The 576,716-nt window shown below is 40.1% G+C and overlaps 5 protein-coding genes, 4 long non-coding RNA genes and 1 pseudogene across 18 annotated transcripts; 5 read left to right on the top strand and 5 right to left on the bottom strand.

Annotated features, from left to right (window-relative positions):
• The first annotated feature begins 11,199 nt into the window (after window positions 1-11,199).
• Window positions 11,200-21,934, top strand: LOC143651531 (uncharacterized). Its single transcript, XR_013160014.1, has 3 exons — window positions 11,200-11,419; window positions 21,447-21,647; window positions 21,761-21,934. It is a non-coding gene; the product is annotated as an uncharacterized LOC143651531 (long non-coding RNA).
• Window positions 21,935-31,259: 9,325 nt separating this feature from the next.
• Window positions 31,260-34,397, bottom strand: LOC143651530 (uncharacterized). Its single transcript, XR_013160013.1, has 3 exons — window positions 34,306-34,397; window positions 32,519-33,332; window positions 31,260-31,870 (listed from the first exon to the last, which is right to left on the bottom strand). It is a non-coding gene; the product is annotated as an uncharacterized LOC143651530 (long non-coding RNA).
• Window positions 34,398-174,967: 140,570 nt separating this feature from the next.
• PAPOLA (poly(A) polymerase alpha) lies at window positions 174,968-251,650 on the bottom strand. Its single transcript, XM_077123484.1, has 22 exons — window positions 251,418-251,650; window positions 235,199-235,372; window positions 234,800-234,866; window positions 231,618-231,699; window positions 230,191-230,300; window positions 229,685-229,738; window positions 227,103-227,214; window positions 226,310-226,399; window positions 226,082-226,220; window positions 224,578-224,650; window positions 223,143-223,263; window positions 222,118-222,202; window positions 217,172-217,225; window positions 216,555-216,674; window positions 215,669-215,778; window positions 211,574-211,695; window positions 207,526-207,668; window positions 200,027-200,127; window positions 199,586-199,806; window positions 181,280-181,342; window positions 179,100-179,174; window positions 174,968-177,120 (listed from the first exon to the last, which is right to left on the bottom strand). The coding sequence occupies exons 1-22, from the start codon at window positions 251,423-251,425 to the stop codon at window positions 177,025-177,027; spliced, it is 2,220 nt and encodes a 739-aa protein (XP_076979599.1). The 5' UTR covers window positions 251,426-251,650; the 3' UTR covers window positions 174,968-177,024.
• An 8,779-nt stretch (window positions 251,651-260,429) lies between these two features.
• On the top strand, window positions 260,430-263,122 carry LOC143651426 (heat shock cognate 71 kDa protein pseudogene; annotated as a pseudogene).
• Window positions 263,123-267,991: 4,869 nt separating this feature from the next.
• On the bottom strand, window positions 267,992-387,844 carry AK7 (adenylate kinase 7). Its single transcript, XM_077123483.1, has 18 exons — window positions 387,638-387,844; window positions 386,110-386,298; window positions 381,337-381,445; window positions 374,406-374,500; window positions 339,800-339,910; window positions 335,814-335,894; window positions 332,725-332,813; window positions 330,078-330,168; window positions 314,455-314,532; window positions 293,470-293,619; window positions 291,526-291,654; window positions 290,691-290,817; window positions 282,224-282,352; window positions 281,898-281,966; window positions 274,722-274,919; window positions 271,902-272,122; window positions 268,733-268,891; window positions 267,992-268,442 (listed from the first exon to the last, which is right to left on the bottom strand). The coding sequence occupies exons 1-18, from the start codon at window positions 387,740-387,742 to the stop codon at window positions 268,404-268,406; spliced, it is 2,169 nt and encodes a 722-aa protein (XP_076979598.1). The 5' UTR covers window positions 387,743-387,844; the 3' UTR covers window positions 267,992-268,403.
• LOC143652184 (uncharacterized) lies at window positions 349,684-364,334 on the top strand. Its single transcript, XR_013160473.1, has 3 exons — window positions 349,684-350,040; window positions 363,814-363,924; window positions 364,001-364,334. It is a non-coding gene; the product is annotated as an uncharacterized LOC143652184 (long non-coding RNA).
• Window positions 381,150-386,418, top strand: LOC143652186 (uncharacterized). Its single transcript, XR_013160474.1, has 6 exons — window positions 381,150-381,220; window positions 383,737-383,878; window positions 384,217-384,340; window positions 385,150-385,201; window positions 385,291-385,499; window positions 385,799-386,418. It is a non-coding gene; the product is annotated as an uncharacterized LOC143652186 (long non-coding RNA).
• Window positions 387,845-392,229: 4,385 nt separating the features above from the next.
• GSKIP (GSK3B interacting protein) lies at window positions 392,230-426,827 on the bottom strand. 8 transcript variants are annotated; one of them, XM_077123479.1, is made up of 6 exons: window positions 426,696-426,813; window positions 403,955-404,010; window positions 401,681-401,769; window positions 399,038-399,122; window positions 395,442-395,700; window positions 392,230-392,644 (listed from the first exon to the last, which is right to left on the bottom strand). In XM_077123479.1, the coding sequence occupies exons 5-6, from the start codon at window positions 395,697-395,699 to the stop codon at window positions 392,483-392,485; spliced, it is 420 nt and encodes a 139-aa protein (XP_076979594.1). In that variant the 5' UTR covers window position 395,700; window positions 399,038-399,122; window positions 401,681-401,769; window positions 403,955-404,010; window positions 426,696-426,813; the 3' UTR covers window positions 392,230-392,482. The 8 variants fall into 8 exon arrangements, 7 of the variants coding, with proteins under 7 accessions (XP_076979594.1, XP_076979593.1, XP_076979595.1 ...); XM_077123478.1 differs by lacking the exon at window positions 399,038-399,122; XM_077123480.1 differs by lacking the exon at window positions 403,955-404,010.
• Window positions 426,828-426,863: 36 nt separating this feature from the next.
• On the top strand, window positions 426,864-532,009 carry ATG2B (autophagy related 2B). 3 transcript variants are annotated; one of them, XM_077123473.1, is made up of 42 exons: window positions 426,864-427,444; window positions 438,428-438,590; window positions 441,713-441,865; window positions 450,393-450,495; window positions 451,748-451,910; window positions 452,671-452,850; window positions 457,926-458,022; window positions 467,427-467,612; window positions 468,471-468,625; window positions 468,717-468,822; window positions 469,542-469,803; window positions 473,110-473,260; window positions 474,043-474,135; window positions 474,234-474,422; window positions 476,346-476,619; window positions 477,917-478,019; window positions 485,706-485,898; window positions 486,175-486,317; window positions 497,680-497,837; window positions 498,243-498,415; window positions 498,868-499,018; window positions 500,010-500,209; window positions 500,371-500,451; window positions 502,731-502,837; window positions 502,991-503,083; window positions 503,722-503,792; window positions 504,121-504,197; window positions 504,462-504,632; window positions 506,163-506,304; window positions 507,639-507,841; window positions 508,681-508,907; window positions 510,510-510,618; window positions 511,931-512,125; window positions 512,757-512,858; window positions 518,154-518,232; window positions 518,538-518,745; window positions 521,237-521,306; window positions 521,689-521,771; window positions 522,582-522,703; window positions 522,954-523,108; window positions 523,740-523,889; window positions 527,021-532,009. In XM_077123473.1, the coding sequence occupies exons 1-42, from the start codon at window positions 427,283-427,285 to the stop codon at window positions 527,249-527,251; spliced, it is 6,234 nt and encodes a 2,077-aa protein (XP_076979588.1). In that variant the 5' UTR covers window positions 426,864-427,282; the 3' UTR covers window positions 527,252-532,009. The 3 variants fall into 3 exon arrangements, 2 of the variants coding, with proteins under 2 accessions (XP_076979588.1, XP_076979589.1); XM_077123474.1 differs by lacking the exons at window positions 438,428-438,590; window positions 441,713-441,865 and having other exon boundaries at window positions 427,338-427,444; XR_013160471.1 differs by lacking the exons at window positions 518,538-518,745; window positions 522,954-523,108; window positions 523,740-523,889; window positions 527,021-532,009 and having other exon boundaries at window positions 522,582-522,622.
• Window positions 532,010-545,507: 13,498 nt separating this feature from the next.
• BDKRB1 (bradykinin receptor B1) lies at window positions 545,508-547,078 on the bottom strand (the record flags this gene model as incomplete). The annotated part of the gene is given in 3 exon segments (XM_077122313.1): window positions 545,508-546,388; window positions 546,390-546,658; window positions 546,661-547,078. Coding segments are annotated over 3 exon segments (1,026 nt in total), but the record flags the coding sequence as incomplete, so codon positions are not given.
• Between the last annotated feature and the right edge of the window lie 29,638 nt (window positions 547,079-576,716).

Here is a 576,716-nt window from a genome sequence, read left to right as displayed (position 1 = left end):
CAAAAGGACTTGCAAACACAATATTTTATGTTTATATTGCATTCCAAGACCCATAAAAATTATTCCGAATGGCTGTTTGCTTTTTGAAGCCAAATGAAAAGGTATTTGCAATTTGATTATTAACAAATCAAATCACTGATATGATATTGGATTCGGTACATCTCAAACTGACTGAGAGTGAAAAATCCTCAGTGGTCAATTATGTAGCACGGCTGGTTTATAGTTTCCTGTGTGTCATTAAGAATAAGCACCACAGCCAACTCCGATTTTATTTTGATTTATTTTAACCATTTCCTCACTCCGAGATTTTCTCTAGGCCTTTAGCAGACATCAGAGCTTTTCTCTGACTAGGGCTGCTATGGGTCTGACCAGTTGGATAGATGACTAAGTGGATGGAGCAGTGGCTGGGTGGATGGATGGATGGATGGATGGATGGATGGATGGATGGATGGATGATCATGTGGAAGTGATGAATGATTGAATGCCATTCATACTGAACATGAAGCTCCAGACCTGGGTAATTTTCTTAGTGGAAAAAGCGCTGTTTTTCTCACTTTCAGCACTTAGCCTCTTTTATTTTTGAAATTACCCTGTGTTTTAGTCCTGTGCCCTTGACCAATGTAAATGTCCCTCCCATCCCTTTTTTTTTTTTTTTTTTTTTTTTTTAGATATATCCAGGACCTTTTGAGAGTAATTGCTAGGGGAAAAAAATATCCCCTCAAGTAAAATTGATCATCCTTCGTCAGTGCCTTGTGGGTAGAGTCTCAGATCCATCTGAAGGTTCAGGGGAAAGCCTCCTCCTTCCAGCAGAGATCTTCTGCCTTGCCACAGCAGGGTGTGCTCCCATCTTTGAGAAAATCTCTTTCCACTTATTACAAGCTGATACCTTGATTTCAGAGTTTAGATGACCTAACCTGTGCTCAAGTATAGAAATGCATGACTCCAGGAAACACAGGATAAAGGTCTCCTGCCAGAAGATTGTTTGAGGACACTCCCTTCTGCTAACTGACTAGCAAACTTGGGGTTCCTTTTCTCACTCTGCACAGTATTGGGGTTTGGGGGAGCCACACTTCGTCTTTCTCTGCTTAGCTTTGAAGTCATCGCTAGGCTTCCACCAGTGCTGTTGGACATGTCTTCCAGGCACACACTGTTTACAGCTGTCCTTGGAGGCTAGCTACCATAATTTGCCAGCCAACACATTCCTTTCGTTCTCTTAGAGTTGGTACTGGCAAACAAAAGCAAGATTGAACAGACCCTGGATTACAAAGCAGGCCTGGTCTGCCCTCCCACCTGCTGAAATCCTATTGTTGAACCCAATTCAATACCTCTTCTTAGTGCACCCTTCCCCAAGTTTCCCCTCTTCCAATCAGAAATAACATTCCTCCTTGAATTTCACCACTATGTTGGAAATCAGTTGGAAGGATTGCACAGAGCCTGAGACATCATTGAGGCTCAACATCCTAGCTCAGGAAATGAGGCGCTGAGAGGCAATGGAGCAACCCATGTCACACAGCACATGACTGGGGTGTTTGAGGAGGCATTTAGAACACGCACCACGTTCTCAACACGTAAAGGACATGTGCGTTCCCATCCCATTCCCTCTACCGGACTGTAAATTCTTAGAAGCAGGACTCTGCCTGTCCCTCTATGGATGTCCCATGGCACGTGGCAGACTATTTGAACAGGGAAAGACCCCCAACACTTGCTTACTGTAGTAAATCCTACATTGGAAATTTGTTCTGCCCTTAGCCATTGTCTGGCTTCTGGGAAAACCCCTCTGTCCCATCAAGAAAGTTGGGAGAGAAAGGACCAAAGGCAGGAAAACGAGAAAAAAAAAAAAAAAGGAGTGCAGGTGTGGAGCCAGGCAGGACTGGGTGCTCCTCTCAGCGCTACAGATTGCTAGCCAGGCAGGATTGGGTGCCCTGGAGCAAGCAAGAGACCTCTGTGAACCCCCATCTTCTCGCAGGTAAAATAGGATGTAATAATCACACCTGCCTCCCAGGCATGCGGCTAAGTACAATAATGTACGCAAAGGATGTTGAAAGCCCTAATAAGGTACACAAAGGCAAGGGGCTGGTATCATTAATAGAGTCGGATGCACAGACTACCGTGTGCTGCCAGGGCAGGGGTGGGGAGGCCAGGAGCCTCGATCCTCTGAAGAGCCACTGCCCTTCCCCCTCTCCCACCCCTGCAGCTCTCCCTAGGCTCGAAGGATGAACAAGCCCACCCTAAACTGCCCAGCACCCGCCCGGGGCTGAGGGAGATGAGGGCCATTGGATTCCCCAGCCCCAGCCCCTGCAGATTCCCACCCATTGTTAGCCCTAAATGGGGAAAGAGAAGCACATGACTAATTGTGCCCACTATTGCCTCCTGGCAGGGACAATTAGCCACCTGCATCTAATTCGGAGGGACCCAGAGGCTAATTGCATCTGCCAGACCCCCCGCCCCACCCCTGGCTGTGTGGCGTGTGTATGTCTAAGACTCTGCAAGCTACCAGTGGGCACCAAAGCAGAGGCTGCTGAAGCGAGTGGGTATGAGCACCTTTAATACCCACCAAGAGCCTGCTGGCCCCTGAACACAAAGAAACTGGGCCACGGCATCTCCCATCCCCAAGGACAAAGGAGGCTTTTGCTGGTACGCTAACCAGGCACAGCCCTGCATCTGCTGGGCATCCTCTGACTCATTGTGGGAGGAGGGTAGCATTCCCTTCAAGGCTGCCACTGTGATCTTGGGGTTTTGAAAAGATGCCACCTGTACCCCCTCACCCTCCCCACTACTCCACCTCCTCCCACCGAGTGCACGAGCATCCTTACTTTAATTTAGACCTGCTGACCTGTGCATCTTCCCCTCTGCACTGGAAGCACCTCAAGGCCAGGGACTCTGCCACGTTCATGGTTACCCCGGCTCAGGGCTGGGCACACTGTAGGAGCTGAGAAAATGTGTGCTGGTAGAATAATGAATGAATGAATGAATGAATGAATGACAACAGTTGCCTCCATAAAAGCACCTTTCAGTTTCAGCCCTGTATTATCTGGGCAGTCTGGGGCATCCTCATCTTCCAGCAGCAAGGATAGCGGACCGCCATCCCTTCTTGAGTTCCCAGCCTAAACCTCTTTTGATTTGGATCAATGCCAGATTCCTAACCTTGGCCACCAACCCTTAGTTTTACTCCCACTCCCACAGTAACTGCCCCTTCTGGCTCCTGAGAAAATCTAGATCCCCCTCTAGAGACTTCCAGCTGGAATTCCAGCCCCCCTCCGAGTCTTTCTATTTTGTACCTTCACGAGGAACTGTGTATGCCCTGACCAGTCCCTTGGGACCTCACTTTATCAGCTCATCTGATCCCCACCATCCCTTCATGGGTCATGATTGAGGTTGCGGGCCTGAAAACCACCTCCTCTGAGCCATGTGAGCCTGTCCCTGGCCACACCTATATCTGGCCTCCATGTTACTCTCCCAAGAGAACTTCCCCTAACATGCGTTTGCAGGGACTGCTGTTATAAACTTCCAAATCTCAGTGGCTTTGCATAACAAAGTTTACTCCTACACACAACACAGCCTATGTTGGGTAGGGGTGGGAGTGTGCTCTGCTCCACGCTGCACATTCAGACACCAGACCCCTTCCATCTGTGGACTCAGCCTTACCCTAGGGCCTCAGAATATCCCCACGGTCCCTCTGCATCTTGTGGGAAGATGAGGGAAAAGAGACGGTGTGGAGAAGTATGCAACAGGTTCCCACAGCACGGCACAGCGAGAAGGGGCATACATCATGTCCCATTGGCCAGACTCAGTCACGTGGCTTCCCCAACTGCAAGGGAGCCTGGGACATGTAGTTCACATATGTGCAGGGGGTGGGGAGATTTGCTGGGTGGACAACTAACCAGCCTCTACCACTCCCCATCTAGGTTCCTAAACATGAAGCAAAAAAAGGGAAAATTTAGTACCTTCTCTGCTGCTCTCTGGATAAAGAGAAAACAACATATCTTGACACCCAAAACTTTGTCTCATCACACCCCTCCCTCTCCCACATCCTCTGCGCTACCACCTGGGGGCATGTTCCATGGCTTGGCTGACTCCGTTCCCTCTGCTACCCGGCCCCTCCTGCTCCTGCATGCCACTGGAACCACAAGATCCTCCTCAAGCCTTCCTCCCCTGCAGAGCTCTCCCCAGACCTCCCCTCACTGAGGATGATGACCTGTTCTGTTATCTCTGCCCTCACCACACGCTGCACCTGCCCACACCCACTTTATGTATCTGTCCCCTGAAAGCAAGATGCTGCTGTTTTACCAGGAGCCCCGGCCCCCATGGCCTGAGAAGCGGGGCAGGTGATCCGATTGTGTGTTAGCCAGAGAGAGTGGCTAAGCCTATGCTGAATGTGAGAACATAGGCCTCTGGGAAGAACATTCCAAGTTAATTTAGAATGAGGAGGAGGAAGAGGAGGAAGAGATACTCTGGCAGTGAAACAAAGCACATCAGTATTGGGGATTCAGCCGCTGGCTAGGGTGACCACACCACCTATAATTTCCAGGAGAGGCCTAATACATCCTCATTGTCCCAGTGGAATTAATAGATTCCCTTCACCCTCAAAAGTATCCCAGTTTGGATGGTAAATTTCATGGTCATCCTTCCCGAGGACCAGGAGTTTTCTACTTCCTTTGTAATAAGCATTCAGAGGAGGCCAACCTTACCCCACCTCTAATTATGCCCCCCACCCCACTGATAAATGAGATTCTCGTTCTGCAAATATGCACTCCCTCCTCACCTCCACCTCTAAGGGAGGAATATTTGCCCCCATCTGATTGATGTATGGTTGGCCTAATAGTGGGCAGAGTATACTTTCCTGTTGCTGAAATTTGGTCTCAGTTATGTAACTTGCTTTGGCCAATGGGATGTTCACAGATGTGACATGACCTGGGGTGTGAAAAGAGCTTGCACAGTTGGGATTTGCCTCATGCAATTATATCATCCCATGAAAAGAATTCCTCTCAGGGAGTTGCTGCCCCTTTAGCCTGGGCCCCAGAACGAACTCCCTCCAAGCAGACCTAAGCCCAATCCTCAGGCAGAAGCTGTGTCAAACCAACACCTGCCAAAGTCAATGGAATCCCAGCCAATCTGCAGAGGTGGGAGAAGCAAATGCATATTATAGATTGCCACTGAGATTTTGTGCTTGTTTGTTATACGGCAAGAGTTGACTTGTACACCCCCCTCATTATCGTTTTATTCCCATCTGTTTGTGCTCACTCTCAATTCCGTGGATTCCAGCTATAGGCAACTAACCCCAACTTCAGTAAGGACCTTAGCCTCTCCACACAGCTGGAGCCTTGGCTGGTATCTCCATCCTGCCTTTGGGGAGTCCTCTCCGTGTCAGGCTTCAGCTCTGAGAGGATCTGAAAAATTATAGCACTCTTTTTACTGTGTTATAATTAACCAATTGCACATCTGGGAACTTTCTAGACTAGCACAGTCCAGTAGAAATATAATGTGAGCCACATAAGCAATTTAACTTTTTCTAGTAGTCACATTTAAAAAAAGTAAAAAGGAGGTGAAATGAATTCCAATAGTAAATTTTATTTAGTTCAATATTTCCAAAATATTATTTCAACATATCAATATTTGAAAGGTATTTAAAAGATAATTTACAGTCTTTTCCATACTAGTCTTTGGAGTCCAGTGTGCATACAGCACACCTCACATCAGATTATCCACATTTTAAATGCTCAGTAACCACATGTGGTCTGTGGCTATCTCATCGGACAGTGCAGCTCTAGGACATGGAAGGGAGAACTCAGTGATACCCAATCTTAGCATGGTGCCTGGACCATTGTAGGACTCAGTAAATATTCATTAAATGAATGAATGATACATGCACAGGAGTATAATGAATAAATGATAAAAGCACAGGCATTTATGATTTAAAACTAGAGTTGGTGGGTAGAACTATCACCCGTACTGTAAACACTCCTGGCTCAAATAGATCAACTTTTCATTGCAAAGATAATGCCGTTTGGAAGGCCCCAGTTGGCTGGCACCATATTTGAGCCCACATAATAGTCCTACTAAAGGGTCATATGCAACTGAAATGTTATTCCAGGCAGAATTTCCCAAACCCATTTGTCCGTGGAGTATTATTTGAACTTAACAGTTTTGTCTGGGTGCCAATGGGGACTCATGAGGTATCGTTTAAATGAAAGTAGACAGCAAAAAAACCATCTCATGGCTGAATTCATTGCTGTAAGAAACGATCAAAATTTGATCCATGTGCTTAATAAAGGTAAACATTGAATAATTGCACAAATAAATGTTAAAATTATGAGATAAAATGACTAACAGAGGCCGGCAATTGTCCACCAGAAAGCACACAGCTTGATGGTGGGTGGCAAAATTGGCAACCTGCTGCAGACATCACCCTCCCAACACCTGGGTATTCGTCCTATGACTTCCTGTCGTGATCAGAGGCAGGAGGCCCTTTACCAAAGGTAAGTCACCACTTAAAAATATAAACTACCAATAATCAAAGGCTGACTAGGTGTCAGGCACCGTTCTTACCCTCTGAAGCAGACTCTACAATAAGCACTATTTTACAGATGAAGAAACTGAGTAAAGAAGAGATCAAGTAACTTCCCTGGTCAGGTGGTACTTGGAGATTCTGGTTCCAGAACCAGCTTTTCTACTTGCTATGTTATGCGGCCTCTCTGGGTTAGTAATGAGAATAGCTCTACAGGTGAGTCGAGCGTTCTTCTAACGTATATTTTCAAATGAATTTTAGATGAAAAATACCACCAAGTGTGATTGCTTCCCTCCCTTGCCACACCTGCAATCGTCTCAAGAACCTAGGTACCTCACAGAACAGCGTTCAGGAAATGGGAGACATATACAAACTCTGTTTAATGCTGCCAGAAGCAATTTAAATCATTTATTGATGGAGTTAATCACTCCCTTTTCTCCCCACCCCCATTTCCAAAAGGGCAGCTTACGACAAAAATAGAATGCAGTTAGATCAAGGAGGGAGAAAGTATAGTGTCCCAGGTAATGCTACTGAAATTAAGCCCAAAACTTTACTCTGAGCTCCCCAACCACTGGAGTCAGAAGGGAAGGATGACAGGCCACAGAGTTCTTATTATCTGAGGCAGGATTCAGCCCATATGTCAGGAGAACCAATTTTTCTTGGCCCAGTGCCCTAGGATGCATTTGTCATAGGGGCATTTGCATAAGTGGCATTGAGCAGTGTAATGAATGATATCCCCAATAGTCATTTTATAAAAAAATGCAGTGATGTTCCTTGGATGGCTCTTTTTAATATCATTGTGTAACCTTTGCTGAGGGCAAAATATTAAAGTGTTGTTCCGCAAAGGCAATTCTAGAGGGGAATTTAAGTAACTAGAGTGCTTTGATTCTAGGCAAAAGAGCACATGGAAAAAAATTCTAGGATTTCAGTTGAAGCTGCTATCAAATTTGTCCCCTTGTCACATCCACCACTGCCACGGCCCTGGGCCAACTCCTCTTTATCTCTCTCCTAACCTTTCCCTGGTATCTCCTAACTGGTCTCTCAGCTTCTAACTCTGTCACCACAGAACTGAGCATATCTTGTCTTGCTCAAAAAACCTGCTTCTGTTCTGCTGAAGTGAAGAAGTGACCACCTTGTCTGCTTTGTTTACCTTCATATTCCCAGGGTCTGGCGCATGATAAGTGTTCAATAAATACTCATTGCTGAATAAACAAATCATCCAGAAACAAAAAGAGAAGGGCAGCATCTTGAGGCACACCCGCCAACTTACAAGACCCCAAACTTAATGTCTCCTTGCCTTTCTCTGTGCCTTCTCTCTTTCTGTCCTAGCTCCATCGACTATTAAAATCATTCTCGAATGCCACCTTCTGTATGAAATTTTCCTCCTTTCCCCAGGTTGAAACAAAGCCTTCCTTCTTCCATGTCTCCAGGGCCCCCCAGCACAGGTTGCAGCAAGTAAAAAGATGGGGGTTCCAATGTCGGGAGGCCTGGTTTTGAGTGACTCAGCCATTTCAGCAGCCGGAGCCTCAGCTTCCTCAACCGTAAAACGGCAATGATGAAGATAACTGCACTGCAAGGTAGGTTGGCGGAATGGAGAGGCTGGTTTTCTAAGTCACAAAGAGCCCTATGAATGATTGCATGTCCACTCTGTCCCCCTCTGGCCTGCAGGCCCCTCTAAAGCAGGATGCTTTTCAGATTCACCTCTGCATCCGCGTCTGGCACAGGGTTGCTTGGAGGATTTAATAAACACTGGTGGATTGAAATGTAAGGGCTAATGCATGGGTGCTTCACAGCGGGCATCCTGGGTCTCAAATCCCAAGTTCTGAGCAATATTCATAAAAATCCAGGATCCCTCCCAACCTTCCAAACTTCTTTGACTTCATGTTTCCAAGTATAGAAATAACCTTTTGATTTTAAATAGAAAGCGGGGAGCTGAAGACAAGTGACAAAAGTCTTCCAAGATCTCCAGGCACAGGTTCAGGCAGGTCACGCCGTGCGGAGGGGAAGATCTGTTTGACAAATCTGTGGGTGAATCAAGAGTTCCGGAGAGCGGGGTGTGAGCCTGGGCTCAACTGGAAGCAGGCAGAGCCTGGGCAGACAAGCTGATTAGCCATAAATGGAGAGCACCTCAGGGGACCCTCCTACAGACAGTCTGTCACCCAGCGTTCTTACCATTCCATTTCAAAGTTTAATTAGAGAATCACTTTCCAATGCTTAGATGCAATTAACCCCTTTGGAGCGGCCCTGGTTCGCAATCAACGTTCACAGGCCACAGAAGCCCGAATGCCCACGGTAGTCTTCAGCCTTGCAAATTTGAGAAAAACATTTCTAAAAGACAAAAAGCAACCGACAAATATTTGTGGATTTTAAAAAGAGAGCTTCTTCTCTAAATGTCAGAAGAAAACAATTTCCCATCCAAGAGTTGGGCCTTTATCTTCGGTGCCTCCGTCCCCATAACCTAAAGAAAACTCTTCCGCTCAAAGAAGATAAAAGGAATTGCAACCTTTCCTTCAAGACCAGTGCCTGACTAGCCACAAAAGCACACAACCCATTTCCCTCCACCAGTCGCTCGCTGTGCTGGTCCCATTTCGTTTAACTCTGGAGGAGAATACAGACCTGCTTTGGTCTTCTTCCTTCCCCTCCCCACCTGCCTCCTCACCCCCACCCCATGCCCAAACCTAAGACAGCAAAGGGCCAAAGAGAATTCAAAGTATCTTTGGCTTTTCAAAAGCGATTTATTTGTATGTATGGCTTTGCTAAGCATTCCTGTATTTTACATGACCCTTCTGATAGCCCCGTGATGTGGGCAGGAAAAAGACTATTCATCTCATTTAAGACACAAGGATGCTGATGCAGTCACATAGCTGGTAAGACTCAGAGCAAGATTCAAACCCAGGGCCCCAGATATAGCTTCCCAGGGACAAGTTCTTATCACCTAGCCTTCTTGTTGGGGATTCAGAACCTACCCTCACTTGGAAACTACGTAGCCTGAAGGAAATCTCAGTGTAATGGAGCTGCAGGCAAGAAGGCGACCCCAGACCAGTGGCTACGGGACATGAGGAAGCCAGAAGGAAGTTACTTGGAAGAGTCAGGAGAGGGTGAGGCAGGTGAGGCATCTCCTGAGCGGCACTGAAGTTAGTGCTCAATCTCAGGACCACATACTTCCTGGTCCTTGCAGAAGTGGGCTGGTAAATCGTCAATGAGTGGCTCTTTGGGGAAAACAGCACTGCCTTGTAGCACTTGCCAATATGCACAGTGTCAATACTCCAACCAATGTGGACTTCCGGCTGCCCATGTGAGATGACTGCCCAGATGGGGAGAGGGGCACACGTGCTCTCGTGAGCTGCAAAAGGAAGTACAGGCCAGTGCAAACGGGCTCCGGCCCACCACAGGAGTTACCTTTAGATTGAGAATAGCCTTGGATATAAAGGATGAATTGGAATTGGGAAGGCAGAGCTGTAGGCAGGTCTTTTCGTGTTTTTTTTTTTTTTAACTTTTTTAAATTGTAAAATATTATATATATATATATATAAAAGCAATAAATTTCCAAGTACATTTTAACAAGTAGCTATAGAACAGATTTAAAAATTTGGTGTGGGTTACAGTTTCATGATTTTTCATTTTTTCTTCTAGCTGCTCAGAGCCACTGGAAACCAACAGAAATATTAATATAATGATTCAGCAGTTATACTCATTTGCTAAATTCTATCTTCTCTGTTATACTCCTCCTCTTTAAATAACGTACATACACAAAAGCAATAAATTTCATTAGTTGTAGAACAGATTTCAGAGTTTGGTACGGGTTACAATCCACGATTTCAGGTTTTTATTTCTAGCTGCTCTAAGGTACTGGAGGCTAAAAGAAATATCAGTATAATGATTCAGCACTCATACTCATTTGTTAAATCCGACGTTCTCTGTATAACTCCACCTGTGATCTTTCTCCCACTCTTTAGGGGTATTTGGGCTCTTCCCATTCTAACTTTTACACATTGGAAGGGGCCATCCCTAATATGGGATAGGGGGATGCATCTAGTTGATGTTCTGGAGAGGCTGGCCCCTCTGCATTTTAGGACTAATCTGGTCCAGGTTCCCATCTGGAGGGTGTAGGCTTTGGAGAGTTACCCTAATGCATGAAACCCTTGTAGAATCTTATATATCGCCCTAGGTGTTCTTTAGGATGGCAGGAATGATTTTGGTTGGGGGTTGGAAAATTATGATAGGTAGCAATGTCTAACTGAAGCTTGCATGAGAGTGACCTCCAGAGTAGCCTCTCGACTCTAGTTGAACTCTCTGAGCCACTGATACTTTATTTGTTACACTTCTTTTCCCTCTTTCGGTCAGGATGGCATTGTTGATCCCACAGTGCCAGGGGCCAGACTCATCCCTAGGAGTCATCTTTCACACTTCTAGGGAGACAGTCACCCCAGGATGTCATGTTCCACGTAGTGGGGAGGGCAATGGCTTCACTTGCAGGCAGTTTCTATAGAGTCACACTGTCCAACACTATAGCCACTAGCCATGTGTGGTTATTCATTTTAAATTAGTTAAAATTAAATAAAATTAAAAAGTCCGTTCTTTGATGGCACTGGCCACCTTTCAAGTGCTCAGTCGTCTCATGAGGCTAGTGGCTCTGACATGGGCCAGTGCAGATTCTAGAACACCTGCATCAATGCAGAAAGTTCTATTGGTCAGTGCTGGAGGGTTGGAGGGAGAGAGGGCATGAGTTCCTGGGGAGAGAAGGGAAGCTCTTAAATGGAGGTGAAAGGTCATCTAAAATAAACTCCCTCAAGGGCCAGTTTTACCGAGGAACAGCCTTGAATGAGAGATGACCAGTTGCAGGAAAAGACAAGTCAAGTGAGCTCAGCAGTGACATCAAGCGCCAAGACCTATCTGTGCTGAGGGTGCTGCTAGGTGAGCCTGCACCTTGCCTTTGGGGAAGGCACAGACCTGGCACCAAGCAGGTGCTCAATGCAAGCATCGCACATCTTGAACCATCTCCGAGACAGTGTTCCACTGAGCACGTTTTGGGAAGCACGTGTTCAGCCACAACTGGTTGGTGGGAAGGGAAGCCCAGAGCTGCTGGGGCTGCTGCAGGAAGCATTAAGGTTCTGGCCATGAGAGGTTCTGACATTGGTTAAAACCTCAATCGGGAAGTAGCTTTCTGTCCCAGGAGTGGTGACTGCAGCTGTCCTCACTGTCTCACCAGTATAAAGGCTGGCAAGGGCCACGGAGGAGGTAAAGCTGCAGACACACAAAGCTTGGGTCAGTGGCTGAAGAAACCAATTCTACCTCTAACTGAGAGCCCAACACTGCCCCTGGTCATGGGGTGGAGGCAGGATTCAAACCTGGGTCTCCTTTCCTCCAAAACCCTCGCTCTTTCTCTCACCCCTACATCATCTTAGAAACTGACCCTCACCTCTTTATTTCTTCTATTTCCCCCTTACCTTTCTTCTCTGAGCATTTCAGTCTTTAACAACCCCCTTTAAAAGGAAAAAGAAAGGCAACTGTTTTATCCAATCCTAAAAGTAGATTCATTCCCAAAACTTAGAAGGCAATAGAGAAGTGCAAGGAAAAGAGAGGGAAATCATTCATAATTCCATCATATAGAAGGGAAAAAATGCCACTGAGAAGCTGTTTTCTGTGTGTAACTTCTTTGTTTGGCATCACTGTGATTGTGTTACAGAGTCGGCTTTGAATCCAGCGTTTGGTCTACACATTAAGTCACCTGCATTTCCTGGGTCACTGTACTCTTTACAAACATGACCTTCCAGGGTAACACATCAATTTTAAGTTGGGGAGAGACCACAGTTTACTTAAAACAGTCTTCTTTCGTCAGAAGTTAGATTGTTTCCAGTTTTTCTTTCACAAGTGGCAGCTTAATTTACATCTTCGGGCATAAACCTTTTCCCACTTTCCAGATTATTCTTTGGGCTAGATTCCCAGCAGTGGAATTACTGGATCAAAAGGTATGAACGTTTTAAAGATTCTTGATACAGGTTGCCAAATTTCTGTCCAAACGGGCTTACCAATTTATACCGCCAAAGTTCTGCTTGCATTTCTCTTCTCTCCCCTGCCTTGAAAAGTTTATGCTTATCTTTGCTAACTTCATAGGTGATGGCCCTAACTCACTGTTTTGATCTGAATTCCTTTAATTATTTGAGAGACTGAAACTTTTCTCAAATCCCAATAACCCTTTTAAAAGTTTGGTGGTGACCCAAACTGGATCAATCTTTTTTAAAAATGTGATTGGTTGGTCCAGAAGTTGCCAAATCTCCAGGCAGGAACGGCAGTTTTTCTGGGAAGTCGAAACTTGGAGAAACTGCCCAGGATCCTCTTCATTCCAGCTGGCTCTTGGGATTCCCTCCGGAGCCCCCTACCACCCACCCTACCTTCCAACCACACCGCCACCCTCACTTAATGCCACCCATCCAACGTGAACTCCTGTCCTCTACGGCAACAGGCGCCCCGGGCTGCACAGGGACCGGACCCTGCAGCAGAGCCCAAGCTCGCCTCAGTATTGCACCGCGATTAATTAATTTTAATGTGGTGAATGAAGACCAAGTTGGCTTGCATTGGATTTTAGAACCGAGTCGCGTGATTTATTTATGAAAATTTCTGGGGGAGGTGGGGAGCAAGAGACAGAGTGCGGGGGGGGGTGTGGAGAGAGAGAGAGAGAGGAGAGAGAATGAATGAGAATGAGAAAGTGAGGCAAGAATGTAGAAAAAGAAAAAAGGAAAGAAGAAAAGAGAAACTATTAAAAATGAATGTAGGGAGGAAATGAGAGAAGAGAGGGTGGTGAGGATTCGCCGCTCTAATGTAAGTGAAAGGGAAGCGACCCAGGACAGTAGAAACAGGACTTGGACAGGAAACAAACAGGCGGACGGACAGCCGCCCGGGAGAAGAAGGGTCGCGCTGAGCCGGGAACAGCTATGGAAAACCGGCCGCGAGCCCCACGACCGTGGCCGGTCAGGGACGAACACGGGCGGTTGCCGGGGACCCGGCGCTCCCCCTGACCCCTTGCCCAGGGCAGAAGGAGTGTCGGGTACGGGAGCAGCACCTAGCGGCCCCGGACAGGGACTGGACTGCCCACAGTTTGCAAGACAACCGCCCAACCGCACCCCTAACCCTCACGTCCCTGGAAAGGAGGGGGCTCGTGCAAACGACGCACGCCAAGGCACCCCCTCGCTGCCTGCACCCCGGCACCCAGCACCCCTCCAGCCGGGCTGATAATGCAGTCCGCAGTGCCCCGCGGGCCAGCGGGAGGAGATCCCAGATGGCGTCGCTAGAGGGCGCGCAAGGGTTGCCTGCGCCGAGTCGGGTCCGCCAGGAGCGGCCCGAGAGACGCAAAAAGCAAAAGGCAGTGCAGGGGCCCGGCGGGCCTTGGGGTGCTGCGGGCAGGGGGCATTAGCCTGGACGGCTGATGGGGCATCCGCGCTGAGCTGGGGGGGAGGGGCATACTGGAGGATGCTGCGCACTTTGTTTATTTGGGGAGGAGGTTCCACCTGAATTGAATTTTTGCAAGACTGAGTCGATCCCGATTGAAACTAGATGAGCAGGACAAGCGGAAAGGAGGGTCAGGGAATAAGATGCTTTAAACTAAGGCCCCGCACCTCCAACCCTGGGTTCTGAACTGCACCCCCAAAGCTGCTAAGGAGGAAAAGTAGCCTGATCTCACCAGCACTCACCACTCCACAGATACACACACACACACATACACACCCCATTTCAGAATGGGGGGGAGAGGGGGAGCGGAGAATGAACTTTAAAAGGCTTTTAAAGCAAAAAAAGAAAAGAAGGTTTGCACAAGGCTGAGGTACTTGAAATGATTTTTGTGTTGCAAATTGCTATGCTTTTACTGAGGCGCTGATGAAAATAAATGAAGCTCCCCTCTCTCTTTTTGCTAATAAATGAAATGAAAAAAGCACCATTATTACGCCACCTGCTTCTAATTCCTAATTGTGGTAACTTAATTCTCAGATTGTTGTTAGCTGCTTAATATCACAGGCGCACGCAAAAAAAAAAAAAAAAGTATGGAAGGCTATTTGCGTCTTTTTTTCTTTTTTGGCAGATGAAGTAGCCGGTGTGCAGGCGTAGGTTTTTATTTAGTTTCATGACAGTTTCTATAGTGGAGTGTGCTTACTGAAAGGGAGAAATCTGTATTCTATCAATATCCTAAGGGGAACTAAGAAGGAATAAGAGGATTTCTGAGATGCTTAAAACCTAAACAGTCTACGAAAAGTGATCACTGACAATATCCATATTTTTTCCATGCTGAAATAGCATGTTGCATATTTCCTATATAGGGAGAAAGCATTAATTTGTCGAGTCTCGTTCCTGTACTTTCTATGAGCATCCAAATCACAGAGTTCGCAGCCAGGTTGTTGTAGCTGGTTCACCAGGATGAGAAATCTTTACCCAAAGCATGTGTCACAGAAGGCAAGTAAACTCTTTCTCGTTCATTATTTCCCAACCCTCCAGCCTGGATGTGTGGATTGAAGGAAGGGGAAGGGAGGCTTGTTCTGATTTAAACTTTCTTCCTGGCAAATAAAAATAACCAGATCCAATTCAGAATTCTGCCAAAGTGAAGAGCAGTATTTTAGTTTATTATCTAATTTTCTATTTAAAACTGAGCTTCTCTTTTTAGATTTCTACTGGCCCTTCTTATTTTTGGAAAGTTCTGGAGTATTGGAAACATTGGGAAGGTATTAGCGGGTCCTGGAGAAGTACAAATTTAGGAGAGAAAAAAAGATATTTCTGTGGCACAATTACAAAGGGATAGATTTGTACGGGGATATTTCCCCGTGCCCTGACACATTTTTCTTCTCTCTCTCTATGCAAACAGCAAAATAAAAACACAAGAATAAAGATTTCCTCAAGAACAACTTGCCAAGGGTTGTTACATCATTCGGGAAGGCAGAATCACCTGCGGTACCAAATGAAATCAACTTCATCCTTATTGCCTTGAGTTTCTCACACTAGCTGCCGTTTTCCCCTTGATTGAGAACAGAGAACACCTTGGAGAATACCGACTCAATTGCAGCCAAACTAGCTTGGGGCTTGAAGGGAGCAGCCAGACCCCCAGTCCCAGTTCAAACTACCCTCTAAGTGTTGCAGCGACACATGGTAACGTCCTAGTGATAGTGAAATCCTATTCTAACCGATGAGAACCCTGTCAGCTCTCACCAGGACAACCTGCCTGAGCAGACAGGGAGATGCGGCCCTGTCTGAATCACGGCAAAGTTCGAGAAGGAGAGGACACAGAACGCGAGCTAGAGTCAGCCCTGAATCAAGAAAATCCGAAAGAAAGCTCTTGTGAATGAAACTTAGCAAGCTCTCAATGGAGCTGGAGCAGCAGGTGCTGTTTAAATAACCAAATACGGTTGCAAGCAACAGATCCCTATGTTTGTTGGGTTCTTTCCTACACTGCATGACATTAGAAAGGAAGTGTGTAAAAATACAAGCCCACAGCTGCAGGCAGGACAAGGCTGGTGGTGAGGAGCTGCAGCAAAAGAACCCCAAATTCAGGAAAATATGCAAAAGGTTTACTCTTCAAATCCTCCAGAAGAAAAGAAAGTGGAAATATGTGTGCCTGGGCGGCAGAAAGGAAGGCTGGATGAAACATTGAATGTTAATGTGCATCATAATCAACCTAGAGTGTCTTATTTACATCTTAAGCTATTTGTTGCTGATTTTTCCGTGCAACTGTTTTCAACTGAAATTCTCAAAGCTAAACCAGAAGCATATTTCATTGACCCTGTGCATTTGTTGTGTCTTCTAGAAGGCGTGGACACACACACATACACACACAAACACACACACACACCTGATCCCACAGCTATGCATATAAGCAGAGTGTTGCCCCCCTTCATCTGTACAAATCTCTGCCGTCTCTATATTCCCAAACACAAGAGAATATATGTATTTATTTCTCTCTTGAACTCGACTATGAAACACAAGTCAACACTCTTAAATGTCATCTTTTAATACCTCATATAAAAGGCAAACTTTTCCTAACATGCTTTCCTCCGATCCTATTTAATGAACTCCCCCCTCAATGCTACAAGCACCCGGTTTCATCTGTAATGCTAAGGCATAATATAATTTTTTTTTTGGTATTAAAAAATGAAAAGAAAAAAAACAGGGGAAATATTTTGAAAGTCAATTAAAATTTTGTGTACGTTTTCATTTTTTAATGATAAATTAAGTTACTAATTTTGTCCGTGCTCTTTGTAGACACTGCAGGTTTAATTGCTAATTGTTAACTGCGAATGAATACATTTGCATATTAATTAGCTCCCAATTTACATTTTTAATTTGCTTCCTTCAAAAGGTGCAAGATAAAAGGTCGTGTTATTTTAAATAATTTATGCTTTATTGCATGAAATACGCTAATATGAAATGTGCCTACTAATTTTAACCCCTTTTCTAAGAAGGAAAATGAATACCATTAAAAGGGGGAAGGCAGAGCTGGTGGCATTTTGGAAAAAAGCCTCATGCTATGTTCTTCAGCAGCACAACCTGCTTTTTCCTGCAGCCTCGTTGGGCTGAAACATGAATGTATTCTTTCTTTTACCGGTGGTTGAAAAGTGATAATATATTTGAAGAACCAAACAGCTGCCGTGGGGGGACTGGGCGGTGCTTTATCCAGGGAAGGACTCCCGAGACGGGGTCTTGTTTTCTAATGAACAGCGCCAGCCAGCCTAAGACCCTGTCCAGCAGAGACACGTCCAGCAGGAAAGCCAGCTCCTCCCGGCCACAGAAAGGCTAGCCGTTCACTTCCCCTCTCAGCTTTGGAGTCCGAGTTACTGACTCTGACTTCTTGAAAAAACATAAGGTCGTTTTAACAAGGAAGAGTTCGTTCTTTTCAAATAGCCGACCAAAAAGAGGTTCTCGAATTGCAATTTTCACTCCTTGTCAATTAGCTTCACTGTAAGAGAATAAAACCTGATTATTAAAGGCAGTGATTTTTTTGGTACATGATGGCTTGGACAGGGAAAATAAGGCAGAGTTTGGGAAAGGGGTATGCAGATTCGGCATGGTTTGACCAGTATTGATAAAACATTTTTTATTTTATTCCACTCTTTCTCTTACATGTTAATTTTTGAAGCATGCCCACAAAAATGATGCTGTATTTCTTAGAGTTTTTTATAATAATATTTCTGAATAAGCATTCATTAAAATTAAACAACAACAACAACAACAGGGCTTGGGAACTTGAGAATATTGTTATGGGAAAAAAAAAAAAGTACTGATGCTTTAAAGGGAACTGAAATCGTCTCTTGGCTCTCCAGGACTCTGCTGGTTCTCGGCCCTTTTTGTCGTGTTTTATTTTTGCAGATGGAACCCAAGCCACAGTCTTGTGGGACGAGCTTCATAAATAGGACCACCCAGAACGATGCTCGCCAGGATTAATTTATGTGGATGTGCAGAAGGGCGCGATGACAGAAGAAAGAGTGGCAGAGGACAGAGGAAGGAGTGAGGCGTGTGCTGGTGAGAACTCTGCCACTGGCGAGCCTGTGAAGCCCAGGGAGGGAAAGAAGTTTAGTAACCCCGTGGTCCCCATCCGGGGCTCTGACCCAAATCCTCCCTCGTTCCCAGCCTCAAAACACGGTCCTGGACGTTCTTCAGCATCCGCTTGCCGTGCCCGGAGCGCTAAGCCAGGGGACCGAGCCGGCTGTTCACTGGAGGCCGGGTCTGCCCAGGCAATTAGAGCCGTAGTGACAGCACCGTTCACGGGTTCGTCCTGGGAGACACCCCGGCTGTGGGGTCTGGCCCCCCTCCCCGGGGAGCCAGGTGCAGGAACCAGTCCCTCCAAGTTATTAGAAAGGTTTTCAGACTGGAAGATTTCCTTTTGCTCACGTCAACACCAGCAGAAGAAAAAGTCACAGCGAGGGGCACCCTTGGCTATTCGTCCATGGAAGGGCGTATGACTCAAAGAAAAAGAGCTGCAATTTAATTGTGTGTTATTTCAGTCTTGCTCAGACACCCAAGAGGTATTGAAACAGACAAAACCGTCATGAAATCATTAGCTTACGGTCGCCTCTGCGTAATAGTGGAGGGGTTGAGCACCGGAATTTGTAAGGCAGTTGCCTTTTGTGAAGCACGGATGGATAAATGGGTAAATAGATGCAGAGATGCACAGTTTCATCTGCACCGAATCTCTCGGCTTTTTATTCAGCTATGCATTGAAACTGTCGTAAATTCAGATGCACAGACATCATGATTGAAGACACACTTTCCCTGCATCATCCCTGCGCCAGCCTCGCTGCGTTTGTCGCTGTGGCGGAGCTTTCCCATATTTCATACGCCTCAGCCCTCCTGTAAATCAGGGGTTAATTGTGATTCTTTCAGATCGATGGAAATGAGAAGCTGAGACTTCTGAAGAATCACTTGGAGTTGAGAAGAGGGGAGGGGTGAACTTTATGGAATCCAACTTTACTGCTTTTACTGAGCCATTTGGTGTGTGTGTGTTTAAAAAAAATACATTTTGTAGAAATGTTCGAAAGTCCCAGTGCACTCTAATTAATAAAGCCACTTAGGATGAGTGCAAATCATGCACGTGGAGATTTGCACGGCCCAGCTTCTCTCTGACATCCATCCCGGTTTGTTTAGCGTAATAGTCAAAACATTTTTTCTTCTCTTGGGTCATGTTGATCTGTAGTATAATTTGAATTCTCAAGCTGTTATCCATACATCATTCCCAATAGCATCCAAATGAAAGGAAACCATTTCATAGTCTATAATTAAGCAATACCGAGCATGCAACAGGCAGGAGGTGTTGTGGGAAAGGGGTAGAGGGGAGCTGGGGAAGGACTCAGGCCAGGGCTCCAGGCCCACCGGGCCCGATGCCCCGAGCAGGCAATGCAGGGACCTGGCTAGAAGAATCTCTTGATATAAGTATTCTCCATACTCAGAGCCCCACTGCCTCCCCTCCTTAAATAGATTTCCCTTTCTGGAAAATTCCAACATGCTTGACAGATTTATTCCAGGGGGGGGCCTCCACTCCCCGTTTAAAAGGAAACTACTTCTGGGGTGCAGTCCTATAGACCACGCACGGCAGGAGGCTAGGCTGGTTCCTTTCTTTGAATCCCCTTCATCACCCCCCCACCCCCCCCAACAGGAGAGGGTTTGAAGAATTGCTTCTGCCATGGATACCAGAGTGGGGAATTTTAAGTAGGCAGAATGTAATCACCCAAGTTGGAATTCAGCCAGGACACTGCCAGGGCAATTACTCCTCCTCTTGAGCTAAATACCAGGGGAGCATAAATGACCAAAGTAGCGCCTGACCCCGAGGACTGCATCCCTGTCTAAGCCACCGGGCTCCCTGGAGCAGGGAGCACCACAGCTCACCTTGGGCAGACCGGTCTCCCTCCCCAACACCTCTCACACATGCCGCCCCTGACTTGCCCTGCCCATTTCAGGAATTCCAGAGATTTAAAGCGTGGTACAAAATGGATTTTTAAAATAACAGCTCCCATCTACCAAGTGTCTTCCATCTTCCAGTCCACGTGTCAAGGACTTCCTGCTTCTCTTCTCTCCACTTCCTTAGGCAGAAGCTGAGGGCCAAAAACATTGTGACTTGGCCAAGGTCGAGAACTAGGCTCCAAACCCAGCGTTGTCTGACCCCAGGCTCTCTGCCTCTTCTCAGGTCTCTCTTTGAAGGCAAGATTTTTAGAAAAATAGGTTTTCAGTGTTATAAATAGGACTGCAATGAGCATTCTTGCTTCATCATCTTGCACACTGCTCTGATTATGTCCTTAAAGTAATTTCCTAGCCGTGGAATTGCTGGGTCAGAGGGAATGTGCATGTTTTAACGGTGTAGCTTATCAACTCACCCCCTAGAAAGATTCACCTGCTCCCCAGCAGTGTGTGGGTGTGCTCTGGACGGTTATATAGAACCTCGTGGTCTGCATATTCAGGGTGCACTTTGGCTTAAGAAAAGATGCTCCTACATATCTTCCCTGCCTCCTTCCCCAAGAATACCAGTCCTGGCAACTCTCACGGAGACCAGGATGCCCGACTGGCCCCTGACTTTTACAATGGTGTACCGTTATTGGCTTTATGTGAATGTGTTTGTGCCTTCAACTGGAAGAGTGAGCTCAGTGAGGTCAGGAATTGCGTTTTATTCATCTCTGTGGCCCCTAAACCTACCTTGCGCATAGAAATGGCTCCTTCTGATGAGTTTCTAAAGCCCACTGTTTCAGTTTGCTAAGCTGTTCAAAGCAGGTACTATGAAATGTGTTGGCTTTAACTATGGAAATTTATTAACTTACAAGCTTACGGTTTTGAAGCTGAGAAAATGTCTAAATCTAGGCATCATCAAGGCAATGCTTTCTTCCTGAAGACCGGCTGCCAGCTGTCCTGGACTCCTCTGTCACATGGCAAGGCGTGTGGCAACTTTGGCTGGTCTCTCCCTTCTCTTCTGTGTTTCCTTGCTTTCAGCTTCTTGCTCCTGTAGCTTATTCTCGCTCTCCTCTCTGTTCATCCCATTTATAAAAGACTACAGTTAGAAGCTTCAGACTGACTCTGGACCATCCCTTAACTAAAGTAGCCTTATCAAAAGATCCTGCTACAACGGGTCTGCATGCATAGTAATGGATTAGCTTGAAGAACATGATTTTCTGGGGGTGCATATAGCTCCAAACCACCACAGCCACCAACACTCAAATGGAATAAGTGCTCATGCCAAGGGAAGCCAGCATGGTAGAGTGAAAACAAGCACAGGATTTAGATTCAGGCCATGAGTTTCCAATTCCTACCCCATCACTAGCTGCATGTGTGGTTCTGAGCAAAATCACAGCCATGCCGTGTCCCACTTTCCTCCTATAGCAAATGGAAATCATCGAATCTACCTTGCAAGCTTGCTGTCAGGATTGGAGGCAAAGCACGTTAAATACCTGGCTCCACGATTTTTATTCTTCTGCTTTCTGTTCGTTAGCTCTAACTGGTGGTGTCAGTTCAAAACAAAGTTTTCACCAACCTGCAGCCAAGTGAGAAAAATGAGGATAATGTGGTGAGTTCTTCAGGAAGTAAAATCCATTCAACTTAAAGGACTGTCCTTGATTCTGAGATGATGTTATTTCCACTTTTCTGCTGCTAAAAGATCCTTTTGCTTATGAAATGATGGTTGCAGTACCTGGTAAGCTGGGTTTTTTTTTCTTTCTTTCTTTCTACATTTTGACTTGACAAAATTAAAAAGTCAGTGAGTCTCGATTAGTCCCCTTCACCCCAATTTTCTATCATATTTTTCAGTTCAGATACACAAAAGGCTTAGAAGAGCTGGTTTAGGCTGTAGCTTCAGCAGGATTTCTGATCAAATACTCCAACTCCATATCTTGACTGAATGTAAGAGAGAGAAGAATTAGGAGGCAAAGATGTAACCGTTTCCCATAAAACTGCTTGCCCCTCATAGTTCAATAAAACAGAAAATACAATGATGAGTCTCTCTTTTTTTTTTTTAAGGATAATAATGTAAGAATTTATGAGTCTGCATGCAATTCCCTCTGAAGCAGCAACCCTTGGGGGGGCCACACTGAGAATTGTTTTCTGTTTATGCGAGCAGCCTGGCTTCCCCGGCCCCCGTCTTTCTTGACTCCAGATGGTTTCTCCAGCTTTTTGTCATCCATCTTATGACCTGCTCTGGTCCCCTGTGGCTCCTGACTACTCCTAAATATCAAATCTACCTATAAAGAATGGAGATTTGCCAAGGCCCAGGGGACTTAAACAAGGAACGGAAGGCTCTCCCAGGTGACCAAAGCTCCGTGACTCCTTATTATCTCGTGGTATGTACTCTTGGCCAGTGCCTTTCCTGCTTGCTAGGAGACTCGGAACCCCAACCCACTTTCTCAGAGCTTGGCCAGATGCAGGAGGTGAAAGCTGGATGAAAAAGCAAGCGTAGTCAGGGCCCTTGGAGGACAAATTATGAAGAAGCCTGTGGGAAACTCTGAGATGCCCCCAAAGCAGGGTCTCCTTCTGTGGCCAGGGTTTGAGGAACGGCCTAGAGGCTGTGGTTTCAAGAGCTTTCAGAGCCCAAAGACCCCAAAGCACACTGACAGTGAGGAGGTGCTTTATCTGCTCAGGGACATGCGGCAGCTGGGGTGAGGATGGGGGTGGAGCCTTTTGTGTGCAAGGTCATTGTGTGTAAGGGGGTCTCTGGGCATCTTAGAAGTCCAGGATAAGCCCTGGGGTGCCTGGGAGTCAGAATTATGAGGTCACAGAGAGAGAAGGAATGACTGGCGCTCCCCAACACTGGAAAAATGCTACTGATAAGCTCCCAATTGTCAAATTTTGAGAAGAACATGGCATATTTCAGAGATCGTGAATGGGCTCTGGACCAAGAGCAGAGAAACAGAAAAGAGAAATGAAATAGAGGCGAGATGCTGGATGTGTGCACACAGGTGCATGATTAGAAACTCTGTTCATTATGGCATTGTTTATAGTGGCAAAAACTGGAACAAGCTAAACGTTCAGCCACAGGGGATCAGGAAAATATGCAACCACTGAAATGATTACATAGATTCCATGCTTATGTAGTTACTATGGACAGGGTTCCACAATCTTTTGTTAAGTGAAAAAAGTGAGCCTGTGTCTAGATTATGCATGTATGTAGTCTAATTAGAAAAATCTAGAAGCAAAGTTCACTGGTGTGACAATGTCTAGATGCGGGAAATAAGAGTAGTTTTTCTTTTTCTTATGTTTTTTACCTCTTTTCTAAATTTGTCTAATGAAATTTATTATTGCATAATATTTTGTTAAGGGCTTTGTTTTTTTAAGATCCTTGGGTGCAGTTGCAACACAATTTTTTAAAGTGAAGACCTTACTATGAAATCATCTGTCAAGTTGTCTGTCCACATGGGGCTAATAAAGCCTCCAGTGCCACTGGTAGGAATGTGAATTGGTTCAGTCCTTTTAAAGAACAAAGGAGCAGCAGCTATTAAAATTTAAACTGGGGCGGGTCATGGTGACTCAGCAGGCAGAGTTCTCACCTGCCATGCCAGAGACCCGGGTCGATTCCTCGTGCCTGCCTATGCAGAAAAAAAAAAAATTTTTAACTGCACGTACCCATAGATCCAGCCATTTCATTCTTCGGCATCGCTCTCAGAGACGTTTTCAATGGTGTATGCAAATAACTTGTTTAAGGTATTCATTGAAACATCACTTGGGACAGAGAAAAAGGAGCAGGGAGCAAAATGCCCACCAATAGGGAAAGGATTAAATAAATGTTAGCGGTCTCTAATTGGAATACTATGTAAGCATTAAAAAGAATGAGGCAATATCCTGACATGTAAAGATTTCTGAGATGTGTTGTCAACGAAGAAGAAAAGCAATTTGCCGAGCAAAATGTATAGTATGATCTTGTCTCTGACAAAAACACCAGCCTCCTTTTGTACAGATGCACAGGGGTATGTATTTATGTTTAGCCAAAGGGATGGGAGGATGGTGTGGAGTGAATGGGGGGCAACAGGAGGCATTGGAAGGTGGTGGAGGGGAGCCTTAACCTTTGCTCTCTCTAATTTGTATTGTTTGAATAACATACGTTAAAGAATACAGTATGTTTCACTTAATAAAACGAATAAACAAGCTGAACAAATAAAGAAAACTGATAGCTTTGGAGGCGTCCATCCCGTACACTTAAGTATGTTTGCACTGGCTTGGGCAAAAGCCCTGCTCCTTAACTCCCCATGTGAAGACTTAGGGACACATCACCTACTCTCCATGTGCCTCAGTTTCCTTATCTGTCAACCCAGGGAGTTGGACACAGCGGCATCTCAAGTCTCTCAGTTCAAAGAGTTTCTGAAAGTCTGGCTGCAGTGCAAAAGGAAGGGTTAATTTTCCTTCCATGGCCCAGGCTGTGAAGGCCGCAGTGGTGGGGCCCCACGAGTTGCTTTGTTTGCAAAGTGAGGAAAAAATAAAAAGCTCTCCTCACGTGCGTTCCAATACCCCAGAACCCCAAAGTGTCTCTTCTGCTGAAAGAACTCTGTTTACCCCAAGTAGACTTTAAAAATAGTTAATGTGTGAAAAGATTTTCAGAGACTCTTGGAGAGAAATTTTTTAGTACCCTGCTCTGTAATAACCAGAAGGTGTTTAATAAACATGATATGCAGCAGTTGCTAAGAGAATCTGATTTATGTACAAAAGCAGTGCCAAGCAACTGCATACCAGGGTTGCGGCCTTTTATTTGACTGTGAATCCTGATATTCTGATGGAAACAATTGGGCTGAACTTTATTTATAATCAGCTTACAGCATGGATAGCTGTATTGTAAGTGCTTCTCAAATTACAGAGCAAATCTTGTTGTCTCCTTAGGCAAATAAGAGACCCACATCATAAGCTTTAATTGTAATACAGGTCACTGTCAAGGGTAAAATATTTTTCCAAACCCTTCCGATTAGTGAAATCGTATGTGATTTAAGCACGGGCAGGAGCTGCAACCACGGTACCTGAGGACAGCTCGGAGAGCATCCAATAAATAAATGTCCAAGGAAATTGACATGAGGGAAAATCTCATTATGGGAAAAAATTTAATTGTTCTACATTTGTGTTGAAGTGTTCACCAAGAAGCACAGCGCGCTTGGTCTGAGGAGCATCCTGATTTCAAAATGAGCCCTAAATAAATGCCAGAAAATGTGAGGCAGAGAAGAAGTCTTGCTTCATTGGCTGGGATGGAAACAGAGGGATGCTCAAGATGCCCAATTCCCCACTGCTGCACAGGCCTCAAGGCTTTCCCCCTTCACTGAGGCTGTCCCCAGAAGAAAATCTCAGAGCAATCTGCGACTCTTAAGTCCAAAATTCCTCCCCAAAAGAAGTATCCACAGAACGGACCCAACACACCTTTCTGAAATGTTCCCACCATTTACAATTAATACACAATAGTTCCAATTCAACAGAGCCTACTTTTTTGGTGCCCTTTCCGGTCTCTGGAACGTGACTTTCTCGTGCAGAAATCGGCAGTGAGTGACTTCAGATCGACCGTTCTCCTCCGGGGTTTGTGTCAGAATCAGGGACAAGCCAGGTCCTTTCAGGCATCAAGAAAACCCCGGGAAATTCATCGAGTTATCAACAAAATCCACAGAACAGTTATACGTTATGATTCCCTATCATGCCTCAGATAATCCTGATTCTCTCTTTCGTTGACCCTTCCCATCTCCTCCACCTCATCTACTCCATTTCTCGCCCCTTTCTAGACACGTGAAGGAGGCACTTTTATCCCCATACCCATTTCAGTTCACCTCAGAGTGGCTGCTGTATGTATCCGCAGGTAAGTACTAAGTTAGATGTATATTTGGGATATATATTCCCCATCCACTTGAAGGGGTTCTACGGGAGTGCTGAACTCATTCACTCACTCATCCATTCATTCAAGTCATTCAACAGACACCTGATATTATCAAACACCTAATATATGGCATGCATTTTGCTAGGCACTGCAGATAAAAAGGTGACCTAAACAGAATAGATAGAATTTATAGTTTCATGAGTCCAAATGAACAAAAACAAAAAGAGAAAGTAAATATAAATTGGGATAATCACTGAGAAGTAAGCAGTGTTAAGAAAAACAGTAACAGAGGGCCGTCTGTGGTCAGGAAAGTTCTCTTGGAGAACTAGGGGTCCAGAAAGAGCCGTATAAAGAGATGGGATAGAAGCACTCTGCTGTAAACAGATCAAGGGTGACAAATAGGGGCTTGTGGCAGGATGTTTGCAGAGAGAACTGTCTGTTGAAAGTCTCCTTGAGGCCTCTCTAAACCCTGAGACTCAGACAAGCAAGGCAGTCTAGAGGCGCTATTATACTCCTTTCTTGCTGGAGATCAATCACTCCCTGAGCAAGCAACGACTCCACCCAAGTCACCTGGCTCCACAGCTGCCGTCCTGCCCCCCCGGCTAGATGAAGAATCATCATGGGTGTGGTTTTTCTCAACCCTGAAATAACCACAGCCATGGTTAGACCAGAGAAAGGTCAACCTCCATCCCCAAAAGAAATCATTTCCTCTGGGTAGACTCAGGAATGCAGGCTGGATGTCAGCCCTTCTCACCACCCTCCCCCTGCCTGGTATCCTTGTGCCGTGAACAACCCGCACCTCTGCACGTGGCCTTTACTTCTCTTTTCTTCCATCCGTATGACCCCTGCCCCCAGCCTTTCCTGTCTGCTTCCCCCACACAGGGCTCCTCCATGCAGCAGACCCTCTGCAAAAGCTTTTCTCTTGCTCCTTCTGACTTCTGATTTCCTCTCAGCTTCCTGATTTCCATGTTCCTGATCTCAAACACCTGTCACCTCTCCTGTGAAGTCTCCCTGACTCTCCCATCCAAGTTGCAGAAGTCCTTTCTCAGATCTCCCCACAGCCCCTTTGACTCCACTCCAATCCAGTATCTACTCAGCAGCCAGAATAACCTTTAAAAGATGCAAATCACATCTGTCATTCTCTTGCCTAAAAACCATTCTGTATCTTCTTAGGCCATAGATCAAATCCTCACAATTGCCTGCAAGAACTTGCCTCATCCAGTCTCCTCTTGGCCCCACATCCTCACCGGTTACTGCTCTCTACCATTTTCACCCCCTCCAGCCCTTGTCTAATTTATTCTTCTTGCCCCAGGGTCTTTGCACATCCTGTTCCTTATGCCTGGAATGCAGAGAGAACGTTCCTGACCTTTTCATTGAAATGCAGTCTCCCTATTCTTTTTTCTCATAATAATAGCCGACACTTATTAAGCAATGTATGTGCCAAACACTGTTATAAAATTTTTGCATGTATTTATTCATTAAATTCCCACACTGACCCCTTGAGGGAGATGCTATCTTATTCCCACTTTACAGACCAAGCTTAGGAGGCCTGAGATGCTACATACTTTGGCCAGAGACTCACAGCTATTTAGGAAAAAGATCGTAATCCTGATCAGTATCATTTCGAGCCCACAGCCAGTCAATGTTCCTGACATTGTTGATATTTTCTGTTCGTATTACACTGTGCACAGCCTCGCCTTATTTGTTTTGTAGGACTAGCGCGGGGGAGCAGGGAGTGCCTGGAACATACTGCCTGTTCAATAAATGCTGAATGAGCAGATCCATGAACAAGGAATCATTTGCTGACAGCCTAGAACCATTTTCCCGAGCATTTTACAGTCCTGCATTCTGGGGCTATGCCAGGAAACGTGGGTACACTAAGGCTGCAGTAGCCACTTACTACAATCCTGGAGTCTTAGAACAACACGCATGTATTGTCTTATAGTTGTGGAGGTGAGAAATCCAAGGTCAGTTCTGCCAGATCCAAGTCAGGGTGATGGCAGGATAGTGCTCCCTCCGGAGACTGTGGGGGAGAATCCAGTCCTTGGCCTTGCTCAGCTTCGAGGGCTGCAGCCCTTGCCTTCCTTGGCTCCTGGGCCCTTCCACTGTCTCCCAGGCTGGTAGTAGCTTCTTGCCTCCATGGTCACATTGCCTTCTTCTTATGTGTCAAATTTCCCTCTTCTAAGGACCCCCATGAGTATCTTTAGGGCCACCCAAATAACCTGGGACAATCTCCACATATCAAGGTCCTTAATTTAACCACATCTGCAAAGTCCCTTTTGCCTTATAAGGTCACTTATTCAAGGTTCCAGGGATTAGAACCTGGACGTCTTTGGGGGCCATTATCCGGTAGATAATAACAATAATAACAGCTAAAGATAAAGACCTAACATTTATGGCACGTTTACTGTACGCCAAACCCTCTTGGAACTTCAAGAGGGCATGCTCTCATTTGATCTGACAGTACTCCCATGTTACTGGTGTTACTATCCCCATTTTTCACATGAGAAGACTGAGTTTTAATAAAGGACCCAGAGCTGGCAAATGGCAGAGTCCCGGTCGTCAGGACCCAGAGCCTGGGTGGCCAACACAGGGTGCCTCTGAGCCCAAAGGGGATCCCAGAGTATTTGCCACGGATACGAGATGCTTCTCGGGGAGCACGGCCTGACATCTTCATGGAAAAACCTCACAAAGGGCTTCAGAACTAGGAGGCCTTGCTGCCTCAGCTGGGTAGGGACCCTGCTCACTGGAGCCTCTGGGGACCTAGGAGGCCATATAGTCCCGGCTCCCAGCAGGAAGCCGTGCTGAGTGGTTCCCGAAGCCTCCAGCCACTCTGGCTCGGTTGCACTGCGCCTCGTTAACGCATTATTTATTTTATCACCTTATTGTATAAGTTGGTGTTTATAATTTGCTGCTTTACTTTATATAATGGCCTTCTAATGCACAAACCGCTAAATAATTTAAAAACATCTTGCTACCACCCCTCAGGAGCCCAATTCCTTTACCCTACTAACTAGGTCAACTGTTTAAGTCCAGTCCCAAGGGACAGGCTCCTTTCCCATGGCACCTCCATGGAGTGGGTGTCCCCGTGAGGCATTCCAGGAGCAGACATGGCCAGGGTCGCCAGGATGTGAAATGTGGGGGCACTTACCCATCCCCGCCAACCTGAGGGCACAGATCACATCAATTGCTTCTCCCTAACATAGGGCCTGATGCTTCCTGGACACTCAAGAGAGTTTCCTGGAGCAATGAAATGAGCTTGTATGGAACTCACAGGCAAGGGACCGCCACAAGCCTGGACAACGACTCATGAATAGATATGGCACTATCCCATCTCACTGAGTCAAGCCTGGCAACATTGAAGGCAGATATCCAAGGCTTGGCTGGTGGGGTTAGTGAGCAAATGAAACCCACCAAAAACCCAGATCTCCTTTGTTGCCGATGGGCTCCCCTTCCTCTCCTACAAGATTGGTAAGTGACATCCATGACAATTTTCTCACAGTCACACAGGTTATATAGGCATCAAAGTTCCCGTCCCATGCAGAGCCTGTGAGTTAGGCAGATCAGGTTTTACAACTCCCCTAAAGACACAAAAACTGTGACAGAGAGGAGAAAAGACTTGCTTTTAGATGGTTCAGTGAACCAGAGGCAGACCTGGGACTCTTATACTCCCTCAATCCCTTGCAATACAGAGCTGAATGTGCCTTCTCCTGGATGCACTTTCTTTCCTATTCCTGGGCTACTAATCCCATCTGCCAAGCAGCAAAAAAAAAAAAAGGAGTCAAAGCCAAGGGATCCAAACAAGTCCTAAATTTGATAAATAGATCCTGGAATAACTGATTGCTCTTCCATCTGAGCTGTTGGTTGGGGGGCAAATGCTTTTCCTTTTCCCATCTATTATCTGGCCTCTGGTCAGTCGGTCATCACTGAGCAAGATTAATGACCTCTCCTGAAGACCCATGCTCCCCATTTTCCACCCCAGGAGGAAATTAAACAAGCTCCGGGATTAGTTCTTGGCTCTGAAGACCCTGTATCTGCAGGGTGATTCAGTCAAGGGCTGGAAAGCCAGAATCAAGACGTAGAGATCACAGAAACTCCAGATCACTTTCTTCTATCTTCCTTGTTTCATGGTTTGTTGGGGGAGAACAGACAGGAAGAGAAAATGTTAAAGTAAGACATGAACCATAAAGAAATGAGCCAGGGTCCTCCCTTTCCCAACCCACTATGGTGACATGGGGGTCAGGTGGGAGTTACTTTCATTACCTCATTACTTTCCTATCTCTTCTATTACTTTCCCATGAAAGTCATGCTCCTTAAGGGAAAATACACATGCATCTCTGAATACCTCATAAGGCGTGTGCGTTCCATGGCACTGTTGGCATGGGGTGTGGTTGTCCTATTATTAAGTTTGATACTGGGTTTACAGCCATCCATTCTATTGAGAATGCAGTTAGTGCCAGGCAATGATGAAACATGGCTGAGCCCCAAAGCCCTACCCATTAGGGAGCACCCACCCTGAGCTGAATGAGGAAATTACCACCACCATAGCACTGAAAGATGGCACATGGGGCTAGGGTCAAGTGTGGGGGGTATAAAGAGGATCCACCTAGCCAGGATGACTTTGTGGAATGTGACCCCTGATCTGTATCCTGAAAGACAGTTAAGGGTTCACTAGGGCAAGAGGATGGGAAGATTGCTCCTAGTAATGAGAAGCTCAGAAGCAAGACAGAAAAGAAGGCATATTCAGAGCATCAGGGGAGGCCTTTGAGATGCCACGTGGTTTGGGCAAGCCAGAGAGTCCCTGGTTCTTTCAACAACAGCAGTAATTTATTGAGCCCCTGCTTTTGATAAGCCCTGGCTGGGATCTGGGGACATGGCAATGGCCCAGGCACTGTCAACGCCCTACAGAAGCTTGTCAGTGGTAGGAGAGCAGAAACAGAAGCAGACAGAGCATCTTGTCGCCTTAAGTACTTGTAGTGGTCACATGTCATTTGCCTGTCAACATCCCTTTTCCAAGAAGAGATGTATCTCCAAGCTTGGGTCAGACTTTTACAAAAGGCAGACCTGCTGGGAGGTCGACGTGGTGATGGCAGCAGGAATCAGCCTTAGAGTCCCCCATGGGGTTGGTGACTCTCAGGGTCCAAGTTGGGACTTTTTAGTCATATGCCATGTTTCCAGAGCTCCCCAACCAGACTCCACTCTATCTAAGCCTGGTAAAGTTCTCTTTTTAATAGTGGTAAGAAAAATTATCTCTATCATTGGAACTATCACTATGTGCCAGGCACTATGCTAAGCCCTTTATTTCACTGAATTCTTACACAGCTCTGGGAGGTGAGTAGCATTACCGGCATTTTGTAGAACGAATTGAGTTTCAGAGAGCTTATACATTTTACCCAAAGCCAACAGCTAGAAACTGTCTGAATCAGGACTCAAAAGCAGTTTTGCTGTTTCACTGCAGCATTATGGTGCCACTATTACCAGAGTTTAATTGGAGTATGGCCCAAAGACTTCAGGCAGTAGAATCATCTGGACTGCTTGCTAAAGATTCAGATTCCTCCGCCCAGCCTCAGACCCAGGAAGCCACTGCCCCTGTGCCTGCTCCCTCTCCAAATCCCCACAGCAGGAGGTGTCGAAGGCTCTTTTTCCAGAAGATGGGCCACCACATTTGTAGTGATCAGGATGGATGCTTGAGGCTGTGCTGCTGTCATAAACAACCTCAAGATCTCAGTGGCTCAATACGGCGGATTTATTTCCCTCAGGTGGCCTCTTCCCTTGCAAGATACTCTGCTTCCCATACACACACAGGGAATCGGGCTGTATGGGCTCATGACCTTACAGCAGAACCACCCATACCACGGCTCTCGCTCATGGCGGCAAGAGCAGACAGTGCTCTGCCTTCCGCTCACCGCCTATTGGCCAGAAGGCATCATGTGATCCTCACTTGTGCGCTGAAGGAAAGAAGAGGCTGGCTGAGCCCTGGAACTGCCCTTTAAATTGTTCCAATGTGCAGTCACTGTGGTTCTCTGTTGTGTGAGCAAGGACATCTCTGCCCTGGGAAAGGTGCTTGAAGGATTCTAGGTTGTTCCCTGTGAACCAGAGGGAGAAGATTTCATACAAGGATGAAACAGAATTAAAGCAGCACCAGGCCTGGGAAGGAGGCCTGGGGAAATGGAATCTTACTTTCGCTTCTGCTGTTTTACTCTAGGGGGTCCTTGAACGAGTCACCTAATGCTCCTCCACCCACCTTCCTCACCTTAAGATGCAGAGGCAGACTGCCAAGTGCGGGAGGCTTGCAGCAATTACATCATGCAATTCTAGAATGGACCATAACCTCTGACCTCATGCCCAACCTCCCACCTCCACTTCTTAGACCTGGATGAAGTTTTTTTTTGTGAAAGGAGTTCTGCTAAGAAAAGTGGCTCAGGAAGGGCATGACATAGGAGGCCGCCCACCCTCTTGCAGGCCCATTCAGTGCTCCTGGAGGTAACAGGGTGACCCTCCAAACACCCTCTGAGCCTCCAGACAGGAGAGGCCCATAGCAATGGGAAGGAACAGTACCCCCAGCTCTGCGTCCCTATAGATGGGCCTCAGCTTTCTCTGGATGACCTTCGGGAATATCTAGAGAAGGACTGGATATGGTGACTCAGAGAGTCTTAACTCTTAAAGTAAAAAAGAGGCCCAACAGATTCCCTTTGGGGCATTCCAAATGCAGTGATAACTTGAAGGGAACCTACCAAGGCCTGGAGAATGGAGAGTGATCCCCTTGCCGCGTCTCCCTGGCTCCTGAGACCTGCCCAGCAGGAGGTTGGCTTCTGTGGGGTCTTACTCCCTGACCCAGAAACAAAACCCCCTGCAACTTTGTTGCCTATGCAAGGACTCTGCAAGCAAAAAAGCCAGCAAGAAATTTCCAGAAGGCCAGTAAAAACCAGGTCCATGCCACAGGAATTATATCTCTGCCTTCTCCTTTCCTTCAGTAGCTGAGCTGGGATTCCTGCAGATGTGCAAAAAAAGTAACTTGTCTTGATGTCTGACTGCTTTCATCTTGTTCTCAAGTCCCCAGTCCTGTAATTGCAGAATGCTGATTTTGCCAATTAAGGATAATCAGTCTCTTCCAGGTGAAATGGGGTGTGGAGCTCAGGGGTCTACATGGTGTTGGGCAAGCAGCAATGTTGTATAAAGGCTTCCAGTTGCCTCCAGGTAGTGTGTTACTCCCCCATGGAACTATGGGCGGCAGCTTCTGTGTCCCTCAAGGAGTAGCATGGCTTTTTGGACTTTGGGCATCCTGCTTTGGCTTCTGCAGAGACCAGATTGGCCCTGCCTGGTCCTTTGAACATACACTGCACTCACTGGCTGGGGACCCAAAGTCCCTGCCCATTGTGGTCACCACTCCCCAACCTCAGTTCACCAGGTACTACAGACTCTCAGTTGCTTTCTCTGCACCTCTCTGGAGCTGGTGTGCCTGATGAGCCTGCCTGGGACATGTCCATCTGAGCTCCTCCCTCAGAAATGTCTGGTCCACCAATGAGAGTGCAAGTTTCCATGCTGAGACTGAAAAGGCAAGGAAAAGTTTCATTTCTAGGGGTTTAACCTTGGGATGTGGTGGCTGAAGACCTTGACCCTCTGCCCTTCTCTTCTTCTCCCCCAGGAGCCTCTTCCCAGAACTGTCAAGGCTCCCTTCCTATGTGGTAGGAACGCCTGTCTGATCAAAGCCCCATGCCTCCTACTTCATGGCCACTCTAGGGTCCTCTAGGCTTTGGCTCCTGAGATGTAAAAACTCAGCTTCAGGGGCATTCTGAGAAAATGGCTTTTCTCTTTTGAATGCCTGGCTTTGAGAACATTGTCTCACAAGGGGATTTGATTTTTAAAGGCTAGCTTAAACTCAAAGTAGAGCTATACTTCTTTGTTCTAGGCTGTATCAACCCTCCTTTTCCTGGAATTATAAGTCTCATAGCCCCAGCTAAAGTCCAAAGGTCCTGTGGGGTTGTTTGAAGGTGGGCAGAAGTGGGAGGAGAATCTGAATTGCCAAGCAGAGAAGATAAAAGTGATATTTCAAAGTAGTAGTTCACTCTCCTTCCTTCCTCCCTTCCTTCATTCCTTCCTCCCTTTCTCCCTCTCTGCCTCCTCTTCAACTTCCTTCCTTAAACATTGGTCTACTTCCACCTATGTCCTGGATATTAGCCAGGTCGTGTTCTGGAAATGTGGTGATGGGTAAGGCCAGACATTGTCTTCAAGCGCTGACTGTCCTCAGGGACAGCCAGAAAGTTAGCAGAACATTCAGTGCTAAAACTGGGACAATCCTGGACAAACGAGGAGGAGCTGGTCATTCTAAGAGAAGGAGAGAAGCCGAGGCAGTATAAGAAGACTAAGAGAAATCTGCAGTGGAACATCAGCAGTGGAACCAGTTAGTTACAAATGGGGCAAATTGCATCATACTTCAACATCAACAGGTTTTAAAAACAGCAATAACTGCCAGTACTTGCTTTTGTGTGCTTTGTTAAGTATTATCCCTTTGCATACTCACTCCCAACTTCGTGGCAAATACCACATCGTTGTCATTTCACCTCTAAGGCTAGAGAGGCTGAGGGTCTAGTCCAGTGGAGCATGTTGATCTCAACATGTGGGGAGGCTGGGTTTTGATTGTGACACACAAAAGGGTAGGGAGGATTGTGATAGGATTGTGATAGGTGAGCAAAGCGGGGAGGCAGTCTAGACAGACAGAACTGAGGGCAAGTTCCCTGGATTTGTTAGAAGCACTGGGATTGCTTCATGAAAGTCAGAATTCCTTGGTGAGGGACTCACAGGCCGGCAAGGACGAGGAAGAGTCTTGTCCCTGAATGGGAAGAGCTCTGGGGGATACACTAATTACTTAAGACCCACTGAGAGTCATCAAATGTTTCTGCGAAGGATGAGAATGGTAACACCATCTGATGGAAACCAGAAGACCCTTCATTCAGGAGTGGAGGGAAGAAGAGGATCTCACAGGCCCCGGCTTCGAACAACTTTAGAGACAGGGAGGAGTCAAGTCTCCACCTGGAATTCACACTGAGGTCTTTCCCTGTGCCTTCTCCGTGTGCCCAAGGCTCTGGGCATTTGGTATTCTCCTAAAGTCCCACAGAACAGAAATTGCAAAAGCCAGGTTCATATCCAGATCTATCTGACAGCATTGGAGCCCACACTCAGGGATGTAATGTGCAATGAGGCAGTGAGGAATCTTGTCAGGAGGTATCTGAGAAGGCTCAGAACATTTTATCATCGACCCATGAGTCAAAATTCAGAGCGGCACTGTGAGTACTGAGCTTGGGCTGCTGGAATAAAGATCCAAACTGATGGTCTGATCAAGATAGAAGAGTATTTTCCTCTTAAGTGAACATTTGAGACCTAAACAGTGTAGGTCTGGATGGCAGTTTGACAGTGCCATGGGACCCCTTCCATATTTTCCCTATGCCCTTGTTAAGCTTCTACCCTCAACCATCCTCGGATCACCGGAGCCCAGAGTGGCTCTCCATCACTTCCACATTCCAGCCACCTGGCAGGAGCCAAAAGGAGAGGGGAGGAGGGTGTGTATTTACCCTTTAAAGCCATGACTCAAAAGTTAAATATCTCAATTCCTTCACACTCCCACTGGCCAGAACACAGCCTCATGGCCACTCCTAGCTGCAAACAAGGCAAAGAAATGCAGTTGTCATTCCTAGGTGGCTATGTGCACAACTAAAAGTTCCATGACTATGGAAGAAGGGACAAACAGATATTGGGGAACAACAACCAGTATCTGCCACTAGCACCCACTAAGGGCATGAAACATGGCTGGCATCCTAGAGATATCACAGTAATGGAGTCTTTGTTCTTGAGAAGTTCTCAGACTGGCAGGGGAGACAGACACTTAAGTTTGTTCTTGTGGATGTCTGCAGTGTGATATGGGAACCTCAAGGCCAGGCAACTGGCTAGGCCTGCTGGAGGAGAAGACAAGGGGTCTGAGTGGGTATCCCAAGGAGCATGGCTTCTTAGCTGGGTCTCCAATGATCACTGACCAGCCCTTTTCCTCTGGATCTCTTAAATTTGTAACCCTAGTTCTTCACAACCTCCCCACCCCTCTCTCTTCCCACTCTACCAGAAGCACTCTGGCCCATAGCTACCCTCAGGGATTGTGTCCTAAGTCCAAAGAAACTTGTTGCAAGTGTGTACGTGTGTGCATAAATACTTGTGTGTGTTTTTTGTCACAAACCACTCATTCTTGGCACACACCCCTCCTCTGGACAAACAAGCCATTGCCCACTGGGTTCAAAGAGGCTGGTTCTGAAGCAAGAGAGCAGCCTTATCAAAGCCATTCTGTCAGCAGAACTTGCCAGCTGTAAATATCATTCATTCTGAGGCCACCAAACAGGGGCGATGCCTCTTTGTTACTCTGAAAAAAGGATTTCTTCTGCTTAAATTAACCAAGTACACACTGCACATGCATGCACACACACACATACTCATGCCCAAATAGACAGTTTTTCAGAAACAAGGATGCAGATGAGAGACTCAAGGACAGGCCTTACTTGCCCTCTGTCAGTTTACAAGAGAATTTATTCCACATATTCATCCATGAATATTTAGCAAGGCAACAATAACATCCAATGACACCCACGAGACACACAACTCCAAGAGCCCTCTCCCAGGAACGTACACAATGCTTGATGTCAACATTTTAACTGGACTGAATGTTTGAAATGCCAGCATTAACTTACAATAATCCTCTCTCCCTCTCTCCCTCTCTCTCTTTCTGTTTTATTTGTGTATCCAGCCACCCCTCCCAGTTTTGATGCAAACCACCAGGCACTCTCTTTACACTCACAGAGTGGATCTGGTTTGGTCTAAGAATGGCTACCAAAGATTGAAACCACATTAATGGCACAAATTAATTCTCATTCTTCCTTTTTCCTTGGGATAAAAAACAACAAGCAATTTATGCATTGGGCAAGGCTGTTGTGAGCTTGGTGAACAAGGATAACGTGAAGCTGTAAACTTTTGATAATGCATTGGCAGGCGTTTGATAATGCATTCAGCTCCCAAAGACATCCAGGATCTACTCTCTGTGAACGGTACCTTATATAGCATAAGGGATTTTGTGGATGGGATGAGATTAATGCTCTAGAAATGGAGAGTTTATCCCAAATTATCTGTGGGCCCTAAACTAATCACAAGAGTCCTTATCAAGGGAAGCCAAAGGGAGTCTTGACTACAGGAGAGAGAGAAGGCCAAGTGGCAATAGAAGAAGGCTGGAGTGATACACTTTGAAGATGAAGGAAGGGGCTGCAAGCCAAGGAATGCAGGCAGCTTCTGGAAACAGGGCAAGGCAAGAAAACAGCTTCTCCCCTAGATCCTCCAGAAGGAACCAGCCCTGCTTTAACCCAGAAAAAATGATTTTTGACTTTTGGCCTATGGAACTGCGAGAGGAATTTTTTTTTAAGTCACTGGGTTTGTTACAATTGTACAGCGGTTATAGGAAATTAATGCAGGCGCCTGCAAATCTAAAGACGGGGTTTTGTCCCTAAGCATCTCTAAGTTCTGCCTACAATTCTCCTTTTTCAGTGGGGCCCCTAGAAACTGTGTGCATACTAAAGGTTTTGTTTTGTGTGTGTTTTTAAAAGTTCTTTGTTTTTCTAATAAGGTCAATACATGCACATTGTAGGAAATTTAAGATCTACGGAAAAGTAGGAAGAACATAAGCCGAAAAGAACATAATAATCACCCATAATCCCACCCTGCTGCAATAACTGTTTTAATTGCAATGATCACAGTTGGCAATTATGGGTTTATTGAAATGATTGTTTTATTAATAATGCCTCCCTTTTCACCTCCTCTCCAGATGGAAAGGTCGTGAAGAACCAATCGACCCTACTCAGTGCACTATATTTCTAGTGAAAGCTCAGTGCCTAATATATAGGTAGGCACACAATAAATGCAATACGTGATCATTGAGTGAATGGCCTTTGCTAACATCTTGGTGCTTTTCTTTTTAGTCTTTTTTTCTATAGTATGTTGCATATTTTACATGTTTGAGACATCGTTCCATACCTACAAGTTTTTACCCTACCTTCTTCACTTAATATTTTATCCTGATCATGTTCTGATGTTATTAAATGGTCTTCAAAGCTTTATTATTTTTTTATTTTTGGCATGGGCAGCTCCAGGAATCGAACCTGCATCTGTGGGGTAGCAGGCGAGAATTCTGCCACTGAACTACTGTTGCACTGCTCTAAAGCTTTATTTTTATGGCACCCTAATAACCCACCTATGGATAATCCTTCATAAGTTACTTCTTTTTTCTTTTCTTATTTTTCTGTTTCAAATAATGCAGTAATGAACCTTGGTGCACAAAGCTTTATCTATGTTTCTGGTTATTTCTTAGGATAAATCCCTAAAAGCAGCATTACATAACATTTCATTGTTTTTAAGAACTGATGTACATTTAAATTTAAATGAATTTAAAATTGACTCAGTTACCAAGAAGGGAACCCCAGGGGCCCCAGCACTGCCTGCAGTTGCATGATGAGTCTAGTCCACTGAATTTGGATGACAGGAGACCCAGGCTCTGATCTGAGCTTTGCCACTTTCTAGCCATATCGCTTTTCCTCTGGCAAATGGATGTCCTTATACTTAAAATAGAGGGGCGGAGTTTTAAGCTGTCTTCTACCAAGCAAGTTGCAGCAACTCCTATTGGAAATCATTAACAAAAATTAAAAAATCAATGAAAATTAGAGACAAATTCATGCCAGATGAGCGAATGTTAATTTAAGAAGTCAGATTTACCAGATTTGTAAACTGAAGCATGACACCATAACAACAAGCGTTTTGCCACTCTCGTGCCTACATAGATAGTATTACTTACATGTGTATGCTTGTTGAAGAATGGTTCGAATAATTCAAAGAACCTTCTCCTCGTTTAATAAACTAAAAGGAGTATTTGGTCTGGCTTTCTAGAGGCAACAAACTCCATTTATGCAACATCAGAAGAAACAAAAGATGATTTGTGAAAAATGCCTTTGGCAGGATTTTGAGCTACGTTATTATTATTACTGTATTCCAAAGTTTTTGAAAGCATCATCCAGGTCTTTCTGTATGTAAAGACACTATTAGCTAGTGTTCATCCAACGATGGTCTGTGCTTCTAAAGACACAAGACGACTAAGTCATTCCAGACAGCAACTATTCTACAACTCTCTTGGAAATTTGACACTTGCACGTTCATTCTTTTATTCAGTCCATTAGTCATTTAACAAACATTTGCTGGGAATCTGTATCAGGTTCTCTATGGGTCACCAGGAGATGGAGGTGAATAAGACTTGGTTTCCCTGTAGCGTAGGAAAACCACAGACAACCCACCTCCGCTTATAGTGCTGATTGACCTGAGATAATGTGCGTCCTTTCACCTTCTAACTCCTTACCTGTAAAGGGGAACCGTTAACACTTTACCTGCGACTGTTAAAATATACCACGTGGGGGCACAGAACGTGTACAGAGAAGACAGTAAATGTCAGTCCCTCCACCCTGGCCTAGAGCACTCACAGTCTGTTGAACAATAGAAGAAATGGGCAGAAATAGAAGGTTATTACACTTCAACAATTTCAATAGTAAGGAAACCAAACGCTCCAATTTTTCTAGGTGCATGAAGGGGAGCGTTTGAAGCGTGTTAGGAGGAAAGGTCAAGGGTTAGCAAGCCCCAACAGCCAAATGTTTAGAATGGATCTGTACGCCTCCAGGGTGGCTGGATGTTTATTTAGACACACATGCCAACAGCCTGTATTATGCGCCCAGGCAAAGGAAGGGGACCAGCTGCATCGATAGATTTTATGTGTAAGAAAGAACTGCGGCTGTGAAATGTGAAGTTTTCGGATTCAGCTACAGGAAGAGATGAAATGTATTTCTCCCCAAAACTAGAAAATCTGGCCAAGTTAGGCTGCTGGAAGGCTTTCTGCATTTGGGAGACAATGTAATGAGGGGGGCTTGTGTTTTGCGGCAGGCAGCGTGGGTTTGCATCTCACCTCTGCCACTTACCAACCACATGAAACCAGGTGAGCTCCATTTCCTCACCCTACCTAGACAGAGCTGCATGTGGGACATGCTTTAGAGGCTTGAGGTGAGCAGCGAATGGACTGGTCTTGGGAGACAGCTCCACAGCTCAGGAAATGCTGGGAATTTGCTGCTAAATGATCCTTTAAACCCCGTGGTCTTCACCTTTGTGTTCAGAGGTCTTCCCACGCAACTTGCATTTACAGAGAGTTAAGGGGACATTTTATAAAGAGGGAAGAAGTGACAGGAGTGCCTGTTTGCCCTGGGATGGCCAGCTGGGCGTGTATTTACAGCAGGCACTCCTCACTGGTCAGCAATCTGATATTCATTTTCACTCCTGGGTGGCTGTCTCAGGCTTCAGCATCAACAGAGTTCCTAAGCCCGTCCCTATGTTCTAGGAGCTGCACTCAGGACAAGCTTCACACCTGTAATCTCATTTCACTTTCTTGGCAGCAGTAGGAGATGACATTAATATCTCAGAAGGCACAGAGAGGCTGAGTGACTTGCCTGAGGACACACAGCTTGGAGGTGGCAGATTAGGAACTGGAACCTGGGTCTGTATGACATCAAGTCTGGGAGTGTTCCATTACATCACATCTGGAAGGATGTGTGTCCCCTCAGGGGTGGGGTGCCCTAGGAAGACCACATAAGGGGCACAGAGTCTCTCCTCGCTCAGACCTTGTGGTGACTTAGAGTTCTATACCCCAGAAAAGCATGTTCTTAATCTCAATCCATCCCTGTGGTGTGAACCCATTGTAAATAGGACACTTTGGTGAGGGTTACTTCAGTTAAGGTGTGGTCCAGCTGAATCAGGATGGGTCTTAATCCTGTTACTGGAGGCCTGTGCAGAAGGCCACAGAGAGAAGCCACATGGAGCAGCGAGAAGCTGGAAGTCAACAGAAGCCAGAGGAGAAAGAAGATGCTGTCACGTGCATTGCCATGTGATGGAAAAGCCAAGGAAACCCACAGACTGCCAGCCAGCCAGAAGAGACCTACCTGGGGGAGGAAACAAACCTTCCAACCTCTGAAACCGTGAGCCAATAACTCCCGTTGATCGGCCAACCCATTGTGTACTCTGTGTTGTGGCAGCCCAGAAACTAAAACAGACCTTTTGGCCACAAGCAGAAAGACATGCACGGGGTGGCAGGAGCCCACGTCCCAGACCTGAGTTCCTAGGGCTGACTTTCAAGGAGGGTGCACTTCCTATTCTTTCAATCATATCAGTTTACACAAAGAAGTCATCGCTTCTGCATTGCCACCGCGCAGAAGGCTCCCTCCGGCCACAGGATAAGGAGAGGTTCAAGAAGGGATGAGACCGGTTTGCTGGATGGAGTCTGGGAGCAGCCAGCAGAGAAGACTAAGCTGGTCACAGGGCGCCCCCTCTGCCCTGCAGAGCCAGGGGCTGACACTCGGCACCACTCTCCAGGGGGGCCAGCATCTCTCCCATCAACTCAGCGCCCTTAGAGGGAACACATCTCTGAGCTGCCCTTGTGCCCTCAGGCCCAGCCCTGGGGAGAAACTTGGGCCCTGGACATCAAGAAAGTTATGCAAAGACCCAAGCGTTTATGCAGTGGACAGCCTTCTCTGGGATGCCCTTCTCCCATTTGTCTACCTTCATTCTTGCCCCAGAGGAACCTTTCCCTCCTCTTGGGGTGCCCAGGCTGCCCCTTTCCTCTACTGTATTTAAGGAACAGGCCTCAACTCTCCAGGACAGTTTTGATCTTTGCTGTGCTAGCTCCTCAGCCAGTGCCCAGCACAACAGGAAGAGATAAGTAGATGCTGCTCTAATAAATCCAAAAATTAATTATGACCTCACCTTTTCCCCCATCTGACTTAGCACTCTCATGCCACCTAATTGGGGCGATTAAATAACTAGATGGCATAATTTAAAAGCTCTCTGGCAATTATGGTCTCATTTATTTCTTATAATAACCCCATGTGGTAGGTGCCAGTCTTCTGTTCGCTTTATTTCTCAATGATGGAACTTAGGCCCAGAAAGGTTAATAACTGACTAAAGGCCACGCAGCCAGGAGCTGGCCAAATGCGATTCAGTTTGTGCTCTGGCGCCTCCAGGCCACACCAGACCAGAGCTCAGATTGTAGCTCCCTGGACCTGGGACAGCCCTTCTCAGGCCCTCCTATGGGGCAGACCGCCTGGCCAGCCTATGGTACCTCAGCCAGCTGCCCTCCACCGTCTGCTGATTCCAAGCTTTTCGGCAAACTGGCACCTAATCACCCACCATCTGTGAGCAAAGCGAGTCTTGGCTACCTCTTGGTGCTTCTTTAAATCAACTTGCAAGTTTTCTAAGTGACGCGAGTTCTTGGTGCTTGCAAAAATGTCAGCTTCCGTCACATCTTATTAAAACTGAAAATATGAAAAGGTTTTGGATAAACTGAGACGAGCCCAGTTTTCCTCTTTTCTTCAGTGGGATCACTTTTCCTTTTTCCCTAAAATGAAGAGTAGTGTTGTTTTTCTCTGATTATGAGAGTGATAATCATTATCTTCACGCTTGCTGCCTGCCATCAAGGCTCGCACTGACAGCAGCTGACTGTCCAGCGTGTGTGAATGTGTTTCAGGTCACTTTTTTGTGTGGGGTCCCATTGTTGAGGTGACAGGTATGGAGAAAATGCCAACAGCAGATAACACCCATATGCCTGGGATGAGGTCTTGCATGCATTCTCTTACTGCCTTCTATGAGTACATTGCCCTTCTCTCTCCATTTTAAGTGAGGAAATGGAGCACAGAGCTGTCTGCTGGTCGCGTGGCTAGTCGGTGGCAGAGCTGGGATTCCATCCCTGGCAGGCTGGCTCCAGGGCCCAAGTCAGGATGTGGCTTTGGTGCTCTCGCCAGGCAGCCCCTGAGGTTCTGTGGGAGCCAGGAATCCTGCAGGGACCTGTAGGCCGGGGGGAGGTGTTTGAACTTCCACTTAGAGCTGTAAAAGGCTGAGGGTAGATTTTGAGCAGGGGGCTGGCTGGGTCAGAAGCGCATTTCAAAGACCATGTGGTTCCATGGTATTCACCCTTCCACGCAATCAGTGGTGACTGATTCCGAGCCCTGTGCTAGATTCCAGGGAGAAATGCAAAATGGATAAAACCCAAATCTTGAGGAAAGGAGGTCTGTGCTTTATTATCAAACTGCCGGAATGAAATGACAATGGCCCCAGGTGCACCCAGGATCCACCCCAAACTTCTGACTCAGGCCCTTACCCACTCCCCCTCCTCTTGCCCCTCCACCCACTTCTCAGGCCTCACTCTCTCCCCATTCCCCAGCCACTTGGTTGTCTGTGCCCAACAGGGACTCCACCCATCAGCGGCCTGGCAAACCAGCCCTTACTCCTTCCAACTTAGTTCAAGGTGACCTCTGAGAAGCCTTTTGAGACACATCTTCCTGCCACTCACCCAAGCAGCAGGGCCCACTGGCGGCCTTTCTCAGGGAAATCTGAACACTACCATTCATTTATCGGGGTGGGGGGTGGAGGTCAGTCTCCCTGAGCAGAGGTAGGCTCCTTGAGGGCAGGGTGCTTTTCATTCATCTCCAGGTAACCAGCCCCTCCTGCCATGCCTGGCAGGCAACAGGCATTTGGGGGATGGTGCGGGAGGAGCACCAGCTCCTTAGCACCCGGTGAGAGCTGCCCCAGGGACAGTGTGGCACCCAGCTAAGGTGGAACTTGGAGCCATGTGTGAATCTGCACATGGCCAGCACTTCCTTGGGTAAATGCTTACCTCTCTGTTTTCTCATCTCTGAAAGGGGAGTAGTAGGAAACCTAAGAGGGAGTTAGGGCAGCCTAAATGCCTGCCACATGGCGATACTCATTATGCAATTTCTTTCACTCCTGCTCCCACCAGTAGCACCAGGACTCCAGCTGTTGCTGCTACTGCAGCTACCATAACTGTGGCCACTGCTATGACTGCGGCTGCTGCCCAGCTACCTCCACCTCTGCAGCTGTGCCTGCTATCACTACTGGTGATGCTGCCACTGCTACCACCACCAGCACCTCTACCACCACCAGCACATCTACCTCCACCACCACCACCACCTCCACCACCACCATCACTACCTCCACCATCACCACCTCCACCATCACCACCTCCACCACCACCATCACCACCTCTACCACTTCCACCACCACCATCACCACCTCCACAACCACCACCTCCATGACCACCTCCAATACCTCTAACACCTTCACCACTGCCTCCACTACTACCTCCACCACCTCCACCACCACCACCTCCATGACCACCTCCAATACCTCTACCACCTCTACCACTACCTCCACCACTACCTCCACTACCATCATCACCACCTCCACCACCACCATCACCACCTCCACCACCACCACCTCCATGACCACCTCCAATACCCCTACCTTCACCAATACTTTCAACACCTCCAGTACCTCCACCTCCATGACCACCTCCAATACCCCTACCTTCACCAATACTTTCAACACCTCCAGTACCTCCACCTCCACCACACCAGCACCTCCAGCACCTCCCTACCACCTCCAGCATCTCTATTTCTACCACCTCCACCACCCCCACTGCCACCATCATCACCTCTACTGTCACCTCCAACACCTCCACCACCACCACTCCTGCTGCTGCTATTACTGCTGCTACTACACTAGTGCTATTACCGCAGTTACCACCACTAGAGAAACAAAGAGTACATATAAAATCACACAAAAGGCAAATAGTAAACCGAAAGAAAACATTCATCTGGCTAATAATCAAATAAATTCATTTTAAAGCCCTTTGAGATAAAATGTCATGGCAATTAATTAGAAAAAAAATGTTGAATGTTAAATAGTACTATCTGATGCTAGTGACATTGAGTTGAAAGCCTGATATGTGTGTGCTCCGTTATAATGGACCATTTTAGAACACTAATAGATGGTACCTAGCAAGAGTCTTTAAATGCCCTTAATCTCATAATGCCTACTCATGGGATTAATTTGTGAGATGCAGGGCAGGGTGGGGAGCTGTGTGGAGAGATATATTCTAGCAACGATGAAAATGGAGGGGAGCAAGCCCAAAGTCTTGACTCTTGGAGAATGATTACATCAATCGACATATTTCCACTGGCCAGAATATTACACAGCTTTAAACAATTATGGTGATGAAGAATTGGTACCTCCAAGAAAATGCTTTGATATACTGTTAAGAGAATAAGAATATATAAAGTAGTAGTGTAGACTGTTTTTAGAGTATTTAAAATATGTATGCTCATAGATGAGCAGGAAAATAAAACATAGAAAAATGAAAACAATTATTGGAAGATTTGGGTGGTCAGACTAAAGGATTTTTTCCATAGTTTTCTTTGATGTTGCTGTCATATTGTTTTTCCAATAAAAATGAAAAGAAAAAGAAATGCTCCAACAGTCTACTGATACGCTTTTTTTCTGCTTTGAGCATAATATAGATGTGTCTGTTCAAAAGATTTCTCTTTTAAAATCTCACTTAGAAACACAACAAAGAGTGTCCAACTTTTAGTTCATTTCAAATGAGTGCCTCGTAATAAATTTATTCCCATTCACAACATGTATAATTTGTGCACTTTAGGAGATTTGGTGATTATAAAGGAATTCAGAGTTTTTAATAATTTCCTGAAGGGTTTTTGAAGCAGACATTGTGCTTTTCCTATTTCCCAAACAATCTGAATGATGGAAAATATCCAAAATAGCTATGCCTGAGCCTTTCTTTCTTCCCTTTAATTTCACATACGTTTTTGTTGTCGCTGTCCCTGTACTTCTGCAAGTAGGAATTCTCCTTTTGAAGCTGAGTCCTCGCAGACAAGAAATTATAGTCATCTTATCCCTAATGCACTGCCAGATAAGAAAAGGACTTATTATCCTTCAAGAATCTGTGCACAAAGGCTTCATCCCAGCAGGCAGACTCAATCTCTGTGGGGCAGGTGAGTGAACAATTTGACCCAGAGATTTCAGAGTAATGTGAAATGGGTATTTGTGTCACCACTGACACTAACGATGGTTTTGATTCATATTCAATAGAGAGCTAGAAGCTGAGAACTGGAAGGAGCCCCTCTGATCGTTTCATTAAGCCATGTCATTTCACAGAAGGGGAAACTGAGGCCCATCAAGAGGCCGTGACTTGCCCAAGGCCTCCTCGCCTTTTGGCCACTGGTCAGGGACTGCAGCTGCTCTTGGCCAATGTTCTTTCTGCCTCCCTTAAGCTGACTATATATATGTACTTTTTAAAAAATATATAAAAGCGGGGCCAAGTATTGTGACAAAAGAGTTCTCCCTTTTTTTGAGTTTATTTCTAAAATAAAAACATCAGCGCTCTCACAAAACCCTTCTATCTGGAGAACTTTGGTGAGCACAGGCAGAGACGTCCCCTTGGTTCCAGTTGTTTTTAGAAAGAAAAACTAGATCTCATTTTGTTATACATTTGACTCTTATTATGAAACAAAATGACATAAGACAAAACCAAAATTTGTCCCCTCCTAAAAGAAGACTCTTTTACATTTGTCTATTCTCCTGCACCTTCTGAAATGGGTATAAACCCTTACAAGGAAAGACACAGTCCTCAAGTTTATAAGAGGAATCTTCATTTAAAATCAGTCCCCAGGTGTTGGAGACATGGAGGAGCCACATCAGGCACCCTTCCCTTCCCGCAAGTTCTAAAACAGAAGAGATTGGGGGTGGCTCGCAGGGCACACATGGGTAAACATGCAATGTAAATGGGGAGCTGTATGGAGACCGTGGCCTGCTGTGGCTCCACATTGAACTGATTCACCCATGGTTGTGGGTTGAAGGGGAGCACTCCAGAATATATATATTCAAGTTCTAACCCCCAGAACCTGCAACTATGACCTCACTTGGAAATAGGGTCTTTGAAGGTGTGAAAAATGATTAAGGACTCAATGGCTGGAATCCTTATAGGAAGAGGGAACTTCAGACACAGAGACCCAAACACACAGGGAGGAGTCCACATGACGGTAAAGGTTGAGATTAGAGTGATGCATCTGCAAGCTAAGGAATGCCAAGGATTGCCAGGAACTGCCACAAGTTGGAAAACGCAAGGTAGGGGCCTCCCTGGAGCATTCGGGAGGAGTAAGACCCTGCTGGCCCTTGATCTCAGGCTTCTGGCCCCTAGAAGTGTGAGAGAATAAATCCCTGCTGTTTAAGCCACTTGGTCCGTGGTGCCTTGTTCTGGCAGCCCTAGAAAATCAGTACATCCACCCAGAGAACTGCTGCCTGTGAGCCTCTGCTTGGGATGAAGAAAAAGAGGATGAACTAGCATGGCTTGCAGCAGGCTGACACAGAGAGGGCAAAGAAGCCAGAGGGGCCATGGAGGAGCATAGCTCCTGGCCTTTTACCTCTGCCTAAGTGGGACCCCAACCCAAGACCTGTGTCATAAATACCCTCATTCCTAGAAGAGCAAGAGGAAGCTTCCAGAGAAGGGAAGACCCCTCCTTGGTTCTGCCTCCAAACTTCTCCAGTACTTTCTGGCAAGACAAAGAAGGGTGACACCATTTCATATCTTACGGGCCAAACTAGGAACTCAGGTGTGGGTTCCCCACATGCAAGAAAGTAGAAAATGATTGAACCCATTAGTTTACTATCTAACTATTTGAGGTCTTGCCTCAAAATCCAGGAAAATCCAGGATGTGGGTGTCCCAACTTTACTCTGGTACCACTGCCCCCAACACCCTCTCCGCCCCCACACACATACCCACTCCTTGAGATTTTGAGTTCCAAGGATAATCACTGCTGGGGGCTGTGCATTGCCCATCTAGGACTTTGATGTCTGATTGCTCCAACAAGACGACGTTGAGCTATGTTGGGTATGACCTTGAGCTATGTTGAGCGTGAACTTCCCATGTTACAGGAGAGGAGCACATAGCTCCTTGAGGCTCAGGCACCCCACCAGGAATCTCAAAGCTGAATGCTGCCTAAGGGAAAGCATTTCTTAAAGAGCTGGAAATGAGATTTGAACCCAGGTCTTTCTGATAGCAGTTTGCTTTCCCAAATACTATGCTTCTTAATGAACCAGGACCTCTTAACCCAGGAAACTGGGAATTAAGACCTTCTAGAGACCAGGGAGGCTGGAAATTCCAGCACATGGGGTGTGTCAAAGTGGATTGGAGGTGCTTGTGGAAACTATCAGAGGAGAAGGACGATATGGGGGAGGGAAGCATCACCTCTCTGATCCTCTTCTGCCACGTGGGCTAAGAAAGCTCTAGGGAAGAAGTCACAGCAAGCTTTCTTGGAGAGCTGCTGTAGGTAGCCCCTGGGACAGGCTGGGGACATGGGTGGGGGCTGACAAAGTCTACTCTTTATCCCTGGCCCAAACTCAAGCCTAGGAGCCCTGCCTTCTCCAACAAAGACTCCCCACCCCTGATACCAGGCAATATTGGTAGGAGAGACAAGAGGGCCCCAGGAAGTCTGTTCCTGGCCGGACTCCCAATTTTTCCCCACTTCCCACCCTCACAGCCTTACCACCCCCACCTGCCTTGAGGTCCTGAGGACTAGCCACGTGGTGCCTCCTCCTCTGGTCCTGTCAGCCCCTAGGCATCCAGAATTCCCCTGTCATCCTCATCCCCAAATGATCCAGGGCAATGAAGCAGCCGCTAGTCTCTATGACCCCAATATCCCCACCACCTTTCCCTGCTTTCTTTGTCTTCATAACATGTGTTGCCATCTGACATGCAATGTATTTTATTTAGCTGTTTGTCTTCGCCAACTAGAGCATAAGCTCCAGGAGGGCAGGTATTGATGTCTGTTTTAGCCCCTGCAATATCCCTGACACTAGAACAGTGTAGGGCATGAAGGAAGTCATCAATAAATATTTAATCCATGCTGAAGAGCTGAAGTAGCCAGCTCAGGTTTCTAAGCTATTTTCTCAGAGGTCAAGAGGGGCCTAGAAATACAGAAATATCACAAGGGTTACAAAATATGTGACAGACACCAAATGCATTACCAAACTAACACTGTTAGTTCAATTATAAAACTGCCCTTTCATAAATTATAGCAATGTATCACACTAATGCAAGGTGTCAATGATAGCTGGAGAATATGCTTACCCTAACTGAGCTTAGCAATCAATCCACCCTTTGTACTTGGTTCCCAGGACATTAACCAGACCTTCCCACCTCTGCTTACAGGAATAAGATAACAGAAGAGTATCAAGAAAACCTGTGGCCCAGTGAATCAGTGACTTACTCCTCAAAAGTCAAAAGTCTGACATTCCTGAGGATCAGCTAAGAAAAGAGACCCTGCACATAAGTGCTTGCACACCAATATCTAAATCTAATCACTGAAGCTGGAACAACGAGACGTGTGGAGACAACACAAGATTGGTAATTGCTCACACCCTCCTCATAAATATCCAACATCATCGCTGACCTGACAAGAATGTGTCATGTGGACATTACTTAGTTTTGACCCTACTGCCTTCCCTTTACCTATAAAAATCCTAACTCACATCCCCACTCTGAACTGGTTTGGGGAAGATTCCTCCAGTTCCTTGCAAAGTGCATTTGCAATAAATCACCTGCACACTGAGAGACATGTTTCTCTTTTGTAGCCCACATCAGGCGGGTCCTCTATGGAAAGATCTGTGCATAAGTTATCATTAATAAAAGGGTGGTATAGGGGACTTTTTATTTTATGTATATTTTTGTAAACCTACAACTTCTCTAATAAAGATATGGTTTGCATTTTTTAAAAATGCAGTGCAACTCACAGAGCTAGTTGTGAGATAATGATAACATTTGTTTTGTTTAGTTATTTCTTACCATACTGCTTGCATCCCAAGAATGAGACCTCAGTGGAACACACCCTTGAAAGTTGCACAAAGAGCATCTTCTTGTTCCCATCAGGTTTCTCCAGAGAAACAGAACTGATAGGACATATGTGTATGTGCATGTGTGCACATGAGCACAGATATGTAAGAGATTTAAGAAATTGGCTCATGAAATGGTGTATAATGGCAAGTCCGAAATCCAGAGGGCAGATAATAGGCTGGAAACTTGAGCAGGGGGGTTATACTACAGTCTTGAGGCAGAATTTCTTCTCCAGGAAACTGTAGTCCCTCCTATTAAGGCCTCCATGTGATTGGATGAGGCCCACATATTTGAGGGTCATCTCCTTCACTTGGAATCAATGGATCGTAAATGTTAACTACATCTACAAAATGCCTTGACAGTAACATCTGGGTGAGTTAACACTTAAAGCTAACCATCATGCCACCCCCCACGCTTCCAATGACTGTATGTCAGACTTCATTTGGAGAAAATCAAAGCCCTTTGTGAACGTGGCATCCCACACCTACACACACACACACACACACACACACACACACAAAACACCCTCTCCCCCAGAGGCTCTGGTTTCCAGAACACCCTACTGAGACTCCTCACAAAACCACCACCCACCACTTGTCCACTGGCACTCTTTCCTTGCCCGAGATTGGAACTGGCTGCCTGGAAAAAGCTTAGTCATCAGACAACCCTATGGGAATGTAAGCAAGAACAAGGGACTGCTCTGTCCCACACCATCCATCAGCTGTCATTCCACGTGGGCCAAGAGCTCCAGTGACCACCAAGGCTCTTTCTACTGACTTGCCTATTCTAGTATATGACATTTCATATAAGTGGAGTCATAGAATATGTGGCCTTTTGTGCCTGGTTTCTTTCACTTAGCACATTTTCAAAATTCATCATGTTGTTGTATATATCATGCTCATTCCTTTTTCATGGCCAAATAATATTCCATTGCATAATATACCATATTTTTAAATTAATTTGTTGGTTGGTGGACATTTGGGTTGCTTCCACATTTTGGCTAAAATGAATAATGCAGCTGTAAACATTCTTGCACAATTTTTGTGTGATACGTTTTCCTTTATCTTCTCTTGGAGTGGAATTGCTGGGTCTTATGGTAACACTATGTTTAACCATTTGAGAAATTGCCAGACTATTTTCGAAAGTGCCTGCCCCATTTTACATTACCACCAATGGTTATAAATAGGTTCTGATCTCTCCACACCCTCACCAATGCTTGTTATTGTCTGGCCCTCTCCAATTCCTAATACACATGGTGCCCAGGTGTCAACACTTCCCCTGCTCTAACAGTGTGCAGAGTTTAGCGATCTATTCCCTACCTGTCCGTTTATACCATTTAGGAACTTTGTCCCAGGGAAAGTGTTGAAATTTAAGCCAATAAGCAATCTGATTAACAATGGGGTTTATACTTTTTAGACTGTATAAGTGTTATGGGCGAGAAAGTCTAAGGAAGTAAACACTAAGGAAGGAAGCATTATGGTGTAGAGAGACCCCTGTTATGAGTTTAACCCCTGTTCTTCCTGTAGGCTGGTTGACATACTCACTTCTCTGAGCTGCAGTCTCTGCACCTGTAAAGTATGATAAGACCTCCTTGAAGGGCTGTCATGAGGAGACCCTAGGAGACAATATTTGCAGCATTGATTCCTTGAGCTGACCTCAAACAAACCCTCACCCAATGTTTGGGTCTTTTCATACCATGCCACACTGGGTGTTTCCCAAACCTTCTTCTTGGGACCCACCACTCATGTTTCTTCTCTTTACGAGCTGTGCCAACAAGGCTTCTGCCTCTCTTCTCCAGATGAGTGGACTCAGTTCCCATGCTTAGAACAGCCACAACATCTACTGAATTCTTACCACCTGCCAGGCTCTATGCTGGAGTTTCACACATGCTGAGAGAGTGGGCTAACATCTCCAGCTTACGGATGCAGAGGAGAAGCTCAGAGAGCTGTGGGCTAGCATGGGGTTTCACAGTGAGGAAGCAGCCAACCCAGAGTCAGAAACCAGGCTTGGCTGCCTCCGAGCCTGTCCTTGTGGCCACATCCAACAGGCCTCCCCATCTTTTCTTTCCTCGGGCATTTACCCCTCCCTCTCTTTGGGTGGATAAGGGATGGTCCAAAGGCCAGTTAAGTTTGCCCAGGACCCCATAAAGGGAAGGAGATGGCCTTGCCAAGCAAATTCCCCCCAAAGTGACCAGGCAGGAAGTGCCTTTTATTTGATGTCTCTCACTGCCAGCAAGCCACCATCACACCACCCCTCCAAGCCCACCTGGCCCAGCTGTTAACAATATTCTTAGTATCATGACAACAGGGAGCTGTCAGTTTTCAGTTGCAATGGACTCCTTTTCGGTTCTGCAGTAAGAGTCCATTAAGGATACCCTCTTCTTTAAAGTGCGGCATCCCTAGGTTAAATTCTTTATAAGCAGATGTTTATTTTTAGAGAACCGCTGTATGAGTTATTATTGAATGCTTAAGCAGTTCCTTAAGGTGGGGGTCACCAAACGCTTCCATTATAGAAAAACCTCCACATAATACCACCTGCTGAACAGGCTGCCAAGGAGAAGGGGAAAAAAAAGTCTTTTATTTAAAGTAGGAAGAATTCGATGGGGGAAAAAAAACACTCTGAAAGCATTTCTGTTGAAAGGAGCAGACTTGTGTGTTTCTATTCAATGTGGAAATGGATTCAATAAAGTTTATTTTTCCAGGTACTTTGAATGACAATGACAGCACCTATTGGGAGTGTAGAGGAGAGACTGTGTTGAAGAGACAGCTGCTGGCCTTGAACACATGGTCTCGTTCGAAACTGGAGTTTCATGTAAGCCTCCCAGATGCCCTTCCTGTGTTTTGTTTCTATCTCATGCATTTAGTCAGTGGAAGATGAAAGACCTCAGCTCTCAGACAACTTGTGGGAGCCGGAAGAGGAAGCTGTGGGCTGTGGGATTTGTTCTGGGTCTAGGGAGGGGAAACTTGGGGAGATACTGCAAAAGACACAAATGGCTTTTCATCCCCATGTGATGGTGCTGAGCTCAGGTTTGAATATAAAACACTATAAGAAGGATAATGATACAGCTAACATTTTCCAAATGCCTACTCTGTGCCAATCCCATGGAAAACCCTTTACATGTCTTACCACAACTAACCTTCGCAACAGCCAAGATAGCAGACATTATTATCCATCATTTATGGCTGAAGCAAACTCAGAAAGGTTAAGTAACTTGCCCGTGGCAGAGCCTGCTGTGTGGTCATCAGAACCCGTTTACTTTTCCTCAGGGACATGCAACCAGACTGGATTTCCAGCTTCCAGGTTAGGTGTGGTCACATAACTGAGTTCCAGCCAATGGGTTGTGGGCAGAAGTGACGGTCAGGCCCATAGAAACCTCCAATGTGCTCTTGCAAGATCTTCTACCATCCACTGGCCAAATAGAGAGAGGACCCCAAGCGGGTAGAGACACAAGATGGTAGAGATCCAAATGGCCACAGGGAAGGCTGGCTGCCTGGCCAGAACACCTGTACTGAACTGGGCTGTGAGTGAGAAAAAAATTTTGGTGGGCTGACTCATTGATAATTGTAGGTTCATCTACAATGGAAGCAACACTGGTAGAGGCAGCATACATCTCCACTCTAGGAAGACCTGGAGAATTACGGCACTCCCTCTTTTTCACCCCATAACACTATCTACCCTGCACCAGGCTCTTCTTACCACTGGAGTTGCAGACTTGTGGCATGGTCCCTATCTCCACATCAGCTCTTAGTGGTGCTTTATTGTGGTCATTCACTTGGCAAATATTTTGGAGCACACCTATGGGCCGAATAGCATCACGCTAGGCACTGGGGATACAGAAAAGGAACCATGGTCCCAGCTCTCAAGGGGCTCATGGAGCAGTGAAAGCATGAGATTGAGATGTACCAGGAACATGCCCGGGGAAGTTAGAGAAAGTTCATCACAGATGGTTGAGATTGAGCTAGGGTTTCAGGGATGAATGAGATAGCAATGTGGTTGAGTAGGTTGAGGGAAGTCCAGGAAAAAGGACAAGCATAAGCAAAGACAGGATTTCATGAAGAAAAAAGGCAGCTTGGAGGAAATCCAAGGTCTTCAACATGACTGGAACCTGAAGTGCAAGGCAGGAGTGCCCCGCCTCACCAGAATTTCCCCATTCAGGGTCTCTTCTCCATGGCTATGGTCTCTTGCCTCTCCAGTCGGGCCCCTCCAATTGTCCACCACCCTTCAGCCAATGTATATTCTCTAAATTCTCAAAATGATCATGCCACCACCTTGCTTCAACCCCAACGTGGCTCCCCAGTGCCCTCAGGAAAATATTCAAACTTCTTACCCTGGTCCAAAGGGCCCTTCTTGTTCTGCCCCCATTAACTTCTCTAGTTATATCTCCTGCTGTTCTCTGCCCCAGACTTTGTAGTTCAGCAACTCTGGGCCATCCTTTACTGTGTGAGGCTCCAAATCTTTGTTCCGACAGGTTCCTCTGCCTGGAATAGCCTCCTCTCCTTCCACTGAGCCACTTCACAGCTCCTACTCATTCTTAATACTCAGCTCAGGCATACTCTGCTAGAGAAATGCTGCCCTCCCCCATCCCCTGCCATAGATGGGATGTTTCCTTTGAGCTCCCAAATTCCATGCACATCTTCTATTATTACCCTTAGCTACATTATATGAAAATTGTCTCTTACCCACAGTGCAGAGAGCCTGACATATGGTCCATCCATGTTCATACATGTTTGCTGACCTGGTCAGATTAGTGACAATCTAGACCACCTGACAAAACCCAGTCACCTCAATGACCTTGGGTTTCCTTGGGTCTCCTGGGCTCAGTGAAGTTCAACCAAGCTGTAAATGAAACTGGAGCTTGGCTCTGCTTAGTATAAGATGATAGGTGATATTCTTCCTGAGGCTACTCTGTCTCTCTGACTTAGGCTGGGTTCCCCAGAAGCAGACACTGAAATGAGGATTCATGTGAAATAAACCTTTAGGAAATGTTCCCAAGGGGAACCTATAGAGGAGCAGGGAAGTGAGACAAGAGAGGAAATGTAAGGTAGCAGAATCAAGCAAAGTCCCACAGAGGGTAACTGTGATGGTTATGTTCAGGTGTTCAGTTGACTAGTTATATGTTGTCCACTTGTCTGGTCAACCAAGCACTGCCTGATTGTTACTGTGAAGGTATTTTGTAGATGGATGTAAATTATTAGTCACTTGATTGTTTCTAAGGCTGATTGCATCTACAATCAACAAAGGAAGTTGCCTTCAGTAATGAGAAGAATCTCCTCGATGAATCTGTCAAGGCACTTAGAGCAAGCACTGAAGATTTCAACAGTCAGAAAAAAGAATTTGTATATCTGCTTCAGACAGTCCATTTATCCTGGGGTATTTAGTGACGCCTTCAGCTGGAATTGCCAACTTGTGGTCTGCCCTATGGAATTTGGACTTGCCAATCCCCACAGTCATGTAAGCCATTCCTAAACTAAATCTCTTAATAGTTATATCTATCTATCTATCTATCTATCTATCTATCTATCTATCTATCTATCTGTCTGTCTGTCTGTCTGTCTGTCTGTCTGTCTGTCTGTCTATCTATCTATCTAATCTCCTGTTGGTTCTGTTCCTCTGAAGAACACTGACTAATACAATAACCTAGGTCAGTCCCCCCACTGGGGGCCGTGTGGGTCACACCCCACAGTTGTCCCAGTTGGGGATGAGGGAGCTACAGTATCAATACCTCTATGCCTGTCCATCACTAGATGAGAACTGGCCTCTGCAGAACGTAAATTCCCAAGCACTTCTGGCTGTTCATATACAAGGGCAAAGCAGACTTCAGCTGCCTGGGGGCAGAACTCCAGCAAAGAGACCCACAGTTGGTTGTTGGGAGTGAAAGCGCATGAGGAGCCAATGTTTGTGAAAATGGTCATGTGATCAGACGGTATATTGGTGGGAATACAGACAGCTTCTGTTCCACTCTCTGGGATCAGTTCCCCCACTTAGACAAGACAAGCTCTCAGGTCTCTTCTAATTTCTTCTGGCTCTGTGACCTCAAACTGACTGCAGGTTTACAAAAAACAGCTGTCCCCAGAGACTCAGGAAGACACTGAAGCTAGCCAGAAGCAGGATAGTCTGCTCATCAGCATTTGGAAGTCTGGTTGGGAGTGCAAACATGGGTGATGCTCTAACAAGAGCCCTTGCTTGGAGCTTCATCAACATAGCCCCACCCATGGAAAAGAAACCTTTCTATCTGTTCCAGCTCTAATCTTTAGAGATCCAATTTCATGGAGCAAATTTCATCTTGTCAACTCTCAGTGCAGGCTTTATTGGGTTTCTTGGGTTTTCACCCAGTGTCACAGGGAAAGGAGACATATTTTTATATCAAAGAATGTTCGAGAGTTATGCTGTATGTGCCCTTTGGGTAAAACAAGCCCAAGGAGGGCAGGTGTTATGGAACCTGGAAAGAAGACGGTCTTAGGAATCAGAAAGACTGGATCTGAATTCTGGCTTTGCCTTTACCAAAAGCAGATGCATAATAGATGGATGGATGGATGAATGGATGGCTGGATGGATGGATGAAAGAGTGGTAAATCTTGGGCAAGTGACAGGATCTCTTGATTGCCAGATCACACAATCTTATGGCTATTGTGGGGATTAAACAGGAGGCTGTATAAAATGCTCTGCCCATAATAGGTGTTCTAAAAATGTTGTTGCCCTTTCTCTTCTTTCATTTTATTCATTTCTCATTCAATGAATATGTAGATGCACAGATGGAAGGATGGATGGTGTCGTGGTTTGAAGCTGTATATACCCCAGAAAAGCATGTTCTTAAATCTAATCAATTCTTGTGGGTATAAACTAATTGTAAGTAGGAACCTTTGATGAGTTTTCTTCAGTTAGGATGTGTCCTACCTCAATCAGGATGGGCCTTAATCCTATTACTGGAGTCTCTTATACGAGAATGAAATTCAGACACAGAGAGAGAAAGCCACAAAAGCAAGAGGCTGAAATCAACAAAATTCACAAAAGGGAGAGATCAGCAAAAGGAGCTAAAGTTTTCTGGTAGCCTGTCTCTGGGAAGAAAGCATTGCCTTGATGATGCCTTGTCCAAGTGGACATTTTCCCTGGAGCAAATAAATTCCCATTGTTCAACCTGACCTGTTTCATGGTATTTGCTCTAAGCAGCCTGGGAAACCAAAAAGATGGATAGATGGAAGAAAGGATGGATAGATGGATGGAAAATGGATTCCCAAATGGTAATCATTGCTCTGGGCAACTCTCTGGAAATCATACCTCCACTAAAAATGATGATATAATCCATGCTTCTCTGGTTCTCAGCATTTTCACATTGTCCCTCTTCCTATAACAGGTTTTTCTATTGATTCATTTGTTTGTTTTGTTTTATTGTTCTTCTTTCTCCTTTTTTACAGCCAAGGATCTCACTCACCTGTGGTCACAGAGCAGTCCTTGCCCCAACTGGTTCCTTTCTGAGCTGGAAGCTTTTAAGAAGGAGTCCTCCAGGTCTTGTGCATCAGGTCTCCTGGCCCAGGTTCCTGATTCTTCTGCAGCTGAGATGCTGAGGCCAGGTTCTGATCCTTATCTCTGAAATCTTGAGCTCTGCTCTATCTCCTGCACTGCTGATTCAAACACCTGACACTTGGTTTGTGCACCTCTTTTCTCAGGCCTGGCCTCTCAACTTGGCTGCCTCATTGACTGGCCTAGCTGCTGCCTCCATCTAGATTTTGACTCTCTGCCCTGCTGTTCTCCTTGGATTCTCTCCTTCTGCCTTTTGGCATATGCCTGGCTTCATTTCCTATCTTGCTCTGAGCTCTGAAAAAGCAATCACTTCCATTGAACTGAATAACGCAATTCAGGCTTTATACTTGTTTTGACAATCTGCTTTGTTACATCCCTGGCCCCACCCCTGCTCTGGCTGCCTTACCTCATCATCCCCTGAACTACACCTGTGCCCTGTGACGTACCAACCCCCAACCACACCACCCATGGTGCTCATGGCCACTCACAACTTTCCTACTTATTAAACAAGGAAATAATGCATAAGCTCTCTTCAAAAGTGAGTTGAGTGGCACTGCCCTCCCCCTCTCTACTTGGGACATGACTCCCAGGGGTGTAACTGCCCTGGCAAGGTGGGACAGAAATCCTAGAATGAGCTGGGATTCAGCATCAAGAGATTGAGAAAACCTTCTCGACCGAAAAGGGAAAGAGAGAAATAAGGCAAAATGAAGTGTCAGTGACTGAGAGATTTCAGAGTTGAGAGGTTATCCTGGAGGTTATTCTTACACATTTTATAGGTATCCCCTTTTTAATTTAAGGTGTATTAGAGAGACTAGAGGGAAGTGCCTGAAACTGTAGAGCTGTGTTCCAATAGCCATGTTCTTGAAGATGATTGTATAATGATATAGCTTTCGCAATGTGACTGTGTGATTGTGAAAACCTTATGTCTGATGCTCCTTTTATCTATGGTATGGACAGATGAGTAAAAATATATGGATTATAAATAAATAAATAATAGGGTGAACAAATGTTAAAATAAATTAAATAGATTGAAATACTAGTGAATGATTAAAGGGAGTGGTAAGGGATATGGAAAAAAATAGGGGGAAGAAAGGTTAAAATATATTGGGTAGATGGAAATACTAGTAGTCAATGAGAGGGAGGGGTAAAGGGTATGGTATATATGAGTTTTTTTCTTTTCTCTTTTTATCTCTTTTTCTGGAGTGATGCAAATGTTCTAAAAAATTATCATGGTGATGAATATACTACTATGTGATGATATTTTGATTGTACACCATGCACAGAACATTTGCATGTTAAGAATGTTCATGTTTGTATGTTATTTTGGTTTGATAATAAAAAATAAATTTTAAAAAAAGTGAGCTGAGTGGGTGCCAGAGAGGAAAGGGGATTTGAATAAACCACTCACCAAGTTAACTGGAACTGGGACTCAGGCATCCTCACTCAAAGGCACTAATCCTAATAATAGTCATGGTTTTAATACTATAAAATGATAGCTCCTTGCATTTCTATGGTGCTTTGAGGTTCAAATAGCAAATTTCCATACATTGTTCTTGCTTGTGCCTCAAACAAGCTTGTGAAGGAAGGCAAGACAGGGTCTTAGCCCCATTTTGCAGATAAGAAAAACCCCCTGGCATGGCTTAGTGCCACAGCAGAAGGAGCTTGGATTTCAGAGTCAGACAGACCCAGGTTCTAATCCCACCTCTGCTGTATAAGCTCTTTCAGGTTACCTCATCTTGTTGAACCTCATCTATAAAGTAGGAATAATACCTATTTTTTTTTTTCAGAAATGCTGAGAAGTAAAAATGAGAAAGCACATTTAATGAACCAAATATCTGGTAGATGCTCAACAGATGTTATTTCCAGTGGCAGATTGAATGGCTGGCCCTCATTCTCACCTCTCTTTGCATTTAAATTCTTGCCGTGGCCTCAGGGTCAATGACTCCCCTACTTCTTGATTTTGGATGTGGCCATGTGATTTTCTTTGGCCAGAGGCATGTGAGCAGGAATGAGTGGGCCAGTTCCAAACTTAAGCCTGAAGAGACCTTTTTCTCTTAAGCTTCTGTGGCTACCCTAAGGAGCATTTCCCCTGGGTTGCTACTTGTACCTTTTGGGCCCTAGAATGAACAGACATGGAACACAGTCACCCAAACCAAGCATCACCAGACCTACAATGCAAAGCAGAGATGACTGGCTGAGCCCAGCCCACTTGCAGATTTGTGAGAACAATCATTGTTTTTAAAACCACTGAGTAGGGGTGCAAGGGTATTTCAGTGTTAGAATTCTCACCCGCCATGCCAGAGACCTGGGTTTGATTTCTGGCCCATGCACTTCCCAAAACAAGCACATAAACAACAAACAAAAATTCAACGGGATACTCACATGGAAAAAGAATGAAATGTGATCCCACCATTTAGCATTAAAAAAAAACACACAAAACACTGAGTTTGGGGGCCGTTTTTTATGCAGCATTTGGGAGAAATAGCTAACCAATATATTTCCCTCCCCAGAAGGATCCCTAGACTCCCGTCTCCCAACTTATACACCAAAATCTAGACCCCCCCTTAGTGGCTGCCTGGAGTTATGTGCCCCAGAAAAACATGTTCCTAGTCTTATCTATTCTTGTGAGTGTGAACTCATTGTAAATAGGACCTTTTGATGAGGCTACTTCAATTAGGGTGTGGCCCAAATGAGTCAGAATGGGTTTTAATCCTATTACCGGAAGCCTATAGAGAAGGCCACAGATATGAAGTCCTGGGGAGCAGTCAGAAGCTGGAAGTCAACAGAACCTGAAAAAGAAAGAAGATACCACCATATACTTTGCCAAGTGATGGAAAAGTCATGGAACCCCAAAGACTGCCGGCCAGTCAGAAGACAACTTCCTCAGGCAGCAAGCCTTCTAGCCTCTGAAACTATGACCGAACAAGTTCTGATTGTTAAGCCAACCCATTGTATGGTGTTTGTTTTAGCAGCTGGGAAATTAGTATACCTTCTCTTTTGAGAAGGACTCCAGCATGCTTTCCTTCCCAGTATACTGCATCCCACCTCCACAATTGACAAGTTTTGCTCCAAATGTTCATATTCTGCAGACATTGACAGAGTACTTCTCTCCTCGAGCAGCACATTGGCAGGAATGTTTTCACAAGCAAGAGAAAGCAACGGAGGCAAAGGCCTGCTTCTCAGCTCTAAAAGAATCCATTGTTGGGGATAATGTTTTCAGTGACAGTGCACACATTCCCAGATCAACTACCAGGCAGAAGTTAGGGGCAGAGGTGTCTGTTTCACAGAAGCTGACCACTTCAGTTTTCCCTTTATTAAAAAAAAAAAAAAGAAAAATTAAAAGGGCTTCATGTGTACATTTAAGTACATCATTATCTTCTGAGTGCTTTATCCTCATTCCTGGAGTGTGGTTGTGCTATCACAGGAAGACCTTGACTTGCAGTAAATCACACTGCCTTCTGCTTCGGGGCCACCTCGACTGGCACGTGCTTTGTTCCTCCAGCGTTATCGATGCCTCACGGAGGAGCTGAAGAGGAAGCTCTCCAAGTAAATAGATATACTTTCTGTTTCCGCTCAAGGTTTCAAGCCATTCTTTAACCTCTAAGGATGCGGGATAAATCGTCTTTACTTAGGAAGTCTGAAAAGGCTCAAAGGGAGAAATTTTCCTCGGGGACCTCCATGTATCTCAGTAAATAGAGAGAGAGATACAAAGAGAAGGGAGCCAATGCTGGGCCGACTCAAAATGGCGCAGGGGTCTGTTTGGTTCAGTATGTGGTAAGTAGATGGTGAATGTGAAGGGTATCTGAATTCTACTGAATTTCTCTAATCTCTAAGGTATTATGTCTCACAGGGATACCAAGTACCTCCTCGTCCTAGGCAAAATGGAAATACAGAAGAGCTTGGGCTGTTGCTGTGAAACGTGGCCTGAATGGACATTCTCCTGGGCTGGGAGGGGACGAGTCCTGTCCTCCCCACTGCTCAAGCCACCCACTGAACAAACTGTCATCTAGAGATCCCTCATCATCTATGGTGTGCTAAGCTGCGCCCAGCCCGCCTATTCTCTCATTTAACCTCGGTGTAAAGGAAGAGGTAAGCTGGGCACAGATGGAACCTGAGGCCCCAAAAGGTTTATCACGAATGACGCACAGCTGGTAAGGCAGAGCTAGCGGGGGTGCAAACCCAGCACCCATTCTGCCATACTGGGAATCTCAAGAAATGAAATGGCTCCTACTCAAACAAAGACAAGAAAGAAACCCAGAAATCACCGACTCACTCATAAAGTACTTACTGAGCACCTACTATGTGTCAGGAGTCACTCTAGGCACTCCGTGATAGCTACTCCAAGGCTCACTCAGTTACAGGTCCGAAGGTCAGAAACACACGGCTGTGTGATCTTGACTCACGTCATGGCGATGTAAGAGACATTCTGGGAACTCCCCAAATGCACGGAGAAGCAAGGAAGTGGAAGTGGGTCTCACCACCTGTGATCTGATGAAGGCAGGGGTCAGGCGTCTTTGGGTGCAGATGCCAGCACCCAACAGACGCCTGCCTGGAGGAGGCCTCTGGGAGCTAAGCAGTGGCCGGTGGAGTCATGGGGACGCTATCTGTGCCACTCGGCCCCTGGCCCACCTCTGCCTATCAAGCCCCCCTGACAGCCCTGGCCACCCCTGTCCTGCCTTCCGGGCTCGCCCCCTCCTGTCTGTCTCCTGCCCTCCTGCCTGCCAGCATATCCTGTAACCTGCGTCTGACCTGCAGCGATTCCCAGGGCCCTCAAGGTGAGCTGCAAACATCTAACAAGGCCTGCAGGGCCTCCTGGGCAGACCCTCCTCCCCACCAAGCCTGATCTCGCTCCACTGTGTACCTGTGACAACCTCACACACCCACATCTCTCATTTGTAGGCAATAGACTGTTCAATGATCATTCGGAAGTCACAGAGACAATCTTGGGGCACGTGGGCAGGTGGGCAGGGCGCACAATGGGCAGGGGGCATGGTAAGCCTCCTCTTCCTTTCTGCCCTCCACTCCTTCTCATGGCCCAACTTAACCAAATGCAGCCTCTCACAGGAGCCTTTTCTGTGCCACGCTCTGACCCCCCCCCCCCCCATTTTTATATTCTTGCCCTGCATGATGCTATCCAGAACGAGAGCCGGCTTTTGCTCATTCCCTTTATAAATTCTCGAGCTCACGTGGATGACAGAGTCACATTGGACCTGGTGGAAACTGAGGCAGGAAGAGGGCCATGCCTACATCCCATTGCAGAAGCCCCAGGACCTCAGGGAGGGCGGCTCCACCGAGCACCGTGGGCAGAACTAGAAGCAGGACAGCTGGGCAGGCTGGGGGCAGAGAAGCAGGCAGGGCCTGGGCAAGGTGTCCAGGGCTGTAGGATTGCAGCTCACCAAGAAGGCTCCAGCCCCGGCCGAGCCAGCAAGTGGCTAGGGCAAGGAGAAGAGGTCTGGCCAAAAGTCAGACCTGGGGTGAGGCCAAAGTGCACTTCTAGGCCCCCACAATTTCTTTGTTCAAAAAGCACCATTTACCAAGTTGTCCTCAAAATTCAAGGAGATAGAAATGTGGTTGTTTTTAAGAATGGCAAGCCAAAGGCAATTAAAAAAGAGAGGGGGAAAGCCCATCAAATGTCATTAGTCTTCATCGGAAGCATTTCTCATCCTGACAAAAGAGAAATAACAAAGAGTGTGTTCCCGTAATTTTTCCAGGGGGACCATCTAGATGCTGGTGGAGAAGGAAATCATAAAAGATATCAGAGAAATGCAATAACTGGATATCCCAGTGCATGGGACTCTGATTCTTCGGGGGCACAGAAACCCACCATGGAACACTTTAGATGGCCTACTTAATTTTGAAAGAAAAGGAAAATTATTTGCGATTTCAATGGCAGCAGCATCACTGCCACTACTACCGGCTCGGCCAGGAAATTAGTTGTCATGGCAACTCCAGGTTGCATCATTAAGAATTTTTTAAATGTGGAGAGTTGGGAAGCAGGGCTTTAAACATCAGAGGGAGAAGGAGAGAGAGAGAAGTGAGGCTTGAGAAGTAAAAGAAGTCATCAGAAATGGGTGGAACTCTTAGCAAAGAGAAGCAATTCAGGGAGCCGGCTGCCCTTTGCCTCAAGTGGCCGCTTTTTGTTGTCACTCTTCAAATGGTGGAAGAAAATGGTATCTCACTTCCACTTGGGCTCTACTTTGTCTCACATTCCAATTTGATCATTTTTTTCTCTTGTCGGTTAAAAGGAGAAAAAACCCTGAAAGATGAAGAGGGTCACAAAAAGCAGCTTTCTGAGTTCTGAGCAGATTACTATATTTTGAGTTCTTCTCCAAATGTTCTAAAATGGTTTGGTCCTGAACTTGACCATATGACAAAATTTAAAAATAAAACTTTTTACTCTGTGTGTTACTTCTTAAAGTTATCTTTGAGCTCTTCACTTGTATGGAAAACCAGAATGGAGTGTTATTAGAGAAAATCACATTTATATCCAAAGACACATTTTTATTCAAAGAACTCTGAATATGAGATTGTGTCATCATTGTAACACTATTCTCAAGAAAATTAGTTTTTGTTTCCTTTCCTTGTGTCTCTGTAGGAAAGGAGGAGAGGGTAATTCAGGTCCTCATACAGGTAATTAATTATCCAGGAAAGATCTGGAAGATCTTTGATATAGCTGGACGGTTAACGCTCTGGGTCAATGATTCCAGTTTTCATCTCGTCTCGTGACGGCCCTATAAGTTTTCTTTGTCATGTGGGTTCCCTTTAAAATCTTTGCCAGCATCTGTCCTGGGGTCTCAGCCCTTAGAAAGAGGCCCCGCTCACTGAGGCTTCTTAAAGTTGAGGGTTCCTGGTCATTTCCTTAGAAGGGGGGTGGGCTGCTTGAGGCAATGGCAAAGGGTCTTGGGGTGGAATCCCCTGCAGCATTTTCTACAAGGGACAGTCCCACCCGGGAGCCAGGGATGGAGTCCAAGGAGCGCCAAGTGGGGGGTTGCTGCCTGGCACCCAACTTTAGCTCTGCTTCCACAGGGAAGAGAGAGGCAGCCTCGTCGTACAGGCAAACCCCCGTGCATCACCCAAGCTGTTCTTCCCATGGAAAATGGAAACAGAAATAGTACTGCTGCTTACCTCAAAGGGGTGGGAAGAAGATCAAGTGAGGTAAGGTATAGGGAAAACTGTGTGGATCCTAAACAGGCCAAATGGGTGCCAAACATCAGACCCAGGGTGCTTGGCTTTGGGTTTCAGGCTTGATTTCCAAGATCATGTTGGTCCCACTGAAGAAAGCTCTCAGAACACCCTTTCTGCCTGGCTCTGGACAATCAAGGCCCCTGTCTGCCTCTGGATTGACTAAAGACAGACAAAAGGCAACATGCCTTGGGTCAATGGTCTGACACTGTTGGAGAAGGTCCACATTGCCCAAAGCCACGTCAGCTCATTGGGAGCATAAACCCCAAGATGACAGCCTCCTTATTCCAAGGGATGACAAAAGAGTGAGGCCAATGGGGCAGGGGTGCTGGATGGGGCCTGAGGTAAACCTCCCACCACTTACCCACACCACAGAGCCAGGAGGCTGGCCTTCCTGAGCCCTGACTCTCCTCCTACCCCACCAAGCCCAGGCTACCCTCTTACCTCCCACCGTGACCACCTTTCTCCTGGCATGAGACCCTCGACACAGGTCACTCTCTTCTTCCCTCTCATAGTGATAGCTGGATGGTAGCAGGGCTTGGGCTCTGGCCCTGGGCCTATGCACTTGCATAGACCCAGTTTCGAAATACTCATAAGTTCAATGTAGTACCTTGGCTAGGCATCCAACTGTGCCAGGAGTCAGCCAACTCCAGCCCTTGGGCCAAATCCAGCACTATACCCATTTATTTTAAATAGGGTTTCATAGGAACACAGTCCTACCCATCCATTTGCATCTCGTCTTTGGCTGCTTTCACACTCAATGGCAGAATTGCTTAAATGCATCAGAGATAGTATAGTCCACAAAGTCTAAAATATGTATTCTTTGGCCCTTTACAGAAAAAGTTTGCCTACCCTTGGGCTGGGCACTTGGAGGCTGGGGAGAGCTCCAGTAGCAGAGTACAGAGATAGAAAGCAGTCAAGCTCAGGTCCTGCCCCCAAACAACCTACAGTCCAGTGGAGGCAACACGTTGTGGATGCCATTACTCTATCACAAGGCAGAGAGGATTTGAGAAGGCACCAAGGGAATTCAGTGGGAAGAGGCTCCTGCCAGATGGAGTACTTAGGAGAGTATCAGAGGGCCAGGCCGTGCAGGGGGGTGGGCTTGGCTGTGGTGTGCAGCAGAGAGGGAGGGGACCCACAGGAAGGGGTGACATGGCCCAACGAAGCTGCACAGAAGGCAGAAAGTGCTCCAGGAAGGCTCGAAGTCAAGATGCATGGCAAAAAATGTCTAGACACACAGCTGGAAAGAGAAAATTGGGCAAGGTCTCGGAGAGTCTTCAGTGCCAGGACAAGGAGTTTGGAGTTCATTCTCTAGACCACTGAAAGTTTTGAAAGTTTTTGAGCTCAGGAATGAATGAGGGAAGTTGTGCTTTGGGACTATTAAGAAGGCCGCCAGGTATAGAGTAGGTGAGAGATTGATATTTCCAAGAGAAATTAAGCCTTAAGATTTATTCTCCCTAACCTAGTCAAATGAAGTAATGTATAAGAAGGATTTGGTAAGCTGTAAAATGTATGGGATTGTTACAATTATTTATTATTACAATCATGTTAGCCCAGGTAAGATTTAGACCTTTCTCCCCAGATTTATTCCCATGTTTCAATCACTTTAATAACTCCCCCATCCTGAGTTGTATTTTGCCTACCCCAGACTGTAATTGTAGCTCACATAATACTGGGTGTGATGCCGTGAGCTTTTGTATCCAGGGGAGTTATTTTTTGCATAAAGAAGAACATGTTGCGGTATCATAACGTCACCCGACAAAGAAGCAAATTCCACCCCGGATAGAACACTTTCCATTTACGAGACCTGGACACAGCCTTCCCACAGCCTTAGCCCCCAAGGGAGCACTGCCACCAAAGGGCTAAGGCAGAGAGATAAAGAGCCACCACGTCATACAGGCCCAGCCACCACGAGAAGGACATGAATTGATAAAGGCTGTCAGAGCCGATGTTATCTGTAGAGGAAATAAGGGACCATCGAGAACGAATCCGCTGAAATCAGGAGCTAAAATTGCACCTAACTGGTAAAAAATCGTGGAAACTTGTCTCAAAAATTGAAACTAAAAATCAAATTAAGTTTAGTTTTCCTTATATTTAAAAAACTTAGGTTAGAATTGGAACTATGAATACATTCTTAGAATGAACGACTGGTTATTTGGGGGGAGAGGCAGTGCATAATTTTCCCAACAAAATCATAAGACAATGGTTTACAATATCCTTCACTTCAGTTTTGACTTCTCAACATAATAAAGGGGTATTTTTTTTTTTAATCAAGAATTTCCTCAATCTTTCCAAAGGCTTTTCTTTACCCATTGAGGTGAAATCACTCAAAACATCTATCACATCATCACCCGTGATGATCATCTTGTCTTCAAGTGCTAAGTCTTCCGAGACTGCCAGCTCTTCCTTTGCCAGCGGCTTGGCAAATGATTCACGCAGTTCTCCAATATCACTTAAAATGACTTCCAGATATCTCACGCCTTTGGCAATTGGTTCACTGTTGTGTTCAGCCCTTTACTTCCCAAACTGACAGAAGGCAGGAAAGAGGATGTGTCTGAGTGGAAACTCATTTTGTAAGTGGTGAGCTCATGGGTTCATTTGTCTCCTGACATCCTCATGAACACAGGCCTCTGAGCTGCCTTTAAGGATGGGCAACAACAAATGCCAACCCCCACTGATGTCGCAGAGCATTCTGACCCAGCCCTGCTGCTTTGGTTGTGTGGTTTCTTATGAGAAGGAGCTGGAGACTGACATGGGCTACCCCTGAATGTTCTTTACAGTTTATATAAAAGTAGGTGGGAAACTCTGAACTCTCAGTCCCCGTTTGGGTTCAGTCATTCTCAACACATCTTTGGTGGTCTTTGGGGAGTTCCAGGGAAAGCAACCCCTCCAGGTAGCACTAGGTCCATTGACCAGGCGCAACTTATCTATTAGCATCAGGATTCCGGAGCCTAGAATAGGAAAAACCAAGTGTATCTGTTTGAAGCTGTTCTGTGCCCCCCAGAAAAGGCCATCTTCTTTTAATCCATTTCTGTGAGTGCAGACCTATTGTGGATAGGACTTTTTGGTTAAGTTATTTCAGTTGAGATGTGATTCTCTCACTGGAATCCTTTATGAGAGGATAAAACACATATAGAAGATAAGAGCTGATATAGAGAGAAACATCCAGAGAAGTTTAGAGGAAAAGCCACAGATGGAGAAGCCAGAAGCTGAAGCAACAAAACCTGGGAGAGAAGGACCAGCAGACGTCACCATATATGCCTTGCTATCTGACAGAGGAGCCCAAGCTTGCCAATAATCAGACTTCAGGGAAGGTATCATCCTGTTGATGCTTTAATTGGGACATTTTCATGGCCTTAGAACTGTAAATTTGTAAGCTAATAAATCCCTATTGTTAGAAACCAGTCCCTTTCTGGTATATTGCATTTTGTCAGCTTTAGCAAACTGAAGCACCAAGTAAGGCATTATCCCTCCTCCCTGTCCTTTCTTTTTACACAATCGGGTCTTAGCAAAAGTCAGGCTGGCCAAAGATGGGACCATATGAAGGAGAACGTGGGTTTTAGAGGTAGGCAGTGATTTAAAAACAATATTTTGGAGTCAGAGAGATCTGGGTTCAAGTCTTGGCTCTTGCCAGGCAACCTTGAGCAAAGGCTTTGATCTCTGTGAGCCTCAGTTTCCTCACCTGCAGAATGAGGGTGCTATGATCTCCCTTTTAGAATTATGGGCAGATGAGATGATAAGCAAAGTACTTAAAACAATGCCTGGGGCATGACAAAACACTCAGTTCTGGTCATTATTGCTATTCATATTTGAACACATCATCACTGTGTGACTTTGGGTGAGTCACACTGCCTCTCAGGCTCAGGCACCTGTAAAGTGGGGTAACTACTACATATGCTGCAGATTTGCTTGCTGTGATGATGAAATAAGACATCGTATATAGACATTTCTGCCATGTTCTTATCCTCTTCATCTCCACTAGCTCTTCCTCTTTGGTATGTAAAAGCAACGCAGATGTTAGCTGGACACCCTTCAGACCCTCAGGGACAGTGAAGGAGTAAGCAGGGACAGGGTAATGTGAAACCCATATCCAGTCTCCATCACATTTAGAACCGTCTAGAGTTTGCCACCACAATGGTGTCTGCAATGGACATGTTGGCCCTTCAGCCTATCCAGGGGCTACCAGAAAACATGGGGTGCTTCCTATTATTGTCTGAAACTCAGTCTCTCAGTGAGCAGATCAGCCTGCCTAGGGATGGGTGAAAGAATCCCTGGGGTTCAGAAACATATCACAAATCTGATTTCAACTGGAGCCACAACCATTTGAGTTCTTGTGAAATTGCTTTGAGTCCTCAATTTCATGGTCTGCAGAGATGCAAAACCTTTCCACAGAATTCTGCTAAACTTTGAGACATTTAGCTGTCCAGCCTTCTTTGCCTTTTGTGTTTTGCTTCTTTATCCATCCCAATGACCCTTATGGAAAACTCAGCCCTACACTCACTTTCTTTTGAGATGAAAATCTTCTCCCAAAATTTTTGTGAGATCATGGACTTCAGTAATGCAAATTTTGAGTGTGTTGGCTTCCAAAGAGGAGTTACATCTCTCTTTGGCCCTCCATCACCCCCTGGCTTCCCCCATCACTCTCCCTCTTGTCTTCTAACCCTCTTCCTGTTATCAATTCTTTTATGGTCAGGGATTCCCTTCTTCCTAGAAAATGTTCAAATATACCCACTCAAATATATCAATGTACTCAACAGTGCGAACAACCACCCATTTAACAGAGCTGACCCATAGAGACCCTACAGTTATTGCTTAGTATCATTTACACTTTGGAAGAATATTCAAAAATCAAGGGTTAGAATGTCTACTGAAATATCCAAAGGTAATGAGATGATGGAAATTGACCTTTCAGCCAAGAATGAAGGAGACACACCAGAGACAGAAATAAGATAGAAGCCACAGAAAAAGAGGCCGTCTCCTGTCTGCTTCCCTGTCTTCCCCCAGCACAGCTACAGCTACAGCTACACTTATGCCTTCTTAAAAGTGGGAAGGCAAAAGGGGTTGGCCAGAAAGCACATCCAGAACTGTTGGCAAGGAATCATGGCCGCTCTACTTAGGGTGGAGAATCACAGTAAAAACTGGGAGACAAGATATATTAAGAAGTGTTCCTAGTCTGAACCAGCTTTTACCCTCTCATATTAGTTTGCTCTTGCTGCATTACAAACATGGTGACTTAAAACAACACACATGTGTTAAGTCACAGTGTCCATGCATCAGGAGTCCTAAAGAACTTAGCTGGGTCCTCTGTTCCAAATCTCATAGCACAGCAACCAAGGTGATGGCTGGAACTGTCATCTCATCCAGGGCTCAGGGTCCACATCCATGCTTGTTTTAGCTTCTTAAATGCTGCCAGAATGCAATACACCAGAACTGGAACAGCTTTTAAAAGGGGGGATTTAATAAGTTACAAGTTCACAGTTATAAGCCTATAAAAATGTCCAAACTAAGGCATCCAGTAAAGATACCTTAATTCAAGGAAGGCCAATGCATCTGAAAACACCTCTGTCAGCTGGGAAGTCATGTGGCTGGCATCTACTGGTCCCTTCCTCTTGGGCTCTGTTGCTTTCAGTCTCTGTTCCTATGGGGGTTCCTCATTTCACTTCTCTGGGGCTGGCTTTCATCTCTTGGCTTCCCTTGGCTTTCTCCAGGTTCTGGCTTTAACATCTCATGGTAATGTCTGCTAGGCTCCAAGCATCTCCAAATACCCATGTCTCTGTTCTCTGAAGCTAATATTCTCCAAGCATAGAATAACAAGCTCTCTTTGAGGGCTCTCTTCTGTCAGCTCTGCTCTGAAGTTCCTGTCAGCCCTGTAGTTTCTGGCTCTCTCCCAAATATTTCTGCTTTTCAAGGATTCCAGTAAACTAATCAAGACCCACCTGGAATGGGTGGAGTTGTATCTCCATCTAATCAAAAGGTCACACCCACAATTAGGCGTGTCAACTCCATGGAGACAGTCTATTCAAAAGTTTCCACCTACAGGGTAAAGTCAGGATGAAAAGAAATGGTTGCTTCCATAGGATTGAATCAGGATTAAAACATGGCTTTTCTGGGGTACATAATACTTTCAAACCGGTACAATGCTAATGTGGCAGATTTCACTTCCTGGCAACTAGAGAATTCATGGCAGCTTGCTTCATCTTCAAGGTCAACAGGAGAACATCTCTCCACTAAAAGTGTCATCTTATTAGGTCAGGCCCACCAGAAAAATCTCTTTTTAAAATTAACTTTTAGTCAACCGATTAGAGACTGTAATTACATCAGCAAAACCCCTTCCCCTTTGCCACGTGTTACCTAATCACAGTGGTTATATCTGTTATGTTCACTGGTCCTGCCCACACTCAAGGGAAATGGGTTAAATGGGTAGGAAGTAGAGTGAAGAAAAACAGTAGATAGGAACCTAAGAGCACGAAGGATCTGTAGCTCTCCTCTTGCATGGAGCCAGAAGAAAGGCGAGCTGCACTGGGTTAGGTGAAAGAACATTAAAATACATATGGCTGTATGGGGATTAGGCAGAGAGAGTCTAAGATAGCCTCTTGGAAGTTCTAGAAACACCAGTGTGGCCAGGAAGAGCTGCTGGCCTTTCCCCTGGCCTGAGAGGGGGTATGGAAGAGAGTCTGCCAGAGAGTCTGAAGGAAGGATGGCTCAGTTACTCCTGTGTGGACCAGCGACTGGAAACCAGAGGGAATGGCACACATCTCAGCCGGAGGCAGGATGGACAGTGGAAGGCCCAAAAGAACTCAGATATGGCCACCAGAGGAAGGTAAGAAAGGGGGAAGGTGGGAGCTAAATCACTGTGATTGAGTATGCAGTGGGACGGGGTTCAAAACAGAAAGTAGGGTAACACAGGCAGCTGTAACATAAACTCCCAAACCCCAGTGACTCTGCACATCAGAAGTTGATTTCTTACCTATGTAACAGCCCAGTGCCCATATCCTGGTCAGCAGGAGGTGGGGCGCAACTCTGCAGGTTCATGCAGGCCCCAGGCCTTGCTGTCCTGCAGCTGCAGCTTCCAATATGAACTTGGACATTGACATCCAGTCAGAGAATGAGAGACAGAGAGAGAGAGGGAGGAAAAGGTTCATCTGCTTCTTAGCCACAGCCTGGAAATGATACACTTCACTTCTGTCAACATCCCACGGTACAGAATCAGTCAATGAGCCCACCTGGTTGCCGGGGGTGGGGTGGGGAATGCCATCCTGGCTGAGAGCCATTCCCAGACCTGATGGGAGGGGAGCATGAATCTTTGGGGCTAGCTTACCATCTATGCCATAGCTAGTTAAGAGAACATAGAGCAACATTCCTTGCACACCTGAACTGATGGCCTGAACTTCATGCCTGTTACACAACTGTAAAAGAAACATATTTCCCCTAACCATACCTTCCTGGAATACCAATAGGCTCTAAACTGGAATCAGTTATTCTACCTGCCCCCAAATGCTAACTTGCAGGAGCACCCCAACCCCATCCAAATACTTCTCTTGGCTCTAAGTGGAAAGGCCGTGTCTTCACTTTCCATATTTCCAACCCAGGCTCTGTTTTTCGGGTCCTGTGGATTTGTCTCAACCATATCTAACTCATCCAAGGGCACTGCACCACCTTAGCTGCCCAGAGAAACCACAGACTCTACCTGGGTCACTGGGAAGCCTAGAGAGTCAACCCCTTAGGCTGAATGGCCTTCATTCCCAACTACACACCTGGATTATTTCCACCACTGTAGGTGTCCTGAGTTGGGACTCAAGCTCATGTAAACCTTAATTTCTCCTCCCTGGATCTGCCCCAGGGCTGCATGCCCGCATCCCACACAGGGTCAGCTTTACTTGACTCCTCTCCCAGGCAACAACTTTACCATTCTCCAACCAGATCCTCTACACCCTTGGAATTTTCCATCAGGAAGTTTCTTTCTTATTCATACCCTGCACCACCAAACCGGGTGGTTTATGCTAATAAGATGACAGGGTGGGAGCAGCCTTACCCATAGTCTTAGCTTGGGAGGGGGGTGAGCCAAGCCACAAAGAGCAACCATGTGATTACAGAGTTGGGGGCTTTGAAGCCCTAGGGGGAGGTAAAGGGCTGGAGATTGAGTTCAACCACGTGGGCATCGATTCCAGCAATGACGCCTACGTAATGAAACCCCAGCAAAACATCTGGACACTGAAGCTGGTGTGAGCTTCTCTGGCTGATGACACTCACTGATGTGCTAGGAGGGTGACCCCATGGGAAAGGACACCCCATGGGAAAGGCTTAGTGTGGGAGACCCTCCCAGACTTTGCCCTACATGTCCCTTCTTTTGGCTGGTCCTCATCTGTATTCTTCTTGCTATAATCAAATGACAATCTTAAGTAGAGGGCGCCCATGATCGGTGAGCTGTTCTAGAGGATTACGGAACTTGAGAAGTGGTGGGAACTCTGCATATTGTACTCAGTTGGTCAGAAGTGTGGGTGGCCTTGGAACCTCCAAACTTGTGGCTGGTGTCTGACATGAGGATGGTCTTGGAGAGATTGCCCTTAACCTGTGAGTCTGAACTTCATTCTGGGTAGTTAGAGTCAGAGTTGCAATGCGATCAACTTTTGCACCATCAACTGGTGGTGTCAAAAGTTCTTGACATTTGGGGCTGGATAATTCTTTGTTGCAGGGACCTATTCTGTGCATGGTGAGATGTTTAGAAGCATCCCTGGCCTTTACCTGTTAGATGACAGCAGCACACACACACACACACACACACACACAGACACACACACCAGCTATGACAGCCCAAAATGGCTCAAGACATTGCCAAATGTCCCCTGGGGTGCAAAACTTCCTCTAACTGAGAGCCACAGCTCCAAAACAATAAGACTAACTGTTGTTGAAGAAACACAACTTCTCTAGCTTGGGCAGCGTTGTCCAACAGAAATATCATCCAAGCCACAAACTCAGTTTTCTAGTAGCTGCATTTTTAAAAGTAAAAAAAAAAAGATGAAATTAGTTTTGTTAATATATTACACTTAATTCAATATATCCAAACTATTGTCATTTTAACATGCAACCAATATTTAAAAATACTAATGTTACAGTCTTCTTCTCCTCTTCCTTCTTCTTCTCGTTCTCCTCCCTCTCCTTCTTTTTTGGTACTATGTCTTGGGAATCCAGTGCATATTTTATACTTACAGTGTACCTCAATTTGGGTGAGCCACATTTTGAATGCATTGGCCTGAACTGGCTTGGACATGGCATTGTGATAAAACCATAGGAATTAGAATCACACGCAAGTAGCCTCAATGGCCTGATCACCAGCTAGTGACCCTGACACTGAGCAAGGGGCCTGTTTCTGAGCCTCTATCTCCCCAGCTATAAAGTGGGATGATGGAGCCTCCTACACGGGGTTGTTGTGAGGATTACAAAAGAGAGGTGCAATTCTGAAGCACCCTCATCCTCACAGCATGAACTCACAAGACCTCTGTGGGTGGTACTCTCCTGCTTCGGGGCGCCAGTCCCCCAGGAGCCCAATGAACCCCACCAACCCCCATGCCCTCCATCCCCAAAGGTCACAACCCCACCAAATTTCCTTTTCCAGGCATCAGGGTTTATCCATGGCATGTGTTTTATTCTTTATTTGTTAATAAAAGTGCTTTTCCTAGGGTGCAACCAAAAGGGGGAGTGGGGAATAATAGCATGTGTTTGGTGTCTCCGATATTAATAGCACCAAGTGTCACATGCTATGACAGTGATGAAAGTGGGTATGGACGCAGGGCCCCCTCTCTTCTGGGAGGCAACGCTCCCCCTTGCAAACAGAAAATAAACACAGCCCTGGTGGAGCACAAATGCCAATAACTGTGAAATTTTGATTAAATAATAGATATGTGTTCAGAAGCACTTCTTTATAGTATGTGATTAAGAAAGATAACTAGACATTCTTACAACCCTAATGATAATAATTACCTCAACACATAAAGTGCAGAATATGACACCAGAAAGGCCATTATTAACCTTTCCCAGGGTTATTTTTTGGGGTGTATTTTTGACACCATGGACACCGGCATTCAGAAACTAAATAAAACTATAGCTGTGGCAATTACCCTCAGCTATGGCCCTGATCTATCGTGGGATGAGTACAGGGGGTGAGAAGGGGAGAGAGAGAAAGACACAGTGAGCAGGGGGCATAAAAAGTCTTTTATACAAAACAGATGCTTGTTTAATATCGAACATCTGGCCAGTCTTAAAAAGATTTGTATTAACATTTCTGCAACTGTCAGTAATTCAGAAAACTGACAGAGCTTCCCTGTTTAAATTTTTGCTATAAATAACAACCTTAGACCCGGGCTTTTTTTTCCATGCTCGTATGCAATTTTTGGTCCCTGACATATGATACCCAAATGCTCAGCATTTCCTGTGCTGCCCTGAGGATGCAGAGCAGTGAAGGCTGCTCAGGAATCTCACATTCCTGCCCCTTCTCAAGAGCTGCCCCAAAGGTCCTCACCCCAGCTTCAGCAATGATTGGTCTTCCTGCTACTCAGCTTTACTCTATTCTATGCCAACTGCATCAGTTAGCTTTTGCTGCATAAGAAACCAACCCCCAAATTTAGTGTCTTAAAATAACAACCATCTCTTTTGCTTATGATTCTGCAGGTGGACAATTGGGATGGGGCTCTGCTGGATGGTTCTTCTTGGCTAGAGTGGGTTCATGCATGCATTAGTAGTCAGCTTCCTGGTTGGCTGCATAGGCTTCCCTGGGATGGCTCATCTCTGCTCCATGCACTCGCTCATCCTCTAGCTTGACTACATTTACCTGGTGGAGGCTTGGATTCAAGAGAGCAATAGCAGTGTGCAAGGTCTCCTGAGGCGTAAGCTTGGGACTGTGGACTTTCACTTCTGCTACATCCTATTGGTCAAAGCAAGTCATGAAACCCAATTTATGGAGTAGGGAAACAGACTCCATCTCCTGAGAGGTGCTGCAAAGTCTGATCACAAGGATGCAGGAAAGGGAAAAATAGTGGCCATTTTTGCAAACAAGATCCTACCCAAGGCTTAACTTTTCAGCCATTATCAGTGGCCCTCTGTGTCAGGCAAGGAAGGTATTGTCCTTACCATTTTCTGTTAAGGAACTGAAGGAGGCTAAGTGATTTTTCCAACATTGCATGACTTTGAAGAGGGCAAGAATCTCCCCCAGATGCATTGACTCAAACTCAAAGGTAATGAGATGACTGGAGAAGGTAAAGAGTAGAAAACCTTCTCCAATAGGCAATAAAGGAGACTCTGGAAAGCAGGGTTTAGCATCAGTGGCAGTTACATGCCCGTGGTCAGTGGATAAAGTAGGCAGCTTCATCTAAGGAGTGATTTTAAGTATTATCAGAAGGTGTATTTACTATTTTCTGTTTGTTTCTCCCACCATCTCATTCCATAAAAGAATAAGGGAGTTTACAAAAACTTATGCAGATGTTAAAAGATAAAAATGAATAAGAGAGGGTGCTGGGACACAGGGTAAAACAGAATAAGAAACAACAAAGCTAACACTATATTATGAAAGGCTGTCAGAGGGACATGCTGAGATGACAGATCACCTTCCCTCCCTTCTGGCCTTGCAGCTGCCCCTTCAGTGGGTAAGATGCTCAGAGGAGGCCTCATAAGACACCAGCAGCTACTCAGTAGTGGAACCCAAGCTCACTGCCCCAAGAAGCAGACTCTCATCTTCGAACTCTTGTGTAAGCCAACCAGGTTGTGATAGGCCATCTCATATGCCTCTCATCTCTCCTGGATGGTGGCTAGTGTCACCCGAAGGCCAGTCTCTGGTCAATGGAAGTTTCCAGCCTGGTCCCCATTACAGATACGGCCCTTTGTGGTCATTGTGTTCAACACCCCTTCATGAAACTAAACCCCACCCCCACCCCAAATCACTTATTGTTGTCCTGCCCAGCATTTAGAATACCCAGAGTATTAATTCCTCTGACTTGAGAGGTTGAAATCCCGGGTGAAGTGTGAATACTTTGGGAGGAGGCAGGATCCATTAGCAACTCAGCTGGACAGTTTAGCACAGTGGCTCTCAACCAAGGACCAGGCAGACCCCTGTTGCAAGCATTGGCAGATGGTCAGAAGCCATTTTTGGTGATTGCAATGAAGGGATTGGGAAAATGCCGCTGGCATTTAGCAGGTGGGGTCTGAGATACTAGACATAGTGCAGTCCCACATGACAAAGAATTGTTCCAATTAAAACATCAGGATTGCCTCTGGTTATCTGCAGTCTGCAAGGTTCTCTAAGGAAATGGGACCCAAGACCAGTGAGCTTTGATGGGAACAATAACGCCTACTATCTGCACAACTGCATGGTTTACAAAGCTTTTGCACATAGATTTTGTCATTGAATCCTTACAACAACTTCTTGAGTTACAGCCGATCTGATTTCTCTTCACTTTTCATCATCTTGCTCAGATGTGTCAGTTCAGGACCCTCAAGAAGCAGAAGCCAAGGAAGATAAAGGGGAGGGGGAGCACGAGCAGGAGAGGAGAGCTTTCAGGCCTGCATCTTCAGCCCGCAATGAAAGGAGAGACGGAAGGGAGGAGGATAGGGTAGGGAGAGCCTCAGACCACAGTGTAGCTCTGAGTAAGGCTCGCTGGGCCAGCTGGGAGCCCCAGGGCAAAGAGTGTCTGTTAGAGGAGAGTCCCAGTTTGGCAGGAGCCGTCCAGTTCTCCCATCCCACAGAGCTCAGTCCTTGGCTGGGAACAGCCAGAGTTGAGCAGGTCCTTGAGGTGAACACTGCAGAGGAGCAGATGGCGCTGGAGACATCAACTGTCCCCAGCTACCCCTCCCAAAGCTGGTTCTCTGGCACCATCATGGGCATCACATCACACAAGTAGGAAATGACCAAGTCAGGGCTTAAGTCCCAGGAGGCAAGTGGTTGGAAATGCAAATAAGAAATAAGAAAAGGGAGAATCTGAGGCATGAGAAATTGGAAAATGACTGGGGACAGCCTACGTGGGGCCTGGGGAAGTCTTGAGTAGGTAGAATGCAAAGCCAAAGGTGGCAGAGGCTCTAAAAAGAAATAACTACTAAAAACGCTGTACTTTTCTTAGATCCATCTTGAAAAATCAACCAAAGCTGGAACATCCTGCAAAGTTTTGGGGCAGAACTAATAGTTACTGGGCTCCATGTTCAAATGACAACATGATTGGAGAAGGCCCAATTAGCCAAAGTTTTTGCAAATGCAGAAGTCACAGTGCTTTATTTAAGGAGGAGACAAGGAAACAAACAAACAAAAGAACGGTTTGGGGGCTGAGACCGTCTGCCTTCCAGGGCGGCATTTGCTGGTGACTGTCACTGCAAAGAGCCTCCCGCTGGTGTCTCCCAGCTGAGTGCCATATCACATGGGCACCCTGGCGCTGTAGATGCTATTATGGGGTCTCAGTGTCGCAGGGCAGGAAGTCAGTGATGCAGAACCTTTGAGTCAGTCCCAAGCCAGGGACACAATTAGATTACAGACGCTTTAAGGGACCTTAGCCATCATCTAGTACAACCCCTTCCCACCCCCATTTTACAGATAAGGAAACTGAGGCTCAGAGAGAAGAAAGAATTCCCTTTAGAGCAGATTTTCTCAACTTGGTGAATATTAACATACAGAGCCAATAAGGTTTTGTTGGGGGGGGGTGGGCATTGTAAGATGTTCAGCAGGGTCACTGGTAGCACCCCCGCCCCCACCCCATCCCCCACGTCATGATATCCAAAATACCTCCAGACATTGCCAAATGTCTCCCCTGGAGCAAATCTCCCTAGGATTACACTGTTCTGGGTCGAACCTCCACTTTGGGGTTGGGAGGGACCTCCAATCCACATCTCCTACCTCACCAGCCAAGGCTTTTCCCAGCCCATCATCTCTAGCATTCCAACATCCCCAAGTGGGCCAGTGGGGCCAGTGTCTGCTCTTCAACCACGGGAATGGGAGAAGGAAAACGGGAAGGGTTTTGAACTTCACTGGAATGCCCTGGCCACACGGAGAGGCAGATGGAAATCCGCCATTGGACCAGTCTGACTGTGTACAGTCAGAAAGAATCACACTTTTTTCTTTAGTAAACTGATTCTTTTCATTGTGGCTCACATCCACAGTACCAAGAAAATTAGAAAACAGAGAAAATGAATCAAATGATCACATCCAGCAAGCACCTTCTGCAATTACTCTGAGCTTCCAGAAGGGAACATGGACAGGATGAGCAGAGTCAAGAAATATTTAGAAGATGACTATCAACAGGACTTTCTGGAAAATTGGACATGAGGGAGAGGGGTGTGGGAACCAAGGGGACTCCCAGAGTCTGGCTTGAGCTCCTAGCTAGATAAAGCATGTGAGGAGCAGGAGTGTAAACAAGTCTAGGAATGGGCGTGGGGCAGAATGAGCTTAGCCAGAAGAGGTGAGTTTACGGAACTTCCAGGCAAAATACTTGTCAGACAGTGTCTGCTAAGCTCAGGAAAGCAGCCTCATCTAGAGGCATGGATTTACAAACCATGGGGCACAGCACAGGAGAGCCTATCAGAACTACCCTTGTGACTTCCGCTGCTGTTAAAGAGGAAAACTTTTAATGCAGAGATGGACAGGATCTGGAGGCCCTTCAGGCTCTAGCCTTTTGAAAATTTCTAGTTCCAGGTGGAATTTGATACCCAAACGTGCAGGAAAAGAGCTGTGGACTTCTCTATAGACAAAATGAGCACAGAGGCCCAGCTGGGTCAGGCCCGTCTCCCCAGGTAGCCAGACTGTTGGAGAATGAAATCACAAGGATTTGGGTCAAGCTCATAAAATGTTCCTATTTGGGACATCATCTGAGCCTATTTTTAGAAATTCTTTTTAGGGAACAGCCTACAAAACTATGGATTCAGCAGAGCAGACTCTCCCTGGGCTTCCCGTTCATAACATTTTATATGGAGTCACTGGTAAGAAGCAGCTATTTACTCTCACAAGGGCCAATGGAATCATCTTTAATGCCATTTTCTGTGACCACTAACTACCCCATAATAATCATAACGACCTTTGACATGCCTGGAGTACTTTACAGTTTGCAGAGTGGGTTCATCTCATCGACTTACCTGATCATCACACATCATGATGAAACTGAGCCTCAGAGAGGCAAACAGCCCACTTGAGACCATGTAATGAATAAGGACCAGAGATGGGATTCAGACTCTGTTCTGCCTGTTGTGGAACCAATACTTTTTCCAAGACACCCAGACATCTCTGCAACATCTTTATTGTCTAATAACTTAGAAAACCAAGAACTTGCTCTTGGAGCAAGAGCTTGAAGAAATCAGAATGTGTTTAAAGGATAGCAGGCAATAGATACCCTGGAAACTGACTAATCCTTTATGCCTCCTGTGTAGTAAGAATTCGGCCTTGCCCAAAGAGAGGTCTGGCTTTTGCCCTCCACTTCTGGGAGGTAATCTATGCCTAACTGATAGAAATATCTTTGTTTAGAGCAGGGGCTGACCACCCCAGATTTTAGGGTGGAGCCAGCCATACCCAATAACCATAGCATAGAGGTTGGCCAGCCAGAGAGACCAACCCTGTGATTTAGGATGGTGGCTAGGTCAACTTGGAGACCTAGTTCAACTACTTAGGCCATCTATCAATCATGCCTATGCAATAACGCCTCAATAAAAACTGGACGTCAAAGCTCAGGTGAGCTCCCCTCATCATAAGTGCTCCATATATATTGCCACACATCAATTCCAGCAAGGTAGCTCATCCTACCTCCATGGGAAAGGATAACAGAAACTTTGCATTAGGAACCTAATGTGATCAGTTTCTGCCAAATGCATCTTTTCCTTTTGCTAATTTTAATCTATATTCTTTCCCTATAAGGAACTGTAGCCATGATTATAATAGCTTGCATTGAGTTCTGTGAGTGCTTCCAATTAACTATCTAACTTGAGGGTGGTTTTGGGAACAGCCCTTTGATCGTTAATTTCATGTGTTGACTTGGCTTGGTTTTGGTGTCCAGTTGTTCAGTCAAGCAAGCACTGTGAGGGTATTTTGCAGTTGGATTTGTACCTATAGTTAGTTGACTCCATCTATGATTGATTGCATCTATAAGTAACAAAGAAGATTGCCTTCAGCAGTGAGGGGAATCTCCTCAACCAATCAGTTGGGGATCTTAAAGCCATAACTGAGGATTTCAGAAGTTAGAAGAATTTCTACCTCTACTTCAGCCAGCCAGGCTCTTCTGGGGAATTCAACATCACCTTCATCAGAGTTTCTATCTTGTAGCCTGCCCTTTGGAATTCAAACTTGCCCACAATCCCCACAGTCACATGAGCCAATTCCTATAATAACATAAGTCTCTTAATATTTGTATTTATATATGTATGTATAAATATATATACATATGTATTGATATAATACATATAGTGAATATGTTAATATATTAATACATATTATTATATTTATATATAATGCACATTTATATTCATATGCATTATATAATTATATATCCTGTATGTGTACATATATGTATGTGTATATATTTATATACACACAAACACATATCCTGTTGGTTACGTTTCCATGGGGAACCCTAACTAATACACCCCTGAACTTGCAATTGGTGTCAAAAGTGAGGGCAGTCCTATGGTGGACAGCGCGCCCTCTAACTTTGTAGCTGTCTAAACATTGCAGTTTGGGTAACTCCAGGTACTTCCTTTTACCCAAGCAATGTTTCCTGCATCATGTGGGTTTATGATTGCAGGTAGCAAGCACTAACAGTAACTGAGGTTATGGTTAAGCATTTCAAAAGGAATTCACTAAAAGCAGACGTGTGCTTATAGAAGTGAAGGGAAAGCTGGACTAGATTCAAACAGCGCAGCAACCAGAGAAGCTTTGGGAAACTAGGCAGCAAGGACCAACCAAGCTTCCCTAGAGAGGCTGTTGCTGGGATGAAATGGTTCTTTATACTTACCTCTCTCTTTCCAAGAATCTCAGAAAGAATCTGATTATTTGAGGTCTGGTCATATGCCCATTCCTTGGCTAGGGGAATAAAAGTCCTTTTAATTGAGTACATTTGTGGCAGATTGAGCTATGTACCCCAGGAAAAAAAATCTTAATCTCAAGCCATTCCCATGGGTGTGAACCCACTGAAAATAGGACCTTTTGAAGATATTATTTTTAGTTAAGGTGTGGCCCAACTGAAGGAGATTGGCTCTTAATCCTATTACTGGAGGATTTATTTTTAAACAAGCCACAAGAAGCTGGAAGTCAAGGGAACCTTGAGGAGAAAAGAGAAGACATGGCCAGGTGCATTGCCATGTGACAAAAAAAAAGCGAAGGATCAAGGATACCTGGCAGCCAGCCCCAAAATGTAATAGTCTTTAGGGAGAAAACATCACCTGCTGATGCCTTGATTTTGAACTTCTCCTAATTTCAAAACTGTCAGGCAATAAATTCCTGTTGTTTTTGCCAGTCCATTGTATGGTCTTTGTTTTAGCAGCCGGGAAGCTAAGACAGCAGCCAAAGGAGACGAGAAATGCCCCATGTGGCAGCCAGCGTGCATTAGCAGAAGGAGGAACAGGAAGCATAAGAATAATTGAATATTCATTTCATTGTTTAAAAACTATGTATGAATCATATTTCTAATGAAAAGAATCCATTATTTTCCTTCCTTTGATTTCTATTCTCTTTCCAGCACTATTTTCATTTCATCACTGAGTATGTCTGTGAGCTATGAAACCTGACATTTGGCTATACACAGCTGGATGTGACTTTGGACCAGTCCCTGACCTTCTCTGGGACACAAGTTCCTCATCTATACCATAACAGCAAGGGAGTCTAGGAATTTAGTAGCAAGGGGACACTGGAAATCTTGGCAGTGCCCTCATCCCAGGTATCTTTTCTGAAATGACAACAAGCCCGGGACTGGCTAAGTTTTACAAAGGCTCAAAACTCGTCAAACTCTTCTACAATTTGGTGACCGCCAGGCTTCCTACTGCCCTGTATTAGCTCTCTTCTTCTCTTCTTTCTTCACTTGACACATTCCAACTCATCTTTCAGGCTCCAGCTCTGATGCCACCCTCCCCTGACCACCTGCCCCAGTTGGAATGAAATCCCCCCCGTCTGGGCTCACTCTGACTTTTGTGCCTCCATTACTGTCCTCCCTAGGCTGTTTCAGGTTTTCATGCCTCTTACCATACTGTGACATCTCACAGGCAGGTGGTATCTTATTGGGCTTGTATTCTTGGTGTCTAGTGTGATGCCCAACTGGTTTGTCAGGTAATGAGGGAGTGATTGATTGAATGTCTGGCTGGCTGGATCTAAAAGTCAATGTGGCTAACTGACAACAGACAAAGCTTTACATCCTAGGCACCCCACTCTTGAACAAGGCATTCCCAAAGGGATTCTTTCATTTTTCTTGCCAACCCATAGATCCAGTGACACTGCCTTTGTTTATTTTTACTGAACTCCTGTTCCACTGGACCTATGCTTCCCAGAACTGCTGCTTCATTAGAATTCATACTCAGCAAGTATTTAATGAGCAACTACTCTGTGTCTGGCATTTGCTAAAAACAGGCAGTCCAATAGTCCTGCTCTGTTTACACTCACAAAAAAGGAGGCTGGGCCATCCTTCGTGAGGGAGGGGGTGGTAGGGAACACGGTATGAGGACAGTGGAGGCACTTTGGAAGAACCACTATGGGAAACAGGAGAGGGTTCTGGCTAAGAAACTCAGGGGGTTTCTCAGCAGCATGGGGGATCCATAATCAGTGGAAGACCACGAATCTTCAGGGCAGCCACTGATAAGGAGTAGTGTGCTCCTGAGAAGATTAACCCAGAGCAGGAAGCCACCAAATCGACCTTGTTCTTATAGTTGACGTGCACAGCAGACAAACCCAGCAGGAAACCACTGACCATCACGAGCCTCCTGGTTTGAACTGGGTAGCAGTTTGCAAGCTTCAAGTATTGTCAAACAAGCAGTACTTGCTACGCGGGACATAACTTTTGAAGGATTTTTGTATAACAGAGAGGGTTCGGAGGGCAGAGGAGAAAGCTAACAAATAACCCAGATTTCACTGATGAAGGATCTCTTTGCTGTAAGAAGAACCTGCTACAAGCCTTTTTGGAGCAGGACTCTATGTGCATTTGCTTTGTATATATTCAATAAAGAATTTCATCATTCTTGTCTCCATAAAAATAGATGTCAAATATATCCAGATATACACTTGTCTGGGTTTTATGTGTATTTGTAAGAATAGGAGACGAGGATTATTGTCTTCTTAATCTTGACCAAAAATGTAAAAAACTGTAGCTATGCAAACTAGTATCACTTACTTTATACCTTTACCATACTCCTTAAAATTTTAAGACAATGGGTTTTTTCCAGGTGAATTTTGGCTTTGTCACCAAATCACAAAGTTTTTCCAGACCTCAGTTTCCCTGACCATAAAACAAGGGGTTCAAGTCACATCTAAGTCCCTATGAGCTGTAATGCTCCATGAGTTTTTTTACATCACTGAGAAAGGAAAGTCCTTCCTTGATGGCTGTGCTTCATCACTTCTCCCAGGGGTATAATGTACACAAATCAAATCAAAATATAAATCATCCCACCCTGTTATGGGTCTCATACACAGTTTCTTTTAATAAAATATGCAAATATTTTGCAGTAAATTGATTTCCCAGTTTCATTCTCTTATCTCCATATTTATTATTCATGATTCTTCCACTCTCACTTGAAGCAAGGGGTGGAGGTGGGGGGGGGACGGGCAGGGAGTCTAGAATGTAGTTTGCTTGCTTTCTTAGAGTTATTATTAGCATAGTGTTACACTCTAGGAATAAAAGATACGTGTAAATATTACTTCCAGTCTCACTCATGGTAAGAGCAAAATGCAAGAGGATTCTCATTGTTGTAAGCCCACGTACCTGATCTTCCTGGCAAACTTTAATGAAAATGTGAATTTGCTGAGGGAAATGACGACCTTGATCATTCAAGCAATGACTGCAAGGATAGTGTCGTTTCACTTGTTAGAAATGGGTACAGTGTGTCTTGGTCAACAACTTGGTGAAAGAGAAGCTTTAGGAAACTATTTTTTGACTACAAGGCTTTTAAAAAAAAGCATGTTTGGTAGATATTCATTTTGTAGCAGATATAAATCCTGGATCCAAATGGTTCAGTACAAGAACAATGTTCCATTCAAATAGGAAGTGCACTAGGAACTTCCACCATTATTCACACCACGTGAAGAACATAATGCATGATGTCTCTTAATGAAAGTAATTATCTTCTCCCTACTTCTGAAACCCTGCAACTCCTGGGAGCCTTTCCCTCTCCTCCCCCAGAGGCTTTTCTCTTTTCTCACTTCTGTCTCTGCTGTCTTGCCCTGGACCACCACTCCACCACCGTTCCTGGTCTTTAAAAGCTCTCAGTCACCCATAGCCCCCAGGGTTGAGTTATTCACTGTGTTAGTTGGCTACCTGCCAGAATTCAATATACCAGAATTAGGACAGCTTTTAAAAAGGGGAATTTAATAAGTTACAAGTTTACAGTTTTAAAGAAGTGAAAATGTCCAAATTAGGCATCATCAAGAGGTTACCTTTACTCAGGGAAGGCCAGTGGGTCAGGAACACCTCTGTCAGCTGGGAAGTTATATGGCTGGCATCTGCTGGTACCTTATTCTTAGGCTCTGTTGCCTTCAGCCTCTGTTTTGTGGGGGTTCCTCACTTTACTTCTCCAGGGCTGGCTTTCATCTCTTGCCTTCTCTTGGCTCTCTCCAGGTTCTGGCTTGCTTAACATCTCATGGCGACATCTGCCGGGCTCCAAGCATCTCCAAACGTCTGTGTCTCTGTTCTCCAAGTGTCCAAATCTGTTTAAGCTCTGCTCTGAAGTTCCTGTCGGCTCCGAGGCTTCTGTTTGCTCTGAGCTCTCTCCAAAATTTATCCTCTTTTAAAGGACTTCTGTAAACTAATCAATACACACCAGGAATGGGCGCACCACATCTCCGTGGAGATAATTTAATCAAGTTTCCAACCTCCAGTACTGAATGGGGATTAAAAGGAAAGGTTGCTCCCACGAGATTGGATCAGAATTAAAACATGGCTTTTCTGGGGTAAATAACACTTTCAAATTGGTAGCCACAGAGGACTGCTTTTCTTGAAGCCTTGGGCCCTAGTGGTTTCAGTCTTATCTGATTCCCACCTCCCCTCCTCTCCCATTATCTGTCAAAGATCCAAAGAACTAGCTTGGAAACTACAGAATCCTCTTCAAGACATGGAGAGAGTAGAATAGGTGGGCAATGCCAGACCCTTCTTTGGCAGGCAAAGGAGAAAGCTTGGTCCGCTCATAAGTTGATCTTTCTTTTAGCACATCACACTTATTTTTCTACCTTCTCTCCCCTTCTGTCAAACTCTACTTACACTCTACTTATACACCCCATTCTTTGGGAAGTCTTCTCCATTACTCACAGTCAAAATAATAATAAAATAACTCTTTGATATCTGCCATCAAAATAGTACAATTCCATTGAAGCCCTTCCTGTAAGATATGTCATTAGTTAGAGGTGGGCAGGCCCTTCCCTACAGGTCATAATCTCCTTAGGGGAGGGGTCTTATCTCTGGCCTAACTGGGGCAAGAACCAACATCACCAAGCACAGATGCTGAGTGTGATCTCTCCTACATCTGGAACCTCCTTTAGTCCTCTTGACCACCTGTCCATGTGCATACTTAAAACTCTCACTTTACACAGAAGGAAACAGGCTCAGGATAAGAGCTAAGATCACGCACGTAATAGAATAGGCAGATTTATGAGTTTACCTTGAAAATCCCCCAAATTAAGCCTGAGACCCTTGCACACCCAACATGATTTTTCCTTCTTTTGAGAACAAAATAAAGGAACAGACTGTCACCACTGCCTTCCGGTAAGGTATACCAAGGTTCCAAAAGCCCTTCTCAATGATAGGCTACATATATAGAGACCAAGTGTGTGTGTGGCGGGGGGGAGGGGGTGGAAGAGTGACATCCGTAATTCAATTCTCTGATTATAACCTGCTTAGAAATTCAGCTCACTTTACTCCTTTTATTTTTAAATCCTTCACTCCATAGGAATGTTGGGGAGAGTTCTATAGTATTGAATTCCAAATAACATCTATCAATCAGCAGGGGATACAAGCAGGAAATGTACACCAAGCTGAAGGATAATTTGAAGAGAGTTTCTTTACAAAGGGACCATTTACACATGAGTGAGTGTAGAGGACCCTTGGGAGGAAGGAATGTGGGGAAGAAGAGGGTACCACCTTGGAAGGGCCTGCTAGTAGAGAAGATCACTTTGAAATGAACAGTGACTCTCAGTTAAGGGCCTCACTAAGCCCTTGAGGTGACCCTGGAAAAGCTGAGTCTGACCTCACCCTGCTCCTGCCCAAACCCGCCATTGCTTAAACCTACCAGGAACCAAAGGGCAAGGGTGCCCGTGGACATCATCCATGCAAGTCAGCTTCCTGAGGCAGAAAGGAGGGAAGAGCGAGAGCTCCTCAAGTAGAATAAAGTCACACGAGCCCAGTGTCTGCCCTGGGATTAGCCGCCCTTTCAACTTGCAGAACAGACACCCACAAGCCCCTACAAGGGCTCAGCTGCAGGTTCCCAATGAAAACCCCTGACATCTGCTCCCCAGTCACCAAATAGGCAATAAAAATTGGGGGGCTCAGGACCATTTGGACATTTGATGCATTCCACTTTCAGCCAGAGACATAGGAAATCAGTGCGTAATGGCTATGGATGGTGCTGAGCTTTGCCTCTGCCAGGGAGCAAAGGAAGGAGAAACCTGTGGACCCCTCTCTGTCTCTTAGTGTCCAGTCATTTCTACTTCATTTAAATCAAAACATCTAAAGAGCAGTGCATCACTAGAATCACTAGAAGAGGGAGGTGACCTTCATATGCATAGGCCCTACAGCTCAGCAGTCAAACTAATGCCCCCAAATTTAAAAAAAATTGCCTCTACTCCTCCATGGTGTCCAGTCTAATGATGACTTCTAAAGGCCTAGGTCTTCCCTGGTTACTATGACTCTTGTATACAAATGTATTGCTAAACTTGAGCTGACCTCTTAGTAGGTAGGAAGTAACGTTTAAAGCTGTTCATTCTCACCCATTCTCACTCTCCACCCATTGCCACTTTTTTTGTAGATAGGGAAACAATCTACAAAATGGCTAAAGGCATTCCAGGTCCAGGTGACAGAAGGAGTTGGTTGTCCCTGCTGGGGCCGGGGCCCAAAGTCCTCCAGTGTCGCCTGGGCAGTTCTTCTCCTGGACTCCCTGGGATCACTGAGGCAGCTACAAGCCTCCAGCAGCTCAAATGAAGCCAAACGGCCTAGAATGGTCTCCTTTATGTGAGGAAATTGGGGTTGTTTGTTGGCTGGGGAGCCTCAGTTCTTCTCAACGAGGTCTTTCATCCTCCAGTGGGCTAGACTGGACTTCTCTGCATGTTGGCAGAAATGCTCCCAAAGAACACACTCAAATGCATAAACTCTGATTGCCTCTATTTACATCATATTTGTTGATGTTCCATTGACCAAAGCAAATCATACATTCCAGACTGGAGTCGATGTGAGAGGGCTACAGAGAGGCAGGGATCCTAGGAGACATAACTCATCCCAGGTTATTACTGCAGCAATCTGTCACAATCCCTCTGCTGCTACAGCAACAATAAAAGATTGTTTAAACAGTGTCAACTTTTCTGACTGTCAGAAAAAAACACTTTCAGTCTGTATTCTAATCAGGAAGTTGCTCTTTCTGATAAACAGAGTTTCCCCCCAAGCAGATTCTGGCACAGGTAGTTTGCTTGGGAAGCAATACTAGGAAGCCCAAATGAGAGTGGGAAAAAGAGACTGAAGAAGGAAACGCAATTAAGAATGCTTTAATGAGTAAGTTACCACTGTGGACAGCTGAAGCTTAATCATGCTGGTGACTGTCTAGAAATAATGTGGGAAGACCTCAGAAACTTCCATCAGTGAATAGGGAAGCTGAAGCTTTTGTCTGATACTGATTAAGCTGGTGAAATAACTTCTGAGGTGATGGGTTAGACCCTAAGTCAGAGGTAAAGAGACACTCAGACACTCGGGGGTTGGGGTGCAAGGATAGAAAGGCCCATCCCAGCTGCAGGTGACCCAGTAAACTGATGGGATATACTCTGGACATCGAAGGCATCAATCCAGAGAGAAAAGGAAGTCCCTCCCTTCACCAAATACTAGTACAATGCAGCCAACAGGCACAGACAGATCCCAGAGCCCAAGAGCAGAGGGAGAGAGGACCATGCCACAGAACAGCCACATATGGGTCAAGGAATAACCATCACTGGGCATTCTCTTGAGCAGAGTGGAGAGGGGCAACCACCCCAGGACCACCAGTGAGAAAGACTTAGTACTGAAAGCAATACTGAGTACTCATATCATGCCTAGAGACTCAGATATGCTTTGAAAATAGAAATAAGGGTCTATTTACAGAAAGCAACCTCCTTCTTGGTATTCTCATTACAGAACAAAACCTTCGGCAGATCCAACAAAGTCTCACCTAAGAATAGAACGAAAGTTAATAGTAGAATTCTAGGTAGTAGCAGTAGTTGGCCATGGATAATTATGTTTAAGTTGACTGTAGAATCAACTATATATACTATATTTCCTTGATTCTAAAAAGCAAAATCTCCACATTTAAGATTTATGAAGCCAGGATGCATCTTTCAATTATAAATGGCAGAATTTTTTCTTCCTCAGTGGTATACAAAATACTGGCGCACCTTATATGTGACAGTGTCTTAGACAAGTGGAACTGTGGAAGTTCTCATTTTAGAGCTTGGTTTTAACCAGATTTGAAAAACTCTTACATTGACTACTTAAAGTCCCAAGTTAAAGAACTCCTCCAAACCACAGTTAAAGACAGATTCCTAAACAAAGCAGTTCCCTCTGCCTTTTCCAGTCACGATTCTGGGACTCCCAAAGAGATGGACAGAGAGATCTGCAATCCTACTTACAGAACACTGTTTTTAAAATACTTACCTCTGGTTTACGCATGTTATTTTTTATTATTCAAGACATCAACCTTTCAAGGAAGCTTCATGGCTATCATAAAGAACAAGCACTGAAAAATCTAGAGAAGCTGCAGAAACAATGACAGAGCACCGAGCAGGAGAACTAGATTAAGGCTGGGTTTGGCTATGCCCAACAGAAAGCCCAGAATAATCAAGCTTAAACAAGTTAGAGGTTCATCTCTCTCCTGTGAAAGAAGACTGGAGGGAGGCAATTCTGGGCCAGTACCATAGTTTCACAATCACTAGGCATCCAAGCTCCTTCTATATTTCTTACTCAACATCCTAACACATTGTTTCCATTCTCAAGGTTACCTCAGGGTCTAATACAGCTGCTAGAGATTCAACCATCACATTTATAACACAGGCTGGAAAGAAGAAGGAGGGTAAAAGGACAAACAGGACATTCCCCTTACCCCGCCCTGCCCCGCCCCAGCCTCTGCCACCCCCTTTTAAGCGGACCTCCCATAAGCTCCTGCCAGCAACTTTTGCCTGCATCTCATTGGCCAGAACCAGTCAGGTGACCACTTCTAGCTGCAAGGGAGGCTGGGAAGTATAGCGTCATAGCTGTACACCAGGCTGCCCCATTGATAATAGAGGCTGCATTAGCAGGGAAGAGGGGGAGGAGTGGGTGCTGAGTAGGCAGCAACCTCTCAGCCACAGGGAGATTTCCACAGGCTAAGGGAGAAAGTATGGTTGGCAGTTACATCAGCACCAAGGTCTGCAAGTGCTGCAGGAGGAAACTTAGCCCAGGCCTCTTTCTTGGGAGGCTCACGAGCAGTTGTGCCCGAGGCCTGGCTTCTAGTACCGACTCTGACCTGAACTGGCCTCAAATCTGGTTCCCTCAGAGGCACAGGGAGTAGCCCCGCCCACCTCCTGGCCATGGGGCCGATCAAGGCAGCCCACTGCCGTCAGCTGTCACCGTGATGGGAGAGTGTCCCAAGACAGCCAGGGGTAAGCCTGTCAGACACCCGCTCTGTTTTCTCTTCCGGGAGTAAATTCGGCCCCTGTCTCTGTGGCAGGGGCCTCTGGTTCCATTAGCACCCTGCGGCCGCAGAGGGCGAGCAAACCTCTCATTAATGTACTTTGTAGGTGGGAGTTTCCAGAGTGACCTTTTTCATGGTCACTGGTGGTCCCTGCGTCCTACCAGCTTTGCGGGAATCCAAGCCACAGCGAAATGTTCTTAAAAGAAGTAAATTACCCAGAAAACGTCTCCCAAAGAAAAGTCAGCTTTAAAAAAGTTTGTACATGTTGCAAAGCATTATCTTTAAGTCCTCCAGCTAGGCTAAAAGCCTATCCCACTCCTCCCTGGGATTTCTAGTGAATTAATAATGCCACTGATGAATATTCAAAAGTAGGCAGCTATTGTGCCTTCAAGCACATAATTAATTATTCATTGCACATTTTTATTCACTGAATTAAAAAACACAGGGTGCTCTGGGAAATGAAGTGTACTTCACTGCAGGGGCATGAAATTCCACACTGCCCCTTTAAGGACTATTATTCTCTATTTGTGGTTACCAAGCAACATAAATGCTGGGCAATTAGATCATGGGTTGTCCCTGAAGACTGATGGGATAATAAGCAGTAGTTAAGTATTAAGTTGACCCAGTGAAGGTCCCATATGAATAAACCTGGGTAGGACCACAGCTGGTGTCTTTTAAATGAAACTTTTACATTAATACCGTACAAAAGGTGATTTTGTTCCCAGAGCACGCGACAGCAAAACTCATGCACAGATTTAACGTGTTGTCCCTCCAAGGCGTCTGCACTTGCAAAGTTGTGCAGAGAGTGCTGTTGACCCCCAGGAGGGCAGCAGCTCACCTCCAGGGGACAGGTGGACTGAGACATCAAAGTTCAGCCTTGGTTCCCCTGAGGAAAGAAGGAAAATGCACTGGGGACAAGGCGACGGGGTAGGTGGGGGGCAGTGCTTCCAGGTAAGAGCGCAGGTGGAGTTGTCAGAAAGTGAGTTTTTCTACTGAAGTTGGAGCAGGGACCAACCCTAGCAGGAAGGCCAAGGAGAACACAGGCTGCTCCCTGGCTCACGGTCACTCACTAACTCCAGTGTTCCAGCCCCAGATGGGTCTTCCTGCCCTTGACCCCAAGGCAGGATCCGGATTAGTCCAAGGCCAAAGCCAGTTCCACAAGGCTGCCTCTCTCCTAGACTCCAGACTCCTCAGGCACCAAACTCAGGTCCCGGACGTGTCTGTGTCCTTGGAGTCTGACACTAGTAGGCTCTCAACAAATGGTTATTAAATAAAAATTGAGAGTTTGGCACACATTATTAGCTATACCATTTGGTTGTAAAGCAATGCTTGGACAAATTATTGTAATTAGCCATTTTCTTAAAAGACACCATTGTTTGCAAATCTAGTGGCACTATTCTTAAGTGACCTAAGTGCTGCCGGCAGGGCTGCCATGCACAGGTGTATGGGATGTGCACTGCACAGAGGTGCCTGCCTGGCCAGAGGTGGGGAGGAGCCTGTAATGCAGCCTGCAGTCAACTCACCAAGTCAGACACAAAGTCAGACAGAGGCATGGGTTGGGCCGATATCAACTCTGGCTGTTGTTAGAATGTGGGTGCTGAGAGAGGAGAACTGATCTGAGGGAGGAGAACCAGAGTTCCTGTGAGGAAAGGCACACTCACTGATCTGGGCAGAAGCCAGGGCCCAGGTCATATACGTAGCACAAGAGGGAAAAATCCTCGGACACAGCCTGCTTTCTGTCCTCTAATAATCCCCACTGTGTGGGTGCACACACAGTGTCCACAGTGTCCAGAGACAATACTTAAGTCCTATTCTCACTATTGATTTTGGGATGTGGGAAGAAAGTAAGGGGTCTTAGACAGGGAACTAGCAAGATAGAAACTGAAAGTATGGGATGCTAGCAGGGAGAATTAACATGATAAAAATGGGGTCATTTTTATTTTGTGGGAGATTCTAAGCAACCCTCTGGGGTGTGTTTTTGTCCCCATTGGCAGATGGGGAAACCAAGTCTTAGAATATTTAAACCACTTGCCCATGGTCACTTAGTTAGAGAGGAAGCAGGATTCCAACCCAGACAAACTGGTTTCCAGAGCTCCTGCTCTTAACTGGGGCTGCTATTCAAAATATTTCACAACCAGTAGGCTACCAGGTGTCAACCAATCAGAGCAGATGCCAGCCTTGAGGCTGGAACAGGGTCCTAAAGGCCTCTGTTGGCCAAAATTAATCCCTCGGCTGCTGAATTATAGAGAGTTCAGGGCAGTAGAGGAGGGCTATGCAGGGGTCAGGCAGCAGTCATTTACCAATGGAAGCATTTCAGCATTTTCACGACTGTTGCAGCCATACAGGAGCCTCCTTGCCAAATATCATCAGACTCTTCACCATTACATTTGGCAGTCTCTTAAGTTCTCATATGTCTGAAAACAAGCTTAAGGGAATTAAACAAAACAAGAAACCCAAGTAGATCCGAATCTGGAGTCCACAAGTACAGATGAGGCAGCAGAAGACAACAGAGCTGGTGAACTTCTGTTGGGCGGCTTTATAAGAACTGGGCTGGAAAGTTCCTGCAGGCAGAGAATTTAAACTCACCACTGGGCAATTGGAGAACAGAAGACAAAGCCAGTCATAGAGACTCCCGAGGCCTGGGCCTGGCAAAGCTTCTCAACAAGCACCCCTGGAGATGTCTCCCATTTCCTCACTCATAAAATGAAGACTTTGGATGAGAAAATTCCCTAGGGGCATTTCAGCAATAATATTCTATGATTTTATGTTTCTAACAAACTCAAATGCTATCGAAGAAAAAGGAAAAATAAAAACATCTGCACTTTTTGCCACTGAAGTTTTGTGTTTTTTTTTTTTTTAAGCTCAACATGTCTGTCATCCCCAATGGTGACAGGAGATGATGGTTTTATTATAGTAATAGATCATTAATTTTATAGACAAAAATGTGAAAACACAGCTTATCTCTGTCTGCAGACACTTTGCCATAGCAGAGCGTGAAACAGTTCTCAGTTGAAGATAAAGAACTGCCTTCTCGAGTTTTGTGATATGAAGCAGAAAGACGACTCCCCCCAAAGCTAAGTGGGCCCCATGGTGCCAATGCCGCAGCAGTCCCTAGGTAGACAATGAAGTTGTGTTCAGGCAGGAACCAGGGGCTGAAGAAGCTGTGGGAAAGCCCAGAGAACATTTCACTCTGCTGTATCCTCCCTTATCCTGTTCAGACTCTCTGCTACTGTTAGGGAAATGATTACCATCATGGCTTTCTTTCTTTCCATGTGCTTTTTTGAGAGCAATGACATCATCTTAGTTGGTTTTGTTCTCTGAGCTCCTAGCACAGTGCCTGTGACAGAGTGAATACTTGATAAAGGTATGATAAATGGATGGATGGATGGATAGATTTGTGTCACAGGAATACTCAGCACCTCCTCTCTCTATTCTGAAGAGGGCAGCATCTGCAAATTTAGGAACTTAGTAAAAGTTTTTCCTTAAGTTCTTCTTACAAACGTCCTCCAGGCTTCTCATGACTATTCCTCTAACTCCAAGCCCTTAAAAAGCAATGCTGGGATGGCAACAGTGGCTCAGTGGCAGAGTTCTTGCCTGCCATGCTGGAGACTGGGGTTCAAGTCTCAGTGCCTGCCCATGTGAAAAAAAAACAATGTTGGCAGGACTTCCAGTATAGCGGAGTAAGTAGCTTGCAATCCTCTACCCAAAAACCATTGAGAAAATTGAGGAAAAGTGCCAAAAATAACAACCATTTCAGTGATCTCTAAATTGACTCAAGTTACACACCAAATTGAGACATGGTTATTGAAAAACTGCTGAACTTCATATACAAGCAGTAGCAGTATTCTTGCCTGGAACTGCTCCCACTCCAACCCTAGACTGATCAGCATGGTAGTCCTCCCAAGGTAGAGAAAGACTTGAAAAACAACAGTTTTAATACCAGAAGGGTTGACTTCATTTGGACTGGAGCACAAATAAGCACTTACTTGTGGCACTGTAAGTAACAGTAGCAATCTCACTGGCAAATGAACAGTGGCAAATGGACAGCAATTCTCTACCCTGAAGCTGTGATTCTGGTTGGGGCAGGCTCAGACCAGTATACAAGCCAGAAATTTAACAGAGATATCTTGGAATTGAGGCAGCAAGAGGGAGCCTTGATAAATTCTCAACACAGCCACCCAAGAGGTATTAGAAATGGTCCAAGCTATCCACAATCCCATGCTGTGAGCCTGTCCATATATGCTGTGGAGATATGGAAGTAAAACCTGAAGCAAACCTAAATACCACCTGAACATTGAATATGCTCTGCTACCCACAAACATCAGTCTATTAGCAGAAGGTGGTAGGAGCCTTACTTGCGGAATGCATTTGAGCACAACTTCTGATCAATCATTGGTTGACCACTAGGCTATACAGACAAGCTCTAGTAAGCAGAAGAAAGAAAGAAAGAAAGAGAGAGAGAGGGAGAAGGAGGGAGGGCGGGAGGAAGAAAGGGAGGAAAGAAGGAAAAGATTTTAAAAACTGAGCAAAATCAGCTACAGCTGCACACTGTGGGGGAATAGATACACAGATTTAGTTCAGGTGAGTAATTAGACAACAATAAAGTAGCACAATAACCCTCAGGGGGTAAGGGAGAATCCAGAGTCACTACAATATATAATCTATTCATAAAAATTATGAGATCTGTAAAAAACCAGGAAAGTGTGATCCATATTTGAGGGTGGGTGTGGGGAGCAGAAGTAGTCACTAGAAACTGTGTCTAAGGGGGCCCAGATGTTGGAATTAATAAACAAAGACTTCAGAGCTGCTAATATAAATATGTTCAAAAAACTAAAGGAAACCATGTTTAAAAATTTAAAGGAAAGTATAAGGGCAATGAGTCAAGAAATAAATAATATTAATAAAGACATAGAAATATAGAAATCATAAAATAAAAAAAGAACTAAGTGGAAACTCTGCTGTTGAAAGGTACCAAACTTTTAAATTCATAAAAGGTGCTCAAATCTAGAATTGAAATGGGCAGAAGGAAAAAATTTTTTAGCTTGTAGATAACAGAAATTATTCAATATGAAGAAAAGAAAAAGAAAGAATGAAGAATACTGAACAGAGCCTCAGTGATATATGAGACAACATCAAGCCTACCGATGTATGTGTAATGGGAATGCCCTAACACATTATAGTCAATTGTTGAAAGATAAAGAGAAAATCTTGAATTAATCAGGAGAAAACAACTCATCACATACAAAGAAGCACCAATATGATTAATGACTGGCTTCTAATCAGAAACTATAGAGGCCAGAAGGCAGTGAGATGGCATATTCAAAATGCTAGAAGGAAAAAACTGGCAATTGAGAATTCTATATCCACCAAAACTAACTTTTAAGAATAAAAGTGAAACCAAGACATTCTCAAACAAACAATGATTAAGATAGTTTATTGTCACCATAACTGACTTGCCAGAAATACTAAAGGATGTCCTTTAGGTTGAAAGAAAATAACATCAGAGAGTAACTTGAATCTATGCAAAGAAACGAAGAGCACAGAAAAGGTAAATATGTGGGTAAATATAAAAGATTACATTTTTTCTTGTCTCTCCTAACCTCTTTAAGAGGCATAAGAGTGTAGAAAACAATAATTATAACAATGTATCATGGGGCTTATAACATTCATAACATACACCACCCACATATGTAATATCTATAAGTAATATACATGACAGTAAACGGAGGGGGAAGAAATAGAGATATATTGGGGCAAAGTTTCTATATCTTGAACTAAGTTACTATTACTCTGAAGTAGATTGTAATAAATTAAGATGCATAATAAAATTCCCAGAGCAACCACAAAACAAAAAATAACTGACTTCCAGGAAGATGGCTGAATAGAGTAGCTCAGAATTAGCCCTGCTCCATGGAAAAGTTAGAGAAGGGAAGGAGGGTGACTGAGGCAGAATTCTGGACTGCAGCTGACCTGGGAGAGCCTTCTGCACCCCATGGGGTAGCCCTGGTTGCAGAGGTTGAGGAACTGAGAGGCACAAAGCTGGAGCTTGGTTCAGGGGAGCAGAGCCCATGGGAGTGCATGGACAGGGGAATAGGAAGTAAGCCAAGCTGTGTTCCTTGGGTGTGCTATCCTCACTAACATAGCCCCATGACCAGCGACTCACCCTACACTCCTTGCACCTGAACCCCAACACCTGCTCCCATTCCCTGTGCTCCAGGTACCTCCCTACCCCACCAGCCCCCAGTGCATGTACCTGTCCCACATACTCAGACCAAGTACAGCCCAACCCAGCTCTTCTGCACCCCTCCCCAGCATTACCTCTCCCTCCCTGTTCCCAGAAGGCTGTTGCCAGCACATAAACTCTGTGGGCACTAAGCCCTAGCTCCCCTACCCATACCTAGGCCCTACCTCCCTGCTCATAGTGTCCAACAGCCTCACCCAGTGCCCCCGCCCCCGAGCTCTGTGCATCAGTTTATGGCACTCCCAGGCCCACGCATGTGCATGGGCCCCCAATCATCTCATTCAGCTCTGGGAACTACACTTTACAGCAGTTCTAGAACCGCTCAAGCACATGGCCCTCAGCCATACTTCCCAGCTCTGCAAAAGTGCTGAACTGCACAGCCAGGTCACATCTGCCCCCAAACCATGAAGGCATAATGCCGATCTGCTGCCACAGCTCTATGCATGCCCACAAAGGGCCCCCTGCCTTAGATCAGCACACACCAAGTTTGCACACCCATACAGCTACATCCTCCCTAGCCACTGGGCACCCATGTTCACAAGCATCAGCCTAATATCCCCAACCTGTGCCTATTCCTGCCCTGAAACAAATCACCACACTGAGTGCCGTAACCCATACTCTACTCCCTGCTGTACAACCATCCTGCAAACACAAGACCTTAGACTACGAAAATAAATCAATTCCCAAAGTAAATCAATCAAGATATTTACATACCATGAAGACAGCAGAAGATCACTAAGCATATCACAATGCAGGCAGATATAGCCCTGCCTAACGGCCAAATTAAAACACCAGAGGAGACACAGACATTGGAACAACTAATCAAAGATGTTCAAACAACTCTACTTAATAAAATCAGTGGGATAGCAAATGACAAAGAAGATCAAGAAGACAGTGGAAGAGCATAAAGAGGAATTTGAAAGAATAAAGAGAAAAATAGCAGGTATCACAGAGATTAAAGACTCTGTTGACCAAATAAATGGCATACTAGAGGCACATAACACCAGATTTGAAGAGACAGAAGAAAAAATAAGTGATATAGAGGACAGGATAACTGACTTTGAAGTCTGAAAACAGCAAATGGCAAAAAAGATGGAAAAATGGAATTGGATGTCAGGGAAATGATAGACAAAACAAAGTGCATAAATGTAAGAATCATTGGTGTCCCAGAAGGAGAAAAGAGGAGTAAAAGGCTAGGAAGAGTAGTTGAGGATATAATGAGGATATAATGGGAGGATATAATTCCCAACCCTCATAAAGGACATAAATATACAAGTCAAAGAAGCCCAAAGAACACCAAACAGAATAAATCCAAACAGGCCTTCCCCAAGGCACATACTAATCAGCCTGCCAAATGTTGAAGAGAAGCAGAAAATCCTGAAAGTGTCAAGAGAAAACAATCTACTACACACAAGGAAAGCCAAATAAGACTGAGTTCAGACTACTCAACCAGCACCCTGGAGGTGAGAAGGCAATGGTATGATATACTCAAGATCCTCAAAGAGAAAGGCTTCCAGCCAAGAATTCTGTACCCAGCCAAATTGCATTTCAAAACTGAAGGAGAGATTAAAGTTTTCACATACAAAGAAGTCCTGAAAGAATTTGTCAACAAGAGACTGGCCTTACAAGAAATACTGAAAGGAGTTCTGCTGGCTGAAAGAAAAGATAGGAGAGAGAGGTCTGGAGGAAGGCACAGAATTGAAGAGTACCACTAAGGGTAATTTAAAGAATACAAAGAGAAAGAGGGAAAAGAATATATAGATCTGATAAATAAAATTAAAAAGATAAGATGGTGAATTCAAGAAACACCTTTTCAGCAACAACTTTGAATGCTAATGGACTAAATTTACCAAATAAAAGATACAGATTGGCAGAATAGATTAAGAAACATAATACAGCTATATGTTGCTTACAAAAGACTCATCTTAGACTCAAGGATACAAATAGATTGAAAGTGAAAGGATGGAAAAAGATTTTCCATGCAAGTTGTAACCAAAAGAAAGCAGAAGTGGCTATAGTAATATCGGGCAAAATAGACTTTAAATGTAAAATACATCATAAGAGAAAAAGAAGGATACTATATACTAATTAAAGGGTCAATTCACAAAGAAGATATAATAATCATAAATGTTTATGCTTCCAATCAAGGAGCTCCAAAGTGTGTGAGACAGACATTGGCAAAACTGAAGGGAGCAATAGGTGTTTCAACAATAATAGTAGGAGACTTCAATACACCACTCTCCTCTATAGACAGAACAACCAAACAGAAGATCAACAAGGAAATAGAGAAGTTAAATAACTTGATAAATGAATTAGACCTAACAGACCTATTTATAGGTCATTGTACCCCAAAGCACAAGGATATACATTCTTCTCTAGTACTCTTGGAACATTCTCCAGAATAGATCATATCCTGGGGCACAAAACAGGTCTTTATAAATTTTTAAATATTGAAATTCTTCAAAGCACTTTCTCTGATCATAATGGGAAGAAGCTTTATTTCAATAACCACCAAAGAACAAGAAATATATGGAGATTAAATAACACAGTCTTAAACGACCAGTGGATCAAAGAAGAAATTGCTAGAGAAATCAGTAGCTATCTGGAGATGAATGAAAATACAACTTATCAGAACTTAGAGGATGTGGCAGAGACTATGTTGAGAGGGAAATTTAATTGCCCTAAATGCCTATATTAAAAAACAAGAAAGAGAAAAAATTGAGGACTTAACAGCACATCTGGAGGAACTTGAGAAAGAACAGCAAACTAATCCTAAAGCAAATCAAAGAAGAGAAATAACAAATATTAAAGCAGAGATACATGAATGGAGAACAAAAGAACAATAGAAAGAATCAATAAAACCAAAAGTTGGTTCTTTGAGAAAATCAATAAAATTGGTGGGCCACTAGCAAGACTGACAAAGAAAAAAAAAAGAGAGAAGATGCAAATAAATAAAATCAGATATGAGAAGCAGTGTGTTACCACAGACCCGGAAGAAATAAAAGAAATCATACAAAGACACTATGAACAACTATACACCAACAAACTAGATGGCTTAGATGAAATGGAAAAATTCTTGGAGGCATGCAAACAAGCTACACTGACTCAGGAAGAAATAGAAGATATCAACAAACCAATCACAAGTAAAGAGAATCAATCAGGCATCAAAAAATCTTCCTACAAAGAAAAGCCCAGGGCCAGATGGCTTCATAGGGGAATTTTATCAAACATTGCAAAAAGAATTAACACAAATTCTTCTCAAACTTTTCCAAATAATTGAGGAAAAAGGAACTCTATCTAACTCATTTTATGAAGCTAATATCATTTTAATACCAAAACTGGGTAAAGATGCTATTAGAAAGGAAAACTGCAGGGCACTCTCCCTAATGAACATAGATGCAAAAATTCTCAATAAAATATTAACAAGTTGAATCCAACAGCACATTAAAAGAATTATATACCATGACCAAGTGGGGTTTATACCAGGAATGCAAGGATGGTTCAATACAAGAAAATCAATTAATGTAATATAGCATCGAAAGGGAAAAATCATACAATCATCTCAATTGACGCTGAAACAGCATTCAACAAAATTCAGCATCCTTTTCTGATAAAAACACTTCAAAAGATAGGATTCAAAAGTAACTACCTCAAGATGATAAAGGGAATATAGGAAAAACCAATAACCAGCATCATACTCAATGGAAAGAGACTGAAAGTTTCCCCCTAAGATCAGGAGCAAAACAAGGATGCCCACTGTCACCACTGTTATTCAACATTGTGCTAAAAGTTCTAGCTAGAGCAATCAAGCAGGACAAAGAAATAAAAGCATCCAAATTGGAAAGGAAGAAGTAAAACTCTCATTTGCAGATAATATGATACTATACTTGGAAGATCCTGAGAAATCTACAGCAAAGTTACTTGAGCTGACAAACAAATTCAGCAAGGTGGCAGGATATAAAATTAATGTGCAAAAATCAGTAACATTTCTATAAACAAGTAATGAGCTTGCTGAGGAGCCAGTTAAGGAAAAAATCCCATTCAAAATAGCAAGTAAAGAATCACGTACTTAGGAATGAACTTAACTAGGGACGTAAAGGACTTGTACACAGAAAACTACATAACATTGCTAAAAGAAATCAAAGGAGATCTAAGTAGGTGGGAAGACATTCCCTGCTCATGGATTGGAAGGCTAAATATAGTTAAGATGTCAATTCTCCCCAAATTGATCTACAGATTCAATACAGTACCAATCAAAGTTCCAACAACCTACTTGAAGATTTGGAAAAGCTAGTTGCCAAATTCATCTGGAAGGGAAAGAGATCCCAAACAGCTAAAAGCATCCTAAAATAGAAGAACGAAGTGGGAGGATTAACACTCCCTGACTTTAAAATCTATTTATAAAGCCACAATGGTCAAAACAGCATGGTACTGGCACAAGGATAGAAGAACTGACTAATGAAATCGAATCAAGAGTACAGAAATAGACCACCAAATCTATGGTCAAATGATTTTTAATAAGGCCCCCAAATCCTCTGAAATGGGACAAAATAGTCTTTTCAATAATTGGGCATGGAAGAATCAAATATCAATAGCCGAGAGAATGAAAGAGACCCTTATCTTACACCCTACACAAAAATTAACTCAAAGTGGATAAAAAACTTAAATATAAGAACTAGCACCATAAGCTTCTAGGATGAAATGTAGGGAAATATCTTCAAGACCTAGTAAAAGGAGGTAGCTTCCTAAACTTTACACCCAAAGCACAAGCAACAAAAGAAAAAATAGATAAATGGGAACTCTTCAAAATTAAATGTTTCTGCACTTCAAAAGACTTTGTCAAAAAGGTGAAGAGGCAGCCAACTCAATGGGAGAAAATATTTGGAAATCACATATTGAACAAAGGTTTGATTTCCTGTATATACAAAGAAATCATACAACTCAGCAACAAAAGAACAAAGAACCTAATTATAAAATGGGCTGAGATATGAATTTTTCTGAAGAGCAAATACAGATGGCTCAAAAGCACATGAAGAGATGCTCATTTTCACTGGCTATAAGGGAAATTCAGATCAAGACTGCAATGAAATACCACCTCGCACCTATAAAAATGGCTGCTATTAAACAAACAGGAAACTACAAATGTTGAAGAGGATGTGGAGAAACTGGGACACTTATGCACTGCTGATGGGAATGTATAATGGTGCAGCCACTATAGAAGACTGTTTGGCGCTTCCTTAGGAAACTAAATATCGAGTTGCCCTATGACCCAGCAATAGCACTACTCGGTATATACCCAGAAGATCTAAAAGCAACACACTAAACAGACATTGCACACCGATGTTCATAGCAGCATTATGCACAATTGCTGAAAGATGGAAACAAACCAAATGCCCTTCAACAGACAAGTGGATCAACAAAATGTGGTATATAAATACAACGGAATATTAGCAGCAGTAAGACAAAATGACATCCTGAAGCACATGAGAAAATGGATGAGCCTTGAGGACATAACGCTTAGTGAAATTAGCCAGACACGAAAGGATAGACACTATATGGTTTCACTTTTATGACCAGCATAAAGGTATAATCAGAGGCTTATAATATGGAATATAGGGGACTTAGAGATATATAGAAGCTAGAGATGGGTAAACCATTAGTTAATGAGGTTGAACTCCGATGTAAGGGAATAGATAGGATTGAAGGTGGTTCTCTAGTGGGTCTATAAAGGCATCTACCAAAAAAAAAAAAAACCCACTATCAATAGCATGGTATTTAATTTTGAAAGACTGAATAGAATCCCCATAAAATTGAGAATAAGGCTGTGATGTCTAGTCTCATCACCTCTATTCAACAATGTATTGACAAGTCTAACCAGTGCAGTCAGGCATAGAAAATAAATAAAAGGCATCCAGATTGGAAAAGAAGTAGTAAAACTGTCTTTATTCACAGATGACATGATCCTGTATATAGCAGAGCATGAGGAATACACACACATACACTCAAGAAAAAAATTGCTACAATTAATAAATGAATTCAGCAAGGTCACAAGATACAAGACCAATATAAGAAAATCAATTGCACTTCTGTACTAACAATAAACTATCTCAAAATGGAATTAATAAAAAAAATTCTGATCACAGTAATATAAAAAAGAATTGAATATTTAGAAGTAAACTTAACAAAACAAATGTATGTTTTGTACGTTGAAACTATAAAACATTACTGAGAGAAATTAGAGATCTTCTAAATAAATGGAGAGACATTCATTTCTAGGGATTAGACAACTCAATATTGCTAATATGCTGATTCTCCTCAAACTGATTTATAGATTCAACATAAGACCTACCAAATCCAAACCAGGCCTTTTTTGTAGAAATTGACAAACTGATCCTAAAATTTATATAGAAATGCAAAGGATCCGGAATAGCCAAAATAGTTTTGAAAAATAATAAGGTTGAAGAAATTATGGTATCCAACTTCAAAACTCACTGAAAAGCTACATTACGTAGCTTTTTTTTTTTAACGTAGTTAAAACAACGTGGTTCTGACATATAGATAGGTATAGGTCGATGGAACAGAACTGAAAGGCCCTCTTATTACACTACTACATTTACCATCAGCTGATTTTCAACGGACCTGTTTCCTCTTCTACAAAATGAGAATATTAATGAACGCATGCATCATGGGATTTTGATGACACTCAAGTGAGAACATAAATTAGAATGTGCTCCATGTTATAAAAAGCTATGGCAAAATAACAGATGATCATTGTTGTCTTCCAGCCTGAAGCAAATCTTGAAATTTGTCATCTCATTTCCACCACTGAGTAACAGTAGGACTCTGGGCAAGTCACCTCTCATCTCCTCACCTTTGTTTCCTCATCAGTGAGAGGCTCAAAGGAGATGATGGAAGTGCCTTGTAGAGCATAGAATGTGCATTTTCTCTCTTGTTATCTTGATATCATTATTAGATAATTATTATTAACTATCATTTTATATCATTATAATTGTCTTTGTTTTTATCTTCGCGGTCCCTAGATATTTTTGTCTCCATGGTTGTTCTAGTTTGCTAGCTGCCGGAATGCAACACACCAGAGACAGATTGGCTTTTAATAAAAGGGGATTTATTTTGTTGGTTCTTCAGAGGAAAGGCAGTTAACTTTCCACTGAGGCTCTTTCTTACGTGGAAGGCACAAGATGGTCTCTGCTGGTCTTCTCTCCAGGCCCCTGGGTTCCAACAACTTTCCCTGGGGTGACTTCTTTCTGGATCTCCAAAGGCCTGGGCTGAGCTGCAAGTGCTGAGATGAGGAATGCCAAGCTGCTTTGCAGTGCTATGTTGTGATCTCTCATTTAAGCACCAGCCAATTAAGTCAAACATCACTCATTGCAGCAGACACGCCTCCTAGTTGACTGCAGATGTAATTGACAACAGATGAGGTTCACGTACCATTGGCTTATGTCCGCAGCAACAAGACTAGGTATGCTCACCTGGCCAAGTTGACAACTGAATCTAACTAACACAATGGCACACACTTGCCTGCCAACACCACTAGAAGTTTCTTTCTCTCTTTCATTTTGGAGCAGGGTTTCATTCTTGCTGAGGGCCGTTCTCTGGGTCTCTCCCTCCATCAAAGCATTCAAAGCATTATGCATTGTCTGTCTGCTTCTCCCACTGAACTGTGAGCTCCTTGCATATTGAGAGCTATGCTTATTCCATGTACCTGCTTCATCTTTGTATCTCAGTACCTTGCACACAATAAGACCCCTAGGTCTGCCCCACTTTGATTTGCTGCTTATTTCTCCCAATGACCCTTTGGAGGTCACCTGACCCTGTGGGCCACAGGAAGGAGATTCTGATCTTGCCATTTTCATGGTGGGGCTTTCTGCCAAGGGCTCCACCTGCTTGCCTGCCTGGGCCCACTGCTATGGCCGAGTCCAGGCCTCAGGAGACTTGTGAGACAACCAACAGCAACTCACCTCTCACCTCCCCCTCAGAGCCTCTCTGTTTCTGCTAGATGGACCTGGAGGTGCCCACACAACTGCAGTGGCTCACGTAGATGGGCCCCTGGGGCTCCCAGCTTCAGGCCCGTGTATTGACCTGTAGCTTCCCCAGCAGCTGCTAAGAAGCTGGGCTGTGTTACTCATAAGGGCCTAAAGGTGATGGCCCACAGGGCAAGGCATCCCCACTGGGAAACAAGTGCCAATAGATACACACTCGCTTATATTTTCTCTCCTAGTCTTCCCTCTTGCTTCCCTGGGTTTTTACTTCCCCTAAGAAGTGACAGTGTCCAAACTTTTGCCTCAGATTTGATGTCCAGGTGACATGGGCCAAGAGATGCACATTCAGGAAATCCAAATCCAATGTTCACCATCTGTTCTTCACTCTATCAGAGCCCTCCAGTACCAGGTCTCTCCTTCTCTTCCAGGCTTCAGGCTTCTTCTGACTTTTCCTGACCCAGCGTGAACTCCCTGTGATCATCTGAGCTACTTCCATCCTTGGAGAGCAGAACCATAGACCTGGGCTGACACCAGCACTGCCCTCGCTGCATCTCTCCCCAGATAACTGATGCCAGCCGCTCAGATTTCTACTTCCATGGCTTCACATTCTCCATCCACAGTGGCCCTGTGTGGTGGTATTAAAATAGGCCTGCACATTCTTTGACAATCCTCACCTCAAAACCTGGAGCCTAATGAGCATGGACCAGACTTAATAACCTCTTTGTGATGAATAGAATGTGGTAGAAGTGATGGCCTATGACTTCCAAAACCAGGTTCTAAAAGGCCTGGCATCTTCTCATCCCCCTCTCTCTCTCTCTCAGATCCCTTGCTCTGCAGGAAGCCACCTGCCAAGTCAAGAGGACACAGAAGCAGGCCTACAGATGTTGTCTGAACCCCCAGACAACATCCATATCAGTGAGGTCCCACCTCAGTCAAGCCTTCAAAACCACCCAGCCCAGCCACTCTTGGATCTCCAAGCCTTGGAAATTGTGTTTGGGGGTAATTTGTTACACAGCAATAGATAACTAATACAACTGATGCTGCCACCCTATCCTTTTGCTTGCCTTCTCATCCACTTCAGCCAAAATTTCACTTCCACAAGTATCCATTTTTTCACGGGGGATAGGTCTTCTCCCCCCACCTCTCCCACCCCATTCGTCCCTGTGCAGGACAAGCCCCTTCACTGTTCTTTCTTGCTCCCAGTATTCAGCTGTAGCCTCTCCAGACTGTCAGCAAATCTATTCCTTCTATAAAAACCTCATCTTGACCAGAGGCTACTTCCTGCTCACATTCTCTCTCCATTTACAGAGTAAGCATCCTGAAAAGGTAGGGCAGGCCCCCTGTGATCCCATTCATCCCTCAGCCACAGAGAGCTGGCCTCTGCCCCACCTTTTTGCTGAAAGTGCCCAGTTCCCCCACAGCTGCCACGTCCAGTGGTCGTACTTCAGGCCTTCCCTCGGGGCCCTTGCTGACTACCTCCCTCCACACTCCCTCACCTCCATAACATGCCCACTCCTGATTCTCCCTTGACCAGCCCTCCACCACCTCTTTGGTAGACTCCACTTCCTGTGCTTGTGGCTCAATGAGGGGTGTCCTCCAAAGTCCCGCCTTCTACCCACTGCTCCTCTTCCTCTCCTGTCCTCCTTGAGAAGAGTCCTGCCTCACTTTCATGGGGTCAAATCCTACTCTCAAATCCATGCATCCTGCTGGTGTTCCCGAAGCTTCTTGGACTCACCATGCCTTGAAAACATAAAGCCCCATGCCCCTTCCTTTGTCTCTGCATCAGAGTGGCACCTCCAGCTGTCAGGCCCAGGCCAAGACCTGGGAGCCACGCTGTACTTCCTTCCCCAACTTCTTCTCCCCAAATATTTCTTAAATCTGTCCTCTTTGTTCGACCCCCAATTTAGAGCTTGGCTTCCCTGGCCTGGGTCATTGCCACATGGTCCTGACAGGCCTCTCTTAGATTTATAGATCATAGGCTCAGAGATCAATTGCCTCATGCCATAGTCACAGGGAACCTTCTAGAGTGCCACTCTAATCATTTTGCCCCCTTCCTTAACCTCTTCAGTGACTCTCCTTTGCTCTCTGTGGATTGTCCCTGTCAACCTGATCATCCTGAACTCCCATGGCTGCCTTCCTCACACTGTAAGATTTGCTAACACTAGATGTCTTACATTTGCCCACATGCCAGGCACAGCCAGGCCCCCATGCCTCTGCATCCGCTCTCCCCCACTGCCTCTTGTCCCCTTTCCACTGTTCCTCACCTGGGTAACTCTTTGCCAGCCTCCGAAACTCAGCTCAGGCTTCATCAGCTCCAGAAAGCTTCCCTGAATCCCCATTGGTTACATCCTCTGCTGTCTCATTTGGGACTTGGAACTTGGGGAAAATGGGAGTCACAGCCACCTCATTGGACTAGAGTGAGGGTTGGTTGAGCTACCATAGGACCCTCTTCCTGGCACCTGGACTAGAAGAGACACTTCACAACTTTCAGTGACCATTACTATTACCCTGCTGCTTCCTCATCTAATCATAAGCTTCCCAAGGGAAGGACCCTTACTCAGCAACTGCACCCAGTGCCTGGCACAGAGGAGGTGCCAAGGAAGTATCTGCCAAACTGTATGGCAAGATTGAGAAATGAAAGCAAAGGCGAGAGATGCCTTGGTCTTAAAGAGCAGCGTAGCTCACGAGCAGCCACTAAACCCAGCTTCTCTGCCCCCAATTACCTGGTGGCCTCAGTCAAATGGCTCAACTTTCTAACCTTCTGGTCAGTTGCCTTTAAAATGTGGAGGGAGTGACAACAGTAAAGGCAAGAGTTGACCATGGGTGAAAGCGTGGTGGGCCAAGGCACCTGACCCGGCAGACCACCCAGTGCTCGGGCTGGTGTCACCCTGATCCCAGCCCCTCAAGTGCAGCCAGCCCCTCACCCACTTTTTCTGCACTGCAGACCCCTTTTCTTGGAAAGCAGCCATTGTTTTATCCTTGCAGTGGCCTGTGGTTGCGTGCAAACGGACTGTCTGCCAAGCTGGGAGAGGAAGGTTGGCGTGAACTGTGGGTGCTGGGGGTCCAAACCCCACCCTCACACGCCCGGGGTGCCTGGAGCACAGGGGTGGCCAGCTTGCACCCATCCATGACTGGCTCTGCATCTCTCCCCACCGCTGTCCTCTCTCATCTCCTCGCCAACACCTCCCTCTCCTCTTCTCTCTTCTTCTCTTCTCTTCTTTCTCTTTTGCTCTCATTCACCACATACTTCCTTTTCTCCACCTCCCATCCTGTAGAAAGAATTTTTCCCCGCTGCTTCCAGGCAGAGTTGGTGGGGGAGAATGATTTTTCATTTGTTTTCCCATTATTTTACTCCTGTACCCAAGAAAGCAGAATTCATATCCCTCTGTATGTGACTAGAGAGATGACACACCTTTCTCTGAGTTTTATTTTATCATTTTCCATAAAAATAAAGCCTACTCTGAGAGGCAGGTGGAGCAGCCTGCCCATGAGCACCACCAAGGGCCCTGCCCTGCTGGCAGCCACAGGAGCTAGGGCAGCTTCTTTTGGCTCCAGTCCCCAGTGGGGAGGTAAGAACCTGTTAGAAAGTCTTCTCAAACTTTCCAAGGATGCAGGAACTGGAAGTTATTTTCCAGCCAAGGGCACCCACTGTATTTGCACTCACATGTGTGTACACCCACTCATGGGAGGTCCCATGGAGACCTCACCCATCTCACTGACAAATGTTTTCTCTGGATCAGGGTCTTGAACCATGGGAGCAAATTGTGATAAGAATTATGGGGAAAACAGATGGCCCTAGAGAGTTTTTTTCTTTTATGTTCTAGTTTCAAAAAAGAAACTGAGTCAAAGTCAGCTCACCTGATACAAATTTGCTTCCCGTGTACCTTGACAATGGCATGCCCCATTACTGCTCCTGCATTTCCCCTAATACAACCTGATCCAGTGTCACTGGATCTGTGATCCCAGTGTCAGAGGACAGTGCCACGGACATTCTGTACTTTATCATACCCCTACTCCATTCCATTCTCCAACTCTCAGCTTAAGTTGTACCTGGACGCACAGTTTCCCTGCCGCTCTTTCCAAGCAAACGACAGTCCTTATTTATCCTCTATCCCAGCCCCTGGTTTGTTCCTTCTCTGCTTCCATCAATCTCTGGTTATTTTATTTATTTGTGTGTTACTTCTCCTTCTAATTTGCTGAACTGCCAGAAGCAGATACCATTAAATGGTTTTAACTATGGGAATATATTAGCTTACACACTTACAGTTTTGAAGTCATGAAAATGTCCAAATCAAGGCATCACTGAGACGACGCTTTCTTCCTGAAGACCAGTTGCTAGCAATCCTTGGCTCCTCTGCCACATGGCAAAGCATATGGTGGGGTGGGCTGCTCTTTCCCTTTTTTTCTGGGTTTCATTTCTTTCAGCTTCTTCCATCATGGCTTTCTCTCTTTTTATCTGGAATTTTCTTACAAAGGATTCCAGTAAGAGGATTAAGACCTACCCCGAATGAAGTGGGTCATGCCTTAAGTTAAAATCCTACTCACCAAAAGATCCTCCTCACAATGGGTCCACACCCACAAAAATGGATTAACTTTAAGGCCGTACTTTCCAAGGACCTTACAGCTTTAAGCCATCATACTTGGTTTTTGCCAGCCATTCCCCCCCGCCCCTCCACTTCAGGGCAGGGACCATGTGGCTGTTCACCATTATCTCCCCAACACCTGGCACAGTGCCCAGCACATGGTAGGTGGTCAATCAACACCTGTTGAATGAATGAATGAATGAAATGATCTTAGCTAAGCTTCTGATGTTATAAATGATGAAACTAAGACCCTAGGGGAAAAGCGATTTGCCAAGGATTGTATCACCAGGTGGGGGCCTAGTCTCCAAAGCCCCTCCCCCAGCCCTCACCTGTACACCAGGCCTCCGTGTCTCTTCCGAGCCTGATTTCTCCCATTAGCTAAAGGTCCTCCTGCAAGAACTTCATGCCCACCACTTCTGTCCTCTTAAGCCAGGCCCATATTTCCTTTGGAGTAATAATTAAAATAACATATTCACCAGCTGGGTTTTTTTTCCCCTAGATTTAATCTGCCCAGGCCCTGATTTGCATATTAAAAGCACTAATTAGCCCCTCCGAGTGCTTGAGCATGCAGAGTGCAAGAACTGGTCATGTAGTCCCTGAAGACCCATCCCCAGTTCGGTGGGCAAGGATTCCGATGGCAGCCGAGCCCTGGGCTGGGAGGAGCTGCCTTTGTCCCAGTACCTGGGGACTGGAATGCCCACTTGCTTCATTCTTGTAGCTTTTCTTGTCTTTGAAGTGTCATGTTTGATCTGTTAGCTTGTCTGTCAATTTTCACTTTAACTCCTTGGGAGTGTGTGTTTTAACCCTTCCTGGCCACACCAGGGCTCAGAGCCCCAGCAAGTTTGGACAGCCTTCGACCAGTGGCTGGACCATGAGCCCCAGGCTAACGTAAAGTGGGGCTGTCGTCCTTGGTAACCTTGCCCCCTCTTCTGCCTCCCAACAAGGATGAGAAGGGGCAATTCCAGCATGCTGGTCCCTTTAAATTATTCTTTTACTGGAGCCATACAAAGGAATAGCTAATTGCTATTGTTATTATTTCCTTAAAAATCAAATCAAGGGGATGTGTTTGAGTGGGAGGACGGGGGCGGGGGGCATCCATAAAAGCTGTCAGTCCATGAAGTGGAACCCTGAGTGTGCTTCAAGCAGACTGTATGCCCAGAGGTAGCTTTCAGCGTCCCCCAAAGATGCCTCTGATTTGTCTGCTTCCCCTGGGCTGAGGTGTTAGAGGGGGACCTGCCTGCTCCGTCCGTGGCTCTGGAAAGGAAACTGAGGCCTAAGCCTCACAGGAGCAGGCAGAAGCCAGCCAGGGACCTGGCTGGGGAGATGGTCTTAGAATTTCAAAAATTCCAGCCTGGCATCCCACATGCTGCTACCCCAGACCCTGGGTTTTCACAAGCAAACAGCCTCTCCCCGGAAGGCCTGGGAGCCTGCAGGGGCTGTGCCACAGCACAGAGAGCCAGATGGCGGCTGTGTGAGCACTGGGGGGCATGGCCAAAAACCGTAAATGGGAAGAAAGTGCTGGCAGCAGAGCCTCTTTATTTCTCTGCCCAGGCTCGGAGTGGAATCCAGCTCCAATGGCTGGAAATTTCTTGTGCTTCGGGCCAGCGTAGGTCCGGAATAGATGCTTGGCCAGAGGGCATGTGAGAAGGCCACCATGCCCTCTGCGGCTGCCACCCACTCCCAGCCCCACTGCCCACCCTAGTTAGACCCAAGAGGATGCCACACCCTCCCTGGGTGCTGCGCAGCTAGGGTCTGTCTGAAGCACCTGTCCACGTGCCCACACAGGAGCCACCCCGCCGGGCACCCATCACCCTCTCCAGGCCCATCATGAGACATCCCCACAGCCCAACCTGCTGCTCAAGCATTTGCTCCGGAAATGTTCAGTGGAGACCTTACCGGTGCCAGGCACTGGGGCCCAAAGGTGGAGAAGACGGCTGTGGGAGTGAGCCCGATGAGTGGCCCAGAGGACAAAATGCAGTAGAGACACTGGCTTTCAAAGTGTCCAAATGCAGGCAGAAAGTTCCAAAGTCAAGTTTCTATCTATGAGGAAGGTCAGCACAAAATCTATAAGGAAGAGGAAGGAAGAAGGAGAAAATTTCCGGTCAGGATATGTAGCCAGAAGACCTCCAGGTAAGGGCCTCTTTTGATTTTACAGGAAAAAATTCACTAGGAACTCAGGGAAACATGGGATCAGCTTTAAAATTTTTCATCTTACAGTCCAAATGGGACCAATGGGAACTAGAAAGAGCCAGCAAACAATGGTAGGCTTGGATTTAGATGGCAGAACAACAAGGGGCTGGGGGCTGGCAAACCTCTCCGAGAGATAGCCTGGCCCTGATGACCTGAAAGAAGGGAGATAGCCCCCTAGAGGCTGTCGTGGGCCTGGGGAAGTTCTCCGAGATCAGGGGGATGAAAGGATGCAGGTAAGAGGCATGCCTCGAAGAGGAGAAATGGAAATCCGGTAATGGAGACGCACTCTGCAGCTCCACTCTGCAAAATATTGACAGTTGTCAAATATTTTTAGTTTCCAATAGTGAGGTCCATGCGGGAATGAGAGGGAAATGGCAGCCCTCACCCCGCTGAGGGCAGGAGGCACAGGTTGCTGCAATGCAAAGTAGAAGGCAGTGGGATGGGGTTGGTCCATAAGACTGGGCAAGCCTAGGATTCTGCAAGGGCTGGAGAAGAGCCAGCACAGGAGACCTCCAGGAGAACAGAGAAGGTGGGGGGCTCGATTATGGTCTATTGAATGGCCTCACATCAATGAGGCGGGTCTCTGTTCCCAAAGGAGGGATGTCAGCCCACACATTTCAGCATCCATGTGTGAGAAAAATAGAAGACAAAGGGGAATGGCCGTTGGAAAAGGTGATCAATATGCTGAGATATGAATCATGATAGTACAGAGGGACCTTGACCAAAATCCAGAAATTCAAGAGTTACAACTTACAAAGCCCTAAATTTCTCCAAGAAACAGGAGTAAGTGTTCCTGGTGTTACTTTCCAGGAATAACAGGTTTTCCTCTAGGGAAGAGAATCTTAGTGAAAGGGTAATCATTCTATTGCTGATAAATTCCTTCCAACTGCATTTGTGATTTACAGATGGGAAATCCCAGAGAGCTGGCAGAGAAGCTGGCGACAAGGTGCCTGCCCCAAGTCTGTTTTGTCTGAACATGCTCATCCCCCACCCAGATACACGGCTGGAAAAATCTTCTCTTCATGACCCCCAAAGACCTCGACTGCTGCCCAAAAGCAGGACACTGCGGAACCCCAAGGTCTTTTGCTTTGCTCAGCTGTCTGTGCCAAGTGCCTCCTTGGCCATCAGTTTTACTTATTAAGTAGTCAGTGCAGGATGTTCAAGAAGCCCTGAAGGCCGGAGAACCCTGCAGAGGTGGGGCCGGGTGAGATGGTAGGTGGTTAGGCCCTACCATTCCCTCTGGATCTGCGGGTAGAAAAGACCAAGCTGAGAGGAGGCAGACGCAAGCCCCATTTGACCCTTGGGGGGAGTTTCACCAGTTTGGATAGAACCAGGGAGACCAGGCTCAGAGAGATACCCACACAATATTAGAACTGGGTGGAACATGAGAGAGGCTTTCCATGTACCACAACTTTAACTTCTCCAAACTGAATCGGAAGAAAGACATAAGCAAATCTAAATTTTAAACAGTAGAACACTATTAGGGTCCCGTGTTGCAAGTCAGGATGGTATATTGGGGTTTTGTGCTACCAGTGTTGCTTTGCTTGGGATATATTTGTCAGCACAGTGAGGGCACAATTACCTACTGTATATGCTGTGACCCTGTCTGGGGAGGTTGTCTGGACATGACACCTGGCAGAGCTGAGGTGGACAACGGATTTAGCGGTCCTGAGGATCTAGGCCTAATGTCCCCCGTGGCCTTGGCTAAATGTGTGGTGGACAAACCTGAGGCATTTCAGGGCTACTGGGGCAGCACTGACAATACACCCCTGAGAGACTGAATTCCATACCCACTTGGACACAGGAAGGTTTTGAAGAGCCACTAGAAGGTTAGAAATTGATCTTCCAAGATGCACCTTCTCTATTTCTCCCTCAAGAGGTGCCCAGGCTTACTGGGAGTGTCTGCCTGACTCTTTTCCCAGCCTCCTAGGGAGTGCCATCAGATGCCAAAGACTCATTTGCACAGAGGCTAAAGAACTTCCTGGAGAAGAAAGGCTTGGAAATAAGTAGAACAGACACATGCACACAGAAACATGCACACACAATGGTCATCCTCTCCTTTCATTCCTCTCCTTATCAGGGACAATGTACATGCTCTGGAGAGAGGTTGGAGAATACAGAGCTATAAAAACTGTTCTGCCTCTTTTTTCCCCTTTCCTGCTTTTCTCTCTGTTGGATGATTAGTCCAAAGAGATGCTGTCAGAGCTGACAGCTGTTCTTTGGCTCTGAAGAGAGCCTGGGACAGGGCCAAGAGGAGAGGAATCAAGTTGCTGGTGGCTCTGGGTGGGCCAGGCAGGTGTCTTACTTAAGGTCACGCAAGTGGATGCAAGAGCTGGGGCCAAGACTGTTCTGTCTTCCAGTCCTCGTGGTCTCCACACTACTCTATAGGCATCTGTCCAACTCAATTCCACCCCATGGCCCTATGGATTGAAGAAGAGTGGGTGATCTCTGGCCATAAAAGTCATATGTATTTCTTATTGGTGGCTTGGGGTTTCCTCAGAGAAAATGTGGAAGTGGCAAGAGGTGGGGATATAGACTCCATCTCTTAATGAGAGGAGCCACAAAATATTGTCACCATGTCTTCCAAACACCCACACATGCTCTAAAATTCAGCAGTTCCATTCTTAAGTATGTACACTAGACCTAGAGAAACTCTGATATAAACTGAGAGGTACATTATGTTCACTAGCGCATTGTATGCTATAGCAAAGTCGAAAATAAAAATACTCATCACCAGGAGAATATGTAGATGAAAACTGGCATGTTCATACATTGGAAAACTATAGAGTGATGTATATAGTTGGAGGGATAAAAAAAAAATTGGGGAAAAAACAAGTTGTAGAATCAAAGGCATAGCATGATACAATTTTAAGGAAATTTTTTAAATACTAAAGACAGTGTCATATATTATTTTCATGTACAAAGCTATGGAAAAGTAGAGAGGGGAATTGAAGGGCTACATGTGAATTAATGAGATTCAGTGGCTGGGGGAGGAGTAGAATGGGTGTGGGGGTGGGACTGGAGCTGGACCAGTGAGGATACTGAGTCTCTGGCTGAGCAGAGAGATGAGTGGATAGATCATTTCAATTTGTGCCCTTAAGGTCCAACACACACAAAAAATTTTCAAAATAAAAAGATAAACTTGGTGAGATGGTACTATGAAGGGAGAAGACAATCAAGGAAAACTGGCCAAGGGGATGTGTAGCAAGCTGAAGGAAGGTTAACGACATATCAATGCAGGACACATCATCCCATGGGAGAGCTCCCACCTCAAGAGTCAGCAAGGCACCCCAGGGAAAAGGCCAGTGGGGAGCCACCTGCATAAGCCTGAGTGGGAGGAAGGAAGGTGAGATACCAGTGTCAGTCAACACATTTGGTTTCTGTAATCCAGGCCTTTAGCTAGTGGAAGACGGCTAAAGTCTCTCCTGTCAGCATATTGGAAGTTCTTCTCATCCTAGGATTGTTCAGTTGTGGATATCACTACACTCCAAGGACAATTTTGATGAAATCTAGTCCATAGTAAGCATTTAACACATGATTTTAAAGTAATGGACTAATTAATGAACCATATAGTCTTTAAGTCTACTAGATTCAGCCTGCATGATTCTCTCCCTGGAAACACCACTGAGAACCTCAGGGAAACGAGGCAGCAGGCAGCCCATCATTTGGCCCCTTCCTGAGCTTCCCATCACAGGCTTTTATTGAAAATGGCCACTCACAGGAATCTGGGACTCTCCGGAGTTTCTGTCAGTGGAGGATCCACGCCGCAGCACTCCAGGCTGTGGTGATGCAGCCTTCGTTGAACACCCTCCATGTTGGGAAGCTCACTGGTTTATACGGCAAGAAGTCCATTGGCCACCGCCTTAGTTCCCAGCTCCTAAAACAAATTGCATACAATGTGTTGGCTTACACAACAGGAAATAATTGGCTCCTGGTTTTGAGGCTAGGAGAAATCCTAAATTAAGGCAAAAAAAAAGGTGAGACTTTCTCCCAAAGACTGTGGCATTCTGGCACTTGCTGCCAATGATCCGTGGTCTTTGGCTTTTCTGGCAATGCACACGGAGACATCGTCTCCTTTCTCTTCCAGGTTCAGTTGACTTCTGGCTTTTTCAGTGGCTTTCTCTACATCTGAATCTCATTCTGCCTATAAAAGACTCCAATAATCTAGATTAAAGCCCAACCTGATTCAGTTGGGCTGCGTCTTAACTGAAGAACATCTTCAGGAGCTCCTATTTACAACGGGTCCACACTCACCAGAATGCAGACCAAGATCACGAACAGATCCAGCTGGGGTCCACAATTTAATCCACCACAGCTAACCAGCCCTAATTGTAAGGAAGGGAGCCCCAGGCCAACAACAGCCTCCATCTACCACATCAATGGTACCCCAATGGCTAGAGCCCCAACTGTGTAACCATCAGCCACCCTGTCTCCCAAGGCCTGGGACTTTATGCCCAGGCTCAATTCTATTAGAAGTTGCAATAAACCCAATGAGGGACTGACACTCTTTATCACTAATGAGCATTTCCATGACTGACCAGATCTGTAGGTTAATGTTCTAGACAACGTTGACTCCAGGGAGAAAAGACATACATGGTTTGCTCTTGAAGAGAGCTTAGAAACACACACACGCACACACACACACACAGAATATTAACACTCCACGCTTTTTAAAAATTTTTTTTATGCTGCTCATTTCTCCTTATTCTTTCAATGTATCCCCTTTGACTAAAAGTTCAGACTGTTGGAATAATCTGGATAATGTTGGAATTAGCCATGGTTTAGATTTTTTGGGTAAAGTAACCATCCAAGTGTATGGTTGCTGCTAAACAGGACACCACTCATTCATTTACTCTTTCAATAAAGCATTTATGAAGTCCTTCACCTAGTGCGGGCTTGGTGCCACACTAGACATTGGGGATATACCAGTGACCCTGATACACCTGGGGCTCACACCCAAAGCAAACTTACCCAGTGTGAAATTCTTCTTGAGGTTTCCACTCCTCTGCTAAATTATCCAGTCTACTATGTTTTGTTGTTGTTGTTGTTATTGTTTGCATGGACAGGTACCAGCAATCGAACCTGGGTCAATTCCCAGGTCTCTGGCCTGGCAGGTGAGAACTCCACCTGCTGAGCCACCATGGCCCACCCTCTACTATGGTTTTAAGACTTCTTTCTGCCTTTCTTGGGCAAAGTTAATACCCTCCAACCCTGGGGGCCCTACTTATAACAGGTTAAAAGAGAGGGCAAATAAGGTAAGCCTGCCCTGTCCTAGGTCATTTCCCTCCTTCGTAGTCCCCTGCAAATGCTCTCTGATTTCTTAGACTCCACGACTTTTCTTGCCCATAATGGTCAGGCTCTGCCTCCTAATTTGGAACCCATGGGTTCTTTTCCCCATTGCTTTCTACATCTCCAATAGTACAGACATGGAAGGGATTGGGAATGTATTGCTGGAGTTCTTTTAATTGGCAACAATCCCACAGAGTTCTTTCGGGGGTTGGAGGGCATGAACATGGTGAGGTCTTATTTTGGGCAAAGTGGGCAGGGGAGATGTCTAAAGGAGGCTGGCACCTGGGATGGACCCACCCTATCCTCACTGTTCTCTGATCCCCAAATATATTCCACCTGCTTGCCTCCCTCCTTACCATCTCTCATGTACAGTGCTTTCTTGCCCTCGAATGCACCCTCCACCTTGGGTAACCAGACCGAGTCAACATGTTACCTCCTCTAGAGACCTCCCATCATCTGCCACCCATTCCTCCCCTTTGCCTTAGCTGGGACCTTATCTGTGCTCCCTAGCAGCTGGCACACCCACCTCTTCTTACTCTCGGTGTACAGCCAAGGGACGGCAGCTGGACCTTCTGGTCTCTTCTCCCTCCCCCCTCACCCCACCAAGATTATTCATCTTGGCTTCTTCCCAGTGCCACCATGAAAGCAAAGGGACAGGAAGAAGGGCAGTAATTAAGCACTGGTTCATGAAGAAGAGGAAACGTCAAGGGGAATGGAAAGGTGAGAGGATACTGGGGGCTTCATACAAAGCTTTGGCTGAGTCCTCAGTTGTCCCCAAACTATGGTCCCACCAAGAAGTCCTCTCCATGCAGAGCAGACTGTGTGGCTCTATCCATAGGACCAAAGAAGCACATCAAATCCCATGGGGGAGAAGGATTTCAGTCTAAAAACCTGTGACCCCTGCAATGCTGCAGCTCTTTCTGGGAGGATAATTGGCTCTCTTCTTTCTTTTTGCACATTTGTTGATTCACTACTTATTTAACAGCATCATTGCAGAGGCAAGACTCTGGACAGCTCCTTCGCACAGTACCGGGGTTGTGCTGACCTCTGGAGTCAGGCTGCCTCGAATCAAATCTTGCCACTTCCTGGTTGTGTGACTGTAGATCTGTTACTAAACCTTTCTGAACCTCGGACTCTCATCTGGAAAGTGAGAGGAGTAATCACACCTATCCACTGGTTGTTCTGAGGATTCCTAAGAGCCCTGGCTGAGCTGGTACTGGGCCAGGCCCTTTATGTGGATTATCTCACAGAATCCTTTTTTAATTCCCCGTCGAGGGAAATTGGGGCTCAGAGAGGTCGTGTGGCACCTCCAGGTCATCAGCCAGCTGGTAGAAGTGCCAAGATTTGGATCCAGATCTTCTTCTCAGCCCTGAGGAAAAGGAAGGGTCCCAGGAAGAGCTACTGCAGCCCTCCTCCCTTGCCCCCAGGCCCTGGGACACCCGCCTCCACCCCCCACCCCACCCCAGACCAGACTCCACACACTACTGGGATCAGTAGTGCTAAGTGGCAGCACTTAGTGACCAAGAGGTGCCCTGTGCTCTCGAGCTACTGCATTCTCACCTCCACCCACAGTGCCCCATCCTGGGCCTCCAGGGACCACCTCATCACCAAACCCAAAGGTGGCCCTTCCCAGGACTCTCCCATTCTGGAACCATGACCTGTGCCTGCTCTCCCTGTGGCTCTATGGCTGCTCGTCCCCAGATTCCCTGTAGGCCCTCCTCCCAGACCCTGAGATGCCAATTTTCCCTCCATTGCCTTCATCTCGTCTCACTCTCAGCCTTTCCCTGGACCTTCCAGCCCACACTCATCCATGCCCATGGCAGTGGCCCTTATAGCTCCAACTCAGGCCTCTGAGGCCTTGATCCCTGGATCCAGCAGAAATCCTCTGATTGTGCCCAGAGCTGAGCTCTCTCTCTCCTCAAATACCTGTCCCCCTGCTGTGTTCCCACTGTCCATAACCCTAAATGGAACTCAGGGGAAACATCCTGGACTCCTTCCTTTCTTTGGTTTCACACCTCGAGAGTGGCCAAACCCTATTAATTCAACTTCTTAAAAAATTTTGTCATAGGTCCCTCTTTTCCATCTCTTTTACTCAGGTTCAAGTGCCACCTTCTCCTACCTGGACCATTCCAGTTTTACCCAATGTGGCGCTCCGGTTCCAGGACTCCTGGATGCTGTGGCTGCCAATCCCATCACATTTCTCCCCAGTGAGGCTGTGCCCTCCCACAAACCCTGACGGAGCTTCTAACATGTGCTGGGTGTTGGGGAACCCAAGGTGATCAAGCACAGTTCACCTCTGCAAGAGGCTCAAGGTCTAGTGGTAACAGCAAGTAGAGAACTGATTGGCCCACAGAGCATGAACTGAGGCAGAGTGGTTGGTACCGTGAGTTCACGGGGCTCTAGACACAGTCTTACGGGTCCATGCAGGGCTTTCCCAGGCTCTGGGGGCCCAGGTGAGTCCTCCTCATTGTCACTGGCTAAAGTACAAAGACCCCAGCTTCACCAAGGAGACCCATCCTGACCTGTGACTTGGTTTCCCCTCCAGCTTCATTCTCACCCCCACCCCCGACCCACAAATCTTCCTGCAAACATGCCCATCCCCCTCCCCCCAGTAGCAGGGGCCCTTCTCCCTGCCGTTCAGCCAAACAGCATCTTGCATCAAGGATCGCGTCAATTTGTGAGCTCACAAATCAGCCCTGGCTCTTATGCCAAAGCCTACAGTCCTAAGTTTCTGCGGCAGAAAGATATTGCTGAAAATAATTGTGCCTGGCAGCAGCGAGGTCCCTTCCAAAAGCCATCCGGTGTTCCAGCACACATGGAATCTGTGGTTGCTCTGTGCTGCAGCCAGATGCCTCAACACCATGCCCAGTTAATCTGGAACGAGTTGGACTGTGACAATGTACACTCACCACAACCTGCTTCTGAAAGAAGGATCAAAAAGCCGCTTCCTGGTCCCCGGCCCTCCACCCCTCCTTGCCCCCTTCCGTCACTCACCCCAAGGGCCCTCCTGCTGCCAGCCCCCCACAGGTAGCCAGTACCAGGTGGTGGTTGAAAGCTACAGCCCCGCCAGTGAGCTGGCAGCGGAGATCCCTGCACTGCTAGCCGTCAGCCGGACCACAGGCCTGTGGCTCCCACAGGCAGTGCTGCTTCCGTTCCCTGCCTCTCTGGGGCAGGGGCCCAGCACTGACCCCTTCCGTGGAGCAGGACTTCTTCTGAGCATGAGGCATTCTCCAGGTTCTGCAGGCAGGGACCTGACTCCCATCCTTAGTGTGCCCCAAAGAACCTAAAGGATGAGACATGAAAAGGGGCCAAGAAAGCCTGGAAAGGAAAAGAAGGAGGAAAGGAGTTGGAGGGTGGGTAGGAGGGAGGAAGGGAGGAAGGAAGGAAAATTAGGAGAAAGAAATTGTAGAGAGGAAAGATGAGAGGAGGGAGGGAGGAAAAGAAAAAGAAAGAAATTATGGAGCGAGAGAAAAGGAGGTGGGAGTGGAAGAATGTACCTGAGTACCTGTCAGGTGCCCCCACTATATTACCCTTGGTTACCTCTTCTCGCACCCCAACCCCATCCCTTTTTACCACTGGGGTGGGGGACGGGGTGGAGAGGGGTTTGCTGCAGACCGAGCTCTGTGGTAATGGGCAGGAGGACCAGTTACTTTCTCCTCTCCATCCCCCTTTTCCTTCCAACCCTCTCACTACTCCCCAGGCCTCAAGGGCCCCTCCATGGGCTCTAGGCCCCTTGGCTTTGATGGAGGCAGGAGCTCCTTCTTCCCGAAGGGGCCCCAGGCCTGGGCACACTGCCAGGTCCCCCTGCCCCCAGGGGAGCTGCCCTTAGCTCCATGTTCCTCTGAGCAACTGGGAAACTTCCGTGAACTCTAAGACAGAGGTGGTCTGAGTCAGGGCTTGCTTGGGAGGTGGTCCTTCTTTGCTTCTCCTTTCCCGTTGCCCTCCCCAATATCTAAACACCAAGCAGCAGCAGCAACTCAGTGGCCAGTGATTTTCTCTCCCACTCCCACACGGCGTTCCAAGTGGCAAGCTTGACTCCCCTGCCTCCTTCCAGCACCTTCTCTCGTTCTGTCTCCCTCACCATGCACCCACCCCCAGCCCCATCCTCCCTCCAAGAGAGAGAATCTGTCTTTTGGCTCCCACCTTGGCCAAGAGAAACACTGAATGTTCACCTCCCACTGGCACCAAAAGTTCTGGGTCTTTCTGTGCCTGGAGCTTGGGAACAAGGAGAAAAGGTGGGAAGCAGGAGGAGGAGGAAGGAATTGAGCTACTTAATTGTCCCCCAAGACAAGCACCATCAAAGTCAAACAAGGGATCGGATCAGGGATTGACTTTCTCAGCTGGGCTCCTGGGGCCAGCCGAGCTCCGGAGAGGCTGGCCCGGGGCAGGCCAGTCTGGCCTGAGGTCCTCCACGCCACAGAAGTCACTCCCACAGCTCCGAGTGGTCCCTTTATTTCCCCTCCCTTCCCCTCCCCTCCCACTCTCCCTGCTTTCCGAGCCCGCCACGTCCCACTGTGCAGGGTACTGCGACCACCTCCCTGTCAGGCCGGTTTCGCAGCAGCACTGTGGCGCCGTGGAGAGGAGCTAATTGGATTTGTTGTCACCTCCTGAAGCTGCCAGGAGCTCACGTCTGCTCTGGTTACAGATGAAGACATCACGGTGACAGGCTCAGAGACAGCTCAGCTGGCATCCCAAGGCCACTAATAGAGCCATGTTGATTTAATGTCCGAGTGGAGAGGTGCGGACAAGCTGTTCAAGTTTTCCCTTCCAAACAAAGCAGGGAGCTACCATCCGTCATCTGTGGATCAGTAAATAAGCATCCGTGTGCCTCCAGGAGCTCTTAACCATTGCCACAAAAGAATGGCAAACTATTTGAAATGGGGACTTTGAAACAGAGTGTCTCTGGTTGATGCTGCCCTCGGGGAGCCCGGCTGATTCCATCAAACATAAATTTTACTTAACTATGCAATTATGAATGAATCCTATTAGCCTTAAAATTGCTCACTCACTAAGGTGTGCCGATGTGTGCATGTGTGGTCTTTGGGAGTGGGGTAATCTGTCCAGGCAGCAGTGAAGATGAGAAGGTCTGTTTCCTCTTAGTGAAATCATTCACCCAGTCAGTAGACATTTAATGAGCAAGTACTGTGTGCCAGGCACTGGATGGATGAGATTTGGGACCCGCCCTTGGGAAACTCACGGGTGACACAAACTGTGGTGCACACAGGCAACCCATTGTGTCCCCAGGGCTTCTAAAGGCCTGAGGATTTCAGAGAGGTGACTTCATGGCATGGATGGGCTATGCGGCATGTCGATGCATATGCTCTGTGGCTGGATGAGTTCTGGAAGCTCGGATGGCCTCACCAGCACATCATGCCCTGGCTGTGGCTGGGGTCAGTCCTCTGCCTCTTCAGCTCTTGAGCATCTGTGTGATGCCCTAATGGGAATTCTCAAACCTAGCACGTGCCAGGCCACTGGCCACCATGGACCATTCTCAACGATGGGGCCCAAGTAAGGGGATATTGAAAATATTTTATAATCAGCATGGATGCTGGCCAGTGCTCCAAAGCAGCAGGACATCACCCCTGGGCCCAAGCATCCAAACGCCCAGCCCCCCTCCAGTCCGTTCCTTGGCCTCTCTTTAAGCCCTCACTCCCAAGACCCCACATGGCGCATCGTTCTTCTGCCTGACCCCCAAATTAGGAAACCATCTGAAGCCCCTCATGGAAAGGACCCAACCCACAATCAAAGAAGCAAACTATGATAGAGGATGTTTCCCATAATCTCAGAAGAAGGAACAGAGCTATTACGTCCTAACAAAGACTGTCTGCTCCTTCAACTGAACTTCCTTCTGGCCCCTGCCATCCACCCCTTCCTCCTCCACTCCACCCCCCAGTTATAGAAAAGTGGACAAACCTCTACATATCCTCACACTAGAGCTTGAAAGAGAATCAACTGATGTCATGTGTGGTGGGACAGAAGCCAGCAAGTCACCCATACACCACCCATATCTACCCAAGGCCATTCCATCACTGCAAGAAGTTCCTTGGCAGAGTTGCCCAATGAGGACAACCTGAAATTGAGTGACATAGCATCCACACAGGAAGAACCAGAGAGGAAGAAGGAAGAGGGAGGGAAAGGGGAGGGAAGGAGAGAGGCAAAGCTACAGAAAGCAAAAAGGGAAAAAAAAAAGGAAAGAAAGAGACAGAGAGAAACAAAGAGCCTGACCTAAACAAAAACATAATGCAAGGAAGAGAAAAAAATTCCTAATTATTGAACAACTTAAGAGAATAGTAACTCAATAAAAGAAGAGCACACAGATAAGATAATACAACAAGGAGGGATGAAAAGGGAGATTGCCCAGACTTATGGGAACAGATTGAAAAGGAAAACAGCTCTGAAGATTGGAAGGTGGGGTGGGACTGAAGACAGGAGGATTGGTGAAAAGCCTGTGTAAGGAGCAGTAAGCCCACCAGATAGGGTGACCTCCTGTCCTGGTTTTCCTAGGACTGAGAAGTTTTCCAGGGGATTCTCAGTGCTAAAACCAGACATTCCCACGCCAAGCAGGTCTTCTCCCCTGCCCTGTGCTTGCATGAAATTGCCCCTTCTCCAACTCAGGAGAGGACAGAAATAAAGTTTACTTTATGGAGAGAGTGAAGCAGACTGCGTATTCAAAAATATTAGGCACAGTGAAGATTGTGGCGGGGGGGTGGGGGAGTAAGAGAAATAATAAGGCGGAACTGGACCCTTGGCCCTTTCTCCTTGGCTGGTTCTGAATCTTAGCAGTCAGCCTTATATCTAACCCCTTCCAAACACATCCACCCCAAGGAGGAGATTTGGAGAGTCTCCTTTGAGAACACAGTCCAAGAGAAAAGATGTTCAGACACTGACATTTGGGCGATCCCCCAAGAGAATGACCAGAAGAACACCCAAATACCTGATGATGAGAAACATCATTGTTACCCCTGCACCTAGAGCATCCACTCAGCTTTTTAGTGTCTCGCCCTTAAATATGGGTGGGCAGCTAAAGATTGCAAGACATAATCACCAGATTTAAGAGAAACCTGTAATAGGAAAGAAGAAAGAGGAAGACTAAGAAAAAATATACCAAGGAAACAGTAACAGAAATAATTTTTTTCGAACTTCATCTGTTAAGGCAGTGCAACAGTGGCTCAGAGGCAGAATTCTCCCTTGCCATGTCGGAGACCCGGTTTTAATTTCCAGAGCCTACCCATGCAAAAAAAAAAAAACAAACCCCTTCATCTGGTAAATAAAACTGTATACTAGTAAGACAACAAAACAGAACAGCTAGAGAGGTACAAAAGAGTCAAACAAGTTAAAAATATGATAGCAGAAAATTTAAATCCAATAAGACAGATGAGAAGGCAAAGTTGAGGAAAACTACCTCAAAGCCAGAACCAAGAAAAGCAAAGCAAAGCATTCACGACACAATTCCAACATGCAAAATGGGAATATCAGTTATCTGTTATTCTCTTCTCTGTCATTTTGTAGGTTTTCCAAATTTCCCACAATGGACACATGTTAATTTTATAGTCAGAAGAAAAAATGTCACAGTCAAAAGACCATGACCATACAATCAGCAGCTTGCTGAGAGCTTGGGGAGGAGGGAAGGATCAGGAGGAAGCCTCCTTTATTCTCCACAGCACCCAGACTCCAGGTATTAGGTAGCAGGGCCTTCCCAGGACCCGCTCAGCAGGGGAAGGAGCTCCCCAAACCCCACCAGGCCAGGCTTTCCCTAGCTCAGGGCATGGTGGGAGGCTGGTGACTGGGGCAACCAACTGGGCACAACTGAAAAGGGGTCATAACCTGAATTTAGATGGTATGTATCATTTTTCTCCACGTCCATAAAGGAGCAGATAGGAAGAGCTGGGCTCAAACGCCTGAGAGCTGCCAAGTAGGACGAAATTGACAGTGGATCCTGCATGCAACTGAGGACAGTTATAACATCTCTCGCCAGTTAAGAGGACTTTGGTTCATGCTTTCATTCAGCAAGCCTTAACCAAACACCTAGCTGGTGCCAGGCCATGCCAGCAAGGGACGTACAATTGTGGATGAGGGCTAAGTGGGGCCCTAAACCCATTCCAGGGCCTGGAGGCTCTATCAGCTGAGAAGTACCTAAATCCCATGCTCAGCGTCTCCCAGGCAGTTTCCTAAAGAATCCACCCCAGGGGCACTGAGGGCCCATGAAAGGGGAGCAGGGGACTTCAGCTCCTCAATCAGTTCCCTTTGGTTTTAAGAAAAACAATAAAAGGAAAAGGGTATGGTGGTGCACTGAGGTGGACAGCGGAGTGTGTCTTAGTTTTCCAAGCTGCTGTGACAAATACCACTCAGGAGTGTGGCTTAAACAACAGGAGCCTATTGGTTCAGTTTTGAGACTAGGAGAAGCCCAAAACGGAGGTGATATCAAGGCCAGGGTTCTTCCCCAAAGTCTGTAACATTCTGACGCTGGCTGCTGATGGTTCTCGGGTTTCCTCAGGTTTCCTCGACTTGCAAGCTGCTTCCTGCCACACAGCAAAGGCCTCTCTTTTCCTTCCAGTTCCCGCGGAATTCCTCTTTTCCCTGTGGCCTTCTGTGACCCTGGCTTCCAGTTTTTTCTCTTTATAAGACCTCAGGTAATGCAGATTAAGGCTCACCCTGCTTTGGTTGGCCACCCTCTAACTAACACTAACATCATCAGAAGATGCTATTTAGACTGGGTTCACACGTACAGAGATGTGCACTAACATTAAGCACATGTCTAAATTGAGTCCATAATTCAATCTACCATGAGGTCAGGCTAGAAACACACCCTACTTGCCCCAATTTTCACCTGTCTAGGTGGATGGAACTGGCTTTCTCTGCTGAGCACCCTGCAGCTCCTCCCAGGCCCCGGATGCCCACAGGGATGAGCTCATCTGCCTAAAAACCCCCAGGCTCCTCAGCAATCCCACAGCCACCTCCACAAACACCAAAGTGAGAACTGGGGAGGACTGCACTGTCCCTATTTGGGGCTTTCTACTCAATTTTTGCCATGCCCCACTGAGGACTGGAAAGGTCTCCCTACCTGCCTAGGGGTCTTCAGGATAGAAAGAGGGCTCCAAAAGCAACTGTAGAGCTTTTGAGTGGAATCCAAACATGCCCTGTATTAAGTCCCCAAGCTTCTTTGTGAGGGGCTGGGATTCAAGTGGCCAATCGGTCCTGTGGATCTCCCCAACTGAGGGCTTTTCTCATTTCCGGAGACTCAGTACACACCGACTAAGGCTCAAACTTCCAGGTATGCAGATTGTCCTGTTGTGCAGTTCTCACACGGGGTCCAAACTTGGGTGGGTCAATAGCCCCACCTCCCCAAGGTCAAGTGCCCTTGGGCATGATGCCCCAGGCATCCCAGCAGACCTGAGCAACCACATTCTTTCCGCCTCTAGTCTTGGCTCCTGAGCATCCTCTTCCAGGGCCTCTCCCTCATCTCCTTCCATGTGCTGCCTCCTACCCAGTGTTTTAAACTCAGTTTAAGTGTTATTGGGGCTCTGTGGCTGACCAACCTTGACACACGTGACCAAGGCTATTGATTCTGATTCACTCAGCTATCTCCTCCTCTGAAAAGCCTTCCTTGGTGCCTTGGAGTTCCCTCCTCTTGGCCCCTGACACCCACTTGTCACACAGAGACATGGCTTTGTGTCTCCTGAAGAAGCAGATCTTGTTTCCTGCTGGGTACAGTGCTGGCATGGAGAACTAGTACAGTGCTGGCATGAAGAAGCTGCTCTGGGAAGACCTGAGAGGTTGGACTCCCTAGCCAGTCCTCACTCCCACCCCAGGACTGAGCAGTGAAGGGGCCTCCACAGCCAGTCTGACCTCTTCACTGGTCTCACTGCCATGGAAGACGCTTGGACCCCGGGATCTTCTTCTACTTTACACTACTGGCCCCTGACAGGGAAACAGAGCCCAATCCATAAAAGACTGTGAAACCCTCCTGTTCTTCTAGGGAATCTGAGTGCAGGCCAGAAGATGTCAAGGGTTGTAAGGTTGGGAGAATCCACCCATGCCCCACCCCACCAGTGTCCTATCGCAAAGGGCCCCTTTTAGTGCAAACTGTAGTACAGTGAAATAGAGACAGCTGAGAGACTCACTGGGCTCAGGGTCTGCAGACATGGGGAAGAGAATAAGCTGGGTAGAAAGAGGGGGGTCCCAGGCATGACCAGCCGCCAACCTACTGGGTGCTCTGGACATCACCTGTAGGGTGTGAAGTATTCTCCTTTCTTCTCTCTGTCACCCATCTCTGTCATTGCCAGCTGGGTGACCACAAATGAAAGAACTGGCCTCTCAGCACCTCCGTTTCCCTCATAAGAAAGGCAACTTATGTTTAAACTGCCTGGCACATTGTAGGAACAGTGAAAATGTTATTTCTATCCCCAGCCACCTCACACACCTTCTTTTCCCTTCCAGGAGGCATCTTGTGCCTATGAATCTTTTTTTTTTTCTTTTTTCGCATGGGCAGGCACTGGGAATCGAACCCAGGTCTCTGGCATGGCAGGCGAGAACTCTGCCTGCTGAACCACCATGGCCCGCCCCTGTGAACTTTTCTTGATCCTGCCTCCCACTCTGTCCAAGTCCCCCACTCGGTGTCTCTGCCTGCTGCTCTCCTCTCCCCACCCCTTCTTAGGGGCTCCCACTTTCCCAGCCCTTCCAGACCAGACCTCCCTGAGCACGATGAGCTGCTAGGAAAGCCACCACCAGGCCTTCCCCACCATAGTGAGGGGTGGATAAACAAGGCCACAAACAACAGCCACATGCAAAGTGAGGGCAGACCCACAGCTCCAACAGGTGCTGTGAGCTCCTGCGGCATGGGGCAGCCCCTCACGGCCTCTCCCCTCACACTCCTCTCATCCCTAGGCAGGAGCACACTAACCTGCCAGGCTGGCCTTTGGCTGTCACGTGGCATGTCAGATCATTTTTATTTAACATGGCTTCTGGTGCATGGCTGCGCAAAGTGTGGAAGAAAGAGGAGGTTTTCCTTGGTGCAGAGAAGAGTTTGCCCAATGACTGGAGGTATCTGGGCTCTTCTTGGGGATGATCTTTCTGGGGTCTTTGGCACTTAGGGGGGTGCTGGGCCATCCATCCATCCATCTACCCTTCAGATGTGCATCGATCACCCAGGGCAGCACTCCTGGGCCTGGCATGAGAATGGGGTGACCCCACAGCCTGACCCCTTCCCACGTGGAGGCTAACTTCAGTGGGAAAGAACAGGCTATTAACATGTGTTGCCCTTAGGATAAGAGCTTCAAAAGGTACAATAAAACTGAAATGTATAGGATGGGTGGCACAGGAGCAGCAAGCAGCCATAGAAGGAAGGGGAGCAAAGAGGGGAGAAGATTCTAGGCAGAAGGAAATGCACAAGCCCATGTTCCTAGGTTGGAGAGGGCTTGATGGAAGGTGGGCAGAACCGAACGTGGGACAGGATAGGTGAGGAGCCAATCCCATCGTGCCCTGCTGAGGGGTTGGACGTTTAACAGACTGAACTTTATAATCAGGAGATCGGGTCATCAGATGACCCTGGTAAGTCTCGATTTCCCAAACCGTTGAACAGGCCTCCATTTCTACTCTGCAAATGAGGCACAGAGCCTCGGGGGTGAGCTGTTGGCACCACAAGAAACTCAGCTGCCAAACCACCTGCCCACAGAGAGGAAGTGAGGAGCCGCAGCACAAAGTAAAATCGACAGAAACAGCAGAGAGGAGGGTGAGTGGGCAAGCACGGTTACTTTCTCTGTGTCTCAGGATCTTTACCTGGAATTCGGGGACCATGACACCTACTGGGCAGGTTGCCCCGAGAACTAGTAATAAGGTGCAAGCAGCGGTTTCCACAGCACGCAGCCCTGCCAAAGGTACGCCTGGCACTGCTCACGACCCCGGTGCATGGGGAAGTTAGCCAGCATGGCGCCTTCCTGACCTCCACAGGTGGGGAGCGGCTGGGGATGTGAGATTCGGGCAGTGCTATCTTCCCAGCCTCTCAGAAGTCACTGGTCCTTGTGGGGTCCCCACTGGGGAAATGACAAAGCACACCCCAGGATTGCCCAGGTTAGGCCCTGAAAAGACGTCTCTGGGAGAGGAAGTCTGCTGGACCAAGTGACCCTCCAATTCTCACTTTGCCCTCGGGGGTCTCTTGGGCTGCCTCCCCTGCCAGCACCAGCGGGGATGCTGGCAGCCTCTGTGCAGGACCCAGGGCCTTCTCTCGGCTTTCCAAGCACCTCTGAATTGGGCTAGAACATCCAGCTTCAGCCAACCACTAGAAGAGAACAATCGGGAAATACCCACAGGGGCCCCAGGAGCGTGAACCTGGCCAAGCTGCTGCTGTGCAGAGCCCTGGACCCATGACTATTAGCTGGCCTCCAGTGCTCCCCACTGAATTTGCAAGATCGTTTCAAACAGTGGTAAGGACTGTGGAAAAATAAACCAAAAGCAGTCATGCGATGGTGGATGGGGCGGAGAGCAAGGCTGACATTAACCAGGTGGTCAGGGCAAGTCTCTAGGAAGAGATGACTTTTTTTTTTTTTTTGGAACTTTTTATTTTAAAATACTTTCAACTTACAGAATTAATACAAACCCCACACAGAGAACTCCAACAAGCCCCTACCCACCCCCCAAAACCCAAATCCACCAGTTTCAACATTTTGCCATATTTGCCATGTCATGCTAACTATCAATTTCTATCATTTATCTGTCTTTATCTACCTATCTATATATCCACCTATCCATTTTCTGAACACTTGAGTGTAGGGAGTGTAGCTCATCCTCCTTGAATACTTAATGCTTACCATGAACATTTCCTAAGAACAAGGATATTCGTAACCACTTTACATGCAGCTATCAAATTCAAGAAATTGAACATTGATTCAAAGCTTACTATTTATATTCCAGTATTTTCCACATGTCCCCAAAGTGTCATCTTGAATCTTTTTTTTTTTTATCTCTTTTTAAATCCTGCCCAGGTTCATGTATTGCACTTGATTGTCTTTGTCTCTTTAGCTGAACTTTGTTTTTTTTCAAATTGTGGGAACATACATACAACATAAACTTTCCCATCTTAACCACACCCAAGCACACCATTCCCTGGGATAATCACATTCCCAATAGTGTGGTTGCCTGCCACCTTCCATTACCAAACTTTCCCATCTCCCCAAACAGAAACCCTACCCCCATTATTCCTCAGCACCCCCACTCCCTCTCCCCAACCCCTGGCAACCTGTACTCTTCTTTCTGTCTCTACCACTTTGGATATTCCCTGATATTTTCTCCATATTTACCATAGGGCTTACATTTAACATCCTGAATCTATAATGATCTTGTTTGCTCTATATGAACTTAAATTGAAAAGTAATCATAAACTATGTTCCTATACTCCTTTGCCCCCCCCACCTTTATGTAGCTCTTGTCACAAATTATATGTTTTTACATTATGAGTCCAAAACTACTGATTTATGCCATTGCCTTTTAGAGCCTCAGTGAAGTAAAATGTAGAGTTACAAGCCAAAAATGCAATAGTGCTGGCATTTTTATTTGTCCATGTTATTATCCTTAATAAAGATCTTTACTGCTTCATGTGGCTTCTGTCTGTTGCCTATTTTCCTTTCTTTTCAACCTGCAGAACTCCTTTAGCATCTCTTGTAAGGCCAGTCTAGCAGTGATTAACTCCCTCAGCTTTTGCTTTTCTAGGAATGTCTTAATCTCTCCCTCATTTTGAAGGAAAGTTTTGTTGGATATAGGATTTAGTTGGCAATTTTTTGCTTCCAGCACTTACATAAGTCATCCCACTTCCTTCTTGCTTCCATGGTTTCCAATAAGAAATCAATACTTAACCTTATCAAGTTTCCTTTGTATGAAACATGCTGCTTTTCCCTTGTGGCTTTCAGAACTGTCTTTTAATCTTCGGCATCCAACCATTTGATTATAAGATATCACAGTTGTGAGTCTATTTGAGTTTATCCTGTTTGGAGTTTGCTGAGCATCCTGGATGTGACTATGCCTGTCTTTTGTCAAATGTGAAAAGTTTTCAGCCATTATTTCTTTCTGTATGTTCTCTCCTCTTCCTCTCTTTCTTCTCCTTCTGGAACTCCCACAATTGTATAATGGTATGCTTGATGGTGTCCCATAGATCCCTCGGGTTCTGTTCACATTTCTTCCTTTTGGAAATTGATTATTTCAGTTTCTTATCTTCAGGTTCACTGATTCTGTCTTCTGATTGCTCCGGTCTGATGTTGAACCCCTCTAGGGAATTTTTAATTTCTATTACTGTTGTCTTCAGCTCTGTTTGGTTCCTTATCAGCATTTCCATCTCTCTATTGATTAAGTTCATCTGTCATTTTCCTGATTTCCTTTAGTTCTTTGTCCATGTTTTCCTTTAGCTCTTTGAGCATATTTAGGGCAATTTTTTTAAGCCTTTGCTGGTATGTCTTAGGTCTGGTCTTCCTGAACCATTGCTTCAATCATTTCTTATTTCTTTGAAGGTTTTATAACCTTTTGTTGGAACCTGGACATTTTGATATTTTAATGTATTACTGATGGAATTTAGACTCTGAGGCATCTGTTTCTTAAGCTTATATCTAGCTAATGTTATGACAGAGCTTTCCTTGAATGAAAGAAATGGTCAAAAAAAATAAATAAAAAAGAGAACACCCTTCCCAGTTTTTGCAGAACAACCTGTGTAGTGTCAGTAGTGCTCTCCTTAAAAGCTTATCCATACAATGACTTTAGAGAATAGCTCCAGGCCAAAGCACAGGGCAGCCCTGATTCCTTCTGCACAAGCATCTTATTTTGGGCGATGTGTATGGCTCTAGGAATGCCCCCATTCACATGGACATAAATATCCCTTCTTCCCTAGGAAACAGTTTCCTCACAGTCCAGGCACTCACTGTGCATCTTAGAGCCTGCTATCCCTTGATACAAGCAGCCACTTGATTGCTCTCCCACTGTGTTCCGTAGGAGAGCTCTGTGAGCTATCTTCTATACATAGGGCAAGTTGTGGGACTGCATGTCCCTTAGACCACAGATCGGGTAAGCATCTATGCTCCCAGTATGTATACAAGGATTACTCTGCTCCCTCCAGAACCAGGACCAGGGATCCAGACTGGAAGTGAAGGTCAGCTATGCACTGAGCTGGTGAGGGGGTTGGGGAGGGGCCAGCTAGAGCACCAGGAGATCCTACCACTTTCAGGTGGCCTTTTTCTTGATTTGGCACTTGCCGTGTTACCGGAATCCTTTAACTGTTTTCTGGAAATTTGAGAAATATTTCTGCCAGTTCTTACTGGTTGTTCAAAGCTTCTATGGGAAGACTGCACTTTAAAGCATCTCATTCTGCTATCTTGATTAAGGCAGGATTATTCTGAGATCAGTTTAAGAAGACTCCTAGAGGATAAGACATTGCCAGTCAATTGGAATGGAGGAAGAAGTTATCAAGGAGAGAAAATAGCATATGCAAAGGTCTGAGGCAGGACCGTGCTTGACTGTCTAAGAAATAGAAATTAAAAATATATAGTACACAGTAAACAGAAACAAGAATGGAAAGAGATAAAACAAGTAGAAGCCAGATCTCTCAGGGCGTTGTTAGCCATGTACATCAGTCATCTAGTGCTCCAAAACTTAATGGCTCAAAAAACAAAACAAAACAAAACAAAACAGCATTTATTTTGCTCCTATATCTGCAATATGGGCAGAGCTTGGTAGGGAAAGTGTTATCTGAGCAATGTGGCATCAACTGGGATGGCTTGACAGGGGTTAGAGTCACTTCCAAGATGGCTTACTCACAGCTGGCTTCAGCTGTTGGCCAGAGACTTGTGATCCTTTCCAGGTGGGCCTCTCCAACAGGCTGCTCAGGATTTCTCAGAGGACAGAGGTTCAGTTCCAAGAATGAGTACCCTGAAATAACCAGACAGAAGCTGTATCACCTGTGGCGGTCTCATCTCAGAAGCCACAGGGTGTTTTTCCACCACACTCAAAAGTCTACCCAAGTTCATGGGGAAGGAACTCTCAATGGGAGGCATATATATCAATGACATATTGTAAGAATGGCATGGGGGATGGAAATGTAGTAGTGGCCAATTTGAGGAAACTCGAGCTACCTCATCATGGCAAGGAGTTTGGACTTTATTGTATAGGTTGCAGGAATCCATGGGTTGGCAACCTGACTTGATTTACATTTTTAGAATATCATGCGAACACTGGGTGGAGAGAGGATTGGAGCAGACCTGAGTGGAAGCAATTAGTTGATTATAGCCATAGTTCAGCTGAGAATTGATGGTGGTTGCAGTGGCAATGGAAAGAATCAGGAAACTGCACACGGTTTCCTAGCATGTACAGTGACTGGACTCTGAGACAGAAAATCAGCAGGAGGGGTAGAAGCCAGGTCAAGGTATGCCATGCGACGGGGGGACAGTGGAGCCTAGACTTTATCCTGAGGGCAGTGGGGACTTACAGAGGGGTTTTAAGTAAGGAAATAACATGATCAGGGCTGAATTTTAAAGGGAGCCCTCACAGAGAACTGAATCTAGGACAGAAAATTCAGAAAAATTCACTGACTGCCTATGGACCATCCACTCTGTTTCAAGTCAGGCATGGAGACTTTCTCTCTGAAATCAGAGAGCTTTTAGATTCTATCACCTATCTTCCTCTGAAGGGGCATATCTGTTGTTTCTTCCTACCCACCATCCATTCCCTCTTTGTATCAGTCAGTTTTTACTGAGTTGTGCTATAGTAAGAAGGTAGCCCAGACTTCAGTGACTTACATAGCAAACACTTCTCTCTCATATTTCATGTAGGCTTTGAGTTAGCTGCAGCTCTGTTCCATGTGTCTTCATTTTCAGATCCGGGTTGAAGAGCCAGCCTCTACTTGGGATAGCTCCTTCTAGATGCAAAAGGAAAAGAGGAATCAGCTGGTAGAAACACATAATGGCTTTCCTAGGCCAGCTGAGTCAATGAGATTCATTTGGGCTGAAAGGAAAGAGAAACATTTATTCCCATCTGAGCCAATCTGAACCTAGAGATAGTGGCTACCATCTTGGCAGAATAGGAGGAATGGGCTGCAGGGACATGGAGCCCTCCCAGAGACAGCAAGCAAAAACCAGGCCATGACAATGTGATTTGGACCCCTGTAGCCAGCTGTGTCTGAAGACACAGCTTGTTCTGCTTGGTTATAAGAACCAATACATTCCTCTTCTGTCCAAATTCACCCCTGTATCACTGACAAAGTTGGAATTGTAGCCTGTATTTGCCTGAATCTAAAGTAGTGTTGATGGAATATCTCCTGGTACTTCCATACCTCCTGTGTGCCAACTAAAGCTAGTCTTAAAGAGGTTGGACTGTAAGGAGGGTGTCACTCCTCAGAGGCTGGCCCACTTGTGACCAGGGGTGTAAGAAGGCCAGTGGAGGCCAGATCTGAAATCCTTGGCCAATGGTTGTGCTGTCTTTGGAGCAAAGCGAACTGAGCCATGGTCTTCACTAGGAACACAACTGCTCTTACTCTGATGCCCAGTCCAGCCTTGGCCCCCACCACAAAACACACAAACCTTGAAAACAGGTTCCCAAGCCTGTATTCGCTCAATTAAACCAGCTCTAAAATAAGCTTCATACCTCTTCCCACAGGCCTTGTGGGCTGAAGCTATGCCCTGGCCAAATTCCAAGAGACCAAAGGCTGCTGTGCCAGGATGCCCTAAGCCTCTGTCTTCCGCTAACTACATGTTCCCAGCATCCAACCCTTCCACCCAGAGATTATCAAATATAACCCTAATTTGCAGGAAATATGCAAAACTGTTTATCTTTGGAAACTAAAATATATAAAACTGAATCATCAGGCAAATTATATGCATCAGTAAGTGATAAATGTTCAGGGCCAGCAATCCTCAAATAGCACATGAAAGCCTTTTTGCTACTCTTCTTTCTGCCTACAGAGCACTTTTGAGCAAAGTTCACTGCTGGCAGTCCAAAGTCAAGCTCCATGAAGCCTTTCACATTGGTCCTGCCAGTTTTGATGGGTGCTGGAAGACTCTGGCCTAAGGAAACCCCAGGGACCACTGTCCCAGCCCACTCTCTGTCCCAGATGCAGCCTCAAAGCCTTAAGGTTTGGCAGCCCAGAACTGGGAGTCCAGCAAATGTTCTTCTCTGACATTCCCCCAGTACACTGGTCCAGAGGAGCTGGTCACCCAACAACAATCCAGTTTGGCTGCTGTCAAATTTTTGCCAAGAGAAGGGGCAGAGTATAGCTCAGCAGCTGAAGCACATTTCCTGTAGTGTGCTCCATGACTGAGTGACCCTGAGATGGACAACAGCTTCTGCCAGACTCCTCTCTGGTTCCGAGTCCTTGCTTGTTCTTTCATTTCCCTTCACTTTTCCCAATCCCCTCCCCCCCCATACAGCCGTGGATATCCACCACCTTCTTTCCCTCATTACACACCTCCTGATCATGTGGGGGGGTCCTCCAACTAAAGCATGGAGGCACCCTGAGCTGAGCTGGACTGGAATTTTAGTCCTGACTCTTTCTTACATCACCATGTGATTGTAGGTAGACATTTTCTAGACCTGTTTCTGTATCTGCAATATGAGAGGTCTCTATCCTTAGGCCCTTGCTAGCCCATGCTTGATTTTTCTCATTATATTTAACTGCTTGGGATAATCCAGGCACAAATACAATACTCATTCATTCATTCAACAAACACCAATTGAGTGCCTCCCGTGTCACAGGCACTGCGCTATATTCTCTGGGGTTCTGGAGTAAATAAGACAAGATATTACCTTTGAGTTGCTCACAGTCTAGGGTCCAGAGCACAAACTGGAAAAGGTTCCTGCTAAGCTATGAATTCAGCATGCTGTGTTCTTGCTCCTGAACTGGGCAAGACCAGCATCTCAAGCCTGCCGTCTGGATGGAGAGTTCATAATGTTAGTTTATTATCATGATTAAAATCTCAGGGAATTGTAACCCATACCAAACACTGAAATCTGTTCTATAACTAATTGTTATAATGTACTTTTTTAAATGTATGTACATTATTTAAAGAGGAGGAGTATAACAGAGAAGATAGGATTTAACTAATAAGTATGACTGCTGAACCATTATTTTGATATTTCTGTTGGTCTAGAAGCAGCTAGAAGCTAGAAGAAAAGATGAAAAACTGTGGAACTGTAACCCATACCAAATTTTAAAATCTGCTCTGTAACTACTTGTTAAAATGTACTTGGAAATGTATTGCTTTTTTGTAAATATGTTATATTTCACAATTAAAAAAAGTTTAAAAACTCAGGCAGACCCAGAAAGTTATCTTGTGGATATTTGCAAGCTGATTCTAAAGTTTATTTTAAAGGGCAAAAGACCCAGAAGAGCCAATACAGAACTGAAGAAGTGCAAAGGTGGAGGACCGACTGCATGACATTGGAACGCACAATCAAGCTGCAGTGATCAAGCCAGTGTGGTATTGGTGAAAGAATGGACAAATAAATCAATGGAACAGAATAGGGAGCCCAGAAATAGACTCACAAATATAATCAACTGATCTTTGACAAGGGAGTAGAAGCAATTCAATAAAGGAAGAACAGCCTTTTCAACAAAGAGGGCTGGAGCAACCAGACACTCACCTGCCAAAAAAGAAAGAAAGGAATTTAGATACAACTTTACACCTCTGACAAAAATTAACTCAAAATGGATCCTAGACCTAAAGGTAAAAGGCAAAACTATAAAACTTTTAGAAAATGACATGGGAGAAAATCTAAATGAACTTTGGTTTGGCAATGACTTTTTAGATGCAATCCCAAAAGCCCAATCCATGAAAGAATTGATAAACTGAACTTCATGAAAATGTAAAACTTCTCTACAAAAGACACTGTTATGAAAATGAAAAGACAAGCCATGGACTGGAGACAATATTTTCAAAACACATATCTGATAAAGGACTAATATCCAAAAAACACAAAGAACTTAAAACTCAACAATAAGAAAACAACAAACCTAATTAAAAGATCTGTACCTCACCAGAAAAGATATATAGATGGCAAATAAGCAAATAATAAGCTGCTCCACATCATATGTCATTATAGAATGTCAAATGAAAACAACAATGAGATGCCACAACATACCTATCAGATTGGTTAAAATCCAAAAGCCTGACAACACCAGATGCTGACGAGGACGCAGAACAACAAGAATTCTCATTCATTGCTGGTGGGAATGCAAAATGCTCCAGCCACTTTGGAAGACATTTTGGCAGTTCCTTATAAATATAAGCATAGGTTCACCATATGACCCAGCAATTGCACACCTCTATTTATGTATACCCAAAGGAGCTGAAAACTTGGATATCCAACTAATGCACATGAACATTTATAGTACTTGTATTCATAATTACCCAAAATTTGAAGCAGCCACAATGTCCTTCAGTAGGTGAATGGATAAACAAACTGGCATATCCAGTCAATGGAGTATTATTCAGTGATAAAAAGGAAATGAGCTATTAAGCCATGAAAAGACATGGAGGAACCTTAAATGCATGTTGCTAAGTGAAAGCCGCTAGTCTGAAAAGACCAACTGCATGATTCCAACTATATGACATTATGGAAAAGCCAAAATAACAGACAGTATAAAGACCCATGGTTGCTGGGATTCAGCAGGAGGGATGGCTAGGGGGAGCACAGGGCATTTTTAGGGCAGTGAAACTAATCCATACGACACCGCAGTGGTGGATACATGGCATTATGCATTTGTCAAAACCCACAGAACTGCACAACACAGAAAGTGAACCCTAATGGAAACTGTGGACTTCAGTTACTAATAATGTGTCAGTGTTGGCTCATCAAATGTAAAAAATGTACCACAGTAATGCAAGATATTAATAATAGGGGAACTGGGGCATAAGGGAGGGAGATATGCGAATTCTATATTTTCTACACAATTTTCCTATAAGTGTAAAACTTCTCTAAAAAATGACGTCTGTTAAACAAATCTCAAACAGAACAGAGTTCCAATTCAGATGCCACTACCTCCTTCTCTGTGCCTCAGTTTCCTCATATCTGTGACATTCGTCCCACCCCACCCCCAGGAGAGTCACCCATGATGGCTGGGCCAAAGAATCTGCCTCTTAGGATTTGGAAATTGAAGCCAAGACTTGGCGGACGATGGAGGCAGGGGCACTACAGTTGAGTCAGGTATGTAAAAGGTGCAGAGAGGGCTGCTGCCTCCTGATGCCTGCATCCTCCCTGAGCTATTCCATAAACACCCATTTCCTGCCAGAGTCAGTGCATTTCTGTGCTTGCAACCAAAGGACTCTGAATGAACACAGGGGCCTTGGCCACACCCTCATTTGTCAGGCTTGGAAACTGAGGCCTGGAGAAGTCATGTGATTTGCCAAAGTTGCATAGGGAGTGAATGCTGGCCCCAAGAGCCCAGGCTTCCTGGCACCACCCTGCTCTCTCCTCTCTCCGACAATCAAATGGGCTCTGCATCTTCCCTCTGCTTTCGTCACAACAGTCCCAGCCCCAGGCACATGGATGCTGCTGGAGGAAGGAAAAGTCCTGATGTGATTGCAGAAGCAAGTCACGAGATGAGCCCAAGACCTGACGGGAATCAAACTCACCCTGCTCCCCTCTGCTCCCCATGAGCGTGCCCCAGACCCCCATGTCCAGCACACCTGGACAATTTCCTGGAGACCAGGAAAGTTGCAACATCCCCCAAGATAAAGAACCCGTGGCAAAGGAGGGGGTAGAAAAAACAACAACAGTTTCTGATGTGTTTACTGCTCCCTTAGCTGGAAGAAGTGATTCTGCTTTCGGTAGTACATAAACTCTTGGCAAAGTTGGGTTTTCCACGGTTTGCTGAACTCCTGAACACAGATGTCCCATTTGTGTTTCATTAGTACATCTGCCGCTCTGCGGCTTTCGACCTCTGCCCCAGGCAATAATTACCTGGCTCAGGCCCATCCCTGCACCAGCTGGCCAGGGACTTGCTCTGCCCGACCAGGGCTGTGTCTGCTGTCAGCCCTTCCCAGGCAACTGGGCCATTCCATCACCAGAAAGTCTCAGCTGGGCCTGGGTTAGAGCTGGGAGTGGGGGGTGCACTAGATCTTCCAGAGGGAGAAGAGACTTCCAGAGCCCAGCAACCCTGGGGGAGGCTGGGGTGGAAGGGAGGGGAGAAAGGGAGGAGAAAGCGGAGAACGGAGAGGAAGAGGTAGAGGAGGAGGGAAAAAGGGGTGGGAGGGGAGAGTTAGAGTTAGACTTAGAGGAGGAAGGGAGATGTAGAAGGGGATGAGGGAGAGGAGGAGGGAATGAGAGGGAGGAAGAGAGAGGGGAGAGGAGGAGAAGAAGAAGGAGAACCCAGGACCCGAGACTGGAGAGAGCCCCATCGCAGAGTCCCCGCGTGGCTCCCAGCTTCACTCCAGAGGAAGAGGCCACGGAACAGAAGCTTCCGATGGGATGGGGGCTGGATATCAAGAGCAGTCTTAGCAACGTACAGGGCTTTGACCCCTCTCATCCCAGAGCTGCCAGACCTGGATAAGGGGTCAGAGCATCCCACCTCCAGTTCCCTACCCCACCCCCAACCTCTGCTCTAAGGGTTTACAAAAAGCCACCAGAGGAGGGCTTAGGTCTGGGCCCCCAGACCAGAGAGCCCTGTAATCTTCCCCAGCCCAGCTCTGAAATTCTAGTGCATGTAAATCAAAGGCGATGGGCCATGAAGCTACTGAAGCTTAAGAGCCATCCCTTGCACAGGTCTCCTCCAAGACCCTGGATCTAATTTGGGATGCAAAGTTTTGTAAGAAGTACCCCCCAAATTGTATAAACTTCAGGCCCTCAAAATCCTAGATCTGCCCTGAGTTTAACTTTTCCTCTGTACTTTTTCTTCTGCTCTGAGATTTGGAACAAGCATCTTCAAATCAAAAGTTGGTCCCAGTTGGGACTGGAAGGGATCAAGTCTTCAGTCAGAAAGACACGGCCGCTGGGATGGAGGACTGTAAAAGGAGGGGCAGCGGGGGAGGGGGGGCACGGGAAGGGAGGGCCCGCACTGAGTAAGCATCTACTGTGTGCACCTGACAAGCATTCTTTAACTTATTATCTGTTGATCAGCACGACAACCTGAGGAAAAGCTGTTGTCTTGTTTTGTAGATGTGAAGATGGGTCCTCACTGCCGTAGCTGGCCCCCAGTAGTGGAGTTGGAACTCACACTCAGGTCTGCAGTTTTCCAAGGCCACTTCCTTCTGCTCAGGGTGGGCTCTGAGTGTGCCCGTGAGGCGGGAGAAGGCAAATGCGGACGAGCCATTTCCTCATACACCAGGACGCCTAATGGAGACACTAATTTACGACATGTGAAACGTCTTTTGTCATGCCTCTCTTTAGATGGCTGTTTGATTTATTCATTTTTAAGTGAATGTATATAAATACGTTTATATCAATAAATCCATCTTGCTGGCCCTATCACAAATTTCCCTACAAGGCGTTCATCCGTCCTCCCTCCCTGGAGCCTTTCAAGCATATAGCGACCACCATCGTGGAAAGGAGAGAGACCTGCTGACTTAGCCAGAAATGGCAAATTCCCTCTTTTGTTGCACCAACTCCCACAGACTAGCAAAGTTGGCCTGGACCTTCCTCGGGCAGGATCCGGGGGGCTGAGCCCAGCTCATCTAGGGCAAGGGGGGCCAGCTGCTCAACCCAACCTGCTCCCAACTGACTTTGGGAAAATGCATCACCCCCCACCTAAGGCCTAGTGTGTGGGTTCTCACTGGGGAGTGCTCACATGACCCGGGCAGGTGCGCTGTGGGCCAAACATTCAGTGAGCTGGGGAGACGGAGAGAAGGCTGGTCTTCATTTACAATGTTGATATTTTGCACCCTGTGGATTTTTTTTTCACAAATTTTGAGTTTTTAAAATATTACTTATCTCATGAAATTTTGGGGTGACCCCTTAAATTCTGCACCTAAGGCCAGGACCTCACTCTCCATACCCTAGCCGTGGCCTCTGCGAGTTTCTCCTCTCCTTCTCAGCTCACAGTCTCTCCAGAGCATTACCATATTTTTCTCTTATTTTCTTAGGGCAACTTAACTCTTTCCCATTCCTACCCCCAAACTCAGCTCTCCAACCCCCAAGACCGGGAGCTTTGGAATTATTCTTGCAAAGTTCTGCTCAATTCGGACAAATCGGGGAGAAAGCATTACGCACAACCCTGAATGTTACAAGAGGGAGTGTCCTCCAGCTGGGACTACCAAGAAGACAAGACATGATGTCAGGTTTGCTTTGCCAGTGGATGAGCTTGGGGCGTGTCTCACCGACGACCTCCCCGCTTTCCTCTCAGGTTCCTGAAAGTACTGCAGCTCCCATGGCATCCAAGGAGGAGGGGCCCACCTTGGGGAGGGGTGCCCATGGGTGCAGGGCTGGCTTGGAGATTGAAGGCGATGATTAACCCATTCTCGTTTCCACCTCTGGGGCCCAGTGTATTCCCTCAGGACAGGTACCTCTGCTCTTCCCACCATCCCCTCCACCTTTGGGGAGTCTAAGAGCTGACAGAAAGTCCTCTGTCCACATTCCTGGGAGTTGCTGGACTGCTAAGACTGAGCGAGAGCAGGGAGCCCCCTCCAGGGCCTTGAGGGTGCACAGCCAGGATGAGTTCCCAGGGTGCCACCCATTGGGGGATGCTGGCGAAGCAAAGTAAACATAGCAAACACCCAGCCACACTTATTTTCTGTTCCAGGCACACAGCGGTCTTTGCATGGGTTCTGACCATTCCCATTTCGTAGCAGAGGAAACTGAGCAGAACCGAGAGCTCTGTAACCACGGTCGGCACTAATGGCCACTCCTCAAGAGGACCAGTCAGCATCTGTGCCAGGGTAGAGAGAGGGAAGAAGAGCTGGTAGGTCCAAGTGTGCTGAGGATATGAGCAGGGAGTTTAGAGACTCTCAGCGGCCAAGGGCTTGGCTTCCCCTAACCAGGGCAGGGAACTTAAAAAATAAAAATAAGAAATTTTAAAAAGGATAAAGGGGAGGTTTACACCCAAAACACATTCTGCGCATGTGCATGCATCGGGGGAGAAGGGGAGAAATGAGAGGAGGAGGGAGAGAGGGGGAGGGAGAAGGAAAGGAGGAGGGAGAAGGGAAGAGGGGAGGAGGGAGAAGGGCAGGAGGGAGGCCACGCCCAGAACAGACGTCAGAGCTGGCAGACCTGGGTTGGAGCTTTGTTCTGCTACTTACAAGTCACTCAGCCGAAATGTGCCTCAGTGTCCCCATCTGTAAAAGGTGGACCATGACAGCAGAGCCCCATAGATGTGGTGAGGATTAAATGAGTTCAAGATGTAAGGTTTTGACTGAGGAATGGGAGGGGGAACGATGGCGTATACATACAATGGGCTCCTGAGCCGCCCCAAGAAGGAATGAAGTTGTGAGGCCTGCAACTAGGTGAATGAAACTTTAGGATTCTATGCTGAATGAAATGTCAGAAACAAAAAGTCAAGTATTATCGTGCCTCACTTATATAGACTTACCATAATATAAAAACTTGGCAAACTGAAGTCGAGAGCATGGGTTATCAGGTTGGGGACTAATGTAAAGGGTCCCTAGGTCGTAAGCTCTTAACAGCAGTCAAATATGTTCAGGAGTTATAACTGTCGTTTCTAAATTCTGAGACACTGAGTTGGTTATATAATCGGGTTGTTCCCAGAAACTTCGAGTATTTACGTGACACCCGAGACTCAGAGTTAGAGCTCTGAAGCTATGAAAGTCAGCAGTACCCCATGCAGGAACAGTTTAAAAAGTTGAAAAAGAGATCAGACTTCAACTAGAGATATGAAGGAATCTGATCTGGATAAGACTAGATCAGAATACAGGGTAAAGGATGATATCATCCATATTTTAAAACTTTAACTTCTGTGTGAGACCAAAGGGAGAGATAAACATCATTTGGAGCAAAATTTATATTTTGGTAGCACATTACCTAACTTATTACTTGTATGATCAGTTTAGTTGAATACCACGAGTACATGGAATCTTGAATAGGGAGTGTGGATTTTGATGGTTTGTCCAGGTTAGCGTGATGTTCTGATATATCCCAAAGTAATTTGGGCAGGGAATAAAGAAGTATTTGTAAAGTCCCCTTGGGGGATGGGGAGAAAGGAGGAAATGTTCAACTTCCCCATTTAGAGAATTTCTGATATTCTAGCAAGCAGTGGGGACAACAAAATCAATAGGCTAAGCCTTCGATCTTGGGGTTCACCCCTATGAAACTCATTCCTGCAAAGGTCAGGCTAAGCCTACTTTAAATTAGGCCTTAGAGTAAACTCCAGAGAACCTCTTTTGTTGCTCAGATGTGACCTCTCTCTCTCAAGCCAACTCAGCAGGTGAACTCACTGCCCTCCCCCACTATGTGGGACATGACTCCCAGGGGTGCAAATCTCCCTGACAACGTCAGACAGAACTCCTGGAATCAGCTGGGGCCTAGCATATGGGATTGAGAAAGCCTTCTTGACTGAAAGAGGGAAGAGAGAAATGAGACAAAATGAAGTTTCAGTGACTGAGAGATTTCAAACAGAGCTGAGAGGTTATCCTGGAGGTTATTCTTACACATTTTATAGATATCCCCTTTTTAATTTAAGGTGTATTGGAGTGGCTGGCAGGAAGGAAGTACTTGAAACTATTGAGCTGTGCTCCAATAGCCTTGATTCTTGAAGCCAATCACATAGCCACATCATAAAAGTTATATCTTTATATAATTGGGTAGATTATATCTTTATATAATTGGGTAGATTGGATAAGAGATAAAATAAATTGGGTAGATGGAAACACTAGTGGTCAATGAGAGGGAGGGGTAAGGTGTAGGTATGTATGAGTTTCTTCTTTTTTCTTTTTTAGTTCTTTTACTGGAATAATGCAAATTTTCTAAAAAATGATCATGATGATGTATACAAAACTATGTGATGATATTGTGAGCCAATGATTGCACATTATGAATGGACTGTATGTATGTGGAGATTTGTCAATAAAAATATATTTTTTAAAAAGATGTAGGGTTTTTAGGACAGTGTCTGGCCCGGAGGAAGAAATCTGCATGCCAAGTGAATTCAGTATTATGGCTGGACAGGAAGGGCTATTCCAATTCTTATTATATTTGTTATCCAATATCAACAACACTAGACTAAAAGAATTTCTCTGTCACTGAGTTTATCCAGCCGTTTTCTATGAAAAATATTAATAATAATTTTTCTAACTTTACAAGATATTTTGGTGTGAGCCTTCTCATTTGACCCTCACGTGAGCCTTTTGAGGTGGGCACATTTTAGGATTAGTCCCATTTCACAGATGAGAAAACTGAGCGCCGGGAATATAGTGGCCAGCCCAAGGGCATACAGCTAGAAAGTAAAAGAGAGGAGACTGAAACTCAGGTCTCATTTCAAAACCGGGTGCTGCTGCACCACCACCACCTATCCCACACACATACGCACTCCTTCTGGAAGTACGACAGACCTCATTTCAGGATGTATCGGTGGTTTGAGTTTTCACTGAATCTGCATAGGTATCTATTATTTTCAGGTATCATAATGGTATCATAGTTTTATGTAGAGAAAGAGCCTCTACCTTTTAGAGCCAGACTGCAATATTTCAGAGTGAAATGATATGGTATCTGGTGCCCATTTGTTTTCAAATAATCAGTGGGGGTGCAGAGGTGAAACAGGGCTGGTTACTATGGTTTACTCACGCTAAAACTAGATGATGGGTGCCTGGGGTTCATCATATGAGTCTGTCCACTTTTGTATATGCTTAAAATTTACATAATAATAAAAGGTACATCAGGTTTTCTTAAACTGAGGCATCTCTGTACTGCTGGAAAATAGTATCAAAACACTACTATCGAGCGAGTGTTGGGCATAAGCCCCTTGGGCTGGTTCCTGGACCCCTGGAGGCCACCGAAGCCAGGGCCCCAAATCCGGTACCCACAGGGCCAAAGAGACAGGCCAGTGAGGGGGCAGCAGGCAGTGGGGGTGGGGGGGCCTGTGGCAGATGGATACGCCCATGGGGGGTACAATGGGGACAGAGCTTCTTTTACAAGAGAGGTGGAGAACCAGATTTTTATGTGCAGGGTTCTGATTCTTAAATGTTGATAACTGATTCAAACTTATTTTGAGCCAAGTGCCTTTACTTAGCTGTTTGCGTCCTCTGACCTGGGCTAACCCTTCCACCCTTTGGAAATGAGGGAGCCAAAGCCCAGTGTGGGGGAAAAAACTTTTCCAAAGTCTCACAGCAAGTCGGACCTGGTTCGCTCACCAAGCTCACACACCCTCTCTCTCCCAGCCCGCTCCTTGTTCTTTTATTCCAGTAGTCAAAGAACCACTCCCAAAGAAGACATAATGGAGAGATACAGAACAAGAAAGAGCGAATGTCAGGTAACAATTTCTAGGAAAATAGAAGTGCTGCTTCTGAATCTAAATATTTAATATTTAAATTGGGGTGATCATCTCAGAGCACATGACCTTGGACAATGTATGGTAGGGGCCCGTCCTGCCGCCTGTCCCTGGGACCCACAGATGCATCCTACGCTCAGGACCAGGTGTGGGCCTGGCGGGATAAACACTAGTGGATGAGCGGATGGCCTGGACAGCCCTTCCCGTGTGGTCCTGAGCAGATGCAAACACTCCCTGGAGACAGTGTGGTCCCCTTGGGCATGGTTTATGATATCCAGCTCACACCCCGGTGGTGAATCTGTCCCTGGTAAGGAGGAAGCCAAGTTTTCCCTCCAAGGACACACATAGCAGCGGAGGCAGCTCTGTATAGAACATCCCCCTGCAGAGGCCACGGAGTGAGACCAGCGGCTGGGGGAACTGACGCCTGCTACCCGGGCTGGCTTTGCTTTGTCTTCCCTGCCCCCGAAAACACCCATTCCTGCAAGGCAGCGTGAGCCGTGCTTCTGTGGTGGCCCCGACACCCAGATTGGCAGGGGTCTCCATCTCTAGACGCCTCCTCTTCCAACCGACAGCATGTCACTGGTATCACAATTAACCACCAGGAATGAAGCAAAAATGAAGCAAGAAGCCAGTGCCAAGAGCTAATAGATCTAAGTGACTGAGCTGTGACCCTCCCTCTTTTCAGAAACCGTTTTCTTAGAAGGAAAGAATATTGGAGACTGGAAAGCCATGAAGATTCTTCCTTCCTAGTTCTGGTAACAAGGCCGAGACAAGCTCAAAGGGTGGAAATGTTTTATACGAGATTCCCCTAGAGTTCTTCTGAATTCGATCATGAATTTACCAACCCAGTGTCAAGTGGTTTTGAAAGGCTACCCAGAACCAGGTGTATGGAGGTGGGGGTGGGGAGGGGCTGGAATGGAGCTACAGAAATGAAATATGCTGAGCATAGAGATGGAGGGAGGCAGATAGGATGGGAGAGGAGAGAAGGGAAAAAATCTCAAGTCTGCAGGAAGAAAAACTGCGGCCTGTGAACTTGGAGGGTCCCAGATGCTGCAACCAGCCTAAGCAGCTCAAGAGACACCAGGCTGTTCCTCGCCCAGATGGCAGCCCACCCCCACCCTACACCCCACCCCTAGGCCCAGGAGATGTGGGAAGCTGAGGGAGCAGGAAAGGGCTGCAGCAGCCCGCAGAGGCCCCGCCCCTCTCCAGCTGTGCTGCCTTGGCCAGCCCCTCCAATTTCCTGAACTGGGCTTTCTCTTCTGCCAAATGGTCCATCTTATAGGATTGTAGTAAGGACTAACATGCATAGAAACCAGAAAATTTTAGAGTCGTGATAATTTTCCAAGGCCACATGGTGGCAGGGCTGGAACCAGAATCCAGGACTCTTCTTGGTCCAGGTTACTGTCTGCCTACCACCGCACACTGCCCTCGCTAGTCTAGGAAGTCACCAGCTAGTCATCCAAGAGCCTATTGTGGTCTACATAGTGTTTAATATTTTTTTCATTAGCCAGTATTTTTTTAAATGGGAGATTTCATGAAAACACATGGATTTCCCTGAGAAATCATAAAATCTAGGCAAATGTCCCACCTGGTGACAATTGTCTGACCTTAAGAGGAAGGTTCCCCTTTGGGCAGGGTATGGGCCCTCGATTTGGCCACAGACCTCCCGTCCTTGCCCTACAAAACTTGCCTCCCTTTCCTTTCCTGTCTGGTCCCTGAGTATTTGGACTTGATGACATGCAGCCTTTCGGATAGAAAGCCCTTCGCTGTCTAGAAGATGCCAGGAGACTTCTCAATACAGGAGCCGATGAAAACTTGCAAAGCATCACTCAAAACATGTCTGTGGTAATTCGTAGGCTGGAGATGTGATTTATGAAGAAGGATGAGTGCAGGAAATGCGCCGAGCTTGGCTGAGCAGTGAAGTGGGCAGAGACGGCTGGTCTCAGGCTTCGAGAAGGAGGTGAGTTGTTAGAGCTGCCCAAGGGGGGAACTCAGAGAAGTAGAAACTGAGCCATGGAAGTTTTCAGCTGAATTATCGGGAAACAACCCCTAAAGTTGTAAAAGCCTAGGTCCATGCCGGGGGAAACAATGAGGAAGGAAAAGTACCTTTCCCGTTTCTGCTGAATTTCTTCTCTAAAGCTGATGCCAGATCCTTCCACGGGTGCCGAGCAAGCTGCTTTCCTGAAGAGTAGCTCTGTGGACTGGAGGGAGCCACCCCAGCTGCTCACTCTTCAGCACCCAAAGGAAGTGGCAAAGTCACTTCATTGGAGCCTGGCCTGCCTCAACCTTAGGAAAGTGTTGCGGGGCGGGGTTGGGGGGGGTGTCCAGTCTGGCAGAAAGGGTGCAGTAGCCTGAGGGGATGGGCAGTGCTGGTGGATAAAGCAGACTGGGCATGGGATTCTGGTTTTGGAAGGGAAAACTATTGGGTTAGTATTTTAGTCAGCACACTTTCAGTTGCAACAAAAATCCAGACCAGGTGGATTTAAAAGAAAAGGAACTCTTTGTCCGCCGGCCCGGCGCGGCGCTCACGCCCCGCCAGCCAGCCCGCCCTCCTCTCCCTCTTTGTCCGCCGGCCCGGCGCGGCGCTCACGCCCCGCCAGCCAGCCCGCCCTCATCTCCCTCTTCCCCCTTCTGCTCCGGCAGCGCTCCATCCACCATCTTATCCTTCCCTTTCTCCTCCTGCTCCGGCGGCTCTCCAAGCACCACCGTGCCCTCTTCCGCCTTCACCGGCTCCTCCACCACCAGCCTCGACAGCCTTCCCACTCTCACTTTTCCTCCTCCAGAACAGCTACGGGGGGAGTGGAGACAATACAGAGCAGCTTCCGGAGCCACGATGGAGATCAAAGGGACGGCATACCCCATCCTGGAATGGCTGACTGTCTGGGAGAACCAGCTCCGGTGAGATCGCCGAGGGGCACGGGCTTTCCTGGGCGGGACGGCAGGCGGCCAGAGTCCCTCCCTTCCTCCTTCCCAGGCCAGCTGGCAGAATTGGGCAGGCGGTCCCCTTGGGCCACAGCGGCTGGCGCCCCCACCACGCGAGGTCCCCTGGACCAACTGAGAGAGCTGGGTCAGAAATCCCCAGGCCGCGGAGAACGGTGACCGGGGGGTCCCTTCCAAACACGTGACTCCCCGGTCCGGCTGGGAACAGTGCACTCTCCCGGGCTGCGGCAGCTGGCACTCTCCCGCCATGCTTGCGCCCGGGGCCGACTAGGAAATTCAGTCAGGCGCTCTCCCGGGCTGCGGCGGCCAGTGACCCTCCCCGCATTCGGACCCCCGGGCTGGCTGGCACTCTTCCAAGCCGCTTCGGCAGCCGAACCTCCCCCACGGCGAGAGTTTTCCAAAGTTAAAGGACCCACAGCAACTTTTACTGGTGGAACCCGTAGACAAACGTGTGCCACGAGCGCCACTTACTGGGCAGGATAAGAAAAACAGAACCCAGAGATTTCACAGAAAAATCTTTCAACCTGTGGGGTCCAACACCCAGGGAAATCTGACTAAATGCCCAGACGCCAGCAGAAGATAACGGATCATGCTCAGAAAATTGAAAATATGGCCCAGTCACAGGAACAAACCAATAGTTCAAATGAGATACAGGAGCTGAAACAACTAATGCTGAATATACGAACAGAAATGGAGAACCTCTTCAAAAACGAAATCGATAAATTGAGGGAGGACATGAAGAAGACATGGGCTGAACAAAAAGAAGAAATAGAAAAACTGAAAAAACAAATCACAGAACTTATGGAAGTGAAGGATAAAGTAGAAAAGATGGAAAAAACAATGGATACCTACAATGATAGATTTAAAGAGACAGAAGATAGAATTAGTGATTTGGAGGATGGAACATCTGAATTCCAAAAGGAAACAGAAACTATCGGGAAAAGAATGGAAAAATTTGAACAGGGTATCAGGGAACTCAAGGACAATATGAACCACACAAAATACGTGTTGTGGGTGTCCCAGAAGGAGAAGAGAAGGGAAAAGGAGGAGAAAAACTAATGGAAGAAATTATCACTGAAAATTTCCCAACTCTTATGAAAGACCTAAAATTACAGATCCAAGAAGTGCAGCACACCCCAAAGAGATTAGACCCAAATAGGCATTCTCCAAGACACTTACCAGTTAGAATGTCAGAGGTCAAAGAGAAAGAGAGGATCTTGAAAGCAGCGAGAGAGAAGCAATCCATCACATACAAGGGAAACCCAATAAGACTATGTGTAGATTTCTCAGCAGAAACCATGGAGGCTAGAAGACAGTGGGGTGATATATTTAAATTACTAAAAGAGAAAAACTGCCAACCAAGACTCCTATATCCAGCAAAATTGTCCTTCAAAAATGAGGGAGAAATTAAAACATTCTCAGACAAAAAGTCACTGAGAGAATTTGTGACCAAGAGACCAGCTCTGCAAGAAATACTAAAGGGAGCACTAGAGTCAGATACAAAAAGACAGAAGAGAGAGGTATGGAGAAGAGTGTAGAAAGAAGGAAAGTCAGATATGATATATATAATATAAAAGGCAAAATGGTAGAGGAAAATATTATCCAAACAGTAATAACTCTAAATGTTAATGGACTGAATTCCCCAATTAAAAGACATAGACTGGCAAAATGGATTAAAAAACAGGATCCTTCTATATGCTGTCTACAGGAAACACATCTTAGACCCAAAGATAAATATAGGTTGAAAGTGAAAGGTTGGGAAAAGATATTTCATGCAAATAACAACCAGAAAAGAGCAGGAGTGGCTATACTAATATCCAAAAAATTAGACTTCAAATGTAAAACAGTCAAAAGAGACAAAGAAGGACACTATATACTAATAAAAGGAACAATTAAACAAGAAGGCATAACAATCATAAATATTTACGCACCAAACCAGAATGCCCCAAAATACGTGAGGAATACACTGCAAACACTGAAAAGGGAAATAGACTCATATACCATAATAGTTGGAGACTTCAACTCACCACTCTCATCAATGGACAGAACATCTAGACAGAGGATCAACAAAGAAATAGGGAATCTGAATATTACTATAAATGAACTAGACTTAATAGACATTTATAGGACATTACACCCCACAACAGCAGGATACACCTTTTTTCAAGTGCTCATGGATCATTCTCAAAGATAGACCATATGCTGGGTCACAAAGCAAGTCTTAACAAATTTAAAAAGATTGAAATCATACACAACACCTTCTCTGATCATAAAGGAATGAAGTTGGAAATCAATAATAGGCGGAGTGCCAGAAAATTCACAAATACATGGAGGCTCAACAACACACTCTTAAACAACAAGTGGGTCAAAGAAGAAATTGCAAGAGAAGTTAGTAAATACCTAGAGGCGAATGAAAATGAAAACACAACATATCAAAACTTATGGGATGCAGCAAAGGCAGTGCTAAAAGGGAAATTTATTGCCCTAAATGCCTTTATCAGAAAAGAAGAAAAGGCAAAAATGCAGGAATTAACTGTCCACTTGGAAGAACTGGAGAAAGAACAGCAAACTAATCCCAAAGCAAGCAAAAGGAAAGAAATAACAAAGATTAGAGCAGAAATAAATGAAATTGAGAACATGAAAACAATAGAGAAAATCAATAAGACCAGAAGTTGGTTCTATGAGAAAATCAATAAGATTGATGGGCCCTTAGCAAGATTGACAAAAAGAAGAAGAGAGAGGATGCAAATAAATAAGATCAGAAATGGAAGAGGAGACATAACTACTGACCTCACAGAAATAAAGGAGGTAATAACAGGATACTATGAACAACTTTACGCTAATAAATACAACAATTTAGAGGAAATGGACGGGTTCCTGGAAAGACATGAACAACCAACTTTGACTCAAGAAGACATAGATGACCTCAACAAACCAATCACAAGTAAAGAAATTGAATTAGTCATTCAAAAGCTTCCTAAAAAGAAAAGTCCAGGACCAGACGGCTTCACATGTGAATTCTATCAAACATTCCAGAAAGAATTAGTACCAACTCTCCTCAAACTCTTAAAAAAAATCGAAGTGGAGGGAAAACTACCTAATTCTTTTTACGAAGCCAACATCACCCTCATACCAAAACCAGGCAAAGATATTACAAAAAAAGAAAACTACAGGCCAATCTCTCTAATGAATATAGATGCAAAAATCCTCGATAAAATTCTAGCAAATCGTATCCAACAACACATTAAAAGAATTATACATCATGACCAAGTAGGATTCATCCCAGGTATGCAAGGATGGTTCAACATAAGAAAATCAATTAATGTAATACACCATATCAACAAATCAAAGCAGAAAAATCACATGATCATCTCAATTGATGCAGAGAAGGCATTTGACAAGATTCAACATCCTTTCCTGTTGAAAACACTTCAAAAGATAGGAATACAAGGGAACTTCCTTAAAATGATAGAGGGAATATATGAAAAACCCACAGCTAATATCATCCTCAATGGGGAAAAATTGAAAACTTTCCCCCTAAGATCAGGAACAAGACAAGGATGTCCACTATCACCACTATTATTCAACATTGTGTTGGAGGTTCTAACCAGAGCCATTAGACAAGAAAAAGAAATACAAGGCATCACAATTGGAAAAGAAGAAGTAAAACTATCACTGTTTATAGATGATATGATACTATACGTCGAAAACCCGGAAAAATCCACAACAAAACTACTAGAGCTAATAAATGAGTACAGCAAAGTAGCAGATTACAAGATCAACATTCAAAAATCTGTAGCATTTCTATACACTAGTAATGAACAAGCTGAGGGGGAAATCAAGAAGCGAATCCCATTTACAATTGCAACTAAAAGAATAAAATACCTAGGAATAAATTTAACTAAAGAGACAAAAAACATATATAAAGCAAACTACAAAAAACTGTTAAAAGAAATCACAGAAGACCTAAATAGATGGAAGGGTATACCGTGTTCATGGATTGGAAGACTAAATATAGTTAAGATGTCAATCCTACCTAAATTGATCTACAGATTCAATGCAATACCAATCAAAATCCCAACAACTTATTTTTCAGAAATAGAAAAAACAATAAGCAAATTTATCTGGAAGGGCAGGGTGCCCCGAATTGCAGAAAACATCTTGAGGAAAAAAAACAAAGCTGGAGGTCTCGCGTTGCCGGACTTTAAAGCATATTATGAAGCCACAGTGGTCAAAACAGCATGGTATTGGCATAAAGATAGATATATCGACCAATGGAATCGAATAGAGTGCTCAGATATAGACCCTCTCATCTATGGGCATTTGATCTTTGATAAGGCAGTCAAGCCAACTCACCTGGGACAGAACAGTCTCTTCAATAAATGGTGCCTAGAGAACTGGATATCCATATGCAAAAGAATGAAAGAAGACCCATATCTCACACCCTATACAAAAGTTAATTCAAAATGGATCAAAGACCTAAACATTAGGTCTAAGACCACAAAACAGATAGAGGAAAATGTAGGGAGATATCTTACAAAACTTACAATTGGAGGCGGTTTTATGGACCTTAAACCTAAAGCAAGAGCACTGAAGAAGGAAATAAATAAATGGGAGCTTCTCAAAATTAAACACTTTTGTGCATCAAAGAACTTCAGCAAGAAAGTAGAAAGACAGTCTACACAATGGGAGATAATATTTGGAAATGACATATCAGATAAAGGTCTAGTATCCAGAATTTATAAAGAGATTGTTCAACTCAACAACAAAAAGACAGCCAACCCAATTACAAAATGGGAGAAAGACTTGAATAGACACCTACCAGAAGAGGAAATACAAATGGCCAAAAGGCACATGAAGAGATGCTCAATGTCCCTGGCCATTAGAGAAATGCAAATCAAAACCACAATGAGATATCATCTCACACCCACCAGAATGGCCATTATCAACAAAACAGAAAATGACAAGTGCTGGAGAGGATGCGGAGAAAGAGGCACACTTATCCACTGTTGGTGGGAATGTCAAATGGTGCAACCACTGTGGAAGGCAGTTTGGCGGTTCCTCAAAAAGCTGAATATAGAATTGCCATATGACCCAGCAATACCATTGCCGGGTATCTACTCAAAGGACTTAAGGGCAAAGACACAAACGGACATTTGCACACCAATGTTTATAGCAGTGTTATTTACAATTGCAAAGAGATGGAAACAGCCAAAATGTGCATCAACAGAAGAATGGTTAAACAAACTGTGGTATATACATACGATGGAATATTATGCAGCTTTAAGACAGGATAAACTTATGAAGCATGTAATAACATGGATGGACCTAGAGAACATTATGCTGAGTGAGTCCAGCCAAAAACTAAAGGACAAATACTGTATGGTCCCACTGATGTGAACGGACATTCGAGAATAAACTTGGAATATGTTATTGGTAACAGAGTCCAACAGGAGGTAGAAACAGGGTAAGATAATGGGTAATTGGAGCTGAAGAGATACAGACTGTGCAACAGGACTAGATACAAAAACTCAAAAACGGACAGCACAATAATACCTAATTGTAAAATAATCATGTTAAAACACTGAATGAAGCTGCATCTGAGCTATAGGTTTAGTTAGTTTGTTTGTTTTTGCTTGTTCGGTTTTTTTGTTTCTTGTTTGTTGTTTTTTGTTTTTTGTTTTTTTTTTACTATTATTATTACTTTTATTTCTTTTCTCTATATTAACATTCTATATCTTTGTCTGGTGTGTCGCTAGTTCTTCTAAACCAATGAAAATGTACTAAGAAACGATGATCATGCATCTATGTGATGATGTTAAGAATTACTGATTGCATATGTAGAATGGTATGATTTCTAAATGTTGGGTTAATTTCTTTTTTTTCCCGTTAATTAATAAAAAAAAAAAACAGGAGGAAAAAAAAAAGAAAAGGAAAACTGTTTGCTTCCCTAAATGCTCATTTCAGAGGAATCACTGCTTCAGGCATGGCTCGATCCAGGGAATTGCCAGATGTCATCAGTCCTGGTGGCTTTCCATTGTTTAACTCTGCTTCCCTCTGTATTGGTGTCATTCTCAGGCATACTCTCCTCCCTGGGGGTGAGAGGGCTACCATCCCTGCCATACAACCTAGAAACCCCAGAGTAAAGAAGTGCTTCTTTTTCCGAGTCCCAGAACTCGTTCGAAGCAGGCCGAGCAGGGCTATCACTAAGGGTCCTGGGGCACTCAGTGGGATCAGGACCCCAGATACCCCCACCAGCCTCAGGCATTCTGGGCCAATCAGTGGCAGCTGCCTTGGGATCTGCATTGCCCAGAGCCCAGAGGGTCCTGGAGAGGGGGTGCAGGGACTCAGGGAGAGACCAGGGCCTGGGCCTCCAGGCAGTGGCTCCCCGGCCCCACTCCTGCCCTCTGCCCTTGGCACTGCAAGCTCGGCTTGGGGAAGACCCCTTTCACTGGCCCTTTTCTCCTGCCTGAAGCTGCTTTTCCTGTTATTTCTAGACCACGATCCTTTGAAAGAATTTTTGTTCTTCCTAAATATCTCTCTTACCCTGGTTTAAAAAAGCTTCACTCAAAATGGCCAGTTACTGACATTTCCTTTTTATGAAGTCAGAAAAGGAAACTCTCCACCTAACTGTCCATCCATAAGGCGGTGATTAAGTCCTTTAAGCTAGAACCATTCATGGCTGTGTGTGCAGCTGCCAAAAGTAATGCTGACAAAAAAGATGCTTAAGGACATTGGAGATGCTATGTTTTATTGTTAAGTGAAGAAAGGAAAAAAGAGACAGACTGTAAAACTACATGTGCTGTGTGATCCCAATTCTATACATGGGATCATATGCACACATAGAGAAAGACTGGAAGGAAACACAGCAGTACTTAGCCGCAGGTGGGGGACTTGGGGGTAATATTTATTTTCAACTTCCTGCTTATGCATATTTCTCAAATTTTTTACAGTGAGCATCTTAGGATTCTAACCAGGAAGCCTGAGTGGACATCAGCAGGAAGCCCTTCACACAGCACTTAAGGGAAAAAGAGAACTCTTTTCATGCTTCTCTCCAGGCCCAAGCCCCCCTCCCCTCCTCCCAAGTCACATAAAGGAGCAGGGAAGACCCTTCTAGCGTCTCCATGGAGAGGGCATGAAGGTTCCTGATGAATGCATGCGAAAGCAAGTGTGCAGAGGCCCCCTGCCCGCCCGCTGCCTCTAGTGGTCCCATCAAGTCCACTTCCCACCACCTGGGCTGGACTTTCTCTCTGGGACCAAAATGCCACAAAGCACCCAGAAGTGAGCGGGTGTGACCGTCCTGCCCAGTCCAGCTCCCTGGGAGCTCCTTACGCTCAGGGAGTTTGGCACATGGAAGGTTAATTCTCTTATCAAAACTGTACAAAATCCTAATTTTGCAGAGTGGCAATTTGGGGGTGTGTGTGAGGGAACCCAGCAATGGGAAAATGTTGGTTATGCAGCACTAGACATTCAGTTCTCAGGGGATCAATTATAAAAACACTCATTCAGCTATTTCTATTCAAATGAACACCTGAAGAGGAGGCCTCAATGGTTTTAAAAGTGTGTGGATATTACTGGATAAATGTTAGTCCAATAAAAGAGATCATCATCCGCTATTTGTGTACATTTAAGTTGACACTAAAAAGATCTTTGTGGAGTATCGCTGCGGCTGCTTCTTTTTCGGCTTGCATCTTTTTATCTCCTATTCCCTTAACGCTTTAGGAACTGAAGGAAACAGACCATGTGCGGCTGGTCATAGGGTTTTGCCCCCTCTTTTTTCTCCCCTCAAGATTAAAGGGACATTAGTGCTGGAAAGGCCACACCTGCAGTGGGGAGCCGGTCCTTCGCTCCTGTGAATATGTAATGTCCTGCTTGGAGGTGCAGTCACGAACTGGTAATAAGAATTCACGAGTCTGTATTTGAAAACAGACATTTGCATTTGCCCTGTGGTCACCGTACATGGACCATTCTTATTCAAAAAATTTATCTTTCTTTTTTTTTCTTCCAAGGTCTGGAAGTATCCTATGTCCCTGCTCCCCGCCAACATACCGCTTTCTGTGTTCCCTTAGAACAGAAATTAAGAGGAGGGAGGTCAGAGCTAGGGGAGCCCCTTTCTCTGCAGCTGCTGGGCCCGGGCAGGACCCTCCAGCTCCTGGGTAGAGATGCCTCAAAACCTGGTTTCAGCTGATTTTTTTTTCATGTTCAGGTGGCTTCTCAGACCAAAATGAAATGCAGAATTATAAAGAAGGGGGGCAAAGCAAAGGGGGGTACACTGTGTGGAGGCAAGAATCCACCCAGGGCAGGGCCAGGAGCTGTGTCTCGTGGGGGCTCAGGGGATGGTGGCATTTCGTACCCAGTGGCAGGACAGGGTAAAGAAGAGGGGTCGTGATTTCTGGGATAAATTCCCTGGAAACATTAGACCCAGGCTGGTCAGTTTTTAAAAGCAGAACTTTAAAGAGGGCCTTTTTCATCCATGATCCCTTGAACCCCTAAACCGTCGGGAAGTTTCTAAGGGAGGGGGGTGCCGTCGTATGAATAACCAAGAGGAGTGAGAGCACTCCATCTTTGTTTGGGTCTCTTCTCCCTTGTTGCTTCCCCCAGTAAAGGGAAAAGCATTTGACTTCTGGGTCTCTGCCCTCCTATGGACCCTCAAAGGTCCCCAAGTCCCCCATGCTGCTGTGTTCGGCTTCTTGTATACCAAGTACCCACCCCTGCTTGGCTCTCCCAACTCAAATCAGCAATTTGGCCCTTCCTCTGCTGAATCTGCTTCATGGAAGGTCACTGGAGGTTAAATACTGATCCCCAAACACCCAAGTTTTGAACATCCTTCTAATTGCAGCCATTTGGGAGAGCCATTTGCTCACCTTTTTTGGTGCTTTCTTTGAGGCCAGGCTGTGTTTGATCAGAATTATCTTTAATTTATGCGGGGTTCTGGCAAAGCCCCAGCGGCTAGGCTGGAGGCAGTAAGAGAGGAGTGTGTAGCCGCGCTGGTTCTGGGGCTTCCAGGCCAAGTTGCTGGTGCGTGAGCCTGCAAGGTTGGGAACCAGGCAGGAGGCTGGAAAGATGCCTTTGTGGGCCACACAGGGCTGGCCAAGCTGATCCCCTATTTCAGGGCTAACAGTGACACCTGCAGTTTAACCTGTCACATGCATGTCACCCTGAGTGGCAGCAGCAGGGAGGGGACTGGGAGACCTAGGGCATCCAGCCACCCCCAGCCAAACAGGCCAGGCTCACCAGAGTCTCTAGGGAAAGGGGCAAGGATACTCAGTTCTCTGGGCCTGGGATAGGTGTCACAGGGCCAGGAGAGCCATCAGCTTCTCCTGGGAAGAGTTCATAGGACCTTCTTCATCCTGGTTTCCAGCCCTGAGCCTGCCTTTAGAGGATGGACCTGCCCCAAACAGGACCCTGTAGACTTTGGAACCAAAGACCTGGGCCTGCTGCTCCCAGACATCCATCCAGCCAGCAGCCTCAGCCGCCACACTGGGCAAGCCAAGGCCAGGGCTCCTTGCTGGGCAGGCAAGCAGCAGGGCTGAGGAGCATCCCAACAACTATTTACTGAGAACACTCTGGGCTCCAAGCTTGGCATGTTCTCACCTTATCCCTCATCCTCTCTCAACCACTCAGCAAGCTGGAGACCATGCAATTCAAACCCTCACTTTATAGATGAGGAGATGGAAGGTCACAGAGGGACTGGTCAAGGTCATACCAGGAGATGGTACCAAAGTCTGGTTTCCAGGCCAGCCAGTGACCACAGAGCAGTCTCCCTGTACTGTCAGGGTTGCCTCTGCTTTCAACAAAGCCATATGCCCCTCCTGGCACAGTCTACCATCAGACCCCTCCAGGCACAGAAAGCTAACCTACCCAGAGGATGTGTGTGCAGCTTCCCCATGCTCCAGCCAGCTATCACCCCTGCATCCAAATGCAAAGGTGGCAGGTCAAAGCCCAATTGCTTTTGCTCTTCTGAATTTAGTCCCCGGTACCAAGGCTTGGCTTCAATGGCCCCACTTCAGTTTCCTCCCATACACTTGCTCACGGATGTCTGAGAGGCAGGACACAGTGAGCTGGGAAGGAAAATTAACCAATGCAAAGATTTCTTTATAAATTTTCTCAATATTCTGCTGATTGCTGGCTCAGTAGCAGATGTGGTATGCTTAATGATGCATAGACAAGAAGCAGCCCCTAATCCCTAAATGAACTTCTTGTCTCTAAATATATACAGGGGAAGCTATATAAACTCAATTTGGCCACTCTGCTCTTCCAGCTATCCGGATCAAGTGGAAGGAGAGAGAGGGAGCCACAGGCCTGACGGGCAGATGGAGGGTGCGGAAGGGAGCTTGGGAGAGGCTGCAGGGGTGGCCACCCGCAGCACCCACCCCTTCCGGATGGCCAAGCTCAGAAAAGTTTCCTCTGCTTGGGATGGACTTAACCGGCCCTGGTAGACAGGCAGCCCAGCTCCTGCTCTGTTCCCACTGGGAGCATGAGGCATTTCTTCTCAAGCAAGACTTGAGTGGCAGCAGCACCAAAAACCCTACTTGAGCAAACTTGTTTTTTGCTTAGTTGTCTCCTTTAAAAGTGCCCAGATGAGGCTCTCACTTAGGCATTTCCTCCTCCTCTCTAGGCCTCAGCAAACTGAATCTGTGTTTGATTCAGGGTTTTTCAAACCAAAGTTCTTGACCAAAGTGGGTCAAAGAAAGTTGTCCCTAGACTTTTCCTCATCACTTCAAGATCAGCTGTGTGTAGGCACTGGGTAGGGCCCAGGGCTCTGCTGTCAGATGGCCCCTGGCCCTGTGGGGACAGATGTGAGGCCAAAGTGCAGCCATATGTTGGAAGGTCTTCCTCTCTACCCCTTGTCCCCACCACCCCACCTCCTTCCTTACCCAGGGAGTGCTAGAGTTAGATCTCAAAGGGCAAGAGAAACAGCAAGTGCAAGGGTTTGGAGACCAGAGATGGATTGGCCTGTTTGGGAGATGGAAGGTTAAGTCTGGACGGCTATGGGGACAGGAGGGAGGGCCTGAGGCTGAGGGAGCAAGGCCTCCCAAACCATGTGAGCAGCTTCTCTTTCTAACCTGCAGGAGGTGAAGGCTAGTTCCCTCAGCAAGCTGCCACCATGCTGAGTGAGTGGGCGGGTGGGCGGGGATGGGTTCATGACTCAAGTCCCAGAGAACCCAAGAGGCTGGTCAAGGGCCTGGCCAAGACCTGCCAGTCTTGAAGGAAACCCAAAGCACCACAGCGAGACAGTGGAAAAGACAGTGAAATTGCCTTCCACCCACCCCTTAACCAAAGCTTATGCATATGCAATGTGGACCCACTCAGAAGGCTTTTCTATTAGCCGCGTGGAGAAGCTCTGGCTGGGTTGGGGGATTCTATATTTCATCATACGTTGCACACAGCTGGGTTCAGACTGGCACGGATGCTAATATGTAAAAGAGGCAGTATCTGTATTCATCAGGACTCTCTCTGCGAAGCCAGGAGAGGCCGGCTTCTTCCCCATTCCAGAGCCAGCAAACAAAGGGGGCTGGGGGAGCACCCCAGGGGTGCCCAGCTGGTAGGCATGGCTGGCTGGGAAAGAAGCCACTGGGACGTGGAGGGGAGAACAAGTGTCTTTGTCAAAGTAGCTTTCAGGGGGAAAAACATTCGCAAAGAGGAGACTTAGAACCCAGAAGTTTTAGAGCAGAATTTCCTCTAAGTACCCCAGCCCAATGGCCTAGGAGGATAATTGGCTGAGGGACACACACTCATGTTTTGTCTGAGTGCCAGTACAGCTGTGTTTAACTCATGTTCAAACAGAGTCCCCAAAAGTGAGTTCTATATCAAGGCTGTGCCTATTGTGGACAGCGCAGCGTGGGCAAAACAAGAAGTCTAACATGTGGCCCTTGCCTTCAAGATGCTTACAGTGTTGGGGGGAACAAGAGGAGTTGCTCCCATTTAAACCACTTAGCAAATGACACAAAGCCATATGTAAATAAGCTTGCTCTAGGTGTTCTAGGAGGAAGCCACATGATATGAACAAGTACTTCCTTCCAGTTTCCAGCCCGGGGATGCCTGGAGGGTTGGTGTCATCCCAGAGAGGCATGGAGATCATGGGCAGTCAGCCACCTCACAATTACACTCAACCTACACCTCCCTTTCAGCTTCACTATGGGCCCCCCTCTTCGTTTCCCTCCCTTTCTTTTAGGGTTTTCAGGGAGAAATTTTGTGCAAACACATCACCCGTCTGAATAATAGAAGGATACAGAGAAAAGATGCAACGCCAATGATCTGAAGTGTGTATTTCTTAAAAATTAAACTGAGACCCCCAAAGAAGCCCTTCGCTCTTCCCTGGGCACAATTAGTAAAGAGATGAGCAAAGCAACTATCTACACAAGACATGTGCAACTTGGACGCTTAGCCACCTCTCATCTGAACTGAGATTTCTTAGTCTGTAAATACAGTTGATTACACAGGCCTTTTTGTGAAGAATAAAGTTGATCAGGTATGTGAAGACATTTAGCATCACATATGAAGCTAACTGAAATTAAAGCACCTAGGGTAATCTGCTGTGAACAGTGAAAAGAGAGATATAAACTTGGGTGTTAACCGTGAATACTGCATGACATGGACACTAGGATTCTTACTGTGGACTGAGCACATAGCCTTAGTTTCTTCCCAGACTGGGGAAGTCTTTTCCGCTTACTACTCTGTTCAGAGATTCAGGGCTGGGGTCCAAAGGGAAAAAGTATCTGCAAGTCAGACTTCCAGATAAACAGGCTTTTGCTTGTAGCATAGATTCTGTCCTTCTTCCTGAAACATCCCTTCACCCTTTTCAACTCAACTCCATATGTGATGATCACAGAAATTACTCTAAAGTCAGCCTGTGCTCCTTGGAAAGAAAAACCGTTAAGGCTGGATGTGCATTTGGCATTGCTCTCTCCTGTGTGCTCTTAGCATCCATTTAAAGAAATGAGAATTAGGGCAGTGATGCCATATTCATTTTTAATAAAAATGAAGTACAGGCCAAGATTGGATTCTTGAAATCCCATAAATTACAGCTTAATTTTCTTTTCAAACACAGGTCCTGTGCTATATTTGCTTTGCAATGCTCACAAACTTGTTCAAGCACTATCAGTTTATACTGCAAAAACTGCCACAGCTAGGGAGGTGGTAACCTGGAAGACTCTGGGTGACCAGCACTTAGTCCTAATCCAAATAAAGCACTTTGACAATGGCCCCAGAAGTCCATAAGAACCTCCCAGCTACCAATCATATCTGCATTAACTGGGCTTCCTTGTGGTGGTTTATTCAGCAAATGACAATAAGAATTGTCAGGTCGGAGTCTCTTCCCAGTGAGGTTGAAGAGATCCCAGGTGAAGGGCAGCTCCTGCCTTGGCCTTCCAGCTACAAGATCCAAGAAGCCAGGGGAAAAACTGCTATTGCATGCTATGAGCTACGTTCAAAAGGAAACCATCAGCACTACCATAGCAACAACAGAGGTAAATAATGCAGGGAGGGACAGGAGTTAAGAGGAGGTTTCGATTTCCTACTTGGCGAGGGTGTGTTTATTGGTTTACTTTCTCTTGGGAACAAGTAAATTATCTAAAATAGAGAATGTTGATGGACTCTGGACTTTGTACCCTCTACATTTATGCCCAATGAATGCAGGTGGCTGAAGGATGCACTGATGGAGTAGATTGGCAAATGATGGTCTATACTTACGAACGAAGGTTGTGCTGCTACAAAAAGGAACAAAGTTGTGAGGCATACAACGATGTAAATGAACATCTGGGACATTTGGTGAGACAAAATAAGCCAGAAACAAAAGAGCAAGAATGGTATGGTCACCTTTAGAAAATACTTACAAGAAAACAGGGGCCTAGATTGTAAGCTTTTAGATTACTTACATTAAGACCAGAGTGGTGATTATTATTTCTGGATTTTGAGAGGCTGTTTTATATATATTACCTGATATTTAGAGATAAGAATGAAGTGGAAAAGGTTGGGGTTCAAGTAACTCAGAACATAGGACTAAGGAAGACAGTGTCTATATTTTAGAACCACACATATTCTTTGAGACCAGTGGAAGAAGGGTTTATTTGGTCTGGAACTGAAATTTTCCGTAGTGAATAATCTAATTCAACCCATCTGTATAGCTCATCTGAACAATTGAAACACAGGAGTACAGAATAAGAAAGAAGTCCTTTAATCCTGTATAGATTATTGTAATGTCTGGATACATCTTAGAGTATGTCAAGCAGATAATCAAAAAGTATTGGAAAAGTCCCCTGGGTGATGGGAGAAAAATATGGAACCATTAAACCTTACCATCAGGGAATCCCCTGATACTGTGTTAAACTTTAGGGACACCCAAATCAATAGGCCATGCCCTGAATCATGAGGCTTACTCTTGTGACGCTTATGTAGGTAGCGGAGAAGCTTAGACTACGTATAGGTATGCTTAAGAGTTACTTCTGGAGGACCTCTTTTGTTGCTGAGATGTGGCCTAAGTGTCTATAAGCCCAACCCTGCTTGTGAAATCATTGCCCTCCCCACTACATGAGACATGACATCCAGGGGTGAAAGTCTCTCTGGCAATGTGGGAGATGACTCCCAGGGATGAATCCAGACCTGGCACCATGGGGTCAACAATTTCATCCTGACCAAAAGGGGGAATAGAAGTGTAAGTAATAAAGTACCAGTGGCAGAGAGAGTTCTAATAGAGTCGAGAGGCTATTCTGGAGGTTGCTCTTATGCAAGCTTCAGTTAGACCTTGCTACTTATCATAACCCTCCAACCCCCAACCAGGACCATTCCAGACAATCCTAAAGAACACTTAAGGTAATATTTAAGATTCCACAAGAGTTCCATGCACTAGAGTAACTTCCAGAAACCTACAACCTCATATGGGTCCCTGGTCCAGATAAGTCCTGAAACCTAGAGGGCCCAGCCTCTCCAGAACATCAGATAGTTCCATCTCCCTACCCCACATTAGTGACAGACCCTTCCAATATGAAAACTTTAGTATTGCCATAGCCCAAATACCCCTAACGAAAGGGATGGAAAGATCAAAGGTAATGGTGGAGTTATACAGAGAAGATATGATTTAACAAATGAATATGAATGCTAAATATCATAGAGAAGGTGATACCTCAGCTGCTACTTAAAGGATGAGTGAAAGTTAGTCAAGCACAAATAGGATGGAGAGGGAGGAGTTGGGATTAGAGATTCCAAGCATATGGAAAGGCTTGCAAAGGCTGATGGGAGAGGGTGTGATTCATCTCATTCATTGGACATACCCAGCATTCATGCTGTGCATGTGGGGCTCAGGACAAGTCTGCCACACAAAGCTAGTGTCCTACTTCCATTTCACTCACATGCTCCCTCCCTGGGTGGGCGCTGCTCTGGAACAATGCAGGGAAGAGACCCCCTACTCCCTCTTGTACATGAGAAGCCAGAGGCAGCACACAGCCCACATGGGAGGGAAACAGGCAGCCTGTGCAACAAGTGGGTAGACAGCAACCCTGGACAGGACCATGGAGATCTGGTCACACACCCAGGTTTCCAAGCTCCCAGGTTCCCAGAGCATTCCTAGATTCTCAGTCAGAAGAACGGGCTGAGGCCCCAAGTGCTGCTACTGAGCGGCTTGGGGTTGGGAACCAAGTTTCTGGGCCAGATTGTTTATGGGAGGGGTAGACCCATCCCTGCTTCTGTTCCCTGAGGAGTGCAGGGGCCATGGGGCACAGGAGCCTCACCTTGGGGATATACTTCCAGTCTTCCCAAAGGATCCCAATGATTTGTCTTCATTCCTCTTCTTTCTGCCTGACCCCTGCTTCAGCCTCCCCCTCAGCCCGCCCCAACTCACAACTCCTCTCCTACCTGAGATGTTTATTGTTCACTGTTGTATCCTCTTGAAGCCTTTGGTGAAGGCTGTAATTAAAACCAGAAGACAAGCAGCGTCAGAGGAACGGGCGCTTCCCCAAACACCTGTTGGACAGTTTTCTCCTGTGCCTTGCACTTGGACTACCAGCTGCCAAATACCTTGGGACAAAGGGTGCCCTTTGTTCAAACCGTATCATCCCCCATTGATGGAGAGTACACAAGCCCTTCACTTGATATCCCAGATTTGGGGGTACTGAGAGGAATACTGACCTTGGGTCTCTATTGGAAGGGAGGGTGGTGGGAATTGGGGATCCGTGAGCAGGGTGCCAAGAAGAGTGAGTGAGGAGCAAAGCCTGGGCAGGAATTTGGCTGTGTGTGTGTGTGGCGGGGGAGATGGTCACATTTATCAATGAAAATATGAAGGGCTTGTTCTGGTCTTAATTAAATAAACTCATAAATCTTCAGCTTGGCACAGCTGAGTCCACACGATGATAGATGTCAAGAGAGGAAAAGGTTTTCCAAGGGAGGATTTTGCAGTGAGGTACAGGCCCCTACTTTAATAGGTCATGTAGTGGCCAACACACAGCAGCGTTGGAATGGAAAAGGCACACTTCCTCTCAGCCTCCCCTGGCTTAAGTGACACATTGCGCCCTCTTATCTATCTTGCAAGCCAAACACACTTGGGTTTCAGGGAACTGGGATCCACAGCAGCTCGGAATGCCGCTATTAGCACAGTCCTGAGGGGCACTGCCAAGTGGCTGAGGAAAGGAAGGAGTGGGGAGCTGAGCTGCAAGGAGTAGACCACCAAATTCAACCGCATGTGTTGTGGCTCTGCTCTTAGGCACATGCCCCAGCTCAACTGATTTCGTCAGGACTATGGGATATGTGATGTCTACTCTGATGGAGCTGTTGGAAGAATTGGATGAGATGGAGTCCATAAAGCATTTAAGGCAAGTCTCAAAAGACTGGTGCTATTCTGAACTGCAGGGAAGTGTGCTTTGCCTCCAAACAGCCAGATTTTAGGAGGATAAGGCAGGGAAAAACCGGAGAGTATGAAATTGTTGTTAAGTAGTATGGTGAGCAAGGAGCAAGACGAAGAAGGGTCCGAAGCCGGCTCCGGAATGAATTGAGGAGTAAGTGTAAGGGCATTACAGTAAGATGCTTTCAAATACTACCATAGGGGCTAGATCATTTGGAAAGGACTATTTCTATTGGCTGCTTGCTGATCCCAAACAGGATGCAAGTGTGCATTAAGTGGTTCGGAGATGGGATGGGGAAGAGGCTCAAGATAAAATGACCCTTGGCCTGTTAATTGTACTTTTCCTCCCCACTTTGCTTTTAAAGATTCCTAAGAGCTTGGACAATGTCTTGGTGATGTTGATATTTGATGACCCTCAAGACTCCTCAGGATGGCGCTCCATCTTTCTGCTTCATCTACCACTACATCCCACCCACCGTGCACTAGCCCGTTGCTTTGCTTTCCAACCCTGCCTACTTTCCCATCGTCTTCGCATGAGTCGCTCACTGTGCCTAGAACGTTTTCCCTTGCTCTGCCTCATCATCACCAAATTACAGTTCAAATGGCACCTGCTTTCCCACATCTTCCTCCAGGATCTCAGGAAGCTGGATGCTCCCTCAGCACTTCTGGTACTCAGACAGTTGGAAGTTTTCACATTCCAGAAACTCTGGTATTTTTCTGTTCCTCTGGTCACCAAGCTCCTTCCTGTTTCAGGAAAATGCTCCTCCCTGTCATCCTGCACCTGGCAAATGTCTCATTCTATAAGTCAAAGCTTGTCCACCCCTGCCCCCCTGCCTTCATCTCAATCAAGAGCCCCTATCCCTCTGGAAACATTGGGTTATTTTCCTTCTGAGCCTTCTGGTGATTTGTGATTCATTTGTTTGTTTGCCATCCTTATCCTACGCAAAAAAGCTCCCAGGAGGTCACGGGTGACTGCAATTTTGCTCACCTCAATATAGCCAGGGCTTGTACATGACTGGAAGGAATGAACCAAGTATCTTGAAATGAAAAGGGTCTGGCCTTTGGAACTGACGGGTTTCACTTATCACTTCTCCAGAGTGCCCCCAAAGTGCCTGGTACACATTGCAGACACTCCATGAATCTCAGCTCCCTTCTCCTGCTTGTCTTTTCCTCTCCCTGTGGCAGTACTTGGCACACGGCAGGGGATCAACCACCATTTATAGAATGACTGAATTTTCACAGGAGGAAGCAGAACTTGATCATTAGAATTATATTACAATACCGCAAAAATAAAGTGGGTGTGGTCTGGCTAAATTAAGACTTCCTGAGAGAGCGAAACTTTGATAGGGTTGTGCATTTTGACATTAAACCAATAATGAGTGACTCTCCAGTCCTTTCCTTAACAATTTCAAGAAGTCTTTTTCTTCTGTACTACCCATCCTAGGCCTAGGCACCACCACCACCTTTCTCCAAGTGCCTTAGGTCACACTCCAGAGTAGTCCATCAGCTTCTGGGGGCACACAGACGAGTATTTTTGGGTTCTTCACTACCTGTTCAACGGCTATGACAATTTCTAGGGAAAATGCTACTGTTAAAGCAAAGCATAAAATTACTTACCTAATATAATCTCAACTATGTTAAAAATGTGCATGGATAAAGACAAAGTAACAGAGATCTTAAAAATGAATACTGGGTGGGCCACGGTGGCTCAGCAGGCAAGAATGCTTGCCTGCCATGCCAGAGGACCCGGGTTCAATTCCCGGTGCCTGCCCATGTGAAAAAAAAAAAAAAAACGAATACTGAGGTAGGATTTGGAGGGATCTTTATTTTTTTCTTTATACTTTCCTATATTTTTCAAGTATTATAATGAATATACATTACTATTTTAACCAGGAAAAAAAAAATCAACATTAACAAATCCAAAATAGCATCAAATCTGTCTAATACCAATTCACCCGCAACCCACATTTTTATCATCATTTACCATATCATGGCATTTTATATACAACATAATGGAAGAAGACTTCCCTCGAAAAAGTCTTTGTTAATTTATATGTCTATTCTGATTTTTACTGTCTAAAAATATTTGTTTTTTTGCTAATTCCTCTAAAGGTACTCTGCCTTAGTTTTGCGTTTTAAATAAAAACTTGTAAAATGTATACCTTCAGATAGGATACAGTAGGAGCAGCACCATCTGAGTAACCTCTAAGATATCTTTGTTGATATTTCTGTTTGCTGTACTTTTGCTCAGGTGAGAAATTTTTAGTTCTAGGGACTCATCTGTCTGAACTGTCTTAAAGAGAAAAATATTTGTAAGAGGATATAAAACTTTTCAAGGGAAAACCATCTAATGTGGAAAATGGCACATTTTTTAAAAGTCCAAATTTTAGGCTAATGAGTATGAAGCAAATCAATTACTAAACACGCTGGGTGTAGTCAGGTCTGTTCACCTCAAGCCAGCCAGCGCCTGAACCTTCTCAGGACTAATGACCATGTTCATGTCCTCTAGTCCCTTTGAAACTTGTCTCCCCACAGCCACTCATCATCTGCCTTTGCAAATCCCTCCACTCACTCCCCACAGCGGGGTAAGAGCATCCAAATAGCAGAAAGGCATTTTAGGTGCTCTGAAACAGGAAGAACATGCATAAAGACAGCAAATTACTGTGGCCTTGCCAATGATGGTACACAAAGAAGCTAAGGGCAGCATGACAAGTGTGGGAAAACACAAGGTCATATTTCAAAATTAAGTTTTACACCAAGACAGAGCCAGTTTCAATTGCCAACTTACTGTGTAACACTGGGCCAAGGTACTTTGCCAAACTAAACCAATTCCCTCATCTATAAATGGTGAAACCATTTACAGTGTGAATACCAACCCCATAGGTTGCTAGTACTGCATGCTTATTGCCTAATAGACACACTCCAAAATAAATGGCAGCTGTCAGGAATTTCTTCCAGGTCTATTTAAGAAACCTCAGCTTCCTCTGCAGCTCCAGAGCATTCAGCACATTTACCAACTCCTCAGAAGTTGTGCATGGCCTTTGGCATCAAAACAGAGAAAGTTTTCTTTCTTATGAAGAGGCCAGTCTGTCCCCACCCAACATTAATTTAAAAATTAAAAAGAGGGCTTTGCTCGACTCCAGGCTTTTTTTCCCCTACTCTGGTTTAGTCCAAATTTCACAGCAGGAAGGCAGCTTGGTGAATTACAGGATGGGCTGCTGGACCTTCTTTGTAGTTTGCCCTTGTGCCTGCCTCTTGACATGTTCAAACCGGGTTTAACTTAGCACTTAAAAAAAAGAATCTCTCTAAAACATGTTGTATTTATTTGCTACTCCACAAAAAATTCCAATAAGATAAAAAGCAGGTTACATTTTACTGACAGAGAAACTGAAGGGAAGGTGTTGAACAATTTGCCCAGTCATCAGGCTCTAGAGAACAGGATAGGGTTAGTCCTTCTTGAAGGCCAGGGCTGCTCTTCTTACCACTGGACCAGTGTCTTAGCACTAATCAAACATTAATATACACTTGCGGTTGCTTTAGTAGCATATCCAAAATGGAAAACAAAGGCTCAAGACATCCAAACTGGAGTACGATTCAACTGCAAAGGCCAAGGTTCAGTAATATTTGACTTACAAATCTAAAGAAATTACTAAATAGTATTCAAGTTCCAGAGCGTTTGAATTCAGCCACGTTGTAAAATGACTGCATGTCTCTCTACAATCTTAGATTGGTGTTAACTCTTCCTCTTCCCTCCCTGTTCTCTCCATATTTTGCCTCCTTTCTTGCTCAGCATACTGCATGGAAAGAGCTTTCTCACACTTTTACATTACCTCGTTTTTTTCTTCCACTACTTCCTGACAGCTGCCATTTATTTTGGAGTGTGTCTATTAGGCAATAAGCATGCAGTACTAGCAACCTATGGGGTTGGTATTCACACTGTAAATGGTTTCACCATTTATAGATGAGGAAACTGGTTTAGTTTGGCAAAGTACCTTGGCCCAGTGTTACACAGTTAAGTTGGCAATTGAAACTGGCTCTGGCAATTGAAACTTTCAGTGGGACAGATTTAGGCTACTCACTCTGATAGAAAATTTCAAGAAACTAGCTGGTGACAGAATTTGGCTTGAATGAAACTGTGCCAGCCAAATCAGGTTGACCTGGCTTTAAAACTTTAAACTGCAATGGATCTCAGGACTTCAAGTTCCTTCAAAGGAGGTAAGATTTCTTAAATCCTATCTTGAACAAGGTCCAAATTGCCACAGATCATTTTGGAGAATCCAACTGAGGAAGAACTAAAATTGAGTCAAAACTTTAAGTTCAAAGAGCACTTCCAACTGCTTTCCCATTGGCCCCACGGTCTGCTAATGTCTCTAACACCAAGGTGGGATCCTCCCTCTGGTCTTCCCATAGTAACTAATATGATAGGTTTCAGACAGAATACCAACCAGTAAGAGTCCCTTACATGCTTTAACTTCATTCACGGGAACTTCACTGCTTTATGTATAATAGCCCTGAGTGGTAACGAACCAAAAATTACAAAAATTTCCAAATAATAATTGAGTTAATAAAGTTTTGTTATTTGTATGTGTAATCACTACTTACAAAAATGTAACAAAAATAATTAATTTCCATTTGAATCTAAGTTCCATGAGATTAGCAACTAGAAGAGTTCAGGTACTGAGAGAACTTGAAAACCTTTGTTAAATAAGTCAAAGGAATTACTTCCTCTAGGTTTCTGACCTCACTTCTTTATTTTTTAAGGATAATTCAATTGGGATAAAGGGTGAATAAATATCCCAGTCATATCATCTTAAAAAAAATAATCTATTCTTAGCATGTCAAATGCTAAGCCATTCAAATCCCTTTGTAAATGAAGACTTGCAAATTTTCCTATAGCCTGTTTTGGTTTCTTCTACCCCACCAGTGTGCTGGAAACTATTTTGTGAGGATCACAGCTTATAGTTCTGTGATCAAAAGCCACTCTATCAAAAGCCAACTCAGGGAGGCCTGGCTGAGGAAACCCCCTCCTTTGGGAAGTCCAGAAGACTAAGAAATGAGCAAAGAACAGCCTCAGAGAAAATGCTCTCAAAATTCCACAGTTCGGGACACAAGGAAGGCTGACAGCAGAGCCTTGGAAAGACAAACTTCCTCCCACAAAACTGAGTCAAGATTACAATGTAGAATAGCAGAAGAGACTTTAAAGTCAGAAAGTGAGAGAAATTACAAAATCTAAGGACAAATTACTTAAGCTAGTTTCTTCATCCACTGGATATCCTGGTGTACAACCACATTCTTCTTCAATTCCTAGTAAAACAGAAGATCCCTTAACAACAGCTTATGCCACAACAATTACAAGCTTATGACTTAAGTGAGTTTACCATGAACCCCAAAAGTGTGTACTGATCTGGCTTCATAGTCTTAATACACCTTAGCCATAAAAGATGCGATGCTACTTGGAAATCAGATTTGAAGGTTCTCATGTTGGTCACTATTTGCTTCTAAATTATCAGTAAGACTATCGAGAATCAAGGAACCACTTTGAACACAATTTAAAATTTCAACTGCTACCCAACAATGGAATTTGTGAAATATGAGCTCCTTCATCATTGATGCAATTGACTAAAGTTTCATCAGGTTCCTTTAGACTTAGAGATTTTATTAACATGTTTTTAAATTAAAAGAAAAAGACCTTCTTATCAAAAAAGGAAGTTATTCAACAGTTTTGGCAGATCACAAATGACCACACTTACAAAATTAATTTTTACAAAAATTCTCACTGTCCATATCATTTAATAAGGCAAAGGCCACAATGATACAGCAGTTTCCTTAAAAGAGAAGCTGACCAATTAAATAACTCTCATATTCAAGAAAACAATAAACATGAAGCCTAGTTAGATACAAGCTAGCATTAGTTTAAAACTTAGACAAAATCTACACTTTTAAAGGTATTATTAAAGAGCCAAAATTTCTAATGGATTATCAAGGAGACCACACAAAACAGATGGACAAACAGCTAAAAATGCCAGTAGCCTAGGCTTACTGACAGTGATGAAAAACACATCCCGTTTCAATCCTTATGACAATATTTAATATTCCATAATCATTCAGCCAAAGCTTATTCTTGAGGCTGTCAGACTTGACTCCCTTTTCAGTAACTGCTATTAGAAACTTATGTTTTCTGTATGTGGCAATATTTTAAAAATAAAACTTAATTTCACTAAGTCGAATTAGGATGAATTTTGAGTGCTTTTAAGAATTTGCAAAAATAATTATTTTATAGCTGGGACGTGTGCATGTCAGACTGCAAATATATTTGCTCTGAGAATGTCATGAACTTGAGGATAAAAATGGCAGTGTAGAGTAAACCTAAATTAGAGAGAAGCAATAGCCTCACAGTGCAGTAAAGCTCCTTCTAACTGTTTTGGCACAGGGTCCAGGCACGGTTGGTTCTCTGCTGGGGCGGCTTTCTTGGCTGTGAAGGCAGATCATGCCCTCTGTCACTCATGGGGAGCAGTTCTGCCCAACTGTCTCTTTTCGACAACTTTATCATCAATCTCTTTATTAACAGTTCCACTGCAGTCAGAAAACGCAAACAAGGACCAATTCTCATGCCAGATTTCTGGAAATCACATAGCACCAGGCACCACACAGTGTGAAAGTTTGTAAGGAAGGTGTTGTGCCAAGAGAGAGACAGCATCCACAAGGAACAAGCTCAAAGTTGGGACATTTTATACTATTATATTTAAATACATATATACCTACTTTCTCATACTTAATATCTTAAAAGAACCCAAATACCCACATATGTATGTGCATAGGAACTGAGGGGCCACGGCACTGGTACAGCAATCATTTTGATCCCCAAGAATAACTTTATTTTGCATTCTTGAAGAGAAGTCTTATTAGAGCAAAATCTATTTTATATCGGACCACCAAGAGTTTTAACCATGTTAGGACTATATGACATTGTTAGAAAACACATGACTGAGATAAATGTCTGCAATGAGTTGTAACAACTCTTTTAAATGGAAATTTTTTAATTAAACAAAATACGTATTTCAGCATGAAAATCTGCATAAAAACACCTTACAAATTAACAAAAGGCTTGCAAAGTATTTTTAAGACTTAGATATAAAAATGAATTATCAGGTCATACACATATAACTAAAATTATGAACCCCCCCCCCCAATCCCCCCAAAAAACCCCAGGTTAAGTGAAAAAAAAAAAAAAAACAGTATACTATCTGGATAGTGCCAAATGTTGAGTGAGACTCATGGCTCTTAACCTAAGTGATATTCTATTTAACTTTCATTATGTTACAATCAGCCCAAGACTAAAACATACCATAGTCAGGATTTACCGTCAATAATTTTCCTTAGTCTGCTTGGTATTTCAATCTATTGATATAATTGAAAAACTCATTGTTGGACAAAAAGAGCATTACCCAGTGACGGTAAGAAAAACAACTTCATGTAAAATAATGTTTTTAAGACTGTAATACTATATAACTGAACTTACACTGCTCCAATATTAGGCATGCTGCTGTGGTTTACTAGCTACCCTGTTGCAGGCTTAGGGTGCCTCTGCTCCAGTGGATAATGAACTTTAAGCAAGCATTCTGACTTTCAAATCCTCACTGTTGATTCTACAACGTAAAACAACCAACACACCTTAAGCTTTCCCTGATCAATTCTGGGACCCTAGTGAGAGGGGAGTGTGGAAGATTTGTGAAACATCAGGGAGCATTCTCACCGTGTAATATTAAGCAAAAGAACATACACAAAAATTTTAAAACTGGGTGACACAGAGAAAATTATCTTTGAGGGCATGAGTGTATATCTTAAAAGTAACAAAGCAGAAAATATAATGCTTTTAAGATAAAAAACTGTTCTGTTCTTTATTTGAATACCCATTTATCTGATTTCCCATCCTACCAATGGATTTTTAAAATACCCACACCAGAAGAAAAGTGACTATATTAACCTATTTATATTATACTAATGCCTTAACATATCAAAAGTTAACATTTTAAATAGATAGCATAAACTCTAAACAATACTCTACTCTTGGTAGATAAAGATTTTTAGCTAGCCAAAAAATATGAAGATTTGAAAGGATAATTGGAGGAAAAAAGCATCACAAGCTTTCATATAAACATGGAGGTTTCTGAAATGTGCACCTAAGCAGTCTTAATTCTACCTTTCAAGAAAAAGCCTATTGGGAGAAAATGAGAAAAAGAAAAATGTATTTAAAATTTCATCTCTTTCAAAAAAAAAACATGTGGTTTGATCAGCTGAAATGTTATTACCAGAACACTGAAACAAAAGCATGTCTGAAGAAAATAAGTTGAAGACCTTCCAAGTATCTGAAATTACTTCTAGAATGAGCACAATCATTGTGAAATATATGATTCAGAAATACCAATGCTGTCTTTCTTATCTGGTACCAATAAAGCTATATAAAATGTCAAAATAATTTTTGAATTGATAATTGTAAGAGAAAAGATGAGCAAACTGATTCTACAAATATGAGAGTTATTACATAGAATTACATATGACTAAAGGCTATGTTTATTACAGAATACACTTAATAATTCATTTACCAGATTCAGAACTGAGTTAAAACAGCACCCATTTGTGATTTTATCTTGGAGAAAAGCAAAAAGAAGAATAAAGTAGTGGAAAATTACCATCACACACACACATACACACACACACCACAAACCCAGAGCAACACGTACAATTCAGTCTAAAAGGTAACTAATTTTCCTTGTACTGTTTTTAATAGAATTAAAAGCAGGCAATAATATCTAAGAACTGTCCAGTGACCTTATAGGTAAATAGTTTATCTTTCTGTTTAAATGCACGTAGACGCACTAACAGTTAATATTTCCAGGGCTTGGTCTACAAGTTTGTGTATTAAGGATTTATTCTTTCATATCTCAATTACTACTTGGAGCTGCTGATCATTTATTGCCACCTTGAGTGCAGCCAGAATTAAAGCTACATAGAGCTTTAAAACATTTTTCTGTGTGGAGAAAAAAACCAGAGGTGTTAATTAGAAAAATACAAACTTTAATCCAGAATATACCTAGAGCCACAAAACATACAACTTTCAAATATCTTACTATTTCAGCAAGATGCATGAAATGCCAAAAAGGTATCTGGCTGATGAAACTCAGTCCCATGAGTATCTCTCAAGATTGAGAAGGTATGGGAAGTTCAGTTCTGTAGGGGTTTACAATGAAGTCAAGAGTAATTTTTATAATACTTTTCCTTTTACTTAATATACTTCAAAGGCTAAATATTACTTTAATATAGTTATTCCACATTGTAGTCATATATTTTAATATATGACTTAAAATATTAATATATTCGATATATTGTAAAGGTTTTGCAATTCGGAATTTCAGGAATTAAATATGCACAACCGTATGCTTCTTAGACTAACAATGTTTACATAAAGACCATCCCTCCACTCAAAATACTTAAGGAAACCAGTTGTAAGTATGCCATCACAGATAAGCCTAGCAATTCATTCCTAACCCATGAATTAGGTATGCAATGTTGAGCATTTGGGGGTTTATAAGAAGAAAAAGCCGTATCTGATTAGGTTTTAATAAAATAGGAAACAAGATCCTGGCTGGTTCTGGTGTAGAATCCTAAAATTCATTGAAAAACAACACTGCCACCTGCTGACATTAGAGAAAAAGTGCCAACTGCTTTGAAAGCGAAGCACATCAGAGGTACAGTATCTTACATGCATGGAAAATGCATAAAGTATGGTATCTACATTAACAGAATAAACTCTTTAGAAGATGGAACATCTTGAAAGCGAACTGATATAAACCATATTCACGTTCTCTTCCCTAAAGATCAATTAAATGAAAAACAAATACCTGATTATTATGTGGTTTAAATTAATATTAGGCTGCTGCTAATAGAATAATTTAAACAGAAACAAATCTTTTCTAAATGTAACCAAAGTAAATTCTTTTACAATTCTTTGCTTGGAGCCATACAATAAACTTAAAAATAGAAGTAATTAAATCAGTGGGGGGAAAAAACCTAAAGAGATTAAAAGTCAGTCAAAAGAAATCAGTCAACTGTGGGATTGTGTTTTTTTTTTTATTATGTTTTCAATGGAGAAATACATCATCTGTTTACAAAATAGCTCTTGAAAAATACAAGGAGTACAGATACTATAAAACAAAGCAAACTCCAGTCATGAGACACTACATACATCATGCGAAAGCAACAGTCTGATCTCCAGGTTATGAAAACTAGAATTATAAAATCACTACACAGAAAAGGTCCAAGTTTCCAGCTTGGCAAAACTTGGGTGCAGTTACATGAAACGTTTAATAAACTGAATTTTTTCCCCAATGTGTAAACAAAATGACAAGACTAAATCTGTGCCTGGCAATTTCAATCTAACTCTGAAGCTACACAAAACACACAGACACCTTGTACAGTTCACCTGTTAATATGACCATCTTTTTCTCAGGTGCTCATAGGGAGGGCAAGGTGACTGTGCAGAGCAAAGATGTGGGAAGTAGAAATATTGTATACTACACATCATAAAGTAATGGTGAAAAGCTTCAATTAATGCATAGCCTAAGGGGGAAAAGACTACACTCCAACTTTGGAAATTAATTTAGAAGGATGGGGAAGAGTTTAAGTAACTGCGTTTAACATGAAAAATGCACATGTGATAAAATGGAGTACAACGGAGGATTCACAAAACATGCTCATCAGAAAAATCTGTAAGGTTTGCTTTGTCCAGATTAAGAAAGACTAAGTTTATCAACACCTGGCATCCTCCCTACTTCTTAGAGATGGATGTTCTGCTGCTTAATTATGAGGAAGTTTTCTTTCTTTAACAAAGGAATTCCTAATCTTTTGACAGAATTAAAAAAAAAAAAGCTGACTAGATGTCAAGTGCTTGCTAGAAATGATTTTTAAAATGTTTCTATATGTAAAATTTACTGACAAATTTTGCTAAACCATTTAAAACTAAAAGTTAGTTTAAAACTCTTGGAAAAAATGCCTTTTTGCCCACATTTAAAATGAAAATCAACTTTACTATAGACAGGAGTTCTGTGGAGTGTACAAAATTCCTCGTGTTCAGAGAGATCAAATGGCCAACCAAGACAGGTATCTGTTTCACAGGCATTTCTATTAGTCACCCTAAAGTTTAAGCCATGGAACCAAAATTTAGTGTTCTGTGTCATGTGGCCACAGGGTCACTGGTTTCACATCATGGCTTAAGAAAATACTGGCATTTTTTCTTTTTAAATGAAATAAGTCCTTCTACTTTGTGCATACAACCACAAAAAAAAAAAAAAAAAAAAAGAGGGAGCAAAAAGTATTTGTTTAAAGAAAACAGATTAAAGGCAAAAGAACACAGAGCTCTGACAACCGCAAAGAAAATATTTGATGTTTGATCGCTGATTTGTATGCACTAAAAAATAATTCTATAAATTAAACCAATATATCATTTCTTAATCATGACCCCACCAAAACCAAGTATTTCCTAATTATTTTTTTCAATGTCAAATATATATCCCAGGATTGAAATTTTATTTTTAAGGATTACAACTACTTCACAGGGACTGAACTAGATGTACTCTTATCCCTTCTCTGAAGTCTAACAGTATACCACTGCACGATGGTATCCAATTAGAAGACTAATGGTAAAGAAAATTCCTCAGGAAAAAAAAAAAGAAAATCCATCAAGCTGGAAATCTAAAATGTTTTACTTTCTAATAAAAAATACATAAAAGTGCATCATCAGAATAAGGAATTCTTATGCCAGTTTGTATTGCAAAATTTCCAAACAATGCATCAAACATAAACCCAATCCAGATGTTAATTATGGATACAAATATAGCTTGAGGTTTTTTTTTTTCTTTTTCTTAAAGGCAGTAATCTTTTGAAATAGTTAATGCAACTGTTGCTAACACATTAATAATAGTACTCCTGGCTTCACATACTAACCTGGACTTCCGATCAAGTGCTGATTAGCCCAGTAAGGGAGGTCACCAAAAAAACCTAAATCCATTTTCAGTCATGTCTAGTCTTGTACCCTCCATTCTTCTTTTTTAGCATTTGAAGACAACAGGTTGAGTTGGCAGATACTGTTTATGGACCCCTGAGGTTGTTTTTACCGATTCAATCTCAGTTTTATTGAATTCTTGATAACAGGAATAGGATTTGCAGGGAGAGCAGGGATATCAGAAAGGTCTGTACTGGATGTTTTCTGAGAACAAAAGCAAAGAACACAACATTGTTCAAAGCACTATAATTTAACAATGAAATTTACTTTCTTCTGCTTACTTCCTAAAAATTGGATGGGATCTTACCATCAGAAAAATATGCTAAAATGCTGTCACGCTGGCAAGGTACTAAACATACTTATTACCATCAAATTATTTATTCTATATTTATAGAAATTATCAAGTAATTAAGTAGGAATATTTTGGCAAAACACATAAAACTCTTAGGTGATTCCAAATATGGCTCTTAAAATATACTCCTCTAAAAATCACCTTTCACGTAATTATTAAGCCAACATTAAACTATGTTTACTTGATAACTAACAGCTTTATTATTAGCTGGTATTGGAGCACCCCCCTGTGGGAGAATACTTAAAGTTCACCTTATACACAGCAATAGGAGTTGCCAGCAAATTTATTTCCTGAAATTGTAAGTTATAAAATTAAATCTATACAATTTAATTATTCTATATCCTGGAAGAAAACTTATTATATTAAAGTCAGATTAAATGACTCTATTACTTTCTCTTAGATTAAAAATATAGAAATGAATTTTTTAAATATTTAATTATGGAAAATTTCAAACATACACAAAAATAGACAGCACTGTGTAATGAATCCCCATGTATTCATTACCCATCTTCATCAAACGTCAAGTCAAAGCCAATCGACAATCCTACCATCTTCAATACTAAAATTATTCTAAAGCAAAGCCCAGCAATACTATCTTTTTATCTGCAAATACAGTAGGACTCTTTGTTAGACATAGCTACAATATTATTATGTCTCCAAAAATAATTATTTTCTTAATATCACTAAATATATAAATAAACATATATTGTAAGTCAACTTATTAATGTGTCTCATAACTGAGTGATTTTATTTTTCCTCAGTGACTCTAGGAATTCTTTCATTAAAAAGAAATTCCTACTCACTCATGAAATTATCTAAAAGGTAAAGGTACTAATCACTGTAGGGATGAACTCAGTAAAACAATTAGTTTCCCTACAGAGCTGTTCAGCAACCAAAAGACATGCAATTACAATCACAGGACAGTTTAAGTCTAATAAATAAGTTTTTCCATGTATCAAGTCCAATATATTCTAATGCTATTTTATTAGTAGGAGGTTATCGAAATAAAATACATTCTAGAAACTAAACATAATAATCAGTATCTTTAGCAGCCCATGAAGCTTAAGAGTCAGCAAATGACATTATTAAATTATCACATTAAAATAGCTCTATGAACCACCAAGCAATGACAAGTCCTCAGAGCATCAGTACAGCAACATCACTATGCAGTGGTTGTTACCTCAGCCTATTTTGAAGCGGTTAATCTGTGTGCAAATGTCTACTTAAAGAAAATATTTACTTTATGTCAGAATTTGACCTGGATTTTGGAGTTTATTCGATTTGAAAGGATTCAAGAAGGAAAACCTTATTTCCCAAGTACAATGAAGGTTCATAGACCAATGACAAATGATTCCAAGTGGCTGCTGCAATGCAAAGGACTAGAAGTACCAGGACCAATAAAAATTTAATTTCAAAGAACTATAAGTTACACTAAATAACTGAAAACGAGCAGTGAAATTTGAAGCAGAAACACATTTCAAAAATAAAAAGATCATGTTAGTAAATCTTAAAACAAAACATGCAGAATGGTTAAGTTCCTTGTTTAAATTTTGCTCTTGGGCACATAAAGACCTCTGAACAATGAGTATATGACTAATGAGGATATAAATGCTTTACAGTATCAAATAATAAAGGGTAAGTTGGCATCTTAACAGACACAAAGGTGCCTTGTCTTTAAACTACAATAAATATATCTACAGGTTAGCAAGTCAATAATTAGTTTCACAGAGATAATTTTAATAATCTTCTACATGTGCTCATCTTAATTCATTATACCACAATAATCTTAAAAACGCTGATAAAACTCTCCTTGCTTTTTTATTCTTAGTACCTGAGAGGCCAACAGAGAAGCTGCTGTCTGAATAGTTTCCGATTGAGCTGTACTTGCCTCTGTATCAAGTTGCTCCTGTGAGACAAAGAGGACAGGGGAGGGGGGAAAATAGAGACTTAAAAAAAGAATAAACAACATAACTGGGTTTGGTGGCTAATAAAGACGACAAACTGGAAGACAGGAGGGATCAAGAGAAAAATGCAACTACATTACAAAGTTATCTATTAAGCCTTGTTATATATTTCACTATTTCAGACATTCAAAAATTTTTATTTTGCCTTAATATTCTATCTCATGACTTTCCAACTGATTCCAACTTGGACATTTTAAGTAAACAATACCTAAGACATACACAGGCACATTATGAAATGCTGCCCAAACAATAATTATGAAAATATGAAACCAAGGAAGAGTGCTAGGCAAAAAAGCCCCACTTGATCTTATTAAATGAAATAATTCAAAATTACAGAAATTGCCCCATGCCTTTAATTAAAAGTACAAAGTGTCTCCAAACATTTCTCCCTACTTAGGTCTCTCTTTCTTTTGTAAATAATTAATAGGCTGATTCTATAATTAAATGTGATCAGAAAATACAAAAAAAGAGAGAGAAAAAATACAGGGTGAACCATGTTTATATATACTAACCACATTGTACACTACTCTAAACTTTTTAAAAGGAGTGTGCAAAGGAAAATAATACATACACAAATGAAAATATTCAAAACCTTCAACTTATATTGTACAACCCATACAATAAGAAAATAAACAATGAAATACCAAATTTTTCCCTAGGAGAGTAAAAAGGGTCAATGATAATGTCCCCTACAGTGAGGATGTAAGGAGTAGGAATGGATGAGATGCAGACTTTCTGGAGGACAACTTGGCAATATGAATAAAAAGTTCTAAAACCAAGCATACTATTTGCCTGGGTAATTTATCTTTCATTAATTTATCCCAAGGAAAAAACATAAATGGGTAACAGCAACTTAGCTACAGTCAATAACACAATTTTATTACTACTTTTTAAATGGAAATAAATGCTAACAATAGGGAATTGGCTGAATTAAATATGGTAACAACCTTAAGATGGCATTCTATGTGGTCAGTAATAATTTTGTAGATAATAATGAAACGAACTTTTTTCCTTAGCTTACAAAGTGATTAAAGATTACAAAGTAAAAGGCACCAGAACGTATGCACACGTAGGGCACACAAAATCTAGAAAGGTAGACACCAATATAATATTTAAGATGTATCTATCATGGGAATCTGGGAGAAGAGAGATGATTTTCAATTTTTCTACAATAAAAAAAGGAAGAAAAAATTAAAGCCTCTACTGTATTTTAATTTCTAAAAATTAAAAGTCTTTTACAGTTTGGCCAAACTCAATCTCTTTCACATCTTCTGCCTCATTCGAGCCCTGTGCACCCTAACTTCTAGCTAAACCCCGATTCCCCAAACAAACCATACAATTTCTCCAAAAGTGATATGCACGTCTCATCTTGAATTGTCCCAAATCCTGTATCTCCTTCAAAGACCACCTTAAATGCCACCTCTCTCCCATGAAGCATTTCTATTACTGTAGTCAGATACCATCTTATCCACTTTGTCCGTCGCCTCCCAAACCTCAATTACTTTTACTATCTTTGATAATGTGAACAGTTACATCTATGTCATCTTTTCTCTACTTAACTGTAAGCTCTTTTAAAGGTATGGAACAGGGCGGGCCGCGGTGGCTCAGCGGGCAAAGTGCTTGCCTGCCATGCCGGAGGACCTCGGTTCGATTCCCGGCCCCAGCCCATGTAAAAAACAAACAAACAAACAAAATACAATAAAACAAGAAGATGTTTCCTTTCCTTCCTTCTATCCTTCCTTCCTTCTCTCTGTCTTTCCTTCCCTTTCTCCCTCTCTCTTTAAAAAAAAAAAAAAAAAAAAAAAAAAAAAAAGGTATGGAACATATGCCATTCATCATTACAGTGTCCACCAGATTATACAGAATGTAGTAGGACCCCAAACATTTGAGGAATTCAATCTGAGAACTAAACATTAAAAAGGAACAAGCACTTTGCTAAAAACAATACCAAAAACATCTAAAAGTTATAGAGCAAAATACAGTACAATATTCTAGAAACATTTCTATCACATCTTCTGTATGTATTCCAAAGGCTTAATTAATATACCTTCATTTCTGTTTTATCATGTCCACTCAAAGCAAGACAGTTAGCATCTTCACTTGTTTCATCCTGTTTTTAAAAAAAAAAGCTTTATTCTCTAAAAGGAAAAATTTAGATTATTTGCCAATCAACGTTTTAATTAATAAAACTTTTAAAACTATGAAATAATTATTTTGTAAGGTTAAGTCTGGTCTTAAAATACATTGGTGGTTCCCTTAAAATTTTTTTCACATTAAAAAATTTATTAGGTTTCAACATCTACTAAAATGAAAAAGGACATGGGGGGCAAAACTAGATCATCAGCACCTAAAGAACATCTCCAATACCACTAAACTCAAAATCTTTGTAAGTTTAAAAAATCTTCCTGGTCAAATGTTTAGGAACTCTACATACAATAACCCTAATTCTTTACGACTTACTATCACTTTAACTTTTCCAAATGTAGTTAACGACAGAAACCTCATTCTGATTAAGACCTATAAAAACATCCTGAAGAACATAAATGTGAGTAATGTCCTCTTCCTGGTCTTAATTTTTTGGATGATTCTAATTCTATGCAAAACAAATCACTCATTTTTGGCAAGGAGAAAAAGAAGAAGCCAAAAGTAGTTGAACTTTTACCATTCCTGGAGTGACTTGCACCTACTTAAGAAAAACAATTTTGTGCAGTATTTTCTCTTCTTTATTTACTAAGCAGTAATAAAATCTTAAATGTGGTTTAAAAAAAGATAGTTAAACCATGGGGAATAGATTAGAAACATAGATTTGAAGAGATTTAGTAATACCAACTAATTCTAATAAGGGCCTTATTTTTATCTTACACACGAGGAAAATCTGAATATTGAGTAGATGTATGATAATATGGAATTAATGATAATATTGGTTGTGATAAATATACTGTAGTAATGTTTTTAACAGTTCTTATATTTTTGATATACATTGATATTACTGGTAGTTGAAACAATGTGATTTGCTTGGAAAGAAGACTAGTCATGAGTTGTTAAATGTTGCAACTGGATGATACAAACATGACAGTTATACAATTCTATGTTTGCACATGTTTAAAAGTTTCCATACGTGTGTATATGGTGTGTGAGTATATATATATAATGATAGGTATGACAAATATATGTATATATTCAGGAGCCACAGCAAATCCTTTTATTTCGGATTAGCATTTATATACCTTTGAAAACCTTTACCATACAATGAACATTAAGTGGAATAAAAATCAGAGAAATTTTAACTAGATTGAATTCTACTGCAAACTATGGACTGCAGCAACAGTAATATTTTAATATCCTTTCATCAATAGTAATAAATGTACCACACTAATGTTAGAGGTCAATAATAGGAGGAATAAGGGTTATCTATGGGATGCTTTGGGGTTTTTTGGGTTAGTTTTTTGAGTAATGAAATTGTTGTAAAATTGACTGTGGTGACGAATGCAAAACTATGTGATGACACTGTGTGCCACTGATTATAAACTTTGGATGGGACTGTATGGCATGCGAATACATCTCAATAAACCACACACACACATAAAAAATCCCAAGTACTCCTATCTAAATACATATTAATGGATTATTCATTGATTGGGATCATTGTCTCCCTCTCATTTGCTAAATTTTCTAATATCAAGACCTAGTTAACAGAGAATATCTTAGAAGACCCCTCTTAGGAGGGTTTCAATATGCTATTTACACAATAGCTCATATCTTAAAGGTTGGCACCATGAGATTTAGGCCTGGGCTTTAATTCTGGCTGTAACTTTTACTTTGTAACTGCAAAAAAACACTGAACTTCAAGTTCAACTTTATTGAAATGCAATCAGTTTATGTGATAACCTAAGACCTCATAAGACCTCTTTTAGATTTTAAAATTCTATGTTTTGGAGATGCCATAAGCAAAATCCAGACTGGGGTGGGGGAAGGGTTCCAAGGGGGGAAAGGTTAAAGGAGGAAGGAGACTTAAGAAAAATCAAACAACTGCAATGTATGGTTCTTATTTAGCTCCAAATTCTAACACACTGTTTAAAAGGAAAAATGAACAAGAAAGGGATATTTGCACACATAAGCTATACTGGGCTAATTTTGCTTAAGCTTTCTTTTCTTAAAATCCTTATCTTTTAGCTATATGACTTTAAATACACTAATGAAACATTATGTTAGGATTCTTCTAAATAATCTAAGGGGAGGGGGGAAACAGAAAAGGCAGAAAGCTATAGGGATTGAAGAAGAGTTCACTATAGTCTTGGGGAATTGTGGCTGAATAATCTGGCAACATAAGAAGACCCTCCGTGGTGCTGCTGCCCCACAGAATCAATGAACTAGCAAAAAATGAATGGATGTCAAATCAATATAAGACAAATTTAAAACCAGTTAAAACCTCATGGCACCATTGATGACCCTCCCCCCAACCTCTCCCTGGCAAGCAGTAGAACCAGCCAATATGCCCGCTGCAGGTCCCTGGACACATCCTAGAGGGCACAGAGTATCCCTTTGTGCACACTAGGGTAACTGCTTGTCAGTGCAGCCTGCTGTCAGGTGGCAGACTGAAGGTTTGAACCTGGAAATTCTTCTCCAGCTTGTCCTCCTCAAAACTGCCCCATAGAGAGAAACAGCTTTTGAACAGCCAAGGCAGTATAAGACAGAAGTAAAAAAAAGTCTGAGGAAAAGAATTATCCTTTTAAAACCATACAATAGAGAAATAGGGCAGGAAGACAGTCTTTCACATAGGAAGTTGAGGGGGCTGTTGAAAACGGGGGATTCCTAAGGTCACTGGCAAGCACAAGCCCAGGATAAGAACAGATAAAGAGGATCCTGCACCTCACATATACCTTGCACTGACCTTCTTGATGGAAGTGCAGAATTCTGAAGAACACTAGACAAGGCAAAGCCAAACCACAAAGACTATGAAAGTTGTTTTTTGTGTTGGTTTGAATGTTTTAATACTTAACTCCTCGTACTCAAATGAATTTCTAGCAAATCATTAGTTGGATACAAACTTAAGGAACAGAATAAAATACCAGAGGCAACATTTTAAAATTTTAAAATATTAAAATGTAATCTGAACAAGACAGAGAGACTGGAAATGAAAGACCATGCAAAGGAACAAGGTAAAAAAACTCCAGAAACCAAAATGTAGGGAAACATCTTCAAGACCTAGCAACAGGAGGTAGCTTCCTAAACTTTACACCCAAAGCACAAACAACAAAAGAAAAAATAGATAAATGGGAACTCCTCAAAATCAATGCTTTTGCACCTCAGAGGATTTTGTCAAAAAGGTGCAGAGGCAGCCAACTCAATGGGAGAAAATATTTGGAAATCACACATTCGATAAAGGTTTGATAACCTGTACATAAAAAGAAATCATACAGGGCTGGCCACAGTGGCTCAGCAGGCAGAGTCCTCACCTGCCATGCTGGAGCCCCAGGTTCAATTCCCGGTGCCTGCCCATACAAAAAAAAAGAAAGAAATCATACAACTCAACCAAGAACAACAACAAAAAGTGGACTAAACATATGAACAGACACTTTTCTGAAGAGCAAATATCGACGGCTAAAAAGCACATGAAGAGATGCTCATTCTCATTAGCTACGAGGGAAAGGCAAATCAAGACTACCATGAAATACCTCCTCACACCTATAAGAATTGCTATTAAATAGAAAACTATAAACGTTGGAGAAGATGTGGAGAAACTGGGACACTTATGCACTGGTGGTGGGATAAAGAATACAGCTACTATGGAAGATAGTTTGGTGGTTCCTTAGGAAACCAAATATCAAGTTGCCCTATGATCTGGCAATACCATGATTTAGTATATACCCAGAAGAGCTGAAAGCTGTCACACAAATAGATATTTGCACATCGATGTTCACAGCAGCACTATTCAAAATTGCAAAAAGATGGTAACAATCCAAGTGCCCATCAACAGACAAGTGGATTAACAAAATGTGGTTTATACACACGATGGAATACTATGCAGCAAGCAGTAAGACGAAATGATGTCTTGAACCACATGACAAGATGGATGAGCCTTGAGGACAATGCTGAGTGAAATAAGTCAGACATAAAAGGATAGATATGTAAGATCCCACTTTTATGACCATGGTAAAGGTAAAATCAGAGGTTTACAATACAGAATATAGGGGACCTAGAGATACACAGAAGTTTGATATGTTAGGTAATGAGGCTGAACTTAATTGCAAGCAAATAGAAGTGAAGGTAGTTCACTAGCGTGTCTATAAATAATACTACCATATTGAAGGTGAACATGATTGAAAGGGGTTATATAGATTTTTGTATCCCATTGATTAACACCACAAAATATAAATAAGTTCTTGCATGAACTATGCAAAGGTATGAATCTTGTACAAAGAGTGTGTAATTTGGGGGTTATGGAGGAAAAATGTTATTGCATGCTATGAGCTATGTTTAACAAGAAAACATCAACAGTACGACAGTAATCACAGGGGTACACAAGGGGGGAGAGATAAAAGGGGGAGGTTTGGATTTTCTATTTGGTGGGGGTGTGTTTATTGTATTTTTCTTGGGAACAATGAAATTATCTAAAATTAATGGACTGTTGACTTTGGACATTATACATGAGGCCCAGCAGATGGAGGTGGCTGAAAGATACACTGACTGAGAAGTAGGTTGTCGAACGAATGAGAGTACATACATATGATCGAACATTGTGCTGCTACAAGAAGGAATGAAGTTGTGAGGCATGCAACGATGTGAAAAAACATGTGGGACATTTGGTGAGGCAAAGTAAGACAAAGAAAAGAGCAAATATTGTATGAGCTCATTTAGAAAATATTTATTATAAGAAAACTGGGGCATAGACTGTAAGCTCTTATAGCAGTCATATTTAGTTTGGAGTGGTAATTGTTATTTCTGGATTCTGAGGGCCTGTTTTATATAGTACAACCTGGTATTTAGAGATAAGAATGAAGGTCAGGATTAAGTTAATTCAGAATACAGGGCAAGGGTAAGGAAGACATGGCCCATATTTTAGAACTTCACCTATTCTTTAAGACCAAAGGAAGAAAAGTTCATTTTGTCCAGAACCTAAATTTTCAGTAGCACATAATCTAATTCAACCTGTCTTGATAGATCATTTAAACAATCCAAGCACAGGGAGCCCAAATAATGAGAACCTTTCAATCCTGTATAGTTTAACGGAATGCCCGGATACATCCCAGAGAATATTAAGCAGCTAATCAAAAAAGTATTGGCAAAGTCCCTTGTGGGATAGGACAAACAATATGGAATTATTAAACTTTACCACCAGGGAAACCCGGATACTGTGTCAAATATTAGAGACACCCAAATCAACAGTCCAAGCCCTTGATCTTGAGGCTTAGTCTTGTGAAGCTTATGTATGTAGGAGAGAAGCTTAGCCTACCTATAGGTGTGCTTAAGGGTCACTTCTGGAGGACCACTTTTGTTGCTCAGATGCGTTCTCTCTCTAAGCCAACCTGCAGGTGAACTTGCTGCCCTGTTCTCCTACATGGGACATGATTCCCCAGGGTGTCAATCTCTCTGGCACAGTGGGACCTGATTCCCAGAGATGAGCTGGGATTTGGAATCATGGGATTAAGAAACTTTTCTTGACCAAAAGGGGGAAAGAGAAAATACAGCTTCAGTGACTTAAAGATTTCAGAGTTGGGAGGTTGTCCTGGAGGTTATTCTTATGCATTATACAGATATCCCTTTTTAGTTTATTGTGTATTGGAGCGGCTAGATGAAGTACCTGAAGCTGCTGAACTCTATTCTAGTAGACTTGATTCTTGAAGATTACATAGCTATAAACAATGTGACTGTGATTGTGCAAACGGTGTGTATGATGCTCCCTTTATCTAGGATATGGACAGATGAGTAAAAAAAAAAAAATGAGGAGAGGGAGGGCCACAGTGGCTCAGCAGGTAAGAGTGCCTGCCTGCCATGTCCGAGGACCCGGGTTCGATTCCCGGTTCCTACCCATGTTAAAAAATAAATAAATAAATAAAATAAGTAAATAACAAGGGGGGATAAGGTGTATAAATAATTGGGTAGATTACAATACTAGTGGTCAATGAGAAGGAGGGGTAAGGGGCATGGGTTGTATGGGTTTTTTCTTTTGTCTTTTTATTTCTTTTTCCGGAGTGATCCAAATGTTCTAAAAATGTTCATGACAATGAATACACATTCATTGTGTGATTATATTGTGAGTCATTGATTGTGTACTTTGGACAGACTGTATAGTGCATGAAGATTATCTCAATATAAATATTAAAAAGAAAAGCCCATCAAGTTTATATGGAAGAGGGAGGGGTCCTAAAGAAACAAAACCATCTTGAAAAAAAAGAACCATGCTCAAGCAATTAAAACTTTCCAATTCTGCGGGGCCAAGATGGAGGGTTAGTAAGGTACGTGCGTCTTAGTTCCTCCTCCAAAGCAACTACTAGGTGAATTGAAACAGTGCAGAACAGCTCCCGGGGCCACGGCAGGGAATGGACACACAGCGTACCCCAGTCTGGACTGGCTAGTCTGACTGCGAGACTCGGCTGCAGTGAGATTCCCGAGCGGCACACGATTTCCCGAGTAGCGGCAGCTGTGGCGGCCGGAGCTCCTCCCTCCCTCCTTCCCGGGCAGGCTGAGAGTCTCGGAGAGGCAAGTTTCCCAAGCCAAGGCGGCCAGCGCCCCTCTTTTGCGGGTGGCTTCCTGGTCCGGCTACGAGTCTCGGATCAGAGGGTTATCCAAGCCACGGTGGCCTCCCCCACGGGCGGCTTCCTGGTCCGGTGGGGAATTCCCCAGGCCGTGGCGGCCGGTGACTGACGCCCCTCCCCCGCGGGCAAATCCTGGTCCGGTGGCGAATTCCCCGGGCCCGCTGCGGCCGGCGACCAGCCACAGGGTCCCCTCAAGCTGCGGCGGCTGATGCCCCCACCACGCGTGGCCCCCCGAACCAACGGAGAGAATTAGATCGCAAATTCCCAGGCCACGGAGATCGGTGACCGGGGGGATCTCTTCCAAACACTTGAGACAAACGTGTGCCATGAGCGCCACCTACTGGGCAGGATAAGAAAAACAGAACCCAGAGATTTCACAGAAATATCTTACAACCTTGTTGGGTCCGACACCCAGGGAAATCTGACTAAATGCCCAGACGCCAGCAGCAGAAGATAATGGTCCACACTCAGAAGATTGAGAACATGGCCCAGTCAAAGGAAAAAATCAATAGTTCAAATCAGATACAAGAGTTGAGACAACTAATGTTGAATATACGAACAGAAATGGAAAACCTCTTCAAAAATGAAATCGATAAATTGAGGGAGGACATGAAGAGGACATGGGCTGAACATAAAGAAGAAATAGAAAAACTGAAAAAACAAATCACAGAACTTATGGAAGTGAAGGATAAAGTAGAAAAGATGGAAAAAACAATGGATACCTACAATGACAGATTTAAAGAGACAGAAGATAGAATTAGTGATTTGGAGGATGGAACATCTGAATTTCAAAAAGAAACAGAAACTATCGGGAAAAGAATGGAAAAATTTGAACAGGGTATCAGGGAACTCAAGGACAATATGAACCGCACAAATATACGTGTTGTGGGTGTCCCAGAAGGAGAAGAGAAGGGAAAAGGAGGAGAAAAACTAATGGAAGAAATTGTCACGGAAAATTTCCCAACTCTTATGAAAGACCTAAAATTACAGATCCAAGAAGTGCAGCGCACCCCAAAGAGATTAGACCCAAATAGACGTTCTCCAAGACACTTACTAGTTAGAATGTCAGAAGTCAAAAAAAAAGAGAGGATCTTGAAAGCAGAAAGAGAAAAACAATCCATCACATACTAGGGAAACCCAATAAGACTATGTGTAGATTTCTCAGCAGAAACCATGGAAGCTAGAAGACAGTGGGATGATATATTTAAATTACTAAAAGAGAAAAACTGCCAACCAAGACTCCTATATCCAGCAAAATTGTCCTTCAAAAATGAGGGAGAAATTAAAACATTCTCAGACAAAAAGTCACTGAGAGAATTTGTGACCAAGAGACCAGCTCTGCAAGAAATACTAAAGGGAGCACTAGAGTCAGATACGAAAAGACAGAAGAGAGAGGTATGGAGAAGAGTGTAAAAGAAGGAAAGTCAGATATGATATATATAATACAAAAGGCAAAATGGTGGAGGAAAATATTATCCAAACAGTAATAACTCTAAATGTTAATGGACTGAATTCCCCAATCAAAAGACACAGACTGGCAGAATGGATTAAAAAACAGGATCCTTCTATATGCTGTCTACAGGAAACACATCTTAGACCCAAAGATAAACATAGGTTGAAAGTGAAAGGTTGGGAAAAGATATTTCATGCAAATAACAACCAGAAAAGAGCAGGGGTGGCTATACTAATATCCAACCAATTAGACTTCAAATGTAAAGCAGTTAAAAGAGACAAAGAAGGACACTATATACTAATAAAAGGAACAATTAAACAAGAAGACATAACAATCATAAATATTTACACACCGAACCAGAATGCCCAAAATACATGAGGAATACACTGCAAACACTGAAAAGGGAAATAGACTCATATACCATAATAGTTGGAGACTTCAATTCACCACTCTCATCAATGGACAGAACATCTAGACAGAGGATCAATAAAGAAATAGAGAATCTGAATATTACTATAAATGAGCTAGACTTAACAGACATTTATAGGACATTATATCCCACAACAGCAGGATACACCTTTTTCTCAAGTGCTCATGGATCGTTCTCAAAGATAGATCATATGCTGGGTCACAAAGCAAGTCTTAACAAATTTAAAAAGATTGAAATCATACACAACACTTTCTCGGATCATAAAGGAATGAAGTTGGAAATCAATAATAGGCGGAGTGCCAGAAAATTCACAAATACGTGGAGGCTCAACAACACACTCCTAAACAATGAGTGGGACAAAGAAGAAATTGCTAGTGAAATTAGCAAATACCTCGAGGAGAATGAAAATGAAAACACAACATATCAAAACTTATGGGACGCAGCAAAGGCAGTGCTAAGAGGGAAATTTATTGCCCTAAATGCCTATATCAGAAAAGAGGAAAAGGCAAAAATGCAGGAATTAACTGTCCACTTGGAAGAACTGGAGAAAGAACAGCAAACTAATCCCAAAGCAAGCAAAAGGAAAGAAATAACAAAGATTAGAGCAGAAATAAATGAAATTGAAAACATGAAAACAATAGAGAAAATCAATAAGGCCAGAAGTTGGTTCTATGAGAAAATCAATAAGATTGATGGGCCCTTAGCAAGATTGACAAAAAGAAGAAGAGAGAGGATGCAAATAAATAAGATCAGAAATGGAAGAGGAGACATAACTACTGACCTCACAGAAATAAAGCAGGTAATAACAGGATACTATGAACAACTTTACGCTAATAAATACAACAATTTAGAGGAAATGGACGGGTTCCTGGAAAGACATGAACAACCAACTTTGACTCAAGAAGACATAGATGACCTCAACAAACCAACCACAAGTAAAGAAATTGAATTAGTCATTCAAAAGCTTCCTAAAAAGAAAAGTCCAGGACCAGACGGCTTCACATGTGAATTCTATCAAACATTCCAGAAAGAATTAGTACCAACTCTCCTCAAACTCTTAAAAAAAATCGAAGCGGAGGGAAAACTACCTAATTCATTCTATGAAGCCAACATCAACCTCATACCAAAAACAGGCAAAGATATTACAAAAAAAGAAAACTACAGACCAATCTCTCTAATGAATATAGATGCAAAAATCCTCAATAAAATTCTAGCAAATCGTATCCAACAACACATTAAAAGAATTATACATCATGACCAAGTAGGATTCATCCCAGGTATGCAAGGATGGTTCAACATAAGAAAATCAATTAATGTAATACACCATATCAACAAATCAAAGCAGAAAAATCACATGATCATCTCAATTGATGCAGAGAAGGCATTTGACAAGATTCAACATCCTTTCCTGTTGAAAACACTTCAAAAGATAGGAATACAAGGGAACTTCCTTAAAATGATAGAGGGAATATATGAAAAACCCACAGCTAATATCATCCTCAATGGGGAAAAATTGAAAACTTTCCCCCTAAGATCAGGAACAAGACAAGGATGTCCACTATCACCACTATTATTCAACAGTGTGTTGGAGGTTCTAGTCAGAGCAATTAGACAGGAAAAAGAAATACAAGGCATCAAAATTGGAAAGGAAGAAGTAAAACTATCACTGTTTGCAGACGATATGATACTATACGTCGAAAACCCGGAAAAATCCACAACAAAACTACTAGAGCTAATAAATGAGTACAGCAAAGTAGCAGGTTACAAGATCAACATTCAAAAATCTGTAGCATTTCTATACACTAGCAATGAACAAGCGGAGGGGGAAATCAAGAAATGAATCCCATTTACAATTGCAACTAAAAGAATAAAATACCTAGGAATAAATTTAACTAAAGAGACAAAAAACCTATATAAAGAAAACTACAAAAAACTGCTAAAAGAAATCACAGAAGACCTAAATAGATGGAAGGGCATACCGTGTTCATGGATTGGAAGACTAAATATAGTTAAGATGTCAATCCTACCTAAACTGATTTACAGATTCAATGCAATACCAATCAAAATCCCAACAACTTATTTTTCAGAAATAGAAAAAACAATAAGCAAATTTATCTGGAAGGGCAGGGTGCCCTGAATTGCTAAAAACATCTTGAGGAAAAAAAACGAAGCTGGAGGTCTTGCACTGCCTGACTTTAAGGCATATTATGAAGCCACAGTGGTCAAAACAGCATGGTATTGGCATAAAGATAGATATATTGACCAATGGAATCGAATAGAGTGCTCAGATATAGACCCTCTCATCTATGGGCATTTGATCTTTGATAAGGCAGTCAAGCCAACTCACCTGGGACAGAACAGTCTCTTCAATAAATGGTGCCTAGAGAACTGGATATCCATATGCAAAAGAATGAAAGAAGACCCATATCTCACACCCTACACAAAAGTTAACTCAAAATGGATCAAAGATCTAAACATTAGGTCTAAGACCATAAAACAGTTAGAGGAAAATGTAGGGAGATATCTTATGAAACTTACAATTGGAGGCGGTTTTATGGACCTTAAACCTAAAGCAAGAGCACTGAAGAAGGAAATAAATAAACGGGAGCTCCTCAAAATTAAACACTTTTGTGCATCAAAGAACTTCATCAAGAAAGTAGAAAGACAGCCTACACAATGGGAGATAATATTTGGAAATGACATATCAGATAAAGGTCTAGTATCCAGAATTTATAAAGAGATTGTTCAACTCAACAACAAAAAGACAGCCAACCCAATTACAAAATGGGAAAAAGACTTGAATAGACACCTCTCAGAGGAGGAAATACAAATGGCCAAAAGGCACATGAAGAGATGCTCAATGTCCCTGGCCATTAGAGAAATGCAAATCAAAACCACAATGAGATATCATCTCACACCCACCAGAATGGCCATTATCAACAAAACAGAAAATGACAAGTGCTGGAGAGGATGCGGAGAAAGAGGCACACTTATCCACTGTTGGTGGGAATGTCAAATGGTGCAACCACTGTGGAAGGCAGTTTGGCGGTTCCTCAAAAAGCTGAATATAGAATTGCCATACGACCCAGTAATACCATTGCTGGGAATCTACTCAAAGGAATTAAGGGCAAAAACTCAAACGGACATTTGCACACCAATGTTTATAGCAGCGTTATTTACAATTGCAAAGAGATGGAAACAGCCAAAATGTCCATCAACAGACGAGTGGCTAAACAAACTGTGGTATATACATACGATGGTATATTATGCAGCTTTAAGACAGGATGAAATTATGAAGCATGTAATAACATGGATGGACCTAGAGAACATTATGCTGAGTGAGTCTAGCCAAAAACTAAAAGACAAATACTGTATGGTCCCAATGATGTGAATCGACATTCGAGAATAAACTTGGAATATGTCATTGGTAACAGAGTTCAGCAGGAGTTAGAAACAGGGTAAGATAATGGGTAATTGGAGCTGATGGGATACAGACTGTGCAACAGGACTAGATACAAAAACTCAAAAATGGACAGCACAATAATACCTAATTGTAAAGTAATCATGTTAAAACACTGAATGAAGCTGCATCCGAGCTATAGGTTTTTGTTTTGTTTTGTTCTTACTATTATTACTTTTAATTTTTTTCTCTATATTAACATTCTATATCTTTTTCTGTTGTGTTGCTAGTTCTTCTAAACCGATGCAAATGTACTAAGAAACGATGATCATGCATCTATGTGATGATGTTAAGAATTACTGATTGCATATGTAGAATGGTATGATTTCTAAATGTTGGGTTAATTTCTTTTATTCCGTTAATTAATAAAAAAAAACAACTTTCCAATTCAAAAACTTATTACAAACCTACAGTGGTCAAAACAGCAAAGTACCAGAAGGACCAATGGAATCACACTGGGAATTCAGAAATAAACCCCTCATATCTATGGTGAACTGATTTTTGACACCATGCAAAGTCCACTCAATGGCAAAAGAATAGTCTCTTCAACAAATGGTGCTGAAAAAAATCTGGCTATTCATGTGAAAAAGAATGAAATGAGACTTCTACTTCATATCACATAGAAAAATTAACTGAAATTTGATGAAGGAACTAAATATAAGAGCCAAAAGTATAAAACTTCCAGAAGAAAACACAGGGAAACAGGTTCAGGACCCTGTGTTAGGCAAAGGTTTTGGAGACTTCACACTAAAGGTATGGGCAAATAAGAAAAAAACAGATGAATATTTCATTAAAATCAAAAAATTTTAAGCATCAAAAGACTGTTGGTGAAAATAAAAGACAATCTAAGAATGGGAGAAAATGTTTGAAAACCACATTATCTTATGAGGGTTTACTCTCCAGAATACAGAAATGCTACAACTTAGCAACAAAAGGACAAATGATCCAATTAAAAAACTGGAGTCTGTCCCAATCAAGATGGCAGAGTGAGATGAAACCTCAAACAGTTTAAACAACAAGAAAGAACTGGCAAAACCATCTTTCTAAAAGCTCCAGCAAATAGTTAAAGGATTGAAGGAAAGGGTGAGGACTGAATCAAGAAAAATGCCACTTAAAATAGGTAGGACCTTGTGGTTTCCTGGCTGGTCCCTCCCCCATCCCATAAACGACTAGGCAATGAGCCAGCCTGTGTTCAGTGTGGATCCTGGTCCTGGTTTTACAGACAACAAAGTAATCCTTGCATCCTTCCTGGAAGTATGGCTATCTGGCCCAATCTGTCTCATGGTGGCCTGAGTGACTCACACTGTCCAAGAACTTACGTTGGATAGAAGGCGGCTCATTAAGCTCTCCTCTAGAACACTGTGGGAGACCAGTCAAGTCATATTGCCTGGGAAAAGGGACTGCTGGCTGTAGAAGACCTTATGAACCAGGAACCTTGAGGAAACTGTTTCTTAGGGAAAAGGGAATACTCCCATTCTCAGAAACAGGGGAATTTCTAGGAGTACACTGACATGCCTAAGACAAGAGGTGAGCACAAGAAGAATCAAGGAGTCACCTAGGCTTTGGCCTGGAGCCATTCTTCTAAACTCATTCTATGGATAAGCCCTGAGGGAGCAAAGACTGGGAAAGATGTACTCTTTATCCTTTTATTTTGTTGTTCTTGGCATTTAAGGAAAGCTCTGTCATAATATTAGCTAGACAAAAGTAAAAGAAAAGATGCCTCAGAGTTCAAATATCAAAATGTCTGGGTTTCACTAAAGGTTAAAGAAATAGGAACAAACGGCCCAGGCAAATGAGAAGAAAACATTAAACCATCAATGAGGAAAACTAGAACTATGACATACTAAAGACTTTTAAAATGTTCCTTAATACACTGCAAGAGCTCTAAGAAAACATGGGAACATTTAATAAAGGAAGATAATAAATGAACATAAAGAGAATAATACAGAGAGATGGAAATAATGAAAAGGAACCAAATAAAGCAGACTACAGTAAAATAAATTTTAAAATCCCTAAATTCTTTATAGAAGATTAGAATTGGCAGAAGACAGAATCAGTGCACCTGAAGATAAGAGAGAATGAATAAAATGAACAGAGCCTGAGGAACCTGTGGAACACCATCAAGCACACCAATATATGCATTGTGGGATTCCCAAAAGAAGAAAAGAAGAGAAACGGGCAGAGAGAATATTCAGAGAAATGATAAAGCTGAAAACTTTCCAAATGTAACAAAAGACATGAATATACACACTGAAGATGATTAATGAACTCCAAACAGCATAAACGCAAAAAGATACCATGATATATTATAATCAAACTGTTGAATGCCAAAAATAAAGAATTCTGAAAGCCACAAGAGAGAAGTAACAGGTAATACACAAAGGATAAAACCAAGTGGTCATTTTTCATTAGAAACCAGAGCTAAGGCAGCAGTGAGATGACATATTTGAAGTCCTGCAAGCAAAATATTAACAACCCAAAATTCTGCATCCAGCAAAACTATAAGGGAGGGGATCAAGACATTCCCAGATAAACAAAAGAAATTATTAAAGGGAAGTTCTGCAGGCAAGTAAAGGACACTAGCGAATTGCCTGAAGCCACATGAAGATATAAAGATCTCTTGTAAAGATAACATGGGTACCTATAAATACCAGAATTGCTATATTTTTTATTTCTAACTCCACTTTTACTTTCAACAGGATCTTATGGGGAAATGCTTAAATTTAAGGATATCAACAGTTTTGGAATCATAATGTATACATAATTTGTGATAAAAAAAGTAGACCATAGGCTACCAGGTGTAGGAGGTAGGGGCAATGAAGAGTTAATACAAAATAAGTATAGGGTTTCTGTTTAGGGTGGAGGTAAAGTTACAGCAAATAATGGTGGCAAGGGTATTACAACACTGTGAATGTGATAAATTCCACAAAATGGTGTTTGGGAGGGGTTGGGAGGGAAAATTTATGTTGTGTGTATGTTTCCACAATTAAAAAAATAAATAAAAAATAATTTAAAGAGATAATGATAATTTAAAGCAATGCATGACTTGATGGAATCTAATAAAGGAGCAGAAAAGGCTCAAGAGAATATTATTGGGATACAAGAAAAAAACAGAATGCAATCTTTCTGTCAATGTTAAATTTCTTGAATTGGATAACTGTACTTAGTTAGATGATTACATTAGCGAATACCCTTGTTACGCGGATGGATTATGCATTTAAGGAATATGAGGTGTGCAACAGACAGATGATAGTTAGAATGACACCGCCAAGGTGACAAAATATTAGAACTGGTGGGTCTGGGTATCTGGGGGTAGTGGGGGTTTATTCTCTATACGAGGTTTATATTATTTCTGCAAATGTCTTCTAAGTTCGAAATTACTTCAAAATAAAAAGTTAAAAAATAAGTTTTTAAAAAATGGGCAAAAGACTTGAACAGACATTCCTGCAAAGAAGATACAACTAGACAAAAAGCACCCAAAAAGAAGCTCAAAACCATTAGTCATTAGGGAAATGCAAATCAAAACCAAGAGATACTATCTCACACCCACCAGAATGGCAACTATTAAAAAAATAGTGCTGGAGAGCCTGTGGAAAAAATACTTGATCATTGTTGGTAGAAACATAAAATGGTGTAGCCACTGTAAAAAACTTTTTGATGGTTCTTCAGAAAATTAAAGAAAGAATCAATCACCTTATGACTTGGCAATCCCACTTCTACATTATACCCCCCAAAAATTGAAATCTGGGACTTGCACAGATATTTGCACAGTAGCGGCACAACTGTCAAAAGATGGAGGCAAAACAAATGTCCACAAACAGATGAATGGATAAACAAAATGCTGTATATACATAAAATAGAATATCCAGCGATGCAACAACATGGATGAACCTTGAAGACATCCTGTTGAGTGAAATAAACCTGACACAAAAGGAAAATATTGTATGACCTCACTGATAGGAAATCATTAGAAGAAGCAAATTCATAACGTTAGAAACAGGAACAAACTTTAGCAGGGGCTGGGTGGGGGCAGGGAATAAGGAGTTAATGCTTAATTGGTACCAAATTTCTATTCAAGGTGGTGGTGAAGGATAGTGGTGAGAGCAGCAGAACATTGGTGAATGTTATTAATATCTGTGAAGAGTATATTTGAAGATGGTTAAATGGGAAACTTTAGGTTGTATGTATGTTACTAGAAGAAAATTTAAAAAAAGAAGAAAAACCAAAAAGACAGACCAACACAAAGAGTAAACCCCAATGTAAAAGCAACGTGTTGATAAAAGGAAAAATGGTGTGTGTGAGGGTGGGTATATGGGGAGTCTGTACTTTCTGCATTATTTTTCTGTGAACCTGCTACTTTTCTAAAAAAATTAAAAGAGTGTACAATTACTGAAGCTGTGTGATGGATACATGGGTTTATTAAATGATTCTCTTTATTACTGTATTTTCCATACTAAATGATAAAATTCTGTATTTCTGTTCTCTCAAACAAAGTAGAAACATTAGTGTTATTCTACCAAGGTAAGTATAAACAAAATTACAAGCCTCATGCTGATACACATTTATTTAGTCAGAGCTCTCAGGAATACACTGTAACATTAAGGAAACCAAAGGATGATAGTCTAGAGTTAAACTTAAATATTCTTTACCATGGTAAAAGAAAACGTCAATTCTAAAATACTCTGACAACTTAAAACAAACCTAAATAGACCTAGAAGCAGAATACAATGAACCTAACACATTCTTAGGTGGCTGCACAATACAAATTTGTAGCACCAGCACTTTAAATAAGAGGTTTGATTCACTGAATCTGTTGGAGGACCCCCAAATCTATAAATGAATGGAAAGAAGGAAAGACAAATAGAAAGATGAAAAGAAGGAAGGAAGGAAGGGAGGGAGGGGGACAATAAGGGACGGATGGAGGGAGGAAAGAATGAACATGAGAAAAAGAGAATAAAGTAATAATGACATACAAACGAAGTAGAGAATCACTGCCCAGAGATTTTACATATAAACACATACACAGGGATGGGTTTTCAGATCAAATCCTGTAGGAAATGAGATACAATATCCATTTTTATTTCTCATTGAGCACTGTAAAAGTGATGGATTCATCAAATTATTCATTTTCAGTTAAGAGTGGCTTTTCCCAAAATATGTAAAACAAGAGGCTTCAGAATTTCTAGAGAAATAAAGAGGCAAATAAGTTTTCACCATTACAAATCAGAACACTTAAAATGGACTCTGAAAAGTCAAAATTTTTTTCTATCCTAAAGCAAATTTTTGTGTAATGATGAAGTTCCTTTTTCTTTTTTGTAAAAGGGGAATTTAATAAGTAGCTAGCTTACAGTTATAAAGCTGAGATAATGATGAAATTCTTAATCAACAAATATGCAACCAGGGCAGGCCACAGTGGCTCAGCAGGCAGAATTCTTGCCTGCCATGCTGGAAACCCAGGTTCGATTCCCATTGCCTGCTCATGCAAAAAAAAAAAAAAAAAAAAAAAAAAAATTTACAACCAGAGTTCACATGGTGGTGTTCTTGGATGGTCATTGCTGAGGCACTGATAAATGTCTCATAAATACAAAAATAACATGAGAGTGACTCCAGGGGGCACAAGACTAGGTAACAAGACTATTTTAAGACTCACACCAAAATCAATGTCTACTTTTACTAGTTTACCTACAACTGAGATGTTGGCAAGGTAAACAAGCTACTATAAAGAGAGAAAGTACTGCTAGAAAATGCCCTCAAGAATTGGAGAATATGATCATTCAAGCCCCCAAACTAAGCTCACTTTCAACTTTGTTCAGTCATCCAGTAAGAACTCCCTGAGAAACTACAGTGTTTCTGTAATATCAGTGACACTATAATATCAAGTACAATGCAGAAACTTCAAAACTCCATTGAGATCACAAAAGCAAAGATTTGTCCAAAAGAGCTGTAAAAGAATTAGTAATCATGAAAGAATAAATCAAGGTTACATGTTATTCCAGGCTAAATTGGGTTACAGATTACACATGCCTTCCAAGTTTAAATGAGAGGCACAACTTTATAAAAGCTGTAGTTACTGAGAAGAGTTGGAAAACTAAGTACAAAAAGAACAAAGAGAAACTTGGCATGAAACACCTGAAAATCTTCTGAATGCTTTTAGTCTTGCTCAACCTCAATTCTGTCTAATAAAATATTTTCTTCCCATTGGATTTGAAAATAGGCATGCTGACATTCCCATTGGTAATGTATTACATATATACCTCTTCTGTTTTGGTTTTCTTAGGACTCTCTTCTTTATGAGGTGAGGACTTCCTCTTGACTCCTACTATTGGATTAGGTATTTTTGTTGCTGCATTTCCTGAAGGTCTAGGTGGCTGGTTTACCAGACGTGTTGAAGAAACAACTCTGGAGACCGTAGGCTTTGGTGGTGGAGAAATGGCTGGCTGTGTGGCAGTTTGAGGAATGCTTTCACTTGATGTACCTAAGTAGTAAGCATATGAATTCATAAAAATAGTCATGTTAACAATGAGTTACAAATATGTGTTATTTTATTCTTCTCTGATTTCACAGATTACTTTAAATGCAAATAAGATGGTATTTAAAAAAACTGAACCCAAACTACTTATCAGTAAAGCCATTTTTCAAAAGAAAATGAAATATAATATTAGCTATTAGCAAACTTGTCAAATCAATTTTCTTACCCCCTGAGCTTTCACTGGAATTTACTTGTGGTGCAGATATGTCAGTAGCTTGTGTGTTGGTCACAGATGCTGCTGTTACAGCTGGAGCAGGACTGTTTCTGCTAAAAAATAATTAAAAAGAAAAATAAGTATGAAATAAAATTCAATAATAAAATTCAATACATGCAGAACTTATTTTCTAAAAGTAAAGGATTCTTTAGTTTTACTTCTAACACATATACTTTAGTATTGGTTGTGCTTGACAATAAAATATAACCAACAATCCAAAGTACAAAGACATTGTGAAGCAGCACTGTTCACTAGAACATTGTGATGACAGAAACATTCTTTATTTGTGCTCTCCAATACTGTGTAACACTGGCCAGATTTAACTAAGCACTTAAAATACAGTTAAAAATGGATTAAAATATGGCTAGTGAGGAACATGATATCTCATTTAATATTAATTAATTTAAATTGAAACTGTCACATGTGGCTAGTGATTACAAAATTTGAAGGTACAGTTCTTAACTGAAAGGACTTGTTCTTAACTGATGTTAGTATTTTTAAAAACTATAAAAAGCTATGAACATAAATTAATAATAGGGGGACAAAGAGTAAAATAAATTGAGTAGATGGAAATAATAGTGGTCGATGAGAGGAAAGGGTAGTATACAGTATGCATGCGTTTTTTCTCTTTTCTTTTTTTTGGCGTGATGAAAATGTTCTAAAAAATGATCATGGTCATGAATCTGTACCTATGTGATGATATTGTGAGCCACCGATTGTACACCATGTATAGACTGGATGTGTGAAGATTTCTCAACAAAAGATTTTTAAAAAGCTATGAACAAAGAAATGGTCTGAAAAATAAATTTCTACATAAAAAACATAAAGGTTCATGAAACCTAAAAGCCCATCCAAAGACCCAGATAAAAAGCAAAGAGTATCAAGTGACAAGGGATATATTATTGCTTTATTTTAAACTTAAATTGCTATGAAGACTTCTAGGAAAGACGGAGCTCCTGAACTTAGTCTTTCCACAAAAACAACTATTAAACAGGCAGGAACTATCTAAAACAATTATTTTGAAACTCCAGAGGTCAGAACAACACTACATATATATAGCAACCAGGGAAGAGGTAGAAAAATTATGGCAAAGAACTGTAAATTGTCCTCTCTGTGGTGGCTACTGGCACCCGTCTCTCACTCTTGGAGCAGGAAAGCCATGGATCCAGTTCCTGGCTAGCTGCCAGGGACAGAAAGGGACAGAAAAATACTCTTCCCCTACAAGAGGGGTGGACATAGCCCATACATGATCAGGCCTCTGAGAGCAACTATTACTTCAACCAATAGGTGGCCAGCCACTGTTTCAACCCCTCCCCAGCTAAGGTGCAGGCAAGCCCTTGTTTCAACCCTCCTGATATAGGTAAAGGTGGCAGAGGTTTAAAGATGCTGTGCTTCCTTAGGACTGCAGGGGACAGTTAGCTGAAGGGTTGCATCTGCTGGGCAGGCTAGGAAAGTTCAACTTTGGGGAACCATTAAGAGAAAATTTTGGCACCTTTCCTAAATCCCTTCCCCAGGCACTCTGGAGTCAATCTGCGCCCCCTTCGTGGGTTCCTAGTCAGTTGGATGGGAAAGATGGATTTGGAGAAGTCTTCTCTGGGGTGTCTGAGAATTTGCCCTCCAGGCAAAAACAATGGAAGGAATGGAAAAAAAAACTACAGAGGCAGACAGACTGGGACAAAGGCCAGGAGAGGGAAGTCTGTCTCCTCGGAAACAAAGGGGACAAACAAAATTCTAGAAACAGGAAACTAACTTCAAAACAACTAAGAAACAAACCCAGGATGAGACAGGCCCAGACAAGATGGGTAAAACCCTGCAAAGTGCCTTTGCCTTGAGTAGAACAGACCTTCCTGATGGGAGGGCTAAAAATGAAAGAAAATATCTCTTATTACCAGTGGATTAAAAAAAAAATCAAGAAACACACATTCCAGAGAGTAATTATGAAAATATACATTGTGCATAGTTTTTATGTCAGCAGTACTTGCGATTTGTAATGGATGAAGGGGGCCAAAGAGTACACAGATTGAGGAATGGAAGGGGAAACTGTGGTATATACATTCAATGAACACTGAGCAGCTGCAAGAAGGAGTGAAGTTGTGAGGCATGCAATTAGATGAACCTTTAGGCAGTATGTTGAATGACAGAAACAAAAAGACAAATATTATCATGCCTCACTCATATAAACTAACCACAACATACAAACTTGGAGAACTGAAGTCGAGAGCATAGGTCATCAGGCTGGGGCCTATTAAAAAGATTCCTAGATTGTAAGCTCTTACAGCAGTCCATCTATTCCAGAGTTGTAACTATATTTTCATAATTCTGAGATGCTGAGTAATTTGTGTATAACCTGGTCATTGCCTCGAACTTGAGGTATTTGCTTGACACCTGAGACTCAAGAGTTACAGCTATAGAAGGTATGAAAGTTATACAGCATACCCATACAGCAACTGTTAAAAAAGTGGCAAAAATCATCAGACTTCATTCAACTAGAGATATGAATGAAACTAATCTGAATAGGATTAAGGTAAATCAGAATGCAGGGTAAAGGATGATATGGTCCATATTTTAAAATGTGAGCTTCTTTTCTTAAAGGAAGAGATGTTTATTTCATGCAAAATTTATATTTTTGGTAGCACATTATTTATCTTGTGTGGTCAGTTTAATCAATTACCATCATTACATGGAATTCTGAATAAGGAGTGAGATCTTGTTGGTTTACACAGGTTAGTGTGATACCCCGATATATCCTAAAGTAATTTGAGCAGAGAATAAAAAATTATTTACAAAGTCACATGTGAGACTGGGGAGAAAAGAGGAAATTAACTTCCACATTTGGGGAATTTCTGACATTCTCACAAGCAGTGGGGACAACCAATTCAATAGGCTGAGCCTTTGTTCTTGGGGCTTGTCCCTATGAAACTTATTCTTGCAAAGGAGAAGCTAAGCTACTTATAATTATGTCAAGAGTCACCTCCAGAGAATCTCTTTTGTTGCTCAGATGTGGTTTCACTCTCTAAGCCAACTTGGCAGATGAACTCACTGTCATCCCTGTCGCACTACCACGTGGAACATGACTCCAGGGATGTAAATCTCCCTGGCAACATGGGACCTGACTCCCGGGGGTGAACTGGGACTTGGCATCAAGGGATTGAGTAAATCTTCTTGACTAAAAGAGGAAAGAAAGAAATGAGACAAAATACAGTTTCAGTGGCTAAGAGACTACAAACAGAGTCAAGAGGTTATCCTGGAGGTTATTCTTTGGCATTACATAGATATTCCCTTTTAGTTTATGGCTACAGGGAAGTACATGAAACTGTTGAACTGTATTCTAGCAGCTCTGATTTTTTAAGACAATTGTATGACTATATAGCTTTTACAGTGTGATTGTGTGATTGTGGAAATCTTGTGCCAGATGCTTTTTATCCAAGGTATGCACAGATGAGTAAAAAAATAAACAATGGGAGGGGGGATTAAAAAAATTGGGTAGATTGCAATACTAGTCGTCAATATAGGAGAGGCAAGAGGTATAGCATATATGGGTTTTTTCTTTTGTCTTTTTTATTTCTTTTTCTGGAGTGATGCAAATGTTCTAAAAATGATAATGATGATAAGTACACAAATAAGTGAAGAAAAAAATGATAATGGGGATGTATCCCCAACTATGTGATGATACTGTAAGCCAGTGATTGTATACTTTGGATGGTTTATGTGGTGTGTGAATATACCTCAATTAAATTGGAAAGAAAATTAAAGAGACAACCCCCCTGCCCCAAATTATACAAGAAAGAAACAAAAATAACAAGAAATATTGGGGCATCCAAAGGAAAAGGATAAAAAAATACAGAAACAACCAACAAAGATGAAGAAAATGTGGACATATCAAACAAAGACTTTAAAAAAACAATGTTAAAAATGCTGAAGGAAAGTACACAGAAAGAACTGAACACTAACAGGGAAAAAAATGAATGAACAGTAAAACAGTCTAAGTAAAGAGAGAAATTTTAAAAAGGAACCAAACAGGGTGCATGGGTGGCTCAAAGGCAGAATGCTTGCCTGCCATGTGGAAAACCTGGGTTTGCTTCTTGGCCCATGCACCCTCCCCCCACCACCAAAAAAAAAGGGAACCAAAGAGAAATACTGGAGCTGAAGACCACAATAACTGAAACTGAAACTGAAACCCCAGGAGGCTTTCAAGAGCAGACTGGATCTGGGAGAAGAAAGAATCAGTGACTATGGAGACAGGACAACTGAGGAACAGAAAGGAAGAGAGATTTTAAGAGCAAAAACAACCTAAGACAGTGTTTGGGACAACACCAATACATACATTACGGGAGTCCCTGAAGGTAAAGAAACAGAGAATAGGGCCAAAGGAACAGTCAAAAAAATAATGACAGTTTCCCAAATTTAGCAAAATACATGAATATGTACATCCAAGAAGCTCAGAGAACACCAAACAAGACAAACATGAAGAAAAATAACCCCATTATTTATTAATTACACCATCAGATGCAAAGGCTGAGGAGAGTGCTGGAAGTTGCAAGTGAAAATTGCAATGTGTTACATATCAGGGAGTCCCAATTTAGACTGAGTGCTGATTTCTCATCAGAAACCATGGAGGCACATTATAGTGGAGAAATTAACAATAATGATATTTGGGCACAACTGTGGTTGAAAGGGAAAGTTTAGGGTCATGAATGTCACTAGAAGGAAAGCCAAGGTATGAAAACTGGGTGTAACACAGTGAACCCTCAAGAATGAAAATGTCCTAGAATTCATTGTGATGATGAATACACAACTCCGTAAATTTATTAGAAGACACTGATGGTCCACTTTAGATGAATTATATAGTATGTGAATTAATCTCAATAAAACTGCTATAAAAAAAAGAAACCTTGGAGCCAAGAGGGCAATGGGTTGAAACACTTAAAGTACTAAAGGAAAACAGCAAACCAAGAATTTTATATCCAGCAAGATTCTTTCAAAAATGAGGGAGAGATTAAGACATTCTCAGATAAACCAAAGGTGAAGGGATTCATCACCACCATATAAGCCCAACAAGCAATGTTAAAGTGAGTTTACAGCAGCATAAAGACCTGCAGTAAAGGTAATTATGTGGGCATTTATAAATGCCAGTATTATCAATTGTTTTATTTGGTATACAACTCTACTTCTTCCTTCCTACAGGTGCTAAAACGCAAATGAATAAAAACTAATGATAAATCTAGATTTTGTGACATACAATGTACAAAGATGTAAGTGGTAACGAGTATAAAATGAAATTGGGGGGGACTAAGGTGGTACAGAAAAAGTGTATCTGTATGCTGTTGAACTTAAGTTGGTATCAAACCAAATACAACTGCTATATAGTGAGGATGTTAAATTTTAACTCAATAACCACAAGGAAAACAGAAAAGATAAACCCAGTTAGAAGTGAGAAGGGACTCAATATGGACCACACAGAAAAGCAAACAAATATAAAAGCAGGCATTAATGGAAGTGAGGGACAAAAGCCTACATAAGAACTTACAAAGACTAAAAAAAAAAAGGAAATGGATTAATTCTATCAAATTATATTCCAAAAGGAAAATCACCACATATGCAACAGAGATGACAGATCTCCATTTATAAGGAACAAAGAACTCTGAAATTCTGCTAGTTAATCCTTTAATTTGGAAATCTCCTTTATAAGAAATTCTATAGGTGAACAGAAAAATATCTAGCCAATTCACTGGTAACTACTTTCAAGATGTGGATTTATTTTTCTTTAAAACTTCTTCCTAAATTTTAAATTGTCAGTAGCTCATGTAAGCATTAATTGATTAGGTTTTTTTTTTTAAGGATATACTTTTTTTGGGGGGAGTGAATGATTCGAGAATAAAACCCAAGTCTCCCACGTGGAAGGCGAGCATTCTACCACTGAACCACCTATGCACCCTAAGGATACACTTTTTTTTAAAAATGAAATCCTGGAAAAATACTCAGTGTGTCAGAGGCTCAATTTCCTCACTGATATTACTGAAATGGCAGCCTATGTGGATTAAACAGGATAAATGTCAATTGTCAGCACAGTGCCTGATTCATGGCATGTAACCTACAAGTCGTAGATTTTCCTTCATAAATAAAAACGAAACATTAAAAAAAAAAAGTAACTGATTAAACTGTCCAGTTAAAAGGCAGAAACTGGCAGAATGGATAAAGTAGCTTGACCAAACTATATGCTATAGTTCCCCTTAAACTCAAAGATACAAATAGATTGAGGGAGAAAGAAAAAAATACATACCATGCAAGTAGTAACCAAACCTTAAAATTAAGATTCATAAGTCTTATTTACAGAAGTCATTTAGAATCACTTCAAAAAACTAAATTTGTGAAAACTTAGTATATACACAATTCGTACACGTGTGCACAAACTCACAAGTGCACAAAGCTTTACAAAAGCCAAAACTCTTATTAAAATGTTAGTTTCTCTACTCAAACACAAAACAAATCAAAAGAAAAAATTACCCATTAAAAATAAAATTTTTAAGTCAACGCTCTATAAACTGGTATTGTTTTAAAACTTCTTATAATTAAAGATTTAGAGGACATGTTCATATGCATGATTAACCTAAAAAAACACATCATGCAGACAAAGTTCATAGAAGAAAGATGAATCCATCCATTATAGACAGGCATCTTCTATTTACACTCACTGTAAGAACCAACCCCACTCCGTGACTTTGGCATTGGTTCTACTTTAACTGCTAAGCACTTTTCACATCCTTCTTTTGAAAGCTGAAATGTAACATGCACATTCAGAAAAGTGCTTAAGTGTAAATTTATTAACAAAGTGAACAAATCAATATAACCATCACACTCAGCTTCAAACTGGAAGGAAACACTATAAAGTCTTATATTAGTATATCTGAATATGGCTTTTTGTGCCCTAATTTTTACCACCATAAAAATATACTTTCATTCATAGTAAAAATTTTTCAAGGGCTCTGAATGGCTTTAAAGAGATACTTCACTTCTTCTGAAAAAAGGTTACTCTAACTAAAACCACCCATGCAGATCTTCAACTTCATTAGAGGATTCCTAATACTTGACAGATATACTCCTCTGCTACACAGGTACAAACAGCACCAGACTGAGGTGGCTTGTTTCTTCTCTTCTCCTCAGCACATAGTACAGTTCACTATGGGCAGCAGGTGTCTCAATGCATGAATTTGGAGGGGTTATGACACTAACATTTACTCATATCTGAATCTATCACAGTTTCAAAGATGGAATATAAGAATAACATAGTATGACAAAAATAAATATTACTTTTCCAAAAATCAAGAGCCAAGCTATTTTAAAAAATTAAAGACAGAATAAAAATAACATGTTAGATAGATGGCAAAAGAATATACCTAATATGTTTATTAGCAAACAGTCACTCAGCTTCAGTTTTCTTTTATCCCCCTTACCCCTGAGAGCTGCCAGAACTATTCAATGGACTGGTCTTCATAGCACTAGTAGGTGAAGGCACAGACATGCTGTTATCACTGTCCATAGACAAGTCGAGGCTGCTGTCATTCAGGGCTGTCAATTTGACACCTTCTGTTGAATGCTGCAATCAAAAATATACTTAAGTCAAATGTATATTTCACGAAGATCACTGAAATATGAGTACCTTTTAACTAATATATGATTTTTACTATAAAGCATGTATCATAACTTTATGAAAATCAGAAATGCCATGCTGACTGTATAAGGCAAAGATCTGGGAGTCACATACTTCCTGATTTCTAAGCAATGTTCGACTTAACAAACAGTGCTACAATGGAAGAGAAAGTAGTGAGGAATGTTACACTGAAAGTACAAATTGACTGAGAAAGACTGCAACTTTAAAAAGTATTACAGTATGAAAACATGAATCACGAATCAAAGGACTATAATTTGTGCGTGTGTGTGTGTGTGTGTGTGTGTGTGTGTGTGTGTATGAAAGAAAAAAGTCTTAGCCATAAGCAGAACATTAACAGCGAATTATCTCTGGACAGTAGAATTAGAAGAGATTTTTTTGTTAAGGATATTTTGAATTATTCTACAAGGAGCATAAAAATTATGTAATTAAAAAATACCAAGAAAGTACAATTTAGTGCCACGCATTACTATTAGTCATTTGAGCCTCTCTCAAAATCAAGAGATTTCTGGTGCTCCAAATGCAATTTAGGATTTTAATATAGTACCTTTAATAATATAAAGCATCCTACGAAAACAGGAGGAGAAATAATTTTCTGCAAATTTAACCAACCATCCATATATAAATTCTAATGTTGGTCCTGCTTCATGGCAAGCAAAGCACTCAAAAGCAGACATCTCATGTAGGAAAGCAAAAGAAAACAAAAAGCTAACAGACCTATGCATTTTTTAATGGGGTAAAGTTAATAAATACAGTACTTTAAACAGTTTTATTATTTCCATTCAGTGTTATTATAAATCAATTTCTTCAGTTTTATTTTCTTTATATTACTTTTTAGTCTTAGTGTTCAATTAGTTACAGAAACATTTTAATGGAAATAATTTACACTACTGACAAAAACCCATACCCACCCCACACTCCGTTCTCCAGTTTCTCAAATGATGAAATATCCTAATATTTCATTTATCACTACACACACACAACTGTGTACAGACAGCAGTACTAACCAATTGGGGAAGATGAGATTTGGAAGAAGGAAGCGATGAGACCAGTGCCATTTATTTATAAAACCAGCTATGAAACAAATTTTCTAATATTCTAAATAAGCATCTATGCAAAATGCTACCAATCTCACTCTCCACTGCACCTGAGAAAGATTCGTTCAAATAATAAAGTGCTTCACTGTAGAACTGTACTCAAATACCTATTAGATAACTGGCTATTGGGGAATATTTGTAAATGTAAAGATTTAACTGATTGGTCTGAACACACAACAGCATTATGCTACTCTGCTTTATCTCTGTCTGTATCAAATTTAGCAGTATAAGATCCCAAAACCAAATAATCACAAAGATTCTACCAATGCTTTCTTATAAAAAAGAGATATCAACAACACACACTTCACAGTCAGATCTAGATCTAATTCACAGCTCTTGAATTGAATTGCAACTACATGATCTTGGATATGTTTCTTGACCACTCTGTTTCTTCTGTCAGAAAGATCATGTCTATGGGCTGTCTGAACAATAAATACAGAAAAAAAACTGGCACACTACTTTACAATTAGAAGTTAATAAAAGGAGGCTATTAAGAACAGTCCTAAGAAAACATTCATGGATCCAGATTTCTTGATGCTTGGTTATAAAAACAAGAAAACGCTATTTCAGTAATAGCAACTTGAAAATAATATAAATGATTTCAAATAAAAGACACATTGAATAATTCGTATTGTGCCAAAAGAAATACTAACGCAGCTTCTAAATATGCCATATGGATAGATGGTCACAATATACTTAGCACCAAAATAAAAGGGCAGGCCACCAAATGGTAAGTATTATCAAATCCTTTTAAAAACACCCATTATATGCAGGTACATATGTGTGCTGAATAGTCTATGTAGAAATAAACTGAAACATTAATTTCTGAGTGGTAAGATTAGTTACTTGATTTGATAAATTAAAATCTTGGAGTAAACCATAAACTCATCATCAATGGTTCTTCATATATTCTAGAAGATTATATTTAGACAAATACTACCTTGAAAATGGAATAAGAATAAAATGCATTAAAATTTATTGAAACTTTACAGACTAATCATTTCCAAATATTAAATACTTCATTTAAATAATAATAGGAGTTTGAAGAGGCAATCTGAATCAAGGGTTCAGAAAAATAAAATTACCACAGCTATAAATAGTTGTTTCAATAAGAGAAACACCTGAGCATTAAAGAACATAATCTAATTACTTATATTTATTTCTTAAATCACAAAACATGTTCATTGTATTAAACACATATTTAAGTGTAAATGCTTAAGCCCATCAATAATATAACACCCAATGAACAATTAGAAGACAAATATCTGACTTGACACATTAAGTTTAAAATAAAATGGCTTGAGAAATTATCAGCAAATTTTTATCAAGTTCCAGATTATTCCATTAACTCATACATAATAATTATATAATAATGATTATTAACAAAAGAAAAGCCAACAAGGTAAAGACATATAAAGGCTTAAATGTAATCTTTTATTTTAAAAAGTGAGATACGCTTTTTTAAAACTGCATTTTAGACCAAAAAAAGAGTCAACACGTTTCCTTACCACCAACTTATTACTAACACTGATGATTATGATAACAAGACAAGCTAATAGGAATATTTACTATGCATAAGGCACTAGTCTAAACACTTTACATGTACTGACTCATTCAATCCTCACAAAGTACCTAAGGAGATGGCTAAAAATATTATCTACATTTTAGAGACAAAATAAATCAAGAAACATTCATTCATTACGTAACTTGTTCAAGTCTCATAGCTGAAAAGCAGTGAACCGGAATCTGAATCAGAAAGCCTACTAGCATCCTTGTCCTTAATGTCAATGCTTCCATATTATAATATATTCTATTCACAATATGTTCCATGTTTCAAGAAAAAAAAATTATAAAGTTGAAGCCTGCTGTGCATTCATTTTATTCCCTTCCCCTAACCAAACCCCAACTGTAGAAAGCCAACCATCATCCTGAAAGCAACGATCATTCTCTAACATATACTTCTATTTCATAGTCTCTTCTAAACAATATTGTTTTACAAGTTTTTGAACTTGTAAACTATATGGTACATGTTTCTGCAATGATTTCTTTTTTCACTCAATGTTAATATATGCAGGTCTAAGCATATTTAAGTATTCCATTATAGAAATAAACCATCTATTTTTAAAACCATTAAAAAAAGGTAAATGCTATCTCTGCACTAAAATTCCAATGAGTTCAAAATAAGGGGAAAATTGCTCTAAGATATTCAAAAGCAAGAATGAACATTTGAACAAGGTCCTGCAAAATATTAACTCTAGTTAACCCTAGGGTGGATGCCAGTGACTTTTTTATACTCAAAATTTTTTAAGTTTTAAATAACATGCACATATAATTTTTAAAGTCACCAATACAAGCCATTGTCATTAAACGATTCCCACATAAATTACTTAATCCACATATTATCTGACTAGTTTTGTTTACTTTTTAAAGGAAGGAAAAGTAGAAACTGATGTGGGATTTTTAAATGGATAAGAATAAAAGTCTTTAAAAGAGAATATGATTATATACAAAATATGGATACAAAGCATCACCGCTAATCTCGCTGAAGTGGGTACAAGAAACCTTATTCGGAGCAAGACTTCTCAATACAATTGCTCCATATAACACAGTTTAAAATGCTGTGATCTATTATTCCAAATATGATTTATTAACTGAGTCAAGAATTTGAAATAGTGATAAGCTGGATGCATAAAACATTATGTTAGTAATGCTTCTGTAAGTACTTTCTAAATTTACCTTTTTCTTTTTCTGAAGCACATGATTAGGTAGTAGTTGATGGAGTTGCTTTTTTTTTACATGCATTGCAGCAATTTTCATATCCACCTCAAACATCTTGCTGTTTATTGCTTGCCTATAAACTATACAATTAGGAAATTGTTAAAGAAATAGAAACAATAATAAAAGCAGTTAAACTCAACCAGGAGAAGCTATTCTAAATAGAGACCCTTTTTCAATTAATACTGCCTTATCCGTAAAATCATCAGGTCACATCATACATTGCTTTTACCACAAGATGTACATGAGGAATAAAAGCATAAAGAATATTAATTCTGCCCATGTAACTCTTTAAGAAATTGCAGAATTGGACAAAAAGGGTTTTTAAACCCATATTCTTTTGTGATACCGTATAACCTGGAGTTCTAATCCACATATGTAACATGCAGGAAAATAAAAGCCAAACTCATTAAACTATACCTAAATGACAGCTTTTCTAGAGACTAAAAAAAAAATTTAAGCTAAGTAATGGTATGTTTTCTATTATAGAAAGTGCACAAACAAGAGGTCACAGGAACAAAAGGAAAATGCTAAGAACAAATAAATGCAAATTATTTCAGTTCATAGGGCACCAAAATACAAAAATTCATTCAGTCATACTACAAATTTTTCTTGAGCACCAATAATATACCATGCTGTTCTAGACTAGTGATCAAGAGAAACCAAAATAGCCTCAAAAGAATCCACACCATAAGAAAGAAAATGTAATAAACGGAAAAGAAATCAAATAAGTAAAATATATGACAGAGGGTGTTATGTGCTATGGAGAAAAATGGAGTCAGGAAGAGGACAGGGAGTACAGCCTAAAAAGTGAGATGACATTTTGAGTGGAGGCTAAAATGAAGATGAGGAAGTGAGCTGAGGGTACCTGCTGGAATTGCATTCCAGAGACAGTAAACATCCAGGACAAAATGCCCTGAGGGGGGACATGCCTGGAATGTTTGACATAAAAAGCAAAAGGCCTGTCAGGGAGGGGGAAAAGTAGAGAGTCATAATCCTTTATGTTCAACTTTAAAAAAACCCCAAAAGCTTTCAACACAGAAGTCCTCCCTAAATTTGGCATTTACATTCACCTGGCAACAAAACCTGATCTGACCTATATGTGGCTATTTGGTCTTTTCCTTTTGCCTAATGGTTCCCTAAAGAAATGTTACTGTCTTTGATTACCAAATGCTACTCCAGGCTTCACTGGATATATTATGTAATACAAGGTATATGAACTTAATTACCTTTCTGGCCCAAAGACATATGGTTAAAGGATTGTGGACCTAAAAAAAGGAGATGAGGTCAGAGACATAATGGGAAGATCAGATCAGGTAGAGGTTTGCAAACCACAATGAGGACTTGAACTTTTATTCTAAGTGGAATAAAAGCAAGGAGCTTTTATAAATTTTAAGCAGGTAAGACATGATTTGGCTTAAAAAAATCACTTTGGATACTGGTTATGAGAAGAGAAAGGGTAGAAAGGGAAGATATATGGCAGGTGTAATTCACCAGCAATGATAGTAGTTTGTACCAAGGTTGACAGTTTTGGAATAGTACAAGTGGCAGGAATCTCAATGTATTCTGAAAGCAGAGGCAATGTGATTCGGTAATGGATTGAGATAAGAGTAGGGGAAAAAAGGAGATCTAACTTGAACTAGAAGAACATAGCTGCCAATAATTGAGATAAAAAAGACATGAAACATACAACTTGGAGAAGGGGGAAATGAAGAGTTTGACTCAAAATGTGTTAAATTGGTTTTACTAAAAAATCCCTTATGTATTCCATTAAAATGTTTCAAGATACAGGACAACTAAATATATCTTACCTAAAGTACCTAAAAGTTCTTTCATAATCTTGATGATTCATTAGTACAATTTTTAATAAACAGCTTAACTTGGAGGCAATATATAAAAAAATTTTAGGCTCAAGTATCTCTCCATGACTTGTTAGTGCATAAACAGTTTAAGCTGACTTGAGAATTTTACTTAGGAAAAAACCAACTCAGTGATGCTCAGCAAGTGGAGTATCAGCCTCCAGGTGATATCCTAGAAATCTGGGGTGTTTTTCTAGTCATAATGAGGACGGGTTATTAACGGCTAGGGATATATGTAGATAAGCTACAATGTGAACAGTTCCTCACAATGAAGAATTATTCCACATCCTAACTACATTCCTAAGGATGAAAAACCTACTTTATAAATTATTTCAACCAAGAACCTAAGTCAATTTTGCATAAAACAATGTATTTTTAATCTAAAATTTCCAAGAATGCAATTACCATGTAATCCAAGAAATCATCTTTTTGTCGTGTTTGAAACTTTTACTCTGACCATGCTACCAATGGTAACACTGCTGAAGGTATATGAAACAGTATACCACCCCAACAGTTGGAATTCACAGAAGTGCTCTGCCAGTGATTTCACATAAGTTACAATTACCTGACTACTTACATATGTCTTCTACTGTCACTGCATCCGATTACATAATGAAACTATTTTCCTTTTATTTCACCTTTATATTAGTGCATGATTTTGCATTTAGAATTGTTCATTCATATACAGAAATAATTATTTACAGCATCATAATTATCAAATGAAAGCTTCTTACCATAGCACCTAAACCTAGGAAATTGATTTTTAATTGAAACATACTATAAAAATTTAATCTAAGTTCTACTTAAAGATCTAGCATCACTCAATTTCCTTAATTCATTGTATATGACTATGAACTAGAAGTCACCTATTTCATGTTTAAAAAGTTAATCAAATTGTATCAATTATTTTTTCTCTCTCTGTACGCAGGCAAAAAACAAATGTGAAATCTGAATATGCTCTGGGAAAACTGGTTAACCTAGCTAAAAAAGCCAACGGCTGGTATTTTTAAAAATTGAGGTAGGGGTGGGGAAGGAATATCTGAAAGAGAATAGAATAAACCCTTAAGATACACAGTTGTCCCTATGCATATTTACCATTTCCTTAAAAGTTGTGTATACTCAGTTTTGATAGTTAATCAAATGGTATTTAAGATAGCGTTAAATATTTAGAATTTAAGAAACTCTGATATCTATTATTTATTGATTTTTTTCTTTCCTTGCTTTAATTTTAAATTGGTTTATGAAACATATTGTACAAACAGGCTTTACAATGATTACTTATTTTTTTTTAAATATGCCTATGGATAAGTTAACTAAGATACCCATTTTAGGTGTTTAAGATTTTCATATGTAACTGTAAAAATATTTGTATTGTAGGTCATTACTATAACAAGGCAGATAAAAAATTTTTAAGAACTTTCTACTTGACATTTTTAGAACATTCAATTTTGACAGCTGATCAAATGGTATCTAAGTTCGTATTTAATACTTAGAATTTAAGAACTTTGCTATCTGAATTTGTAGATTTTTCCCTTATTGCCTTAATTTTAAATTGGTCTATGAAACTTAACTGTGCAAACACAGGTTTTACAATGATTATGTGGATACTTTCTTTAAATATGCCTATGGATAAGCTAACTAAGATATCCATTTTTGATGGTTCTAGTTGTTTGTTTCCTTAAAAAAAAAAAAAGTTGTATACAGCTTTTGCTAACTACACCCACCATTTGGCCTTTAGTTAAAATGTACTAAAAACATTTCTACAGGTCAATGTGAAATGTAAATCACCCTACTCTCTGCCCATGAATTAACACTTCAATATACACTGGTCATACAGAATAAATTTCTTTCAAGTCATCAGAAGTTCAGCTTCATCAATTTAAAGCGTTCAAGATTTGCAGTCACAACTCATTCATATATTCAGGTTGTTTCCAATTTCATAAACAATGTAGATAAATCAAATTCAAATGTTTTCTACTTAACTTTAAGTTCTACCACTAATAAAGAAAATCATTTATATATTGGACACAAACTTAAACTAGTAACTAATCCAAAACCAATAAAATTATTTTGATAATCAAAGTTTAACAGTCCCAAGTAATCTGAACAGTTACTGCAAATATCCCTCTAGTGTACATTAGGATGAATTCAAATATGCAAGTACACAAATGTTCTGATTACCCAAGAACAGACATACCTGTATCTGTGAAAGACTGAATATCATAGGTGAGATCAACACTGAGGTTTTCAGAGTTTTCTGTTTTTTTAAACACTAACCCAATCACCCACATGGTACGAAATTCTTCCCTGCAAAGTAAGAGCATTACTGTGGTTTATCAGGATTTCACTGAAAATACTGCTATCAATGTGGGTGACAACTTATAGAATGTGGAAAAACTTGAAAATAAATGTACAAGCAACTAAATTCTAAACCTAAACACCATCAAAAATCACTTAAAGCAATGTAAGTGTTGGTGGTGGGGTGGTGTATAGGAATCCTGTATTTTAAGCACAATTGTTCTGTAAAACCAACTTCCCTAATAAAAAATTTTTTTTAAGAACCTCACTTAAAGACTGCCCTGCACACTTGTCCTCTATATTCCAATGACCTATTACTAAGACCCTTAAAAGAATAAAATGAGCCTGTTTTTATTAACAGATTTTCTAAATATGTTTCAGAATCTATCACAAATCAGACTTTTCGGAAGGACATAAGTTTAGATAAAAAGTAAAGACTAATGCTTGGTATAGCACTATTCCAATAACTACTGTGCAAAACAGAGGATTAGAAAGGAATGTTAAGAAGGAATGCAACAGGTAGTTCTGGGACAAATCTTCAGAATGTGAACTCTAGTCAACAGGCATCTCAATATTAGAGATGGTTATCGGAAAAAACGTATTTCAGTGATTTTTTTTTTCAAGAAATAGTCTCTCTCCTTCAGTGTTTCTGATCAAGAAAACCTAGGCTACAAATTCCAAATTAAGGTATTGACTAGTGATCCCAAATATAAAAATTACTTATAAAAGCTTTATAGGTAAAAGTTGAAAAGGGGAAGAGAGAATTAAGTTAAAAGACTTCTTACTTGTCAGGATTTTCTTTGGGAGCTGGAAATGACTGGGGATTCACATGAGCCAGTGTAATAAATTCATTCTTCTCCAAGCTTCCAACCAGGATTCGGATTTTTGATTCGACCAAGCCCACCCTGAACAAATGTCACTTAGTATTACTGAAAGTTTTGATAAACTCAAAAAAAGAATCATAAAATGTGTTTACGTAAAGCAGTAATATAAAGATCACAAAGAACAAGCAAACCCCTATGGGCAGTCTTCTGTCTGAATGCCAAAGATAAAACCAAAGCATTGTGTTCTATCAAAAATTATGAGGCAAAATCAATCAACTTTTCTCCCATAAAAAAAAGAGAACCAAACCACATTCCATTCAAACCAAAAGTGACAAGACATTCCCATATTTTAAAAAGAAACCAAAGCACTTTAGATTTAAGAAGTGTTACATTCATCTGAATATAGCAAAAAAAAAATTAAATTGTATACAGATCCCCTAATTCCTATATTTCCATTACAAGTCACAGAATTTCATTTTCAGACAAATCAATACCAAACTGGATGTTTTAAGGACTTCCTCCCATCTCCTACTGTGTTCTGTGGTTATTTTTTCTGTGAGGTCTAATATTATACTCACCATTCTAGGCGCTGTTTTTCTGTTGGTGCACTTGCTAGAAGTACAATATAATGCCTTTGAAGATAAAGACAACATGCTATTTATTTTATTTAAGTGTTTGTGCTGGATATTAAAACCATAATATAATAAGCGGCCTTATACTTAAAAAAATATCATTAATGTAGCAAGGGAGTTTGGAATCTCAATATACACATAAAAGCATAAGCTCAATTACAAAAGTTTCAAATTACTGGAGAATTTAATTCTGAAAAAAGTGATTTTATAAAATTATAATAAAAAGCGTCTTATCAGGTAGTGCTATACCTCTTTAAAAGTATAAAATCTAACAGCTCAGTGAAATATAATCTATTAAAACAAAAAATTTTAATAAAAATGCACCAGGACTTTGGCTACAAAAATGTTATCACTAACTATAGATACATCAATGACTTCAAAATAGTATCAAATATATCATGCTTTTAAACTCAAACTAAAAGGCAGCAAAAATTAAACTGAATACTGATGTTAGGTCATGTCCTTTTGACAGAACAATTTTCTATGACATAGACACCACTCACATCAGAGAAAAAATTCAATCCCTTCTAAAGAGAAAAGGTAAGTTTTCATTTCAGAAAATACCATTATGTTAAATTATTCTTAAATTTTCTTAAAACAAGCTATCACAACTAAAGGATAAGCTACTACCATAAATCAACTTCATAAGACTGAAAAAGTCCAGCCCAACACACTCTTCTACAGTATCCATTTTAGAAGTATTGGGAGCCAAACTTCTTACCAGTAACTACTTCCAAAAAGCAAAGTGACGTCATTATCTAATGTAAATAGATGCTGGTTGAAAAACAGGAGTGTAACCAGGAACAATCTTTTTTTTTTTTTAGCTCTTCTAAACAGAAACTTTTATGACATCTTCTATCATTACAGATGAGGTTTCTGACCAAAAGCAAAAGTATGACCTTGACCCAGAAAAAAACTAATAACTCTAGTTCAGGTTAGCCAAGAAAAATAAGACATTTAGGTAAAGGACACTGTAGGTTTGACAAGTTTAAACATCTTTTAATCATACTTTCTTAAAAAGCCCATATGATTACTATTTATGCTCACAAAGTATTTGAAAAATAGTCCTGATACTCTGTGGCTATAAACAGGACTTGTATGCATATGTAAAACGGAGTAACAGTACGTGTCAAACTGACAGACCAACTGTGAAGTTCAAATGAGTTAACCTGAGGTATTATTAATCTAAGGCAACAAATGAACATCAAACATGGATAGGTATGTGAATAGTCAGTCCAAATCCATATAGAACAATACTTCCTTTATCAGCTACTCTGTACAGCATTATTTGGAGCACTTCAAATACACAGAGCAGGTATATGGCCTTTTGAGTAAGTAAAAAAGTCACATAAAAGCACTAAAATGTCATACGTTTTATATAAAGAAAAAAAACCAAAACCACAATAGGAACCCTAAAATCTCTTAAATCAAAATCCTAACAAACTCAGTAACCTGATTTTCCAGGTCACTGGGAGATTAAAATGGACAACTGTTTTTAAAAAGGGGCAAGATGGATAGATGGAAAACTCTCTGACAATAGTATAACTTTTTAACAGGAGACGGCAAAGTATAAAAAGCAAGCATGCAAAAAACTCAAAAACACAAAAGTTGTCTGGGATCACCTAGCATAAACAAAAGAGTACCTCACAGTCACTAAATCACTCCTTTACCGAACTTTTGAAATATTATTAATGACCTACCAAAGTCTTCAACAAAAACTTAAATGTTAAATACCTCTATTTATGAAAGCAAAATAATTCATTTGAACATAATTTTGTTGGAAATTAAAAGCTTAGTTGTTCAACTTTCAGTCCTACTGAAATCCAGAGGTGGGAAAAACCTTCTCTGAATACAGTGCATTAAGGCATTCTGTTTACACACAGCCAAAAGTGTTAAATCATTCTAACAAATATTTTATGCTGAGGTTAAATGTCATTTACTCGGCCACACTGAAGCAGATTTGAAGATGGATATAAAATGCAGTAATTTAGTAGATAACGTACAAATATTTTAGTTCAGCTATTAGCAACTGGTTTACAAAACAAAGACTCATCCATCTAAGAAATTAAAAGAAAAATCACAACCTGGTTCTTCTAAAAACACACCTACATTTTATTAAGTTTAAAAACCCAGAACATGTTCAATTCCTAAGGTTCCTATAAAAGTACAGGGATCAAGCAAAAGTACTACTAAATTTAGGCTCCATTATTTTGTGGCAGGACTAAAAAAAGATTCCCTATTTTACCCCTAGAAAGAGCTTAAGTCATCCTTCTAAACATGATCTGTGAATAATCATTCTGCAGAATAAAGTGATCTTCACTCAACACAAGTACATCCCACAAAAAATAAGGTACTCTGTGAACTGCCACTTAAGACTGTTCTGCTTAAAATGCTTAAATGCCTTTATAAAATACTTGAAAGTCTGAATGCAATTCAGTTGTCATTAAGTTTTCCACAAATTTAGAGATTATCATAGCTCCCAATACAAAATTTAACTATGAAAACGCCCCAATAAATTAAAACTTATTTTTAATCTCTCAAGAGCATCTAAATTAATTGCAGTATTACCTGATAACTGTTTAACAATGAACTATTTTGTGAGTTAGGTTTTCCCAGCCATTTCATCTCATTATATTTTACCTTGCTAGATTCTAGCTCGAGCACTTAAAATCTAGCTTTTAGTCAAAACCTAGTGCAATTCTTCTATATTTAAATAAATCAGCAGAGATACAGTTCATTATAAAAAAGTTTTAAAACATGCTCTAAAGTCAAATTATTTTATATACATATTCTTTAATTTTAAATTAATCTTACATCTTCGGGAACATTCTGGGTTTTTTCCCCCATTATCTTCCCTTCTATGTTTCCTGGTGAAATGGGTGCCTGAGGTTAGTATTCACGTTCCCTATGTTTATAATGATTTATTTTATTGCTAGTTAATCATTAAAATGAATACATGAGAAATGTGAAAAATATTTTCTTACAACTACGAATGGTGGCATTTCAATTTCTGGAAGATGACTTGTCTGCTTTTTAAGACAAATTAAATTTCCTCCATGGTACCCTTCCTTCCAAGAATGAGGTATTTTACAATTTCCAATCCTTTCAGCATATGCTTCAAATAAGGCTTCATCAACTTTAATTCGAGGGAAAACCACGTTTTCAAATTTTAGTTCTCCCAATTTCTGAAGTTAAAATTCAAATTTCCTGCTGTAATGCCCCTGATATGTTGCTACTTTCTCAAATCTTAACATGTTTAAAGCTTCTGAATGGCTAAAAGTACAAACTGGCTTCTATCAGAATTCAGAAAAGATAACTTACATCAAATCTTACAACGCAAGCATATATATATATATATATATACATACAGTCTTATTTTACAACGCAAGCATATATATATATATATATATACATACAGTCTTTTACTCAGTCAACTAAAGAACTTTCAAGTACAATTTGGCAAACACTGAAGTATAATTTAAATTTTAAAAGAAAAACTCTCCACACAATTTAAAAAAAAAAAAAAGGCAGCACCTTCAAAGTATCATTAACTTATTCAAACTAAATGACACTATTAAGGTCTTTTCAATTTCAAGATTACTCTTTCTTAAATGTGAGGGAAGCTAAAGTACTTTCAAGAACCTTATTCTACCCATTTCTTTCCCCTATGATGAAGTGACATGGGATAAAGAATGAGCCTAGTTTCATCTTTGCTTCTCAGAAATTAGAGCTCCTGATAGACTTTTCTACAAGATCAATTTCTTTATTCTTAGAAATAAGTATCTCCTTTTTTAATATTATAGCTTAAAAAGTATCAGTGTATGTTTATTAGCTTAAATGTTCAAAGGTACTTCATAGGTTAAAATAAAAAACAAGTTATCTACCAAATGAAAGAAAAGCAAGGGGAATAAGTAATAAAACAAGGGCATTCAATGTTATGCTACTTAAATTTTTACTGACAACACAGTGCTCCCAGAACACAACAATTAAGCTGGCTCTATTACTGCTTTTTCATGCAAAAGATACAGAAACAAAACACAGAGACATCATGAAGGTCATCATTCTTGTTTTTAATTGGGGAAATAGCATAAAGCAATCTTGCTTAGATTATTACAAAACACAACCCAACACAAGATCAAATGGCCAGGAAAGTTTCAAACGCTAAAAAAAGTTTTTAGTGGGACTTTGGCAAATTTTCAGCACAGGGCAAATAAAAGTGCAAGTCCATGGTTTTTAAAAAATAATATTTATTATAACTTACAATTTTCATCAAAACCAATACAATTAATCAGTCTTTTAACCTGTACTAAGCTACTAACCCATTACTAAAAATATCACACCCACTTAGATCCCAAGAAAACTATTTGCAGAAATATTTGAAGGGGTTTTAATAACACTGGGTTTTAGAAAAGGTGTGCCAACAGTGTATATTAACTACTGGAAACATTTAATTGGCTATATGCTGACATTTTATTAGCTTTGTCTGTTATAGAGAATCTTAATGAAAAACCATTTTCTAAAATTGGCTGGAAATACTTGCTTAATAGAAGATACTGACTACAGATTTTAACAGTTCACCCGTTTGCCAAGTATATTATATGGATTTAAGAGCACTGATCACTACTAACGCATGCCAGCAAAACTGATGTTGCTAAAATTTTAGCAGGAGTTAGATCAGTCAGCAAAACGTAGGAGGTAAATAGTATCATGAAAAAGTAAAAGTGGTTTTCTAAAAACAATGCACCCCCTTTGTGACAGGACAGAAAGTTCTAAGAAGTTTAAAGGAAAATTCAAAGCTACATTAGTCTAGCAAGAGGAGATGTCATATATGCTACCATTAAATCATTATCATTTAAGAGAGCAACATGTTCGACATGCCTTAAAATACATACTTGTACTTTTGAAAGAAGTTTGGAGCTTCAAAAAGTTTGGACCACTCTGCCTTACTCAGCAAAATTTCATCTGTGATAGCAAGACCTAAATTAAAGACATATTAAAATGTTTGCATCCTTCTGTCTAACAATCTAGAATTTTTAAAAAATCTTAAAACATACCACATGCATTCACTGTAATCCTAAAAAAAAAAAACCACAATTTTACAAAGAGAAATTTTAATTTATGACTTCAGAGTGTAACATACATACACACTTTTCAAAAAAGCTGGAAGACTTTTTGAGAGCGAGATTTCTGGTAAAGTACCATTATTCTAAAATGCCATGTTCATAGACTTTCCAAAAACTGAAGCAGTACAGTTATCTAAGAAAGAAAAATTTGTTTTGCATGTTATTTCTCACAATTAAAAAAAATTATACAATTAAAAAGCACCTAAAAAAAAGTTTCCTGCTGCACTAAAAGGATAATGTCTCTTGACAACAGAAAAGAATGTAAAACTTCTGAATTTCAAGCTGGTGGATATATACCTAATTCTATGTATTTGACTGCTTTCAGTTAAATCAGTCCTTCCTCAGATTGTTTGGTAATAGCTATCCCTTCAAATTAGCAGTACAACTGGAATTCAAAAAAGGTTATTCCAAAATTATGGGCAGTCTGGTCCAATCATTCTTACATTTCCTTCCCAGAAGTACACACCCTGCTTCTCTCGTATCACCTAGAGGAGTAAAATTATTTTATAATCTTACATGGCACTAGTATGGCACTGAACCAGCTCATAAGGCCTAGCTAAAGATGTGGCTTTAGGCTTTAAGTGCTTCCTAAAGTTCTAACATATACTAAAAAATAAATTGCCTGAAAGGAATCAAACGGAATTTTTCAGGTTAATTCTCATATACTACAATTGATAAATGAACGCCAAAATTCACTTCAGAAAACACTTTCAACTAAAATTACACAGACTACTGGGTTAGAATAGTATTTAAATCCTTCGTGTATAAAGAAGAGCAGAAGGATAAACACTTACCTTGTTTAAACTCCTCAACCATGACCATCCGTGTTGAAACGGACACATTGTACGTGGAGTTCTGCTGTGGGTATGCTGGTGTAATTATAGGCATAAGATGGTACCTATCACTGGGGTTTACCTACATACAACAACAGCCAATCAGTTTCTTCAAGTACATATGCAACAGACACTTGGACTTTTTTTTATCCCTTGTTAAACTGAATCAATGATTAAATTTTTTATTTCATTCATAGCTGGAGTTGAGAAAGAAAAACCATGTAAGGAGACATTGTTTTTACAGGAATTCGTTATAGAATCAGAGTCTTGGCCTGAACTAATGATTTGTTTGAATCTTTTGGGCATGACTGTTTTGGCAACCTTACTAGAAATAGTGTGCCTGCTGAGCAGAGTCCTCCTTTGGCATCTAGTGATATTTAGTTTTTCTTTATTCAACAACAGAAAAGGGATGCAAACAAAGTTACACTTTTGAGAAATATTTTAGAAGATCTTCTGTGTAAAACTTACTTTAAACAAGATGGAAACTTAGTTTTTAATATACACTTAATTTATAAGGAGTATAAGCTTATTACTAATGATGAAACTACATTATCTACATTGATTTCATTCTAAAAGATAATGGCATGTTCAATGAACTGTTGATATTAATCTCTATCACAATAATAATGGCTTATTTCCAAGAAGGATATTTTAAACTCACATCCCTCCAAAATTAAGTGCACTGAGGTTTGGAAAACCTGAAAATATTTTGTTTGATGAAATTCAATAGAACTTAAAACTGACAAAGTATTTATAGGATAGCAAATTAATTTAGAAAAATACAGTATTTCTAAACCTAGAGTCTTACCCAAACTTAAATTTCTAATAAAGTACATGTTGTTTACATTTAAAATGAGTAAGCAATAGTGATAATAATGTCCCAAGAAACAAACTGGAACCTCTTCTTAAACCAAACCATGTTTTCGTAATCTCTGAACATCTAAACCAATTTTTACAATTGTATCATGGTAATTAAAGTGATAATGCTTAGAAGTCATCTGCCACGTGGAAACACTAATCAACAACTTTTCTACAATGACCCAATTTTAACAAAATATTTAGATCAAATAAAAAAATACAGGGATTTTTAGTATCCTTTTATTTTTTTTAAGCACAAATGCCCACACAACTTTGACTTACAAGATAATTCTATATAGAATAAATTGTTAGTGAGAGTGATATTAAAAACTATGTACAATTAAACATGGTTCACAGGGTACATAATTATGCTTCACAAATCATAGGATAGTAATAACTGAGGTAATCTAAAAGAAAGAGTAATATGGATATGTCCACTCATAGGCAAAAGATGGGAAGTCTCCCTGGAGTTTACGCAGATGATTTTTACTTGTTATTGCACAATGTGTATTTGTAGGGGAAAAAATAATACACTAACCCTTGGGTCCCATACAGGCAAATTAAGATTGCATTCTTCAGGCTGTTTCAAAAGCACTGGATTTGGCCATTCCCTGTTTAAAAAGATTGTAGCACTTGATAAGACTATTGGATATTACCATCTACAAGTACTTTGTAAAACATACAGCATTTGTGAATGTGATCCTTCTTCATTCATTTTGCCCTCTTGGTATATATAGTCTGTTATTCCTTTCTGTTGATGTTAAGACTACTCGAAATCATTTTCCTCTAACTGTAATTAACTTAAACCATCTGACGGATTTCTCAAGATGAAGTCAAACATCTCTGGCTCTTAAAGGATTGATAAAGTACTATTTAGATAAAGACGCACTACTGTAGGATATCTGACGTGTTCACCTCTAACAAGAACAGGAAAAATCCCGCTTGAAAGAAAAAATCCTGTCCTTATAATAGTTTCATCCAGAGGCAATTGAGAATTTAAAAAGTTAACTGAGACTATAGACAAAGTGATATACTTAGGTAAATTTTTCTCTACTCATGACCTAAAAGTTATAACATGAATAAGTGTAGCAAAACTCTGTGCCCTGACACATTGTTTTAAAGACACCTCCCTTAATATCTAGGTTGTAACATTAAAAGAAAATCTGGCATTCTTGAGTCAATCTCATTACACCTGATCACATGTTTAACACTATTAAATCTCAAAATTGTAGAATGTATATTGAAATGTGGCACAGTTAACTTATAAATTGTTTCCAATAACTCTTTCATACAATTATTAGGAAAAAAGCAACCATTTTTTTGGAGGGGCAGGAGCTGGCAGGAATTGGCAGGGAGGACTTACATCTCTAAGATAAACGTGATTAAAAACAGGAAACTTCACGTTTTGGCCAAAGTACCTAATAGGAAATGACAGTAATAGCTTCTTTTCTTATACTTTTCTTAAAAGAAATAATGATTGACAAGTGTGTTTATCGTGAAATGTGGAAGCTTAATTTTAAAAGCCTCTCCTGGATTAACGATTAATATTTAAAAGTTAAATTATTCTTAAAAGTCTTTTATATAAATTTACATCTTTAATATTTTACAAAGGAGAAATAAATGAACAGCTGAAAGCAAAAAATAATCACAAAAAACTAATAGTTACAAATTTAGAAGAATTCAAAGAGGGAAAGGCTGTATATATACGTTTTCTCTGAATGTAACTGACTGAATGTAGGTTGTAAAATCCAACCTACTCACTGGATTTTAGCAAACTACGCCTAAAATTCATGGAGATTATTTGGAGGGTAGATTTATGCAAGGAAATACAAACAGCATCTGTCTTACTATTCTGGGAAAGCTAGGGAAAAGGAATGGAGTTTACGTTTGTCATTTTATACACGTGATTTCCCCAGACTACCTAAATGGCTATATCACAAACTAAAATTTGAATCTGAAACCAGCTGCAGAAATGTCATAGAAATAAGACTAAACTTCAGTGTCTACAATCAATTTTATTTTAATATAATCTAAACACATACCATTTAGAAAATACCAAGAAAAATTTATGTACAAGAGTTGATGCTATTGCATTTGGATAAAGCTGGCAAGTTCTTGCTACTAGCATAGCCCAGGAAACACCACCGAGGAAACCTAATATATTGGAATAGATGTTGTGGCCTGTTGATAAGGGAAAAGCAAAAAGATAAGTTAGTGTTGAACTAAAGTTCAAACATCTTAATAAGCTAGCCAACAAATTCTGAACTCACGTTTGGCCCACAGTTTGATAGCTCTCAGAGTTAACCTGAAGTTGTCAATGTTTGGTACTAGATGTAAAATTTCATCGGTTACCCTGCAACCTGATTAACAGGAGTGAAAAAAAACAGAACATTAAATCATCAAAAGTTTAATGATAATATTCTGTTAACTTTTCTGAGATTGATGTCACATTAAATAAGAACTCTTATTTGGTAGAACTGGTAATGTTAATTCATTAAGAGGCAACTAAAGTAAATCTAAATGATTTATCTCCTATCACAAGTACTAAAATAAAGCAAAGAAAATGAATTGTAACCTAACCTAATAATTAAGTTTTTCCCATCCAGGTATACTGAGAAGGGCCTACTCTACTACGTTTCCAAGAATTGTGTCTTCAAGAGCAAGGTAACACACTATGCTAATATAAATTGCTCAAAAGTAACCCTTCTTAACTTAACAGTTGAGAACATTATAAAAAAGATACCAGGATCAAAATTAATTCGAGTTATACAATGAAACACAAGACATCAGCAATAGAGTACAAACTTCAGATAGTCATCTTAATGTTCCAAGAATCATTCATCACAGAAGAAAAGTAGTAATAGTGTCAGATATCAGTAAGTAAAAATTGACTACCAGACATTTCTCTGTATTCTAACTTAACTGTAGTGTAACTACTAAGTAAACTTTACTTGACTCATGGATTGAAAATATGGTTTTAAAAAGATTCAATACAGAACAAGTTAAAAGCTGTTTCATATTTGACAAAAACTACTAAGCAAAAGAAAACAGGTTTTGACATACCATTAAGACTTCTTATGCATCTTATATCTAAATTTTTAAGCAGGCTGTCATCTCGTAGGTCCAAATCTTCTGGAATAGTCTGCAGTGCTAATCTTGCAAACAAAATATCAATCTAAAACAGAAACAAAACTTCCATTCTGTATCTGCCAAGCTATTTTTGAGGCATTTCTATAAAATATCCTTAATTCTTTTTAAAGTCAGGACATTTTTATCATTATGACCATCACAATGGCCTCCAAAAGTCCCAACTGTAATATCATAGGTATTTAAAGCTGATAGTGTTAAAACATGCTAATACACAATGACACTTTATATATACCTATTGCCATTTTAATCATATTTAGTAGTTTAAGTCTGTTAATCGGATCTACTGGATTTATTAAGTTTGCTAAAACCATATACTGAATTACTTAAAAACTACTTTAAAAACTCCATCTGTATGAATTATGGATTATATAGTAAAAGTGCTCAGGTATGAGGTAATTATCCTTAGATTTACAAAAAAAATACCTCTCAGTAAAAAGGAAGTTCCCTTATTTGAAAACTTATATGACCATAAAATTAGTGATTTCTGACACTTAGTTTTGATTAAAAAAAAACAGGAGAAAGCCCCGGCTAAAATGACCAAAGTTAAGGCTATTTTGAATGCTTACACACTTCAAATGATCAAAAAGGAAAGGTGGCAAATTTAGAGCAGATCTAGTAAATTACTTCTGGAGGTATGATTTCATGGTTCCAAAAAGCTGCATATTGTTATCAGCAAGCCTATCTTATAATACCACTTTTTTTTAAAAGCAGTATTTTAAGAGTATGTTACAAAAATGCATTTAAACATACATCTACAGGATGAAAAAGGAAAAAACATATACCGATGCTGAAAGAGTACTTATGGTGTAGGATAAAACTTTCAATGAAACAGATTTCAAAGTACAGTATCTCAACCATGTAGAAAGAATTATAGATTATATACTTATAAAAACAACTCAAAAAGCAATTCAGGGATGACAGTGATTTGGTAAACTGCAAATGAAAAGTTAGGGTTAAATTATTATACAAAATGTTGAAATGTGATAATGGAAAAAAGCACTCTTAAAATAGTATTATTTTATATAATAGTACGGATAAAAAACTTAGCACATTAAGTATTTAAAGTAGCCATCTGATTCTATCATTTCCATCCTGAAAAGTATTACACAGTTGAACTGCCTTCCCATACAGGCAACAAAAATCTCCTTTCTGTCACTAATCTTTTTGGGAAAACAGGGCACACATCATATTACAGTTTGCTTTCATATTTATTTACACATCTTGTCATCTAAGTAAGAACTATGTGGTGACAATCTTTTATCAAATTTAACATTTTATGACCCTTCCAATATCAAAAATTTAGAATTGCCATAGTCCAAACAACCCCAATGAGAGGTATGGAAAGATCAGAGATGATGGTGGAATTATACATAGAAGATAGGACTTAACAAATGAATTATTACACTGATGTCTTTTAGTATCCAGTATTTTAGAGCAGCTAGAAGTAAAAACCTAAAATTGTGAAATCGTAACCCATATCAAAGTCAGAAATATGTTCTACAGCTAACTGTGATGCTGTGGCTTGGAAATTTTTAACTTTTTTGTATGTAGGTTATCGTTCACCCAAAAAAAAAAAAAAAAAAAGGAAAAAAAAGTCGACTGTGATTATAAAAAAAGTATTTAAAGCCCTCTAGCATCCTACAATCTGGAGCAGCTAGAAGGAAAAATATGAGAAGATTGTATGGTAGCCCATGACAAACTCTGGGATCTATTCTGTAACCACTTTTTGGAAAGTGCTTTGAAAATTATTGCTTTTTTACTTCTTTGCTTTGTATGTATGTTATACTATATAATAAAAAAAGTTTTAAAAAATTAACATTTTATGTCTACTTGTCATGATCATTCAACTTTTCATGCAGTTATAGAAACTGCCTCTTTTGCAAAGCAGTGAAGTATTATCCTCCACATTTCCAAAATTTTATAAGCTTCGCTATCACTATCAGTAACTATCTAGAACCATTCCAAATCATTACACAGAAGTAACAATAAAATTGCTTCATTTTCAGCTTTGTTCCAATTATTTTCAATACAAATATAAAAAGCAGCAAGATTTGAACATAGGTATCCCACAGCTCATAAAATCTCTCCCCATCAGAAAATATTTCAACATACATATTTCCAGGCCACAAGTTATTTCCAACTTCTTCAAAATATTTAATGTAACAGAAGTCAAGACAAAGTGTTATTTGCAAAAATATATTATTACTGCTTTAATGCAACCAAAACTACACAAAATTAGCAATGTAGTAGCATTTCATAGCCTTACTGCTTCATTAGTTCTACCTGGTTTTAGCTCCTAATTTCACTTGGCACTTAAGAAACTAAAAATGATATATTACCCAAAGAACAGGCATTAGTCATCTCCATTTAAAAAGTTACTATTACAATCAACTCACTAATTATAAAACTTTAAAATAATTCAAGCCTTTAACCTATTATCAATCGAAATTAGTGACACCACACAGTAAGAACTGTCCATCTGAACTACGGCTTACCTCTATCCCATCAAAACATAGTTTGATAACCGGTACAAATGCCTCTTCAACAGCCTGTAAGAAAAATAAACCAATTCAGTGTCTCTGCATCTACACATTAGTCCTATACTAGTTGTTACTTGTATATCAATGTGATACTTGAAACTCTTTAAACGTAATTTAGCATAATGCCTAACACATAATAGGTTCTTCTCTGTTAACTAGCTCTTTGAATTAGACAAACTTAGATTCAAATCCTTGATTTTTGCCACTCATCTGATGTGTGATGGTAGCCAAATTACTTAGTATTTCTTTTCTATTAGCCTCAGTTTCCTAATTTGTAAACATGAGAATACAGATTTATGATTTTAGCCTTGTTATAAGGAATAAAATATTAATGTATGCATTTAGTGCTCAGAAGGGTCTAGCATATTCCAAGAATTCAATAAATAACAGCTATAACATAAAATTCACTCGGTTGACTAACTTCTGCAACTCCTCCCCCATCACCCCAAATATTTACGCACTCTTAAATCTTTTACTTCTTCCTGTAATTTCAATTTATCATAGAATGAGGTGAAAAAGTCACTTCGATCAACATGTCTTGGTGCAACACACAGCGCATCAATATCGGCACCTAAAAAGAAATTAAGCCCATCAACCACTAATCAATGCTATAAGAAAATTATTTTGCATCCTACTATGGCAGGATTTTATTCTGAGAAACTGTTAACATTTTACTGGTGAGCCTGTAAAGTGCACACACACACACACCCTAAAAAAAAATAATCACTCCCTGTAGCATAGTTTTCATTGATGAAGTATGTTTTTCTGTTATTTTTTTCCTGCAGCAGCCTCTACCCATATTGGCCCAGTAAACCGGGAGTCAGATAAAAGTGACTAGATAAGATTTTTATGGTAATGAGAGGGAATTATTCAAGCACATGCCGAGCATCATAATGTTATTAGTCACAGCCATGTTCATTAAATGTTGACTGTTGCTTATAGGTTCTTTCCTGGCTCACATGAAACCTACAGAATTAACCTTACAGAATAAACTTCAGGAAGGATCACTAACAAGAATCCACACAGGCAGAACATGGTAAGGTATCTGTAATTATTTTAGTGCTTAACAGGGTACACAGGAAAAATACAAAAAGGAAGACTAAAACTGATAGGGAGATATGAATGTGGGATCAGGTTAACAAGGTCATTTTCCTGAAAAAAAAAAAAGGTGGTAGCAGAGGCATGACTCTGAAGTCATATATTGATGAAGGGGAAAGGGGCATGGGGTGCACATCAAAACCAAATGCAGTACTACAGACAATGGCGAAGGATGCCAGAAGGCAGAGAACACTGGAAGATACTTTTTTAAACATAGTTTTTTGTCATGATAGCATTTTTATTGTATATTTATTTGCAAAGGGAAAAAACTACAAGCGTACGTAAGAAAATAGTGACAGTGATTATTAATGGCTTGTTTGCATTCTGCTTAGCTGTGTTTTAAATTTTGTGTAAATAATATAAAAAGTATAGGGGAAAAAAACCCAAAAGATTCACAATTTCTGTTCTGGTTTCTACAGGGATATTTTTCAGGTGGAAGAATTGAGCAGCACTGTCCAATAGAATTCTTGATAATGGGGAAATGTTCTATAGCTGCACTGCCTGACAAACTAGGCACCAGCTGGCTATTGCAGCATATGAAATGTGGCCACATCTATTAAAGAACTGAATTTGTCATTTTACTCACTTAATTTAGTACTGGACAGTGTGGTTACAGAAGAAACTATCAACTTATATCTTTCTTCTTACCAAATTTAGACTCTCTAAAGTTCTCTCTTCCATGCAAACCTTAGCTGTATGGATACACCACAAGCAATTCAGACAGACGCTTCATTATAATTTTTAAGAAATAAAAAAAGAACCCAGCTTAAGGAAAATAAACGATATTTACCTTTTGTGTGTACTCCTAATCTGTAAGATCCAAATGTAAAAATTTTTCCTCCAACATTTTCAATTACAGATTGTGGGAGATTCTATTGAAACAAACAAAAATGGTTATTTCACCAGTAAAGCACAAGGGAAATTATATCAAATGGTACCATACTTTCAAAAAAGAACCTAGATAAGATTTTAGTGTGAAATTATAGAGAACATTCAAACCCTTAAAGCTCTATAAAACACCAGGCCTTCAATTTAACTTGAAATGTAAGCAATTTTCAACTTTAAATAAAAGCATCCTTTAGTGAAGACCCATGTTATTTTGTAAGCTTGCAGTTCCAGAAACTGGTATTCTGGAAAGACTATAGTAAGGAATAGTGCAGGATAAAATCAGGGATTTTATCCATTATGAAGGATGCATAAAATAAATCATAGATGGTATAATTAATAAAAAAGATATTCTGATTGCTTAGAGGAAAAGATTATACTCAATGATTATATCAAATATCACACAATGCATCATAGTATAATCTTACTATATCAAAAGTGATCTTGAAGCCAATACTGTTAAATAATAGTTTTAGTTTTATAGATTCCTGAAAGGTTTGATGGGATGATGTTGAGAAGAACTAAGCTTACTTGTTTTCTTACTCAGAGAGGAAGTTATCAGGAAGATGGAGAAAGAAAAGCACTGAAAACTCATCCTCTTGATCCAAACACTACTACAAAAGTTACCATGCTGGGTACTTTACACCCTTTATCATTAACGATGATGATGTCTGTCCAAACATAAACCAATTTTAATAAATGCTCAATATTTCTCTTCACATTCTAATTCCTCAGTATTGTAAAGTCTCCATTCAATATCAGAACATGTAAGAGACCACCTCTTCTCCTGCCCCCAACCAAAAGATAAAAGAAATGATATAAACTGTTATTTGATATTTCAAAAGATCCTAAAAATAAGTTCTACTTTCCCCTTTTATAACAGCACATTTAATCATCACTTATAGAAAATACATAAACTGTATATGCCATGCTACATTTTTAAAAATAAGAAAGGCCTTTTGCTCTCCGATGTTAAGATATAAAGAAACTCAATTGTAATGCTGGCCTAGTTATTTAAGTTAAGGTAGCAATATATGTGCAGAAATAAGCTTTACAAAGATAATTAGGGAGCAAACTTCTGAAGAAACTGATCTACAGACATCTCAAGTTAATACAGACAAATCTTCTAGACCAGTTCTATTCAACAAAACTTTTTGCAAGGATGGAAATGGTCTATATCTGTGATGTATAATATAGCAGCCACCAGTGACGTGGCTATTACAGAGCACTTAAAATGTGTCTATAATAGAGTAGCCACCAGTGACATGTGGCTATTACAGAGCACTTAAATGTGGCTAGCATGACTGAGGAACTGAAGGTTTCATTTTAGTTATTATAAATTTAAATAGCCACATGTGGCTATAACATTAGCGGTTTTAGACATTGATACGTTCATACTATTACAGTAATTATAACCCAGAAATTAAGATTCTCAATTTAGGGTCATAGAAGAATATTTAATTGCAAAAAAAAAAGCTTAAATTAGAAGGCAAACAAAGCAGACACCAAAAGTAAAATTCAAATTACATGTGATTTTTCCCGCAGATTTTTACACATTAGTTTTAATGATGTATTAAATCAGTGGTTCTCAATTAATTCTCAAAAATTTTGTTCCCCAGAAAAATATTTCCAATTCTGGGGAATTGGGCAATTCCAATTCCCCAGAAATGGCAATTTCTGGAGACATTTTTGGTTATTACAACTTGGTGGTAGGGGGTGCTACTGGCATCTAGTGAATTGAGGCCAGGGATGCTGCTAAACATTCTAAAATGCAGAGGACAGTCCCCCCAGAACTAACAAGTACACGGCCCAAAACACAAACAGTGCCAATAGTGAAGAGTCTTACATTAAATCATAAAATTAACCAGCTGGGGAAGAAATTTTCTCTACAAAAGGCAGATACAAACGATCAAAACTTGAGGAGTAAAGTCCTTAGTCCTATTTTCTAACTTACCTACTACCCACAGAGCCAGACCATAATAAAGAAAAGGACCAAGACAAAGTTGAATGGGAATGTGAAAGTTCTGAGAAGAGCATTAACTTCATTAATCCAAGCAATTTTCCTTATCCTCAGGTAAACCCAGCAGGAAGAACTGTATGAAGAGTTACTGGTTCAAGAAACTTACCAGGCACTCAAGTATCTGAAACAAGACAGTACTTTTGTTTCATATTCAAGTTCTGGTCTTATCTACTTGACCAGGGTTTTAAACTTAAAACTAAGCATCTAAGAAAAGCTAAGTCTCCTATACAACAAGATTAGTTAACAAGAAGTTCAAAAAACTAAAAAAACAAAACGAAACAAACAAAAAAAAAACAGGTATCTTTTGCTCTGCTCCAAAAGACTTTCTTTTCAAAAATCTCATTTAGAATCAGAAACTCTTACCAGGGAAAGTCCTCAATTTAAAAGACTTTCATTGAAAAAGTTTTAATGAATTGCTTGAAATATGTATATACTGCTTAAAGAAAATATTATAAATGTGATTAAAACCAAAGACTTTAACTTTCAGCCCTATGAGTTTTTCTTCTACTTCTCTTTCCATCAAATTTACAGTATATTATAGATTAAACATGATTTTTTTAATACTATTTTGGAAAACTTACCAATATTTATGGTATTTTTAAAAACATGTCAAATGAATTTTACATATATTTCCTTTACCAGAAGCCCAGTCATGGATATTTAGAGATATTTAGTTTAAGAGTCTAATACTTAAAGGCCTAAAACAAGTTCATTGTTGTGGGGTTCCTTGAAGGGTAACAAGATTCTCAAATATAGTAAACATTTTTGAGCACCTTTTCATGTAAGTATATTATTATTGTTTCTGTGAAGTATGTAAGTAATTTATAAGTACTGAATTTAAGCTTTGAAATGTTCCAATCAAAAAGTACAAATAAAAAACATTAAATTCAGTTGTTTTTATTGCATTCAAAATAACTAAGAAAAATACATAAATGCTGTTATCAATCTAATAGGGGCTCCACACTAAATGAACCCTTTAAATCCACTCCAAATAAGAACACATATAAAACAATAGCAGTATTCAGTTGACCATGTTAAATTATTTCATATAAAATAAGTTACCTTACCTTGCTTTCACTGATTTCTCGTATCCACTCTTTTACCAGGTTATTTAATTTTCCCAAAATTAAAATCCTATTAATAAAACAAATATCAAGTTGTGTTTTATTCCAGATTGTTACTGATCAAAACGAAAAAGGTTTAAATACGTGGCTTCCTAAACTGGAACTGGTTTTTTGTATTCCCCTTTCTCCTAACAATTCTGTACTACAATTATCAAAAACATCAAAATCAAAATTAAGGACAGAAGTCTATGTAGAATAATTAAAGAAGTTTTCCACTCTATCACTCTTGCTGAAACAGAAGTCTAGATTTCAGAGAATAACCTTGATTTTTAATTGAGTAGGGAATGCCTCACAATTAATTATAAATTTTACACACACACATGCACACACACATCCAATCACCTGCGCTGCAGTTCCTCTTCCTCTTCAAAAACCCCAAAAGGCTTCAGAGTCTCAATCAGTTTCTGGGTAAGTATGCAGTCAGTCTCCTTCGGGGCTGCTAAGCTGATAGGAGAGGTAATGCCATAGTGCTTCTGTGGTGGCTGTGTTGGCTGTGATCCCTGCGTTGTAACTGGACTATAAAGGAAATAGATAAAATTACTGCCAATAAATTTACTATTATTTTAAAGCAAATCAAAATGAGTAGAAAGAAATGCTTTAGTAAATTATATTTTTGTAGTTGGTTCCCCACCTTATCAAAAGACATTTTACTTGACTTAAAAAGTGACCAAAAAGAAAACATTATTTCTCCAAATACCCTAAGGAGTCTGTCACTACCTAAATTAACTACTTTACAAATAAAAATCTATATCCAGTATGCTGCAACAGAAAACTCTGTGTAATCAGAAATACAATCCAGAATATAATAAACTTCTGAGAAATTTTACATTTTGAAAGGGACAAAATCTGTTTTAAAGCAATGGTAAACACTATATCCCAATACAAGACTCCCCAAATGGAATTGGGCATATGAATCAGAATGAATAAAGTTGACAGATAGTAGGGCAAATAATGTAACTGTAACAAACATAAAGACAAAAGAACTATATTCATACTCATCTTGTTACTGATTTTTGTCAAAAGATTTGTACTTCAACAGTGATGCTGTCTAAAAGGTTTCTCCATTTTAAGTTCCAAATTTGGACAACCAAGAGGATTTTAATATAACTGGTGAAAAGGCAGATATGCTTTAACTCCTTTAGGATGTTAGTTTGACTCAATATTATTCAATAAAACCAATTCTTACATTTTCTTCTTGATGAAATAACTAAATGTATAAATCAATGAACAAGGATGCCAAAAACAAGTAACACAGTTATTATTTAAAAACTAACAAACTGAATAACACACAAAATCAGTTAAGTTATAAGAATCCAATATTTTTATCAGTATTTCTCCAAATTCCATTCCATGGAGCATTAGCATTCCATAAGACATTTGTTGTTTCTATTTATTACATACACGCACACATTCAGCTACTTTTGTTCAAGTTTCAAATACATTTTTCTATTTTAAATTAAGCTGAAAAAGAGATCAGGCTTCAATTAGAGATATAAATGAAGCTGATCTGGTTAGGACCAGGGTAAAGGAAGATAATGTCTGTATTTTAAAACTTTAACTTCTGTGTGAGAATAAAGGAAGAGATGTTTATTTTGTCCGAAATTTAAATTTTCTGTAGCACAATATCTTAATTTAACCTGTCTGGTCAGTTTATTTAAACAACCTAATTCCATGGAATCTAGAATAGGGAATGAGATTTTGTTATTCTGTACAAGTTAATGTAATACCCTGACACATTTCAGAGAATTCTGAGCAGAAAATAAAAATGCACTTACAAAGCCTCTTGAAAGAATGGAGAAAAAATGTGGAATTATTAAACTTTCCCACCTAGGGAATTTCTGATATTCACTCAAGCATTAGGGACTCCCAATTTAAAAAGCCAAGCCTTTGATCTTGAGGCTTGCCCTTATAAATAAGGATTGCCTTATTTCTGTAATGGCAAAGCTAAGCCTACTTATAATTATACCTAAGAGTCACCCCCAAAGAACCTCTTTTGTTGCTCAGATGTGGCCTCTCTCTCTAAGCCAAACTCTGCAAATAAACTCAAGACCCTGCCCTCTACATGGGACATAACTTTTAGGGGTGTAAGTCTTCCTGGCAACATGGGCCATGACTCTCAGGGATGAGTGTTGCTCCGGCATTGTGGAACTGACAATGCCTGCTTCACCCAGGGAAAAGAAATGAAATAAAGTTTCAGCGGCTAACAGATTTCAAACAGAATCAAGAGGTCATTCTGGAGGTTACTCTTTTGCAAGTTTCAGCCAGATGTTGCAAATTGGCACAGTATGCCAAGCCCCAACAAACAATATTCCTGAAAACCCTAAAAATACCCTGGGCTCTATCTAAGACTAAAAATTTTACTTATTATGGTTACTTTTTCAGAAACTTAAAGCCTCCTAATTGTTCCTATGCCAGATAAGCCCTGAAACCTACAGGTACCAGTTTCTCCAAGAACATCAACCAGTTTCATTCCTCTACCCCATAATGTCGACGCCCCCTTTCAGGATAAAGTCAGAATGGTCACTGTCTAGATTTCCCTGAATGAGAAGACAAAATGAGAAGAGGAGGTATAACTGAGAAGTTAGGGTTTAACAAATTACAACTACTGACATATATATATACATATATATATGTCTTTTTATTTTCTAGTATATTAGAATAGCCTGAAGGAAATAACCGAAATTGCTGAACTGTAATCCAGTAGCCATGATCTCTGAAAATGACTAAATAACAATATAGCTTCTATCTTATAACTGTGTGATTATAAAAATCTTGTAAATGACACCCCCTTTATCCCAGTGTATAGGTAGAAGAGTAATAAAGACACGCATGAAAAGAAACAAAAACACAGCTCTGCTAGAAAGCTGTAAAAATGTCTTCTTGGAAAAAAATAAGGTGTGATCTTAAGCAATAATGTACCAAATCCAAGAATGCTATGCAGTTAAGTCGTATGATGCATTTACTACCTATCCATGGACTAGGGTTCCAGTTTATACTGACTGCTGATCTGTGTTTTGCACTTTGTCTTCTAATAACGACATAGACCTAAGGATGCCAGTAAGCCCATAATACCTCTTACTAATTAGCCACTGGGTTACAGATCATCCAGTCAATGTTTGCCAGTCTCAATTTTAATCAAATTTTGTACTAGCATTTATCAAATAAATATTAATTTATTATCTTTTGCAGCCATAAATTCTTATCAGATCAAGTTCTCCTACTCCTTTAATCCAATCTGCATAGCTATGCAAGGCCATGATGTTAATTCACAGCATCTGGAAATCCACATTAAGTACCAAGCATTGTGTGGAGAATAAATCTTACACTTATAGTCTATTTTTCAGATTTATAAAGCATCTATGATTAAAATACATATATTAACTTAAGTGTACATAAATTCACAATGTCTTGGTTACTACATAAATTTTTCATTCAATAAATAGTTACAATCTGGTTCCACAAACTGACATCAAAAAGATGGTCCTCCATCAACTCAGGAATGGGAAAGCAAAATATGGTATATACATGCAATAGAACATTACGCAGCCATAAAAAGAATGGAGTTCTGATATATGCGAAAATATGAACGAACCCTGAATCCATCATGTTGAGTGAAATAAACCAGAAACCAAAGGACAAATATGATTCCATTTATATGAAATATCTAGAATGAGTATATTCATATAAAGAAAGTAGATTAGCAGCTACCAGAGAGGTGGGGGGGGGGTGAGAATGAAGTTATTGCTTAAGTGACAAAGTTCCTATTTGGGGTGATGAAAAAGTTTTAAGAATGGATGGTGATAACAGTAGCAAAACATTGTAAATATACTTAATCCCACTGAATTGTACATTTAAAAATGGCTAAAATGACAAAATTTGTTATATGTTACTACAATAATTTTTAAGTGGCTCTCAAAACTGCCTAACTATATGAGCACCCTCCCTCACAACATAATACTTATAGGTATCAAATAAACTATTTAAATATAGTAAAAAGTACACTCACCACATATCTTAGCATAATTGTTATCCTCCTGTGCTGTTCATTATTTCATGAGTTTCTCCCAGCAAACTATAGGCCTTCATGATTATTTGGGCATTAAAAATGCCTTTATAAGTTACTGAAAATTCATTCTCTGTAGGCTAGACTTCATTCAAGAAAAGAGAGCGTTCAAACATAAGTTGAATTCATGTTTTGATAGATTCAAACAACGAGCCCCCCTTTTTTTTTTTTTGCTTAAAGTAGTAGTATGTTTCTCTGCATCTGTTTCTATTTTGAAAGGTTTGAATTCAGTATCAGCTGAATGTGAATCTTTAAAATATGGGTAATCGTTTCTGTGGGGTTACAAGTCCTCTCTTTCCCATTTTTTTCTCCCCCAAATCTTCAGGTTTTTCAATGTCATCACACAGAAATAATGTCTGGAAAGCCCCTGTCTACTTCAACTATCTTACCAAAACATTAGGATACACTCTCAGATTTATAAATTCACGCAAAGATTGTTGATTCTAATTTGAAAAAATATCGATGCCTATACATTGGTTTCCACAATAACACTCTGATGGGAAGTTGAAATCATACACAAATAACAAAAATTTCATTTGCTTATTCAAAACGTAACCGTATCATCTAGCATCAGAAATGTGATAAGATAAAACTGCACTGTTACATCAAATTCAACAAAGAACAGATATACAACATGCATTAAAGAAACAAAAATAAATCAAACCAAAAAAAGTAAGAAGCAAATACGTGTTCCTAAACTTAAAAGTTACTCATGTCTCCAATAAAACATGGCTTAATCTTAATTAACAGTGCTGAATTATGGGTGTGACTGTGTTTGAAAGAGGAAGTTTAGAGTCCCTAATATCACTAGAAAGAAAGCCAGAGGATAAAACATAGGACTGTATAACAGTGAACCCTGTTGAGGATGATGACTGTGGTTAATAGTACAAATATAAGAATGTTCTTCCATGAACTAGAAAAATGTCACTACTACAAGGTGTTAATAATAGGGTAGCATGTGGGGAAAAAAAAAATAGAACTAATGCAAAGCATGTACTATAGCTACCATAATATAGTAATATTCTTTCATCAATTGTTAGAAAAGATTCCACACTAATGCTAAGCGTCAATAATAGGGGGAAATAAAGGATATGGGATTTTTCTTTTGGGAGTAATGAAAATGTTCTCAAGTTGTTTGCAGTGAGGAAGGCAAAACTCTGATTATACCGAGAGCCACAAGAAAAAACATTAACTATTATTATACTTTAAATGAAAGAAGTCAAGTTTTTTCCACTTAATTTTGATCCTGGAAATTAGGAGTGATAAAACAATTCAGGGAATTTTTTTGCTGCTATTCTAACAAAACAAAAATATATACCCCAATATTGAATAACTTGGAATGTAACCCTCAGAGGAATAAGGATTCTGATTTATATACACATGACACATTCTACTGGAACCATACACCAACAACTATCAATCCTAAGAATGCAAAGCTCTTCCTCCCATTCTTTCACACATTAGACACCTGCTCATGTTTATCACTTTCCAGAAACACTTCCACAAGTATTTAAACTGATCTATGCTTACCTTTAGATAGTGACTGTTTGAATTCTTACAGTCACATTGGCAACCATTTAGCAGATACAGAACATCAATGTATTTCTGTAAATACTATTTTAATACCCTAATCTCTTCCTTTTTTATAACTCTATATCATCCCTGTCTGCTTTTCACCTACCTCTAATGCACGCATCTTGCTAGTTTTTAATGTATAACTAAGCATTCTTAAGTCTTTTTCTCTCGGGACCAGATTCAGATATAAATATAAATACCTACCTCTACATAATCCCTTACAAAAATCACAAAATATATAGCCAAACATTTGACCCCCCCAAACTTTGGGGGGTCGGAGAGAAGAGAGCACAGTACAAATATGGGGCATCTCCTTTATAATATTCAAAACATTTTCAACAAAGCAAAGCTCGCACAGGATACATGACCATCGTTTCTTAGAAATTTTTTTATTTTAACAACATTCTATATAACAATTCCATTCCAACTACTCTAATTCTGACTCTTGGTCTTCTCAGTCCCACTCCTTCCTTCATTCTTGCCATGCCAGTCCACACTTACTATCCATAGCTTTGCAAACTACAGCTTCCTAAAAACCTTCATGACTCCTGTGATGGCATTCAAGACTCTGTCTACAAAGACTGTTATCAACTCAAAAGCAATCTAATAAAGGAAAAAGAGAAAACAGACCTGTTTTCACATCTGCTACTAGTTATACCACTCTGATTTCATTTATGCCACTAGTTACATCATTCTTTGTAAGAAATACCTTACCAAGGACAAAATGTAGTATTATATTTCTTCTCAAGTTTGGATGACCATCTAGAATTTTAAAAACTAATGTTTATAACACTAAAGAACAGTTTCCAAAGAAGTGTTTAGACCAATGCTCAAAACCGGCTTCTTCCTTTCCCCATAGTACACTATCCAAGACTTGACTCTTTAAATATAAGTTAAATTACAGGCATTTAAGATACTTTACTAACAGCCATTTCAAATCAATGAGGAAAGCACAGAATACTCAAGTGGCTTTGGCTATCTAGATTAAGCTCTAAATTCCATATGTATTATATTTAAAAATAATGGAGGTACTAAAAAAATGAATTCTATTTTCAGAATATCTAAGCAAGGCACAAAACTCAAAAGCCATACGCAAAAACAGACTTACCTATGTAAGAACAGTCAGATTTTTATATAGTAAAAATACATCAGTAGCCACATTAAAGTAATAAATGGAGAAAAAATATGCAATCTATACCAAAACAGTAGTATTCTCATATAAAGAGTTTTAATATCAATGAGGCAAAGCTTCGTAAGTTAGAGATGCAAATTAGGGCACCATTTTTCTGCAAGACTGGAGAAAAACAAAATTACACACATCTGGTACAAATAAAAGACCTATTATAAACCTCCAATGTTGACAATAGTGTGAGAAAATGAGCACACTCATCAATCACAATTGACGTGAACAAGGAAATCTGGCAATATTAAAAATTAAATCTGGCAATACTAAATATTAAAATTAAAAAGTGTATTTCAAGCAACTTCACTTTTATTAATCTTACAGAAATACTAGAACACATATCCTCCTTAATTCAACACATTTTTAAAATTATAAAACATTACATAAAAATTCAAAGTTTCACACACTCCTGGTATAGGGATGCAAAGGTTTAAAAGACACGTCAGGATAGGGGCTTTCAGGGGGAATTCGCACCCAAATTCTTGTACAGCAACAATTAACCGGAATGAACAGCATCTATCCCAAGGCTTTTTCCTCTGCAAAGTGGGCATGATTCATTTATAAGTTACCTCTCTCTTACTCTACCAGTACTGAAATTTCATACTTCTAAAAGGAATAATAAAAAAAGATATTCAAGGTTATTCACTGTAGTGTTGTATGCAATACAATATACCTTACAATGTATACTATACCTTATAAAAAGAATGAGATTAACGTTAGGGCACGTAGTAGCATGGAAAGATGACCACAACGTCAGGTGAAAAAAAGCTGTAGAATAATAGCTGGCATTTACTGAACTCTAAACCTATTCCTAGTAGTGCTGTCAAACACATTATTCCCAATGTTTCCAATTCTACTATTAACTGTCTCAATTTCACAAAGAAACTAAAGCAGGAAAAAACGTGATCAAGTTCAATGGGTCAGGTTTATGAACCCAGGTATCTAAATCCATAACTTATCACTGTAATCTCTATGTAAGGGTGTCTTCATACATCTTAACAACATTTAACAGATAGTTCCCTTTTATATTTCTTAAAATTATTTGCATACATTATATCTGTACATGCAAAGAAACACAACAAATGGAACCCAGGAGAATTTCACTTTATATTTTATAAACTTTTGTTTCCATTTGTTAAATTGTTTTTAAAAGGAAGCTTTAATATCATATAGAAGTTGAAAACTATTTATTTCAACTTTTCACCATTAAATTAAGATAGTGATATCAAAGAGGCCTCCCGCATCCCTTAAAGTACTCCTTGTCAACAAGGAAAACCAAACAAATGTTTGATTTAAAACAAGAATTAGTTTTTCTTATCAAAACACACGATTTCAAAGAAAGAAGGAAATTAAGATTTTTAAATGGATTTTTCATTGTAATATTCTGAGTTGAAATATAAAATATAAAGCAAACCAAGCTTTACTGCTCAAGAAAACTGCTACAGCAGCTAAAGTTATCAAACCTTATCATCCCAATTTTCCTAAAAGCACTTTTTTCTCATTTAAGTTGATTTTGTCAGCTAATATATTATCTATTAAACTGAAATTTACTGAACTACTAAATGTAGTGAAGACAATGATAAAATCAGGAATACAGAGTTGTTCTGAACGACAATCTCAAGTTTATCCCGGGATTCAGGTCCTTAGACAGCAAGTACAAAGGAAAAGGTTGGAAAAAAATATTAGAGAATCAAAAAAGAAAGAATCACGGCTGTGAGAAGAAGATTAAAGAGGTGTATGCCCTAATTAAATGGAAGAGAGAAGAGAGAAGATTAGTTTAGCAGATGACTAACACAAAAAAAGTAAGGACATCATATCTTCCATGGTGTTTTCCCAAATAGTTAAAGACTTTACATCTCAATTTAAACAACTTCTGACTACTGATGAATCCTTGTCTCCTGATGTTGGGCATCTGGAAGATACCGTGGTCCATGGTATCAACAGGGCCAACCGCTCAGAAATTTAATGTTACTATCCAACAAAAATGTTTTTTCATTTCTTCCTACTTTTAGTTAGCCAAGTTAAAAGTGAACGCTTAATTTTCTGGATATTCTTCGGAAGCAATCAGACAAACTACAAACTTATTTAATGCAACTATTTACTACAGTGTCATTTACTCTTTAAAGGTTTAATCTTAAACCCAGTGGAGACCATTCAGCTTCCTCACCTACCTATTAAAGTAGGAAAGACACAGGGACAAAACAGGAAAAAGGAATAAGGGCTCTGAATGCATATTAAAATTTTAATTTTCAGCAAATGTAATACCATTCCCTCTTTCACAAGGTGATAGCATATAATAATGTTTCTAAAAATATTTTTATTGAGAAATATCCATATACATACAGCCCAGCCATATTATACAATCAATGGCCCACAATATCATCACATAGTTGGGTGTTCATCACCCTGATAATTTTTAGAACATTTGCATCATTCCAGAAAAAGACAGCATATAATAATGTTTTACTTTTACTAGTAGCTTAGAGTTAGGTATATAGTCAAGATAATGCATTTGCTTACTAAAAAACTATTCTAAAGATGGCTAATTGGCCCAGGTGTTCTATGTAAATAATACTAAATATATTTAGAACTCAACTATATTCTTAAAACAAGTATTCCAAGTGGACCATCAGACCATTATATTAGTAAACTCAAACACAGATGATGTAATAAAGGTTATGCTACAAAGCAATAAAATATGAATCCCAAAATCAAACTAGGGAAATGCAAGACTAATTATGCACTAAACATCTAACCAATCATTAAAACAGCCAGGTTATTTTTTCTCCCTTCCTAAGGTCACTCCCAACTACCCCCTTGCCCTCTCTTCAACTGCTTAGGAGAAGTGAAAAGCCAGCCAAACTGTAGCACTCCCGCATCAACTTGCCAAGGACAACCTGAAAATGAAGGAAATGTAAAAGTAGTAGAGAGAACCAGAGAAAGTAAAAATATATATATATGTATATTTCTGCAAGTATATATACTTGTGGAAACATAATTTAGAATGCCTAAGCAAATGACCAAAATGACAGGGACACACAGCACAGTTAAAACTATTCTTGAACAACCAAAAAAAAAACTACAGAAACTGCCATAAAATGCAAGACGCTGGTTTCTATTAGAAATACAGAGCAAATACAAATTTCAAAGACAACTGTGTGACAAGAGGAAGTAAAGATAGCTCATAAAACCCCTACATTTTTCATTTCCAAAAGCAAATACTTGACCTACAATTTTAGGATTAAAACATGGGTGGTGAGGGTTCCATGAACTAGAGTAACTTTTCAGAAACCTACAACCTTCAGATGGGTCTCTGGTCCAAATAAGTCCCAGCCCAGCCTCTCCAGAACATAAGATAGTTTCATCTTCCTACCCCTTATTTAGTGACAGACCGTTCCAATATGAAATCACCACAGCCCAAACACCCCTAAAGAGAAGGATGGAAAGAGCAAAGGTGATGGCGGAGTTAAACAGAGAAGACAGGATTTAACAAATGAATATGAATGCTGAATATCAAATTGATATCTCTTTTAGTCTCCAGTATTTTAGAGCAGCTAGAGGTAAAAACCTAAAATTGTGAAATTGTAACCCATGTCAAAATCTGAAATATGTTCTACAACTAACTGTGGTGCTGTGCTTGGAAATTTATAGCTTTTATATATGTACGTCATTTTTCACAAAAAAAGAAGGGAAAAAATCAATTGTGATGATAAAAAAATATTTAAGCCCTCTAGCCTCCTATATTTTGGAGCAGCTAAACGAAAAATATGAGAGGATGGTATGGTAGTCCATGACAAACTCTGGGATCTGTCCTGTACTTGTTGAAGAGTGCTTTGAAAACTATTGCTCTTTATTTCTTTCCTTTGCGTGTGTGTGTGTATATATATACATATATATCATACTATACAATAAAAAGTTTTTTAAAAAATCAAGTAAAAAAATCCAAAACAAAAAAAACACGGGTGGTTCAGTGGTAGAATACTCACATTCCATGCGGAAGACCTGGGAAGACCAAGACCTGGGTTGAATTTCCAGACAATGTACCCAAGCAATAAATAAATAAATAAATAAATAACAAAAAACAACCATTAGCAAACACATTCCACAGAAGGCACTAGTCAAAATGTGGGGTCAATAAATGGTAAAATAAAATCACTAAAAATATGTGATTATACTAGGTTCTATAGTATATTCTGCCTAAGTATTTAATACAGTATATGCTACCAGCAGATAAATTGAGATTTGAAAATTAATTCTACTTAAGACATGTAAAGACTCCAACTAAGCTGATTAAACATCATTCCCAACATGGTCCACAAGGGATGGTACAGAGTACCTGAATCCAGAGTTGGATTATGCTCTGATCTACAACTTAGCAACTCTAAGACCTTATACAAGGTTGTACAAGGGACTATTTTGTGCCTTCATTTAACCAATGCCAAGGGGAACCAATATGTCCTGCAATGTTGCTGCTTTGTAAATTATAAACTGAGATTGTGCAATATTTAAAAGTTTGGTACAAAATAACTGTCGCCCCCCCCCAAAAAAAGTGAGAAATAGCTACGAAACCAAATGGCCTCATTTTGCCTGAAAGTAGCTTTCATACACCTGCTTAAATGCAACTGAAGGTGAAATGCAATTGTAATGTTACCTTAAAGTTGACTTAGCTGCCAAGGAATTAAATGTTCCTGATAAACCAAAACATTTTAAGTTATACATCATCAAGCTAGAAGGCTTTCACTTTGAGAAGGAAAAGAGAATAGTAAAGAAAAAAATAAATCAGAAAACAGGAATTGAATAACCTCAAATGTATTCAACTCCAGTAACTTCCCTCCCAACCCCTTCACCAAAAAGTATGATCTGAAAGCATGCTTATGTTAAAATAACCCATTTCAAAACTATAATTCAACATTTACTGAGCAGTAAGCAATCTACTACAAAATCTCAACTCTCATATTTGAGAAATTAAAATTTCTCAATGATGGAAGTCATCTTGACACAGTGTTAGCTATCACTACACAGCAACAGCTCTTAAAACTTTTAAGTCTTAGGAACCCTTTACAACCCTTAAGATTTATTGAGGACTCCAAAGAGCTTTTGCTTTTCTTTCATATTTGCTGTAATGGATTTTACACAATATTTACTGCATTGGAAATTACAACCAAAAAAAATTTTAAATATGTACTTATTTTAAAACATTTTCAGGTCCATCAACAGATGAATATATAAACAAAATGTGCTATATGCATACAATGGAATATTATTCAGTCATAAAAAGGAATGAAGCTCTGATAACATTGACAACATGGATGAACCCTGACTTCATCAGGTTGTGTGAAATATGCCAGGTGCAAAGGGACAAATATATGATCTCACCAATATGAGATAATTAGAAGAAGTAAATTCATAGTTAGAAACTAGAATATATGTTACCAGTGGATGGAGTGGGGATAAGGAATGGGGAGTTAATGCTTAATTTGTACAGAATTTTTGTTTGGGGTATTGGAAAGTTTTGGTGGTGATGGTAGCAGAACAATGTGAATGGAATTCACACAACTGTATTTATTTGAATTTTAGGTTGTGTATATGTTACTAGAATAAAAACTTTACAAACAGGACTGTACAACACAGTGAACCCTAATGGAAACTATGGACTATAGTTCATAATACCATTGTAATATTCTTTTATCAATTCTAACAATTGGGAACTCTGTATTTTCTGCATGATTTTTCTATAAACCTACAACCTCATTAACAAAAAATTAATTTAAAAAACATTTAAAAAACTGATTATATGGTAATATAAACAGATTTTCAGGGGAAAAAAACAACTGCTTTCCAAAATACAAAATTTAGTAAGAATGGCATTGTTTTACATTTTTGCAAACTTCTGTAATTCTGGTTTAATAGAAATCAGCTAGATTTTCATATCTGCTTCTGCATTTAATTTATTGGTATAAGTTGTTTTGGTTGAAATAAAGAAGAAAATCCAGCATCACAGAGATTCTAGGTGGAAAAGGAATATTTCAAACCCTTCTCAAATAATTGTGGATACTCTTCATTGATACTACATCAAAACTCCAGAGGTAGTAATTTCTTAAGGCCTAGTTTACAATTAAGTATCTGAAGCCACATCAACAAATCTTTTGTACTCTGTTACTTCAAAATCTGTTGGTCTAGCTTGCATTTAGAACCTATTTTTTATCACTGGTCATTTGGGAAAAAAGGGTTCAGAGTTATAGGTATCTTTCAAATGTTGACACATTATACAGTATCAAAAAATCGTATTCACTAATATCTCCACCAATCTCATCAGAAACATCTTTAAGTATTGGGAACCTGTCAAGAGGATGACAACAGAAATAATCTTTCCAAAATTCTAATTTTTGCTTGAAGGTGCAAATTTTATCATGGGTCATGAATACTGTCATTTTTTCCTTGAAGTGATAGGCTCACTCCATTCATTGTCAAGTAAATGTTGACTAAATACTAGAATATGAATATCCACAATTTGTCATTTGTTCTTTCAAGTAAAAATGAAATTCCATTAAAAAAAAAGCACTAATTTACCTCACAAGTCAACCATTAAGTGCTGTTCCTAAAGACAACCATTCTGCTTTTCAGTATGCAGTTTTATGTGGACTTCCCATCTCATCACAGGATATTAAAAAGACAACCCAAGGATGAAGATACAATAAGATAAATAAATTTTACTGCTTCAAAGACATTCATAAATTTAAAGGCTTTGTTTTTCAAATTTTAAGTGTGTAGTAATGAAGAAACAGGACTACTAGTACAATCTGGAGTGCCTATGCCTTTCCAAGGCACAAGTAGAACTACCCCTATCTTTGGAGCCTTCAGTGCAAATGTCAAGAATGAAAGAGACCTAACATCTCGGTATTATTATGAAAATACTTTGGCTCTTATGAACCAGCCTGAAAGGATCAAGAGGCCCACAGACCACACTCAGAACCACTGTTACACAATACACCTATCCAACAACAGGTCCCAGTTCTACCAACGACTATATGAAACTACCCCAAATCCCTTTTTCTTGTAACGACCCCTCAAATATTTGGGATAAAAGCTACTGTCTCCCCAAAGTTTTGCTAAAAATCTCTTCCACTATCTTCAACAACATTCTATGTAGCATGACTGCTTGGCCACTGATACTAGTTACTTTCTTTAAAAGTCTTTTTACTTAGGATGATTATATGGTATATGACTATAGTTCAATAAAATTGGATTTAAAAAAAGTCTTCACTATTTTAAGTGTGACACGCAAAACTGAGTTAATGCGACTAATGATCTGAACCCCCACCCCTACAAAATTATCTGCCCCAGAATGTCAAGTAGTGCCCAGGTTGAGAGGCTCTGCATTAATGGATCCTAAGACTACATCAATGAATTCTCAACCCCATGTCTCTTAAGTCATATCAGCCTTTTCAAAATTATATATGAAATTACATAATAAATTTAGACAAACTATGAATACTTGTTGACAATACTTTGTAATGACGTAAATTTCAATAACCTATTGTAACTTAATCTATTCTGAAAACTCACATGGCTATTCCTCCAAACTCCCCTCCCAAATTTAACAACAGACAAGACATACCAAAAATGAAATTGGATGTCAAACACAGTAGACTAGAAAGCACAATTCAAAACATCAAATAAACAATAATAATGTGAAGCCGTGCATGAACAACAACGAAAACAAATTAATGATGAATGCTTATTTTCTTTAACTAGGCAGTCTAGTTTATTTTAAAAGAATGATCCTACACTTGGGCTTAAAAATAAAAGGTCTAGCTAATGAAAAACTTCCATGAAGTTTCCATTTCAAGAAACAACCACTCAAAAAATGATAGTCATGCGTAAATCTGCTATCTTAACTCTGTTATGTATATGAACTAATTCACAAAGAATGTGAAGCATTGGGTGTTTAATGGAAATTTTTAAGTTCCTCAGGTAATGTTAGGGGAAAACGCAGGCATAGTACTTACAATTTCTAGGAAAAAAAACACAAATATTGCTGAAATTATTTCTTCACTAAAGACTTTTCTTTAAGGAGTACATCTCCTTGACAAATTTGTAATACTGACATGACTATCAGAAAGGGATGTTACTTTTCCAAAAGAGCAACAAAATATGAGCAAACAAAGAAGTCACATGGCATCACTGCAAACATTTAGGTTTTAATTGCTACTGAACTGAATCGTGCCACAAAAATCTTGCCTAAATTCAGTTCTTCTGGTGCCTCTTTTAACCGTTCTATAAAAGATAACATTTACAGAGACCCGGAAGCTCCTAAGATTCGATATTTGTCTCTCTAGTTAACAATTTTAATAAGCTAATGTTATCATGCAGAAACAATAATCTGATAGGCCACTTAACAAAATGGCATGGAGGGGTGCGAAGAAGCATGAAATTTCTTTTAAAACTACTCTGTAAAGTGTCAAAGATGTCATTCTTAAAGCCAGTGTCAAAGAGGCTCACCTGTAAAGAGACTGGCGCATACACACACACATACATAATGGGGAATGTTTGCAATAACAAAAGTCTTCGCTAAACAACAACAAATAACCTCTGCTTAATTAGGTGCCTGAAAACCACAAAATCCTTATCTTGGATTTAATTTAGACAAACATTCTAGTGTCGATTACATGCTTCTTTTTGGGGCTTACAACGATGAAAAATAAACACGGTCTCGCCTTTCAAAAGGCCACTCTTCAATCTTCAAAAATGGAAGAAATGCAGTCTCACTATTTAAGGCCTCTACAACGCTGTCCATACGCAGAAAAACAACTTAATCTACTTTTGATCTCAACTGTGAGGTTTCGAATTAAATCTTAAAAAAAAAAAAAAAACAGGAGGTAAAAGAAAGCTCAAAAAGAACCCTCTAGGAGAAAGACAGCATAAGATATAGGACTGAACAGTACAAGATACAAGCTTAATAAGATTAGAGGTATACGTGGACCAGCTAGCTTTAAGCCTGAAATCGGAAAAACAAAAAATATCAGTAGAGATGGAGAGAGAAGGAAACTAAATGTAATCAGGTTATCTTCTCAAAACAAAACAGGGAGAGCAAATACAGAGCACAAACCGTTTAAGAGGACGGCAGCCCGGAAAGTACCCCCTTATCTCACAGCGCGAGGGCGGGGGTTAGGGTAGGGACCTGCAGCTCAAACAGCGGTGCTCAGATGCCCAAAACTGGGTTTTTAACTCGGGTCTGCAAGATTTCAGGTTTGAAAGTGGGTTATCCCTGGAGCATGATTTGGGCATCCTGGAAACCGGGCGAAGAGAGGGACGCAGTGGAGGTGGGCAAAGAAACAGATAGCACTGAAACGGGTCGAAGGCGAGTTCGGACCCCGTGCGCGGATAACGTGAGGAGTTAAAGCTTTTCTTCCACGCCGCCGGGCACTGTTTTTTCAGATCAGGTGGAGAAGTGAGAGTAGTAGGGTTAGATGTTCCTCCAGCCCTTCCGTAAGGGCAAGGACCCCGACCCTGCGGCTGTCTGACCCAGTCAAGAAAGGGTGTGGGAAGCGGGAACCGAGCAGAAGGGGAAGTGCGGCTGTGAATGGGTGAAGAACAGGAAAGGGCCCGAGTCCCGCCTGCCTGCCTCTCCCACCCGGGTGAGGACCCGGCTCGCGCGCCACCCTCCTTTTCCCCCTCCCCCCACGGCGCCCCCAAGGCCCAGCCGGCGTGCGAAAGAAAACAGAATACAAATCACTTACAACGGCATCGTCTCCTGCGCCGGCACCGCCCAGTCACTTCCCCCCCGCAACCGCCGCTGCTGCCGCCCTGGGCATAATCCACTGAGGCGGGAGGGAGGGGGACGCCTGCCTCAGCCCTGGGTCCAACCCCGCTCCCGCACCCACTCCCGCCGCTTTAAGCGCTTCTCCTCCTTCCCCTTCGTCCTAACATGGCGCCCGAGCGCTACCACAGCAACGTTCTAGAACCGCTTACGTCGCCACGCACGCCCTGCGCGCGCCTGCGCATCAGTCGCCCGGCGCCGCGAAGCCTCACGGGAAAGGTAGTTCCAAAGGTGACGGGTGGCCCGACTATTTGCTCCCAAATCCTGTCACGCTTCGTGTCGAGTATCGTGGTGAAGGGTGGTGAGCGGTGGGGGTGGCCCTGGACGGCAGGGTCGACCCTCAGGTAGGGACGTTTTCGTCGCTGATGCTGACGACGCAGCCGGGAGTCGACGCAGCCCGGGAGTCGTGATAAAGAGCCGGGAGAAGTCTGGGTCCGCGAGGCCCCCCTTCTAGCGCATTGTGATCCCGCGGTTCTCGCAGCCCCAGGTAGCCGCGGCCTCTGGAACAGCATCTGGGGAGGCGCTCGGAGGAGACTGGGGCTCCGTAGTCTACATGCACTCATTGGGTCGCCGTAGTCTACATGCATTCATTGCCATGAGTTGTAGCAAATTACCCAACCTCTGCACTAATCTGCAAAATGGATGTAATACCTATTTCATTGGATTGTGGTGACGATTTAGTGAAATAATGTAAGAGAAGACCTTCTAACACAGGGTCTGGTACAAAGGATGCAAAAAAAAAAAATGCTAATAGGGGCCCCTCTCTTCCGAGCCCTGTCTAGACCGCCTGCCACCCAGACGGAGATGGTCGATTTTGTCCATTGATATATCCCTGGTGCTAGCACACAGGCGCTCGGTACATCTTAAATTAATAAAATTTGAGGGATTGAACTATCAGATCGAATCCTAGAACACGGTCCAGTTTTACTTTTGAACAAATAGTGTACTGGAACTTGCAAAGATAAAGTCCTTTTGTACAAACATAGATGGCAGTTAACACTGTATTTTAGCAAAGGTTGTTTGGGCCACAGTTTCCCCTAGGTGATGTTTTCCAGCCCTAATCTCTGTGGGCTGGGTATCTACATATTAACTCAGTTCACCCTCCTCCGCCCAACAAAACTTCGAAAATTGCCTGAGGCAGGGAGGCTGGATTCTGACCTCTCTATGAGTTAGAATGCTTTCTAAAATGTGTCATACCCAAAGTTGATGGGGCAGGGGATGAATCAAATAAATATGGAAAAGTTACGTTTCCCAACGAAGTTCAAAACCCTTTATATATGTTAGTACGCACTTGTAATTCTCTGGAAATTTTACCAAAGGTTGCCCGTTTTCTCATGGAAGATCTCTTCAGACTACTCTTCTTGGACTAATGGCTCAGAATGGTTAAAAATAGGAGATCAGAACCTGCACTGTCACATACAGTAGCTATTTGCCACTTGTGTCTGTTGAGCACTTGAAATGAGGCTAGTCTAAATAAGACATGCTGTAAGATGCAAAATATATGGGTCTTGAAGATGTTAGTATGAAAAAAAGAATGTGAAATACCTCATGAATACTATTTTATGTAGATTACATATTGAAACAATACTTCTGAAATATAGAGCTAAAGAAAATATATTACAGGTAATCATCCCTGTTTCTTTTCCCTTTTTTGTTTTTTGTGTAGGGCCCCTAGAAAAGTTTTAATTATTACGTGGCTCTCATTTCTGTTGAATGACATGGATCTGGATACAGCCCTAGTTTTGATTCTCGATTCTTCCACTTATTTCCTTATTCTCATTCCCAAGATGGCTTTAGTTGGGGGCCTAGTACCATGTCTGTCCTTAAAAAGTTGAAAATCTGAAATCCAGAGAATCAGTAAAATTTGTGGTCTTAAAAATTGTTAAAAATGGTGGGCACTCCAGAATGTATAATGATAGTGACTAAATGTACAAATTTAAAAATGTTTTGCATGAGGAAGAACAAAGGAATGTCAATAATGCACAGTGTTGAAAATAGATGGTAATTAATATTTTAAAACTTTAACTTATGTGTGAGACTAAAGCAAAAAATATTTATTTGGTATAAAATTTATATTTTGGCTAGTGCATTTCCTAATATAATTTATGTGCACAGCTTAATTGGACACCATAAATACATGGAACCTTGATTAAAGCATGAGATTTTGTAGGTTTGTCCAGAGTGATGCCTCGATAAATCCCAGAAGGATTTGAACAGTGATTTTAAAAGTATTTGTAAAGTCCCCTTGGGGGAATGGTGAGAAAGGGGAAAATGCAACTTCCCTAAGTGGAGAATTCTCGATATTCTCACAAGCAGTGGGGACAACCAAAGCAATAGGCTGAGCACCCAATCTTGGGGTTTGTTCATATGAAACTTAACCCCACAAAGGATAGGCTAAGCCAACTTAAAATTAGGTTTAGGAGTCACCCCCCAAGAGACCTTTTTTTGTTGCTCAGATGTGACCTCTCCCTCTCAGCCAACACTACAAGCAAACTCATTGCCCTCCCTCTCTCTACATGAGACATAACTCCCAGGGGTGTGGACCTTCCTGGCAACATGGGACAGAAATCCTAGAATGAGCTGGGACTCAGCACCAAGGGATTGAGAAAACCTTCTCGACCACAAGGGGGAAGAGAGAAATGAGACAAAATAAAGTGTCAATGGCTGAGAGATTCCAAACAGAGTCAAGAGATTATCCTGGAGGTTATTCTTTTTTTTAAATTTATTTTCTTTTATTTTTTTAAATACCAAAAAACACAAAGCAAATACAAACATTCCTATTTTGATCATTCCGTTCTACATATATAATCAATAATTCACAATATCATCACACAGTTGCGTATTCATCATCATAATCATTTCTTGGAACATTTGCATCTATTCAGAAAAAGAAATAAAATGAAAACAGAAAAAAAAAATTATACATGCCATACTCCTTACCCCTCCCTTTCATTGATCACTAGCATTTCAAACTAGATTTATTTTAACATTTGTTCCCCCTATTATTTATTTTTATTCCATATGTTCTACTCGTCTGTTGACAAGGTAGATAAAAGGAGCATCAGACTCAAGGTTTTCACGATCACACAGTCACACTGTGAAAGCTATATCATTATTCAGTCATCCTCAAGGAACATGGCTACTGGAACACAGCTCTACATTTTCAGGCAGTTCCCTCCAGCCTCTCCATTACATCTTGAATAACAAGGTGATACCTACTTAGTGCGTAAAAATAACCTCCAGGATAACCTCTCGACTCTGTTTGGAATCTCTCAGCCACTGACACTTTGTCTCATTTCACTCTTCTTCCCCCTTTTGGTCGAGAAGGTTTTCTCAATCTCTTGATGCTGAGTCTCAGCTCGGTCTAGGATTTCTGTCCCACGTTGCCAGGAAGGTCTGCACCTCTGGGAGTCATGTCCCACGTAGACAGGGGGAGGGTGGTGAGTTTGCTTGTTGTGTTGGCTGGAGAGAGAGGCCGCATCTGAGCAATGAAAGAGGCTCTCTTGGGGGTGACTCTTAGGCCTAATTTTAGGTAGGCTTGACCTATCCTTTGTGGGGTTAAGTTTCATATGAACAAACCCCAAGACTGGGGGCTCAGCCTATAGCTTTGGTTGTCCACACTGCTTGTGGAAATATCAAGAATTCAACTTGGAGAAGTTGAATGTCTCCCCATTCCTGGAGGTTATTCTTACACATTAAATAGATATCACCTTTTTAGTTAAGGCATAACAGAGAGGCTGGAGGGAACTGCCTGAAAATGTAGAGCTGTGTTCCAGTAGCCCTGTTTCTTGAAGATTACTGTATGATGATATAGCTTTCGCAATATGACTGTGTGATTGTGAAAACCTTGTGTCTGATGCTTCTTTTATCTACCTTATAGACAGATGAGTAAAACATGGATTAAAAATAAATAAATAATAGGGGAAACAAATGTTGGAATAAATGTAGTAGATTGAAATGCTAGTGATCAATGAAAGGGAGGGGTAAGGAGTACGGGATATATGAATTTTTTGTGTGTTTTCTTTTTATTTCTTTTTCTGAATTGATGCAAATGTTCTAAGAAATGATCATGATGAATATACAACTATGTGATGAAAAAAAGGAATGTTCATATTATATGTTGATTGGTTTTATTAATAAAATTTTTTTTTAAAAGGTGGACACTGATTGTATACATTATGAATTTAAGAATGGGAACTTCTTGAATTCATGGCTTTTCTCTGCCTGGCATCTCAAAATGCAATGAAGAAAAGGTGGACATTAAGTCTCTTGCTTCCGGTCTGTAGGTTGCCTCTCAGCCTTTTTGTTTCTGCCTTCCGTGGAAGGTGACAGCCAAACAGCACTAGTAAATATCTATTTAGTACTAGGAGGTGCTAGGTACCATGCTCCTCCTCATTGAAGATTTTTAAAAGGAGCTGTAGTTGGGGAGAGAGTCAAGGTAGATTTCGCATAGGAGGTGACTTTAGAAGTGTCCTGATAGAAAAGTTAGAGTTTACTAAGTAGATAGAAGAAGGGCATATCAGGTAGAGGAAATAATGAGAGAAAAAAATTAAAAAGCACAAATAATATTAAGTTTATTTGGATAAAGAAAGACTTTTGAAGTGGTTAGAACACAAGATTATGGAGGGAAGTGGTGGAAATGAAGCCAAGAAGTTAAGTGGGAGAAAAACAAGAGAACTTCATTTATCAAATGGTTGTTGTATGCCTACTGTGCACCATCATTATGCTAAGCTTGAGGGAGAGGGGGAATTATTTTCCACTCTGAAAAATACAGTCAAGATCCCTGACTCCCCTGGAGCTTACATTCAAAGAGAATGAGAGGGCAGATAGCAAATTCATGAATAAATAGACTAGGGAATTACAGATTGTTTTATGAACCGCAAGTAAAATAAACTTGAGGTTAGGGTGGTCAGACAACAGAAGCCCTCAGAGGTGCTAACCTTTGAGCTGAGACCCAATGCCATTCTAAGAGATTTGGATTTTATCTTTTCTGAATAGGGGATCTATTGAAAGCATCAAAATAGGAGAGAGAGTACATTTACAGTTTGATATTTTGCAAAGATCACTTCTGTTAGGGTAGGGAATGAATGAATTTGAGCCAGAAGAGATTTTGAAGCTGGAGAATAGGTCAGGAGGCTTTTGCCATGGGGCAGGTAAGAGATAACAAAGCTTGAAATAAAGAAGCGAAGAGACCAATTTCAGAGATCTTTAGGAGATGCAGTTAATCCTGGATGTAAGAGGTGATGGAGAGGAAGGAGCCAAAGCTGATTTCTGGGGTTCTGGAGAGGAAAACAGAGTGCATAGAGCTATGTTTTAATTGCCTACAATTAACCAGTGAGGGGTATTCCTACCCTAGGGTTTTTGGAGATGGCTGAACACATGACACCCAACAATGGATCAATGAGTTTGACAGGCATTTAGTAGTCAAATACTCTTAAAACCCTAGGAAAGGATGCTGCACACCTTGCAGGGCCACAGTGGGGTTGCAGTTGGGGACAGGGAACAACCAGGGACTGTGGGAATCAGCCTTTGTAGTATCAAGGGGGGGTGCCCCCTGGTTCCCAGGAAAGGATGGTCTTGGCTTCTGGCTTGTTTGAATAATTTCACGGGCTGGCAACTAGCTCAGGCTCTGTCTACTCAGGGATAGCAGGGAACGCATTTGGTCCATTTGATAAGGAGGGTTGTTTGACGAAAGATCTTTGTCCACCAGAGCAGATCAGGGAGGAGACCTTGCAGGTAGGCCATTCATCGCTCTCCCAGTCTTACCAGATGTCAAGGCAATACGTAATACTGGGCTTTAATTTGAGGCCTTTATACCATGAACCACCAGCAAATGAAACAGAAAACAGAGGAGGATGATAACTGGGGACTGGATAAGATTGTCAGAATAGTTTGATATGTGTCAGTTTTGAATTGTCTGTGGGACCTTCAGAAGGAAATATCTATCAGGCAGTTAAAAATATGCTTCAGGAGCTGAGGAGAAAAGTTTGGAGTGAGGATACATATTTTTTAACTCTGAAAGCAAGAATCATGTCTTACAATCAAGTTTCAGTTCTGGAAGACCTTACATATCCCCAATGACTAGAATGTAATCCAACTCAGATTTCACAAATGGGTAGTTTGTGAACCAAAGTGTTCACATGTCCCCAACATTTAGAAGAATTTAAGGTCAATTTACAGTGGAGAGTGAGATAAAGCCGAGAACCAGCATTCCCCGCTTTGCTTTTCTTGCCCTTCCTGTTCTCAGAGCCTCCGCCCATACCTCCCTCCAGCTGCTGCCTGTCTCCTCTACTTACTTTCCCATCCTTGCAGCCCTTTATCTACCCCAGAGCCAGTTTTCCATCAAATGCTGAGTCTTGGATTTTCTTCCTGCTTCTGAGGAGTGGGATGATATGTTCTGTTACCTTAAGTAGCATTCAGATTGCATTTTTTACAGAACAATGTTATAAACAGTAGGGAGAATTCCAAAACTGGTTCACAATCCATAGTGTATTCAAACCAAAAAATGTTTTGGGAACAGAACCTCTTCACATATTGGGAACTGCTTGGACTATGTTTTGGTGTCATTTAAGATGGGATAATTGAAGATGCTGTGTGACACAGAGATCTTTGCTTCAGTAATAAACTATGATGATTAACTTGGTCACCAGTGGCGCATGCTTTTTAAAATATATAATCAAAAACAGATTTATAAGTTACTAAAATAAAAATAGAGCCAAATACTTTCATCTAATGAACACTGTACTCTTGAGACATCCTTTCGTTAAATTCTCATACCCCTTTTAGATGTTCATTAATTTGCTATGTTTTGAAGAAGGAGGGTGTGCCGGTTTGAAACTGTTATGTACCCCAGAAAAGCCGTGTTTTAATGCTGATTCAGTCTTGTGGGGACAGCTGTTTCTTTTCATCCTGATTCAATATTGTGGGGTGGAAACTTTTGGTTAGACTATCTCGCAGAGGCATTGTGCCCAATTGTGGGTGTGGCCTTTTGATTAGATGAAGATGTGACTCCACCCATTCAAGGTGGGTCTTGATTAGTTTATTAGAGTCCTTTAAAAGGGGAAGCATTTTGGAGAAACCTCAGATACAGACTCTTGGAGAACAGTGGCTTTGGAGCTGACAGAGACATGGATGATTGGAGATGCTTGGAATGCCAAGAGAGAGCAAATGACTAGACATGGGCAGAGCCCAGCAGACATTGCTATGTGCCTTCTCATGAGATGCTAAGCAAGCCAGGACCCAGAGTTGTGTCCCAGAAGAACTAAGTGAAGGCCCACACACACTTAGAGAGGAAACCACTGGCATCAGAAGCTGGAAGCAACAAACCGGGAACAAGGACCAGCAGATGCCAACCACTGCCTTCCCAGATCAGGCTTCCTTGAGCTAAGATATCTTTCTCTGGATGCCTTAGCTTGAACATACTTATGGCCTTAAAACTGTAAACTTGTAACTTATTAAATTCCCTTTTGAAAAGCTGTTCCATCTATGGTATATTGCATACCAGCAGCTTTAGCAAACTAATACAGGGTCCTATCATTTGCATGAAAGAACCACAATAGCATGTTGATTAAAACTGACCCCAAAGCTATGCCTGCCTCTCCCCTACTCTCTCACCAGCTTCCACCCCCAGTCTCTTCCTCTCAGTCAATGGCACAATCAGCTTCAAGAGCCTCAGCCAAAACAACAAGGCAGTATCATTGATTCCTTTCTTTACCTTTCCCTGTTTCTAACCCAACATCAAGTCCTATTGATTCTACCTCCAAAAGCCATCTGAAATCCATCCGCATCTCTCCAACTCCTTTGCCACCTCCCTGGTCTTCACCTCCATCTTTTCCAGCTTAGATAGTTGCAGTAGCATTCATACTCTTGTTCGGCTTGCATTCTTGATTTTCTCTAATTAATTCTCCATATAGCAGCAAAAATTTTAAAACCTAATTCAGATAATGTCACTCCCCTGTATAAAACCCAGTTTAATGGCTTTTCATTATTCTTCAAATAAAACCAAATTTTACAATGTGTTACAGGTCCCTACATGGCTTGGCTCTTGATTTTCTTTCCAATCTCATCTCAAACTTGTCTCCTTTCCTGTCAGTGCTTCAGCCCTACTGGCCTCCTTTCTTTTCCTTATGCATGCCAAGCTCCTTTCCACCTCAGAGACTTCATCCTTGCTGCCCCCATCTATAATATTGCCCTCAGTTCTTCCTGCGGATGACTCATTTTCAGTAAGTCAAAGTTAAAATGTACCACCTTGCAGATGCCTTCCCAGACCACCTTGTCTAAACTGTTTATTTGCATTATAGCCCTTTGTTTCAAACCAGCTCTTGAAAGGTTCAGGCCTGCACAGCCCCAATACCAAAGAACACACCAGAGTCAGCCATAAGTTTTAATTAAGACTTGGGAATGGAGAGGATTTTTCCTGATGGCAGCCATTTAGAAAATGGAAGTTAGTGCTCCACAAACATGGAGGGTGAAAGGGGTCAGCTCATTAAGGTTTAGGACAAAGACATTCCATAGGGTATGAAAATAGAGTTTCAACAGGGTCTTGTGACACAAGGGTTTGGAGATTTGTTATCAACAATGATCAGGGGAGAGGAGTATTAAAGCTTTGCAAAATAAGTGGTTATGATACCATCTGTACATTCTTTCCTCCTTGAGGAGGTCTGTTGACCTTTAACTTCTATCCTAGTCGTGTAGGCAGCTATGTGTAGTAACTTACTTTCAATATGGAGGAGGAGTCGGGCCCTGGGTCTCCACACCATTATCACACAGCCATAATTTTGTTGGTTTTTATTATTTATCTGTCATTTGCATGAAAATCTAAGCTCTATGAAGAAGGGAAACCTGTCTGCACTCTTCAAACTGCTCTATGCCTAGAGCACAAATAGTGCCTGGCACATATTGGCCCTTAAAAGTTTCTGATCCTTTAAAGATAACTTTGGCTCACTGAACACAGCATTACCTTTTGGGACCCTTCTATTATGAATGAGGCCTCTGAAAGGCAGCTATGTTGAAGGGACCTACAGTTGGCATTGATCTTGGCACCACCTACCCTGTGCGGGTGTCTTCCAGCATGGAAAAGTGGATATAATTGCCAACGATCAGGGGAGCCAGACAACTCGAAGCTATGTTGCTTTTATTGATACCAAACGATTGATCAATGATGCTGCGAAGAATCAAGTTACAATGAACCCCACCAACACGGTTTTTGATGCCAAATATCTGATTGGACATAGATTTGATGATGCTGTTGTTCAGTCTGATATGAAGCATTGGCCCTTCGTGGTGGTGAATGATGCAGGCAGGCCTAAGGTCCAAGAAGAATATAAGGGCAAGACCAAAAGTTTCTGTTCAGAGGAAGTAACAACTATGGTTCTGACAAAAATGAAGGAAATTGCAGAAGCCTATCTTGGGAAGTTTGTTAACAATGCTGTTGTCACAGTACCAGCTTATTTTAATGACTCTCATTGTCAGGCCACCAAAGATACTGGTACCATTGCCGGCCTCAGAATTATCAACAAGCCAACCGCTGCTCCTGTTGCTTACAGCTTAGACAAAAATGTTGGTGCTGAAAGAAACATGATCTTTGACTTAGGAGGCATCACTTTTGATGTGTCAATCCTCACTATTGAAGATGAAATTTTTGAGGTCAAATCAACATCTGGACACATCCACTTAGTTGGAGAAGACTTTGACAACCAAATGGTCAACCATTTTATTGCAGAGTTCAAGCACAAGGATAAGAAAGACATCAGTTAGAACAAGAGAGTGGACCACTGCCTCCGTACTGCTTGTAAATGAGTTAAGCATACCCTGTCTTCCAGCACCCAGGCCAGTGTTGAGATTGATTCTCTGTATGAAGGAATCAACTTTTATACTTCCATTACCCATGCCCAGTTTGAAGAATTGAATGCTGACCTGTTTCGTGGCACTTTGGACCTCATGGAGAAAGCCCTCAGGGATGCCAAGCTAGACAAGTCACAGATCCATGATATTGTTGTGGCGGGCAGTTCTACTTGTATTCCCCAAATCCAGAAAGTTCTCCAGGACTTCTTCAATGGAAAAGAACTAAACAAGAGCATCAACCCTGATGAGACTGTTGCTTATGGTGCAGCTGTCCAGGCAGCCATTTTATCTGTGCTGGTTTGAAGGGAAGTATGCCCCCTAAGAAAAGCCATGTTTTAATATGGATCCCATTTCTTAAAGGTAGAATAGTCTCTATTCAATGCTGTGTATTTGGGACTGTGATGGGATCATCTCCCTGGTTGATGTGATTTAGTTAAGAACGGTTGTTAAACTGGATTAGGGGATGACATGTCTCCACCCATCTGAGTGGGTCTTGATTAGTTTCTGAAGTCCTATAAAAGAGGAAACATTTTGGAAAATGAGAGACTCAGAGAGACTCAGAGAGAGCAGAGAATGCTGCAGCACCATGAAGCAGAGAGTCCACCAGCCAGCGACCTTTGGAGATGAAGAAGGAAAACGCCTCCCGGGGAGCCTCACGAAATAGGAAGCCAGGAGAGAAAGCTAGCAGATGACGCCGTGTCTGCCATGTGCCCTTCCAGCCGAGAGAGAAGCCCTGACTGCGTTCGCCATGTGCCTTTCCAGATGAGAGAGAAACCCTGAACTTCATCGGCCTTCTTGAACCAAGGTATCTTTCCCCAGATGCCTTTGATTGGACATTTCTATAGACTTGTTTTAATTGGGACATTTTCTCGGCCTTAGATCTGTAAACTAGCAACTCATTAAATTTCCCCTTTTAAAAGCCATTCCGTTTCTGGTATATTGCATTCCGGCAGCTAGCAAACTAGAACATTATCTGAGGCAAACATTCAAGATTTGCTGCTCTTGGATGTCACTCATCTTTTCTTTGGTATTGAAACTCCTGGTGGAGTCATGGCTGTCCTTATCAAATGTAATACTACTATTCCCATCAAGCACTACCTATTCTGACAACTAACCTGGGATGCTCATGCAGGTTTATGAAGGTGAGTGTACCATGACCAAGGGTAAAAATCTGCTTGGCAAGTTTGAACTCACTGGGATACCTCCTGCCCCTGTGGTTACCTCAGATTGAAGTCACTTTTTACATTGATGCCAATGGCATCCTCAATGTGTCTGCTTTGGATGAGAGCACAGGAAAAGAGAACAAGATCTCCATCACTAACAACAAGGGTCATTTGAGCAAAGAAGACATTGAATACATGGTCCAGGAACCCAAGAAGTACAAAGCAGAAGATGAGAAGAAGAAGGACAAGGTATCTTCCAAGAATTCACTTGAATCATATCCACTTAACATGAAGGCTATGGTTAAGGATGAGAACCTCAAGGCAAGATCAATGATGAAGACAAACAGATGATTCTTGACATATGTAATGAAGTCAACTGGCTTGATAAGAATCAAACTGCAGAGAAGGAAGAATTTGAATATCAACAGAAGAAGCAGGAGAAAGTCTGCAACTCCATCATTACAAGCTGTACCAGAGTGCAGGAGGTTTGTCAGGAGGAATGCCTGGGGGCTTCCCTGGTGGTGGAGCACCTCCTTCTGGTGGTGCCTCTTCAGGATCCACCATTGAAGAAGTGGATAAAATCAGTCAGCACACATACCTTAGCATTGTTCCACAGTAAAAAATTGAAGGGCCTAATTTGCAGCACATTCTGTGGCAATTCAGTTGCTATACAGAATTCCTGAGCATGTAATAGTTGAGTACAGAATACGTGCACAAGGAAAGGACATAACATTGCACTTTATTAGTACTGTATTATAAGTGGAAAATGCAATGTCTTAAATAAAACTATTTAAAATTGGCAAAAAAAGAGAGATAACTTGATTTGCCTAGTCTTTCCAATTATTTGGAATTCAGCAATTAATCTGCTAAAACAAATAAAGCAACAGCTGTTGATCATCTTAGGTTGTAAACTCCTAGAAGGTAAAAATGCCTAACCAGTTGTTTTAGTTACCTATTGATGTGTGACAACTTACCACAAACTTATCTACTTAAAACAACACACATGTAATATCAAATTTTTTCTGTGATTCAGGAATCCTGACATGGCTTAGCTTTATTCCTCTGCCCCAGGGTCTCTCACAAGGTCACAGTCAAGGTGTTAAGCAAGGTTGGGGACTCATTTGAAGGCTTGACTAAGAAAGGATCCAATTCCACACTTGGTGTGGTTATTGCCAGGATTCAGTGCCTCAGAGCTGCTAGATTGGAGGCCTCAGTGCCTTGCTGGCCATGTGCTGGAGGTCACACTCAGTTCCTTGCCGTGTGGGCCTTTCCAACATGGCAGCTTGCTTCACCAAGGCATGCAAGTCAACAGTGCAATACAGAGTCTGCTAGCAAGATGTAATTCACAATCTCATGTAACTGATGCTTTGCTTATTCCATTGGTTAGAAGCATCTCAACAGATTCCACTTACATTTAATGGATAGGGGTTACACATGGGCACAGATACCAGCAGACAAGGATGACAGGGGCCACATCAATTAAACCAACTTTGTACAACACCTTATATTGTACCACACTCAAAAACACTTTAAAGAATTTTGGTGGCATTTTGATTAATTTTGATTTTTCTAAATAGATAAAAGACTCATTTTTTCATTTTTATAGGGATTCAAATGATATGTTTCTTTTCTTACTTAGATCTAAGCAACTTGGTGGCTATGAACAAGTTCACATTTTAAGGAAGAGGTTTTTTATTGTTTTTAAATTTTGAAAAAATATGCTATATTTTACTGAAATTCTAAGGTAAACTATTTCCTTTATTTTTTTTTGTATGCTATATGGCAGGGTCACATTTCATTATTTTTCCATATAAGTAACCCATTATTGCAGCACCATTTGTTGAAATTTTGTTTGTTTTTTGCTTGTTTGTTTTTGGGCAGTGCATGGACTGGGAATCAAACCCAGGCCTCCCACATGGCAGGCATGAATTCTACCACTGAACTACCTTTGTACCCCCTTAAATTACCCTTGCACTCCCTTCATTTTCTTTTAAAACAATAATTAAAGTACAACTTACATAGTGTACAAATATTACGGCCTTTGTACTTGTCCTCCATCTCTGAGTGTCCTTTTCCTTTTGAGGAATGTGAATTTTTATCCATGTAATTATCACTTAAGTCAAGATATAGAAAATGTCCAGCACCCCAGCAGGTTTCCTCAAAATTGATAACCCTCTGTCACCACCACCACCAACACCGAATCACCCTGAGTAACCACTATTCTGATCTCCATCGTTACGAATTAGTTACCTTGCTTTTCAAGTTCACACAAATGGAATCATACAGCATTTACTCTTGAGCCAGACTTCTTTGGCTCAACATTGTGCCCGTGAGATTCTTTGTATTGTTGGAGATAATAATAGTTCATTCTTTTTTCATTACTTGTATGAATATACTCACAATATATCTTCCTCCTATTGGTGGACAATTTGGATTGTTTCCAGTTTGAGGCCTTTATGAATTATATGTTGTTTTGGACATTCTTGTACATGGTAAATATAAACATTCATCCCCCATAGGGGATATATCCGGGGGTGGAATTGCTGTGCCATGTGTACAACCTTATTTAGCTTAGTAAACACTCCCAAATGGTTTTCTAAAGTAGTAGTTCCAATCTATGATCCAACAGCAATGTATGTGAATTTCAGTTGTTCCCTATGCCTGCCAACACTTGGTAGTATCATTCCATTTAATTTCAGCCATCTGGCAAGATTGTAGTGGAATCTCATTGTGCTTTTAATTTGCATTTTCTTGATGATTAATGATTTTTGTCACTTTTTATAAGCTAAGAGTTCATTTGGAAAGCCTCTTTTTTGAAGTGCTCATTCAAGTGATCTGCCTATCTTTAAATGGAGTTGTCAATCTCATTCTTATTGAACTGTAGGCATTTTTAAAAATATTTTCTGAGTACAAGTCCTCTGTCATATATATGCATTACAGATATCCTCTTCCATTCTGCAGATTGTCTTTTCACTCCCTTGATGTTGTCTTTGCCCACCCAGGTTCATAAAGAATTTCTCTTGTTTTATTCTATTCTAGAAACTATTGTTTTGATTTTCACTTTTAGATCTGTGATACTTCTCAAAATAATTTCATATATAATGTAAAGTAGAAGACAAGGTTTTATATAGATATGATACAGATATACAGATATAGACATAGATATAGATAAAGATATATAATTTGACTTGCATCATTGAAAAGACCAGACATTCCCTATTGAATTGCTGTAGCATCTTTGTTGTAAATCAGAAATCAGGAGAACATAAATGTGTGGATCTGTTTCTGGGCTTCTTCTGTTTCATTGCTCTTTGTGTCTGTCTTAATAACTGTAGCATTACAATAAGTTTTGATATCCAGAGTCCTGTAAGTTTGTTCTTTTTTTTTTCTTCAAGATTGCCTTGACTATTCTGGATCCTTTGCATTCCATACACACTTTAGAATCAGATTGTCAATTTCCACCAAAAAAAAGAAAAAAGGGAAAAAAATAACCTGATGAGGATTTTGACTGGGATAGCATTGACTCTACAGATCCTTTGAGGAAAATAACTGATGCCTTAACAATATTTAGCCTTACAAACCATTAATATGGTTTGTCCCTCCATTTATTTAGTTTTTAAGTTACATTCAACAACGTTTTGTAATTTCAGTGTAGAAGTCTCCTTCCACACTTTCTTAGATAGCCCCTAGCTATTTTATTGTAAATGATACCAGCTCTTTTAAGTCATATAGGAACATGCCAATCTAAAATACAGGTATAGGAAAAGATGCTTTGTGGTGACAGGCTAAACTGGCTCAGATTTGGGCAATAAAAAAAGATTGCCTCAGAGTGCTTAACTGTAAAATGGCATTAATAGATCAAACCAGAAATATGTAAAGTTACTTTAAAGAGAGCCAATGTGCTCTAGTCTACAAGTCCTGAAAAGAGTGAACATATTAATATATCTAGAGAGAGGATTTGTCAGGGAGAGTCAGGAAGGTGGCTCATCTGGCAGGTGTGATGGGAATGGATATAACCAGCTAGAGGGGGTCTTGTCCTGATTTTGTTTTCACCAAGAACTTCTGAACATTTGGCTCATCATATAATCTGCTTCGAGGAACAGAATGTACTGTTGAAGTGGGTGCATGTATCAGCCCACTTGACAATTATGGTTTTCACTGTAAACAAATAAGTACTCTCTTCTAGCCTTTTAGGATACTAGTTAACCAAATCAGCATCTCAAGAGTCCTGTTTGTGCCAGGACACTGCGAAAATCACTCTTCTCAAGTTCCAAGGCTGAAGGCTTGACTCTGTGATGAATTCACCAAGATTAATGCCACCTGGTGAGGCCTCTTGGTGACCCTCAGAGTTTCTCAATGTTCAGTTGCAGCCATATGGAAATGTAAATTAGTTATGAGCATGGTTAAATGACTGGAGATTTGAATCAAATATAAAAAGCATAGAAGTATAACAAAACTTCTGCTTTATAGCTTCCATTAATTAATAAAGTATTTATTGTTCCCCTATCAGAAGCTAGGTGATTTTTAAGACTCCAGAGATACAGCAAAACAAAACAAAATCCCTGCCTTTACCTTACATTTTAGTGGGGGAGACAGACAATAAACACACACAATGTTTGTCAGGTGTGAGTAAAGAAAGAGAAGAGGGTGATATCATAGAATAATCTAGGATAATTCTCTGTGAAGATGATATTTGAGCTGAGCGATGGATGAAGTGAGAGCAAGCCATGTGGATATAGAAACAAAATGTAATATATTCATACAAGGAATATTATTCAGCTTAAAAAGGAATGAAGAACCGATACATGCTACAGCATGAATGAACCTTGAAAACATAATGCTAAGTGAAAGGAGCCAGACACAAAAGGCCACATATTGTATGAGTCCATTTATATGAGATATCTGGAATAGGCAAATCCAAAGACAGCAGATTAGTTGCTCCAGGGCCTGGAGGGAACTAGGGAGGAATGGGAGGGACTGATTATTGGGTTCAGGGTTTCCATTTGGGCTGATAAAAACTAGATAATGATGATGGTTGCACAACATTGTGAATGTACTTAATGCCACTGACTGGGGCACTTTAAAATGCTTAAGATGGTAAGTTTTATGTTATGTGTATTTTATCCTGATAAAAAATACTGCAGTTATATATCACATTACATTATTTAAAGGGATGAAATATATGTCATTAAAATAAACCTAAACTAATTTCTCATTCATTGGAATTCTAGGAATTATGGAATTTTAGAGCTAGAAAAGACCATAGGGGTTGATAACCTATATTATAAAGTCAGTTTATTGAAATATTCAGTGACTTTCTAATTATCACAAATGTATAATTATTCATTCTATTACATGAATTGTTTTCACCTAATGGTTTACAGTTCTTTCTGACCTGCTGATTGGGATCCTGGCTGTGAGCTCAAAAAAGCAACTTTGTGGAAATCAGTCATGTCTAACTTCTTATGACTCAACAAAGCATAAACTGTTGCGATTAATTTCCATTTTTAATACCATTAGTTTTGGTTCCATAACAAATCATGTAACGTCATTCACCTGCATGTTAAAGTAATTATAGTCTGATTTTCTTTGTGCTGTAAATCCAATTACTGTAAACATTAGTATGCAGAATACTTAGCAAGGATGTAAGAATGAACTAGTAAATCAATATTTGTCCCACGAGCTATGCAAAGTTACCTTATCAATTTTTGTTTCAAATGTAGTTTTAATGAACTAGTCACTCATTGTCATGTGACTTTTTGTAATGATTCTAATTAAAAGAATATTTGTTTGCAGAAAAAAATTTTTTTTCCCAAAACTGAAAAATCATTTTTAAAGTAAATTTTCAGATTACAATATTATCTCTAGCTCTGTAAAGGTGTATGACATGAGGTACAGTTTCACTTCATTTCAGGATTGTTCTTGAAGAGATACTCTGCCTGTAATTCAAAAAAAGAAAAAAGACAAGTCAATAATTTACATAAACTACAAGATATTTATTATTAGTCGTATATTTTTACAATTAATGTTTAGACATTTAAAAATTAAAGTACATAAAACTTGTACTTTCAGATGAAAAATAAAAATCTTATAAACTATAAATGTATTAGAGGCTATTTCACAAATAATCAGAAGATTTCTCTGTCTTAACTGGTTTCTGTTTAGATTCTTGCATATTTTATTCTAAAACTGCTATTTTTTAAAAAGCCCACAATACTAAATCTCTTACCAAAAAATCAACAGGGTCTTCTGGTCTGACCTTACAACATTCATTCAAACCCTGCATAAGAGTTGGCATAACGTAGGTCATTAGATAGTTTCTCAGTGGGATAGACTGGGCCTCCAGTAGTTCTCTTTCTTCTCTTTTCACTTCCTCTAGTCTTTTATTCTACAAACAGAACATTTGGGAGGTGAGGGTATAAATATACAGTCTAAAAGAAGAGAATGTGTTTACACAACTTACCCCACAGTACATTATAAATAAATACCATTAAAAATGTTCATCACATTGTGATGAAGATGGCATTTCAAATCAGCAAAGATGTAAATGGTGTTATGACAACAGGCTAGACATTTAGAAAGTACTAACTGGATTCTGACCTCACTTCTTAAGCCAAAATAATTTTTTTGTGCCCAGATGCTGCAAAGACAAAAAGAATAAAAAGGAAATCATAAAAGCGTGGCTAGAAAGTCTGGAGGGTACAAATGTAGTGGGCATGTGTTATTCTTCACCAGCACACAGCTCCCTTTCTCATGGGAACAGTAATTATAGATTTCCTTTGACAAACCGCCTCTCCCTTCTCAGCCTAGTGGTGTGGGTGGGACTTAAGCCTCCTGGCCAGGCACATTAGTCAATATAGAGCACATAAGTTGGAGTCAGAGGGAGAAGCTACCTAGCGAAGGCAAAGCAGACAGGGGGATCCTAGGTCCTTGTGACATCATTTGAGCCACTGTATCACTGGCCTGAAGCCAGTCCATCCCCTGGGCTTTTCTGTTCATGTGAACTGTAAATTCACTTTATGGCTAAGCCATTTGAAATTTGCTTTTCTGTCACTTATAGGATAGAGTCCTGACATTTTTGGGGTTGGAAGGAGGCTTTTCCAAGCAAGGCAGCAAACCCAGAAATCACAATGGGAAAAAGATTGTTGGATTTGACTACATGTAAATGTAAAGCTTTTGTGCAGCCAAAAAGACAGCACACCATAAATAATTTTAAAAGGTAAATGATGAACTGAGAAAAACTATTTGCCAAGTATTGTAAACAACAACATTAGAGTATTGTAAAGCTATTATGTGGGCACATACTGTTTGCCAAGCTCTATTCTACGTATTTGTTTGATATATATTAACTACCTAATTATCACACTGACTGTGTGAAATAGGTAGCATGGGTTAGTTGTTACTATCCCCATTTTACAGATGGAGAAACCAAAACAGCAAATAACTTGCTCTGGGCTGCACACATAGAAAGAGAATAGAGTAGAAAACTGAATTCATAACAGTACACTCTATTGTACTATCTCATCAGGAGTTCTTTTCATAAAATAAAAGACACACAGCCCAAAATGTGCAGGAAATAGAAATGCCTGACAAACACAGGAAGAGTTGTTAAGCCAGCAATCAAAGAAATGAATGTGAAAACAATGAGATTGATTTCTGTTTATCAGATTGGCATGTGTGAACAAAATTAGGAAAGCAGGGTTGGCAAAGGTGTAGAGAAACAGGCATTGTTAAACGGTGTGTGATCTGGTTTACATTTGCTAGAGGGTAGTTTAGAAATATGGTAGTTTATGACGAGGCACCCAAAGATGCATGTGTGCGTAAGGCTGGCCTACATTCCTCCCTCTGTCCCTCCCTTCCTTCCTTCCACAAATAATGGCTGAGTGCCAGTTATGCGCCAGGTATAGTGATGAACAAAGATACCTGTCCTCGTGTAACTTAAATTCTGTGCAGAGAAAAGATCGATGACAAAATAGATACATAAAATACACAGTAAGTTGGAATAAAGTGCAGAGAGGAATATTTAAAAGTAAAAAGGGGAATGATGACATGTGGAGGGACAGGGATTGAAATTATACATATGGTGGCCAGGAAAGTCCTCGCTGGAAAGATGCCTGCTGATGGCAGGAAGAAGATCCTTGTGGCATTTTTGAAAATTGAGGGATACTAGAAGTGTCCTGGGTCACAAAGGACCTCTAGAACCAAGATCGAGAATTGATGGACAGTATGTAAAGAGTTTTAAACGGAGAATGACTGGGGTGGCTTTGCCCTCTAGAAGGATCACCTGGCAGCTGTGTGGCATCAAATGGGAGATAGGTGGAGGTGGAGGTGGAGCTGGAGAGGCCAGGGAGAGTCCACGACGTAATTCTGGTGAGAAACAAAGATGACCCTGATTGAGAGAAAGAGAGCTGAGGAACGATGGATTTGAGTGTTACTGTAGGAAACAGAATAGGTATAACTTGATGATATGGGGAAGAAGTAGGTGTAGGAAAAGGTTGACCAACCAAGTCGGTTGGGTTAGTGGAGGAAAATCAAAGTAACTACCTCTTGATAAAATTGTACAGAGAAAGCCTGGGTCTCCTCAAAGTGCCCCCATCCCCACCCCAACCCCATGGCTTCTGTAATTTCCTCTTTATCTTTTGAAATCTTTCAAGCACCACTTGCCTTAAACCCACACCTATAAGATGGACAAACCCTGGTCCAATCAACAGGAGTCAAGCTAATTTCCTTTCTATGTCTATAAAACTCCTCTGCCATCCCTAGAACCCTGAAGCTATTTGCATTCTGGCTTCCTTTGCTGCAGCAAAAATTTGGTGTTCCAAATAAAATGCTGTGGCCGGCAAACTTGACTCTCATTTGTCTTTCACATTCACAAGGTTGACATGTAGTAAAACGTTACACAGTTAAAGGGTTGTATTAGTGGACTACTGAAATTGCTATTGTTATATTCATTACTAATACTGAGTAAGACCATGGGCATCTTTTTTTAAATGGTACATATTACCCAAAAAGCCTACATATTCTTTCAGGTATTTTTTGTGACTTTTCTCTATAGCAGGATGGGAAGTGGAACTGGCCTAATTGGCTTTGTTGCCCTCCACACACACATTTACATACATATTTTCATACAAACTCATAAATGGACACACTCAGACATTAATACAGTCACACATGACACACTCACAGACATAACACTGGCACACATGGACATACTCATAGACACACTCTGACACACACACTAATGCTCTCACATGCACACACGCACATAGCCTCACACATGCACATGCACATGCTCACATTCAGATACACTCATTACATATACTCACACTCTCACAGACACTAACACAAACACACACACACACACTGTAGCAGGCACCTGCATACTTGCGCACACTTACCCACTCCTCCCAACGCGCGATCTTGGCAGCTGTCTCCAGGGCCTCATTGTGCTCCCGTTCTGCCTCTTCGGCAGCCTCTCTGGCCAGCCGGTCTTCGGCTGCCCGGCGCTCCTCTTCTGCCTTTTCTTCATCTGTTAACCCATAATTCCGAGGCTCCCCAATCTCTTTGATCAGCTGTTTGATGGCAAGTCTGTTCTGAGCATCTTCAAGTTTCTCTACATCTTTAAATACCAAGAGAGAGATCAACACCTGCTTTCATTCTAGGCCTGTCTGCCATTAGGAAAATTCCTTACATTTATTACCATAAACTTGATTTTTATATAAATGGCCACATCGAGGTTTCCTTTGCTAGTTGACAAGACACTTCAGAATTTCCTTCCTCACTGGCAAACATCAGACCACTGCCTGGGAGTTAGAGATAGGAAGTTCTGGGCTGCAATCTGTGAGAAAGAGAGTTCTAATAATCAATGTTGGGTGTGTGGATAGACAGGGGAATGGACTGACTCAAAAGTAATGAGTTCTCCATCCTTGGAAGTGTTCAAGCACAGATATAGACACTTCTATTAGGATTTCCTGCATTGTTGGAAATATCTCTATCAAGATTTCTTCTCTTTTCCATTTCTGAGAATGAATGATTCTGGGATCGTTTAAAATTCATTAAAAAATGAGTTATTTCAGTTAGTCAGTTAAATGTTAAGGTAGTAAGCTCTCTGCCACTCTCCTGTGGATGTGTAGAGGCATCCATAGAGAAAGGTGTGCAGTGAATACATTTTGGTTCTGATGCCCTCCAGACCTCGCTCTGGGTAGCCACACCCCCACTGGCGAGTCCCCATATTTGTATTGTGTGACCTTGACTAGAGGCACAGTACGACATCGCAGGGCCTTGGTAATTGGTTGGTGGGGGGAAGTATGTCCACAAAAAAGAAGAAAAAAAGTCATTACCTCAGATATTTAGATGGATTTCTCTATACTTCATCTAATAGAGTAATTATAATGATAATGCCACTTAAGTGCCTTAGAAGATTTTGAACACATGGAGAACCTGCTGGGAGGGAACAACATTCTCACCAGCTCTCCTATGCTGAACCTGGGGCAGGGAGCTGATGACTGGACCAGGGCAGACACTGAACCACCTCTGAACCATCCAAGATATCCTTCCAGAATGTGGAATGAGTATTGAGAGAGTAAGTCCAGCTCTTGGCTTAGCTCTCAGCGTAACATGTAAACTCCAGTGCTGCAGGGTGGCTTAAGTCCATCAAGTGGTCCAGAGATGAAGGAAAGAACAGTGGCCCAGGGAGAGAGAGGAATAAAGAGACAACGAGAGCAGGAGAGGCCAGAGATGCAGAGAGAGAATGGGGTTCCCAGCACCTTTGCAGGGTCCCATTCCAGGCCTATCTGAGGCTGGGCTGCACACAAAATGAGACAGGGAACACGTCTGTGACTCTTTCATCCCCTCAGGCAATCCTCTCTTTATCAATGCTTCTCACGTGAGCTCTCCTGATTTTTCTAGAGATAATTTGTTGGGCTGTACAGAAAAAATAACAATTACTTTTGTTCTGGAATATGTTCCCCATTCTTTCCTAGTTCTCTAATTAAATAGTGCAAACCAATTTCTGTATCAGTAGGCATAGAATCCTTAGTGTTTATATATAAAACATATGTCTAATTTGCATAAGCATATCAGACAGGCACAAAACCTAATCACTGCCTAGGGTACAAAACAGAGATGAAGAATTTTCAGATTTATGAATTGTGCTCCTTCTTATTTCTTAATGGCACATCATTTTATGTCTTCTATTGGTAGTGGTAACAAAATTAATGACTACTTGTTGAACTCTTTCAGTGTGCCAGGCACTTTACATGTGTTTCCTCTACCATTTGTAACTGTTCTATAAGCCAAGATCATTCTTCTATTTCACAAATGAGAAAATGGAGGCAAGGTCACACAGCTAGTAAATACAGAAGTGGAATCAGCTCTCTTGCCTCTTGCTGATGTTATCTCCTAAACTCTAGGCTTCAAACACTTCAGGTCCAAATCCAGTCCCATCTGGGTAGAGAGGCCTTAGGTGGCTCAAGGGATTAGCCTGAGAAGTGAACTCCCACAGGACAAGGGACTGGTAGTTTCTCACTAAACCTAGAAGGGAAAGCAGTGTCAAGGCCTAGCAGGCTAGAGAGGAAGTTCAGGGATCCACTAATCCAAAGGCAGTAGAAAGATCTATGGAAGTTGAGATTTGGGGCCAGGAACAATAAAGGCGCTGTTGAGTTTGATGAGAGATCCTGTTTATTGAGTGCTTCCTTTGTGTTAAGCTCTGAGCTAAGGGTTTACAGAGAGCAAGGAGGAATTCCATAAGGAGCAGTTTGCTTTCCTGGGTAGTTGCAGGGGTGAGCTGGTCAGTCGGAAAGCCAGCAGAGGCTGGGGGAAGAGCAGTGGGGCCAACGACACTTAAATGGAAAGGGAGAGGGCGTGGAAGGGATAGCCCAAGGCAACCTGCAGCCAACACAGATTTCTTTGAAGTGGCCTACTTCTATTTTTTTTAAAATATGTCAGCTTGGCATTTGACTTCATAATATATTATATGTTTCCTATAATAATAATAATGCCCCTCCCATCTCCAATCCTCAAGTACAACAACCCTCCAGAAAGAGAGCCTCACTTGTTCTGCCGCTTCCTGCACCCAGGCACAGGGTTATAATACTCCCTGCTGCTCCCCAGGCCCTACAATCCCATTAAGACCAGCACTGGGGTTTGCCAGAGGGAAGTGTCCCTGACACTGATCAGTGGCTCTTAACATTCAAATTATTCTTGAGTTATTTTCATACCTATATGTATCGGGTGGATTTCAAGTTCATCGAAATAGTTGAGGACAGTCTCGTCATCAGTGTTAATGTCCCGGAAGTTGTTCAGAGCCCGGAGGAACCGGTCCTGGCTGTAGTGGGTGCCCGCCACAAAGCTCTCTGGAAGATTCATCACCCGCTCCTTCAAAAACTCATCCGAGGCGTCAAGCGAATAAACAAACTCTGGAGAAAAGGAGAAGCTCCTGAATTGACACAATGACAGCAACGCTAGCTAAGCAGGTGCTGGTGAAGGGGCTACTGCTAATCACAATCATTGGTTACCTGCCAGGATTTGCCCCAAATGGCCTGTCAAATTGCCCTTCTTGGCGCCTCTCACTGGGAATAAATATAGGCAAAGCACAAGAATTTTCAGAGACTACACCACCATAAAGTCTATCCAAATTGGTGTTTTGTGTGATCTTTTCCCCTTTTTGTCTCTTTCTCCCTCCATCCCCGTTTTTCGGTTGTTGTTGTTGTTGTTTTTAGGTGCATGGTCTGGGAATCGAACCTGGGTCTCTCATGGAAGGTAAGTATTCTACCACTGAACCACCCATGCACGATGCTTCATTCCTTCCTTTTAATAAAAGCAGCAGGAAATATAAATGGCAAATCTCTACTAAACCTGTGATATCATCAGATTCCCAGTGAATCCTCAGCTTGCCTCTTTCAGCACAGTATCACAGGTTCCCAAAGAGACCCATGGCAATTGGTGAAATGATGGCTGGTTTGCCAAACTGATGAAAATGGAGTCTCCCCTTGGGTTTTAAACTTTCCCATAGATCTAGCTCTTTCACCACTCAGTGAGGAAACCTCTGCATCCAAACCACGAGGTCAGTGCCTGTCAAAAGTCTAACACACAGTAGTAAGGGTGACCATTTTACCCCATTTACAATTGTCCTTTAAACTATGAAAGCAACTGTTTCTTCAGCTTCTGATACAAGTTTGATGAATATTTATTGAGAAAATGAATGATGAAAGTGCAGCTCCGTGAAATAAACTTTCCAATGAGAGTATTTTCAAGATATTCTCAACAACGGAATCAGAGTACCAAAATTAGTGGTGAGGTGTACCATAAATAATTTGCTACCATTAAGAACTTACCAAACCACAAATGAAACCAGAAGGAAAGATAGAAGATAAAGATGATAAAGACTGAGATGGTACAACCTAGGAATGCCTAGAGTGTACAATGGTAGTGAGTAAATGTAAAAATTAAAAAATGTTTCTACATGAGAAAGAACAAAGGAAAGTCAATATTACAGGGTGTTGACAATAGATGGTAATTCTTAGTTTAAAACCTTAACTTATGTGTGGGACTAAAGAAAAAAATGTTTATTTGGTACAAAATTTATATTTTGACAAGTACATTTCCTAATATAACTTATACGGATGGTTTAATTCAACACCATAAGTACATGGAACCTTGAATAGGGCATGAGATTTTGTAGGCTCATCCAGAGTGATGCCCCAATAAATCCCAGTGTGATCTGAACAGTGAATAAAAAAGTATTTGCAAAGTCCCCTTGGGGGAATGACGAGAAAGGGGGAATGGTGAGAAAGGGAGAAAATTTAACTTCCCCATTTAGAGAATTCCTGATATTTTCACAAGCAGTGGGGACAACCAAATCAATAGGCTGAGCCTTCAGTCTTGGGGTTTGTCCATATGAAACTTATCCTTGCAATGGACAGACTAAGTCTACTTAAAATTAGGTCTAAGAGTCATCCCCAGAGAACCTCTTTCATTGCTCAGATGTGGCCTATCTCTCAGGCAACACGGCAAGCAGACTCACTGTCCTCCACCTCTCTATGAGGGACATGACTCCCTCCCTGGCAACAGGGGACAGAAATCCTAGAATGAGCTGGGACTCAGCATCAGTGGATTGAGAAAATCTTCTTGACCGAAAGGGAAAGAGAGAAATGAGACAACATAAAGTGTCAGTGGCTGAGAGATTTCAGAATTGAGAGGTTATCCTGGAGGTTATTCTTATGCACTTTATAGATATCCCCTTTTTAGTTTAAGGTGTATTAGAGAGGATAGAGGGAAGTGCTGGAAATGGTAGAGCTGTGTTCCAGTAGCCATGTTTCTTGAAGATCAATGTATAATGATATAGATTTTGCAATGTGACTATGTGATTGTGAAAACCTCGTGATGTTCTTTTTATCTATGATTTGACATACGAGTAAAAAATATGGATTCAAAATAAATAAATAATAGGGGGAACAAATGTTAAAATAAATGGAGTAGATTGAAATACTAGTGAACAATGAAAGGGAGTCGTAAGGGGTATAGAAAAAAAATAGGGGGAACAAAGGTTAAAATTATTGAGTAAATGGAAATACTAGTGGTCAATGAGAGAGAGGGATAAGGGGTATGTTATGTGTGAGTTTTTTCTTTTCATTTCTTTTTCCGAAGTGATGCAAATGTTCTAAAAAATGATCATGGTGATGAATATACTACTATATGATGATACTGTGAGCTATTGATTGTACACCATACATGGAATGTTTGTAGGTTAAGAACGTTCATGTTTATAGGTTGTTTTGATTTGTTAATACAAAATACAAAGAAAGAAAGAAAGAAAGAGAACCTGCCAAAGGGGTTAAGTGGGGTTCAAGTGGGGTTCAGTGGTAGAGTTCTCGTCTGCCATGTGGGAGACGGAGTTCGATTCTTGGTCCATGCACTTCCCAAAAAACAAACAAACAAAATCCAACAAATGGTACTGCTATAACTGTATACTCACATGGAAAAATAATGAAATGTAACCCAGCCACACAGCATACACATACACACACACACACACACACACACACACACACACAATGTGACCCCTGCCAAAGCTTGGGAATGATTTCTTTTGTATTTTCTAAAATGGCCTTGGTTCACCACAGAATGCCATTCTTACTGGTATTCCAGCAGGCTTTCTTGAACTGGAGATGGATGTAAGCGCACCAGGCAGAGCACAGACAAAAAATGATTAAGGACTGAGCTTGTGGAATAAGATCCTATAAATTTATAATCATCATCTTGTACTAAGACTATTCTGACCTGTTTTAGTTTTGCGCATTTTCAACAATTTGACTTTCATGAGTAGCTACATTTTGAAAAGGAAGGGAGATGGCTGGACCCCACAACATGGTGTAATACTTAATTCTAAATTATGTCAATAAATTCACTGGAAATTTAATCTGCTTCAGCTCCATAGTATCAGACATCTAGATAAAAACTTAATAGTTCTGTTAATAATCTCGGCATTTCAAAATATACTATGTTTTTTATCCCAAGAGCGATTGAGAAATGGAAGATTCCAGTTAATCAAATATTGTAGACAGTAAGTGACATGTTTGGGCTTCCGATTTTCAAAGAATTTTTAATATGATGAAATATACTTCCCACTAGAATGATACATATTTTTTTCCCAAATTCCACTGCCCATAAATACTTTTATTGGAACACAGTCAGACTCATTCATTTATGAGTGATACATACTTTTTAAAAGTCCTTTCTCTTTTATGATTCAGAGAGAACGTCCGGTTCTTGTAATATCTTGGAATAATGATTCAGAATATCCACTGTTCCTGTACTGGCTAACCATGGATAGAAAGTAACAGATTTCTGCTAGATAAGATTGTACAAACAAAGAAGTCATTGTATTTGGTTGTCTGGAGTCATGTGAAAATCCATTTTAATTAAGTTTTCCATGTTCATCAGGTAGCACAATTATAAATTTTTTCCTTTTACTAGGAGACCTGAAAAGAATCAAACTGAATATAGGCTAACAGCAGTGGTAAAACAAATGATTTCTTTTCCTTATTTTTTTTTTAATTAGAGAAGCTGTGGATTTGTGGTATAATTTCTAAAACGGCACTTTTTCTGCAATTGTTTCACCTCTAGGAGAAAGCTTCCTTTTCTTTGTTCCTTCTCCAGTAATCTCGATTTGTTCTGTTTGTTTCTGTTTTGCCTCTGTAGTTTTTTACAATTCTTTCTTTGTCTCTAGTTGTTTTTGTCTGGATGACAACTTCTGGGAGGTAGGTCACTCCTGGAAGGATTTTCCCAAGTCAGTATTTCCCATCCAAAACAGAGTCAAGGATCCATTCAGGGGGCACAGACTGGCTGCAAAGTGTCCTGGGGAGGGGATTAGGAAGGGTACCAGAAGCCTCTGATGGCTCCCCAAATCTGTGCTTTCCTGGCCTGCCCAGCAAATGCAGTCCTTCTTTTAATCATTCCCTGGAGCCCTGAGGAAGTGCTGCATCTTTAAATGTTCACCATCTCTGTCTCTGTCTGAGTTGGGGTTGAAACAATAGCTGCTACCGCCTTTGTCCAGGACAGACTGAAACCCTAATTCCAAGCTGGAACTCATCGATTGAAATTTGCTAATCAAGAGAAGTAATCAGTGATGTGCTGTGTCCCCAAACACCGGTTCTTGGGAAAGAGGATTTTTATGTCGCCTTCTGACGGTAGCAACTAGCTACTGACTGGCTCCTGAGGGAGCCACTACCAGGAGAGAGCAACCCACTATTCTTTACCATAGTTTGTCAGCCTCTTTCTCCTGCTCTTCCTTGGATGCTGTACAGTGTTCTTCTTGCCTCCAGAGCCCCAGAACAATAGTTTCAGAAGTTCCTACCTGTTTAATAGCTGTTGGTGGAAGAACTGAGTCCCAGAGCTCCCAACTCCTCACTGTCTTTCCTGGAAGTCCTTCCCAAATTCAATTCCACAATTTTTTTCTTTCTTCTTCTTTTTAATGTTTTTTTTTAATTGTGAAATATTACACACATACAAAAAAGCAATAAATTTCAAAGTACATTTTAGCAAGTAGTTATATAACAGATTTCAAAGTGTCGTATGGGTTACACTTCCACAATTTCAGGTTTTTCCTTCTAACTGCTCTAAGACACTGGAAACTTAAAGATATGAATAGAGTGATTCAGCAGTTATACTCATTCAATAAATCCTATTTTCTCTGTTATAACTCCTCCTCCTTTGATCCTTCTATCAATCTTTGGGGATTTTTGAGCCATGCCCATTCCAACTTCTTCATACTGAAAATGCATGTCCACAATATGGGATAGGGGCATGGAACTAGTTGATATTCTTGGAGAGGCTGTCCCCTCTGGATTTCAGGACTTATCTGGCATAGGAACCATCTGGAGGTTATAGGTTTCTGAAAAGTCAACTTAGTGTGTGAAACTTTTGTACAATCTCAGATAGAGAGCCCTAGGTGTTCTTTAGGGTTAAGAGGAATGATGTTGGTTAAAGTTTGGAATACCATGGTATTTAGCAACATCTAGCTGTGGCTTGCAGAAGAGTAGCTTCCAGAATAACTTCTTGACTCTATCTGAACTCTTTTAGCCACTGATTCCTTTTTTTTTTATTACATTTCTTTCCGTTCTTCTGGTCAGGAAGGCGTTGTTGATCCCAAAGTGCCAGGGCCAGGCTCATCTCTGGGAATCATGTTCCATGCTGCCAGGGAGATTTTCAGCCCTCAATACTATGATTTATTCTTTTTTTTTTAATGCAATTTTATTGAGATGTATTCACACACTATATAAACCATCTGAACTATACAATCAATGGCTCACAGTATCATCACATAGCTGTGCATTCATCACCATGATCAATTTTAGACCATTTTCACTACTTAATACCATGATTTTTAAATGACAGACAATACCACATCGAGTTGGATTATCATAGATTCGAATGTTTCATCACTCAAGTCAAGCATGAATGTTCTAAGTTCTTTCAGGGAGATAGGAAAAATAAAGACAACTTCTGAAAAAAAGTCATTTACTAGACTAGACTAACCATGCCAAATAGATTACATCTTAGACATGTTTGGACTGAGCTCAAGAAAGAGAGGGCAGCCCAGTGGACTGTGATTAAGAAACACTCCTCATTTTACCTTTGCGTTTCCATTTCCTTCTCTTGTGGATGGCTTCATTTATTCTGTCTTTTAGAGCCAGTGGGTAAGAAATGTTTGAATTTAAAGCCCTGCCACTTAACAGCAGGGCAGATATGGATAAGTCTCTGGGCTTTCGCTTCTGATCAGGTAAACGAAGGTGTAATTCCTGGCTCTTAGGGCTATGGAAAGGTTTGATGAGATCATATCCCTTTTGTCTGTTGAACTTCATCCAACTGTCTCAGCAAACCATGGGGTTTGCAATGAATGGTGGACAGTGTCTGGTTAGTTGGAATCCTCTGCTTTATATTCTGAACTTTTTCTTAAGGTGAATACTTAAATGAATTTGAAATTTGAGGCAATCATTCCTTTGGCATTTTGTGTGTCTGCCACAGGTTGCAGAGCCCACAGCCTAACAGAAAATAACCATCCTGGAGTAGGACTGCTATCTGATGTTCTCAGTGCTTCCAGAAGCTTAACCACAAGCTGTGCTGGACCAAGAAGAAGGGACAATTACAGCCACAAACTGATTCCCTTAGGACTTTTGCACAGTGAGCAGGCACTTCTTAGTTACAATCTTGTTCTTGTACTGAAAATCGCCATTTCTGTATTTACTACAGGATGAAAAATTATTCCCCATGATTAACCCTCATGCACACAGATTAAAAACAACAGCATCATTATCAGCAACAACAATATAACTTTTTAAAGTTCATGGCAAGTTCACAAGAAATGCCTGTTAGATACTTGGCAAATCCTATCGTGCAGAACAAGTTGTTTATGCTCTACTTTCAAAAGTACATTGTGAAACGTCCTGTAAATACATGGAATGGAAGTGCTACAATGTTAACAGTATCTGCCCAGTCTCAAATAGGGATTCCGAATGTTCCAGAGAAGATGGCCAAGATGGCATCACTGGCACTTAGAACAGAACAGGGAAGTTGCTATGGTTACTGGGTCCTGGATGGTCTCACAACTAGCTCACATGTTAAAGTAGCAACAGATTTGCTACTGTTTGCTTTGTTAAATGACAGAACTGTACAATGAGTGTTTGCAAACAGAGTTTCATACATTTGAGAACTTTAAAATCCCTGATATTTACTCCTAACCCATTCACTAGTTTGGAAGTTTGTGTCTGTATGTATCTATTTTTTTTATCGAAAAAAGAAAAATCTAGTTTATTAAACTCAAAAAGACTATTTTGGCAGAAAATAGATATTGAATAGAATTCCTTTGAATTTGATCTCAAATATTTTAAACTTACCAGGTATGATTAATTTATCAAACGGAAACATTTTGCCTCTGACTTCTTCTTCCTCCTCATCTTCTTCTTCTAATAAAAGAAAAACAAAATACACATCATCTTTATTAGCATTATTACCATGTATCTTAGGAAAAAATTAAAATATTTTAACTTGCAGTCACTAATAAAAATAGACCAGAACCACAAGTAGAAGACTTTTAGAAAAAGACTTTTACAAATAGCCTCTCTGATTTTTAAATTTTAATTGAATGACTATTTCCTTGAAGAATAAAGTTGCAACCTATCTGAATATAAATGCTCAATATAAAAGGAACACTCAAACTTACGACTGAACAGGTCTTTTGCTTGATCATAGGTCTTTGGGTATCCATCCAAAACGTAACCTTGATTCCTGCAAGGCATGGATTTTAGCTTTTCTTTCATAAATCTAATTATGTATTGATCTTCTAGTCTGCCTAATAAAGAGAAAAAATATTACTGTGCAATCACATTCTACAGAGAGGTTATATTTTAAAGTCATCTTGAACATTGTTGGGTAATTAAATTTTCTATTGAAAACCCCTTATTTTTGCCCTTAAAATAAAAATGTGATTTTGTATTTTGAACACATCATGTTAATTCTAATACACAATAAAGTAGGAGAACCTAATTGTTTGACTACAAGAAAGAACAGAAGCAAATATTGATGTCTATACTTTCAAACTGTTCTGTTATCATAACTTTTGGGTGAAAATGAATGAAGAGTAAATGGAGAAATCCAGAATGCTCCCCCTTAATTGTAGGGTTCCCTCAAATCTGTTTCGATATTATGCTGCTACACTCTTAACACATTATAATCAGTGCTTCCATTGTGAGAATTGAGATAATATTCACATAGGTTGCTAGCACAGGATTTGTTAGTAGTAGACGCTCAATAAATATTTGCTGACTGAATAAAAGTCAAGCTTTTTCTGACCTTCAAAGACATCCTCCCCATGCACCCTCCTTCCTACCTTTTCTAGTTGGCATATTCCCTATAGTGGCCACTCCCTCCCCCCCTCGCCCAGCTCCATCTCAAGCCCCTGGCATTGTGTTCCTGGACTTGCTTGGGGATATGGAGGAGGAAAGAGCTCCTTCTAAAATTGGCACAGTAGTTAAATGAGAACACCATGCAACTCCACCACAGTGTTCAGTTATCATTCCATTGTAAGTATTGACCAACTGTCATTTTTAAGGCACAGCCCTGTCCTGACATTGTTTAATGTACACATTACAGTAAAATAAAGTTTGGTTAGTTGAGAAATTGATCTCTGAAGTCATTTCCAGGCTTGTACTATACTTTTAGTTTCTTTATCAGTGGGTCAATAATGTAAAATAGTTTTTGGTCATACCATCCTCTTTTCATCACCCTGTTAATGACAGCAATATGATCTAATTAAAACCCCTTTCTACTATCTTTCTTTGTCACATGAATAATTAGAAAAGAATTGTGTCTTTCAGAAATTGAAGTATTACAGCAAAAACAAAAACTAACCAAAGGTGTTATTTATCGTTATGAAATTTCTGGGAATGATTTTATATTACTTACCAGTAAGATTCACAGCAGTGCAAAGAAATAAAGCCAAACAAAAACATGCCAAGGGATTCACCAATATTCAAAGACTAGTTTTATTTCAGCAGTCTATTTTCATTTTTTAAAGGCTTCATTGTCAGGGAAATGTGTGTACTCAAAAATCTAGCTGTGGTCCCTGTAAGGCATCCCTCGGTCTATTTCAGGCCCTGAGCTTCACCATTCATTTCTGTTTCATTCAGGATGTGAGTGTTCAGAAAGCAAGAAGGGGGCAGCTAGCAACAGCTTATGATAGTTATGGAATGTCGTAGAGGCATTGCGCAGGACACAAAGGGCCAAACCCATGTGACTTTCCTTAGAGAACTGTGAACTCTTAGAAATACACCCACGACCTTGGGCCAGCACTGAGTTCCGTGGTAGGGGGCTGCCACTTCTGCTTTGAAATGAACAAGCACAGCCTTCCCGGATGGCTTTTAAAATGCTCACACTGCTTTTTAAGAAGCTCTAAATACTATTAAGTCTCTCTTTTAAGTTCCAATAATATTAAAGGTGCTAATATTAACCTATGTTGATCATTATTAAAACATAGTTGACAAATAGAGAGCTGTAAACCAAGATTTTAGTAAGAATCCTTGCATGGTTATATACACTGTGAAAATGACACATTTACAGAATTTCTCTCCCTCCCCCAACTTTTGATTTTCAAACTTTTAATATGGAAAGAGTAGTCTAATGACTACCCAGAATCCTACCATGTGGGTTCAAAAATTCTACAGCACTTTTGAAATATATAAAGTGAGCAAAAAGATCTATAATTAGTGCCTTCTAGCATTTTACAGAGAAGTTCTTATTCTGGCTGCTCTCTCAGGGGCCAGTGCGGGTGGAATTATGATGTGGGACAGGGAGCTGTCTCACTGTGGGATTATAAAACCTGTTTCACTGGAATCATTGGAATCACAGGTCATGTGAGGGAAAAGTGAGCTAGCCTCTGTGTCCTCAGACTCTGGGGTTTCTGTGTATGCTCACGCGGTAGGTTCAAAGGTTTTGTTTGCTCAAACATAATAAAGGCCCATGTTCTGGGTTTCAGGTAAATATGGCTAGGAAGCCTTTGGGGGACAAATCTGAGGATGAAAAGATATTATCCCAACATTAAAGAGAATTATATGAACTTTCCCAGTCTTGTAGGAAGTGGGTGAGTAGACTGGAAGAGGAGTGGGAAGGGTCAGTTGTGGTTCCAAAGACTACCTTTGAGAAATAAAACCTAGTGGGCCCTCCACAACCAAAACCATTCCAGCCATTCCTAAAGAAAACCTAGGGTGATATATAATATTCTACAAAGGTTCCATGCACTAGGATAACTTTCCAGAAACCTACAACCTCCAGATGGGTTCCTGGATCACATAAATCCTGAAACCCAGAGGGCCCAGCCTCTCCAGAATATCAACTAGTTCATGCCCCTATTCCATATTACTGACATGAAAAAGTTAAAATGGGCATAGTGAGAGAATGATCAAAGGTGATGACAGAGTTATGCAGGGGTAGTGTTTAACAAATGAGTATGAGTGCTGAATCATTATATTGATATTTTTTAGTCTCCATTATCTTAGAGCAGCTAGAAGTAAAAACCTAACATTGTGGCATTGTAACCTATCCCAAACTCTGAAATCTGTTCTGCAACTAATTGTTGTGACGTGCTTTGAAATTTATTGCTTTTTTGTATATATATATATATATATATTACTTTTCACAAAAAAAGAAAAAAAAGTTCATGGTGATGATAAAAAAAAAGAAGTATTCCTTCTAGTCTCCAGTGTTTTGGAGCAGCTAGAAGGAAAAATCTCAGATGATGGAATGGTAGCCCATGACAAACTCGGATCTGTTCTGTAACCACTTGTTGAAGAATGCTTTGAACATTATTGCTTTTTTTCTTTCTTTGCATTGTATATATGTTATACAAAAAAGAAATACTTAAAAAAATATCTAATGGGCCCAACATGGATGCGCAAAACCAAAAACCAAGCTCGTATCTATTTCCTGTAAATGCCCTACTGGGCCAAAAAAAAAAAAAATACAAATTTAAAAACAGCCCATCAGTTGTCAGCAGCTAACTTACTCATTCCTAAGCAACCACCTGCTCCCCAGTTTGTGAGACCACACCCCCACCCCAGTAAAATAGAAACTTAATGCCAGCGAATCAGAACATTTTTTCACTTGCTTCTGCAATTGCCCTATATGAGTTTCTCCTTTCCACACCCTGGGTGAAGCGCTCTTCTGCTTTCTGAATGGGATGCTGCCCGATTCATGAATCATTCAAGAAAGCTTTGAGATCCTAAAGTGCATGAGAAGTTTTTCTTTTATCAACTTCCCCCCAGAGACAACTTCCTTTGCTTCCTCCCACCCTGACCCAGCCCCACCTAGTCCCCCTTTTACATCTTTCTTGACAGGGGCTGCCAAACCAGTTTGCCCTCCCTTGTTCCTGGGGGAAGAACAGTCTCCTGCCAAGAACAGGCCCTTCTTAAGTTGAAGAATTCACTCACTGTTCTCAGCTCGGCACAGACTCCACTATTACTCTTGTTCTAGTTGGTCACCTCCCTTGGCATGAAAAGAGCTCAGATAGTGCCTTATGCTATCCTGTCACGCTAACCCCTTGGACAGGAATTTTGGCTCTCTGAACAGATCAATTATATAAGTCTCTGTCAAGAACTTTATGGCTTTAAACAGTGTTGAGGGTTTAGGCCTGTCAGCCTGAATACTAGATGTTCTTGCCTCTTCTCCAGGGGGCAGCATGGCTCATTGCACTGATGATGGCTCACAGCTTAGATTTAGGTGTGTGTACACAGCCCCATGTACACCTGCGGATTCCTAGGACTCCCAGCCCCCCATCCCTCAATGTGACCTTGCTAGATTTCCTTCCACAGGTGTCCTCATAAAGCAATATCTTATCTTGGAGACAGGACTCTGTCAGAACACTCCAAAACTAGAATAGTAATTTCCAAATGCCTTCAGGGTCAAGCCAAGGCAGAGTTATTTCTCAAAGTAATAATCTGCGTTTTCTGTGTATCACCCTTTCTCTCTGGGATCTCAAATTCCATTTCCATCTGGTCCAGCCCACACCAAAGCATAGATGAAGACTCAAATAATCAGGGGTTTAAGGGGAAACTCAGGCGTTGGCATACTGAATCATTTTCTCTACCCCCAAAGACTAGATGGGACTGGTTTAGGGAAGAGGGATATGTGAGAAAAGGTACCCTGGGCTTCAGAGAAAGGCATGGAGAGAACTGTGCATCCTTGAAGTGGGGGGCTAGGGGAGAAACAAACCTAAGTAGTAAGGACCAGGAACCAGAGTGGACCTTCCTCAAGCTGGCCACTGCCAAACAGTCCTGTACAACTGGAATCCTCAAGCAGCAATGCAGGTGATGCTGACACCTTGTAGGGAATGAGGATAGGAATGGAAAACTGTACTTCCAACCAACATGGAGATGAGCCACTAGGAAATGGACCACCTGGAGGGGCAAAAGAGTGGATTGTGAGATGAGCAGAGATGGAGAGGGCAGACAAAAGCTTTGCCTCCATGGAAGTGCAGTTGGGAAGATGCATCAGTTTGGAACTGCATAAACCCAAAGAAAGCATGTTATTGAAGTTAATCCAGTTCCATGGGTGCGAATCCATTGTAAGTAGGACCTATTGATGAGGTTGCTCCAGATGAGGCATGACCCACCTTAACTAAGATTGGGTCTTTATCCTATTATTGGAGTCCTTTATAAGACAGTGAAATTCAGACAAAGAAAGAAAACGATGGAATCAAGAAGCTGAAAACAACAAAATCTGAAAGAAAAGGGAAGTGCCAGTAGACACAGCCATGTGCTTGACATTGGCAGCAGGAAAGCATCGCCCTGATGATTTGGACATTCTCTCGGCCTCAAACTGTAAGTTAATAAATTTGCATTGTTTAAGCCAACCCATTTCATGGTATGTGCTTTGAATAGTCTAGAAACTAAAATAGGAGGTCCCTAATGGGAGAACCTGTGAAAGACTCACAGAAGCACATTAGGGAGAGACAGTAAGTGTGCTGTCTGCCACTCAACACCAGCTTACACTGAGTCTTAACATAATGTTGGTCCTTCTCCCTTAATTCCCACTTGTCCTCAGCCCAACCTTGAAGGGTCAGAAACAGCCACCAGTAAGATGGGAGTACTAAGTAAAAGAAAGAAGAAGGAAGCCAAACATGCTTGAGAGGATGGCAAGGGGGAAAAAGCTTTCTATTGGATAAGAGTTCAAAGTATTGTTTATAAATTGGACTGGACTATAAATGATATCTGTATGGCTAGTATGATGCAGGATCTCGACTGGCTAAATATAAAAATGACATGTTTTCATCTTTCTAATAACTTCTACTGACTGTGCTTTCCTACTGGGTAGTGAGCTCCCTGAAAGATATCTTAGTTCAAAATGCAGTATGTGTCATTTAATTTGAATGGCCTTCTTAAACAATGAATGAACATGGACAACTTTGTACAGAGAGTCAATAATAGAAGAGTACAGGAGGAAAACTACCATTGCATGCTAAGGCCTATTGTTAACAGGAAGACATCAACAGAACCACAGCAATACCAGGGGTAAATAATGGAGGTGTGGACAGAGTTAAGGGGAGGTTTAGATTTTCTATTCGGTGAAGGTCTGTTTGTTATTTTCCTCTTTGGAGCAATGAGAGTTGTCTAAAATTGAGTGTTGAAGATTGTACAACTAAGTGAGGATACTGTGAGACATGGATTATTTATTTGGGACATTATCCATGATGCCCAATAGATGGAGGTGGCTGAAGGGTACATTGATTGGGAAGCAGAAGGGTGAACTGTGGTATATACATACGATGGAATATTGCACGGCTACAGAAAATAATGAAGTCGTGAGACATGCAACGAGATGAATGAGCCTTTGGGACATTATGTTATGCAAAATAAGCCAGAAACAAAAGAACAAACATTGTATTGGTCGCTTTTAGAAAATACTTATAAGAAAATTGGGGCTTAGATTGTAAGCTCTTATTGCAGTCACATTTAGTTCAGAGTTGTGTTATTTCTAGATTCTGAGATGCTGTGCTATATGTGCATAACCTGGTATTTCCCTGGAACTTTGGGTACCTGTGTGATGCCTAAGACTCAGCTGGAGTTCTGAAGCTCTGAAAGTCAAGCATTGCTGTATACAACAACTGCTAAAGAAACTGAAAAAGAGATCAGATCTCAATTAGAGATAAGAATGAAGCTGCTCTGGTTGGGACTAGTAAATCAGAGTACAGGGTGAAAGATAATATTGTTTGTATTTTAGAGCTTACCCACTTGTATGAGACCAAAGAAAGAGAGATTTATTTTGTTCAAAACCTAAATGTTCTTGTTTTGAAATCTAACACAATCTAACTCAATCTGCCTGAATAGCTCATTTAAACAACCCAGACACATGGAGCCTAGAATGAGAATGATGGCTTGTCATTCTATACAGCTTAATGTAATACACAGATACATCCCAGAATATGTTGGGTAGATAATTAAAAAGTACTAGCAAAGTCCATTGAGGGACTGGAGGAAAAAAATGGAACTATTGAAATTTCCCACCTGGGAAGCCCCTGGTACTCTCTCAAACATTAGGGACTCCCAAGTTAATAGGCCAAGCCCTAGATCTTGGGGTTTGCTCTTATGAAACTTAGTTCTGTAGCAGAGAAGCTAAGCTTACCTATAATTATGCCTAAGAGTTACTTCCAGAGACCCTCTTTTATTGCTCAGATGTGGCCATTTTCTCTATCTCTAAACCCATCTCTGCAAGGAAAATCATAACTTTCCCCACTACATGGGACATGACATCCATGGGTGAAGATCTCCCTGGCAATGTGGGACATGACTTCCAGATATGAGTCTGGCTCTGGCATCGTGGAATGGATAATGCCTTCCTGATCAAAAGGGGGAAAAGAAATGTAACAAAATAAGGTATCAGTACCTAAGAGAATTCACATAGAGTTGAGAAGCTATTCTGGAGGCTACTCTTATGTAAGCTTCAGCTAGACATTTTTAATTGCCATGGTTTGCTGACCCCCAACCAACATAATTCCTGTTAACCTTAAAGATCACCTACGACTCTATATGAGATTCCACAAAAGTTGCACCACTAAGTTTACTTTCTAGAAACCTATGATCTCCAGATTGTTCCTAGGTCAGTAAGTCCTAAAACCCAGAGGGGACAGCTTCTCCAAGAAGATCAACTAGTTCTATCCTCTTATCCCATGTTGTTGACACCCCTTGGCCATCACCCAAACATTCCTAAAGATTGGGAGAAGGATCAAAGGAGAAGATGGCATCATAACAGAGAAGACAGAATACCAGAATCATTATATTGCTATTTCTTTTAGTCTCCAGTGTCTTGATGGAGTTAGAAGGAAAATCTGAAATTGTAGAACTGCAACCCATATCAAACTTTGAAATCTGTTCTATAACTATTTGTTAAAATGTTCTTTGAAATTTATTGCTTTTTTGTATTATATGTTATATTTTACAATAAAGATGTTAAAAAAAAAAAAGAATGAATGAACAAAGGAGCCACTCATTTACTATCTAAGAGTTTCAAGAGGACCAGCCTGAAATTTCATCCAAGGGTGGGGAAAGATTCAATCCAGAGTTCGAGTTTAAAGTTATACCTTACTGTGATTAGTTTGCTCAACAAACTGGTTTCAATTACCAAGTAAGTAAGAATATTTTTTCACTTATTTGTATTTCTTCCTCCATGAATTATTGGTCCATGTTATTCTTCCATTCTTCTAATAAGTATTTAATGATTTTCTCATTAATTTGCCTGATATCAATGAGCATTTATATAGTAAGGATATTCACTCTTTGTAATATTGGTGGATAATATTCCTTTCTGGTTTGTCCTTTGCTTTTAAATTAAGGATTTTGATGCTTATAAAATATTTATGAATACAAATTTCATTTTTTTAACTTTAGAAAGTCTTTCCAGTCCAAAGACCTGATCGTCATCAAAATATTAATAATGATTTTCTTTGGTGGATAGAATTATGAATGAGATTTGTTTTTTATCATTATACTTTCTGTGCTCTTTTTAAAATAGCAAGCAGGCAGCCCTTTCATAACTGGAAAAAATAGCCACTGTTAACAAGTCTAGGGCAGCACTGTGCTGTGCACACATCACCTGCATTCTGCCGTGCACGCATCACCTGCATTCTGCTGTGCACGCCTTACCTGCATTCTGCTCCATGCTTTCCTTGATGCCATCCAGGAGCTCCTGAGCATCTTCCACGTTCTCTTCTTCTTCCTCCTCTTCACCCTCCTCTTCTTCTCCTATATCCTTCGGGGTGACAATTGCCTCCTGCACCACAGAACATTCAAATAGGCTGATGCCTACATTGGTATGCTACTCACACACCACCTGGGATGGGGTGCTAATAAAAGGAGCTGGGCACCCACATAGGGAAAGGTACCCAATGTCAGTCATCACATAAGGATTTTTAGGAGGCCTGTGTCTACAAAGATGGACGAAGAGTCTCAAGACTTTTCTGAGTCTCTTTTAGGAGAATGATACATGTCTGTGCCAATGACAGAACTGATTAAGAGTTAACAATTTTTCAGATATAAGACTGCAACCTACCTGAAGGAATCACATTTTGTAGAGATCAAGGCTTTTAATCATCATTTATGAAAGTGTACCTTATTAGCTACAATTTGTACCAAAAGGATAACAAATTTAATAAACATACTGATAATACCTTGAGAAACATATTTTAAGAATAAAAAATCCTAAAACTATTCCAGTCAAGAAGAGAATACAAGATATAATTTGAGCAATAGCTAGAAACAGACTAAATATCAAGGACAACCCATGAAAGATGTTTCCCTCTCACAGAGGAAAGCTCTGTGGGATTCTATGCTTTCACAACTGGGACCAACAACAAAATCCAATTAAGACAGCAAATCTCTTAGCAGACTGACATGTAAAATTAGTGGCTTCTTATGACAAAACTAAGAAAAGCAATTTTTAAGAAATCAAAATGACAAAGAAAGTGGTCACAAGTGTTACCAGCTTTGTAATGGCTTCAGAAATGACGTCCTTTATTGTAATGTGATGCAGTTTGTAGTACTTGCACAGTTCCTCAGCAACACTGGATTTTCCCACAGCAGGAGGACCAAGAATACAAATCTTGATTGGCTGAAAAGGAGGATAATGAACGTATATAGTGAGCTCTAGGCAATCTATAATGAGACAGAGTGTTTTTGTTTCAAAGATGTGCCTTTTTTAGTTTCCAGGGTCTCAGGCTCCCTGTCATTGGTCCTTCCAGGCTCGAGTGTAGAGTCACTTCCTTCTCTGCCTGCCATCTTGGTCACCGTCACATCATCCCAAAAGTGTTTGCTCTCTAATCACTTAGAGAGCATTCATGTTCATTCACTCACCAGAGATCTAATAAGCATCTACTATGTGTGCTAACCTGGGCACAAAGTACACAGCACGCAATGAGATGTACACAGGAACACCTCAAAAGGACTTAAGAACAGAGTACTCAGGCAGTCCACGCTACTAAGTTCATGCTTATTGTGCTACCCTCACAAAGAGAAGCAAGAAACAGAAGAATTTCTGGTCCAGTGTAAAAGAGGCCAAAAACCCGTTATCTCATAAATACTGTTTCTGTACTGAACTTGGTCATTATGCTTTTCTTTTACACATAATTAATTTATTCTGATTTAAAAAAATACACTCATTAATAAAAAACATTTCTCTTGTTGCAAAACTTGCTTGAACATTAAAGAAGACATGCAGCATGCGTAATCATTGAGTTATTGTTTATTTGTAATAGAAATCAAAATATCAGTGACAAATAGTCATTTATTTAAAAATAGTCCAAAGAGTTGCAATACTGAGAGCCAGATTTTGCAAGGCAAATTAATAAAAAAACAATGCTGATGAAAAGAATTTCCACTGGCAGAGTGTTCATATGCTTAAAGATGACATAATTCCAGCCATTATGCTGGTTATCATTTTTATTATTATCATTTTACAGACAAGGAAACCAAGACTGTGATGGAAATAGCCAGAAACACTGGAGCAGTGAAAATGGACTCTCTCTGGTTTTGCAGCCGACACTTTCAGGACAATGGTGATGACCATGGTGGTGGGCAGTGCAGGGGCAGGTATCAGCGAAAGCAACTCTGGAGGTTAGGCTGGCCACCTGGTGGGCACTCTGGAGCTTGGTATATCCACAGTGGCCTGAGGTTCAGCTGTCAGCTGGGCAGGTTCACATACCTCATTTTTTTTTCACAAACCAAAGATGGATCTCTCTCCTGGGGCAAGATTATCCTGGGGCTTCCCTAGGATAAATCTAAAAATCTGAACAAGTGCTGCATGTGCCTAACTAAGTTCAGAGAGGTAGGTGTGGAGTGCGAAGTGTTGGGACTCACCAGTTAGGCCATTCTAGCTAGGCTTGCATTCTAGCTTGTTTGCATCCCTGTCTAGCTGTGTGATTGTAAATAAGCTGCTTCATCTCTCTTAGCCTTAGTTTCCTCATCTGTAATGTGGAGATAAGTATACCTACCTTGAGAAGTTGTGATTAAAATGACCAGCAAATCTTCTGGCCTATAGTGAGAGGTCAAGTCAGTAATCAGATTGTCTTTCCACCATTCACCTGCCCTCCCTCATTTGCATATCCAGGGCTGAAAACCAACAGGCCAGTAAGGCACACAATATTTTCCTTATATAGACAAATAAATGACAATCAGTCTTGAGCTTACTGTCAAGTTCAGTTTGTGTCAATCGTAACAGTTATTAATGTTAACTTTAAATATTGTTAATATTCAGTAAATAAGTATTAATATACATGTAGATTATTAGAACTGGATGAATCTGCCTAATTTGAATAAGAACTTGAAATTTGGATGTTTGAAAGAAATATTTTTCATTGGTATAACTAGACTAAAGATTCATTTACTTTGCTTACATCAGAAATTTAAAACCAGAAATAGTTATAGTTACCATTAATCCTCTGGCTTGTTTATACTCTTTGAGGATATTGCTGATATTTTCCACAAATCCTGCTTGGGCAACCCATCGAATGTTTAAGTTCTCCTTCACAAAGAGGGCTTCCATTCTCAAGTTGACCAATAAATGGTCTAGACACTCTTGCTAAGAGATAATGGAAAATTAGAGATTTGTCTTTTTGTTTTTCATTTTGACAGTTATAATACACCAATATCACTAGTTATTTTAAAGATAGTGTACATGCAGTAAACATGAAAGTCAATGAATACAGCAACAGGTATTTGCAGAACATGTAATGAGATACTATGATATTTTAAACTCTCCCCATATCTACTCTGTTTTTACAGGCAGAATTCACAGCTGTTTGCAGGCAGAAAATCAAATCAAGAAGTAGAAAGACATTGGGAGCAGAGTTTTTTTCTAAATTTTAAATAAAATCTAATTTTTTATTCACATGTTGCATTGTTCAAACTCCAAAAAAACAAAAAGCATAGAGGAAAAACCTCCCTTTGACCTTTTACCACCACCTACTCAACTCTGCTTCTGAGAGGCAACCGATGATATAAATCTTTTCAGAAACATTCTCAAGTTCAGTTTTTAGATGTAATTTATCCCTAAAAAGAATTCTATCCTAAAACAAGCTTTAAAAGCACATTATCCAATTTAATAAGCCAAGCTCTTGATCTTGAGGTTCTTCCTTAGGAAACGTATTCCTTCAATGGCAGAGCTGGGCCTGCTGATAAATATGCCTAAGAGTCACTCTCAGAGAGCCTCTTTTATGGCTCAGATGTGACTTCTCTCTTAAAACTAACTCTGCAAATAAACTCACTTCCCTCCCCCATGTGTGGGACATGACTCCCAGGGGTATAGGTCTCCCTGGTAACATGGAACATGACTCCAGGGATGAGCCTGGCCTTGGCATTGTGGGATTGAGAATGCCTTCTTGACCAAAAGGGAGAAAAGAAATGGAACAAAATAAAGTTTCAGTGGCTAGGAGATTTCAAAAAGAATCAAGAAGTCATTCCAGAGGTTATTCTTATGCAAGCTTTAGCCAGATGTTGCAAACTACCACAGAATGCCAAGTCCCAACCAACAGTATTCCTGAAAACCTTAAGGAGTGTCCTGGACCTTATGTCTATAAGTTTTACTTAGTAAGTATACTTTTTCAGAAGCCTAAGGCCTTCAGATTGTTCCTATGCCAGATAAGACCTGAAACCCAGAGGTTCCTTCTCTACAAGAATATCAATCAGTTTCATTCCTCTACCCTAAAAGGTCAGCACCCCTTTACAACACGAAGAAGTTAAAATGGTCTTGCCCAGATATCCCTGAAGATTGAGAGAATGATCAAATGAGAGGGAGGAGATGAAATTGAGGAATAAGGATTTAACAAATGACTGTGACTACTGACTCATTATATAGTTACTTCTTTTTAATATCTGGTGTTTTAGAATGGCCAGAATACCTGAAGTTGTTTAACTGTGATCCAGTAGCCTTGATCTTTGATAATGATTGTATAACTATATAGTAAAAAAAAACCAACAAAGTCACTTGCTCATGCTTGTACGAATCTACTTCTGGATGGTTTGGTCTATCCTGTACATATATATACACACACACACACACACACACACACACACACACCTTTGTCAGTACTACACTAAGTGAACTTACCTTTATTGTAAGTCTTAAAATTGAGTAGTGTACAATAATAGTGGTCAATAAGGAGGGGGGCACTAAGGCACTAAAGGGTATGGGGTATTTTGGGTTTTCTTTTCTTTTTTTTTTTTCTGGAGTAATGAAAATGTTCTAAAAATGATCCAGGTGATGAATATACAACTATATGATGATAATGTGAACCACTGATTGTATACTTTGGAAAGATTTTATGGTGTGTAAATATATCTCAATAAAATTACATGAAAAATAGCATGATGCAGTGGAGAATTCTGATCAACCAAGATGGTGGTGAAAGACACTCCAGGTTGCATTCCCTCCCCAAATCTTTGAAAACTAGTAAAAACTGACAAACTCATCTTCCTCAAAACTCCTGAAAACAGTTAAAGGGTTGCAGAAACTGGATCAGTATGAAATCAAGAAAATTCAGCTTTAAAAATGATAGGAGAAGCTCCTGGTTCCCTTGCGAGTTTCATCTGCAAAACCTCCCCAGTACAGTGTGAGCCGGCCTGTACTCCCATTGTGGGTCCCTGGCCTTGTTCCAGAAGAAGCAGAGTAACCACTAGGTGCATACTGGGGTGCCTGTAGGCGGATGCCAATCTATTAGGTGTCAGCCTAAAATACTGTACTGGGGCACTCGCCTCTTGCTTGCCCTCCCCATAATGCATCCAGCAAGCAGAAGCAGCTTACAGACAGCTACAGCAGGGGAAGAAACAATTAAGTCAAAGGAGACTGGGGCAAAGAGTTACCAGATTTATCATAAACAATAGAGAACTTGAGGTGTGGGCCAGTGGGGGTGGGGGGCTGTCCATTTCACAGGGAATGAGGAACACTTAGATTCCTGTGAACATGGAATTCTTAAAGTCCTCAAAAAGCACAAGCTCAGAACAAGTAGCAAATATAGGAGAGGACCTTGCACTTCATTTTGTCATGGGCTGATCTTCTTAATAGGAGGGCTAAATTCTGAAGGAGAGCACCAGCAAAGGCAGAGCCAATCTGCAAAGAATGTGGAAAGTGTTTATTGTATTAGTTTGTTGTTTTTGTTAACTCATGACAGTCAAGGAAATCTCTGTCATTTCACCAGATAGAGATAAACTTAAGAAACAGCTCAAGAACTAAATCCCAGAGTTAACACATTAAGGTGTACAGTGTGTGACAAAAGATTACAATATAAATGTATTAGTTAGGGCTCTCTAGAGAAACAGAAACAATAGGAAACACTCGCAAATATAAAATTTATAAAAGTGTCTCATGTAACCGTGGGAATGCAGAGTCCAAAATCCAAAGGGCAGGTTGTGAAGCTAATGATTCTGATGGAGGGTCTGGATGAACTCTATAGGAGAGGCTTGCGGGCTGAAGCAAGAAGAGAGCCTCTTCTGAATCCTCCTTAAAAGGCTTCCAGTGATTAGATTAAGCATCACTCATTGCAGAAGACACTCCCCTTGGCTGATTACAAATGGAATCAGTTGTGAATGCAGCTGACGTGATCATGATTTAATTCTATGAAATGTCCATCACAACAGACAGGACAACATTTGCCCAACCAGAAAAACAGGTACCACCACTTGGCCACGTTGACACATGAACCTGATCATGACAACAAAAAAACAGGAAGGGATGGCCCATCCAATGGAACAAGATAAAGATTCACTCAGTGTCAATGAAGAAAACCAAACTTTGGACATACCAGACAAAGACTATTAAAAAATGATTTATATAGAATTCTTGTCTGCCATGTGGAACACCTGGGTTTGATTCCCAGTCTATGCACCCCCCCAAAAAACAAACAAACAAGCAAAACAAACAAACAAAATTCAACAAATGCTGCTGCAATAACAGGATACTCACATGGAAAAATAATGAAATGTGACACCACAATACAGCATACAAAAAAAAAAAAAGATTTACAATATTCTCAAGAAAATAAAGGAAAACACAGAGAGAAAAAACTAAAGGATATCAAGTAAGTGATGAATAAACAATGCAAAAATCTCAATAAAGAGATAGAAATTCTAAAACAGAACCAAATAGATATACTGGCATTGATGACATGACAACTGAAAATTCTCAAGAGGATTTCAACAGCAGATTGGAGCTCACAGAAGAAAGCATCAGTAACTCAAAGATAAGATGACTTAAATGATTCAGGCTGAGGAGAATAAAGAAAAAACAATGAAAAAAGTAAACAGAGTCTAAGAGATCAGTGACAGACCAACAAGCATGACAATATACATATTATGGGAGTCCAAGAAGGAGAAAAAAGAGAGACAGGGGCAGAAGGAATATTCAAAGAAATAATGGCAGAAAACTTCCTAAATTTAATGAAATACATGAATATGTACATTCAAGAATCCCAAAGAAATTTAAGCAGGATAAACAGAATGAAAACAATGCCAGACACAGGAGTCAAACTGTTGAATATCAAGCACAGGGACAGAGTTCTACAAGCTGCAAGAGAAAGACAACAAACTATGTACAAGGAAGTTCCAATAAGATTAAGAGCCAGTTTCTCATTAGAAATCATGGAAGGCAGCAAGACAAATATTTAAAGTGCTGAAAGACAACAACTGGCAACCAAGAACTTTATATCAGTGAGACTGCCTTTCAAAAATGTAGGAGAAATTAAGACACTACCAAATAATCAAAAGCTGAAGGAATTCATCACCACTAGACCTGTCCTACAAGCAATGAATGCTGAAGGGTGTTCTTCAGATGGAAAGGAAAGGACACTAGGCAGTGGATTAAAGTGGCACAAAGAAATAAAGACCTCAGTAAAGGTAATGATATGGATAATTATAAATGTCAGTACTACTGTATTGTATTTTTTGGTATATAACTCCACTTTTTACTTCTTATAGGTTCTAAGGTCAAAATGCATAAAAGTAATGATAACTCTATGCTTTTGGATATGAAATACATAACATTGTTCTAGTTTGCTAGCTGCCTGAATGCAATATACCAGAAACAGAATGGCTTTTAAAAAGGGGAATTTAATAAATTGGTAGTTTACAGTTCTAAGGCCGAGAAAATGTCCCTATTAAAACAAGTCTATAGAAGTGTCCAATCTAAGGCATCCAGGGAAAGATATCTTGGTTCAAGAAAGCCTATGAATTTCAGGGTTTCTATTTCAAGTGAGAAGGCACATGGCGAACATAGTCAGGCTTCTCTCTTATCTGGAAGGGCACATGGTGCACATGGCATCATCTGCTAACTTATTCTCCTGGCTTCCTGTTTCATGAAGCTCCCCAGGAGACATCTTCTTTCTTCATCTCCAAAGGTCACTGGCTGGTGGACTCTGCTTCTTGTGGCTATGTCATTCTGCTCTGCTCTCTCTGAATCCCTCATTCTCCAAAATGCTTCTTCTTTTTTTTTTTCATATAACATTTTTTTGATAGTTAACTGTAACACTTTGTTTTTTAATTTTTTAAAATTTTTTATTAATTAAAAAAATTACAAGAAACAAACATTCCCAACACATACACACAGCAATTCACAATATCATCACATAGTTGCATATCAAACATCATGATCATTTCCCAGAACATTAGCATCAATTCAGAAAAAGAAATAAAAAGACAACAGAAAAATATAACAAACAGAAGAAAAAAATTTACAGGCCATACCCCTTACTGATCCCTTTCATTGATCACTAGCATTTCAAACTAAATCTATTTTAACATTTGTTCCCCCTATTATTTATTTTTATTCCATATGTTCCTCTCATCTGTTGACAAGGTAGAAAAAAGGAGCATCAGACACAAGGTTTCCACAATCACACAGTCACGTTGTGAAAGCCATATCATTATACAATCATCATCAAGAAACATGGCTACTGGAACACAGCTCTACTTTTCAGGCAGTTCCCTCCAGCCTCTCCATTACATCTTGGATACCAAGGTGATGATATCTACTTAATGCATAAGAATAACCTCCAGGATGACCTCTGGACTCTGTTTGGAATCTCTCAGCCATTGACACTTTGTCTCATTTCCCTCTTCCTCCTTTTGGTCGAGAAGGTTTTTTCACTTCCTTGATGCTGGGTCTCAGCTCATTCTAGAGTTTTTCTCAATCCCTTGATGCTGAATCTCAGCTCATTCTGGGATTTCTGTCCCACGCTGCCAGGAAGATCCACACCCCTGGTAGTCATGTCCCACATAGACAGGGGGAGGGTGGTGAGTCTGCTTGCTGTGTTGGCTGGAGAGAGAGGCCACATCTGACCAATAAAAGAGGTTCTCTTGGGGGTGACTCTTAGGCTTAATTTTAAGTAGGCTTGACCTATCCTTTGTGGGGTTAAGTTTCATACGAACAAACGTCAAGACTCGGGGCTCAGCCTATAGCTTTGGTTGTCCACACTGCTTGTGAGAATATCAAGAATTCAACTTGGGGAAGTTGAGTTTTCCCTCGTTCTCACCATTCCCTGAAGGGGACTTTGCAAATACTTTTCCACTCACTGATCAAATCACTCTGGGATTCATCAGGGCATCACCTGGACAAACCAACAAAATCTCATGTCCTATACAAAGTTCCATGTACTTAAGGTGTTCAATCAACTATCTACATAAGTTATATTAGGAGATGCACTAGTCAAAGTATAGATTTGTATCAAATAAACATTTTTTGATTTGGTCTCACACATTAGTTGAAATTTTAAAATATTAAGCACCATCTATTTTCAGCACACTGCAGTAATGACATTCTTTTGTTCTTCCTCATACAAAAACATTTTTTAAATTTGTACATTTAGTCACTATCATTATACTCTAGGTATTCCTAGATTACACCATCTCAATCTTTATCGTCTATCTTTCTTTGTAATTTCATTTATGCCCCAGTCCTCCTTCCTCTATCATTCTCATATGCAGCTTCATTCAGTGTTTTAACATAATTATATTACAGTTAGGTAGTATTGTGCTGTCCATTTCTGAGTTTTTGTATCCAGTGCTTTCACTTCTTTTATCCAGGGTTTTCTTGCTGGATGAATTTGTTGTCTATCTGTTCTTTGACATTCTGTTCAGCTTTATCTGGACCTTTAGCTTAAGTTTTGTTAACAGAGGAGAATTTTTCAGTTCTTGTTTTCTTGTTTCTTGCCCTGCTTGTGTGATGCCTTTCCCCCACACACACTTAGGAGGGTCTACCAGCCAGATTTTCCCAGACCAAACTGGCCTCCTATCAGGAGGAAAGAGTCACCTGCATCAGTTTTCCCTGAAGGTGAGACCCAGCAAGTTGAAAGACTTTCCTGTGAAGTCTCTGGACTCTGTTTTTCTTATTCTGCCCAGTATGTGGCACTTGTCTGACTGCAGGTTCCACCAGCATAAGATGATGCAGTACCTTTAACTTTGGCATATGCTCCCTGCTGGGGTTTGGTGGAGACAGAGGAGAGGTTGTAGGCTGGTTTTAATGGCTTCAAATTACCAAGCCCTGGTGTCTGAATTCCTTGATGGAGGGATTCCACCTGGGTGGGGCTTCACCCCTCCCCTGGGAAAGGTACAAGCTCCAGATAAGCCCCCCAAAGAGCTCACTTCTGCCTATGCCTGGGGCAGTTGCAGCCTGAAAAGTCCTGCTGCTGTATCCAGAGGCAGTCAAGCCTTTGTAGATACACAGCCTCAAAAACCTCTGTTTCCTTCTTTTTCTCCCCTTTTTCTGTCAGTCCTGCCCCCTTGGCGCCGGGGCAAAAATGAGTAACCTCTGCTTTGATCAGGTTCACCTAAGCTGGGGGCCTATTTTTAGTAGTCAGAATTTGTTACTTAGTTCCACAATTGGCATTTGATTGTGCCCAGTCCCTGCTGCTGGTAAAGTCCTTTCCTTTCCCCTCTGGGAAGCAGCCTGTGGGGGAGGGGCACTGGTTGCTGCAGCTTTGGGAACTCACGGTTCTTGGGGGTGCTCACAGCCAGTCCAGCTGGTCCAGACTGGGGTATGCTGTGTGTCTGGTTACTATCGTGGCTCCGGGAGCTGTTCTGTACTATTCTGGTTATTTAGTAGTTGTTCTGGAGGACGAACTAAAATGTGCACGTTGTTAAGCCGCCATCTTGACCCGGAAGCTCCCAAAATGTTTCCTCTTATATAGGACTTCAGAAACTAATCAAGACCCACACAAATGAGTGGAGACATGCCTCTACCTAATCCAGCTTAACCACCATTCTTGATTAAATCACATCTCCAGGGAGATGATCTAATTATAGTTCCAAGCATATAATACTAAATAGGGATTAGAAGAAATGGCTGCCTTTACAAAATTGGATTAGGATTAAAACATGGCTTTTCTAGGGTACATACATCCTTTCAAACCAGCACAAATGTTATAATTGTTATGAGTACAACAAAAAATTGGGGGTATGGTGCAGCATAAGAAGAGTGTTTTCGTTTGCTACTGAAGTTAAGTTGGTGTCAAATAAAATGTGACTGTTATAGATTTAGGATGTTAAATATCAGCACCACAGTAACTGCAAAGAAAAATCTGAAAAAAAAAAAAACCAAGCAAACAACATATACAAGGAAATGAGAGGGAACTCAAAATGGTACACTACAAAAAAAAAAATGAAGGTAGGAATTAATGGAGGAATTTAGGGACAAAAGGATAAGACATTCAAAGGTAAAATAGAAAAAGGCAGAAGAAAGTCTCACATTATCAGTAGTTACTTTAAATGTAATTGAGTTAAATTCTACAGTCAAAAGGTAGAGACTAATTTCTACTGCCCCAGGCCAAGATGGCAGCTTAGCAAGGTGTGCAATTTAATTCATCCTCCAGAACAGCTAATAAATAACCAGAAACAGTACACAACAGCTCCTGGGGCCATGTCAGTGACTGGACACACAGCATACCCCAGTCTGGACCAGCTGGACTGGCTGTGAGCCCCCCAGAACTGTGAGTTCCCCAAACCATGGCGGCCAGCATCCCTCCCCTACAGCCTGCTTCTCGGAGGGGAAAGGAAAGAGAGTTTACCATCAACAGGGGCTGAGCCCAACCAAACGCCAATTGTGGAATTAATTAACAAATTCTGACAACTAAAAATAGGCCCCCAGCTCAGGTGAACCTGGTCAAAGCAGAGGTCGTTCATTTGTGCCCTGGTGCCAAAGGGGCAAGGCTGACAGAAAAACAAAACAAAACAAAAAGAAACAGAGGTTTTTCTGGCTGTGCTTCTCCAAAGCTTGACTGCCTTTGGATAAAGCAGCAAGGCTTCTCAGGCTGCAACTGCCCCAGGCACAGGTAGAAACAAGCTCGTTTGAGGGCTTGTCTGGAGCCTGTGCCTTCCCCAGGGGAGGAGGAAGCCCAACTCAGGTGGAATCCCTCCCTTAAGGAATTCAGACACCAGGGCTTAGTAATTTGAAGCCATTAAAACCAACCTACAACCTCTCCTCTGTCTCCACCATGCCCCCAGCAGGGAGCATATGCCAAAGTTAAAGGTACTGCATCATCTTATGCTGGAGGGACCTGCAGTCAGACAAGTGCCACATACTGAGCAGGATAAGAAAAACAGAGTCCAGAGACTTCACAGCAAAGTCTTTCAACCTGCTGGGTCTCACCCTCAGGGAAAACCAACACAGGTGACTCTTTCCTCCTGACAGGAAGCCAGTTTGGTCTGGGAGAATCAGTCTGGGGTCTATAAGTAGACCCTCCTAAGGGGCGGGGGGAAGGCACCATACAGGTAGGGCAAGAAACAAGAAAACAAGAACTGAAAAATTCTCCTCTGTTAAACAAAACCTAAGCTAGAGGTCCAGAAATAGCTGAACAGAATGTCAAAGAACAGATAGACAACAAATTCATCCAGCAAGAAAATACTAGGTAAAAGAAGTGAAAGCAATCTCCAGAAAAAACTGATTAAGGTAATTAAATGCCTAATGCCAGCAAAAAATAACAAATCACACTAGGAAAATTGAAGATATGGCCCAGTCAAAGCAACAAACCAACAATCCAAATGAGATACAGGAGTTGAAACAATTAATTCAGGATATATGAACAGACATGGAAAACCTCATCAAAATCCAAATCAATTAATTGACAGAGGATATAAAGAAGGGAAGGAATGAATAAAAAGAAGAAATCGAAAGTCTGAAAAAACAAATCACAGAACTTATGGGAATGAAAGTCACAGTATCAGAGATGAAAAAAAAAAACAAGAGAAACCTACAATGGTTGATTTTGAGAGGCAGAAGATAGGATGAGTGAACTGGAGGATGGAACATCTGAAATCCGACAAGAAACAGAAACTATAGGAAAAAAATGGAAAAATATGAGCAGGGACTCAGGGAATTGAATGACAATATGAAGCACACGAATATACATGTTGTTGGTATCCCAGAAGGAGAAGAGAAGGGAAAAGGAGGAAAAAACCTAATGGAGGAAATTATCTTTGAAAATTTCCCAACTCTTATGAAAGACTTAAAATTACAGATTCAAGAAGTGCAGCATACTCCAAAGAGAATAGATCCAAATAGATGTACTCCAAGACATTTAATAATCAGAATATCAGAGGCCAAAGAGAAAGAGAGGATCTTGAAAGCAGCAAGAGAAAAGCAATCCATCACATACAAGGGAAGCCCAGTAAGACTATGCGCAGATCTCTCAGCAGAAACCATGGGGGCAAAAAGACAGTGGGATAATATATTTAAATCATTAAAAGAGAAAAACTGCCAACCAAGAATTCTATATCCAGCAAAACTGTCCTTCAAAAATGAGGGAGAAATTAAAACATTTTCAGACAAAAAATCACTGAGAGAATTTGTGACCAAGAGACCAGTTCTGCAAGAAATACTAAGGGAGCACTAGAGACTGATACAAAAAGACAAAAGAGAGAGGTGTGAAGAAGAGTGTAGAAATGAAGACTATGAGTAAAGGTAAAAAGAAGGAAAATTTCATATGACATATAAAATCCAAAAGGCAAAATGGTAGAAGAAAGTACTACCCATACAGTAATAACACTAAATGTTAATGGATTAAACTCCCCAATTAAAAGACATAGACTGGCAGAATGGATTAAAAAACAGGACCCATCTATATGCTGTCTACAGGAAAGACATCTTAGACCCAAGGATAAACATAGGTTGAAAGTGAAAGGTTGAGAAGAGATATTTCAGGGAAATAACAATCAGAAAAGGGCAGGAGTAGCTATACTAATATCCAATAAATTAGATCTCAAATGTAAAACAGTTAAAAGAGACAAAGAAGGATACTATGTATTAATAAAAGGAACAATTCAGCATGAAGACATAACAATCATAAATATTTATGCACCAAACCAGAATGCTCCAAAATACATGCAGCAAACACTGAAAACACTGAAAAGAGAAATAGACACATCTACCATAATAGTTCGAGACTTCAATTCACCACTCTCATCAATGGACAGAACATCTAGACAGAGGATCAATAAAGAAACAGAGAATGTGAATAATACAATAAATGAGCTAGACTTAACAGACAATTTATTTCTACTGCCGTATTTCCTGGGATGGCCTCTGTCGTAACACCTGGCACACGGCTAGGAATTGATCTTCCAGGATGGCATAACATTGATCAGTCCCTTTGAAGAGTTGAGACCAAAACCCTAGGGGAGCCATGTTTTCCTGTTGCTTTGCCTTAGGGCCCACCCTATCCTACCCTCTGTGACAGAGAAGACTAGCTTAAATGGTCACCGTGGAGTCACAGTTCTCAAGGTCTCTGCTTGATCTATTAAAACTTTTGCTTTGGAAAAAAAAAAAGAAAAAGAAAGGTAGAGACTGGCAAAAATAGATTTTAAAAAAGGACACAATTATATCTCTTTACAGGAGACTCACTTTAAATTCACAGACACAAGTACATTTAAAGTGAAAGGACGGGGAAAAATGCACCAACAATTAGTTGCCAAAACAGAGCAAGGGTTGCTATGTTAATAACAGACAAAATAGACTTTACGTAAAAAACTGTTACAGGGGACAAAGAAGATCACTATATACCAATAAAGGGGTAAATTCAAAAAGAAGACATAATGATTATAAATATGTATGCACCTAATGATGCAGCCCCAAAATGTAAGAAAGAAATAATGGTAGATTTGAAGGTAGAAATAGAAGATACTATATTAATGGTAGGAGACTTCAATATACTGCTTTCAATAATGAATAAAATGTCTAAACAGATCAATTAGGAAATAGAAGGCTTGAACAATACAATAAATGAACTACCCTAACAGATATATATAGAATACTTTACCACACAGCAGCAATATACACATTTTTCTCTATGCACATTGGTTATTCTCCAGGATACTCTAATATGTTTGGTTACAAAACACATATCAATAAATTAAAAATTTTGAAATATGCAATATATTTTCTCCAACTACAATGAGCTAGGTCAATAATAGAGGGATAACTGGAAAATTCACAAATACATAGAAATTATTAAACAATGTGCTCTTAAATAACTAATTGATCAAAGAAAAAACCTCAAGGGAAATTAGGAATATCTTGAAGTGAATGAAAATGAAAACACAACAAACCAAAATTTATGGGATGCAAAAAAGGCAGTCCTGAGAGGAAAATGTATAGCTCTCGAGGCTTACATTAAAGGAAAAGAGAAAGATTTCAAATCAGAGAAGTAACACCATAACTGGGGATCTAGAAAATGAAAAACAAACCAAAAGCCAGCAGAAGTAAGGAGATAACACAGATTAGAGCAGAGATATGAGATACAGAATGAAAAGCAATAGAATGAATCAGCAAAACCACAAGTTGGTTCTTTGAAAAGATTAATAAAATTGACAAACCTTTAACTAGACTGATGAAGATAAAAGAGAGAGGACACAAATACTAAAATCAGAAATGAAAAGGGGGACATTACTGTGGATGCAACAGAAATAGAAAGGATTGTAAGGGAATACTATGAACAACTGTATGTCAACAAAATAGGTAACATAGAAAGAAAGGAGAAATGCCTAGAAAAACACAAACCTCCTACACTGATTTAGGAACAAATAAAAAATCTCAATAGACCATTAACAAGCAATTGATCTAGTAATCCAAAACCTTCCAACAAAGAAAAGCCTAAGGCCAGATGGCACCAATGGTGAACTTTACCAAACATTCCAAGAAGAATGAACACCAATTGTCTTCAAAGTCTTCCAAAAAATTGAAGAGGAGAGAATAGTTTCTAATTCATTCTATGAGACCTACATCACCCTAATATCAAGTCAGATAGGAATACCATAAGAAAATCACAGACAATATCCCTTAGGAATATAGATGCAAAAATCCTCAACAAAATACTAGCAAACCAAATCAAACAGCACATTTAAAAAAATCTCAGGGATACGAGGGTGATTCAACATAAGAAACCCAATTAATGTAATGCACCACATTATAAGAATGAAGGAGAAAAACCATAGGCTCATTTCAATTGATCCAGAAAGGGCATTTTGCTAAAATCTAGCATGGCTTCTTGATAAAACACTTAGAAAACTTGGACTAGAAGGAAACTTCACCAATGTTATAAAGGAACGTATGAAAAACCCACAGCCAACATCATACTCAACAGTGAAAGATGAAAACCTTTCCTTCTAAGATCAGGAACAAAACAATGCTGCTCACTGCCACCACTGTTTTTGACATTGTTCTAGCCAGAGCAATAGGCAAGAAAAAGAAATAAAGGGCATCTAAATTGGAAAGACAGAAGTAAAACTTTCCCTGCTTGCAGATGACATAGTATAGTATATAGAAAATCCTGAAATATCCACAGCAAAATTAACAGCTAATAAATTCAGCAAAGTGGCATATACAAGATCGACATGCAATAATAATCAGCAGTGTTTCTATACACTAATAATGAACAATCTCAAGAGGAAATCAAGAGAAAAATTCCATTACAAATGCAGCTAAAGGAATCAAACATCTAGGAATGAGCTTAAACAAAAATGTAAAGGACCAATAAATGGAAAACCATAAAACATTGCTAAAAGAAATCAAAGAAGACCTAAATTAATGGAAGGACAGCCTTTGTTGTCGGATTGGAAAACTATCATTAACACACTAATTCTACCAAAGAGACTTACAGATACAACACAATCCCAATACAAACTCCAGCAGCCTTCTTTTCAGAAATGGGAAAGTCATTCACCAAGTTCTTATAGAAAGTTAAGGGGTCAGAGTAGGTAAAAAGATCTTGAAAAAGAAGACCCAAGTTGGAGGACTCACCCTTCATGACTTAAACACTTATTTAAAAAAACTACAGTAGTCAAAACATCATGGTATTGATATAAAGGCAGAAATATAGATCAATGGAATTATATTGAAATGGTTTCACATTTATGGCCATTTGATTTTTGACTAAGGTGCCAAGTCCACTCATTGAGGGAAACAATAGTTTCTTGAACAGATGGTATTTGGAAAACTGGAAATCTATATGAAAAAGAATGAAAGTGGACCACTACCTTGCACCATATACAAAAATTAACTCATTCCTAATTGATTCTCAAGATAATTTTAATGTTGGGCTATTGACTCAGGGTTCAGGGTTCAGTCAGGAAAACAAAAACCACTCTAGATGTTTCAAACAGAGAAGGATTACTATAGCGATTGTTTCAAAATTGTTAAATGGGATATAGGACCATAAAGAGGAAGGTTGAATTGTCCAGAGGTGAGGGACTGCAGGGAAGCTGCTGCAGCCACTGCAAATCCTGCACTGTTGCGTCCCTGTGCTGCCTCCTGGCTGCTCCATGGTCTCTAGGTTATCCGTTGCTGCTGCTCTTGCTGAAGCCTGTGCTGCCACACAGCCGCCACAGGGACTTGCTGTCTCCATGGAACACAATGGCTTCTGCCTCCCTCTTGCCTCTAAGTATCTTACAAGTATCTCCCATGGGCAGCCCCTTAAGCAGAACCCCTCCAGCAAGGGAATCTGAGAAATTTTCAGGATTCTAGCTGTATCTGTATAGAGGAGAGCATAGAAAGGAAAATGTAGATTAACGATATCCAGTACAACGATTTTTACCATACATGCCAAGATATGATTCCACTGTCTCTTTGGTGCTCTCTTTGATGTTGAATATAATTCTGGTTAATTAAGCTTCCGAGTAAGCATTTCCCTAAACTTGTCATAGTAGGAGAGGAAGAATACAGTGTAACAAGTTTAAGAGTCCATGTTCACCACTATCCCCAGCACCTATCACAGTGCTATGCAAATAATAGATACCCAATAAATATTCAGTTAATAAATGAATGTTTTCTTCCTAGCAGGCATTTCCCTTTTAGTCACTTTTTCCAGTCCTTCAAACATGCTAGTTTTCATGCTGATGGGAATCTAAATGGTATATTCCTTTTGAAGGACAATCTGGTAAGATATGTCAAAACCCTTGAGGAGGAAATACGTGTTCTGTAACCCAGCAATTCCACTTCTAGAAATTTATCCTAAGGAAATAATAGAACTAATATATAAAAATGGCACATTTATGAAAGAGAAAACAGAAAAATGTGTTCCTTAATAAGAAATTTGTTAAATTATGATGCATTTCTAGAGTGAAATATTATGCAGTAATTTAAAATGGTGGTAGTTTTGATTGACATGAAAAAAGTTAACAGTATTAGTGACTGAAATATTTCAGAGGTGTGTGTATATTTTCTTAATTTTGTACAAGTTAAAAAATAAAGGAAATAGTGTATTTAGAAGCATTAAAATGTTTGGAAGGAAATAAAGCCAAAATGTTGATGGTGAAAAAAAAAATTAACTCAAAATGTATTAAAGACCTAATAAGACCAAAACTATAAAATTAGTAGAAGAATACATAGGGAAGCATCTTTAGGCTTTTGGTAGGCAATGTTTTCTTAGACTTGACACCAAAAGCATGAGCAACAACAAAAAAATAGGTAAATATGACTATCAAAATTAAAAACATTTGTTCATCAAAGGAGTTCATGGTGAAAAATAGAGAACCTACAGAATGAGATAAAATATTTGGAAACCAAATATCTGATAAAGTTTTAATATGCAGAATATAGAAAGAAATCCTACCGCTCATCAGCAAAAAAGAAAAAAATCCAATAAAAAATGAGAAGAATAATTGACTAGACATTTCACTGAAGAAGATATATTAATGGCCAAAAAAGTAAAACACATGGAAGGATGCTTAACATCATTAGCCATTAGGGAAATGAAAATTAAAACCACAATGAGCTATCATTTTACCCACTGAAATGGTTATGATGAAAATAACAAGTGTTGGGAAGGATGTGGAAAAATCAGAAGTCATTCATTATCAGAAGGAATGTAAAGTGGTATAGCCATTGTGGAGAACTGTTTGGTGGTTCCTTGGAAAGTTAAGTATAGAACTATCATGTGACATAGCAATCCCATTTCTACGTAGATGCTTATAAAGAAGCAAAAGCAGGGATCAAACAGATATTTACACACCAGTGTTACAGTGGCATTGTTCACAATTGCCTAAAGATGGAAGCAACCCAAGTGTCCAACAACAGATTAATGGATAAATAAACTGTGGTCAAATAATAAAAAGGAATGATATTCTGATACATGCAACCATATAGATGAACCTTAAAGACATCATATTGAGTGAAATAAGCCAGACACAAGAGGACAAATATTGTATGATCTCACTGATATGAAAGAATTACAATAAGCAAATTAATGGAGTCAGAAACTAGAATACAGGCTACCAAGGGCCAAGGTAGGGGTACGAAATGGGGAGTTAATGCTTAATTGGTATAGAATTTCAGTTTGGGGTGATGGAAAAGTTTTGTTAATGGATAGTTGTCATGGTGAATGTAATTAACAACACTGAAGTATATAATTAAATATGGTTAAAAGACGAATTTTAGGTATTACATATGTTACTGGAATTAAAAAAATAGGGCTGTACAACACACACTTTGAACCCTAATGTTTACTATGGACTGTATTATAAATATAATAATATAATGTATTTATTATTATTATTTTATTAATTATCACTTATTTTATTATTAAATATATGATATATTTAACATATTAAATGTATATAATATAGTATAAACATAGCATAAATTTAATAATATTGTTTCATGAATTGCAACGAAGACACCACACTGATACAAAGTATTATATAATAGGGAAAACTGTGGGTTTGAGTGGGCATTAATTGGGGATTCTGTATTTTCTATATGATTTCTCTATTAATCTTCCATTTCTCTATAAAAATAAATAAATAAAAGCACACTGCAGATTTCTTATACATGCAACAATGTGGATGAACCTGGAAGATATCATGTTGGGTGAAAAAAGTCAGACACAAAAGAACATGCATTTTATGATTCCACGTTTGTGAAATATCTAGAATATGCAAATTTATAGGGAAAGAAAGTAGCTTACAGGTTTCCAGGGGCCAGGGTTTTGGGGTGGGGAATGGAATGGTCATTGTCTAATTGGCGCAGAGTTTCTGTTTTGGGTGATGAAAAAATTTTGGTAATGGTTGGTGGTGATGGTAGCGAAACATTGTGAATGTAATTAATACATTTGAAAAAGGCTAACATGGAGAATTTTAAGTTGTATACTTGTCACAAGAATACTTAAAAAAATCAGAAATCTTTTCAAAAGCACATTGTATACATCCCAGAGTAATCTGGACAGAAAATAAAAAAGTATTTGCAAAGCTCCCTTGAAGGACTAGGGAAAAATATGGAAATATTAAACTTTACCATTTGGGGAATTCCTGATATTCTTGCAAGCCTTGAGGACCAAACCTTCGATCTTGGGGCTTGCCTTTATGAAACTTACTCTTGCAAAGGAGAAGCTAAGCTTATTTATAATTATGCCTAAGAATCATCCCCAGAGAACCTCTTTGGTTGCCCAAGATGTGGCCTCTAAGACAACTCAGAAGGTAAACATACCGCCCTTCCACTATGTGGGATGACTCCCAGGGATATAAATCTCCCTGGCAATGTGGGACATGACTCCCAGGGATGAGGCTGGACCCGGCCGGTATCCTGGGGTTGAGAAAGGCTTCTTGGCCAAAAAAGGGAAGAGAAATGAAACAAAATAAAGTTTCAGTGGCTGAGAGATTTCAAATAGAGCCGGGAGGTTATCCTGGAGGTTATTCTTATGCATTATGTAAATATTCCTTTTTAGTTTTTGGTTTATTGGAGTAGCTTGAAGGAAATACCTGAAACTGTTGAACTGTATTCTAGTAGCCTTGATTCTTGAAGATGACTGTATAACTATATAGTTTTTACAGTGTGGCCATGTGATTGTGAAAACCTTGCGGCTGATACTCCCTTTATGCAGTGTATGGACAGATGAATAAAAAAATAAGGACAATAAATAAATAAATAAATAATAGAGGGGATAAAGGGTATGGCATGTTTTGGGTGTTCTTTTTCATTTTTATTTATTTTTTTGACTAATGAAAATGTTCAAAAATTGATTGTAGTGATGAATACACAACTTTATGATGATACTGTGAACTACTGTACACTCTGGTGATTATATGGTATGTGACTATATCTTAATAAAATTGCATTTTAAAAAAGCACATTATATAACTAAAACCATTGTCTTTGCTGTGATGAAATGAGAATCTTAACGTACCTGAATTTTTTTTAAATAGCACAAATTTATTACAAATCATGATAAATATTAAACATGAAAAGGAAAATGTTACTGGAATGTAATCTATTCATAGAACAGGAAGGTCAGGTTTTTTCATCAGTGCATGTATCTTTGGAAAATATGACACCCAGATAGACGGAGACAGGGTTCAGTAACAATTTTCTTCCTTCCTTCTTGTCTGTCTTTCCTTATTTCCTTCTGTCCTTCCTTCCTTCCTGAATGGGAAAGGGTCAGGGAAGGTGGTGATAGGAGGGGTTCTGACTGGACCTGCCAGAGTGGGCTGCAGATTGGAGCTTTGGACAGTGGTCTGTGGTGGCTGAGATGCAGAGATAGGATGTCCTCAGAGGCTTCATGGACAAGAGGGGTTGGCGCTAGTGTCCAATTATACAGAGGCTGTTCATTATCACCATTGCCAGTGTTATCTCCATCACCATCACCATGGTCAGCGCTGACTAGTGCCTCCAAGGTACCAGACACCGTGTTATTCTCTTGATGGCTTATTTCATTGGATCACCATTTCTAGTTCTATGAGGGAGGTACCTTGCTTTGCCCCGTTTAACGGATGAGGAAATTGAGCCTTAGAGGGATGAAGTGCCCAAGATCCCCACAGCTCCTGGTTGCTTGAGTGAGGAATGGCACCAGGCCATATGACTAATTCTTCTCTTATCTAAGCTTGTTATGAGCCCTGTCTTCATTGCTTACTCCTCTTCGTCCTTCAAGATACAATTCAATCTGGATACAGAGCTGCAAAGCCAGTGTCCTTTTCATCTTTTATTTATTTATTTATTTATTACTTTTTAACCTCTTTTTTTTAATAATTTTAGACTTACAGAAGAACTGTAAAAGTAGTACAGAGACTTGCCGATGACATCAGACCCAGCACTCCTTAATATTAGCAGCTTCTGTGGCCATGGTCCAATGTCAAAACTAAGACATCGACATTAGTACAATACTGTGAACAAAGAGACTGAATTCAGACTTCCCGGTTTTTCCAATGATATCATTTTTCTGTTCCAGTACTCAATCCAGGATGTCGGACTGCACTTAGTTGTTTGTCTTCTTAATCTCTCATCTGTGAAATTCCTCAATCTTTCCTTGACTTCGGTGATCTTGACACTTTTTTTTGTAACTCAATATTCTTTTTTTATTAATTAATTTTTTTAATACTATAACAACAAATGCAAACATTCTTAACTTTTGATCATTACATTCTACATACATAATCAGTAATTCATAATATCAACACATAGTTGCATATTCAACATCATGATCATTTCTTAGAACATTTGCATCAATTCAGAAAAAGAAATAAAAAGACAACAAAAAAATTCAGACATACCATACCCTTTGCCCCTTCCTCTCATTGATCACTAGCATTTCAATCTAAATTTATTTTAACATTTGTTCCTCCTATTATTTATTTTTACTTCATATGTTTTACTCGTCTGTTGATAAGGTAGATAAAAGGAGCATCAGACACAAGGTTTCCACAACCCTACAGTCACACTGTGAAAGCTATATCAGTATACAATCATCTTCAAGAAATATGGCTACTGGAATACAGCCCTACATTTTCAGGCAGTTCCTTCCAGCCTGTCCAATACATCTTGACTAACAAGGTGATATCTATTTAATGCATAAGAGTAACTTCCAGGATAACCTCTTGACTCTGGAATCTCTTAGCCATTGATACTTTATTTTAATAGTCTCATTTCACTCTTCCTCCTTTTGGTTGAGAAGGTTTTCTCAATTCCTTGATGCTGGGTCTCAGCTCATTCTAGGGTTTTTCTCAATCCCTTGATGCTGAGTCTCAGCTCATTCTAGGATTTCTGTCCCATGTTGCCAAGAAGGTCCACACCCCTGGGAGTCATGTCCCACGTAGACAGGGGGAGGGCAGTGAGTTTGCTTGTTGTGTTGATTGGAGAGAGAGAGGCCACATCTGAGCAACAAAAGAGGTTCTCTTGGGGGTGACTCTTAGGCTTAATTTTAAGTAGGCTTGACCTATTCTTTGTGGGATTAAGTTTCAAATGAACATACCCCAAGATTGGGGGCTCAGCCTATAGCTTTGGTTGTCTGCATTGCTTGTGAGAATATCAAAAATTCAACTTGGGGAAGTTGAATTATCCCCCTTTCTCACCAATCCATGAAGGGGAATTTCATGCCTGAATTTTTAAAAAATATCTTTATTGACAAATCTTTACAGAAATACAGTCCATACATGGTGTACAATCAATGGCTTACAATATCATCACATAGTTATGTATTCATCACCATGATCATTTTTTAGAATATTTGCATCACTCCAGAACCAGAAATAAAAAGCTCATACATCCCTTACCCTTACCCCTCCCTCTCATTGACCACTAGGTATTTCCATCTACTCAATTTTTCTTTTTATTTATTTTTTATCCATATTTTTTACTCATCTGTCCATTTGGAAGGCCAAATGAATTTTAGAAAGTGTCAAAAGAATAAGACTCAGATTTTGTATGGCATTTTATACATGTCAAACAGCTTTTGAATATATTTCCTGACCACATCCTTTGAGGGTTTTCAAAAGAGAAAATTCAAGGCTTGCAGAAGAGAACAGTAAATTGCCTTTGATTAGAATGTCCAGCCATGCACCTCACAGCCAGCAGGAGGTGAACATGGGCTTGGAGGCAAGATATTTTGATTCCAAATCCCTCAAAACCCAATATATTTACAAAAAACAGTTTTAAAAAATTCTTTTATTTACTAACCGTCAAGTCCTTTGTTAGGAAAGCATTTTCTTTGGGTAATTTCTGTATTTTCCCAGGACCAATACTTTTACTGATGCACTGTTAGAGAGAAAGAGAAATGTTATTTGATTCACCTGTAGGTTTTACATATGTAAATGTACAAAAATATATTATATATAAAATATATATATATACAGGGCTGGCAACAGTGGCTCAGTTGCAGAGTTCTTGCCTGCCATGCCAGAGACCCAGGTTTGATTCCGGGTGCCTGCCCATGTGAAAAAAAAAAAAAATATATATATATATATACACACACACACACACAAAATAACACTTGCAAAATAGAGGGTAGTTGCTGAGGGTATTCATTCAATTTATTTGTTTCACATATATGAATGATAAGCACTGCATGCTAAGTGTTAGAGATAGAGATGAGTAAGACCTGATGCTTGACTGCAAGGAGCTCCCAGTCTGAAAAGGGAGTCAATTGTACAAAGACAGCTATCATGTGCAATGTTTAGAGTGCAGCAAGAAGATTCTAGGGTATTGATGGGAGGGTGGGAAGGGAGGGTGCAGAGGATGATCTCTGGGTTGAATCTTAAAGATGAGTTGGGAATGCCTAGGGGAAGAAAAGGAGAATGCTGAGCTAGCTGGGCAACAAAGCAGTGGCTGTAGCGAAAGTAGCCCAGACAGGGAGAGGCAGCTGTCACATACCAAGAATTCCTGGACTAGGCTTTTAGGTTTGGAGTGCCTGGCCAAAGGAATACATACAGACACATTATAGTATTCCAGGTGTGGCATTTGTGTGCCTATATAGAGAAAGGAAATTTTAACAGTGTGTTGGTTTGAAAGGCTTTATGTACCCTAGAAAAGCTATGTTTTAATCCTAATCAATCTTGTGGGAGCAAGGGTTTCTTCTAATCCCTGTTCAGCACTATAGGTTGGAAATTTGATTAGGTTATCTCCATGGAGACGTGACTGAATCAATTGTGGGTATTAAACTTGATTAGATGGAGACCTGTCTCCACCCATTCTACATGGGTCTTGATTAGTTTACTGGAATCTTTAAAAAAGGAAGCATTTTGGAGAAAGCTTCAGAATGACATAGCTCTGAGAAGCAGAGAGTCCACCAGCCAGTGACCTTTGGAGATGAAGAAGGAGAAAGCCCCTGGGCTTTTCAAAACTGTGTGCCTTCTCAAAATGTCAAGTAAAAAGTTATTAGAAATATCAAATTTGCTATAGTAGTGAGCTATGTTACTAAATATTTTCAAATTTTTTTATTTTAGGAATTTATTTCACCTGATATTACTATAACTGCCTATAGTTTTTTAAAGCCATTTTCTAGTTGCAAAATATAACAGACATAAACAAAGAAAGGAAAGAAAAAAAGCAATAATTTTCAAAGCACACTTCAACCTAGCAGCTACAGAACAGTTCCCAGAGTTTGTCATGGGCTACCAGGCCCTTAATTCAGAGTTTTCCTTCTAGCTGCTCCAAAACACTGGAGGATTTATCAGAGTCATAATAATGGAATCATACAGTATCTGTCTGTTCTAGCTTGCTAGTTACAGGAATGCAATATACCAGAAACAGAATGGCTCTTAAAAGGGGAATTTAATAAGTTGCTAGTTAACAGTTCTAAGGCTGAGAAAATGTCCCAATTAAAACAAGTCTATAGAAATGTCCAATCAAAGGCATCCAGGGAATGATACCTTAATTCAAGAAGGCTGAGGAAGTTCAGGGTTTTTCTCTCAAGTGAAAAGGCACATGGTAAACACAGTCACAGTTTCTCTCTCAGCTGGAAGGGCACATGGTGAGCATGGTGTCATCTGCTAGCTTTCTCTCCTGGCTTCCTGTTTCATGAAGCTCCCTGGGAGGCATTTTCCTTCTTCATCTCCAAAGCACTGGCTAGTAGACTCTCTGCTTCATGGTGCTGCAGCATTCTCTGCTCTCTCTGAATCTCTTTCATTCTCCAAAATGTTTCCTCTTTTATAGGACTTCAGAAACTAATCAATACCCACCCAAATGGGTGGAGACATGTCATCATCTAATCCAGTTTAACAACCATTCTTGATTAAATCACATCTCCAGGGAGAGGATCTAATTACAGTTTCAGGCATACAGCATTGAATATGGATTAGAAGAAATGGCTGCCTTTACAAAATGGGATTAGGATTAAAACATGGCTTTTCTAAGGTACATACATCATTTCAAACCAGTACACTGTCCTTTTGTTTTTTTAACTTTTTTTTATTGTATTGTATAACATATATACAAAGCAAAGAAATAAAAAAGCAATAGTTTTCAAAGCACTTTTCAACAAGCAGTCACAGGACAGATTCCAGAGTTTGTCATGGGCTACAATCCTCTCATATTTTTCCTTCTAGCTACTCCAGAATAGATGAGGTGAGAGGGCTTAGATTTTTTTTTGCTATCGCAATCGATTTTTTCCTTCCTTTTTTTGTGAAAAATAACATATATATACCAAAAAAACCCTATACATTTCAAAGCACAGCACCACAATTAGTTGTAGAACATAGTTCAGAGTTTGACACGGGTTACAATTTCAGAATTTTAGGTTTTTACTTGTAGCTGCTCTAAAATACTGGAGACTAAAAGAGATATCAATTTATTATGATTCAACATTCATAATCATTTGTTAAATCCTATCTCCTCTGTATAATTCTACCATCACGTTTGCTCTTTCCACCCCTCTCTTTAGGGGTGTTTGGGCTATGGCAATTCTAAATTTTTTATATTAGAAGTGTCTGTCACTAATATGGAGTAGGGAGATGGAACTATTTGATGTTCTGGAGAGGCTGGGCTAGGTTTCAGGGCTTATCTGGACCAGGGACCCATCTGGAGGTTGTAGGTTTCTGGAAAGTTACTCTAGTACATGGAACCCTTGTGGAATCTTATACATATTGGCCTTGGTGTTCATTAGGATTGGCTGGAATGGTCCTGGTTGGGGGTTGATATGATAGGTAGCAAGGTCTAACTGAAGCTTACATAACAGCAACCTCCAGATTAGCCTCTCAACTCTATTTTAACTCTCTCTGCCACTGATACTTTATTATTTACACTTTGTTTCCCCTTTTGGTAGGGATGGAATTGTTGATCCCACAGTGCCAGGTCTGGATTCATCCCTGGGAGTCATCTCCCACGTTGTAAGCTTTAAAGTCAGGAAGTGATAGACCTCCCATTTTGCTCTTCATTTTTAGGATATCTTCAGCTGTTCGAGGTCTCTTCTTCTTCCATATAAATTAGATAACCAGCTTCACCAAGTCTTTAAAGTAGGTCGTTGGAATTTTTATTGGTATTGCATTGAATCTGTAGATCAGTTTGGGTAGGATTGACATCTTGATGATATTCAACCTTCCTACCCATTAGCATGAAATATATTTCCATGTATTTAGGTCATCTTTAATTTCTTTTAGCAATTTTTTTTTGTAATTTTCTATGTATAAGTTCTTGCCATCCCTGGTTAGGCTTATTCCTAGATACCTAATTCTTCTGGTTGCTATTAATGGGATTTTTTCCTTGTTCTCACCTCAGATAGGACATTGCTTGTGTATAGAAACATTACTGATTTTTGTACATTAATCTTGTATCCAGCCACTTTGCTGAATTTGTTTATTAGCTCAAGTAGTTTTACTGTAGATTTTTCAGGATTTTCTAAGTATAGGATCATGTCATCTGCAAATAATGAAAGTTTAACTTCTTCCCTTCTGTTCTAGTTTGCTAGCTGCTGGAATGCAACACACCAGAGACGGACTGGCTTTTTCTTTTCTTTTTTTTTTTTTTGCATGGGCAGGCACAAGGAATTGAACCTGGGTCTCTGGCATGGCAGGTGAGAACTCTGCCTGTTGAGCCACTGTGGCCTGCCTGATGGATTGGCTTTTAATAAAAGGGGATTTATTTCATTAGTTCTTTAGAGGAAAGGCAGCTAACTTTCAACTGAGGTTCCTTCTTACCCGGAAAGGCACAGGGTGATCTCTGCTGGCCTTCTCTCCAGGCCTCTCAGTTCCAACAACTTTCCCCAGGGTGATTTCTTTCTGTATCTCCAAAGGCCTGTGCTGAGCTGTGAGTGCTGAGATGAGGTATGCTGAGCTGCTTGGGCTGTGCTATGTTGGGTCTCTCTTTTAAGCACCAGTCAATTACATCAAACACCATTCATTGCAGCAGGCATGCCTCCGACCTAACTGCAGATGTAATCAACGACAGATGAGGTTCACATACCATTGGCTCATGTCCACAACAACAGAACTAGGTACCTTCACCTGGCCAAGTTGACATCTGAATCTAACTACCACATATCCACCCCGTGTCAACTTGGCAACCATATGCATCACCTTAAACAAATTAAGGTGCAAAAAATATTCTTCTGGTTGTGGACCTATGAATCTCAAAACAAGTTATCTGGTGCCAATATGCAAAGGAGGGACAGTCACAGGATCCATAGGGTGAAATTGGAAGGAAAACCTGCAGGGCAAACACCATTGGATTTCAAAGTCTGAAAGTCATCTATCCTTCGGCTTTAGAAAGTGGCAGTCCCACCCTTTCCAAAGGTGGTCCACCTCTTTCCAAATCAACCTCAGGGACCATTGAGGAGACCACCTTTTTCTCATCTCTACTCTTTCTAGGCATTAGGGCCACACCTGGGCTCTCTGCCATTTTTGGGCACATCCTCAACCCCTCCATGTAGTGGCAGTCAGGCTCTCCCTAGTCCCCAAGGAGCATGCTTTACCTTCTCAAAGGCCTAAGGCAGCACAGCTCTTCCATTGCAACAAGATGGGAGACTCATCCTTTGCCCTCAGGGCAAACGCACCCTCTCCATGTATATGGGTGGGTCCACTCTCCTGGCCGAGGTTTCTTGGCTTCAGACCCAAGCTTCCTTGGTTCTCACTCTGCAAACTTCAATTTGTCCCTTTTGTGTCCCCCTTTGTCCAGATTGGCAGTGGTTCCATTTACACCAACAGTCTTTTCAAGCACTCCAGGACTTCTCCATTATTCTCTTTACAGTTCCTCCAAATTCTTCCCTTAGCCATCCAAAAAACAGTTCCAACGTATCTGGCATTTGCAAACTGCAGCAGCACCCCACTCCCAGTACCAAATTGTGTTCTAGTTTGCTAGCTGCCAGAATGCAACACACCAGAGATGGATTGGCTTTTAATAAAAGGGGATTTATTTCATTAGTTCTTCAGAGAAACAGCAGCTAACTTTCAACTGAGGTTCTTTCTTATGTGGGAAGGCACAGGGTGATCTCTGCTGGCCTTCTCTCCAGGCCTCTGGGTTCCAACATTTTTCCCCAGGTTGACTTCTTTCTGCATCTCCAAAGACCTGGGCTGAGCTCTGAGTGCTGAGACAAGGTATGCTGAGCTGCTTGGGCTGTGCTACTTTGAGTCTCTCATTTAAGCACCAGCCAATTAAATCAAACATCATTCATTACAGCAGGCACATCTCCTAGCTGACTGCAGATGTAAACAACAACAGATGAGGTTCAGGTACCATTGGGTCATGTCCACAGCAACAGAACTAGGTGCCTTCACCTGGCCAACCTGACAACTGAATCTAACTACCACGCCTTCCTATTTGGATGCCTTTTATTTCTTTCTCTTGTCTAATTGGTCCAGATAGTACCTCTAATACAATGTTGAATAACAGTGGTGACAATGGGCATCCTTGTCTTGCCCCCAATCTCAAAGGGAATGCTTTCAATTTCTCATCATTAAGTTTGATGCTGGTTTTGGGGTTTTCATATATGCTCTTTATGATATTGAGAAAATTTCTTTTGATGCCTAACTTTTGAAGTGCTTTTATCAGGAAAGAATGCTGTATTTTGTTGAATGCTTTTTCAGCATCAATCGATATGATCATGTGATTTTTCCCTTTCAATTTGTTAATGAGCTGTATTATGTTGATTGATTTTCTTATATGGAACCACCCTTGCATTCCTGATATGAATCCCACTGGATCATGATGTATGATTCTTTTAATGTTGGATACAATTTGCTAGTATTTTGTTGAGAAATTTCACATCTATGTTCATTAGGGAGATTGGTCTGTAGTTTTCTTTTCTTGTATTGTCTTTATCCAATTTTGGTATTAGAGTGATGTTAGCTTCATAAAATGAGTTAGGTAGTGTTCCTTTTTCTTCAGATTTTTGGAAGAGTTTGATCAGGATTCGTTCTTTTTGAAAGTGAAGCCATCAGCTCCTGGGCTTTTTTTTTGTGGGAAGATTTTTGATGACTGATTGGATCTCTTTACTTGTAATTCATTTGTTAAGATCTTCTATTTCTTCTTGAGTCAATATACATAATTCACGTGTTTCTAGGAATTTGTCCATTTCATCTAAGTTATCTAGTTTGCTGGCATATAGTTGGTACATAATATTCTCTTATAATTTCTTCATGATCTGTGATAACAATGCCACTCTAATTTCTGATTTTATTTATTTGTGTCCTCTCTCTTTTTTTCTTTGTTTAATATAGCTAGGGGAATATCAATTTTATTAATTTTCTCAAAGAACCAACTTTTAGTTTTGTTGATTCTTTCTATTGTATTATTCTACAGTTTGTTTATTCTGCTTTATATTTTATTATTTCTCTTCTTTTATGTGCTTTGGGGTTAGTTTGCTGTTCTTTCTCTAAAATCTCCAGGTGAGTAGTTACATCCTCAAGTTTTGTTTGTTCTTGTTTTTTAAGATAGACATTTAGGGCAATAAATTTCCCTCTCAGCACTGCCTCTACTGCATCCCATAAGTTTTTTTTTTTTTTTTTTTTTTTTTTTGGCATGGGCAGGCACCAGGAATCGAATCTGGTCTTCAGCATGAAAGGTGAGAACTCTGCCACTGAGACACCGTCGCACTGTCCTGCATCCCATACATTTTGATATGTTGCATTCTCATTATCATTCATCTCCAGATATTTACTGATTTATCAAACAATTTCTTCCTTGACCCATTGATTATTTAAGAGTGTGTTGTTTAATCTCCATACATTTGTGAAAACTCTGGTTCTTTGGTGATTATTATTTTTCAACTTTATTCTGTTGGGATCAGAGAAAGTGCTTTGAATAATTTCAATCTTGTTAAATTTATAGAGGCTCAGTTTATGTCCCAATATATGAGCTATCCTGGAGAATGTTCCATGTGTACCAGAGAAGAATGTGTATCTTAGTGTTTAGGGATGTAATGATCTATATATGTCTATGAGTTCTAATTCATGTATCTTATTGTTTAGATTCTCTATTTCCTTGTTGATCCTCTGTGTGGTAGTTCTATTTATAGCAGAGAGTGGTGTACTGAAGTATCCCACTATTACTGCTGATATATCTATAGCTCCCTTCAGTTTTTCCAATATGTGCCTCATGTACTTTGGAGTTCCTTGATTGGGAGCATACACATTTATGATTGCTATTTTTTCCTGGTGAACTGCCACTTTTTTTTTTTTAATTTTTATTTTTTTTTTTATTAACGGAAAGAAAAAAAAGAAATTAACACAACATTTAGAAATCATACCATTCTACATATGCACTCAGTAATTCTTAACATCATCACATAGATACATGATCATCGTTTCTTAGTACATTTGCATCGGTTTAGAGGAACTAGCAACACAACAGAAAAAGATATAAAATGTTAATATAGAGAAAAGAAATGAAAGTAGTAATAATAGTAAAAAACAACAACAACAAACAAACAAGCAAACAAAAACAAAAAAAACCCTATAGCTCAGATTGAACTGCCACTTTTATTGCTATGTACTGTCCTTCTTTGTCTCTTATGATGTCTGTTTTAGTTTGCTAGCTGCTGGAATGCAATATACCAGAAACAGAATGGCTTTTAAAATGGGGAATTTAATAAGCTGCTAGTTTACAGTTCTAAGGCTGAGAAAATGTCCCAATTAAAACAAGTCTATAGAAATGTCCAATCAAAGGCATCCAGAGAAAGATACCTTCGTTCAAGAAGGCCGATGAAATTTACGGTTTCTTTCTCATCTGGAAGGGCACATGGTGAACGTGGCGTCATCTGTGAACTTTCTCTCTTGGCTTCCGGTTTCATGAAGCTCCTCGGGAGGTGTTTTCCTTCTTCATCTCCAAAGATTACTGGTGGACTCTGCTTCGTGGTGCTACAGCATTCTCTGCTCTCTCTGAATCTCCCATTCTCCAAAACATTTCCCCTTTTGTAGGACTCCAATAAACCAATCAAGACCCATCCAAATGGGTAGAGACATGTTATCACCTAATCCAGTTCAACAACCACTCTTGACTAAATCACATCATCTAGGGAGATGATCTGATTATAGTTTCAAACATACAGTATTGAATAGGGATTATTCTACTTTTATGAAATGGGATTTTGATTAAAACATGGCTTTTCTAGGGGGGCATACATCCTTTTAAACCAGCACAATGTCTTTACATTTAAAGTCTATTTTGTCTGATATTAGTATGGCTACCTACTCCTGCTTTCTTTTGGTGGCAGCTTGCATAGAAGATCTTCTTCCATCCTTTCACTTTCAATCTAACTGTGTCCTTGAGTCTAAGATGTGTCTCTTGTAAACAGCATATAGATGGATTATGTTTTTAATCCACTCTGTCAGTTTGTATCTTTTAATTGGTAAGCTTAGTCTGTTTAACATTCAAAGTAATTACTGCAAAAGCAGTTCTTGATTCTACCATCTTGTCCTTTAGTTTTTATTTGTCAGATCTGTATATTATTTTCCTTCTCTCTCTCTTTTCCTTTAAATTACTTTTACTCATATTCTTCAATTCTGTGCCCTCCTCCAGACTTCCCTCTCCTGTCTTTTTTTTTTTTAATCAGCTGACAGGGATCACTTTAGTATTTCTTGTAGAGCTGGTCTCTTGTTGACTAGTTATCGCAATCTTTCTTTATCTTTGAAGATTTTAATCTTTCCATCAATTTTGAAGGATAACTTGGTTTGATGAAGAATTCTTGGTTGAAAGCTTTTTTCATTCAGGATCTTAAAAATACCATACTACTGCCTGCTTGCTTCCATAGTGCCTATTGAGTAGTCTGAAATCAGTCTTATGTGTTCTCCCTTGTATGCAGTAGATTGCTTTTCTCGTACTGCTTTCAGGACTTTCTATGTCTCTTCAACACCTGACAGTCTGATTAGTATGGGTCTTGGAGTGGGCTTGTTTGAATTTATTCTATTTGGAGTTTGCTGGGCCTCTTTGATGTGCATATTTATGTCTTTTATAAGGGTTGGGAAGTCTTCTCTGATTATATCTTCAACTAACTTTCCCAACCCTTTATTCTTTTCTTCTCCTTCTGGGACACCAATAATTCTTATATTTTTTGTGTCTCTTGTTGTCCATCATTTCCCTAAGATCCATTTGCACTTTTCCCATCTTTCTTGCCATTTGTTCTTTTGTGTGCTCTAGTTCTATTGTTCTAGCTCACTTATTCATCTTCATTCTGCTTTTTCGAATCTGCTATTGTGTGACTCCAGAATACTTTTTATTTGGTTTACTGTATCTTTTATTTCTGTGAGATCTGCCATTTTTCAATTTAACCTCCCAAATTCTTCTTTATACCCTTCTAGTGTCTTCCTGATATCCTTTATTTCTTTATAAATATCCTTGAGTAATTGTTCCACATTCTGTGTTCTCTCTGGAATTCTGATTTGGTCGTTTTGCTGGGCAATTTATGCTTGGATCTTCATGTGTTTTGTGATTTTCTGTTGTGTTTGGGGCATTTGATTATCTTGATATGGTTATTATGCAAGTTGGTTTCCTTCACTCTTCTAAAGTTTTGTATGTACTTTGTTTTTGCTGAATGTTTCCTTTGCACTTCGTTTGTCAGTTATTCTCTGCCAAATCAAGGTCCGGATCTCATGTAGAGGATACAATTCAACTTGAGGTAGGCTGGAGTGCATGGGTACTCCAGGGGCAGAATGACTGACTACATGCAAGAGACTCCTACTCAAGTGCCCCCCCCCCAAAAAAAAGAACAAGATAAGAAAAAAGAGATAATAAAGTAAAATAAAAATATAATGAAAATATGAAACACAAAAACAAGAACCACAACAAAATACACTTCGACAGTACTAGGCACCAGAATCAAAAAGAAACACCTCAGGACATTTCACTGGGAGTGAAATCAGGTTGGTGCCCGTCAGAGGGAAAGAAAATTTAAGAGAAAATAATAGTAATAATAAAAATAAATGAAATGGAATAATAAAAAAATGTGAAATAAAATATAGAAAATGAGTAAAATATAATATGAAATATCTATACAAATTTTAAAAAATAATGAAAAGGACAATTATATTACTAATAAAAATGTATAAAAAGAATATGTTTTAAAAGGGGGGAAAATGGGGTGGTGTGATGGTGGCTTAGTGGCAGAATTCTCGCCTGCCGTGCTGGAGACCTGGATTTGATTCCCGGTGCCTGCTCATGCAAAAATAAAGCGGGGGGGGGGGGGTCGAATAAAAAAGGAATATTGAGGAGAAAAAATGAAATAAATGAGATATAAAATAAAAATAAAGATCTAGGCAGGTAGGGAGTTAGCTTGCCTGCTAGCCCCTTCTCCCCAATAGGTGGCGACCTTGAGGCTCCTCCTCCCTCAAACTCTCCCCTCCCTGTCTGGTGCAGCCGACCTGCAAACTATCGCATTGGCCAGCAGATGGCGGGCTCCAATCTTCTCCCTCAGCTCTGCCCCTCATGGCCAGAGCAACTCGAGGTCGTCATGCTCAGCAGGGGGCTGTTTCGGCAGGGGGTCTGCTCTGCCAGGGGTAGCCGGCCAGTGGGTCTCTGCCAGGGTGACTGGAGAGTCTACCAGCACGTGGGGGATCAGCTGATCAGCTGATCTGCAGCTCCGGTGGCCTGCCAGATACTGTGACCTGCACCTGACGGGGTGATCACTCCCCACACCCGAGGCCCACCTTGTGGTGGACAGTCACTGGTCTCTGGACTCCCTGCAAGTGGGGCACCGCAGCCATGTGGGGAGGTTTTCCCAGCGGGCAACTGTGCAGGCTGGAGTCAAGGAGGGTCAGTTCCTCCAATTGCACCTCCCTGGTGCACCGCAGCCCACCCCAGTGAGGATCAGGGTCACGCGACCCACTTGCTCTCCCCTGATCCTCACCTCGCCACCAAACTGCCTGAAGACCCTCCTAGACTACTCACACCCCGGGACCTGCAGTCCTGGACATTTTCTTCCCATCTTCTATTCTTGTTTCACCGAGCAGCAGTGAACTCACTGTACTCCGACCTGCCATCTTCCTGGAAGCCCCCCACGTATAGGTTCTTTACATCCTTGTTTATATTCATTCCTAGATAATTGATTCTTCTCCTTCGTTTTTTTTTAAACATGGGCAGGCACCGGGAATCAAACCCGGGTCTCTGGCATGGCAGACAAGAACTTTGCCACTGTGCCACTGTTGCCCTATATTTGATTCTTTTAGTTGTATTTGTAAAAGGATTTTTTTTCCTTGATTCCCTCTTGAGATTGCTCATTATTAGTATATAGAAACACTACTGAGTATTGCATGTTGATCTTGTGCCTGCCTCTTTGCTGAATTTGATTATTAGCTTTAGTGGCTTCACTGTGCTTTTTCAGGATTTCTGTGTATTAAACCAAGTCATCTGCAAACAGGGAAAGTTTTCTTTCTTTCTTTCCAATTTAGAAGCCTTTTATTTCTTTTTCTTGCCTAAGTGCCCTGGCTAGAAGTTCCAGTACAATGTTGAATAACAGTGGTAACAATGGGCACTCTTGTTTCCTGATCTTAGAGGGAAAGCTTTCAGGTTTTGGCTATTGAGTATGATGTTAGCTGTGTGTGTGTGTGTGTGTGTGTGTGTGTGTGTGTGTTAATTCCCTATATGTCCTTTATAATGTTCATGAAATTTCCTTCTATTCCAAGTTTTCTACATGTTTTTATCAAGAAGTCATGTTGGTTTTTTGTTTTTTTTTTAATTTTTTTTTTTTACATGGGCAGGCACCGGGAAACGAACCCTGGTCCTCAGGCTTGGCAGGCAAGCGTTCTTACCTGCTGAGCCACCGTGGCCCAGTCATGTTGGGTTTTGTCAAATGCTGGGGCAATTGAGATGATCCCTTGTTTTTCTCCTTTATTCTTTTCACGTGGTGTATAACATTAATTGATTTTCGTATGTGAATCACCTTTTATACCTGAGATAAATTCCACTTGATCATGGTATGTAATTCTTTAATTTGATGTTGGATTTGGTTTGTTATGATTGTGTTGAGGATTTCTGCATCTATATTCATAAGGTATACTGGTCTGTATTTTTCTGTTCCTGTGGTATCTTTGTCTGGCTCAATTTTAGGGTGATGTTGGCTTTATAATATGAGTTAGGAAGTTTTCTCTTCTTTTTTTTTGAAGAGTTTAGCAGAATTGGCACAAATTCTTCTTGGCATGTTTGGTAAAATTCTCTAATGAGAATGCTTTTTTGGGCCTTTTTTGCTGCAAGATTTTGATTACAATCTCTTTACTTGTTTTGGTCTTTTGAGATCTTCTATTTTGTCTTGAATCAGTGTGGGAAGTTTGTGGGTTTCTAGGAGTGTGTCCATTTCGTCTAGTTAATCTAATTTGTTGGCATATGATTGTTCATAGTGTCCTCTTGTAATCCTTATTATTTCTGTTTTCATTTCTGATTTTTATTTGTATCCTAGAGAGGATTTCTTAGTCAAGCTAAAGGTTCGTCGATCTTACTGACCTTTTCAAAAAACCAACTTTCTGTTTCATTGATTCTCTCTATTGCTTTTTGTATTCTCTATTTCATATATTGCGTTAATCTTTGTTATTTCCTTCCTTTTTCTCACTTTGTGTTTAGTTTGCTCTTCCTTTTCTATATCCTCCAGGTTAGATCTCTGACTTGAAATATTTCTCCTTTTTTTTTTGTATGCTGTATGGGAGGGGTCACATTTATTTCGTTTTCCATGTGAGTACCCCGTTATTGCAGTACCATTTGTTGAATTTTTGTTTGTTTGCTTGTCTCTTTGTTTTCTTGTTTGTTTGTTTTTTGGGGGAAGTGCATAGGCCAGGAATTGAACCCAGGTCTCCCACATGGCAGGCGAGAATTCTACCACTAAACTACCCTTGCTCCCCCTCTTCTTTTTTTAACGTAAGCTATAAATTTCCCCTCTCAACCCTGATTTCACTGCATTCCATACATTTTGGTATGTTGTGTTTTCATTATCATTTGCCTCAAGATATTTCCTAACAGCTCTTATGATTTTTTAAATTATTTTTTTTGCAAAAACATTTTTAAAATTTGTACATTGTACATTTCACTATTGTTATACACTCTAGGCATTCCTAGATTATACCATCTCAATCTTTAACATCTATCTTTCTTTCTGATTTCATTTATGTCCCCAGCCCTCCTCCCTCTATCATTCTCACATGCAGCTTCATTCAGTGTTTTAACATAATTATATTACAGTTAGGTAGTATTGTGCTGTCCATTTCTGAGTTTTTGTATCCAGTCCTGTCGCATAGTCTGTATCCCTTCAGCTCCAATTACCCAATGTCTTACCCTATTTCTATCTCCTGATGATCTGTTACCAATGACATATTCCAAGTTTATTCACTAATGTCAGTTCATATCAGTGAGACTATACAATATTTGTCCTTTAGTTTTTGGCTAGTCTCACTCAGCATAATATTCTCAAGGTCCATCCATGTTGTTACATACTTCATAAGTTTATTCTGTCTTAAAGCTGCATAATATTCCATCGTATGTATATACCACAGTTTGTTTAGCCACTCGTATGTTGATGGACATTTTGGCTGTTTCCATCTCTTTGCAATTGTAAATAACGCTGCTATAAACATTGGTGTGCAGATGTCCGTTTGTGTCTTTGCCCTTAAGTCCTCTGAGTAGATACCTAGCAGTGGTATTGCTGGGTCATATGGCAATTCTATATTCAGCTTTTTGAGGAACCACCAAACTACCTTCCACAGCAGTTGCACCATTTGACATTCCCACCAACAGTGAATAAGTCTTCCTCTTTCTCCACATCCTCTCCAGCACTTGTCATTTTCTGTTTTGTTGATAATGGCCATTCTGGTGGGTGTGAGATGATATCTCATTGTGGTTTTGATTTGCATTTCTCTAATGGCCAGGGACGTTGAGCATCTCTTCATGTGCCTTTTGACCATTTGTATTTCCTCTTCTGAGAAGTGTCTGTTCAAGTCTTTTTCCCATTTTGTAATTGGATTGGCTGTCTTTTTGTTGTTGAGCTGAACAATCTCTTTATAAATTCTGGATACTAGACCTTTATCTGATATGTCGTTTCCAAATATTGTCTCCCATTGTGTAGGCTGTCTTTTTACTTTCTTGATGAAGTTCTTTGATGCACAAAAGTGTTTAATTTTGAGGAGCTCCCATTTATTTATTTATTTATTTCTTCAGTGCTCTTGTTTTAGGTGTAAGGTCTATAAAACTGCCTCCAATTATAAGATTTATAAGATATCTCCCTATATTTTCCTCTAACTGTTTTATGGTCTTAGACCTAATGTTTAGATCTTTGATCCATTTTGAGTTAACTTTTGTATAGGGTGTGAGATACGGGTCTTCTTTCATTCTGTTGCATATGGATATCCAGTTCTCTAGGCACCATTTATTGAAGAGACTGTTCTGTCCCAGGTGAGTTGGCTTGACTGCCTTATCAAAGATCAAATGTCCATAGATGAGAGGGTCTATATCTGAGCACTCTATTCAATTCCATTGGTCGATATATCTATCTTTATGTCAATACCATGCTGTTTTGACCACTGTGGCTTCATAATATGCCTTAAAGTCAGGCAGTGTGAGACCTCCAGGTTCGTTTTTTTTCCTCAAGATACTTTTAGCAATTCAGATAAATTTGCTTATTGGTTTTTCTATTTCTGAAAAGTTGTTGGGATTTTGATTGGTATTGTGTTGAATCTGCAAATCAATTTAGGTAGAATTGACATCTTAACTATATTTAGTCTTCCAATCCATGAACACGGAATGCCCTTCCATCTATTTAGGTCTTCTGTGATTTGTTTTAACAGTTTCTTGTAGTTTTCTTTGTATAGGTCTTTTGTCTCTTTAGTTAAATTTATTCCTAAGTATTTTATTCTTTTAGTTGCAATTGTAAATGGAATTCGTTTCTTGATTTCCCCCTCAGATTGTTCATTACTAGTGTATAGAAACACTACAGATTTTTGAATGTTGATCTTGTAACCTGCCACTTTGCTGTATTTGTTTATTAGCTCTAGTAGTTTTGCTGTGGATTTTTCAGGGTTTTCGACATATAGTATCATATCATCTGCAAACAGTGATAGTTTTACTTCTTCCTTTCCAATTTTGATGCCTTGTATTTCTTTTTCTTGTCTAATTGCTCTGGCATGATTTCTTTTTTGACCCATTGGTTTATTTAAGAGTGCATTGTTTAATTTCTACATATCTGTGATTTTTCCAGTTCTCCCACTGTTATTGATTTCTAACTTCACTTCATTGTGGAGGACAAGACATATTACATGACTTTAGTATTTCTGAAAGTGAGCTTGGTTTTAAGGATTTTCTATTTTATGAGCACCCAATCAGCACACCTGATCTCACAACCCAATTTTAAGAAATAAAATTGTTTAATTAATTCTTTTAAAATATGAGCTAAATGACAGTACCTTGACTATGTCTTCCAGCGTATGAACAGACTCGTCCACAGCAACCAGGTAGTGGAGCTTTGGCACATGGTCTATGACGTTTTGTATCACTCTGAAAATCAACAGGTGAAGTAATCCCCAGAGGGAAAAAGCAAAAGAGAACTTTTTCACTGAACACCACCCCCAGAGGCCAGGTATGGTGTTTAGTGCTTTAATAGGTTATCTCATTTTATTTCCAAAAAAAGTGATGGTTGGGATTGTTATCCATCTTCTAGAGATGAGGGAGCTGAGGTACAAAGAGGTGAGTGACATTTTCCAGGATGAATAGCTATTGGGAAAGTAGAAGCACCAGGATTTGAAACTTAATACAACTGGCCCCGGGTCCCATCTTCCTGCTATTATACTACACCCAGCCTGAGGATCTGGCACTTACAATGCTCCAGCGGCTCATGCATGTCTTACAACAATGCTTGGGGTAGGTGTTTTACAAAGTAAGAAACAGATTCAGAGAAGCTATGACCCTCTTAAGGGGGTACAATAGTGCTGAATGGCAGCTCAGGGACTGAGCCCAAGATTTCTAATTCCCAATTAATGATTCCCAACATTTCTGAATATAGTCTATTCTCATTAGTTGTGGTGGTTAATATTCTAAAAAGTCAACACTGAACATTGAACTATTACTCCCAGGGAAACTACAGGGGGACATCCCAGCATGCCTGTGGTCACAACAATACATAACCTTGTTTTATGAGTGATTCTGTTTAAAGATACCTTGTTTAATATATATTGCTAATTCATTAATATTGAACTCACAGGCAACAGCACTTTAACTTGTGCCTTGAAACCACTTCTTTTCTCCATAAAGCACATCACAACTTTCTTGCACTTAGGAACACTAGACAGCATTGCAGCACCACATTGGGGGTCATTTTAAATAGTGAAAGACCAACAAAAAGCACAAAAATGCGAAAAATGTAGTACTAGATATACTGTGAAAAGGACACTTGCTTAAAGCATGGGAGCTGAAACAAGAAGGCCATGTGATGCCTGATTTGACCTCACCTGGGACCGCATATGTTCTGCCACCGTGTGCAGATTGGTGAAACCACCATGAATAGTGATTTTGAGGTCCCCAATACATTTGAACAAGTAGGTGACTTTGCAAATACAGACTCCACAAATAATGAGGACCCAATTGTACTTAAACTGGCAGGACTGTGTTAAGGGCTTTATAGATGTTATCCCATTTAACCCTACCAATGACATTATCAGGTAGGTACTATTATTATCCCCTTTTTACAAGTGAGCACATCAGACACAGAGAGGTTAAGCAACTTTCCCAAAGTCACAAAGCTAGTAAGTGGCACAAACTAAAGAATTCCAGAGAGAAACTATAGTGAACAGAATTTTATTGTGATGACCTATCAGTTCTGCCTCCATTTTAATGCCTTCTTCAGTAAAATGAAAATAAGGCAAATGCACCCTCCTAAGTATCCATTGCACATTTGTTTTATGTTAATTTCTCAGAACACTTCAGCTTTTAGCTTTTCCTGTTAAATATTCGACAGTCTTCAAAGAAAAGGATAGGAAAAGAAGGTTACTTAAGGGGCCCTGGAGTCATCTGTAATGAGAATAATTTCACTCTCTAATTTACCTGTTTGGAAGTAAGATATTAAATACTAATGCTGTTTTAATAATGTAAAAGAATCTTTTACTTCCTCAAAACCTGATAATGAATTGATGTAAAATCTCTGCAGAAAACAAGGGTGCATGGCAACTGTCTCCACGTCCAGCATAACTGCTGGCTGAAGCAGATCCAGTTTTGCGGGGTCTGCAGACTATCAAGCTAGAGGGTTTTTTTTAGAGAAAAATAACACAAGTTAGGGGAAGGAGTTTGGAAGGACCCCACGCAGAGGAGAAGCTCTGAAGCTTAGGCTTCATGTTCCATAGTAAATCCATTTGGGATTGCGGGGACATCTGGGTGGATGCACGGATTAGGAGGAAGAGGAAGAATCTGAAAGCAGAACCTCAGGGAAGTGAAGGAACCACTTCCTCCTGGGAATGAGCTGTGAGGTGGTGGCATAAAGCCCCCAGGACCTGAAAGGTAGAGCTGATGAACCACAAATGAAGTGAACTGCTTCACTGGTCTAGGTTTAAGTCAGGTTCTTCACAGAACGGTCTCCAGACCTTTCTGGATCATAGGATCGGGTTGCTGTGTGATTATGCAAAACATGTACCAACTTTACCTATAAACACACAAACAAAACAAAACTTCAGGTTTACAGTTCACCTTCTGATTTCTCAAGTTTAAGTTTATTGGTTGGATATATCAATCTCACCTGGGACCTAGGAATAAGAAACTAGGTCCCGAGAAAGCACATACCAAGTTCTTTTCTGTTCTAAAATTGGAGGGCATAGTATTCATCTGACAAAGTCCTTAAGATATAAACCTAAACTTGTCATCTGAATTGTGGAGCTATTTCATCAGTTGTAAAATGGAGGTAATGTAGTTCTCTGCCTAGGGTGGTTGTGAGGGATAAATACAGTAATGAATGTAAGGGTCTCAGCTCAGTGGCCAGGTAAGTGCTCAGTAAATGTTAGCTTATAACCAAACAAACATATCTATCAATTAATTCTAGGAAAGTCATATTTCTGTGAAAACACTTACCCTGCCAAATCAAGAACATGAATTGTGGGAATTACATTTGTTCCATCGCCAAAAACTGGTAATGCAGGCACCTCACCCAACCATGCTGTCTAAAGAGAAAGAAAAGCAAAAGCATTTTTCCTGCAGTTATAAGTGTATAGCTTTTATAGCTTATAGCTGGAGGCATCCGAAAGCTCTTTCTATCTGCTACAATAGTGTGCTCTTGGAGATATTTCATGTCAGTCCTAAGAAGATCTAAGAGCTAGTCAAATCCTACTGAGAGAAATAAAATGTAGCTTCAGGACTGCAATGTTTTTAAAGAATTCTATAATCAAAACATCTGTCTTTAGTGTTAACTTGCATATTATCTTTTGAGAAAGGAAATGCTTTCACAAGCATGATGTCCTACAATTCACACAAAATCACTGGCAGGAGGTAATTATCATCAGTTCTTAGATGAATTCTCAGGAGATAGAGTGTCTTGTAGGAGGTTACACTGCTTGTGAGGCATTGAGCCTGGACTTGAGCCCCAATCTTGAGTACAAATCCTTGTCTTTTCACTTCATTAAGCATTTCAGTAACCACATAGACATGCTGAGTACTAAACAGATGATTTAAAATTGCTTTTAAAGAGTAAAGGAGGTAGGAGTGGGGGCCACAGCAGATCACTGGGCCTTGTAAGATATTTTGGACTTTGGGGAGCTATTTAAGGGTTTTAAGCAGTGCAGTGATACCATCAGATTTATTTTTGTTGCCTCATGGAGGAATGGTGGGATGAAAGTGTCTAATTTGGGAGTGGAAAGCTATGACAGCTATATAAACAAGAGAAAGTTTAACCTAGCCTTGGTGGGGGGAGTGGGCGAGTGGGGTTGGACAAGGGAGATATTGAGGTGGTTGACGCTATAGGACTTGGGATTTTGTGATGGGTGAGAAAGAGGGAAGAGTTGTGTTCTGGCTGTGCAGCTGGATGAAGGGTTGCCCCATTTACTGAGATGGGGCCCTGGAAGAGGAGCAAGTTTGGGAGCAGGGGCGGGGGGTGAGGGGGTGATGTATGGATAGGTTAGATTTGTGCAAGTCATCCAGGTCAAGGCACTAAGTAGGCAATTGGATCTATAGAGCTAGAACTCAGGAGAGAGAGTCAGGCGCTTAAGTTTTAGAGTCATTGGCTTCAGTCCTGAGAATGAACAGACCAACCCAGGGAAAGAATGGAGAGAGAAAGATGACCAGAGGGGCTAAGACAGAGGCCTGAGAATGCCAATATGCAATGATCACGCAGGTGAAGAAGAGCTGAAACTGGACAATTACAAAGGGCTTTTTTAAAACTTTATCTTCTTCAGTTTTCATACCTCTCACATTAAAAAATCAAACCAAGCAACTCTCTCTTGACTATACTGCTTCCTCTAACTCCTGCCTTCTTTCTCTAACCCAGTTACATTAAAACTCCTTGAAATCATTCTCTATTTTCACCATTTCCAATTCCTCTTCTCACATCCCCTCTCGAACCTACTCATACCAGGCTTTTGTCTTACCACTCAAAAAGAAAGAAAAACAACAACCCCCCCACCAAACAGTGGTCAATTATATCATCTTGTTTGATCCATATGAAATATTTGACAAAGTTGGTCATTCTCTTTTTAGAAATATTCTTTTGCTTTCACTTATTTCTCCCTCTTATCTCACTGACCTCCTCTGAACCTCTTCTGCTGATTTTCTTTCATCTCCCTGTAACCTCTAAATATTGAAATGTCCCAAGGCTCAGTCCTTAGACCTTTTTTTACTCTCCCCACTCATTCTCTAGGCAATATCATCCTGTCATGTGGCTCTAAATACCATCCATATGTTGATAGCTCCCCAAATTACATATCTAATCCTGACAGCTCCCACCTCCCAACACCATGATCTCCACACTCCCATGCCTAACTGCCTACTCAGCATTTATACTTGGATGACAGTCATTTCAAACTTAACATGTCCCAAACTGAGTTCTCATCTTTCCTTTGGGTACTTCCCTCTAACCTGCTCCATCCTCAGTCTTCTCAATCTCAATAAATGGCAATGCTATCCTTCCAATTGTTCAGACCAAAATCCTTTGAGTCATCTTCTACTTTCTTTCACCCTTACATCCAAGTTTTAAATAAACCCTATTGACTCTATCTTCAAAATATACCCCAAACCCAAACAATTTTCACCATCTCTACCATTTGCATCCAGATTTTAGGCATTACCCTCCTAACTAATCAGTCTGCTTCTGCTCTTGCCCCACTACAATACTTTCTTTACCCAACAGGGGAATAGAGTGAGCCTTCTAAAGTCTAAAACAGATTGGGCCACCTCCTTCCTCAAAACTGACTAATGGTTTAACAAATCCCTCAGGATAGAAGCTAATGCCCTAACAAGGTGTTACAAAGCTGGGCTCAGTTCAACTCTTTGATTACCTCTTTCACCTACCATTCTCCCATATTCTAGCCCCACTGGTCTCTCTGTTGTTCCTCAAACATAGTCATGCTATTTCTTTACATTTTCTGTTTCCCATTGTCAGGAATGCTGTTTCCCCAGAAAGCTAATTAGCTAGCTCTGTCTTCACTCTTGCTTTCTGGTCAAATGTAACATTATTAAAAAGGTCTTCATTAACTATCTTATATAAAACTTTCCAACCCTACCCCCGGCACTCTCTTTCTACCTTCCTCTGAGTTATTATTTTCCATAGCATTTGTTAACATCTGAAATATTCTACCTTTATTGGTTTTCTTGTTTATTATTTATTACCTTCTTTTCAACCAGACCAGAAAGTCAGCCCACAAGGGCAGAGACTTAATTTTATTGTATTCCCAGTACCTCCACTGGGTCCTGGCACATGGTAGGCACTTAGTCAATTATTTGCTTCACAAATGAAAGGAAATCTATCTTTTTCTTTATTATTCTGAAAGTGGTGAATACAGTTTGCTAATAATGGGGAAAATACGTGGCGATAGCCCAATGCTATATTTTCCTTCATATTCTGTTATTATACTTCCCTAGCCACATTTTGAAGAATCATAAATGCCTTCAAGTTGTATAACTTCACTTTAAGAGACTTTCTAAAAATTAGCATAGTTATTGAAAAGGCAAACCTTAATAAAAGTATGTAAGATGCCTCCTTCCACTCCATACTGAAGTCCAGCAGCAACTACATAAGTTGCAAATTTTTTGGCCTATTGGACAAAATATTTAAAAAGTTAAATGTCATATTATTAATCATACTGAAACAAAATTTTAGTACTTAAAAAAGAGCACTTTAGGAAGTTTCATCAATGATTTAAGACTCCTAAGGCATGGTTTAATATAGAAATAGTATCCCCCAAAGGAGGGAAATACCACCAACCACATTATTCAGAAATGCTTCTGATCTCTATTAAGATTTAACTGTGACTTTCAATTAAATTAAATCCTGAGTTTATTGTTTGTGAAAACTTGATACCTGTAAACACTCTGCTGGGCACTGAGGGGGGAAAGAGAGATGGAAAGATAGGTTCTTCCATGAAGATCTTTAATTAACTAGTAGCAGAGGCAGATATTTATATAAAACCAAGGAGTTTGGTAATTGGCCTTAATTCAAAGATTTTGATTGGCATTGAGTCTCCCCTTCATTCAAGAGGGGTAGTTTTGAGATTGGGAGAAGTTTGCCTCAATATTTAATCATTTTAAAATGGACTATTAGACAAAATACAGCTATTAGACAAATGGTGCCAGCAGCCACACTTCGGGAAAATGGGCTTTCTGGTGTGTCAGAAAGCTTGAGGCAGTGATAATACTTTGGGACACCTGGGCACGAATTCTCCTTTCTTTGATGTCCTCCTCCCTCATACCCCAACAACCATATGACCTTGCTGATGTTTAACTGAAAATTCCAGCGAGACTAGTTACGATGGTTGGTGCCATGTTTTTCTGGATTGCTAATGCAAGGTCCAGGTATTAAAGGTGCAGTGACCACCAGAAGGTCTTTGTAGGTTCAACTGAACATGTGACACTCAAGATTACCAGGTGCCACCCCGTTTCAGATCAGATTTTTAATCTTTGGTTAACGAGATTTGGAATTTAATCTTACCTGAAAGACAGTGATTTGTGAATGTATGTGTGTGTGTGTGACTGGTTTCTTGCCAATCCGTCACCCAACTAAACCATTGCCTTTGGTTTCAGAAGTGGGGTTATCAGTAGAGACCCCCACCACCACAGCCATGATTTGGGAGGTAGGATATTGGTAATTGAAGGAGAGAATGATGAAATAAAGATGTACCCCAGCTGGGGACAAAAATCAAGGATTTCATGGTTTGGGAAATGTTCAAAATTCAATAAAGTATTATAGTTATAAGAATTTGGAAGTGGAAGGAATTTAATCCATTTGGTTTAGCCCATCATTTTATTCATTTTATTTTAACCCCAAAAGTTTAATGACTTTCTATTGTCATAAGTTAATGGTCATAAAAGGGGCAAGAGTCCCTAATTCTGTGTTGTTTTCTTCAAGTGCTTTATACTCATAGTGTTGGTACCGCCTGATGGTAGGACAAAAGAACTTGAGGAAGTTCCAGGCTCTTGTTGTAATATCCTCTGAGACCACTAGGTGGCATCTTAAGACTATTATTATAGAGCACTTGCCTCCAGTCGTCCACTGATGGGAAAAATATAATGGAACCTCCAGAGAATGGAAGGACACAGTCCCCATGGAAGCTTCAACCGTTATAGAGCAGTAATGATCTCTGTGATTAGATGTGTCCCTTTGGAAATAGGACAACCTCACCACTGGAGGGGTGGCCTGTGGCAGAGCTTGATGAAACCCACTTGAAGAAATTGTGACACGCTCCTTTCTGTAGCTAGGAACTAGAGTCAGTTGCTCTCTTTTTCACTGGGAACCCAAAACTTCGCAGGCGTTCCTCAGAACACAATAAGCTCTAATCTCTGATTTCCAATCAGGATGGCATCTTAAGCGCCTTAAAAATGCCTTGTCATTTCACAAAAACAAAATACAGTGAAAAACATTATTTCACAGTGCTTTTCTTCTGTTGTTTCCCTGACCAGAATTCCCTTTTCCATCTGGGGAAGTGCAAGTTCTTTAGAAAACAAAGTTCAAGAGTCAATCATGTCATGTATTGATTGAACAAAATGTTACCTAGTCAACTGTGTGTCCAGGAACTCGTCCATGTTTTGCCCTGACCATTCCTTCCTCTGGGCATCTATGACCTTTTGTCGTATTAGAGTTGCTGCTCACATGTCTGCCAGCCCAGTGGGACTGGGGGCTCCCTGGGGACAGGAGTTATATCTCCAGGGGCCAATTGTTTAACACAGGCAAGGAGCCTTGATCTATGCCCTCCCCCACCTCGACTTCTTGTGGTTCCTTTGTTCTCTTCTCCTGCTTCCTAGTTTCAATGCACGCGGGCTGATCACTCTGCCGACTTTGCCATTCTCCAGGTACTGGAGCATTTCTCTCTTTTTGGAATGTACCAAGAACATTCTGAATCAGGACATTCACACCTGTTGTTCCCTCAGCCTGGACTGCGTTTTTGCCAATTCCTTTTTCTTTTTCTTTTTTTTAAGCCTCAGCTTATGTGTTACTTCCCCAGCTCTCACCCTACATGGCATCAGGGCTTTCTGATTTTTACCCCCAGGGAATCCTGAACTTCTCATTGTAAGTCATCAGTTGGGTAACAATTTGTTAAACGACTGTCTTTCCTGGAAGCTGTAAGTTTCATGGAGACAGGGACTGGGCACGTTTTTCTATGTTGCATCTCAGACCCTAATACAGGGCCTGGCGTGTAATAGGTGCTTAATAAAAACCTGTTGAATGAATGCCTGCATGAATGAGAAGCATGTTGCTGCCAAATTTTCTGTTTGTGACTTATGGTAGATCCTGACCCTTTAGGAGGAAGTACCGGGTAGTGGTTCAGAGCACAGGCTCCTAAGTGAGACTCCCCAGGTTCAAGTTCAGCTCTGTCTCTGATCAACTGTGGGCAAGCTACTCATCATCTCTGTGCTCCTGACTTCCCATATGTAAGAGGAGTATGATAATAATAACACCTACTTCATCAAGTTTTAAGAATTATATACAAGAAACATGAGGACTGCATGAGAGAGCAAAAGTAAAACATTTAGCAGCGTGTCTGGCACATAGGACATTGATAATTATTAGCAGTTAACACTTATTCATTGCCAGGACATTCCACAATCTATTTTGGTAAAAGAGAAATAAATAATTTTATAACAGACACATGTGAAGTGATCAAATTTGCTATGACCAAAAGATACTAAGCTTTATATGAACTTCTTAGTTATTGGTATGTCTTAGTAATCTGTGATCATGGATGTGTTAAGATAAACTCTTTTGAAATAATAATGGGTTTTTGGAGTCTGAAAAACAGCAACAAAAAACCACAGGCTTCATGTCTATCCACCAGACCTCTCTTTCCCAGTGTGCCCACGTCTGTGAAATGGGCAGGTTTAGTATATATACCACACCGTGGTAATGGGGATTATATCCAACAATGCTGAGATGGTGCTTGGATGGCGCTCAATGATTCTTAGTTATGTAGCCCTAAGCAAGTTAGTTCGCCTCTTGACCAGTCTCCTTGTTTATAAGATGAGAACAACATGCACTTTACAAAGGAGCTGTAAGAAATAAATAAGGTAGACTTTGGGAATTGGGAAGGTGTGGTTCCCTTCTTTTCCACCTTAATTCCAAGTTACTTTGCTTCTTCTGGGGCAAGTGTCTACTGAGACCCCCAGATGCCTTGGGAAGTTGGGGCTTGAACCCTGCTGGGTCCTTGACACGGGGCTTTCAACCCAGTGGGCTGGACCAGAATTTGGGCAAGTAGGCTCTTGGGGATGCTCAGAGACCTATGGTGTAGAAATGAGGACATTAAACTAGGAGTCTAAAGAGCCATCTAAAGAGCTGAGATCATGGGCATAAAGCATGTGGAACTGTCCCTGCTGTGCACAGTTTCAAAACAAGAGTGAAACTATCTCCTGGACCAGAGGTGAGTAAATACAGAAGAGGGGAAAGAAGTCATTCCACATTGCCTTCAATGGAACTTTTCTTACTCTACATGTTCTTTGACTCCAGACTTACATTTTTTCCATATTTGAGAACCATTTTTTCAGCATTTATGTGGTCCAGAAAATTTGGATGATGTTTTCTCCTTCGATAATCCTCTTCAGTAAATGGAATCTCAGAATCATCCTAAAAAAGAAAAAAGGCCAGATCTTTATGGATTAAAGCTTCCTAAAATTTCTTAAGCCCAAAGATGCTAGCTCAATGGTGTTCCTTTAAGTTCAAATAAAGCTTAAAACTATAGCTTATTTTTTTTAACTTTTTAAATTGTATAATATAACATATATACAAACCAAAGAAATATAAAAGCAATAGTTTTCAAAGGACTATTTAACGATGGTTACGTAACAGATCCCAGAGTTTGTCATGGGCTACTGCATGATCCTCTCAGATTTTTCCTTCTAGCTGCTCCAGGATATAGGAGGCCAGAGGCTTAAATATTTTTTTATTATCACAATCGACCATTTTTTCCTTCTTTTTTTTTTTGTGAAAAATATCATATGTGCAAAAAAGCTATAAATTTCAAAGCATAGTACCACTATTAGTTGTAGAACATATCTCAGACTTTGACATGGGTTATAATTTCACAATTTTAGGTGTTTACTTCTAGCTGCTCTAAAATACTGGTGACAAAAAGAGATATCAGTGTAATGATTCAGCATTCATATTCATTTGTTAAGTCCTACCTTCTCTGTATAATTCCACCATCACGTCTGATCTTTCCATATCTCTCTTTGGGGTTGTTTGGACTATGGCAATGCTATTTTTTTTATATTGGAAGGGTTTGTCACTAATATGGGGTAGGGAGATGGAACTATCTGATGCTCTGGAGAGGCTGGGCTAGGTTTCAGGACTTATCTGGACCAGGGACCTACCTGGAGATTGTAGGTTTCTGGAAAGTTACTCTAGTGCACGGAACCCTTATGGAATCTTATATATTGCCCTAGGTGTTTGTTAGGATTGGCTGGAATGGTCCTGGTTAGGGGTTGGCAAGTTATGACAGGTAGCAAGGTCTGCCTGAAGTTTGCATAAGAGCAACCTCCAGAGTAGCCTCTCAACTCTATTTGAACTCTCTCTGCCACTGATATTTTATGAATTACACTACTTTTCCCCCTTTTGGTCAGGATGGAATTGTTGATCCCACAGTGTCAGGTCTGGATTCATCCCTGGGAGTCATCTCCCATGTCACCAGGGAGACCTTCACCCCTGGAGTCATGTCCCACATAGTGGGGAGGGCAATGATTTCACTTGCAGAGTTGGGCTTAGAGAGACTGAGGCCACATCTGAGCAACAACAGGGGTCCTCCAGAAGTAATTCTTAGGTATGCTTATAGGTAGTCTAAGCATCTCCACTACCTACGTAAGCTTCACAAGAGTAAACCTCATGATCAAGGGCATGGACTATTGATTTGGGTGTCCCTAAAGTTTGACACAGTATCAGGGGATTCTTTGATAGTAAGGTTTAATAGTTCCATATTCTTTCTCCCCTCTCTCAGGGGACTTTGCCACTACTTTTTGATTATCTGCTTAATATACTCTAGGATGTTTCTAGGCATTACAATAATCTATACAGGATTAAAGGACCTCTTTCTTATTCTGTGCTTCCCGTGTTTCAGTTGTTCAAATGAGCTATACAGATAGGTTGAATAAGATTATGCATTACAAAAAATTTCAGTTCCAGACCAAACAGACCTTTCTTCCACTGGTCTCAATGGAAGTGTGTGTGGTTCTAAAATATAGACACTGTCTTCCTTACCCCTATATTCTGAATTATTTTAACTCCAACCTGTTCGGCTTTGTTCTTATCTCTAAATATCAGATTATATATATAAAACAGCCTCTCAAAATCCAGAAATAATAATCACCACCCCGGACTTAATGTGTCTGCTATAAAAACTTACAATCTAGGCTCCTGTTTTCTTATAAGCATTTTCTAAAGGTGACCACACCATTGTTCTTTTTTGTTTCTGGCTCTTTTTGTCTCAACAAATGTCCCACGTGTTCATTCACATTGTTGCATGCCTCATGGCATTGTTCCTTTTTGCAGTAGCACAGCCTTCGTTCATAAGTATACACCATTGTTTGCCAATCTACTTCTGCTTCAGTGCATCCTTCAACCACTTGCATTCATTGGGCATCATGTACAGGGCTCAAAGTCCATAGCCCATCAACATTCTGAATTTTAGATGATTTCATTGTTCCCAAGAGACAGAAAACCAAATAACACACCTTCACCTAATAGGAAATCTAAACCTCCTCCTAACTCTTGTCTCTCACCCCATTATTTACCTCTGCTGTTGCTGTGGTAGTGCTGATGGCTTCCTTTTGAATATAGCTCATTGCATGCAATAGCAGTTTTCCCCTGTACCCTGGACTTAAACACTGTTTATACAAAAATCATATCTTTGAAGGAATTCTTATGAGAACTCATTCATATTTCTAGTGTGAGTCAGTTGGACATGTAGGTCTATACAACCCCTTTCAATCTTGTTCATCTTCAATATGGTAATATTACTTCTAGACCCACTAGAGAATCACCTTGGCTCCTATCTATTCCCTTACACTAGAGTTCAACCTCATTATCTAACAGTTCACCCATCTCTAGCTTCTATGTATCCCTATATTCTGTATTATAAGCCTCTGATTATACCTTTATGTTGGTCATAAAAGTGGACTCATACAGTATCTACCCTTTTGTATTTGGCTAACTTCATTCAGCATTATGTCCTCAAGGCTCATCCATCTTGTCATGTGCTTCAGGATGTCATTTTGTCTTAACTGTAGCATGATATTCCATTGTATGTATATACCACATTTTGTTGATCCACTCATCTGTTGATGGGCATTTGGTTTGTTTCCATCTTTTGGCAATTGCGAATAATGCTGCTATGAACATTGGTGTGCAAATGTCTGTTTGTGTCGTTGCTTTCATCTCTTCTGGGTATATACCAAGTAGTGCATGCTATTGCTGGGTCATAGGGCAACTCAATATTTAGTTTCCTAAGGAACTGCCAAACAGTCCTCCATAGTGGCTGCACCATTAATCATTCCCACCAGCAATCATAAGAATTGACATCTTAACTATATTTAGCCTTCCTATCTATGAGCAGCAAATGACTTTCCACCTATTTAGATCTCCCCTTGATTTCTTTTAGCAATGTTATGTAGTTTCCTGTGTATAAGTCCTTTACAGACCTAGTTAAGTGTACTCCTATGTACTTGATTCTTTTAGTTGCTATTTTGAATGGAATTTTTTTCCTAAGTGGAGGAAAAAATTCCTTAAGATAGTTCATTGCTTGTGTATAGAAATGTTACTGGTTTCTGCACATTAATTTTATATCCCACCACCTTGCTGAATTTATTAGCTCAAGTAACACTGCTGTAGATTTCTCAGGACCTTCCAAGTATAGAATTATATCATCTGCAAATAATGAGAGTTTTACCTCTTCCTTTCCAATTTGGATGCCTTTTATTTCTTTGACCTGCCTGATTGCTCTAGCTAGAATTTCTAGCACAATGTTGAATAATAGTGGTGACAGTGGGCATCCGTGTCTTGTACCTGATCTTAGGGGGAAGGCTTTCAGTCTCTCTCCACTGAGTACAATGCTGGCTATCAGTTTTTCATATATTCCCTTTATCATATTGAGGTAGTTACCTTTGATGCCAATCTTTTGGACTGTTTTTATCAGAAAAGGATGCTGAATTTTGTCAAATGCTTTTTCAGCATCAATTGAGATGATCATGTGATCTTACCCTTTCAATTTGTTAATGTGCTGTGTTACATTAATTGATTTTCTTGTGTTGAACCATCCTTGCATTCCTGGTATAAACCCCACTTGGTCATGGTGTATAATTCTTTTAATTCACTGTTGGATTTAATTTGTTAATATTTTATTGAGAATTTTTGCATCTATGTTCATTAGGGAGATTGGCCCGTAGTTTATCTTTCTTAAAGCATCTTTACCTGGCTTTGGTATTAAAATGATATTAGCATTATAAAATGAGTCAGGTAGTTCCTTTCCTCCTCAGTTTTTTGGAAAAATTTGAGCAGGATTGGTGTTAGTTCTTTTTATAATGTTTCATAAAATTCCCCTATGAAGTCATCTGGTCTGGGCTTTTCTTTGTAGGAAGATTTTTGATGACTGATTGAATCTCTTTACTTGTGATTAGTTTGTTGAGATCTTCTATTTCTTCCCGAGTCAGTATAGCTTGTTTGTGTGCCTCCAAGAATTTGTCCACTTCATCTAAGTTGTCTAGTTTGTTGGCGTACAGTTGTTCATAGTATCCTCTTATGATTTCTTTTATTTCTTCAGGGTCTGTGGCAATGCACCCCTTCTCATTTCTGATTTTATTTATTTGCATTCTGCCTCTTTTTTTCTTTCAGTCTTGCTAGTGGCCCGTCAATTTTACTGATTTTCTCAAAGAACCAAATTTTGATTTTATTGATTCTTTCTATTGTTCTTTTGTTCTCCCATTCATTTATCTCTGCTTTAATCTTTGTTATTTCTCTTCTTCTAATTGCTTTGGGGTTAGTTTGCTGTTCTTCCTCAAGTTCCTCCAGTTGTGCTGTCAAGTCCTCAATTTTTGCTCTTTATTTTTTAAAATATAGGCATTTAGGACAATAAATTTCACTTTTAGCACAGCCTTTGCCACATCCCCTAAGCTCTGATAAGTTGCATTTTCATTTTCATTCATCTCCAGATAGCTACTGATTTCTCTAGCAGTTTCTTCTTTGACCCACTGGATGTTTAAGAGTGTGTTATTTAATCTCCATATATTTGTGAATATTCTCATTCTTTGGTGGTTATTGAGATCCAGCTTCATCCCATTGTGATCACAGAAAGTGCTTTGAATAACTTCAATGTTTTTAAATTTATAAAGACCTGTTTTGTGCCCCAGTGTATGATCTATTCTGGAGAATGTTCCATGCATACTGGAGAAGAATGTATATCCTTGTGCTTTGGGGTGCAATGACCTCTATTGTCTGTTAGGTCTAATTCATTTATCAAGTTATTTAACTTCTCTGTTTCCTTGTTGATCTTGTGTCTGGTTGTTCTGTCAATGGAGGAGAGTGGTGTATTGAAGTCTCCTACTATTATAGTTGAAATATCTATCGCTCCCTTCAGTTTTGCCAATGTCTGTCTCATGTTCTTTGGAGCTCTTTGATTAGGAGCTAAACATTTATGATTGTTATATCCTCTTAGTGAATTGACCCTTTAATTAGTATATAGTGTCCCTCTTTATCTCTTATGATGTCTTTACATTTAAAGTCTATTTTTCCAGTATTACTATAGCTACTTCTGCTTTCTTTTGGTTACAACTTGCATGGAAAATCTTTTTCCATCCTTTCACTTTCAATCCATTTTTATCTTTGTGTCTAAGATGAGTCTCTTGTAAGCAGCATATAGCTGGATTATGTTAGTCTGTTAACATTCAAAGTTATTACTGAAAAGGTGTTTTTTGATTCCACCATCTTATCTTTTTTATTTTATTTGCCAGGCCTATTTAATCTTTTCCCTCTTTCTTTTGGCATTCTTTAAATTACCCTTAGGGGTACTCTTCAATTCTGTGCCCTCCTCCAAACCTCCCTCTCCTGTGTTTTTTTTTTCTTTCAGCTGACAGATCTCCTTTTAGTATTTCTTGTAGGGCCAGTCTCTTGTTGAAAAATTGTTTCAGGACTTGTTTGTCTGTGAAAACTTTAATCTCTCCCTCAACTTTGAAGGACAATTTGGCTAGGTACAGAGTTCTTGGCTGGAAGTCTTTCTCTTTCAGGATCTTGAATATATCATACTACTGCCTTCTCAACTCCAGGGTGCTAGTTGAGTAGTCTAGACTTAGTCTTATTTGATTTCCCTTGTATGTATAGATTGTTTTTCTCTTGCTGCTTTCAGGATTTTCTGCTTCTCTTCAGCTTTGGACAGACTGATTAGTATGTGCCTTGGGGAAGGTCTATTTGGGTTTATTCTATTTGGAGTTCTTTGAGCTTATTTGACTAGTATATTTATGTCCTTTATGAGGGTGTCATGGTCAGGTTCTTGTATCAACTTGGCCAAGTGGTGGTACCTGTTTGTCTGGTTGGACAAGTGCTGCCCTGTCTGTTGCAATGAGGACATTTCATAGAATTAAATCATAATCATGTCAGCTGCATCCACAGCTGATCCCATTTGTAATCAGCCAAGGGGAGTGCCTTCTGCAATGAGTGGTGCTTAATCTAATCACTGGAAGCCTTTCAAAGAGGATTCAGAAGAGACAGGCTATCATTCTGCTTTGCCTGGCGAGCCTCTCCTGTGGAGTTCATCAGGATCCTTCATCATAATCATCAGCTTCACAGCCTGCCCTGCAGATTTTGGACTCTGTGTTCCCGCGGTCATGTGAGACACTTTTATAAATTTTATATTTGCGAGTGTTCCCTGTTGCTTCTGTTTCTCTAGAGAACGATAGCTAATACATCTTGGTACCAGGAGGGGTTCTTAAGAAACAGAATCTTAAAAATGGGTTTTTATGAATGGTTTTCTACTCTGACTGGACTCAAAATCACTCAGGACTCTGCTTCCCATAATGAGAATGACACTCTTAATCCATGGAGTGAGTTTACAAAAGAGAGAGTCAAAATATCACCATTTGATTCTTTTAATGCTTTGCTTGTATGAAGCCAGGCTCTGGGGATAATGCTTTTGACAACTTTACAGAGTTTTGCGGAAATGAGAGGTATAGAAATGTTGGCTGGTTGTTGTTAGATGCACTGGCTTCATTAACGAGTGAAAGGGATGTGCTTAAGGCTTCAAATGAGCTTAAGTGCTGTCTGACAGATGTAGAAGTTTCTATGAGTACCCTGAAGGAAAATCTTATTTCCTATACCCGTAGACTTGAGATCTCTGAAAATCAGACTCAGAATCTTATTGTTAGAGTAGCAACTTTACAATGTAAACTGAAATCTCAATGTGACATGGTGTCTGCCATTAAAGTGAGGGCATTGATTGGAAAGGAGTGGGACCCTGAAAAATGGGATGGTGACATATGGATTGATAATGATGTCGGGTATGAGGTTGAAACCCTAGGTCTTGCTGAATCTTCTCTAGATAACCCTGTAACAGTCTGCCCTGAAGACATAGCTGCCCCACCTCCAGCCTCCCTTGAGGAGTTGGCCAACCAACCTCCTCCTGAAGGGATTAGACCTAGAGTGATTAATCCTGATTCACCAGATGAAATTTCAAATGAATGCCCTGAAGCAAACGGCTTGGAAGATATTTCTAATTCTTTTCATGACCCACGCACACCACCCCTCATTTCTTTCAGACCTGTTACTAGACTAAAGTTCCAACAGGCCCCTAAAGGTGATGTACAAAGTATCACACATGGGGGGGGGGCCAAGATGGCGGCTTAGTAATGTGCACGTGTTTTTAGTTTGTCCTCCAGAGCAACTACTAAATAACCAGAAACAGTACAGAACAACTCCCGGAGCCACGACAGTGACCAGACACACAGCATACCCCAGTCTGGACCAGCTGGACCAGCTGCGAGTCTCCGGAACAGTGAGTTCCCCAAGCCGCACGCAGTTTCCCAAAGCCACAGTGGCTGGCGCCCGGTGCCCCTCCTCCACAGGCAGCTTCCCGGTGGGAAAGGAAAGAGTCTCTAACAGTAGCAGGAACTGAGTCCAATCAAACACCAATAGTGGCATTAATAAACAAATTCTGACTACTAAAAATAGGCCCCAAGCTCAGGCGAAACTGGTCAAGGCAGAGGTCACCTAAACCGAAAAAGGGGAAAGGGGATGAAACGGAGCCTTCTGAGGCTGTTTCTATGGAGGCTTGGCTGCCTCGGGATTCAGTGCTGGGATTACACACGCTGCAACTGCCCCAAACACAGAAACAGGCTGCTTTCAGGGCTGTCTCCCACCTGAACCTTCCCCACAGGAAGGGTGAAACACAACTCAGGTGGAATCCCTCTCTCAAGGAATTCAGACCCCAGGGCTTCGAAACTTGAAGCCATTAAAACCAGCTTACAACCTTTCCTCTGTCTCCACCACACCCCCAGCAGGGAGAGCCTTCCAAAGTTAAAGGAGCCACAACATCTTTTGCTGGTGGGACCTGCAGACAGACAAGCACCACATACTGGGCAAGATAAGAAAAACAGAGCCCAGAGACTTCACAGGAAAGTCTTTCAACCTGCTGGGTCTCACACTCAGGGAAAACTGACGCAGGTGATTCCTTCCCCCTGAAAGCTTAGTCCGGGAAAACCGGCTGAAGTCTGTAATACATATATAGACCCTCCTAAAGGTGGGGAGGGAAAAGGCACATTACAAGCAGGACAAGAAACAAGAACACAAGAACTGAAAAATTACCCTCTGTTAAACAAAACTTAAGCTAGAGGCCCAGAAAAAGCTGAACTGAAGGTCAATGAACAGATAGACAACAAACTCATCTAGCAAGAAAACCCTAGGTAAGATAAGTGAAAGCAATCTCCAGAATAAACTAATTAAGGTAATTAAATGCCCAGACGCCAGCAAAAAATAACAAATCACACCAGGAAAATTGAAGATATGGCCCAGTCAAAGGAACAAACCAATAGTTCAAATGAGATACAGGAGCTGAGACAACTAATTCTGAATATACGAACAGAAATGGAGAACCTCATCAAAAACCAAATCAATGAATTGAGGGAGGACATGAAGAAGGCAAGGAATGAACAAAAAGAAGAAATGGAAAGTCTGAAAAAACAAATCACAGAACTTATGGGAGTGAAAGATACAGTAGAAGAGATGAAAAAAACAATGGAAACCTACAATGGTAGATTTCAAGAGACAGAGGTTAGAACTAGTGAACTGGAGGATGGAACATCTGAAATCCAAAAAGAAACAGAAACTATAGGGAAAAGAATGGAAAAATATGAGCAGGGGCTCAGGGAATTGAATGATAATATGAAGCGCACAAATATACGTGTTGTGGGTGTCCCAGAAGGAGAAGAGAAGGGAAAAGGAGGAGAAAAACTAATGGAAGAAATTATCACTGAAAATTTCCCAACTCTTATGAAAGACCTAAAATTACAGATCCAAGAAGTGCAGCGCACCCCAAAGAGAATAGATCCAAATAGACGTTCTCCAAGACACTTACTAGTTAGAATGTCAGAGGTCAAAGAGAAAGAGAGGATCTTGAAAGCAGCAAGAGAAAAGCAATCCATCACATACAAGGGAAACCCAATAAGACTATGTGTAGATTTCTCAGCAGAAACCATGGAGGCAAGAAGACAGTGGGATGATATATTTAAATTACTAAAAGAGAAAAACTGCCAACCAAGAATTCTATATCCAGCAAAATTGTCCTTCAAAAATGAGGGAGAAATTAAAACATTTTCAGACAAAAAGTCACTGAGAGAATTTAGGACCAAGAGACTAGCTCTGCAAGAACTACTAAAGGGAGCACTGGAGACAGATACAAAAAAACGGAAGAGAGAGGTGTGGAGAAGAGTGTAGAAAGAAGGAAAATTAGATATGATATATATAATACAAAAGGCAAAATGGTAGAGGAAAGTACTACCCATACAGTAATAACACTAAATGTTAATGGACTGAACTTCCCAATTAAAAGACATAGACTGGAAGAATGGATTAAAAAACAGGATCCTTCTATATGCTGTCTACAGGAAACACATCTTAGACCCAAAGATAAACATAGGTTGAAAGTGAAAGGTTGGGAAAAGATATTTCATGCAAATAACAACCAGAAAAGAGCAGGAGTAGCTATACTAATATCCAACAAATTAGACTTCAAATGTAAAACAGTTAAAAGAGACAAAGAAGGATACTATCTACTAATAAAAGGAACAATTCAACAAGAAGACATAATAATCATAAATATTTATGCACCGAACCAGAATGCCCCAAAATACATGAGGCATATACTGCAATCACTGAAAAGGGAAATAGACACATCTACCATAATAGTTGGAGACTTCAATTCGCCACTCTCATCAATGGACAGAACATCTAGACAGAGGATCAATAAAGAAACAGAGAATTTGAATATTACAATAAAAGAGCTAGACTTAACAGACATTTATAGGACATTACACCCCACAACAGCAGGATACACCTTTTTCTCAAGTTCTCATGGAGCATTCTCAAAGATAGACCATATGCTGGGTCACAAAGCAAGTCTCAACAAATTTAAAAAGATTGAACTCATACACAACTTTCTCAGATCATAAAGGAATGAAGTTGGAAATCAATAATAGGCAGAGTGCCAAAGTATCACACATGAGGAGGTATGTCACACTCCAAAATAACTGTGTGAGTTTTCCAATTTATATAGACAGAAATCAGGGGAATATGTGTGGCAATGGATTTTAAGGGTATGGGATAATGGTGGGAGGACTATAAGGCTGGATCAGGCTGAATTTATTGATATGGGCCCACTAAGCAGAGATTCTGCATTCAATGTTACAGCTTAAGGGTTTAGATTAGGTATTAACAGTTTGTTTGGATGATTGGTTGGTTGAAACATGGATCAAAAGGTGGGCGACATTACCTGAGGTTGAAATGCCACAACTGCCCTGGTTTAATGCAGATGAGGGGAGCTAGAGGCTTAGAGAGATTGGAATGTTAGAGTGGATTTATCATACAAAGCCTGCTCTTACACCCCAGGAATGTCTGGAGGATGCGCCTTTTACCAGAACAGTGAGAAATAAATTTGTGAGACTAGCGCCATCATCCCTGAACAGCTCTGTAGGTGCACTTCTCTGTAGGTCAGATATTACTGTAGAAATTGCTGTCATTGAGCTAGAATCCTTAAACACAATGGGGATGATGGGATTCCGAGTTGGCAGAAGCCAGTTGGCAGCACATAGTTGCCAAAGACAGGGTAGATGTGGCTATTATAATAGACAGCAAACTCAAAGCAGGAGTCAAAATTATATGACACAGGTATTTGAGGCATTGGCTAGTAAATCATGGGGTACCTAGAAATACAATGGAAGGGAAGTCTACTAAATTCTTGTTTGAGCTGTATACACAAATGAGTTCTAGAGTTCTAGGTCAAGTGAACAGAAGTCTAACCTGAATTGCAAAAACACAGAGTTATGCCCCCTTAATCAATTTCCAGACTTGAGACAGTTTACAGACCCAGAGCCCCTTCAATGAAGGGGAGACCAGGTCCCTTTGGGGGAGAACCCTGTTACATGGCCACAAATTTAAACTGTTAATCTTCCTCCAAGTCTTTCCCAAGGAGACCAGCGGCCTTTTACCAGGGTAACTGTGCATTGGGGAAAAGGAAATGATTAGATATTTCAGTGATTATTAGACACTGGTTCAGAAGTGACATTAATTCCAGGGGACCCAAAACGTCACTCTGGTCTACCAGTCAGAGTGCGGGCTTATGGAGGCCAGGTGATCAATGGAGTTTTAGCTCAGGTCCGTGTCACAGTGGGTTCAGTGGGCCCCTGGACCCATTATTTAGTTATTTCCCCAGTTCCAGAATGTATAAATGGTATAGACATATTGAGCAACTGGCAGAATCCCCACATTGGCTCTCTAACTCATGCAGTGAGGGCTATGATGGTGGAAAAGGCCAAGTAGAATCCACTAGAACTGCCCCTACCTAGCAAAATAGTAAATCAGAAGCAATACCAGATTCCTGGAGGGATTGCAGAGAATACTGCAACTCTTAATGACTTGAAAGATGCAGTGGTGGTGATTCCCACCACATCCCTATTCAACTCTCTTATTTGGCCTGTGCAGAAAACAGATAGGTCTTGGAGGATGACAGGGGATTATCATAAGTTCAACCAGGTGGTAACTCCAATTGCAGCTGCTGTTCCAGATGTGGTATAATTGCTTGAGGAATTAATACATCCCCTGGTACCTGGTATGCAGCTATTGACCTGGCAAATGCTTTTTCCTCAATAGCTGTTAGTAAGGACCACCAGAAACAGTTTGCTTTCATCTGGCAAGGTCAGCAATGTACTTTCATTGTCCTACCTCAGGAGTATATCAACTCTCCAGCCCTATGTCATAATCTTGTCCACAGGGACCTTGATCATTTCTCCCTCCCACAAGACATTACACTGGTCCATTACATTGATGATATCATGTTGATTGGACCTAGTGAGCAAGAAGTAGCAACTACTCTAGACTTACTGGTAAGGCCTTAGGTGTCAGAGGATAGGAGATAAGTAAAAAAAAAAAATACAGGAGTGTTCCACCTCAGTGAAATTTCTAGGTGTCCAGTGGTGTGGGGCACGTCGAGATATCCCTTCTAAGTGAAGGATGAGTTGCTGCATCTGCCCCTCCTATGACCAAAAAAGAGGCCCAACACCTACCTGGTCTCTTTGGATTTTGGCAACAATATATTCCTCATTTGGGTGTGCTACTCTAGCCCATTTATTGAGTGACCAGAAAAGCTGCTAATTTTGAGTGGGGACCTGAACAAGAGGAAGCTCTGCGACAGGTCCAGGCTGCTGTACAAGCTGCTCTGCCACTTGGGCCATATGATCCAGCAGAATCAATGGTGCTGGAAGTATCAGTGGCAAATAGAGATGCTGTCTGGAGCCTTTGGCAGGCCCCTATAGGAGAATCACAACACAGACCCTTAGGATTTTGGAGCAAAGCCTTACCATCTGCTGCAGGTAACTACTCTCCTTTTGAGAAACAGCTTTCAGCCTGCTACTGAGCCTTAGTAGAGACTGAGCGCTTAACTATGGGTCACCAAGTTACCATGAGACCTGAGTTGTCTAACATGAGCTGGGTGTTGTCTGGCCCACCAAGTCATAAAGTTGTGTGTGTGCAGCAGCACTCTATTGTAAAATGGAAATGGTATATATGAGACAGTCCCAGAGCAGATTCTGAAGACACAAGTAAGTTACATGAAGAAGTGGCCCAAATGCCCATGGTCTCCACTCCTGCCACATCACCTTCTTTTTCCCAGATCAGAGCTATGGCCTCTTGGAGAATTCCTTATAGTGAATTTGACTGAGGAAGAGAAAACTCGGGCCTGGTTTACAGATAGTTCAGCACAGTATGCAATACCACCCAAAAGTGGACAGCTGTAGCACTACAGCCCCTTTCTTGGTATTCTTGAAGGACAGTAGTGAGGGGAAATCCTCCCAGTGGGCAGAACTTTGAGCAGTGCACCTGGTTGTTTATCTTGCTTTGAAGGAGAACTGGCCAGAGGTGCATTTGTATACTGACTCATGGGCTGTTGCTAATGGTTTGGCTGGATGGTCAGGGACTTGGAAAGACCATAATTGGAAAATTGGTGACAAAGAGGTCTGGGAAAAAATTATGTGGATAGACCTTTCTAAGTTGGCTAAAAACATGCACATATTTGCATCCCATATAAATGCACATCAGAGGGTGACTTCAGCATAGGAAGGTTTTAATAATCAAATGGAAAAGATGCCCTGTTCTGTGGATACCAGTCAGTCCCTTTCCCCACCAACTCCTGTCATTGATCAATGGGCTCATGAACAAAGTGGTCATGGTGGTAGGGAGGGATGGAGGTTATGCAGGGGCTCAGCAACATGGACTTCCACTCACCAAGGGTGACTTGGCTACAGCCACTGATGAGTGCCCAATCTGCCAGCAGTAGAGACCCACACTCAGCCCCCATATGGCATCATCCCTGAGGTGACCATCCAGCTGCATGGTGGCAGGTTGATTACATTGGACCACTCCCTTCATGGAAGGGGCAGCGATTTGTTCTATTGGAATAGACATATACTCTGGATATGGGTTTGCTTTCCCTGCATGCAATGCTTCTGCCAAAACTACCATCCATGGGCTTATAGAATGCCTTATCCATTATCATGGTATTGCACACAGCATTGCTTCTGATCAAGGAACACACTTCACAGCAAATGAGGTGCGGGAATGGGAACATGCTCATGGAATTCTCTGTCTTACCATGTTCACCATCATCCAGAAGCAGCTGAATTGATAGAACGATGGAATGGCCTTTTGAAAACTCAATTATGGTGCCAACTAGGTGGCAATACCTTGAAGGGCTGGGGTAATGTTCTCCAGGAAGCTGTATATGCTCTGATTCAGCATCTGTTGTATGGTGCTGTTTCTCCCATAGACAGGATCCATGGGTCCAGGAACCAAGGGGTGGAAATGGGAGTGGAACCACTCACTATTACCCCTAGTGATCCACTAAGAAAATTTTTGCATCCTGTCCCTGGGACCCTGAGCTCTGCTGGTCCCCCAAAGGGGAGTGCTTCACCAGGAGAAACAACAATGATTCCACTAAACTGGAATCTAAAACTGCCACCTCGTCATTTTGGGCTCCTCATGCCCCTGGATCAACCACCCAAGAAGGGGGATTACATTATTGTCTGGGGTGATTTACCCTGACTATCATGGGGAAATAGGACTGCATCTACACAATGGAGGTAAAGAAGAGCTTTCCTGGAATATAGGAGATCCCTTAGGGTGTCTTTTAGTACTACCATGCCCTGTCATTAAAATCAATGGAAACCTGCAACAGCCCAATCCAGGAAGGACTACCAATGGTTTGGGTCACCCCACCAGGCAAAGAACCATGGCCAGCTGAAGTGCTTGTTGAGGGTAAAGGGAATATGGAATGGGTAGTGGAAGAAGGTAGTGATAAATATGAACTATGACCACGTGATCAGTTACAGAAATGAAGACTGTAATGCTGTTGTGTTCCTGTTATACTATTTAAGTTGTAAGATACCAAGTTTAGGAATGAATATTACCCAAGGATTTGCACCCTATTCTGGAGAGAGTTAATGTGTTTCCAGTTATATGCAGGACATTTGAGTATTGTTAGGTGAAAGAAAAAATGTGTGTTTTATTGTTTTTTTATTTAGAAATTAAGTATGGTTTAAGGTGATATGTATAGCTGCCATGTTGACAAGGGGTGGACTGTCAGGGTCAGGTTCATGTGTCAACTTGGTCAAGTGGTGGTACCTGTTTGGCTGGTTGGACAAGTGCTGGCCTGTCTGTTGTGATGAGGACATTTCATAGAATTAAATCATAATCATGTCAGCTACATCCACAGCTGATTCCATTTGTAATCAGCCAAGGGGAGGATCTTCTGCAATAAGTGATGCTTAATCTAATCACTGGAAGCCTTTTAAGGAGGATTCTGAAGAGACAGGCCCTGTTCCTACTTTGGCTGGCGAGCCTCTTCTGTGGAGTTCATCCAGACCCTCCAGCAGAATCGTCAGCTTCACAGCAAGCCCTGCGGACTTTGGACTCTGCATTTCCATGGTTATGTGAGACACTTTCATAAATTTAAGTTTGAGAGTGTTTCCTGTCGATTCTGTTTCTCTAGAGAACCCTAACTAATACAGAGTGTTTGGAAGTTTTACCCCACTTTGTACTCAACTACTCTCCCTAGTCCTTTACTCCTCTCTTTTCCTTCTGGGACACCAATGATTCTTACATTTGTGTGCTTTGTTTCGTCTGTCATTTCCTTGAGTTCCCATTTAATTGTTTCCATCTTTTTTGCCATTTGCTGTTTTTACTCTTCGAAGTCAATTATCCTGTTCTCTATATCACTTATTTTTTCTTCTGTCTCTTCAAATCTGGTGTTGTGTGCCTCTAGTATGTTTTTTATTTGGTCAACAGAGTCTTTTATCTCTGTGATTTCTGCTATTTTTCTATTTATTCTTTCAAATTCCTCTTTGTGCTCTTCTACCGTCTTCTTGATCTCCTTTATGTCATTTGCTATCCCACTTATTTTATTAAGTAGAGTTGTATGAACATCTTTGATTAGTTGTTCCAACGTCTCCACTGGTGTTTTAATTTGGTCATTAGGCCAGTCTATATTTGTCTGCATTGTGATATGCTTCATCATCTTCTGTTGTCTTCGTGGCATGTAAATATCTTGATTGATTTACTTTGGGAGTTGATTTCTTTCAGTAGTCTAAGGCCTTGTGTTTGTGGCATGGCTGTGCAGCAGGGAGTAGGGCACGGGGTGGAGCACTAAGTACAGTGATTTGTTTCAGGGCAGGTATGGGTGCAGGTTGGGGATGTTACGCTGATTCTTGTGAACGTAGGCACATAGCAGCCAGGGAAGATGTAGTTGTGTGGGTGCACCGGTCTGGGGAGCATAGCCTTGGTGTGTGCTGGTCTAAGGCATGGGGCCCTTTGTGCACATGCATAGAGCTGTGGCAGCAGGTCGATGTTATGCCTTCATGGATTGGGGGTAGATGTGATCCTGCTGCGCAGGTCTGCACTTTCTCAGAGCTGGGAAGTGAGGCTGAGGGCTGTGTGCATGTGTGGTACTAGGACTGCTGTAAAGTGCAGGTCCCAGAGCTGAATGATGTGATCAGGGCCCAAGTGCATGCATGGGCCTGGGAGTACCGTAAACAAATGTGCTGAGCATCGGGAGGGCAGGGTGAGGCTATGTGACACTATGGGCAGGGGGTGGGGGTAGTGCCTAGGTACGGAGGTTAGTGCCTGCAACCTTTATGCGCCGGCAACAACCTGCAGGGAACAGGGAGGGGGAGGCAGTGCTCAGGAGGGGCACAGGAGAGGTGGGTTGGGCTGTACTTGGGGTGGGTTGGGGGTGTGGGGCAGGTACTTGCACTGGGGGCTGGTGGGGTGGGGGAACCTGGAGTGTGGGGAATGCGAGAGGTTGATGGGGTTTGAGTGCGTGGAGTGTGGGGTGAGTCGCCGGTCATGGGGCTGCGCTGGTGAGGGTACTGCGCCCAAGGAACACAGCCTGACTTACTTCCTAGTCCTGCACTCCAGTCTGTGCACTCCCACAGGCTCAGCAGCTCCACGCCAGGCTCTAGCTTTCTGCTTCTCAGTTCCTTAGCCTCCACAACCAGGGCTGCCGCATGTTGTACAGAAGGCTCTCCCTGGTCAGCCACACTCCCAAATCACTGTCTCAGTTGCCCTCCTGTCCCCTCTCCAACCTTTCCTTGGAGTAGGGTTAATCTTGAGCCATTCTAGTTGGCCATCTTCCTGAAAGTTCAAAACTATAGTTTATTTTGAAAGTGACTTGATTTTCTTGAAAATGCTTTAGCTAGCCACATTTTACTATTTACAGTTAATCCAAACAAAATTTTAAAAAGTCTTTTACAGAGGTGGCATCAGGTTTTAATGTAATTGTGTAAAGGCATTAAACAAAGCATTTTAAAAACAGTTCTCACATGCAGTTTCATTAAAAAATTTAAACTGTGAAATTTCCCCCTCTTTTCTATGCCTGTTCTACCACCATCACTCAGTCATATGTTAACAAGAACATTCCATGTGCAAGTTTCTGTCTTAGGTTTGAAAACTTGTTTCATCAGATGAGATGAACTGTCAGTTTACCCTGGGAATCAGAGATGAAAACTACTTCCTGACAGAGTCCATTGAGCTGTGCTCTATATTCAGTCTCTCCATGACTCAAAACTCACTGAAGAATCACAGGGGAAAATTGAGATCCGTGCTATGATTTCTTAAAAATCCATTCAAATTTAGAGGTCTTTGTTGGACAAAATATTTAAAAAGTGTTATGTTCAACCTCGAGCTTTTCAATCACCTCAGATTGTTTTAAATTAAATAATCAATCCCACAAGTTTTTGAACACCTTTCGTGTGTCTACCACTGAATTGTACCAGAGCACACATGGAATTTATCAGAGAGGCAGAAGAGACACAAGGATGATGGCCCTGAAGGAGTATAATTGTCAGCGCGGTTGAGAAATGGAAAGAAAATGCCAGCTGAAAATTGTTTGGAGGTGATGTAGGCAAGTGCAAGATCACCATGGTTGGTGGCCATGTTGAGGAGTTCAGACTAATTCTACGAGCAATAGAAGACAAGTGAAGGGCTTTAAGCATTTTAAAGGGGGTAAAATATGATCTGAATTATATCCTATCAAGATCTCTCAGGCTGTTCCACGGAGCATGGATTGGAAGAAGGCAATAGCAGGAATTAGTTACAGGACTATTTTGGTGGCAGGAAGATAATGGCTATGGCTGGGGCAAGAATGTTGTCATAGATACAAAGAAAAATAGATGGACGGGGCGGGGCGCAGTGGCTCAGCGGGCAAGAGTGCTTGCCTGCCGTGCCGGAGGACCCCGGTTCGATTCCCGGCCCCAGCCCATGTAAAAAAAAAAACAAACAAACAAACAAAATATAATAAAACAAGAAAATGTTTAAAAATGTTTCCCTTTCTTCCTCACTTCCTTCCTTCCATCCTTCCTTCTTTCTCTGTCTTTCCTACCAAAAAAAAAAAAAAAAAAAAAAAAAAAAAAAAAAAAAAATAGATGGACTTATGATACATTTTAGAATTTACTAATGGACTGGCTGATGGATGGTGATGCTATTGAATGAAGAGGAGGACTGGAGAGAACGAGGTTTTGAAGGATAGATGAAGATAACCTACATCAATTCAATTATAACATTTTTCATATGAGCTGTTCTTAAAAATCTGGCTAGTGGCTCGCATATATAGTTGCTAGATCCATACATGATGCCCAGTGAAATTTTAAATTTCAGATAAATCATTTTGTAGTATAAGTGTTTCTGAAAGATTGCATGAGGCTTCTTATGTTAAAAAGTTATTCACTAGCAGATGTGGCTGCCCACTGCATGCAGCCATGTTCAAATCCACTGGCTTTTTCACATCAATGCCAATGGGGAGTCTCTGAGCTGCCTATCCTTCTACCTGTTTGCAGACAAAGTTCCAAAGGCAGCAGAAAATTTCTGTGCTCTGAACACCAGGGAAAAAGGATTTGGTTTTAAGAGTTCCTGCTTTCACAGAATTATTCTTGGGTTTATGTGCCAAAGTGGTGACTTCACCTGCCATAATGGCCCGGGTGGCAAGTTCATCTATGGGGAGAAGTTTGATGATGAGCACTTCATCCTGAAGCATACAGGTCCTGGCATCTTGTCCATGGCCAGTGTTGGACCCAACACAAATGGTTCCCAGTTTTTCATCTGTACTGATTAGAGTGAGTGGTTGGAGGGAAAGCACATGGCCTTTGGGCCTGAATATTGTGGGGGTCACGGAGTGCTTTCGGTTCAGGAATGACAAGACCAGCCTGAAGATCACCATTGCCAACTGTGGACAAGTCTAATAAATTGGTTTGTGTTTTGTCTAAACCACCACAACTCTCCTTCTGTAGCTCAGGAGAGCACCTCACCACCCCTGATCTATTCTTAGTTTCTTATCATCTTTGTGCTTTCACAGCAGTTGTTTCGGTTCCACATTCTCCTCCGCTTCCAAGTCTAGCTGGATTGCAGAGTTATATTTATGATTATGAAATAAAACCTTAAACAACCAAAAAAAAAAAAAAAAAGAAAGAAAACAGTTATTCACTGTTAATTGGGCATCCTGTATTTTTATTTGCTAAATCTGGCAACTCTCCAGACATGGAGCCTGGAATCAGAGTGCTATCAGCTTAGTCTTTGGGATGAACTGTGTCCCTAACATCTTCATAGCCCTGGCTAGTACAACATAGTGGCCCACTTGCCCTCCTGGCCCTCCAGCTGGGTCCCAGGTACTAGAATGCTGTGCCCAGCTCCTAGGGCCCATCTGATACTCAGCTGCCAGTATCCCTCTTTCTGCCCTGCCATGCCTTGCTGGTTTCCTGGAATTGTTGGCCCAGAACACTTCTAGGATCTACCCACCCTCTCTCCTCATGGCTGCAGCACAAGGTAAGTGGCCACAACTTTTTTTTTTATTAATTAAAAAAATTTTTTAAAAACATATGACAAGAAAGAAACACAAACATTCCTAACATATGATCATTCCGTTCTACATATATAATCAGTAATTCACAATATCATCACATAGTTGCATAGTCAAAATCATGATCATTTCTTAGAACATTTGCATCAATTCAGAAAAAGAAATAAAAAGACAATAGAAAAAGAAATAAAATGAAAACAGAAAAAAATAAAAAATAAAAAAATTATACATACCATACCCCTTACCCCTCCCTTTCATTGATCACTAGCATTTCAAACTAAATTTATTTTAACATTTGTTCCTCCTATTATTTATTTCTATTTCATATGTTCTACTCATCTGTTGACAAGGTAGATAAAAGGAGCATCAGACACAAGGTTTTCACAATCACACAGTCACATTGTGAAAGCTATATCATTATACAAGCATCATCAAGAAACATGGTTACTGGAACACAGCTCTACATTTTCAGGCAGTTCCCTCCAGCCTCTCCATTACATCTGGAATAACAAGGTGATATCTACTTAATGCTTAAGAATAACCTCCAGGATAACCTCTCGACTGTGTTTGGAATCTCTCAGCCATTGACACTTCGTCTCATTTCACTCTTCCCCCTTTTGGTCGAGAAGGTTTTCTCAATCCCTTGTTGCTGAGTCTCAGCTCATTCTAGGGGTTTTCTCTTTCCCTTGATGCTCAGTTCCAGCTCATTCTAGGATTTCTGTCCCACGTTGCCAGGAAGGTCCACACCCCTGGGAGTCATGTCCCACATAGACAGGTGGAGGGTGGTGAGTTTGTTTGTTGTGTTGGCTGGAGAGAGAGGCCACATCTGAGCAATGAAAGAGGCTCTCTTGGGGGTGACTCTTAGGCATAATTTTAAGTAGGCTTGACCTATCCTTTGTGGGTTTAAGTTTCATATGAACAAACCCAAAGACTAAGTTATATCAAGAATATCAAGAATTCAACTTGGGGAGGTTGAATGTTCCCCCGTTCTCACCATTCCCCGACGGGGACTATGCAAATACTTTTTTATTCACTGTTCAAATCACTCTGGGATTTATTGGGGCATCGCTCTGGACAAACCAACAAAATCTCATGCCATACTCAAAGTTTCATGTACTTATGATGTTCAATTAAGCTATCTACATAAGTTATATTAGGAAATGCACTGGTCAAAATATAAATTTTGTACCAAATAAAAAGTTTTTGCTTTAGTCTCACACATAAGTTGAAATTTTAAAATATCAATTACCATCTATTTTCAGCACATTCTTTTGTTCTTCCTCATGCAAGAACATTTTAAAAATTTGTACATTTAGTCATTATCATTATACACTCTAGACATTCCTAGATTATACCATATCAATCTTTATCGTCTTTCTTTCTGATTTCAATTGTGACTGGCCATGACTTTTTGATGGCCAGTCTCTTCCTTGACATTCTGGAACATGGTCTGAGAGAAAATGAAGATCAGTCTTTCTCTGGGCAGCTGTACTTTGCCCACAAATCTGAATCAGACAGAGCTGTAGGTTCTGAGTTATCATTCCCTGATTTCTGGTTAGGCCAGAGATCTGGTTGTACATTAGGATCCTGTGCCACTAGTCACTGGGTTGACTTTCCTTTGGTCTTTAAATTTCACTCATTGCAACAATACCAAATAACATTTACTTTAAGCCTACAATTTTCCTGTAGGTTTGAGTTCCTTGCAAATACTTTAAGCCTACAACTTTCTTATAGGTTTGAGCTCCTTGCAACCATTTGCACCATTTGCTTTTGCCATGAATGATGAGTCGCTGACATTTTGTTTAGCATGCTTTATCCTTTCATAGTTATACATTGCCATCTGTTAGCACTACTGATAACTTAAGCCTGCCTCATTAATTTTTCATTATAGTTAACCAGCTCATTTAGAGGTGTCATCCTTTCAGGAGGTGAAGAACTGATTTTGCAGTTAGTACCCTCTTCTTCCCATTTTAGGGCCATTGGACAAATCTGTAATCTTGTAACACTCTGTTGGATCCCCTTTTAAAATTTGTCATTGTTTTTGCCAACACATGTGGATCCTCTGCCAGACTTTTTTTTTTGGGGGGGGGGGGTCCCAGGGGTGTGGACCTTCCTGGCAATGTGGGACAGAAATCCTAGAATGAGCTGAGACTCAGCATCAAGGGATTGAGAAAACCCCTAGAATGAGCTGGGGGTGGGTGGGTGGGGGTGTGTGCATGGTTCAGGAATTGAACCCAGGTCTCCTGTATGGAAGGCGAGCATCGGACTCTTTATGTGTGACTTCTAGAGCCAATGTCCTTCTGGACTATTGGGCCGAGTCTTGGTTTTAGTCATCCTTCCTACCCAGTCATTGAAACACATACAAAAGTATACATTTAAAATACATAGATAAGAAAGGAAAACAATTCCAAATATATTAAGATTGTCCTGTTTATTAAAACTAGTACAAATAACATATTCTATTATAGTCACCCCTCTTTTGTACTAAAATTACCTTTTATATAGCTTTTTTTTTTTTTAATGCATTTGGGTCCTTTAGGATGAAGTGACAGAAAACCAAAATCAAAATGGCCCAAACACTGGGGGAATTCACTACCTCCATGAGCAGCATTCCTGAGTAGGGTGGCTTCAGGCACCACATGAGGAGCTTCCAGTTGTGCTTCTCTGTGCCCTCTTGGACCTAGCTCCCTCTGAGGTGGCCTTATTCAGGCTCATAGCAGACCTGCCAACAGCAGTTCCATGGGACATGTCCACAGGTGATAGTACTCTCAGAGAGAGGAAGGTTGGGTCTTCCTGGGAGTCCCTTTTCACCAGAGATGAATCCTTCCCCAGAGTCTTCTGGCAGACTCCCCTCCATGGCAGGGAATGGACTGCACTGTTTTCCTCTTATCCCTGGGCATACAGCTGGACTATATATGCCAGGCTCCCTTGCAGGGAGATGTGACCACGTGGTTGGATTTTTGGGTTCCAGTCAAAGGAATTCGCAGAAGTGATGTGCACCTCTTCCAGGCCTGCTTCATAAAGCATCCCGTGCACGATCTTTTGTGTCTTTCCCCTTTCTGCACACATTCACAGTGGTTCTGGACACCACTCTGGAAGGTGGCTGAGCTGTATGAAGGAAGGAATCTGGGTCTCAAATTACAGTGAGGAGAAGCAGTTCTCAAGCACCCAAAACACCAGTTTTACATTTGATATGAGCAAGAAATAAATTTTTCCATGTGAAAGCCATTCTACATCTTTGGATTTGTTTGCTACACCCTCACATCCCAGAACTGGGCTGCATGCCCATCCCTCAGCCAATCATTGGTAAGATGATTGGAACCATCAACATGGATTTAGATGAGTCAGGATTTTTCCAGGAGCAGGGGACAATGTTCCTGGTTCCCTCAGGCAGTAGGGACACCTGAACAAATCAGGGCTCTGCTGTGAAGGAAGATGGGATGGGTGTTTGACAAGAAATCAGCAGTGTCTGCGACAATCTATTAACACTTCTCTTCAAGTTGCATTATAATTTCATGGATTTTTCACAAATGTACCTGATTTCAATGAACCATAATGTATCAGTCAGGTCCTAGGAGGAAAGAAATAGCCACTCAAAATGGGTAGTTTGAGGAGAGCTTCATGGCAGAAATATTTGCAAAGATGTGGGTATAGGGAAATCAAATACTTTGGGGACTCTGTACCTCTCCTACGTACTCAGACATAAAGGAAGCAAGTTGCAATTAGAACTTGGAGATAACCTGGGTGAAGAAGGTTGTGAATTGTTTGAGGGGATCAGACAGTGATCTTATAGAAGGGAGCTGGGGGAATAAATTCCCTGACCTCATTGGTCTCATTCCCCCTTTATGTTTGTGGACCTAGGAGGGCCCTTTCAGCACTCCCCAATGATCAAACCCTGTTGGGAGCAGAGTGCAAAGGAGCCTGCTGAGCCACACTATAAGGTTAGAGCAGGGTGGAGAAGAGTGGAGAGTGATCTTGAGGAGCAGATGGAGAATATCCAGCACACATAATTATTTCTATGATGCTCAAATTCTCATAACTTGGCTAGCAAATTGTTCTTTCAGCATTGTCCATGGCATCTTAAAAAATACTTTGGCTTTCTAGCACTGATGAGACGCTCCAAGCCCATGCAGATTTGTATTGACCCAAGACATGGAATCAACTACCTTTCACAGAGTCTTGGAGTTAACTTTACTGGAAAACAATGTTACAGACTAAAACACACATATCAGGGGTGTCCAGAAGTGCTGCTCTTGGGCCATTTTTTCTAACGACTGGATGAAGATGTATTTTTTTTAAGGCCATTAGTACACAATGATTTTTTCCAACCTAATATATCCTGTTATTCATCCCTACTTTATTTAGAGCTGGTTTTATTTATTTACAGCTGTTAGGATTTCCTGTGATGATGAGAAGTAGATAGAAGCAGAGAAGAGTAGAGAGGAGCAGTGGAGAAGACTTACTGCGTTCCCTATAATTCCCCCCAGCCTGACACCCAGTGAGTTTTCTGTTTATGGATTTTGTAAGACATTGTTAATATCTTTATAATAACTTCCTCTTTCTGCTTAACACAGTTCCATCTGGAGTCTGTAACTTGAAACCAAAAGTCCTGTTCAGTTCACCCTATTTCAACTGATGCCAAGATCTTCCTCTGCCCCACCTGCTTCAATTATTCATATGGAGGAAAAACTTGTTTATTTGGAACTTTCACCACGGTGCTTGCTCTTACTGCTTTCAGAGAAAATGTGGGTTCGGTTTGCTTCCTTTTCCCTAGAAGAGGGAACCAGTAATCTTTTTGATCAGACATTCCGGACAGGTATTAGTTTTTGCTTTGAACTTTCTATTCTAATCACAACTACATCTGGTAAGGTGAACATCTTTGAGGAAGATGTATTTACGGGAAGCGAAGAAGGTCATTAAATGGTTGCATTTGAATGGTCTTATTCAATGTGTGTGCTGCCTTGAGTGAGAATGAGAAGCATATTTAGTATACCTCATTCCTCAAATGTCCTGCCTTTACATATTAGCTGAGCTTAGTGCAGTTATAAATCAACTGTGACTTGTGTAAAAACTCTTTTTTAAAAAAAGTATTTTTATTGAGAAATCTTCACACATACAGTCCAACCATATTATATAATCAATGGCTCACAATATCATCACAGGGTTGTGTATTCATCACCATGATCATTTACATCACTCCAGAAAAAGGAATAATAAAGTAAAACTTCATACATCCCATATCCCTTACCCTCCCTCTCACTGACCACCAGTATGTAAATCTACCCATTTTTTTTACCCTTTATCCCCCCCTATTATTTATTTAATTTTTACCCTTATTGTGTACAAGTAGCTTCAAGGCTACTGGAACACTGTTCAAAAGCTTCAAATACTTCCCTCTAGCAACTCCAACACACCATAAACTAAAAAGGGATATTATATAATGCATAAGAATAACCTCCAGGATAACCTCTCAACTCTGTTTGAAATCTCTCAGCCACTGAAAATTTATTTTGTCTCAGATCTCTCTTCCCAGTTTTGGTCAAGAAGGCTTTCTCAATCCTTTGATGCTGGGTCCCAGCTCATTCCCAGGAGTCAGGTCCCACATTGCCAGGGAGATATGCACCCCTGGGAGTCATATCCTATGTGGTGGGGAGGGCAGTGAGTTCACCTGCTGAGTTAGCTTAGAGAGAAAGGCCACATCTGAGCAACAAAAGAGGTTCTCCGGGGATGACTCTTAGGCATAATTACAAGTATGCTTAACCTATCTGTTGCAGTAATAAGCTTCACAGGGATGAGCTCCAAGATCAAGGGTCACCCTATTGAACTGGTTGTCCCCACTGCTTGTGAGAATATCAGGAATATACCAGATGGGGAAGTTTAATATTTCCTCCTTTATTCTCAGTTCCCCAAGGGGACTTTGCAAATATTTTTTATTCTCTGCCCAAATTACTCTGGGATATATAAAGGCATCACTATAACCTGTACAAACCAATAAGGTTTTACTCCCTATTCAAGATTCCGTGTAATTATAGTGTTCAAGTAAACTGACTACACAAGTTAAATTAGATAATGTGCTACTCAAAATACAAGTTTTGCTCCAAATGAAAACCTCTTGCTTTGGTCTTACATAGAAGCTGAAGTTTAAAAATATGGACCACATCATCCTTTAGCCTGTATTCTGATTTACCTCAGTCCTATCCAGATCAGCTTCATTCACATCTCTAGTCAAAGTCTGATCACTTTTTCAGCTTTCGCTTAACAATTGCTGAATGGCGTAATGCTGACTTTCATAGCTTCAGTGAACTAACTCTGAGTCTTGAGTGTCACATAAACATCCAAAATTTCAGGGATTGATCAGGTTATATACAAATAGCTTAGTATCTCAGAATTTAGAAATAACAGTTACAACTCCTAACTATATGTGACTGCTGTAAGAGCTTATAATTTAGGAAGCTTTACAATAGGCCCCAACCTGATAAACTCATGCTCACAGCTTCAGTTTTCTGAGTTTGTGTATTTTGGTTAGTCCATTTGAGTGAGGCATGATAATATCTGTCTTTTTGTTTCTGACATTTCATTCAAAAGACTGTCATTAAGATTCATTCACCTAGTAGCATGACTCACAATGTGTAAAAACTCTTAAACAGACTACCGAACTGAAAATAACTGCTAATTGTACATGGAAAATGGAAATTCCAGTTGGGCTTTCTTCTGCTTCCACTGTGCTTCTATTAAATTTAATTAATTAATCTATTTATTTATCTATTTATAAGCTTTTTCACATTCACTTAATTTACAGAAAAATTGCAAATATTATAGAGTACTATATATCCTTTACTCAGATTCATTAATTTTTAGTATTTTGCTAGAGTTGTCTTTTCCTTTTCTCCCATCCTCTCTCTAAAAGCATATATATGTATGTGAACACATACATATTACTATTCATTTTTCTGAACCATTTGAGAGTAGGTTGCATATATCATGCCCCTTTACTCTTTAACACTCAGTGTGTATCTTGCAAGGATATTCTCTTACATAGCCATAGTAAAGTTATAAAATTCAGGAAACTGAATTTTGATACAATGCTTTTATCCATGCTATAGTCCAATTTTGTCAATTGTCTGAATAATGACCATTAAAAGCATTATTTTTCCTCCAGTACAGGGTCATGTACTGCACTGATTTGTTATGTCTCTTTTGTCCTTTTTATCTGGAACAGTTTCTCAGCTTTTGTCTTTCATTGCATTGAGATCTTTTTAAGAATATAAGCCAGTTATTTGACAGACGCTTCTTCATTTTGGGCGTATGTGAGGTTTCTGCATGATTGAATTTAGGTCTATGCATTCCCAACCAGGATCCTACTTAGGTGATATTGTGTCCTTCTCCTGGTATAAAGGCACTCAGTGTCCATCAGCTCCTCACTGGTGATATTAAGTACAATGTACTAGATAATATTTGACTCATAAAATAACAATGTGGAAAATTTGTCTTGTCTTGTTATTAGGACTATGAACATTCTTGAAGGTGTCCCCTGGTGCTATGTGCAGATGTTTGAGCATATGCCCAGGAGTGGGATTGCTGGGTTACAGAGTATGCACATGGTCAGCTTTAAAAGAAAATGTCATTTGTCTTCCCAAGAGGTTGTAACAATTTCTACATATACTAGCAATGTGTGAGAGGTCCCCTTGTTCCACATGCTTGTTAACCTTGGTATTGTCAGAGTTGTTCATTTCTTCCAATCCATTGGAGGTAAATAATATCTCAGTATGGTTTTTGTGCTGGTTTGAAACTGTTATGTACCCCAGAAAAGCCGTGTTTTAAACCTGATCCAATCTTGCAGGGCCTATTGTTTAGGGTGGGGATCCTTTTATTTGATTGTTTCCATGGAGATATACTCTACTCACTTATGGGTGTGGACTTTTGGTTAGATGGACATGTGACTCCACACATAGCAAAATGGGTCTTGATTAGTTTACTGGAGTACTTTAAAAGTGGAAACATTTTGAAGAAACCTCAAATGCAGACACTTGGAGAACAGTTGCTTCAGAGCTGACAGAGACACGTTGTTTGGAGATACTTGGAGTGCTGACAGAGAGAGCAGATTCAGATGTCGCCATGTGCCTTCCCATCGAGATGTTAAGCAAGCCAGAACCCAGTATTGTGTCTTGGAGAAGCGTAATGAAGGCCCACAGATGCTTAGAAAGGAAACCACAGAAAAGAGAGGCTGAAAGCAATGGAGCCCAGGAGCCAGGGACCAGCAGATGCCAGCCATGTACCTTTCCAGCTGACAGAGGTGTTCCAGATGGCATTAGCCTTTCTTGAATGAAGGTAACCTCTTATTGGTGCCTTAATTTGGACATTTTCATGGTCTTAGAACAGTAAACTTGTAACTTAATAAACTCCCTTATAAAAGCTCCATTTCTGGTATATTGTATTTCAGCAGCTTTAGCAAACTAATACAGTTTTTTGTTTTTTAATATTCTTTTTTTTTGGCATGGGCAGGCTCTGGGAATCGAACCAGGGTCTCCAGCTTGGCAGGTGAGAATTCTTGCCATTGAGCCACCATTGTACCACCCATTAATATAGTTTTAATTTGCCTTTCTTTGATTGCCAATGAGATTGGGAATTTTATTTTTCCTTTTTCATTCAGATGGGCTCTTTTGTGAAATGCCCATCTTTTTGGCCATTTTCCTTAGGATTTTTTTTTCTTATTGATATATAAGAAGTCTTCATATATTTCAGAAATTAATCTTTGGTCAGTTATGTATTGTTTTGGTTTGATAAAACTGCTGGAATGCAATATACCAGAAATGGGTTGGCTTTTATAATGGGGATTTATTAGTTTAAAATTTACAGTTCTAAGGCCATGAAAATGTCTAAATTAAGGCATCAAGAGTAAGATACCCTTTCTGAGGAAAGGCTGCTGGCATCTGCGGTTCCTCTGTCACATGGGAAGGCACATGGCTGGCATCTGTTGGTCCTTTACTCCCAGTTTCCATTGTTTCCATCTTCTGGTTCCAGTGTCCTTCTCTCATCTCTGGTGGGTCCTTCCTGCTTCTCTCTGTGTTTCTGTCCTTTATCCTCTCATAAAGGGCTCCAGTAAAGGAGAGTAAGACCCACCTTGAATTGGGTGGGTCACATTCCAATTGAAACAACCTAACTAAAAGGTCCCATTCACAATAGGTTTTTACACAAAACAATGGATTAAAAGAACATGGCCTTTTCAGGGGTACATAACAGCTTCAAACCAGCACATATATGTTGAAAATATTTTTTCCTGGTCTGCAGTTTGCTTTTCACTGTCTTTATCTCTTTTATTTTTCCATTTTTTATCATAGAATATTTGAAACTTCTACAGAAGTAGAGAGAATATATAAAGAGTCCACAAGTAACTACTAACAATTATCATTACATAACCAATTGTGTATCTTCCATACCTCTGTCCAATTCCTTATCCCTTTGGATTATTTTGAAGTAAATTTCAGACATAGTATCATTTCATCCACAAATATGTCATTAATTTTATTGTAGCTGATTTTGTCAGCCATTTCTTTAAAATTTAGCATTATTGGATATTATTTGAGAAATCCTTCCTTATAAATCCTATGACTTTTTTTTTAAAAAGTCAAAGGTATACTTTCTATATTTAATTATTTGAATGTAATCTGGAATTATTTTTTATGTGTGGTTTGAAGTAGGAAATTTTTGGAGGGGAGTGGAAGTGTTATATGTCATGATGTTGTAGTGGTTATATAGCTGTATACATTTATCAAAACTCATAGAACTGTACACTAAAAAAGGGCTAATTTTATGGTTGTCAATTATACCACAGTAATCTGATTTTTAGAAGCATCATTCACCATTAGGGAAATGCAAATGAAAGCCACAGTGAGAGGACAGGGGTATACCAGAAGGACACAGGAACTAACCTAGGAGCCGTTTCCCCATGTTTTATTGGGGGAACCATCTTCTTTGGTCTTGGTCCATCTAGTTTAGGAGGTGGGTCATCCCTGGCTCTAGAAGTGGGTATAAGATCCCAGGTCTGGCCAATCAGAGCACCACATTCCCCTGGCCGCAGTGACTGGTTCAAGTTAGGCCCATGACCAAGATCTGACCAATCAACATATTCCAGCCCTTGGGTGAAGCATCATCTCTGAAGGAAGCAAGAACTGAAGCTCTAAAGACATAAACCTGGAAAATCCTAGTCCAACAAGAAGGGGAGAGCTTACCTGAGAGTGAACCCTCCCAGAGGAGAAAAGAAGTGATAGGAGGGAGAGAGAAAGAGAGCAAGAGTGAGCTTTGAGGTTATTGTCTAAGCTTCTAGATTCACCAGTGCCAGAAGTCCATCACTGGATTTACCGGGTGTGCCAGTTTGAATCTCTTGTGTACCTCAGAAAAGCCATGTCCTTTAATCCTCATTCAATATTTCTGGGTGGTATCTTTGATTGTTTTCATGGAGATATGACCTACCAATTGTGGGTGGTAACTTTTGAGTACATGTTTCCATGGAGATGTGTCTATACCCATTCAAGGTGGGATTGCTTACTGGAGCCATTTAAGAGGGAACCATTTTGGAAAAAGCTTTAGAGCCACAAGAGCCACCAGAACTGAAAGAGTCAACAGAACAGACAGAGCCCCAGGGAAGCTGTTGAAGAGAAAGCTAGCAGATCTTGCTTGCCATGTGCCTTTCCAGTAGAGAGAAAAACCCTGAACATCACTGGCCTTCTTGAACCAAGGTATCTTTCCCTAGATGCCTTAGATTGGACATTTTCAATAGCCTTGCCTTAATTTGGACATTTTACAGCCTTAGCACTGTAAATTTGCAACTTAATAAATTCCCCTTTTTAAATGCTGTTCCATTTCTTGTATAGGGCATTCTGGCAGCTTGCAAACTGAAACACCAGGTATGGGAGATAATAAATTCCGCACTTTGCTTAAGTCAGTATGAATTTGTTTATGATTGAAAGGGTCAGAAAAATCAATCAAGAAGACAGAGAAATGGTTAGCCAGTCAATTGACCAATAGCTGTTATGCAGTAGATACTTACTAGGCACTGTGAAGGAAGGAACTATAACAAGAATAAAATGACTTGGCCTCCTCCTTGAGGTGACAGTAACAAAATGGGGCAGATGAGTGACCTTTACAAGACGAGGACATGGAATTCCCGGTCTCTGCCCTTAAGGATTTCCCAGTCCAAAAACCAAAAAAACACAAACAAAAAAAAACATTTGGTGCAATAAGAGTGTTAAATACCTAAATATACCCTTCTTACAAATAATGTATCCCATTGTGGTAGTTTGGAGCTGCTTTGTACCTCAGTAAAGTCCATGTTCTTTTAATCCATTCTTGTGGGTGCAGAACTATTGTGGGTGGGAACCTTTGGTTATGTTGTTTCAATTAAGATATGACCCCACGCAATTCAAGGTTGTTCTTAATCTTTTACTGGAGCCCTTTATGAGAGGATAAAGGCAGAAACATTGGGAGAGATAGTAGAGAGAGAAATGCCCTGGAGATGCTAAGAAAGGACCCACAGGAGCTCAGAGAGGAGGTCATTAAAACCAGGAGCTGAAGGACAAGTAGATGCTGGCCATATGCCTTCCCATGTGACAGAGGAACCCCAGATACCAGTAGCTTTTCTTCAAGGGAGGTATCTTTTTCTTGATGCCTTAATTTGGACATTTTCATGGCCTTAAAATAGTAAATTTGTAAACTAATAAATCCCCATTGTAAAAGCCAAAACATTTCTGGTATATTGCATTCTGGCAGCTTAGAAAACCGAAAAACTCAATGACTAACATTCCCTTTTTTTCTCACATTTGAACATCTCTGAAAAATATAATGCGTCTTGTTATCAATGGCTTAGTACAATTGTAGTTATTCAGGAAGCACTGAAGTTGAGTTGTCATTGCCTGTGCCCTGCTAACCTTTAGCACATCTGTTGGTATTGTCATCACTTTAGGTTGAATTCTGTGCGTTGCTGTGCTATGTGGGTTGATTTAGTTGCCCTTTGACATGTGTTTTAAAAGCTTCCACTGTGATTTAACGCTGAAGTAAGAATGCGTATGTATGCGTAAAGACACACTGAGGGAGCAGTAAATGTAAATTGGATAGTCAATGTTGGAAGAATGGCATAAGTCCACATTTTCTAAGTAAAAAACATGTTCATTCTTGGTAAAGAAAATACCTACAAGAAAATGACACAGCTTAGGTTTAATCTTGAGTTATTGTGTGGAAAAAGACAGAATATAGGCCTGGTTCATAGAATTTAGACAAAAAATGAAGACTTTTTGGGAATATTATAATCTCAGTATCTTGCTTATATTTTCTTTTTAATATATACACAAGTGTGAGGCCATAAACCAGAGAAGCCTTAAATTCCTAGATAAGACAACTCCCTGCCCATAAGTTTATCTTGAAGTGCCTGTGTGCATTCCTAGTACCATAGCTATCTGGACTAAACCACTCATACACATCAATAACTTCAAAGAGAGATGCTTATGATCTTGCAAATCCCAGCTTGGCTCTGTGACTTCCGTGTTCTTCCCCTATATAACCCCTGGTAATGCCCTGGGTGGTGGCATGGAGTGTGACTCTGAATGGTCCATGGCTGCCCACGACCAGCTTCCTGGTCTGTATGTTTCTTAATAAACTGTTACTATTTTGCTATTGGAGTGGCCTGCTTCATTGTTTGGACTTAAGCCCACGTTGAACTTTGGCAGAACCTATGTTGTAAGTTCATGGCCAGACATAAGAATGACAAAAATATAGGTCTAAAAGAGAGCTTTCAATACATTAAAAATAAAGATTCTAAGTGATAAGAAAGCATTTGATAAAATTGTATAGAGAAAGTCATAGGGACCCCTCAGAGCCCCAAAACCCATGCCCTCTTGACTTTCCTCTTTATCTTTTGAAATTTGCAATCTTCACAAAGACTGTTTCAATCAATAGGAAGATAACTTCCTTTTTATGTCTCTAAAAATCCTTTACTAACCCTAGAATCCCAAAGTGACTTCCATTCTTGGATTAAAAAAATATTATCCTCTCACCATATATACAATATAAGTTTCCCCTTTTAACCACATTCAGATATATATTTTTCAGTGTTGTTAACTATGTTCACAATGTCATGCTACCATAACCACCATCTATTACCAAAACAATTCCATTGTTCCAAATAGAAGCTCTGTATATTCTTAAAAGGAAATAAACATAAAAGTAAAAAGAACACCCAAAATATCCCTATTGTTTATTTATTTTTGTCTTTTTTTTCTTATTCATTTGTCTGAACACTGGATAAAGGGCGTGTCAGTCACAGGTTTTCACAGTCACATGCACAGACCTTAAAAGCTCTATGGTTATTCAGTCATCTTTAAGAATCAAGGCTCTAAGATTACCGTTCAACAGTTTCATGTATTTTCCCCTAGCTACTCCAAAACATCAAAAACAGAAAAGGGATAGCTATATATTGCATAAGAATAACCTCCAGAATGACCTCTCAACTTTATTTGACATCTCTCAGCCACTGAAACTTTATTTTGTTTCATTTCTCTTCCCTCTTTTGGTCTAGAAGGCTTTCTCACTTCCATGTTGCTAGGGCCAGGCTCATCCCTAGGAGTCATGCCCCATATTGCCAGGGAGATTTATACCACTGAGAATCATGTCCCACATAGTGAGTAGGGCAATGGGTTCACTTGTAGAGTTGGCTTAGAGAGAGAGAGTCCACATTTGAGCAACAAAAGAGGTTCTCTGGGCATGACTCTTAGGCACAATCATAGGTTAGAGTAGTTTTTCCTCTGCAGGAATATGTTTCATAAGAGCCAGCTCCAGAACTGAGGGCCTAGCCCATCAAATTGGCAGTCTCCAATGCTTGAGAGAATATCAGTTTTTCCCCAGGTGGGAAAGTATAATACTTGTGCCCTTTTCTTCCAATCCCTCAAGGGGACTTTGTAAATAGTTTTTAATCTTCCAAGATTACTCTGGGACATATCAGGGCATCACACCACCTGTTCTAGTTTACTAGTTGCCAGAATGCAACACATCAGAGATGGATTGGCTTTCAGTAAAAGGGGATTTATTTAGTTAACATATAGTTCTTTAGAAGAAAGGCAGCTAACTTTCATCTGAGGTTCTTTCTTACATGGGAAGGCACAGGATGATCTCTGCTGGCCTTCTCTCCAAGCCTCTGGGTTCCAACAACTTTCCCTGGGGTGACTCCTTTCTGCATCTCCAAAGGCCTGGAGCTGAGCTGTGAGTGCTGAGATGAAGTATACTGAGCTGCTTGGGCTGTGCTACATTGAGCTCTTCATTTAAGCACCTCCCAATTAAATCAAACATCATTCATTGCAGCAGGCATGCCTCCTAGCTGACTGCAGATATAATCAGCAACAGATGAGGTTCACATGCCATTGGCTCATGTCCACAGCAATAGAACTAGGCACTTTCACCTGGCCAAGGTGACACCTGAATCTAACTACCACACCATCCTATAATAACCAACAAGATCGCACTCTCTATTCAAGTCTCCATGAAGTGACCGTGCTTGAATAAGCTGAAAATATGAGTCAAATTATACAGTATGCTACACAAAAAATAAATTTTGCACCAAATAAACATCTCTTCCTTTGGTCTGCCACAGAGTGACTTCCATTCTTGCATGTGATCTGGCTTCCTGTGCTGTGGCAAAATTTTGGTGTTCTGAATTAAATGATGTAGTCTGCAAACTCTACTCCAGTTTGCCTTTCACACACTGCTAGAGATTAATAGGCAGCATTTTTTTTTTTCCTTAATGGCATATAAAGGAATGGAGCCCCTTAGAATGGATGGTGCTTAGGGTCAATTAACTCTGTTGAGTGCATATTATAGAATAGAGCTCTGGAGTGTAGGTATATATAACTCACTATAAAATAGTCTCCTTTGCAGACAGATTACAAGGCATTAAGGGTGAATGTTATGGAAAGAAAAAGTTAATGCACTACTCACAGGATCCAGGGGTTTGGATCGTGCCCATGTCATCACCGTGGATAGTAAAATAAATATCTTTCGTTTTTCAAAATGGCCTACTTCTTCATTTAGTGCTGCAAGGCCAAAAAGCAGAGTGGTTATTTGGATACATGCATAACTTGCTTACAAAATTCTGTATACTAATAGTTGGCTGTAGCAGTAGCAAATTAGTTCTTCCAGGAGTAATTTCGTGCCAGGTAGCATTACTGCTATAACCAAGAAATTAAGAATTACATGATTATGATTATTGAAGCATTATATAGATGTTTTTCTTTCTATTTTATAGAATAGGCAGGGGATAGTACCTGAAATTAATGAAATTCAACTAATGGGGATAATACCTGAAATTAATGAAATTCAACTAGTCTAACCCTTGATTATACACACTATTGTAGTGGTTGTTGTGGGTTGGTCTCAGCCCTGTTTACAGTTGCTATTGTAATGGTTATTCTAGCCTAATCTTAGCCCTCTTCTATTTACTATTGTAATGGTTATTATATTCTAGTGTCAGCTTTCTGTATACATAATTTTGTACTGGTAACAACTCCTTTCCCTTTGTTTGAATCCATAAAAACCCTGAACTCCTTAGACTTGGGGAGACAGACTGGTGCTGCTAGGCCATCTGATCACCTGCTTCATGCATAGAATTAAGCTCTTTCTCTCTGTGAAACCCTGGTGTCATTTACTGGCTGTTATGCACATCAAGCGGAGAACCCATACTGTTGCTTGTTTGGTATCTATTTGGCACCAGATGATACAAAGATTCTTAAGAAGCAAGGGGTCTGAATGCTTGAAGTTCTGGAGCCCCAGTGGTAAATGCAGTAATTGAGCCTGTTGCAGCTGCTAGACTAATTTAGTCTAGAGGTTGGGTAACTGGGTATTTCTCTACTCTGCTGGCACTCCAGACCCTCGGCACCTTAAAAATCTTCAAAGAGAAATGATTCTGAGTTCCAAGTCCAGACATCTGACTGGGTGAGTGGGTCATCAACGTCAAAAGTGGACTGGGGAGTCAGTACAATGGTTTGAGTCCCCTGGGCCCCAAGTCCAGAATGATGTCGCTTGCTCTGACCTCTACACTTTTGTTTTCTGGGTACCATTCTGTATGGGGTTTGAGGCCTTGACCTGAGTTTGCCTGTATGTGCTTCAAGGCCCTGACCTGTTTTGTCTTTTAGGGCTCCAAGGCCCTGCCCTGAGTTTGTCTGTTGAGTATACTCCTAGAAAATAATTCATCCAACAATTAACTAGTATTTAATGACATCAAGTATGCCTGTTTAACTGTTAACTGGTGTGTTACTTAGGCATAGGAAGTACTTAAGGCCTGTTTAATTGTTAATTGGTATGTTCAGTCTGTTATTAATTGATGTGTTACTTAAATATATAATAAGTTTTAAGCATCTGTTTAAATGTGTTAATTGGTGTGTTACTGCATTTGTATTGTTCAAGTGTACCTAATTAGCTACTGACTATGGAAAGTCTTTAAAATGGGAAAATTTGGGATGTATTTTGAAAAATTGGGACGATTTTAGTTAAGAGCCAATGAGAATAGAGAAAGTTTATTTCTGTAACACAATCTGGCCTCCGTGTGAGCTAGAATCAGGAGAGAAATGGCCTGAGAATGGCTCTAGGGAAAAGAACACTGCATTACATTTAAGAATTGTTCTGCAAGATAGCAGAAATTGAATGAGATGATGTATGTTCAACCCTTTATTTCTCTCTCCCAGCAATCATTGTTGATGAGACAATGTAAAATTCTACCAGTAAAGATTAGTGAAGAAAAGAAAAATATCCTCCCTGGTTCAAATCTGGAGGATCTAATAGAACTTTTATTAACTCCTTCATCTGTTCTACCTACATCCTGTAACCGAGGAGCCAATGGATCAGGAAAAGAGGAAGCTCCCCTACAGCCTCTTCCTCTGTTTCCCTATTTGTCAGAGGTGAGAGACTCTGAGATAGTAATATGCTCTCCCTCCCATGCCTGCCAGTATACTCAGTTTGGCCAGGGCTGCTCTCTAAAACCAGCAACAGAACCACTGAGAAAACTTCTACCCCTTTGGCAAGTGCCTATAGGAATAGATAAACAAGGAGGCCAAAGAGAATTTATAATATTCAAGCATACCAGAAAGGATGAAAAAGTGGGGTTCAAATTAGTGAGTTTTATATTTCTATGTTTCTGGTCTTTTTGTGTGTCTGATTTTCAATTTGTATCTGTTTGTGCAATGTATATTTCCCTACCCCTGGATGGTAATACCAAATTGGCAAAGAAAAATTCTTAAAAGAGCTCTATTTGAATCGCTAAAAGATAAATAGCATATATATATAAAATATGTTAGTATTCCTGGAGTCCCAAAAAGCCGAAAGGAAAAAGAAAAAATAAAGCAAAACATCTAGGCCCCAGTGTTCAAAGTCTGTTTTCGTAATTATTGTAAACAAACCTGGATATTAGAAAGAATATGCCCCTCTGGAATTTCCTAAAGGTAGGTAGAGGGCTACCTCCCAGAAATGCAAAGGCTTTTTCTATTTGTATAGGTTACAGATTTAGGTGAAATAATCTATAATTGGTAACAATTAAATGAAGGGCATAAGAATTCTCATCAACACTCAGGTGACCTTGGAGTGTCTTAAATCCCAATATCGTCATTTAAAACTTTTAAAACCAGGCCTCATTCCCTCTGCCTCACTTGTCCCTGTCCCTAGGGCCTAACCAGCTAGGACAGCTATGGGGGAAGGGAAAATTAGGGCCTAGATTGTAAACTCTTATAGCAGTCACACTCATTCCTGAGCTCTAATGGTTATTTCTACAAACCGAGATGCTTTGCTTTTTGTGTATAACCTGGTAGTTTCCTGGACCTTTGGTTATCTGTGTGATGCCTGAGACTCAAACTCAGAGTTTGTGCAGGTTTGAAATGATGTATGTACCCTAGAAAAGCCATGTTTTAATCCTAATCCCATTTTGGAAAGGCAGCTGTTTCTTCTAATCTCTATTCAGCATTGTATATTTGGAACTATAATTAGATCATCTCCCTGGAGATGTAATTTAACCAAGGGTGGTTGTTGATCTGGATTAGCTGGAGGCATGTCTCCACCCATTTGGGTGGGTATTGATTAGTTTCTGGAGTCCTATAAAAGAGGAAACATTTTGGAGAAAGAAAGAGATTCAGAGAGAGCAGAACAGAACGACATAGCCATGAGAAGCAAAGTCTACCAGCCAATGACCTTTGGAGATGAAGAAGGAAGATGCCTCCTGGGGAGCGTCATGAAACAGGAAGCCAGGAGAAGAAGATAGCAGATGATGCCATGCTCGCCATGTGCCCTTCCAGATGAGAGAGAAACCCTGACCATATTCACCATGTGCCTTATCAGATGAGGGAGAAACTCTGACTGTGTTTGCCATGTGTCCTTCCACTTGAGAAAGAAACCCTGAACTTCATCAGCCTTCTTGAATCAAGGTATCTTTCCCTGGATATGCCTTAGATTGGACATTTCTATAGACTTGCTTTAACTGGGACATTTTTTCAGACTTCGAACTGTAAAGTAGCAACCTATTAAATTCCCCTTTTTAAAGGCCATTCCGTTTCTGGTATATTGCATTTCGGCAGCTAGCAAACTAGAACAGAGTTCTTCATATTAAAAGAAGCAACATTACCCCATGCAACAATGGTTAAAGAAGCAGAAGAAGATTAGACTTCAATTAGGAAAGAATAATCGCCTGATCAGAAGGGAAGGCCACTGGTTGGCCCTCTTAAGGTTTTGCACCAAGCCCCTTTTTAGTTGAAGGGACTGTGGAGGGAAGAAAGTTGGGGTGCTCCTGACCTTACCACTCCCCTGGGCTGCAGAGGAATGGATAGTGACTGGCTGTGGGGGCCAAGGACTGTGGGTCATGTGTGGAGGGTAAGGTGGGAATACTAGACTACAAACCATCTGCATGGATCAGAATTCAGAACAGAGGAGGAGGAAAAGGCCAAGATTTGAATCACAAGGGTGTGTGTTACTTTACAGGATGCCTCCATGCCTGAAATGCATTCAGCCTGAAATTCCTTTAAGATATTTTTTTCAAGACATGTACTTTTCCAGAAAAAATCTAAGCCATAAAGTGAGGTCTAATTAAACTGTCGATCTAAGTGCTATGGTTGTCATGGTACTACTGTCTTTTTTTTTTTTTTTTCGACGTTCTGGTGAATGCTAAAGTCCTTGGGAACTTGGTACTACTGTCTTAGTTTCATGAGTGATTCCTTAAGCAACAGAAAAAACAAAAAAAAATCCTGAATTTCATAAATGTATGGATTCATACTGAGGCAGGATAGAATAGGGGACCAAGGCTGTGGTCCCTGGTCTTCTAATCAGCTTCAAAAGAGTTAATACAGAGCTGCAAACTCTTCTAAAGCCCAGAAATCTCCCCATACTATAAGAGCTTGTAAAATCTGAGGCGCCAAGCAAATTCTTAGTTAAAAATAGAAAGCATAAGGTCATAAAGATTGTTAACCATTTGCCCAAAGACAAATTTTAGGTATGTGACAACAAGCTACAAATTTTGCTAGCTATCTTCTCCTAGGACAAAGAAGACCCACCATGGGAACCTGCACAAAGAAGATACCTGGTGCTCAAAAGTTCCTATAAAGTGAGCTAAACCCAAACCCCTCAGTACGTGTCCCTCCCTTGGGCACGTCCACATTAGCCTCTTTAATGTGTACTGTCTCTCTCTCTTTAATAAACTTGACTACTAATTCCTTCTGGCCCTTTCATTTGTCTAAATTCCTTTAGCAGTGAGACCCCCGAACCTGGATCGGGGCTCAGCTGGCACCATTGCCAGCAGGGCACTGGTTATAATATCCTAAGATGAACCAAGTTTAAGAACATCATGTACACATATTAATTCCAAATTCAAATGTAATTTTAGTTTCTTTTTTTTATTCTGATAGGGACAACTGCTTCTTTAGTTTAATTTTGCTCTTTTAACCTTTCTTCTCGACTGTGCTCCAGACTGACCTCTTTCGTATTACTTGGCACTTAGATGTTCTCTAACTGGGTTATCCTTTTTTTATTTTTGGTATTTTTAATGGGTCTAAAATGATCTTTTTGTTTACTTTCAAACATGCACTTTATCCATACATGTGTAAAAGGAAATAAAATAGAGTTACTATGGCTAAGAGATTCAACATGGAGTCAGAAGGTCATTCTTGAGGGTACTCTTATGCAACTCTCAGCTGGATATCATAAACTGCCAAAGTATGCAAAGCCACAAGCAACAATGTTCTTCAAAACCTTAGGGACATCCAGACACCAGAAGCAAACCACAAGAAAACCCAGTAAACCATCTACCCTGAAAGTCATTTGGTGTACCCCAAATATTCACCAGCCACAAACAACTTTATGTAATGTTTTCTTTTTCTTTAAAAATCCTTGCCTGGAAGCACCACGATGGACATGATTTGGGCTGCTACCTGAATCTGTGCTCCGTGAATTGCAATTGTAAGACCCCAAATAAACGCCTTTATTGCCTTGTAGCTTAGTTTGTTATTTTGATATATGCAAATATTTTATCTTATTTCTAATAATATCTTCCTTTTTTTCTATGCCATTTTTGCCTTCCTTTTATAATTTCTGTGAAAAGCAAGAGAAAAAAGTCCTGTTTTTGTAAGTAAAGTTTATTGAAATACCCAGGGTCCGGGCCTCCCCTCCATATTGCGAATAAGTTACTGCACGTAGCCTACCCACAGTGACCAGGACAGGAGTTAATGGTCATTACATCTCCTGGGTCAATGGCATCATAAACTAGGTATTAAAACTCCCCTCTCTTGATCAGCGCTGGTAACAAACCTCCAGACCCCTGGGTCAGGAGACCCTGCTGAAACTCTGTTCTCACACCCTTGTCCTAAATACTTATTAGCCCTGCACTCCCCCGCCCCTTTGCAGAGCATTCCATTTCCCAACCAGCTGCCATCAGGAAGACTCTTCTCCTGTTCATAAATACCAATAACATTTACATCTAATTCTCTGCCTAGTGTGTTCTTTGGTCTTAAGGCTGCATCGAGCCCAGCACTTAGAGAGCTGGGTGGGACACCCATTATTTACATATTGTCTGTGGCTACTTTCACACTATAGAGGCAGAGCCGTTGGCCCAAAAGCCAAAACATTTACTATCTGGCCCTTTATAGAAAGTTTACTGACCCCTAATTTTGTAATTCATCTAAGACAATATATTGAAGGTACTGGAATAACCGGTATTTTGTATCTTTTTTTGGTGTCCTTCTAGTTTAGAATGATGACTAAAATAAGCTGATTTGCTTTCCACTTCACTCCTGACTCAATGAGATGACTCATAAGGACAGCCCAGTGCTGAGGCCTTACAACTCACTTGGTTCTCCAAAGCATTTTCAAAGTGCAACTATGCTTTCTACAGTTTCCTCACAAGCTTTCCCTGTCTCTTGCCATTATGGAATGTTTGTAGAATTGAATCAAATCCTTCCGGTTAGGATTAACCCCTCCCTCTAAAAGTCCTATCATTCTTGTACATCCGTTTCTTGTGAATATGCCACCTTCTCTCTTGTATTAATTTATCATATTTGCCTTTGCTGTATGGTATAAATTATATGTCTTGAGGGTAGAAACCTTTTCTTATTTGTCTTTATACTACTCCACCCCCATACATCCAGATGTACCTCTTTCAACAGTGCTTGTGGAATGTAGCAAGGTTGAATTTCTAAAGTAAATGTTTCATTTCTTTTGAGGATGAAAAATATTCTATTCTTTGGAGGTGCCTATGCACTGGCATTCACTGGAACAGATTTCATGTTTAGGTAAGTCTTGGACCAGTTTTCCCATGGCCCTAATTGACACAGAATTCATTAGACGTCTCTTAGGCAAAGCAAGTTGCCCAATATTGTCCCAGTAAGTATGCATGCATTTCACTGACCAGAAACTGCCCATACAGCTTCCTCCACTTGCTCTGAGTTTTCAGTGATGTTATAAATAATAACATCACATTCCAGCAGCCGTATGAGGAGCTCTTCTCGAGAGGTGGTCTGAAAAATAAAATTGACAGACGTTTATTGTAAGAAACTAACAAGGTAACCTTAATATTTAGACTGAATGACAATTTCAAAATTAGATATGCTACACTGAAGGTCCTATGAGAAATGCTTGCAAATAGATTGCTATTTAAAATGAAATTTTGGCTGTCTTCTGTGTGTAGTTTCCAAGTAACAAAGAAGTTTATGAAAATAGCCTGGAACAGATGATAAAGAAAAATTACGTAATGATCTTAGGTACTATTTCTGCTTCCTGCTTCCAATTCAAAAGGGACGAATGGGAACACTTGAAGAGAGTGTGTGAGGCTATAAAACAAACTCGAAATCTATGCAAGATTATTTGAACAATTATATATCATGAATCACTCAGAAGTGCTGATGAGTGATTAATTTGGATTATTTTAGAATGCTCAAGATGGAATGAATCTGATCTTTTTGTAGATGTGAGGTACCTTATTGCAGTTGACAATTGGGAATATTTTAAAAGTGCAGAAACTTCTAATGGTTAAAAGTGAATAGTTCTTATATTAGACAAATAGTAACTTTGATAATCATTGGATTTTAACTAGTTGTCCCTTGCCACACAAATACCAGTGCATTTCCCTATTGTGCAATACTGTGGGTGGACATTAATGTAGCCATAAAAGGACCCTGCATTTCCAAAGCAAGATTTACATGTTCTGTTATTCCCCATAGCCCCCGACCAGTTCCATTAAAGCAGAATGTTTTGGATCAAACTAGTTCTTTTACCATACTACTTGGTTGAAGAACAAAGAAAAAGTAGATGATTTTCTTGCAGAAAATGCAAGAGTGTTTTGGTGAAGCTAACACACCCATGTTATGCTCAATAACACATGTGCTAATCCTTTTGCACTTGGCTATTTAATTTTTTTTCAGGATTGAACATGCAGGAGGGAAGACACTTTGACAATGCAGATTCAAATATCAATTTTCACTTTGCAAACAGCATGGCATTGTGAAAAGACACTAACTTCCAGGTACACCTGGGACTGATCTAGATTCAGGAAAGACACCCAAAGGAAAAGAAGAAAGTAAACTGGAGGAAAGGGAGGAATCGAAGATATGTATTCTAGATGCAGTCCAAGAGAAAGAAGAGAAAGCATCTATGGTTTGAACATGTAAAAGCATTTGAGAATGGTGTCCAAAGAAAAACACTCATGCTTTAAAAAATATAGTTGGACTTATTTGTTGGCATATTTTCAAGAGAATAGTCATCCTAGCCAGATATTGCATGACCAAATTCATGCATTCATTCATTCATTCTCCCAAAAAACATTTGTGGGCACTGGTTTTGACTGTGGGGATACAAATAATAATAATATATGGGTGCATAAAGGAGCATTGTGTGTGTGTATGTGGGTGGGTGGGTGGGTGGTGGGAAGACTTTCAGCAAATAATTATAGCCTAATACGCACCAAGACATTGCTAACAAATATGAAGGCTTCGCACAAATTAGATAAAGCAACCCATCCTTGGTGGAAGAATCATCAGAAGACAGCCACTCTGGGGCACAGTGTGGCTAGAAGAACGAGCTGTTTTTCAGTCCCTATTCATAACTTTAGTTGTGTCGAAATGTCTATTATAAAGGTTCATTTGGGGATTGAGGGGCAAGGCAGAAAACGTGGTTACATCTCACAGGAGTTGACATTTGAGCTGGGTTGGAAGAGTGGATGTGTGCTCATGGGAAGATCAAGGAAGAGCTGGTGTTTTGATGAGCCAGGCAAAGAAACCTTTTACAATCTGGACCAGTGTAAGACATCCCATTTTCAACTCTCCCTCACCTTTCATGCGACTCTGGTTCTTTCACTTGGCTCCCCTCAACTTATGCTCTAGCTATACTGGCAATTTCTATTCCCAAGCACACTGTACACTTTCTGACTTATGTGGCATTTCATTGCTCCTTTATCTACTGGAAAGCTCTTACTTGCCCTGGAGTTCCAACCTCAGCTCCAACACCACTAGTACCTTCCAAAGGAAGATTATCTGAGACTTTGTACTGATGGAGGTTCCAGGACTTCCGAATTGAATAGCTTAGGGGCCTCCATGTGTTTGGCAGGGAGGAGCTTGAAGCTCCACTTGCCTGATTCTGTAGACAAGAATAATAACGCCTCTTCAAAGTGCTCTGTGCACATCTCTGCCACCATGTTTAAAGTCCTGCCCCGAAGCTACCAGTCAATGCTGCAGTGTCCCTGCTAGGTGGTGAGCTCCTAACTTATCTGAGGATCCTTAGGGTGCTCAACACATGCTCTCTGAATTGAATTCAGGTGAATGGCGAGAGATGCTCACGATTTGAACCAATGCAAATGGCTATGAGAATGGAAAGGAGGGGCAGCTTCCAGAGCTTTCAAAGAGATGAGACTGAGGACCCATGACTGATGGACATGGGAAGCGAGTGAAGAGCCCAAGGTGATAGAGAGTTTTTGGCTTTGGTGGTGGTGGTGGTGGGGTACTTGAAGAATGTTATAAAGAACACTGTTGGGTTTTTGCAAATATCCATACCTCTTCCTTTTCCCCAAAGAAATCTAATTTTGTTCAGATATCCCCTTCCATATTCTGTGCTCAGGGAACATTATCTCCATCCTCTATCCTAAGGGATGAGCCTGATTGATCTGGGGGTAATTGACCAGTTCTGGAATAGGCATGTGACTCAATTCAGGACAATGAGATTCAAGGAGATGTTTGCTGGAAGCTGCTGGGAATGATTCTCCTCCTTTTTTTTTCCCTGAACTTTTTCTCTTCATCAGGTGTTGCTGTGTAAGGCCCTGAACTTTTGCAGTCTTCTTGTGGGCAGCCTGAGAATGAAGTCACCCCAAAAGGGGGGTTGAATCCAGAAAGTAACAGGAAAAAGAGCTTGGCCTCCTGGATTACGTAAGCCCTAGAATCTGTCCTACCTCTAGACCACCAGCTACATGAACTGATGGACTTTCTTATTTATTAAGCCAGTTTGTGTTGCTTTCCTTTTGTTTTTCTGTTACTTGTAGCCAGAACCAGCTCAACTGAAACAGATGGCAAGGTTCTTGATAAAAATCAGGAGCACAAGGGCAGAGTAGTTTTCTGATAAATCTGATTTTTGGATGTGTTGATTTAGAAGTGCCTGCAGGACACTGGATGGAGTGAGTGAAAGGCACTTGGATTTTCGGGTCTGTAGGGCTTGAGACAGATTTGAAAGACATTGGCTTGTTTAGAAGAGCTGAATCCATAGCACTGCACAAGACTTAGGAAGATAACATTATGGGGAAGAAGGGAGCTCTGGATAAAAGTGCATTAAAGAAGTGGAGAGAGGAAAGGAGCCACTGAGACAACCTGAAAAGAAACCCTCAGGTGTGCAAGGGAGGTCAGGGTGCAACAGATGCAGAAGAAGAGAAGGAGAGTTTCTCCTGGGAAGCCAGGATGTTGTGACTGGAAAGGCAGGTAAGAGAAGTCCTCGGGACTTAGGAGCTCACTGTGACATTGGCCAGGGTATTGGCCTGTGAAGTGGTGAAGTCGGAACCTGTTGGCCCTGGACAGATCAGGAAATGGGAAGAGAGGAGATAGGGCCACAGATGTGCCTGACCCTTCCCTGAAGTTCAGTGGTGGCAGGGGGCAGGGGGACAGAAAGAGTCTGGTGGCCAGGAGGGAGGGAGAATTAAGTGTTGTGTGTGTTTTAGACAGTGGGAAAGATTTGAACATTTTTATAGGTGGAAAGAAGGAAAAAGTAGTGAAGAAAGACTCAGAAGAAAGAGAAAGGGGGTAAGTGATGAAGAATTGTCCCAAAGATGGCAGGAGGGGGGGTTCATTCATTCATTTCCCAAATGTTTATTGAGGCCTATTTTGTGTAGATGCTGTGGGAGGTACTACAGATAAACACAGATGCATGGATAAACACGAAATAAAGAAGACACAGTTTCTACCCCTAAGAAGCTGCCAGTTATAGTCAGTGGGATCCACAATGGACAGTTAATAACAAAGGCGGGTGAAAAGCATTATGATGTACGCAGGTGAAGGATGCTATGGGAGCATGGGAAAGAGCCCAGGACCCAACCTGGGGGTAAGGAAGAAGTGGGCACTTCCTGGGCTGGTGGGGTGAGGAAAGGAAAGGATGAAGGCTCTTCCTGGGGACCACATGGTCAAAGGCCTGTTGAAGGGTCCAGAAAATAGCAGGCAGGGTAGTGGGAGGAACTAGCCTTGGAGGGGAAGAAGATACTCTTGGGGAGCTATTTAAATGTCTCAGGATGAGGACCTCCTCTAGTTTTTTACTGAAGGCAGCGCTATTTTTAAAAAAGATGGATATATACTGGCATGTCATTTCTGGGTGGCTTATTTCCAAAGGATTTTTCTCTTTTACAGATGGTTCTGTCACAGCACAGAGGAGTCCTAGGTAATGCAGGACAGAATGCACCTTAAGTACAGTATAGATAAAGGAGAATTTTACAAGTCTGAAAATACAAATTGGATCCAGTCTTTCTGAGAACGTCTAATTTGAATGCGGCTTCAGCAAAAACATTTCAAATGGAGAAATGTCATTCATATCCTTCACAGGAGAAAGAACTTCCTGCCCCAACTCACTCACACATTTGCAGAATGGAGGGACTGAGAACAAAGAACAACAACACATTGTAAGGGTGTTTTCTACTCCCAGCAAAAACCACCGGCCTTACGATATATGTCTCCACAGCAAACTCTGGCCGAAAGCTTTCGGGTTTGGAAAGTGTGCCCACAATCTGGAAAGTGCCTTCCTTGAATCTGGCTGATGAGGCATCTGGGATGGCCGATTTATATTCATCTTCCTCTTCCTCTTCTTCCGTGATTTCTTCAAGTGAAGCTCCGACCACGCAGTTAGATAGAAACTGCAAGAAAACAGTTTCCCAAAATACTAAGAGCTAAGGAAAGAGCAGTCAATGACGATCATTCTATAAACTAATCTTGCTGAGGTCTTGCCATGTGTCATGTATGCAAAGTAAAATGCTTTGTGCAATATGATCTTATTTGAGTTAATTCCTGCACTGATATAGTAAAGTGGATACTATTATTACCTCCATTTTATAGATGAGGATTTCAGGCTTAGAGAGCTTAAATATCTACCCCTTCCTAGAGGTAAGCAGAGCAGGGATATAGGCAAAATACTTGTCAATACCTGTTCAGTAGAAATAGAGTGTGAGTCACTCAGGCAATTTAAAATTTTCTAATAGTCACAATAAAAAGTAAAAAGAATAGATGAAATTAATTTTGATAATATATTTTACTTAATCCTATAGATATATCCAGAATATTATCATTTACCATGTTATCCTATAAAATTAATAACAAAATATTTTATATTCTTTTTCAAAATCTAGTGTGTATCTGATGCTTACAGTACATCTCAATTTGGACTGGCCACATCTCAAGTGCTCAATAGCTACATGTGGCCAGGGGCTACTGTATTGGACACTGCAGGACTGTATTTTGAAATAGTACGAAGTTGGAGAAGTTTTTTTTCTTGTTTTACAAAAGTTATTTTTGGGAGAGGTTTGTGCATTGCATATATATTCATTTTGTTTTTTATATAAATATAAATATTTTATTCGAATTTAATGTATGTATATATTAGCTTATATATTAAGCACATATGATAATATGATGTCATCACGCCTTGGAATTAAAAAGAGACGTTAACAAAATAAACAAAAAGCCCCACCTCATTTGTTCTAATTAAAAACAGTGCAGGGTAGTATTTAAGGTTATCAGAGAAGGTTCTGATGTATCAAGGAGTAAATTCTCTGAAAAACGCTAGGTGGATGAAATAACGATTGGACTTTTGTCAGTCGCCTGCTTCAGCTGCGGTGGTGGAAAGGCAGGAGAACTTAGTTAAGAGGCTGGAGACCTCGGCTCTCTGCCCAGGTCCTACTCTTAACGTGGGCAAGTCCCGTCCACCTTCGGGGCTTCAATTTTCCCGTGGTGGAAAGGGCAGGGGCCAGGGCTGGACCTGGCTATCTCTGCCTTTCTGGGCTTCCTGGTGGGAGCGCCCGTCTGGCCTCGGTGCGGGTTGGAGTCCAGGGGGCATGGGCCATGCCCAGGACGCAAGAGCCTCCCTCAAGGGAGGCCCCGACGGCGCCTCAAGGCGCAGGCCCCAATTGGTTATGGGGAACAGGCTGGGGCCGAGGCGGGGGCCGGGGCTGGGGGGCGCCCTGAGCAGCCGCCGCTCACCTTCCCGATGTTCCCGCTGCTGTATGTGTCCAACAGGTTTATGAACACTCTCTGGATCCGGATAATTTTCTCTGTCGGGGCGGGAACTTCCTCTTCTTCAGTCATGGTGGCAGGAGCGCTGGTTGTTAAGGTGAAAGCGTCCTTTCGGTTGCTAGGTAAATGCGGCCGGCGACCCACGTCGAGGGCAGTCCATCCAGCTCTCCGGGGGCGGGGCCTAGGGAGCTGGGCGGGGCGTTCAGGGGGCGGGGCCTTGGGGTTCGCAGCTTCCAGCGCTCGGGGGGCGCTCGGTGGACGCTGGATGCCTGGGGCGCCAAGTCCAGATCCCCGCGGCAGTGCCGCCTTGTCACTATGCCCAGCTATGGCTGTGTGCCTCCCGGCAGAGAGAGTCCTCTTTCGGAGCCTCCTCTGGCGTCTGTCACCACGGCATATGCTTCCTTGCATCTCTTTTATTCTGGTAACTTTGGATATCAAGTGTCCACTTAACTGGGCTAATTAAAAATATTCTGATGTAAAAGTAAAGCGCCACAGCCTCGGCCTCCCTGAAATGTTGGATTGACTAGGATGATTTGACATAATCCTCTGCAGCAAAGAAACGCCGTTACCATGGAGTTTCAGGACGCCAGAAGACAACTGTCCATCAATTGGTGCTTGCTCCGCAGTGCTGAATTGCTTAAGGGTTTTTCCTTAGTAGTTCTGGCAAGACGGGCGTGGGATGGAGGTGGGAGAACTGAGGGTTCCATTTGTACTGGGGATAAACTCACATTCAAAAAGAGATGAAATTTGGACTTTTGATTTCTTTCCAAATGAGATTATACATAGATACTGAATAAACTGACAAAAAGATGCATTCGACTTGTGTTACCACAGGATCACAAATATCGTGGTGGGTTACGAATAAATTCTTCAGTTATCTTGGAATAGCATGATTATATGGAATTTTTTTTTGTGCTTTAAACCTTAATTTGTTAAATGTAGACATTTAACACATGCGACACTATTTTGTAGACTTTTTATTTTTCATACTGAACGTTTCAATAAATGGAGGTGGCCCATAATCTCTGCGCTTCTGGTTACTCAGGAGATTGGCTGAATTCAGCTCTGCAGCTGTTTGTGGGAGACCAGGACCAATCTTTTAACCTTCCGGAAGCTATTAAATAGGCTGTAAAACGTAAGTGATAATGTACTAACCTAACAGAACTGCAATGATTAAATAGACATATGAAAGCATGTTCTGAAGTGGTCTCAAAGGTGAAATTATTGCTTTTTTCCTTCAAGGCTAAGGCACACTTCTGCAATTGAGCCTTTTCATTCCTTTTTTTTCTGGATGTTCCCTCCCTTCCCCCCATCCTTTTTTTATACATTCAAGTCTCATTAAGAATTCTTTGCATTGATAAAATAACATAATCAACATTTTGAAGTTCTGCAAATTCAATCTGGGAAGACTTCTCATAGCAAAAAAGTAAAATAATTTTTAAAATTATCAACAAAAAAGTACTGTCCGTTTATCTGTAAAAATATGTAACACCAGTGCAAAGTTGGAGTAAATATATTTCACTCTTTTTTCAAATGACTAGCTAATTCAAACATTACTGAATTCACTCAGTTCCTCATTTGCAGATTTTTAGTTTGTGCGCACCCTACTGATATGCAGCTAAGTAGGTAAATACTTTGAAAGTTATTTAACTGACCATAATACAACAAATGTAACTCGCATTTGTTTCATTCTTATGGTTTATGCTGTTGATGTCAGACAAATGAGCTAGCTCCAGTTACAAGGGGGTGGTTTCCAGAAAATTCTATATATCACATTGGTAGGTTAGGAAGGTAGATTTTGTTTAATTCTACCATTATACCAATTAATGTAACTTTCTTTTACTCTTTTATTCATTTTTTCTTTCAGCTACCACAGAAGGCTTTAGTTAACATATACGTATGAGGATAGCTGGTAGAAGACCTGGATTCTGACCCAACCCTACTGCTCGCTAGCAGGCCACCGAACATGTTCCTTAATCTGTCCAAGTCTTCAGTTACATCCGCAGTAAACAAAAGGGGTTGAATGAAGAGTCCTGAAGTCAAGGTAGCACATATTAGAATCTCAATATTTTCTTTAACTCTGCTCATTCTTAAACAGCATGGTCTATATTTCTGAATGCAAGGCAGAGAATGCATATGCAATGGAAGAAACCAAATGATCAGTACACTGCTAGTTGTTGATTTGTTGTATGGAAAATCTAACAATTGATTTTGGTGCTGAGGAGAAGTTTGGGAAGACTGTCATTATAGGAAATGAGCTATGCATCCTTTTCTCTTCATATTTAAAACCCCACATAGCATTTCCTCCCCTAATTAGAACATATAAACTGATGTAGAAAATGTGAAAAAGCATAAATAAAATGAAACTCACCTTCCTACCATCTAGTGATAACTATTAACATCGCAGGTTTTTAAAGTTTTCTATTACATTTAAGATAAAAAAAAAAAGATTATAGTATGCATAGCTTCATTTCCTGCTTTTTTCATGTATTGTAATTATTTTCCTGTTACCATTTCTTCATGATTTTTAGTGGTTGCATATTATTCCATTAAATAAGTGTACCATAACATCAGCACTCTTTAGAGCATTTCTGACTTCATTAGAACACCCTTGCAGCTTATCTTTTGCTAAATCATTTCCCCATGTTAGATTGTTACATGTGGACTTACCAGTTTAGAAGTTATAAGCTTTGTAAAGGAAACGTTTTTTCAGAAAGTTTTCACAAATAGAATGTAAAGGATACCTCCTCACCAAACCTTACTGGTGTCATTATACTTAAAAGAAATTACTAAATTACTAGGTGAAATGACCCAATTATTTTAAATTTTCCTTTCTTGAATTACTTGTTAGGTTGAATATCTTTAGAGTGTCTACCGGGCATTGTAACTTCTTCCCAAGATCTTTGATCATATTATTTACCCATTATTCTCTTTTTAAAATTGTTTGTAAGAGTTCTTTATCTAGAGGTGTTTTTTCCTTTCTCCTTTTTTTCCATTTAGAAGTCAAATCAAGGCTTAATTTAGTGGATTATTTAAACAGCTCAGTAAAGTGGAGATTTTAATACTTTGGGTTCATATGTAGTCCACTGAATAGCCATAGTTTAACTAATATCCCCTTCTCTCTTTCCTCCTTTCACAGTAATAAAAAAAGCAACTCCTTTACTTCAAATCAAAATGTAACAATGCATAATTCAACAATGGAAATGGAATCTTTTAGAATCAATAATTTATCATAAAATGAACAATTTCAATTTTTAAACATACAATCACTTTTCGTCATACTTAACTCAAAATGAGTAAACAGATTTTATTCAAATTTTACAAATATCCTTTACATTTAGCCTGAGATTAAGCATGAGAAAGTTCAACCTGAAGTTAGACTTCATTTCCCAAACAGTTAAGCATCTGAAAATAAGGCTGAGAATCAACATGGGTTATTAAAACATAAGTTAAAGCATTCCAATGAAGTATGACTATGAATAGTAATGCTAACAACTTTAATTTGTTCTGGTCTATATGAGAGAGCCCTAAAAGTATTTATTTTAAAATAATGCTAAGAAAGTTTGCAAATGGCAAATTTATGAAGTTGTCTTCAGATGCAGAATTTTAGTTTAACATTTCTACAGCTGCTGATTTAAGCAACGATTAAAAAACAATTCCCCAATCATTATTCAACATGTACTTGAAAACATGTAGCAGCATGATACAGTTCATCAAGTGTATAAATATTAGTACCTATAACAAAATATAAAATACAGAGTTTCCCTTTTTCAAATATTAAGTCTCTGAATGCTTCATTCATCCTTTGGTTTCAAAACCATACAATGCACTCACATTACACTGTAGATTTAGCATTGAGACAGAACACTGTACATCTGTTGGGAAAGGAGGGGTGCTGTGGGAATACCAAAGCACTGCATTATAGAAAGGAAATGTTGAAGCAAAAATACTTTCTGAATATATACTGTACATCATGTAAACAAACATTCGGAGTAAGAATCAACACAGGCCAAAATATTGTTTTCTAGGAGAGCAGAATCGTCCTTCTAAATTACACACATTGAGGATGCTTTCTCTTAAGTATGGAGCCTGTTCCTATATTTACTTTATGTGCTTAGATATCTTGGAAATGAATAATTATTACATTCATTTGCTAACGGTTTGTCCTCTGCTTAGTTGGCTGGCTGTTGCATACAAGGAATAAGAACTATTTCAGTCCCTGTTTTTCATTTAACACTAGTTAAGTAAAATCTAACTAATTAATCTTTATTAGTCCATATTAGTGGTCTAAATAGTTTAAGTGAAGCAGAGAATTTCAAAATTTGTGCAGGGAAAGCTAGTTGATAATTTGTTTCCAGTAAGGCTAGTAGCAAAGTAATTGCCACAAAGTCAGTCCAAGCTAGTAGTAAACCCTGCTGAATCAATGTTTGAAGTTAGATAACTATAATTCCTATATTACTGTGCAAATCTAGAATTCTCTATGTAAAAGAGAGTGCTGGCAGCATCAAAGCCCTGTAATAACAGAATGAATACTGATTAGGTTTTGAAATGCAGAGATATTATAAGAAAAAATTTGATGTTTTAATAATTGTATCATAGCAATGGCCTCAGAATTTTCTTTATGGATCAGAAACAAAGAAAGACAATTCTGTAGTCAGTACTGTTCTGAGTCAAAAGCCCAAATTTGAAGCAAGAAGTGATAAAGACATAAAACCAAAGATACATTTTCTACTATGATCATATGCAAGAATTTCAAGCTTTATATCAACATTCTGTACCAACGGCAGCCCCCTCTAAAAGGAAAAAGTTTAGTCATGACTGTTCATCTCTTTCCAAAGCTTCCAGTCTCTGAAGGAGTGCGTTTCCAAATGCTTCCCGGTAGGCGGGGCTGAGTGTGTCCAATAAGGAGTAGATTGTCTCATGATAGGGAGTCTGTAAGTGATCATCCACCTGGTCAAAATCATAACCTACCACCTACAAGAGATAAGCAATAGTGAATTCAACAGATTATATCTTGGTACAGAAAGCAAAAAGTGCTTATTTACATGGATCATTCTCTAATGCCCCTATTTCTTTATCAAGTCAAAATATGCCTATATATATATATTTTTTTTTCTTCTTTGTAATGCTGTATGGTGGGGGTCACATTTCATTCTTTCTCCCTGTGAGTATCCCCTTATTGCAGCATCATTTGTTGAATTTTTTTGGTTTTGTTTGGTCTTTCATTTGTTTGTTTGCTTGTTTGTTTGTTTTTGGGAAGTACCTGGGCCGGGACTCGAATCCATGTCTTATGCATATTTTTAATACAATCTTTAATGTCTAACCAATTTATAATATATAACATATAACACAGGAACATCACTTGTAAAGAGTTCCTTTTATAACTTTTTTCTTAAAATTTAAAAGTTTTGGAGTGGGCCATGGTGGCTCAGTAGGCAGTTTTCATCTGCCATGCTGGAGACCTGGGTTTGATTCTTGGTGCCTGCCCATGCAAAAAAAAAAAAAAAATTACAATATTTGATTTACTTACTCCTGATCCTAATAGGAATATAAAGTACACAATGAATTTAAAAAACAAAACATTTATTGCATTTCCATATTTCAAGGATTGAGGAGCTACTACATTAAGGCACTATGGCAACAATTAATATAATGTTCGTATTTTTATCATGATTTATTTAGTTTGGACTCTCTTTGTTCCTAAAAACTCAGCTGGTTTTTTTTTTTTTTCATTTTTAAACAGTTTTCTTTGTACATATACAATTGAAATTTAATTTTAATCCTGCTTTACAATTAGTAATCTGAAAGGCTACTTTCCCCTAACACACTACTTCTCTGCTACGGAATGAATGTTCAACTCTGTGAGATAAAAGGGAATGTTAGTTTATGTTTTTCTTTTTCCTTTAAAAACATTTAAATCTTTTCTCTCCAACAAGACATGGATTATTAGTTTCTTTTTTTAAAACATCAAGGTCTGCCCTTTACTAGGCAGTATTAATTTGGTTTTTGTTGTCTTGACTAAAACATGTGAACTCCCTCTAGAACCTGCAAACTCTTATGATACCTTATCGTGAAGACACAGAAGATGCAAGTTTATGTTAGAAATAGAAGGGTTTGGTTTGGTGATGAAAAGCAGGAGGCAGATATTTCAGGAAGATGATTTGTGCCTCTTGAGATCCATGTTCTCTATGGCACTTTCTACGGTGCTTACAGTTACCTGTTTGCCCTTCTCTTGTCCCCACTAGACTACCATATTCCTGAGGGAGGGGAAACATGTAGCATCCATGGTTTGATTTCCATTTCCTAATACAGGGTAGCTGCTCAATAAATTTTACTGAATCAGACTGAAAAACAAATATTTGAGTACCCACTACATACTAGGTTTTTTTGTATATTTTATTCATATAATCTTCCCCTAAATCCTTTAAAGTTTTTCTGATCTCTAGGTTAAAGGCAAAGGTGTTGGGGCTCAGAGATGGTAAGTGACTCCCCTAAGATCACTCAAATTCACATTTAAACCTTCTGATTCTCTTACCAGAGTCCTTCTATCTCACCCTAACCTCCTTGGAATTGCCCAATGTAAGAGAGAATTAATTTACCTGAGATTATTCATCTCTTCTTTTGATTTGCCTATTTCTCTTTAAGATCCACCTCTAAACTCTGCAAGCCTCTAAACTCTACAAATCTATGGATTTAGGAAGGAGCACACAAAAATTAGTTAATTCAGATATGATTCCCCAAACTAAGCAATTATGACAGCTTTGAGGTAATTCAGAACAGTAAAGATCTGCTTGCAATCTGCTTCCATGTAAGCTATCCGCTATCAAGTAATAATGCAGTATGTATGATTCATATGCATTTTAAGCAAATGAATCCAATAAAATAAACAGATTCTCACACACATGTTTAACATAATATTATATGAGATTCTAAATTGCTTAATCCCTGTCCTCTAGCTTAGGATACTGTACAACTTTTTAGGAATGACTTTTTAACAGTGATATAGAAATAGACGTCAGGGGGGCCTTTGACCAAGATTGAAGAGTAATTCATTAGTAAAGTTAAAATTAAATGTTGGTATTTCTAGCATCTATCCCTTTAATCAGTAGGTTAAAAATTTTCATAATAGAAGATAATAGTTTTGTTTTTATTAAAAGTTGCTCTCAAAAAAAAAAAAGTTGCTCTCAGGTGGTGATTTCTATTATTTTAAGCTCATGATTCTGATTTAAAGGATTTAGAAATGTTAATCTTCCCAAAATAGCTCACTTGTAATAAAGAGCCAATAGAATGCTCTTAGAAATTTGGAGGAGGCACCTTCTGGTTTGAATTAATTCTGATCTATGAGCTAGAGAACAGTGGAGTCAAGTACATTAAGAGAAGAGACATTTATTAAAGTGGAAAAAGATACTCTTAACACAGTGAGTGCAAAACTCATCCAATAGAGGAAAATGGATACTTCTGGCAGACACATTTAACTACAGATAAGAAAAAATTTTGGGGGGGTAATGATTAAAATAAAATAACATCCTACAAATCAAATAATTCTTCTTTTACAAAAATTCTATTTCACTATGTTGACTCAAAGACTTTAAAATTAGTAAAAATTCCCAATAAAAAAGTTTTCCTTAATTAGAATCTCAGAATTCTTATATACCTAATGTTCTAGTTCTCATTCATCAGGCTTTTCCTCTTGGACTCCTGAATCATTCCTTTTTGATAATGTGGTAAAGATATAAATAATTTTTTTTTAGAGAAAAGAAAAGCAATTTACCCTAAGTCCTGCTTCAGTGAGCTCCAGGCAGTATCTGCTCCTTTCCTTGGTTTCCACATTGATATAGGCCACATCATCTGCACAGTGCAGGTTTTTTGAGACAAACATGTTGTGAACAGCGAAGAGAACATCGTTTACAACTGCTTCAGCTTCCAGCCTCAAATCTTTCATATCAGTTCCTTCAAAACCATTAAGCTCTGACCCTTCCTCAAATCCTGATGGGCTGCTTAACTCCATGGGGTTACAGTCTGTTTCCATCCTGCAGGAAAAAAAAAAAAAAAGGAAAACTTGTTTATAGAAATTAAAATTATTACTGTTTGATAAGAAGTATCTATGCCTCTTTGTGGCCTCACTTTCTTAAAGTCCAACTCTGCAAGTGAAATCACTGCCCTCCCCCCTACGTGGGACATGACATCCAGGGATGACTGTCTCCCTGGCAACATGGGAGATGACTCCCAGGGATGAATCCAACCCTGGCATTGTGGGATCAACAATTCCATCCTGACCAAATGGGGGAAAAGAAGTGTAACTAATAAAGTATCAGTGACAGAGAGTTCAAACAGAGTCGAGAGGGTACTCTGGAGGTCGCTCTTATGCGAGCTTCAGTTAGACATTGCTACTTATTATCTCCTGCCAAACCCCAACCAGGACCATTCCAGCCAATCCTAAAGAACTCCTTAGGCAATATATAAGATTCTACAAGGGTTCCATGCACTAGTGTATCTTTCCCAAAACCTACAACCTCCAGATGGGTCCCTGGACCAGATAAATCCTGAAACCTAGAGGGCCCAGCTTCTCCAGAACATCAGATAGTTCCATCTCCCTATCCTATATTAGTGATAGACCCTTCCAATATGAAAAATTTAGAATGGCCATAGCCCAAACACCCCTAAAGAGAGGGACAGAAAGATCAAAGGTGATGGTGGAGTTATACAGAGAAGAAAGGATTTAACAAATGAATATGAATGCTGAATCATTAAAGTGATATTTCTTCTAGTCTCCAGTATCTTAGAGCAGCTAGAAGTAAAAACCTAAAATTGTGGAACTGTAACCCATGTCAAACTCTGAAATACATTCTACAACTAATTGTGGTGCTGTGTTTTGAGATTTATTGCTTTTTTGTATATATGTTATTTTTCACAAAAAAAGAAAGAAAAAAGTTGACTATAGTGATAAAAAAATTATTTTAGCTTTCTAGCCTCCCATATTATGGAGCAGCCAGAAGGAAAAATATGAGAGGATAGTGTGGTAGCCCATGACAAACTCTGGGATCTGTCCTGTAACCACTTATTGAAGAGTGCTTTGAAAACTATTGCTTTTTTATTTCTTTGCTTTGCATATATGTTATACTACACAGTAAAAAACTGAAAGAAAAAAAAGCATCTGCCTTTTAACTCCTTCTTAGTATACTATACTAAGAACTTTCAAGAAAAATATTGTCTGACGTCATTTTTAGTAGTTTTTCACAGCAAAGTTATAGACATCCATGGATTTTCAAAAAAAGGATCTCTCTTCCCTCACTTCTCCCCAAAAGGTTAATTCCTCTATTGATAAGCATTTAAAATATTAGAGTTTTTAAAGCTACTTTGAAAAGTGGCTCAACAGAAAATTTAGTACATGCTTCTTTTTTGCAAGTATAATTGTTTCTGTAGGATGGAATCTTAGAAATAGAATTGCTGAATCAGAGGACATGCTCTTTTTAATTTTCAATAGATTCTGCCAACTTACCCTACAAAAAAAAGGTTGTACTGATTTATATTTCATCAATAGCATATAGAGAACTGTACTCTTTTTACACCACATGCTTACTAATCTTTAAATATCTGCCAGTTTGAGAGGTAAAGGATATCTCATTGTTTTAATATGTATTCCTTTGGCTGAACAGCTTTTTGAATGTTTATAGGATATTTTTAGTTCTCAGATCACATAGCTGTAAAATGCAGAGCCGGAAATGAACCCTGGTAGTTTGAAATCAGAGTCTCTGTCTTTACTTACCACAGTATGCTGACTTTATTTCTTTTATGACTTCTGAATTTGGTGTTTTGCTTAAGAAGGCTTCCTTTCCCCATGATTACTTTAAAAATAAAGAACCCTAAATTTTCTTCTAAATTTTCATACTATCTATATTTAAAATTCTTTGTTCCATCTGGAATTTATTTTGTGTAGCATTACTTTCCAAATAGACAGCCTGCTGTTCCAACACCATTTACTAAATAACACATCATCATTTCACCACTTATTTGAATATTATTTCTTGTACTAACTTGATCCAATGTTGCTGTGTGGTGCCTATATTGTTATAGTATCTCTTCTGTGGCCAGGGTTAAAACAGGTTTTCTTGGAAGTGAGTATTGTTTGAATTTAAAATGTATAAGTAAGAAAAGTTAATGTATGTGAAGCTGCTTTGGAATGTAGAAAGGACTTTACAGGATAAGATATTGTGCTTTCTTTTTCACCTGGCAGGCTTTACAAATGAGTTAAAATTTTCATTTATCTGTTATGGACTAAGCACCCACTATTCTGAATGAAGCATGATTCCTATTCATTCACATATTCAATGAACACTCATTTCCTAGCTACTCCAGCACTGTGGTGAAGGTCTACCCCTATCTTCACCATACTGAGGTTAGATCGGATTAGCAATAGACCCATTTTTATGAAAACAGCTTTAATAAATCTTTTTTTGACAAAGCTGGCAACTTGTTATGAATATTTATATCATTACCTTAAAAATTCCATTAGCTTTTCTGAAGTGACTAACTTGTGCCCTATTTATATGATATTCAAAATCCCCTAAATTAGTAGTTCTCAATGTAGGGGCTCATCAGAATCACCTGGGAGAGCTTATAAAAAATATAGATGCGTAGAACCCCCCCCTCAGAGAAATGGAGTAAGAATCTCTGGGAGATAAGGATTCTTTTTCAGAGTCCCCAAGTGATTCTGCTGTGTAGTGTTGGCTGTAAATTATTGGTAAAAATGCTAAGTAGCTAGAGTTCCTATAGCTGTGGATCATTTGCACATTACAGAAGCCAAAACTATTTGCTAAGGCAATCTACGATAATCTGTGTAAACCTATTTCAAAAAAATTACATAGCAAATGTAAAAAAATGTGTCCCCACAATCCTTTTGTAACTAATGATATATTTATTTTAAGGATCTTTCATCTTGTCTCCCATAGCACTTTCCAGAAATAACCACTCATTACTAACACAAAAATTTACGAACTATTGCTGGAACAACTGTCAGGTAACTGAAACTTAGTATTGATTTACTAATACGAAAGTGAAAACATTTGATTCCTAAAAATTTTCTACCTTAGTCTAAGAATAATCAATATACTCTAATATTATAATTGATTCATATATAAGAAACGAGTCCATTTTATTTTCTCACAAAGACAGTTTTGAGTATTCTGAAATGTAATCAAACACTATTAGTCTTTTACCATCATGAACATCAAAAAATCATTATTTTTTTCACTTAACTGCTGGCTGTGAATACCTCAATTACAAGTGTCAGAAATAATAAATCATTAAATGAAAAGGGGATTTTATATGCGAAAGTCTGACAGTTCTTAACAGTATTGCAATTAGGACCTGAATGATGGAGGAAGATGAAGAATCCAGTACTAGAATGGGAGAAATCCTCAAAGGTAGGTAGAGTAGGTTGCCAAACTGTTGCCTGTATAATAAACAAAACCTGTAAAAATGTAAAAGATACATTTTCTAAAACTAAATATTTCAAAGATGTTCTCTGAAATGTGTTTGAATGACATACAATACCAACCACATTCAGGACTTTTGATGGTGATACATATAAAGAAAATTAAAATTACAGACTTTTCTATTTTAGCATTTCCAAAAATATTTTCAGCAATTATTACAATTTATTGTTTGTTGGCTATAACAGACTCTTGTTACAGATCATTTATCAACATCTGTTCCCCTTCCAAACCTCACCCAGATTTTCCACGGGGAATCATAACCTCCCCTCCTTACTGAAGTTCGGAGCCAAGCAGTTTGGGTAAGATCAACCTCAACTGAAGTTACAGACTGTCCTAAACTAACCAACACATAGAATTTTTCTTGTCCACTTTAACTCAGGATAGTTCAGTCAGAGCAGAGTCTTAACTGTTCCTGGCAGTCAGCTTGAGATGAGGAAATTGGCTGGATGATGATGATGACAATGGCAACAAAGCAGAGCCAAGAGATCCACAGAGAAATGGAGTCAGAGCCCTGATGGCTGGCGGCCCAATATTTACCAAAAAATTCCTATTATTTTACTGGCAACCTAAAACATCCTGACTGATTTAGGAGTCTACCCAATAAGAAAAGCAGTGATTGTTCTACCTCTAATAACAGCCTTACAGAAGTAAGGAGGTTCAAAAAACGGAAACCTGATAAGGTTTAAAAAATGGGAACCTGATGATGACAGTGAATATTTTTGCTTCTTTCATAAAGAAGGTGCTCAATAAAAGCTTTGTAGAGTTTCAAAAAACGGAAACCTGATAAGGTTTAAAAAATGGGAACCTGATGATGACAGTGAATATTTTTGCTTCTTTCATAAAGAAGGTGCTCAATAAAAGCTTTGTAGAGTTTGAATGTTAACATGCCTGTATTAGTTTTATGCTGCTGCTATAACATATTACCAGAAATGTGGCTTAAAACAACACAAAACAACACAAATTTATTCTCGTGTAGTTTTTTTTTTTTTGGGTGCACAGTCAGGGAATAGAACCCGAGACTCCCACATGGAAGGCAAGCATTCTACCACTGAACCACCCGTGAACCCTCTCGTATAGTTTTGGAGGCTAGAATTTTAAAATTAAGGTCTTGGCAGGACTGCAGTCTTTCTGGAGGCTTCATTAGTGTGTATGTGTATGTGGTGGTTTGGATTTCTACATGCCAGAAAAAAAAATGTTCTTAAACTTAATCCATTCTTGTGGGTGTAAATCCTTCTAACTAAGACCTTTTGAAGAGGATACTTAAGGTACAGCCCAACTTAATCAGGATGGGTCTTAATCCTGTTACTAGAGTCCTTTATAAGCAGAATGAAATTCAGACACACAGAGAAAAAGCCAGAGGAAGCAGCCAGAAGCTGAAATTAATGGAACCCAGAAGAAAAGGAGAGGCCACCATGTGTACTGCCATATGTCAGAGGACTAAGAACCACGGTCACTAGTAGTCAGCTCCAGAATGCCAGTCTTTTGGAAGAAAGCATAGCCTTCCAAAAGCCCTGATCTGGACTTTTTCTTGGCCTCAAACCCATGAGCTAATAAATTCCCACTGTTTAAACCAGCCCATTGAATTGGTTTCTGCTTGAGCAGCCAAGGAAAGTAAGCAGGAATATTCTGTTTCCTTGCCTTTTCTAGCTTCTAAGGGTTACCTGCATTCCTTGGCTTCTAGCCCCTTCCTCTATCTTCTAAATGCATCACTCCAACTTCTGGTTCTGAGTCACATCTCCTTTATCTGACTCTGACTTCTCCTGCATCTCTCTTTTTTAAGAGGACCCTTGAAATTACACTGGGCCCACCTGGACAATCTAGGATAATCTCCTCATTTCAAGGTCATTAATTTATTTACACCTAGGGATTAGGATATGGACATTTTTTGGAGGGCCATTACACTGTTTGCCACAGTGTTCAAACTCCATCAGCAGAAAAGAGTAAAGATAGTAAAAAAGACATCATTTTTTACCCATCCTTTTTTGGGACAGTCATAATTCACTTTTAATAATCATAATGAATGGACAATGTAAGTTGCTAGGAAGTTTTTATAGTTCTCATAAAAGTTGGCCGAAGTGTTTGTCCAGCCCACTGACTTCTTTTGAAGGGTTCCTTAATCATAGGCTTCATGTTTCATACTGTGTGATTTCAACACAGTGATCATAATAGAATGTATGTGGTCATAACAGAATGTATTGAGGGTGGGTGGTTCAATCAAAGGAACCCACTTGAGACTTCCAAGGGGCCTATGAATTGTCCCAAATTAAAAATCTGTCTAACCACTTGATTCTGGATGTTGACTAACTTCTATAATCAGATTCTCTTAAGAGGAGTTTGAATACAGACAAAATAAATTAGGTCAGTTAGCTAGGGATGAGAGAAGCAACAGAAACAGTGTAGACAGCCAGTGAGTTACAAAAGCAATGGAGCATTAGTGCTCTGAATTCTTTGAAAGATACAATTTATCAAAATTTATACAAGGGGAAACAGATATTCTGAATACGCCTATACTCACTTAAAAAATTGAATCAGGGTGGGCCATGGTGGCTCAACAGGCAGAGTTATCACCTGCCATGCTGGAGACCCGGGTTTGATTCCTGGTGCCTGCCCATGTTAAAAAAAAACAAAAAAACAAAAACTGAGTCAGCAATTAATAATCTTCCAAAACAGAAAGCTCCAGGATCAGATACCTTCCCTAGTAAATTCTATCAAATATTTAAAAAAGAAATGATAGAATTCTCTACAATCTCTCCCAGAAAACGGAAGCAGAGGGAACACTTCTTAACTCATTTCATGATAATACACCAACATCTCTCCTGAATATAGCTGTAAAAACCCTCAATGAAATATTAGCAAATCAAATCCAACACTGTATAAAAAGAATTATATATCATGACCAAGGTTTATTCCATGTATGCAAAGCTGGTTCAAAATTCTATGATCAAGTCAATAGATGCAGAAAAAGCTCTGAACAAAATCCAACACCCATTCATGATGAAAACCCTCAACAAGTTAGAAATAGAAGGGAACTTCCTTAACTTGTTAAAGAACATACAAAACACTCCCAAACCTACAGGCTATATCATACTTAATGGTGAGAAACTAGATGCCTTTTCCCTAAGATCAGAGACAAGACAGAGTCCTTCTTACCACTCCTATATTAATACTGTAGTAGAAGTCCTAGCTAAGACAGTAAGAAAAGAAAAGAAATAATGGTATACATATTGGGAAGGATTCCACACTTCTGATTATGTATCCCAACGAGCAAAAATATTTTGAGCAGATACTCCATTACATGTATATTTACTTATGTACATATGCTACCATAATTAAAATATTGTATTAAAACACATAGATATGAATTAAAATAAGAGGAGGTAAATGAACATAAATAGACATTTTCTTCTTACTCCCCAATGGATAATCTTGTGTGCCCCACTCTGGAGGCCAGTACAGTTGAGGACAAGAAAAGACATGCCCATACTAGTGAGGAAAAAACTAATGGAAATACTATTAAAATAGTTGAGCTGCTGTAAGTTTACTACAATGGCTGATTCATCAATGTGAATCCTGTAAGAAACTTCAGTTTTCTTTATTGTAGGTAAGAGAATTTATCATCATAATATAAAAAATTCTAGAACAGTGCTCTCCAACAGAATCTGTGATGATGAAATGTTTGTATTTGTACTGTCCAACATAGTAGCTACTAGCCATGTGTGGCTATTGAGTACCTGAAGCACGGTTACTGTAACTGAGGACTGAATTTTCAGTTTCTCAATTTTCATTCATTTAAGTTTAAATAGTCAGTGGCTATTATATTAGACTAGCACAGGTCTAGACTTTTGTAGATACTTGTAGATAATATGATCATGAAATGGGTTTATATTATGGCTGAAAAAATCAAACGATTAAGTTGTAGGCAATTTTGGGAATGTAAAAGTACTGAATTAAACTTATTTTATATATGAGTAGAAAATTTGGAAATTGTTTGAGAAGCTTATTTTGAATCCTTACTACTCTATGAAGGGGAATCAACATCATTGTTTCAAATAGTAAAAACTAAATCATTTCCTACATTTGACAATGTTGTTTATTTAGACTATAATTTTATTAAATATCATAATTCACTGTGCACTAATATATTCAACATTTTCCTAGGGAGCAGAACACTAACTCAACATGTCTACTTGTAGCTTACAGCCTAATTTGGGAGGTAAGACAGACACATGAAAATATTTACACAAAATTAACACAACTGGTACATAAATACATCATAATTATAACTAAAGAAATGTACTAAATTGTGAGTGGCAGATAATTAGAGAAAACAATGATACATATTGGTCCTACCTCAAACTCTACCTCTAACTAGCTATATGAACTTGGGCTGGCCACCTAATATCATGGGGCTTATAATTTTCTCATCTGTAAAACAGGCGCAATGGACAAACTCTTTACTGTTCTTGAGAGCTCTGACATTCCATGATCAATGGCATAATTGTTAGTTAAATGAGGCCTTACTTATGGAACAGCTCAGCCATAAAACTGATCTTGATGAATGAACACAGATAAAGAGTTAAAGATAAGGAGAATGGTCTTGAGGGTAGTAAAGGACTCTTCACAGGGGACAAGCACAAGTAAGGAATGAACTGCACAGGATATGGTAGGAAGTTTTAAGGAGACTAGCTGTTTTAGTTTCTGGGCTGCTAAAACAAATACCATACAATGGATTGGCTTAACTACAGGAATCTTTTGGCTTGTGGTTACAGAAACTAGAAGGTTTGCTTACTTCCAGAGTCGGTTTTCTTCTGGCTGGTCAGCTATCTTTGTGGCTCCTTGGCTTTTCTGTCACACAATAATGTACAGGTCAGCATCTTCTTTCCCTTCTGGGGTTTTGTTGACTTCTACCTTCTGGCAGCTCCCTATGGCTTCCTTCTCTGTGGCCTTCTCTGTAAGGCCTCCAGTAACAGGATTAAGACCCATCCTGATTCAGTTGGGTGATACCTTAACTGAAATAACTTCATGAAAAGATTCTATTTATTATAAATGGCTAATAAGCAAATGAAGAGATGCTCATTTTCATTAGCTATGAGGGAAATGCAAATCAAGATGACAATTGAGATTATCACTCACCTGTAAGGATGGCTCCTATTAAAAGAACAAAAAACTATACATGTTGGAGAGAATGTGGTGAAATTCTAACACTTATTCACTGTTGGTGGGATGTATAATGGTGCAGCCACTGTGGAACACAATTTGGCGAGTCCTCAGAAAACTAAATATTGAGTTGTCCTATGACCCAGCAATACCCATACTTGGTATATATCCTGAAGAGCTGAAAGCTGTGACATGAACAGACATTTCCACACCAATGCCCATAGCGGCACTTTTCACAATTGCCAAAAGATGGAAACAACCCAAGTGCCTATCAAGAAATGAGTGGATAAACAAAATGTAGTATGTACATACAGCGGAATATAATGCAGCATTTAGACAAAATGAGGTCCTGAAGCATATGACAACACGGATGAACCTTGAGGACATAATGCTGAGTGAAATAAGTCAGGCACAGAAAGACAGATACTATATGATTTCGCTACTATGACTCTGGTAGAGATAATCTCAGAGGTTACACGGTAGAATACAGCAGACCTAGAGGTACACAAGAGCTAGAGACGGGGGCAAGGCTACCCAATGAGGCTGAAATTAAATGCAAGGAAATGGAGAGAAATAATTAGTGGGGGTATAAGTAACATTGTCATATTGCAGGTGAATATGACTGAAGGGGATGTATACTGCCATGTATCCCACTGATTAAATCTACAATAATAAATAAGCTCTCACATGAATTATTTCAAAGGCTTGATATTGTTTAAAGAGTGAGGAAATAGACAGGTATAGAGGGAAAACTAAACAGGCATGCTGTGGCCAATAGTTAACAGGAGGATATCAACAGTACCATAGAACCATCAGGGGCAACTAATTGGGGGTGAGGGAAAAATGAAAAGGGGTAGTTTTGATTTGATACTTGGTGATGCTGTGTTTGCTGGTTCTTTACTGCTATGGAAAAATTGTCTAAAATTTAGAGTGCTGCCTATTGTACAACCAAGTGAAGATACTGTAAGACATGGCTTATTTTGGACATTACTCATGATGCCTAACAGATGGAGGGAGGTGAAGGTACAATGACTGAGAAGCAGAATGGCAAATTGTGATACATTTGTATGATGGAATATGGTACGGCTACAAAAAAGGATTGAGAGGTATGCACCAAATTGAATAAACCTTGGGGACTGTGTGTTATGCAAAATAAGCCAGAAACAAAAGAGCAAATAGGCCAAGGTCTCTTTCAGAAAATACTTCTAAGAAAACTGGAGCCTATATTTTAAGCCCTTAGAGCAGCCACATGTAGTCTGAAGTTGTAATTATATTTCTAGATTCTGAGACACTGAGCTAAAAGTGTATCAGCTGGTATTTCCCTTGAACTCTGAGTAACTCTGTGACATTTAAGACCCAGAAATGGAGTGCCACAACCCCGAAAGTTAGGGTAGCTATATATAATAACAGTTAAAGTAACTAAAAAAAGAAATCAGGCCTCAATCAGAGATAAAAACAAAGCCAACCTGGCTGGGACTAAGGTAAATCGAATACAGGGTAGAAGATGATAGCGTATGTACTCTAGACCTTTACCTACTGTATGAGACTAAAGGCAGAGAGGTTGATTATGTCTAGAACCTAAGTTTTCTTTAACATGCACAATATGAATCAACCTGTCTGGATAGCTAATTTAAACAACCCAAACTCTTGAATGGGAACAAGCCTTGTAATTCTGTACAGCTTAATGTAATACCTGGATACGTCTCAGACTATGGTGGGCTAATAATTAAAAGGTATCGGTAAAGTCCCTTGAATGTCCAAAGGTGGGGCGGGATGAAGGAACTATTAAATGTTCTCATCTGGGAAACCCTAGGCACCCTCTCAACCATGGGAGACTCCCAAGAAATCAGACTAAGCTTTGATTTTGAGGCTTGTCCTTATGAAACTTATCTCTCTAGTGGAGAAGCTGAGACTACCTATCCTAAGAGTTGTTTCCAGGAAACCTCTTTTGTTGTTCAGATGTAGCCTTTCTCTCTCTCTAAGCACAACATGCAAGGGAAATCATTACCCTGTCCCCTATGTGGGACATGATATTCAGGGGTGAAAATCTCCCTGACAATGTGGAGTGTGATTCCAGGGGATGAATCTGGAATCAACAATAATTTTCTGACCAAAAGAGGGAAAAGAAGTGTAATAAAATAGGGATCAGTGGCTAAGAGATATCAAATAGAGTCAAGAGGCTATTCTGAGGGCTACCCTTATATGAGCTTCAGTTAGATAGTGCTAATTGCAATGGTTTGCTAACCCTCAACCAACAATACTCCTGTTAACTCTTAAGAGCACCTAGGGCTCGAACTGAGACTCTAAAACGTTTCATGCACTAAGTTTGCTTTCCTGGAACCTGTAATTTCCAGGGGGTTCCTAGGCCAGATAAATCTTGAAACCTAGAGGGATCAGCTCTCCAAGATTATCAACGAATTACATACCCTATCCTTTAGTATCGACACCCTTTCTCAACATGAAGAAGTCAGAATGGGCAATGCCTAAAAATCTCTATAGATTGGGAGAAGGATCAAAGGAGAAAGAGGAGTTATAACACAGAAAATAGGATTTAAAAAATGAGTATAAATGCTGAATCACTATACTGATATATCTTCTAGCCTCCAGTGTTTTGGAGCAGCTAGAAGCAAAAATCTGAAATAGTGGAACGGTAACCCATAACAAACTGAAATCTGTTTTGTAACTACTTGTTGAGGTATACTTTGAAAATTATTGCTTTTTATTTTTTCTTTGTATATATATTTCACAATAAAAAATGTTAAAAATAAAAAGATCCTATTTACAATGGGTTTACATCAATGGGAATGGATTAAGAATGTGTTTTTCTGGGGTACATAACTCCAAGCCACCACAATAGCCTAGCTGAAATACAGGGAAAACGTTAAGGTGAATAATGGAAAGGCAGGGATGACACAATTTAACAGTGTATTGACACCTAGAAAAGGGAATCTGACTTTTATATAACAAGTTGTTTTAAGCTCTTGAGAATGGAAAATAATAGCGTCTTTATATTTAAAATGGGTTTCTTGCAGGCAACACGTATTTTTTTTGTGCCTTTTTATCCAATCTGGCAATCTCATGTTCTAATTAGGATATTTAGATCATTTACAGATAATGTGATTATTGTGAACATTGATAAGGGTGAGTTTAAATCAACCATCTATCTTTTCTTAAAAAATATTTTTATTGATAAATCTTAACATACAAACATTCCATACAGTTTACAGTATCAAAACTTGGTTGTATATCCATCACCACAGTCATTTTTCAGAACATTTGTATCACTCCAGAAAAAATAAAAAAGAAAAAATCCATACATAACATACCTCTTACTCCTCCCTCCCATTGACCACTAGTATTTCCATCTACCCAATTTATTTTAACCTTTGTCCCCCCTATTATTTGTTCATTCACCATCCATATTTTTTACTCATCTGTTCATACCCTAGATAAAAGAAGCATCAGACACAAGGTTTTCACAATCACACAGTCATACTGTAAAAGTCGTATCATTATACAATCATCTTTAAGAATCAAAGTTACTGGAACACAGCTCAACAGTTTCAGGTACTTCCCTCTAGATACTCTAATACACCATAATCCAAAAAGGGATATCTATATAATGCATAAAAATAACCTCCAGGATAAACTCTCAACTCTGAAATCTCTCAGTCACTGAAACTTTATTTTGTCTCATTTCTCTCTTCCCCCTTTTGGTCAAGAGGGCTCTCTCAATCCCTTGATGCTGGGTCCTGGCTTATCCTGGGATTTCTTTCTCATATTGCCAGGGGGATTTATACCCCTGGGAGTCATGTTCCACATAGGAGAGAGGGCAGTGAGTTCAATGCTGTGTTGGCTTATAGAAAGGTCACATCTGAGCAAAAAAAGAGGTTCTCTGGGGGTAACTCTTAGACCCAATTTTAAGTAGGCTTAGCCTATTCTTTGTAGGAATAAGTCCCACAGGGGCAAACCTTAAGACCAAGAACTTGGCCTACTGACTTGTCTTCACTGTTTGAGAAAATATCAGAAATTCTCCAAATGGGAAGTTGAATACTTCCTCCCTCTCCAGTGCCCCACAGGTACCTTGCAAATACTTCCTTATTCACTACCCAAATTACTCTGGGACATATTGAGGCATCATACTGACCTGGACAAACCAATAAAATCTCATGCCCTATCAACATTCCACGTACTTTTGGTGTTTAACTGACCATACAATTAAATTAGGAAATGTACTACCCAAAATATAAATTTTGCATCAAATACACATCTCTCCCTTTGGTCTCAAACAGAAGTTGGTTTTAAAATATGGATGATATCATACTTTACCCTATATTCTTAGTCCAATCCAGATCAGCTTCATTTATATCTTTACTTGACGTCAGATCCCTTTTTCAACTTTTCAAACAGCTCCTATATGGGACGCTGCTGAATTTCATAGTTTCAGAGCTAGAATTCTTATACACAAATAGCTCAGTATCTCAGAATTTAGAAATAAGTTACAACTCATGAATATATGTGAAAGCTGTAGGAGCTTACAATCTAGGACTCCTTTCAAAAGGCCCCAACCTGATAACCCATGTTCTTGACTTCATTTCACCAAGTTTTTATATCATAGTCATTTGAGTAAGGAATGATAATATATGTCTTTGTGTTTCTGACATTTCACACAACATACAGTCCCCTAGTTTCACTCACCTACTTGCAGGCCTCACAACTTCATTCCTTCTTGCAGCTGGTCAGTAGTCCATCGTATGTATACATCACAGTTCCCCTTTCTATTTCTCAGTCATTGCACCCTTAGACTGCCTCCATCCATTGTGGATTGCGACCACTGCTGCCATAGACACGAGTGTGCAAATGTCCATTCGTGTCCCCACACTCAGTTTCTCCAGGTATATGCTGAATAACAGGATTTCATGATCACATGGCAACCTGCTCCCAGCCTCCAGTGGAACCACCACACTGCCCTCCATGTGGCTGCACCTCTCAGTTTTCTTAATGACAGTGAACAGGTACATTTCTTTCTCCGATTTTTTCTGGCACCTGTCCGTTTTTTTTTTTTGTTTGTTTACTCTATGGCAGGGGTCACATTTTATTCCTTTTCCATGTGAGTATCCCGTTATTGCAGCACCATTTGTTGAATTTTTGTTTGTTTGGTTTTTGGGGAAGTACATGGGCCAGAAATCGAACCTAATCTCCAACTTGACAGGCAAGAATTCTACCACTGAACTACCCCTGCATGCCTCTTTCTCATTCAGTCCAACCTAAGGGTATAGACATGCCTTCGACACCATAATCTATCTAAAGACATTTTCTTTTCTTACACACAAAGAATCAATACCCTTTCTCCATGCCCTACCCCCCCTAAGGCCTTTGTTACATTCAGTGGAAGCATATTACAACCTCAGCTTGCGTTGATTGTACTTTTTCCCATATACCATCTATTTTCAATACCCTGCATTACTGACATTCAATTTGTACTCCCTCATGCAAAAAAATTTTTTTTCATTTGTACATTTAATCACCATCATTGTCCATTCTAGGCATTCTTAAATTATACCATCTCAATCTTTGTCCTTTATCTTTCCTTCTTGTTTCAGACATGTCCTCAGTCCTTTTCCCTTTATTATATTCACATTCAGCTTCATTCAGTATTGACCATGTATCTTGTTATTTGTTTTCCATTTGTCCCCTCTGTACTTTGTTCCCTTTTCTTGTTTATCTGCCTTCTTCTGGACTACTTTTAGGATTCCATTTTATATCCTTTAGTGGCTTATTAACTATAACTGGGTTGAATTTATTTTTTCAGTGGTTTCTTTAGTTTACAGTATACATCCCTAATGAATCACTGCCCACCTTCATGGTATTATACCACACCATGTAAGGGATAAGGACCTCACTACAGTATATTTCCATTTCTCCACTCTCAGCCTTTGTGCCATTTTGTCATACATTTTATTTCTACATGTTAGAAACTTCAGAATACATTATTGTTATTTTTGCTTTAGACAGACTATTTTTCAAAGAGATTTAATAAAAAAGAGTATTTTATAATTAAGCACATAGTTACAATTTCTGGTGTTCCTCATTCTTTTGTGTATCATTTATCTTCTACATGAAGGACCTCTTTTAATATTTCTTGTGTATTTTTGTTTTAAATGAATTTTTCAGCATCTGTATATCTGAGCAACTTCAGTTTTGAAAGACAGTTTTGTTAGGCATGGAATTCTAGGTTAGCAGTTAATTTTTTCTTTCAACTTTAGAGATGTTTCTCTACTATCATCCCTCTCACACAGTTTCCCATGAGAAAGTGGATGCTAATGTTATCTTTGTTTCTCTTGATGTAGTTTTGTTTCTTTTGCTTGGGGTTTGTTGAGCTTCTAGTATCTGTGGATTTATCATGTTCAACAGATTTGGAAAGTTTTTGGTAATTATTTTTTTTCAAATATTTCCTGTCTTTCCCTTCTTCAGAGATTCCAAATTCATATTTCTTAGTCTGAATGAGCTATCTTATGCTGTTTGTCTTTTCTATTTCGTTTCTCTCTGAATTCCAGTTTGGACAGTTTCTATTATTATGTCTTCATGTTTACCAATTTTTAAATTTTGCAATATATACTTTGTTTAGATTGCATCTTTTAGAAAATACATCTTCCATGTCTCTAACATATTCTACCTTTTCTTTAGTTTCTTGAACATATGAAATAGTTATAAAAACTGTTTTAATGTCTCTGTCTACTAATACCATTAATCTATGCCATTTCAGAGTCAGTTGCCAGAGACAATTTTCTCATTATGGGCTGTACTTTCCTGTTTCTTTGCATGCAACTGTCATGGTCAGGTTCATGTGTCAACTTGGCAAAGTGGTGGTACCTGTTTGTCTGGTTGAGCAAGTGCTAACCTGTCTGTTGCAATGAGGACATTTCATAGAATTAAATCATGATCACATTAGCTGGATCCACAGCTGATTCCATTTGTAATCAGCCAAAGGGAGTGTCTTCTGCAATGAGTGATGCTCAATCTAATCACTGAAAGCCTTTCAAGGAGGATTCAGAAGAGACAGGGTCTCTTTCTGCTTTGGCTGGCGAGCCTCTCCTGTGGAGTTCGTCCAGACCCTCCATTGGAATCGTTGGCTTCACAGCCTGCCCTGCGGATTTTGGACTGTGTTTCCGTGGTCACGTGAGACACTTTTATAAATTTTGTATTTGCGAGTGTTCCCTGTTGATTCTGTTTCTCTAGAGAAACCTAGCTAATACATCTTGGCACCAGGAGTGGTTCTTAAGAAACAGAATCTTAAAAATGGGTTTTTATGAATGGTTTTCTACTCTGACTGGACTAAAAGGCACTAAGGACCCTGATTCCCATAATCAGAATAACACTCCCAATCCATGGAGTGAGGTGGCAAAAGAGATAATCAAAATATCACCATATGATTCTCCTAATGCTTCACTTGTATGAAGCCAGGCTCTGGGGGATAATGTTTTTGACACTGTACAGAGTTTTGTGGAAATAAGAGGTATAGAGATGTTAGTTGTTGTTAGGTATACTGGCTACATTAAGGAGTGAAAGGTTTGGGCTTAAGGCTTCAAATGAGCAGCTTAAGCACTGTCTGACAGTTGTAGAAGATTCTATGAGTATCCTGAAGGACGATCTTATTTCCTGTACCTGTAGACTTGAGATCTCTGAAAATCAGACTCAGAATCTTATTGTTAGAGTGGCAACTTTACAACGTAAACTGAAATCTCAACATTGCATCGTGTCTGCTGTTAAAGTGAGGGCATTGATTGGAAAGGAGTGGGACCCTGAAAAACAGAGGGTGACATATGGGTTGATAATGATATCCAGGGTGAGGTTGAAACCATAGGTCATGCTGAGTCTTCTGTAGATAACCCTGTAATAGTCTGCCCTGAGGACACAGACGCCCCACCTCCAGCCTGCCTTGAAGAATTGGCCACCCAACATCCTCCTGAAGGGATTAGCCCTATCCTTAAGGGATTAGCCCTAGAGTGATTAATCCTGTTTCACCAGAAGAAACTGCAAATGAAAGCCCTGAAGCAAACGGCTTGGAAGGTATTTCTAATTCTTTTCATGACCCACCTCCACCACCCCTCATTTCTTCCAGACCTGTAACTAGACTAAAGTCCCAACAGACCCCTAAAGGTGACATACAAAGTATCACAATTGAGGAGGTACATCATACTGCAAAAGCGCTGTGTGAGTTTTCCAATTTATATAGACAGAAATCGGAGAATATGTGTGGCAATGGATTTTAAGGGTGTGGGATAATGGTGGGAGGAATATAAGGCTGGATCAGGCTGAATTTAATGATATGGGCCCACCAAGCAGAGATTCTGCATTCAATGTTATAGCTGAAGGGGTTAGAAAAGGTATTAACAGTTTGTCTGGATGGTTGGTTGAAAGATGGATCAAAAGGTGGGCAACATTACCTGAGGCTGAAATGCCAGAACTGCCCTGGTTTAATGCAGATGAGGGGATTCAGAGGCTTAGAGAGACTGAGTGGATTTATCATGCAAAGCCTGCTCTTATACCCCAGGAATGTCTGGAGGATGAACCTTTTACCAAAACAGTGAAAAATAAATATATGAGACTAGCACCATCATCCCCGAAGAGCTCTATAGTTGCATTTCTCTGTAGGTCAGATATTACTGTAGGAACTGTCACTGAGCTGGAATCCTTAAACACAATGGGGGTGACGGGATCCCATGGTAGCAATAATTGCCAAAGACAGGGTAGATGTGGCTATTATAATAGACAGCAAACTCAAAGAGGGAGTCAAAATTATATGACTCACAGAAATTTGTGGCATTGGCTAGTAAATCATGGGGTACCTAAATATAATAAGGGCAGTCTACTAAATTCCTGTTTGAATAATTTTGTATAAACAAAAGAGTTCTAGGTCAACTGAACAGAAATCTAACCTGAATTAAAAAACAGAGTCACAGCCCCTTAATCAATTTCTGGATTTGAGACAGTTTACAGACCCAGAGCCCCTTGAATGAAGGGGAGGCCAGGTTCCTTTGGGGGAGAACCCTGTTACATGGCCACAAATTTAAACTGTTAATCTTCCTCCAAGCCTTTCCCAAGGAGACTGATGGCCTTATACCAGGGTAACTGTGCATTGGGGAAAAGGAAATGATCAGACATTTCAGGGATTATTAGACACTGCTTCAGAAGTGACATTAATTTCAGGGGATCCAAAACATCACTCTGGTCCACCAGTCAGAGTGGGGGCTTATGGTGATCAATGGCGTTTTAGCCTGAGCTAAAACTGTCTCACAGTGGGTCCAGTGGGCCCCCGGACCCATTCTTTAGTTATTTCCCCAATTCCAGAATGTATAAATGGAATAGACATACTGAGCAACTGGCAGTCCCCACATTGACTCTCTAACTCGTGCAGTGAGGGCTATTATAAGAAAGGCCAAGTGGAAGCCACTAGAACTGCCCCTCCCTAGCAAAATAGTAAATCAGAAGCAATACTGGATTCCTGGAGGGACTGCAGAAATTACGGCCACTCATTAGGACTTGAAGGATGCAGGGGTGGTGATTCCCACCACATCCCTATTCAACTCTCCTATTTGGCCTGTGCAGAAAACTGATGGGTCTTGGGAGATGACAGGGGATTATCATAAGTTCAACCAGGTGGTCACTCCAATTGCAGCTGCTGTTCCAGATGTGGTATCATTGCTTGAGCAAATCAGTACATCCCCTGGTAACTGGTATGCAGCTATTGACCTGGCAAATGCTTTTTCCTCAATAGCTGTTAGTAAGGACCACCAGAAACAGTTTGCTTTCAGCTGGCAAGGTCAGCAATATACTTTCATTGTCCTACCTCAGGGGTATATCAACTCTCCAGCCCTATGTCATAATCTTGTTCACAGGGACCTTGATCATTTCTCGCTCCCACAAGACATTACACTGGTCCATTATATTGATGATATCATGTTGATTGGACCTAGTGAGCAAGAAGTAGCAACTACTCTAGACTTATTGGTAAGGCATTTGCATGTCAGAGGATGGGAGATAAATCCAACAAAAATACAGGGGTTTTCCACCTCACTGAAATTTCTAGGTGTCCAGCGGTGTGGGGCATGTCGAGAAAACCCTTCTAAGGTGAAGGATAAGTTGCTGCATCTGCCCCTCCTATGACCAAAAAAGAGGCACAATGCCTAATCGGTCTCTTTGGATTTTGGCGACAACATATTCCTCATTTGGGTGTGCTACTCTAGCCCATTTATTGAGTGACCAGAAAAGCTGCTAATTTTGAGTGGGGAGCTGAACAAGAGGAAGCTCTGTGACAGGTCCAGGCTGCTGTACAAGCTGCTCTGCCACTTGGGCTATATGATCCAGCAGATCCAATGGTGCTGGAAGTGTCAGTGGCAAATAGAGATGCTGCCTGGAGCCTTTGGCAGGCCCCTATAGGAGAATCACAACACAGACCCTTAGGATTTTGGAGCAAAGCCTTACCATCTGCTGCAGGTAACTACTCTCCTTTTGAGAAACAGCTTTTGGTCTGCCACTGAGCCTTTGTAGAGACTGAACATTTAGCCATGGGCCAGCAAGTTACCATGAGGCCTGAGTTGTCTAACATGAGCTGGGTGTTGTCTGACCCACCAAGCCATAAAGTTGGGCATGCGCAGCAGCTCTCTATTGTAAAATGGAAATTGTATATATGAGATAAGGCCAGAGCAGGTCCTGAAGGCACAAGTAAGTTACATGAAGAAGTGGCCCAAATACCCATGGTCTCCACTCCTGCCAGATTACCTTCTCTTTTCCAGACCAGAGCTATAGCCTCTTGGGGAGTTCCTTACAGTGAATTGACCAAGGAAGAGAAAACTTGGGCCTGGTTTACAGATAGTTCAGCACAACATGCAGATACCACCCGAAAGTGGACAGCTGTAGCACTACAACCCCTTTCTTGGGTGTCCTTGAAGGACAGTAGTGAGGGGAAATCCTCCCAGTGGGCACAACTTCTAGCAGTGCCCCTGGTTGTTCATTTTGCTTGGAAGGAAAACCGGCCTGAGGTTCATTTGTATACTGACTCATGGGCTGTTGTTAATGGTTTGGCTGGATGGTCAGGGACTTAGAAAGACCATAATTGGAAAATTGTGACAAAGAGGTCTGGGGAAGAAGCATGTGGATAGACCTTTCTGAGTGGGCTAAAAACATGAAGATATTTGTGTCCCATGTGAATGTACACTAGAAGGTGACTTCAGCAGAGGAAGGTTTCAATAATCAAGTGGAAAAGATGCCTTGTTCTGTGGATACCAGTCAGCCCCTTTCCCCACCAACTCCTGTCATTGCTCAGGCTGGGGTAATGTTCTCCAGGAAGCTGTATATGCTCTGAATCAGCATCCGCTGCATGGTGCTGTTTCTCCCATAGCTAGGATCCATGAGTCCAGGAACGAAGTGGTGGAAATGGGAGTGGTACCACTCACTATTACCCCTAGTGATCCACTAGGAAAAATTTTTGCTTCTTGTCCCTGCAACCCTGAGTTCTGTTGGTTTACTGGTTTTAGTTCCAAAAGGGGGAGTGCTTCCACCAGGAGAAACAATAATGATTCCATTGAACTGGAATCTAAGACTGCCACCTGGCCACTTTGGGCTACTCATGCCCTTGGATCAACCGGCCAAGAAGGGGATTACATTATTGTCTGGGGTGACTGACCCTGACTATCAAGGGGAAATAAGACTGCAACTACACAATGGAGGTAAAGAAGAGTTTTCCTGGAATATAGGAGATCCCCTAGGGCATCTTTTAGTACTACCATGCCCTGTCATTAAAATCAATGGAAAACTGCAACAGCCCAATCCAAGCAAGTCTACCAATGGCTCTGAAAGTTCAGGAATGAAGGTTTGGGTCACCCCACCAGGCAAAGAACCAAGGCCAGCTGAAGTGCTTGATTACTTACAAAATCATAAGTAATCTCTGATTAATTTTGCCCCACTACAGAGGCAAACCCTTCTGAGTTCTTACTTAATGCCCTGTGAATTTGAGGTTTCTACTTTGTGTGATGGGAAGAGGAACTTTCCTGGTCCTGTATGAGCCCTGAAAATGGCTTCCTCTAATACTTTTCGATAGTTTTTCCCCCAGCTTTGGGTAATTTCCTTATACCCCTCTGCGGATCAGTATTCAGCTGAAGACTGGAGGGGATCTTTTTTCGCCATAGGTCTATCTGTGTACCTACCTCTCTACTTTGTACCATTCTATACTGGCTGCCTTGGCCTCCTCAAACTCCTAACGTCAGTTCCTTCCTTAACTCAGGGTGACCACCAGGCCCTACCTGGGTTTTCCTTCACTGTGCCATGGCCTGGAAACTCTCTCCAGGTGTATTAGTTTGAAGCTATTATGTACTCCAGAAAAGCCAGGTCCTTTTTTTCTGATCCAATCTTGTGGTGATAGCCATGTCTCTTTTAATCTTGATTCAGTATCGAAGGATAGAAACTTTGGGTTGTTTCCATGGTGAACTGACACACCAAACTGTGGGTGGAAACTTTTGATTGGATTGTTTCCATGGAGATGTGACATACCCAATTGTGGGTGTGACCTTCTGATTAGATGGAGATGTGATGGTGCCCATTCAAGTGGGTCTTGATTGGTTTACTAGAGTCCTTTAAAGGGGAGACATTCTAGAGAACAAGATAGTTGCCTGAGCACCAACAGAGACACAGACATTTGGAGATACTTGGAGTGCCAGCAGAAAGAGTTGATGCCTAGACATGGATGTTTGGTGATGCAGAGACCAGCAGAAGTCACTCATGAGATGTTAAGCAAGCCACAATCCAGAGTTGTGTCCCAGAGGAGCTAAGTGAAGACCCACAGGCGCTTACAGAGGAAACCACATCATCAGCAATGGAACCAGGAACAAGAACCAGCAGACACCAGCCATATGCCTTCCCATGTGACATTTCTTGAATCAAAGTATCTTTTTTTGGATGCCTTAGTTTGGACATTTTAATGGCCTCAGAACTGTAAAAATGTAACTTAGTAAATTTCTTTTTCAAAACCTGTTCCATCTCTGGTACACAACATTCTGGCAGCATTAACAAACTAAAACACCAGGTAAAAAACTGGAGCAATTGTAGGGCTCACCCTGTTTGTTTCCTGCCTCTCAGAGATCCCTGTCCTTTATTGCTTGATATCTAGAAAACCACTGTCACATATAGTCTTGTCCATTTTTTTGTTGTTTCAGTAGGACAGTAAAGATGGTCCCTTTTAGTATTTTGGCCAGAGTGGAAAATCCCATTAGTCAGTTTGGAGATAAATTTGCAATCTTATTTCAGTTTTTCTTTCACTGACTATACACACACTATGGTCTCTATTATCCTACTTTGAACACATTTTATTATCTTACCGATACTCTCATTAATGAGTTAAATACATTTTTGACACATGCTTACTATATGGTTTACTATTCCATTTATACACTGTTTATAAAATTGTGCTGAACCCCATTTTCTGCAATGATGCAGATACATATATACAACCTAGCAAGCACAAATCAAGCCCACATAACTTTATTGTGCCTTTTTGATTAAGGAGGGAACTGAGATGAAGTAATACATAGTGTTAATTTGAGATGTTTTTTAAATTATAAATAAGCAACATAAAAACTCTGTGTAGCCTTTCCTTTGAAACCAGAAAATTGTAACTGAAATTTCTAAGAAAAAGACTCTCAAAATGAAATTTTTAAAAAAAGTTTCCAGAAATTACAGTATTTTACTTCTATATAATCCTCTGGAAAATAATCATTTGGTACTATATATAAATAGAGTATATTCAATCAACACAAGACAAATTGACATTCAAAGTGATATAAAAGAGAAAATCTCTTTTTTTCCATTTAAACTCTAAATTGGCTCTCTACAAGATTCTGAGCAATATTCTGTTGCCAGCACCTTCACAAACTGGAATATCTTAAGTTTGCTTTTAGGTATTCTGGTGACAGTTTACATTACCTCATTCACATAAGAATGCCAAAATGATTCGTTAAAATATCATACATAAATTTGTTAGGAACCAACTTTTTCTCCATCTGTTCCTATAATTTTGGATTGTGCTTGTGTTTTTAGAGAAGTCATAAAACTGGTTATAGCGATATTGATGACTAAATTCTTTATTCTCTACTTAATTTACTGGACTGTGTTGTTTCATCAAAAATTCCTGTCATTAAAAAGCTGGAAAAAACTGTAGAGGTCAGCTTCTTCCACAATGACAAAAGAAGGGGCACAGAAAGACTGTCTCATGTATGTATGTGTGTGTGTGTGTGTGTGTATGTGTATATATATATATGTGTGTGTGTATATATATATATATATATATATATATATATAGAGAGAGAGAGAGAGAGAGAGAGAGAGAGAGAGAGAGAGAGAGAACGCCTGTCAAAAGAACAATGCTAGAAAGATCTCATGAGCAGTACAGACCTCAAATTTGTACTTTGGAAGTTTGACTTTTCAGTTGACATTACAACAGTAAACTGAGGACTAGAATGCAATATCAGTCATTGTGACTGCCTTTATTTGCAACATTCACTACAGTCTGACAAATTGTTTTCACAAGATCAGGGCAGAGTGGTGGCTAAAAGGCTATTGAGCAGACTGATCAAGGCTAGAACCTCGGCTCTGCCATTTAGTTACTGTGTGACTAGGGGCAAGACATTTAGTCTCTTTTGGACAGTTTCCTCATCCCTAAACTGAAACCAACCACAACTTTTACCTTAAAGGGATATGAATGAAGTAACTAAATATATGAAAAGTTCTCAAGCATGGTGCCTGGCACATTGTAAGCGCCCAAGATATTATCTGTTAATTATACTTAAAAATTAAAGTATTTATAATACCCTTAAAAAAAAAAAAAGAGCTGGCCCTGAAGCTCAAGGCTTTTGAGTCCAGGTCCAGTGCTCTTGGTTTTATGCAGGACAGCCGCTATGGCCACTTTGTGTGACCCCGGGAAGCTGCGCAACATGGGAGTCCTGGCATCATATCCCTGTTACCTCAAATGCGCAAGTCTTGAAAAACAGGCCAATGACATCTAATCAGTTTTTCAATTATTCCACATGTTAATGTGGATTTCTTTGAAGGGTGATTATTTTGACATGACCCATTTGACCTGTGGTATAAAACTTCTAACCTGTCACTAAAACTCTCCTTTGTAATTCTGAGAGAGCTGAAAGTGTTTGGTTGGAAGATAGTTTTCATCTTCCTCACTTAGCCAGTGCTAGGCATTATCATTGTGTGATAGGAGTCCTGTCTTTGATAAAACACAAAACAGCACTGTGACTTGGGATGAGTCTGTATTCTATTTGAGCTAAAGACATACAACGACGGTCCTAAATTTTAATGTTTACATTGCATTTCTTCTAGAAAGCATAAAATGTACATGACAACAAGCATAACACTTTGAGTGGAACATGTAAAATCTTCAATTTTTATTATTTCTGATATTTGAAATTGCTAGGGACAACATGAATGTAATTCTATATTCTGAAGGAAATCACTTATTTAACAATTACTGAGAATAGTATAAATTGTATCCATTTTTCAAAAGGACAGTGCAAACCTCCCAAGTGCTATTCTAATTTGATGAGATCCCATCTTTGTCTTGTCATACCTTTTATGACAAGTCATATAATTATTATTTGATAACATATCTTATTACCTTCAAAATATATCCAGAATCCAACTGCTTCGTACTACCTTCACTGCTACCATTCTAATCCAAGCTACTGTCATCTTTCACCTGGATTACTGCAATAACCTTCTAATTGGGATTGCTGTTTTCATTTCTGGCCCTCCCATCCCCACCCCTGTCTACTCTCAACATAGTAGTTGGCATGATCCTATAACAACAGGCTAGATTATGCCACTCTTCTCCTCAACCTCATCTCATCCAGAGTAAAAGTCAAAGTCCTTATAAAATTCTACAAAGTCCATATGATCTGCATTTCTCACCCCAATGTAATCCTCTGACCTTCAGCTTCTACTCCTCTTTTCTTTACTGACTTCTGACATTCCTGAACTCATCAAGCATGCTTCTGCCACCAGCTTTGCACCTGCTATTCCCTGTGGTTGGAAAGCAACTATTCCAGGCATTTAGGTGCCTTGCTCCCCTGCTTTCTCCAAATCTCTGCTAAAATGTCACCTTATTAAATAAGAAAGATCTTCCCTTACCACCTGTAGTGAGTTGGATAGTGTTTGTAACCTCAGAATGTGACTTTATTTGGAAAGAGGGTGTTTGCAAATATAAATAGTTAAGATGAAACCATACTGGATTAGGGTGGGAAAATCCAATGACTGGTATAATAGAAGTTACACAGATGTGCGGAAAGAATGCCTTCTGAAAATGGAGGCAGCCACCAGAAGGTAGGAGAGGAGGAACAGATTCTTATTCACAGCCCCCAGAAGGAACCAACCCTGATAAAATACCTTCATTTTGGACTTCTGGTTTCCAGAATGGTGAAATAATAAATTTCAGTTGTTTTAAGCCACCCAGTTTATGGTAATCTGTTGTGGCAGCCTTAGGAAACTAAAATACCATCCAATATAAAAATAGCACCCCCTTCCCCATCTCAATCCCCTTTATACTGCTTTACTTATTTATTTTTTAAGTGCCAGGAATTTAAGCAGAGACGTGAAGTGGAACCAACCGCATCACAGTAGTAAATACAAAGTACAGCAATGATCTTAGCTTGGGCTGTCTGGTTCAGTGGTCGGGAAGAATTTCACACACAAGCTCAGTCACTGAGGACGATTATTTTCGGGTGTGACCGCTGGCTGTCATTTCTAGCATAGAACCATGCTGGGAGACTGGAAAAAGTAAGCACCACTACTTACCACATTCTCCCCTTATGCTGCCAGAGAAGAGGCTCTCTGCCCCTGTAGTGGATGCAGCAGGGATCACCTGCCATTCAGCCAAGGGTAGCCCAGCAGGGAGGGGACAACTGCTCTGTTCTGCAACAACTCACCTCCACAGCAGTACTTGCGGCTCTAGCCTAAGTTCCTGTACAGGAATCCAGCTCTGGCAGAGGTGCTGGAGAGGGCAAGGGAACTTTCTGCTGAATGTAGTTGAATGAACGAATGGGTGAGTTGCAGAGGTCACTTATGAAAGGACCAGGAGTGAGAAGGAAACAACTAAGGAAGCTGCTCTTAATTCTCAAATGTGCCTGCTGTCATCTCCCAAGGGAGAGACGTCAATGGGGTGGGAGGCCATATTCTTGCTATTGAGCTGTTCCAGGAACTAGGGCTTCAAGAAACAAGGGTCCTGGTACCTTATTCTCTTAACTTGCCCTCCACTTTCCACTTTCACTCCTCATGTGTCTTCTTGTGCTTCCTCTTTCTCTTCTTTGCTCCCCTGCTGTCTTTTGATGAGTACCTTGTCCTTTTGCCTGTATAACTCTCAAAGTCTGAGCTATCAGATTGGATAACTTCTTGCCTCTGCTTCTTTTTCTTTTTCTAGAAAAATTACTCATGGGGTCAGGCTTCTCAAACTTTGATGACTTTGTCTCTTCCTTCTCCTTTTCCTCATCAGGTATCAGAGTATTCAGTCTCATCTGGTTGCATGAAACAATCCTTTGCAAAATAGTCTCTACAGCCACACTACTTGCAGGTAGTGCTCAGGACAGCATCAAGGGTAATACTGTGCCCACTGTAATCCTGGAAGGACTGCCTCCATCACTCTTCTTGCTCAATAATAACATTCTTGGGATTGAGGTCTTTGCCTGTTGGTTGACAACTTCCATGGAGAGGAATACTTTTTTTTTTTTTTTTAATTTTTTTATTAATCAAAAAAAAGAAAAGAAATTAACACAACATTTAGAAATCATTCCATTCTACAAATGCACTCAGTAATTCTTAGTATCATCACATAGATGTATGATCATCATTTCTTAGTACATTTGCATCGATTTAGGAAAAGAACTAGCAAAACAGCAGAAAAAAATATAGAATGTTAATATAGAGAAGAGAATTAAAATAATAATACTAATAATATATATATATATAAAAAGGAAAAAGAAAAAAAACAAAAACAAAAGATACAAACACACAAACAAACAAAAAACCATATTTCAGGTGCAGCTTCATTCAGTGTTCCAACATAGTTACATTACACTTAGGTATTATTGTGCTGTCCATTTTTGGGTTTTTGTATCTAGTCCTGTTGCACAATCTGTATCCCTTCAGCTCCAATTACCCATTATCTTACCCTGTTTCTAACTCCTGCTGGTCTCTGTTACCAATGATATATTCCAAGCTGATTCTCAAATGTCGGTTCACATCAGTGGGACCTTACAGTATTTGTCCTTTAGTTTTGGGCTAGACTCACTCAGCATAATGTTCTCTAGGTCCATCCATGTTATTACATGCTTCATAAGTTTAGTCTGTCTTAAAGCTGCATCATATTCCATCGTAGGTATACGCCACAGTTTGTTTAGCCACTTGTCTGTTGATGAACATTTTGGCTGTTTCCATCTCTTTGCAATTGTAGATAATGCTGCTATAAACACTGGTGTGCAAATGTCCGTCTGTGTCTTTGCCCTTAAGTCCCTTGAGTAGATACCTAGCAGTGGTATTGCTGGGTCGTAATCCATTCTGCCATTCTATGTCTTTTGATTGGGAAATTCAGTCCATTAACTTTTAGTATTATTACTGTTTGGATAATATTTTCCTCTACCATTTTGGCTTTTGTATTATATATATCATATCTGATTTTCCTTCTTTCTACACTTTACTCCATACCTCTCTCTTCTGTCTTTTCATATCTGACTCTAGTGCTCCCTTTAGTATTTCTTGCAGAGCTGGTCTCTTGGTCACAAATTCTCTCAGTGACTTTTTGTCTATAAATGTTTTAATTTCTCCTTCATTTTTGAAGGACAATTTTGCTGGATATAGGAGTCTTGGTTGGCAGTTTTTCTCTTTTAGTAATTTAAATATATCATCCCACTGTCTTCTAGCTTCCATGGTTTCTGCTGAGAAATCTACACATAGTCTTATTGGGTTTCCCTTGTATGTGACAGATTGTTTTTCTCTTGCTGCTTTCAAGATCCTCTCTTTCTCTTTGACCTCTGACATTCTAACTAGTAAGTGTCTTGGAGAACGCCTATTTGGGTCTATTCTCTTTGGGGTGCGCTGCACTTCTTGGATCTGTAAATTTAGGTCTTTCATAAGAGTTGGGAAATTTTCAGTAATAATTTCTTCCATTAGTTTTTCTCCTCCTTTTCCCTTCTCTTCTCCTTCTGGGACACCCACAACACGTATATTTGTGCGCTTCATATTGTCATTCAGTTCCCTGATCCCCTGCTCAAGTTTTTCCATTCTTTTCCCTATAGTTTCTGTTTCTTTTTGGAATTCAGATGTTCCATCCTCCAGTTCACTAATTGTAGCTTCTGTCTCTTTAGATCTACCATTGTAGGTATCCATTGTTTTTTCCATTTTTTCTTCTTTGTCCTTCACTCCCATAAGTTCTGTGATTTGTTTTTTTCAGATTTTCTATTTCTTCTTTTTGTTCAGCCCATGTCTTCTTCATGTCCTCCCTCAATTTATTGATTTGGTTTTTGAAGAATTTTTCCATTTCTGTTCGTATATTCAGCATTAGTTGTCTCAGCTCCTGTATCTCATTTGAACTATTGGTTTGTTCCTTTGACTGGGCCATATCTTCAATTTTCCGAGCGTCATCCATTATTTTCTGCTGGTGTCTGGGCATTTGATCAGATTTCCCTGGGTGTGGGACCCAGCTGGTTGAAAGCTTTTTCTGTGAAATCTCTGGGCTCTGTTTTTCTTTTCCTGCCCAGTAGGTGGCGCTCGTGGCGCTCGTCTGTCTGCACGGCAGTCTGCCGGGAAACCGTGCATGGAGGTGGGGGTCGCTGGCCGCCGCGGCTTGGGAGAGTGCCGGTCCTAATTGCCCAGCTGGCCCGAAACGCCAAGCGTGACGGGAGGGCCCCGCTATCCAACGTTCCCAGTCAGACCGGGGAGCCACGTGCGTGGAGGGGACCCCAGTCGCCAGCCGACCCGGCCGGGAAAACGCGCGCCCCCCGGGTAGCTCACCGCAGCAGATTCTCCCTGCCCGTTCAGCTGTTCCAGAATGGGGTATGCTTTTGTCTTTTTGGTCTCTGTCGTGACTCCGGGAGCTGTTCGTATTGTTTCTGTTTCTTTAGTTGCTTTTCTGGAGGAGGAACTAAGACCCACGCGTCTTACTAAGCCGCCATCTTCTCCGGAAGTCCGAGAGGAATACTTTTATCCTGTCATTTTTCATCTCTAGGCCAATAAGCTTCACCTACACCTTGTCTCCAACATTTACTATCTTGAAGGGCTTACCTACCGATAACTGCATGTAAGTTTGATGGGCCAGTCCTTGCTTCCAACAGCCCGGGATTTTGATAAATACGTCATAGAATTCTTTCTGAATTCACCCTTAATTTTCTAGGGTTCTTCATTTTTCTTCTGCGAAAGCTAATTCAAGTGTCTTGGTGTCAGGTCCAGGTCTGCCAGCCACAGCATTGCTTGAAATGCCAAATCCTGTTCTGCTTTATTCTTTTCCACAGCACTTACAACTATCTGGCATATTGTTTATTGTTTATTTCCCTCCCCTCACTAAGACATAAGTTCCGTACTTATCTGTTCACTTTTGTACCCCATCATCTAGGAAACATAGCAGTCAATCAATGGATATTTACTGAATAATGAAATAAAATTATTTCACTCTAAATAAAAGCTCCTTGAATTGCCTGATTGTTCTTTACATTTTTCTCAACACCAACTACAGTGGCTTTCGTTTAATAGGCTTTTTAAAAATTAAAAAAATACATTTATTGAGAAAAATCCACACACGTACAGTGCAACCATATTATACAATGACTCACAATACCATCACAGTTGTGTATTCTTCATCATGATCATTTCTAAAACATTTGCAACACTTGAGAAAAAGAATTAAAAAAGTACTCATACATCCCATATCCCTTACTCCTCCCTCAATGACCCAGAGTATTTCAATCTACCCAATTTTTACCCTTTATTTCCCCCAATATTTATTTTTTATCATTATTATATTATTTTTATTAATCTGTCCATACCCTGCATCAGACACAACGTTTTCACAATCACACAACCACACTGTAAAAGCTATATAGTTACACAATCGTCATCATTTAATAGACTTCTTTTTTTGTTTTTTTGGCATGGGCAGGCACCAGGAACATTTAATAGACTTTTAACAAACATTTTTGACTGAATGAAGAGCAAAGGAATGAAAGTTAATGAGAATACTTGGGAAAAGTCTACAAAGAGTGAGGGACATCAACAAACGACACAAAACTAGATATAGTGTTCGAGAGCACAGTGGTTTTAAAAAGAAAAGATAATTGTGGAAAAGGGGGCCAGATCTTTCTTTACCTGTCAAAATTTCTGTCCTATCTTAGTATTTCTAAGACATTAATGAACCAGTTATTAAGATCTTAAATACCTAACTCCTCAAACTGGACGTCTGAAATCACTGTGCTTACGTAAGGAGCTCTTACGCCTCAGACTCTGTTTAGGTTCGTTCCCTATTTAATACTCATTACAGTGTTGCAGATATATTAATATGCTCACGCTTGGCAGAGGACGAAACCTAAGGCTCGGAGAGAGCAGTGGCAAGTTTAAGGTGGCTCTGCTAATAAGAGAGAGTGCCAGGACTAGCCCAGGACAGCTGACTTCCAGGCCACCTGAACACCCGTACCCAGGCCTCCCGGCATAGACTAACTTAAGAGACGGTTCCGCCCCTGCAGGAGTTACCTCCGTAAAGGCAGAAATACGATTGCGCAGATGCCCAGAACAGCACAAGTACTCCGTCGAGGATTTCCCGGGTTTGGGAGGCTCAGGCATTTATCACAGAAAGCAGTTTTGCACAGAAATGCGTCGAAAACCCAAATTTCCTGTTCTTTGGTGTAGCACACCAGGATGAAGTAAGCATTAACAAGAAGAGCTCTGTAAACCGCACATCGCTAGACAAACAGTAACGACGGTGAAGCTTCCGAAACAATACCTGAATGAAGCGGGGAACGAATAATTTGCTGACAATAGACACAGGTGAATATTCGGGGGTCGGGGGTGTGTGGCTCAAGAGGGGGCTCCAAACCTCCTGGGGGAGCCAGAAGCTCTCCAAGCGCCCGTCTCCGGTGGGTCGGGGCCGGGGTGACCTGGACAGCCGAGGCCGGACCCACCCCCCGACCCCTCTCAGCCGGGTATAAAGTCCCTTCCGCCTGTCTGGTCCTCAAGGCCAAGCCTGTGCACCAGGTCCCGGGTCGAGGGGCTCAGGGCCCACCCGCTCCCGAGCCTCTTTCGGTTGCCCACCAGCAACCTGCCTGACAGCGACTTACCTACACGCTCCCCGCGTCCTTCTCTTCCTGCCTCCGGAGGCGTCTGGAGCCGGCCCGCGGCACCGCCCCCCACCCCGCCCCCGTCCTGCCCACTCGGAACCGGAACAGCTCCCTTCTCCCCGCCTCCTTCTCGGTGCCCCAGTGTGTCGTCACTTCCGCTAGCGTCTGCTCGCGCGCCGAGAACCTACGTCCGCGAACGCGCCGGGCGCGTCCCCAGGATCGGGAGCGCGCCCTTCAAATGACAACAAATACGTCGGGTCGCGGCTGTGGAGGCGTCGGCTTCTTCTTTGGCCTCATCAGACCCCGGAACCTCCCCTTGCGCTTTCTTGCACGCCCTGTCCGCTGACGAGGACTCCCTCGGAAGCCCCCGGGTCAGGGGTCCCGGACTCCTCCCTGCCTTGCCCTCGCTGGGTGTAGAGGAAGCGGAGCGGCGCAGGCTATGGAGTCGTCCTGAGGGACGCCTGGCGCCGAGCGGGCATGGAGGGCTCGCTCCGGGCTTAGGCCTGACGCGGCTTGAGGACGTCGCCTGGAGCCGAAGCCACCGCTGCCGCCCGCAGCCCCAGCGGGCCTATCTGCCAGCCCTCACCATGCCTTGGCCTTTTTCGGAGTCCATCAAGAAAAGGGCCTGTCGGTATCTCTTGCAGAGATACCTGGGCCACTTTCTACAGGAGAAGCTGAGCCTGGAGCAGCTTAGCTTGGACCTGTATCAAGGCACCGGGTGCCTTGCCCAGGTCCCCTTGGACAAATGGGTAAGCGCTGTCGCGGCGGGCCGGGAGGGACAGGCCCCCCAGGACCGAGGAGTCTCTCCGGGCTCGCGCCTCTCCTTGGGGCGAGTTGAACGAGTGTCATCCAAGATTGGTGACGTTCGGTCCCTCCCTGGGAATTCTTCGGGCCCAGGTGTGGTAGGGCTCAGAGAAAGGCTTTAAAGTGTTTAATCTGTTCAGGTTTGCTCCGCCAAATCACGTGTCTTAGAAACTTAACAGAGGTAATGAAGTCCATACTATGAGAATCGTAGTCGAGTCCGTGCGTTTGGGTCTATGAAGCAGAATATGAAGGGTCCAGAGAAGGAGGTGACCGATCCTGCCCCTTGGGATATGAGGGCCTGCGGGGTTCTGTGGCAAACGAACCATACTTCATGGGATGACATTCTGGAAAGAGGACCGTTGGGGATGTCAGAGCCCCCAGTTATTTATCTTTTGGGGTTAGCTCTTGCACACCGCGGTCTCGGCACAGCGTTTGCTATCTGAAAGAAAATTGGGTGAAGGCCTCCTATGCTGGTTTGCCTGCTTTTGCTTGATTATATGTTTCTAAGGCCAGTTTGTGTTCGCTAGCTTGTGAATGGTGGTGTGGCCCGAGTACTACAGTTTAGCTCTGCCTCTTTGCTTCACGTGACTGATCATAAAAGCAGGTGTTGTAAAAGCGCTGAAGCTGCAATTTTCAGACATTTTAAAACCTGTTTTCTACTTGTCATCCGGAGTCGCTGAGTCTACTCGGCGTGCCTTGCAGGTGTTTCTCGCATATTTCAACTCACAACATACAGCTGTACCTACACAGTATTTTATTTATTTATAAGTTTATTCATCCCTGGGTTTGACGAGAATGGAGAGATTTCTCCCTTTCCTTCAACACTGTTTTGTTACGCTAACATTTGTTGCTGTTAGTTTGAATTGGTTGGACCATTCTATAGAGTTTTCATATTTTAAAAGCATTGTTACACATAGTTTACATTCAGGAAAATCGTAAACAAAGATGTCCTTTGTGTCATAGTTGTACAAAACAGAGAGAAACTTTTTTCCCCTGATTTAAGCTGTGTGAAAAGGTTGTTGCTTTTTCTTGTATGTAGAAGTATTTTAACAGAGTGATAACATCCTTAGTCATAAAAACTTGGAATGCTCGAATTATTCTGACCCTTAAATTAATTTGTGTTAGAGTAGGAATAAGCATACAATTTTATCAATAAATAAATGACTTAAAATAAGAGAGGACTTAAGGTAGGTGACCAATGAGTTGAGAGGAAAGCTCCATCCACAACCCTTGACGGGCCCAGGTTGCCATGATTAGCTTAGTGACATTGGGCGTAGTGGTTGGCCTGTTCAGTAATCATTAATGGAGGATGCGCTCCATGCCAGGCGCTATGTCAGGGTACTTTGTTGCTATAATTCTTACCAGAAGATAAGGATTCTAATGGAGTTCTTTGAATTCAGTGATCCATGATGGTATGCTTTTGGTACAGTTATGAGTAGGCTATCTTGAGGGCAGAGGGATGGACAGTTATTAAATGTCTTCTGTGGGTTGAGAGACTTTGTATACATTATTCTTTAGTGACTTTTCGTGCTGACTCTGTATGTGGTAGGCATTATTGTTTCCCTTTTACACATGGAGTTAATTAATTTGCCCCAAGTCACACAACTTGCAGGTGGTACAGTGAGAATTCAAGCCTGATTTCTAAGCCTGTCCTTTCTTCATTGTATCACATGACTTCAAGTCAGGGGAAAGGGGAACTAATGTTTATTGAGCACTCATTTACATCAGGCACTGTGCTAGGTCCTTTTTTTTCAGGGGATGGGGTTGAGAGGGGTACATGGTTCTGGAATTGGACCCAGGTCTCTTGCATGGAAGGCTAGCATTGAACCACCTATGCACCCTGTGCTAGGTACTTTTATTTATGTAGTATAATTTAACTTCAAAGTCAATCAGAGTTGTGATCTGAAGTTTATAGCATGATTGCAGGATTCTTGGCGAAGTCATTTATGGCTAGACTTAATTTAAGGGTTATGTTTTGTTCTGCTCCTTGAAGCTTCAGGTTATACCCAACCAAAATAATAATGTCAAATAAAGTGCCACATACCTCCTGGGTATCCAGTTAACGTTTGCTGTTGCTGATTGATTGATTAAGGTCTGTATTCAAATTTGCTTAATTTTGGCACTTGATTTTAATAACTTTCATAACTGAAAAAAGATACCTCAAAAAGGTACAAAGATACAAATGGGGAAATTGCATCATTGGCTGTATTTACTAATGTTTCAGTCCCCATCCATCAAAAAAAAAATATTTCTATTGAAATTGGCTAATGCAGTCCCCTCTTCCCTGATCTTGCCAATTAATTGGAATGTGTTGCATTTTTATATAATAAAGTATTAGGTTTAACTCCAAAATTTTCAAACTCTAGAATTCTAGATTGACTGGAAAATTCTTTCCATGTTTTCAAACCTTGTATAACCTATGCAGATAACTAGTTTTTAAAAAATAAATCTTTTTAATAGATCTTGTTTTTAGCTACAAAATCATATAACAATGAAAACATTTCCAAATATCACTTTTCAAAATGTTCTCCTCAATATAAATTTTCTTTGAAAAATGGTTATTTTCTCACTCCTGGTTAAAGTGTTATCTTTAGTTTGAAAAGACAGATTGTGTTTTGTTTTTTTGGAAAATACCCGCTAGATAGCATATTCTACTGATAGCCACTTGTCATCACAGAAATGGTTGGCATGTTCAGAACTCTCTACACATCCCTGTGGATCATCAGTTCTATGGCATATGTACACCCAGCTTTGGAGCCTAGTACCTTAAACAAGGCATGAAGTAGGAAGGAGGTATAGAAGGAGGAGGTTTGGAAGTATTTTTCAATTGGAATGGGCTGTCTTATAGATGAGTTCTCTGTTATTAGAATTGGTCAAAACTGTAAAATGTTGAAAGAAGAAAATTCTATCTGGATAGGTGGTTGGGTTTGATAACTCATTCCTCTCCAGCTCTTTAAGATTATGACATTTTAAAAAATTGAAGTTCTTTCATTAATTGGTTCAATACGTTTATTTATCTCTTAGCGTCTACTATGCAGAGCTGGGGGACATCACAGTTAGCTAGACAGAGACCATCCCTCACAGAAATTCAATATGCCCAGGAAGATAGATATTAAATAATTTTATTACACTGAAGCCTTTTAACTTCAGTTTAATAGAGTTTCTTGTTATTTCCTCTTTCCATTGTATTGCTAAATAATAAATAACAAGATTATCTTCAGTTCAAGAAACATTGAATAACACCTATTTGCCATGTGCTATAGTAGAGATTAGAGGGTTACCTTTTTTTTTCTATCTATATGCATGAAACTTATTAATGATAATTGAAAGCAAATGGCCTTAAACAGAAGCAGAAAAGCTTTAAGTAATCTACAATAGGGCAGTTATTTGCTGAGTAGTTCAAGTGGTCCTGCTTTTAATTTGAGAATCATGGAATTACATGGATAGACTTCAATGAGCTAATGAGAAAAATGGCACCTGAGTAGATAACTGGACCAGATAGTTTGAGACTTTTGCCCTTCTCATACTGTGGTGGACATTTGGATTTCACAGAATGAATTTTAAAGGTACTTTGTGATATGAGACAATATGGGATTTTGCCCAAGTGCATATAAGACAATATATAAGGGTTACGTAGCGATTTTATAGTATAATGCACGATGTAAATTTAATTATGCACTCTCTCCAGAACCTTCTTGCATTTACCATACTTTTTCTTTAAATACTACTCTTTAGTGTTGTAATAAAACTTTCTTGAACCATTATACTTAAAAGTTTAAGGAAGCCACAAAATTGAGACAAATGAAAATTTAGCATTTACTTTGAAGAGAATTGCACAAATCCATTTTCCCACATGGTTCTCTAATGTTGACATATCCGCATGTTACAAAGGCTGTCATTGCCTATATATACTTCAAATACTTTTTTGTATATATAAAATGCAGGTTTGTTGAAATATATTCACACACTGTATAATTCATACAAAGTGTAAAATCAGTGGCTCATAGTATCATCACATAGTTGTGTATTCATCACCAGGATTAGTTTTAGAACATTTTCATTACTCCAGAAGAAGGTATAAAATAAAAAATAGAAAACTCAAGACATCCCATATCCCCCCCTCCCCATTATTAACCTTTGGCATTGGTGTGGTACCTTCGTTACTGTTGATGAAGAATATTAAAATATTACTGTTGACTGTAGTTCATAGTTTGCAATAGGTACATTTTTTCCCATATAATACTCTATTGTTAACTTCTTGTAATAGTGTCGTACATCTGTCCTAGTTCATGAGAGTAATTTTAATATTTATACTATTAATCACAGTTATTGTCCATCGCATGATTCGCTGTGTTATGCAGTTCCATGTTTTAACTTCTAGCTTTCTTCTGGTATCATACATAACTCTAAACTTCCCCTTTCATCCACATTCACACACAGTTCAGCACTGTTATTTATACTCACAATGACTGTGTAACCATTACCTCTTAAAAGTGTAAGGTACCTCCTGCATGGGACTGACATCCAGGGGTGAAAGCTTCCCTGGTGACGTGGGAGATGACTCCCAGTGATGAACCTGGCCCTGGCACTGTGGGATCAACAATGATGATCCCACAAAATTGCGGTCCATGAAAACTTAATATTTACTTTGAAGAGAATTGTATTAAATCCATTTTCCAAGATGGTTCTCTAATGTTGACAAACCCCCATGTTACAAAAGCTGTCATTGTCTTTATGTACTTTATGACACTTTAATATATTTTTAATATTCATTTTATTATAAAATTAATTTGTGCTCAAGGCAAAAAATTTAAATAGTAAGGGAAAATTTAAAGTATAACATAACTCTTAATCCCATTTTTCCCAGAGATAACAATAGGGTACAAACATTTCAGACTTTTAATTATGGAAATATTTGATATATAAAACAAGCAGTTCTGAACTTAGTTTCTTTTCATATAATGGCCCCCTTTTAGTGTTAAAACATTCTGCATGTTTCTTTTAAATTAATATGAAAAAGCATGAAAACCAGTAAGTAGAGGAAAGAATCTTACATGACTAAAGTTCATACTTGAAGCACTAGGTGAAATAGGAAATACTGGAGAAAGCAGATTTTGGAGAGAGTATGGGAAGAGACAGGAGGGAATTGAGATTGGGGTGAGAATAAGATGAATAATTTAGTTTTAGCATGTTGATTTTGAGAGGGCTTTGAAACATCCAGATATAGATGCCCAAGAGGCAGTGGGAATTATGGGATTGGAGTTTAAGGCTAGAGATAAAGATTTGGAAGTTATCAGTCTCAGTGGTGACTGAAACACTAGAAGGAAATGGAATAGCATATGTTGCATGTGTGGTATGTAGGTTAGGTTGAGAAACAGGAAGAGTGAAGGTGAAACTTCAGGTGAACAGCAACATTTTAAGTGGTAAAAGGATTGGAATAAACAGACTGAGAGCATGAAAAGTGTCGTGGGGCACACGGGAGGTTAGAATTTCAAAAAGGAAAGTGCTCATAGGATTTAGACATGAAAATTCAAGGAAGATGAGAAGTGGACTGTTCTAGTTTGCTAGCTGCCAGAATGCAACACACCAGAGATGGATTGGCTTTTAATAAAAGGGGATTTATTTTGTTGGTTCTTCAGAGGAAAGGCAGCTAACTTTCCACTGAGGTTCTTTCTTACGTGGAAGGCACAGGATGGTCTCTGCTGGTTTTCTCTCCAGGCCCCTGGGTTCCAACAACTTTCCCCGGGGTGATTTCTTCCTCCATCTCCAAGGGCCTGGGCTGAGCTGCAAGTGCTGAGATGAGGAATGCCAAGCTGCTAACAGTGCTACGTTGCAATCTCCCATTTAAGCACCAGTCAGTTAAGTCAGACATCACTCATTGCAGCAGACACGCCTCCTAGCTGACTGCAGATGTAATTGGCAACAGATGAGGTTCACGGACCGTTGGCTTATGTCCGCAGCAACAAGATTAGGTATGCTCACCTGGCCAAGTTGACAACTAAATCTAACTAACACATGGACATTACTCATTGCATTTGTCAGGTTATTGGTGGTTCAAAGCAGTTTTGAAGGGGCCAAGAGTCAAAAGGCAGATTGTAGTTTGTAGGTTAAGCAAATAACTACTTTGGGAGGAGGCTTTTCCTAAAGGAAGAGACAAATGGGATTGCTGGCTAGAGGGGACATGGAGTCAAGTAAGGGATTTTAGTTTGATTTCAAAGATATTAATTTTATTAAGCAACCATCTTTCATATACTGTAGTAGGTGCTTTTACATACATCATCTTTCTCTGGGTTAGGTATTTTCATTTCCATTTTATGATGAAGTTAGGTTAAGTATTAAGCAGTAGAGTAAGATTTCAAACCCAGGTCTTGCTGGCTCCCACATCCTTTTTGTATACCGCATTACCTCAAAAGATTCAGGAAACATTGAGGTTCTCAAACTTTAGCAGCACTGGGTTCATTTGGGAATTTTGCTAAAATGTAGACTGTAGGCCCCTTTCCTACAGATTGTGGTTTTAGAGACCCAAGAATCTGCATTTATAATAAGCATCCTAAGATTCTGATGCATGTTGTCTTTGACTGCATTTAAAAAAACACTGATACTAAGGAGGTTGAGAGTTTTTCCATTTAGTTTTCAAAGCTGACTAAGCCAACTTCTACATTTTTGAGAATTAGGGTATTTTAGCACTTGATTTTGCTTAGCATTCAGCAAAATCTTCCATTGTGAAATTATTGTTCTCTCTTTTTTTAGTTTTGTGTCTGCTATGATTAACTGATTCCTTTTTGTGAGTTACTTAAGTTTTCCGATCATCAGTTGTCATATCTGGAAAATGGGCACAACAATATCTAATTTAGAGGGCTATTGTGAAGATTTAATATAATAGCATGGGTATAAAACAGTATAGTGTGGCATCCTGTATGTCCTAGGTGCTAACTGAGTGTTAATTGATCTAAATCACATTTTGTAAATTGCTCTATTTTATCTTTATTTGAATTCTGAGGCTTTAGTATAAACCAACACATCCTTATTAATTTAAATAAGAATGTATTCTTTTCCTAGTTAATCTTTCACAATTCTGCATTAAAAAGAAACATATAATTTAAAGTTGGCTTTTCTTCAGACTACAAAGCACATCTTGAATTCCTAATAGTGTTTATTATTGTACTGTGTGGCCTCTGAGGAAGATAAAAAACAGTAGTCATCATTTATAATGTTCTTACCTGGTGCCAGAAACCATGCTGGTGACTTGATGTGTATTATCTCATTCATGCTCACAATAGCCCTATGAAAGAGGCACTATTCCCATTATATGTATGAGGAAATTGAGACTTGAAAGTTAAGAATTTGTTCAAAGCCACCCAGCTTTGTAAGTGATAGAACTCAATCTGAACACGTGTTTTTAACGGTGTGGTCTTCAAAGTTTTTAGCTCAATTATCCCTTAAAATTTTTTGAAAAATGATGTATTTCTTGTATATTTTTAAATTGACTTAAAAATTTTCATTATAAGTTGTTCTAGTTTGCTAGCTGGTGGAATGCAATATACCAGAAATGGAATGGCTTTTAAAAGGAGGAATTTAGTGAGTCGCTAGTTACAGTTCTAAGGCTGAGAAAATGTCCCCATTAAAACAAATCTATAGAAATGTCCAATCTAAGGCATCCAGGGAAATATACCTTGGTTCAAGAAGGCTGATGAACTTCACGGTTTTTCTTTTGTCTGGAAGGGCACATGGTGAACACAGAGTTCCTTTCTCGTCTGAAAGGGCACATGGTGAACACAGTGTCATCTGCTAGCTTTTTCTCCTGGCTTCCTCTTTCATGAAGCTCCCTAGGAGGCATTTTTCTTCTTCATCTGCAAAGGTTGCTGGCTGGTGGACTCTGCTTCTCGTGGCTATGCCGTTCTGCTCTGCTCTCTCTGAATCTCTCATTCTCCAGAATGTTTCCTCTTTTATAGGACTTCAGAAACTAATCAAGACCCACCTGAATGGGTGGAGAAATGTCATCACCTAATCCAGTTTAACAGCCACTCTTGATTAAATCGCATGTCCAGGGAAATGATCTGATTACAGTTTCAAACATACAGTATTGAATAGGAATTATTCTGCCATTACGAAATGGGATTTTGATTAAAACATGGCTTTTCTAGGGTCCATACATCCTTTTAAACCAGCATATAAGTTTACATAGTTGTAAAGGATAATTTCTATTGTGTTATAAATATTAATATACAAATCTAACTTTTTCACCCAGCAGCATCTAAATACCCATCATTTTCTATTTAAAAATGCTTCAACAAGTTCATCATCCATAGCTGGAAATTAACATTGTATGTTTTCCCATTGAACACATGTCCGTTTTTCTTCTCTGAAAAAAATGATCATAATTTATATATTTTGTGCTTAAGTCTTTTATTGACCAAGCTATCATTTCTCTAAAATAAAAGCATGTATATAAGTTAAAATTGATTGTATTTAAAAATTTCCTATTACCATTAGCCCTTCTTATGCATAAGTGGACATTTTCTAGTATAATATTTTAATTCCTTTAATGGTTTTCACATTTTTTTTAGTTATTTTCTTAGTAGTTGCTCTTAGGGCTGACCATATACATATTAACCTGTCAGAATCTCTTTTACATACCGGTAGGTGTTAAATGTTAAAATATTTCCTCTGCATTATGTTGTGATTACAATAATTGTAAATGTACAGTTGACAAAACCAATATAATATATTATACATTTTGATAATTATTAAACATAACTCTTATTGGAAATGCATTTCCTAATGATATCGATCAGTTATTTCCCCCTTCTCCCTGATTCATCCATGGATGAATATGCTTATAGTTAGAATTTGATAGGGCTTGTCATAAATTTCATTATAAATTAAAAAAATAGATGTAAGCTTGAGAAATGCAGATGCCATAAATAAGTATATGAAACTTGAAGGTGTTTTAAATATCTCTTAGTTATTTGAAATCTTTGAATGTCAGGCCAAAAGTATGTATAAGATAGGGAAAGACCAAAAAATGCCTGTGGGCCCTTCCTGAAGGTTTTTGCAGCCTAGGCAGCGCATAGGGGAAAATTCAGGAAGAGAGAAAGATGAGCCTCTTTGGTTAAGTGGTTAAGGGAGGTTGTGCAGAGGAAAATGGGAATATAGACTTCCCGGAAGTACTCTTCTTAGGAAGATCAATTCTAGGAAAGAGTATAATTGTGGATTGAGGGAACTGGATGTTTATACCTTAAAGCCATATGTGCCCATGGTTTGAAAATCTTTAGGATTATGCAGACTGCAGTTTGAAGAAAGCACCTTTAAAGAAGTAATAACCAATGATAAAATTTGAGCCAATCCGCGTCTCAGTACCCAGTGTTAGGGTGTAGACAACAAATTATAACACTACCCTTATGCTACATAGCAGGCAGGAAATACTTCACATGTAAGCTGGCATTTAATAGATATTTTTTATTTTAAAAAGTACTTTGTTTATCTGTAAAAAAAAAAATTGCATTTAATTGTTCTAACTCAGTTTACATCTGTTCTGTCCTCCTGTTGTTTTCTAGTGTGCCCTACCACTCCACTGAAATTGCCCTCAATGGGATTACCGATACTCTAAATAGCATTAAGTCCAGTGGATATTTAAGTCTTCAAGTTCTTGTCAGCTTTTTTTGTAGTTGACCACTCTTTTCTTTTGTATTGTCCTCCCCCTATTTTCTGGCACATGAGGGTCTCTTGATTTTTCCTTTTACCTCTTTGTTTACTTTTTCTTAGTTTCCTCTGCTGACTCCCTTTTCTCAACCTATTTCTTAAATGTTGGTGTTTATCAGAATTCTATCCTAGGCCTCTGATCTTTTTTACTTACATAAGTGCCCAAAGACTATCTCTTCCCATCCCTGTGGCTTCAGTAAACTTCTCTGTTTAAATACCTTTATGTATCTCCAGCCCAGGTGGCTGTTCTGAGCTCTAGATCAGAATATCCAGTTGCCTCCTAGACTTCTCCACCTAGATTTTTCCTCAGATGTACACTTTGGAACTGAGTTCTCCATCCTCTCCCTAACCTGCTTCTCCAGATTTCTCTATCTTGGTAAGTGGCACTACAGTTCAAGCAGTTACCCCAGCCAGCGATGTGGATATCATTCTTCATTCTTTCTTTTCTTTACCCTAATGAAGCCAATGAATTCTTCTACTTCTAAATATTTTACAAAAATCCATCCACTTCTAACCATCCTCAGTACCACTCTCCTCTTCGAAACCAATTTCTCTAGCTTGTATTACTCATAACAACCTTCCTTCAGTACATGTACTACATGGTATTGGGAGGGGTCTGCTAAAAGTTCGAATCTCTTAACGGGTCCCTTGCTTAAAATCCTTCAATGGCTTTACATTGCCCTTGAGATAATTTTCAGATTCTAACATAGATTACAAGAATCTTTGGCTCTTGCTCTTACTTATCTATGTAGCTTTATCTCTGGCTCTTGTTACCCTGCCACACCACACTAAAGCCTTTAAGGAATTTTTTTCCTTTCAAATATAATATCTCAAGTATGTCTGCTTGCACTCTCTGACCTCTCCTTTCTTTGAATCCTTCCATATGCAATTGCCTTTTCCTGGACCGCTTTGCCTGGACCGGTCTTCTGGGCTCAGCACTTCCTCAGGTGGCCTGACTTAAATCACCAGCTTAGGTTCTATTACATTCTCAAATAGCAGGTGTATTTCTTCTGTTATACAACTCATCACACCTTAATTTAGTGTCTCTTTCTATTTAGTGTCTGTATTATCTTGTAGGCTTAGTGAGAACCAGGAATCATTTTTGTCTTTGCCTCTGCTTTCTATATCTGTCTTTAGACATGTATGGGCATATTCAGCCTCTTCGAATAACTTAATAATTTTGTGCTCTTGTTTGTGTGATTTCAAAATGAAATTTTTCATTTTAGTGTCTCAATGAAATCCTGGAGTCAGCAGATGCGCCTTTAGAAGTCACTGAAGGATTCATTCAGTCAATTTCTCTGTCAGTTCCATGGGGCTCCTTGCTGCAGGATAATTGTGCACTGGAAGTAAAAGGGTTAGAAATGGTCTTCCGACCTAGACCTCGCCTAGGTAGGTGTATTATATGTTTCTGTTTTGTTTCTATTTTTATTCTTCAGAGACTGCAGAAGTAACATAATTATAGTCAATTCAGTATTTGATTTACTTTACATTGTATTTGTATCACATGGTTCTATGTAGGGTGCATGTGATTGTATCTTTAGAGCTGTTTCTTTCCCTATTGAATTGTAGGAACTTTGGCATATTGATTATTTGGTTTATTTAATTATTAGTTATAAATTATCTGAAGTGACTTGTACTTTAAAGATGCCAAGCACTATGCCAGAAAACAAGGAAGATCGATGGAGAAATGAACATTGAAAGCACCCAAGAGTAGGTAGGGGCTCCCCTTGGCCAAATATGAGACGATTTGAGCATCAAAAAGAATAATGACAATAATGATTTATAACACAGTTAATGAAAAAGTCCCTAAGTCCGGGCCGTTTGATGGTGGCTTAGCGGTAGAATTCTCTCCTACAATGCTGGAAACCTGGGTTCGATTCCTGGTGCCTTCTGATGCAAAAAAAAAAAAAAAAAAAAAAAAATCCCTAGATCCATACTGATGCAAATAAAATAAATATGGAAGAGAAGTGAGGAAAAGGGAAAGCTCTTCATTATAGTAAACACCTATTTATAGATGTAAATGAAGTGATAGAATTGGACAATCAGCATGTTTTCAACTGCCATAGTAAAAATTGATATAGGCAAGAATTATCCATAGATGCTAAGACCATTTGGTAAAAGGTTGTTGGGGAGCATAGTATTTAAACAATACCAACATATCTCCCACTGATTACTCAGTTTTTACAAAGGGAACAAAGGCTCTTTTACAGTGGAGAGATTTGGCAATCACTACCATAACCAAGTGATGAAACAACCTCATCAGTAATTGGTGAACCTGATATCTTGTGGTTCCTGATGTGGCATACTGTGAGGAACACTATCACTTATGAACTGTTACTGCCCAAAGTGCATAATATGAATCAAATCATGACAAAGCAGTGAGACAAAGCCAAGTAAGGGAAATTTTACTATCTGGCCTGTACTCTTAAAAATGTCAACATAATAGAAGGCAAGGAAAGGCAGAAGAACTGATCCAGATTAAAGGAATCTAGAGATGAATAACTAAATGTAATATATGATCCTATTTTCTTTTCTTTCTCCTATGAAGAATATAATTGGAGCAACTGAGGAAATCTGGATATGAATTGAATAAAAGATGATAATATTTTGTCAATGTTAAGTTTCTTGGGTATGATAATGGTGTTGAGCTTATGCAGAAGAATGGTCTTGTTTTTAGGAGTTAGATACTGAAGTATGTAGGGGGTGAGTGTCACTATACCTGCAATTTACCTTCAAATGGTTCAGCAACATTGAGTGTGTATGTGTGTGTGTGTGTGCGCATGAGTATTCTTGGTGAATCTAGGCGAAGGGTATGTTAGTGTTCATTATACCATTCTTTTGCCTCTGCTGGAGATTTGAACATTTTCAGAAGAAAACCTTGGGAGGGAAAAACTTTAAAATAGTATTAATTTATGGCTCACAAGTATATGCATGTGGTAGCTTTAATTATATCAATATATATATAATGTTTTCTGATTTATTTATGAAACACGGAAGTAATGCTTGTGTGCCAGACTCTGTTCTAAGTGCTTTATAAAGAATTCATTTAATCTGTGCAATAGCTCTTTGAATTAGATACTTATTATTATCTTCATTTTACAGACTAGAAAACAGCACAGATAGGTTTAGTAACTTGCCCAAGGTCATAGCTTTCTAATGGAAAGTATCCCTGTTCCACTAGGCTGTCGTGTCTCTCACATTTCCTACTGTGAGGGTTGTGTGCATGTGTGTGTGTTATGTGTATGTATTTTATAAACCAGCAAAGTCATGATAGTAACTCATTTTAAATTCTTAACTTAAATTCATTTTCTAATGACAGATGATGTTTGTAAATATATACTTGAAGAATTATAATCCCAAGGGCTGCTGGAAACACCAAAGTTTGAATTATGCTTGGTAGATTACAATACTTGTATTTTGAAATCTGGTAATCTATGCATTGAAATCCTCATTCATAATTTAATTATTTAATTAACAAGAATATTCTATCATGATGAGTACGTAATGCTATTTTCCTCTGGATGGTCAAACTTTAAAATATTTACCCTTTTAAAAAATATTACATCAAACAGGTTTTTTAACTCTATTTTGAAAGGGAATAGTTTTAGTAATATTTGCCAGTTTGTTTTGAATAATATAAGGAAGTGTGGTGGAATTCTCTCATGAGGAAAGATCTGGAAAGGATTTTTTAGCATTCTAGTGTTCCCTGCTCCCAGGACACTCTTCTGTTTTATCTACATTTTTACTAATCTTCCAAAGTCTAAATCATCTGCTACCTCTACCAGATTTCCTATTAATTCCCTCAGCTAGAAGAATTAACTTCCTTCTTTTAGCTTTCATAGTGTTTTCTGGAGACATTCAATAGTTGTCTGATAATCCTAATTTTATTTTATTTCTTCTATATTGAAGGCTCTTTGAGGGCAGAATTCTGTAATTAATTGGTTTTTATTCTTTACAGCAGTGTCAGCAAACTGTGACCTTCAGGCCAAATACAGCCACTGCTTGCTTTTTGCAAAGCTGATTTTGTTGGATCACAGCCATGTTGATTTGTTTATTTACTCTTTAAGGCTGCTTTTGCTACAAAGGCAGAGTTGAGTAGTTGTAACAGACCATATGGCTCACAAAGCCTAAAATATTTACTGTCTGACCTTTTACAGAGTTTTCTGACCCCTGCTGTAAGTATTTAGAACAGTACCATGCATGTGTAAGATACCCATTAAATATTTGTTGACTGAATACATGAATTAATATTTGGCAAAAATATAACATGTAATGAGAACAGATGTCTTTGGACTTTTTTTCTGTGATATGTTTTTTTCCCCTACAGTGATTAAAAGATATTATTTAAATCTCAAGAATAATTTCTAGAATGCTGTACCATTAAGTAACACTATGATGTTAGAAATATCAGTGGGGAAGTAAGGGTTTATCTTTTAAAATGTGTTATTTTAAGAAATGATTTCATGGTTGTAACTCTGGAAAATTATTTAGGATTAATTTGTTTTCTGCAGCCACTGGTTCTGAGCCTATGTATTGGTCAAGTTTCATGACTAGCAGTATGCAATTGGCAAAAGAATGTCTTAGCCAGAAACTAACAGATGAACAAGGAGAAGGATCCCAGCCTTTTGAAGGACTTGAGAAGTTTGCTGAAACCATTGAAACAGGTCTGGTATTGAGCATTTTCAAAAATTTTAGATTTATTGGTACCTTTATTTAGTAATCTTGTATAATGCAGATCCATTGGTGTGGTTTTTTTTTAATTAGAGAAGTTGTAGGCTTATAGAAAAATCAGGCATAAAATAATTCCTCATAGACTCCTCAGCCCCCTTACACAGACAGTTTTCCTTATTGTTAACACTTTTCATTAGTGCGATACCTTTGTTAAAATTGTTAAAACCATAATATTATAACTATAATATTGACTATAGTCCATAATTTATGTTAGGGTTCACTGTTTATGTTATATAGTCCTATAGTTTTTTTTTTTAATTTTATTCTAGTACCTTCTATACAATCTAAAATTTCCCATTTTAACCACAATCAAATATATAATTCAATGGAGTTAATTATATTCATAATATTGTGCCACCATCACCACCATCCATTACTAAGACTTTTCCATCATTCCAAATAGGAACTATGTACAATTTGTGCATTAACTCCCCATTCCTATACCCACCCTGGCCACTGATAACCTGCATTCTAGTTTCCGCCTCTGTGATTTTACTTCTGATTATTTCACATCAGTGAGCTCATGCAATGTTTGTCCTTTTGTGTCTGACTTATTTCACTCAACATGATTTCTTCAAGGTTTATCAATTTTGTCATGCATATCAGAGCTTCATTCCTTTTTATGACTGAAGGATATTCCATTCTGTGACGATATCACATTTTGTTTCTCTGTTCATCTGTCGATGGGCAATTGGGTTGCTTCCATCTTTAGCAAATATGATTAATTCTGCTATGGTCATTGGTGTGCAAATATCTATTCAAGTCCCTCTTTTCCATTCTTTTTTTTTTTTTTTTTTTTTTTTTTTTTAAGGAAAGACAGAGAGAAGGAAGGAAGGATAGAAGGAAGGAAGGAAGGAAGAAAGGGAAACATCTTTAAACATTTTCTTGTTTTATTGTATTCTGTTTCTCCGTTTTTGTTACATGGGCTGGGGCCGGGAATCGAACCGAGGTCCTCCGGCATAGCAGGCAAGCACTTTGCCCGCTGAGCCACCGCGGCCCGCCCCTTTTCCATTCTTTTGGGCATATAGCTAGAAATGGGACTGCTGGGTCATGTGGTAATTTGGTACTTAACTTTCTGAGTAGCTCCCAAAGTGTTTTCCACATTGGCTGCACCATTTTATATTCTTACGAACAATGAGTGAGTGCCCTTATTTCTCTATATCCTCTCTAAAATTATTATTTTCCATTTTTAAAAAAATAGTAGCTGTTCTAATGCGTATATGGTGGTATCTCATGATTTTGATTTGAATTTCCCTAAAGATGTTGAGCATCTTTTCATGTATTTTTTGACCATTTGTATATCCTCTTTGGAGAAATGTCTATTCAAGTTTTTTGTCCATTTTAAAAATTGGATTATTTGTCTTTTTGTTGCTGAGTTGTAATGTTTCTTTATGTATTCTGAATATTAGACTCTTATTGGACATGTTGGTTTCTAAATACTTCCTCTCAAAGGCTGTCTTTTTACCTTCTTGATAAAGTCCTTTGTACAAAAGTTTTTAATTTTGATGTAGTCTCAGTTGTTTACTTTTCTGTTGTTGCTTGTGCTTTTAGTGTGAAATCCAATAAACCATTGCCTAACAAAAAGGTCCTGAAGATGATTCGCTTTGTTTTCTTCTGTGAGTTTTATAATTTTGGTTCTTATATTTAGGTCTTTGACCCATTTTGAGTTAATTTTTGAATATGGTGTGAGATAAGGGTCTTCCTTCATTCTTTTGTCTCTAGATTGGTCAAGTTTCATTGACCGATTTTTTGGTATTTCTAATACCATTTATTGAAGAGACCATTCTTTCCTTATTGAGTTCATTTGGCACTTGTCAAAAATCAGTTGGCTGTGGATGTTAGGGTTTATTTTTAACCTATTAATTTGATTCTGTTAAGCTTTTTGTCCTTGTGCCAGTGCCATGCTGTCTTGATCACTGCAGCTTTGTAATAAGTTTAAAAATCAGGACGTATGAGCCCTTCAGCTTGGTTCTTCTTTTTCAGTTTGTTTTTACCTATTTAACCTCCTTACTTTTCCATATAAATTTTATGATTGGCTTTCCCATTTCTGATAAGTTGCTTTGGGTAGAATTGGCATCTTAATGATATTTAGTCTTCCAGTTGATGAACATGGAAATTGTTTCTGTTTATTTAGGTCTTCTTTGATTTCCTGTAACAATGTTCTGTAGTTTTTCCTGTGTGTCTTTTATATCCTTGTTTAAATTTATTCCCAGATATTTGATTCTTTTAGTTCGTATAAATGGATTTTTCTTCATTTCTTCTTCAGATTGTTCATTATTAGCATATAGAAACAGTAGTGACTTCTGTGTGTTGATCTTGAACACACCACTTTACTGAGTGTATTAGCTCTAGTTGCTTTATTGTGGATTTTCAGTATTTTCTATAAACAGGATCATGTCATCTGCAAATAGGGAAATTTTACTTTTTCCTGTACAATTTGTGTTCCTTTTTTTTCTTTTTCTTGCCTAATTCCTCTAATTGTAAGTTCCAGTACAATGCTGAATAACAGTGGGAATCCTTATTAGTTCCTGAATGTAGAAGTAAAACGTCTAGCCTTTCACCATTGAGTGTGATGTTAGCTGTGGGGCCTTCATATATGTCCTTTATCAAGCTAAGGAGGAAGTTTTCTTCTATTCCCAATGTGCTAAGTGTCTTTTTTTTTTTTTTAATTTATGAAGGAGTGCTGGATTTTGTCAAATGCTTTTCTGTGTAAATTGAGATGATCATGTGCCTTTTCTCCTTTGTTCTGTTAATGTGGTATATTACATTAATTGATTTTCTTACATTATGGTTCAGATAAATCCCACTTGATCATGGTGTATAATTCCTTTAGTGTGCTGTTGTATTTGGTTTGCTAGTATTTTATTGAGGATTTTTGCATTTCTAGTCATAAGGGGTATTGGTCTGTAATTTTCTTCACTTGTGGTATTTTTGTCAGGCTTTAGTATGAGGGTGGTGTTAGTCTAGTAGAATCAATTAGGGAGTGTTCCCTCCTCCTCAGTTTTTTGGAAGAGTTTGAGTAGAATTGTTTTTAAATCTTCTTGGAATATTTGAGAAAATTCCCTCATGAAGCCATCTGGTCTGAGATTTTTCTTTGTTGGGAGGTTTTTGATTATTGATTCAGTCTCTTTATGCATTATTGGTTTGTTGAGATCTATTTATTTTTGGGGGTGGGGTGGGGTGAGGAAGGGGTGGATGGGCCAGGAATCCAATCTGGGTCTCCCACATGGCAGGCGAGCATTCTACCACTGAACCACCCATATACCCCTTCTATTTCTTTTTGAGTCAGTGTAGGTAGTAGTTTATGTTTCTAGGAATTTGTCTATTTCATCTAGGTTATCTAATTTATTGCCATACAGGTATTCATAGTATCTTCTTATAATCCTTTTTAATTTTGGTGGGGTTGGTAGTATGACCCCCCCCCCATTTCTGATTTTAGTTATTTGTGTTCTTTCTCTTTTTTTCTTCATCATTCTGGCCAAAGGTTTGTTGATTTTATTGATTTTTTTCCCAAACTAACTTTTGACTTTGTTGATTCTATTTTTTTATTTTCTTATTTATTTCCACTCTAATCTTTGTTGTTTCTTTTTTGCTTGCTTTGAGTTGATTTTGCTTTTCTTTTTATAGATCCTCCAGGGGTGAGGATTTGATAGTTTTCTTCTTTTAAATACAAGCTTTTAAAGCTATAAATTTCCCTCTCAGTACTGCCTTTTCTGTATCACCTAAGTTTTGATACATTGTTTTCATTTTCATTTGCCTCGAGATATTACCTACTTCCCTTGTGATTTCTTTTTGACCCATTGGTTGTTTAAGTGTATTGTTTAATTTTTGCATATTTGTGAATTTCCCAGGACTCCCTTTGTTATTGATTTCTGCCTCTATTTCATTATAATGGGAGGAGAAGCATTGTATGATTTCAGTATTTTTTAGTTCATTGAGACTTGTTTTGTGATATAATATATGGTCTATCCTAGAGGATGTTACTTGTGCACTAAAGAAGAATGCATGTTCTGTGCTGTTGAATGAAGTGTTCTAAACATATCTGTTAGGTCTAGTTGGTTTATAGTATCATTCAAGTCTTCTATTTCTTTATTAATCTTCTGTCTAGCTAGGTCTTCTATCCTTTGTTGAAAGTGGTATATATATATTTTATTTTTTCAGTGACGCATTTATGATTTTTCCCGGTCTGAAGGAAAATTGTCAATTTTAAAACATACTAATACTAATGGGTCAATACATTTGACAGTGAGACAATTTAATTTTCATGAGAATATATCAAATGACAAACATAAATCTCATCTGAATATATGAAAGAAGGGAAAGTTTTATGCATATTAATGGTAATGGGAGAAACATACGTGCATACAGAGAGTCCATGGTTAAAGGCCTGGATGGTTAAGAACTGTGTTCTATGGTTTTTGCAACTTGTGTGTGATTAAGCCTTACAGAATGGAGTCTGACTCCATGCATTTGGTTTATGAAGAAAACTAGTAAAGTGATATTGAATTAATGACCCAGTTTCTCAAAAGGGAGCACTAATGGCCTAAAACCTTCCTAACATGTAGCTGTCAATTTGTTTAATTTGGTTCTAATGGGAGGTACTCTGGAGAAGGGCAATGTTTTGTAAGAAGGGTTATATGATATTAATAAGAACCATATTCCATTTGTTGTTTCCTCAAATTATATGTTTTATCTTACTAAATATTTTTTTAAATACTTTTATTAAGATATCCTCACGCACCATACAGTCCATCCAAAATGTACAATTGATGTCTCACATATCATCACATAGTTGTGTATTCATCACTATAATCATTTTTAGGGCATTTGCTTTGAAAGTGGTATATTGAAGTCTTCTGTTATTAATGCAGAGCCATCTGTTTCTCCCTAAAATCTCGTATTAATTGCTGCATATCATTTGGGACTTTGCTATTAGGTACATATATATTTATGTCTTTTTGTTGAATTGACTGTTATATTAATGTTAATGTCCTTTGTAACAGTTTTTTACTTTGTCTATTTTATATGATATTAGTATATTTACCTCAGCTTTCTTTTGATTACTATTTAAATGGTATATATATTTTCCATCCTTTCATTTTCATCTTGATTTTGTCTTTGAATTTGAGGTGAGTCACTTGTAAACAGTATGTATTGGGTCATGCTGTTTATCCATTCTGCCAATCTCTGCCTTTTGACTGGAGAGTTCAGTCCATTTACATCTAAAGTAACTACTGATAATGCAGGAGTTTCTTCTGCCATTTTGCTGGTTGGCCTTTGTAACGTAAGTCTTGCACCTTTTTTTCCCTCAGTTCTTTCATTACTGCCTATTTTCATATTTACTTGATTTTTTTTTTACATTACAGCATTTTGAGTCCCTTTTCCTTTCTGCATATTTTTTAGTGTTTATTTGATTTTGAGTTTATATAATTTAATCTTTAATATTTATTTATTTATGTAACCTAACCACATATAAACACAAACATTCTTACCATATGATCATTCCATTCTTGTTATATAATCAGTAACTCACAATATCATCACATATTGTATATTCATCATTGTGATCATTTCTTAGAACATTTGCATCAATTCAGAAAAAGAAATAAAAAGAAAACAGAAAAAAATTCATGCAAACCATACCTCTTACCCCTCCGTTTCATTGATCACTAGCATTTCGATCTACTAAATTTATTTTAACATTTGTTCCCTCTATTATTTATTTATTTTTAATCTGTATGTTTTATTCATCTGTGCTTAAGATATATAAAAGGAACATTAAATACAAGGTTTTCACAATCACACCGTCACATTGTGAAAGCTCTATCATTATACAATCATCTTCAAGAAAGGTGGCTACTGGAACACAGCTCTACATTTTCAGGCAGTTCCCTACAGCCTCTCCATTATACCTTTAACTAAAAAAGGTGATAGCTTTTTAATGCGTAAGAATAACGTCCAGGATAACCTCTCAACTGTGTTTGGATTCTCTCAGCCATTAACACTTTATTTTGTCTCATTTTGTTCTTCCCCCTTTTGGTCGAGAAGGTTTTCTCAATCCCTTGATGCTGAGTCCCAGCTCATTCTAGAATTTCTGTCCCACGTTACCAGGAAGGTCCACACCCCTGGGAGTCATGCCCAACGTAGAGAGGGGGAGGGCAATGCTTGTCATTGACTGAGAGGGAGAGGCCACATCTGAGTAATAGAAGAGGTTCTTTTGGGGGTGACTCTCGGGCCTCATTTTAATTTGGCTTAGTCTATCCTTTGCGGGGATAAGTTTTATATGAACAAACCCTAAGATTGGGGGCTGAGCCTATTGCTTTGGTTGTCCCCACTGCTTGTGAGAATATCAAGAATTCTCCACTTGGGGAAGTTGAATTTTCCCCCTTTCTCACCATTCCCCCAAGCGAACTTTGCTGATACTTTTTTATTCACTGTTCAAATCTCTCTGGGATTTATTGGGGCATCACTCTGGACAAACCTACAAAATCTCATGCCCTACTCAAGGTTCCAAGTACTATGGTGTTCAGTTAAGCTGTCCACATAAGTTATATTAGGAAATGCAGTAGTCAAAATACAAATTTTGTACCAAATAACGTTTTTTGCTTTAGTCTCTCACACATAAAGTTTTAAAATATTAATTACCATCTATTTCCAATACCCTGCATTATTGACATTTCTTTGTTCTTCCTCATGCAAAAACATTTTTAAATTTGTACATTTAGTCACTATCGTTATATACTCCAGGCATTCCTAGATTATACCATCTCAACTTTTATTGTCTGTCTTTCCTTATTTCATTTGTGCCCCCAGGCCTCCTCCCTCTCATTCTCACATTCAGCTTCATTCAGTGTTCTGACGTTGTTGTATTATACTTAGGTAGTATTGTGCTATCCATTTCTGAATTTTTACAGTCAGTCCTGTTGCACAATCTCTGCAGATATTTTTAATATATTTCCTTTGTGTGGTTATCATGGGGCTTGAATATAACATCCAAATCTGTAACTACAGTAGCACACACATACACTATTTTTTACCTCTCTTTCCCCCCACCTTTTTTGCTGTGCTTGTTAAAAATGATATCTTTGTATACATTGTATGTCAAAACCATAGATTTATCATAGCTTTTTATGCACTTGAATTTTAAATCCTTTAGGAAGTAAAAAGTGGAGTTACATACCGAAAATACAATGCAGTAATACTGACATTTATAATTATCCGTTAGATTACCTTTACCAGAGGTCTTTATTTCTTTATGTCGCTTCAGTCCACTGTCTAGTGTCCTTTTCTGTTTGTAGGGCAAGTCTAGCGGTGACAAACTCCTTCAGCTTTTATCTGGGCATGTGTTGATGTCACCTTCAGTTTTGAAAGACAGTTTCATCAGTTATAAAATTGTTGGTTGGTAATTGTTTTATTTCAACACTTTAAGTATTTAATTCACTGCTCTCTTCCCTTCATGATTTGTGATGCGAATTTAACACAATCTTATTGGGGCTCCCTTGTACATAATATGTTGTCTTTCTCTTATAGCTTTCAGATCTCTCTTCTTGTCCTTGGCATTTGTCAGTTTGACCATTATCTGTCAGGCCACGGTTCTCTTTGAGTTTATCCTCTTTGGGATTCGTGGGGCTTCTTAAATGTGCATATTCATGTCTTTCATTAAAATTGGGAAGTTTTCTGTCATATTTCTTTGGACTTTCCTTCTGCCCTTTTCTACCTTCTCCTTCTGGGGCTCCCATAATGCAAATATTGGTTTGCTTAAATGGTGTCCTTTAGGTCTTTTAGTCTGTGTTCCCTTTTTTATTGTTCTATTTTCTTTCTCCTCAGTCTGAATCATTTCAGTTGTCTTGTCTTTGAGTTCACTGATTCTTTTGTCAGCTCCAGTTTGGGAATTAAAAAAAATTATATATATATTTTAAAGCTGCTTTCCTGATTTGATATTTGCCCCATTGCTGCAACTTGTAACTGTTTTCTGGGGTTCTATGAAGATGACTCTTTGTCCAAAGGTTCTGTGGGAGAACAGCACCCTGAAGCATCTTAGGCTGTCATCTTAGTTGACTGGAAGCCTCATTAGAGTAGTTTTAAAAATAATTACTATTCTTATTTCTGAACTTTAGAATTGAGGTTATTTTAAATATTGTATTCAGTTTAATTTCATGTTATTTCTTTGTTACCTATTTTCTCCTCCTTTGTTTATTTTGTTATACTTGCATGATGAAGGGGCTAGAATTCAATAGATAGTGTAAGTCATTGCCCAAGTATCTGTTGAGAGGTAAGAAATGCTCAGAAAGGCAAAATATTTATTGTAAAACTCAGGATTTGGTGGTTTTATGGGAATGAAATTCAGCTTTTTTCCTTAAAGTTCTTATCTAACTAATTTCGTATTTATTTCTGTAAAATAGGGATTTTTATTCAGTATATTTATGATCTTTTGTATTAATTGTTATCTGTTTATTGTAGTACTAAGAAGAGTAAAAGTAACTTTTATCGACACTGTTTTGAGGATTGAACATGTCCCAGAAAATTCCAAAACTGGAACTGCACTTGAAATTCGAATCGAGAGGTAAGAATTGTTACATCTGAAAATAAATGACCCTATTCTTTTCTTTTATATATAAATAAAATCTAACTCTGACATTAGATTTCAGTATGCTTTTGGAGATAAGAGATGATTATATAAAATCAGTATTTCACATAGTTTCAGAATAAAGTGCTGCTCTCCAAATTATGTTCCTATCCTATTATTGGCAACTTAAAGAAACAATGGGACTATGTTGAATTCAAAGCAAGTAATGTTCTTTTAGTTAATATGAAATCAAAATATTAAGTATTTTAGTGCTGTTAAATTTAAGGCTCTCCTGTTGGAGCATTTCAATTTTCTCATAAGAACAATGCAAAATTTAGGCACATTTGATTAATGTGTAAGACTGTTTTTGCTTTGCTGTGCTAAATCTAATTGCTACATTAGGCTAAGACCACTGTTTATTTTGAGGATTTTGTGTGGATGTTTTAAGGTCAATATATGTAATATGTGATTTATTTAAAAAGATATAAACACTGCTTTTAGTTTCCTTTTTTTAAATCCTTACTTGGAGTACATATACAGCCTTTAAACAAATTGATCCATATACACACACAAGTGCTAATGTGAAGTAGTAACTGTTCATTTGTGTCTTAATACTGTGACCTACTCACATAAATAAGCAGAATGAAGTATTATGCTGAATACTGACTGTACTCGGTATATGTTTCTCTTGGAGGCTTTTACCCAGTTTAAACACATATATTTTTAACATGTATTGGTTTCTCTTTTTTTTTTTTTTATGAAGCGTACATATGAGTGAAACAGTTCTTGTTAACAAATTTTTAAAGTTAGGTTGCATTATCCTAAATTGTATATAAAAATAGGTGAAATCTCTTACAGCTACTACATTCTGTACATTGGTTAGTCTGAGGAGTAATCACAGAAGATAATTCAAGAAATGCCATTCCTATGACTTGAGGCTGTATGCTGTCTTACTGTTAACCAGAAACATTTTCTGAGGGAGTGCTGGAGTTGTTTTCCTTGAAGCTAACCTTAGAAACCTTAGTTTTTTTCTCCCAATTTTAAGAGCCATTGTAAAATTATCTTTCTTAGTGTTAAGATTTCTTCATGAAAATATTTACTATAGCATGGTAGTACTTACCCATGTTATAGGCATATTCTGAGTGCTAACACTTGAAAAATTAATTTAAAAAGCTTTGTGTTTCTTATAATCACAAATAGGTTTTCCCAAGAATTTCATACAAATGCTCTTTTTGTTGTTAACTTTCAGGACTGCATACTGTGATGAAACTGCTGATGAATCCTCAGGAATTAATGTACATCAGCCCACAGCTTTTGCTCACAAGTTACTTCAGCTCTCTGGAGTGTCTCTCTTCTGGGATGAGTTTTCTGCATCAGCAAAATCTTCCCCACTGTGTTCAACTGCACCAGTGGTAAGTAAAAAGACAAAACAAAAAAACTTAAAAACGAAATCATAGATTTTAAAAAAGATTTAAATGAAGTCTGTTAAATTTTGCTAGGATATATAATATGATATAACAAGACTCCATCTGGTTTGGAAGTTAACAGAAATATTTGGTAGTGGGAATGTATGCTTCAGAGATTTTAAAGCACTCATAATTAATGCCTTTCTTAACAGTTGGCTGTGTTTTAATCTGATAAGGCAATCTTAGACCCGATATCTTAAGGAAAATGGTATATTAACATCTAATATCCTTTTGTTATAAAAATTGAAATCAAGCATTTTTCTTACTTAGTGAATGTATTGCTGAAAATTCATCTTAAAACTCATATTTAAAAAGCTTTATAATTAAGGAATTCTGTATTAATCCCTCTAAAACAGATAATTCTTTTATAAATCAGTTACTCCATAATTTACCTTTTATGTTATTTCGCAAATTAGGTTTTCCTAATTATATCCTGTCTGTTAAGTTTTCTTATTGATGTAATCGCAACAAATATTATGTTGCTCGTAAACTCCTTTTCTATGATTTGCTTTTATTCTCAGTGTGTTATGGTAACATATTACTGTGTTTTTATGCTGCCTATACAATACTGGTTTCTCCATTAGAAAATAATATAATTTTGCATGTCATATGTTTTCACTTAAGTTGATATTTATATTTTGCATTTAGATTTATTTTCATTAAAATATTCTGAAGAATTAATTTTATTCTTGTGGTATTATTGTAGGAAACTGAGCCAAAGCTGTCACCTAGCTGGAACCCCAGAATTGTTTATGAGCCACACCCACAGCTAACAAGAAATTTACCGGAGGTAGCACCCTCTGACCCAGTGCAGATTGGAGGGTTAATTGGTAGGTTGGAGTTGAGTCTCACTTTGAAACAGAATGAAGTACTTCCTGGAGCTAAGGTCAGTATTAGTTTTGTTATTTATATTAAACACCAAAGTAAAAGTATAATATTCTTTAATTTGTGCATTGACCCACTGATTGATAACTGTGGTTTATCCTATAATTTGGGAACCTGCCATCTCTGAGTCACTATTTTTAATCTCAGGGATGCCTCTGTCCCTAAGTCAGAAAATTCGTGTGAGGTTGCCTTTGCCATTACTGCTGCAGCTTAGTTTCTACAGCTGCCTTCTATACTCAGCCTCACCCATTATTGCAATTCAAAACCAAAAAACTTTTTTTTATATTAGGCATGATTTCATCAGTTCAGAATTCATTAAATAGTCTCTTCCTATCATCATAAAATTAAAATTTTAAAGGAGAAGAGATTTGGAAAGCAAGAAATTGTTTAATTATATAAATGCAAAATTACCCATGCATATTTTGAACAGAATGGTTATTTTTGTAATAGCTTAGTATTTATGAAAATACTTTTTTCATGATGTCCCATAGCTTTTGAAGATACTGTAAATAGAAGGACAATTCTACTTGTTTCTTAGACGATATTAAATTGTCTACTGGAAAATCAGTAAACTTCTGTTTATTTAGTCAGTTAAATTGACTAACTTTTATTACTTGCATACTAATTTTCTATATAATTTCTGTGAAATTTAGCTTAAATTATGATATCAGGATTTGTTTATTCACTGCTCTACCTAGCTGTAGATGTCAAGTGACAACCTCACTGCATATTACAATCAACTTTTTTTAAAGGAGTTTTACTGAGACGTGCACATACCATACAGTCCATCTAAGGTGTGCAGTTGCTTTTCATATAATCACAGAGTTGAGTTGTGCATTCATTACCACAATTAATTTTAGAACATTTTCATTACTCCAAAAGGAAAAATTTCATATCCCTTAGCAGTCACTTCTCAATATAAGGTCAACTTTTTTCTTTTTTTTAACAGGAGTATGATTTTATTTTATTTTTTAAATTTATATGCTTCAAAACATTTTCTGTGGAAATTTTCATTAGAAGGATGAAAATAAAAAAATTCATAAAGAACATCAGGATGAGTATATAATATATTCTTTAAGTCTGGATATACTTAATGTATTTTAATGCAATATTTCCATAATATGTTATCATCTCATGTTGTGTTAAAAATAGTACAAGGAAGGGTGGGCAATGGTGGCACAGTGGCAGAGTTCTCACCTGCCATGCCAGAGACCTGGGTTCGATTTCTGGGTCTTTTTCGATCTCCAGGTTTTTGCCTGCCCATGCGAAAAAAGAAAAAAATAAGAATAATACAAGGAAATGAAACTAGATAACTACAGAATCCTGGATTCTGTAGCAGAAGGGAGAATCCTTATTAGAGAAAAAAAGTGAAAAACAATCTAAAACTAGCATGTCAAGGGGCTATGGTCTTTTTTAATGCATTAAAATGAATTTGGGAATGCCTTTCAATGTAGCTTATGCTGTTATGAATATCAGAGAATTCACTGTTGAACTGTAAAGACAAGGACTGTAGTTTTATTGTGAGTTTTAGCCATGGACTTTTACCTTACTCTGCTGTATGCAGAGGAATAAAGAGCTTTTAGTCGTGGTCTGTATCTTAATAGGTCTTAAACAATACACAATCCCAAGAAATCCTATAAATGCAGTAAAGTGGACAGAGCTTTAAGTCTCAAAACCTATTTAACAATAAGAAAATTCATACTTGGAAAGAACTATACAGATTTATGTACTGTGAAAAGTCCTTTAATAGAGTTTTACATTTTAATAATCATCAGAATCTGAAAACTGCAGAGAAACCCCAAGTGTAACAAACACAAGGCCTTTAGGTATTGCTCACCCATTAGTAAAGCCACATTGGAGAGAAACCTTTCAAATGTAGTAAAAATGAGAAGGTCTTAAGTAATGACTCATTCTTTAATTCAGTGTCAGAACTTCCAAAAGAAAAAAATATATGAATTACTGAATATACAAGACATTTAACTAAGGTGGTGGAATTTGAGGACAAAAATGTTAAAGCAGAGGAGAGGTGCTCAGAGGTGCTGTTCTAGTTTGCAAGCTGCTGGAATGCAGTATACTGGAAGCAGGATGGCTTTTAAAAGGGAGAATTTATTAAGTTGCAAGTTTACAGTTCTAAGGCTGTGAAAAATGTCCAGATTAAAGCAAGGCTATAGAAATGTCCAATCTAAGGCATCCAGGGAAAGATACCTTGGCTCAGGAAGGCTGGTGAGGTTCAGGGTTTCTCTTTCAACTGGAAAGGTACATGTTGAACATGGTGATGTCTGCTAGCTTTCTCTCCAGGCTTCTTGGTTCGTGAAGCTCCCCCAGTGGCATTTTCTTTCTTCATCTCCAAAAGTCTCTGGCTGTGTGGGCTCTTTCCAAAATGTTTCCTTTTTTAAAGGATTCCAATAAACTAATCAAGACCCACCTGGAATGGGTGGAGTTACATCTCCCTCTAATCAAAGTTTGATACCTCAATTGGGCAAGCTACATCTCTGTGGAGATAATCTAATCAATTTTCCAATTTACAGTGCTGAATAGGGATTAAAAGAAAGGGCTGCCTTCACAAGATGGGTCAGGATTAATACATTGCTTTTCTAGGGTACATAATCCTTTCAAAATGGCACAGTTGCCTTCCCAACTGTTTTGGTTTGCTAAATCTGCCAGAATACAAGACACCAGAGATGGATCAACTTTTTAAAGATTATTTATTTAGTTACAAATTTATAGTTCTTCAGAGGAAAGGCAGCTGGCTTTCCTCTGGCTTTCTCTGTCACATGGGAAAGCATGCAGTAGATGTTTGCTGGGCTTCTCTCCTGGCTTCTGGGTTCAAACGGCCTTTCTTGGGATGATTTCTTTCTGCAACTCCAAATGTCTGAGTCTGAACTCCGAGCACTGAGATGAGGTGTGCTGAGTGGCTGAGCTCTCTTCTAACCTCTCTCTTTTAAGCCTCCAGCTAATTAATTTAGACATCACTCATTGCTGACGTCACTCCCCTTAGCTTATTTGTCTGCAGATTTAATCAACCGTGGATGAATTTCATGTGCTAATGATTTAAGTCCACAGCAATAGGACAATGGGGCATCATCACCTGGCCAAGATGACACATGAACCTATCACACCATCCATCCTAAATAAAATAGCACCCCACAGCATCACACTAGCACCTTACCTTGCTTTATTCTTCTTCATAGCACCCATCACTTAAAATACTATAATTTATTTCTTAAAATTTTTACTAACTTCCTCCATTAGATTACAAGCTCCAAAAGAGGATTGTTTTGCAAAGCTTTATTCTCAATGTTAGAAATCTATCAGTAGACACACAGCAAATAGTTTTTGTTGAATAAATGAATTGTAGTACTTTCTTTGCGTGTATTTGCACTCTTAAGGTAACTTCATTCTAAATGAAACAACATTCACTTAACAGGCTTCAAACACATAGAAAAATGTGTTATTAGTTCAATTGTTTTATAATACGCCAGAGTAAAAAGACATTATAGACTGTACTGGTGTACAAATTATTCTCCAATTATGTATGGAATGAAAAAGTTGTAGAAAAAGCACCCAGTAATACCCCTGTAATTGTGCCAACTAGTCAGGCACACGACTGATTCACAAGGGTTATGAAGGCAAAATGGAAGCCCACAGATTCAGAAAAGAAAGTTTTATTGCTTTCTCAGTATTGCAATTTAAATGATATTTTATAGTCAACTTTTGATTATCCGTTCTAATGAAGATGAGAGGTTATGCTTTCAACACTAAATTATTAAAAAATGTGTTTTTTTTAAAATTTGGCATTTAATCAGAAATATATTTTCCCACTGTCCCTAGCCTTAACTCCTTTCTGGTTCATGCTCTGGGGTATTAATAGTCATAAAACAAAAGCAGTCCATTGGCAGAGCGGGGAGGATCATGACATGGAAGGAGGGAGGACTTTCCCATCTGGGCCAGCCCAAGTTCAAATTCCTGTTCTGAATCTTTTACATGGACTTGTGCAAATCAGTTTATCTTTGTGAACTTTTTTCCTCATCTGTAAATGGAAGACTATAAGAAAAAAAGGAAATATATTTAAAAGCATCTAGCATAGTGCCTCATTACCTAGAAAAGGATGGTGATAAAGATTATTGTCAGAGAATGTATTGTTTTCTTAGTTAGATCATGGATATTCTTTGAAGTCACTGTGCAATTTCTTGTTTTTAGAATTGGAAGGAATTTGTTTTTCTTCTGGGAAAGAGGCCTTTCTCTAAGATATGTGTTTGATTAATTAAATTATTTTAAAAATGCAATATGTTAAAAAGACAATTGGAGTCAGTGTTAGCATTTTTGAACCATGAGGAGGTGAATGAAAAATAAGGCAAGCATAGTCAGCTGTTCAGAATGTGGTATAGAGAACAGAGTGATTATTTTTGTCATGGTATACTTTACAGAAATCTGGAAGAGAGTGGGATGGAACTATTGTGTCTAGAAGAAAGAATGGGCAGAGTTTGCAAAGAGAATGAAGGTCCACAGAGGCCCCTCTTTTTTTCTGTATTACTGCTCTGGCTTAACACTTCTGTGCCTGGGAGAGAATAAGCTTAATGGAAAACAGCAGGGGGTTGGGGAGACACGCTGTTGGTAGAGAAAGTCCTTACTTCCTCTACTAAAGAGTGTGATCCATGCACAAACTTACGAAAGTCAATTTTGTTTGCTCTTGCTTTGAATCAATCTATAAGGATTATGATTAGAAATTTCTGAAAGTCAGTGAACACTATACTATTACTACCTTAATGTTCTTTCGTGGAATCTATTTCTTAATGTCTTTTTACATATCCCAGATACTCAGAGGACTTGAAAAGATAAAATTTATAGTATTGACGTATGGAATTTTTTAAGAGAATTTTCTCCCTTTAGAACAATTTTATGCCTTTATGTCTTTTTATTTAGATTGTGCTAATTTAGTAGAGAAAATCTTAGGTGAGAGAATCCAAGACTAAAGTATCAGTATTCATTTCTGTGATTTTAACTATACTGAAATTTCTGGTGACAAGGTTATAAAGAATATTAAGTTGAATCGATTTTTTGTTTTTTTTTTTTAAGTTGGATGTTGATGGACAGATAGACGCTATTCATTTATTCCTGTCACCAAGGCAGGTACACTTGCTTTTGGACATGTTAGCAGCTGTTGCTGGGCCAGGTAAGTATAGTTCTGTTTTCATTATTTAATATAACATACAAACATATAACATACATATGTTATAAATGTAACATGTAAAAAAGTCTATTATTTATTTATTTATTTTTTAACATGGGCAGGCACCAAAAATCAAACCCGGGTCCTCTGGCATGGCAGGTGAGAACTCTTCCTGCTAGCCACCGTGGCCCGCCCGAAAAGTCTATTATTTTTGAATGTATAAAATTAAAGATATATCATAAATAAGAATCCTAACTAGTTCTTTTGAATTGTGCTACCATGACAGAAATTAGCATTTAGTGCTATATTACTTTTCACATTCTTATCTTTTTCAAAATTGTTCTGACTTACTTTCTGGTTGGGGATAGTACTTCATAGACTGGACAAAGTGTAATTCTTGAACATAGGGGCATGCATTTTGAAATATATATATATATTTTAAAGCAGTTTTAGTGACATGTATTCACATACAACGCAATCAATTCAGAGTGTACAATTATTAGTTTTTAGTATAATCACAGTTGTGCATTCATTATCATAATTAATTTTAGAACATTTTCATTTAGTTCAAAAAAAATTTTATACCCCTTAGCTCTCAATCACTCTATCCTTCCCCAGCCCTGCATAACCACTAATATTTTTCTGTCTCTGTAGATGTATTTATATTTACATTTTATATAAATGGAATTGTATAAAATGTAGTATTTTGTATCTGGTTTCTTTCATTTAGCATAATAGTTTTAAAAAATTACTATTTTTAATTAGAGAAGTTGTAGGTTTACAGAAAAGTCTTGTAAAAAATACAACATTCCTATATACCCCCCATTATTGACACTTTGCATTAGTGTAGTGCCTTTGTTAAAAGTGATGAAAGAATATTGAAATAGTACTATTGACTATAGTCCATAGTTTACAGTAGGTGTATCTTTCCCTGTATACCACCCTATTATTAATACCTTGTGGTAGTGTCGTATATTTGTTATAATTCATTAAAGAACATTCTTATACTTCTACTATTACCCACAGTCTGTCATCCACAACAGGATTCATTTATTATACAGTCCCATGTTTTATCTTCTAATTTTCATTCTAGTAACATGCATGATCCAAAACTTCCCCTCAGCCACATTCACATATTTAGTTCAGCATTGTTAATTACACTCACAATAACATGCTACCATCACCAGCATCCATTCTAAATCTGTACAATCAATCAACCTAAATAGAAATTCCATGCAAATTAAGCATCAGCTCCCCGTTCTTTAATCCAATCTATCCCCTGGTAATCTATATCCTAAATTCTATCTCTGTGAGTTTGCTTATAAAAATTAGTTCATATCAATGAGATGAAATGATTTTTATTCTTTTATGCTTGGCTTATTTCAATAGAATAATGTCCTCGAGGTTCACCCATGTTGTTGCATGCAGCAGGACTTCACTCCATTTTACAGCTGAATAATATTCTATCATATGTATATACCACATTTTGTTTATCCATTCATCAGTTGATAGATACTTGGGTTGCTTTCATCTTTTGACAACTGTAAATAATGCTGCTGTGAATATTGGTGTGCCAACATCCATTCTAGTCCCTGCTTCCAGTTCTTCTGGATATACATACCTAGTAGTGGGATTGCCAGATCATATGATAATTCTATACTTAGCTTTCTGAGGAACTGTGAACTCTCCTCCTCAGCGGCTACACCATTTTACATTCCCACCAGCAATGAATGAGTTTCCTCTTTCTCTATATCCTTTCCTACATATGTAATTTTCTTTTGTTTTTTAATAGTAGCCATCTAGTGGATATGAAATGATATCTCATAGTGGTTTGATTGCATTTATTTAATACCTCATGATGTTGAATATCTTCGCTTGTGCTTTTTAGTCATTTTATATATTTTAGTATATTCTCTTTGGAGTAATTTTTATTTACATCTTTTGCCTACTTTTAGTTGGTTTGTCTATTGTTGAGTTTTGGGATCTCTTATATATTCTACATATTAAACCCTTATTAGATATGTGGTTTCCATGTATTTTCTCCAATTGAGTAGGTTCTTTTTTCACTTTCTCAATGAAGTCTTTTGCACAAAAGTTTTAAATTTTGATGAGATCCCATTTATCTATTTTTTTATTTTGTTGCTTGTACTTTGGGTATAAAGTCTAAGAAACCAGGGCCTAACACAAGATCCTGAAGATGCTTCCCTACATTTTCTTTTAGGGGTTTCATAATCCTGGGTCTTATATTTTGATCTTTTTATGTTAAATTTTGTATGTGATATAAGATATGCAAAAGAATGAAGGAGTATGCTTATGGATATCCAGTTTTCCCAGCGCTGTTTTTTTTTTAATTTTTTAAATTGTATAATTTAACATGTATTGAAAGCAAGGAAAGAGAAAAGCAAGAATTTTCAAAACACTCTTCAATTATTATTTACAGAATAAATCCCAGAGCTTGTCATGTGCTATCATTCCATCATCTCATATTTGTCCTTCTAGCTGCTCCAGAACACTGGAGGCTAGAAGGAATTTTTTATCATTACAATTGACGTTTTTTTCTTCCTTGTGAAAAATAACGTATATAGAAAAAAGCAATAAATTTCAAAGCACATCATAACAATTAGTTAGAACAGAGTTCAGAGTTTGGTATGGGCCACAATTCCAGCTAGATTTTTCTTCTAGCTGCTCTAAGACACTGGAGACCAAAAGAAATATAATATAATGATTTAGCAGTCACACTCATCTGTTAAACCCTACCCTCACTGTATAACTCCACCATCATCTTTGATCTTTCTCTCACTCTTTAGGGGTACCTTGGCCTTGCCCATCCTAACTTCTTCATGTTCAAAGAAGCTGTTGATAATATGGAATATGGAGTTGGAACCAGTTGATGTTTTGGATAGGCTTACCCCTCTGCATATCAGGACCTATCTGGCCCAGGGACCCATATGGAGGTTGTAGACTTCTGGAAAGTTACCCTAGTGCATGGGGAACCTTTGTAGAATGTTATAGATCATCCTAGGTGTTCTTCAGGATTGGCTGGAATGGCCTTGGTAGGATTTTGGTACGTTATGGCAGGTAGCAATGTCTACCTGAAGCTTGAATAAGGTTGATCTCCATTATAGCCCCTTGACTCTATTTTAACTCTCTCAACCACTGATAACCTTGTTACATTTCTTTCCCCCTTTTGGTCAGGATGGCATCATTGATCCCATGGTTCCAGGGCCAGAATCCCAAAGAGACTTTGACCCCTGGATGTCATGTTCCATGTGGGGTGAGGGGGGCAATGATTTCACTTGGAGAGTTGGGCTTAGAGAGAGTGAGGCCACATCTGAGCAACAAAAGAGGTCCTCTGGAAGTAATTCTTAGGCATACCTATATGTAGGCTAAGCTTCTCCGTTATATACAGAGCTTCACAATTACAAATCTCAAGATCAAGGGGTTGGCCTATTGATTTGGGTGTCCCTAATGTTTGATGCAGTGTTGGGTATTCTCTGGTGGTAAAGTTTAATAGTTCCATATTTTTTCTCCCATCTATCAAGGGTATTTGGCCCAATACCTTTTGATTACCTGTTTAATATACTCTGGGATGTGTCCAGGCATTACATTAAGCTATACAAGATTAAAGGCCCTCATTCTTATTCTGGGCTCCCTGTGTTTGCATTGTTTAAATGATCTATCCAGACAGGTTGAGTTAGATTATGTGCTAATGAAAATTTAGGTTCTGGACAAAATAAATCTTTCTTCCTTTGGTATAAAAGAGTAGATGAGGGTCTAAAATATAGGCAATGTCTTCCTTACCTCTGTATTCTGAATTACCTTAATCCCGACCTGATCAGCTTCATTCTTATCTCTGAATGCCAGGTTATACCTATATAAAACAGCCTCTCAAAATCCAGAAATAATAATGACGACTCTGGAATAAATTACGAGGCTGGAGGGAGCTGCCTGAAAACAAATTACGACTCTGGAATAAATGTGACTGCTATAAAAGCTTACAATCTAGGCCTCTGTTTTCTTATAAGTATTTTCTAAATGAGGCCATACAATAATTGCTCTTTTGTTTCTGGCTTATTTTGCCTCACCTAATGTCCCACAGGTTCCTGCACAATGTTGTGTGCTTCACAACTTCGGTCCTTGTTGTAGCAGCACGATATTCAATCATATGTATATGCCATCATTAGCCTATCTACTTCTCAGTTGGTGCATCCTTAACCCTCCTCCATTCATTAGGCATCATGTATAATGTCCAGTGCCAACAGTCCATTGACATTCTCAATTGTTCCCAAGAGAAAGATAATCAAACACACCATCACCAAATAGAAAGTCTATACCTCCCCTTAACTCTTGTCGCTCCCTTATTATTTATCCCTGCTGTTGCTGTGGTACTGTTGATGCTTTCTGTTAAACATAGCCCGTAACATGGCAATAGCAGTGTCCTCCCTAAACCCCAAACTTAAACACGCTTTGTACAAGATTCATACCTTTGAACTAGTTCATGCAAGAACTTACTTATATTTCTAGTGTTAATCAGTGGAGCACATGGACCTATACAACCCCTCTCAATCATGTTCACATTCAATATGGTAATATTACTTGTAGACCCACTAGTGAACTGCCTTCACTTCTATCTATTCCCTAACTTTTGAGTTCAACCCATTAGCTAACCATTCACCCATCTCTAGCTTCCACGTACCTCTAGATTCCCTATATTCTGTATTATAAGCCTCTGATTTTACCTTTACCATGGTCATAAAAGTGAAATCATATAGTATCTATCCTTTTGTGTCTGGCTTATGTCAATCAGCATTATGTCCTCAAGGCTCATCCATCTTGCCATGTGCTTTAGGATGTCATTTTGTGTTACTACTGAATAATATTCCATCCTATGTATATACACATTTTGTTAATCCACTTGTCTGTTGATGGGCACTTGAATTGTTTCCATCTTTTGGCAATTGTGAATAATGCTGTGAACATTGGTGTGCAAATGTCTGTTAGTGTCACTGTTTTCAGCTCTTGTAGGTATATACTGAGTAACTCAGGATCATTTTTTTTTTGTTTTTGACTTTTTTATTGTATAGTATAACATATATACAAAGCAGAGAAATAGAAAAGCAGTAGTTTTCAAAACACTCTTCAACAGTTAGTTACAGGATAGATCCCAGAGTTTGTCATGGGCTACTATGCGATCCTCACACATTCTTCCTTCTAGCTACTCCAGAACATAGGAGGCTAGAAGGTTTAAATTTTTTTTATCATCACAATTACTTTTTTCTTTCCTTTTTTTTTTTTTGTGAAAAATGACATATATACAAAAAAGCAAAAAAAATTTAAAACACAGTACCACAATCAGTTGTAGAATATATTTCAGAATTTGACATGGGTTACAATTCCACAATTTTAGGTTTTCACTTCTGTTTGCGCTAAGATACTGGAGACTAAAAGAAATACCAATTTAATGATTCAGCATTCATATTCATTTGTTAAATCCTATCTTCTCTGTATAACTCCACCATCACCTTCGATCTTTCCATCCCTCTCTTTAGGGGTGTTTGGGCTATGGCCATTCTAACTGTTTCATGTTGGGAGGGTCTGTCATTAATATCGGGTAGGGAGGCGGAACTATCTGATGTTCTGGAGAGGCTGAGCTAGATGTCAGGACTTATATGAATCAGGGACCCATCTGGAGGTTGTAGGTTTCTGGTATGTTGTTGTAGTTTATGGAACCTTTGTGGAATCTTATATATTGCTGTAGATGTTCTTTAGGATTGGCTGGAATGGTCCAGGTTGGGGTTTGGCAAGTTATGATAGGTAGCAATGTCTTACTGAAGCTTACATAAGAACAACCTCCAGAGTAGCCTCTTGACTCTATTTGAACTCTCTCTGCCACTGATACTGTATTAGTTGCACGTCTTTTTCCCCCCTTTGGTCAGGATAGAATTGTTGATCCCACATTGCCAGGGAGACTTTCATTCCTGGATATTATGTCCAGCTTTGTCCTTATATCTAAATATCAGGTTTTTTATATGTATATGAAACAGCCTCTCGAAATTCAGAAATAATAATTACCACTCCAGACTTAATGTGTCTGCTGTAAAAGCTTACAATCTAGATCCCTGTTTTCTTATAAGCATTTTCTAATGGAGACCACATCATTGTTGTTCTTTTGTTTCTGCCTTATTTTGCCTTACCAAATGTCCCACATATTTATTCATTCACATCATTGCAGGTTCCTTTTGATAGCAGCACAACCTCCATTCATAAGTATACACCATCGTTCGCCAATCTATCTCAGTCAGTGCATCCTTCAGCCACCTGTTTTCATCAGGCATCGTGTATAGTGTCCAAAGTCCACAGTCTATCAACATTTTCAATTTTAGATAATTTCACTGTTCCCAAGAGAAGGAAAACCAATGATAACACCCTTGTGAAATAGGAAATCTAAACGTCTTCTTAACTCTTGTCCCCCCCACCCCATTATTTACCTCTGCTGTTGCTGTAGTAGTGCCGAAGTTTTCCTTTTGAACATAGCTGGTAGCTTGTAATAGCAGTTTTCCCCCTGTACCCTGGACTTAAACATTCTTTGTACAGGAATCATACCTTTGAAGTAATTCTTGCAAGAACTAATTTATATTTCTAGTGTTAATCAGTGAGACACGTGGGTCTATACAATCCCTTTCAATCTCGTTCATCTTCAGTATGGTAATATTACTTATAGACCCACTAGAGAACCGCACTGTAAAGGCAGTACTTATTTAAGCCATTTGTCCCTTGTTTTTTATATACTTTTTTTTTGTTTCTCTGTTCCTTTAGTGCAGTCTTCTTTTCTGTATAGTTGATCACTTGTGATGTCTGACTGATCCCTTTCCCATTACTGTTATTGTATATTTTAAAAAATACTTTCTTTGTGATTACCCTGGGGTTAATATTACCCAATCCATGTATATAATCTACCAATTTGAAAAGATACCAGCTAATACCATTTATTTTCTTTGCTCCTGTGTCTCTGTGTATCCCTTTTTTTAATGTTTTTTCCTCACTTTACCATTTTATATTTTACACATCCATTATCAGGAAATGTGCATTTTTCTTATTCAATCATATTCTGATTTTTATGTGAATTAAAGAGTAGAATTGTGTATTGAGGATATAGTGCTATTGGATTTTGCATTACCCTTTCAGTTACTCTTACAGATGATCTTCATTTCTTCACTGTCTAAGCCATTCTTTCCTGTCTTTTCCTTTCAAGTTATAACACTCCCTTTAAAAGTAATACTTTGTAGGGCAGGTCTCTTGTCTGGGTTTTATTGTTGATTGGCTTTGTGGTAAGGCTCTTCTTTGATGCTTGACCGAGCTTATAGACCTTTAGAATAGCCCGTGTTTAACTGTTCAGATTTTCCTAGCTCTTCAACTGATTTTTGCTCTGGGTATGCTGTGCAATTTTCCTTCACTTGTTCCCTGTTCTCCTTACACATTTCAATTCTGGGACTCATCCTACCTTATAATAGTTCAGTTTTACCACTCCATCCTCCTCATTTTTTTTTCCTGTGTAATTTCCTGCCTTCAGTTTCTTCCCTGTTAGGTATCCCTCTCCAGGGAGCCAGATGGGGTCAGTCCAGAAAGGTGAATTACTTCAGAAAAGTCTGTTTTGCCCTTCAGTGGTCCAGGCACCTGAAACAATTGATCACAAGCGATCTTGCCAGCAGTTCTCTTTTTTTACCTCATTTGTATGCAGCACTCCTTAATGTTCCATGCTTCTCTGTGACTTAGGTCCCTATGCCTGGATATGGATGGAGTTCTTATTTGCTGCTATGATTAGGTCTTTAGTCTCTGTCTACCGTGAGGGGGACCTGGGTCAGTACTGCCTCAGTGTGACTCCCTGGCCACTTGGGACCAAGTGATGGCGTGGGGAAATGGGAATTGACTGCCAGTCCGGGGTGGACTTTTCCTACCTGAGATTTTTCTGTTTCTTTGATTCAGTGTTTTTAGAGTTGTTCTCCAGTCTCTGCTGTCCTCCAGAGTTCAAAGCAAATGGAATTTATCCTTTTATTCACTAAACCTCTGGGGAGACTTTTTCAAGAGATGTTTACATTGCCATGTCAATGTTTAAGTGTTTTTATTGTCATATCTATCAGAGATTAGACTTTATGATACTTGTTGGCTAGTTGCTTAAAAGTTACTGCTTAGATTTCTGATTGATATTAAACAGTGTACATTTTGTTTTGCCTGTGGTATTAAGTTGACATTGGTGTTGGATAAGTGGGTTTTGGGAGAGAGATGCTTAAGAAATTCCAAATGTAATTACTCTTTTAACAAAATATTCTTATTGAAAAATCTTCACACATATACAGTCCATACATGATATATAATCAGTGGCTCACAATATCATCACATAGTTGTGTATTCATCATCATGATCAGTTTTAGAACATTTATATTACTGAAGAAAAAGAAATAAACAAAAAGCAAAAACCCCATATATCCCATACCACTTACCCATCACTCTCGTTGACCACTAGTATTTCAATCTACTTTTTTTTCAAAAAAAAAAAGTAATTTTTACTTTTTGCCTCCCCTTATTTTTTATTTTTATCCTAATTTTTTCTATTCATCTGTCTATACCTGGATAAAAGGAGCATCAGACACAAGGTTTTCATAACCACACAGTCACATTATAAAAGCTATATTGTTATATAGTCGTCTTCAAGAATTAAGGCTACTGGAGCACAGTTCAACAGTTTTAGGTACTTCCCTCCAGCCACTCCAGTACACCATAAACTAAAAAAAGGTATCTATATGATGCATAAGAAGAACCTCCAGGATGATTGCTTGACTTTGTTTGAAATCTCTCAGCCGCTAAAACTTTATTTTGTCTCATTTCTCTCTTTCCCCTTTTGGTCAACAAGACTTTCTCAATCCCATAATACCAGGTCCCGGGTCATCCTGATAGTCCTGTCCCACATTGCCAGGGAGATTCCCTGGGAGTCATGTCCCATGTAATGGGGCTTCTTGTCGAGTTGGCTTAGAGAGACAGAAGCCACATTTGAACTTACAAAAGAGGTTCTCTGGGCATAACTCTTAGGCATAATTATAAGTAGGCTTAGCTTCTCCTTTTTAGGGATAAGTTCCATAGGGGCAAGCCCTGAGACTGAGAGCTCAGCCTGTTGAATTGTTTCTCCCACTGCTTGTGAGAATATCAGGATTTTCCCAGATGGGGAAGTTGAATATTTCCTCTTTTCTCTCCAGTCCCCCATGGGGACTTTGCAAATACTTTATTCTCTGTTCAGATTACTCTGGGATATATTGGGGCATCATATTAACCTGTACAAACCAACAACATTTCACGCCCTATTCAAGATTCCTTGTAATGTAATTACTTTTTGCTTTCCTTTTATATACTTGTAGAAAATTCTAGCAAAATAGGGTTATCTAATAAAGATAGAAAAAATCGACCCATGCAGCAGGAAGATGAGTATCAAATTCAAATGGAATTAAACCGGTATTATTTGAGAAAAGATTCCCTCTCTGTGGGCGTATCTTCAGAGCAAAGCTTTTATGAGACAGAAACGTCTCGTACACCTTCTAGCCTTGGTAAGCAACTCAAAAACTTATACCAGAATCATTCATTATCATCATAGAACAAGGTAGACTTAATTTTGACTATTGTGAATTAGAGTTAATTAATGGGATAATAAGGATTCATTCTGTAGGAAAGTTTAAATTTGTATGTTGATCTTATTCCCCAGCATTATGTCACGTACTGGCACATGGGTGCAATAGTATTCTTTTTTGATTATATACTTTTTTTCTTGTAAAGGATGATATATTCTGAGGAAAGGCAATTTTAGAAAAATGAAGATTTACATTAAAGATCAATATGAATTGGGTGTAAATTTCACTTTGTCCAAGTATGTGCTCATATAATTTACAGTAGATTTCTTTTAGATAGGAAGTGTCTAACTTAATAAAAAATTAAGCTTATTCAAGGAATTTTGGCCATAAAAAACTTTATATGCATCTTTCTCCAGAAAGAGGAAACTGAAAAGTAAATAGAATTCTAAATAATATATTTGGCTCTTTTGTTGATATAAAGAAATAGCTGTATCCATATTAAACCAGAGGTTACAAAATATTTATAATATTTTAAAATCTGAATTTTTATGCCTTATTTATCATTTTACACTTAAAAATATACCATGTCATACTGTATATTTTAAAAAGAAAAGTTCACCAATATGGTTGTTTAAACTTTTTTGCTTAAACTTATATTCAGTTGAGTTTTTATTATAACATCAATATCTTGGGTCCAAATAAATTACCTTATTAGAAATAAATTAAAGTATTGGACCTTACTATATCTTAATCAGAAGGAAAAATATTATATTAACTTATTTAAAGAGTCAAATTGGTGGAATTATCATACAATTAACAGAGTTTAATTCTCTCTAGATGAAGAAGTTTTCTTCTCTATGGCTGATATGGACATGTCCCATAGTCTCTCTTCTCTTCCACCTCTTGGGGATCCCCCAAACGTGGACCTTGAGCTCTCATTAACTAGTACATATACAAATACCCCAGCAGGATCTCCATTGAGTGCTACTGTGGTAAAGTATTTAATTTTTATTGTTCTATTCTTGAAATATTGCTTTCAAAATCTGTCCTTTATTCATGCACTTTTTAATAACTTGTTTATAGCTTCAGCCAACTTGGGGAGGTTTCCTTGATCATCGTAAAGACCAACCAGTAAGAGGGTCAACATTTCCATCCAACCTAGTTCACCCTGCATCCTTACAGAAGACTTGTAAGTAAAAACAAGACATCTGTAGTTCATTTCCACGGAATTTTAAAAAGATAATGTTTTCATTTCTTTTTTAAAAATATCATTTTTGAGCTTCTTTTATTTTCTTTCATAATTTTTTTTGTCTTGGTCATTTAATTAAGTTCAGAGAGAAAATGAAGCAATTGTTGAACAACCCATTGTAAAGTTGTTTAGAATAGTGCTCATTTATTGTATTCTGTCTGTATTTAAATATTTAAATAATTTTAGTGAAAAAGTAGAACAAGTTTCGTATCATATTGCAGTTTAGGAATTTTAATCAACGTCTGATTTTTATTTCACTGTTTGCACTTTCCTTGAAAGAGAATCTCAGGTTTCTTCTCTGCAAGATTTAATTGAACTAGACATAGGCTTAAAAGAAAGTTTGGCGAGCAGCTACTGGTTCATCTCTGAGTTTTCCAATACAGTTTTATTAATGCAACAGCTTTGTTCATACACTTAATGTATTATAATATATTCCTTTGTACTCATACTCCTTTGTACTCTAAATATCAAGGAAGCCAGATATAAAATATAGAAAGATAACAGTTTATTTGACCTTAATTAATAAACATTATTCAAACTATTGTGTGATCATGTTTTTTAAAGCTGATAAATGAGTAAATAAATGTTAATAATTTTGATATAATGGAGTTTTTAAAGTATTAAATTTTGTGTATATAATTTTAACACCTGTCTTTCAGCTCATCCATCAAGATCTGTTTCAGTGGATGAATCCAGGCCTGAACTTATTCTTAGACTAGCTGTGGGAACTTTTTCAGTCTCTGTACTTCACATAGATCCTTTATCTCCACCTGAAACGTCATTGAATCTAAATCCATTGACACCTATGGCAATAGCTTTTTTTACTTGTGTAGAAAAGATTGATCCAGCAAGATTTTCATCGGAAGATTTTAAGTCTTTCCGAGCAGTATTTGCAGAAGCTTGCTCACATGATCACCTTAGGTAAGTTTTTTCATATTTATCATGATCCCTTGAAAAAGAACCATGTAGTAGACTTTAAAAAAATATATTTTTATTGGCAAATCTTCACACACATACAGTTCATACATGGTATACAAATCAGTGGCTCACAGTATCATCACTTAGTTATATTTTTATCACTATGATCATTTTTAGAACATTTGCATCACTTCAGAAAAAGAAATAAAAAGAAAAAAGAAAAAAAAGTATACATCCCATACCCGTTAACTCTCTCTCTCATTGACTACTACTATTTCAGTCTATCCAATTTATTTTACCCCTTATCCTCCCATTATTTGTTTATTTTTATCCATGTTTCGTTTTTATTCTTCTGTCCAGTTTTCACAACATAGTGGACTTTTGTGTCCATCTTTCTACCTATCTCCATTTATTCTTTTTCATATTTGTAAATGAGTGGTATGAGTGAGGTTTTCTTGCAGTGCTGCAGAATTGTTTATTATAGAATCCCTCAGATTATTTGGAATGTGTAACAATTCAGATAGAAAATTTACATAATCTGGAGTTTTTAAGATTCTCTCTTTAGCTGCCTACTCTGCTGTTATACAGTTTCTTTTACTGCATTTTGCTGTCATCCCCACTGAAAACTGTTCTTATTTCCCTTGGCACTAGCAGGCATGGCAGCAGTAGTGAGAGGAGAATGAACTAATGGGAAGGGACTTGGAAAATATTCAGATAGCACAGCTGATCCTGAACCTGGATGCTTCATTTTCAGCTTCTGCTTTAAAAAAAAAAAAATCAAAGCTGTCCAAATATTCATGATCCTTTCATGAGTTAAGTCCTAATAGGTGAGGAGATAATTTAAATTTGTAAGTATAATATTGTTAACATGCAAACACTCTATAAGGGATTAATTAACATGAAAGTGATCAATAAAAACTGTTGAGTGATTTTTTTTTTTTTTTTTTAGGAAATACTGTTGGCATTTATTAAAAATTATGCAAAGTAGTTTGATACTTAGCAGGTTAGGGTCATGATTTGTAACCAGATTGTCAAAAAATTTTTTTCTTCTCATTTTGACAAGGTCTCAAATATTTACAAGTAGGAAATATGACAAAAACAACAGAAACTAGAGGTAGACCTTCATTTAGGCCCTGGTGACTAAAGTTTTTGAAATATTATGTCATACTTTTAGATAATTGAAAAAAGGCTATTTCATATAGGCTATAGACTTGAAAAGTTTTATCTACTGCAGTGTAAACTTTAAAATGTGGGAGGAGGAAAGGCAGTTTTGGGAAAAAATATATCCTGGATAATTTCCTATCAGCAGGTGAACTAATTTTTTATGTAAGAAAATAGGAAATTTGAAGCAGCAATTTTTCTTTTAATAGTCTTATGAATAATAGTTACTGCTAAGAACTTGACCTTATCGGATTGGTGGATAATTGTCATGCTTTGTTAACACTTGCATACTATTCTTTGAATACTTAAGATACATTGTTTAACCTAGAAATGTATGGATACTCTTAAATGCTCCTTTTTTTAATTTAATTTATTTTTAATTACAAACACAGACATTCTTATCATATGATCATTCCATTCTTGTTATATAATCAGTAACTCACAATATTATCACATAGTTGTATATTCATCATCATGATCATTTCTTAGAACATCAGCATCAATTCAGAAAAAGCAATAAAAAGAAAACAGAAAAAATTCATACATACCATACCCCTTACTCCTCCCCTTCACCAATCATCGGCGTTTCAATCTACTAAATTTATTTTAACATTTGTTCTCCCTATTATTTGTTTATTTTTTTATTATTTATTTTTTAAAATCGATACTCCTGTTTTTATTTATTTATTTATTTTTATTTTATTATTATTATTTTTTTACATGGGCAGGCACTGGGAATCGAACCAGGGTCCTCAGGCATGGCAGGCTAGCATTCTTTCCTGCTGAGCCACCATGGCCCTATTTATTTATTTTTAATCCATATGTTTTACTTGTCCATCGATAAGGTAGGCAAAAGGAGCATCAGACACAAGGCTTTCACAACCACACAGTCACACTGCGACAGCCATATCATCATACAGTTATCTTCAAGAAACATGGCCACCAGAACACAGCTCCACACTTTCAGGCAGTTCCCTCCAGCCTCTCCATCACACCTCAACTAAACAGGTCATATCTATTTAATGCATAAGAATAACCTCCAGGATAACTTCTCAACTCTGTTTGGAATCTCTCAGCCATTGACACTTTATTTTGTCTCATTTCGCTCTTCCCCCTTTTTGGTCAAGAAGATTTTCTCAATCCCTTGATGCTGAGTTCCAGCTCATTCTAGGATTTCTATCCCACATTGCCAGGAAGGTCCACACCTCTGGGAGTCATGTCCTATGTAGAGAGGGAAAGGGCAGTGAGTTTGCTTGCTGTGGTGGCCAAGAGAGAGAGGCCACATCTGAGCAACAACAGAGGTTCTCTTGGGGGTGATTCTTAGGCTAATTTTAAGTAGACTTAGTCTATCCTTTGCGGGATTAAGTTTCATATGAACAAACCCCAAGATTGGAGGTGGCCTATTGCTTTGGCTGTCCCCACTGCCTGTGAGAATATCAAGAATTCTCCACATGGGGAAGTTGAATTTTCCCCCTAGGGGACTCTGCAAATACTTCCCTATTCACTGTTCAGATCGCTCTGGGATTTATCTGGGCATCACTCTGGACAAACCTACAAAATCTCATGCCCGTCTCAAGGTTCCAAGTACTATGATGTTCAGTTGAGCTGTCACGTAAATTATGTTAGGAACTGCATTAGTCAAAATATAAATTTTGTACCACAGAAACATTTTTTGCTTGTCTCACACATATGTTAAAGTTTTAAAGTATTAATTACCATCTATTTTCAACACCCTGCATTATTGACATTCCTTTGTTCTTGCTCATGCAGAAACATTTTTAAATTTGCCCATTTAGTCACTATCGTTATATACTCTAGGTGTTTCTAGATTATACCATCTCAATCTTTGTTGTCTATCTTTCCTTCTGATTTCATTTGTGCCCCCAGGCCTCCTCCCTCTATCATTTTCACATTCAGCTTTATTCAGTGTTCTGACATTATTGTATTACAGCTAGGTGGTATTGTGTTATCCATTTCTGAATTTTTTCAATCAGTCCTGTTGCAAAATCTGTATCCCTTCAGCTCTACTTACCCAATTTCTGTCTCCTGATGATCTCTGTTACCTACTGAAATTCTCCAAGTTCATTCGCTAATGTCAGTTCCTATCAGTGAGATTATACAGTAATAAATGCTCCTTTTAAATAATAGATTTATAGGTACTGGCATCAGAGTGTGCTATGAACAAAGACAAAGATCAGCTTCCCGATACTTCAGTACTGATATGTCCATTGGGCAGATGGAGCTTTTGGAGTGCCTGTTTCCAACTGATTGCCATTCTTTTCCTCCTCATTATACAGAGGTAAATAGTAGATACTTTTCCTTTAGGATTGTTCTTTAAATCTGCCTTGCTTTTTAAGGAGTATATGAGGAGCTGTGATTTCCTTAAGAATGTATAGAAATCATATAAGAAGGAAGAGTTTCTTTTTTTTTTGTATTTGTGTTTTTTTTTTTTGAAACATTTTTAAGTGAGGCATTCAAGGCCGTTGTAAGAGTTGCTTGGAATTTGTAATTTAAAGTTGACTTGTTCTAGAATGGCAGACAGGTTATGGGACAGATGATTTTCATTTCACTCACATTCAAAACACCTTAATTTTGGAAGAATTGTACTGTTCAACAAATATTTAAAGTCTATTCTATCCTAAACACTGTTCAAGACAAGTGAAATGTCTTGTTTTCGTTCATTGTTAATCTGATCTTTTACCCTAAAAGCATGCCCTAGAGGAACTTTTTAAAGCTGTCAAAATAGCATTTATTATAACTATCAATTTGCCCTTGTGTACAGTTTCAGTATTTTCAAAGCACTTTCATGGTTATTATTAATTTGCCTGTATAGTTTACTATTTTCAAAACACTTGTACATAAACTTAAATCCTCACCTACATTTTGCTGATGAGGTATTATCAGAGAAGCTAACTAACTTGTCTGAGATTCATATTGCTAGTAAGAGACAAAAATGAAATTAAAAGCTACCTTTTAGGACTTCAGAGAGCTCTTCCCACTATAATATCGGCATCTCTAATTCATATGGTTAACTGTAGTTTAATATCATCTGTTTAATTTATTTCTATCTTTGTTTTTAAGCTATTAATGTTCCATTCCAAAGAAGGAACTGATTCACGTCACCCTGTGTGTCTTCAGCTTCATTATAAGCATTCTGAGAATAGAGGAGCCCAGGTCAGATTTGTTTTTGCATAATTACTACCTGTATATTTTCATTTGTTTTGTCACAATTCTAAGGTTTTAAACCTAATTCTTTCTTACTTTCTTTTAAGGGTAATCAAGCAAGACTTAGTTCAGTTCCTCAGAAGGCAGAATTACAAATTAAATTAAATCCAGTATTTTGTGAACTGGACATCAGTATTGTGGATAGGTTAAATTCTTTGCTTCAACCGCAAAAACTTACTACAGTGGAGATGATGGCATCTCACATGTATACTTCATATAATAAGCATATTAGTCTGGTAAGTATTCAGAAAGTCACAAATACTAATACATGTAACATATAATTATAGCCAGCTATCCAGGCTTATGGGGTAGTTTCTGAGCTTAATTATTCTTAATAAACAGCATATATTACTAAAACACCATAATTTATAATAATGAAAAAGTGGAAACATCGTTATGTCCAAATAGTAGATGTGCTAAATAAACTTTGGTAATGTACTGAATGAAATTTAATGCAGCCATTTCAAATGATGGTTATGAAGATGGTATAGCAACATGAATAGGGCTCATGATGCAGTATTAATTGGAAAAGTAGAGAATATTATTCCACATAGCTTTATTATAACTATATAAATAAAATCAATATATAGAAAAAGGAATGGATAGAAATATACCAATTGCTGACACTGATTGTGTTAGGATGACATAATTGGGTTTCCTTTCATTTTCTATATTGATCTGAATTTTTTAGACTGAGATGATAGTAGCTTCATAATTTTGTGTATTTACACATTTAATAAAACTTATAGAACCACCTATAAAATGTAGCCCACATAGGATAGAATATACTTTTGAAAATAGGAATATAATCTTTGGTATCATGTAATTGAGTATTACGTAATATCACTTTTACTTAGATCTGGTGCCTGGAGTTGTTTTATCTAAGCAAATCAAATAAGTCAGATTTGTAAGAACTCTATTAGAAATTTTGGGGCTGAAATTTGGGGTTGTAGTCTTAAGAAAAGACAGAGACAATTTTGAATGAAAAAAAAAATAAGATACTTTATTCTACTTATTTTAGAAAAAAAATAAGATACTTTATTCTACTTATTTTTTTCTTCCCTTAGTGTGGATATTCACTTTAAATCAGCAGTCTTTTTTTATTGTTACCAATTGCTAGTTACTTTAAATTCTATGGGGTTTGTGTGCACATTTGCTACTAGTCATAGATGTATTGGGATGATGATTTAATCTCCTGGGCTATGTTTTCCTAAGAATGGAAGTAAGTATTAGAAAATCCAAATGGGGAGAGAATGAATAGTCTTATTGAAATCTAAGTCTGGCATAAAAAGAGAACTCTCTAATTTAAGAGGTTAGAGATGGATTCAAGAAATTGAGGAATAACTATCAATAGTGTACTCTGAACTGAAGCTTTATATTCCAGTACATTTTAGAGAAAAAGTAGACATTGACATTTACCTAAAGGGCATGCTCTTTGAATCTTTGAATCTTCCATAGCTTTTGGTAAATGATGCCTGTGTTCTTTGGTTTCTAAGAACCATTTGATATGAATATACCCTTGGGTTGAATAGGAGCTCAGGGTTACTTATTTAGTGAATATTTATTTAGAACCTATGATGTACTGAGCTTTGAGAGATACAAAAATGAGTTAGGGTTGAGCCCTTGCATTTGGCATAATTTATCTAATTTGACATAAAAAGTAAGTATATTGGCAGATGAATCTTTCAAATTGAATATTGGATATGTGGTGATTCTTAACTGCATTAAATTTGTTGATAGGCTAATTTACACATTTATTTCATTTTTAATCTATAGTAAAATGCATAATATATATATAGCACCTGTGTCTTCCTTCTGGATCAGTTTTTGATTTATATATATATATATATATTTTTGTTTGTTTGTTTGTTTGCATGGGCAGGCTCTGGGATCAAACCCAGGTCTTCGGCGTGGCAGGGATAAATTTTTATTTTTATGTCAGGGTTTCACTTTGTCAGTAGTTCTGATTTTTGCCAATAGTTGTTACATTATAAAATTTTAGTAAAATTTAATATGATAGTAGTTGAATTATATTTTAATCCATTATATCGAATGGGAATATAGCAATTGTATATATTGTAATGTTTGTGTACTAATGCCTTTCATGGTTATTTTACTAATGTAATATTTTGGCATATTTTTGATGTTTTGTGTTTTAGCACAAGGCTTTCAATGAAGTATTTCTAGATGATTCACATAACCCTGCAAATTGTCGGATATCAGTACAAGTTGCCACACCAGCATTAAACCTTTCTGTTCGCTTCCCAATACCTGATCTTCGATCGGATCAAGAAAGGGGACCATGGTTTAAGAAGTCACTTCAAAAGGAGATCCTTCATTTAGCATTCACGGATCTAGAATTTAAGACTGAATTTATAGGAGGATCAACCCCAGAACAAATTAAATTGGAACTTACCTTTAGAGAACTAGTTGGTAAGAATGTGCCTGTAAAAGAGCCAGACTATGTACAAACACCTGCATGCTGAAAGATGAACAAGTATGTGACAGCCCAACAATATAATAAAATTAAATAATGCTATTTTAGAAAACGGTAGTAACAGCTCTTTTCCACAAATATGTGGCATATTTTTTTTAATTACTAAGCATGGTGATTTAGTCATTTTTTTAAAATACGTATTTCTACAGAGAAATTTAGTGCTTTAGGCTATTTTTTTATTATGACTTACCTCTTTCAGGATGTAGGACTAATAAGAGCCTGAATTTATTGAGTGCTATTATATGTTAGGCACTGTGCTAAGTATTTCATACACATTTTGTTTGCTTTAATCAATCATACACATGTGTTTTTATTTCCAAATATTTTTATTATTTAGTATTGAATAATTTGTAGACTTGATAAAGGTATCTTCTGAGATAATATAGTAGTAAATGGCAAAATGGTAGAAGTGAATGACTAGAATGGAACTAGAATTTGAGCTTTCAACCATAATGCTAATTTCTAATGATTTAACAAAACAAACCTCCTTTAAGTTTTCTGTATTATTTTTTTTTTGTCAGCTAATGGAGAGATTATATAAAGACTTCGACTGAGTCAAGTATATCAAGAGCTCTAGTAGATCTTGATGTTTCCTAAATCACCTGCCTCTGCCACCACATCCCCTCTGTCTTCTGCCTACCTCTCCTTCTGGGAATAGGCAGTAAAAGTTAGCCTTCCTTTGTCCTTTCAGAGATTCACATACCTTTTAGTGATACTTAAAATTGACTCTTACTAATGATTATGATTTCCATGAAGGGCCTTTAGGGGCTATCTGATCTTCCCTTATCTCCAATGGTAAGAAATACATTACTCTAGAGGAAAGTCATTCTTCATTGTAGAAGGAAAAAGCATATATTATAAAAAGAGACAAAATACATTTTAAAAATGACTGTGTTTTTAGTGGTATATTAACTGCATAAACTTGAAGAACGATCATTAACCAGCACTTAATAAATGGTAACTGCCATATTTACTATTTTATGATTTTGCACCTTACACATGACACATTGGTACTTAAAAATTTGAAGTTGAGCACAAAACAACTTTTTAAATTTGTCTTTTCATGCCATTTACCACATGTATGCATGAAACAGGAAGAAATGGATAAATGCCGTAGAACTTGTTGTATTATGTCCCTGATTTAGAGGATCTTTGCTTATCTAAAGAGGAACAGTGTCATTTCTTTTAGCACTTCTTTTAATGCAATTCAGTTCATTAGTCTTGTTTTATTAGGGTCGTTCCAGGAAGATAAAGGAGAACCATCTATTAAATTTTTCCACGTGTCTAGTGGAGTAGATGGAGACATAACATCGTCTGATGACTTTGACTGGCCACGGTGAGTTAGCAAATGTATATTTGATACATGATTTAATGGGATATTTCTTTAAAAAACTGCCATTCTCTTAACTGAACACTTGGCTATTAAATTTAAGCTAAAATAACTAACCTTGATAACAGAACCCAGAGGAAGATAGAAACTTCAAGTCAACATACATGTGTATAGGAGAGAGAGAGAGAGAGAGAGAGAGAGAGCGCTTGCAAGAGCAAGAGTGAGAGAGTGTGCTTGTGAGAGCACTACTCTCCAAAAGATGTATGTTAGGTATTGTGAGAGAAGCAAGTATAAAATGTGTTTCTTGCCTCAAGTTACCTAGTCTAATTAGAGGGACAAAGAATAATTAGCAATTTTAAAAGTAGTTCACAGCTATGGTAGAAGAGATAGGACAAGGCACCATTTGGTTAATTGTCAAATGAATTTTATAGTCAGTGATTGCTTTAGGGCAGTTTTTTTTTTTCAAATCTGGGGGGCTTTAACAAAATATGAATGCTAGTACTCCACACTGAGATTCTGGGATAGGGCCTTGACATCAGTGTGTTTTTAAAACTGTACCAGATGGGGAAAATGTCGCTTGGACCTGGGCCAAGATGGTGGCTTAGTAAGGTACGTGCGTCTTAGTTCCTCCTCCAGAGCAACTACTAGGTGAACAGAAACAGTGCAGAACAGCTCCCGGGGCCATGGCAGGGAATGCACACACAGTGTACCCCAGTCTGGACTGGCTAGACTGACTGCGAGACTCTGCTGCAGTGAGATCCCTGAGCGGCGCGTGATTCCCCGAGCTGCGGCAGCTGGCGGCCGGAGCACCTCCCTCCCTCCTTCCTGGGCTTGCTGAGAGTCTCGGAGAGGCAAGTTGCCCAAGCCACGGCGGCCGGCACCGCTCTTTTACGGGCGGCTTCCTGGACCGGCTACGAGTCTCGGATCAGAGGGCTACCCAAGCCGCGGTGTAGGGCAACCGGCGCCCCTCCCCCGCGGGCGGCTTCCTGGTCCGGTGGCGAGTTCCCCGGGCCGCTGCGGCTGGCGACCAACACCCCTCCAGGGAGAGGAGGGAATTTCCGACAGTGGCAGGGACTGGGTCCAACCAAACACCAATAGGGGAATTAATAAAGGAGCCACAGGGTCCCCTCAAGCCGCGGCAGCTGACGCCCCCACCACGTGCGGCCCCCCGGACCAACTGAGAGAATTGGATTGGAAATCCCCAGGTCGCGGAGAACGGTGACCAGGGGGATCCCTTCCAAACACGTGAGACAAACGTGTGCCACGAGCGCCACCTACTGGGCAGAATAAGAAAAACAGAACCCAGAGATTTCACAGAAAAATCTTACAACCTTGTTGGGCCCGACACCCAGGGAAATCTGACTAAATGCCCAGACGCCAGCAGAAGATAACAGTCCACGCTCAGAAGATTGAGAATATGGCCTACTCAAAGGAACAAACCAATAGTTCAAATGAGATGCAGGAGCTGAGACAACTAATGCTGAATATACGAACAGAAATGGAAAACCTCTTCAAAAATGAAATCGATAAATTGAGGGAGGACATGAAGAAGACATGGGCTGAACAAAAAGAAGAAATAGAAAAACTGAAAAACCAAATCACAGAACTTATGGATGTGAAGGATAAAGTAGAAAAGATGGAAAAAACAATGGATACCTACAATGATAGATTTAAAGAGACAGAAGATAGAATTAGTGAACTGGAGGATGGAACATCTGAATTCCAAAAAGAAACAGAAACTATCGGGAAAAGAATGGAAAAATTTGAACAGGGTATCAGGGAACTCAAGGACAATATGAACCGCACAAATATACGTGTTGTGGGTGTCCCAGAAGGAGAAGAGAAGGGAAAAGGAGGAGAAAAACTAATAGAAGAAATTATCACTGAAAATTTCCCAACTCTTATGAAAGACCTAAAATTACAGATCCAAGAAGTGCAGCGCACCCCAAGAGATTAGACCCAAATAGGCGTTCTAAAAGACACTTACTAGTTAGAATGTCAGAGGTCAAAGAGAAAGAGAGGATCTTGAAAGCAGCAAGAGAAAAACAATCTGTCACATACAAGGGAAACCCAATAAGACTATGTGTAGATTTCTCAGCAGAAACCATGGAAGCTAGAAGACAGTGGGATGATATATTTAAATTACTAAAAGAGAAAAACTGCCAACCAAGACTCCTATATCCAGCAAAATTGTCCTTTAAAAATGAGGGAAAAATTAAAACATTCTCAGACAAAAAGTCACTGAGAGAATTTGTAACCAAGAGACCAGCTCTGCAAGAAATACTAAAGGGAGCACTAGAGTCAGATACAAAAAGACAGAAGAGAGAGGTATGGAGAAGAGTGTAGAAAGAAGGAAAATCAGATATGATATATATAATACAAAAGGCAAAATGTTAGAGGAAAATATTATCCAAACAGTAATAACACTAAATGTTAATGGACTGAATTCCCCAATCAAAAGACATAGAATGGCAGAATGGATTAAAAAACAGGATCCTTCTATATGCTGTCTACAGGAAACACATCTTAGACCCAATGATAAACATAAGTTGAAAGTGAAAGGTTGGGAAAAGATATTTCATGCAAATAACAACCAGAAGAGAGCAGGAGTGGCTATACTAATATCCAACAAATTAGACTTCAAATGTAAAACAGTTAAAAGAGACAAAGAAGGACACTATATACTAATAAAAGGAACAATTCAACAAGAAGACATAACAATCATAAATATTTACGCATCGAACCAGAATGCCCCAAAATACGTGAGGAATACACTGCAATCACTGAAAAGGGAAATAGACTCATATTCCATAATAGTTGGAGACTTCAATTCACCACTCTCATCAATGGACAGAACATCTAGACAGAGGATCAATAAAGAAATAGAGAATCTGAATATTACTATAAATGAGCTAGTCTTAACAGACATTTATAGGACATTACATTCCACAACAGCAGGATACACCTTTTTCTCAAGTGCTCATGGATCATTCTCAAAGATAGCCATATGCTGGGTCACAAAGCAAGTCTTAACAAATTTAAAAAGATTGAAATCATACACAACACTATCAAGATTGACAAAAAGAAGAAGCGAGAGGATGCAAATAAATAAGATCAGAAATGGAAGAGGAGACATAACTACTGACCTCACAGAAATAAAGGAGGTAATAACAGGATACCATGAACAAGTTTACGCTAATAAATACAACAATTTAGATGAAATGGACGGGTTCCTGGAAAGACATGAACAACCAAATTTGACTCAAGAAGACATAGATGACCTCAACAAACCAATCACAAGTAAAGAAATTGAATTAGTCATTCAAAAGCTTCCTAAAAAGAAAAGTCCAGGACCAGACGGCTTCACATGTGAATTCTATCAAACATTCCAGAAAGAATTAGTACCAACTCTCCTCAAACTCTTCAAAGAAATCGAAGCGGAGGGAAAACTACCTAATTCATTCTATGAAGCCAACATCACCTATACCAAAACCAGGCAAAGATATTACAAAAAAAGAAAACTACAGGCCAATCTCTCTAATGAATATAGATGCAAAAATCCTCAATAAAATTCTAGCAAATCGTATCCAACAACACATTAAAAGAATTATGCATCATGACCAAGTAGGATTCATCCCAGGTATGCAAAGATGGTTCAACATAAGAAAATCAATTAATGTAATACACCATATCAACAAATCAAAGCAGAAAAATCACATGATCATCTCAATTGATGTAGAGAAGGCATTTGACAAGATTCAACGTCCTTTCCTGTTGAAAACACTTCAAAAGATAGGAATACAAGGGAACTTCCTTAAAATGATAGAGGGAATATATGAAAAACCCACAGCTAATATCATCCTCAATGGGGAAAAACTGAAAACTTTCCCCCTAAGATCAGGAACAAGACAAGGATGTCCACTATCACCACTATTATTCAAATTGTGTTGGAGGTTCTAGCCAGAGTAATTAGACAGGAAAAAGAAATACAAGGCATCAAAATTGGAAAGGAACAAGTAAAACTATCACTGTTTGCAGACGATATGATACTATACGTCGAAAACCCGGAAAAATCCACAACAAAACTACTAGAGCTAATAAATGAGTACAGCAAAGTAGCAGGTTACAAGATCAACATTCAAAAATCTGTAGCATTTCTATACACTAGTAATGAACAAGCTGAGGGAGAAATCAAGAAACAAATCCCATTTACAATTGCAACGAAAAGAATGAAATACCTAGGAATAAATTTAACTAAAGAGACAAAAGACCTATACAAAGCGAACTACAAAAAACTGTTAAAAGAAATCACAGAAGACCTAAATAGATGGAAGGGCATACCGTGTTCATGGATTGGAAGACTAAATATAGTTAAGATGTCAATCCTGCCTAAATTGATTTACAGATTCAATGCAATACCAATCAAAATCCCAACAACTTATTTTTCAGAAATAGAAAAACCAATAAGCAAATTTATCTGGAAGGGCAGGGTGCCCCGAATTGCTAAAAACATCTTGAGGAAAAAAAATGAAGCTGGAGGTCTTGCACTGCCGGACTTTAAGGCATATTATGAAGCCACAGTGGTCAAAACAGCATGGTATTGACATAAAGATAGATAGATCGACCAATGGAATCGAATAGAGTGCTCAGATATAGACCCTCTCATCTATGGACATTTGATCTTTTATAAGACAGTCAAGCCAACTCACCTGGGACAGAACAGTCTCTTCAATAAATGGTGCCTAGAGAACTGGATATCCATATGCAACAGAATGAAAGAAGACCCATATCTCACACCCTATACAAAAGTTAACTCAAAATGGATCAAAGATCTAAACATTAGGTCTAAGACCATAAAACAGTTAGAGGAAAATGTAGGGAGATATCTTATGAAACTTACAATTGGAGGCGGTTTTATGGACCTTAAACCTAAAGCAAGAGCCCTGAAGAAGGAAATAAAATAAATGGGACTCCTCAAAATTAAACACTTTTGTGCATCAAAGAACTTCATCAAGAAAGTAGAAAGACAGCCTACACAATGGGAGACAATATTTGGAAATGACATATCAAATAAAGGTCTAGTATCCAGAATTTATAAAGAGATTGTTCAACTCAACAACAAAAAGACAGCCAACCCAATTATAAAATGGGAAAAAGACTTGAACAGACACCTCTCAGAAGAGGAAATACAAATGGCCAAAACGCACATGAAGAGATGCTCAATGTCCCTGGCCATTAGAGAAATGCAAATCAAAACCACAATGAGATATCATCTCACACCCACCAGCATGGCCATTATCAACAAAACAGAAAATGACAAGTGCTGGAGAGGATGTGGAGAAAGAGGCACACTTATCCACTGTTGGTGGGAATGTCAAAAGGTGCAACCACTGTGGAAGGCAGTTTGGCGGTTCCTCAAAAAGCTGAATATAGAATTGCCATACGACCCAGCAATACCATTGCTGGGAATCTACTCAAAGGAGTTAAGGGCAAAAACTCAAACGGACATTTGCACACCAATGTTTATAGCAGCGTTATTTACAATTGCAAAGAGATGGAAACAGCCAAAATGTCCATCAACAGACGAGTGGCTAAACAAACTGTGGTATATACATACGATGGAATATTATGCAGCTTTAAGACAGGATAAACTTATGAAGCATGTAATAACATGGATGGACCTAGAGAACATTATGCTGAGTGAGTCTAGCCAAAAACTAAAAGACAAATACTGTATGGTCCCAATGATGTGAATCGACATTCGAGAATAAACTTGGAATATGTCATTGGTAACAGAGTCCAGCAGGAGTTAGAAACAGGGTAAGATAGTGGGTAATTGGAGCTGAAGGGATACAGACTGTGCAACAGGACTAGATACAAAAACTCAAAAATGGACAGCACAATAATACCTAATTGTAAAGTAATCATGTTAAAACACTGAATGAAGCTGCATCCGAGCTATAGGTTTTTGTTTTGTTTTGTTTTGTTTTACTATTATTACTTTTATTTTTTTCTCTATATTAACATTCTATATCTTTTTCGGTTGTGTTGCTAGTTCTTGTAAACCGATGCAAATGTACTAAGAAACAATGATGATGCATCTATATGATGATGTTAAGAATTACTGATTGCATATGTAGAATGGTATGATTTCTAAATGTTGGGTTAATTTCTTTTTTTCCGTTAATTAATAAAAAAAGAAGGAAAATGTCTCCTGGGGAGTTTCATGAAACAGGAAGCCAGGAGAAGAACCTAGCAGACGATTCCGTGTTCACCATGTGCTCTTCCAGATGAGAGAGGAACCCTGACCGTGTTCACCATGTGCCTTTCCAGATGTGAGAGAAACTGACTGTGTTTGCCATGTGCCTTCTTACTTGAGAGAGACACCCTGACCTTCATCAGCCTTCTTGAACCAAGGATCTTTCCCTGGATGCCTTAAGTTGGACATTTCTACAGACTTGTTTTAAATGGGACATTTTCTCGGCCTTAGAACTGTAAACTAGCAACTTATTAAATTCCCCTTTTTAAAAGCCAAAAAAAAAAAAAAAAACTGTACCAGATGATTTCAGTGTGAGGCTGAGCTTTGAAAACAAGTGCTCTGGGATTTGATGGGTAGGAGAAATCATTCCTTAAACTGAAATTAGATTAACCTGATATCATAGTCGGCTTGGAGCATATTTAAAAGAACTTAGTTTATTTTAAATAATGATCCATTAGTTATTGAAAATTGAGTATGTAAATGTACTCCAGGAATTGAAATTATCTTTTTTTGGTGCTGTTTTTCTCTCTGCCTTCTTTTTCAGTGCCCCTGCATGTTTTAGACATATGAGATTCTTAGTACATGGATTTCTCTTAGAATATGGATTTTCATCATAAGAGTTGGATCTACTTCAATTAGATAATTTAGAAGCAAATTATCTATTTAATATAGATAGATAATTTATATTAGGCTATCTATAAATTAGGAAAGTTTGCCTTAGTTTGGTTAGAACCCACTGGTACTACCTACTTAGGGGAAAAAAGTTGTTATAGATGAAAGAAGCTGTTTTGTTTGAGCTGTTCGTATTTCATTATAATAATGGATTGAAATTGTAATAAAAACACAGAATGAGGAAAGGAATGTGATTACCTGAAACAAAAGCTAATGCATTAAGTCAGTGATCGTTAGGGTTTGTAGAAAGAAACAGCTTTTTGTTATTGAAATTCCTGAAGGAAAACATAACTTTGTTGTGGCAGTTCTGAAACTCTATCTCCTAGTCTCTTTTTTTTCCATTTCAACAATTTATGTAACGTGAGATTTCTTAGGTATATAAGTATGCTGTTATAGCAGAACATACTATATGTGGGAGGATTTGGTTAATGACAATAAGTGAAATTCTTTGGTAAAATTTGCTTGTTGTTAATGAAATTTAAAAATAACCATTTTGCTCTCACAAGGTCGTATTTTCACTTAACCAAGTACAAAATGTTAATACCTTTCTTTTATTTACTTTTATAACATGTTTCATTAATTTCACACATTTTAAGTCTACACCATGCTTAAATTGGGTTGCATTAGACATAATTAGACTTTGCAGAGAAGTTGAATCCTATTATTAATGATTTAATCAGTTTTCTGTATTAATTTGCAGAAAAGTTAAAGTTTTGCTGTTTGCTTTTTGAACTTGATATTTTTCATGTATTTGTTCTCAGAATTGTACTGAAAATAAATCCACCAGCCATGCATTCTATTTTGGAGAGAATAGCAGCTGAGGAAGAGGAGGAGAATGATGGCCACTATCAAGAAGAAGAAGGAGGCGCTCATTCCCTGAAAGATGTTTGTGACTTCAGAAAACCAGCCCCATCTCCTTTTTCATCCCGCAGAGTAATGTTTGAAAATGAACAGGTAAAATAAAAGTAATATATTATCTTCTCTATATAGCATTGGTTTTGATTCTTTTTCTTTTAAAAAATAGTTGGTACACTCTTTTTATTAGTTTTTTAACTCCAAGATTGAATGATTTCAGTATTCTTGGTGTTTATTTTCCCCAGTTAAAAGATATGTGCTTATTTATTTGCTCACATACCAAGTCCCATGGATAGGTGAAGAAAATGCTACTACCGTTCTAATCGTAAAATGGTTATATGATGCCTTTTTTTGCACTAAACTATTATGTTTTAGATGGTGATGCCAGGAGACCCTGTAGAAATGACAGAATTTCAGGATAAAGCAATCAGCAATTCCCACTATGTGCTGGAGCTTACGATACCAAATATTCATGTAACACTACCTAATAAAAGCTTTTATGAGAAGCTTTATAATAGGTGAGTTTAAAAAATATTTAGTTGAATCTTTGGGATTAAAATTATTGGCTTTTGGCCTCCTCACCTCCCTGTTTCCCCTCCTCCTCCATTTCTTTCCTTACTTTAATATTTTATCTGCTGTCTCAGTGTACTTTGTATGATATGGTGATGATTTTGGAACTATTACTGTTATGATACACTATTGTTATAGCAGAATTTCCTAACCAGTGTGTCTGACGACTAGGTTCCTAGTGTGTGAGATATTTATTTTTTCAGCTCTCAGTTTGGCTGGGTACTGTCCATCAGCTTACCGCAGAGCACCAAGCAAATGTTATTTCTTCTCTGTGTGCAGACATGAAGAGTTAAGAGACATTTATATAGAGGTCCAGCAGATAATAGAGTAGAATCCTGTATTCCTTGTACAGGAGCATCTTTTCTCAGAATTCAAAAAGGCATGCTGTTAGAATTATAAATTCTAGCTTATAAATTTGTGTACAAAATTTTAAATGTCTTATATTTAAAATACTCTTAAGCATATTATATATACCAAGCAAGTATGTTGAAATAAATGGAATTTTAGAGTTGAAAAGTCATGGACTCAAATGACCTTGGGCTATTTACCTAGCCGCCATAGCCCCAGCTTCCTCATCTATAAAATGGAGAGGATACTTATACCTACCCCACAGGCTTATTTGGGAGATTAAGTGATGTAATACTTTGAAAGTTCTGAGAGCAGTGCCTGGCTCATAGTAAACACTCAGTAGTTATCTTTTTCTTAAAATTTCTAATCAGTGAGGAAATCTTCTATAGCATACCTTTTTCTAGGAAAAAGAAGTCCTTAATGTCTGTTTTCCCTAACTTTCCAGATGTAAATGAGTTATTCTCACTTCCATTAATCTTTTTTTTTTTTTTGTATTGAACCACCACAAAGGCTTTATTAAAGTTCTGAGATTTGGGTGCAGCTAATTTTTTTTTTAATTAATTAAAAAAAAATTAACTAACACAACATTTAGAAATCATTCCATTCTACATATGCAATCAGTAATTCTTAATATCATCACATAGATGTATGATCGTCATTTCTTAGTACATTTGCATCGATTTAGAAAAAGAAATAGCAAGACAACAGAAAAAGAAATAAAATGATAATATAGAGAAAAAAATAAAAAATACAAAAAATATATTAAAAAAAGCAAAAAAAAAACTATACCTCAGATGCAACTTCATTCAGTGTTTTAACATAATTACATTACAATTAGGTAGTATTGTGCTGTCCATTTTTGAGTTTTTGTATCCAGTCCTGTTGCACAGTCTGTATCCCTTCAGCTCCAATTACCCATTATCTTACCCTATTTCTAACTCCTGATGGTCTCTGTTACCAATGACATATTCCAAGTTTATTCTCTAATGTCGGTTCATATCAGTGGGACCATACAGTATTTGTCCTTTAGTTTTTGGCTAGTCTCACTCAGCATAATGTTCTCTAGTTCCATCCATGTTATTACATGCTACATAAGTTTATTCTGTCTTAAAGCTGCATAATATTCCATCGTCTGTATATACCACAGTTTGTTTAGCCACTCGTCTGTTGATGGACATTTTGGCTGTTTCCATCTCTTTGCAATTGTAAATAACGCTGCTATAAACATTGGTGTGTAAATGTCCGTTTGTGTCTTTGCCCTTAAGTCCTTTGAGTAGATACCTAGCAATGGTATTGCTGGGTCATATGGCAATTCTATATTCAGCTTTTTGAGGAACCGCCAAACTGCCTTCCACAGTGGTTGCACCATTTGACATTCCCACCAACAGTGGATAAGTGTGCCTCTTTCTCCACATCCTCTCCAGCACTTGTCATTTTTTATTTTGTTGATAATGGCTATTCTGGTGGGTGTGAGATGATATCTCATTGTGGTTTTGATTTGCATTTCTCTAATGGCCAGGGTCACTGAGCATCTCTTCATGTGCGTTTTGGCCATTTGTATTTCCTCTTCTGAGAGGTGTCTGTTCAAGTCTTTTTCCCATTTTGTAATTGGGTTGGCTGTCTTTTTGTTGTTGAGTTGAACAATCTCTTTATAAATTCTGGATACTAGACCTTTATCTGATATGTCATTTCCAAATATTGTCTCCCATTGTGTAGGCTGTCTTTCTACTTTCTTGATGAAGTTCTTTGATGCACGAAAGTGTTTAATTTTGAGGAGCTCCCATTTATTTCTTTCTTCAGTGCTCTTGCTTTAGGTTTAAGGTCCATAAAACTGCCTCCAATTGTAAGATTCATAAGATATCTCCCTACATTTTCCTCTAACTGTTTTATGGTCTTACCTAAAGTTTAGATCTTTGATCCATTTTGAGTTAACTTTTGTATAGGGTGTCAGATACGGGTCCTCTTTCATTCTTTTGCATATGGATATCCAGTTCTTTAGGCACCATTTATTGAAGAGCCTTTCTGTCCCAGGTGAGTTGGCTTGACTGCCTTATCAAAGATCAAATGTCCGTAGATGAGAGGGTCTATATCTGAGCACTCTATTCAATTCCATTGGTCGATCTATCTATCTTTATGTCAATACCATGCTGTTTTGACCACTGTGGCTTCATAATATGCCTTTAAGTCCGGCAGTGCAAGACCTCCAGCTTCATTTTTTTTTCCTCAAGATGTTTTTAGCAATTCGGGGCACCCTGCCCTTCCAGATAAATTTGCTTATTGGTTTTTCTATTTCTGAAAAATAAGTTGTTGGGATTTTGATTGGTATTGCATTGAATCTGTAAATAAATTTAGGTAGAATTGACATCTTAGCTGTATTTAGTCTTCCAATCCATGAACACGGCATGCCCTTCCATCTATTTAGGTCTTCTGTGATTTCTTTTAACAGTTTTTTGTAGTTCGCTTTGTATAGGTCTTTTGTCTCTTTAGTTAAATTTGTTCCTAAGTATTTTATTCTTTTAATTACAGTTGTAAATGGAATTCGTTTCTTGATTTCTCCCTCAGCTTGTTCATTGCTAGCGTATAGAAACACTACAGATTTTTGAATGTTGATCTTGTAACCTGCTTCTTTGCTGTACTCATTTATTAGCTCTAGTAGTTTTGTTGTGGATTTTTCCAGGTTTTCGACGTATAGTATCATATCGTCTGCAAACAGTGATAGTTTTACTTCTTCCTTTCCAATTTTGATGCCTTGTATTTCTTTTTCTTGTCTAATTGCTCTGGCTAGAACCTCCAACACGATGTTATATAATAGTAGTGATAGTGGACATCCTTGTCTTGTTCCTGATCTTAGGGGGAAAGTTTTCAGTTTTTCCCCATTGAGGATGATATTAGCTGTGGGTTTTTCATATATTCCCTCTATCATTTTAAGGAAGTTCCCTTGTATTCCTATCTTTTGAAGTGTTTTCAACAGGAAAGGACGTTGAATCTTGTCAAATGCCTTCTCTGCATCAATTGAGATGATCATGTGATTTTTCTGCTTTGATTTGTTGATATGGTGTATTACATTAATTTATTTTCTTATGTTGAACCATCCTTGCATACCTGGGATGAATCCTACTTGGTCATGATGTATAATTCTTTTAATGTGTTGTTGGATTCAATTTGCTAGAATTTTGTTGAGGATTTTTGCATCTATATTCATTAGAGAGATTGGTCTGTAGTTTTCTTTTTTTGTAATATCTTTGCCTTTGGTTTTGGTATGAAGGTGATGTTGGCTTCATAGAATGAATTAGGTAACTTTCCCTCCACTTCAATTTTTTTGATGAGTTTGAGCAGAGTTGATACTAATTCTTTCTGAAATGTTTGGTAGAATTCACATGTGAAGCCATCTGGTCCTGGACTTTTCTTTTTGGGAAGCTTTTGAATAACTGATTCAATTTCTTTACTTGTGATTGTTTTGTTGAGGTCATCTATGTCTTCTTGAGTCAAAGTTGGTTGTTCATGCCTTTCTAGGAACTTGTCCATTTCATCTACATTGTTGTATTTATTAGCGTAAAGTTGTTCATAGTATCCTGTTATTACCTCCTTTGTTTCTGTGACGTCAGTAGTTATGTCTCCTCTTCCATTTCTGATCTTATTTATTTGCGTCCTCTCTCTTCTTCTTTTTGTCAATCTTGCTAAGGGCCCATCAATCTTATTGATTTTCTCATAGAACCAACTTCTGGTCTTATTGATTTTCTCTATTGTTTTCATGTTCTCAATTTCATTTATTTCTGCTCTAATCTTTATTTCTTTCCTTTTGCTTGCTTTGGAGTTAGTTTGCTGTTCTTTCTCCAGTTCTTCCAAGTGGACAGTTAATTCCCGAATTTTTGACCTTTCTTCTTTTCTGATGTAGGCATTTAGGGCAATAAATTTCCCTCTTAGCACTGCCTTTGTTGCGTCCCATAGGTTTTGATATGTTGTATGTTCATTTTCATTCGCCTCAAGATATTTACTAATTTCTCTTGTAATTTCTTCCTTGATCCACTGGTTGTTTAAGAGTGTGTTGTTGAGCCTCCACGTATTTGTGAATTTTCTGGCACTCTGCCTATTGTTGATTTCCAACTTCATTCCTTTATGATCCGAGAAAGTGTTGTGTATGAGTTCCGTGTTTTTGAATTTGTTGAGACTTGCTTTGTGACCCAGCATATGATCTGTCTTTGAGAATGATCCATGAGCACTTGAGAAAAAGGTGTATCCTGCTGTTGTGGGATGTAATGTCCTATAAATGTCTGTTAAGTCTAGCTCATTTATTGTAATATTCAAATTCTCAGTTTCTTTATTGATCCTCTGTCTAGATATTCTGTCCATTGATGAGAGTGGCGAATTGAAGTCTCCAACTATTATGGTAGATGTGTCTATTTCCCTTTTCAGTGATTGCAGTGTATTCCTCACCTATTTTGGGGCATTCTGATTCGGTGCATAAATATTTATGATTGTTATGTCTTCTTGTTGAATTGTTCCTTTTATTAGTAGATAGTATCCTTCTTTGTCTCTTTTAACTGTTTTACATTTGAATTCTAATTTGTTGGATATTAGTATAGCTACTCCTGCTCTTTTCTGGTTGTTATTTGCATGAAATATCTTTTCCCAACCTTTCACTTTCAACCTATGTTTATCTTTGGGTCTAAGATGTGTTTCCTGTAGACAGCATATAGAAGGATCCTGTTTTTTAATCCATTCTTCCAGTCTATGTCTTTTGATTGGGTAATTCAGTCCATTAACATTTAGTGTTATTACTGTTTGGGTAATACTTTCCTCTACCATTTTGCCTTTTGTATTATATATATCATATCTGATTTTCCTTCTTTCTACACTCTTCTCCATACGTCTCTCTTCTGTTTTTTCATATCTGACTCTAGTGCTCCCTTTAGTATTTCTTGCAGAGCTGGTCTCTTGGTCATAAATTCTCTCAGTGACTTTTTATCTGAGAATGTTTTAATTTCTCCCTCATTTTTAAAGGACAATTTTGCTGGATATAGGAGTCTTGGTTGGCAGTTTTTCTCTTTTAGTAATTTAAATATGTCATCCCACTGTCTTCTAGCTTCCATGGTTTCTGCTGAGAAATCTACATATAGTCTTATTGGGTTTCCCTTGTATGTGATGGATTGTTTTTCTCTTGCTGCTTTCAAGATCCTCTCTTTCTCTTTGACCTCTGACATTCTAACTAGTAAGTGTCTTAGAGAACGCCTGTTTGGATCTATTCTCTTTGGGGTGCGCTGCACTTCTTGGATCTGTAATTTTAGGTCTTTCATAAGAGTTGGAAAATTTTCAGTGATAATTTCTTCCATTAGTTTTTCTCCTCCTTTTCCCTTCTCTTCTCCTTCTGGGACACCCACAACACATGTATTTGTGCACTTCATATTATCATTCAATTCCCTGAGCCCCTGCTCAAATATTTCCATTCTTTTCCCTATAGTTTCTGTTTCTTTTTGGATTTCAGATGTTCCATCCTCCAGTTCACTAATTCTAACCTCTGTCTCTTGAAATCTACCATTGTAGGTTTCTATTGTTTTTTTCATCTCTTCTACTGTATCTTTCATTCCCATAAGTTCTGTGATTTGTTTTTTCAGACTTTCCATTTCTTCTTTTTGTTCATCCCATGCCTTCTTCATGTCCTCCCTCAATTCATTGATTTGGTTTTTGATGAGGTTTTCCAGTTCTGGTCGTATATTCAGAATTAGTTGTCTCAGCTCCTGTATCTCATTTGAGCTATTGGTTTGTTCCTTTGACTGGGCCACATCTTCAATTTTCCTGGTGTGATTTGTTATTTTTTACTGGCATCTGGGCATTTAATCAGATTTCCCTGAGTGTGGGACCCAGCAGGTTGAAAGACTTTCCTGTGAAGTCTCTACGCTCTGTTTTTCTTATCCTGCTCAGTACGTGGTGCTTTTCTGTCTGCGGGTCCCAGCCGCAAAAAGATGTTGTGGCTCCTTTAACTTTGGAAGACTCTCGCTGCTGGATGTGTGGTGAAGACAGAGGAAAGGTTGTAGGTTGGTTTTAATGGCTTCAAATTGTGAAGTCCTGGGATCTGAATTCCTTGAGAGAGGGTTTCCACCTGAGTTACATTTCACCCCTCCCGTGGGGAAGGTTCAGGTGGTAGAGAGCCCTGAAAGCAGCCCGTTTCTGCGTTCGGGGCATTTGCAACGTGTGTAATCCCAGTGCTGCGCCCAGAGGTAACCAAGCCTCTGTAGAAACAGCCGCAGAAGGCTCTGTTTCGCCCCCTTTTCTCTTTTTCAGTTAGCCTAATAGGCGACTTCCGCCTTGATCAGTTTCGCCTGAGCTGAGGGCCTATTTTTAGTAGTCAGAAGTTGTTCGTTAATGCCAGTATTGGTGTTAGGTTGGGCTCAGTCTTTACTACTGTTGGAGACTGTTTCCTTTCCCTCTGGAAAGTCGGCTGTGGGGGAGGGGCGCCGGCCACCACAGCTTGGGGAACTGACAATCTGAGGCTCCCAGCCGGCCCTGGAAGCCGCGTGTGTGGCAGGGGCGCCAGTCACCGGTCGCCGTGGCTTGGGGAACCGCCGATCTGAGGCTCCCAGCCGACCCGGGAAGCCGCATGTGGAAGGGGCGCCTGTCGCTGGCCGCCGCGGCTTGGGAAACCGCTGATCCGAGGCTCCCAGCTGGCCTGGGAAGCCGCGTGTGTGAGAGGGGCTCCGGTCGCCGGCCGCCGTGGCTTGGGGAACCGCTGATCCGAGTCTCCCAGCTGGCCCGGGAAGCCGCGTGTGTGTGAGGGGCGCCAGTCGCCGGCCACCGCTCCTTGGGGAACCACCGATCCGAAGCTCCCATCCGGCCTGGGAAGCCGCATGTATGGGAGGGGCTCCGGTCGCCAGCCACCACGGCTTGGGGAACTGCTGATCCGAAGCCCCCAGCCGGCCCGGGAGGGAGGAAGGGAGGGGTTCCGGCTGCCAGCCGCCGCGGCCCGGGGAAGCGTGCGCCGCTCGGGGACCTCACCGCAGCGGAATCTCTTAGCCGGTCCAGCCATTCCAGACTGGGGTACACTGTGTGTTTGGTCTCTGTCGTGGCTCTGGGAGCTGTTCTGTACTGTTTCTAGTTATTTAGTAGTTGTTCTGGAGGAGGAACTAAGACGCGCGCACCTTACTGAGCCGCCATCTTCTCCGGAAGTCCACTTCCATTGAACTTAAGAAATTCTGAACTGTTCTTTCTGCTGTAGGTTTGCTTGGTATCAGATATCCCTGGCCCTGTGTTAATAAGCTCTGGTTTTTTCTTACTAACTGCCATTGACAGGACTGTTTGTTTTAGAATCAGACAATCAAGTTCTAGAAATGATTCTAGGCTCCACTTAGTTGAGTGGCTTTGAAAATGAGATTGACAGTACAGTCCTTTGGGGTATAGGAATAAAATGTTAGCACTTGAATATTTAACTTAAAAAAAAATCTCCTTTTAAAACTTATATTTTTATATTGGTTTTCTAAAATAAGTCACTTAAGTAGCGCATAGTATGTAAATTAAATTAGAGGAATTTCACAATTTTTTTTTTTTTTTTTTTTACTGTGGGGGCTTACACATGTTCTAAAGTTTGGAAACCAGTGGTCTATAGCTATTTACCTTATTTTATGATTGGGGAATGTTGAGTTAAGAGCTAACAAATGCACAAGGCTAAGACTTAAGGAAATGAAGTGACTAGTTCAAGGCCCAGCCTAGAAGTCAGAAGGCTGGACTCATTTCTTTCTCTTTCTGCATTGATTGAGCTGGTAGCTGTTGGTTGAATCAGGACAGCAATACATCTAGTTTATACATGTATATTCATTTCCCACTTCTTTTTTTTTTTTTTTTTTTTTACTTTTTATTTTTTTACATGAGTAGGGACTGGGAATTGAACCTAGGTCTCTGGCATGGCAGGCGAGAACTTTGCTACTGAGCCACCATGGCCCTCCCTCCCACTTCTTTTTAAAATATAGCACAAGGCCTTTTCTTTGAGTATGAGTCACTGATTGGAATTCCACTTCATCTCTTTTGCATAAAGTATACCCAGAAGGCATTATGTAAATTTTCAGTTTTAATTTTTTTAAAGTAGGGTGGAAAACTATTTTCAATGCCATTTGAGTTCAGAATCCTAGGTTTTTAAGATTTTTTTTAACCTCAATTTGCATACTTAAAAATTCATTAGCACAATATTTAGTTAAACTAAACTTATAATAAATACATAGTATGAGCAGATCTGAGGCTGAGCACAATTTATTCTTGGTAAATATACAAAACATGTAACTCAACTGGTGGGAACAGAAGTTGTGAGGTATGTTAGAGAGCTGTCTCCCAGCAGCAAGCAGTTAGCATAGGGTGGCAGTTTGAGGTTACTAGGGTAGTTGATTGCTTGAACTAGGGAACTAGGCTATTTATGTTAATCTGGGGCGTTGGTTAAATGGGGGCTGCTTTAAAGTTTCTGTTCTACCGTATTCTGCCTATTTCTCATTCTGCCTCCTGGAATTACATGAATCCTGAAGTGCTCCCTCACTCTGTGGGGCATATAAATCACATGTACACCTTCCTCAGGGTGTGAATTCTTTGCCCCTTATTTGGTTTTGTGTATATATTTTAATTTTCAAATTATTATTTTTAAAATTTTCAAATATTCTCAAACTTACAGAAAAGTTGCAAATATAGTATCAAGAATCTGTTATCCCTTAACCCTTTGAGTATAGATTGCTGAACCATTGCCCCTTCACACTTTGGATCCTGTAGTGTGTATTTCCTACAAGCAAGTGCATTCTTCAACATAGCCATAATGAAGCCATCAAAATCTGGAAATTAATATTGGTACATTACTACGTCTATTCCTCAGACTCATTCATGTTTTGCTGTATATCTCAACAATGCCCTTCTTTCATCTTTAAAAAATTTTTTTTCCTATCTGAGCTTATCTTATAATGAACTGTGTGCCTTTACCTTATGCATTTAAAACACTGGTTTCTTTAGTACCTTGGCCAACTGGTATTTTTAGAAAGACAGTTTTTCAGGTGCAGAAGAATACTTCTGTCCCCCAAATCTTTTAGAATAGACTATAAAAAGAATTCTAGTTCATTACATTAAATTAAGCATTTATTGAGTATCTGTTATGAGTCAGGCTTTTATAGCCACAGACTCATGGTGATGTGTCCTTAAAAATGTTATGCAGTGTTTTAGAAACGTCGTTGATTATTTTACACTGTTAGCTGTTAAGACAGTTTGGGCCAAAATAAAAATAAGGAAAACAGTAAAATCTTATGAAATTTATATTTACAGATTACATACCATGAACTCTAGATTTCACTTAAAGTAATAGCTTTTCTTTAACCTATGAAGGCAAGAGAATGCTTATAGTGAATGAGCAAAGGAAGAGCATTTCCTGAGAAGATTCTTCATTTTATGTCTTCATTATTTGTTTATGTAGTAATGTAGACTTAGAACCTGGATTTATACTTTTTTGTTTATTCTGTTAGTAATATGTCCATGATGAAGTGGACCAAATGAGTAGCACAAAATTTTGGAGCATAGCTGTCAGTGTTTTTTAGATGTGACATATATTTGACCTGTATCTCTTAACATAGTGATGCTTCCACAGAGAGGCATTTAGAGAGGGGATTACATGTCTACTGAGAGTCACAGTATTCAGACCCCAGTTATACTTTTGAGGGCTTCAGAAGCTCAGGAACTGGCCTGGGAAGTTCCTAGACAAGTGGCTTCTCACAGGAAGGGTCCAAGGTTCCATCATTGCTTGGGCCTTCATTGGTATTCACACTAGGCTTTCTGATGAGGCTGTGCTTTTGTCAGACCTTTCATCTTAGTCATCTACTCATCCATTTATCATCAAGTCTAAAGCGCCTGCTATGAGACAGCCTCTGTGCTAGGCCAAATAAAGATGTTCAATGTACAGTCCCTCTCTTTGAGGGGCTTACAGTCTAGGAAGGGGAAACAAGAAAATACAATTAGTGTGATAGGTACTATACTTGAAATATGTACATATAAAGGATGTGTTAATGGGTCCAAATCTAACAAAAGGCTTCATAGAGGACATTGTACAGTTTGAGTTGTCTTGAAAGCTTGGTGGGTGGGTGAAGGCAGAGGCTAGAATAGAGGAGCATCTGAGTAGTGACTATTATTTCTTTGAAAAAATAAAATGTGGTGGTAGTCTAGCTGTGACATTTATTACCCATTGGTCACCTTATATTGATTTGGCTGTTCTAGCTATTTAGAATGGTTTTCCTCTCTTTATTGCCTGTTCCATAGGCATCCTTCTCCTCATGCAGTCTTCTCAAAAAAGCTTTATTTCTCTTGAAGAAAGAGAAAGCAAATCTCCCTAGAGAAAGCAAGTAATGTAAGAGAACTGTGTTGGGAGCTGGACATAATCTAGATTCTGTTCCTAGCTCTCTCTCTAATTAACTATATGGCATTGGACAGGTTACTTTACCTTCAAGAGGCAATTTCCTCAAAGGTAATTGAGAGTACTGTCCCTGTCCCCTGTTCTCCATCCTTCCCTGCTGTCCCACAGAATTGATGTGAAGGTCAAATGAAATGAAACATGATTTATTTATTTATTTTAGTTTACGAAGTGCTCTCATCTGTGTAAACAGCTTCCTTTTGTTCTTTATTAGTGTTTATTTTTAATTAACTTCCTCCTTTAAAGTGTTTAGGTGTATAATATGAGTTATATTATGAATCACATTACAGATAAAACTAAGCAAGTACCTAATTATGTACCTGATTGTACAAATTCCTTTCTCACTGTCCTGCATTATAGCTGTATCAGTTATTTTTCCATTGAAAGAATATACTTCTTGGCTAATTTTTTTTTTTTTTTTACTCTTTTGTAGGATCTAATTTCATTTCACCATTTAAAAAAAATTATGTAATTTTTAGAGGGATGTTCTTTGGTTTGCCTACAGTTGAAGTAAAAATTCTATACTTACTCAATTTTTGTCTTTATAGGATCTTTAATGACTTGTTACTCTGGGAACCAACAGCTCCTTCCCCAGTGGAGACATTTGAAAATATTTCATATGGTATTGGGCTTTCAGTAGCCAGTCAACTGATTAATACCTTCAGTAAAGATAGTTTTAGCCCATTTAAATCTACAGTTCACTATGGTAATATATTTTAAATTTGTTTTGAATTACCATGCTTGGTTTATTTATAAACAAAATAGCCTTTTAAATTGTGGATTCAAAAATGTTTCTTTGTGTTTTATGTTCATAACTATATTCAGTAATTCTTCTAGTCATTTACAAGAGCATTTCCCTACTTCTATCCATCTTTCCAGAATGTCATTATCACTTAAATGCGTTATCTGTATAGTCATAATATGCCCATTATCTGAAGTTCAGGGCTAAAGAGAAAAAACATAAAAAATTCATTTTAGTTGTCATGCCCAATTTTTTGTAAAAATAAACAGGTTATAAATATAAATAAATAGCATAGTGATAATTTTTAAGTTCTTATTTTATTTTAATAAGCCATCAGAGCCATGCAGTTGTGATGCTTATTTCTCATAGATGAGGAAAGTGGATCGGAGGACGAGTCTTTGCAGTATTTTTCTACCATGGATCCCAACTATCGTTCTCGAAGGAAAAAAAAACTAGACTCTCAGAATAAGAACTCACAGAGTTTTCTCTCAGTTCTTCTGAATATTAATCATGGATTAATGGCAGTGTTCACAGATGTAAAGGTAAGGATTTACAAATCCTGTTTTTTCAAATATATCTTATTTTAAATAAATCTATGATAATGTACATTAGTGATTGGGATACTTTGAGGTTGTTTTGGCAGTGTTCAAAGGCAAGCCATGATGACAGCAGCTTTGGGAATTTAGCTTTCATGGAAGACCAAAAACCAAACTGTGTAGAATTTCTTTTGGTAAACAGGTGCTGATTTTGCTCCTAAGGGTGATAACCAGTAATTTATTAGAAAGGTGTTTAAGTGTAGGGATTCCTTTGGCAGAAGAAACTCCAGAGAGCATTTATTTACTCAGTTTTTAATGCTATCAGATTGGGTAGTTCAAGAATTAGAAGGCTTTGCTGCATGGCGGGAGGTTTTCCTAAGCTAAATCTAGAAGGAACATTCTAAGAAACATTATGCATTTAAATAATGCCTTCTTTGTTTCTCTGATCTTTTATTTAGCAAGATAATGGAGATTTGTTGGAAAACAAGCATGGTGAATTCTGGTTAGAATTCAGTAGTGGTTCAATATTTTGCGTGACAAAATATGAGGGTTTTGATGACAAGCACTATATCTGCCTTCATTGTAGCAGTTTTAGTTTATACCACAAAGGTAAGACCAATGTGAACTACATGTGTTTTGTTCATTTCTACTTGAGTATGTGTAAATTTCAAGTTAAAAAAAGAAAATCTATGGGGAACAGAACTCTTATATTAGAAATAATTTTCTGTGGAGAGTTGATTCCACTGGCAAGGTATGCTTACTGTAAATTAGAAGCTGGCTTTGTTTTTTAGTTTTGTAACAACATAAAGTTGTTTCAATAAATGAAATATAGTTCACATTACCATACATCCACTTAAAGTGTACATTTCAGTGCTTTTTGGTGTATCCACAGAGTTATATGAACATCACACAGTCAATTTTAGAACGTGTTTTTCACTCCAAAAGGAAACTGTACTCTTTAGTCATCATCCCCTAATCTCCCCATCCTCTCTAGCTTTAGACAACCGCCAATCTGCATTCTGTCTCTGTGGATTTACCTGTTCTGCATGATTCATATAAATGAAATCAGATAGTATGAGACCTTCTGTGATTGGCTTTTTTCACTTAGCATAAAGCTTTCAAGGTTCATCCAAATTGTATCAGTACTTTATTTTTTTTTATTTCTGAATAATATTCCATTACATGGATATAGCACATTTTATTTATCATAGTTGATGAGACTTTTTATTCTTTATTCTTCCTTAAGGAATATTCCCTGTTGGTATCAGATATAGAATTTATTTCCAGAGCACATTCCTTGTGTTACATTCTGAATGGATATGAAATACTTGTATATTGTTAATCTGACAGATTTTCCTATTTAAATTTAATTTTCGTAACATTTCGGAATCAGATTTTTTTTTTTAAGTTATGACTGTTCATCACTGTCCATCATACCAACATTAGCAGAAAATCATGACTTATTAATGCCACGCTGGTTCTTGGTCACTTTGACTCTAAGATTGTCATGTTCAGTGAAAGTACATGGATTTTATTTTATGACCATGAGCTAATTTTAAGTAATCATTTTGTTAATATTTTCATCTCATTGTGGATCTAGGCATAGTGGATGGGATGGTTCTTCCTACAGAAAATCGACTACCCAGTTCAACGTGTCCACATTGGTTGGAACCTACTATTTATTCCTCTGAAGGAGATGGCCTCTGTAGAGCTTCCTCAGATGGTGTTGGAGGAGACAGTTTGAATATGCTCTCTGTTGCAGTTAAAATATTGTCTGATAAATCAGAGTCCAATACAAAGGTTTGTGTTTTGTACTTTTATACCATTAAATACATAACTGTTCACTTGATTACTAGCTAAATATGACTACATAAAAGGGAATACAACAGTTTTCTTGGAAAATATTTTGAATATAGGATTATGTTGGTGGTAAATATAATTCTTTATGGTGTTCTGTGTAGGAATTTCTCATTGCTGTAGGATTGAAAGGAGCCACTCTCCAGCACAGAATGCTTCCTTCAGGACTTAGCTGGCATGAGCAGGTAAGATTGCTGTTACGTATATATCAGTTTAATTTTTTTTTTCATTTATATTGACATAACAGATACTGAAAAATTCACAAACTATAAATGTACAGTTCAGTGAATAATGAAGTGAGCACTCCTGTGTAACCACCTCTGAGGTTAAAAAGTAGAACATTATTAGCACCTCAGATTGTAATTGATTTTTTACCTTTAAGTTTGGTCCCTAAACATTTCAAAGACAGAGACTTTAGGTCATTAAAGGGAAGGAACTCTGTCCTATCCCAGGACCTGCAGAGTCTTGGCATGGAAGAAGAAATAATGTGTTGAATTACACATTGTTTAGGCATTTAGGCAGTAAGTTCTCTAAGTATCATCATTTCAGTATTATTCCTGAAGCCAAAAATGATACTGTTTTGCAGTGCTTATGAGGATTTCTATAATTATTTTCCATTTTAATTATTTTATATAGCTAATGAAACATAGTTGGTTACTTTTAAGAGGAAACTTTGGGTAAGAAGTTAACTTCTTTATGTAAGAATGAAAATTAGTGCGCTATAGTTCTTTTTCATGTTTCTTAGAAAGAGAACTTTTTTCATTGTGCTGGAAAGTTAAATTATTTAAAAACTTGAATGCTTTTGAAAGGTTTTTCTCATAAAAGCGTTTTGGAATCACAAGGAGGGGTGGTTGAGTGAGTATGAGTGTATGTGTTGAGTGGGGCGGTGGGTAGGGGTAGAGAGATGGTTAATATAAATAGTGGCCTGGTTGTAGGAGAGAGATTTAGCCTAATCTCCTTATTTGCTTGGATTAGAAATACAAGAGAATAGATGTTGAGATAGTTTTCAGAATGACCTGGATAAAAAAAAATTAAGGAAGAAGAGCTTCCCCACAATGGATTTCAAAGAGAACCAGATAGATGGTTTTAAGTAGTTTTCGCTTTTCTCAGAAATTGTTCCAAGCAATATAATGTGAAAGTGTTACTGGACAAAGGCCATGGATTCTTTTGCCGAATGCATTCAATAACCAGTTCCTAAGATACCAGGGTTTCAAAGAGAGAAAGTGTAGGTGCATAGTAGGAGAGCACATGGCCTAGCCGCCCAAAATCTGTCTCCCCAGGTTTAGGGGGCTCAAATCTTTTAAGGATTTTAGCAAGGGAAGATGAGGTCATTTCAGATAGCAAGTTCAAAGCAGAAAAAGAGACAGTATTATCATTATCATTTCAATAGGAGAACATAAGCTGAAAGGAGGGGAGGCAGAGCTATCACTTGAGTACTAAAGGTGTAAAGGAAGGGAAGCAAGGTATCTTTCAATAGCAGAGTCTAGCTGAAGCTAGTCAATGGTTGACTTCAAATTCTTCATTAGTCTTAAGACTTTTGCCCTACAAGAAGATGACAGGATAAAGGGAGTAACAGTTCTTACCCGTCATAAAGGCATAAGATAACTGTGCCTTTACAATTATTTCAGATATCAGGGCAGCTGAATTATGGTTTAGGGATTTCAGGTATTCTGCTCTGTCTACTCCAATATACCAGAATGCAAAAAGGAATATGATTCAGTAATCAAAGTCAACCTAATTTCTCAGTTACAAAACTATATTAACATATATACTAAATTTCATAAGAGACGATTTTCTAAGGTTTCTCTAGCATTAGAATGGTTGAGTGGGCCTCTTCATTTCAAATTATAATTTTGCAAATACTTTTTTATTTTTCTATGTAGGACAAAAATTATATTTATACCAAAAAAAGTTAAAAATAGCTTTAAAAAGACATATGAGAGGCAATGTTGCATAGAGATTAAATAAGGTCATTCATGGCTCAAACCAGCTCTGTGACTTTGGGTGGGTTTCTTTGTTGTTGTTTAATATTTTTATTGACAAATCTACATGGTGTAAATCAGTGGCTCACAATGTCATCACATAGCTGTGAGTTCATCACCACGATCATTTTTAGAACATTTAACATCACTCCAGAAAAAGAAATAAAAAGAAAAAAGAAAAAATTCGTACATCCCATACCCCTTACTGACCTCCCTCCCTCCCTCTCACTGACCGCTAGTATTTCAACCTACCCAATTTATTTTACCCTTTATCCCCCTTATTATTTATTTTTATCCATATTGCAAATGCTTTTTGAAAGGAATTCCTTCAAAATGATGTTTTTTCTCCCTTTAGCTTTAAGATTTTCCAATCAATTGTTTTTTTTATCTGTGAGTTAATTGTTTTACATTGATATTAAGAATATCATATCAAAACACTTTTTTCTTCTAAAGCAGGGCATTTTGTGTTTTTGTGATTATAGATTTTATATTTCTTGAATATTGCTGATGAACCTGTTTTGGGATATAATCCTCCAACTTCATTTACAACTTTTCATGTTCATCTCTGGAGCTGTGCACTTGATTATAGGTAAGTTCGTATATAGAACAAAATAAAATTTTATTTTAAATTTGTACTAAGATTTTAAAAAAATACTTGCTTCAGTAAAGTTTCAAAATGTTTTTTAGAGAATTTCTGTTATTGCATCAGGTTGACCTTCTGTTGTTTCTTTTTTGGTATTAGGCCTCTTTATTTGCCAATTCGATCTCTTCTTACTGTTGAAACATTCAGCGTTTCTAGTAGTGTTGCATTGGATAAATCTTCTTCTACTCTCAGGTACCTGTGTAAATGTCATTGTAGACCATATGCAGCTGTTGCAAAATACTTACTGATGTTTACCTAAATCATTTTTTTAAGGTCTCAAACTTTTTTTAAAATTGCGATTCCTTTACTAGTAGTCATGTCCTTTTCTCCATGTTATTCCATTTTTATTCTCTGGTGACTCTTCCATCTACTCTTCATTTTTTTTTTGCATGGGCAGGCCCTGGGATTTGAACCCGGGTCTCTGGCATGGCAGGTGAGAATTCTGCCACTGAGTACCACCCTACTCTTCATTTTTATGAAAGAAATTAATTCTTGAGATTTTTAGCTTGCCTTTAAAACCACTGATTAACTTCCCATGGCACCTGATAAGCTTTTTTCATAATTTAAACCTCATGAATCTGAGTATCTATTTAAAAAAAAAACCTGCCTAAAATTTGGAATTAATTTGAACAGATGAATCGATCACATTCTTTGCACCATTTAAATATTCCTAGCACTTATAACAGTGAATTTTAAGGAAATCGGATGACAATTTTAAATTAGAAATTCCATGTGCTTTTGATGATGTTCCTGTCATAAAGAAAATGATACTAAGTATAATGATCCTATGGTATGTGTTCAGAGCGTGTTTTTTATCTTTTTTTTCTCAGAATAATCTTGGATGAAGCTGCTTTACATTTGTCTGACAAATGTAATACTGTCACTATAAATTTGAGTAGAGGTAAGAGTAAATAAAATCTGGAGTAAGTCAATGTTTTTTTTTTTTGCATGAATATTTTAAAGCATTTTAACTCTGGAATAATGAGAGTTATAATGTTCTTATGAAATCAGGTGTCACAAATTACATATTGATATATTTATTTAAAATGAGGCAAACATTTTTTGCTAACTAAAATAAAGGGAATCATAGGAGTTTTGTAGGAAGAGCTGTATTTCTGTTACATTGTAAATATTTGCAGCATTAGCAGCAATGGATTTTAAGGAAATGCTGGTTTTATTTTTTGGAAGTACTACTCAGATGTTTTATTAACTACTTTTTAAAATTTTAGATTATGTTCGTGTGATGGATATAGGGCTTTTGGAACTAACCATAACTGCAGTGAAGTCTGATTCTGACAGAGAACAAGTAAGTTGCTAAAAATAAATAGAAATTTGTATTTAAGACATATTTTGTGATAAATTAAAAATATTGATTTTGTTGTGAAATTGTTTTCCTCTTACCCAATTTTGGTAAAAAAGTAAAATATTTTAACACTGAGTTATAAATACACTTTTTTCTGTGATGTGACAAGTTATCATATATTTTCTTTAGTGTGAATCTGTGTAAAAAAATAGATTTTTGTCTCTTGTTTGGAGAACATTTTCATGCTTTTTTTCCTGTCTTACCCAGTCTGAGCCTCGCTTTGAGTTACACTGTTCCAGTGATATTGTCCATATCAGAACATGCTCAGACTCTTGTGCTGCATTAATGAATCTTATTCAGTACATTGCAAGCTATGGTGACCTACATGCACCTAACAAGGCAGAAATGAAGTCTGGAGCCCCTCAAAGAAGGACGAAGGTACAGAAAGCAAAATTATTTATGAGAAATCACCTCTTCTGCCCCACCCTGGGAGCAATGTTTAGGTAGAGTTTTTGAAGTCTTCATGACAATCATATGATAGAAAAGAAACTTTTTTTTTTTTTTTGCCTTCAGAGAGATGGAATCTGGAAAGGTCATTCCATAGGCCTTCTTTGAAAACCTTTCTGCTATTTAATATTCTTTCTTTGAGTGCATTAATTGTCTTAACTGACATAATACTTCTTTTTCCAGATTTAAGTTATTTTCCTTTGTCCTCAGGGACTTAGGAAAGTTGTATGTAAAAATGCTATGAGACAATAGATGGTAGGTATTAGTATTATTATTAGAAGACTTATTATATAATAATCCATACTATGTACTTTCCACTATACTTTCCTATATATTATCTGTTTTGATCTCTGTGACAACACAGTGGTAGGTAGAAGTTTATGATGATTATCTTTTTACAAATAAATAAGTTTTACAGATGAATAAATTAAGATCCATAGAATTTAGATAAGTTGCCCAGTGTCTGCTAATTGGTAACAGAAACAGTAACAAAATCAATGTAATCTGTTTCCCAGTTCAATATTTTCTTATGCCCAAAGTGTCACCTTTTTGCCCTTTCTCTGTGTCTAGATAGAAAAATCTCTAGTTTGTTTAGCATCTTGTATTTTTCAGGTTTTCATTCTTCTTCTTTCCCTCTTCTGTGAACAGAATTCTCAGTCCCCTTATTATGGAGCTTCTGTCATGTACTCTATCTAGTAAGGCTATGGCTGGTATTGCATTATCTTCTGCTCAGGATTATTTTATATATTGTTTACACTTCTGTACAGGATTCCTCTCTCCTGCTGTATCCACATTGATAATAAGGTTATTTATAATACCCCTTCTCAATTGTTTATTCTCCTTTAAGAAAAATTCTCCAGTTTATTAAAAGTTATTTTAATTTAGTCATTTCAAATCGGGTCTTTCTGTTTTAATGTCATGCTTACATTTAAGAAGCATAGTTTAGACTTAATGAATTCACAGTTCACTAACAAAAATATTAAGTTATGCATCAGTGCTGGAATTGAATCTATGAATCACCATTTATTGTATTTCCCTTCCTCTCCCTACTATCCTTAGTTATTATTCATTCCAAGAAATGAGGTTGTGAATTACAGTGGCTTTGCTTCAAAAGTGGTGGAAGTCATTGTACCTGTCAGATTTGAGTAAATCAAATGTATTTAATTACCCCTTTTCCCAAACTTTACTCCAGTTTTTTACTGGAGTGTATTGCATATACCCAATTCACTGTACTGGCTTTGAGGTGATGGCACATTTCCATTTACTGTTAGTTGTTGGGGTGATGATGATGATACTGAAAACAAAATGAAAATTTTGTAAAGAACCTAGAAAATGAATCTGTTCCTGTTTCTCGTGTTTTGGTAAAATGCAGTTTATTTCTAGGGCAAATAAATTTAAGTAAGTAGTGTATTTTAAGAGCATCTTCAGCCTAGTTTAGAAACTTAGGCTTTTTGGCTGTAGGTAGATGCTGGTGGTCGATCTTCCTCACATGGTCCAGTCCTTCCTGAAGCAGATCAACAAATTTTACGGGATTTGATGAGTGATGCTATGGAGGAGATTGACATGCAACAAGCAAGTTCATCCATAACACCACAGTCTAATGGTAAGACAGACCAGGACTTTTTCTGTAGGAACACCAATGTTATGGTTGAGGCTTACATTATCTCATGTTCTTATAAATTCTTCCTTAAGTAACTTATTTCAGAGAAGTCATGTCTGAGTTTTGGTAGATACTTATTAGTCAGTCAGCTTGTGCGTATTGCATGTCTAATAGATAAATAACATGTTCAATGTGGGAGGTATACAGGGAGTGAAGAGAAGGTTTATGTTTTCTGGTAGCTTGTGGTTTAGTAAAACAAATTGGCAATAAGTAAGAGTGATGCTCGTACTTAGAGTGATTGATAAATGATATAAGAATGCACTTCAGAATGTGCTGTATACTCTAAAGTACTATTTACAGGTTACCAGAGTTTGGGGGTTGGGAGAGGGAATGGGAGTTATTGCTTAATGGGTACAGCGTTTTTGTTTTGGGTGATGAAGAATAAGTTTTGGGAATAGATAGTGGTGATGGTAGCATGATGTTGTGAATGTAATTAATATCACTAAATTGTACACATTAAAGTGGTTAAAATGGGAAATATTGTATATATGTTACCGCAATAAAAGTTTTTTCAAAAGCATTTAATCTGTGAGCCTCTTGAGGCCAAAATGCTCATCTTATTCATCTTTGTGTTCTCTGCCCATATCACAGTGTTTGGTTTGAATGGGTGACACTAATATGTAATATAAATGTATAAAGGTGTTTGTTCATCTACAGATTTTAATGCACATGCAATCTTTCTTGAACTTCATATTGAGATAGGTACCTCAGAACAGGTGTCCTGTTAGGGTATCCGGTGCTTCAGGAAGTAATCTTTGTATTGCTTGAAATCACTGCCCTCATCTGTTTAAAACATGCTCATTGTCCAGCTGCACACACCCCTGTCCCCCCACAAAGATTTAACTAGTTTTAGGCACACTGCTGGATGTAGTGAATTTCCCCTCCCCTTGTGAACTAGTCCAAGAAGTTTTTAAAGTGTTCCTCCCAGCTGTAGCACAAAATTGTCAATATGAAATCTCAACAAAAGCAAAACTCCAGTCAACATTAACCAGCTACTGCTGAATTCTTGAGCCCCTCTAATTCCAAATAACAGAGAGAATGGGTTTTTAATTTTTGAAACCATCAGTTACTGTCTTCTTAGAGGGCTTAAAATTTATTAGTAGTCTTTTGGGTAAGTTAGTTAACCTCTTGTTAAGTCTCAGATTCATCATACAAAAAACCCAAAAAAAACGGGATATTGCAGGTGAAAGCGCTCAACAGTATGTTTGGTAACACAAGGTCACTTGTGGTTGGTGTTTCAGAATGTTCCAAAATTGAATGTTGAAATCTTTTCACAGGTGTTTTGGATGAAAAATCTCAAATTCAGGAGCCTTGTTGTTCAGACCTCTTCCTGTTCCCAGATGAGAGTGGGAATGTGTCACAGGAATCTGGCCCCACTTATGCTTCATTCACTCACCATTTGATTAGTGATGCAATGACTGGTGTGCCTGCTGAAAATGATGACTTTTGCATTCTTTTTGCACCAAAAGCAACTACTCAGGTAATAAATTGATAACATAGAGGCTTTAATAGTGTTACAAATCAACTTCAGCAAAGAATACCTGAATTCTTAATATCGGTTCTCAATAACTCAAAAATACTTTGTTTTGTAATTTACTATTGAATTTTGTAAATGTTTGCTATGCTTTCCTATTTCTATGGCACATCTCTCTGAGACTCAGAGAAAAATGCTTTATCTTTGCCTAACTTCCTACAAAGATTATTAAACTGTTGATGTTACACGTTATATGTGATAACTGTTCAAGGTAGTGAAGTTAAATGTAGAGAGAAGTACTTCACACAGTTGCTAGTCCCAGATTTAGGAGAGATAAGATGTGTTTGTGTGAAGGCTGATGGTTGGTTAATTTTTTTTTGTTTGTTAACTGCCCAGTAATGACTTATAGGTGATTCTATTTATTTACTAAGTTTGAGAATTTTCTCATTAAATTAAAAAAATCAAAACATTCAAACTTGGGGTAGACCTCTTATTAGGAATATGGTAATTCAGTCAGTATGTTAAAGTATGTCAAGTTTTGATTTGGAATATAGAATTGATTTTAAATTCTTTTCATTTGTTTTTCTGTTGTCAAACAAATAGTAAAAGTGAAGTTATAGACTATGAAAATTCCTTATGGAGTGATTTACATAGAACAGTAAGAGAGTTCATTTCATAGTTAATAAAGCAGAGTATCTTATCTGATGATAAATGTCAGTAATTACCATCCCTTTATATATTGAAATTATTAAAAGAATTTAGAATCAAATCCTCTGAGTTATGCATTGTAATCAGTGGCTCCTAATGAGATAAGAGAATATGTGTTTCCTGTTTCTTTATTTTAGGAAAAGGAAGAAGAACCCATTGTAAAAATAATGGTTGATGATGCAATTGTGATAAGAGAAAATTATTTTAGTCTGCCCATTAAAAAGATAGATACAAGCAAAGCCCCATTACACTTTCCCACTCCTGTAATTCGATACGTTGTTAAGGAAGTCTCTCTTGTTTGGCATCTTTATGGAGGAAAGGATTTTGGAACAGTCCTTCCTACTTCTCCAGCTAAAAGTTATATGTAAGTTAATTTCTGTATACATTTAATTAGCAGAGTAATATATTATTTTTATTGAAAAATACATAGAATTTATCATTGTAATTAACGAAGTAGCATTAAAAGCTATGTAATTTACATATTATCTTAAAAGTTTTATAAGCTTATTTACACTATTTATAATTTTGCTAAAATGGTGACATATATTATTTACATTCAGCAGAATTTTTAGATACCTACCATGTGCCAGAACCTGTTTTATAGGCATATTCACATAAAGAAATAAGGAACATCCCTGCCTTCAGTTCAAAAGGGAGAGACAGATATAGGAGCAGATGTAGTCAGTATTAGTGTGAGGCAGGGACTATGCATGCGTCTGAATTCCCAGCATCCAGCAGACGCCTAGCATTATGTCCACGCTCATTAGATACAGTCGATTCTTGCTATTCACTGTAGTCGTGTTCTATAAAGTCACTGCACACACTCATTAGTGAATGTTGAACCATTGCTTCTAGGACAAGTACAGGATTAGGTTCCAGCAAGCCTCTGATCAAATTTTCGTCAACCAGTCAATACATAACCTTGTTTTATGAGCTTTTGTTTGAAGACACTTTAATATATATTGTTGATTCATTAACATTGAATTTAGGCCAACAGCATGAATCCAGGCATATGACTCAAGCTTGTACAAAGCTGATCTAATGTGTATTTTCTCCATAAGGCCTCTTGCATTTATTTAGGAACACTAGCCACTACTTCAGCACTATGCTTGGGCACCAACAGAAAGCACAGAAATGAGGAAAAACTTCATACTAAATATTCATAAAAGGGCTCTTGTTTACAGTGTGATGGCTGAAACAAGAAGGCAGAGTCTTGTCTTGTTAGACCTCAGGTGGAAATGTGCTCATTGGTGACTCAAATTTTTTGCCACTCTATACATGTTCATGAATGACCCTAAAAGTGCTTGTGAATATTGATTTTGAGGGTACAAATGAATTTAGCAAGTAGGTGAATTAAAAAATATGAAAGTTTTGAATAATGAGCATCTACTATACTTGTTAAATTAATCAGTTATCATTAGTTATAGGAAGGGATTAGGTAGAGAAAATAGGCATAGTTGGCAAGAATTCTTACTGGGGTGGGGAGGTTCAGTAAAAGCTTCATGAAATGGTAACATTTGGCATAACAGTTTAGCAACTTTTTGTATTTTTTTAAAAGTGATTTAAAATAAACCTCAAGCTTTATTTTCTATGTTAACTTGGATCTTGGACTTATACTTTTATAAAGCGTTTCTGAAGTAACAAAAGAAACTCATAAGGAAGAACACATTTCTAAATCTATCCTGTCATATGGACTCCAAGGACAATATAACAATTAGATTTTTCTGTAGTTCTAAATATTTAGCAAGCAAGTGATTACTCTAGTAGCAATAATAAAATAATGTTCTTTATTTCTCTAAAGTTTTTGGAAATGTGGTTTTGATTTATGGTTAATTTATGGCAACATTTTAATAGTTCTGTATAATCTTTTCTCTTTTGCTCTTAATTGCTATTTTTCCTGATGTGTCATGTATTGACTTTCTTAGAATATTGTTTTAATAGGAGTTTTTCCCCCTCCCACTTGTAGCAGTCCCCATAGTTCTCCTTCTCACACACCCACGAGACATGGACGCAATACAGTATGTGGGGGAAAAGGAAGGAACCATGATTTCTTAATGGAAATACAGTTAAGCAAGGTATGATGTTTTTTTTTGCTTTTGAATGTTTATAGCAGTTTTATTCATCATAGCCCAAGACTGAATAGCATCCACATTTGCATCATCAGGAGAATAAATAAACTATAGTATATTCACACAAACTAGTAGTAAAAAAAATGGATGGGACTTTTGAATGAATCTCAAACATTTTTCTGAATGAAGTCCACTTTGCATAAAAGAATTCATTTATATGAAGTTCAGGAACAGACATGGCTAATCAGTGGTAGAAAAAAATGAGAACAGTGGTTGCCTCTTGGACACTGAGGATTGATTGAAAAGAAACATGAAGGAATTTTCTAGAGTAATGATGATGTACCATGTCTTGATAGGGATAGACATGATAGCATTTTGAATGAAAAGATCCGTTTTAGTAGGGGTTTTGGTAGTAGTTCTTTGGTACCTCTCCTGTTAAGGTCTTGATTTATTAAACCCAAGTCTCTGGATTGAAAAAGTGCAAGCATCTTGTGCAAAACTCTTACCTTTTTGTCTTTCTCAAATGTTCTGAGACAGTTTACCCCTTGAACATTGGTTCTGAGTTGAGTATACATCAGAATCCTCTGAAGAGCATGTTAAAACTCGGTCTTCTGGACCTGACTCTAGAGTTTGAGTCAGTAGGTCTGAAGTGGGGCCTGAAAATTTGCTTATCTAATAAGTTTGCAGGTGAAGCTGATGCTGCTGATCCCGTGACCACACTTGGGGAACAATACCCTTTAGTATCTGTCTCTGAAGACTTGTGTTCATATAGCATGTAGGTCATATAGCACATGGGGTAAAAGATCCTTTGTAAATGGTTAGATGCCAGTTGGGCCATGCCACCATTCATACTGTATGCATTTAGTTATGTCAGTTTGTCCAGGATTATGCCAAGAGCTATATATTAAGGTATTTAGCATAAGAATATGGGAGTATTTCTGATTCCCTATATTTAATTCCCTTTTTGGAATTTGAATTGTGTACTGATGATTTCTTTTTAAGCAATTTCCTAGATGTGCAAGATAATTTTATATCTTATTCCTACTGAGCATTTTGCTTAAAATGAATAAGGTATTTTATCAAGACCAAATAGCAAGTGTTAGTCAAGCCTACCCTTGTAAGTAGGGCTTACGGAACATAGTAAATGAATGAATGAACAAATCAAGGAATGTTTAATTGTTTAGTTGTTTAAAAGTAGAATTGAGAGCTGAGGGTAGTATTCAAAGAAAATGAAGAGGTCGTATTTTGCATTTTCAGTAGAAAATATAATTTAAATAAAATGTAAAAATTGCTCTCTGTTCCTTCTCTTGTCATTAAGGTGAAGTTTCAGCATGAGGTGTTCCCCCCACGCAAGCCTGAATGTGATTCCAGCTTCTTAGAACACCCGGTCTCCCGGCAGGTGTTCATTGTTCAGGAGCTTGAAATTCGAGACCGTCTGGCAACATCACAGATGAATAAATTTTTGTATCTGTATTGCAGCAAAGAAATACCTCGAAAAGCTCATTCTAACATGGTAAGGTTTTAAACCTCATATTTTTTTGTTATGTTGATTTTGGGAAAGTGGTATTTATATCTGACTCCAGGGAGGATTAGCATGGGGGAAAATTACTGGATATTTTTTCTCATGTTTATATAAAAATGCTTTTTAAATGTGCTTCTTAAGGTTTTTGTTTTAAAAATTATTTTGCATGTCACTTCTAAGGTCCATTAACTATAATTGCCAATATATTGATACCTGTGGAAAAATAGAAGTCCATACACAAAGTATTTAGTATTGCTAAATATATTCCAGAAAGTTCCATGATAGTTCCGGAGAGGAACAGTTCTAGAGTTTGGATGATTTTCATAGAAGTTGTCTTTAGAATATTGCTCTGTGGACAAGCTTCAAAATTCAGCAGATGTACCTTGCCCATTTTCATTTCCTCCCTTAGAATAGAGTCCAGATTTTTCATTAGGTTTTTAAAAGCATGTGTGACCCAAAAGCATTTGATTCTGGCTCTTAAGGAAGGGTGATAAACAATTCTACTTTTTGTTCTCTTATAGGAATAGAGGTAAAGGTTTTTCTTTTCTTTCTTTTTTCTTTCAATGAGGACAAAGTTATTATATCATTGGAGAAAATTGTTTTTCTCTCTCTTGTCTTCTAGCTGACAATTAAAGCATTACATGTGCGCCCAGAATCTGGTAGGTCACCACAGGAATGCTGCTTAAGAGTGTCACTGATGCCCCTTCGCCTCAATATTGACCAGGTTTGTATTGTGAGCATAAGTTGTGAATTTATTAAATATGAAAGGCATAAAGAAATCCACTCTTCTGGTACCTTGACCCAGAGGGCTGCTTAAAACATCGTTGGTGCCTCTTTCAGCAACCTTAGATTCTTCAAGATGCACGAAAAATGTGATACTCTGCGGTGGTATAGGAGAGTCGTGAAAACACGGGTGTGAAGTCAAACTTGGATCTTTTGCTAGTTATGTGACTTTTGTATACGTTATTTAACTTCTCTAAGCCTTAGTTTCTTCATAGATAAAATGGAGGCAATACTAATATGTATAGCATAATATGTTTAAAAAATTTTTTTAAATGAGGATTAAATGAGAATAGTGTATGTAAAACATTAAGAATGGTGCCTAACACACATATATTGAGAATTCAGTACTGTTTATTATTATAATTAACTGAAGCATGTAAAAATTGAAGAAAATAAATGGAGTTTTAAAGCAATCTGCTTTGAAATAACAAAACCCTCTTGTTAAATCTTAAGTGGGTGTGAACTGGGGTTGGAAGTAGAATATTCCTATGTGCAGTGGCATTACTCATCTGCTTAAATAATGTTGATTAAATAATACTGATTAGTTATTCAAATAAAACTTGAATAACAAGCAAGTAACAGGCATTTGAGGAATGAACTTAAACGTTTATACTGTAAATAAAATATAGATACTATCTTAGAGAAAATGTGTTGTGAAACACAGACATTTAGCATAACTTTATGTTTATGTTTGTAGCTTTGAGTTAGGTCACACTTGCCAGGAGGTACTTTAGATTTATGTTTTTTCATTATGAGAATATCTTTTTTTTTGCCTGGGAATCAAACCCAGGTCTCCAGCATGGCAGGTGAGAACTTTGCCTGCTAGCCACCGTGGCCCACCTGAGAATATCTTTTGATATCCATATTTTGATTTAATTTATCTATATATCGGCCTAGTAGGACTATGATGATGTATTTATGGGGAAAGTGATCTGTAGAAATCACCAGTATGAGTAAAACTTCGAGTGAGATGTATCTTATAATAACTTCTTTATTCCAAACTAAGGAAGCCCAATTTTCTTTAATAGGCTTTTTTTCTTTAATATCAAGCTTAATTTCTTTTTCAGAACTGCAAAGTGTTATAATTTTAAAGTGGGGAAATATTAATCTTAGCAAAAGCAGTCAGGGAAATAAATTTTGTGAATACACTGAGGAGGGAATGGGAAATAATTCCCTGAGTTATGAAACCTAGGAAAACAAAGCTGCGCTGCAAATATATAAACCTTAATGAGGCATACTCCTATTCAAAAAAGTCCTTTCTAGTTTGCAACTGTTAAGATTGACAGACCATGTTTTGAGATAGCAAAATGGTGATCTGAATAAAAATAAATATTTCTATTCTTTTTCTTTAGAAAACAAATCAGTTAGTGAATGATAATGCTTTGAATAATATTTTTTTCTTACCAACCACATCCCTGACTTTATTTATCTTAATCAAGTCATATACATTAAGCATGAAAGGAATGTTTCTTGCATTTTTTAAAAAGCTGCATCACAGTTGAAGTTAAGGACAATTTCTTCCAAAGCTTAACATGTCCACAGGATAGGCAGGGAGCAAGGTAGATGGAATGAGCCCCACTTAGCAGGGAAAGTAGACGAGGCAGGTCATTTAACTAGGCACTTTGAGATCTAGAAGATGAAGGGGGCAAGATTTCCTGACTCTTCTCATCTGGTGTTCATTTTAGTATTGTATTGCCTGGAAATCTGCTTAGGGAAGATATATTAACCATCTCAAAACCATTTACTGAATGTTTGCCTTGTCCCGGGTTCTGTATTAGGATACTAGGGACACAAAAATGAATAAGACATCCCTAATGTCAAAAGCTCTGTCTAGTGGGAAAGACCAACATAAAACAGGTGATTTTAACACTCCATGGTGAGTACAGTGATAAAGATTGCCATAGGATAACATACCTGAGCAGGAGAGGGTTCCTGAGCCAGACCAGTTTGGAAGGGGTGAGAGATGATCTGGAAAGGCTTTCTGAAGGTGACACTTGAGCTGGGTCTCAAAGAATGCAGTGAAGTTAGCGAAGTTAATAGTTTTGTAAAGGCACTGGAGCCTAACTCAGGCTGTGAGATGAGATGTGAGAACATTTTGGTAAGATAAGTATTCATCTAGAGTTGAGTATGTAGCAGCACTGGTTTGCATATTTCAAAAATATATAAACCAGTTTATATAAAATATGTAAAAAAAACTGGTTTATTTTTCGCTGTAGTATAATTGCCTGATTATGACATTAAAAGTAATTAACACTTTAAGTCATATTGCACTGTTAATTTCCTATCATAGGACCTGAAAGCTAGAAATAAATATTTACAGAGTTTATGCAACTATTTTTTTGAGGTTTTAATTCAATTGAGTGTTTTGAGATATAAATTACATACAGTAAAATGTATGTATTTTAAGTGTATAGTTTGAAACTTTGGCAGATTTACACTTAGGCAATTATTACCCCAATTAAAATATAGAACATTTTCTTTACTTTAGAAATACAGAAACATTTCTTTAGCCTCTTATCCCCTTTGCAGTCAGCCATCCTCCCCCCCAAAAAACCTTGATCACTGATCTCATTTCTATCACCATAGAATTATTTTTCCTGTTCTATAACTTCATGTAAATGGAATTGTGTCTGGCTTCCTTTGATCAACATTATGTCTCTGAAATTCATCTGTGTTGTAGTATGTATCAGCAGTCTTTTCATTTTTATTTTTGAGTAGTATTCCATTTATTGATATCCTACAATTTGTCCTTCTGATTTACATTTGGGTTGCTTCATGTTTTGACTGTTATGAATGAAGCTGCCATGAAATTTGTGTTACAAGTCTTTATGGTTATATGTTTTTATTTCTTTTGGATAAATGTATAAAAGCAGAATATCTGGGTCATAGGATAGATGTAAGCATAACAAACTGCCACACAGTTTTCAAACATGATTGTGCCATTGTACATTCCAGTACATTTCAGGATTGTGCCCTCTAGTAATGTATGAGGGCTGCAGTTGCTTCTTCACATCCTCACTGAACTTGATATTAACATTTAAAAAAATCCTGACTGTTTTACTTAGTGTTCATTGTAGGTTTATTTTGGATTTCTCTGATGACTAATGATTTGAACATCTTTTCATGTGCTTATCAGCTCTTTGTATATTTTCCTTCATGAAGTGTCTAGTCATATCTTGCTTGTTTTAAATTTGGATTGTCTTATTGAGTTGTAAGAGTTTAGCATAAATATCCAGTCAGAAAGTTTTGTGCATTTGTGGTGAAAAATGGGTAAAAAATTACTGTCTCTATGGTCATCTTTTTTTTTAATAGCAAAATTATAACCTGAAAATTTCTGTGTTTTTTGAAGGTAGTCATACAGGCAAAACATTTATAGCATTAAGATGTCACCATCTAGTGGCTGAAGAATAACATTTTCATACATTGCTAAATTTGATAATGCAATATATATATTTGCATGCAATTATATATTGCATGTGTATATATATATATATATATATATATATATATATATATATATAATATATATTTTTTTGCATGCACAGGCACCGGGAATCGAACCCGGGTATCTGGCATGGCAGGCGAGAACTCTGCCTGCTGAGCCACTGTGGCCCGCCCTGATAATGTAATATTTGATGCATACAAAATAACATGTGTAATGTGCAAAGCATAGAAACATAATGACCAACTCATGAACCCATTACCTTACTTCAGAACCAGTATATTTCCAATACCATTGAAATTACCTACTTGATTTTCTTCAATCTCATCTCACAGCCTCCCCTGTGCCATGGTACCTAGAAAAATGTCTTTTTCACTTGTGTCATTTATACTTCCGATAAATGTGATCAGTAATTGATTAGATTCTCTGGAATTGTTAAACTTTTGCTGTCCTATCAAATCTTGTGACCCTATAATTCACCTTCGCCATGCATCTTGGTATAGTGGTAATACTTTATATTAATTTATAATTTTTTTTAAATGGAAGACAAGAATAAGAAGAAACAGCCTCAAGGCATTTAATATTTATATCCTTCAAAATGTGTTGGTCTGTTTGAGTGCTTAGGCAAAATAAAGCTGCTAATAATGGGCAAATATGGCTTATATATGCATCGACAAGACAGCCATACGTTTTTATTTGTAATTATCTAACTGCATAACAAACCATGTAGAATGGGTGTAATTTTTAAGTTTTTTAAAATTTTTACTTTGACTATCATATCCAGTGAAGAAAATGTATTAGGGCAGCATTTTAGTTTCTAAGCCGCTAGAATGCAATATACCAGAAATGGAACAGTTTTTAAAAAGGAAATTTATTAAATTGCAAGTTTACAGTTCTAAGGCCACAAAAATGTCCAAATTAAGGCATCCAGAGGAACATACCTTAAGTCAAAAGAAAGGGCTGATGAAGTTCGGGGTTTCTCAGCTAGGAGGGCATGTGGTGATGTCAGCTAGCTTTCTCTCCTCATTTCCTAAGGCTTTCCTGGGTCATTTTCCTTCTGCATCTCCAAAGGTCTCTGGCTGTGTGAGTGGGCTCTGTTGGTCTAAAGCTTTTTCCAAAATGGTTCCCTCTAGTAAGCAACCCTACCTTGAATGGTTGGAGACACATCTCCCTGGAAATTACCTAATCAAAAGTACCACCCACAATTGGGTGGGCCACATTTCCATGGAAATAATCAAAGAGATCCCACCCAACAATATTAAATGAGGATTAAAGAACATGGCTTTTCTGGCTTTTTTTTTTTATATATATAATCTGTTTGAACAGATTCAAACTGGCACAGACAGTATATTTTAGTGGTAAATGCAGAGGAATTTTTGAGTCAGTGCTTTACATGTCCTAAATATCCAGTACCTGCTAGCTACTATTCCTATTGTTAGTGTATTACCAATACCAATTTAGAATGAGAACAAATGCCAAAGAAGGAGAATGCTTTGTTTTTGGTAAACTAAAATATACTTTGATTTAGAAATCCTTTCTAATCTTGGACAATTTTTCTCTGTCTTAATTTTCACATCTATAAAATTAATTTTCTCTGGATTGTGAGAATTAGCAGGGGAGTAGTTGTGTATGTGTGTGTGTGTAAATAAGAACAATGCCTAACACAAAGTAAGGAATCAATAAGTGATAGCTATACAGGAATAATGAGTAAAATATGGGTCTTTAAGATACTTTGTTTCATAGACTTAGATATATTTTTTTCCTTTTAGTTATAATCACATCTCTTAATTTTAGGATGCCCTGTTTTTCCTGAAGGATTTTTTCACAAGTCTTTCTACAGAAGTAGAGCTTCTAACAACCCCAGATCCAGAAGGTATTAATATATTTGAAAAAGTCGTTAGTTAAGTACGTGGATTTATTTTGATTGTGAGGCTTTATGGAGAATGCACATGCAGTCTTTATTCCTGTTTATATAAATGTGTTCTGTGTTTATTTTTGTTAGTCTATGCAAATAGTTTATGTAAAAGTAATAATTTAAAATGTGAAAGCAAAATTTCTCTGTAACGATTATTGTTTTTGTTGAATGAAATTAGCAAAGCAGGTTATATATAGATTGATATAAATGGTTGCTTTAAAGAAGCACACCTAATTTTTCAAATATGCATGTTATATTTTCAGTTAAAAAGTCTCCTGGAGCTGATGTCACTTGCAGTTTGCCAAGGCACTTAAGCACTTGTAAGGAGCCAAATCTAGGGATTTCTCTCCCTGGGCCAAAACAGCCTTCCCAAAATGATAGTGCCAATTCAGTGGAAGTGATTAATGGGGAGGAAGAGAAGGATTTCTCAGCTGAAGAGGCATCATTTAGTGATCAGCCTGTGTTTTTTAGGTAAATAATTGAATTTTGATAACAAATGAAGTTACTTTAGAGTTTTGAAGATTGTCCTTTAATGTGTATATTTACTGGTAATGATGAGGTTGTATCAACTTTTCTTTCCACTGCCAAGTAATCAGTTCATGTATTTACTTGCACATGGTCCTCACCTTATCTGCATCCCTCATTTACAGAATCTCTCTGTTGATTCTGTGGCAGGAATTCCCTTTTCCTCCTAGTTTCTTTTTCCCCTCTGTCTATTTCTTCCCAGTCTTTATTATGACTTATTTTTACCTCTCGTCGTATCATTCTTTTTCCTCTTTTCCTTTAAATACCTCAACGAGTCATCCCTACCCTTTCCCTTATAAGAATTTTCTTCCTAATTTTCTCTGGTTTCCCTTCCTCTTCATTGTCATTTCTCTCCTGACCCTTCCTTCCCTGGCTGAACTGCCACTGTAAGGAAACTCAGGTCCCCAGTACTCCTGCGTCTGTTGTGACTACTGCCCAGCCACTTGGCTGGTTGGTTTCACTTGGAGTTCATTCCTCCTTTTCAGACCCATTCATTATTTTATCACCTTTCTTTCCCAATCCTAGATGGTAGGGTGGAGCTTTGGCTCTGTTGGAAAGAGAAGGGGTGAAGATCAAAGCCCTTTTTGATCAGAGGGACAATTAGCTACCTTCTTTGATTTTCTGTGCCCTCTCCCTTTGACATCAAGGGTCCCTAATTTTTCCCTGACTTTTCCGGTAGGCTCTGAGGGAACCTTACTTTAGGTAAGGTTCGAAGTGGGCAGTATGATTATTTTAAGGTTTTTTCACATTTAAATGCATACTGATAAAAATAGGTAGGAAAAATAATAGAATATAGGAATTGGAAAGATCCTGGGGTGGATTATCTCTGGTGGTGCTAAACTTTTTCATCGCAAAAGAAGGAACTCTTAGTGTTTTCCTTGATCTTTTTATTAAAATTTTTTTCCTACTAAATAAATTGTTTATTTGAAGTGACAATATAAATTGTCATATTAATCAATTATAAGTGACCAATTTATTTTTTATAAACCTGGGAGAGCTAGTATAAAAGACACTGAATTGCTACAATTCTGGCCTGAAAGCAAAGAAATTTGACACTTTCTAGTCAGCTTGTGTAATTTCATTAACTTAAGTAAATGTTTACCCTTTTCTTTAAACTATTTAAAATATAAAAATGGCTTATAGACTTAATGTTTCTAATCTCAAAAGCCCTCAAGAGTCCAGGAGCGCTGGGGTGGGAACCAGTTCTTTAATCTAAATTGCTCCCTTTATAGGTGAGAAGCCCAAAGAGGTGAATTGACTTTGTCAAGACCACATGACTAGTTAGTGGCTCATCCAGGACAAGAGTACAGGCCTTCTTAGAAAATCCCAAATCTAGAACCTCTTCCAAGTGATGGCATAATGGGAAGGGGTGGATATTTATTCATTCCACAGATATTTATCAAGCACTTACTATTACATGCAGGTTTTGTAGTAGACACAGTGTACAAAATAGAGAAAAATTCATATTTAATTTGATAGGACATAGTGTATCCTATTGTAAGAGGAAGATGAGGAATGCAGGAGGGATTGCCCAGAAGGTTTAATGAAGAGAATTCAAGGACAAGGGATGACCTGGGAGTTCCAGGCTTCTTGTGGGGATTGCTGTTAAGTGCAGCATCTCCATTTTATATTGTAAGTTAAGTTGACTTTTATGGCTTTTGTGAGATGGCTTCAGATAGAACCAACAACATCAATTCTGTGGAAAAACTATGTTTTAAGTTCCAAACATCCAGTTTATTGCCCAGCTTCTAGAAGCTACCTCCTTTTGTTTGATGTGTACCATCAGTGAATAATTATAATTTTATTCTCACAGAATTCCCAGTATTTGTATGTCAGTATCCTGTTCTCAAGCATTAATTTAAAAAATTTTCACTGAAATTCACAAATATAGGTGGCATTAATTTAATTTACTGATGAGGACATTGAGGCTGAAAGAGTTTATTACTTGCCCATGATCATATACAATATAAACGAGAAACCTGGAACTCATACTCAGGTTTTTTGATTCCTTCACCATGGAGCTAAAATAATTACCTTTACCTCATCACATTTTTACTTCTTGGTATGATTGCATTGTTTGGGTTAATCTTAAGGGTTTCTTTTATTAATATGTGCCTTGTTATGAATTGAGACTATCTGTTAAACAAATTTTTCTAAAGATAAATGTTATTTGATGAAATAGGAAAAAGTTTTTGACAGAAAATTTAATTATAATGAATAAATGCAATTTATAAGAAGATTAATATCTGTTTAGTTTTATCGCTTTAAGAAAAGATAGAGCTGGAAGACATTCTCTTATTTAGGCTTTAATTTATTCACATTACTTATTTTGCAATTTTGTTTTACTATCTAATTGAACAAATTAGTTTACATCTAATTTCATCTCTTGGTAATTTTGGTTATATATAACCCCCCTCTTTTTTTTTTTTATCTTTAGAGAATTTAGATTCACATCAGAAGTTCCTATTCGACTTGATTATCATGGCAAACACGTATCAATGGATCAGGTTTGAAAACTTTGCACAATTGTAATTTATAAAATTAGTTAACTTTTTTTTAATGATCTCAACTTTCTAAAACTTTGTTCTGTCATGGTTTATATATATATATTTGAAATGAAATAAAAGGTTTTAAACTTAGTTCTCTTTTTATAGTAAATAAAATGTTATCTATTTAAGTATTATGAGTAAAATTTGGTAAACTGGGTTAGACATATTATTAAAAAAAATTTATATTTAAAATTCATATTATAATATATGCATATTGTACATATTTTAAGTGTTTTAGCTTCATCATTGAATTTTGCTTTGAGTTTCCCAAGTAAAAATTTTTAAAATATTGAGTCTCTCTTTAATTTTGATATTAATTAAGACTTTCATAATTTTAAAGGGTACCTTAGCTGGAATTTTGATTGGTCTAGCCCAGTTAAACTGCTCTGAACTAAAGCTCAAGAGGCTTTTTTATCGCCATGGGTAAGTTGATTGATTATATGAGGCGTTAAGATGATGTAACTAAAGTTAGATTACAACAAATTAAAAATTGTTTTCTTAGTATGCATATATAATTTAACTGTTTTATAGTGCCATCTGCAGAGAGCTCTTGTTTTTTAGAGTTCCTTACTGATGAGGGGCTACTTTTTTGTTTTGTTTTGTTGCATAGGCAGGCACTGGGAAGAGGGGCTACTTTTTTTTATTGCATGGGCAGGCGGCAAGACTTGAACCTGGGTCTCCAGCATGGCGGGTGAAGTCTGCCTGCTGAGCCACTGTGGCCTGCCCATGGGGGCTACTTTTTATTCTGAGAGAGTAGTAGTAGTTTGAACAGAGTCACATTTTTAAAGACAACTACATTTGGGATATTATTTTTTATAATTTCCCAAAGTTATCAGATCATTTAGTGAAAAGACTTGATGTTCACAAGGGAGCAGTTCTTAGTAGCTAAGACCTGTGTAGAAATTTATGATTTTGAGTTAATCTTATGCCAGGTCCTTAGATGTTCAATAATTAATAAGCAGTGAAAAACACACTTATACATATTACTGAGCCTTATAGATGTTATTAACATTACAATTGGATCTTTGAAGAAAAATCAGATTAGGAATTACATGGCTGATGTATATCTCAGATTAATAAAAAAGTTTATTTTTGAGACAGCTATAATAATTTGTCCTTATGATTTGGAAATTTTCTTTTGTCTAAAGTAAAAAAAAAAAAAAAAGAAAGAAACTTACCTAAGCCTATAAATGTCTTTCTTCTTATCTATAAACTAATAGTCATTTGCTCCAGTTTGCTAGGTGTGGATAAATTATTCTCATATGCAATCACTGAATGGCTTAATGACATTAAGAAGAACCAGCTACCCGGAATCCTGGGAGGTGTTGGGCCTATGCATTCTCTAGTACAATTAGGTGAATTTTCTTTTTGTTATTCAAAAGATCATTTATTTTGCCTGATCAATGATTCTTATAACTTTTGGGGGTCATGGATATCTTTAGAGAATTAACTAAGGACCCTCTTTCTAGAAAATCTACATGTGGACTTATATTCGGAAAACTTTTCTTCCAATTTCATGGGTTAAAAATGCTGGGGTTAGAGTGATAGCAGAGTTTCTGGAATTTAGCCCTCATACTGATTTCTGTGTATTGATTGTGGTTCTAGTGCAAGGCCTAAAGGACTTAGTCTGGTTACCGATAGAGCAGTACCGGAAAGATGGGCGCATCGTCCGAGGATTCCAGAGAGGAGCCGCTTCCTTTGGTACTTCCACTGCAATGGCTGCTCTAGAACTCACAAACAGAATGGTTCAAACTATACAGGTATTGTCCCGTCGACTATCATAATCTCTACAAAGAAAAGCTATCGTAACCGTTGAAAATTGGGCTATTTTGTTTTTAAAACAATTCTTTGAAAATTTATAAAATGTTGGGAAACAGATACTTTCATTTGTCCTGATTTAATATCATGCGTATTTTATTGCTTTGATATTCCCAGTGTTAAATCAGTAGTAGAATATATTTGTGGAATACAGTGTCAAATTTTGCCTATTTAAGCTAGGTTTTAACCATTAAGTTAGCAGAGGATTTATTTTTCTACATTTGTAGGAAAAGATCATAGCTAAATTGAAATAGTAAGGATGGTTAAGTTTGTTGTATGAAGTGATAGACTCCAGGCATACTTGTCTTACATGGTGACTTTGACAGTGTTCTCAGTGGATAGAGGAAGGAATAAAAATCAGCTCAATCTGGAGATTAGTTTTCCATTTATGCTTTAATGCTCTTATTGTGAAAGTAGTAAATTCCTATTGTAAAGAATTGAAACCTTGCAGAAGTGTCTGTTAGGGCATGCAAGCATGCTATTCCTCCTCCCTTCCCATAGGTGACCGAAGTTGGTTCATAATTCTGTAGACTTTCTTCTAATTCATGTCTTATTTTCTGTACTCTGATCTAGGCAGCTGCTGAGACTGCTTATGACATGGTGTCTCCTGGTGTGCTTTCTATTGAGCCCAAGAAGGTCAGAAGATTTCCTCATCACCGGTTGGCATACCAACCAGTAGACCTGAGAGAAGGTGTGGCCAAGGCCTACAGTGTTGTGAAAGAGGTAAGTGGTGTGTTTAGTGTACAGGCCAGAACCAGTTGACGTGCTTTCCTGGCTTTCATCTGAGGAGTGTTCAGTGGCTGAAAATTATTTGGAAGAAATCCCTTGGAGTAGATTGAGAACTGTCACCAACAGTGAGTGTAAATAGCTACATGCAGTGAGCAGAAGGCTAGTTGGTGATTGATAGGCCCATAAGAAGTGTAGCGATCACATGGAAAGAACCATTTGCTCTTTTTATATACATATGCCTACAGGGAATAACAGAAACAAACAGCCATGGATGCTCCATCTAGAACATGGATTTATACTTTGTTATGTTGGTATATGTTTTTAAGCAAAACAGTATAGTTTATATTTTAAAAGTTAACAAATGGCATCATATTATATATATCATTCTATAACTTAATTTTTTTTCAAGATACATCCAGGTTGATCCATGTAGATTTAATTTAAACTCTTTTATAGTATTTTATTATATGAATATACCCTAATTTATTCATTTCCCTATTGGTGGACAGTAAGTTTTCCTTTTTTTCCTAAAACAGTGCCATAATGATTGTTCATCTAAATGTCCTCTTGCAAGTTCTTTAGGGTGGAATTGGTATAAGTATTTGAATCTTCAGGTTTATTAAGAATTGTCAAATAGCTCTCCAAAATAGTTGTACCAGTTATGGGTGTCTTCAGAAGCATTCCCTGGCCATTTTTTTTTTTTCTGACGATCTTTTTAGTATGACATAAAGAAGCTTGCAGTTGTTTCCTTATGATTTGTATTTTAAAATTTCTTTAAAAATTTTCCAGTCCTATTCTAATGACAGTCAGAAGTGCCTCAGGTAGAACTTTTACCTGACAGAAGAAGCTGCTGAGGTTCCAAACAGTTTGGAGACCACTGAAGTAGAGCCCCGAGAAGTGTACTGCTAGATAAAGACAATGGTCTGCTTTTTAAGAGAGATTTGGTGGGAAGAATAAAGAGAGGTTATTGCTGGTCATATCTGTCTCTGCAGATGCCAGGATTGGGACAATTATCAAAGATATGTTACAAATCATATTTGTAAAAAAGATAGTGGGGTTCCTAGCAGGAGCAGTTGGCAGCATGTGGTAATAGCACCTTGACAGTTTGCAAGGTACTTACCTAATTTGATCTATATTCATTTTAAAGAAATTTTTGCATGCTTACCTTGTACAGGTATAATAGCTCTTAAAGCTACGTGACAGTCCTAAATTACAAAGGAGAAAATGGGCTCAGCAAGAATAATGACCTCCCTATGTGCTAGGGACATTTAATACTGTAGCCAAGATGGGAACCCAGATAGTTGGGTCTTAAATTTAGTTCTCTTTCTCCGACCTGTGAATATGGAGAGAACGTAGAAGAATATATAACAGATCCTGTATGGCCCACAAATATTTTCTGTCCAGCCTTTTATAGAAAAAGTTTGCCAACCCCTGCTTTACATAATTTAGTTTGGTAATAGTGGGTCACCGTTGTGGTGGGGTAGTATCAGTAATCTAGGAATTATTTGTTGAATACTTATTATCTGCCAGACTATGTGAAGTTCTTTAGATGCACCGTCTCATTTGATTCTAATAATCACCAAAGGGAGGTTGGCAGTATTTTTTTTTTATTATTAATTAAAGAAAAAAAGAAATTAACACAACATTTAGAAATCATTCCATTCTACATATGCAATCAGTAATTCTTAACATCATCACATAGATGCATGATCATCATTTCTTAGTACATTTGCATCGATTTAGGAAAAGAACTAGCAAAACAACAGAAAAAGATATAGAATGTTAATATAGAGAAAAAAATAAAAATAATAATAATAGTAAAAAAAAAAAGGAAAAAGAAAAAAAAGACAAACAGACAGACAAAAGAAAAACCTATAGCTCAAACATGATTACTTTACAATTAGGTATTATTGTGCTGTCCATTTTTGAGTTTTTGTATCTAGTCCTGTTGCACAGTCTGTATCCCTTCAGCTCCAATTACCCATTATCTTACCCTGTTTCTAACTCTTGCTGGACTCTGTTACCAATGACATATTCCGAGTTTATTCTCGAATGTCAGTTCACATCAGTGGGACCATACAGTATTTGTCTTTTAGTTTTTGGCTTGACTCACTCAGCATAATGTTCTCTGGTTGGCAGTATTTTAATTTTTCATTTAAATGATTTGTCCAAGGTCACACAGCTAAGTGACAGAGCTAAAATTTGAACCTATTTCTGAAGTCTCCAAACTTGGTACTGTTAATCATTATACTATAACACACTAATAAACTAATGCATGTGTAATAAACTAATACATGTTTATTTTTTGGTGGGATGAGAAAGGGACACTGGGGTAGGAGGGGAGGTGATAGGGAAATGGATAAATGTACCTCATATACCCTAAGGGATTTCTGAATTCAACAAATGTTAGCAATTTGAAAGTCATAAAGCAGCTTGATGACTTGATCCATAATGTTCAGTTTTAAAACCTAGCCATCATGATAGTTTTAATGTTATATAATTATATGAAAGATGAAAAATGCTGCTCCTTTGTTTCAAATTAGTAAACAACATATTCCTGCCTCATGTTTTTGGAATTTTCTATTTCACCCAATAAGATTGTATCTACTTAGTTTTTTACCTTTCTTGAATGTTGCACATTCATCTTTTCTAATACATAGCCAATAATTTAGAGCAAATTAAAAGGTTTCTCTGGAGTTTAGTAGGATTAGGCTTTCTTATTATAGTTGAATCAAAGGATCTATCCCCCATTCCTTTAGTGAATAGATTTATTCAAGAAGGTTTGCTTGTGAAGTTTAACTAGAGTTATTAATACTGCCAGAACAGTTACTCTTGGATCATTAAATTTTATTCAGCTTCTTGACGTGAAATTGTAGTTTAGTTACATTTTCCACACAACTAGTGTCACAACACTAAGCCATAATAATTGCTTTTTCCTTTCTCTTATAATTAGAATTTTGTAATAAAAAGAATTATTCTGGGTTATCTCAAAAGCACAGTTTTGTTTGTGTAGTCATCACCCTCATATTCATAAACTGTTCAAAAGTATATATTAGAGGATAATTTAGAGCATTTTCTGACCAGTAACTTATTCCCCTTCTCTTTCCACTTGACCTTCCATGCAGGGCCTCACAGACACAGCACAGACCATTTATGAAACTGCAGCTCGCGAACATGAGAGCAGAGGTGTTACTGGTGCCGTTGGTGAAGTCCTGCGCCAGATTCCTCCAGCAGTGGTGAAACCTCTGATTGTTGCCACAGAAGCAACATCAAACGTGTTAGGTGGCATGAGAAACCAAATTAGACCAGATGTTCGGCAAGACGAATCACAGAAATGGCGCCATGGGGAAGACTGATGCTTCAAACATGACTCTCTGTGAAGATAATGAGGGTGGAAATAAGGAGTAGGGTGTCCCGGTGGCAGCTTTAGAAGGAACTCGTTTAATTTTATTGTGCTCATCTCAGGAACAAAAGCATTTATTAGTTAAATTTAACATCAAAACAACATGCAACCAAAAACTTCTAGCATTTTAGGGCTAGTTTGGTACTTGCCTGTAGAAATGTTTGGTGGCTGACGTCAATGGTTCTTAAAGTATTTGCTGCAAAGTTAGTGAAATGCTTGCTTTTATTAAAATGACTATAAATCTCTTTGTTACACATGGGATATCATTGGAAATCTCCTTTTACAGTGCAAAGTGCTCAAAAGACATTTGAACACTTTAAAAGCATGATTTTTATTGCTCTAGGGAGTTGATTATTCTCAATGTTTAAAAAGAATCACAGCTTCAAAGCTTTCATTGATAATGAGAGACAGAAGCCACAGGAGAAGCAAAGCAAATAGGATTTTTCAATATAAACCTCAGGTGTGGAAAAAGGAACTGACTCTGTTGGATTTACTATTAGCGTACTTGAGAACAATGTTATTTCCATTAACTCATAAAATCCTTCTTTGGGGTTTTTAGAAAATGAATGTTGCAGACATGTTCTGTTGTGTTGCACTTTATCCTGTATGTGTTTGTGTTTTTAGATTAATACATCATGTGCTTTATTCTTACATAATTTACGAAGTTATACAAAATATAAAGAGGAGCAAATCTGACAGTTTTTGGTAAAGAAAGGTAGCCCAAGTGTAACAGCTTCCATTTATTTATTTATTTTTTATTATTGTTATTATTTTTTTGGGGTGCATGGTCTGGGAATTGAACCCGGGTCTCCCACATGGAAGGTGAGCAGCTTCCATTTATTTTAAGTAAAATTGAAAACGTGCATTCTATAATGTACTGGGGCCCATATGTTTGTTTATATGTTTGATTTTAAACAGGTATTGTGCCAGCTTACTAGGAATGTATGCAAAGTGAGAGCGAAAGTGATTTTTATTTTTTAAAAATTAACTGAAAATCCTCCAAACATATCCTATAGAAATCTATTTCAATAAATACCATTTTTATTTGGTTAAAAATGTACATTTTGATAACCTGTCAGGAATGAATAAAGTATTTTTATTTAAAGGTAAAAATGTTTGACGCTTCCATGAATATTTTGCTTTTCTGAGAGTATATTCATAGCTGCAAATCAATGATTTCTCCCAAGATATTTGGAAATACTTTCTTGAAATTGACTTAGGTAAATCATTACCTAAGAGTGAGAAGGATACTATTCCAAGAGCTCAACCCCTGGCTTTCGTTAAGCTAGCAGAAAGAAAATTTAGAACTCTGTATTCATCCACTGTTTAAAGTAACATGATATGAGTTCTCATTTTGTTAAATGAGGAAATGTCATCAAGATGAATTTAGATTTGGGAACTGCATTTCACTTTGGGCTTTGGGAAAATGAATTTGAATCCATTTTATTCTCAAATTTTTGAAACAGAAAAGCAAATGTAAACCAAAATCTGAATATTTGAAATTTATAAAAATGGCCACATAGCATTTAATTTTAAAATTTTGTTTCCTTTTTTCCTGCTCAGAGTAGTCACCTCTTTAGTACTGAACCATCGGTTACTGTGTCCCAATTAAATGGAGTGTGTTTGGAGCTCAATCCTGAGTAAACAGTAGTTGCTACAGGAAAGGTCAGCCTGCTTCTGGGGTGCATTTTAACCACTCCGCTCATACATTCCACTATTCTCCATTTTCCCTTGCAAATGCCACATGCTATGTTGTTAGAATTAATCAACCTTAAAAAAACACTTGATCAAACTTAAATATGCTTTTCATAGTTACACTTACTTAAATTTAGTTAGGTATAGTATAAGGAGAAGTAATTATCTTTTCCTCTTTGTCCTCTGAATTAGTTGCTAATAGACACTTGATTTAAATAGTGTATAAATTCTATTTAAACAAATATCTTTCTGATATAATCTCTGTGATTCTTTCTCTATTCTGCCATTCTGCACATGCTATTGATACTTAGTATTTTGGAACAGAAGCCCCTTATTCCAGAAATATTCAAACTCAAGGTTCTGTTCCTTGTCTGCCAGTTTAACCAAGATGTTCTTTATTTGAGATGTCTATGTAGACAGCCTGTCTGTGCTTGAACACCTCTATTTAAGCATCCTTAATTTCTTTTTTAAGTGTCTTTTCAAACTTTTGTGCTGATATGACACAGAGAAAGAGTGTTAGACTTGAATTCATGATCCTGGGTTGCCAGATTTGCCACTTACTGAGTGGATGACTTGGCTGAGATACTTAATTTCTGAGTCTTGGGGTCCCTCTCTCTAAATGATGGGCGTCACTTAGGACAGAGGCCAACAAAGTTTTGGATGATTAGGCTGTGCATGCGCACGGGCGTGTGTGTGTGTGTCTGTGTGTGAATGGGAGTGTGTGATAACAGTGCCAGAGCTGGGATGCCTTAGACTGGTGGGCATTGTTGAATGAGGGCTCTCTGTTCGTGTCACAGTAGCTGTGGATCTCAGAGCAATGCATTTCTGTACTGTCCCAGCACTTGTGTGATTGAATTTTGATGTTACCCTTCTGAATGATGTAGTCTGCACCTGTTCCCTTGTTGCTACATTACAAGTATTGGTCTCCTCAAGCAGTCCAGGTAAGCAAGTTTGAACAGGATCCCTCAATGAGTTTTAGAACCCCACGGCATTATCAACTCGCATTAAGATCGCATTACATCACAAATATAAAGGTAGCACAGGCTGCAGCAACATCTTCTTCTTGAATAAGGCTCATCTGAAGCTGCCAATTTTCCCTTCCTGCCTGTTCCCAGGTTGCTATCATTTACGAACAGAATGCCCAGTGAACATCTCTATTTTAGGACAGATAGAATACAATGTTCTTCTAGACAATATAGCAGTAGATTTTTCATTTTAGTTAAATTTGGGTACAATCTGGATTTCCACAAAACACACTCATTTAATATCAATATTTTTATAATGCAAAGCTCACTTTAAGGAAAAGAAAATCTTTCAAGTAGCAATATGCCTAAAATGGTAAAAAAAAAAACAAAATAAAAAACCTTAAAGTCCACTGTCTCTTGTTTCCTGCCAATTGTCACTTTTAAACCCTATAAAAGTATTTCCAGCTTTTAGCGGAATTATTGGGCCGTCTCCTATAAAAGCTGTGTTCTGTAGTGTGGGGCCTTTGTTCAGTTTCAAGAGTCCAAACAACTATGTGTCGCTCCTGTAGGGGCTGTCTGTGCTTTATTCAAGGGTCGTTTAATTTGAATTCTTTGCATTGTACTGCTTTCATCAGAGTGAAGAGAATGCAGGCAGTGTTGATTTTTAAATTAGTAATTTAAAATGAGAAACCTGGTTTCAGGATTGACTGTTAATTGTCTTAACATTAATTTAAATTTTCCATATGATGAGAATAGTATGACTCCAACTGTAAGGGGGTATTTTTGCCTTCTCTGCCATAGAGCTATGTAACTTGATTTAAGAGAAATCGCTTAGCTTTGCTTTGCTTCAGTTTTCTTACACCTCCTTTGTGTAATTCTTTAGAATTGTGGGGACTGTGGCAGGGCTAGGTAGTCTCTGATGAACAATCTTTTTTTCCCATTTTCTTTCACATCCTCTCAGTCCACTTAAGACAGAGAAAATATCTAGAAAGTTCTTTAAGTTCTTTGAAAGTAAAGGGCTATGTAAATACCAAGTGATGCTCTTTTGTATCTACAAATGCATCAACTGAATTTAACAATTGGTTTCAAATAAAATAAATATGAATTACATTTGTGAGTCTTATGATAAAAAGGGAGATTATTTGTACAGTACATAGATGATGAAGGAAAAAGTAGATTTCTTTTTCATTACCAAGAAATCATATTTTCTTGGGTGATACAATCATTCTTTTCACTGTTTATAATTCAGTGCTTTAATGCCAATTTATTTTTATCTCAACACTTCAGGGCTCCTCCTAGGCACACTGCTCCTGGACAATTGTGAGGAAGCTAATTGCTTTTACTCAAGCTTTTTCCTTCCTTTGCAGTGTCTGCCTGTCAAAGCTACAGCACTCTAACATATCACCATGATAGACTTCTTTTGGGATAAAACGTTTAAGTGAATTTCAACAATTCATATTTTGAAACATCAGCAATTTTTTTAAAGCATAGATGTTAGAGGTATGTTTTAGCCTCTTATAACAACTGTTGGCCCCTTGGTTTCAAGCATGTTGCTTCACAGTAAGCACCAGAGTGCTGTTTGTTGTATTTCAAGAGGTTGTAACTTAAATGTCAGCTGGCTCCATTACCTCTGTGGTACCCTCAGATGGTTGAAAGAGCAGCCCCTCCCTCAAAAAAATGTATAATTTCTGTTTCACATGTATTTTGTATATGTGAAGTGACAGTTTCTAATTTCTAGTTGGAATCGTCTTGCATTATTTATGTAACTTGCCAGTCATGCAGCAATATTTGCTTATTCATTGAGAAATTTGGTAGGGCCATCAAGTTCAGCTCTTATGTCCATCCATCCTGATATATTTTAAACACTGAATTGATTACACCACAAATAAAAGAGTATACATTGTATGTGTTAACTACCATTGCTAAGTTTTCTAATTATAATTATGGATGTGAAAATGAGTACTGATGCTATACAAGTACTTTTGTGATAATGTAACTTGTTAGTGTTACTATTTATTATGAAATTAAGAATACTCTCGAAGAAAATTAAAATATTTCATCTTTGGATTTTGCTTGAAAAACTACTGTCTTTCGCCAAAAGCTGGTCTTAAAGCCTGTAATGACGCATTTCTGGGGGTGGGGGCGGGTAGTCTGTGCCAGACCGTGTTACTGGGAAATGGTCTTCCTACAATCCTAGCATTTTTGGTACCAAATCTTCTATCTAACTTCTACCAATTTCTAAGATATATAGGGTGTACAGTGTTCAAATTTGCCACTCCCCCTTCCTTTTAAATAGTAGTCAATATATTATCTCTGCAATGTGGACTTCATGTCAAATATATCTTGTAGTTTTGGTTTTATGGACCTAGAAAATATAATAAATCTGTTTTTTTTAAATAATATTTTTAATTATAATAAAAGAACTATTTAGAAGTAATACTTATTTAAACAACAAATTACTCAAGAAGTGGTTTCGTTGTGACAGATACCACTGTTTAGCTGTCTACTTGGAGCAATTAGAGAAAAATGATAAGCCACACTTCTCGCACAGCTCTCATGAAAGAGAGGGAAAGGCACATATGTGGGATGCTTATCATGTGCCAGGGAAAGTAGTATATTCTTTATATACATAATCTTACAGCCTCCGATAGATGCAGTTACAGTTTCTGTGTTTCAGATGAGGAGGTTCAGAGAGGGCAAGTAACTTGCTCAAGGTCATGTGGACCTTACTAGAACTTCATTTAAGAAGAACTTGAGAAGTTACTAGTCTAAATTAGTGAAAACTCTTCACCAATTTATAAACTAAGAAAATAATTCTGCGAGTAGATTCAGAATCAAAGTCTCTTAGAATATTTGAGCCAGAAAGAACCTTTTGATCTATCTCTGCATCTCCAGTCCCTTTCCACTTTGTAGCACACAAGAGTGTGCTCTAACACTCTTGGCAAAATTCTGCCACATATCTGTAAGCAGGGGCTGGATTCACTTGGGGAATTTCATTTTTTAAATACTAAAGCTAACGCCCCACTCAACACAAATTCAATACAATCTGGGGATAAGGCTGAAATACGATTTCTCCATTGCAACACTATTGACATTCTGGGCTGGGTCATCTATTGTTCAGGACCATTTCCTGCACTGTAGGATGTTATAGCAGCCCTGGCTTTACCCACTAGGTACCAGTAGCAGAAACCATCCTCAATAGTGAAAACCAAAAACGTTTCAACATCACCAGGTGTCCCCTGATGAAAAGAATGTGTGGTCAGGAAAGAACAAGTGCTTGAGAGGCTTCCCACATTCTTTTCTCTGGAATGCTCTGCCTGGCTCCTCCGAATCCCAGCTTAAATGCAACCATTTTCAGACATTGGCCACTCTGCCTCAGGTAGGTTGCTCCTCTGTTCTCAGATATATCAGCCCCTCTTTTAATAAAATCTTCATGGAGCTTTTCTCATATCCCTAGTGACAATTCCAGAGCTTTGCTCAGGGTAAAGAATCAGCAAGTGAGCGAAAGAGTGAAGGAATAAGTGACCCTTAGCTATCATCTGTTCCTAGAAAGTCACGCAGCAGTTGAGTAAACTGAAGCCCAGAGGGAGAATTCATTTATCCAAGATGACATGATTAATACTTAAACATATACCTTATCCAGTGCAATTCCACACTCTCAGGGTCTTAGCAGCAAAAGCCGTGATAGCAGCCAACATTTGTTGAATGCTTACAATGTGATTCCTGTAGGCTCAGTGCCGGACAATGAAAAGTTCACTTTGGGTATCAGCCAGGGTCTTGGCAGGAAACAGATGGCCTCTTGCAGCTGACTGAGGAGAGTGTAAGGAAGAGATAATGTCACACGTGGTAGGCAGGGGTGAGGGAACCCCCAGGCGCCCTGGGGCTCTGCCCAGGACCAGAAGAGAACGTGGAACCTTTTCAGTCCACTCCCAGCTTTGGGTGTGTACTAGGCCTTGTAGCCATGAGAGTCGAAGGTGGGAAGGGGAACAGGGTCCCCCCCCCCCTTGTCCTATCCATCAAAGGCACTGATGCGTAGTTAAGGCTGGACCCTGTTCCTGAAGGGATGGCCTGGCTGAAGGAAAGGCAGGGGCTGCCCGATGGGGTCCTGGCCTGGGCTAGAGAGAGGTCTCTGGGCCTGGGCCTGGGCACGAGGATAATGCCACATCTCATTCTCCTTCCACCCTCCTGTCTCCTGTGGATCTTCCCAGGGGTGGACCCAAACCAGAAGGAAGGAAATTGGCCGCTGCAATCCAACGGGCTCAGGCTCCTGGGCCAAGAGCAGAGGGAGAGTTGGGGAGGAAGGGTGGAGAGTGGGTCTGGTCTGGAGGCGTAAGATGAAAAGTACTCGGCACTTAGGTGCTCCTTATTTATATTAGGACTATTATTTTCATTGTGCAGATGACAAAGCTACAGTTCAGGGTAAACAATCTACCCAAAGCCACACAATGTCCTAGTTAGAGAATGCTGGTTTCCATGACAGATAAACCTCCAAATCTCGGCGGCTTAACAAAAATAGAAGCTAGTTTTTGTTGACATAAAGTCTTGTTGGTGCTTCTGAATTCCTGCAACTGGTGATGGAAGAATCCAGACTCCTATTTTGGGGCTCCTCTATCCCCAGAACCTGAGAATCCTTTGCAGGGACCTTCTGCATGGGAGAGAGATAGAAGAGCAGCTTTTGTGGCCAGGCCTAGAAAGGCACACATCACTTTTGCCCACATTCCATTGATTAGAATTCTGACACGTGGTTGCACCCAACTTCCTGGGAAGCTGGGGAATGCAGCCAGGCTGTGTGCCTGGGAAGGAGAGAAATCAGGGTGGGTGAGCACCCAGCCCATCTCTGCTCCATGCAGCTCGGAACCAGTCAATGCAGACTTTGAATCCAGGAATGTCTGACTTCAGACCCAAACATGCTCGTAGCACATATTCTTGGAATTTAATCAGCTGCACTCCACAAATAAATTTGCTGCTGCTAGAGGGAGGATTTTTCTTTTCCTCCTGTGCTTGTTTGTTTATATTTCTGAAAGCAGTTCCACAGAGAGTAAACAAATTAAATCCAACAAACATTTACTGGTTAATGAGGTAGGATAATATAATGCAATGGTTCCCAAAATTTGTCTGTACCTCAGAATCACCAGGGGATCTTTTACAATTCCAAAGTTCAGTCCACACCTGTGATCAATTAAATCATAATCTCTGAGGTATAATTGTTGAAGCTTGGTAATCACTGATTGAGGGATTAAGAACACAGATTTTAGAGTCAGGCTGCCTGAGGCTGGGTCCAGGCTTCTGTGTGGTCTTGGAGAAGTTACTTAACCTCTCTGTGTTTCAGTGTCCACCTCTATAAATAGAGATAACAATAGGGTTGATATGAGGATCGCATGAGTTAATATATGCACAATGCTTAGAACAGTGCCTGACACATAGTAAGTGCCATATGTCAGATATCATTGTTATTGTTTCCCAAATGCTACTCTTTGCAAGACCTCATGCTAAAGAAACAGAGCTAAAAGCTTGTCTTTGCTGTCAGTAAGCCCAGAACCAGTAGTAAGACATGAAACTCTAATATAGAACAGATTAGATACAGCGACTTGTTCCTGCCATTTTTTCCTATTAAATGTAAATTCATTTTGCTCCTGAAAGATTGAGTTATATTTCACAGAGCTGAGGAAAGGAGCACAAACCACTCCAAGCAGTTTTAGAATTGGAATTCCGGGCTTTTGAAGACAACACCTGTTCTCGTCCCATCCTGTGGCCACTGGATATCTGTTTCACAGGCAGGAAATACAACCCTGAGAGCTGGATCAGCCTTGGGACTCCTGAGGCAGTTGGTTCCCCTGCTAGACTGATGTTCAGGATTGTCACGTTACAGAGATGCTGTGTGTGAAGGATACATCTTAGATAGTACTTAGAAATAAAATTCAAGGAGGGTGTTAGAGGCAAAAATGTATTGTCTCTTGGACTTTGGGATTGGCTGAGGAAAATGAATGCTAGTTTACTCTCACAGTAAGATTGCTAAGACTATCAGAAGAGGACAAAATACATTCTTTTAAATGTGGATTCCATCAAAATTCACAGGAAAACCGGGCTGCTCAGTGCAATGTACCAGCTTTGCTTTCAGAAAGCTTATGTGGGCTATTTGTTCAGCCCAGAAGATGGGTCCAAGGCTATAAATGCAAACAAACAAACAAACAAAAAAAACCCCAAACATTTAGTAAAAATCAACCACAGAAAAAGTCTGTGTGATTTTAGAATCAGTGTCAATGTCGTAACTCTGTAGCCAGAAAACCTCTTTTCATTTATAATAAGCAATTCTATGGCTGAATAAATAGCCCTTCTCTTCTCCATTTCAGTTTAAACTCCAACTTCAGTTACTTTTTCGTTTTTTATCTGCAGGATGTACTCTTTTCTTGAAAACCTTTCTTAATACCTCATATACATTTTGTCCTGAAAGCTATCTTCTTTTGTGGCCTGGCCATCCTATTTGCTTTGGCGCTAAGTGGTGTTCTAGCAAGTCGCTTAATTTCTTTGTGCCTCAGTTTCCTGTGAGTGTAACTGTTAGACAAATCACTACAAGTGGAAACACCAGCTCAATGATGTGTGGCACCCATTTTAAATTTGGGTGGCACTAATGCAAGGTGTTAAAATAGGGTGGTATATGGGAACTGTATTTTTTGCATGATTTTTCTGTAAACCTGTAACTTCTTTAATGAAAAAAAAAGTTTAAAAATTGGGGTGGTCATTGTCAATTGCCCTCGTGTAACTTTTTGACATAGCCAACAACAGGGCTTATCTTTTTATTTATTTATTTAAATTCTTTTATTTTTTTAAATACCAAAAAACACGTAACAAACGCAAATATTCCTATATTGATCATTCCGTTCTACACATATAATCAGTAATTCAAGGGCTTATCTTTTTTAAAAAAAACTTTCTTTAAACAATACCCTTCTGGAGAAACTTTTCACATTTCCATAGCCCACCTAACTTTGGAACAAACACACTCGAACCCATTTATTTAAGGGCTTGCTTTGAGAAGTAACAGAATCTCTTCTGAGGAAGGAATTAGCAATCACCCTCAGTGCCAGCAGAGGGCACCCACTCTCTTCCGTAGTGGCATTTTGGTTTGGGATTGGCCCTGCAAAGCCCGCGGGCAGTAATCTGAACCTGCAAAAATTCTCAACCAACGACCGTGGGAAAGCCTTGGAAAATTCTAACGATCCTAACCTTCCCAAGATGTGTCTGTGACAGTTTCCTCTTCGTTGGAGGACACCGTTTGAAAAAATAATAATGTCCTTTTATTTCATTATTAATTTCTCTATGTATGTCTCAGAGTGGTAATGACAAATCCTGAGGCTTGTGAAAGCCTCTTGTTCAGCTTTCCCAATAGGTAGATAAGGGGATATTTGGGGAATGAGATAATAGAAATGGACTTTATATTCAGAGAAAGATCTTTTGTTGCTGATTTCCCTGAGCGGTAGCATTTTCTTTTTTTTTTTTTTTAAATGTTGACTCTGAACCACAGAAGCCTTGTTCCAGCCTCTCTGCGGGGTTTCTCTGCTGGAAGCACAGCCCCCAAGAGCCGGGGCTAGGGTGAGGCGAGCAAGGTGTCCACTTGGTCACCAAGATCAACATTATTTTAATGCAATTTTTTAAAAAAATCAAAATTGATGCAAAAATTCCATGATGACCACAATTTCAAAATTTTAAATAACGATAGGATCCGATTCTAGAATTGCAGGGCTCCCCTGCTCTGTCTCACTCTAGTGCACGTCCTGCTGGAGCCTGTCCTCACTTCACATGTTGATAATATTGTGTCCCTTATGGGCATATTTCCTGCTTCCTTTCCTCTGCTCACCATTTCTCAAACCCAACTTTCCCCTAGTCACAAGGTTGGCTAGAGGATGATGCAGGGAAAAGAATACTGGGAGATACCACAAGGTGTTGTGGGAATGTTGTAAAACTCAAAATCAATGGCAAGTTATGCTTAACTGATGTCATATCTTGGGCTTGGGGAGAGTTTCTACTCTAATGATACTAAGAAATTCTTACTGTGCCTGCTCAAAATGTCAATAATACTGAGAAACCCCGATTTTATGAAAAACCTCCCGGGTGTGGATTTACCTCTCACCACAGGGCTTTCATGCTCCTGCCTGAGGAGTGGTCTCTGTTTGGAATGAGTGCCCTGCAGTAAGGGTCTTGCTGGATGACAGGAGCTGGGGATTGGGGACCCTCCTCTTTTCTCCTCCTGAGTTCTGAACTAAATGAGAAAAAGGGCATATGGTGACCAAACTATCACCTTTGTTAATGACCAGGAGAGGAGGTTGCTTAGGCATGTGGCGAGAATGTGTTTCCTACTTCTGAATCCTGGAATCAAGCAGACTTGCCTATCGGGCCCGGCAAGGCGGGCCACTTCTCCCACTGGGGAAGCATCAGGCTTTCCTCACGGCCCATGAAGACCCTTCCCAAAGAGGGAAGGGGAGGAAGGACTTAGACTATAATGGCCCAATCCTTGTTTTTGAAACTGTCAATCTCATAAGCCACTCCTCCTCTATGGGGAGGAGTTAAGGGGCAGGCAAGGGGCTGAAAGTTTGGGAGAAAATCCCTCCCTCATGGAAACCTGCCAGGACGATGGTGCCGTCTGCTGCAGCAACAAACATTCCCCAGATCTCGGTGGCATAAAACAACAAGGGTTGTCAAAACATTCCTGCTAACCCTAAAGAACACCTAAGGGCTCTATCTGAGATTCTACAAAGGTTTTATGTTTTAAGATTACTTTCCAGAAACTTACTACCCCCAGATGGGTTCCCAGGCCAGATAAGTCCTGAAATCCAGAGCGACCAGCCTCCCCAAAACAACTAGCATCTCCCTATCCCGTGTTGCTGACAGCTCTTTCCAATATGAATAAATTAGAATGATGATAGCCCAAATACCCCTAAAGTTTGGGAGAAGGATCAAAAGGAGGATTTAACAGAGAAGATAGGATTAAACAAATGAGTATGACTGCTGAATCACTACACTGATATTTCTTTTAGTTTCCAGTGTCTTGGAGCAGCTTGAAAGAAAAACCTAAAACTGTGGAACTGTAACCCTTACCAAACTTTGGAATCTGTTCTATAACTATTTGTTACAATGCACTTTGAAATTTATTGCTTTTTTTGGTATATATATATATATGTTATATTTCATAATAAAAACAATGTTTAACAACAACAACGAAACAACCAGAGTTTATTTTTTGCTCACACGACACACCTAATTTAGGGTTGGGGGGCTCTGCTCCACTCCGTGGTCCAGGCTGGTAGGGCATCACATCTTAACGATGGCACAAGCTTCAGGGTTAGCCCCAGCAGAGGAGGGAAGAAGATGGAGATTGTGCTTGTAAATGCTTCCACACATCAGTTCTCACGCTGGCCAGAGCAAGAGAGATGGCCACGTTTACTCTCAAGAGAGTGAGGAAAACGGGAGTGTCCCAAAAGGGGAAGAGAACTGGAACAGCGTGATGGGCATGCGGCAGTAGTGTCTCTCACTGAAGAAGAGAGAGGAAGAATTTCCTACCTACCCCCACCCCCACCACCAACACTGGACCAAAGGTACTCCCTGCCAAAAGGCAAGGTTTTCTCAGGAATCATTTTCTAGGGAGCCACTGTACAGAGCTAGAGCACTAGGCAGAGCAGGAGACCCTAACCTCACACCAATAATGCCGCTGTTTGATGAGAAAGTATCCTAGGCCTCAGTTTTTCCATCTGTAAAATGAGCAGGCTCCACTACATTCAATAAATGTAGTTAAAGGAGTGGATGAATAAGCTGCTCTGATTCTGTTGAGCTTGGGGAGGTCAGGGTTGGGGGACTCCCCAGCCTTCCTTCATTATGCCTAAAACCATCAGGGGTTTTATAATTGGCCTTGTGCCTGCTGTGCCCTTCTGCTCAGCCCCCTGAAGCAAAGCCACTAGTTGACTGGCTCCTGATCACAGACATATGAGTGAGCCAGCACTTAATTTCAACAGCGTGAGGAAATCCGACCCTCCCATTTCTCAAAAGGGGAGGAGAACTGGAATTGTCAGTGAGCATCAGTAGTTCTTCCAGCAGAAGAGCCTCCCAGCTGATCCCAGCCCAGATGGTCGACCACAGGATTCTGAGCTAAGCTGGTTGTTTTATACAAACCACTAAGTTTTGGGATGGTTGGTTATGCAGCAGTAGATAAATGATACATTCTGCCAGCCATCATCCATATTCTTGCATAAGTGATCTCTCTAATGTGCCACTTCCCTGATCGGACACTCCATCGACTTGATTTCATAGGTTGAGAACTTGGACAAGGCTCAGACTGGAGATGGCCAACACCCTCCTTCTCCTATCAACCTTCAAAGCCAGCTGAGAGTCCCCTCTCCTGGCTCCTCTCCTTCTCCCCCACGTGGAAACATTTTACACTAGATAGGAATGCTCTCTTTATCTCTTTTCTTGGCTGCCTCCTCTGCGGGCAGTAAGGCCCTCCAGGGTGGCAACCTTGCATGTGGCAGATGTGTATCTAAAGTTATCAGATCCTTGTTGCAACATCCTGCCAAGAGATACTGCGGCTTTGCTGCGACACCTTCTGTATGGGAATCCCCGGTTAGCCAAGGCAGTTGGTTCTGTCATGGGCCAGCTCCGCATGTCACGAAGGTCTTCCGTAAATTGAGCCAGAACGGTTTTCTCAGGAGTTTCTTCTCTTCAGTCCTGCTGAGGTCTCACTCAGACATTTATATCCCTCTCCCTGTAAGTCTTGTCTTCTCAGGCCCTAACTGTGTCCCAGAAGATATAGCGTTGAGACTCTTCAATTCGATCCCTTTCTGATGAATTAGCCAAGAGCTGGATACAATACTCCTCAAGTGCCCCACTCAGCGCTAAGCTGAATGGGCTCTCACCTCCCTCATTTTACATGTTATCCCTCTGTTAATGCAATCTGAGAGTGACAGCTATTTTGGCAGCCACAGCACCCTGCATTTCCTGCCAAGTAAAATCCTGAAGTGCCTTCCTCTCATACTCGTTAAGCTCCAGCTTGCCCATTCTGATACTTTTCTGATCCCTGAAGCTCTGGAAACTGGGCCTGGCTCCCTGCTCACTGTCTCGAATCCAACTCCAGTCACAGGGAGTCTCTGCCACCACTCAGGCCACTAGGGGCAGCTCTGGTGGCAGTGGGAAGTTCAGATGATGGGATCCCTGGCACTCAGGCCTCCAGTCTGAGCCCATGTCATCCAAAGCTGTCCTCAGACCTAGCAGACAGCTCCAAGTCTGCACAGAGCCCTGCCCCAGGACTCCAGCTCACTGGGTCACTTGAGCAAGTCTCGGCCCATCTCTAGGCCTCGGTTTCTTCATCTGTAAAATGGGGGGGGGGGGGTTGAACTTGCTGATATTTTCTTGTTAAAATTTTTTATCTTAAGTGAATTGTAGATTGGTATAGAATTATAAGAAACAATGCAGAGAACCACCCTGGCTCCTGCCCCCAGCTCCCCCTAGTGCTAACATCTTACACATCTAGGGTGCTCCATGGCAGTCAGGAAGCTGCCATCGCTAGAATCCTCGGGCCTTTTGCAGACTCCACTGCCGGCTCACAAGCACACATGGTGATGGCACTTGAAGGCTCCTGTGGCTCTGAGGGGAGCCCGGGCTTGGAGAGAGCCTCCGAGGGGCTGCCAGGTGGGCACCGTCCTGGGCACTGTCCTGGGTGTCAGGCATGTTTTCATCCTTTTTCCCTTCCTATTTTCAGCCTTTCCTTCCCCTGTCTTTTTTTTTTTTCTTTTCTTTTCTCTTTACCCCTTTCCAAAAAGCATTTGAGACAGCCTATGAAGTCACTTCCTTTGCACAACTCCAGCGGGTTAACACCGCTGTCATTCTTCCCATTTTACGGATGGGCTGCCGAGGCTGTGACTTGCCCAGCTCACTGGTGCTGGAGGGAGGCTTGGAGCTCACTGGGCGGGACTCTGAGGCCCCTGCCCTTCTGACCACACCCCTGGGCTATGCCATCAGCCCCCCACAAAGCCCTTGTGGACATGGGGAGAGGGCCTCTGGGGTAGACGTGGGGATGCGAGAGGGGGTGCAAGGGAGTCTGGAGAAAGGACTGGGTACAGGGCACCTCAAAACCTGCTTTGTCTTTCCGGGCCCTCACTGTGGGGGATGGTGGAGCCGAAGGCTCATGGAGGCTGGATCAGTGCTGGGCTAAGAACAAGGGCTGGGGTGGGTGCTGGCTCTGCAGCCTCCCAGCCTGAGCTGAGGCCCTGGGAGGTGTGGTGAGGAGGTGGGGTTGGGATGGTGATAGATGGCGGGACTGGGGTGGGTGAGGAGGTGGGCAAGCTGGGCGAGGAAGAGGCAAGCAAGTTGTGGGGGCTGAGTAGGCAGGGGAGTTCTGGTGGGGAAGGAGGTGGGCGAGTTGGGGGAAGTGAGGAGGCTGGCGAATTGGTGGGGGCGTGGAAGGGGGAGGATGCTCGCTGGGACCAGACAGGCTCCCACCTGCTCCTCATCAAGCTGTGACTCATCTGCAGAGAACAAGTCCCTGCCTGTTTCCATTGCAACACTCAGGAGTGCCCCGGGGCTGGGATTGAGTAGGGGCTGCGCAGGGAGGGGGAGCACAGCCTGGCCCTGGTCCCAGTGTGGACTGCAGCGGAAGGTGTACTATCTCTCTGAGGCCAGGATAGGCTCAAAGCTGCAGATGGAGCAGAGAAGGGGCTCAGCATCTCTGCTCTCCCAGAGAATAGGAACCTGTGTGGGCAGGAGCTGGGGTGGCCAGAAGACCGTTTGCTAACTTATCCCCTCACCCCGGGTGAGGCCCAGGCCTGTGAAATACACCAGGTGAGCTGTCAAATAGACCCTTAAAATTTAAAAACATTCTCTTGTACTATGGGCCCCTGAGTGTCATGAAGGCAAGAGTTACTCCTTCTACAGCCAAATAGCTGACCTTTTGACAGCAGGGCAGGAGAGCAGTAACACCAGGCCTTGCCAATTTTTCTCTCGCTGTGGGCCAATCACCGTGCGTTAGCAAATTGTCCATCCATCAGGTGTCTGGCTTATCAGAAGCAGGATTTAGTCTACCCTTGAACTACAGACATATGAGCAATGTGCTCTGACTTCTTTGGCCAGCACATTCTTCTAGAATGTGGGATTGTCTTCTGCAACTCTCACAGGGGATTTTTATAAGCCACAAGTGAAATGCAGACTGAGAAAGAAGAGAGGCATGCCTGGGTCAGTTCGTGCAGAGCATGGCCCGTCCCCCGCTGGAAGCCCAGCTCCACGGCATATTGCTCCAGGCCTTTGCACCCGGATTCCTCCCTAGGGGCTACGAAGTTGCACCTGTTGGAGTCAGACCAGCTGGGTGACTTCTACCCCTGACTGCACATGCCATCTTGGGTCAGCTTCCTGCCTTCCTCGGCCTCCTCCTCCTTACCTGGAAATAGGCTTCATGGGGCAGGGAGGTGTCATGCAGAGTAAATGAGCTGCCCGCGGTGCCCGCAGGACTGTGCAGAGTTCTCCCTTCTAGGCTGGGCTCTGGTTTGCACTGGGCTTCCTTGGGCAGGTCGTGCTGCCCTCTGTTTTCTAGGCTGTGGGGATTGCCCTAGCTCCGGTGCATGCCTGAAGCAGGTAGGCAGGGCCAGGGGCAGCTGGAATGGGGGTGCCCTGTTGGCAGAGGGCACAGCTACTCAGCGTCAAAGAAGGTTGACTGCAAGAGGGCCAGACGTGTTTCTCTGTCTGTGCACTGCGAGGTTCTTGGGCCCACAGGGGTGCCTGGAACAAGGTAGGCGCTTGATAATTATCTGCTGAATGAGTATAGACTCGGTATTCCTAGATCTTCTAAATGTTCAAGAGAAGTTGGAAATCTGGATTCCTTCGTGGAATTTAAATATTGGTAACCAAGTCAAGCAGTTTTTAAACACCACGTGGCCCAGATCAAACACGTGTGCAGGTGGGTCCTGCTTGTTGACCCACAGATAGGCCATCAGAACCACACCCTGCTCACCAGGAAACACACAGGGCTGGAGTGCCCCTCAAAGGGCTGTCGCTGATGGCCTAGAGGTCCTAAGGGTCCAGCTCCTAGCAGCCTCTCCAATCTCATCTCCAGACTCCAGAGACGTTCCATTTCCAGAATGAAGTGAGGTCTTTACTGCTGTCCCACAAGAGTAGCCTTGGCCCTTGCAGCAGGGAAAGCTGCCCATACCCCTCCTCACCCTGGAGCTCACTGCCCCCCATTCCATGAACATGACCTTGGACTCTCTCTCCTGCCTAGGTCCTTCTAGCATCCTGCTTGGCTGCTTGACCTCCACCCTGAGCCCTCAGCTCCTTGCCTGCCTCACTCTGACGGCCTTCTCCTTCCCTCCACTCCAACTATCCTGGACCAGGACTCTGCTTGGTCCTTATCCTCTCCCGGGAGAGTCCCACTGCTGGGATGTTCCAATCAAACATTTCTGGTCTGTGGCCACACCTCCTGCCTCTCTTGCTCTCTCACCTAGGAAATCCCATCAAACCTGTTCTTTGACCTACTGACAATTCTTCTTCTACACCTGCTGTGATCGTTTCCTCTCCAGAGTCTAACCATAGCCTCCAGCCTCCCATGACTAAAACCCCAATTCCAGAACCTGCTGAGCATTGCTAGAGCAAATTCACTCAACAAATACCTGCTCTCTGGCTTCAGCTGGGTGCTCAAAGTGGCCAGGACACACCTCTCTGGTCCCGAAGGAAGCTTGCTCAGCCAATGGCCATCGTGGATGGCCTTGACCACTTGGCTTTCCCCAAACCTCTCATCCTCCACGGCTTGCCTCACTCTCAGCAGATGGCCCACTCCCTCCTCCACCTTACTTCACCCTTCTGCCTCCCAAGCTATAAATCTAACTGCTTTTGGGTCAAATTTGTTTCTTCTGCCTAGATTCCTCATTTTCCCTGTTTGGGAAACTCCACTGGCCAACTCCTTGTTCTCTGGGATTCAGCCTATAAGTTCCTTCCTCCAGGAAACTCTCTCTCACCACCTTCTCCCACCCAACCCAAACTGGACTGGCCACTCCTTCTTTGTGTTCTCACTGCAGCTTTTTCCATTCTGATGGGTAGCGGTCATCACACTTCTTTGCTGTCTCCTAATTCTTGCCTATTGCCCTTTGGTTAGGGGTGGTCAGGGGCTGCAAGGAAGAGATATTTTCAGGCTCCCACTTGTATCCCTAGTAGCAAGAGTGAGGACACATCATGTTCAACAAATATTCTTTTGGGACTAGCCCCTTCTACCTCTGTGTTTTCATTACACTTCCACTGGCCCTTCCTTCCTGTCTCTGTGTATCCAAATTCTACCCAGCTCAGAGTTTACTCCCTTTGCAAAGCCTATTCTGATAATGCTGGAAGCAATTGATCCCACTCCCCTCTGAATGCTCCAGGTACTGGCTCTGTAGCATGCTCATGCAGTTTCTCATTTTCTTTTTTATGTTATCATTATTTTGGTCGGTGCCAGCTCGTTGTGGATGGTCTCTCTGTCCACACCATCTTTGTATTCTCAGCAGTTGACCTAGAATGTTTTGGATGGAGAGATGGAAAGGCAATGAGAGACTCTTGCTGGATACTTGTCTTCGTCTCCTGAGACACCACTGTAATAAATGACCACAAGCTTGGTGACTTAAAACAACACACATTTATTCTCTTAGCCTTCTCAAGGCCAGAAGTCTATAGCAGGTTTCCCTGGGCTAAAGGCCAAGGTATCTGCAGGGCTAGTTCCTTCCAGAGGCTCTGGAGGAGATCCCTTTCCTTGCCTTTTTTAGCCCCGAGAAACCACCTGCTTTCCTTGGCTCATGTCTCCTTCCTCATGCCGCTCCAACCTCTGCTTCCATTGTCACATCCCTTTCTCTGACTGGGACCCTTCCCTTGCCTCCCTCCTGTATGGACCTCTATGACTACATCCAGGACCCACCCAGATAATCGCAGATGAGCCCTCATCTCAAAATCCTGAATTTAATCCCGGCTGCAGAGTCCCTCTTGCCACATTAAGGTGGCATTCACAGCTTCCCAATGATGGGTTGTTTTTTTTTTTATTACATCAGAAATAATTTATAAGGAAGCCAAGCTTCTGGGTTCACTGCGTTTCAATTCCGTCAGAAAAGTCGGAGGACTTCTTTGCTACGGGGAGAGGGCTTTGTCACCGGGCTACCCGGAGCACATTGTTTATAGAGCGCCCTTTTGGTCCTGAAAAGCCGGCCCACAAAGACGTAAATCACCGGATTCAGGCAGCTGTTGATAAAGGCAAAGAAGTTGGTAAACTGCAGGCCCAGGTCGATGAACTGCTCCCAGAAGCAGCCCTGGGAGGCTCCCATCTGGAACAGGAAATCCAAGAAGGCGAAGAAGTGGTAGGGGGCCCAGGTGAGCAGGAAGACGGCCACGAGCGTGAGGATCAGCGCCGTGATCCTGCCTCCCGTGGCCCCCCCACCACCCCCCGTGCCGGGCGCCGCCGACCTCTGCCCACCTCCGCAGGGAGGCCAGGATGTGGAGGGTGAAGAAGACGATCACCGCCACGGGCACGAGGAAACCCAGCACGTTCAGCTCCACCATCCTTGCCACGTGCCAGCCGTGGTGGGGGAGCAGCAGCACGCAGGCCGACACGTGCAGCTCCGGCAGCGGCCGGACGTGGCGCAGCAGGAACGTGGGGATGCTCAGGAGGGCGCCCGCCGCCCAGATGAGCGCGCAGGTGGCCTGGGCCCAGCGCCCAAGGGGTCGGTCAGCACGCGGTAGCGGTCCCAGCTGATGGCCACCACCAGGAAAATGCTGACGAACAAGTTGGTCTTGATGACGCCATTGACCACGCAGCAGAGGAGGGTGCCGAAAGGCCAGTGGAACTCGTTCCGGATGTTCTCGGCCCAGAAGGGCAAGCCCAAGACAAATACCAGATCGGAAGCGGCCAGGTTGGCCAGGTAGGTCTCTGCCACGCTCAGCCGCCGCCGCGCCAGCAGGAAGAGGGACAGCACGAGGAGGTTTCCCAGCAGGCCGAGGAGGCAGATGGCCACGATGGACGTGGGCAGGACTCTGTACAGCAGAGACCAGGTTTCCTGGGCATTCTCACAGGACGTGGCATTGGTAGGCAGGAGCTGGGTCTGGTTGGAGGGCTGGAACTCCTGGAAGGACTGGGGTCATCCACTGTGATCTGAAATGAGCGGCACAGAGTATAAAGTGGGAGTCAGTGAACAGAGCGTGCTAGCCTGTTTTCCTAAATAAAGTTTTATTGATACACAGCCATGCCCCTTCAGGCACACATTGCCCATGGCTCCTTCCAGGATATAATGGCAGAGTTGAGTCATTGCAACAGAAAGCTGAAAATATTTACCATCCCCCCATTACCCAAAAGTTTGCCTTGTCCTGGCATGAAGGAAAGAACCAGGGCTTTGAAACCTGAGTTCAAATCCTGGTATATATGCCTGGTGGGAGCTGCTTAGACTCACTCATTTTTCATTTTCTTTCTGGGAAGTGGAGCATGAGTGCTTCTCGTGTGAGATTGTACTAAGGTCTGGAGACAGCATATAGGAGTACTGAGCATGGTAATTGGCAGAGAGGATGTGCACAGCTGGAGGTGGCAGTCCTCTTATGAAAACTTCTTGATGATCATCAGCAGTTTAAAAAATATTTAATGAACTACCTCTTTATGCCAGCCCTTTCCCAGAAGGTGAGGGACACAGCACACAGAACAGACTGGCCCCTGACCTCATGGTGCTTACAGCTTGAGGCAGAGACCACCATGGGAACAGCAGGCAGTGACCTAAGACAGGCTCAAACAGAAGTGAGGAAGAGGCATGGCCAATGTGGAAGCTGAGTTTTTAGGCTGGGACAGCAGGTGGATGGGGCAGGGGCAACAGTGTAGGGTGTCTAGAATGACAAGGTTCTTGAAAAATATGAGACATAAAAAAATAATGGTAATAAGTAATGTTTGCTCAATGGACTCTGTTTTTCAGGCGCCATCCTAAGTGGCTTACGTTTTCATGTTTTCTCATTTAATCTTTCTGACAGCCTTATGAGGGAGGTGGCATTGCTAGCTTAGCCCTGAGAGGCTGGGCTGCTCATCTCTGAGCACAAAGCTGGTTCGCAGTGGGGCCTGAACTTGAACCTGGGCTCCTCTGCCTCATCAATACAGACCTGCTGCTAGCAGTCTCTCTGCCTGGTCAGTGAGACAACTGGGCTCAGATAATTAGCCAGCATATCCTATGAGACACAACTGGTGAGTGGCAGTGCTGGGCTGTGAGTCCAGGTATACAGTGACCCCAGGGGCAACACACGCAGCCACACAGATGACCTGCCTCCCAGGGGCCCACAGGACTGGGAGGAGAAGAGGGAGAGGGTAGGAAAAGAAACCCTGCTGCCTTCCTGAGGCAGACTCCACCTTCCAGCCCCCTGTAAGGCCACTAAGGGCTGGGATTGTATCCTGAACTTGTGGTTTTGTGGGTACCTGTTCACACCCAACTCAGAGGACCCACACTGAGTTGTGAGCAGAGCAGTTGTCTATACTGTGGGATCTCTGGTCCCCAGGACCTGAAAATTCTTCCCCTTTCTGGATGACCGTAAATATGCAAAATGGTTAGAACAGTTCTTGGCTCTTTAAAGTTGTCTAATAAATAGCAATTACTATTGTCATTATTGATATTACTCAGTGATGCTTGAGATTCCTTCAGTTGGACAAAGCTTCACAGTCTCTAACAAGAGATATTGTGCAAGAGAGAAACAATCTTGGAAGAAGTCTGTTTGGCTGTGATTCTGGGCAAGTCACTTCATCTCTTTGACCCTGACTTTCCCCATCTGAGGACACAGTGACCTCAGACTTTCCTTCTAGCTATGTGTGATGGTTAATTTCATGTGTCAGCTTGGCTAGGTTATGGTGTCAGCTTCTTTGATCAAGCAGGCTCTGGCCTGATTGTTACTGTGACTGTATTTCATAGAGGGATTTGCATGGATAGTCAGTGGATAGCACCTGCAGCCATTACATCTGCAATTAACAAAAGAGATCCTCCTCAGCAATGAGAGGAGGCTCCTCATCCAAAGAGTAGTAAATCTTAAAGCCAGAACTAAAGATTTCAGCAGTCAGAAAGAAGAATTTCTGTCTCTACTTCAGCCAACCAGTGTCTCCTGGGCAAATCAACTTCACTTTCATCAGAATTTCTAGATTGTAGCTTGCCTTACAGAATTCAGACTTGCCCATTCCCAGTCACATGAGTCAATTCCTATAATAAATCTCTTAATATTTGTGTGTGTGTGTGTGTGTGTGTATGTGTGTGTTGTGTGTGTGTATCTTCTCAGTTGTGTTTCTCTGGAGAACACTAACACTGTGATGGTCTGACATGTCACTCACATTGAGTCATTCATCCTGGGGCATGATGCATGTGTTCATTCATTCATTTATCCACCCAACAAATATTTACTGAGCATCTACTCTGTGCCAGAAACTGTTAACAGAAATGAACAAAATGGGCAAAAAACCCTACCCTTGTGGAGCCTAGTGGGAGGAGACAGTCAATAAACAATGCACATACTAGATAAATGTTAGTAAGTGATAGCAGTGGAGATGGTGAGAAGTGGTCAGATCCTAGTACATTTTGAAGCTAGTCCCAACTTGATTTCCAGTCAGATATCAGAAGTAAAAAAAGGAGAAATCAGTGATGACGCCAAGGCTTTTGGCCTGAGCTCCTGGAAAATATGAAGTTGTCATCCCTAAAATGGAGAGGACAGAGTGAAGATGAAGCAGATTTATTGGGAGAAGATCTGGAGTTCAGTTTTGGACATGTTAAGGTTGAGATGTCTATTTGCCATCAAGTCAGATGTCCAGTGGCAATTAGAGAGACAAGTCTGGTGTCCAGGGACAAGTTCTGAGATAATGACACATAGTTGGGAGTTGTAATCACATTGATGGCATGTAAAGCCATGTGCCTGGATGAAATCACCAAGGGAGAGTGTAGACAGAGAGGAGAATAAGCTACTGGACTGCCAGTTGACAGGTCAGTGAGAAATCTGGGAAGTTATGGGTCAAGTGTGAGATATGGTAGCATGTAGAACTAAGTAGTCTTGACCAGGATTACTTATGGAAGTCCCTGGAAGCTCTCATGGCAGTGTTTTTGTCATTTGTTGCAGGACGTAAAGCCACAGTGATCAGTTTATTTCATTATGTGGCAATACTTCCTTATTTTGCAGTAAACCTTTCTGGCAGCAATGAGCTAAAAAAAAAAAAAACAAACCAAATGGTTAATAAAAATTTAATAAATGAATTTCCGTTTCTCAAGAGAGCTGATGATGAACATGTAACTTGCACAAAATGCTGACATTTTCATTGCTATGTGGGCTGTAGCAATTTCACTGACCACATGAAAACCTAAGCCACAAAGCTGCTGAAGAAGCACCAGTATCTGCTTCAGAAGTTAGCAATTTTAATGTTGTGCCTTAAGCCATCAATTTCACACATGCAGCTGCAGAAGATGCTCTTGTAGATATCTTTGGGAAGACTTTTCACTTAGATCAAATGACAATTTCTTAGGTTAGTTCAGCTTACTTTTAGTTTCAGTATTTCTTGTGCAACAGTGGAGGTGATAGATGATTATGTGTTGACTCCCTAAAAGGAAGAAATTCAAAGACAGTAAAATGCTGCCAGTTTGATATCAGTGTCCTCAGATTCTTCAAATAGAAAAATCAATGAATTCTAATTATGATTCAATTCTTACATCCAGTTTATGAACTTAAAGCAGGTTTTTTGGAAATTCATTCTGGTGAAATGCTCTATTGTAAATGCTATTCTAAGTTCAATTTAAAATGTTCACATCAGAAATAAATTTATTTTTTTGTAATAATACAAATACGAATTTTGGTAGAGCACAGTGTCATGGTTACAACACTAAATTAAGACACCAATGAAATAAAAATGTCCTTGAAACAGATTGTGGAATATATACAATTTTTAATTGCACTAAAATATGTTTCAATATTTCACTCATTGATATAGAAGTCATTGTTGACAAAATATGCAAAATTTTGAAATTTCTATACAGAGTTACCAAACTACACATTTTTTGTGAAGAGATTAATGACAAATGCCTTAAAAAAACAAACAAAAAAGACCAACAAAACTTAGCATGTGTTTTCTTTCTTTGCTGCCCATCACCATTCTTAGAAGACATTGTGTTTAGGAGCCCTAAAATGGTATTAGGCTGTTTTAAAACATATCTTGAATTTTTTGTTGAACATTTTACAAAATCAATTGGAAATCTTTAATCAAAGTGTTCAGTGAATGGAGTGCCAAAACACCAGCTTTTGAAGCTTTTAGAAAATTGTAATTATTGAAAACAAAGAATTTTGTGCTGGAAATCATTGTAATTTAGTGCTAAAAGAGCCAGGGAGGAAATGACCAAATTAAACAATGACAGCTCAAATGACACATAAAATTTAATTTAGAAATTCTATAAAGAGCATTGTAATGTCTTAATTCATGGAGAGAATCTTTTTAACTGGATAAATTTATGTTCTGTTCAGAAATGAGATGAAATTGAGAAGACCTATTGATTTGCAGCATCTAAATTTGACAAACCACTCAAAAATTATAAATGGCTATAACATTTTTGATGAGTTTAATCTGGTAAAAACATTAATTGAAGAAAGAAACTTTTACTAAGGCACAAAGATAGCATCTTTGAAAATATTGAGGCTGAAATATTTATGCAATTCCATATGTAAAAAATTAGACTTGAGACTATCCTTTGGCAGTTTGCTCTGAGCTTGTCAAATACCTCAGCACCTGCAGAGGGCGCATTTTTGTTCAGGTGAATATATATTATATGCTCCTTGCCCTGATTAAGACGGCGAAAGTGAAATTCTTCAGGGCACCCTTCCTTCCCACAGAAGCTTTGAACAAGCAAAAACTGGCAGAAACATCTTTCTAAAAGCTCCTGAAAAGAGTTAATGGACTGCAGTAACAGGACGAGTGCTGAATCAAGAGAAAGGCCACTTCAAAGCAGTAGGGTTTTGTACACCTGGCTGGCCCCTAGCCCACCCTTCACTGGCTCACACAGAGATGACCATGCTCCCAATGTGGATCCCTGGTCCTGGTTCTGGGGGGGAGCAGAGTAACCCTTATGCACATATGGGGAGCATGCATGTCTGTCCCAGTCTATCTGGTGGTGGCCTGAGGGAATCTCCATCCTAGAACTTGCCCTGCAGTTAGAGCTCTCATACGGAATGCTATGAGAAAGCAGTTAAATCATGCTGCCTGGAGGATTGCTGGCTATAAGGCATATAGTACAGGTCCACTCCCCTCCCCCCCACACACACATGTAAGGAAACTGTTTCCTAGGGAAGAGAGGACATTTGTAACATTTGCTATCTGTGTAAATGGGGAAATTCCTCGGGCTGAATATGCGTGCAAAATAAGAGCAATAAATGAAAGGATCAGAAAGGTCCTCATGCTTTGGCTTGTAGCTATTTTCTAAACTCATTGTATGGATAAACCTGGAAGGTCAATCTGCAAAGACTGGGAAAGATGTCCTTTTTTCCTTCTTCTTTCATATTTTTAAGCTCCTGGCATTCAAGGAAAGCTCTGTCACAACACTAGCTGGATATAAGCTTAAGGAACAGATGCCTCAGAGTTTAAATTCCAGTAAAAACATACTAAAATATCAAAATATACAGGTTTCAACAAGGGATTACATGACATACAAAGAAACAGGAAGTGATGGCCCAGGCAAAGAAGAAGGCTAATGCATTAGACACTATCAATGAGGAGGACCAGTACTGGGATATACCAGACAAAGACTAAAAATGTGGTCCTAAATATTCTAAAGAGCTAAAGGAAAACATGGACAAGGAACTAAAGAAAATCTGAAAAATGATAGATGAATACAATGAAAATATCAATAGAGAGATGGAAGTTATGAAACAGAAATAAATAGAGTTGAAGACCACAGTAACAGACATTTAAAATTCCCTAGAGGGAATTGGAGCTGGCAAAAGAAAGAATCAGTGAATCTGAAGATAAGACAGGTAAAATCATCTAGTCTGAAGAGCAAAAGGAAGAAACCTGTTGGATACCATCAAGCATGCCAATATACTCATTGTAGGGGTCCTAGAAAAAGAAATAGAGAAAGCAGAAGAGAGAATATTTAAAAGAAACAGTGGCCAGAAACTTCCTAAATTTAATGGAAGCCCTAAATATACACATCCAAGATACTTACTCAACTTCTTCTGCACGGACTCCCATTGTGTTGTAATTTGAGATTGGAAAGTATCCACAGAGACCCTTTTATCTGCTCTCCCTGAGCAATGGAACAGTTTGGGGATTCCCTGGGCCTGCCACACTAGGGACGTAAGGTAGTAAATTCTTAAAGGCAGGGCAATTTCCATCTGCTTCCAGCCCTGGAGCCTTGCCCACAGGGAGGTTTAAGAAGGGACTGAAGAGAGAGAAGGAGAATAATTTTGGAGAGGTGAAAGAGTCTGCAAATGTGATGTTTTCTTCCCCACCTTTCCTCCTCCAGACAAATGTCCCTGGAAATTTGGAGGTGCCCTCGTATATAAAGGTGGGGTGCATGCCTCTGGTGGTTTTTCTGACAAATGGAGTTTATTGAAATGTTGGTGCCTGGCCAAGGATGATGGCTCTGGGTGGCGGGGGGGTGGGGTGGGGTGGCAGGCAGCAACAGGGGCTCCCATTTCTGCGTCCTTGCAGATGAGCCCACAGGTCAGCAGGAAAGAGAGCCTGGAGCTGTGGCCAGGCCAAAGGATGGGCTGTGCTTCGGGGGAGAGGGGCTGCAAGGAAGGTGGTCGGCAGAATGACAATGCCAATAGACATCACATTCTACTCCCCAGAACCTGTGAATATGTCCTCTTACAAGGCAAAAGGGACCTTGCAGATGTGATTAAGTTAAGGATCTTGAAATGGGAGATTATTGTGGATTATCTGGGTGGCAAAACGGAGACAGGAGGGGCAGAGTCAGAGAAGGAGCAGTGATGATGTGACTTCAGCCTGAACCCGGTTGGGTCCTCTAGCCCCCAGGAAGAGGACCTTGGCTGTGGCTGCTGTTTGGGTTTATAAAGTTGGCCAGAGAGGTGAAAGCATGCTTCACTAGTTCCTTTCTTTAGCTCTGACATTTGCCTGGTACATAGTAGGTGCTCAATAAAGCAGCTATTGACATTATTCATAATATTTGATCCTCTTTGAAAGACCCAGAGGAGACATTGGGCAAATCCACTAGAGATGACGATTCTGTAATTTCTATGTGAAATTTTCTGAAATCTGCAAGTTTTGGCATTGGCATGTGCCTCTTGGGAGGGAGCGTGACTTCATTCAACACATTAGCCTTCTTTGAATTAACTCCAGTTTCATCAGTGAGGTGGTGCTAAAGACAGATGTTAGAGAATATACATATGGCAGCATAAACAGATGCTATTTTCAAACCGCAAGTAACCAACAGGCTATTGACTTTTTGAACTCTTGTAAGCCATCCTCGGGAGACCAATTTGATTTTTATAGCACAGAGGTTGTGTCTGACCCTATCCCCAAGAGACTCTAAGGGCTGCATCCGGTCCTGACCCGTTTCACGTAACCTTGATATAAAGAGCTGCCAGAACTTCTGCAAGCTCTTCCGACCACTTTCCCTCTTCTTTCTCTTCTGGAAAAATAATTGACCCAAATTAGGCACACAATACAAGTCTCTTACATCAAATTGGAATTATTTAAACAAAATACACTTACACAGGAAAGCAGAAAATTCTGCCAACAAATAGCTATGAATAGAAGCTTTTTTTCCTAAGCCATGAATCTTCTATAACTTATATTTTAACTCTCCTGAAAGATAAAGATGTTCATTTACTTACTTGGACAGAAAATGGAAGGGCTCACCAACTCAGCTAGGTTTTCTGTTGCCAAGAGCTGCCTTCAGAGGTGTTTTCTGTTCTGGGAAGCCTTCTAGAAATGTGGTGTCCTTAAATTACATAAACTCCACTCTGATGATGTCAGGGGAGGGGTTACAGAAAAAAAGAGGCAGTTCCATACTAAGGAGGCAGGCTGGGGTTTGGCAAAGAAAATTGCTTCGTGCTTCAGAGATGGAGAGTGATTATTCAGCTACGGGGCCCTCTTTACCTTGGTCACATCTGAGGCCCTACCCAAGAATTGTAATTGGCAAACATACTCTAAAAGCACACATCAGCACCTCTAGGTATACAATGAATGAGAACACAGGGTTGGCTCCTAAGGCCTGAAGCTCTGTAGCAGCTTTTATAGGAGCTGGCTTGATTGTCCCTTTTTGAATTTTGATTGTGAAGGATTCATTGCCAAGAAGCCACCAGCAAGGTCCCCATTCCAGGTCCCCATTCAACAGTAAGCTAGGAAAAAGCCTGACTATGCAATGTGTGCAGCTGAGTAAGACCAGGTGCACTTTTTCCTAATCTTTGCTGGCAGTTCTGAAACCTATTTTTGATGTAAGGCTGCATATGTCAAGTTGAATTCCAAGACCTCATGTTTCACACAATAAGCTCTTTCTGGCTTTCCTTGAGACTCAAGCTGTAAGATCCCATGACTTAACACCGTTTCCCTATCTTCTCTCCTAAAAGCCAAAAAACTTTTAGTTGCCTCCCTAAATGCAAGAGAACCCCTGAGCTCCTGGGCTTGAATTCCAGCTCATGAGCATCTCTTGATGTCACCTGGAACCCAATGTGTCTGTAACAGAAGGTGCCTCATTACCGTTAGGATCTGGTCTAATGGCACTTTCAAAATTCCCACCAATTTGTCTTGTTGTTGAGGATCTCAACACTGTTGAAGCAGGAAAGAATGAAAAGAATATTCCAAAGGTGAGAAGCACCCTTGGTTTTAGGGAGGGAGCTGGGATTTGTCCGAAGAGGCTCTTTGATGGAATTTTTCAGTCTTGCAGATGTTAGGCAAGTGCCCCCCATCATTTCAGGAGTAGTTTTTGATCAGGGAAATGTTCCAAACCCCAGCTCTCTTCTTGAGTAATGTTAGTCAGGAGACTTGCAGAAAGTTCTGCCAACAATCTTCTAACCAGACCTCCCTGTAGCATAAAGCTGCTGGGTCCCCTTTCCCCCATTCAATGTGAATTTAGACTAGACCACTGCTGAGAATTTCTCTTCTTCTGAAATGTATGGATGTTTCTGCTCAAGAATGTATTTACTCACAGGGAGAACCAGGAGGCCCATGCAGGCCCAATACCAGCTTCGTCTCATGCTGAGAGGGACCACGAGGAGAACAGGGTCTGAACATGCCATGACCATCTGGATGGGACTGTAGTGCCCCACAGGCATTAGTGAGGACTAAGTAAGCTGGTCTTAGGGAAATAATGCTGCGGCAGCCTTGCCAAGGCCATGGGGGCCCCACCTTATGGAGGGAGGGATGGAAAATTATTGTAAGAAAATGGAGGCTCCCACTGTTGCTCACCCAGGAAGGGACATGGGAAGAATGCCTTGGTCTCTGGGAGTGGAGGGTCTCCCTCTGCCTCTGAGGCCGCAGGGATGGGGAGCCTGACTGAACCCAGGGGTACAGGCCCCTGGAATGTGGCAAAAGGAGTTGGAGGACTAAGAAGCAGGAAGACAGTGGGAACTGTCTCCTGAGGGCCACAGCTAGCACCCCTATGTATGCCTTTCCTAAATATTGTTCATTTTGCAATTCTCACACTTTCTGTAAAGTTTGGCTTCACAAAAGTCCTCTAGAAACTTGGCGTGAAGAGTGTAGGGAGTAGGTGGTGGCCAGTGCAAGAGCCAGGGCTACTGTAGAGAAACAGAGAACAATCTCGTCAGCTTAGGGGACCGGCCAGCATCTCCTGGGATTGCCTTTAATGCTGATGGGTGGGGACTTGGGGTGGGCTGCATTTCCTGAAGTAGAGGTGGGCCTGGACTATGCTGATGCATGTTAAAGGGATGGGTGAACCCTGGAGTTTTGAAATCTTGGGGACATATGGTCACAGTCTCCACTCTTCAATTCTCCGATCACTAAATCTTGTAGTTGTTTTGTATTCTATCCTTTTCTAGTCATATAAATGGCAGCTCCTTCAAGAAGTCTGAGGGACAGAAGGAAGAAAAGTGAAAGAGCCTTAGGAATCTGTGTGTGCCAGTTTGAAAATTTTATGTACCCCAGAAAAGCCATGTTTTAATCCTGATTCAATTTTGTGGGGGGCAGCCATTTCTTTTAATACTAATTCAACACTGTAGGTGTAGGAGCCAGGGTTAATGGAAAACCTGCAGAATTTGTTGGGAGCAACTGGCTTCAGAGTGGCATCGGCAGTAAACTGTGGAGACTGTTATCTGCTTAATTGGAGGACAGTCTGAGAGGGAGAGAATGTTTGTTTTTTCTTAAGCCCCAAGGTCTTGTTATCTATCTCTTGTACGTAGGGAGTAATGTACTGAAACATAGGCACTCTGTTTTTTCACGAAATGTATGCATGCTTTTAGTCACTTAAACCCTGCAGTATATAAGCAGGAACTAGTTAAGAATAAAGTTGTCTATTGTCTGTTAAGGTTAAACTTCAGATCCCCTGATCCCATCTGTCTCTTTCTTTCAGTCTCTGTCTTTGTTTCTTTCTCATCATTCCATAATACCCTTCGAGCTCTGTTTCATAGGAAGCAACATGTAGGCTGGAAACTTTTGATTAGATTATCTCCGCAGAGATGCGACACACCCAGTTGTGGGTGTGACCTTTGATTAGATAGAAATGTGACTCCACCCATTCAGGCAGGTCTTGTTTAGTTTCCTGGAATCCTATAAAAGAGGAAACTTTTTGGAAAGAGTTAGAAATGACAGAAACTTCAGAGCAGGGCTGACAATCAGAGAATAGAGACATGGATGTTTGGAAATGCTTGGAGCCCAGGAGATGTCTCCATGAGATGTTAAGCAAGCCAGAACCTGGAGAGAGCCAAGGGAAGTCAAGAAATGAAAGTCAGTCCTGGAGAAGCAAAGTGAGGAACCCCCACAGAACAGAGGCTGAAAGCAATAGAGCACAGGAGCAAGGGACCAGTAGATGCCAGCCAAGTGACTTCCCAGAGCTGTTCCAGGACCATCAACCTTTCTTGAATTAAGGTATCTACCCATGGATGCCTTAGTTTGGACATTTTTAGAAGCTTAGAACTGTAAATTTATAACTTATTAAATTTCCCCTTTTAAAACCTGCTCCAGTTCTGGTATATTGCATTCTGGTGGCTTGCAAGCTAACACACTGTGGGGTACTATCAAGCATACCAATATATGCCTTGTGGGAGTCTAGAAGGAGAAGAAAGAGAGAAAGGGGCAGAAAGAATAATGACTGAAAACTTCCTAAATTAATGAAAGACATGAATATACATATCCAAGATGTTTAATGAACTCCAAACAGGATAAACCCAAATAGACCCATATCATGCTAGGTTATAATTAAACTGTCAATTGCCAAAGAGACAGAGAGAATTCTGAAAGCTACAAGAGAGAAGCAACATGCCCAAATACAAGGGTGCCTGAATACGATTAAGTTCCAATTCTCATTGGAAACTTTGGAAGCAAGAAGATAGGGAGATGTCATGTTTAAAGCGCTGAAAAGAAAAAAATTGCCAACCATGAATTTTAACCCTTTTTTTTTTAACATGGGCAGGCACTAGGAATCAAACCTGGGTCTCCAGCACAACAGGCGAGAACTCTGCCACTGAGCCACCATTGCCTGCCCTTTTTTTAAACCTACTTTTTTTTTCCAACCATGAATTTTATATCCAGCAAAACTGCCCTTTGAAAATGAAGGAGATGAAGACATTTCAAGATACAAAATTTGAGGCATTCAAATTTTTTTGAGTGCCTTTTTGAGATGCTAAAGAGAGTTCTACAGGTTGAAAGGAAAGCATGATAGATAATAGATCAAATCCCCTTGAAGATATAAAGATCTGTGGTTAGGGTAATGACATGGGTAAATATAAATGTCAGTACTATTGGATTTTTTTTTTTTTACCACTTTTTACTTCCTGCAGGATTTAAAAGGCAAGTAGATAAAATATGATGACAAATCAGTAGTTTGGGGGTCATAATGAATAAATAAGTAATTTGTAACAAGAATTACATAAAGGTAAGGAGAGGAGGGGTATAGAAACATAGCTTGTATATACTGTTGAAGTTAAGTTTGTAAACAAGGAGAAGAAAAAGAGAAAGCGTCAATAAACTAGTATGTTATATTTAAGCCCCATGTGTAACCACAAAGTAAATATTAGAGAATATGTAGGCTCGTAGAGATAGAAGTTAGAGTACAGATTGCTGGGGGCAGGGGGCAGGGGGAATGGGGAGTTAATGCATAATAGGTGTAGGGTTTTTATCTGTGGAAATGGGAATGTCTTAGTAATGAAATGTTGTAAAGGAATAGTAATATTGTAAATGTGATTAATCCCACTGAATGGTATTCCTGGAAGTGGCTGAGATGGAAAAGTTTATATTTTGTCCTTTTTATGAGTACCACATAGCTCCTACCCTCCAGTAGAGCCTGTGCAAGTGTGTCCTAAAGAGCCATGCTGGTTTGAAACTGCTATGTACCCCAGAAAAGTCATGCTCTTTTAATCCTAATCCAATTGTGTGGGAGCAGACCTATTGTTTGAGTGGGACATTTTGATTAGACTGTTTCCATGGAGATGTGATCCAACCAATTGTGGGTGGGATCTTTGGATAGATGGAGATGTGACCCCATCCATTCAAGGTAGATCATAGTTTACTGGAGTCCTTAAAAGAGTGGACATAGAGAGGTCAGAGTTGGAGATGCTTGGAGATCTGACACCGAAAGCAGAGAGATGAAAGGGGAAGGTAAATGAGGAACCACAGCTGCTTAGAGAGAAAGCCACTGGAAACAGGAGTTGAAAGAGCCATTGAAACCAGGAGCTGGGAACAGAGGATGGCAGACATTACCATGTGCCTTCCAAGCTGACAGAGGTGTCCCAGTTGCCGGCAGTCTTTCTTCTGAGCAGTTTTCTTCCTGTTGGTGCCTTAATTTGGACATTTCATGGCCTTAGAATTGTAACTTGTAACTTAATAAATCTCCTTTATTAAAGCCAATCCATTTTTGGTATAGTGTATTTTGGCAGCTTTAATGAACTGAAGCAAGGGCTCTTGGTCTTGTACAGGGAAGAGCATTAAACAGACAGTTTCAGCCAGAGTGAGGGCTAGTCTGAGAGAGTGGGCAGAGAGAGAGGGAACAGCCATGGGAGGTGAGGCAAACTTTCCCAGAAGAGAGCCAGGGGGTTGGGCAGAGAAGACTGCTCTGGCCTTCAGTTTCTTCATCTGGAAATGTGTCCTGCATGTATAACAACTTCAAGGGTTGTTATGAAGATCAAAAACTGCCCAATTGGCAATGTCATACTATATAGATGTTCACAGGATAAGATGAATATGTATCTATGGATACATCTTTTCCATGTTTGATGACTTTCCTCTGTGTAATCTGGCAGAAAGTACCTGTAGGGAAAACCTCTGACATCATCTTTATCTCAACCCAGATGTCCATTTGGCCCACATGTTTGGCAAAGAATGGGGACATGGAATCAAATTAGTTTTCCTAGAAACCAATCATTCATTTACAACATCTTTAATAGAGAATTGGACTAACTTGTTTCATAGTTAATTCTGTGAGCATTTATCTTAAAATAAAACATGTTAGTTCCCATGATCAGGAATGCTCCTATAAGCTGTAAAACTCCAGGTCCAGGAGGATTGAAAATGTTGAAGATAACTGTTCTAGTTTGCTAGTTGCCAGAATGCAATAAAGCATTGCATTCAAAACAGAATGGCTTTTAAAAAAGGGGAATTTAATAAATTGCAAGTTCACAGTTTATAGGCATAGAAAATGTCCCAATTAAAGCAAGTCTATAGAAATGTCCAATCTAAGGCATCCAGGGAAAGATACCTTGGTTCAAGAAGGCAGATGAAGTTCAGGGTTTTCTCTCTCAACTGGAAGGGCACATGGTGAACACGGCATCATCGGATAGCTTCTTCTCCTGGCTTCCTGTTTCATGAAGCTCCCCAGGAGGCATTTTTCTTCTTTATCTCCAAAGGTTGCTGGCTTGTGGACTCTGCTTCTCATGGCTGTGTCATTCTGCTCTGCTCTCTCTGAATCTCTCATTCTCCAAAATGTTTTCTCTTTTATAGGACTTCAGAAACTAATCAAGACCCACCTGAATAGGTGGAGACATGTTGTCACCTAATCCAGATTAACAACCACTCTTGATTAAATCACATCTCCAGGGAGATGATCTAATTACAGATTCAAACATACAGTATTGAATCGGGATTATTCTGCCTTTACAAAATGAGATTTTGATTAAAACATGACTTTTCTAGGGGATATATATCCTTTCAAACTAGCACAATAACTGTACCTTTTCTGAAGACTCTTGGGCCACCCTTAACTGTCCCAGCCCATGGGGATTACACACATGTGAGGGAGACAGACGTTACACAAGCTAACAGGGAAAAAACCACACATATTGTAAATTACGGTGACTTCTGTGAAGAATGGAAGAAGATGCAGTGTTACAGAAAACGAGAAGGTATGAGGGTTTATAGTTGGGGAGGTCAGGAAGTTTCTTTGCAGAGGGAACACGCACGCTGTGTCCTGGAGGATGAGAGGAAACCAGGCATGGAGGGGGAGGAGCCCAATCCAGCAAAGGAAACAGGTAAGCAAAAGCCCTGAGGCTGGTACAAGCTTGGCATGCAGGAGGATGTGAAGAAACAAGCTCCCTGGAATGCAGTGTGGAGAGTGCCCAGAGAGGAGAAGAGTGGGTGGACGGGACCTGGTAGAGCAGCTTAAGGGGTTTGGAGGTTGCAGGAGGTTTAAAGGATGGGAATCTGTATAAAGAAAAGAAAGGAAGAAGGACTGGACAAAAGGAGAGACTGAGCTATGAGTCCCAAGAGAAACTTTAGCTGACCTGGTGGAATTCTTAAGATGGTATGACCCTTAAGAGTTGTTAGAGTTGAGACAGGAGTTGGGGACTTTCCCTGCCTCTCACACAGATTGGATGCAGGCTGTCTGGGAAAGGGGCATGCCCTCCAGCATTCCTGGAAGCTGGAAAGTAAGTCCTTATTCCTGCAGGGGCATCTGGCTGGCAGATCACAGTATCCAGCAGAAGTGGGAAACCCTAGAGGTTTTTAGACATTCAAAAAGATCATTCTGTTTGACTGTAAGACTGATACTATGAGGCTTGCAGCAACAAGGAAGAACTTTGAAAACATTATACTCAGTGAAATACACAAGGTACATAATGACAAAAGTTTTAAGGAATGACAAGAAACAGTAAATTTGCAGAGCTAGAAAGCAGAGCAGAAGTCCAGGGGTTGGGGGTAGGGAGCGAAGGGGAGTGTTTGTTTTCAAAAATAAGAAAATAAAATTTAAAAGAAATCACCCTAGATCTTGTGCACCTAATGGATTGGAGGGGTTCAACATTGGAAGAGGAGATGGAGATGGGGATGAATTTGAGAAGTAGTTTGTAGGTGAGAACAGGAGTGCTTGGTGATGGAGGGACCATTGGCAGCGAGGAAGAGAGAAGAATCAGAGAATCGAAGATTTTTCTAGGCTTCCAGCTGGATTGGGTGGATGGTACGATTATTGAGATGGCAAAGATTAAGGGAGGAACAAGTTTCTTAAGGAGAGGGTCAAAAAGGTCAGTTTGGAACTTAATAAGTTTGAGAAGCATGTGAAGTATCCACATGGGACTGACTGGTAGGCATTTGGATCAAGGATTCAGCTTCTCGAAAGGGAGCTATGCAGAGTTGTTGGCATCAGTGGATTTAGAATTAGGTTCCTGATGGGATTAGCTAGGGGGTACAAGCAGAGAGATGAGAAGAGGACTCAGAACTGAGGCCCCAAGAAACTCCAGTTTTTAAACTTCAGGCAGAGGAGGCTGTGCTGTGAAGGAGCAGCCAGTGAAAAACAGGTCCTGTGGTCAGTCAGGCCCAGGAGACACTGGGTTAGACAAATAAGAGTGGTACAGTTTCCTCTCCTGAAGGACTTCTCAGGGCCTTTGCTATGCACAGGAAGATTTAGTAGTTGCATTTTTTCAGACTCATTTGACCAATCAGAGACTGGCTTTTATTTTATTCTTGAGAAGTTTTAGGAACCTCTGCAGAAATAAAAAATGGCACCAAAATACCAGCCACCCAAACTTGGAAGACGAGTTCTTCAGCTCTCAAAGAAAATGATGCCAGAACTCAGTTAAAAAGACAGAATTCTGGAAGGAATGGGAGGGTTGGTAATGGAAGTTAACCAGTTCTCCAGATTAGAGATTCTTTCCTTCCTTTATGGAACATGAGGATGGAGGATTCAACTGCCTGAAATAGCCCCAAGAAACTCTTGGTACATGGTCAGGCTGCCCAGCTTTCATGGAGTTATATATCACTGCCTTGTCTTCCTCCAGGTAAAAAGGTTATTTTGTGAAAAAATCTAATTCCTAAGGCAAGACCAGTCTTAAAGCTCTGATTTGGAAGTCAAGGTGGGCAGTTGCAGGATTTAAGGCCACTTCGACCAGAGTTTAAATCCTAGTTCCACCACTGCTGAATTGGATGAGCTGGGACCCTGCTTTAGTTTGCTAAAGCTGTTGAAATACAATATACAAGAAATGGACTGGCTTTTATAAAGGGGATTTATTAGCTTAGTTACAATTCTAAGGCTGTGAAAATGTCCAAATTAAGGCATCAGCAGGATGATACCTTCTCTGAAGAAAGGCTGCTGGCATCTGCCTTCTTTTCTGGGATTCATTACTTTTGGCTTCTGGCTTCAGTGGCTTCCTCTCTCAGCAGCTCTTGGGGCTTTTTCACTATGTGAGTTTCTCTTGGCTTCATCTCTACTTTTTATGTGTTTTATCCTCTCATAAAGGATTTTAGTAAAAGAATTAAGACCCACCTTGAATGGGATGGGTCACATCTCAATTGAAAAAACCTAATCAAAATGTCCCTCCTACAACAGGTCTGTACCCACAGATAGATTAAAAGAACATGACTTGGAGTTCTGGGAAGATGGTGGAATAAGATAAACCAAGTTCAACCCTGCCCCAAGGAAAAGTTAGAGAAGGGCCAGGAGGGCGACTGAGACAGAGATTTCAGAGTGTAACTGACCTGGGAGAGTCTTCTGCACTGCAAATGGTGGCCCTGATTGCAAAAGCTGAGGAACTGAGAGGCAGAGAGGCAGAGACCGTCCAGCTGGTGCAAACAGCCTAATGCATAAGCCTGGAGCCCTCAGGAATGCACAGATGGGGAGACGGACTAGGAAGTAAGCCAAGCCATGTTCCCTCAGCACGCTACCCTCACCAGCACAGACCCATGACCCACAACTCACCCCACACCCCATGCACCTGAACCCCGTCACCCGCCCCCACTCCCCGCATTTGAAGTGTCCCCATCCCACCAGCCCCTCGCACATGTACCTGCCCGAGAACCCCACCCCAAGTGCAGCTCAGCCCACCTCTCCTGCACCCCTCCTGAGCACTACCTCCCACTCCCTGCTCCCTGCAGGCTGTTGCCAGGGCATAAAGGCTGCAGGTGCTTATCTCCATATCCAGGCTACACCTGCCCCCAGCCCATACAGTCATACAGCCCCACTCCATCTCACCTGAGCTCTGTGGACAGGTACATCACTTTACAGCACTCCTAGACCCACGTATGCACAGGACCCCCAGTCACACACCCTAGCTCTGGGAAAGTACTGACCTGAGCAGCCAGGTCATATCCGCTACCAGCCCATGCAGATGTAAGGCCGACCCACTGCCATAGCTCTCCACACAACGGGCCCTACACCCTAGACCAGCACACACCAGGGCCATGCTTCCCAGACCCATGCACGTGCACAGCCACATCCTTCCAAGCTGCTGGACACCCACATTCAAAGGCACCAGCATGGCATCCCCAACTTGTGCCTATATCTGTGCTGCAATGCATCACCTCACTGTTGTGCCCTGCCCTGTGGCCTGCATCCTGCTAATCCATCCTGCAAACACTACTGAAAGAAACCAACTTCCAAAGTAAATCAATCAAGATAATTATCATGTGGTGAAAACAACAGAAGATCACTAAGCATATCACAATGTAGACAGATATAGCCCAGCCTAAAGACCAAATTAAAATACCAGAGGAGACACAGACATTGGAACAACTAATCAAAGATGTTCATATAACTCTGTTAAATAAAATAAATGGGATGGCTAATGACATAAAGGAGATCAAGAAGACACTAGGAAAGCATAAAGAGGAATTTGAAAGAATAAATAGAAAAATAGCAGATATCACAGAGATTAAAGATTCTGTGGACCGAATAAAAAACATACTAGAGACACACAACAGCAGATTTGAAGAGGGAGAAGAAAGAACAAAGGAACTAGAGGACAGAGCAATTGATTTTGAACACTCAAAACAGCAAATGGCAAAAAGATGGAAAACTTTGAATTGGATCTCAGGGAAATGATGGACAAAAGAAAGTGCAAAAATATAAGAATCATATGTCCCAGAAGGAGAATAGAGGAGTAAAGGCCTAGGAAGATTGGTTGAGGATATAATGGGGGAAAACTTCCCAACCCTTATAAAGGACATAAATATACAAGTCAAAGATGCCCAATTAACTCTAATAGAATAAATCCAAATTGGCCTTCCCAGGAGACATGTTAATCAGTCTGTTAAACATTGAAAAGAAGCAGAAAAAGAAAATACAATCTACTACATGCAAGGGTAACAACATAAGACTGAGTTCAAACTACTCAACTGGTACCATGGAGGTAAGAAAGCAGTGTTATGATATATTTAAGATCCTGAAAGAGAAAGACATCCAGCCAAGAACTCTTAGTACACAGCTAAATTGTCCTTTAAAACTGAGGAAGAGATTAAAATTTTCAGACAAACAAATCCTGAAAAAAATATGTCAACAAAAAACCCTGCTCTACAAGAAATACTAAAGGTAGTTCTGCCAGTTGAAAAAAAAGACAGGATGAGGAAGGTCTGCAGGAGGGCACAGAATTGAAGAGTACCAGTAAGGGTAACTTAAAGGATAAAAAGAAAAAGAGGGAAAAGAATATATAGATCTGACAAATAAAATCCAAAAGAAGATGGTGGGTTCGAGAAATGCCTTTTAGTTAATAACTTTAAATGTTAAAAGACTAAATGTACCAATTAAAAGATGCAAATTGGCAGAATGATTAAGAAATAGAATCCAACTATATGCTGCTTACAAGAGACTCATCTTAGACACAAGGATACAATAGTGTGAAAGTCAAAGGATGAAAAAAGATTTTCCACACAAGTTGTAACCAAAAGAAAGCAGGATTAGCTATATAATGTCAGACAAAATAGAATTTAAATGTAAAGGCATCATAAGAGACAAAGAAGGAGACAATATATTAATAAAAGGGACAATTTACCAAGAAGAAATAACAATCATAAATGTTTATGCTTCCAATCAAGGAGCTCAAAAGTATATGAGACAAACATTGGCAAAACTGAAGGGAGTGATAGATGTTTCAACAATAATAGTAGGAGACTTCAGTACACAACTCTCCTCTATAGCTAGAACAACTAGATAGAAAATCAACAAGGAAATAGAGAATTTAAATAACTTGATAAATGAATTATACCTAACAGACATATATAGGTCATTGTATCCCAAAGCACAAGGACATACATTCTCTGTAGTGCTCAAGGAACATTTTCCAGAATAGATCATATACTGGGGCACAAAACAGGTCTTTATAAATTTTAAAAACACTGAAATTATTCAAAGCCCTTTCTCTGATCACAATGGAATGAAGCTGGATTTCAATAATCATCAAAGAATGAGAACATTCACAAATATATGGAAATTAAAAAATGCACTCTTAATCAACCAGTGGGTCAAAGAAGAAATTGCTAGAGAAATCAGTAGCTATCTGGAGATGAATGAAAATGATAATACAGCATATCAGAATATGGAATGTGGCAAAGGCTGTGCTGAGAGGGAAATTTATCACCCTAAATGCCTATATTAAAAAACAAGAAAGAGCAAAAATCAAGGACTTAACTGCTCACCTGGGGGAACTTGAGAAAGAACAGTAAACTAACTCCAAAGTAAATAGAAGAAGAGAAATAGCAAAGATTAAAGCAGAGTTAAATGAATGGGAGAACAAAAGGACAATAGAAATAGTCAATAAAACCAAAATTTAGTTCTTTAAAAAAACCAATAAAATCGATGGATCACTAGCAGGACTGATAAAGAAAAAAAGAGAGAGGATGCAAGTAAACAAAATAAAAATGAGAAGGGGTACATTACAACAGACCCCAAAGAAATAAAAGAAATCATAAAAGGATACTATGAACAACTATATGCCAACAAACTAGACAACTTAGGTGAAATGGACAAATTCCTGGAAACACACAAACAAGCTATACTGATTCAGGAAGAAATAGAAGATCTCAACAAACCAATCACAAGTAAAGAGATTCAATCAGTCATCAGAAATCTTCCTACGAAGGAAATCCCAGGGCCAGATGGCTTCACAGGGGAATTTTAGCAAACATTCCAAAAATAACTAACACCAATCCTGATCAAACTTTTCCAAAAACTTGAGGAAAAAGGAACTAATTTTATGAAGCTAATATGATTTTAATACCAAAACAGGGTAAAGATGCTATAAGAAACGAAAACTACAGTCCAGTCTCCCTAATGAACGTAGAACAAATATTCTCAATAAATTTTAGCAAATCAGATCCAACAACACATTAAAAGAATTATATGCCATGTCCAAGTGGGGTTTATACCAGGAATGCAAGGATAGTTCAACACAAGAAAATCAATTAATGTAATATAGCACATTAATAAATCAAAAGGGAAAAATCACATATAATTTCAATCAATGCTGAAAAAGCATTCAACAAAATTCAACATCCTTTTCTGATAAAAACACTCCAAAAGTTAGGAATCAAAGGTAACTTCCTTAATATGATAAAGGGCATATATGAAAACCTGATAGCCAGCATTGTACTCAATTGAGAGAGACTGAGAGCTTTCCCCCTAAGATCATGAATGAGACAAGGATGCCTACTGTCACCACTATTATTCAACATTGTGTTAGAAGTTCTAGCTAGAGCAATGAGGCAGGCCAAAGAAATAAAAGACATCCAAATGGAAAGGAAGAAGTAAAACTTTCATTGTTTGCAGATGACATGACACTAGGAAAATCCTGAGAAATCTACAGCAAAGTTACTTGAGCTAATAAACAAATTCAGCAAGGTGGTGGGATATAAAATTAATGTGCAAAGATCAGTAAAAGTTCTATATATAAGCAATGACCTAACTGAGGAGTCAGTTAAGGAAAAAAATTCATTCAAAATAGCAACTAAAAGAATCAAGTACCTAGGAATGAACTTAACTAGGGATGTAAAGGACTTGTACACAGAAAACTACATAATATTGCTAAAAGAAATCAAAGAAGATCTGAATAGGTGGAAAGGCATTCTTTGGTTATGAATAGGAATGTTAAATATAGTTAAGATGTCAATTCTACCCAAATTGATCTATAGATTTGATGCAGTACCAATAAAAATTCCAACAACCTACTTTGAAAACTTGGAAAAGCTAGTTACCAAATTCATCTGGAAGGGAAAGAGACCCTGAATAGCTAAAAGCATCCTAAAAATGAAGAATGAAGTGAGAGGATGAACACTCCGTGACTTTAAAACTTAGTATACAGCCACAGTGGGCAAAACAGCATGGTACTGGCACACACAGAGAAGTATTGACCAATGGAATTGAATCGAGAGTGCAGAAATAGACCACCAAATCTATGGTCAACTATTTTTTTTTTGGGGGGGGGATGCGTGGTCCCAGAATCGAACCTGGGTCTCCTGCGTGGAAGATGGGCATTCAAACCACAGAGCTACCTCAACTGATTTTTGACAACGCTCCCCAATCCACTAAACTCAGAATAATCTTTTCAATAAATTGGCATTGGAGAACTGGACATCAATAGCCAAAAGAATGAAGGAGGATACTTACCCTATACAAAAATTAACTCAAAGTGGATCAACCACCAAAATATAAGAACTAGCACTATAAGTCTTCTAGAAGAAAATATAGGGAAAGATCTTTAAGACCTAGTAATAGGAGGTAGCTTCCTAAACTTTACACCCAAAGTACAAATAACAAAAGAAAAAGTAAATAAATGGGAATTCCTCAAAATCAAATGCTTCTGCAACTCAAAAGACTTTGTCAAAAGGTAAAGAGGTAGCCAACTCAATGGGAGAAAATATTTGGAAATCACATATTGGACAAAGGTCAATACCTATATACATAAAGAAATCATACAACTCATCAACAAAAGAACAAACAACCCGATTATAAAATGGGCTAAAGATATGAATAGGCATTTTTCTGAAGAGCAAATATGGATGGCTTAAAAGCATATGAAAAGGTGTTCATTTTCATTGGTTACAAGAGAAATGCATATCAAGACTACAATGAGATACCACCTCACACCTATAAGAATGGCTGCTATTAAACAAACAAGAAACTGTAAATGCTGGAGAGGATGTGGAGAAATTGGGTCACTTATGCACTGGTGGTGGGAATGTATAATGGGGCAGCCAGTATGGAAGACAGTTTGGTGGTTCCTTAGCAACTAAATATCAAGTTGCCTTATGTCCCAGCAATAGCACTACTTGGTATAAACTCAGAAGAGCTGAAAGCAATGACACAAACAAACATTTGCAGATTGATGTTCATAGCAGCATTGTTCACAATCGCCAAAAGATGGAAACAAACCAAATGCTCATCAACAGACGAGTGGATTAACAAAATCTGATATATACATATGATAGAATATTATGCAGCAGTAAGATGAAATGACGTCCTGAAGCACATGATAAGATGGATGAGACTTGAGGACATATGCTTATCATATGAGTGAAATATGCCAGACACAAAAGGATAGATATTGTCTGATTCCACTTTTATGACCTTGGTAAAGGTAAAATCAGAGGCTTATAGTACTTAGAGATACATAGAAGCTAGAAATGGGTGAACTGTTAGCTAATGAGGTTGAACTCAAATGTAAGGGAATAGATAGAAGTGAAGGTGATTCTGTAGTGGGTCTATAGGTAATACTACCATATTGAAAATGAAACAAGGTTGAAAGGATTTGTATAGATATATGTGTCCCACTGATTAACACTAGAAATAGAAATTATTTCCAGCAAGAACTACTTCAAAAGTATGACTCATGTACAAAGAGTGTTTAAGTCCAGGGTACAGGGGGAATGCTGCTATTGCATGCTATGGGCTATGCTCAAAAGGAAAACATCAGCAGTACTGCAGCAACAGCAGAGATAAATAATGGGGAGAGGGACAAGGGGTAAGAGGAGGTTTAGATTTCCTATTTGGGAGAGTTTATTGGTTATCCTCTTGGGAACAATGGAATCATCTAAAATTGAGAGTGTTGATGGACTGTGGACTTTGGGCATTATACATGATGCCTAATGAATGCAGGTGGCTGAAGGATGTACTGAGTGAGAACTGATGAACGATGGTGGATACATGTGATTGAATATTGTGCTGCTACAAAAAGAAATGAAGTCATGAGGCATGCAATGCTGTGAATGAACATGTGGGACATTTGGTGAGGCAAATAAGCCAGAAACAAAAGAGTGATTATTGTATGTTGTCCTTAAGAAAATGCTTATAAGAAAACAGGGGACTAGATTGTAAGCTCTTATAGAAAACACATTTACTCCAGAGTGTAATCATTATTTCTGGATTTTGAGAGGCTTTTAAATATATATATATATATATATATATATATAACCTGGTATTTAGAGCTAAGAATGAAGCCAAACAGGTCAGGGCTAAAGTAATTCAAAACACAGGGGTAAGGAAGACATTGTGTATTTTAGAACTACACATACTCTTGGAGACCGAAGGAGGAAAAATTTATTTTGTCTGGAAGCTGAATTTTCTATAGCATGTAATCTAACTCAACCTATCTGTATAACTCATTTGAACAATTGAAACACAGGGAGCCCAGAATAAGAAAGAGGGCCTTTAAACCTGTATAGCTTAATGTAATGCCTGGATACATCCTAGAATATATTAAGCAGATAATCAAAAAGTATTGGCAGGGTCCTTTGAGGGATGGGAGAAAAAATATGGAACTATTAAACTTTAACATCAGGGAATCCCTTGATACTGTGCCAAACTTTAGGGACACCCAAATCAGTAGGTCACACCCTTGATCTTGAGGCTTACTCTTCTGAAGCTTATGTAGTTAGTGGAGAAGCTTAGCCTACCTATGGATATGCCTAAGAATTACTTCTGGAGGACCTCTTTTGTTGCTCAGATGTGGACTTTCTCTCAGCTGACATGGCAAACAAACTTACTGCTCTCACCCTTCTATGTGGGACATGACTCCCAGGGGTATTAATGTCCTTGGCAATGTGGGACAAAAATCCTGGGATGAGCTGGGACTCGGCATCGAGGGATTGAGAAAACCTTAACCAAAAGGGTGAAGAGAGAAATGAGACAAAATAAAGTGTCAATGGCTGAGAGATCTCAATCAGAGTCAAAAAGTTATTCTGGAGGTTATTCTTATGCATTATATAGATATCCCCTTTTTAGTTTATGGTGTATTCGAGTGGCTAGAGGTAAGTATCTGAAACTGTAGAGCTGTGTCCCAGTAGCCATGTTTCTTGAAGATGATTGTATAATGATATAGTTTTTGCAATGTGACTGCATGATTGTGAAAACCTGTGTCTTTTGCTCCTTCTATCTATGTTATGGACAGATGAGTAAAAAATATGGATAAAAAATAAACATATAATGGGGGAGCAAAGGTTAAAATAAACAAAGTAGATTGAAATACTAGTGGTTATTGAGAGGGAGGGGTAAGGGGTATGATATGTATGAGTTTTTTTTATTTCTTTTACTGGACAGATGCAAATGTTCAAAAAAATGATCATGGTGATAAATACATAACCATGTGATATTGTGAGTCATTGATTGTAACCATGTCAAAATGTTTGTATGCCAATAATGTTTGTATATTTGTTGTTTACAATAAAAATATTTTTTTAAAAAAGAGCATGACCTTTTCTGGGGTACATAATAGCTTCAAACTTACCCAGACCCTTTTCCATCCCACCTTCCAAATCCTCAGTTTCCTAATCTGTAAGTGGGCCACTTTGCAGAGGCCCACATGAGATAACACGGAGAACTAGCCAGCCTTCAGGAAGGGTCACTCCAATGGTGGTAGCTGCTCCTGATTTTGTTGTTTTGCTGTTGCACAAGATGGTAGAAGTGTCAGTACGAGGAGGGGCCACACAAACTGTCCTCTATCTTGGCCAGAAGTGGAGAGAGGAAACAGGCCTGCATCACTAAGGAGACAGGCCTGCATCACTGAGTGCGCTGTGCAGGGTGACAGCGTGGAAGATGGCAGCCAGGGAAGGCATGGTGCCATCTCTGGAATAAACAACCTCCCACCTCGGTGGGCTTGGTGGCTGCACTGTCTGGAAGAGCAGCTGGTCCTGGCGCCTCTGCTTGACCTGGTGTGAGACTCCCTGAGTCAGCTTCCCAGTTGGGGCTTGAATCACAGCCTCTCAAAAGACATGTTTAGGCCTCAACCTTGGGTCCTGTGGGTATGAACCCATTTGTAAGTAGGACCTATGATGATGTCATTAGTTAAGGTGAGCCCAGATTGAAGGAGGGTGGGCTCCGCCATGTGCATTGCCATGTAATGGAAAAACCAAGGCACCCCAGAGATTGCCAGCCAGTCAGAAAATCCCTGATACTGTGATATAGCAAGCCTTCCAGCCTCTGAAGCCCTGAGCCAATAAATTCCTATTGTTAATTCCCACCCATTGAGTGATAATTGTTATAGCAGCTGAGAGAGGAAAACACTCCCTTGTGGGCATGGAGAAGGAAGAACAAAACAGGGCTGCCCCTGCTCTTGGGTCTGCAGATTCCAAAGGCCTGTAGTTCACACACTCTGGAGGTCTGGGTTGACCCTTGATGTGCTGCATGAACTTGGCCAAGGTTCAGGATCCAACTGTGAAACAAACTCTAAAATTCCTCCCAATGGCATATCCTGAACTTAATTAGGAAGCATTCTGTCACCAACTAGCATCTCTAATCCTAAGGAAGTCTGGGGAAAGCACCGGATTTGCCCTCTGTTGGGGAAGGGATGTGAATGAAGGATGATACAGAAGTGATCAGCTCTCGTTTGCTTCTCAAGCCCCTGGAGGAGGCAGGGTAGATAATGTTCACTTTTTAGGTGAAGAACGAGAAGCCTGGAGAAGTTAAATTCCCACAGCCAGGAAGTGGCAGAGCTGGAATTTGAATCGGGAACTTGGCTCCAAGCCCAGGGAGTCCCTGTCATGATGGTGCTACCCTTTAGGGTCCGCAAAGTCCCCTTTCTGGTTTTGTCATCTGTTGGTGAGGGAGGTGCACTTAATGTATTATCATTAAGTGGAATTATAGTATAATTGTAATGTAATTGTATCAAATGGGGAAACTGAGGCCAAAGGCCAGGGGAGGGGTTAGTAAAGCATCTTGCCCAAGGTCTCATGTAAGTGGTATGGAGGGACTCCAGGCCTGGCCCTGAGACCCTGAGTTCCCAGTTTCTCTACAATGAAATATTGTACTCAGCATAAGCTAAGTGAGAGAAGCCAGACACAAAAGATTGCATAGTATATGATTCCATTTATATGAAATGTCCAGAGGAGGCAAATCCACAGAGATGGAAAGGAAAGCAGGTTTGGGGTGGCCAGAGGCTTGGGGAGGGGGAATGGAGTACTGGGCTTCTTTTGCAGTGGTGAGAATGTTTTCGAATTAGATAGTGGTGATAGCTGCATAACTCTGGGAGTATATTAGAAAGCACTGATTTGTACACTTTAAATGGGCAAATTGTGTGGTATGTGGATTACATCTTGATAAAGCTGTTATAACTAACAACTCAGTGTCAGATGTCAGCTATCAGCCTGGGGAGAGGTGATTCTGGGAGCAGTTGCTCACAAGACCTAGAAGAGGCAGTGTGTTCACTGTGGCAGAAAGGACCAAAGCTTGGGCTCCAAGAGATGTTCAAGAAACCACCTTGATGGCTTTCTCTGTGACATAATTTGCATCCTCTCTTGATTAAGGCCTGAATACACAGAGAGGTAGCAGAGTTTCCAAAGCCTTCCTTAAGAACCGTGTAGCAATAGCAAGTTACTTCCCTCTCTGGGCCTCAGTTTCTGCATTGTGAACTAATGATGATAAAAGCACCTGCCTCACAGAGTGGTTGTGAGGTTAAAAGTCTATAAGGTTCCCAGTCGAGTGTGAAGCATTTTGAGGGGTCCTATTGACCTTGGCTACTCTACCTTGGCCTGTAAAATCAAACCACCAGCTATCACTATCACTGGCCTGAGCGAGGGGTCAGAGCTGTGTGAGGCTCTGTAATGGTCAGCAGTTGGGGAACAAAGAGATGGTAGAGTTCTTGGGTTCTATAGAGCAGAGGCTTTCCAGTCTGAAGCATGAAGATGGTGTCCATGTGACTTCATGAAACTACAGACTCACAATCAGAGTAACTGTCGTCACTAGCAGTAGTACCCGTTGGGCCACCTAGCACCTGCACCTCTGTGCCCAGCCCTTACCCCCTGGTCAGGGTAGGCTCAGGAGTTGGGCCACTTGCTCAGCTCTCTGGGTTCACCAGAGGCCTCAGGGCTTCTTCACATCCCTCTAGCTGCTGAAGCCATGGACAGACAGGTGCGAGGCTGCTCTTCTTGCTTGTCCAGAGTTGGGGAAGGCAGGTGGGAGGCTTGTCCACCCATTCTCTCCTGCCCAAAGCCCTGTTCAGCTTTCCAGCCATGTGGCTTCCCTCTGGCTTTCAGGCTTCCTTGAGTCATCTACATATTTGTGAACAAAATCTCGTGGGATGAGTGAGGCCCTCAGGCACATGAGGGTGCCTTCCTCCAAGCTCAGGGAAGCAGGTGAGGGGTGCAGGTTGGGCCAGAAGTGTGGGCACTAAGGGGCATAGACTATCTGCCAGACTCTGCCCAAGCAGTGGTGTCCAATATGACTGAAAGGTAAAGAATGACCTAGGAGTCGAGAGAGGGAGAGAAATGAGGCAGGAGCAGATTATGAAGGCTCTTGGAAGCCATGTTATGGATGAAGAACTTTATTCCGAGGGTAGTGGGACACTATTGAAGGGTTTTCCATTAGAGAGTGCCTTCATCATCGTCATCACTGTCATCACCATCATCACCATCATCACCTTCACCATCATTATCATCACCATCATCATCACCAACATCCTCATCATTGAGGCAGCTAATAGGTTCACAAAGCACCGTGCTAAACATTTCCATACATTGATCCCGTTAACACTCTATGAGATAGATGCCGTTAATAATCCCTTTTACAGATGAGGAAACTTAGAAAGCATGAGACACCGAAGACCACCCAGATAACAGGAGCTGGAACCAGAACAAGAATTGGAGTCTGGCTCTGCCATATCCTCAAGCCTCAGCTCTTCAGCACTATTGTTTATGGTTATCACCTCCCTGTGATTGTATTGCATTCTAAAAATGAGAACATTGGTGGCAGAGGATAAGAATTGGAATATGGTGGTTCCTGATATCAGAGGCAGGAGACCAACTGAGAGGTGAAGGCTGAACGTAGAAAGAAGTAGGTTCAAGAGACACTTAGTAGGTGACGTCTAAAGGTGATGCTGATCCACTAGGTGAAAGAGATGAGGACAAGGATGCATTTAATGCTGAACCCCCAGATTCTGGTATGGGTCTGTGGATGTGTGGATGTCTGGTCTCCATTTATGGAGACCAGAATGTAAGTTTTTTAAATGAAAGAATGAACATATGGATAATGAAGAAATTTCTAACAAAGGGGTCCCACAATGGAATGGATAATGAGTTCACCATTTTTGAGGGTATTCAAGCAGGGGCCAGATAACTGCAGAATTTGGATATTGTAAAGAATACTTTTGATTTGAAGTGAAGGTCAAAAGGTAGGCACTCAATATATACATATCGTATGAATAAATGATTGAATCAATTTCAGCCTTAAGATTCTAGGGCCTTATGGGACCTCAAAGTCACCCAATGGGAACTTGATAATGAATTAGCAATGTAGGGTGAAGGAAATATCTAAACCCTGTTAAATTTTTTTTACATCATCTTTCTTATATTCTTCTTTTTGAGTATATTTTAGAGTGTATGTTTAATACAGAGTAATAAAATACATATACTGGATATAACTGTTAGGCAGAACCCCTTCCCCCAGGAAGTAACTGACTCTTAGCAAGCATTCCAAGAAACTTCCCCTACTCATAACTTCCAGAAGCCCCTTGCAAAACCAAACCTGTCCCAGCCCATAGGGCAGTCGCATGAGTGTCCTTGCATCCCCTCCTGGCAGCTGCATTCCTGTGAGAACTCCCCTTATCCAACACCCCCCACTCTGGCAGTTACAACCCCAGCAGCTTGCAATAACTCCCCACTTAGCCTGTCAATTTCTCACTCCCAAGCTAGCCAATGAAAATTCCCCTGTCTTTTCCTACCTCTGCCAGCCATCCTATATGAGCTCTACCCCTTCCCCTGCTCAGTGCATAGCCTCACAATGATAAACTCCTTTTATCAAGTTTTGGTCTCCCCTCCTTATTCCTAGCCAAGAAACCTATCAATAACCAAACTTTTTTTTTTTTTTTGCTTAGAGTGATACACTATCACGAATATTTGGGGACCACTGATTTAAAGGACAAATGTCCTAAAGTAGCTTGAGCAAAAATAGATGTACTCCCCTGGCCTAGGCTAAGACAGAGAACAAA

This window comes from Tamandua tetradactyla, chromosome 12 (genome assembly GCF_023851605.1).
Source record: "Tamandua tetradactyla isolate mTamTet1 chromosome 12, mTamTet1.pri, whole genome shotgun sequence".
Taxonomy (NCBI): domain Eukaryota; kingdom Metazoa; phylum Chordata; class Mammalia; order Pilosa; family Myrmecophagidae; genus Tamandua; species Tamandua tetradactyla.
Note: the sequence above shows the minus strand (reverse complement) of the source record. Positions and strands in the feature narration are given on the sequence as shown.

Excerpts from the sequence above, each read along its gene's own strand:
- ATG2B (XM_077123473.1), top strand. The coding sequence starts at position 427,283 with ATGCCTTGGCCTTTTTCGGAGTCCATCAAGAAAAGGGCCTGTCGGTAT. Across the intron at positions 467,613-468,470 it reads TCGTACACCTTCTAGCCTTG|ATGAAGAAGTTTTCTTCTCT; the intron begins GTAAGCAACTCA and ends AATTCTCTCTAG. Across the intron at positions 503,793-504,120 it reads CACTATAAATTTGAGTAGAG|ATTATGTTCGTGTGATGGAT; the intron begins GTAAGAGTAAAT and ends TTAAAATTTTAG.
- AK7 (XM_077123483.1), bottom strand. The coding sequence starts at position 387,742 with ATGACTGAAGAAGAGGAAGTTCCCGCCCCGACAGAGAAAATTATCCGG. Across the intron at positions 374,501-381,336 it reads AGCTGTATGGGCAGTTTCTG|CACTAAATGAAGAAGTAGGC; the intron begins GTCAGTGAAATG and ends TTGGCCTTGCAG. Across the intron at positions 274,920-281,897 it reads TGATAAATTAATCATACCTG|AGTTTGTTTATTCGCTTGAC; the intron begins GTAAGTTTAAAA and ends CCTTTTCTCCAG.
- GSKIP (XM_077123475.1), bottom strand. The coding sequence starts at position 395,699 with ATGGAAACAGACTGTAACCCCATGGAGTTAAGCAGCCCATCAGGATTT. Across the intron at positions 392,645-395,441 it reads TCACTGAAGCAGGACTTAGG|GTGGTAGGTTATGATTTTGA; the intron begins GTAAATTGCTTT and ends TATCTCTTGTAG.
- PAPOLA (XM_077123484.1), bottom strand. Across the intron at positions 217,226-222,117 it reads AACTTCTTTCAAAAGTACAA|GCATTATATTGTACTTCTAG; the intron begins GTATGTATTTTA and ends TTATCTTCAAAG. Across the intron at positions 199,807-200,026 it reads TTCCAGTGAAAGCTCAGGGG|GTACATCAAGTGAAAGCATT; the intron begins GTAAGAAAATTG and ends CTTACTACTTAG.